This window comes from Chamaea fasciata, unplaced genomic scaffold (genome assembly GCF_029207755.1).
Source record: "Chamaea fasciata isolate MVZ Bird 193981 ecotype frontalis unplaced genomic scaffold, bChaFas1.0.hap1 SCAF_3, whole genome shotgun sequence".
NCBI classification, from domain to species: Eukaryota; Metazoa; Chordata; class Aves; order Passeriformes; family Sylviidae; genus Chamaea; species Chamaea fasciata.
The window spans coordinates 111,473,781-112,010,699 of NW_027094088.1; the positions used below are offsets into that span (position 1 = coordinate 111,473,781).

General features: G+C 44.8%; 5 protein-coding genes and 1 long non-coding RNA gene across 7 annotated transcripts; 4 read left to right on the plus strand and 2 right to left on the minus strand.

Moving 5' to 3' along the window:
* The first annotated feature begins 45,863 nt into the window (after positions 1-45,863).
* Positions 45,864-106,677, plus strand: PINX1 (PIN2 (TERF1) interacting telomerase inhibitor 1). Its single transcript, XM_066180117.1, has 7 exons — positions 45,864-45,912; positions 50,893-51,002; positions 52,770-52,862; positions 53,210-53,288; positions 56,958-57,050; positions 59,514-59,590; positions 103,617-106,677. The coding sequence occupies exons 1-7, from the start codon at positions 45,891-45,893 to the stop codon at positions 104,205-104,207; spliced, it is 1,065 nt and encodes a 354-aa protein (XP_066036214.1). The 5' UTR covers positions 45,864-45,890; the 3' UTR covers positions 104,208-106,677.
* A 5,976-nt stretch (positions 106,678-112,653) lies between these two features.
* SOX7 (SRY-box transcription factor 7) lies at positions 112,654-117,138 on the plus strand. The gene is made up of 2 exons (XM_066180119.1): positions 112,654-112,913; positions 114,854-117,138. The coding sequence occupies exons 1-2, from the start codon at positions 112,688-112,690 to the stop codon at positions 115,756-115,758; spliced, it is 1,131 nt and encodes a 376-aa protein (XP_066036216.1). The 5' UTR covers positions 112,654-112,687; the 3' UTR covers positions 115,759-117,138.
* Positions 117,139-139,473: 22,335 nt separating this feature from the next.
* Positions 139,474-147,465, plus strand: LOC136287908 (uncharacterized). Its single transcript, XR_010720415.1, has 3 exons — positions 139,474-139,644; positions 141,439-141,569; positions 145,747-147,465. It is a non-coding gene; the product is annotated as an uncharacterized lncRNA (long non-coding RNA).
* Positions 147,466-160,401: 12,936 nt separating this feature from the next.
* RP1L1 (RP1 like 1) lies at positions 160,402-187,442 on the plus strand. Its single transcript, XM_066180330.1, has 4 exons — positions 160,402-161,040; positions 177,785-177,953; positions 179,842-181,236; positions 182,110-187,442. The coding sequence occupies exons 1-4, from the start codon at positions 160,402-160,404 to the stop codon at positions 187,440-187,442; spliced, it is 7,536 nt and encodes a 2,511-aa protein (XP_066036427.1).
* A 41,491-nt stretch (positions 187,443-228,933) lies between these two features.
* Positions 228,934-247,139, minus strand: LOC136287552 (serine protease 55-like). Its single transcript, XM_066180332.1, is given in 8 exon segments — positions 228,934-228,984; positions 228,986-229,216; positions 239,942-239,966; positions 239,968-240,061; positions 242,941-243,179; positions 243,959-244,148; positions 245,024-245,288; positions 247,026-247,139. Coding segments are annotated over 8 exon segments (1,209 nt in total).
* A 121-nt stretch (positions 247,140-247,260) lies between these two features.
* Positions 247,261-487,034, minus strand: MSRA (methionine sulfoxide reductase A). 2 transcript variants are annotated; one of them, XM_066180120.1, is made up of 6 exons: positions 486,871-487,034; positions 398,274-398,342; positions 374,503-374,622; positions 345,835-345,939; positions 330,722-330,828; positions 247,261-248,097 (listed from the first exon to the last, which is right to left on the minus strand). In XM_066180120.1, exons 1-6 carry the CDS (start codon positions 487,010-487,012, stop codon positions 247,933-247,935), a joined length of 708 nt encoding a protein of 235 aa, XP_066036217.1. In that variant the 5' UTR covers positions 487,013-487,034; the 3' UTR covers positions 247,261-247,932. The 2 variants fall into 2 exon arrangements, with proteins under 2 accessions (XP_066036217.1, XP_066036218.1); XM_066180121.1 differs by lacking the exon at positions 486,871-487,034 and adding an exon at positions 464,078-464,236.
* Positions 487,035-536,919: the final 49,885 nt, after the last annotated feature.

Below are 536,919 nucleotides of genomic sequence, written 5' to 3' on the forward strand. Positions count from 1 at the left end.
ATCTCAGCCTGGTTTGAACGAGGAGATTTGAGGCTATCCCAAATAGACGTGGGCAAACCTTTCACTGTGTGCAGAACGCATTTCCAGACCTTTGGGTACCGCTAGAGATTGTTGCAATCCACTTAATTCTCCATGAGCACGTTCAGAATCGCTTCATTGTTCTGTTGTGTTTGAACTTGGGAATAACTTGGTGTGGTGACTCTTTCCTGTCGAGGTGTGATGTGAAGAAAGGGAGGAGCTTTCCTGCTGTGCTGGGTATTGCCTGTGTTCAACCCTTGTTCCTTACTTGAAGCTCGGACAGTGGGATAATGAGAAAAATGGGAAAATGAGATGACGGATCACTGCATGTGTTCCATTGGCTCTTCGCTGATGAGGAGGGAGGCAATTGGTGACTATTAAAACAAATCTGCATAAACCATCTGGACCTCAGTGTATATTCAGACATGCACAGGACCCAATTGGAAAGTGATGATGTTGATAAGATAATGTGGATACCATTTCCCGTTGTTTATTAAAAACCTAAAAATGAAACCAAACCAAAACAGAGCCCTGCAAATGGAAAAAAAATTATTTGAGAGCATAAACCTTCTTGTGCCCTCCCCATTCCTTTGGGACACATGCAGCAAGGCAACTGTTTGAAAGCCAGGCACTTTGTAATCCGCGGAGTTAATTGGATTTGTGCAATGCTGTGTTTGTCAGATGGTCTCTTACAGAGAGTGTAGGAAGTGGCCACGGTCTAAAAGTCATTGTAGATTTTTGGGTGACAGTACTCCTGGGTTTCGACCCCAGCTCTGCCACGAAGTTGCTGTGTAACCTTGGGCAAGTGATTTAACCTTTCTGTGCCTACAGTTTACCCATCTGTACATGGGTATAATAATATTTACCTACCTCACAGGGGTGTTGTGAGGCTTAAGTTAATGTGTGTGAGAGGTGCTGGAAGTGCGCCGCGAAAATTTCATTCTTGCTGGGTTTGTGCTGTTGTGGGGGATGAGCAGTGAAAGGGTGGGTTACAACATGCAGAAGGAAAACCTGCTGGTGCATGTCTTGAGAAAGTGATTTGAAGTCTTTTCTCTCCCCAAAAGCAAGGAACGGAGAAAATTGTTGTGCGCCAACTGAACAGCCTTGCTTTCCTGGTCAAATGTAACAGCACTATTTGCAATATTATTTTCTTACACAACAGGTGACCTTTCCCTTTTCCTTGCTGTTTCTGAAAACTTGAAACTAAAGATGAAAAAAGTATTTCTGAACCGAACAGATTACTGATGAATACTTGAATTTCTTTAAAAGTTGCTCTCATCAGCCACGGTTAAATGTGCACTAATCTTTCAGTCATCAGCTTCCATCTGAATACAGTGAAAAATTTGCTCACGCTGTTTTGGAATAGCCTGGACCTTATTTGGGAGGCTAGTATTGCTGAGGACTCTTGTAGGCATGGGAAAACTAGTGTCTCAACTGATAAACACATGAAAAAATATCTTTTTTTTCTTTCGGTTTTTGCCTTTTAAGTTCCTTGACTGCCTAAGACAGCACAATAATTGCAGATTACTTGGTTGTACAGTAGCTTTTAATTTTTTTTTTAGTTTTTGAACTATTTCCTTACATGAAGGGCGAAGGTGGGATGTGAAAGGATAAAATAGACCCAACGCTGCTCCTGTGCAACTCTTCCCGAAGTCCCTGCTTTCCTGGAGAAAAAACCTGTGCCACATCTAGAGAGACCAGACCAGGCTGCCTTCACTGTCCTCCTGCAGGCAAAACCTCCCTTTCCACCTGTGGGAGTTTTGGCTGTTGGTTCCGTGTCCATTGAGGTGGATTCGTTCCTGGTTGAGCCCCAAGCCACTCGGGTGAAAGCCAGGATAACTTTCTTTAGAACGAGGGAAGGGATCCAATGCATTGCTCCAAATGTCACCACTGGTCAGATGATTCAGAAGGGAAAAACATGTGATAAGAAAGCCTGGGGTTTAGGGGGTTTTTTTGGTGTTTTGATTGTCTAAATGTCCTGACCATTATATGATGTCTCTTGTGGGAAAATGCAGTGCCGGGCAGGACTCCCTGCTCCCTTTTAGAGAAGATTTGTGAAGTCTGCTCACGCACTCCTTACTCAGGCAAAATTCCTGGGTTTTGTTGTTGGGTCTCCTTTTCTGTCCTGAGTAAGGACTGCGGAGTCTGGTCTGTTTGGGGTCACTGTGGGGTGTTTCAGGTGGCTATTGTCTTCTCTAGCCCAAGACTTGCCTTGCATGAAGCAAGAAGGAAGCTCTGGCTTGGTCTGCCACGTACCTTCCCTGTCCCTTCTCCATATCCACCATGGGGAGGGAGTTCAAAATCTTCTGGCTACAGGGGCCAGGCTCTTCCACCTGAATTTCCAGGCAGCTGCACATCTTCCTGCTGGGGCAGAGCAAATTTAGAAGCCCCCACTCCTGCAGATGGGCCGTCGCTCATCCGCATTGGCCTTGGGTCTGCTCCTTCCCCGTCCTTCTCCCCAGCTGTTTCTTTGCCCTGTTTTAAGCACTCAGCTTGGTGCTTCTGGGTTCTTTTTATTGCTTCTGTTCCAAAAAAAAGAAAAAAAAAAAAAAAAAGAAAAAAAAGAGATTGAAGTTGGGAAAAAAACAGCAATGTAACTCCTTCGGTGCTATGCTAACTACTTTGTTTGACCCAACCAAATGCTGGCCAACAAACGGATATTCCCTCTTTGTCCTAAAAAAGCACCACACATCTGTGTCTTGAACAGGGATGGACTGAGAGGGCTGAGAGAGGGCAAGTGTGGTTTTGAAAGCAATTAAAGTCTCATGTGTAAGGAAAAAAAGATGTAGGTGCAGACTGCTTTCAAAGCTCGTTGCCGCCCACCTCGTGGAATTAAATAGGATATAGCCTATAAGGTAATGAGGGCATTATATATATATATATATATATATATATTAAAAAAAAAAGACAAAAAGTTCACATTATTGATAAATCACCCTTTAATTCTCCTGAAATTGCACTGTTTAACAGGGAAAACACCTGGCTGTGCTTGCACCCGGTTGTTTTGGTATGACCCACTTCGGCAGCGAAAGTAAAACAGCAGGAAGAGAGAGAATTCCTCCTACTATATATTGAGCCTGAAGTGAAGTGTGTGCCTATGAATTTTCAGGATTAAAGGGATTAATCAACATGTATGTCTGAGTCTATATCCCCAGTCCCATGGAAATATAGGTGAGCATACATGCCACGTTACTGCAGCAGTATATATGTTTTAATATATATGGACACATTGTGAATTCCAAAGGGCTTTTTAGAGATGAGGAAGGTCATTCCTGGTGAGAGGTGCTAGCAATTTGGGATTTGCAAGCAGGGTTGAAATAAACATTCCTTATAGGGGCGTTGGGTTTTTTTGTTTGGTTTTTTTTTTTTTTTTAATTAAAAGACCATCAGAAGCTTAAGGTTGTGAAGAAATGCTGTCCCACCTGATTTTCCATTTCTTAAGATGTTTGGAAGTCAAAATCACACCAAACATGAGGGCCAAACGCAGCATCAGTATGAATCAATAGAGCTCCACTGATGGCCAGGTGCCTCCTTACAATATCTATGCTAAAACCAGTAATTTCTACTGGTGCTGGGGAGGCCAAACAGGGCCCTGTTGGTCTTTTTCTTCAACTGTGACAACAGATTTCAGCTTTGAGCTTCTAGAGTTTGTCAAAACCAAGGGAAAACTTGGGCAAAAGCAGGAGTATCCTTCCAAGAGGAGCCATCTGAGTGTAGCCTGCCCCTGATCTCTATGGGGGCTTTGTAGTCCCTGGTCTTAGCTGAGGAAGAGATGGTTTCTCCTTTCACCACTATCAGCACTGTGGTGAGAACAGCCCTGTCAACACACGCAGGAAACGGGGCCCTCCTTTGCAGGGAGTAAACCCTCCAAATCTGATTTCAAGTCCTTAAAATTCAAATGCCAAATGCCACTCGAAGGGAATGATTATTGTTTTGCCTCCAGATGTCATTCCCGTTCATCAGTCACAAGGACAAGCAGCTCATATTTTCCTTTCTAGCTGTATTTACCAATAAAACTCCCTGCCAGTGCCAGAACCTCCTCCCCTCAGCCCCAGCTGAACGCCACCTGCATGCCGCCCCCGCCTTTCCTCCCCTTCTTCCACTCTAAAAGCAAACACTGTTCCTTCTTAACTAGGGAAGATCCAGGACAAATGCCAGCTGATTACACCTGCAATCTGTTCACTTGAGGGGTTGGTTTCGGTTTCTGAGGGCACGCGAGTACACACAGGGACCCGTGCCCGCAGGAATTTCAGTAGCCTGAAATTCCTTCAGGAATTGACTTCAACTGGGTGATTCTTGGGGTCATCCCATTCAGGGACAGGAGCTGAACTTCCATGATCCTTGTGGGTCCTTTCCTACTCAGGACATTTTGTGATTCTATGAGCTGACTCTGTGGGAGAAACTACAAAGTGCTCCCCAAGCAATCCCCTCAAATTTTTTCAGTTTCACACCATTCCCATGTAACCTGTTCTTTTCAACAATCATTGAAATCTCGGTATCAGCCAACAAATTCATGATGGATAAGTAGTAGGAAGAGTGGATTGGTTTTACTTATCCATAGACCTCCCAGAACTATCTGAGCAATTAAACAAGCCTTAAATTGGATGTAATTGTAGTCATTTGGAGGAGAGCTGTGATGAGTGTTTTCTGAAGGAGGGTCTAAATAGGTATCACAGCCAAATCCCTTTGTCTCCCATCTTTTATGTGTAGGAAGAGTGAGAGGGAAGAGATTTTACCTTGAATATCAAAGTTTTCCATTAGCTACAAAATATGTCCCCTTGCAAAATGAATCTAAAATTTGAGGGGGTTTCCGTGGAAAATATTTTCCTAACAGAAAAAGATGGTTCTGGCTACTGCTTCTTTTCTGCAAACTTTTACCATTCCAGCCTCTTGTTCCAAGGAGGAATGGGAATTAGTTTTTAAAGTATTTTATTTACTCAGGGAAGGACTATTTTACATCTTGGTTTGGTGACTCCTGTCACTGTGCCAAGTTTGGACCATTCCACTAAATCTGATGTGGCCACCCATTATGGAAACAGTATGAGATAACAGGTGGGCCGAGGTTCTTGCCTGGTTTTCTGTGTGTTCCTTGTTCCAGACTCATAGGAATGTGCTTGGGAATCTGACAGCATGCTCCATGGTGGAGCTGTTCCCCTAAAACCAGGATTATCACAGGAAGGCTCTATATTTTGAAGGCTTTGAATGACTTTCTGATTGCAAGGGAATGCCCTTCCTGTGGTGTGAATATTTTATGATGTATTTTGAAAATCATGGTGACTGAAGATCCATGTTCTCTCTCCATCTCTGCCATGGGCTGTTGGTCGGGAAAGCCAAGAGGATTTTAGGGGTGTAAGATGTTCCCTGGTGCCACTGGCCTGTTTTCCAGAGCATGCGATATGGGAATGGTCAGTCCGTTGCCACGTCCACCCCTGGATCTCTGCCACGGTTACCCCAGGTGTGCATTTAAAGATCTTTGTCAATCCTACTTCTTGCAAAAATCTTCTGATTGAAAGGAATCCTAAAAGTCCATGGAAATCTCTTGAACGAGCTGTCATCCTAGGAGTGTTTTTGATTAGCGAATTTTGATAGTAGTGGAAAATTGGCACAGCCACAGAGAATAGCACAATTTAAATACTTCTATTGCAGAAGTGCCACTTTTCCCATAAACATTGAAATTCGACTAATCACTACTGGAACTCATTAACACTCAAAACCTGGAAAACACTCTTGCACTTGATTCCTCAAATAAACCTTATTCAAGGAGAAAAAATTCCATAGTCACTACAACGTGGTAAAAATAAGTTGTCAGGGCTGAACCTGGGAGTTTTTGGGGGGGGTTGATCCATGTTTCATCTGTAAACTGGGAGGGATAAAGGTTCCCTCACAAGGGTGATGGGAGGATTATTTAAACAATGTTGGTGATGTGCTTCCAGATGTTAACATCAAAAGTATTGCGAGACCATGGTGATGGTGGGCAGAGCAGGACAAATCCATCACATCACATTCCTTTCGTCCCCATTTGGCTCAGCAGACACACACACAGCCTGATTGTTCTGAAAGGTCACAGTAAGATTTTGGGAAGCGCTTTTCTCCATCCTCTGAAATGCCCCTCTCTCCCTGTGGAAAGCATCCGGGGACGCCAACTGAGAAACCAAGGATTTAGCACAGTCCTGTTGGGCTGTGGAATTATTGGCAGCAGAGGTGGAAAGAGCGCATGGGTCCTCAGGTGCATTCCCAAGAGTTCATGCCACAGGCATCCCTGTGTCTTATTCTCCTGCCCTAAATCCTGTCCGGCTGAAAAAATTCCAAACAAGAATTCTGCTCACCCCAGACCCTCATGATCAGGTGCATCAGACAGGAATAATGGCCTAAGCTTTCCTAGTAAAAAGTGCAGTTTTTGTTAACTAAGCTTGAAACTTGGTCATGCCCATGCCTTGAATTTGCCTTATGAACCAAACTCAGCCCATTCCGAGCCCAGGTCCTTCATCCGAAGTTGTCCTTCCAGTGCCGTTCCAACCCAGCGTGGCTTGCAGGTGAAGATGCCCATCCATCCAAGTTAGGATCAAGGATTTTCAGTTCATCTGGGAGAGGCTGGTTCCTTCCTAGGTCATTTCTGCACCTGAGCCAGCCTTCCTGGGATTCTAGAAAGGCTGGGATCCAAATTAGGCGCCCAAAATGAATGAACAAGGAAAACTATGCCAAGTCCCGCCGCAGGAGACTCCATTTTTCCCCCACAGCGGTTTCCCAACACCATTCCTGGCTTCTGCCAGCAAGCCACACACACGGTGCTTGTGTGACAAGGGGGCTGCCACCAACTCCTGCTCTGAGCTGGCCAGAAGTGGCCAGGAGCAGTCCTGCCCCTCCTCTCTGTCCAGCCAAATTTCCGCCAAACTCATCGGCGTTGTCCTTGACTCAGCGCGATGCCGCTGACAGTGGGGGCAGGCTTCTTGTCAGCAGCTGTCGGGAGAGCTCGGGATTTTCGGATGGGATGGGCTGACAGGTGTCAACATGATGCAAAACCTGTGCTCTTAACTTGGCATAGAGTGCCTGCGAGTCTCTTCTTTCTCCTTTTTGATCACCAAGCAATGACCTTACGCACGGGGAGCCTGTTGGGGATGGGCAGTGTCCCCAGCAACTTCTCGTTTTGCGGGAGGGCTCTGAGGATGTGCTCTGACTTATTCCCAGCTCTTCCTCTGTTTTCTACATCTTGCAGGGCAATGTGCTTAAGCATGAGAAGAAGAAATAGAGCAAGGGCCAAGACAAAAGTTTAGCACAGTGGAAATGTTGATTGAGTAAGGAGGGAATGAGAGGCACGGGATAAGATCTCGGAAAACCAAACCTCAGCCTGGCAAAACTCCTGCTAACGGTTTCATCTCTGCCTCAGCCTGGCAAAACTTCTGCTAACCCATCAAAATCGTTGCCTGTGTCCAGGACAATTTATTCTCTGGGCTCCCAGGGAGTGACAGATTGAGATATTCAGGGCAGGGCCCTGCAGAAGGATGAGATCAGACTCGCTGAGCACCTTCAACTTCCCCTGGTTTAGTGAGAGCTGAAGGGATCCAGCACATCCCGGGAGGCAGCCCACGGCAGGCTGTGCCCTCTTAGTGTTGGATTATTCCCTAAGCCCTCAAAGATCAATCCTGCTTTTCTTCCATTGGTGCAGGTGTGTTGGACACAGCACGAAGAGGCTGTTTGAATTTAGGAAGGCTGTTAAGAAGTGTTTAAAGTGCTACATAAGAGCTCGCAAAAACAACGTGCCCCTTAAAAGACCAAACTCTGGTCTCAATTTCACCATCAGCCACCCTGCCTAAACCCCAGTACTTTTTTTCTGGGAAAACTCTGTTTTTACTGTCATCAGCGAGGCCAGAATTTGGCCCTCATTAACTCCATCAAGCTCTTTATTTTTGTTGATGATGGCTATGTTAGGCCAGCAACATTTCAACTCTCAAAGCCTCGTGATGCCTTTTCCTTGTGGTGCTCACCCTTCACAGGACTTCAGTCAAGGCAATCACTCGCATCCAGCAGCAACGCCAGTACTTTTCCTCTGTATTAGGTGCCAGTGCAGTAACAGACTTTAATGTATACTTTTATAAATATAGATATATAGATATATTGCTGTAGTCATAATTATATATATATAATTGAGGTTCTGATGCCACTGTCCGGGGAATGGACCATTCCTCTGCAGGATTAACACTGCTCGAGTGAAACCAACAGCTCAACGTCCTGTAAAACATTACAACCTTGGCAAGGAGCTTCTCTTTCCCATGTTTTTTTTTTGGTTTTGTTTTTTTGTGGGTTTTGTTTTTGGTTTTTTTCCAGCTTCCTTCTCCCCTCCCAACTCCCAGAAATGCTCTCAGTGAAAGATGCTGTTTCACATCATAAAAATTCCTAAAAATTTCTCCAGATCTCCCCAGCGGATGCTGCCAGGCCACATCTTCCTTCTAACATGGGATGGGGAGGTCTCCCCTTGCTGTGGAAGGAGGACAATGGGGTCAGGGGGGCAGCATCCCAGGAGATCATCCCAGGGCAGCATCCTTGCCTTTCCTCTGCACCTTTTGGCAAGTGGTGTTATTCCCCTCACCCACCCCGAGCAAAACCATCTGCTGTCGAGCCTCTCCACCTCAGCTGCCCCAGCATCTTGGTGGGTTTTTTTGGTGTTTTTTTTTTCCCCTCTTTGGATGCTCTGTTTTCCATGCTGTTCCAAGCAAGCCACTGCCCCAGCCCTTACTGGCAGGCAGGAGGGAAGCTGGCAAAGGCTTTGCTCACACGAGCAGTTCTGCCTGACTTCTGGGGGGAGAGGTTTTTTTGTCAAAGGACTGCTGGGTTGGGTCAATCATCCCCTTTTATTGTTACCTTTGAAGTATTGCTGAAACTAGAGAGAGATGATAGAACAGATGTGAAGTTATCTTTTTCCTAAAGGGAGCAACACCAATAATACTGTAAAAGGTGCTAGAATCAAACCTCATTTTATATACTTTGGTTCTTAGAGATAAAAAAAAAAATAAAGCATACAGTATTCTTCCTGTGCAGCCTTACTGTAGATTGTTATAACCAACTCATTATCCAAAAGACAAAAAAAAAAAAAAGTGAAAAGGTTAAAAAAGGACAAAAATGAAGTGATCCTGTATAAAGTGTAATAAATATGACTTTCCTATAAAAATGTAAATGATCAGACATTTATTAAAATGCACTTGAGACAGGCAGCAAGCATGAAAAGCTTTTGAAGTATCTTTTTTAATGTACAACACCTGTCTTTTTTCGTTTGGCTGGTGCAAGAGGGAATGTGCCAAGTTTCTTTTATTTCCTTTTCATTCCATTTGTGGTTTTTTGGAAAAGGACAGAGGGTTGGAAAGAGGGTGGGAGGTTAGCTGGGACAGAAATCCGGAATATTCATCTCAATTTTATTTGTTTTGTTTTCTTTCATTGTTAGTTTACGATGTTGGTGCCAGTGTTTGGCCTCACACCTCATTTCTCAAATGCTTTTGAAAGCTTTGCTGCCTGTCCCAGGTTCTGAGCATAACTCTTACCTCAAGAACACTTTTTAAAAAAATGAAAAAGTCAATTGTTTTTTCCCATCTCTGGAAAATTAATGTAAACACATGACAACAAAGAGAAAAAAAAATTTAAAAAGCAAACAACCAGCAGTGATGAAGGAATGAAAATTAAAAAGAGAAAGAAGTCAAAGCAGAGGTTTGGTGATCAAACCGAGCCATTCTGGTGCTTTTCCCCGTTTTGTGTTGCTAATGATCAAAATTACATGAGATGGGCTTAGACAAGTCTGTGGTCTTAGGATGTAGCAAAAAATGTATTTAAAAAGAATACAAATTTGCATGGAACAAACTCTGATGGAACCTTTAAAGAATGGCTGTTTCAGTGTCAGACGTTTAATGTTAGCATGTGTGTGTGCTGTAAATACCTTTTCATGTGTGACATGTACAGTTGACTGAGGAAAAAAAAAAGTATGGAACCGAACAAAAAAGAATAATAATCAAATGCTATTTTATCAGATGATGCACTTTTTCACCTTGATGAGAAGCCACTGTTCACAACTATGCAATCTTCCAGTTTCTCTCTCTATCTCCTCTCTCCAACCTCAAATTTCCCAACTATTTTCCATAGCCTAAACCGTTTTTTCTTTTGTACAAAGAAACACAAAAAGTTCCAAACTCTGGTTCAAGGTGAGAGTGCTACTGTGATTTTTCTCAAACAATAAGAGCTAACAAACAGACAAACAAAAGGGGTTTGGTTTTGTTTTTAAGAAAAAGGAGGTTCGGACATGACCCTCTTTATGTTCTCTAAGTGAATCAATGTTTTCTACATGTGCCAGGCTTCTGTTGACTGTTTTTTGGGTTTGGTTTTCTTTCTTGATTCATTTCTCTCTCTTGGGTTTTAGAATTTTACTTTTTTTTTTTATTTGGTTCCTTACATTTTTTTGTTTGTTTGTTTGTTTTCTTTTGATTCTGGTTTTTGTATTGTAGGTATTGGGGATGTGAAGATGAAGGTGAAATTTGGCTTAACTCCAAGTGTTTTAGTACCATGTGTGTGCTATATGTACATAGTTTTCTACATAGAAAATTTTACGCGCTTTTTAAGGCACTTTACGACTTGTATGTACAAAGTTGTCTATATAGAAAATGTAGTGAGTGTCCCCCCCGAGCCTCAAAGAAGAGCCTTTTTGATTCCATAACTTAAGAGGAGTTCAGGTGTTTGAGTATCTCACGTGTGTGTGTGTGTGTGTGTGTGTATTATATACTATATTATATATTATAGAAATATATAATAGCCTATGTCTACATGAGGGTGTGTATAATATAGACACACATCCAAACCCAGGATCACACCCATCCACACCATCCAAACAGAGGTCTTAGTAGTTCTTTAAGCTGTAGTAAATAGCCTGGATCTACTGGGTAAAAGTCCCCCTGTCCTTAGGTGAAAGGGAGAAAATTGACCTGTTATTCATATTCTTGGGTTGGGGGCGGGGGGTGAGATTCAGTCTTTATAACTTTTCTTTCCCCACCCCAGTTCACCAGAGAGACAGTGTTGGTGAGGAAATGGGGTGGCCCGGTGATGAGCTCAGGAAGCCACCAAGCTGCCCTGTGTCCCCTACCCGCCACTGGCTCCCCTGAGGCTCTGAGCTCGTCCCTCCCACCTCTCTGTGCCTGTCACACAGGGGTTGCCAATGCTGACCAAGCCTTTAAGCACTTTGCACTCATGGTCCTCCTCGGCACGTCCCTCTCTGTTCCGACAGGAGGCGATTCCAGGCCAGTTTACGGTGAGTTCTTCACCTGCCTGCGTCTTGTCCTCCAGCTCTCTTCTGTTCAGGAAGCTCACCATTCCTTCCTTTGAGCTTCATCACCTTGTTTTTGTCTTCTGGCTGTGCGTCTCCTTCCTTCCACTCAAGGCCTCCCCGTCCTTGGGAGCCATGGCCCACCATGGTGACACTTCAAATCCCTTCATCGGATTCTCCCCAGCCACAGCTTGGCCGAGGGCAAAATCCTGGATTGTTGTTGTCAGCTCACTCTTATCCCATATACTACACGCAGACCACATGGTCTGGGTCCTTTTGGATGCCTTCCAGGTTGAGATATTCTGTGGTTCTATGATTCTGTGACCTTGAATTTCTTGGGGTGGGACAGATAGAATCCCATTTCTGACTCATTGGACCCCTAACTAAGTGAAGCTCTTCCAAGTGGCCAAGGAGCAGCTGTGGATACAGAAAGGGCCCTTTCTGAAGCTGGTAAAAGTAGGGAGGATGAAGGGAATGGATTTGTGGCATCTCTTCCATGTATCAGTGGGAGCACGAGTTTCCTCATCTTTCTGTGGTATCAAGGGTGCTTCTTCTAACCAATCTTTTTGCATTTGGATCCTCACCAAGGATTTCATGTGAGTCTTCGTGCTCAAGTCACAGCCACATTTACCTGAAAACAACTGTAGTGGAAAATCTGGATTCTGGATCTGCAGCCTGTGTAAATGATTATTAATGATTAATTTCATGATTAATCAGTATTTTTCGAAGACAGTATTTTTCCCCCCGGCTCACTTTAATTTCCATCCCTGAATATGCAGTGCTGAGAGGCCAAGTGGAGTCATCCTCTGCCCCAGTTTCTGCTAAAGTTTTAAGGAAAAAAATTAGGATACTTTCCTAATTGCTAAATTCAGTGAGCAGAGGAACCTAGAAGGCAAATTTGACTCAATCTGTAATCCTGCAGCTAAAACTTTTTAAGTTCATACACTCCAGTTATTAAAGGAAGTAACTTGCAAAAGCTGCTTGTTCCATGACTCACCAAGAAAATCTGTTAGAGAAAAGAAATGTATGGAAGATGCCTGGCAATACATTTTTTCTGTCTGTGTTACCCAGCCCTTTCAAAGCAAAGCAAGGCACCCTTTAGAGTCTCAATAAAAGCACACCCATGTTTCAGTTCCAAATTGCTTTTTTGGTGACATGAAAACTCAAATCTTCAGCAGTGTCTTTGGGAAAGAACAGAAATTCACTTTGTGGACAAGTATAAAGCCACTTCCAGCTTCCAGAGCCTCAGACAGGGGTGCATTTTTTGACAGATTCCCCTGGGTAAGGAGGTTTGTCCAAATATCCTTGGCTTTATGTGAATGGGATCCAATCCTCTAATTTAGAGAGACGATCTGGGTGTCTCATGAGTTATCAAGGTCCATTCCATACTCAAGGGAGACTGCCTGGTAGGGATTCATCCCAGTTGATTTCAGATCTGTTGTGCAGCCTTTATTTGGTTATGTTTAGGTGAGCTGAGTACCATTCAAAGTGCACAGGATTTGCCATGCTTCCAAGACACTCTCCACCATGGCTTCTCATGAGAACTTTGTGCTCTGCTAATGAGCATCCAAAATTATCTCCAACATAGCTCAGGAGTCAGGAATTTGGCTCTGCAGCTCCTGCCAAAGTGGCACATCCACATCAGGCATTCCCCTTACAGGACTAAAGGTATCAGGCGGCAACTCAGTGTGGGACCCACTCAAGAAATGGGGAAATTTGATTTTCTTAAGTGCTACACACTTTCTGTGACCCTCTTCTGGTCGCTGTAGGAGCTCCCAAAAAATCTCTTGGAAATGAATGCACAAGCAATAACCTTCTGTGTGTGTTCCTACAGGAAAAGGTCATTCTCCAACAGTGACTTGTTCAATTCACACAGTGAGCTGGTAACAGTCACACTGGCTTCTTCTCCTGCTCATTCGCAATTTGTTCTGGTCAATTCTCCTCATTTCCTTTAATCCAGCCATGACATTGTAAAGGGTAGGAGAATAAATCTTGCATTGCCACTGTCTGCAGGAGAGCTGGGGAATCGTGCTTCTTCCAGGGTGTAACTTCATACCTTTGCAAGAAGATTAGGAGACATTTGAGCAGCAGCAAAGGGACTTCTAGTCCTGAAAATCCAACTCACTTTTGTCTGTGTTGGAGACAAAGCACTGAGAGCTCCTTCCACCATGGATAATTCATGGCTCCTGAATGACATGAGGGTGCCATATCCATCCTTTGCTGCACGTGCCACCTCATGGATGAAGGTGGTCCAGTGGCCTAGTGAACTTTTACCAAGCATCCCTGTGCTGGAAACACATTGGAAATGTTTTCCTGGATCCAGCCTGGTTCCCCCTGGATAACATTAAACCCACATCTTCTCACATCCATCTTTCCATCCATGGAAGGAAGCACCAGGTACTCGTTGTCCTGGGTTGACAGACTAAATTTAAAAGCCCGAGGCTATCCCAAATCCATCCCGGGATATTGTGCTGAGAATTACACACTGAGCCCCAGTCATGCAGGTGCCTTAACAAGTCTCCCTGTGGGAATGCAGAGCAAGCAGCCAGACCCCACCAGGTGCCAGCACCGGTCCCACCAGCGCCAGTCACTTCAGTGGTGCCAATTTTCTTGCCACGTATCTGCTGCTGCCTGAAAAGAGAAGCAGGATCCATCCAGGGGCTGCCTTTCTGCTGAAGCCTTGTTTGGTTGGCCGTCATCGACAAGTCTGAGCTGATACTCCCCAGCATATCTGTGGGATGCAGCCTCCAGCATTCCCGGGGTGTGCTCACACCTAAAAGGAAGGGAGAACGGTTCATTTTGCTTTTGCTTATGTTCAACCCCAGTAGATTCCCCTGCTGGAGAATCCTCCCTCTTTCCCCTCAGGCACTACCAGTACCCCTAGATCACAGGCTATTTCTCAGAGCTGTTTTATCAACATTAAAAGTCATGAAAAATCAATGGAAAGTTTTCCCTCAGAGACGTCTGGTTTGTAGGAAACACTTCTGATTTATTTTCCTTCCCATTCCCCAGATGGCATCATTCCTAAATGGGCTCTAATATCAATATCAATGTTAGTAGGATCCATTGATCAAGCTGTGAATCAAAGCTCACTGCTGTGGTGGATATACAGATGTTAATGACAGTTGCGTTAAGCCAAATTTAGCAGCTGGATTCTTCAACATCCCTTTGTTTTGTATCTACCTCACTATGATTTCTTTGATTTCTTGTGATTTAGTGTTGTATACAATGTCAGAGGTGATATGTAGATAAAAATATATATATATATATACAAATATATATTTTTTGCTTTGCAATAAAGCTCAAAGCTATAACACGAATATTCATAAAATGTCATAATCTTTATTGTAATGTTTCCTTCTTAGTTGTAAAATCCTGTCTGGATTCTATTTTCCTGTACACTGGAATCGATATTGTGTTCATGAGTGAATGGTTATTATTTCTGTTCCTTCTCCATTGAAGTGATGTTTTTGAGATGTGAGATAGACACCAGAATTGCTAAACATGAATTTACTTTTTTTTTCTTTTCCCCAAACACAGCCTGTTTGTAACTGGAATCAAACAGCAAAATTGAAAGAAAATGATTTGCAGTCCTGATCTTTCAATTTTGTTTTGTCTGATCTCAACACTGAATTAGGCAGGAGGCAGAGAGGGAGCAGACAAAGAGGGGCTTTTAGGACTGATGGAGGAAAAATATGTTCTTCTCTTTCCATTTGGGTGAAGAGGGGGTCCATTCTTTGAAATAATTGGAATGTGGCACTTCGCTGAGCCATGGGACCACATTCATTAAAGACTTGTCCATCTAATGGCAGCCACTGACCCAGAGTCACTAATCCACCTCCTTCTGTGGGAGTGGAGAGAGACAAAGATCTCCCCTGGACAAATCACCAAAAATCACTTGGCTAAGGCACATGGGATGCATCTCCTTCAGTATGGCTGGAATTGAGGATTTGAGGCTCACCTTGGGCACCTCACCCTGATGGGCTAAAGTCAAATTCCCATGGTCAGAGCACAGATATCCTGGCAAGAGAAAAGCCCTCATTTTTTGGTCACGTGCATCATTCTGAGCCACATGGTTCCTTGTGCTCCAGCAATGGAAGGGGTGAGGAATGTGGGAGCTCCTGGCAAAGTGAGAAAGGCTTTGCCCTGTGCTCATCCGGTGGAAAATGTCCTTGGACCCTGTGACGAGCCAGGGACACCACAATGACCAACATCTGGCACCAAAATTCTGGCTGAGTCCTGCAGTGTGGGGAGGAGAATTAGAGAGGGCCGTTGAGGTGGACAGGATCTCTCAGTTGTTTATTCCCAGGAAAGCCTTTCCAGGAGCCTCACAGCTTGATCCTCCTGCCAGAAGTGTGAGGACACAAAGCCCACATCTGCCAGGGAAATCCTTTTCAATGCCCCCACTGTTGCCATAGGCTGAAATTAGGAAAAAAAAATAAAATAAAGCACCAAGCCCCTAATACTGGGATTCTTAGTTCGGTTAGGAATATTTACAGGCATCACACTTTTCTGAGAGTAAAATGAGGAAAATCTTCTCCCTTTCCACCAGACTGTGGGGAATGTAACATTTTCCACCACCACTTTGTCAAAGCAAACAAAAAGTTAGTGACCAGAAAGAACTGGACACAAATGGAGTATGACATATTTTTTTTAAGAGCAAAGAGAAGAATGATTACTGAATATAAATCCAGCTGTTCCATTTTTTTTCCAATTAGGAAATAAAAATATTTTAAAAAGAAAAAGTTTAGAAAGGAAAAAGAAATAAAGAAAGAAGCAGGAAAAGAAACCCAAAGATGAATAAATCTCTGTGGAGAGAATGCTGTTGGGTTTCACTTAAAGCACAAGACAGGACTGCAAAACACAGATTTTGACTGGGTTTCACAAGACCCCTTCTGCGTAGTCTTCTCTCTAAAACTGGCACAATTGTTCAGTACAAACAGCATTTTTTTTCCTCATTCTGATCTGGTGTCTGTACAAATCTGGCTTGTTCTTTGGTTTGGTTTGATTATTTTTGTTGCCTGTTCCCACCTATTTCTATTTTTATGGTGTAGTATTTTGTCTATCTGGAATGAAATACAGATGTGTTCATGAAGTTGTATAGCAGATGGAATTACAGGTTGGAGTTGAATTGGAAAAAGAAATAATTTAACAATGAGAAAAATATCTATATGAAAAGTATGCTTCCAAAGTGTGTGTTTGAATTTGGGCATTTTGTCATTCTACTGAGCTTTTTGAAAGGTTTATTTTGAGATAATGAGACTTTCTGAAGTTTGAGAGGAGCTTGAGATACCAAAAAGCACAATTTATTGTTAAACTGCTATAATTTGATTGAGGGTCCATTATGGTAGTTCAGTCTTTGTCTATTATAATCCCCAAATTTTGACATGAAATACACAATCCTTTCAATCTGTTCATTTATCATCTTGCATTAGGCAGAAGGGAGAGATGCAGCTGTTTCATTTCTGCTCAGAAATCACATGGAATTCCTGGCCTTATTTGTTCTTTATTTGCTTCAGAATTAGGGTTGGATTTTGTACTTTGTGGTTGTTGTCTTCAATCCGTGCTGTGAGGTGAAAAAGGTCTCCTTTTAGCTGAGTGGCAAAGAATCTGTCCAGTAAATGGAAGAGAAAGTCTGGCTTTTCTCTCAACTGCAGTGAAATGTTGTCTGGGAAGGACCAGGTCCTGGAATCCCTGCTGGATCTGATTGGGCCACACTGATTAACATTAACGAGGTTCCTGGTGGATCCTCTTTGCCCTCCAGAGCCACAGGTGCTGGATGAACTTCACGTCTGTAGTAGCACTAACAATGTCCTCAGATGCTCAGAGGGCTGGTGGTGGTTTGATGAACTAGGGAAGTCTTCAGCATTTCTTCTTCTTCATCTCTTGGAAGGGAGCTCAGGTTTTCTTCCCTTACTCCCACAATTATTTCCACTGGTGCTAATGGGATGCCTTTGGTTTTGGTCATGGAAGCATTTCCTTGTCACACCTGGTTGGTTTGTTACTGTGGTCATATTTCAATGATTTCCTAATGCCAACTCTGAGGTTTTAAGTCCTTCTGGAGCATCAGCTTTGCCTTTTTTTGAGAATCTTCCTGTGTCTCTTCCATCTCTGTGAAGGAGCTTCATGCTCACTGCTGGGCTACCTTCTCCTTTCTGTATTTCAGGATTGTTCATTTCTATAAAGATCCCTTTTGTTTTGGAAGCTGGCTCCTGAGCAAAATTTTCCTCTTATTACACCTTGCTAAATGTGGGAAAGCTTTTCCAACTTCCACGGAGCTGGCCCAGCTTTTATCCTGGCCTGGAGCAGAGCATCCATCAGGGAGCAAGGTGTGCTTTTTGAGCAGGAATTGCCTCTGTGGTGCCTGTTGCATGACAGATGGGATATAGCAAGTGGATATAACAGCACTGGGAATGTCTTCTGCTGTCTCACCTACTAAAGAGGAGGTTTGGGTAAAATGTTGAGCAGGTTCTGACCACGGAGCTTTTACTGAAACCAAGACTCATTTGATTTGGATCAAGGGTTTCCTGAGATCCTTCAGGCAGCCAAAAAGTGACACAGGCTGCAGGATATGGTTTTATTTTCTCTCTGTTATTCCTGAGCTTTGGAGACACAGGGCTCTGCACAGAGTCAGATTTGGCTCGCTCACTCCTCAGCTCGAGTCAAGAGACAAAGTTTTGTCCAAGGCATGAGGGTGAAACCATGATTTGAGGATCCCTTCATGGCTGTAGGGTTAGGCATCAGGACATGCCCAGCCTCACATGAGGAAGGACAGACCAATGCACCATCAGAAGATCCTACAAAAGATACCAGAGCTTAAAATGTATGGAAAAAGTGCTGCAATTTTAGCCCACTGAAATTCTCCTCTGAAATACAGACTCAGCAAAGGAGGCTGAGGACAAAATGCCTGATGGGGCAACTGTGAATTATGTCCATTCTCCTGTCAGGAAAAAAATAATTGTTGAAACAAGTGATGGATCATCTTGAGCCTGAGGAGAGTTAGCCTGCACTCACCAAAGCAGTCACACCATCAACACGCAGTCCTGCCTGACCTGGGCTAGGTGTGCCAGGAGGAGGTGTAAGGCTGGTGGAAGCTGAAAGGATGATCTTCCTCCTCCTCAGGGGGCCTGCCCCATCTCCAAGGCTGGCTCGAGTCTGGAACATGCACCCTGAGTGACTTTTGGGAGGTGTTAATGGCATTGGCTGTGAGGACACTCAGCTCTTCCCGGTGCCAGTCCCTCTTTGGATCATTAGCTCAGCACCAATGACATCACTTGGCAGGGAATTTGGTACAGCTCTTCCTGAGCACCAGATGAGCGTTTCACTGCCCAGCCAAGTTCAGTCTTTAAGATGAACAACCAAACTCCTTCCCTGGTGGAATTTCTTGGGGTCTCTTCATCACCATCCCTGAGATGCAGGATGAGGGGTTGAGTAACATTTCGGATGTGCTCTGAAGTGGCAAAAACCCTAAACTTAATAAGTGTAGATTATTCTCCCATTCCTGTTGCCATTCCTTGTCTCCATTCACACTAATAAATTACACAGAGCAGGATCTGGCACTCAGTTTTCAAAACTTTTTCAGTTCTTGGCACAGTTTTGGCTGCAGTCAGTGAATATTGACCCAGAGATTCCCCCACGTGAGGATTTAATAGCAGGTGTGGAGACAAGTCTGTCTTTACTAGCAGATCCCTCTGGTTGTGGGCACCCTTTTGTGGGGGCTCAGGGTCACTGTCACAGGGAAAAAGACCACTGTCACAGTGGTTTTTAATTTATTGTGGATAAAGTCACCACAAACCTTACCAGCTTTTTGTTCAATGTCATGACAAGCAACAGTGCAAAAGTCAAGAGGAGGTGATATCAGACTGAACCCGAAAACCAGTCCCTGCTAAATAAGAAAGAGCCAAGGTTTGGGGGAGAGGTTGTATCTTTTACAAGACATATATATTTTATTATTAAAATACCTCCCCCTTCAAACCCTGCCTCTTGTACTAGTGCAGACTCTGCCAGCTCCCAAAACCTGACTGGAAAGTGCTTGGAAATGTCTAAAAAATGGACTTTATCAATTTAGTGTTGTCATTCTATCATTAAAAAACTTTTGTGGCCCATTTCATCCTTCTGACTTGCACCCTCTTCTTATCCCCCACCAAAGCAAGAGGCTTCAACTTTGCAACGTGCCAAAGGTTTCTTATTAAGTCCTAAAATACCATCTCTGCTTTCCGTGGGAGCTGAGGGGATCAGAATGTTCCAGGAAGAGCCCAGAATTTTTTTGGTCCATGCCTTCCCTTTGTTATGCTGCCAGCAGAGCCTCAAGGATGGCATATGGCCTTGTTACATTTGCTTTAAAAAAAAAAAAAAATAACGACTCCACAGTGCTGCCCGAGTGTTAATTTTGCTGTGTTTATGTGCATTTCCCTTGGATAAGTGAGATATTTCTGCAGAATCCAGCACCTTCAGAGATGGCTGCATTTTCCTGCAATAATTCCTCATTTTTCAGGCTAGGGGGAGTTTTTCTGGCTATTTTTTTTCTGGTTTCCCCCCAGTCCAAGACTGATTTAAAATATAATTTGTTTTCTTTCCCAAATCCTTCCACAGCTCTGATGCTCACTCTAAGAACTCAGCCTTGGGCTCTCTTAAAGCTCACAGCCAAGAGCACTGAAAGAATTTGCATCAAGTGAGGCCTGTGAAGGTGTTTTCAGCTTCAGATTGGGTTAAAAGTGCACAGAGTTGGCAAATCAGATTTGGCTGCACAACTCTCCGGATCGCTTCTATGCTGGCTCCATCAGGTCCTGTGTTTGGTGCATCAGATGCTATTGCAGTATTAGGGGTTTTTTCTACAAAAGTGTCACATTTTATCAGAAAAAACCAAATGTATTTGCATCTTCTTATGACCAGAGCAACCTTCATCAACATCAGCCAGATTTTGGTAATTCAAACAGCAGAGATCACCTGTAACCCTTTATTTGAGCAGCTTAGTTCCTTTCTCAGGAAAAGAAGCTCCTGGTTTGCATGAAGCGAAAAGAGTTGGAATCAATCCGGTACTAAAAACTATACCAGGTATTTAAAGAAACTATTCTGTGCTCATTTCTCATTTGGTATAGTCTGGAAATATTTAAACAATGATTGAAATCTGGTTGTTTTCACATCTCATGGCTACATTTATAATTTATTTAGCTACTTGAGGAGTTCCAGAAGATAAATCCCTTAAACCTGCAGGCTTTAGCAACCAGATGTTCTTCCCCAGGTGTGTCCAGGCCTGCTTATCATGGCAGGATTTTGAGATCATTGCTTTTGTAGAAACCAAGAAGACCGCTGTGAGAATCCCCAGCTGTTTTTGTCCTTTGAAAATTTCTCCTAGCAGCAACAACATAAGTTTTTAGCACGTGGTTTGTTATCTGTTCTTTATTAAGGTACCTTTCATCTACATTCCCGTGACAATTTGTCACCCCTGTACACCCTAGATGGGTGTGTGAGGCAGGAAAATGATTGCCTGTCATTCTTCCAGGGCAATTTTATTTCTCTCTCCCAGAGAGCTGCAGTAAGAATCTCTCAAGTTTTAAGGTTTCTGACTGTCCCCCTAGAAGTAGGATTGGTCCTTGAGATTTGTGTTTGCTCCATGACATCCTGGCTGCTCTGGCAAAAAAAAAAAAAAAAAAAAAAAAAAAAAATTTAAAAAAAATTATATATATATATTTATATATATATATATATATATATATAATATATATATATGTGTGTGTGTGTGTGTGTGTGAAAATGAATAACTTTTCAATGAAGGTGAAATTTGACTCACCCAATTTGAGACATTTTCAGCGTGGTTGTCCCACTTGAGTAGATTAATGAATGGATGCCACATTTAGGAAGGAATGTGCCTTCCTTGGATGCAATTCCTGTCATTGTAAAGCAGCTGCCTGCACTCTGTCAGGTGAATCATGACCTAGAAATGTCTGCGTCTGTCTTGACTTTAGAAGGAGTCCGAGATACCAACTCAAACGCAGGCATCAGTCTCTGTTTGTTCAGATAATGAGGCTCCCAGTGTCCCAAGATCAAATCAATTTTTAAAGTGTGCCCTGCAGACTGCTCACCTGTCAAGGTGATCTCCTGCTTCTTCCAATCTTTATGGGAGGAAAAGAACTTCTCACTCTTAGCACTGTGACTCAAGTTGATAATATTTAAAAGTTTGATTTCTGTAAAAAGATCTCATTGGAACCTTAATGGCTTCATTAGCATCGTATTTATACAGCAGCACTTTCAAACAATCTCTTTTTCATCCCAAACAACCTCATTTTCATCTTCTTCCCCAGATCAAGGTTTCAGTAGAGAAGTGTCACCTGCCGAAAATCTTGAGTTGCTTTCAGTCTTGGTCTTCTGTCCAGATTTGGCCACAGCCAATTTTGCTCATTTTGGGAATTCAGATAAACTTGAACAACCAAGATCAGCTTGCCAAGCCCCTCCAAAGGGACACTGTAAGGTCCTGCAGCTCCTCTTCTGGATTTTTATTGCAACATCTAAAAACAACTCAGAGGCTTGAACCACAGTGTCTGGTACCTTATTTTTGAAGAACAAATCCTTTAGTGTACCCACATCTCTTGCAGAAAGCTGACACCTTTCCTCTGGCGGAAGAACTGGCATCATTTGTTTTCACCTTCCAAAGAGATTTTAGAGGATTAATGTCAATGAGCCAGTGCTGAAACATTCCCCCGTGTTCCAAAATGCACAGATCCTGCTGATTTCTTTGTGAACATCTCTCTGGAATCTGGACTCTGTGGGATGTTCCAGCAATCATTGCATGACTCCAAGAACAAGAGATGTCCAGTTCCCAAAGCCACTGGCCAGGGCTGCACGTGGGAGACCCAAGCAGGAAAACAATTACAGGTGCAGTGCGATGAGAGGAACTGTGCTGACAACACTGGGGGAAAGCAGCTGTGTTGTCTTGGCATGAAATGAAGGAACAAAAATTTAAGATGACTGTTGCTCCAATGTGGTTTAATAAATTCAGGGTGGAATAAGGCGGCATTGAAATGTGTCGGTACTTTAAAAAATCCAAACCTCCACAAATGTTTAAGACTGAATTTTACTGGTAAAATTCACTTTGTCTGACTTAGATCACTAAAAGTTAGCTCCCCAAACTCAAACTAGTGCTGCTCAACTTTGTCTTTGATCCTCGGAGAAGAAAACTCACCCCTCCTAGCTGAGATATCTAAAGCAGAAGAGATCAATCAGGCTCTGGAAATGCCAATTTCCTTCCACTGACTACAGAAGGAGCCAGGGGTGATCCTCGAACACAATGTAGAGATCACAGGCCATTTTCACTACTCATGCAGAAAATTCCTTTGTGTAGGAATGAGGCAACATTCCTGCTGTCCTTCTTCCACCTGCAATTCATCAGAGAAGTTCAGACATTATCACCAAGAGGCAAAATCGCTGTAAAAAGTAGAGATCTCCATTGTTTCCTGGAATAACAAAGCCTTCCCCTCTCAAAAAGCCTCACAGTCTCAGATCCCAAACCTTGATATAGTTCGATAGAAGCAACTTGTCTTATCTCATTTCCACCACTTCTTTTCCAGCTTGAAAGCTTGTGCTTTAATTGTCCAAGTATTTTCTAGAACTGGCCATAAAGTTTTCATGGAATTCCTGGCTTTTCAGCCTTTTGTAGTTAGGCCTGTACTTCACTGCCTTGTTGCTCAGAGTTTCGGAGGAGCGGTGCTTTTTCTTTGACAAGGTTGCAGGGGTTTTTTTGTTGAATTAGTCTGTTAAAGGGATTTCTTCTTTAGAATAATGATCATAAAGAAATCCCTCCTGCAGTGGGGCACCACACAACACCAGAGGCCTCCATGCTTGGATTCTTGGCTTACCACAGCCTCCATGCTTGGATTGCTCTTCTGCTGGCCTATCAAGCTTCCAGAGGAATGTCTTGCTAATTAAAGCCTAGGGTTGAGGAGCACTGTAATGAGAATGTGTCTAATCCTTGATCCTTTCCTCTTTGAAGAGATGAATTCTTCCTGACCAGGGATCTTGTCAAGCTTTTTACTTTTCCATGAGCTAGACTGCCACCAGCTCCCCTAGTGCTGGGTAGACCCCAGTGTCAGAGCCAGGCCTTCTCAAAAAGCAGGTAGTGTTTAAAAACTAGGAAACCCAGGTGCAGGGGCAGGTTTGCCACGGGGAAAAGCTCCTTGGGACAAGGTGCAGGTGTGCTGTGGGAAAGGAGGATGCCGACATGGACAGAATTGGTAAGGAGGAGCTGAGAGGCAGTGGTGGAGCAGACTGCAGAAATCTGCTGGGAGGGTGTAGTGTCTTTCAGAACCAAGGGCATCCCACTCTTGTGCTGGACTCCTGCTGCTTCTAAAAGTCCCTCACGTGTCCAGAATAAAATCCAAAGGGAGGCAGAGATGGAAGAACTTTGATAAAACATTTGTCCTTATCTCCTTTGAGCTCACAATGTTCATCAAACCTCCTCCAGCCTCTGGCTGGGACTGCATTTAGCTAAGGATTACGGATGCAATTTTCAAAATATATTTGGTATATTTTGTATAAGATCTTCCTTTTAAGTAATTCTGCAGCCTTTCCCACTTGAGTACTGCATATTTACTTACCCATCCATTTGGAGTGGGGAGAGAAGCTGAAAGAGATTAATCCCACTTAACTTTCTCTTCCTTAAAGAGTCTGGTCTGAGTTCTTTGCATCTGCTTCCTCTACCATCAGTGGAAGGAGATGTATACCTTTGGAGAGGAATTCCACACCACCTTTCTGGGTCTAACTTTCAATTACTTGAACTCAGACGAAAAACATATTATTGTTGAGTAAAGGCAACTTGAGAAAGTAGAAATTTCCAAATCATGCACTAAATAAATTCCTGAAACATGGTTGAGGGACAGGAACCTTTCTGTTGGAAGCCTGTGTTGTTGGTGGTTATGAAGTCTGCTGGATGCCTCTTCTTGGAGCTGGGATTTAAACTGTAACATCAGATTTTCCTGGCTATTTTATGATTACTGTTTTCTTGCTTTCAGAAAAGTCAGGTTGGTTGTGAAATAAAAATCAGTGCGTTTGACTAAATTAGCAAGTTACCTTGATGCTTCAGGTACAGAGTGGGATTCTTGGAACTGTCCTGTGCAGAGCCAGGAGTTGGATTTTGATGATCCTTGTGGATCCATGATCCCTGCCAACATGGGATATTCTGTGATTCTGATTCTAAAGATTCTTTAGCTCAGAAAAGCTGGGTGCAGTGAAACCACAGTGGATGTGGCACTTGAGGACATGGTTTAATGGTGTACATGGTGCTGGGTTGATGGTTGGACTTGATGATCCTAGAGGTCTCTTCCAACCAATTTCCAAGGAATGTTGCAGGGCTGCAGTCATTTACATCTCATTCTGATCATTTAAGAGCCCCCTCCAAATGAACCTGTGGCTTGGAGTCACAAACCCTCTGTGGACGATCCTTCTTTTTGAGAATTCATCCACCCAAAAAATAGATTGTCGATAACGTTAAATGCACAAACTCAAATCCCAGCTGTGGGAAGCTGAACACCACTTTGCCTGGCCAAAAAAAAAACCAAACTGGTGGGTGAGCAAGAAGCAGCAGTTTGGACAGCACAGACTCATCCAGGAGCTCGGTGGGGTGGCAGAAAGCCATGACTCAAACACACACTCATGTCCCTCATCGAACGGTTTTTACATTTCTTTAAATGTCGGGGTTTCGACCAAGTTTTCATGCTTTTTCTTAAGGCAAAAGTCCGTGCTTGTGAAATTGTGAACTTGATGTGTTATTTTGTATCTGTTTAAAAAAAAGAAAAATGTATTTAAAGCTAAAGAGCCGTTATTGTGCGGGGTTTTCTCTCAAACTGGTGCATACACTTTACATCAGGGACCTACTATACATAACAAAAATCAGTGCTACAGTTACTGTAAAACCAGATACACACCTTTTACTGTAATAATGACTTTTAAAACCTTGCACTGTAATGGTTGCTATTAAAAAAAAAGAAAAAAAAAACTACAAAAAAAAAACCTCTTGTCAGAACTGATTTTGTATCTTTGATTATATCTGAAATTTTAGCATTTTTGTATACTTGCCATGCCAACCACAGCATCCTCCATGGTTGATTTCCAGGTTCCGTTTCCTTTCCGTCTAACCCAACACATGCATTGCTCCGTGTGGATGGGCAGGGTATGGCCGTGGGGGGAGCCACGTGGGTCCCCACCCCGCTCTTGTTCAGGGCCGAGTAGAAGGAAAAGCAAAGACCCCCCCAAACCATTTGGGATGGTTTCAGATCCCGTTCTGAGTTCCAGCTTCCCCAACAGAACCCGGCGAGCGATTCCCGAGTCATTCCTTTTATCCTGGCATTGCTCTGGCCGCGGTGGCCGTCCAGCTCCATCCCACAGCAATGCATTGCAAGTAGGTAGGAAATCCAAACCAACGAGATAACTTTGCAATCACTGAGTTTATCGATTAATTTTTTTCTCTTCTTTTTTTATACCTTCCCCTTTTGAACATTTTTTTTTGAACTAAGATGCACTTGGAGTCACAGCATGGTGTTGCAATTCTTTCTATTTTTAAATACTGATACATTCTGTGTGTAAAGTCTTGTTTCTTAGCTAAGAGAATCTTAAATGTGGAGCTGAGTTCGAACCATTTTCTTTCTTGTTGTACTGTGATTTGGGAATTATTTTGATATAATCCTTTAATTTGGTAGAAGATTTCCCACGCCTTCTCCCTCCTTCCTATCACCATTTCATATTTTTTACAAAACTGAAAAAAACAAACAAACAAAGGAACAAATAATCTTTTTTTCTCTATTTAGGCTGTGTAATGTTGTGTTGTCCGGATTCTGTATAAAAATATGTATATGATGTATCTGATATTTGGCAGTGAACGGCTGCAACTTTAACCAATATAATTAACAAAGAAATGCATAATGTTGGTGTTTTAAAAAGTAAAAAAAAAAAAAAAACCTAGTTAAGATGTTTGTGTAAACTTGCATGGTTTAAAATGTACTTAGTGCATTGAGAAATGTTGTTAGGGTCCTAAGTGAAAGGCTGGTTTACTTTTTGATTCTAATGGTGATTGGTTTGTTGATCAGAATATCCCCTATACTGTATGTCTTAGTTTATTTAGCATATTGGTTTCTTTTCTTTCCTCCAGACCTAGCATAGTGTATCTATCTCTGTGTGATACTGTTCCTTAAAACCAGGTTGTGGAAACTGCGTTTCGTCCAGCCAAAACGATGTTTCACATCACGCCCGCGGTTCAGTTGCGTTCCATTTGATTTGCTGTGAAGTCCAGGTTTGACTTTCCCTTGGGATCTTACGGCGGGGAGATGCTCCAGGCCGGGCTGCGGGTGCCACTGGGACCAGGAGGATCCAAGGGTGTGGCTCCAGTGGGACACCAGCGCCAGGCCCGGCGGTCTCTGACCACCACGGAGGGGTTTGAGGGCAGGATTTGGTCCATCCTTAACCAACAAAGGCTGGGTTTTTCCTCTCGGCAGCATGTGTTTTATCAGGATCACAGCTGGCAGCCCCTGGGATTTCTCCCAGCTCTCTAATGGATGAATCTGGCTTTTGTGGCAGCCGTTCCACACTGCTGAAGTCACAGGGTGTACTGGCGGAGTGTGGACAACCAGCCCTTGCCACCCTGAGAAAAACAACGAGCCTTCAGCACTCGCAATAAGTTCCATGTTCCCTTCCAGAAGCACAAATTCCATGTTCCAGAGGAGCTGGGTCTGCATCCTGCAGAGCTGATAGATATCGTGACAGTTAGGACCAAACGTCCCAAGAGGCGACCACGTGGGCAAAGGTCATGGTTCACATTTTCACATCTCCTGCCCCCACCACACCTCTTCCCAGTTCTCTCCAAGCTTTGCTACAGCTGAACCACCAGAATGGGGACATTTCCAAGCCTCCCGCAGGAACCAACAAAATTTGCTGGGTTTATTGACCATTAATGGCTCGTGCAACTGCCCTCCCTGCGCTGGGCAATGCCGACGCACATGTTCTTGTCTCTCAATGCTTGAAAAATCTCCGGTGGCCTTTCCCAAAAATAAGACAGAGCTAGACTTGAATATATGGAGCTATCCAACTTCTTCAAGTCCTTCATCCCAGAGGGCCTCCAAGGGCTTTTCCAGCATAACACGATCTTACTCGTGCAGCCTGTAAAGTGGCAGAGCACCGTTAGCGACCTGCAGCCACCTCTGGGGTGACCCTGCCAGCTCACGGCCACTCTATGCAACAGACTGGTGCAAGAGGTGTGGATCACACCCTTGGGGGTCTTGGCAAAGGCATAACCTGCACAAACCCCAGATAACCCATGCTGAAAACCCAAGAGTACAGATTGATTCATTTAATTTTCCTTTTCTGGGCAGTCCCTTTCTTCTTTTCTGTCCTCACACCACAAATGGTCCAAGTAACCTAAACTTTTCCAGTTTGCTTTCATCAGCTTTTTCCTTCATGAAAGCTTTTTAAATATTCTTTTCACACAGGAGGATAGGGAACAAATCTTTCCTTCTCACCTCCAGAAATAGAACAACTCCATACCTCTCTCTTTGCTTACCTTCCTTCTAGTCATTGACCAATTAACTTCCAGTCTTCCCCAATCTCCACCACATCTTTTAAATGACAGCTGCACTCTGATTTTGCTGCTTGATGTTCTAATTGGTTTTAATCCAGACAGAAATAAACAGCCTGACACTAGGCACTGGCAGGAATCCTCGCTTGGCATGCAGATACAGGCACTGTCCTGTGGCCAAATCCTACAGTTCGACGGATGCCGGCTTTTGGCCTTGCTGCTGACTGCAAATCCTGTGATTTGTTGCAGGATTGGCTGCATCTCCGAAAAGCTGCTCGTGGTGCTCATCTCCCCAGCTTGGTAAGCTTTGTTCTTCCTTTGTTCCAGGTCCAGAGTGACTCCAGTCAAACAGTGGAAATGCCTCAGCACTGGTTCTCTGGAGAGAGGAGGAGATCTCCTGCTTGATGTTTCGTGCTGCCCGGTGGATCTTTCTCCCCAAAAGCAATTCAGCTGATCCCAAGTCTGAGGTCTTTAAATAGAAAAGCTGGTGCTGGAATCAAGCTTTGCTTTCAAAGGCTGCAAGCTTAGCTGCTCCAGACCCCCCAGGGCTGTGAAGCATTCTCAGATGGAGAACATCAGCACTCCATCCCTTACAAGAGCTTTTCCCATCAGTTTTCTTTCTGCAGAAAGCCTTGGCCTTCTATATCTCCAACACATCTGGAAGAAGGAGCTGTGCCCTGCTAGGAAAAAGTTTATTCCTTGAGAGACGCCATCTGGATTTATGGACCTGTAGTGTCCCCTTGCCCTTGGCCCATCTGCCTCTTTGTGGCCCCACAGATATCAGGAGGAGTTGGCTTTTAGAGCAGCCTCCTCTAGAGTCAGTCTCCAATAGTCCATCCTCCTTCCTTGTCCCAAGGCCAGCATGAAAATGTTTCCCTTTGATTAATTAACCACAGACCCGATATAAATTACCAGAATACCACAGAAATAACTCATGGCACAGATCTCCCACAGCTGTTCATCTTCTAGTTGTCCACCAAGCTTTGGTTTGCTCAACAGGAACAGGTCCTGGGATAAGATAAAATCCTCTTATAAAATATTACCTTGGATTACAACATAGGCACCGTGCTTTGCTCACCCTCACTAGAAACACTTCATAAGAATCTCTCTGTATAGAGAGATCTTTCCCTTCCTGCCCTCAGAAGAACAAATGCCATGACTAGCTTTATTTCCATCCTTGAAACCAAATTTGAAAGCAAAACAAAACAAAACAAAAACTCTCAGGCCCTAAACCCTGAAAACATTCAGCAAAGTCAAATTGAGGCAGGGATTTTGCAGGCCATGGCTGTGGATTTATGCAGGACTTTCCATGACTGTTTATTTCCAACGCAATAAAGAATAACCAACTTATTGTAGCAAACCTTGTGCCAGGTGCTATCTCCCAAAACCTTCTGCATGGGACAGTCTCCCTGTTTTTTCTCTGCCTCACATCACTTTGCAGAATTTTGGAAGGGAAAACACCCCCTTTTCAGATTGCAAATAGGGAAAACCACGTGTTTTTTCTTTCTTTGTCTTTTTTCTTCATTTTCTCTATCTAAATCCTCTTTCTTTCTTTCTCTTTCTTTCTTTCTTTCTTTCTTTCTTTCTTTCTTTCTTTCTTTCTTTCTTTCTTTCTTTCTTTCTTTCTTTTTCTTCCTTTCTTCCTTTCTTCCTTTCTTCCTTTCTTCCTTTCTTCCTTTCTTTTTCCTTTCTTTTTCCTTTTTCCTTTCTTTTTTCTTTTTTCTTTTTTCTTTTTTCTTTTTTCTTTTTTCTTTTTTTCTTTTTTCTTTTTTCTTTTTTCTTTTTTCTTTTTTCTTTTTTCTTTTTTCTTTTTTCTTTTTTCTTTCTCTTTCTTTTTCTCCCCTTTTCTCCTTTTTTCTCTTTCTCCTTCTTTCTTTTTTGTCTTTCTCATTCTCTCCTCCTCTCTTTCTCTCTCTCCCTCTCTCCTTTATCTCTAATTTTTGTCTGTTTCTCTTTTCTTCTTTCTTTTACTTTTCTTCCTCTCTCTTTTTATTTTTTTTTAATATCTTCCTCAGTCTTGCTCTCTCAACCTCTTTCTTTGCTTTTCTTTCCTTCCCCCTCTTTCTGTTTTGTGAGATGAGGAGCTTCCACTGGCAGCCACTGGAATCCGTGAAAGCAAATCCCTTTGGTCTTTCCATCATAGTCCCAAAGCTCACTTGGGGGTGTGCTTGTGAAGACCCCACAGATGTCCCTTTGGAGCGACCTTTTGGAAGTCTTGGACTTCAGACAGGACTTCAAACAGGAAGATGAATGTTATCGCAAGAGTTCCTTTGGTGTCCCTCCCACCTTCCAGCAGACAGACATGTCCCTTCTTCTCCCTGGAGCAGCAGTCTGGCATCCAGGATCCCTGGATCCTTGCCATAGCTTTTCCTCACACTTTCTCTCTCCCTCTTCTCTGTGTGACTCCATTTGCCCACCCAGGTTCAATATCTACCTCACAGGGCAGCTGTGAGACCCTTGTCTGGGTAAGAACACGCACCATTCATGGATCAGCTCATCAGCATTCCCAAACTCTGTCTTGACACATCTGTGTTGGCAAAAATCGTGAGCTTTATTCATTCCTTTCATCTGATGCCAAATTTTGCGGCATTTGTATCGACATCCCACAGGCAAGGCTGGGTGTGAGATGTGGAGATCAGATACAGGAATTTCTGCTCTTATTCCTGAAATACATGAAATTTCCAACACAACAAATTTCCAACACATGTTTCCATGGACAAAGGGGTTTTGTCCCACACTCCCAAGCCACCACCAGCCACCTAATCATCTTTTCCACCACAAACTCAGCCTTTGGATTGCAAAACTCACTGAAGAATGGTGCAAGTGCCCATTTTGTCCATTTAAATGATGCCAGTTTTTTCTGTGCCACAGTCCAGGCTGTCCTATTGCACTGCAGGAGCAGCCCAGGAAATGTTTGCTGGTTGCTGTTTGAAAGGATGTGCAGGGAAAATGAATTTTGAAATAATTTTTCAGCTTTGACAGGAGTTTAGCACCCTCAGCCAGCCTCTCCTTGACTGTACACACTTCAGTCGATGGATTTGAGCTCGAGCAGACAAGATTTAGGACATGAATCCCAGCAACTGGTACTGGAGAGGAAAACTTTGTCACCACCTTAGCCTACCCCACAGTCAGCAAAAAATGCTATTTTATCCCAAGTTTTATCTTAATCAGAATGAATGGTTAGCAGGGTGAAAACCATTCTGTTCAAGTGCAGGAATTTCTGCTGGGAATTTCTGCCACTTCCTTCAAGAGCTCCACTGAGGTGGACTCTTGAAAGCTGTGAGGAAATCGGATTAGGGAACACAATGGTAAAAAAATGAAAGAGAAAAGAGCAAAATGCCTTCTCAGGGGTGGAAAAGGTGCCCACAAAAGACCCTTCTTGTGCACCATTGACTCTGATTAAGGGAAAACAGGACAAATTACCTCCTTTCATCCACACTGGCCCATGGAAATTCTTGGAGCAGCTTCAAGTGGGTCCCTCCCACCGGAAAGCAGCACTTGGAGAACTTCTGCTTTGTTTGCCTTTGAAAACAGAGTCACAATTTCAAAAATAGAGAAGGGGAGAGCTTTAGATAAGGCGAATCAAGTCTTCTGCACAGGGGGGTTGGATAGGAAAGAACTGTTCCATCCCTTCAGAATTTCTGTGAATTTATTTTTCCAACCCACATGGAAACCTCAAGGCTGACAGCAAACATGAGACAAAAATGTGCAAAACAATGCAGGTGCCAACAAAAACAGTTTGGCTATCATGGAGGGAGATGGTTTTGATCTTTCTCTGTTCGCATCCTCTTTTTTTATTTAATATATAAATTACCCTGCATTTTGAAACAAAAGCTTTTCTGAAATGAAAAGAAAACAAACTGAAGGAAAATGTCAAAGAAGACCTCCAAGAGCTTCAAATCACGTCATTCGTTTCCCGACAGATGTGATATTTTCCAACAGGAAAAGGCCTGAAGTTGGCATTTCCCAAGAAGTTTTAACTGTGACGCACTGGACTTTTTGTGGAGGGAAAGAAAACAATTTTCCTTCCCAAACCTTGACTGTCTATCACATCTTTACAGGGTTCTTTTTGCAATGGGATTCCCTTTGATATGGGAGCTTGCAGCAACATTCAGAGCACTGCAAACACCTGGTGCCACAAGAAGGATCTTCCCATCCTCACAGGATGGGAACAGCCAGGTTTCCAAGAGGATTTAATCCCTGTCAGACTCTGGAGAACCAAGAACAGCACAGGCAGCGCCTTCTCAAGTCCTGCCTGCCTTTCAACCCAGCCAGGATGGGGCTGTCCCTCCTTTCTGAGGTGGTGAAATCTTCTGCTGCTTTCAAACCAAGCAAACAAAGAAAATCCACCCTTTGCTTTGTGTGGTTTCGCTGTCTGGCAGCATAACAACCCAAGCCTTGGGAACGTTGAACCAGAGGCTGGCAGGAAGATTCTCTTTAATTCTTTTTAAACAAAAGCCACGTTTCTTTTCCCCTTTCGAGTGAAACTTGAAGAGTTCCTGGAATGCCAAAAGTTGGAAGAAGTCACCATTATCCATCAGGGAAGCCCATTCTCCCACACCCAACCCCTAGCAGGACCCTGCCCATTGCCCAGAACGATAAGCACATGGTAGAGGTTAGAGGGACCACGACAGCCCCTGGCTATAGTGACAAAGACAAAAAAAGCACACTTGAGATTAAAGCACACCACCGAGCCTGCTCCACGATCCTGATAAAACCTGCTGCCCAGGAGGGAATTCCCCACTGCCTCTCCTCCAAGGTCCCAAGCCCACACTCACACTTCCCCCTCTGCCCCTCTCACTCTGTGATTTCTCATCTCGACGTTACCCCCCCCCTCTCCCAGGCCAGGCTTACTCCAGGATATTCCACTGAGCTCGGCTCTTGCTTCACCGCCAGCGAGGAAGGAGTCTGCAGAAGGCTCCCATGTGCCAAGGGGGGATTTCCCCGGGATCATGAACACCCCTGGGAGCTGCAGGGGAGCCCAAAATGGTGTCATCAAGGGCTGATCTACAAGCCTGTGTTCCCCTTTGGAGAAGAAGCTTATCCTGGCCAAAGCTGTTTTGTTACACCTGGCTTGGAGCTTTGCATCAGATCTGGGCTTGTGCACTTGCCTCTTCTTCCTTGTGCCATTTGTACGCTTTGGTTTCTGAGCCATTTTCTTTTTTTTTTTTTTTTTCTTTTTTTTTTTTTTTTTTGCACTGTCAGAAGTTTCTTTACCCGTGTTTAATTGTTGTCAGCTGCAAAATGTTTGTTAAGCCTCTCCACCAAGCTCTTTAAATGAACGTCAGTGGCTGTCTTCCCTTGGACAATAATGAATGTATATATCGTAAGTGCAGACTATACAGAAAAGTGGCTAAGTCAAGGATCAGAGGGTTTTGTAAAGCCTGTTTATTTTTTTAAATAAGTTTGAGCATTTATATTTTACCACCATTTACGTGGTTTTGGGGAACCCAGATTGTGTCAAGATCTCATGCCAAAACAAGCCAAAAGTTGTTTGATTTCAACCTTTTCTTCCATGAACCATATTTTAAACGATACTTTGTCATTTTAAATGTTTTATTGAAACATGTACTGATGAAAAAAAAAGAAAAAAAAAGAAACAAAATGTCATCTTGACAAAAGATTTATACATGAATCAGAAAGTATTTATTTCAATTTTGTACCTTTCCATTTTAATACATTATAATGTATTGACTCAAACGAGATAATATAAACAGTTCATTTTAATAACATGTTTGCAGTGTGCTGTGTCTTCTTATTCTTTCCTTTCCACTCCACACTGAACGGAGAGATTATGAAACCAAAAGAAATACTTTAGATCCTGGCAATCCTGAGGTTTTTTAGACCAGAGCACGAGCGTGTCTTGAGCAGGTTGCTCCAGGGAAACCCAGTGGGGACTGGGTCAGACCATGGGTTAAGGTCTCCTGAAAGAGCAGAGGACCTGGCCATAAGAACGGTCCAGGGTCAGAGTAACCCACATGCAGCTGGAAATCCAACTGCCTGCTGCTGGCTCTGGGTGATGTGACATCCCGTGGAGTCCCCAGACAGGGAATGGCACCACCACCACTCCACGTGTCCCACTTCCATCCCCTGGCAGTGGTGTGGTCCCTGCACTGAGACCCCAGCTAAGGCACTCCCACAGGGACTGAATGTCTGACACCTGTCCTGGCCCTCCTCATCCCCACTCGCTCAATCCCTAAGTAAGGTTTGGCTCTCTCCTCCACCAAGTTCACGCCTATTCCTCATTTTTGTCATTCACCTCCTTTTTCCCCTGCTGCTCCTCCAGCCCCTGCCCAGGGAGGTGCATAAACCCCTCACACACACAGGGGGACACATCTCTACTGCTGCCCACGGGCTGTCCTTTGTCAGGGCAATCCCAGACATCACACAGACTGGGAGAGGAACTCACTGAGGGCAGCCCTGGCAGAAGGGTTTGGGGGTGCTGGTGGATGAGAGCTGGACATGACCCATCCCTGAAACCCTCCAGGCCCTGGGGCAACAGGGGAGGGGGGGATTCTGCTCCTCTTCCCAGCTCAGGTGAGATCCCACCTGCAGAGCTGCCTCTAACCCTGGGCTCCAGCATCAGAAGGACGTGGAGCTGCTGGAGAGAGTCCAGAGGAGGCCACAGAGATATTCCATGGGCTGGAGCCCCTCTGCTGAAGATTGGGCAAGCAGGAATGGTTATAAACTAAAAGAGGAGAGATTTAGATTAAATGGGATATTCGGAAGGAATTGTTCCCTGTGAGGGTGGGGAGGCCCTGGCACAGGTTTCCCAGAGAAGCTGTGGCTGCCCCTGGATCCCTGGAAGTGTCCAAGGCCAGGTTGGACAGGGCTTGGAGCAACCTGGGATAGTGGAAGGTGTCCCTGCCCATGGAGGAGGGTGGAACAAGATAATCTTAAGAGTTCCTTCCATTCCAAACCATTCCATGATTTCCTGCTCCAGCTTTCTGGCCTCAGTTTGTGTCTCCTGTTGAGTCCCTGTCCCAGCTCACTCCTGAACTCAAACACACATTTGATGATAACTGACCCCTCAATCCATCACTGCATAGGGAAAACCCAAGTATTAAGCAGTCTGTGCAAGCTGTCCTCCCTCTCACCTGTGTATGCCACGCCCTGGTAACTCCTGTCCATGGGCACCCGGGACATACTGCTTGTGAGCACAGAAACCTGCTGGTGAGGGCTATCTGCTGGTGCTGGAGGTTGGTATCATGTGAAGAGAAAATTCTTTTGTGACCACAAGGGAAATGCTGATTCCATCCTGGGACCTGAGGCACCTCTGGCCAGGTCCCCAAACTCCAGAGGGAAGGGGTGGGTCACATCCAAACCACTTATTGGGAATGGTCTGTTCTAACTCCAGAGGCAAGTCCAAGGATTATTTGGGACATTTCCAAGTGACCTGGTGCAAAACGGTGCTCAGGAGTGTGCTTGGAAACCAGAATTTGTTTAATTTATTGCTGTAGATACAAGCAGCGAGGACCACAGCACACAACAACAATGGAGGGGGGACATTCATTGCACAGCCCCACTGGGTGCTGATTTCTGGTGGCAGTTTTTGGGTATTACCAAGAAAATCAGATTATATTCTCCATGACTAAAGTACAAAGCTGTTCTCCTCCAGAAACCGCTGTTCTCCTCCCTCTGGTGGGGGTTTTTGTGGCAGTGGAAATATGGACCTAAAATTGCTCCACCTCTATATTTCAAAGCAGAATGAATGCCCAGTGCAGACTCCAGGAAAGTTCCTCACCAAATTTTCCAGTTTGGTACCAGTTCCATTGTAAAATACCTGATCCTGGGAGGTGATTGGGAAAGAGGACTTCTGGTACAGTGATGTCCCAAAATCCTGGAGATTTTCTCCAAAAGTTATCATCAAAATCGTCATCTTCAAAAACTCCCTAAAAGAACTTTTTGTACCACAACTCTCCCAGTTTGCTGCAGGTAGGACCCCACAGCTGTGAAGGTCCAATATTTCATCGCATATCAAAGAATACAGAGTAGGAAAGGAGGTGTCTTGTACACAACAGGAGCTCAAACCAAACACCCTTGTGCTTCCCAAATGCTCTGGGCAGGATCTGGATTTCAGGACACTGCCAAAGTCTGGTTGGAAGGCAGGTCTGGGAGATATTGAATGGGAAAGGAGGGAGAAAGAGGTGGGAGGCTGTGCAGCCTCAATCCCTCCTGAGAGACCGCAGAGAAGAGAGTTCATGGGTTGTGGAGAGGCATCTGGAGGACAACCAGGTGAGTGTGGGCACACGGTGTCCTTTATTCTGACTCAACTTTCACTCTCTGGGGATGTCACAACAAACCCCTCCAGACCCACAGACTGAGGCAGAGTGGTTGGAAAGCTGGGAAAGGCCCTGGGGGTGCTGCTGACATGAGCCAGGTATGTCCAGGTGGGCAAGAGGCCAACGGCACCCAGCAGAACCAGGGCAGTGCCTGTCCCCTGTGCTGCCACTTCTGGGGCACCTCCAGTGCTGGGGACAGCTCTGGGACCCTTCCAAAAAAGAAAACATTGAGGGGCTGGAGCATGTCCAGGGGAGGGAATGGAGCTGAGGAAGGATCTAGAGCACCAGGAGTGGCTGAGGGATCAGCCCTGAGATGAAAAATTCTTAAATTCTTACCCCTCCATACCCTGGACTCCCCAGTTGTGTCAGGAGAGGTGAGATTCCTGCACTTTTCCATATCAAATAGCAACTCTGGGACACAAATCTCAGGCAAATGCTTTTGCAATTGGGTCTTTGAAGCTGGGACTGGAGGAAAAGGGAAAGAAGAGGAGTAGGATATAGGGATGAGGCTGAAGAGGTCCTGGGATGCTGGGAGAAGCTGAGAAGGAACCTGAGGGAAGACAGAAAGAGCCAGGAACTCCTTAAGGATGGGAAGGGAGGCAGAAATAAATGCCAAGGGAAGAATTCCAAGGGATTTCAACCTGCACCAGGACCAGAGCAGAGCAGCAATCCTGGAAAAAACATCTTTCGTCCATGAGGATGGGGAAAAAACAAGTGAAGAAAGTACTCCACACAGCAATTACTTCTCTCCTGCTAACACCCATCCCAGGACAACCTTCTGACAAAACAGCTTCCCTGTTCCCTTTCACCAATCTGCCAGCTTCCATTTTAGCACTTTCCCTAGTAATTTTTCCTGATTTGCTGCTAACAAACGACTTCTGGGGAGGACAGAGGACAACTGCAGCTCAGTCCACAACCTGGCTGGTTTTTGTGCTGTCCCTCACCTGCCTGAGGAGTGAACTCCTGCCATGTTACAGCACAAGGTAGGTAGCAGCTGCCTCCAGCTAGACCAGATATTCAGTGGGAATTTCCTGGAGACTTTCCCAGTCCTTGGTTCCATAGGAAAGCTCATGGAGAGGGTCAGCATGGCCACAACCAAACTGCATGCTGGGACTGGAAAACAAAGGAGTCAGGGCAAAGGAATGGGAAAAAGAAAAGGAGAAAGAAATGGGTTGAAAATAAGTGTGGGGTGAGACAGCAGGAGCAGCTTTCTCCTGGTAGGACAAGAAGACAGTGGGGAGTTTCTGTGGGTGGGAGCTGAGCATTCCCAAGTGGAGGTGAAGAAGGGGTTGAATACAATCCAGCAGGACTGGTGTGGGTAGCACTGTCCTGTCCTGAGTGCCACCAGGAAAGGGGACGCTGCTCCAGGGTCTGTTAGGGGTCCCCCTCAATAGATTAAACTGATTTTTCCAATTCTCTGCCTACAACTTACAAAACCTCTGGCCACGTGTGCATGTGCCTCTTACCTGTTTGTGAATCATTCTCTCCCTAGAACAAGCCAGGACCTGGGTGCTGAAGTGGAGATTTTCTTCCCAAGCTGAGTGTTTTCCCAAGTGCTCCAGAGAACCTTAAACAAACAATGGTATTTACAAGCACTGATAGTGCTGCTGCTCCCTTTAGCTGTGGGTTTGGAAGTGTCTGTGGGATAAGCGTGCCACGATAAATTCCCTGGCTCATTGACTCCATGATGGGTGAGCAAAGGAAAGCTCCAGCTCAGCTCCTGCTCTACAGGGGAGAATTCCTTCCCAATATCCCATCTATCCCGGCCCTATGGCAGTGGGAAGCCATTCCCTGTGTCCTGTCCCAGCATCTCTTCTCCCAAGTCCCTCTCCAGCTTCTTGGAGCCCCTTTAGGCACTGGGAGGAGCTCTGAGGTCGCCCTGAAGGCGTCTCTTCTCCATTATGAATAGTTCCAACTCTCTCAGCATCATTCCTTGATGCTTGTGCTCCCATGGGCTTCATGAGGGAATCCTGTTCTTCAAATGTGTGAAAAAGGTAAGGACAGGGACATGGCCTGGCAGGGAATGACAACCATGTCCCCAGACCTGGCATTCCCCAGTCACTGTCAATGGGGAGCTCACAGGACAAAGTGCAGATGAGAGAAAAGAAAACCAACGTGTAATTAAAGAGCTAATGAGCCCATCTTGGCTATTTTTAGTGCTCTTTTATTTTCCAGTGGTTGCTCAAACAGCCCTGAAATGACAGTACTGGGTCAGCCTTGAAAGTGTAGCTCCACTTTGAAAAGTGTGCAGTGTCCTTGTGGGTTTCCCTCTTTATTTCTGTTCAAAAGCCCTAAATCTAAGTTGCTGTGTTTACAAAGCTGAGCCCTGCTGGGACTGCGAGCAGTGCTGGTTCTGAAATCTTCAGAAGGAACCTCCATCCTGCCATGAGAACATCCCAGACAACCAGGGCTAATGAATAAAACGGGCTGGAAATTGGCTGCATTTAAACAGTTTAAAACCCGTTGCAGGTCTATTTGCTTTCTTCACTGCTGACCTCTGCTTGCTGCTGCTGGATCCTGACAAGTCTTCAGCACATAATTCCTTATGAATAATATATCAAACACGCTCTGCGGGCCTGGCATTTCCTCCTCCTTGTGGAAAGCAATGAACTTTCCTTGCAACCATTTGCAAATCAAAAAAAAAAAAAAAAAAAGAAAAAGATATCTGGGGCAGGGATGTTTTGTTTAATTTTACCAGCTTTTTCCTGATATTTTTTGTGGGTCTTGTTCAAGTGAGCCATTGGTGTTGCTTTTGTGTTGCTCAATATTTCCTTTTGTGCTTTGTGACCAGAGGAGTGATTCCTGTATCTACAAAAGTGCCATTTTCTTCTTATCTCACGTGTGTGATAAATAACACTCGGACCCCTGGCAGCAAGTGTCTTGTGCAAATGAAATTTGCTGCCCAGTTGCTTCTCAGAAAAAGAATGTAACAATGGTGGAAGGGGATTAATTTTGAAATCTGAATCAGCATCTGCAGGGAATCCTTTTTCTTTTCTTTCCTTTCCCATCTGAGTTTGACCAAAGCAAGTGCGTGTTTCAGGGGATTAAATGGGACACTTTATTTTGCAGAGTGAGCTGCACTTTACAGAGGAGCAATTAGCACAGGTTGGTTTTGTGGTTAAGACATTGCATCAGGCCTGAGGGAAGATGCCTTCTTAGAGGGCTTCCTGAATTAACTCATGAAGTGATAAGATTTGGAGAGCTGGAGGAGCCTTTGGGCAGCCACCTCTCTCCCTTCCCCATTCCGTGGTCAGGTCAAACACTCCATCCATGACAAATGTGACCATCAAAAAGGACAATCTCAGCAGCCCTTAGCCATTCCCAGGTATTCTGTACCCTGCCTGTTCTCCAACATGCTCAATTATGTTGATTCCTGCTTTTCCAGGTGGCAGTGCACAAGGAAACCAATCCATCCCTAGCAGCCTGCACTGCTGGAGCTCCTGTGTGCTTTTCACTTCTGGACCAAAGAAGCCAAGTTTATCCAAGCCCTTCCTCAGATCATCTCTTTCAATCATCTGTTTGTGTCCCTTCCTCACCTGTCTGCTCCATACCTGGTCCATCCCTGATCTCCTGAAGTGCAGTGGCCAGATACGGGCACGTTGTTATAGCTGTGGGGCTTTTCCATCTCTGAGACTGGGAGCAATCATCCTCTTCCATCACAGGTAATGGGTCCAGAAAGGAATTGGTTCTTTTGAACCAGTTTTTAACTAAAGGTTCTCATTTCAATTATTATTTTCTAGCTTTACTCCTTCCTCCTTTTTTATTTCCCCCCAGTGTTGGTGCCTCTTGGTCATTCCCACTATCCCATCTCAGCTGGTGCCCAGATGAAAAGTTTTGCTCCCTTTTGACCCTCAGTCACCAAAACCAGAGTTATGGTCAGAGACAAAAATCGGGTTGCTTTGTGGAGGATTGTCCCCAGTGAATTAAAAAGTGTTCTTTCATCACTCTGTTGTCCTCCAGTGCACAAATATTGAGCCATTTACGGAAGAACTTCTGCAGGGTTTTCCCAGGGACTGGAGGCAAAGTGGCTCCTCCATGATTCCCTGAACTCCACCACCCGTCCTCCCACTATGATCATTACTGATTCAAAGGCTGTTACATGACAGTTCTCAAAATTTCCAGGCTGAGCCTTCCCTGAGTTACAAACCTCCAAGTGGATACATCAATTTTCTTCCTACTCCCAAACCCTCAGCATTAAATTCACTCCAGATTTCATGAAAAATTGAGAACAAGAAACCTGCAAAGCCTTCAGTCTCCTGACAGTGCTGTTTACAGGCTTTTCAGCTCCTCACCTGATTCAAGGTGAGACCAAGGCCAGGTTGGACAGCGCTTGGAGCAGCCTGGGATAATGGAAGGTGTCCCTGCCCATGGCAGGAGATGGAATGAGATGAGCTTTAAGATCCCTTCCACTCCAAACTATTCCATGTTTCCATGATCCCATAAAGCCCAGGCTGATGAAATAACCAGAGCAATAATAAGAATATAAACACGCTGCACTCATGGAATAGAAGGAAAATCATCAGAATTCCTCTCTGCTGCCTCCTTTGCCACATTCCTGCAGGCATTCCCAGCCAGCCACTGCCCAGCTCTGCCCAGCTCTGTGCTGGCAGCACTTCCAGCAACAGAACCCCTCTCTCTGAGCCTGTTCGTGCTCCTCAGTGCCCCAGTGGCTGTTCTTTGAACCCCTCATCTCCTGGTTGCGGGCACTCGTTGTGACATCCTTTGCTCCATGGGGTCACACGTCGTTAATCTCTTGCTCCCTGCCTGGTGCTGGATGGGCGGCTTCTCTCACCAGAGCTCACCTCTAATCCGTGTGCTCCCTCGAATCAGTGTCCGAAATCAAAGCTGTCTTGTCATTTTAAGGTCTCCAGGCAGTCCTTGTCCCTAGTTCTCCCATCACACCTCTCCCGGGACTCCCTCAATAAGCATTTCTAGCCTGGCCTCAGGCCATTTATCGCATGACAGAGGCTGATTTGTCTCACAAAGGACTTACTGCACAGCTGGGACTCACATCCTATTTCTTTCCTCGATTTCCTCCACCTTTCCCCCCCCAGCCTTTCTTTTCCTGGCCACCTCTTCCACCTCACATCTCCTTGGGTTTATGTAGCATTGGAATAGGGCCCTTCTGCAGGGCACGGAGCTGCTCCTTAGCTGGGAAATGTAATTCTCTCCTTCCAAGGGCTTCCTCCAGGTGGAAAGGGGTCGGCCAGGTGAGTATCAGGCTCAGATCTGCTTCCAACCCTCCTCCACTTTCCTGCTGTCTCAGTTCCCGCGTTGCTGGCTCTGTTCATCCAAGCTGGATCTTTCCCTGCAACCCAAACTCAGCCTGGGAGTGGCACCAAAGGAATTCCCCAAAGCCTGAAGGGACTCTGGGGCTGACAGCGATGGATAAGGACGTGCTGGGAGGAAAATTCCCTGCTCAGCCTCCGAGCCCTGGGTGATCCTTGAGGGGCTGGCTCTCGGGAAACACCTCTTTCCAAGGAAGACCCCTGGGAGGAATCGCTGGAGAACTCTGAATGGAATGCCCACCAGGCATCTTTATCCCTTTATCTTCCAGAGCAGAGCTACATCTCAACCTCCCCAGGCACACTGGAAACAGGATTTTAGGTTATTTTCTTAGAGGGCTGGAATCACCCATAGTAGAAAATATATATTCAAACATTCATATATTTTTCTTTCCTGTGACACCAGCTTTTAGTCAGGAATGTAATTGGAGACACACATTGGCCCTGGATGGAACATTTTCTCTGCCAAATTTCACTGCCCCTACGCATATTGGACTTAATTGCTTTATAAAATCCTAATTTGCAAGAACTGTGTCGGATAATTTGGACCTTGACCTCAAGCTTCCCGTTAAGCGAAAATTAAATAATAATTAAATCAAGCACGACCTCCTTTGTGTTTTGAGTTGTGATTCTTTGCCAGCCCGGAGTGAGAACTCTGGAGGCAGAAGCTCTCTGATGCAGCCGAATATTAAGTTTCAAAACCAAACAAGAGAAAAATCTCAACCTCAAGGCATCCTTTAACAGAAATTACTTCACATTTTCCACCTCCAGTGATGTCTTCATACATCGAAGCTGCTCCAAACGTGGGGAATGCTGCTCCCTATTGGAGCGATCAAGTACAACACTCAGCACTCAGCTAGGAGACTTAAACCTCTCCAAAATTAAAACCAGAGCATGAATTCGGCTGGTGTGAAATGGATCACACGAGTGACCATCCAAACACTCGACACATGGGTGACAGTACAATTTCATTAATGTAAAAATTATCTTAGACCTGTAATTCATGGAAATGGCTGCTACTGCCAGGAAGAGTGCTTGGATCAGGGAATACAGGTAGAAGGATAAGGGAGGGATAAATCCTTTTATTTCAGATCCGGATGACAGCAAAGACTGGCCACTACAGAGAATGCCTGGGTGGTGGTGGAAAGGGAGGAGGAGACTTCCTACAACTCCCAGAAAGGAGGAGGAAATGGCCTCAAGTTGTGCCTGGGGAGGTTTAGATTGGATATGAGGAAAAATTTCTTCACTGATAGGGTGATCAGACCATGCAACAGGGTGCCCAGGGCAGTGGTGGAGTCCCCATCCCTGGAAAGATTTAAAAGCTATGTGGATGTGGCACTTGGGGACATGGGGGAGTGGTGGCTTTGGCAGTGCTGAGGGAATGGTTGAATTTGGAAGTTTTTTCCAACCTGAGTGGTTCCATGACGATGCTGGTGAGTGACCATGAGTGACCATGGAAAGTAGATGAGGTGACACAGAGCAGTGGAGGGGGCTGGAGCACCAGGAGCAGCTGAGGGAGCTGGGAAAGGGGCTCAGCCTGGAGAAAAGGAGGCTCAGGGGGGACCTTGTGGCTCTGCACAACTCCCTGATGGGAGGGGACAGCCAGGGAGGGTTGGGCTCTGCTCCCAGGGAACAGGGACAGGAGGAGAGGGAACGGCCTCTAGCTGTGCCAGGGGAGGTTCAGGTTGGACACCAGGAGGGATTTTTTCCATGGGAAGGGTGGTCAGGCATTGGAATGGGCTTCCCAGGGAGGTTTGGAGTCCTCAAGCCTGGAGGTGTCCAAGGAAAGACTGGATGTGGCACTCAGTGCTCTGGGCTGGGGACAAGGTGGGGATCAGTCACAGGTTGGACTTGGTGATCTTGGAGGTCTTTTCCAACCTTAATAATTGTGATTCTGTGATCCTGTGTGACTCTATTAAAACAGAAAGAAGGCTCTTCTATGTTTGATTCTGATCTCCAAGGATTTCCTCCTGGAGAAATGCATTAAGTGAAACTTTTGAATGGGAAAATATCTCTGGGCCACATAGTGAAAGTCTGGGCAGTATTTATTTGTTTTCACATCAGTCCAGCCTGATGAATGTGACCTGAAAGTGCAGAGAACTGGCAATAAAGTCTGGGGAGAACAAACCCTGGGAGGATTCCTGGCAGCAGGTTATGGCCTCAGAAAAGTATAAAAGGACCAGTTCAATATCCTTGTTTAAAGGAGGAAGTGGGGCAGCCAGAGCAGCCAGTTTAATAGGACCTGAATATGAACTATTAAAAATAAATCACCAAGCTAATTATAAATTTGGAGATTTGCCAGGGTCAAGCTCCAGCATATCAATGTAACTTTGCTGACAGACAGAAGGGGTCTGAGAGAGGAACAGACACAGAAATAATGTTTGTTTGAGTTGTCTATGAAAAAAAAGACCAAAAAAACACCTTATAAAAGCTGTCTTGCACAGTGTTCCCAAAACAAAAAGGGAACTGTAACATAAATCCAAAGGCACAGAGGCAAAGCAGTGGGAAAAGCTGAACCAGGGGAGCTGTAACCCAGCTGCCATCCAGATGGGAGGATGGATGGAGAAAGAGCAGTGGGAAATCTGTCCTGATCCTCTCCTGTGAGGAAAGGCTGAGGGAATTTGGCTTGTTCAGCCTGGAGAAGAGAAGCTTCGGGGTGACCTAATTGTGGCCTCCCAGTACCTGAAGGGAGTCTACAGGAGAGCAGGAGAGGGACTTGGGTCAAGGGATGGAGGGACAGAACACAGGGAATGGCTTCCCACTGCCAGAGGGCAGGGATAGATGGGATATTGGGAAGGAATTCTTGACTGTGAGGGTGGGGAGGCCCTGGCACAGGTTTCCCAGAGAAGCTGTGGCTGCCTCTGGATCCCTGGAAGTGTCCAAGGCCAGGTTGGATGGGGCTTGGAGCAACGTGGGATAGTGGAAGTTGTCCTTGACCAGCAGTGGCTGGAGGGCAAAGAGCATTTCCAGCATGTCAGGGAGTGATCCTGCCCCTCTGCTCAGCCCTGTGAGGCACATCTGGGGTGCTGTGTCCTGCTCTGGGCTCCTCAGGACAGGAGGGACACGGAGCTCTAGCAGTGGGTCCAGAGAGGGTGACAAAATTAATGAAGGGCATGTTCCTGCCGAAGAGAGGCTGAGCGAGCTGGGGCTGTCCAGGCTTGGGAGGAGATTCTGAAAGGGAACCTCAGCCCTGGGTGTCCCTGTGTGCAGGGAGGGCTCAGAGCAGGGGCCAGGCTCTGACCCAGGGGGCTCAGCAATGACACCAGAGGAACAGGCAGGGACTGATCCCAGCCAAGTTCTGCCTGGATATGAGGAAGAACTTTCCTGTGCAGTGACCAAGCACTGAACAGATTGTCCAGAGAGGGTCTGGAGTCTCCTCACTGGGGATATTCCAAAACTGTCTGGACACAATCCTGCACCCTGTGCTCTGGTATGACCCTTCTTGAGCAGGGAGGTGGCACCAGAGGAGCCCCTGTGGTCGCTTCCAACCTGACCCATCCTGGGATTCTGGGCTCCATCCTCCCATTATCAACCTCACTCAAGGTATTGAGGACACCTGGGACATTTCCAGGGGATTCCAGCTGGGAAAGAGAAGGAGAAACACCAAATATCCTCAATTCAGAACAGCACAACAAGAAGAAAAGACACAAATACTGATTCAGTAAAGGGTAAAAGAATTAACACACGCCATAAACACAGAATATGAAACCTCTACACAGCACTTCTATAAAAGGGATACTAAAGAACAAAAATAATGCACTTAGATGCAAAATGTAGGCAGAGAGGAGCCAGAGGAAGGTGTCTGAAGAACTCAGTCATATTTTGGGTGCTGTTCTTCAAATAAAACAACTGAAGAGATGCAGAAAAACCCCAGAAAATTTGAAAGATCAAGGGGTCAATAACATTAAAATACTACTACTAATAATAATAATAATCCTGTGTAGAAGTGCTTTGATTCAGCAACTCATCAGAGGGGTTGCTTCACTCCTCAAATACAATTTTTGGCAGAAAGGAATTTTTTTTTCCCCTCCCACACATTTCACAGAAAGTCAGGAAGGGGATGTTTCTCAAGAGGTCTCTGTGTATCCCTCCCCAGTTCCCTCCTAGGACAAAGAGATTTGGGGAAAACCAGGGACATCCACACCTGAAATTCCCACAATATTCACCCTGCCCATGCCCCTTCTTTCCAACCACACCCATCGAGCGCTGCTCATCCCCTTCTCCCTGCTCGGAAACAGCTCATACACAACCGTGACGCGGTTTGAGATATTTATGAGAATTTTAGCAAATTTGCAAACTTTTTTTTTTTTTTTTTTTTTTTTTTTTTTTTTTTTAATCCTCACTTTGGTGGCCGCCGCGTTCGCCTGTTTTAAAACTGTCTAAATCAGGCGCTACTCACGCCTCCCTCTTTATGCGCCGGCGGTCACGAAAGTCCCGGTGCACGGAGGGAGGCCCCCATGATGGCGATGCTGGCGGAGCGTGAGTGCCGATCCCGGCGGGAATGCCGCGGGAATGCCGCGGGCATGGGGACAAGCCGATGCCCCGGGAGCGGGCTCAGACCCTCCCCACAGCCCTGTCTGAGGGGTCCGGGCCGCGCTGCCCCTTCCGATGGGTGCGGCGGCGTCTCAGGGCCGGATAAAGGGGGATTCCGGGGCTGGGGAAGGGAGTTCAGACTTAAGGAAAGAGGAGTTCAGAGGCTGGGAGAGATGCGATGAGGGCTCCCTCTGTCCGGGAAATGGGGTTCTCTGTGTCAGGGGAAGGGGGGAGACCCCGGGTTACCCGGGGAAGGGGTTCCGGGGCTTCCGGTGTGGAAGAACTGGGGGCTGGGAAAGGCAGGAATGGGGGTCCCCCAGTGTCCGGGAAAACGGGGGCTCTGGGAGACTCAGGCCGGGGCGGCAAAAGGAGATCAGGAGGTCCCCGATGTTGAAGAACGGGGGGGGGTCGGGTCTGGGAGAGGCAGGAATTGGGGCGTGGGGGATCCCAGGGTCAAGGAAAAGGGGGGCTGGGAGCTGGGACATCTGGGCTGAAGCAGAGAACGAGCTTCAAGGGTCTCTGGGGGTGGAAAACGTGGGATTTGGGGTCCAGAGGGTCCCAGGGTTAAGGAAAAGGTGAGGTCTGGAGGTTGGGATGGCCGGGAAAGGGATTCCAGGGGGATATAAGGGGGTGCAGGGGGTTCTCTGTGGGTCTGTCACATCCCAGGCGGGGCAGGAGCAGCGGGAACGTCCCTGGGACCCCTTTAGGGGACAGTTCGTCCCGTCAGAGGCTCGGGGCCGTGTGTTTGAGGGGGGACACCTCCAGCCCGGGGGGGACACCCAGGGGAGGTGACAGGGCCGGGCGTTGGGGCTGGGGCAGTGCTGGAGCTGAGCTCAGCCTGTGCCAATCTCCAACTTTTGGGGACCCTCCAGAGGAGGGTTTGGGGGTGGGGAAGGGTCTGGAGGGGACTGAGGTCAGACATCGCTGGGGCTGCTGCTGCTTCTCCTGAGGGACAGCCCCAATTTCTGCTCCCTGGGACAGGGACAGGACCCAGGGAGCAGCTGGAGCTGTGCCAGGGGAATTTGGGATGGAGATCAGGGTTTTTCTCCCAGAGGGTGTTTGAGCACTGGAGCAGACTCCCCAAGGAATGGTGACATTCCCGAGGCTGCCAGAGCTCCAGGAGTGTTTGGACAATGTTCTCAGGGTGGGATTTTTGGGGTGTCTTGCAGGGCCAGGAGTTGGACTGGTTAATCCTGTTGGGTCCCTTCTAGCTCAGGATATTCCATGACTCTGTGAATTTTGTTCAGTTTTCCCTGATATTAGAAACAAAGAGCTTCACTTTTGCCCCTGAAGTGACTGAGGACGTGGGCTCCTCATTTGTGACAGGGCAGCCCTGACCAAGGGCTCAGGGTCTGCTGAATTTCTCTGCTGGGCTGCAGGGAATTTGGGCAATACAAATAACAAGTGTGGTTTGCAGTGGGGAAATAAAAGATGTGATCTGAGGAAAACAAGTCTACATTTGCACGTGGGAATTTTTTAGGCATTTTCGGGGTAAACTTTGGTTTAATTATTTTAATTGGACATGTCAATAATAGTCTCATTTAGAGTTGAAGGGACCTTAAACCTCATCCAGTTCCACTCCTGTTGTGGGCAGGGATACTTTCCAGTATTCCTAGGTTGATCCAAGCCCCATGCAGCCTGGCCTTGGACACTCCCAGGGATCCAGGGGCAGCTACAGCTTCTCTGGGAAACCTGTGCCAGGGCCTCCCCATCCTCCCAGCCAGGAACTCCTTCCCAACATCCCATCTATCCCAGTCCTCTGGCAGTGGGAAGCCATTCCCTCTGTTCTGTCCCTCCATCCTTTGTCCCAAGTCCCTCTCCAGCTCTCCTGGAGCCCCTTTAGGCACTGGAAGAAGCTCTGAGGTCTCTCTGGAGCCTTCTCTTCTCCAGGTGAACACCCCCAGCTCTCCCAGCCTGGCTCCAGAGCCTTGTCCTTCCTGTGCTCCCAGACCCTCTCTGGGCACCCAGCAGGGCTTTGGATGGGAACTTTCTGAAATTATAATTAAAAACATGGTCCAGGCACAGAATTCATCTTGGAAAAAAGGGATTAGTGATGTGTCTTTTCCAGGCTGTAGAATATCTGAGTGAAGAATTTGAGTTGTCCAGCCCTGGCACCGCTGCCCAGGGCAGTGGTGGAGTCCCCATCCCTGGAGGGGTTTAAAATCCATGTGGATGTGGCACTTGGGGACATGGGGCAGTGGTGGCCTTGGCAGTGCTGGGGCATGGTTGGACTTGGTGATCCTGGAGGGATTTTCCTATCTCAGTGATTCTGTGATTCTCTGAAGAAATGAGGATTTTCTCCACTGGATGGTGCTGCTCTCCCAGAGTTCCGTCACTGTGTGTGGCATCAGTTTTGAAGCAGCCCAGAAAATCAGTGTTAAATCTTGTGCCTGGTTTCCTCTCCTGCTCTAAATAAGACATCAGTGAACGAGTTTACATTTCTGAAAAAATTATTGAATTTATCAGAAATAATGAAATAATTTTAAAATTTTAAAATTATTAAATAATGAAAATACTGAATAATTAAGATATTTAATTAAATAATGAAAATATTTAATTAAATAATGGAAAATATTTAATTAAGTAATTAAAATATTTAAATAATCAGTGGATCTTGTTGTTTGTTTGGAAAGGGAAGATGATTTTATGTTTTCTGTTAATGGTATGGAGCTGTTCCTGGCTTTCTTAAATACTACTCTAAAGATGAAAGAAAGTTTTTTGGGCTTTTTTTTCCTGCATCTAACTCACCCTGTTTAAAAATTAGAGTATGTTAACCTGGCAGAAATGTGAGGATTAATCCCACGGGGTAGCTGAGAAGTTTGCAATACTTAGATTGAAAGTGCTGGAAATGTGAAAGTCTCTTAATTTCAAGAAATATTTGTGCCAGGTGCCCTTGTGCTTTGTTACCAGCAACCTCCAGGGAGCAAAACATCTCAGGGGGTTTCTCCACAGGGAGAGAGGTTCAGGAAAAATCATAGAAATTCACTTTTGAAGTTGTGATCTGAAGGAAGAGCAGCTGCTCAGCTGGGGAGCATGAAATCTGCTGGAATCCTTGAAACTTTGAGGCTGGAAAACATCTCCAAGACCATCAAGTCCAACCATCCCCCAGCACTGCCAAGGCCACCACTGCCCCGTGTCCCTAAGTGCCACATCATCCATATGGCTTTGAAATCCCACCAGGAATGGGGACTCCAGCACTGCCCTGGGCAGCCTGTTCCAATGTCTGACCACCTTTTTTTCATGAAGAATTTTTTTTTCCCTCATGTCCAATCCAAACCTCCCCAGCCACAACTTGAGGCCATTTCCTCTCACCCTGTTCCCTGGGGAAAGAACCTGACCCACCCCTGGCTGTCCCCTCCTGTCAGGGAGTTGTCTCCTGAGCCTCCTTTTCTCCAGGCTGAGCCCTGTGGCTCTCCGTGGGGCAGCAGGGAATCCCAGTTTCTTTGAAAGTTTAAAATCACAGTGCTGGGTCCCCAGCTTTTCTTGGCAGCACTTGCAGGGCTTGGAGGAGTTGCTGCTCTCAAGGTTTCCTGGTGGGAATAATCACAGAATCCCAGGATGGTTTGGGGTGGAAGGGACCTTAAAGCTCATCCCATTCCACCCCCTGCCACAAACAGGGACAGCGTCCACTATCCCAGGTTGCTCCAAGCCCCATCCAGCCTGGCCTTGGACACTTCCAGGGGCAGCCACTGAGGTTAACAAATTGTTTCCTGTGGAGAAGTGAACCAGGCAAAGGTTGGATTCCCCTCACAGCCCTCAGGTCTTTCACCCACTGTAAAAACTCTTTAGGGACTGTTTGGAGCTTCAAAGTTTCGGGGGGGAAAAAAAAAAAAAGTGTTTAAAAAAAGCCCCCAGCTTGAATTCTGACAGGCTTAGTTCCTCAAAAATGAAACAAAACTGGGCAAAAAACGAGTCCAACATCCCTGTAATAGTCAGTCCCTCTGGCCCAAATCCCAAATCTTGTCTTTTAGGGAACGATGACTTCCTGATTACACTGAAAACACCTCGTTGGATTTGGCTTCTCCCTTGCCTTTGTGTGGCCTTGGGTTAACGGGTCATTTTTGATCCAGCGTTTCCCATGGTGTTTGATGGAGTTTGTGATCTTCCTGCCTCCCATCCTTTGTTTGTCTTGTTTATTTAGGTTCTCTTCCTGCCTGGGCTTAGGTGCACGCTTCAAGTGACTGGTTAACTGGGCTGGCTGCTCTTCCTTGATTTCAAGGAAGCTGTTCCTGGTGGGAAAGGCAACACGTGGGTCTGGGAATCTGTAATTTCTTCAGGAATCCACACAGGACAAAGGAGCCTTGATTCTCCTTTGGATTTCTTAACTCCTGCAGTAATTTCTGGAAGCTTTTCAGTTTCCCCATAAACCATTTCTGAGAAATCCAAAAGCTGGAATCCCATGGGTTTGTGTCCTGTTGTTCCCTTTCTCTGTTCACTTACACTGGAGTTTTGATTTGGCTTTTGTTAGGAAGGCAAATATTAAAATTTCTGGGTTCTGGTTGAAGGGAAGCCTGGAGAATTGATTTTGTCCAGACCTGGGAAAGCGGCAGTATCATCTCCTCCTCTGTAGATTCCATGTTGAAGCCAGATGTAAAACAAAATTGGAATAAATACGGAATTTACACCTAAAAATGGTAATCCTTAAAGCCTTCCCTGAGCTGCAGCTCGTCCTGAGGGACAGCAACTTCCGTAGCAATCCTACTTTGGCATCTTCCCATTAATAATTAGTATTTTCACTGGGCTTTTATTGCTGTTGTTGAGTTTTTTTGTTTAGTAAAATATATTCAGTCTGGCATAAGTTCTGCAGTGGGTTTTGGGTTTGATTTTTTTTTTTTGTAATGAAGAGCTTTGTTTGAACTAATTCAATACCAAGAGCTCTGTGGGAATGCCAATGGAGCCTGTTTGAATTTTCCCTTCCTGCTGCAGCCCGGAGGAAGCAGAAGTGGTCCGTGGATCCGCGGAACAGCGCTTGGAGCAACGATGACTCCAAATTTGGCCAGAAGATGCTGGAAAAGATGGGTTGGTCCAAAGGAAAGGTAGGATCTAAAGGGGGAATTGTGTAGCTGAAGGGTCAAAAACTGCCAGGGGATTCTCCTTTGATTTATCCTCTGAAGTGCATGGAGAATTTGAGCAGTGATAGATTTCTATGCTTCGTTACAAAGTCTTGTTTGTGCCTCTCCTGCTTTCCAGTTTGTCTCCAATTCCCAATTGAGCAGGAGTTGGAACATTAAATCAGGTTAAAGGTTTTAAGCTGCCCTTAAACCCTCAATTCTCTCCCTGCTTTTGATACTCTTTAAAGCAACTCCCAGGACCTGCTTTAGTCTTTCACCTGGTTTTAAGATTTTTTTCTGATCTGTTCCTTGACCCCCCCCAAAATGCTGTGAGCTGTGTCCCTTCCCAGCTCCAGCCAGGACCTGTGGGTGAGGGGACTGGTGTCTGGCACTAATAAAAACCTCCAGGTCAGCACAGACACCTGCAAACTGCAGGTTTAATTCCACAGAGGTGCCTCAGCAAAGCTGAGATTTGGGGCTGCACACTGGGGTGTTTAGTGATAAGAATCCCCACAAAACCTCCACTACCTTTAATTATTCTTCTAGATTTCTTCTTCCAGACTTCCCTTAAAAGGCATAAAATTAGAATCATTCTCAATTCCGTAAATGCCTTAAAGCCTAATTTTGGATTTAAACTCGGGTTTTTTTGCCTCAGTTGTCTCACGTTTCCCACTTGAGATACTGGATCTTCCTTGCCAGCAGTTGTAGAAGAAGGATTTGTGTCTCCATTCCATTAGAAAGTTGGACAAATGGAACTTTCCCTTGATCAAATTCAGGGACAAAAGCCCATCTGGGCAGTGAAATTAGGCTGCTTAACACCAGTCCTGTAATTGGTTGTACTGGATTTGGGTCAGGGAAGGATGTGTGGCCAAGTGTCCTGCTTGCTTCCGTACTTTTTGGTCAGCAGAAGTTTCAAGGCAAGTTTTCCACCCCCTTGACCAAATAAACTCTTCCTTGTTTGTGATAGTAACAGCCTTTTCCAGATAGACCTCATCCCTTCAAATATTTGATATCCCAGCATGTGTCTGCTGAGCTTCTTTCCACTGCAGCACCACATAAATGTTTATTAACTCTAACACATTTGGCTGATGATTTGTGACAGATGAGGCATAAAGCAGGAAAGTACCAGGCAAAAAGTTTTAAACCCAAAGGTTTGTCTTCTAATTTTTCAGCCTTGACTGCAGAGTTGAGGAAGATAACCCTGGACCTGAGTATTGCTTCATATTAAACAACCCCAAAGTTGTTTGCTCCAATATTTTTATCCACTTATGAGGTGGAAGGAGCTGTGAATGTCCTGCTGGCTCCATTCTGCTTCGCCCATGCCCCTCCCTGCTCTCCTCCCATAGAAATTTGGTCTGTATTGTGTGTTCCATGTGGATCTGCCTTACTCCCATTACCCTTCCCAGTGACAGAGACATTTTTGGGGAGAGGCACGTTCTTTTTATGCAGTGTCTTGTTTAAAAACTGTAAACACTTTGGCTTTGCTTAGGAACGTCTGGTGGTTTGCTGATTAATCACCCAACTACTTAATGTTGTTGCTATTTTAGTGTTTATAATGCTTTGCTGGAGGCTTTAAGTAGTGAATTTAAAAAACTTTGTGTGGTAATGCCTGTGAATGAATCCAGCTACACACAGGCAAATTAATAGGAAGTTGTGATTTCTTGTTGTATTTCCATATGAACTGTCTTACAGTCCAAAAGCTCTAACTGCTGCTGTAAAATCCTTACATTTTTACCCTCAAATCCTCCTTAGGGTCTCGGGGCTCAGGAACAAGGAAATCCAGAACACATCAGGGTTAAGGTGAAAAACGATGTGCTGGGATTAGGAGCTGCCGTCAACCACGAGGTGAGCACAGGGCCCAGGGCAGGGAGTGGATCCCATTTCAGCAAAAGCACAATTATTTGAATGGAATATTAGTGAAATGTGTTGAAATTTGGTATGTGGTGGTAGCATGTACCAAACAGGATTGTTCACACTTTCCAAGACAACCCTTTTTAATTTCATTTCACTTTGGGGGGACTGCAGGAGCTGGGCTTGGTGTTACCACCTGTGGAGCTTCCCAGGGTTCCTCCCACCAACAAGGATTGGATATAATCAATTTTTTTACTTCCAAGAGTCTTAATATCTGTTTTGTAAAACTTGTGTTAGTTCTGAAGACTTCTGCCTTGTGTTCATGTGGGTGATATTTACAGGACAACTGGATTGCTCATCAGGATGACTTCAACCAGCTCCTGGCTGAGCTGAATAACTGCCATGGACAGGGTGAAACAGGTAGGTTCATGCTTGGCTCAATCAGATGCTGGAAGCTCAGCAGAGTTTCCATTCTGTGTCTTTGAAAAGTTCCTGAGGCCCATTTTGTGATGCAAATAATATCTTTGATAAGGTTGAGAACTCCCTGTTCTTGCCCAAAATCACTGGGAGCCAAAGGATGTGTTGCCATCCATGACCATTTGTGGATCTCAGTGGATCACTTTTGCTCTCAGGTCTCAAAGAAAGACTTTTTCTTGAGGAAAGAAAACAGAAAATGCTAAACCCGTTTATTTCATCCAGGATCACAATATTTGGGACACTTCCCACTTCTAGGCTGTACCTAGAGGAACGTTTATTTCTTTATTAAGCACCCAGAATCTGTCTGAAGGTTCACAACAATCACTCAGCACTGCAATGCTCTGCCTTCCTTTTGCTGATGAACTGTCACACTTGGCTTCCATGCTCCAGTGGCTTCTTAAATGCCTCTTTTTCCTGTCCTTGGAGAGCTGCTCTGTAGCTTTTGCCTCAGAGTTCTGCATCTCTGCTTTGAGTGTGGCATAAAGTGATTTTTGTAGCCCTGGTGTTGAGCACACAAGTGGGGAAACTTTCTCAGAAAGGGCTATTTTTAAAGTCTTCTATTTTTGAAAAGCTTCTTACAAACTGACCTTGCTCTGTGAAAATGAAGTTAGGAAGTCGTGGTGAGTGTGAGCTTAGAGAAAGTTTATCAAGTTATTTATCAAGTGATTTATCATCTCTCCTTTAGTTAAATGCAGTTAAGACTCTGATTTTGTATCTGAACACCTCTCTGGAGTGTTGTTAAACCAAGGGTTCCTGCTTGGACACAGCCTGTCCTTGTGCTGCTGGGGCAGAATTGCCAGATTAGTGAATTTAGCAACTCTTCATTCATTCATTCTTAACCTTGGAGCAGTGAAGGGTTTCTAGGAGAGAAAATGTAGAAAGAATAGGAGGAAAATCAGTTAGCAAGGAAGTTTTCTAATCCTGGGGAACTAGGATTAATGTTCTGAGCCTCATGCCTCAAAACACCTTTTTTAACTTGCTGTGCAATTTATCCTTGTGAAATCGTGAGGCCACCCAGGACTCGGTGCTGTCACTCAGCTCCTGGAGGGGCAGGAGAGCATTTCATGGGGAAATTCCAAAAGTTCATGTCTCCCTTCAGAACTAAATCCTGCCCAAGTTGCAACTTGAGCCCTGGGAAGATCAGGGAGGTGTAACTGGTGGGAAACCTGCAGACTGATGAGCAGAGAGCTGAAATGACTTGCCCAGGGCCACAGTGAGTCAGCAGAGGCAGGTTCAGGGAGCAAGGCTTGGTCCTAAGCTCTGCACTCTTCCCTGGGTCATCTCATGCAAAGTTACCCTTGAAAACTCATAATTCTCCCTGTTGCACTCAGTTCTTTTGGTCCTTTTAGGAGCTGGGACAAGTTTTCAATCACTGAGAACAAATTTAGGTGCACCTTGAAAATTCCAGGTCAGAGTCACATTTGGTGATTTACATAAAGGCATCGCTCTGAAACTTGGTTTTTTGGCAATTGTTGAAGCTGGCAAAACTCATCCAGAAAAAACTGCCTGCAGCTGTGCTGCAGGAGCAAATGTTACATTATTGGCCATCCTCCAGTTTCAAACTGCATTAAAAGTCAGCTGAAAAACTTCATTGTTCTTAAAGAACTGGTGCAGTTGCCAGAGCTGGATTGCAATTAGAGGTCGGAAAGGAAGGGCCCTGTGGGGGTTGATGCCACCATTCAAATACCCTCAGTGTCTGGAGCTTTAGCTGTCTTTTCCTCTTTTTTTCCTAGCTGAGCACCCAGTGAGAGTAGGTTTAGATTAGATTAAATGTTAGGAAGAAATTCATCCACTGGTGGACAGGCCCTGGCACAGGTTTCCCAGAGAAGCTGTGGCTGTCCCTGAATCCCTGGAAGTGTCCAAGGCCAGGCTGGACAGGGCTTGGAGCAGCCTGAGCTAGTGGAAGGGAGTTGAGACTCCATGGTCTTTTCCCACCCAAACCATTCTATAATTCCTGGCTCTTTTGCTGGGATCCTCAGTGATGATGACTGTCCCTTTCCCAAGGATAAAAGAGTGGGAACAACACTGTGGCTGTGCTTTGGCATCTGCACCTCGATCACATTTGCTGCAGAAATGGCACGTTGGTGGCTTTATTGCCCCGACTAAATTGCTTTCAGAAGCACATTAAATATTCCTGCAGCCCTTGCTCAGTTTGTCAGATGATTTTCCAGTCCCTGGAAGACACAGGGATGTATTTCCCTGCCCACTGCAAGTGCCAGCACGTTCAGTAGTGAAATTCCTCCCTGCAGGCACGAGGCGGTGCTGCTGCCCCTCTCCCTGTAGGCATAATGTGGAGGAGGAAGGCTCTGTGGAAACCCTTGGCTGTGTAAAGCTCCTTTCGCTACCAGGAGGTTGGAAACCAGGCTCAAAGTGCTGCTGTCAGGATATTTTAGTTGTGATCTTTCCTTTCCCCACAGACCCTTTCCATTGAGGGTTTTTTTGTTAAAAACTGGATTTGCTGGTCCTTTCTTTTCCCATTAGTGTGGATATCTCAGCCTGCTGGCCCTCAGCTCTCCCACTGCAGGCTGAGGATTTTGGTTTTAGCTCAGGGATTCATCAGGTGGCACTGCCTATCAAGCAGGGAAGTGCTGGAATTCCAGTGTCAGGAAAAGCTTGGGCAGCAGAGCTTTCCAGGGTGGGATCATATAAAAAAAAGGTGACTCAACTTGGCCCTCGGGGCACGGGTTGATTTCCTTACCCATCCCACAGGGAGAGAAAGAAACACCTCACCAGAGTAACCTCCTGTGGGGTTACAGAGCAGAGACTCCTGCGGTGCCTCTTTTCAGGGCTATAAAGGCAGTAATTAACTGTTCAACAGGTGAATTCTCTCTCTCTGGCAATGTTTTGTAAATTAACAGGCTCTGTGTCTGCAAAGAGAACATTTGTACCCCCAGAATAACCTGGCACAGCACAGGAATGTGATCTCTGTGCTGTTAAATAGTGAGGTTAATCCTTCACATGACTTTAACCTGCTCATAAGTATCCCAAAGTACTCCTGAGTGACTCTGGGGCTGAGCCAGCCCCAGAGACCATTCCCAGAGGACAGTTTAGATGCAGGCCCTCTTCTGGAAGCCTGGAAAGTGAGATAATAGGGATGTGGCAATTTGTTCTAGCTGGCCTTGGGGACAGAAAAGCTTTGTCACCATTCAGTCTCCTAATAGAGATGTATCAGCTTATGTCCAAATAGAGGTATTTTGTGTAGGGTTAGAAATGAAAATCCTGTGGGGGGGTTTCCCCCCTTTTTCTTTCTGCTCAATCAGTTTTTTATTTCCTGCTATTTCTTACTCAGACTCTGGTGCTGGAGATACTCTATGAAAAACACTACTATTATTTTTTTACCACAGAGATAGATTTGCCTTTGACCTCGAGTACCTGTATCTGCCTTTTCAGATTACCGTGGATTGGAAATGGGAAAGAAAGGGGATGGGGGAAAAAAAATCAAGCATTGACATATTTCAGACAAAACTTAGAATGCTTCCTTCAGTAATACTTTATGTTATGTTGTTGACTGGGTTTTGAGAGAGAAAGTTAATTACACTGATGTTTGAATTTGGTGCTTAAGTGCCTCTAACAGAGCTGGACCCTGTTTGCTTGGTGTTTGTTTTTTTTTAGAGTCCTCAGTGAAAAAGCAGAAAAAGACATTCAGCCTTGAAGAAAAATCCAAATCTTCCAAGAAACGTGTCCATTATATGAAATTTGCCAAAGGTAAGTGAAGTTTTGTTGTTTTATAAGCCCTGGCCAAGATTAGAACAAACCCTGCTGAAGGTGATCTGTTGCCTCATGGAGTCTAAATTTGACAAGTCAAATCTGGGTTTAGAACCCCCTGCAGCTGCTTGCTTAAAGCTCTAATGTGCTGCTCCTCTTCGTTTTGGACAATTTTGGATGACTTTAGGCTGCTGATGTTGGGAATAAAACAATTCTTTAGTGAAGGAGCTGAATAAAGGAGTAGTGAATATTTCAAGCAGTGGAGGCATGGGATGGGAGCAGGAGGCAAAGGTGAGGTGGGAGTGACTTGGGCATGTGCGTGGCCCTAACCCTGCAATCCCCAGTAACCCCTGCTCGGAGATCATGTGGATGAGATCAGGGATCAGATTAAACCTGCATGAAGGAAGAGGAAAGCCCTCTTACATCCACCAGGTGCTTTATGTGGTAAATTAGGGCAGCCAGAAAAACTCTTTACAGGAACTTGTGGAGTTTAGTAATTTCTTTCTTTCTCAGAGTGATGACATTATTTGAGTCAGCTCAGGTTCTGGCCCTTGATAGTTGTTCAGTCCTTTTCCTTTTGCTCTGTTCCCCTTTCACACGGTGTGTGCCCATTTCAGGGCACGGATAGGATCAGTTTCCACTAATGGCTGATTTATTAAACTGAGAGCTCTGTGTATTGTTTTCTGACAGCAAATGCCTCTGCTAAAACAGAGCTAATTGATATCTGAATAGAGGCCAGATTTTCATATCAGGGTTTGGGATTTTTGGTGAAATAATTTGACCTTGAAGTCCGAGCTGTTAACATGAGCCTGCCACTTTATGACATTAAACAATTAAATTGGTTCAGGGCTTGCAAGTACAGAGGCCATGGCCTGTTTGAGCAAAGAGGATTTATTTTGATTTGGATTTAACCTTTTACTAAATATAGAGTTTAAAAAAAAGTGTCTTTTGAGCATGTAAAATACAGCTCAAGCCTTTCACATTCACAATATTATCCCTGATTTGTTTGGTCACGTTTCCACAAGGCAGCCCCTCATTTGCTTGTACCCTCTGTGGCCTGACACAGGGAAATTGTCCTTTTTCAGGGAAAGAGGAAAAGTTATATGAGAAAAGGCTCATGTTGTCATGGCCCTTGTTGTTGAAGTCCAGTCCTGCTTCCTTTCAGACTAAACAAGACAAGCTGACACAAAAGCGGGAGAAGGGAACAGCGACGGCACCAAACGCGGCTTCCGCTCCCGGGGCTGGTTTGGAGCCTCGCTGCTGGAGGAACAGCCACCCCTGGATCTGGGAAATGCACCCAAAGCTCAGATTAAAACACTGATTTCAGCTGCTTGTCGAGTAGCTGCTCCCCTGGGATGCTGCAGGAGGTTGAGGCTGTCAGCTCAGTTGGTTTTCTGTTAGAGGAGAAATGGGGGAGACATCCAGGGGGAGGCACGGAAAGGAAGTGCAGCCTGGAAACGGGAGCAGGAGGATTTTGGGTGTTACATTCCAAGCCTTGGCCAAGAGAAAGCTGAGAACAACCCCAGCAGGAAGCTGGGGAACACTTGCTCCTCTGGGCTGATGTGTCTCTTTACCCTCCAGGGCAGTTGAGGATCCCAGGAAAAAGAGGAAGTCAGATTTAGGGATTTTTTTTTGGTTTGGATTTTTTTGGCCATTACAAAACTCATTTTGAGGTCACTGATTTTGGAATCAGAAAATCAAGTGATTGAGACCCCAGAAGAGTCTTAACAGGTTGACCTGTCTGGGTTAGTTTTGTTTCTTTAACTCCTGCTGGCCTTTTCCAAAAGAATTTTCTGACAGAGGCAGTGAACAACTCAACAACTCCTATGCTGTGGAATTGGTTAAATCTTTGCCTGTATCTCTGAATATCACATCACATCACACCCTCCTGCTTCCCCCTCCTTGACCCATGCCTGATATCCAGCTCACCACACAACAGTCAGATGGGAATAATGGCCCTCCTGGAAATCTTTGCTTCACTCTTGAAATGATTTTCAGTTGGAATAACCCAGTGAGTGGCAGAGGTGGAATTTTTGCTTTTCAGAAGCAACATCAGAAATCAGAGAAAAGTCCCCACTGAGTAAAAATGGATTTTTTTTTTTCATTGTGTGGAGGAGCTGTAACTCCCTAATTCTGTCAGAAATGGGGAATCCTCGTGAGAATCCAAAGATCCCAATGCATACACGCATTTCCTCTCGTGTATCTTCATTTAGTGGCTTTAGCATAGTACCACAGCATGATTTGGGTTTGAAGGGACCTTAAAGTTCATCCAATTCCATGCCCTTGCCATGGCAGGGGCACCGTCCACTATCCCAGGTTGCTCCAAGCCCCATCCAACCCGGACTTCCTGATTCTTGTTTATCTCCAAGAGCAATTCTTCTCTCTCTGTGGGTCACACTGTTACCAAAATGTATCCTCAGATGTGAAGGTTTTGGGGTTTTTCCCTCTCTTTACCCCTTCCAGGTAAGGATCTCTCGTCACGCACTGAACAGGACCTGTCCTGCATTTTTGGGAGAAGACAAAAAAATGCCAAGACCCAGGTAAACAAGAATCTTCTCCTTTCTCTTGTTTCCTTGTCTATTATCCCTTACAACAAAATATCCAAATGTCTTTTTGCCAATACGTGTCGTCTACTTGAAGCGCTGTGCTTGAACTGTGAAGAAATAAGAGTAAAATTTAATTTAAAAAATTATTTAATTAAAAAAATTTAATCCCTGTTTTTGTGGATTATCATGATGTAACTTCTTTGGAGATAGGGCACCTCCAGTATTTTAATTTTTTGGTAGAAATTGTATATCGCAAAGAGGAATTTTGCTTGATCTGAAAGGTCAAGGGTTGGACTCAATGCTCTCAGAGGTCTTTTCCTACCTAAATGATTCTGTGAAAGATCTGTGAATATCCGAAATAAAACTGGACATTCAGTAGCAACTGCGCAATCTCCACAAACTGCCCTTGTTTTCACAAAAAATGGGAAAGGCTGAGCAGCTGCAAAAGCTTCAGAGGTGGCCTGAACAGTGATAAATATTTGATGAGGAGATCTTTCCTTTGACTTTGTGTAATGAGATCCAGGTTTGGACCAGCTTTCATTTTATTTATGTGTTCATTAGCATTTTGTGCTTGCAGACACAGACCAACTCTATCAGTCAATAAAATAACTGTGACATGACCAACGTATCCAGAAAAATTCTTTGGAAAAAATAACATCTGAAAAAGCACAAATGAATATATTGCAGGAATTGCCCTGTTGGTTCCAAGTTCTTGGAAATCTCTGGTTTTAAGGGGAAGATGGGGCTTGAAATGGAGTGGAAATTCCTGGCATACCCTGTAATGTTTGACACCTTGCTCCTTGTGCTCTTGGAAGTCGTCGTGGAACTTCACTGCAGGTCACTGGGAGCTGAAATAAGGATTTGGGAGCTTCCAGTCTGTGAGAGCTGTTGGAGCTCTCATATCCAGTGGGTAAACTTGTACCAGGGAGCCCTGTTGGTTCTGATCACCAAAATATGTCCTGGATCTTCTATTTGGTTCCCTTGGTGTATGATCAGTGGGAAGCAGGACAGACTGGGATTTAAAGCAGTTCAGCATTGCTGGAGGTTGAGGGAGCAGATTTTGCCCACTTATGAGTTGTCTCAAATAGCTGGTATTGTTTTCTCTCTATGTTCTACAATCTTCTGAAATTCGGAGTTGAAAAGTTGCGTCTTCTGGGACTTTTTCCTGCAGAACATCTGCTGTTTAGTGGATAAACACTGCAGGTCACCTGGATTTTATGAAGGGTGTTTAAGTTTGTGCATTTTTTTGCCAATCCCTTGACAGTCGCAGTGCTTGACTGATGGCTGCTGTGCAGATTTCCTGAAATGGTTCAAGCTTCTGGCAGAAAAGTCACAGACTGTGCACCCAGATTTTCCCATGCAAATCCAGGCAGGAGGGAACAGAATTTGGAGCTGCATTTGTTGTCTTCTGGCTGCTGCTGAGCAGCCACAGGGGGAGGAAGCCAGAGGCAACACAATGGCTTCCTCCAGCTCCCCCTTCTCCTTCTCTTCATGGATCAGAGGTCTGTGGAGTTTGCACAGAACAGAAGTGCATTGCTCAGGCCCTCCAGCTCTGAGCACCCATGAACTCTTGTGATCCCTTCCCATGATGTTCCAGAGCCTGGTCCTTAAGGTGTCACAAAGGGAAGTTTCCTATGAGGCTGTGCAGGAATTCTCTGTGTTTGCGTTCTGGTTTGAAATCCCTGAGCTCTGGGCATTTCCCTGCTGGGGCACAGCTCACTGCAGGAGCAGGAAGGTGCTGCCATTCTCTTGGAACTGAGTTTTTCCTGCGTGGAGATGAGGTAGGAAGGGCCCTGGTGCCCAGCAGAGCCCTGGGTTTGCCTGCAGGTTGTGGTAGGCTCCACTTCCCTTCAAATTTCTGCTCCTGCAACCCTGGGCTGGTTTCCCTGGTCGCAGCACAAGGATTTCCGTACTTCCGTAGGAGCCAGAACTCCTATCCATGAATCTGATTGCAGGTTCCCAGCTGTGGGTGCAATGGAGATGATCCATGGAACTACCCCCGTTGATCCTGGGAAAGCTGGAGTCGTGGCCCACAGAAATCTCATGGATTTAAAAAGACCAAGTGCTGGTGCTGCTTCTGGATCAGGGCAACCCCAGGGATCAATCCAGTGGGGATGAAGGGATGGAGCAGCCCCAGGAGAAGGACTTGGGAGTCCTGGTGGGTGAGAGCTGGACATGGCTTAGCCCAGAAACCCCTGGAGCTGTTGGAGCCAGTCCAGAGGAGGCACCAGGATGATCAGAGGGATGGTGCAGCTCTGCTGTGAGGAAAGGCTGAGGGAATTGGGATTGTTCAGCCTGGAGATGCTTTGCGGTAACCTAACTGTGGCCTCCCAGTACCTGAAAGGAGCTGCAAGAAAGATGGAGAGATACCATTTATAAGGACCTGGAGGGACAGGACACAGCGAATGGCTTCAGGCTCACAGAAGACAGTTAGATGGAATACTGGGGAGAAATTCTTCCCCGTCAGGCTGAGGAGGCCCTGGCACAGGTTGCCCAGAGAAGCTGTGACTGTCCCTGGATCCCTGGAAGTGTCCATGGCCAGGTTAAATAGGGCTTGGAGCACCCTGGGACAGTGGAAAGTGTCCTTGCCCATGGCAGGGGGTGGATTTGGATGATCTCTAAGGTGCCTTCCAACCCAACCCATTTCATGATTTTATAGCTTGAAGTCCTATCTCTGAGGGCTCTTTCTGAGGTGTCATCTCCCTCCTCTGTTCTCAGAGATGCAGTTTGAAAAGCATTCAGCACACATTTGATGTGCACTGAATGACTCCAACAGAGCTACCATTCCACTCTTGATCTTTTGACAAAGATTTTCAGTTTAATTCTTTTTCCCCCATTTCTTTCAGTCTGGAATCAGAAAAATTTGGGTGCTACTTCATGGAAAGATGCAGGAACTGCATCAGGAACTTCTTTTCATAGAATCACAGAATTGCTGAGACTGGAGGAGACAGCAAGCTCTTTAGGAGTTTGTCCAGAGTTTTGATTATCAGCCTTCCCTAAAGCCTCCAGTTTAAGCCCGTGACAAAATTTCTGAAATTTTGTAGAAAAAGAGATCATTCAAGGGGCAGAAGAGATCACAGAATCATGGAATTGTGAAGGCTGATAAGACCTTCACAGTCCTCAACTCCAAGCCTGTTCACCACTCAACCATGTTCTCAGGTGTTACAGCCACATGGGTTTTTTTTAACACTTCCAGGGATGGTAACTCCTCCACTTCCTGAGCAGCCTGTTCCAGTGCCAGACAGCCCTTTCCATGAGGAATTTTTTCCTAAATCCAATCTAAACCTCCCCACTGTTGCACTAGGTCTGGCTGGTTGGCTGATGTCACACCAAACTGCCTTTAGAGGTTAGGGAAAGAGAAGAAAAAAGCAAAACACAGGGAATTCCATCTGTGTTTGTGCTCCAAGTAGGGGTTAGTGGGAGAACTCAAGGCTCAGTGATGGTCTCTGCACCAGCAAGATAATCTTGGCTTTTCTGAAGTGCTTGTCAAAAATCTGTCACCCCTGAGCTGCTGCAGTGATAAACAGGGTCTCAACAAATCACTGTAACAATCAGTCCTGTCCACTCTTTTCCAGTGTGTATATTAACAATCATTCTGTGGTCTGTGCAAGTAGCCTTTGGCAGGAGATGCTCTGTGTGAGCTTAATCTGAGCTCTCTTAACCGTGGGGCTGATCTCAGGCTCCCTTTTTAACTGTCTCATTGGCCAAGGACTGGTAATGGAGCCTTGCTCTTGTTCCACACCAGCTCTGCAGCAGTAAGTGCGGAATGTTGAAACTTGGATTATCTACCTTATCAAAGGAAGAGGGAGTTGGCCAGAGGACTGTAAAGATTGCAAAAGAGGGGAATTGCAAAGGATGTGGAAGGAAATGCTGTTTGCCCCTGAGGGTCGAAAGAAGTTTCTCTGAAAGTAATAAAACTACAATGCTGTTGTTTTGATAGTTTTAGGATATGTGTTACTAAGCAGAGGCATTTGCAACCTTTAATTCTTCTGAATGTTCAACATAACTGTCCTTTTTTTAAAATTATTTTTGAAAAATCGTGTGTCCAACTCAAACCTTCTTAATAAACTACACAGGGACCTTTGTTTAAAACAAAACAAAAAAAAATACAAGTCAAAGAAACGAGGTGGGGAAGAAAACAATGGCTGGGCTTCAGAGTGGACCTAAATTGAAAACGTCTGCAGTTTTTCCCAGGGAGAGCAAGTGATCGAAAATATTGAATTGTAATTATGATGCTCTCTGGAGACCTGCAGTGAGGACCTGTTTTGCAGGGTAAGATCTGACAGACTTGTTTTTTACCCCCACCACTTTTCCCTGTGATTTTCTCACTTGCTTAGGAACACACTGGGAGCTGGGGAGACAGAAAAACAAATTCCATTAGTTCCTATCTGGTTGAACTTCCTGGAACCCCCACTATTTTTTTTGCTTCTCAGAATTTCCTTCCTCCATCCAGCTGTGTTTCCTGATGGAGCCTTATCACTGGAGAAAATGCTCCTGAGTGAGGGTGAGGATTTGGGAATGAGTTGCAGACGGTCCCAACTTGGTTGCTGAACAACATGATTCTGGCACTGATTTCGCTCTGGGGGCTGGGGGAGCAGCTCAGATTTGCTCAAACCCTGGTGGAGATGCATAAAAACCTGAGTGTTTTGCATCCACCTCACATGCGTGGCTCAGGCAGTTCCATGAGTAATCTGCTTCCTCCAAGTTTGTGTAACTTGGATTGTAAACCTGCGTAAGTTCCCTTAAGCCACCCAATCCAAGTAGCCCGAAAGTCTCAGGCTTGCTGTGATTTCTTCCTTGTTAGGCATTAGAAATGGAACTGTCCACCCCTGGTGCTTTTTCACTTTTGTTTTGTTTTGTTTTTTAATCAGGAAATTGTCTTCTGACACATTTTGCAGAACTTCCTCGACTGATTTGTATTTCCCAGCACTTATCAGAAAAGCATGTTGGCTAATCTTAAGGGACATAGCTGAAAATCCATTAAAGTCTGGCTCTACCATGGGCTCCCTGAAGTTATGGGTGAACTGATACCATTCCCTGCAAAATACCAATCAAGATATTGGTGTTTGTGGGATTTCACCATTGTGGCTTTAGGCAAGTAACAAGTTTAATCTTGGGGGGTTTTTTTCACCTGTGACCAAATTTCTTGCAGGGTTAGCACATAAATTAATTTGCTGCTCCCTTTTTTTGCAATGCCGGGGAAGGGGAAAAAAAACAAAACTGCAGAAGAGAAAAATGAGTTACAAATTAACACAGATTTTTCACCGTTCTGCTTTGGAGACCACAGTTAGCATGAGGTATTTGGGACTGAGAAGCAGAACAGAATAGAAAAAAAAAAAAAAAAAAGACATCAAAAACCTGGAGAGAGTCCAAAAGGGTTTAGTAAAATGGCAGACAGGGTTAGAGGGCATGTCCTAGAAGGAGAGAGTGGAGGAACTGGATACGTTCATCTCAGAAAAGAGGCAGAAAAAAGATGACCTCTCTGCCTATAAATATCTGGGGGTCATGGGGAGGGAGGAGCAGAGGAAGGGAAGGGACAGTAATCAGAGTAGGCAAAAGCCAGGAATTGGACTGGGGGGTGAGAACTTCAATTAGAAAAAGGAAGACACAGACTTACTCTTCAGCAGGCTTCCTCACAGTGATGTCAGCGAGGCACTGGAGGAGTCTCCTGAGGGAAATCCCAGCTCCTTCGTGAGTGACACCAAGAAAAAAGATGAGTTTAACACTTTTCAGACCCATTGGGATGGGCGGAGATGGATCAGTTTAAGGGAAACATCTCCCAGAAGCCATTCTGTGAGCAGCTCCAATACTGAAGTTGGATTCCTGTGGTTGTGTTGTGCTTGGATTCTGTGTGGCTAAAGGAGGTGAGCTGGTGCTGGAATCCCTGTCCTTGTGCACGTGGATCTGTTGGCCTTCCCCTTTCAGTCATGAAATATTTTAGAGTCTTAATATCTTTAAAATCTCTGCTGCTTCGACCGGCATGTTTTACTTGCCTCAGATTTTTAGTCTCAAGTGATAGGACAAGGGGGAATGGTCTTGAGATGAGGCAGGGGAGATTCAGATGAGATACGAGGAAAAAATTGTTCACTGTGAGGGTGGTGAGGCCCTGGCACAGGTTTCCTGGAGAAGCTATGGCTGCTCCATCCCTGGAAGTGTCCAAGGCCAGGTTGGATGGGGCTTGGAGCAGCCTGGGACCATGGAAGGTGTCTGCCCATGGAAAAGGCGGAATGGGATGAGCTTTAAGGTCCCTCACCCAAACCATTCTGGGATTATTATCAAGGGATTTTTACAGCCTCTGTAGTACTGCAGGAACATTTTCGGCCTCTCCAGTTCTGCTGGGCACCCCACCATGGGCTCTTAACAGCCAAAAGGGTCAAAAAATAGAGAAAAAGCCAACCCAAACCCAGACTCTGCCAGCAGTGGCGGTGCAAGGCCATTGCCTGCACCTGAGGAGCAACCAGGACAGGCTGGTGACACAAAGTCACAGGGAGGACAACAGAACAGTGCAGCTGAAGGGCTGAATCACAGAACCACAGAATGGTTTGGGTTGGATGGAACCTTAAAGCTCCTCCAGTTCCAACCCCCTGCACAGGTGGTTCAGGTAGAGCAAATCTGGCAGCACAGACCCGTGGAAAGCAGATCTAAGGCCTTGTTGCTTTGAGCTGGTAACTTGCAACACAACCTACGTAGCAAGTCAGAAAATTAATTGGCCTCAAGGTGTTAATTTGGGCCGTATATTTAATATTTCTTCGTGCAGATGAGATTGTTTCAGGAACACCAGGAAGAATTTCTTTTACCCAGCGTTCTGTCCTAGTTGTGCTTTTGATTAAAAAAAAAAAAAGAAAAAAAAAAAAGAGGAAGAGCAAAGTATTGATGTTTTGTTGCCTATTCTATAAGCACCTTGTTAATCAACTGGAGGATAAATTATTGCTGTTCAGACATCAGGAGAGAGGGAGAGGAAGAGATAGCTCCCAATCTTCCTCTCTTCATTGGAGAAGTCTTGCCTCCACATTTGTTCCTTGGGGGGTTTGTTAAGGAACAGAAAACAAAACTGGGGGGGAGCTCTTTTTGATTTATCTTCTCTCTTTCCCTTTTGGTCACTTCCAGAGGCTTAAAGAGCCGAGTTGGCTTTAATGTGTTACCATTAGAGACCAGGCATTAGCTGGAATAACCCATCCTGCCTCACAGTGAAAAATATCCCTTGATTGGCTAATTAATCAGTCAAAGGGGAATGACATGGCCCTCGGCTTGAGGGACTCTGCTGCACAGGTAAACAGGTCATTGATAAATGGTTTACCCACAAATTCATATATCAAGAAAACTTAGTCATTTTTTAACTACACTTGGTGTGAAAGCTGTGCTGTGTTTTTTGGAGGTGAATTTTTGCTGCCTTTGCTTTTTTTTTTTCATCGTGGAAGCTTTTAGGCTGTGGAAGTTTGTAAGAGGAAAAGGCCAATGAGAACTTTGTCACGATTGGAGTTCTTCTGTCTTAGGAATTGGAAGAAAAGAACCCTCAAGAATTTTTTTTCCCCTCTCAAAAAGAGGAAATCATTGTGGTTTTTTTATGTTGAGATTGAGTGGGTCTGAAACCAGGATGGCTCAGTTGCTTTTGTCATTTAAAGATCCCGAGGCTGCTCATATCCAGTGCTTAGGCCCTACATGGACAAAAAAATAGATCCATAAATGGATCTGATGAAATAGTTGGGGGAAATCTATGGTGTAAGAAACAGATCTGTGTTGATAAAAGGCTTTAACTGACCTGATTTCCTTTTGGCTTTTGACATTTCTGTGCTGGACCTTGTCATTTGTATATTTTATAACACCTTGTCCTGCAAAGGTGATTCTCCAGTGGGATTCTTCATTGAGATTTAGAGAAAGAGGGAAAAAAAAAAAAGAAAATGAAAAGGGGAGGAAGGAAATCCAGCTCTAAATTAAACTCCACAAAAATGTGATCTAGAAACACTTTTATCCATGGGCTAAATAGGGTTAAGGCAGTGGAATCATGTAAGGGACCACAAAACAATGTTTGGCATAGCTGCTTAACTGGGTGCTCAGAACAAATCCTAATTGTGCTTTTTTTCTTGCAATTGTCTTTTTTTTTTTCTTTTTTAACTGTGTATTATGTGAGAAAGTAACATACCAGTACCTAAGAATATGGGTTTGGCTTCTAGGGAATAAACCTCACCTTATTTTGTGTAATCCCTTCCTTCCAAGCAGCCCTTGCCATGGGCCTGAGCTTTACAGACCAGCCTTGTTTTGTTTTTCCTTTTAAAAATATTTGTGTGATCAAAGAACTTTCGTTAAAAAAAAAATGCAGTGCAGCAGTTCAAAACAAGGAAAAGTAACTTTTTTTGATCCTATCATAACAGGATTTGTCTATGGAAGTGTGAACTAAGCAGGTGGCTTCCTGTTGATTTCTAAGCCAGGTGGACAAGTTCTTGATGATGAGTTGGTCTCTCTCCCTGTCCTGCTTTCCTTAAGGGAAGGAATTTGCTTATTCCTGTGTCTGGAGGAGTGGGATTTGGGCTGACAACTTGTAGGGATAATGCTGCTGTGGGAATGAGAGGGAAACACCGGCTTGGTCTCTCTCAGAAATCGGGGATTACGATGCATTTTATTACCTCCAAGATGGCAGCTGGATCTACTCAAGCAGCCTGCAAGGACTGGGTGTTCACAGCAATCTGATTTTTGCTGACTTAGTGTCGTTAAAGGGCGTCTAACCTTCCTCCAAGGGTGTCTTCTGATTTTTGGCTCATCAAACTGGTTATGAAACCGCTGGTTGGTTCAGATGGGTTAAACAAACCAGAAGCTGGAGCAAAAGAAATGATTCAGCCTGAGAAAGTGCTTAAAATCTAAAGAAACAAGCTTTTCCACTTCCAGTCCAGTATTTCGGCTTCACTGCTGGATTGTTCTTTCTTCAGCTGTGAATATTTGTTTTTTAAACTCTACAGTCAGGAGAAATATCTGGTGCTGGAGAGTGACTTGGTGTTGGTAAAGTTCCCCCACCAGTGTCCAAACTGGTTCCTCCTCCCTCTGAGCTCCCTCTAGCTCCCTGGCATCTTTGCAAATGTGGCCATTTGAATTCAATTTGGTCTTATTTGAGGTTCCCCGAGGTTAAGACAAGGTTAAGAAATCCAGTGTCTGTTTTTCACTACGTCTGCAGCCTCCCTCTGCAAACCACCATCATTCCCAGGATGTTTCCTTTGAACAGTTATGGTGTTGCCATAGAGAGAGGGACAAATGTGACAAAAGTGCTGATTAATGTTATTAATTTGACCATCTGTTAATAACTGTGTGTCTCCCTTAGCTAAGGAAAGAGGAAGTGGATGATGGAGAAAACAAATCATGCAGGGGAATAGCTGGTGCCTTCTGTGGTCAAGTGGCTTCAGCATCAGCTTTGAAAGATGTGTCCCTTGTCAGGATCCTGGTGATGAGGACTTGCTGTTCTCCCTCATGGAATACTCTGTGGGAAAGGTCTCAGATTTGGAGTTGAGGATGAATATTGTCCTGTTTTGATTTCTTGAGAGGAGAGAGCAGGGACTTGTGGACCTTGTTAGAATGTTGGAATCACAAGGATGCTCCAAGGGTTGGAGCCCCTCTGCTCTGGAGCCAGGCTGGGAGGGCTGGGGGTGCTCACCTGAAGAAGAGAAGGATCCATGGAGAGCTCAGAGCCCCTTCCAGGGCCTAAAGAGGCTCCAGGAGAGCTGAAGAGGGACCTGCGACAAAGGATGGAGGGACAAAACACAGGGAATGGCTTCCCACTGCCAGAGGGTAGGGACAGATGGGAAAGGGGGCAGGAATTCTTGGCTGTGAGGGCAGTGAGGCCCTGGCACAGGTTTCCCAGAGAAGCTGTGGCTGCCCCTGGATCCCTGGAAGTGTCCAAGGCCAGGTTGGTTGCTCCTGGGGCTTGGAGCAACCTGGGATAGTGGAAGGTGTCCCTGCCCATGGCAGGGGATGGAACTGGATGATTTAAGGTCCTTTCCCCCCCAGCCCATTCCATGGTAACAACTGAAATCAGCCACAGGAAAGGCAAACAAGAGGAACTCAAGAGCCTTGCTGAGTTGGACAGAGTTTGGATACTCTGCTGAACACTCCAAAATTTCCATGCACGCAGCAGGGTCTGAAGTCTTCCCTGCACTGGACTAAGGGATGTGAATCCATCTGTGGTGTGTAGTTTGTCCCTTCTCTCCTTGGGGACAGTTGGTTGTGCCCTCGGATGTTTGGATTTGCAGACTCACAGCGCTACAAACCTGGTGGGTGTGGGGAGGGGAGGGTGGAGGTTGGTCTGGCTTTGGAGCAGGAGGTGCTGCTGTCTGTGATCATTAATTCCTCAAATTTTTGGTTGTAGCCTGGGATGAACCCTCAGCAGGTTCTCCCTCGAAGATCCTGGTTGGAAATTTCTGGAGTCCCTCAGGATCCAGAATTCCCAGGCTGGTTTGGTGGCCACCTTGCAACTACCTCAGCTGGAGTTAAAAACCAATATATGTTGGATAAACTTTCAGCTCCCACAAAAAGTCAGGATCGAGGATGATTTCGCCATGGATAGTAGAGTGGACAGAGGGTGAGAAGTGTGGCTGTCCACAGCATTCAGTTTTTAATGTTTTATTTACTGGGATTTATTTTAAACCTGCTCTGTTTCGCCAGGAGCTGACTTTTTCCAAGTGCTGGGAAAAGTGTTTTTGATATCAGAATCCAACCCAGCTCAGGGTAACACTGATCCTGTGTCACCTGTGTGGTACAGGTTGTTTTTTAACAAATGAAGGGAAGATCAAAAATATTGCATGCCCTAAAATCCTGTTTTCCAGAATTTTGAAGAATTTAGATGTCACTCCATGCTTCAATACTTGAAAGAAAATTATTTATTCTCAATACTTTTTTACAAAGAAATATCTAAGCTTGGGAGCAGAAGAAAGTTTCTTTAGTACAAGGTAGTCAAAGGCTAATGCTAATTAGGAAATGTTTTCTAGTTCACAGAAAATACAATTTATTTATCTTAAAATCTCTAAAAAATATATTTTAATTTCACATTGTCAGCTTGTGTATTTTGCAATAAGTGTTTGCCGTAAAAAAATAGTAATTGAGACAAACATCTTGCTGTGGTCAAGTACAAGCTTGAAAGTGCTTTTTTATTATTCATTAAACCACTATATCTCATAATGGAGTAAAAAAATCTTAGATGAGGAAAAAATCAAGCAATTTTATTATTTCAGGAAACCATTTATTTATATATTTATTCTTTGATGTCTCATAGTATGGATGTGAGGTTTATATTTAGTGGAGAAAAAGAGGATCAGTTCAAGTAAATAAGCAGAAGGTTTTTGTTGGTTCCCTCCGAATCTCATCTACTGCTTAAACTCTTAAAAAATATTGAAAAAGGACCAAACGCTCAAGTGCCTGGAAAAGTTCTCAGGTTTAATGAAATAATTGTAAAATCCTCTGGGTATCCGTGGATGTGGAATTTCTCTCCCAACTACTAATGGATTAAGCCCCTAAGAAATTTGATATGAAATATGTCAAAGACAACATCCCAAATTCTGTCTTGATGCATTTTGGGGGTGACTGACTCTCCATGTCCCTGCTGTCACATCCAAACAAAAGCTCTTTCCTCCAAGAATTTCCAAATTATTTTAGAGCTTCAGATCTTTATTGACTTGCCTGGCTCAGCTCATCCCAGTATCAGCTCCTTAATCAGTTTGTAAACACCACATTTAGCCCAGTGGATTATTAAGTTTTCTAAATATCTCCCTTTCCTAAGGACTCAGTCTGTGCAGTGATAGCACCAGTTCAAAACTCCCGTTGTTCCATGAAGACCACCATAATATATAAACTACATAACTTATATAAACCTCCTGGTGCTGCTCAGCTCCAATCTGGGGCAGTGACATAACAAAACACGTGACTGTTGAGTTATCCAGCTCTCAAATTGCTTCCCCCTAAAAATATTTCTCCTCCTGACTTAAAGAGGGAATGTTCTGTGGGGAGCAATTCAGCCTTGGCCAAAGTGACCTAAATTCAGCCTTTTAATATCTGTGTCTGTGCTGATGCTGGAAGCTTAAGCATTCATTTACATTTCATCTTAAGAGCAGAGAGAATGCTGGGCCAAGCTTTGAGGTGATGAGAGAAAATTGGGTAATCCTACACGTCAGCAAGTGGCTGGAAGAGGAAGTTTTTTGTTGGAACTTGCACACTGAGAAGGCACAATGTCCCTATTTTAACTCTGCCTCGCTAAGCCTCCAATTAATCACTGCATTTGAATTCCTCTCTCCCAGCCCCTCTGGGTTTGGAGGATGGGATTTGTCTGTGGTGGATTCCAGGAATGTGGCTCAGGTGAGGCACAGCCAGACTTTAGTCGGGGCTCTCTGGTTCCCTTTCACTACCTGCTGTGCAGCCTTGGGTCAAGTTTGCATCCCAATTTCCCAACCACTAAATCCTGGGACGATTCACATGTCCCAAGCAAGTGGGTATCAGCCTGATTTGTGCTGTGTGTGGTTCTTCATGAAGTGCATTGAAATACTGGGATGATAACTGAGAATTTTGAAGTGCAGCGTGCATCACCCAGGTTTCTCCCAATGCTTATTTCTGGCAGAGCTGTTGGAAATGTTCTCTATGTGCTTCCCTGTTTACCTTTTGAACCTTACAGCCACGGCGCCCAGATTGCGGTTTTAAGACATTGCAACTTAATTAAACTTTCAGAGAGTCCTGGAGCGTGACTGTCTCCAGCTTTCCTGAAATCCCTGCAAAAGCAGGGCTGTTTACATAAAATCGGGATGCCAGAGGGGTGCTGTGCTCCAGAGCATCCCCTGAGGGCACGGCTGGGGGTGGGCGTGTGTAACCCTGGGTATTTGTGGATCTTGGGAAGCTGAGGTCAGGCAAGAAGTGCAGGAGTATCTCACCTTGCAGGAGTGTTTGTGTAAGTGGTCAAGTGGAGCAGCAGCCCTTGTTTTGACAGCCGGGACTTCATGTATCCCTTGTGCTGCTGGTTCCTTGCCCTCCTCTCATTCCAGCAGTCCCCCTCTACCTAGCCCTTCCCACCTGGAGCACTGCAGGCTCGGGATGGGGTTTTTTGGGTTTTTTTTCCCCCCCTGGTGTTTGTCAGTTACCAAATGGCAAAGGAATGCCGTGTGTAGCAACTGCGGTGGATCTGGTCCAAAGGCAGGGAGCGTGGCCCGTTCCTTTTTCCGGCGTTGTCGTAGGGAAATGGGCGTCGTCTCCCAGAGACGCCCAGCGGCACGGCCCTCGTCCCGCAGCACCGCCGGGCCGGGGCTTCTCATCCGAGCACTCGCTCCTGGAAACACGGAGCTTTGTCACTCCTGGCAACCGGCTGTGCAAAAACACCGATAACAATAAAGGGCTGCCTGCCCAGTCCAGGCTTGCTCTTGCTTTCTGGGAGTCTTCCAGGGGAGAGGAGATGCTGCCCCTCTGCTTTAACCCACAGTGGGCTTTTGTAGGGCCCTTCTGCTCCCAGATTCTGCACCTCCGCAGTCCTAAAACCATGCAGGGCTGTGGCAGATCCTCTTCCAATCACAGAATTTGGAGTCTAGAAGATCCTTTCTTTCCTGTATCAGCTGAACAAAATGCCCTCCACCTTCACAGAGTGGCTGAAGGGATGGGAACTGCCCACACTCTCAGAGGAAGCTTGGGAAGTAGGAAAAGTTATCTCAAGTTCATGTCAGGCAACAAGAGATTAGAATTTTGCCATGACATCTCTAAAGCACTTTTCGTACTTAATTTTCCAGCAAGATTTTATGGTTAAAAGTTTTGGACTGAAAGCTGCAAAACTCTTTTGTCCTAATTAGTAACCAATTTTTCTGCATCCAGGATTGTCAGGCTGATGAGAGAATTCTCGGTTTTCCTGGGTCTGAAGTCCTTGAAAGAAAAGATGAGATTGCACCCAAGGGGGAGTTGTGGGGTTTGACACCACTTAAGGGCCCTGCCACAAAATCACCTTCAGGGTGTCGTGCAGGAGGCACCCACTTGGCTTCGTGTTTTGTCCTTCAGGATTTCTTGTTGCTGCGGAGATTTGCTGATCATGATGGATTCGAGGCAATATTCTCCAATTGTTTCAGAGTTAAGCTAAATGCCTAAAGGGGAGGGAGATTAATCCCAGCTGAGAGGTTAAATATAGTGATGTAACATCTGAGAAGCAGGGGAAGAGGAAAGCTGCCGTGAAGGGCCATTTAACCTGCTTAAGGTGTGAGCTGTGCATTTGAGGGTCACCTCTCTCCGTTGGATATCAAGATTTGAGACTCCAGATGTAAAGCTTCCACTAAGTATTAAATATTTGTTTTGAGCTTTCGGTACAAAGCTCTTGGTTTATAATCATATATTCCAAATATATAAAAGCTTTGTATTCTTTTCTTTTCCATGTAGATACTTAGCAAGGCAATATGCTTTTGACAGTCGCGGTCTTATGTTTTTCATAGAACAGAATTACAGAATTACAGAATGGTGGGAAGGGACCTTAAAAATCGTGTTGTTCCAACCCCCTGCCATGGCCAGGGACTCACATTTTTGGTGCTGCTGAAAGGATTCAGTACCAGAACATGGCTAGGACCATAAGGAACATTGGAAGGGACCACATGTACAGAGATTATTCTGTAGATTAATACCACTTTCTGACTTTTGCTTAAATAAATGATCTTTCTGTCACTTCAGATTGCTTTTCTTTCCCAAGTTCTACAAATAAAAATACCTTTCTGTTGGAGATACAAGCAGAAATCCTTCTTAAGGCAGGAGCTTTATGTGTCCAGGAATTTATAGGCATCTTTTCCCCAGTGTGCAGCTCTGTATCGGTGCCTGGCTCTTATTTAGGAGGGCATATTATTCACTTTTCTCCAATATTTGGGAAAGCAGGACATGCTGCTCATTTGAAAATCATACCAGCTCCTTTATCACTGCCAGTCACAGTCAGCAATGCTGCATTCCCAGCTTGACACAAAGGAGGAGGTTTGCCCTGAATAAATAGAGGAGATAAATGATCTTTCTGTTCCTCAGAGGAATTTGGGCCACTTCTCAAAGTTGGTGCCAGGGGTACAGTAGCAGAGTGGCATGGTTAAAGTTAATTGCCCTCAGATTTTAGTTAAAAGTCTAACTAGCTTGTCAGCTTTGAATTTATATTTTCACAGTTCACTAGGGAGTGATAATAGGGAGGCTTTGATGTAGCTGCCTGTTTTTTGCTTTTTACGAAATACTCCCAAGTTTAGTAAATAAACTTTTGTTGAGAGGGGGGGCAGGATTGACAGCTTAGAACCAGCCGAGAGAATCATGGATATCCCCTCACCGAGGGGCAGAGGGGCAGCAGGACATTGGAGCTGCGTGGCTGGAATGATAAAGGAGATTTTCGTTGAGTACCGTGCTGAGCTCTCTAAGAAACAGCTCATCAGAGATTTGTTAATTAGGTGTCACCAGAGACTTGCTGAAACAGTGAAGCTGCGATGCACAAAGCACTACCTAATTAACTCTTTAACAGCCCTGGAAAACACTCGCTAGTTCCCTCCACCAGGGAAACTGAGGAATGCTGGATTAATCCCCTGGGGCTGCCCAAGGCTGTCCTGAACAGTCTTTGAGAGAATAGAGATGTGAGGCTGATTCAGAGCTTGTAACAGGAGACTGTGACTTTTAAACCAAGAAAAACCTCGCTACATTAATTGGTTACAAAGATGGTTGTTCTGGCTTTAACTGGAACCAAAGTATCTTTTCCAAATTTTTTTGGTTTTGTTTTTGTTTGGGTTTTTTGGGGTTGTTTTTTTGTTGTTGTTTTTTTTTTTTTTAATTTATGATGGCCCTTGCTCTATACTGTACCTCTCTGCCCTATAGCCAGCTAGGAGAGACCCAGGCTGTTCAGTCATCTTTCAAGTACACAAGAAAAAAGGCACATTCAAAAGCATTTAAAGGATTTGCTACATCTTATTCTAATATTATTATCTTATTCAAGATTACCTAATCATGTCACTCAGAGGGTAGTGAGGCCCTGTCACAGGTTGCCCAGAGCTGCTCAGCTGTGGCTGCCCCATCCCTGGAAGTGTCCAAGGTTGGATAGGGTTTGGAACAAACTGGGATAGTGGTAGATGTCCCTGCCCATGGTATGGTGCTGGAACTGGATAATTTTTAAAGTCCCTTCCAACCGAAACCATTCTGGGATTCTGTTCTTGGTTAACTTTCTAGTCACAACATTATAAGGGTTGATACCTTCCAGGCAGCTGCTCTCTGGTTGAAGGGCAGATCAACTCCAGGAAATTGGAGTGGCCCCTAATTCTTGCTGAAATTATTCTTGAACACTTTTTAATACATTTTTAATCCTTTCTCATTAAATGAGAAGGACTAACTTACTCTCCTGTCTCACCTGGTGATGTGTGAACAAACCATTCAGCTCTTTGAAGGTGCCAGTGGTTTTCTTGGCTCTGCAGCCAGGGTGGATGAATTCAATTGCCAGGATCTTACTGCCATACAGACCTTGCCTCAGTGAGCTGCTGTTTTTTGGAGTCTGTTCTCAAGCTCCTCTTTTCACTGCGGGTGGTTCTGCAGAGTGAGCTGGCTGCATTCGGACGGGGAGATAAACTTGTGCCTTTGTGCCTGAGCTTACACAAGCTTACACAAGCACAAGATCACCTGCTGGCCACCAGGAATGTGGTCTGATCCTGTTCTGGCTGACCCCAGTGAAAATGGGAACTTGCATTGCCAAAACCATTGGAGCATCCAGTGGCTCCGAGGAGTCCAACAGGCTGCAGACAGGTTTGAATGGTCTGAGTGGGAAGGGACTTTGTGTTTTGCAAGCCCTGCAATATTGATTTCAGCGCTGCCTGGCTGGGGCAGAGGTGATGTCAGCTCCTGGAGGAATAGCTGTTTCTCTGTCTGAAGGAAAAACTTGGGGTTTATCCGCTCTGAAACCATAAAAGTCGTACTTCCTTCAGAAAGTCCTTAAAGTGTTTGATGGAAAGAATCCATTTGTAAGGCAAACAATGAACTAGTTACATGTAAAAAGCCATTATTGCTTTAACATAAAGTCATGGAATCACAGGAAGGTTTGAGTTGGAAGGGACCTTAAGTTCATCCAGTTCCAGGATGCTCCCCTTATCCCAGGTTGCTCCAAGCCTCGTCCAACCTGGCCTTGGATGTAAATTTCCTCCAATTAATTTTTAGTGAAGTGTATGTTTGAGTTTTGATTGAACTCAAAATTCTGAATTGTTTCACAGTTTCTGCCTGGTGCCATAAGCACTGTATTTGAAAATTATTTGTTTGAAGGAGAGGATAGTGCTCTTGGGTTTTTATGGCAAGTTTTTGAAAGACATGTCTCTTTGAAAAGTTTATGCCTTTGGGCTGTCTTGAAAATACTTGAATAAGTACAGTCCTGGAGTCCTGGAATGGTTTGGATTGCAGGGACCTTAAAGCTCCTCTAGTTCCACCCCTCTGCCATGGGCAGAGACACCTTCTGCTATCCCAGGTTGCTATGGTCCTCATCAAACTGGGCCTTGGACACCAATTAATAAAATCCTTCAAAATTTGGGGGGATTTTCCTTTCATAAGACACATGAGGATATCATACAATGAATGTTTAAGCCTCTTTGAGGATTTCAGTGCTTGTACTTTCATCAGGCTGGAATTGCATGTTCTCCCAGAGAGATTTTGGGCTGCCTGTACTGGAGTTGGTTGAGTGGGTCAGGCCATGTCTCCTAGAGGCCTTTATAAAATGCCTTTCTTGTACAGTCAGGAGTTTAAGGTTTATTTCATCTATTTCTGCTCTCTATAATATCACTTCTCCACATATTATACTGAACCTCATTCAAATACCAATTTGTGAAAAAAAAAAAAAGAAAAAACACCAAACAAACCACCCCCCCTAGAAATGCTGAATCTGAGCTTGATCGTGTAACTCGACTCACTCCAACCCTACAATGAGATTATTTAGACAATCAAAATTGTTAATTACATAATAATGTACTGTTCATTTCTCTGGAAATGGCACTCACATCATAAATAGCTACTGGGTATTCTGGTTTGGTTTGGTTTGGTTTGTTTTTTTCATTTAGGGTGTGTCCTTGGTCTTTGTTTACTACATGCAGTTCAAGTGCTGTTTAGAAGACAGGATTGGGAATATTCTTGCTGGGAATTTGGGAATATTCTCTTTGTGTTGTTTACTGCAGTTGTATTTTCATCCTTTCTGGTCTGGGGATGGTATCAGGTACTTGAAGAGAACAGTTTGTTACATGCTGAAGAACAAATCAAAATCTGGAATTTGGGTGCAGCTGCCCCACAAGGCAGTATAGATATTTACTAATTTTAGGTTTGCAGGTTGAGATGGCTGAGACCTCAGCTCTTTCTGTTTTCATATTGCTTCAAATGGCTGAGTTTGAGCCCAGATTTACTCATCTGGAGCTGAAAGATTTTTTGTTTTCACTACCAATTTCTGGTGAGATAGCTGAAGTAGTGAAGAATAGACAGTTTCTGGTGTCAGCCCTGCTGCTTTGCTGTTCCTTTGTCATACATGGGAATGCTTTTCTCATCCTTCCACATATTCCTGGATTAAAGGAATAAGCATTATTTCAGGTGATATTATTCATGACAGTGGGAAGTTACTGTTTTATTAGAGAGGCAGATTATACCTCAGGGAAATACACTGGTCATATCACCTTCTATTTAGAAGACTCTTCCATCTCAAATGTGTCTGCAAACAAAACAGACAAATTTGGAAATTTTTTCCCCTGTTGGGTTCCATTTTTTTATGTATTGACACTCCTGCCTTTTTTGGGAGGGGTTACAGTTTCTTAGATAAGTACAGTCAGCTTGCTCACAAGGGAAGGGATATAAATACCTGCCTGGGAACTCAGCCTCTGGAGTTGCTCTATTAATTCATTCCATCCATCTGGGATGCTGCTGATGGATGTCACCTTGTGAACAATGCAGGTGGGAAAATGGAGCATGAGAAGCTTTCCAGACAGTGTTTCCTGTAAAAATACCAGGTGATATTTTCAGAGGCCTTTGGCTACCTGAGTGTAAGTGTAAGCCTGGGGCTTGTCTGTGTGCCTGGAAGTGCTTGTGAGCACAAATTCACAGCTTGTGCCTTGCTGGCATGGTTTATTAATCAGATCCAATGGATGGCACTCATTGGGAATTCCCTGTGAACACTTCAGAGTGTGCTTCATGCCCAGATTTTGATTGCTTACACTTCTGTCAGGGTAGAATTGCACGTGTGTGATTCCTGGTGCATTCCATGTGGTGGTGTGGCCTGAAGGCTTCTGGAGTCTGCAAAGTGCCTCGTTTGGGATAGATAAATGTGCACAGGTATGAGAGGGATTCTGCCCCTCTCAGGTGAGATCCCACCTGCAGAGCTGCCTCTAAGCCCAGCACAGGAAGGACCTGGACTGCTGGAACAAGTCCAAAGGAGACACCAAGATGTTTAGAGGGATGGAGCAGCTCTGTTGTGGGAAAGGCTGAGGGAACTGGGCTTGTTCAGGAGAAGAGAAGGCTTCAGGGACACCTCATTGCCCCTTCTGGTACCTGAAGGGAGGCTACAGGGAAGATGGAGAGAGACTTTGGACAATGATGTGGAGGGACAGGACACAGGGAATGGCTTCCCACTGCCAGAGGGCAGAGTTAGATGGGATATTGGGAAGAAATTGTTCCCTGTGAGGGTGATGAGGTCCTGACACAGGTTGCCCAGAGAAGCTGTGGCTGCCCCATCCCTGAAAATGTTCCAGGCTAGGTTGGACGGGGCTTGGAGCAACCTGGGAATACTGGAAGCTGTCCCCGCCCATGGCAGAGGGGAACTGAATGGTTTAAGGTCCCTTCCTACCCAGTCCCTTCTGGGATTCTGTGGTTTGGAAGGCAGCACTTTGCTTGATGCACTTGTGTTACAGAGAAAAATGCATCAGTGGTCTTTTCACACTCAAATTTTCCATGGTTGCAACCCAAACCTTTTTCCAATTTCCCACCCCCCCACAATTTGAGTGACCTAATAATTTCTGATATTTTCATTCAAAATGAAACATGTCACAATCATACAGAGTTTGTAATGTAGCTATCATACGGAGTTTAGACCTCACTGAAATACTTCAAAGTATCCATTTTTGTGGATGCAGAAATTGTGCACTTGTTATTAGTGTGGAGTATTTTAAGAGTAGCAGCAGGAGAAGTATTTGTAGGTCAGGTGAAAGTTTCTTGTGCCAGGGGGTAAAAGCATCAATGATTTGTCAGTATTATGGGATTCTCCTCTACTGTGCCACATTCCTGTGACATACCTTGTCCTTTTTTATGACTCTCCAGCCTGAGCTCTGCTTTTGGGGTGGGTCAGGTCAGAAAAGGACAGCTTTGTGTTTCTTGGAGAGCCATTAAGTTTACTCCTGGAGAGGCAGGAGCTGTCCAGGTTTTCTCCCCTTCAAGATACATGTTATCACAAATGAACTTATCTTGATTAATTCTGCACCAGATGTGGGAGCAGTTCCCTGGAGTTCTTGTGAAAATGAGAGGGACCTGCTATCTCCGCATCATCCTCCCTCGGCGTCAGAGTGTCTGTCTCTGCCATGACTGGGAGCCAAGGGAAATTGCTTGACATCACTTCAATTTCTGAAGCTCTCGGCGGCGGGAGTTTGGCACCAGGAAGGTGAATTCCAAAGCCAGTTTTATCCATTGGATGGTACAGATCATGTTGACACACTTCCTTTTGCCCCTTGTGCTAAATCTTCCAGGAAGACTTCCCCAGGTGGAGTCTCAGCAGCTTGAAAAATTGAGGAATTTTTTTTTTTTTTAATTCTTTTTCCTTCTCTGTTTCTTTGCCAGAGGTGGGCAGATGCCACCCTCCTCCCATCTAACCCCAGACTATTTCTGAGCATTAAATTGTGATTCTGGTCATTGTAAGATCCAGATGTTTTTCCCAGTCTGAGGTCAATCCTTTTCTGCATAATACAAGCAAATTAATGAACTTTGGATAGAAAGTCACATTTCTAAGCCATGATTTCAGTATCATATCCAGGTAATAGGTCTGCATGTCTTCAAGACAGGAATTTATTAAAATATGTCACTTTTGGCTCATTTCAGTTGATGGAAACCTCATTTTAAAAAAAAATTTCAAATAGCCTAGTTTCTGCTGGGGAAACTTTCTTCTGAATTGAGCATGAAATGCCTTTTTTTTTTTTTATTCAGAAAATCTGTTTCAGATGTGTTTCAGACTTTTGCTTTGATCAACAAACAAGTTGCCAATCAGCCTATTGAAATTCACTTTTCCAAAGGAGACCAAAAGAAAAAAAAATGTTTTTAGGAAGTTCATTCCGAGTTTTGTTTCTTCAGACACCACCTCAAAGCCACTTTACCAAACAGATTCCCCCTGAAATGGCTGGTGTGTGTCTGTCTTCTTTTTTTTTTTCTTTCTTTTTTTTTTGCTTTTCATTTTTGTTGTTCTTTGACAAGATTATCTCAGCAGTGTCAGAAAGGACCTGCTTTACCCAAAACAGCAGCAGTTAACGAAATCCAGCCTCTGATCCGGGTTTTCCTCCCGAGACTCGGCTGAGTTTATTTTGCCATTCTTGAGAGGTAGTTGCTTTTCCAGTCAGCTCTTTGATATCCCAGCTAAGTAAAGCTGCTAAATTTGTCCTGGCTGTGTTTTCTTTTTGAGCATTTTCTGGACAAGTGTTTCAACTCTTCCTTTCCTGTCCTGTCTGATATCCAGGGATAAACACACCCGGACACACACACACACACACACACACACACACACATGCTGGTTTATCCAGAATCCTGGGCTCAATGCTGCTTTCATGTGATTAGAGTCTTAAAATTCTTCTTTCATTCCAGTTTGAAGGAATATTTGACATTTTTGATGCCATCACTGTAATTCCTGTCTTGCCCAAGGAGCATTTCATCATCATTTCCTTATTTTTGTATTCCTGCAGGAGGTTTGAGTGAGAAAAGTTTTCTTTATTGTGGTAGAACTTAAAGAGAAGTGGGAGAATGAAGTTGGAGAAATGCTGAGCCCTTATGATTTGCCTTTTGAATTCTTTACTCAATAGCAGTAGGAGTCACATCGTAAGTTTTGGTATTCCATGTAGGCAGAGAAGTGGTTTTTTTCATTTAATGAGGACACTGTGTCAGGTTTAAGGGTAAAAATGTGTCAGCAACACAACTATTTTGAAAGCAGAATTTTAGAAGCTTCTTTTAAGGAGGAGGAGGAACAGGAACTTCTAAGAGGGAAGTTCTGTTTTGCCTAGTGAATCAAAACATGGATTATGGTTTCATTGATCTGTGTCCATTTTGGGTCTCTAGATGTTCTTCTGTATAGACACATAATAAGGTCTTCCAATTACTTGGAAAGTTAATTTATTTTAGGATCTGTGTGCTTTTAAAAATGAAACCGGATTGATTTTAAAGTTCACCCCAAACACAATGTCCTAGAAGATATTGGTAGCAGAAGTCCAGAATTTGGGAATCTTGAAGTGCTCAAGGACTTCCTCTGCCCTGTCACATCCATAAAGTTCTCCCCCCATTTTTTGGTGCCCTGTGACATCTGTGATGTTGATTTGGCAGCTGCTGCAATTACATGAGGGGTATTTTCTAAAATTGTTTCAATTTATAAACTGACAGTGCAGCCATGATTTTACTGAGGGCTGGGGAGGAGCATAGGAGCAATTCTTGAGGTTTCTAAAACAGTTTTTTGGGAATTATATGTGGGTATTTTCTAGATGTTTTTATTTTTTTTTTTCTACATTGGTAGATCCAGGTGAGGCTGTGTGGAGAACTGGACACTTGGTTTTCATCTGGAACATTTATTTATCATCTCTATGTTCAAGTCTTACTTGAAGGTGCCTCCTAAAATGACGTTGAGTCCATCTCACATATGGCTGACAATGTTTTAACAAGAAGTAGCTCCAGTTTTATAGAGGGTGATGACTGAAGCACCCATAAATTAAATCCTGTGTGGGCAGGAGATGGGAAGATGGGAGATAACCCAAAATCCTTGGAGGCTCTGTCTAGCCTGTCCTCTGCGCAATAAGAAAATGAGGTCCCAGGACTGAAGGAACATAAAGAGAAGGAGGAAGCAGCAGGGAGAGAAGGAAAAGCAGGAGAAACCATGAAGTAAAAATATTAATTTGTAGAATGGGCTTTGGCGCAAAAGAAACCATGAAATAAAAATATTAATTTGTAGAATGGGGCTTGGAGCAACCTAGTGTAGTGGAAGGTGTCCTTGCACATGGTAAGGGGTGGAACAGGTTGATCTTTAAGGTCTCTTCCAACCCAAACCATTCTGTAATTCCATGATCATTTCCAAATGCAGGGAATGCCTTTTTGCCAGCTAATTGGTTTCATTTGCAAGGGGAAGAATTCTCATGTAGTAAAGATTATTTAAGTAGTGAGATATCTTTTAAACCCTAAGTCATCCTGGGTGTGTCAGAGGAGATCAGTTTACACTCAGAATATGGAAGATTTTAGGTAGTTTTCAGTACTGCTAAAAATCCTAGCACAGTTTTTTGTCCAAAACTTCAACCTTTTGAATTAGTTATGAGAAATACTTTTCTTTCTCATTTTTTTTTCCTCCTTTTGCTTAAGTTTAATTTTTACTGCCAGCCTTGGTGGTGTCTGCTCTGGAGAGTAGCAGGAAAAGCTGATAAGGGCATAGGACAGAAATCTTTGTGCTTATCTCCCTGCAACACATGGAGCTGAGAGTGCATCCTTTTCCTGTCCTAGGACAGGAGACGTAAACTGACCATCTCCTGACAGCAGGGACTTCAAACAGAGCCTCCAGCGTCCAGAGGGTAGGAATCTTCTCTCAACTTCAGAGGCCAGCTAGGTGAAAGTGGGTCACTGGCTGTTTAGAAAGCTGGCTTTGGGCCAGAAAGAATAAAAATTAAAAAAAAAATAAAAACCTCCCCACCACATTTCTGATAACTGCTGGGTCAATAGACATCGCTGTAGATACTGTGGTGTGTTGTGGTGGTTATTTTTCCCCAAAGGGCATAAATTCAGCCTGACTCCTAATTGTTTGCTTAGATTTTTCACCAGAAGGTGAATTAAGTTTAAAACGAGGGAAAGAAAAAAAGTGTATTCCAGGAGTTTTATAAAATCAGAATTTTGCTGTCAGATTTGGAACAAAGGTCAGACAAAAATTGTCCTCACAGAAGGGGTTATTTGGACAATGTTGTTACAGATGAACATCAGAGGTTTTCTTTTATGTATTGTCTTTACATGACCTAAAAGTGAAGCGTCTAAGGCATAGGGAGTGGGAATTGGAGCAAAGAGAACCTTCCACCAGGAGTGCCTGAGCTTTGGTGTGCCTGGAGCTGTGCCGAGGCCTGGGTGTGATTCCAGTTTGGGAACCAGTTCTTGGAAAACCGTAAACACAGTTAGGAATTGGTCAGAGCAGCTCATTTTAAGTGTAGTAAGTATTTACACTTAATAACAGTTAGGGTTCATTCCTAATTTTCACCATTTAGGGAGGCACAGAAAGTCCCAGCTCTTCTGGCTCCATGTGAAAATCTTCCTCAGTGGCCAAGGAGGAGAAATGCAGGAAGCAAACCAGGAGTCCCCACATCGAATATTGATGCTGAACAGTTTGGGACAAACTGCTTCAGTGCTTCCCAGGCCTTGGTGTCCCTGGTGTGGGACAGCAAAAGAACTCCATGGTAATGCCAAGTTCAACACAGAAGATCACAATGGGAAAGAAGCTTTGGAAGTGGTTTTTTTCTTCTAATTAAGTTGCCTGCCTGACAGCCTGACCCTTTCCAGAGTGGCTTTGCTCTGGAGTCTCCCTTCAGGGAAGTGCAGCCCCAGATCTTTATTTTCCCAGAAATCCTGGGACTCTACAGGTTTCCCAGCTCTGACAGCAGCTCACATCAGCTGAAGGTGCAGCCTCATTCTCTGAACATTTATTTATTGCTCTGACATTGGCAGGCCTTGCTGAGGCAAGTCTCATCTGCTTCGTATGTTCACTTGGAGACCTCACCAAGGCTGAAGAAACAGCGATGATCTCATCCTTTCCCTTTGTTTCAGGATGCACAGCATTTCCTCCAGAATGATTGATTTGTTTTATGTTTTTTTTAACAGTCACTTCAAGTAAATGTGAGGGCTAGAGGAATTAGGAGCGTTAAATCTCGGAAGGTTTTCAGCTCTAGGCTGGGAATTGAGGTTTACTACAGTCCTTAATCTCAGCTCGTGGTCACATAACTTTGATAAAGGCTGGCTTTGGAGGAAAACCAGCAAACTTTTATCTCTTTCCTCCTTCCAATCTGATATTCCTGTCCCAGCAAACCTCAAATAACTTCCCAAATGCAGCTCAGGCAGTGCAGAGCAGCTCTAGGACCCCTCAGCAGGATGATGAATGGGATCCCTGGAGTCCTGTGATTAATCCCATTACAATCCCAATTTCCTAGTTCTCTTCCAGTCCCTGTGAATCAGATGCAAATTATACCTGGTGGGGTTGGCTAATCTGTCATCGATAACAGGCTCTCAGCTGCCTCTGCAGGTCTTGTGTTTCCAAAATCATCCTCAAACCTTTACATTGTTGTTCTTCCACGACTTTCAGCTCTCCAGGATTCACATTATTGTCAGCTCTGCTTTGAAGACAAAACACAGCTTCTGTGGAGTGTTGTAAAAGCTTTTCCTAAAGTGGCATGAATCTGAGACTGGCCTAAATTTGCTGAGATTAAGAGTTTTCTGCAACCTTCAAACTAGTGATGGACTAAAGGTCTAAATTTGGGATTCAAAATCCAAATATAGGGATGCTGAGTTTTCTGAGAAGCTGAGGAGCTGGAGCTGGGAGTTCAGCTCCCAGTTTACACCCACATCCCCTTTTCTCCAAGGCAGGAAAACTGGGAACTGCTCTGAGCACAGGGTGTGAAGATCCCAGTCTGGGAGGGAACATTCCTGTACACAGCTCACCCTTCCCCTGGACTTGGCAAAATGAGCTCAGCTTCCTCCCTCTGAATCACTTTTACCTTCTGCACTAGCACAGAGTTGCCTGGTTGGGTGCTGAACTGGGGTAGAAGATGCAGAAGCAGAAATTTAGTTAGTAATTAGAGTTATGGATGGTTTAGGTTGGAAGGGACGTTAAAGATGATCTAATTCCAACCCCTTGCTGGGACAGGGACAGGGCAGGGACACCTTCCACTATCCCAGGTTGCTCCAAGCCCCATCCAGTAACTCTTGTGTAAGAAATCTGCCGTTTGCTGTCGAGCCTGAAGAAAAATTCAAGTAGCTGTTGGTTCTGCAAAAATTTCTGTCCTCTCAGAAGGACCCTGACCTGCAACTGGAATTTATCCCCAACTTTCCACATCACTTGGCCACTCCCTGATAGGCCACATTACCCAGTAATTCCTGCTGGATATTGCAGAGGCTGTCACTCATCTCTGGAGCTGCCCAGCAGCTTGGTAGGAGCCGTTGTTAACGTGAGTCCCATCAGCTTTTCCGTGCCCCAGGACATTTGGGAAGCGAATCCCACCACCTGCCAGGGATTTCAGGGCTGTCAGTAAATTCCTTAGTTCCTTGAGAAGTGTTGCCATGGAAGGTGGCCTTTTATTCCTGTTTGTGCTGGCTTGTCTGCGTGAGTGTCAATAGCAGCATCAGACTGGGCAAAATGAAACCTGTCAGTAGCTGCCTCCCGATGTTAACATTGGCAGCAGCTTCTCGGAGCTGTTGCAGGGAAGTAGCTCCGGTGGCCAAATTCTTTCAGAATTCAGATATTACCCGTTTGAATGGTTAACTCCTTCAGGAGAGCTCTCAATCCATTTCCAAGCTGCTGTCCAGGTTTCTTTACATAGGAGATAATTGAGGAGAGGACCTAAGGGCTCATCAAATCCATCACCTTTTCTCCGAGAGGGATCAGCTCTGCTCATGTGAGCCTTGGCTGATGTATTCAAAAATCCCACTGTAGCTGGTGCTCTTTTACATCAACCCCACAGGCTCTGCACAGGCTGTTATGTGTCTGACTAAACATGGAAAGGCTTCTCCAGCTCTTAAAAAAATGCATCTCTGTTGCTTCTGTTTACAATCATCATTTCTTTACCACAGGGAGTAGAACATGGAGGTGAGACCATCGTTCTTTCCCAATCTTTGACATTCACGTTGCTCCAGGAATCATAATCCCCAAATCATGCATTCCTGCCTGTGTCCCTGGTTATGGCTTCAATAGCTACTGGCACTCCAGGCTGAGATGAAGCTGGCAGATTTTCAGGTTTTCTCAATCATCAAGGCTAAATTACAGTTTTTCTCCTTACAGCGAGTATAACCTGACCAGCCCTCAGTGTGAATCATGGCATGCTCAGACTCTGTAGTCTGGCATCTTAGCCATTACTGCGACCCTAAACCAACAGCATTGTTGCTGTGCCTGACCTTTCCTCTGAGCATGTTTTAAGGAGTTAAACCGGAAAAGACATTTAATATTGTTTAGAAAGTGTGGGAAGGGGGGAGAAGATGGGTAGGGCAGGTTGAAAGATGAAGGTGCTGGAGCACCAGGAGCGGCTGAGGGAGCTGGGAATGGGGGCTCAGCCTGGAGAAAAGGAGGCTCAGGAGGGACCTTCTGGCTCTGCACAACTCCCTCAAAAGCCAGGTGGGGATCAGGCTCCTCTCCCAGGGAGCAAGAACCAGGATCAGAGAAAATGGATCCTCCGCAGAAGTAAATTCTGTCCCAAACTCTGCTTGGAAGTGAATGAGCAAACCCCCTTTGAATTTCTAGAGGCAGTCTCAGGAACTCTTCCCATTCCAGCCATATGGACTAGACTGAAGCAGGTCTGGCTCCTTCCACCCTTCCAGCCGTTTTTTAATTCCCAAATGTGGCTTTTCAGAGGATGTTAAACAGGTGCCTTCACTTCCACGCTGAGAAAGCAGCAATGCCCGGCTGTGCTGGGTGGGTTTTGCAGCAATTACACTGCTATTAATTGAAACCCAGCTTGAATACACACACACACACACACACACAAAAAAAAAACTTGTAACAAGAATTCCCAGACCAAGGTCCCATAGTGAACTCCCTCTGAGCCCAAGCAGAGAGATAAATCCAAATTTGTGCTTTTTAACTCGTACAGATGTGCAGCAAACGAGGGGAACACTAATAGGGAATGAAGAATGTGGTCTCTCTCCAGAGAATTGAATCTGTCCTGGTGACCCCAGGCTTAGCAGGAGATAAAAATGGTTCTGTTTCGCTGCTTTGTTTTAATGTTGATTTGTTTGTAGTCTGCCTGAGGTACTAATTGGTGTTTTACAAGTAAAAATACAAAGGTGTCTGCCCTGAAGAACTCACTAACAAAAAGCACTGCAGCACCGTGTTAATGACAGTCAAATTTTCTGCCTAATGAACCAATCGCTTTGATAAAATCTCTACCTCCTGGTGAATTCCCTGCTTTGATTTCCCCCTCGACTCCCATCTCCTTTTACACCTCACTTTGTATTCCTTCTTCCCCTCTGCTTTAAATTTTGGGGGCGGTTCAAGCTCTAATCAACATTTTAAGGTGCAGCTCCTAAAAAGAAAGTGAATCACCTCTTTCATTGGGAGCAAACAACGCGGCCAGATGTTGCAACTGTGGATATTTCAGCTGAGAAAGTGGAAGCCCCTGGCCTGGCGCTGGATTTTAAGAGGGATGGTGGCCTGTCATTAGCTTTTAATCCCTTCAACATGCTGTGGTCGCTAACAGGTTGTAACACGGATGTCAGTGCCTGCATTTGCAATGCTCATACCCGGGATAATAATTGAACAATTCCTCCTCTCCAGCGCTCTGTTGGCTTCTTACCACCTATGATTTAGCACGGATTCTTGCTTTTTTTTTTTTCTTCAGGAGGTGTTGATTGCTGCAAAAATAGTCGTATTAGTGGTTGCCATCGGCACCTTACTCTCACTGCTTCCATTTGGATGTTGTTGCCACTTTTCCAGAGGTGATTTCCTCTCTGGAAAAGGGCCTGTGGCTGCTTCTTGTCTGCTTCAGCACAAAATATTATTCTAAATGGTCTTCAGTGGTCATTTATGCTGTTTTTACTGTTTTCCTGTTTCTCACTGAGCCTCGTTTCCACCTTAAATCAACACCTCCTTTTAGCACAAGTCTTGTTTGCATGAAGGAAGTAAGAAATGTCTGATAAATCAAATTTGGGGTGGTTGGAATTAATGGTTAATAGTTCTGGCACACTTGATTTTGGGGAGCTTTGGACCAGTCAGCATTACAGGGCTTTCTTTTTAACCTCTATCTGTGTGATATACTGCTTCCTAAATTGTCCAACTGTTTTTGGATATGATATTTTAGACATGCAGAAGCAGCAATAACAGGCTGGATGAAATGCATCCTGACTTTCTAATTTTATACTATTTCATATTAGGTTGTGTTTTACCCAAATGCATTTCTTTATGTTTATCAACACTGAATTATTTTGGTTTTATTTCAACTACTTAAAGGACTGCTTCATTTTTAGCCTGGCTTCCAGGTTACTTAAAGAATAGGTGATTTTTTTTTTTTTTCCAACACTCACCATCCTTGGAAGTGTTTGGAAGACGTGGATGTCGCACTTGAGGATGTGATTTCTGGGTTAACATAGTGGTGGGGCTGGATTGACTTTTCCAGCCTTAATGATTGCGTGATCCTGTGATTTTTTTTTTTTTTTTTTGGTCTATTCCATCGTCTCTCACTGATTTGAGGCACAATCCACAGGCAGACAGCAGCCTCACAAATACAAAGTTCCTATTCTTTGTGAAAATGAATGGTTGCATGAAAAGGAAAGACAAATTGTTTTCCCAGGCAGGTTCAAATGTATCATTCGGCATCAGAGAATCCACATGGAGGAAATGTATTAAAAACTCCATAACCACAGTTACAGCTTCTATCAGAACCTGTTAGAGGCTTTATAAGGTCCAGGGTCATCCAGTCACAATATCCAAAGCCACAGGAAGTGGAGTTTTGCTTTGCTTAGAGTTACCACAACCAACTTTTTCTAAATGAAAAATGGAGCTCCCACCTCGGAGCAGCCGTGACCTTCACCTATGCTTGGAATGACTTCTTGGAGAACTCCGTGGCTCCACCCTCCTGGTTTTCTCAGGGCATTAAGTGTAGGGTAATGAAGGGAATGAACCTGAGCTGGCATTGCTCAGTCACTGCAGGGATTTGAGATGGGATGACTTGGTTGGTGGTAGAGGGACCACCCAACTCTGGAGGCAGCAGAAGGGATCAGCAGAGGGCAGCCCCAAGACAAAAATGGGGCAGTGGGGGATTAACTGGAAGGAGGCAAAGCAAAATTAGCAAGCAGATTTATGGTGGATTTTAGAGTGTAACTGAGGGTAAGCAAACTCTCTTGAAGCTTCTGTGTTCCTGCTAAATGTGGGGCCACTCAGGTCTGCTGGATTAGGGGACACTCCTCATCCCTGGAAGTGTCCTAGGTCAGGTTAGATAGGGCTTGGAGCAACCTGGGACACTAAAACATGTCCCTGCCCATGGTCTTTAAGGTCCCTTCCAACCCAAACCATTCTGTGAGTCTTTATTTCCCTTTTCTCTACACCGTTTTAATGATCAGCATCAAGCAAAAATTTCATTGCTGTTTGGCATCTCTCTGTTTTTTTCTCTGCTTCAGGACACTTAGGACTTCTTGGGGAGCTCTTCTGAGCCTTCCATTATGGATTTGAGACCCCAACCAACAGCACTTTCCTCTCAACAGAGCAGCTTCCCACAGCTGAGGAACAGGAGGGGCCTGGGAACAGCCAGCTCTGTGCTGGGCTAATGCATCTCTGACAGGAGGTGCAGCCAGATGGGGGTCAGACTCTTCTCCCAGGTGACAAGTGACAGGACCAGAGGAAATGGCCTTAAGCTGCACCAGGGAAGGCTTAGATCAAATATTAGGAAAAATTTCTTCATGGGAAGGGTTGTCCAGCCCTGGCACAGCTGCCCAGGGCAGTGTTGGAGTTCCCATCCCTGCCGGGATTTAAAAGGTGTGTGCATGTGGCACTTGGGGACATGGCTCAGCGGTGGCCTTGGCAGTGCTGGGGGAGGGTTGGACTCGGTGATCACAAAGGGCTTTTCCAACCTCAAGAATTCCAGGGTTCTCTTTTCCTTTGCGTACCTGCAGACAGCAGAGCATTAGGAGCAAATGAAACGTTGCGAGCAAATTGGTCTTCCCTTTAATCTGCCATTTCCTCTTGAGTCTTCATTTTGCTGCTTATTCCTGGAGCTGTGATAAGCATCCCATTCCCACTCCTTTTCCAGAGCTCCTGTGCCAGGAGACGTTCCGGCTTGGAATGAGTGCGCTGCCTGCAGGATCACCTACCTGGCAATTATTTGTATTGTTTTGTACCCACTCAGGGCTTTAACCTGCAAGTCCCTTGGGGCACAGGTTCTGTGTTTTGTGTGGTTCACTGGGCAACCACAGAGCTCTTCATTCCCCTCAGGGCAATACACAAAGTGTTAATAATGAAATTTCCTGGGGAATCTATCTGGAATTGCAGGCATGGGGATTTTCTCATTGTCGTTTTTTTTGCATTGCTGCGGAATCTTTATGCAGTTCCATAAAGCTCATTACTTGGTGTACTGAAAGACAAGTGTGCCTTTAAAACTCAACCAGGTCAAAACCAGGGATGCAGTCATCACCAAAACAATGAAAAAAGAAAGGGAAAGCATCTCTGCTCTGGAGCCAGGCTGGGAGAGCTTGGGTTGTTCACCTGGAGAACAGAAGGATCCAGGGAGACCTCAGAGCCTCTTCCAGTGCTTAAACGGGCTCCAGGAGAGCTGGAGAGGGACTTGGGACAAAGGATGGAGGGACAGAACACAGGGAATGGCTTCCCACTGCCAGAAGGCAGGGTTAGGTGGGATATTGGGATGGAATTCTTGGCTGTGAGGGTGATGAGGCCCTGCCACAGGTTTCCCAGAGAAGCTGTGGCTGCCTTTGGATCCCTGGGAGTGTCCAAGGCCAAGTTGGACATGACTTGGAGCAACCTGGGAATAGTGGAAGGTGTCCCTACCCATGGCAGGGTGTGGAACTGGATGAGGTTTAGGTTCCCCTCCAACCCAAACCATTCTGTGATTCCATAAAAAGCAGAGCAGAAACTCAAAGGTCGGCCGTGGAAAGCAGCCCAAAGGCAAAGAAGTCCAAGGATGGGTTTGGAGGTGGAAAATGAGGCTCTTTACTCCCAGGGGAGGAATTCAGTGTAAACCCAAGAGCAGGCTGGACAGATATGGATGTGAAACAAAAATAAATCAAATGTTCTAACCTTTATTGCTTGGGAGATCAGGACTGGATTGCCCATGAGCAGAAAAACTGAGATGAGATCCTGACTGTGAGGCTACAAAGTGTCTCAACATTATAGGATCAAACAATCACAGAAGGGTTAGGCTTGGAGGAGTCCTTAAAAATCATTGAGTTCCAGCCATGCTGTGGCTTTTTTATCAGTTTTGAAGGACAAGACCTCTCCTCTTGGACATTTAAAATTTTCTTTGCCACTGAAGCAGGCCTGGGAAATGTGTATCCTGTATGTGCTGATCTGAGCTGTTCTCTCCTCAAATGACCTAAGGTTAAACCAGGTGAGTTGTTCTGCAGGTTGGCAGAGCCAAAGCTGTGCCAGGGATGGCAGATTTCACAAAGTGACCACGAGGATCCTTTGTCCCAGGTCACAGCAGACGTGCTCTGTCTTGCTCAGGTTGCAGGGCTGGGTGAGACATTCTGGCACTCTCATGCTCCAGGGATTATCCATAAATTAGTGCCAACTGCACCATTCCAGGGTTTCCAGCTGCTTTGTGGCTGAAATGTGCTGTTCACTGTCCTGTTCTCAGTGGGGTTCACCTCAGTTTGGTGTTTCAGGACAGGATCAGTGGTGGATGGATCTAAAATCAAAATTTCAGAATCATCACTGTTGACCTACTCGAGGCTGTAAAATGTGGAGGTTTAACCACATACTTTCACCTCCCTGTTTCCTCAGCATTACTCCTTCTCTGTACATTCCAAATGCCGTCTTTCTCCATCCCAATAACCATTCCAAACTCATAATTTATCCTTTTCTTCCCTTTCTTCATCCTCCTGTATGCTTCTTTGGCTCCCCAGCAGAATTCTGCTTCAGCCTTACTAGAAACCTTTGTATAATTGCTTTGGCACCTTATTTTTCAGTATTGAAGGGATACCCAGGACTCATAGCACTTCCTAGGAAGTGTGCAGGAGCCTGGAAGAGCTGTTTTATAGTAGGAAGCCTCAGGAATTGGAAATATTTTATTTGCTGCTGAAATAAGAGCGAGTTTTTAGGCTTTCCTTGATAACTGTTACCATTCCCTACTGACTGTTGTGGGATGTGTGGGATGGAAACTCAAGAATAGGTTCTGCCCTTGTCTCCTCCAGCACTTTTTTCATCCTAAATGATGTCATTAGGTTAGTGTTGCATCTTGCTCATGGTTACAGTCATCCTGTCTTTCCTTTCTTCGGAGCTCCCCTTGCCAGAGTTAATTTAGAACCAAATTATGCCCCTTTCACCTCCAATTCTGAGATTGATTGTAGTGTTCTCTGTGTAAATATTCACATCTGATCATGTTAATGAGCGGGGAGAAGCAGCAAAGCCTGGAAATCCAAATAAAGTCAGAACATCTTATGTCTTCTTTAAAACACAGCGTTCACCTTTGCTTTTGTGCTGCCTTGGAGGAGAATCTGTGCCTCCAGGAACTTGGAAGCTGCAAGCGAGCACGGAACAATGCAAGCCTCTGCAGAAATGGGGCTGTGATAACTTGGCTTTTTTGGCCTACATTTCTCAGTGGTTATTATTTGTTAATTATGTTGTAGAGTGCTCACAAGTGGGCTAATTGCTTCCCCAGAGAGCTTGCAAGGAAATGATGGACAGAACAAGGGCAGGATGTTACACATCTCAGACAGCGAGAGGGTAAGGTAGGACACGGGCAAGATGGGTAGGGAAACACTTGGAGCAGCATTTTGAAGCTGAGAGGAGAAGAGTTGGGTTGGTTTTTGGAGGGGAGGATGAGTCCCAGTTGGAATTGATCTGAGGAGCTGATTGTCAGAAGGGTTGTTTAAGGAAGCACCGAAACTAAAGGCAGAAATGAAGAAGAAATGCAAGAATTTATGAAAAAGGCTGCAAAGAGGTTATACCTGGCTGGGTTGTAGTCACTGGGCTGTGCTGTGTGAATCCTTGAAAACAGGGATATGATCCTTATGAACTGTGGGCACGCTGCATGAATGGTATTCCTTAAAAGATAAATCCCGTTCCTCAGACAAACTCTTCTTCAGACCCTTACAGATGGTAGAGAAGGAAAAAAATGTGCATACACAGCCCTGCTGTTGTATTTCAACTTAATTCTCATTCTTGCTGTTTGTGTTTCTGCATCTGTCTTTTAGCCTACACAGGAGGGCCCTGCTGGTATTTATGGTATTTCTGGTCTGTCCTGCACCAAATTGGGAAGTTCTGATTCATTTCCCTGTGCTCTGAGTCCCCCTTTGCACCTGCTTAGAGGAAAGGAACCAAGCCTGAGGAAGGCACGCTAAAAAGTGACAACAAAGTGACACAAGGTATTTCTCAGGGGCTCCTGGGCCGCTGCTGGTGCTGAAAAACAGGAAATGTCTGTCCCCTTGCCCAGAGGTCTGAGCTGGTTTGGATCCATGGATCAGCTCTCCCTCAAATCACCCTCTCGGATCAGAGGAACGGAAGAGGCTCAAGTGTCGATTTTCCTTCTGAGAAGCATTTTCTGAGGGGAAGGGGAAAGGAAAGAAGCTTTGCTTATATTACCTGCTTCAAATGCTCCTGGAAGCATTTTATTTGTATACAGATCTGCTTTTCTACATTTGTTATTAGAAAAGAGCCAGAAGAAGAGTTTGGCATAGGCAGGTGTTGTTTTCAGATTTCGAAGCACATGTGGTTTCTTCTGCCACAAGCCAAAGCTGTGATGCTGTGACTGTGCTTGCTCTTGGAATTGCTACCAGAACTCCCTTCTCCCCTCTGGGTGCTTCCAATCGTTTTTATCCCAGTCTTTCTCTCAGCATCCCAAATCTTCAGAGCCCTCACTGATACCTGGTTGGCCAAACCCACTTGTTACTCCTTTTGGGGTTCTTCTCTATTTGCGGAGCACAGGAAGAAATCCTGAACTCGAGAATCAGCGAGGGTTTGGTCTCCTGAATCCTTAATAGCAGCTGCCCATTCCACACATGTTACAAAGGGATTCTAAAAAGTGCCCAGGGAGTGACAGGACATGTGGAGAAGGCTTGGATTTCTTCTGAGCATGGCACAGTACCCACAGTATTGGGGACAGGAATGACTATCCTGGACTTCTGAAGACTTTTTAGGCTTTTAGAGTCTGGATTCAGGATTAACAAAACAATCTGCACTGATTTGCATCCTGGGCTGATCCCCATTGTAGGCAGCAGGGGAGGGGGGGATTCTGCCCCTCTGCCCCACTCAGGTGAGACCCCACCTGCAGAGCTGCCTCCAGCCCTGGGGCCAACAGCAGAAGGATGTGGAGCTCCTGGAGCAAGTCCAGAGGAGGCCACAGAGATGTTCCAAGGGCTGGAGCCCCTCTGCTATGGGGCCAGACTGAGAGAGCTGGGGGTGTTCACCTGGAGAAGAGAAAGATCCAGGGAGACCTCAGAGCCCCTTCCAGAGCCTAAAGAGGCTCCAGAAGAGCAGGAGAAGGGCTTGGGACAGGGGATGGAGGGACAGGACACAGGGAATGGCTTCCCACTGCCACAGGGCAGGGAGAGATGGGATGTTGGGAAGGAATTATTCCTGTGAGAGTGGTGAGGCCCTGGCACAGGTTTCCCAGAGAAGCTGTGGCTGCCCTTGGATCCCTAGAAGTGTCCAAGGCCAGGTTGGATGGGGCTTGGAGTAACCTGAGATAGTGGGAGGTGTCCCTGTCCATGGAAGGGAGTGGGACTGGACGAGCTTTAAGGTCCCTTCCAACCCAAACCATTCCCTGTTTTTTTTCCTGCCCACTCCTTTAAAATCCAGTATCTGAGACTCCTGGTGATTTGATTCCTCACAGATCTGTCACAGAAGTGCTGCTGGGTCAGGTCTGTGTTCAGTGTCCCAGCCCCAGGTGCAGGTGAGTGGAATTCCAGGGTTATTTCCATCCTTGTTTATCTGGGATACCCTGTGAAGGATCTCAAGGCACCTTACAAACACTTTATGAAACTCTTAGCTCTGCTGTGAGTTTCATGCAGTTGATCAGGCACGTTCTGTGCTTTGATAACCTGTGCCAGAGCTGCAGGGAATAACTTCTCCAGGGTTTCCCACCAGCTGGGAAGAGAACTTGGGAAACGTGACCTTCCCAGTCCTGTGCTCATTTTGCTGGACTGTACTTCCTCTGTTATTCAAGGTGAGAACAGAACAGTTAGAATTGATTTAGGTGCTTTTTGGGAAGATGAAGTCACTGTGTTTGGATCTCTGCATCGTGCCAATAGAGAGATCCTAGGGGAAATCTCTTCCTTTAGTTTTGTTTATATCCAGTCTAAGGCACAGATGTAATTTGCAGGGAAATGCGAAGGAAGAGGGGTTGTGCTGGCCTCAGCAGAGGAGCTGGAGTGGAATGAGGTGTCACAGGGAAATCTAAGTGTCTCTCAAGATATGAAAAGGATTTTCTCTGCCATGTGCTGAGTTTTTAGCTATTTCTTTATGTGCCTTCAACCTTCTGCACCTCTTGGGAGTTATCCCACGGTGTATATTCCCCCTTAGTCTCAGCTCCTGGATTTTACTCACTGCCTTTGTTGTGCAAAAACTTAAATAAGTTCGGGGGCTTTTTCCTGAAAAGTGTAAGAACAGTAGGAGGAAGTGTGTGTGTGCCCTGTGGGACACAGTGCCGGGATTCCCAAGCTGCCCTTGGAAATACAGGTGCTGTGGCCTGACCAGGATCTGCTCAGGACAGCTGGAATGAATCCCCAGGACTATCGTTGCAATCAAGTCCCTGGCCAAAATTTAATCCGTTGCACTTTTGCAACCCTGTTGTTTCCTGTTCCTCTGGTGTTTGCAGGCTGGAGGCAAAACCTGGCTGAGTGTCACGGCTCTATTGTGCAGCTCCTGTTTCACTGATGGGATCAGGCTGGGCTCCAGCTCATCCTGCGCCCCTGGAAATGGATTGTTTGTATCACAGAAAAATGGCATTTTGCATACCCGGAGTATTCAGCAAGAGAGATGGGAGCTTTCTGTTGTGTGAATTATAAGAGTGAATGAAAATTGCTAAACTTGGCCACCTGCTGAGGTACAGGATGAGCTTTTGACAAAAATATAAAATAGAAGGACGAGACAGGCGGGGAATTTGGATGTGGTTTTAATAGAAATGCATCACCACAGAATTTAAAACTGAAATAAAAACAGAATCAGCAAATACAATGTAAATGAAAACCAAGCACCCGTAGATTGTTGCAGTAGGGTGAAATGGGTGCTGTTATGTGGTGATAAAACCTCCTCATTAGGATGTGGTGCCCTATCCAAGGCCAGGCTGGATGGAACTTGGAGCAGCCTGGGATAGTGGAAGGTGTCCCTGCCCATAGCAGGGGGTGGAATGGGATGGGCTTTCAGGTCCCTTCCCACCCAAACCATTCCATGATTCTGTAATCACAGCAGGGATATCCTGAAGGATGGTAAAACCTCTGTCTTTGGAGGTTCCCATGACTCCACTAAAAAAAGTGGAGCTGGTCTAGCACTCACAGTAGTTCTGCTCCAGAGGTCAATGATTCTATTAATAACCTCCAGATTATTTTAGGCATAGATTTACTATAATAAAATTCCTTGGCCTTTTGATTGCTGGAGAAACAATCTGCTCTTTTGTAGTTGCAAGTGTAGCAAAAATGGATCTTCATAATTCCATGGAAAAACATTCCTTTTTTTAAAACATTTTTCCTTGTCCCCTTTCCATTAATTACTTCCTCACCTCTCTTGTCCTTGCTGGGTTAGAGACAGCTGATGGCTCATGTGGAGTGTAGAACTTAATATCAACTGCAAGACAGCAGCTGATGTTTCAATATATTCTGGCACAATTTATTTTAACAGAGTCAAACAGGAAAGTGCTTCTCTGTAGTAATTGAAACTTGTCCTTTTAACAAGTGTCATGTCATCCAGGTATTGGACATTCAGGATTTTCATTCCATTTCTCATGCGTGGATTCGTCATTCTGTTAGTACTCAGGATAAAGAGTAGTAAAATTAAACCTTCCTGTGGATATGTGGCGTGTCCTGGTGATTGCACCACCACAGCCAACAAAAAATAGAAGTTGCAGGGTGACCTGATTTTTTACCATTTTTGTCCAGGTTGAGCATCCCTGTTTTTCATCTCTTTCATTAAACCCTCATTCATTTTAACAGGCTGCCCATGAAAGTGGTGGAATCATCATCGCAGGAGGGATTTAAAAGCTGTGTGGAACTGGCACTTGGGGACATGGGTTGGTGATGGCCTTGGCAGTGCTGGGGAATTTTTGGACTCCGTGATCTGAAAGGGCTTTTCCAACCTTAACAAATCTGTGATCACTAGGAGGTCAAATTGTATCCCTGTTCAGGTTTTTGAAGCATTACAGGACTAAAAAAATGCTTCTGGAGTCCAGATCCCATATTTTCCATTTCAAGCAACGATTAACTCCCCCTAACACTTCTCTGGTAGTTGTCTGAGTTGCTTTCAGTGGTTGAGACTCCCAGTGGTTGTGGAGGCTTCACAAAGATACTGATTTCTTCTGCTGGCAAAGCTTTCCTGTGGATAATTTCCATCTGCTGCTGGTCCTTTTCCTCATGAGCACCAGGGAAATTGTCCCGTTTTCCCTTTGCATCAGCCCTTTCTGTACTGGGAGTCTGTTCTCATCAGCTCTTTGCAAGATACTGTCTGCAATAAACCCAATTTTAATCGGGTAAATTAAAAGCATTAGAGCCTCCTGGGTACCTGTTCTGATGCCAGAATTGACTGCAGAACCGATGGTATGTGGCCTTATTTATGCATGTATTTATTTTAATCCCGCTTAAACTCATCAGGCTACAGGTCTTTGTTCACCCTCTCGCCTGTTTGATCCCAATCCAAATGTTAATGCTCGTACTTAACTTGAAGTTGTCAACTCCTTAAAGCAAGACTCTGTCATCGTTGATGTCTGCAAAGCTCCAGAGTGACTCTTCAGGAATTAACTGCAGCCATTCCTGTAATGGAAAGATACAGGGATGCCCTCAGCTCTTGCCTGTCAAGTTTTGTGCACTGCATGGGGGGTCCTACCAACCTCTCGGTGAGGATCTGAAGGAGCAGGAACAGAACAGGATTATTTTAATCTTATTGTTACAGTTTCTCAGCAGGAAAGTTGGTGAGAAAGACAGAACAGGGGTGGCTGCATTTTAAAGCTAAGGGTGATCCTGTGTTTTCCATGGAACTCAGGCTCCATATGCTTCTCCATCCAGCCCACTTTCTGTCATTAAAGTGAGAGCCTCCTGAAATAGTTCAGCTTTATTCTGCCTTTTTGCTTATCCCTTCTGGACTTTGCCTTTTGTGTCGTTTTTGTGAATCAGATGTCACAAAAGTGTTGTGAATTAGTACCAACAAAGCAAAGTCATGGTGAAATTACTGGTCTTAAGTAATAGTAGTTCATATGTAGCCAACAGAGATGGTATAAGAGATTCTTTCATTCCCCTGTTTTAAGATTTTAAGTGCTAAAAAGGAAATACTTGCATTCTGAAGAGGAGGGAAACTTCTCTGAATTAATCCAGGCTGCTTCTGTTGCTCCTGTATGTTGGCAGCACCCTTTGCTTTGTGCATGGATTCTATCTCACTTTTCCTCAGAGAGTAACATGCAGGTGCAGCTCTTATTTTTGAATAATTATTATAATAATGCCAGAATGGTTTGAGCTGGAAGGGACCTTAAAGCTCATCTCATTCCCACCTCTGCCATGGGCAGGGTCACCTTTCACTGCACCAGGTTGGTTTTCAAACCCATTTTATGTCATGAGGTGTCTAAATCCTTCCCACTTTGGGCTTCTCTTGCCAAACTGTTTTCACTGATGTGAATTCCTTTGATAATTGACCATAACCCCGTTTTTTCCTTTCACTAAATAACTGCAAGGTGCCCCGAGAGTGGGATGCCCTAGAGATGCAATCCTGATCCTGCAGGATTCAAGGGAACCAGGATTTCCCTCTGTAAGTTCAGTGAACTCCCTTAATGGTTTAATCAGCAAGCGAAGAAAGGCAGAGAAAAACACGGTGGTACATGGAGTGCTTTATGTCCTTTAGGTTATTTTCCATACATTTCACTAATTACATCAACAGATGATATTTACATGGGACTTCTCCCTGTAATTGACCTTCATCTCTTCCTGTGCACTTCCCAACCTCTCCTTGAATTTTCCTATTGTTTCCTCTTACTCATTCCACATTTAACACCAAGTTTCAAGCAGTCCTTTTCTTTTGCTTGGGACCATCCTATCAGTTCCCTATTCCCAGCTCCTTCTAACTTCATCTCCTCAGATCGATTTTGTGGGCAATTTTGGAACTCATGGTATGGACAAACATCTTCTCCAAAGCCCAATCTGCAGGTTTCCCTCCAGTTACAGTACAATTGCTATTTCCCTTTTACCTGATCATCAGTTCTCTGGAGCAAGAATACTTCTTTCTGTCTTTTATCTGGTCTTTCCGAAACTGCAGCAGCACAATTCACTTTTAGGGATATCTGCTTTATTTTTTTTTTTTAATGTTTCTCTGTGTTGGGCCGTGCAGGGGAGGAATTGAATAAACTGTGAGGGGTTAGAGAAAACCCCTGGTTAGAGTTCAGCAGTGTTCCCATGGCTACTGGGACAGGTACACCACAGAAGCAGGAATACCTTGGCATTTCAACAGCCCTTCCAGGTGATTTATGGTTTTACATAAGCTTTTCCTAAACCCAGAGGTTTTCTAGGGTTGGCACCTCTTCGCTTGTCTCCATGCCCTGTTAATTCTGTGCTCAGTGGCCCGTGGTTATTAAAATTCTTATCAATAAAGGAGTTTCTGAACAGGGTTCTTGTTTTCTAAACTTTTACATACCTTTGGAACTCCTCTGCTTAACCAAAGGAACATTTGTTTTTATGCCTAATGTACTTCATGAAAAGAAAGAAATGTGTAGAGTTCAAGCAATATTTGCCTTCAATTACAGTAATTAAGTTGTCAGGACTTGAAGTCAGCAAGGCAATGAGAAAATCCTTTCCTGGTTGGCCAGGGAGTAACGGGGGTTCTGGGCCCAAGTGTGTTTTACACATCAGGGTGGGGAGGGAAACGGTTCTGGCCGAAAACCTGGGAGTCTGTTTGTCCTTTTGCAATCCAGGGTGTCAAAGTCCTGCTGTGGGGGAAGGAAAATGACCCTGCTTTCCTGGGCGTCAGCAGGGCCAGGGAAGTGATTGTCCCTCTGTGCTGGGCCACCTCCTCTCCTGGGGACACTTCTGGGACCCTCCCAACAAGAGAGACCTGGAGGGGCTGGAGCATGTCCATGGAAGGGAACAGAGCTGGGGAAGGGAATGGAGCACCAGGAGGAGCTGAGGGAGCTGGGAAAGGGGCTTAGCCTGGAGAAAAGGAGGCTCAGAGGGGACCTTGTGGCTCTGCACAGCTCCCTGACAGGAGGGGACAGCCAGGGAGGGTCGGGCTCTGCTCCCAGGAAACACAGATAGGGTGAGAGGAAAGAGCCTCAAGTTGTGCCAGGAGACATTCAGGTTGGACATCAGGAGGAATTTCTTCATGGAAAGAGTTGTTAAACATTGGAAGGGGCTGCCCAGGGTGCTTTGGGGTCCTCATCCCTGGAAGTGTCCAAGGAAGGCCTGTACATGGCACTCAGTGCTTTGGGCTAGGTGACAAGGATGGTCACACGGTGGGCTTGATGGTGTTGGAGCTCTTTTCCAACCTATATGACCCTGTCATGACATGGGATTCTCTGCTTGTTGGGTTAGGTCTCATTAAAGATAGTTTTAATATAAATACAGCTCAACCCATTTATCCTGGGAATTCTGTCTTGTTAAACTTCTGCTGCAGCTCCCCTGTCAAATGTAACCTGTGTGGATACATCCTGTTTTTCCCGGTGTTCCACATCCCTTTTCAGGCTTCTTTGCCAGAAGTCAAATAGTTTCAGTTGCTTCATAACCCTTCAGGAACACTACAACATATCCCTACAAGAAAAGTCCCTAATTTTGATAAGTACCCACACAAACATCACTGGAATCTCAAGTGCAGGCTTACTTTCGTTCCACTGGAATAGCTCTCTTGAAAGCAGATGGATGAGGAAATCACCACTCGTAATGCATCACTAATGACACCAATTTTTGCATTCCTGCTCATGGGAGTAAAGGTTATGGATGCAAAAGGAGCCAGACCTGGAAAACCTTACTCACAAACCCTAATAAACTTCAGCCAGTAAGTTTAACGATGCCCTCAAGAGAGCCAGGTCCCTTATCTGCAGCATCATGCAATAACTATAAAGTGTTGAGATAAGTGGGGTTTTATCTCCCAGCTCTCTGCTGGCCTTCCCCTGAGTATCAGCTTATGGCAGTGAGAGTTGCTGTGAGATCTGACTGCTCTGATTTGGGCAGGCAGAATTCAGGGTGTGTGGGCAGACCAGATGCTCTTACCCATCCCTGTATTTATGAATGGAAAAACAAGGAATTATCTCTGACTGTAATCCCTGTGGATCCCCTTTCCTTCAGGAAGGTGTTGTAGGGCAGATGTTGGTCAGGATTCTACACCGTCCTTCCCAGCTTTTCCAATCCAGAGGGGGTACCTGGTTCCCTGTGGTGTGCACAGGGCTTAAAAAAAAACAAAAAAACAAAAAAACCGAAAAACTAACAATTAATGAGCTGAGGGAGCTGGGAAAGGGGCTCAGCCTGGAGAAAAGGAGGCTCAGGGGGGACCTTGTGGCTCTGCACAACTCCCTGACAGGAGGGGAAAGCCAGGGAGGGTCAGGCTCTCCTCCCAGGGAACAGGGATAGGAGGAGAGGAAATGTCCTCAAATCGTGCCAGGGGAGGTTCAGGTTGGACACCAGGAGGAATTTCTCCATGGAAAGGGTGGTCAGGCATTGGAAGGAGCTGCCCAGGGAGGTTTGGAGTCCCCATCCCTGGAGGTGTCCAAGGAGTGATGGATGTGGCACTCAGTGCTCTGGGCTGGTGTCAAGGTGGGGTCAATCACAGGTTGAACTCGATGGTCTTGGAGCTCTTTTCCAATCTGAATGATTCTGTGATTCTGTGAAAATCTGGGACATTTCCAAGAGTCATTTATGACTTCTGCCAAGCAAAAGGCTTTACCACAAAGGCTTTGTTTTGAGTGCTTTGGTATGTATGTGAACAAGCCTTAATTTCAGCTTTCTGGTTTGTTTCTTTTGTAAATCTCAGATAATTTAACAAATTATACATTACCATCTTGTGGCGTTTGTTGCTTTCTCAGTCAGTTCTCTTCATGCCATCCATAACTTCCAGCTCCAGAGCTATACTTGCTTTTAGTTTGATATTTCCTTTCTAGAAAGGAGATTCTTCACCTGCAGCTGGAGATGAGCAGCTCTTTATTTCATGTCTGCAGAAACCTTGTAAGATGTAACCTGTGATGTTGTTTGTGCCATCTGATAACGTGTGATCAAATGGAGCCTGTTTAAATAACAACATCTGAGACACCCTGACAGCAGAGCAGCTCTGAAACAAACATTCCCAAAGATCAGATAAGATGGAAGAGATGCCTCAGTGCTGGATTGCTCCCCTGGATCACAAGTTCTTTGCTGAAGAGCTATTCCAGGCATGGGATTTCCTTTGTGCCACAGGCTAATGGATTGTAGTGGATCATTTTTCATGCTGGTTTATGCCTTGCAGAGACATGTGCTTTGTAAAGTCAGTGTAATGCACTGAGTATGGCAGTGAGTTATGTAGGAGGAGGTAAACTTAAGGAAATCAAAACAACTGAAAATTGTCTTGGTTTGTGTTCTCTTGCTGCCTTCTCTCCTTCCACCTCTTTTCCCTAAACCTGCAGCATCTTTCACATTAAGGGCTGCCTCACTTCCACCCAAATCTGTACTTGCACAGTTAATTTTCAAAGCACCACGTTGCTTTTCAGTATTTTCCTTATTAGTGTGCAAAAAACCCAGGATTATGTTTCAAGCCATGACTCCTGACTCACTCTTGCACCTTTCTGTTCCCTTGCAGGAGGATATTGCTGATCCTGACTCCCAGGAAGAGAAGGAACCCAGCCCTGGAGATGGTTCCAATACAGTGAAGAGCGTTCTCACTGTCCAGGAATATTTTGCCAAGCGCATGGCAAAGCTGAAGGGATCCCAGAAGGAGACAGAAACAAAGGTGGATCATTCCAGCCCAACAGCTGATGAAGCTGTGGAGCCTTCAGAAGGGCTGGTAACCAAAGTCAAAAAGAAAAAGAAGAAGCAGAAGAGAGATGATGAGGCAGAGAGGACAGAGGACTGTGAGAAACCAGGGAAAAAGCCAAAGGCAGGGAGCTTGAATGGAAAAGAACTGGATGATCCACTAAATGAATGTCACAAAAGGAAAAAAAAGAGGAAACATAAAGAGGAGGACGAAAGAGAAGACATCAGTTGTGATGAAAATACAGGCAATGGAGAAATTTCTGCGGGAATGTCTGAGGGAGAGGAACTCAGGACAGAGGAGCAGGAGGAAAAGCAGAAGAAACGCCACAAGAAGAAGCACAAAAAGCAAAAAGAGGAGACAGGGGAGTGTGGGGAAGGAGCACCCAGAAAGAAAAAGAAGCACTGCAAGAACATTTAACCCCTTTCAGGCTTGAAGTCTTGTCTTAGAGGAGGCTGTGTGTAAACACAGCACCAATCCAGGCTTGGACACTGCTCCAGCTGAACACTGCTCCAGCTTCAGCTGGGACAGACTGGTTCTAAATACAGGCTGGCTCTAAACACACGCTGGATCTAAACACACGCTGGATCTAAACTCAGACTGGATCTCAACACAGGCTGGATCAAAACCCAGCTCTCCCAAGGGAAAACGTGGCGATGGGCCAACAGGAGCTTTAGTGCCACGTTCAAAAGAGATTCACATGGAGGATTAACATATCAAGACTGAAAGGCAGAGAAAGACTTTCTGCTGCTTCACACTGACTGTGTTTTTCTCAACCCAGGAAGAAAAAATTAAAAATCACCCTAGTACTGCCTTTTTATTAAAATTGTTTTCACTTCTGAGAGCCCAGCTCTGCTTCTGGAAGCAGGGAGGGGTTTGCAAAGCTGTCTGTCTTTTTTACATTGATTTTTGCAAAGTGGTGTCTAATTTTTACATTCATCTCTTTTTACGTATAAAATAAATCTTGTTTCTTCCCAAAATGCTTACTTAGATTAAAAGTTTGCTCCTGAGTGTCAGCACTAAAGGATGAAATAAAAAGACCTCCCTGTGCCTCCAAACCATTGTCAAACAGTTGTAACTTTGCAGCAAAGCTAAAGGAAATGTGTATTAACCTTCTCATTTATTAACCATACCTAAATCTTTGATTTCCAGGCAGTACTCGGGATCTCTTCACTGGTACCTCTGGAATCCAGAAAGCTGCCTTGGATAGAGCCAGTTTTTTTCCTGAAATTGGGAGACCAATAGATTTTAAAAGCACAGTCAGATTGCTATTGCCATTCACACATTGAAAACTTGCAATTTGGATTTATTACCAAACTAAAGCTTGTTTCTCATTGTAAGCCTGGAAATAAGGAATGCTGGAACTGGGCACTGCCGTGAGCAGTTTTGTGGGAGATCTGAAACATTCAGCATGAATTTTGGCATTTTAATGTCACTCAGAGCTGTCAGAAGAGATGGGTGAGCTTGGAAGTGGTGGAATGGGGAGAAGGATTCACCTTCCAGGTGTTCTGATATTTCTTTGGCCACAGCAAACCGACAGCACAACCCTGAACACCAGCCAGTTATCCTGGCAGAATCCAGAATCCAAATCCATGAGCTGCTTGTTTCATCCAAGCCTGGCTGGGTCTCATCAGTGTAAATCTAAAACATCCCATTGGCTGCTCTGCTGAAGAAAATGGGTACATTTTTATATTGTCTCAGCTCAGCAGAGTTGCTTAACGTGGTCTGAGGGACATTGTCAAGATGCAGATGTTAATAGGGGAAAAAATCTCCTTAATCTGCCTTTATTGTGCAGTGGAGGAAGCTCCATCTGCAGCACCCAGACCACATGGATGGTTTGGTTGCAGCTCAACTCCTCCTTTTTTAAGATCTCTTGGTTTCCAAAGCACCTTTTTTTTTTTTTTTTCCCTGCCCTCAGGACATGCTGCTCATTCACTGCAGCAAAATGAAGTTTCACTTCTTGTGTGGGAGAACAAGATGCCTTTCCCTGGATTTCACATGCCAGGGGTTTTAACCCTTGTTGCATCTCCTTTGCAGGCTGTACAATTATTATTCACCATAACCTGCTTGTCCCTGGCTTCCTTAAATAAAATACCACTAAATACCATCAGTTGCTGTCAAACTGGGAGGAAACTCCTTGCTTGGGGTGGGAAAAAAAAAAAAAAAGTCATCTTTTCAATGGAAGAAGACAGCAAAATAATGTTTTATGTTAAACTGAAGCATCCCTCCAGATTTCTTGCTCACCACAAGTTGGAATTTTTGTTATTAATTTTGTTACTAGAATCCAAAAGCCTGATTGTTTCCAATTATTTTTTTTTAACTCTTAAGCCAAGTAAACCTTACAGCCTCTCTGGGATTTCAGTTTAAAAAGGTGCTAGTCAAGGAGTAAGGTTTCCTTCTCCAAATACTGCTGGGCTTGTTTGTTTGTTCCCTCTGTGAATTTTCATGTGTTTCTGTGTGCTGATTCTTGTGGGTGCTTGGCCACATTCCAGTGTCAGTTACAGGAAGAATAAAACTAGGAATAAACCTTTAAATATGTGCTGTTGCTCCTGTTAAATTCAGGATACCCAAGACTTTAATCTGGCTCAGATGGAAGTATCAGCTACCAATGGAAGAGTCTCTATTTCTGCAATAAATACACGGCACTTTATCCTGGGAAATGTGGAATTTTAATGTGCCCCAGCTCTGCATGTGGTTGTAGGAGGGGAAAATCATAATAAATAATCATAAATCATAAATTGCTTGTATTTGACAGAAGCAATTGATTTAACTGCTCTGCTCTGTGTTTGTGGTCAGTGTTAATGAAAAGCTCTTCTTACCAGATACTGTCCAGTGAAATGGAAGATGGGAACAAGAGGAACATGTTTCAGGGTAATAAATTACATATATATATATATTTGTTTGTTTGTTTCTAGTGGGTTTTGAGTTTGGTTTTAACCCAGCTCTGGGTTTGGCAAGAAGGCCTTTTTTAGAAAGCACAAGAAAAAGAATTACGTCAGTGCCCAGATGGTGGAATTAGCAGAATGTGAGCACAAAGGAACGACTTGGTTTCATTTCCGCCAAAATCAGACTCTCAAACTCCGAGGCCTTTTGTTGTAAATTCATCCATTGTGCTCTCAGAATGAGGTGGCTCCCAGTGAAATTACCTGGACACCAAGGAAAATGAGACTTCCCTGCTATGCCGTCTCTCCCAAACGGGGAACGGGGGCACGCACAGCAAAGATATTGAAATGCTGTCAGTTTTGGTAACTCCGGGTCAGCAGTGACTGAAGGAAATTTCCCTTTTTGCTTTGGGAACTTTCCAGCACTGGTTTCTCCTGAGCCGTTCCGTTCTTTGCAGGGATAGGGCTGTTCTTGGCTTTGAGGCTCGGAATTCGCTGCAGGATCCACAGCCAAGGATGTGAATGGCATGTGCAATGTTAGAGCAGCAATAGTAGAGGTTGAATTGTGCTTGGAAACACCTGCAGGCACCAAATTGCCCTGGGAAGGAGAGACCATGGGAAAAATAGTCCTGGTACCATTGTTGGACCCAAATCTGCATGAACTTCATGGGCTTTTGGAGTTTTGTCCGACTGTGGGGCTTTCCTTGGAGCCAGGGGTGGGAGATGGCACTGGAGCACCCCGAATGACAGCCCAGACATGTGGTAAAGGCAGAATTCCTTGAATTTCCTCCCAAGGCGTTCCAGCTCTGATGCTTCACACACAGCCAGCGTAAAGCAGAGGTAGAATTGTAGAATTATGGGATCACTGAGGTTGGAAATGCCCCCCAAGACCATGGAGCCCAACCATTCCCTCAGCACAGCCAAGTCCACCACTGACCCATGTCCCCAAGTGCCCCTTAGTAACAACCAGGGGTTTTTAAAGCATAAATGCAAGACATCATTAAAGATTTCAGAATCACCTGTGCTTGTGTTTAAGTGAATTTGTGTCCATTGAGGTACAGCTACTTTGTGACTTTTGTGAATTGAAGGGGCTGGAGCAGAAGGGAATTGAATGGAAGGGAACGGAGCTGGGGAAGGGGCTGGAGCACCAGGAGGAGCTGAGGGAGCTGGCAAAGGGGCTCAGCCCGGAGAAAAGGAGGCTCAGGGGGGACCCTGTGGCTCGGCACAGCTCCCTGACAGGAGGGGACAGCCAGGGGGGGTCGGGCTCTGCTTCCGGGGAACAGGGACAGGATGAGAGGGAACAGCCACAAGTTGTGCCAGGAGAGGTTCAGGTTGGACACCAGGAGGAATTTCTCCATGGAAAGAGTGGTTAGGCATTGGAAGGGGCTTCCCAGGGCAGTGGAGGAGTCCCCATCCCTGCAAGGATTTCAAAGTCATGTGGATGTGGCCCTTGGGGACAGGGGTCAGAGGTGGCCTTGGCAGTGCTGGGGCACGTTGGACTCGGTGATCTCTGAGGGATTTTCCACCCTAAGCCATCCTGTCTCTGTGAAGTATTTGGGGACAGCTCAGCATCGTCTCCATGGCTGCAGTTCTCCTTTCAGCTGCCCTGGCGCTCTCTGCCTCCAGCTCCTCGGCTCTCAGCAAGGACAATTAGCTGCATTCATCAGCGTAATTAACCAATTTTCTCCTGTTTAAACACACAAGACCGAAGTTGTTGCAGCACCCACCTTCAAAAGGCACAATTTACGTCAGGAAACCTCCGGACCTGCCAACACTGAGGCAAGGAAGGAAACTCCAAGGAGAGGGAAACCACACAAAGTCTATTGGAGACACTGCCCAGCATCACATCTGGCTGGAAAAACGACCTGGGGATAGTGTATCCTTTTGAATATGAGGTGAGGACTGTAAGCATCCAAAGCCATCCTTTGCCTAATTCCCCCTCATTCCTGGGCAGGAACCCCCAGGAAGGATCAGAGCTCAGAGAATTTGGCACAATAACCAAGGCTTTTGTTTCTGTACCTGCTCCATGCAGGGATAAACCATTTTTTTCTTGATCAGCAAACTTCTGGTGATCTGGGACTGGGAAATGCAGTACAAATACAGAGTTTTGTGGTGGCAGAGTGGGAATATTGTAAAACAAATTAAAACTCCATTTCTCAGCAAGTCAAAATCTGCTTCTGAATCACTCAAATCTTTTTCTTATCTTAATCCATCTTTGTAAATTTGAAGGTGTAAGAGGGAAACGCTTCCTAGTTCCTTTTAACCTAAAGGCAGTAAAATACATATTTTTGTAACCTTAAAACTGCATTTTAAAAGTAGTAATAGCAGAAATATTCAGCAACATGCTGAAAAATTTAGCATTTGGGGGACGGGGAGAGGTTTTCTGCATTTTTTTTGTATAATGGGAAAGCTCTGGGATTTTTTTACCTAGAAGAGAAATAGCGCAGGTAGCAATCCCTGGGGAAAACCTGGTGGAATCAGGGAGGATGGGCAGTGGGCAGAGTTGGGAACTGCAGCACTGGGGGAATCTTCTGCTGGGAACCCCCAGCTCTCGCTGCAAAAACTTCCCTTGGGAGCCAGGAGTTTCATCAATAATTAAGGAACATGTGAATATTGAGCTAATTTAGGATTTGCACTTTCTCACATATTTTAATGTCCCTGAAGGTTGGTGGGGTGCGAGATGGCGGGGAGGGAGGGTCGAAAATAATCCCTCCCTTTGCAAGAGTAATATTCCAGATGTCAGATCCATCCACCCCCACACCCCCCCCCCAAAAAAAAAAAAAAAAAAAAAAAAAAAAAGAGGGATATTTTTAAAGATATGGCCATTCCATGCAGGGTTCAGCCACTCATTTTCTGCCTGGCCCATCGGGAGTTGTTGCCACTGTTCCCCATCCATGAAAATGGGGGAGAACAAAGCTTTCTTCCCCCCTTTGTCTGCTCCGTCTATTTTCGCTCGCGGCTTTTCGCCGTAATTTCCCTGTTCCCAAAGCCCTGGGAGAGCTCTGCTGCTTCCTGTGCCCCAGATACAGGTGAAGCCTCGCTGCAGAGCGGGGAAGGTGAGCGCACACACACATAAGGAAAAAAAAAAAAATTTAAAAAAAATTTAAAAAAAAATAATAATAAAAAAAAAGGTAATCCCGAGGTTTTTCCAGACTAATTACCCCAATCCGGTGGCAATTAAGAGGTGGCATTTTCGCATGGCCCCAGCCTTCCTTTATGTAACACGGGAGCTTCCGACAGGACAGGTTTGACCAGCATTTTAGGCAGGGTGCAGAATGAAACCCTCCTTACTAATGCCATCAGAATGCCAGGTGCTGCAGGAGAAGGGGGAGAGAGGGAAGAAAAAAAAAAAAAAGTGGTTATTAATAATAGTAGCAGTGTTTGCACTTAAAATTCTGCGTGGGGGCCCTGGGAAGGGAGGAAATCCAAACGAGGGATGTTCTGCTGGATTTCTTTGTGCTGTAACCACACAGGAGCCCCCAGATTGTGTCTCAGGAGGTTCTGAAAAGCCACGAGTTGACCCCTGTGATACCTCTGGGAGGTCAAATGTTACTCCCAGGATGTGGAGGGAATAATGAGGATGAGGAACACCCAGAGAGGTGCTCCGAGAGCTTCCAGGCTTCGGCAGCAGAGGCAGGAGGTGGGTGCAGGTCTTGTCCTCGCTCAGGGTTTTATCCTCTCCCAAACCTTTCCACCCACCCTGCGAAACGTGGAAACACAGGGCAAGGTGGAAGCAGCCCTGTAAAAGGGATCAAGTGGAATTCATCCATCTCTTTTCCTTTTCCCAGGAAGGGAAATTCTGCTGCTACTGCTAAAAATTCCTGGCCTCTGGGGCCTCGACAGAGGTGTTTTTCTACTCATGATATCCAGGTCTTGAGCATCCTGAGGGTTAAAATGTAACAGTGAGCCAAGGTATTCACCATACCCAAATTGCCACCCGATTCAAAATAAAACTTTGTGACCCTGGGCAGCCTCTTTTTCAGGGCACTTCCACCCTTCCTAAAGGGAACTAAACAAAACTTAGGATGTTCCAAATTCTCGCTGCCAACCTCTGCAGCAGCTCCAGCCCGCAGAATGCACTCGGGGAGACGTGTGCAGGGCAGGGTGGAGAGTTTGGCATCCTCCCTCCCTGCCCCATGCCGACACTTGAAGGCGTGAGACGATACTTTGGGAGAGATCTGGAGCTGCTGGGACAGAACAAGCTGTCCCCAGGAGCGTGCCCGGCTCCAAACCCCAGATAAAAGGCAGCTCCTCCTTGTGTGTGTGTCTGTGTGTGTGGAAAGGGTTTATAAATCTGTCCCGAGACCAGGAAATCTCCTGCGCCTTTTAGATTTAAGAGAAGTTGCCTTCCTGTTGTATTCCCAGATAACGCAGCTCTGATGGAGCCCACTTGTAAATAGCTTAATAGATTTAATCAGTCCCTTCGGAAAATGTTGTTGCTTCCGCAGGGTTTTAGTTCAGTCCTGAGGAAAAGCTCGGGGAGAGCAGTTGCTGCTTCTGCTGCGAGCGAAGTCGGCAGATTCCAGCTCTCCTGACCCCAAAATCCCTGCAATCCACAAGGAACCAGAGCCATCCCGCTCCTGTGCAGAGGGAAGGGAGAGACCAGGAAGCCCAGGCGGATCCTGCCCGGCTCACGTTTACATGAACTCTCTCCATCACTCCTAATCTGACAAGAGTCAATAGGAACACCCAGGCACGTGGGAAACCCGCCCCAACTCCCCGGCCTGGGATCCGCGCCGGGGTTTTCCCCCCTGGCTTGGGGTCAGATGGGGCAGCCTTGGCCAGCCCCAGGGAACGCCCGCCCATCCCGCGCCCCGTCCCGCTCCTTTTCGGGCAGCGCCGAGAGGAAAACCCGCGGTCAGTCAAAGCCGCTGCAGCCTTATGTCCGAGGGTCAAAATCCTAAAGGAATCCAGCCATCAAACACATTCCCCAGGGCAGGCTGCAGGGATGAGCCTGGAAAGGGCAGCCAGCTGGGGATTTTTGGTGCCATCGCCTTCCTGGAGATCCTTTGTCCTAGTGAGAGGAATGCTGCTGGGATAACTTTCCCACCTTTGTGAACACCCAGCTGGGATTAGTGGGGAACACCATTGTGTGGCTTTGGGACTTCCATCCCATCCAGTTTTTTTGGGATGGGGCCGCAGTCCATAAAAAGCAGCAGCAAGGAAAAGATCCTTTGTCTCCCAGTGTCCAGGGGTGGGCAGTGGGGACAGACTGGGGGTGTTTCAACCTCTTTGAGCTGTGCCCAGCCCCATCCCTGCCTTATTTTCCCCTAAAAGCTCCCTTAAGGGTCCGACCAGGCTGGACAAGCACGCGACAGCAGGTTGGTCGTGTCCCAGTTTCCATCCCATACGAGGGGACCTGGAAACGTGGGTTGAAAACCCACATGAGGTGGGCAAAGCACAGCCTGGGCTGGTAGTTAAAGCAGGAGAAGTGGGGAAAAGGTGTCCCTGCCTGTGGGATCCGTGCCTTGATTTCCCTTGGCAAAGAGGGTTTCTGCAGCTTGTCAAAGCCTGGGGAGAGGCTCTTTTCACCCCAGTGGGATCTTCCCCTTGGTGCCATTTTCCTTTTCTTTCCAAGTTTTCAGTGCCTTTATCTCCTCTCTCTGTGTTACCCCATAACCTTTAAAGTTTGAAGGTCTGTGAGGTGCAGGGGGGCAGCGGCGCTGTTTGGGGGCGGGACATCTCCAGCTCTCTCCTCACTCCCTTTCAGCGGGCAAAGTCAGGAAAAATAATATTAAAAGAGGGGGAGCGGGGGGAGTGGGAAGGAGAAAGGGAGGTGTCGGGGGTGCTGCTTCCCCGGGGGGGTGCCGCGCAGAGGGTGGGGAGAAGTTTTCTCCCAGCACCATCCCGGCCGAGGCTGAGGAGTTTGCAAACAAGGAGGAGCAGCGAGTCCCTTCGGTGTCATTGGAGGAGGCTTTTTCCAAGGAGCTCATAAATACGGGAGAGGCCGGGCAGGAGGCTGGGACTGCGCGGGGACCCCGAGGGCAGCGCGGCGGGGCGGGGGGGCCGGGGGGGGCCATGGCTGCGCTGCTCAGCACATTCCCCTGGCCGGAGCGGCTGGAGGGGGACGCGGGCGAGGGGCTGTCCCCAGGGCCACCCCCCCGAGCGTCGCAGGGCGAGAAGGGCTCCGAGAGCCGCATCCGCCGGCCCATGAACGCGTTCATGGTGTGGGCGAAGGACGAGAGGAAGCGGCTGGCGGTGCAGAACCCCGACCTGCACAACGCGGAGCTCAGCAAGATGCTCGGTGAGGAGCGCGGTGGGCGCGGGTTTTGGGGTGGGCGAGGAGCGGGGCGAGGTCGGGGACCCACCCGCGCATCCCCTGGGGTACAAACCCTGCCGGGATTCGGCGCCCCGGGGTGAGCAGCCGGGCACTCACCCACCCATGCAGGTGCAAATCCTGTGGGGATTCAGTGCCCAGGGGCACCCACCGGAGATCCCCGCCGGTGCAAACCTTGTCCGGATTCGGTACCCGTGCGTCCACGAGGGCATTGCCGGGAGTGCAAATCCTGCCCGGATCCAGCGGCCCGGGGGAGGCACCCACGCACCCACCCGGGCATGGGATGCACCCCCTGCTCGGATCCGGCGCTCCGGGCTTGGTCCCCGGGCACCCACCTGCGGTCCCTGGAGTGAAAACCCCGTCCGGATTCAGTGCATTGGGGCGGGGATCCAGGCACTCTCCGGCCATTCGTGGGGTGCAAATCCCGTTCGGATCCAATGCCTCGGCGTGGGCACCCTGCACCCACCTGGTTATCCCGGGGTGCAAATCCCATCTGGATCCAGCGCCCCGGATTGGCCATCCCTGGGGGTGCCAACCCTGCCCAGGTGAGGACCCTGTCTGGCACGCAGCAGGAGGGCACCCCTACACCTACCTGGCCGGTTTTGGGGTGCAAAGCCAGCCCGGGTGAAGCACCCTGGGGCGGCAAAACCTGATGGAGTTCTGCACCCCGGGAGTAGCACCGTGCACCCACCCCGTCACCCACGGGGTGCTCACCCCAAAGTTGTCCCACATTCCGGGTGTGCAGCCATTGCTCAGGGTGCAAAGCCTGATGGCGTCCTGCATCCTAGGGGACAGGCACTCTGTCACCCCTCTGCTGCAAACCCTCAGGCTGCTGCCCTGCTGTGCAAGGAGGCACCCCGAAATTTTCCTGGCCTGTCCTTGCTGTCCCACTTTGTCCCAGAATTACAAGGCTGGGGTGTGTGTGTGTATTTCTGCTGTTACTTATGGGGGATCACAACCCATTTGGAGCACACATTTGTTTCCCACTCCCCATCCACTATTTCTCCCTTTCTCCCAATCCCCATTTCGATGTGAAACCAGGAGGACAAACCAAAATTATCAGCCGAGACAGCCTGAGAAAGAGTTGCCCGAATTGCAACACAGCTTTGCTGCCCAACCTCTCATCCAAAGTTTGTGTTTCCCTGGACAGTTCTGTGGTGTTTTCTTTGGTGGTTTGGGTTTTCTCCTCACTGCTTTGCCATTCAGTATCTCAGCTTATTAGTGTTATTTCTGCTGTCTCAGGCCATGGGAAGGCATCAAAGTCTTTGATGTGTATCCTCATTTCTTCACCTTACCCTGAGGAGCAGCCTGGGACAGCCTCACTGCAAGATAAAACCCCCCTGCCCAATGCTGCTTTTCTGTCCTGTGTCTTGGGGACATTTCATTTCAAACAGGGAAGAGCGAGGTCATAGAATTAATTATGGAATCACGGAATGGTTTGGGTTGGAAGAGACCTTAAAGACCATCTAATCCATCCCCCTGCCATGGGCAGGGACACCTTCCACCATCCAGGCCAGCTGTCACAGTGCCCAGGTCTCCTTGTGCCCTGGTGCAAGTCCTGGCAGGGCACAGGCTGGGGCACCTTAAAGGACACCACGTCCTGACCCTCTGCTCAGCCAGCCTTGGCTGTCCCTGCTCCACAGCCAGGCTCTCTGTCCCAGCCCATGGAGCTGGGAGGGTTCAACTGCCTGGATTTATTTACTAACCGTTAACCCACCTTGTGTGGGGACTTGGGATGAAGGGAGTCAGAGATCCTATAACAGCCTCAATTCCCCCCTTCTTCTCCCGCCCGCTGCCACCACATCTCCCTGCGGGGTTTTTGGGATGTGTCCTCTGCGTGTGCCAGGTGGGATTTTGGGCTCCCTCGGGAGGCTGCGGGTGCTAAGGGAGCGTCTCCTCCATTTCAGGGAAGTCCTGGAAGGCGCTGAGCCTGTCGCAGAAGCGTCCCTACGTGGAGGAGGCCGAGCGGCTGCGGGTGAAGCACATGCAAGATTATCCCAACTACAAGTACCGGCCCCGTCGGAAGAAGCAGGTCAAGCGCATCGGGAAGCGGGTGGATCCCGGCTTTCTGCTGGGCAGCCTGACACGGGACCAGAACTCTGTGCCGGAAAAGAGGACCTGCAGCCGGGCCGGGGGGGACAAAGAGGGCCCGGGTGAGTACCCGCCCCGCCCGGGGCTGCCGGCTGTGCGGGGATACCGGGAGGCTCCGGGCAGCGGCAGCAGCGCCAGCGTGGACACCTACCCCTACGGTCTGCCCACCCCGCCGGAGATGTCCCCCCTGGATGCCATAGACCCTGAGCAGAGCTTCTTCTCCTCGCCCTGCCCCGAGGAGCACCACCGCTCCCACCTCGCCGGCGCCACCTTCTCCCCGGAGTACGCGGGCGGCTCGCTGGCGTGCGGCCACCACCCGCTCAGCCCCATGCCACAGCCGGCCACCTGCATGATCCCCCCGGCCTCCAGCTGCCCTGCCCTTCCTCCTCCTCCTCCTCCTCCTCCCAGCTACTACACACCTGCCTTCCCCTCCCTGCCCCCTCCCAACCTCCATGCCCACCTGGGCCAGCTCTCCCCGCCGCCTGACCACCATGGCTTCGACCCCTTGGACCAGCTGAGCCAAGCGGAGCTGCTGGGGGAGATGGACCGCAATGAGTTCGACCAGTATCTCAACAACCCCGGCCACAGTGACCACCACGGCGGGGCCTTGGCCAACGGGCACGGCTCGGCATCTGGCAGCTCCCACGGCTCCGAGAACAGCCTCATCTCCGTCCTGGCCGATGCCACGGCCACCTATTACAATAATTACAGCGTCTCTTAGGAGCCCAGCCGGGGCCGCCTGGACCGGCCGAGGAAGGACCCGACTCTGTTCCGAGGCGTTGCTCCCTGGGGACAACCGCCCGCGGCCCCCTCAGCGTGACCCAGTCCGAACCGCAGGGCCCTGGAGTCTCCTTGGTGTTGTAGGTAAAGGATTTGGGTTGTTGGCTCACCACCGTGCAAAGCCCGGAGCGGTCTGCTCCCACCATGGCCAGGGGGCACTTCCCGACGCCAAAGCCCTTTGGCCAGGTCCCTCTTCCAAAGCAGGGATGTTCCCGGGAGTACAGGAAGGCTGCACCTCATTTTGGGGCATCCCCAGCTCTGCTTTGGAGTCAGGAGTGCAGCAGCACCCCGCAAATGTCAGGTCTGAATTCCCCCCTGGAAGGGGGAAAGGCAGGGATGGGAGAACGGAAGATTTTGGTAAAGGTCCATGAGCTGGTTTTGGGTTCTGGTGGCAGCATTGCTGCAGCCACCCTGACCTGCCTGATCACTCCAATGGGGATTAAAGCCCCCATCCCCTGCCCCAGAGCATGGATTGGGGGCTTCATCCCTTGGGAAACCCCAGAGGGGATGGGGCACCAGCCAGGAGAAGGGTAGCCAGCCCCAGGGGCGCTGAGCCTGTTCTGGAGTGGGGTAAGATCAGGGCTTGGAAAGGCAGGATCTGGCCGGCATCCACCCCTGGGAGCAGGTCCTGGGAAGAACATTTTGGTTAAGAGGTGATGATGTAGCAGACACTTTTTTTTATCAAACATCCTTTGAAGGGGAAGGCTCCGTGTTTGGAGCCACAGTGCCCAATGCCTCTCCTAACTCTGGCGTTTTATTGCTTGTAATAAAGCTGTACATTGATTTATTCCTTCCATTATTCCTCCCACCCACCCCACCTCGGATTTTGTATTGCTCGAGTTCTCTTCCTTTCCATAAAGATGAAGCTTTATTTTAAATCAGTTATATGACATGATTAATCTTAGTGTTTACTGTATGGCACTTGATAATGATTAGTTAGTAACGTGGTTATGATTTCCTGGTTTCAGTCTCCAAAAATGTATTAATAATAATTGCAAAGAAAACTTAAAAAAAAAAACAAACCAAAAGTTCACCGGTTTTTAAGCTAACACATTCCATCTCTTTTGTGTGACTCTATGCATTTTGAATGAGTGTAGATACGAGTTTGCATAAAATATTTAATTTAAATAAATGTTTTTATATGATGATTGTTCAATGGTTTAAATTGCTGTCGCTATTGACAACAGTTTTCAAAACAGAAACATTTCCCATGCAAGTGCTATTTTTTTATATTTTTGTTGTCGTCGTTGTTGTTGGTATTTTCAGCCAAATTTTTTCTACTTCCATTTTTTTATAAATAAAACAAAGATCTCTGGTTATCTTTAAAAACTGTGGATTGCTTTCTAACAGACTCAGGGCACGATGAACGCTTACCCTCACTTTTCATGGAGTGTCTCGGGTCACTGCTGGCCTCGATCCTGCTTTTGCCATCTCTCGGATATGATCTTTGTAATCCTGTTTCCATATTACACTGAAGTCAAGAGCTTTGCCTTTAGTGTCTTGGTGAGAAGAGATGATGTTGGCAATTTATGGAGCCAGTGCCAGTGCCTGGAGCGTGAGTTTTAGTCACATTTAAGGCTCTCTTTTCTTTCACAGTTTGGGCTGATTCACCTTTTAAGATGCTCCATACCCTGAATCAGGTCCTTGTTCCAGGTGCAGATTGAGGCAATGAGGCCTCAGAAATGTGTGGGGGTCAAATTTGGGGAGCCACGTGAAGGTGATGTTGAGTGATGGTTTTCAGGCCTGGCCAGCAAAGAGAAACTCTTAATCCATGTTGTTGGATAGCATCACAGCCTGCTCTTGCCAGACATTAAATCAGGCTGTGACCCTGCTGTCCTTGAGGTCAAACCATGCACAGACAATCCTAGAGTTGTTAGGGCTGGAAGGGACCTCTGGAGATCCAAGGCAGGGTCAACACATCCTAAAGCAGTGTTCTCCCAGGCTGGGTCCTCCTGCTTGGCCCCAAAAAGTGGAGGAGCATGTTTCCTAATGCACTTTGTGATGCCACCTCTGTGTGGTGGCTGGGAGGGGTCTTCAGAGGTCACCCAACCCAGTCCTGTCCCTCAGGGTGGCTTGTCTCCCATAAATGACATCTCTGATCCATGGAGCCCATGGTCCCAGAAAGGGGAGACTGTATGAGTATTTGGGGAAGCACCAACATGCTGCTGTCCTGTGCTCTTCCATCCCCTCACTTGTATCCCCTGGATTCAGCTCTCCCATCCTGCCTCTTCCTTTTTCCAGCTCTCAGGCATCCCAACTCACCTTTGGCCTCTCATTTTTAGGGGGACAGGAACCTTTGGGTGTCCTCCTATCCCCAGGTGCTGTGGTGGCTCCCTGACTGGGATGCCTCAGCCCAAACGTGACTCTTCCAAGAGGATTTTGGGGCTGGAGGGAGGGAGGTGCCAGGATCTTGTTTGGCCTCTCTGCCCAGCAGCGGTGACTCACATGGGACTGTGCCAGGAGCAGGAGTGGGGCTGGAGAAGTCCTGCTTTTCCCTTCTCCATCTCTCCCTGCAATCCCTGTGGTGCCCCAGCCCCAAGAGGCAGCTGAGAGCAGCAGAACTGCCTTGGGGAGAAGGCTCAGCTGTCCCGGCCCACTCCCAGAAATTCAGCTCTGGGTATTGCCACCAGCCTGATCTGGGATGTCACATTCCTACCTTATAGGATCCTTTCTCCATGTCATTGGCTGCTCCTACTGCTCCTTATTTCCATGCCCTGAGCAATGATGGGATCAACTGCACCACCCTATAATAGGCTTTTCCCTACTTGGTTTCATCCCATGCAGGGCTGGTGCAAACAAACCCCTCTCCAAGAGCTCCCAGAGTCTGATTTCCCCAGGAAAAGGGGTTTCTCCACTCACCCCATCCCCAAGGAGCCCGTAGTGCCGGGATGAACGGAGATCCCCGCCAGCCAAGCCTGTCCCCACTTGCTCAACCCGGGAGCCACGTGAGGAGAGGTGGGAGCTTGTCCCTGTGCTCTCTGCACGCCAGGAACAGCTACAGGCCCCAACCGGGAGTCGGGGCCCCCCGAGGGCGTTGGGAGCTGCAGCCAAGGCGAGGTGCGGCTCCCTGGGAGCCACGGCCGGATCCGGGCACACGCCCAGCGCTGGGAGCAGCCGGCTCCCACCTCCAGGACACTGCAGCCCAGATGAAATTCAGGAGCAGAACCATCCACCCCTTCTCTGGGGGGACGGAGAATGAGATGCTGTGGGTCAATCCCCTCCACCCACAGCAATTTTTTGGGGATGCAGGGCATTGCTGCAGGGAGCAGATAGAAAGTAAGTGGCTGGCAGAGGTGGGAAGGAGTGGTTTTGCTTGGAAAGTGGATATCCATGTGAAAGACTGCTGGCCATCGCTGTTTATGGATGTTGGGGGGTCTCCACCCCAAGCAGGACTCATTCTGCATCAGTCCTGAGTATGTTTCTCCTCCCTCCCCATCCCAAATCCGGGAGCCCATGGCTGTCTCTGTGCATGCTGAGGAGTCTTGTGGTTTGTGGCCTGCTGTCCCCAGCCTGGGAACCAGCAGGAAAATCAAATCAGGGCTGCAGGAAGGATTAAAACAGTCTCACACCACATTTGGGGTGTCAGCTTGGGCCAGCACAGGGGTATCTCCTTGCCACAAGGTGACTGGGTGTGAGCCCTCTGTCCTCGGTGTCCTTGGCCACTCCTTGGCCCCGTGGCTGTGCAGGTCATGGTGCCAGGCATTGGGAACAGGGATGAGGTCACCTTCCCCCTTCCCGGACAGCTGGAATTTGGGCTGGCCAGGAGCTGCCATGTGTGTCATGCCCTGGGCGGTTTCCTTTGAATCCCTTGAGCAGGTGGTGGCTCCTCTCCGTCCCCTCTCTGCTTGTCCCAGTGCCACTGGGCAGGGGCGGGCCCTGGTGACAAACAGCCACGTGGATGTTCCATGCCTCAGTTTCCCTGTCTGTAGAACAGAGATAATTCTTCCTTCCCTCCCACTCTTTTTCCAACCAGTGCTGGAACATGACCTGTCCCTTCCCCAGAATCTGAACAGGACTAAATGCTTGTGCTGCCTTTAGCACAAGGGGTCCCTGCCCCATATGGAAGATCTGGATTCTGCTACAAAATCAGCTGAAAGACAACAATTTTCCCTGATTTTTCAAAGCAGAACCAGGTGAGGGGAGTAGAGGCAGAGAAAGGGGTGAGGTGACTGGACTGAGCTCACCCTGCAAATCAATGACAGAGCCTAGAGAAACCCTCAACACAGCCAAGTCCCCCAAATCTCTAAATCCTAAATCCCATTTTGCCCCGTTTTAGCTCTCCTTCCCTCTCCATCCCTTTTTTTCCCCCCTACCCCACCCTGGCTCCAAACCCCGCTGCACCCCACGGCGGGGAGGGCAGGATCAGGCTCTCCCTCCCGTCTCTCCAGAGGAGGGAATGAGACAAGCTGCTGAGTGGTTTCCTGCTCTGCACTGGCAATGGGAGCTGCTTGGGGTGCCGGGAGCAGGGGAGGATGTATCCGGAGCTGAGTGTTTCCTGGCAGATAAGGCCAACCCCTCCTGCCGGATGTTATGAGTCCAGGTCCTACCTCCACGTTTCAAGAGAAGGGGCTGAGGAAAGGCTTGGATGTTTATGTCAAGGAAAAATAACTTCTCCCTCTGTGTGTACAATCCTCTGGCTCCCCCAGGGCTACGTGCGGCAGGATAAATGCTGGGAATGGGATGAGGAGGGCTGTGGGCAGGCTGGGGTCTCTTCCCTGCTTGCTGGGGCTGTGTGGGAATATGCCCAGGCAAAGGCGGGATGGATTTGGGGAGAAGAGCCTGAGGGTGGAGAGGGCAGGCTCAGCACTGTGGGATCAGGCTCAGCATCAGTCTGGGGTCACCTCAGCCAAACCCAGCCTGTCACCTCTGGTGGCCGCCTGGAGCAGATCCAGCCCCCCGTTAGGATTTCTCCTCATCCTTCAGGAGAGCCCCTGCAAGGCCAGCGCCAAGGCCAGCCCCCAGGGCTGGAGGTCAGGGTCATCCTGCCCACCTCGGTCATCCAGGGAATCAGAGGTGCTGGCAGAGGGAGGACAGTGGCAGAGTTGGGTCTGGCGGCCTGGCTGGCTGGGGAGGGGGGGGGAAGTTGTGCAAGTGGATATGGAGGGAATGAGAGAAATATGGATTTCCCCCATATTTTTTGTAATGGATACGTAGAATCCAGTTCTGGTCAGAGCCTACTCTTCGGATTGTAGCTGTGGTCTCCTGTGGACACACTTCTGGAGCATCCCCACGGCTCAAGCCAGAACCTGTGCACTGCGTGAAGGCTGGAACATGTCCAGGGCCACCTCTGGATGATGGAAGGAACACGGAGAGACCTGCACTAGACTTAGACTGCTCAAGAAATTAGGACAGGGAAGAGCCCCAGCCCTCAAACGTTACCATTCCCACCGGAATTACCCTAGATCCCAGCACAGCCATGCCCAGGCCTCAAATCCTGCCCCAGGCCCAGGACAGAGGCAGTGAGGACATTCCTGGTGAGGGTCTGGATGTGGTTACCTGGTTTGGATGGGTCCAGTCATTGAACAGCTTTTCATGGACAGTTTTGTCTTTGGCATCAATAGGGAGAAATTTGAAATTAGACAAAATCTGGCAATCTCCTGTCCAGGGTGATTAACGAGAGCTGAGCTGCCTCCCACTCCCATCTCAATCCAAAAGGGGCTGCTGGAGGTCCCATTCCCCACCCAGTGGGTCTGAGAGAGGACTGGAGGACAACCTGAGAATAAAGGAGAGAGGGAAAAGCCCTGTTCTTCCTCCTTTCAGATTGAGGAGCCCATGAGGGCTCTCACCGACAGCCGAAGGGCATCCAGAGAGCACTGCTGCATTCAGGGAGAATTTTGGGATAAGAAGCCTGGTGCTGGAGCCCTGACCCGTGCCCTCCTCCAGTGTCTCCCACCCCTCTTCCATCAGCACCCGGAATTCCCCGGTGTCCCATCCAGCCAGGACACCGCACCCCGCCTCAGCCAGCCCGAGATGTTGTTCTTTCCCTTTGATTTCCAGGAGCTCCCACTTGGCCCCCAGAGCTCCACGGCAAACAAAACATCAGAAGCCCAGGCTTGGCGGTGCAGGAAGGAAACCGGCTCATGTGGGGCTGAGTCACGATCCCGCTGCTCCTCCCGGCATCCCAGGGAGCGGGATCGGGTATCAAGGGATGCCAGGTCCCACCGACCCCCGGCTGACTGGGGCACCAAAAATCCTCCACCACCACCACCACCATCACCCCGTTTTATTTGTTTTGGTAAACGAAACAAGGCTTGTGGGTTGTTTGTTTTTTTTTTTTATAAAGTTAGAGTGGGAAAGGCTGGATTTGCTTCCCTGCTGAGAGAAGAGCCTCCACACTGCCCGTTTGGGCCGCGGCCAAAATTCAGGGAGGATGCCAAAAACCTGAGTTTAAAAGAGGCTCCTCAGCACCCTTGACCTGGGTCCAGCTACTTGATTTTCTCCTCTCAGGACCAGACTTCTTGCCTAGAGCTTCACATGGGTGTGATTGACACCACTCGGATGTTTCCAACTCTCCCCCTCTTATTTACTGTAGATAAAAAATTAAAAAAATATATACACACACATATATACATATATATAAATGTATGTATTTATATATATATAAAAGATGGGTACTCCCAACTCTATCCCTCTCATTCACTGGAGAATATTTTATATTTTTATATACATATATAAATATAAAAATAAAAATATATAAAATATAAATACATATAAATAATTAATTGATAGATATCTAAAAATGTAAAAATATACACATACAGGTGATATGACACGTGCGTGTATATATATATGTATAAGGGATACTTATATACATATACATATACATATACATATACATATACATATACATATACATATACATATATATATATATATATATACATATACAAATATATAAATAGGAAAAATGAGTTCAAACTTTTTAGCGAGGCCAGTCATGATAGGATAAAGTGCAATTGCTTTAAACTAAAAGAGGGTAGGTTTAGATTAAATATAAGGAAGAAACCTGATCTAGTGGAAGGCATCCCTGCCCATGGCAGGGGTTGGAATGAGATGAGTTTTAAGGTCTCTTCCAACCCAAGCCATTCTTGTATTCTGTGATTTTATGATTTTATACATATTTGGGGGGAGGGGGGGGTGTGCGTGTGTGTGTGTGTGTACACACAGGGGACATGTGGCTTAGAGAAAGCAGCATCCCTTGGTCTCCTTTTCCACAGCTCTCAGCACAGTCTGCTGAAACTCTCAGCAGAGTCCATGTCTCACGTGTTATTTTAGGGTGGATATCAGGAAAAGGTTCTTCCCCAGAGGGTGTTTGAGCACTGGAACAGCTCCCCAGGGAATGGGCACGGCCCCGATGTTGCCAGAGCTCCAGGAGTGTTTGGACAACGCTCTCAGGGATGCACAGGGTGGGATTGTTGTTGTGTCTGTGCAGAGCCAGGAGTTGGACTTGATCCTTGTTGTGTCCCTTCCGAATCAGGATCTTATTTATGATTCCAGGATTCCATGGTTCTCATCCTCTTTGGTGCTGGTCTGAGAGACGTGACAGCCTCTGCCTGTGCCTTGGTGGCCTGGTGGTTCCAGAGGCTCCAATGAGCCTCATGGATGCACCTATGCAGGAAAATGAAGGGATCAGCTCTGAACACAACTGGTCCATCCTCTCAGCCTCCCAGAAGAGTACAATAGCACCCAAACAGTGTCCTGGGAATGATCCCTGGCCTTTGCTCACCTTGAACCTTATCTGGGGGAGTTGTTGCCTCCCTGCCACTGGATCTGGACCAAAATCACCCCAAACAATTGCAAGGTCATTGGGAAGCCTCTGACCCTGCTCCTATTCCTTGATGGGTTCTTCCAGAGCATGGATCTGGCTGCTGGGCTTTTATCACCTTAGAAAACATTCCCGCCTCCATCCCCCATGCCCAGGAAGATCGAAGATGTGTTGCAGTTGCAGAACCATGTGCTCCAGGATTAGGAAAGGCCAGGCTGGAGCGTGTTGGTGCAACCTCCCTGCTCCTTCCAGGTGCCAGGTGCAGCAGGAGAGCTGGAGTTGCAGGAGTTCCCAGGATGTGACAGTGCACTGGAAGTCACTGATCTCTTGGTTACAGGATCACAGTGAACTTTTCTCCCACCTTGGACCACTCTCAGCTCAGGCAGATTTGGTGCATCCACTCAATATTTCAGTTTTAACAAGGCCTGCCAAGTCCCTTCCCAGTGACTGCATTGGGCAAGCCTGATCAGTGATTAAAGGTGGGATTTAACTCCCAGGCGTGCCCAGCTGTCTCCACTCTGGTTTGGAGGTTAAATCCATCCTGATACAGTTTTCATCTTAATTGGTTGGAACATGGTGCCAATAATGCACCATGGTTGTGGGTGTGATCCCTTTGTGGGAAATTCACTCAAAAGTTGGGCTTGGTGATCCTTGTTGGTCCCTTTGAACTCAGAATATTCTATGATTCTGCGATTGTCACAGAAATGCTGAGGTTCTAAGGGACCTCTGGAGATCCCATGTGACAAATCTTTTCCTAGATGGAGGCCTGGCTTGGAGGCAGAATGAGGTGGAATTCTTCTGGGGTTGACTGTCCCCCTCCAAACCAGCATGGCATTCCAAAATGCCTTTTCCTGGTGGCCTGAAGGCCCTTCACTTGAAACAAAATCCACATCTTCTCTAGCAACAAACAGGTTGGGTATCTCAGCACCCCAGCCCCATAGAGGATCCACTGAGGTCCCAACTTTCCCAGGATCTCCCAGGCCAGAGCTCCCTCCAGTCCTCTAATTGGAGGAATCCAATTCCTCCAGGCTTCTCTTCCCTTCTTTTACTCAAGGGAAAGAAGAGAAGGAAACCCACAACCCAGACTCCTCTGGACCACCCTGCCTGCATCCCACCTCCAACCTCCTGAAAAGTCCCAAAAGCCACTCCAAGGGAATTACTCCAAGGTATGGGACTCCCCTGTAAAGGACCTGCTGCACTAAATGACCCATCAGACCTTCCTGGTTGCCCTTCCCTGCTGCCTTCCTGGGTTCAAAAGGTGATTTAGGATGACACGCTCTGCTCTACTTGAACTTGCCAGCTATTGCCAGCTCTTGCCAGCTGCGTGACGAGACACCCCTTCATTGTACATTAATTCCAGCAGGCATACGGCCCAGCAATCAAAGTGCCTCATTAAACTTTAATTAAATTTCCCAAGTGATTTGCTCCCGGGCGGAGAACCTGCAGTGCAAGCCCAAGCAAGTCTCTATGTGTGTGTGTGTTAGTGTGTGTGTGTGTGTGTCTGGGATTTTGGGGTGTCTTTTTTTTCCCCAAAATGTTACCAACACTTCATGGCTGGGGTATGAAACAAAGCCAGAAGTGGAAATGCAGGCCAGGGGTGGAAATCCAGAAGAGGAAATCCAGTTCAGACTAGAAAGAAAAGACAAACTGAACAGACTCTGCTCCTGTCACTCCTGCTGAGTGCTGCTCTCGTAGAAGAAGGTTCTCCAGGGCCTTCTTCTCTCCAGGCTGAACAATTTAAACTTTCCCTGCTGTTCTCCTGGAAAACCAGGAAGATTTTGCACTACAGTCCCTTTGTAAGATATGGACAGGGGATAGAGTGGTCAGGAATTAGAATTCACTCTCAGATCAGTTCCCACAATCAAAGCTTAGTGAAAAAACAGAGGGGCAATGCAATTCCAAATTTGTAATGGATGGCAAACAAATCTAGATCTCTTTTTATCAATGGCAAGTCTTAGAATCAGAGGGATGAGGGTTAGAAGGGACCTTAAAGACCATCTAGTTTCACCCCCTGCCATGGGCAGGGACACCTTCCAGCTGGAGCAGGTGGCTCCAAGCCCTTTCCAACCTGGCCTTGGATACTTCCAGGGATCCAGGAGCAGCCACAACCTCTCACATGAACCTGTGCCCGTCCTCTTGCCTTGACGACCAGTTGGCCTGCTCTGGTCAAAACTCTCTTCAGAGCAAGGTGGTTGCATCTGAACAACTCCCAGGAATGGTCCTTGGGCCGTGCAGAGTCCTGACCCACGGCTGGGATCATCTTCGGGCTCCCTCTAGCAGACTCCAACCCAAGCCAGGAGCGCAAATGAGCCACGTCCAGTCCACATCGAGGCACATCCAGGTTTGTCTCTGTCATTTCCTGCAAGCTGCAAGTTGATCTCCAGATTCAAATTCCCCGAAGACTCCGTAAGGAGCCAAAACCGAGGCCTTGCTGGGGGGACTGCACAAAACTGACCCTGCACACACTCCATGGGTCCCGGCGCCGGGATCCTGCACAAGGTGAATTTTCCCTGTGTTTTCCCTTGGGCTGGAGTGGATGGATGGCAAACAAAAGGGAATACTGGAGCGCTTATTCACATCGAAAGAGGCACGAGCACAAAAAACCAGTCATCCCCTTGAAACTTTGAGTGAGGTGGGGATTTCCATGTATTGCCTGTGCTTCCAGATCTGCAGATAAGGGCACAGCTGGTCAAACATTTTCCATTGATGATTTCCTTGCAGAAAACATCCTTCTAAGGAAAAAAAAGAAATAGCCCAGTTAACTTAAAGAAAACTTAGAGTTTAGCTTTGTTTTCCTTAAGCGCACTTAAAAATAAAGTGCATTTTATGCAAATTTTCAGGTTTTTCTCATAGAGGAGAAAAGTAGAAGTGATGAGGGACCAGAGTGAGATTGTTTGATTTTCTAAAATTACAAGATGTACATTTTTTTAATGTTTTTCGTAGCAATATCCAAACTCCCCCAAAACATCGATAAAAAACAGACTTTTTTTTCATATTCTCTACTTTTTCCTTTCCATTAGCTGCACTTACCAGTTTCTTGGTCAAGTTAAGCTTCATCCTCATCACCAGATTCTACCAGTTGAAGACCTAATTAGTTTTAGGGGTCAGAGTGGATGATCTTCAGAGATCCCATGTAGCCCAGGGATTCTGTAATTTAAACCCTTTCTATTCTAATATTAACTATTCAGATGTATAGCTGTGAGTAAAAATAAGACATTTTTCAATAAAATTGATAATTACTATTCTCAATTAAACAAAGATAAAACTGAAATAGAGAAGGCTTTTTTCCCTCTAAGAAAAGAGAAGATTTTAATAAGATTTTTTTCTTTTTCTGAAAGGCATTTTTTTTTTTTAGTTGAAGGAAGAAAGATGAGAACCTCAGCTGAGAGAACAGTTGGGATTTTTCAGTTTTTTGTTTCTGATTTCTCCTATCCCTTTAGTCAAACTGGATAAAGACATTTATAGAATTAGGGAATTTTCATAAAAAACACGTTTGGAAGCTGAAGGGAAAACAGGAATCTGCTTCCTAACTCTGCAGTCTGCATTATGTTAATGGAAGAGAATAATTAGGAATGGAACCAGATCTCTGCATTTACATGATTTTGCTCCCGCCACCGAATCATTCCACATCCTCTGCCAGGTCCCTTAACCCCCGTGAGCTTTGTCTAACCTGTCAGCAGTACTGGGATGATAATTCTTCTCTTAAGGGACCTGGGAACATGAATTATTCCCTGCAAGATCCTAAAGTGAGTGCACGCTGTTGTTGCTTCCCTCCAAGGTGACACGAACGAGTTGGAGAGAGCTCGGTGTCTTGGGGGAGAGGTGTCTGTAGGAATAGGCTGAGCCTTGGGAGATGAGGCCGTTAGCATGGAAATATTTGTCTAGGAAGGAAAATCCATGGCAAAAACCTGGCAAAAGCCCAGCCCAGCCCGCTGGGGAAGTGTTGGATAAACTGATGTGGTGATTAAGCCCAGCATTCCCTCGATGCCTTTTTGGTGGGGAATATCTTAGACAGCTTAATTACAGGAGGCTGGAGGAGCCTGATGCCCACTGATTTCACTTGGAGGCTCATTCCTGGACTTTCTTTGGGCTGGATGTCCAAAAATGAGTCATGTCCCGGGAATGGGGTTAGGGGGTGAGACCAGGAATTGACTGGGTACGCCTCATCCTGCCTAGGCATGAAAAATCTTTCAGAGATCCTGTGGGATGAAGAGGAACAGGTTATTGTTGTGCAAAGTGCCTGGCTACCACTCTACAACCTTTTGCAATTACAGGATTCATGAGTAAAAGTGGAGTCTGCATCCTTTGTGCATTTATACAGGGAAAAAACTTGCTGGGCTGGAGTCCCCAAATCCTGCAGCTTTGAACACATCTCCCAGCAGACAAGGAGCAATATTATTTCTGGGGAACTGCAGACTGGAGAGCCACCCCCTGCTTCTGATTAATTCCCTTGTAGTGAAAATGGCAGGATAAGCCTCAGCACCTGTCTTCTGATCACAATCTTCAAGGTATTTTCCAACCTTAAGGATTCTGTGGATTCTATGATGACAGAATAAAATGTGGGGTGCTGTTTATCCCACCCAAATTATTAAATTATTAAATTAAGTGTAGGATGGTACACTTATATTACCTGTTGGGAATCACCCTAGGAATTACAAACTCCCAAAATCTGCACAGGAATACACTGGGTCTCTGGTGGTTTTCCGAGAGAAAAAAACTTTTCAATCCCTTTGCTCTCTATCAGAAGGGACGGCAGGGCTCCAGCACTGGTGCCTTGGGACTTCCTGGTTTGCTGGAAGATGAATAACCAAAAATTCCAGGTCTCAGCTAATTTAATTTGCCTCTAGTCCAAGAGGAGGACTGACAACCTCCAGACATGGTCAGGGTATTTTATACAGCTATTTTTAAAGAAGACAACTTGTCTTTTTGAAAAAACAACCATTGTTCTTACTCCATCCTTTAATTTTATTCTCCAGAAGATGTAAAGAGAAGCAAGGGCTTGGATTTCTCCAGCTCCAGGGTGTTTCCTGCACTTCAATGAATCCCAACAACACATAAAGAGCCTCGCAGCCTTTGCCAGGGCTTGACAACCATTTCAGGGAGCACATTTCTCCTAATATCCAATCGAAACCTCCTTTCTTCCCAATATCCCATCTATCCCTGCCTTCTGGCAGTTTGAAGCCATTCCCTGTGTCCTGTCCCTCCAACCCTTGTCCCAAGTCCCTTTCCAGCTCTCCTGGAGCCCATTTAGACTCTGGAAGAGGCTCTGAGCTCTCCCTGGATCCTTTTCTTCTCCAGGTGAACACACACAGTTTTCCCAGCCTGGCTCCAGAGCAGAGGGGCTCCAGCTCTTGGAGCAGCTCCATGGTTTCCCCTGGACTCACTCCAACCGGTTCATGTCTCTCCTGTGCGGATGAACCCAGGACTGGACACGGTTAAATGAGCCTCACCCCAGAGACTGATCATCCTGCCTTTTCTTTGCAGGAAGACATCATAGGTCAGGAATGAACCAGAAATGTTGTGTTTCTACTTCTCACTCATTTCCTTTTTCATCCAAGTTCATCTAAATGTTGGCTGCTGGAAGCTTTGAGCTTCTTGTGCTCCAGCTGACTTTGCTCTTCCAGCCTCTCACTGGAGATTTCCTTCACTGGAGCAAAGCAGGAAGAGCCTTTTGTGCTCTCTAAATATGAAGTAATTTAGGGTGGCTTAAAATTCCCATGTAATCAAAGCCATGAACTGTGGTTACAGCCATTTACCTCAGGATTTCTCTTAAAAAACCCTTCTGAACAGGGACAGTTTTCAGGCTGGTGGAGAGAATGTCCAAGCAAGTCCTGTCAGAGCCCTCCAACTCCCAATTTTCATTGCTCCTGACCCCCCAGAGCTTCTCTCCCAGGACCCCACATCCCCCATTGCCCCCTCCACTGGTCCCTGTGTTTGTGGGGATGTGTGAGAGCGAGAGCTGCCTCAGGATTTATTTTCAAGTATTAATACTTCTGTTACGGGAGAGGAAGGGCAATACCAGAGTGAGCACACAGAAGGCAGTTTCTGAAATTACCTCCCCTAAAAAATGCACCTCTTGAGTCACAAGCTCAAAAAGTCCTCAAGGTTTTGCTTTCCATCCTTGTTTCTTACACTGAAATTATTTTTTTTTTAATTGCCATCTCCCCACCTCCTCCCAAAAAGAAAGGAGTTGTGGAAGTACATCTTGGCTCCTCTGCAGGACTTTGGACTGTCATTAGCATCTCATGCATTATTCAGTGGGCTGATTATGAATGAATCAGCATAGATCCCTCCCCTTGGAAAGCTGAGAAAAGCTGCAGCTCTGTCAGAATGCCCCATGGCCCTTCCTGACCCAGCTGGCCACAAAGGGAGATGTAATTTCTTAGTGACGTTTAATTAAAATTTAATTAATTTGTGGAAGAAGCAGTGGATGTCCTGAATAGATTTTTATTTCAAAGGGAATCCTTGAGAATTGGTGCCCTGATCCTGTGTAGTGCTGGGAAAGTACTGAATGGGCACTTTTTTACTTTTTTATAAGGATTGGGAAATCAGTGGGGCAAGAAGCACAGGGAGGAGGGTTGGGGGTGGGATGTTTGGTTCATGACTGAATTTGTGTTATTTGCAAAATAAATAAAGGATGAATGATTATGAAGCATCTTCTGATTAGGAACATCAACAAGAAGCAAAGATCCCCTTCAAGTTATCAAGCCTGGGATAAATTCCACCCAAACCCAGCAATCCAGGAGCAATTACCACAGTGAAATCCAGCTGCTTTTCCCTTTTCCGCTTTCCTCCCTCTCAGAATTCACCCTGTGACAATTTCCTCAGCCTGAGAGCTGATCTCGTATCGAATGTGCTGAATGGATAAAATCTGCAGCAGCAACAAGTTGTCTGTGGGATTAATTTGTCTCTGGAATCAACATTATGCAAACGGGACCCACACTAATTTGTGTGAACAGGCTGCGTGTGTTATCTTATGATTAAACAGCTTTGTAAGCATCAAAATATCTCATCTGGCTTTCCTGAGCAGGGTCTGATCCAGGACAGGCTGCGATCTTCCCTTCAGCTCTGCTCTGCACCTCCGGCGTGATCCTCAAGACTTAGAAGGTCCCAGCATTTTTTTCAGAGAGAGAAACCAACTCTGTGTCAAGTAATAAATAGGTGGCATCTTAATTTTATTTCAGAGGGACCCTAAAAGCCCAGAGGTTTAACCCAGCATCAGCACAACCCCCTGTTCTCTCTCTTTAGCCATGCCATGGACATGGACCGCCTCCCAAACATGGGTAAGGTGGGAAAAAAACCAGAAAATTGTGCTAATTTCCATGGTGCTGTAGCACGATTCCCTCTTTTCTCTCCATCCAGTGCAGGAGACATTTTCTCACCCAACTGTTTTGCAGAAATCTTTTTAATTGATTGATGTTCCTCTCATCACTTGCTCTATTCTCATTTTCCATGGAGGCACAAAGGGAAAAGGGATTATACTCACCTTTCTCCTAGCTTGGATCTGATTCCTACCTTAGATGCATCAATTCAAATAAGAAAAAAATGCAAAATACCAAGAAGATGGATATGAAAGAGTCCAAGAGGAGGACAATCCCTATTACACCTTCTGGAGTGCAATGGGGTGTAGCAGAACAACATCAGCATGTCGTAGAGGACTTTTCTCTTTTTTTATGGGAGGATTTGGTACATGTGGGACACATCCAGAATACTGTGCCTGGTCGGAGACTTCCCAGTTTTGAACTTTTCAACAAGGAGGGGATTGACAAGCTAAAGAGAGTCAGACAGAAGGTCAGATTATTTATATTTATTTGTTTACTAATTTGTTGAAATAAATAAATAAATAAAATCTTTATTTATACATGTCAGTATAAATAAACATTTATTTCTTTATTTAAATAAATTATTATTTATCTATTTATACTGACATGTTTAGGGAGATAAAGTGCAGGATTTAGAAGCAGAGGCTGAGGGATCTGTGTTCGTTCAGCCATGGGAGGGTATAGAGAATGTAGAATTAGATTTTCCTTGAATGTCCAAAGTGAAAGGAAAAGAGACAGTTGACTTTAACAGCAAGAACAGAAATCCCAGTTAGACGTTAGGGGATTGAGGGAGGGGGAAATCCACCGTGAAGAGAATAAAAAATGGGGTGGTGACCTCCATCCTTGGAGATAAAATATTGCCGAGTACGACCTTGAGCAATGCAACTTTGAATTTGCATCTCACTCTGAATGGGGTTTTGCACCAGACACCTCCTGAGGTTCCCTCTGATCCCCATTCCTCCGTGATTCTGTGAGGAGCCTGGACATGGCTCCAGCTGTAGCTGTCCTGTTGATGGTTTTAAATGGTCCTAACAATGCAGATACTTCAAAGAACTGAGTGGGTACAATCTGAAGCCATTGACACAAGAAAACTGAGGTTTTTGCAGGGGGAAGCCCTCAGGATACTCCTAGTTCTCTGTGCCTAAGATATTCTTATCAACAACACACAAACCAACAGAGCCAACATAAAAAACCTTTATTGCAATATCTATAAATCAAAGAGCGTCTTTTCCATTCTCTGGGACTTCATCCACCTGCCATGGTTTGGACATGTCCATCCTGTCAAGTTCAGCCTTCAAAACAGGGTGGACCTGTGCTGACTCCTGATCCACACCTGGGATTTGTTCCTGAGAGTGGTGCAAGGTCATGCTGAACCCCTGCCAGGGATTTGACACTGCGCTTAGAGGCAGCTAAAGTTCCCAGTGACTCAAGTCAGCAGTCACAGGTTATCCATGCACAGGCACACTTCAAGGCTAATTCTTTCCTTAAAATTACCAGTGCATTCCCGATGATTCTCAGCTGGAAGGGAATAGAAAGTGCTCTGTGAAGGATCATCTCACCTCTCATTAAAGAGCTGGGACCTCTTCAGCGGAGGGTCAGAGCTGGGCAAGGTGGTGACATTCATACAGCAACAGGGGTGGAGGCTCAGCAGATAAAGACACGGGGTTTGGAAGAGAAAAAGTGCAAAGGCAAGCCTTGTTCTCTGGGAAGAATCCATCTGCCCTTGGATTTGCAGCCATGGCACAGCCAGGCTTCTGCAGACTCCACCCAGTAGAGCCAATTTCTCTCTGCTAGACAGACTGTAATGCCCAACATGAATATAATAATCAGCATCAAGTGAGGGGTTGAATTCTGGATTTATTTTAATGGTGTAAAGCCACAGCAGCTCCTTCATCTTTAATCTGATCAGATCAATGCTACCATGATGGAGAAGCTGCATCCAGACCTGATGCCCAAGAACATCTGCAAGTCCAAAGCAATATAAGATACAAGTAAAATCAGTAGCAATATTTTTTTACTGCAATACAGGGGACTGAAGTCTCAGGAGTTTTATTTGATTTTTCTTTTTTGACATGGTGCAAAGGCTGGGACAAGGAAAGGAGCTGGATAAAACTCAAGACCTGAGTGCAAAGCTGGAGTTGAAGAGCCAGTTTTACCCAGGAGCAAATCCTCACAGAGCTCTGTATGGGAAGTGTGTATATGTGTTGAGTAGAGTCTCCTACTGTACAAACCACAGGCACTCAGAGGTGTGCAGGGGCCGTGGGCAGGACCCCTCCAGCCCAGCACCACGGGGAGGTTTTTCCCTGCCACTCAGATCCCTGCTTGGCAGGGCACAGATGGATGTTGTCATCCCTGTTACAACACAGGGAAGGTCTTCACAGCTCACTGGAAGGTAGGTAGGGTGAGGGCAGGATTTCATCCCAGTCACAGCGGTGTGAGCACACCAGCAACCCTCACCAGACTCGTTCTGCAGGGCCGTGCTCCCAGACACTTCACCCAGAGCATGACTGCTCCTGGTGTCCCCAGCAACCACAGCTCCAACAAACCCTTCCCTCCTGGGCTCATCCCAGCCTGGGGCCACTCTCAGTCTGCCATGGAACTTTTCCGCCAGTGTGAAACAACAAGGGGCTGTTGTTTGGGGTTGGGACAGCAGGACACAATCTTAAGCTGCACCAGGGGAGGTTTAGGTTGGATGTTAGGAATTGCTTCGTGGAAATGGTGATTGGGCATTGGAATGGGCTGCCCTGGGAGGTGGTGGAGTCACTGTCCCTGGAAAGACTGGATGTGGCACTCAGTGCCTTGATCTCATTGACAAGGTGGTGTTTGGTCACAGGTGGAACTTTATGGTCTCAAAGGTGTTTTTCCAGCCTTGTTAATTCTGTGATTCTGGGTTGGAAGGAGCCTTCAAGACCATCCTCTTCCAAACCCCCTCCCATGGGCATCCACCTGCTGTGGCCTGGATTTTGAGCTAAACACCCCACACTCTCTGTGTAAAACCTCTCTGAAGACATATTTCCTGTCTGCTCTCCCCACTTCCCCTCACCTCGTGAGACACAATGGGCAAACAGCTCATGTTGGACCACACAAAATCAGTCCTCCATATCCTTGAGGATCCTTACATCTTCCTCACTGCTGTTGTAGAGGACAGCACTGAAGATCCCAAATCTGGTTGCAGTGGCACCTTTTGTGCTTGGGAGGGGTCCTCAAGCTCTGCAAGAGGCTTTTGGGAAGTCAGAGCAAAGATCTGGAGCCCTGTTAGAAACTTATTAACTCCCACTGTTGGCTACTTCCAGGGAAAAAGAATAAGTTCATTCCTGAAGGTGAAAAAAAAAGTGAAAGGGAGGGAAAAAAAGAAGAAGAGAGTGCTTGGGAAGAGCAGACTGAAGTAGGTGGAAGAGTGGATTTTGAATCCCAAAAGAACACATGGTGCATCCTGTAACATTGTCATTTTAGGGAGTTTTAAGGCATTCCCCTTTTCAGCAAAGCCAGGAGACATCCAAGCCACTTTCCCTGGAGGTGTCAAATCCCACAGTTGTGATTAAATCTCTAAACCTCATCCCCTGAAAGTTTTTCGCAGAGGACCAGAGTTGGGTGGTGGGTAGGGAAGGAGCCTCCACTTTGCACACAGTGTCATTTCCCTGGGGAAGCTTTTCTGCCCTGATTCACATCCCCTCTGGCACTTGAGGGCCTGACCAGCGCCAGATTTCCTTTTCCTCAAGGTTCTCCACCCTCTCCATCATGTTCTTGGCTTTCCTTCAGTCTCCAGCTTGCTCTCTGAATCCAGGAAAGTGATGATGCTGAGAAGAACAGTCAGGGACAAGCCCTGGGTTAACTGCTCTGTAAAAACTGTTTGACCACAATGCCAGGTCTGGCCCAAGCTGGTACCAAAGCCCATCCTTGATCCCAGGCAGGAAACATTCACTTCATTTTGGAGGAAGTTGAATACTGTGGACATTGCCAGCCCTTACAATTGTTGTCAGGACCAGAAAATTACTCCAAGCACTAATTGGTTTCCTGGTAGAGATGTCACCTTCCTGTCCTGTTATCAGTATTGCATCCTAAAAACTGAGGTATGAAAATGCTGGAGCGAGCAAATGCTGATTGTCATCGCCCATCCTCTCAAAACCTCTGTTTCATCTGAATTCCGAGATTATTACCCACCTCTCCCTTCCCAGTCTCCTGTGGTCATTTGTGTGACAACCCCAGAGAACACAGGACATGCTCCAGCATTCCCCAAAGGTGTCTTCAACTCCTGCATCCTCTGGTTTAACCATGGCTGCTGATCAGCTGAGATGAAACGAGAGTTTGTGTCCCAGGTTTGGATTTGCTAAAGCATTCCCAGTCTGTGGCACAGCCAGGAGAGCACCAGAGCTTCAAACTTCCTACTCATTGTTTCCATCACTGTATTTTGGATGTTAAAGTGTTCAAACAAGCAGCTCCTGCATGAGTGGGAGAGGTTTCCCCATGTGCTGACATGACAGGCCAGATCTTCAGTTTAAGATTTAAGGAAGTTGCATCATTTCTCAGAATACAGAGATTTCCACATTTCTCCCACCTCCACCTCCCCTGCATGGCCTGAGTTTTTCCCAGGAAATATCTTCCCTAAGGAAGATCTCCATCTACTCTGTAAATACCTACAGCTTGGTTGGGTGAATTCAGGCTGACGCAGCTGAAATTGTGGAAAAAAACGAGCCATTAGAAATTCTGCTTTGGAGAAATTCCCTTTGGACTGAAGGCAAGGCCTCAAAGTGGAAATTGTTGGGTTATGGCTGCAGCAATCAGCCAAGGCAGCTGATTCCTGCTGGGAAATTGTATCACCTGAGGAGAATGGGAGATCCCAAGCTGGCACATGGCTGTATTTGAGTGTAGCTGCAGATTAGGGGTGATCTAATTGAGGCCTTGCAGTACCTGAAGGGAGCCTACAGGAAAGATGGACGGGGAATTTTTACAAGAGCACAGAGTGACAGGACAAGGAAGAATGGTTTCAAACTGCCAGAGGGCAGGATTAGATGCAATACTGGGAAGAAATTCTTCCCTGTGAGGGTGGTGAGGCCTTGGCACAGGTTTCCCAGAGAAGCTGCAGATGCCTCATCCCTGGAAGTGTCCAAGGCCAGGCTGGACAGGGGTTGGATCAACCTGGGATAGTGGAAGGTGTCCCTGCCCATGGCAGGGGTTTGGAAAGAGATGAACTTTAAGATCTCATCCAACCCAAACCACTCCATGATTCTGTGACTCTACAAGATGAGAAATGAGTGCTGGAAAGCACAAGGACCAGGTGGGGATGGAGCCCTTTAAAGGCCGGTGACGTGGTGGGCGGGGGCGTGGAGGTTGCATCATTAATCAAGTCCCTAATGCTCTTATAGTGCTAATCCATTAATGCCTCAGCATACAAAGCAGTTACTTCTCTCTCAGACCAATTTTGGGTCCAAGGGGATTAGGACAGAAGGGCTCTCATCTCCTGTGCTTGTGTTGTGCAGCACACCCTGGGCTCCTCGCATCTGCTGCACCTTGGAAGGTGAAAAAAGGCAGTCTTGAAACTGCAGTGCCCATTGCAGGTGCAGTTGTGGCAAGGCCAGAGATTTATCCTCAGCCCAGCAAGCCTCAGCTGGCCCCCAACAGCAACCTGAGATCCTGATCTTAGAGCCTATGGGAAATGGATTTGTGAACGACAAACTAGGCCATCAACGAAGTCTTTTCCGTTCAAGAGAGAGGGGGAAATGTGGGAAATGGATTTGTTGAGAATTTCTCGAAGCCTGACAGAAGGCTCTCATTGTATGTATCTGTATGCGAACTTCAAGATAGAAAATGCTGACTTAGAAATGCCATGGAATGGGACAGACATTGTTGAGAGAGAAATGGAACAAGTTTCAAAGGATGGCATTGCAAATAAGACTAGATACTTTGGAGAAATAAAACTATGAAAGGTGCATTGTAGTAGCACCCACGCGGTGTAATTTCAGATGATTGGCTTTAAGGCATTAACAGCATTGTGTGGCAAAAGCAGATAGGGCAAGAAATCCTTACAATGTATTGTAATTAAGAAATAGTTTGGCTTCTGATTGTGGTGGCATGAATTATAACATCTATATTGTCTCACCCTTCACATGAGACTGAAAATGGAATAAAAGTTTTTAAAGCACCTCTCAGTTGCCCCGTCTCTAAGTCACAAAAATTTACGATCCAACAGAGCCCACCGCACAGAGCGTGGTCAGGGCAGGAATATCACCCTGTGTGTCTGCTGCTTGTTTCCCAGCACCAGGAGATGGAGCCCTGAGGAGATGGCAGACACTGAGCTCCAGGTGAGATGAGCACAGCCAAGCCTGGCAAAGCTCCAGCTCTCCTTCAGGCTCACCCAGGAGAGCTGTTGCTGATGGAGAGTTCTGCTCAGGCCACTGTGGGGGGCCTGCGGTTGCTTTTAAAGAGGGGCCCCGGCAGGAGGTGAAAGGTGCTGGAGCATCCCACAGCTGCCTCTTACACTGGTGATGGGCCAAAGCAAGGTAATGTTCTGCCAGTCAAACCTCCACACAATTGATGTTTTGAGACCTGTGCTTTTGGCCTCTTACTCCTGACCCTACACAGGACATCCCAACAATCGCACCCCGTGCCTCAGAGCATTGTCCAAATGCTCCTGGAGCTCTGGCAGCCTTGACCATTCCCTGGGGAGCCTGTTCAGTGCCCAGCCACCCACTGGCTTAATGCATTTATACAGCTGCATTTCAGGACAAAACATGGTTTTCAGGCTTGTTTGGTTTTCAGGTGTTTCTATTTTCATAAAATTCCAGAGCAAATGAAGAGCTTTCTCAAGTGACCCTGCAAGGCTGAAGCAAGATGTGTGTTTGGTGAGGAAAGAGGAGAGATTTGGCAAAGAAATAGGTTCAGTCTCAATGGCAAAGAGGAGTCTGCCTGCAGCTGCACTTCTCAAGTTTCTTGACTCCCCTCCTACAGAATAGAACCATGGAATGGTTTGGGTTGGAAGGGACCTTTAGAGTTCATCAAGTCCAACCCCTTGCAATAAACAGGCTCATCTTCAACTGGATCAGGGCAGTCTTGGTAACACCCAGGCTTTTAGATCTCCTAGAAGTTGCTCACCCACCATTAGGATCATCTAAGCAAAGCAGCCCTTACGTGCACTCCGCCTGAAATTGTACAATTCTGATGTGCCACCATATACACAGTGAGAATTTAATTTTCTCTGGAGATTATTTTGGTAGAGAGCAGAAACTGATAACTGACACAGGGAGGTCTAGGCTTGTTCTCTTTTCCGGGGTAGCACAGTCACCTCTTGATGAACACCTCTGGGAGAGTTATTTTCACTCCATGAAAAATAACTCCATAGGAAGAAAGTGAGGCCCTGCTCAGAAGAGGAAAACACAGGAGGGGGTTAAACATGTCCTGGAAATGAGGTGCTGACTCATATTCCTGTGGGAACAGGGTCTAAGTGATTTCCCCAGAATAATCCCAGTTGTACCACACTCAGTTTTTCTGAGTGAGACCCAGCACTGTTAAGTGTAAAACCTTTCAATAATGGATTAGAAACAGGTGCTAATGGTATCCAAACAGAAGGAGGGGTTTTTGAGAGTCAAAGGGATTAGGCCCTGTCTGTCAGTCAGCAAATTTCTCCTGTCTTCAGCTAAATTTCTCCTCGAGGAGCAGGAGGTGTTTAGTAGGGGAGGAGGGGATTAGGAAAGGGAACCCCTGGGTTTCCTGCTGCTGTGTCATGTCCACTGGATGTTTGAGCTCAAGACCTTACAGAATTCTTTATCTGGGGAGGAAATAGGGTCAGAACAGCCACCGTGGTGAGGAGCTGGGACCTACAGCTTCAATTTATTAAAAAGACTGGAATTTGGGTTAATAGTTATCCACCCTGGTGCTTTCTCTACCCTGTATACTTTACTGGGGTTCAGCCTTGAATTTGAGCAGTAGTCCCAGCAGGAGATTTTTCAAGCCTAACACATTTTCCAAAATGCCTTTCCCCCCCTGCATTCTCCCTTAACACTTCATAAAAACTTCTCAGCCACCTTCATGGGTGAGTCTATTCTCATTATAGGGAATAAGTGAGTCTATTCTCATTAATGCCTTGAAGTTACACAGACTGTTTTACAGGTAAAACAGTCCAGGGAGGCTGCCAAAACGCAAATAATTATAATAAACAATTAATTATTGAGACAGTCTCAGAGGAGAAAAGTGCTGGAAATCCCACTCGGAGCAACTCTGCATAATCTCCTTTTGGAAAAAACCCCAGTCAGTCACGGCAGCGTGAGGTCAAGCTGATCATGTGCAGCTTTAGGTGATGAAGCCATGGCACGGGGTAAAGCTGGAGAGATTCCCCCTGTTCTGATGATAAACAGCTACCAATCTCTGGGGAGATTTAACATGACACCTGCCTGGAGTTACAGCCTGCAACGTGTGGAATCCTCACACATGGCTGAAATCAGTTCCTTCATTGGAGTCTCGGAGGGGAGGGGTGAGGAAGGAGGTGGGAGTGCAAAACACCAAGGGAGAATCTTTTTACCACAGAAAAATCTTTTTTACCACAGTTCTCATTGCCTTTTTTTGGGGAGGTGTTATTTTGGGCCAGTCATGCAGAATTTTTAGATTTTTCTGTGGTTACAACCATTGAATAGTTGCAAGCACCCTCTGGTCTGTCATCAGTGAGGCAAGAGTCACTTGCAGGGGTAATTCAGAGCTGGCTGAGCTTTCCCTGTTTCCCCCTAGAAGAAACAGAAGCACCTGAACGCAGGTAAGAATTTTTGGGACTTTTCATTTACAGCCACACCTCATTATAGGTTATAGGATTCATTGAATAAACTCAAATATTGAACTGTTTTTACTTCTACTGCACGTGTTTTGAATAAGGTGATGTTCCTCCTGGATGAGACATGGTCAACAAGGCCTGGAAAATGGTTCAGCTCCTTCTAAAGCAAGGATTTCAGGGGTATCTGTCTTGCCCTGGAAGGAATAGTACCACTAATTACATGGCTTGGAGCAACCTAGGGCAGTGAAAGGTGCCTCTGACTATAGCAGGGGGTGGAATGAGATGAGGTTCCTCCCAATCCAAACTGTTCTAGGATTCTGTGATAGTTGTTCTGTCAGTTTTCACTCTAGGATGCAGAAAGATTTTGGAAAGTGCTTGTCCTCCTGTATGACTGGGCACAATGAGAGTGTGCACCCATCCCATGTAATTCCAGCTGTCCATTCCAGAGGTCAGTATCTGAGCTAAGATCTCACATTTCCCTTATTCCCTGGAGAGATTAAGTCATTCTTGAGGGTGAATCATGGAATCACAGAATATCCTGAGTTGGACAGGACCCACAAGGATCATTGATCCAACTCCTGTGCCTGCCCAGACACCCCAACAATCCCGCCCTGAGAGCATTGTCCAAACACCCCTGGAGCTCTGGCAGCCTCAGGAATGTGCCCATTCCCTGGGGTGCCTCTTCAGTGCCCAAGTGGGAATGAAGCCTAAGAAAACACAAGAGTTTTGGCATGGAGGGATCATCTGGAGTCAGGGCTTGGCATTAGGACTTTGGGGTCTGCACTTGGCCTTACTATGGGGAAAAATACCAGAATCTGAAGATGCCTCTTCTCCACTGAAAGGATGAAACCAATTAAGGAAGAAAAAACACTTGCCCTCACCTCTCTGGGGTTGTGATTTTTGTAATTCCTTAGAACTTATAATACAATTTAAGAGTCCTTGATTAAATATTTGAAGCTTTGTCCTGGATACTGAATTTTTCTTTTTGTCATCCATGAGAGTTTTTCATCTTGGGAGAGGCTTTTGCATTCACTTAATCTGAATAAATTTAATTGCGTATCAGAGGCTGGAGACTTAAAACATGGGCTTGGTGATCAGAGAAGGCAAGAAAGCCTTCACCACCAGGAACCAGCTTTTCCCTGTGCTGCAGCTCCTGGCTGGAGTACATGTGGACAGAGGAGGAATGTTACAGTTCTGGCTTCTGTTCTTCTCTGCCAAGGTCAGGATGAATAATACTCAGGAATTCTACTTGGGAATTTCACCCAATTACAAAAAACCACCTAAACCCGTGAAGAAGAAGGACTTAGACAACATCCAAAATCCTCCATCTTGACCCACACACATTACTATATACTAAATTCCCAAAATCCAAGTTTCCAGAATTCCAGCAGAGGAGAAGGAGGGAGGCACTGGGTCAAGCTGGGCGAGCAGAGACCACGCTGCTCACAGTGATGCAAAACTCTCCGTCACCAAACCCGCACGGAGAACAAGAGAAAAAAACCCCAACAACATTAAAACCTCATTAGCTAATCGTCATCACCGCAGATGGTGCCCAGCCCTAAGCTCCTTTCTGCTCATCCTAATCCCACTCCAAGCAGCTCCCCTTGGCAGAGGAGCCTGTTGGCTTTGTTCTCTGGAGAAGTGGTGGAGAATGGGAGTACCTGGCACTGGAGAGAGCTGCGGGAAGGGGAGAGATGTAAAGCTTTAGGAAGGGAGGTGGGGGCCCATCTCCCTGTGCAGGCAGGGGCTGAGCAGAAGCATCCCACCCTTCCCTGGCAGGGCTGAGGAGCAGGAGCTGGAGGAATTCTCTGCTTGGCTTTTGATCCCCACCGTCAGTCCTCGAGGAAGGCCTGACCTGGGATGGATTATTGACCTGAGCAAAGCTATGTACCTGGATTACCTTCGCTGTGGTGAGTGGAACATCTCTCTGTCCCTCTGTGAGCTTTTAAACCATCACTGGGAAAAGGGATGGGACAAGGGAAGTACTGGAGGACTGATGTTAGTAGTGATTGTCTTTCTTGCAGCAACTCTGTCATCTTTTTTGATTTGTTTCTGACTAGGAAATTGAGATGTTGTTGGTTACGTGGGAGAAATAGGTGCCTGTGATAAACAGGAATCCTGCTTGCAGGGAAAGGTTCTGATGGGAACAAGCCATAGCTGGTGGCTGTTCTTTGCTCTGTTGAGCAATGCAGATGTTATCCCTGGAAGGCCTCCAAGGGCTGTGTTTGTGTTTTCCTGGGAGGCTTTGCAGTGGCCTCTGGGTCCATCCTTTTGGAGGCATTTCCCAGGCAAACAGGTCTCCTTGCTGACCAGAGCCAGATTCCTGTTTTCCTGATGTAACTTGCTGCAGCCACTTAAAGTCTCTGCTGCTATTTAGGGACAGCAGGAGATTGAGTGGATCAATCCCATAAGAAGATCCATGCTCCTGTGCACGAAGAGGGGACTCCTGTCCATTTTAAGCAGTGCTGCCCAGGCAGGGAGCCAGGTTTGCTCCAGGCCCTGATGGGAGAGATGTCGGTGTCACCACAACCCCAGCTGGAGTCTAAACCAAAATTTTTGCTCTGATTTTCTCTGTAAGAACTGAATAACCACAAGGCCTTTTTTTTTTTTTTTTTTCCCCTTTTCTTTTTCTTTTCTTGGCAGCCCCTCCATCTCTCTAAGCACAAACGAAAAGGGGGGCCTTGTGTTTTTTGGCTAACATGAGTCTCAGGTCATTAACCCTTGACTGTTCTTTAATGAATTACTATTAAAAAACTAATTGATTTCTTGGGCTGAAGAGAGATTCATACTGTTGGTGACAGAAGGGTCATTTAGATCATCAAATGTGACCATTTGAATCGAAAATGGATGAATTAATTTCATCCTGTAGCTCCTTTTCTTTCTGATCTTTTCACGTTGTGTTGAGAAACTCCTGGCAGGACCACATAAACTGAATTAATACAGGAGGGAAGGTGAGAACTGATAGAAATTCACCAGGAAGCCACAGGTCAGCATCCCACTGAGCCTTTGAAGAGAAGAACCTGGGAATCCACAGGAAAACCCAGCTGGTTCCACCTGCCTGTTATGGAAGAATGTTTTCTGGTGGCCGTACCCCTCATCTGGGAATTTCTGCACCTCTGTGACTCTTATAGGGTTTGGATCAGATTTGTATTTTCTTTTGAACATCTGAAACTCCAGCAGGTTCTTGGCCTGGCTGCAATCACTATGAACTATTGGTTGTGCTGGTGATTGATTTCTCTTTATCTTCCACATCTTCTACCCCCCAAAAATTGCTCCTTACAGCAACTGAGGGCACACGATAATGTTTCCAACTTTTTTTATTTGGGGTTTCCCCCCCCCCCCCCGCTTCGCTGGATATTCCTTGGCTCTCCTCTGAAACTTCAATAAGTCTTTTTCTCCTCTTTTTTAATTTATTTCCCTGTAATTATGGCTATCTTCTTATTTTGCTTTGAAGAAACACAAACCATTGGCCAAAAGATGAGTTTTATTGCTATCAGTTGTCCCAAGTAATTCATGCCATGAATGTAGAAGAGGGACAAACTGGACTTTTAAGTATTAAATGACATTTATAAGGCTTAGGTGGTTTAAATGTGTTTAAAATAATTTTTGAGAGATAAACAATGCATCTTTTAATCTCTTCCCTTCACAGTGTGATTCTTTCCCTCCTGCCAAAAAACAAAACAATCTCTTTTTCCCCACTCAGTCTAGTTTTAAATAACCTGTGGGAAGGGGCTTCCGCTCCTTCATTTGAAGATTATTCCAATCTAAATGACCTCACTTGCCCTTTTCTCAGTTTTATCCCATCACATCTATTTTTACCCTCTTGCTCTACATTAAGCTGTTCCTCTGCACGCCTGGGAAGAGGAAGAATTAGAGCCTTAACATTTCGACCACTTAGAGAATGAAAAATGCAGGAGAAAATCAAGACCCAGGTGCCTGGCTGCTGCCAGAAATGTTGTTCCAGAAAGGACTTGACTTTATCTCTCTGCAGTGCCTCCACTCCTCAGCTTCCCCTCAGCCTAACTTATCTCCTGGCTCCCAGTCATTCCTCATTGTACACTTCCAAGGGCTGTGAGCTCCCAACAATGGAGATCCTACTTCTTCCTTGGCTCTTGGCTCCCTCCTGCCTGCCAGCTCTTGAATTTTCCCTTGGGCATTACTTGGCCAAGCAGTGTGTATTTAGTTCTTTCAACATTTTGTTTTCTCCCTCCTTCATCTCACCAACCCCTCAATCACTCTGCTGCTTTTCTCCAAAACCTCCCAAAACTGGCGGCATCCTGCAGGCTTGTGGTTGTCCAGTGCTACCCTCAGTCTTCCTTCTCCTGCAGGGCATGGAAATTGAGTTTGTTGCCTGACTTTTTCAGTGTTTCTGCTGACGTTGGTGCCCTGGATGGAGTGGGAAGGATCCTGTGTGTGCTTAAGGGCTTAGAGGGAGAGCTGGGCCATGGAGAAGGGACAGCAAATCCTCCCATGGCTGTTTCCGAGCAGCTTACCTAGAAACAGTGGAATTTTGTCAGATATTGGGTTTGTGCCTCTCCCTTTGCTTTAACACAGAAATGTAAATCAAAATATTGGGGCCAAGGGGACAAAGTTCGTGCTCCTTTTGCTGAGCCAGTGGCCAAGCAAGTGGTACTGGGCAGGTTACTTGATCCACCAGAACCTCAATTTTCCCCTCAGCCTTTTTCTGTGTCTTCTGTCTCATGCTCCGAGAAACTGTGAATACCCAATCCTCAAAGTGTCCAAGGCGTGGTTTAACAGGGCTTGGACCAACGTGGGATAGTGGAAGGTGTCTCTGCCCATGGCAGAGGGTGGAATGGGATGAGCTTTAAGGTCCCTTCTCCCTTCCAACCCAAACCATTCCAGGATTTTATGACTATCACTTAGGTTTCTATCTCCACAGCTCTGATATGGGGAGACCCCAAGCCCTTCAGGCTCCCCAAGCTTTCTGTGGTATGTGCTGGTTTTCAGCTGGCTCTCAGCATTCGTGATGTGCTTGGAAGAATCCATGCATGGATGTTGGGAGAATGGTGATCTTGGAGAAGAGAAAGCTCCAGGGAGATCTTAGAGCCCCTTCCAGTACCCAAAAGGTACTCCAGGAGAGCTGGAGAAGGACTTGGGATGAGGGCCTGGAGGGACAGCTGAAGGAAGATAGATTTAGGCTAGATGTTAGGAAGAAACTCTTGGCTTTGATGATCAAGAACTGGTGCAGGTTTCTCAGAGGAGTTGTGGCTGCCCCTGGATCCCTGGAAGTGTCCAAGGCCAGGTTGGACAGGGCTTTGAGCAACCTGGGATAGTGAAAGGTGTCCCTGCCCATGGCAGGGGGTGGGACTGGCTGATCTTTAAGGTCCCTTCTAACCCAAACCATTCTGATTCTACAATCTGAAGAGGAGCCTCAGGGGGCACCTCATCACACTCTCCGGCTCCCTGACAGGAGGCTGCAGTGAGGTGGGGTCAGTTTCTCCTACCATGACTGCACTGAGAGGACCAGAGGAAATGGCCTTAAGCTGAGACCGGCGAGACTCAGGTTAGATATCAGAAGAAATATTTTCACTCTTTGGTTGGTCAGGCACTGAAAGGGGCTCTCCAGGGAGGTGTTTAGGGAGTCACCATCACTGGAGGTGTTCAAGAGGCATCTGAATCTGGCATTGGCTGATGTGGCGTAGTGGTTTAGGGGTTACAGTGCTGGGCTGACAGTTGGACTGGATGATCTTGAAGCTCTTCCAGCCCTGGTGTTTCTATGATTCCATGATCCAGTGATGGCAGTGCAGCATGATCTGGATGTCAGCCAGCAAAGGGAGGCTGGCTCATGTCGTGGCACCCAGGGAGCAGAGGTGACTCTCTGTGTGCTCACGCCTGATCACAGCAAATCTGTTCCTGCCAGCAGGCCTGGGCCTGCGCTGCCTGGCTGTGTCCATGTCCCAGCATGTGCATTCCCCATCCAGCCTTGGAACACTGCTGGAATCCAACAGACCAATAAATCTGTAGAAATTATACCTGCTTGCTCAACAGACATGGTGCTCACCCCAGAGCCACGTTGTGCCAGTTCTGCCCTTTAAAAAAAAGTTTTGTTTTTTATTTTTCACCCAGGTGCAGCCAGTAAAGCTGTCAGAATTAGAAAAGGACTCTTTGCTGCCTGATGGAATCATGTGTACCGGTGCCAGCTAACCTCCAGTTCCTGTGCTGGGTTGAACTGGGTAGTTCTGGGAGTGACAGCAGAGGAGACCCTGCCTCAGAGCCCAGGGAGCAGTGGGGCTCTGGCAGGTGACAAAAAATAACCTGCAAACTTGTAAAGTGGGAGAGGGGCTGGAGCCCCAGGAGCAGCTGAGGAAGCTCGGAAAGGGGCTCAGCCTGGAGAAAAGTAGGCTCAGGAGGGACCTTGTGGTTCTGTACAACTCCCTGACAGGAGGGGACAGCCAGGGGGGGTCGGGCCCTTCTTCCAGGGAACAGGGAGAGAAGAGGGAATGGCCTCAAGCTGCACCAGGGGAGGTTTAGATCAGAGAATAGGAACAATTTCTTCCTCCCACAGGGTTGTCCATCCCTGCCACAGCTGCCCAGGGCAGTGCTGGAGTCCCCATCCCTGCAGGGACTTAAAAGCCTTGTGGTTGTGGCACTTGGGGACATGTGTGCCCAGTGGTGGCCTTGGCAGTGCTGTGGGAATGGTTGGACTCGATGGTATTTGAGGGCTTTTCCATCCTGAATGATTCTGTGACCTAAATGTAGAATATTTGGTCAAGAGTTAATAGGAAGAAACATATTTGCAGCAACTTTTGGTACTAAAACTGCACCTAAGAATAATGAGGCCACCACAGCTGCTACAGTAAGTTACAACGGCCTGGTGGAACTTTTTGTCCTACTTTTGGGAACATTCCCAGGTGCATCAAAGTTTGTTTGAAGTTATCCCATACCAACTGCTCCCAGGTTTCCCTTGCATTTCGCATTCTTTCTGCATTAGCTGACCAGACTTATTCACCAGGTGTCATCCTCGATTCTTGACTGCACAAGCCATACTCATGTCACTGAGATGTGGCCACGAGGCCTGGCAGGGAGGGAGTTCTGACTTGCCCTCCACGAACACCTCAGTGAGCCCACGAGCACATTTGGCAGGTGCCCTTGCCATTAAAGTTCAGGCAAAGTGAAAACTGAAGTCAGAAAAACATGGCCCTTGGCCAACCCATGGAAAAAAAAGAAATCGGCACAGATAATCCCAGATATTTTTTGCAGTACTTTTCCAGACCTATTCCCATCCTGCTGGCAATTCACTCACCCATTTCAACACACTATCACTACAAGCTTCCTCAAAGGCATGCAAAACCTCTTAGTAAATAATCTTGCTATTCCTTATCACATCTGCTTTTGAGTGAGAGATAGGACAAATGGAACAACACTCCCATCTGAATCCAGGTCAGGATCAGATACAAGCTGGGAAATGGTGGAGTTGAGGAGCTGAATGATCACTGCAGTGTTATATAAGCTTTGCTTTAACTCCAGCATGTTTTAGATCTGTGGTTTTGGGATGAGTATGAGGCCAGGCAAAGGAGGTGAATGGCAGCAAGGACTGTATCTCTCCCTAAACTTTCACTTGCTGCCCATTCCCATAGAAGGAAAACAATTCCTGCTCCAGGGATTGAGGTGTGAGCTCGATTGGCCAACCCTTGCAGTCCTCAGGACAGGCAGGAGCAGGAAAGATCTTCAGATCAGTTGGGCATGGTAAGGGCAAAGGTGAAAACATGGAAAAAAGCAGGAAGTTAAGCACTGGAAGGGGCTGCCCAGGGAGGTGGTGGAGTGCCCAACCCTGGAAATGTTCAATAAACGACTGGATGTTGTGACACTCAGTGCTGTGGTCTCCTTGATGAGATAGTATTTGGTGACAGGCTGGACTCAATGATCTTGGAGAAGTCTTTTCCAACCTAAATTATTCTGGGATTCTGTGACTGCAGAAGTGAAGAACTTTATAGGCAGGATTTTGAATGGATCTTGTATAATATTGTGAAAACAGATAGAACTTTATGTAGGCCAAGGTAAGGACACTCAGAAACAGGTGTTTTACAGGAAGGGATGGCAGGAGGTTTGGGAGCAATTTCAGCCAAGAATCTGTGAAATTTGGCAACAGTCCAGAGGGGAGTGTGTGATGTGGAGGAGACGAAGGTGTTGAACAGGACACCGAGGTCGTGAGCTTGGGTGTTGGGGTGTTGCGTGAGTGTGGGCTATTCCAGCAGGGAGGAGGAGCTGTAGGGGGAGATAAGGAGGTGTTGTTTTAACTGTGATAAAAAGCTGCCCTAAAAGGGATTTCATGGAGTCGCCTTCTCTGGAGGCAATCCAAACCCACCTGGATGCGTTCCTGTGTCACCTGCTCCAGGTGACCCTGCCCTAGTGGTGTGGTTGGACTGGAGCATCTCCAGACGTCCCTTCCAGCCCGGATTATTCCGTGATTCTGTGAAAAGCATTGACAGAACCAGCTCTGGGAAAGCTCAGGAAGGAAAGGACAGACCCAACAGTGGAGGGGTGCACCTGACACCGTGAATACCAAAGCTGATGCCACCAGGTGACATCACAGGGATCACGATGTCAGCAGGGAGGGAATGAGGATGAGGAAGAACCACCAGGACATTCAGATCCTACCCTGGGGTGAAGGCAGCCGAGCAGACCAAGTCTCAAAAATGTGGTGTCCATTGCTGTGGAGGAGAACTGGATTTCAACTGCAGCCAACACGGAGGAGAAGGAGGAGATGACATTTTTAGCTGTTTTGGTTTTAAAACATAAGTTCAAATGTGGAATCTTTTAAAGACCCCAAACCATGTCTCAATTTGACATTTCTATACTTTTTCAAGCATTCTTTCAAATGCTTTGAAAGACTAATTGAGATGAAGCAAAACTTTTAATGTGATTTAATTTACTTTTTTTTACTTCCTCATCTCTCAAGAATATCAAAGGGTCAAATATCAGTTATTTGAAGGGTCAGCTCAGGAGAAAATGCAGTTCTTTTGGGGGGCTTTTCCCCCCTTCTTTTTCATTCTTCAGGTGCTCATTCTCAGTGGTTCTTTTCTATTCAATTAAATATATATATATATATTTTTTAAACATGTTTTCTGAAAGGTCAGCAAGGAGCCATTCAAGCAGTCATTTCTCATCATTTAGAGCCAGGACACAGGGAATGAGACACAATGGATAAAAACAACCTTATTGCAGCTTTCTGTGTTCATCACCTTGAGCTTCTTTTCCAGATAGTGGAAAGAAACTATAGTTCTAAGATAGAGTTCATTTAGACTTCCAGTTAGAGATTAAAGATATGGAGCTGCTGGAATGAGTCCAGAGGAAGACATGGAGATGCTCCAAGGGCTGGAGCCCCTCTGCTCTGGAGCCAGGCTGGGACAGCTGGGGGTGTTCACCTGGAGAAGGCTCCAGGGAGACCTCAGAGCCCCTTCCAGTGCCTAAAGCAGCTCCAGGAGAGCTGGAGGGGGACTTGGGACAAGGGATGGAGGGACAGGACACAGGGAATGGCTTCCCACTGCCTAGGGACAGGGATAAATGGGATACTGGGAAGGAATTGTTGGCTGTGAGGGTGGTGAGGCCCTGGCACAGGTTTCTCAGAGAGCTGTGGCTGCCTCTGGATCCCTGGAAGTGTCCAAGGCCAGGTTGGACAGGGTTTGGATCGACCTGGGTTAGTGGAAGGTGTCCCTGCCCATGGCAGGGGGTGAGACTGGATGAGCTTCAAGGTCCCTTTTAACCCAAACCATTCCATGAGTTGAACACAGCCTGAAAGACATCTTGTCTGTGGGATGGCTCTGAAGGAGAGCTGGATTGACATTCCCAGCTGGAGTCATTACGGACATCCACATCCCGCCTCAAGTATCCTGCCCAGTAGGATTTATTTGCCTCACATTATCCAGGCACTGGCTTATCCTTCTCCCAGCTCCCTGGCTGCACACAATCTTCCTGACCCTATTTAGGGTTGAGCAGTTGTGGGGCCACCTGACTGTACGGCCCCACCAGAACATTCCGTTCTCCCAGAATGGGCCCCAAAACATCTGGAAAGGAGCGTTTGTGTCAGAAATACCCCCCATTGTCCCACAGCTGGCAGTGGAGGGGAAGCATTGTCCCTTCTGCTCCTGCACAGTGCCCGAACAGAGCAGGTGTTCAATCCCAGGAGATCCTGTGAGCTCCTGCTGGCTCATCCGATCAGAGAGTCTGGCGCTGGGATTCAAGAGATGAGGGAAATTAGGATCAGTATAATTGTGCTAAAAGTGTAGGCAAGCAAAAATCGCAGAAAAAACCAAATTTAGACTTTGGCCAGGGCGCCAGCATTAGCAATGCTACTCTTGCATGAGAGGTCGGAGTTTTGCTGACATGAGCTAAAATCGAGGGTAAGTAAAAACTGGAAGGATATAAATCTTGGGGGTAGAGCAAAAGTAGCACAAAAAGCAGGACTAAAAGTTAGAACTGGAAGGATATAAATCTTGGGGGTAGAGAAAAAGTAGCACAAAAAGCAGGACTAATAATAAATTAATAAGGAAGACAAAAATTCAAAACTGGCTGAGTTATTGGACACCTTAAAAAAGAGTCCTGAAGAAGAAAACTACAAGAGAGTGATTTGGACAGGATTTGAAGTGAGGAAGGAAGTCACTATAAAAAAAAAAAAGCAATTGGTAAAGAACAAATGGAAGAATCCTAGAAAAAAGAATGGAAAGAACACAGATCAGCTTTGCTGATCTTGACAAGTTTGATGTTAGAGAATGAACTGAGAAACCAACTCTGTCACTTCTCAAAGGCAGCTGATGTGAACTGGGATGAATAAAGGAGGAAAAAAACTGGGAGAATATCCCTGATAATTCTTTTTCCTCCTATTACTCAAAGCCAAAAGGAGTCACTCCAGGTGAGACATTGTGTCTTCTAATACAATGGACCAAATGTTGAGGCCCAAACAAGAGTGCAGCTGTGTGGCAGAAGAATTCCAGACAAAAGGCCAAATAAACACGATTCCAGAGAAATTTTACTGTTTCTGCTGTTTATCAGATTTTACACAGTGCTGGATTTGGCTTGGAAAATTATTTAAAAGCATTTTAGAAAGAGTCATTGTTGGATGAATAAATGCTGTCCATGGATTCAATAATACGCATTTAAAAACTGAGAGTGAAAGTATATACATGTTAGAATGTGGAGGGAGCTGATTTGATTTAATATATTTTTAAATAACTTTTTTAAAAGAGTGTAAAAGGTACATTAACAAAAATCAAAATTGATAATCATTTGGAAGGAGCTGAGGGTATAAGAAAGGAAAGAGAAATCATATAAGGAGCCTGGAAATGTTAACAATGGTCAGAAAAATGAGATCTGTAATGAGGAAAAAAAAAAGCCAATGTTTCATTCAAAGGTTTAATAATCTCAAGTAAATGTCCTATTGGAAATGGAAAATAGGGAAATGATAGTGATGTAGAGGAAATTGACTTGTGCCTCACAGAGATGGAAACACTGGGATGCAAATGGTGGTTGGACACATGGAGAACCACATGCTATAAACTCTGGAGGTCCGGGGAATAAAGTGTCTGTGCATTTCAAAGGTTGCCTGTTGTCCTGAGGAAGGGCTGGAGTGTTTTTTTGTGGAAACTGGGGGGAAAAAGCAATTCCAACTCCTGCAGTTTCTGGAACCTGGGGTGAATTCCCCCTCCTGATGTACAGCCTTGAGCTGCCAGGCCAGATACAGCTGCAGAGTGGAACCTCCCCAAAGCTCCTGGGGACTCTCTTCATTCATCTCTCAGCAATCAGCTTCTGGGTGGCAACTTTTAGGCACAGTTTGCCTCAGGTCCTGGGTTTTGTGCATATTCCTGGTTCTTCAGCTTCACACTACAATCAGCTGGTTTGCTTCCCTGGATGCTGAACTTTCTCAGCCTCTTCCATCATTCCCTGTTACACAGAGGAATATCCTGTTACAGAGGAGCTTACCAGCTTAGGAGATCTCAGCTGCTTCTCCATAAACTCCTTGTGTGCCTGGGCTTCCTCCTCTGAGCTGGGAACAGCCCTGGGATGAGAGGTGAAAGGTACAGGAGCCACCTTGTGTGGCTGTGATTATGTAATCAAGGGACATCCCTACCAGACAGTCTCCATGGAGAGGCAAAAGAACTGCTAACACCTGCTCAGCCCATTCCTGATCCCTGTCATTCATGTGTGTTTTTGGGATCATGTTCCTTTCGAGTAATTAATTGTACAGTTTCACGTTTGAGTTGGGCAAGCTGCTCTAGTTTTGCCATGCTCCCTCCTCTGTCTGATGTGATGAATAGAATCGTGGAATCACAGAATCTCCTGAGATAGAAGGGACCCACAAAAATCATTGATCCCACTCCTGGCCCTGCCCAGGGCACCTCAACAATGCCATCCTGTGCCTGAGAGTGTTGTCCAGATGCTCCTGGAGATCTGGCAGCCTTGGGGCTGTTCCAGTGCCCAGTCACTCTCTTGGGGAAGAACCTTTTCCTGATATCCAACCTAAACCTCCCCCAACACAGTTCCAGCCATTCCCTCAGGTCCTATCCTTCATTATTAGAGAAAAGAGAAATAGCAACTCTGATTATCAATTTCCTAGTACAAACATGCAGAGCAAGTGGGACATCAGACTTCACCTCAGGAGGAAATACATGGTTATTTCCCCCAATATTGCCAGAAATGTGAGTAAAGGGCAGTGCTGATTGTCTATAACAACATTACTGGGAAATGCCTGGCTTCAGCACTAAAAAAACCCTCTGAAACAAAAGCCTTGTCCCTGATCCTAGAGGTGTTTCTGCCCTGTTGCTGGAGCTAAACAGCGCAGACTCTGAAACACCCAGACGTGGCTGTTGCTGTCAGATCCTGTCACAGCATCACTGGGGCTGTGTCCCAGACAAATGGGCTGCCCAGGGAAGTGTTGGAGTCCCAGTTCCTGGAGATGTCCAAGGAATGACTGGACGTGGCACTCAGTGCTCTGGGCTGGATGACAAGGTGGGGATCAGTCACAGGTTGGACTTCATGGTCTTGGAGCTCTTTTCCAATTCAACCATTCTATGATTGAGGGTTGTTGTTTCAATTAACCACAGCTGGGTGTTGAACAGCAAGTGGCAGAGATGGCCTCTCTGCATCTAGTTTATTAAACCCTTATTTTTATTTTAGGAAAGACAAATCCTACATTCCTTTAGGAAAACAGTCCTCTCCGTTAGGTGTCCTCTGGTGAGAGAGTGTTTTAATCTCACATTGGACTCTGCTTATCAGCATCCTGGGGGAGATGTCACAGTGTGACTGAGTAGCGGGACTCTGATATGGGGACAACAGGATGTGTAGGGAAGGGGTAACAACAGAAATCACGGTGTCCCTGTTCCTGCTCACCAAAAATCACAGACACATTGAGTCTGGAAAAGCCCTCTAAGATCATCTAGTCCAACCCTTAACCCAGCACTAACCCATGTCCCCACTCATCTATGTGTCTCCTGAACATTTTGAGGGATGGTTACTGTATTACTCCATTATTTCCACAGGCAGCCTAAGCAGAAAGCAGAACTCACCACTGAGGAGTTTGAACCAAGTCTTAGTTTAGAGCCAGTCTTGGTCAGGTCTGTTCTGTCTGAAGTCCTGATCCTGGAACTCTCTGAACTGATACCAGGAGTTTGGTCTTCAGCTTCTTGAATACACCTTTTATTCACACGGTGAGGGCTCCTCTTGCCAAAGGAATGACCACAGAATGGTTTGGGTTGGAAGGGACCTGAAATACCAGCTAGTTCCAAAACCTATCCTCCAAAGTTTTTCAACTCCTGTATTTTATTGCATGTTGAAGGCACTGAGTTTCATGATTTAAACTCATGGAAGATGTTATATCAACTGTAGAGACCTTGTAACAGAATAACTGCTTTCAAAATAAGGAACATTGGGAAAAGACCCTGAGTTTTCAGCAATTTCATTAGATTTTATTTCTTTGCACCTGTGGCTGATGGCTGGAAAACTAATTAGATAATACATCTAGAATAGCGGGGAGATTTTCTGTAGATGAATCTGATCCCTGAGACTAATTCTTATCCTCCAGAAGGCTGGGCTTCTTTATTACCTAGGTTAAGTGCACTGTAATCCTTTGCATTGGAGGTTGTACTTGGAAATGCAACTTGGATTGCTGTGTTTAGAGGTTTGACTTGTTTCAAAATGATAAGGACCCAAGGAATTAAAAAGAAGTACATTCTTTAAAAAAAAACCCCAAACTAATAAAAACCCCTACCTACCCTGCTAAAAAAATTCCACCAATGCCCCGCCCCACCCCCTCAAAACCCAGAACAACAAAAAAGTCACATGTATAAATTAATATTTAAATTTTTAGAAGGAAACCCAGTGATCACAAAAGGGAAGAGTGAATAGAAAGGAAAGAATAGGAAGAAAGAAATTTGAGGTGGAATATTCCACCAGATCCCAGAAAACATCTCTGATGACAGGACAGTTCAGGTGGCTGCAAAGGATGGATCACATTAAACTGGCATTTAGGTGTCTCCCAGTTGCCACAGGACCCCGACACAGTGCAGGCAACCTTTGTTGAAGCTGTCTTGCCTTTGTTAAATCAGAATAAACTAGGCCATAAGAGATTTTGGAGGTTGTACACTCACAGCCTCAGTAGATTAGATCAGTTTTGAGTATCCTCAGACTTGGCTGTTCCTCCACCTCTGAGGCCCCAGCCTCTGGTCATCACCACAAATTATTTTTTTCTCCCACCAAAATAACCTTTTTCCTGCTGCCACTTGCATCTGCCATGTCTTAATGCTTTGGTCTTCCAGGAAGAGTCTCTATCCCATACCTGTACCGTGCCCTAGGCCTAGACAAGGATGTGGATGTTCCCAAGTTCTTCCCCAGGTTCAACAATTCCAGTGCTCTTATCATCTCTGTCCACATCATGCACTCCTGGAATCATAGATGGGACCTTAAAGACCTCATAATTCCACCCCTCTGCCACAGGCAGGGAACTTTCCACTAGACCAGGCTGCTCAGAGCTCCATCCAACCTGTCCATGAACGTTTCCAGAGATGGAGCCTTTACCCATCCATCTACCCTGCAAACTCCTAATGAAATCCCAGAAGAGAAGGAAAATAAATGAGTGATTTTAGATGCAGTGAGTCCAAACTCTCCTAGAAAATAGTTGATGGAAATGTTCTAAGCTGTAGGTGCTGTCAAATTGTGAAGGTTTTTTGGCACAGAAGACAGAGTTTGGACCTCCAGCTTCCTGTCTGATCCCATGCTGAGGTTCAAGGAATAGTGTCTATCCCCGAAATCACCAGCACTGTTCCTATCTGGAGGTGATTTTCCATGGATTTTAGACCAGCTCTAACAAGGACTGGGTGAGGAAAATTGAGGAATGGTTTAGGTTCATTCATTCATAGAATCAAATGACACCTTGGCTATCAGAAATCTCCTTCCCAAACAGGGAAAAACTTAAAGTCCTTTTGATAACCCGTTCCAAGTAATTTAAGTAACAAATTAATTGAGGAGAAAATATACATTCTATCCATTTTGGTTTCCTTTTTTCCAGATAATCATTATATGTTCATGGGGAATTGGATAATCTGCTTTCCAATTCAGTGCTTTTATCTTTTTATGAATCAAATTTCTCCAAGTTTGTAATTTTCCATACTTTACCTTGTCTTGGTTAGACCATAAATACCCCTTGTTAATTAAGATCATTTTGATATTTAAAAAATATTTTTCTTCATCAAAAAGAGAACAGGACAAATTGAAATGAGCTTTTTTTAGAAAAAACATGGTTAAATCTTCAAACTGATTCATCTTCCTAGCTAGAAACTCTCACCTAGTCTGGGAAAAATTCCACATGAAATCATTTTGTTTATGATTTCCCTGGAAGACAGTCCTGGAGTTTTCAACCAGCTACATTCCAAATGCTAGTGGTGGTCTGTAAATTTTTTTTTTTCTGTCTGAAAGAAATTACTTTGCAGAAGTACAAGCTGCAATTACTTGTATGGGAAAAGAAATTTCCAGCAAAATTCTGCACCCTGATTAATCAACAAAAGTCATTAAAAATTGTCACTAAGACTGTTCAGGTGAGAGGAAAGACACAGATTTTAGTATTAAGTGGGATTAATGAGCTGTCACTGCTGGGTGGGATGGATTCTTGATAATTTAAAGTTTTTAAACCAAGTGTGGAAGCTCCTCATAAAGGCCTTGAACAGTGGTTATGGACTTGGTGATCAATTCACAGATTCACATTCCCTGACAACCCCCCTGCTTTGGCTAAGGCACCTTCTGGGTGACACCTGGATTCCTCTACTTCTTCTACACCTCCAACAGAGAGGAGGAAAAAAAAACTTTGCAAGATAAGAGCAGTGCAAGGGACAGAAGGTGAAGGCTGATGTTAATGCTGCAAGTGAAGGGGTTCCAGGAGAACTGGAGAGAGACTTTGGACAAGGAACAGGAGAGACACAGGGAATGGCTTCCCAGTGGCAGAGGGCAGGGATAGAGGGGATATTGGGAAGGAATTTTTGACTGTGACGGTGGGGAGGCCCTGGCACAGGTTGGCCAGAGAAGCTGTGGCTGCCCCTGGATCCCTGGAAGTGTCCAAGGCCAGGCTGGAGCAACCTGGGATAGTGGAAGGTGTCTCTGCCATGGCAGGGGGTGGAATGAGAGGATCTTTAATGTCCCTTCGAATCCAAACCATTCCATGAGGTTTTGGCTGAGGGGTCACGCAGCTTCCTCGGTGTGAATTCCAACAACAGAGGTTTGATAGGGTTGAGAAGTCCAGGACTCCCCTGCCTGTTATATTTTAGCCTTTTTGAGATTTCATTTTGGACTGTGATGGGAAATTGAAAAACAGGGACCAGAGCCTTGGCACAGCCCTGAGTGTATAGAAAGGCCTCCATGAGGAGTTCAGTCTTGCCCATGGATGGACTCCTACAAAATTTCCCGTCGAGCTGCAACCTCTTATATTCAATGCAAGCCTACAAAGAGATGACCTTGGTCCTCTGGGTCAAGGATCCCACAGAAACGGCCTCTGGACCCTCAAAGATGTGTCCACAGCTGGGAAAGAAGTGCTGTACAAAGAGGACTGTAATGGCTCCTACACTGACATTACATTTAGAAGATTCCTGCTAAGGATCTGAGATGTAAACCTTGCTGAATTTATTCTTGCAGGTTCCTGCCCTTGTGATAAAAGCCCTTTAGGACCTTGACCTTTCTGCAAGTAATTTGTTTCTGCAAAAGAATATGTTTAGTGCTGGGAGTGAGAAAGGTGCACAGGCTGTGTAAGTAATGGAATCACAGAATCACAGTCACTAAGGTTGGAAAAACCCTCCAGGATAATCAGGTCTGATCTTCAAGAACTCCAGTCCGTGCAGGAGTGAGATTTCCCACTGATTTTGTACTTAAATCCAACTGATTTTTTGTTGTTGTTGTTTTTGTATGTGTCTACTTTTGCAAGAAGGAACTGAGAGACAAAACAGGAAGGCTCTTACAGGTGAATTATGACAGAACAAGAAATTTCCCATTATTTGTCATTCACATGCTTTTCTGTCCATGTTTCCTGCTTAAATCTCAATGATCCAGCTGTGGAGCATCATTCTGGTACTGTGGCTTTGACATCTGCCATGAACTCAAAAATTTTGGCGTTAGGGCTCTCCAGACTTTCCTGTTAATATTTCCCTGAAAAAGCTGTTATGGATCTCACCCATCTCTGTCCTGAGTAAGGGACTATCAACCAGGTGAGAAGTGACAGATCCACACAAATCTTTCAGAGCCACCATCATCCTTACTCCAGTCCCATTGATTTCCCTGGAGTGCCAAAATAAGATTCCAAAGCATTTTAGTGAGTAGGTTGGATCAGGAAAGTTTTCCAGGTCTCTGCAGGCCTTTATTTAAGAGAGGAGTGCACCTGGATTGCATTTCCAGTTGTACTGGCATGATTTCAGACCAGAGTCAGATTTATACCAGAGTTACATGGCCACAAGGAAGAGAGGGATTGGACAAATTGTGGCTAAAGCCCCAGTGGATTTGAGAGCCTCCTCCAGCAGCTTAGGTAGCTTTTCTTTCTATCCTTAGCAACACAGCCCTGCTTAACCCTCCAAGCTGTGGTCAGTCATTTTGAGGCCAGTTTGATTGACAGCAGGTAACCTGTTAACATTTGTTCCCTGCCTTTTCTAGTGTGTTTGATCCTGTAGGTGGCTGGTTGGATGTGTTGCTTTTCTAAAATATTGTTATTATTTAGTTGATTTTGGTTTTAATCCCTTGGATATTTCTGTAAGAAAAAAAGTCATCTTGAGCCAGAGAGATGAAGTATTTCAATGTAAGTACAAAAATATGCATTGAGACTTCTCTTGCTTCCCTAAAAAGGTGTATTTGGGCAAGATGAGCATTTTCCTTTGCAGATCAACAGTAGAATTCCCTTCCAACTCTGACCCTTCAAATGGATAATATTAAACTTTTCTGTATGAGAACTGTTTAAATTTCCTTTTTTTGTGGATTTATGGCTTTGTAAGAGCAGATCTGACAGACCCTCTAGGCTGGGGTGGGTAATCAGGTCTATCACCCAAAAGTCAAGGAATAATTTTCCTTTAAATTAGTCATCCCAAAACAATCCTATGAAATTATCCCCCAAGAAAACTCGTATTGGGAAAGTGTGTTATGGTTTGTCTTGTATTTAACTTTTTTTTATCTGTACTTTTTACAATATTATTTAAAAACTTGAAAAATGTACAATAAATCCTTGGGAGGCAGTTTAGATTTCTGGGAATGCAGTCAGCATATTGTGGATCACCATTTGTCCAGTGACTACAATTTGGATAATGGGTTTGTTTGGAAAGGATGCTGATGCCGTTTGAAGCTCCAATGTGGGGCTTGTGGAGGAAAAGTTGAAGCCACCTTTCTGGAAGCTGTTGGAAAATAAAGAAATGAGATATTTTTTCCCCTGGAAATGATGAGTTGGAGTAATGGATTGACCTTTAACTGGGAAATAAATAAGTGTCTAATTGCTTGGTGAAATGTGTATGTGGAAAGAATAAATCATACTGAAATCTTTGGGGTGTGCCTGGATGTACAAAACGCAGGCACTTGTCACAATATTTTTTTAAATGATGCCTAATGTCTTTTCTCACCTAGCTGAGCTCAAACTTCCATTTATTGCAGCATTTGCTGTAGTACAATATGCACATATATTTCACTTGAGGTACCATGGTAAGAATATAATGGTTTTGTTCTAAAATGTAGAGAAATTCAGCATTTACAGCTTTTTGAATGCTCCAATCATGACAAAATTCCCATTAATAGCAGTGGGCACAAAACTGATTCTCCAAAGAATAAATTGAGATTATCACAATTATTCAAACTAGAACTTCATTCAGGTGCTGCCAGAGAGGTAACCAGGAGCAAACGGAAGGAACCACTTCATTATAAATACACTGATTGTTTTCTAATTCATTTATGAGCACTAAAAGAATTTCCTTTCTTGTAAGATATTTTTTGAAAGTTACGATAGAAAACTGATACCAACTAAGAACGGAATTTGGGAAAATTGGATGTAGGTGTTTGTGGCCAGAATCCCCTTCTGCAAGTTACAATTCTACTGATTCCTTACTAACAATTCAAATTATTTCCTATCTGTGAGCAGATAAATGACCTGAAGATGATGTATCTAAGTGCCATTTTTAGTGTCTCCATTGAAGGCTGAGTAATTAACTCAGAGTAAACTGGGGAATCACTGCTCATATTCATGAAATAAATGCATTGTGCTCATTACAGCCAGTATGTTAGCAGTTGTAAAAATCCTGTTAATTCTTTTATTTGTTTCATGTCAAAATCAAAGTGTCGTCTTTTTTTGGGCATAATAGTTCCATTCCATGTGAGTCTGATTTTTTTAGCAACTGGCTTCCATGACAATGGATTTGACAAGGGTATGTAAGAAAGAGTCTTGTTTTCATCAGGACAATGACACTAACACCACTTGTGTTCAAAACGTGGCATGCAACCAGATGAAACAACCAGACTGAAACACCAAAATCAGTTTATATTTTAAAGTGAAGGACACCAACAAAAACTGGGCAGATGACCCCAACCAATCCCAAATTTTTCCACTCTTTAGCCGAACCAAATTTTGCAGTTCTATTTGATGTCTTGTGCTATTTGTTATTTGTTTGCATAACTGCCAGAAATTTTTCATCCAGAACTTGGCACATCATGGCATGGCCTGTTCTAAAACCAGACTGCTCTGCCCCTCAGTGAGCTCAGGACTGCCTGTGTGCTACAAAGTGCAATCACAACATGAAGAAATTCAGCTTTGTTTTGGTTTTTGTTATGCTCCAGTCCATGGGGTTAAAGGGTTACGTGAGAATCTCAGCGCTGTGCTTGTAAAAATAAAGCTGAAGTAATCACTGACTCCGATAATTTCAGAGAAAACCTCAAAAACATAAGCAAGGAAGACACAAAACTCCAAAGGACAACAATGCACTTCTTGTGGGTTTCGCTTGGGGTCTGGCTCATACCTTTTGTGTCTTGAGGGTGACTGACACTGACTGGATTCCCACTGGAATCCTCAGGACCAGGAGGGTTTGACTGTGAGGAGCAGGGTTATGGATATTCTTCCCTGTATCTGCCTTATCCATGAATTCCTGGGAGTTGTTGGTACAATCTGCTCATGGAGCTGCTGTGAGGAGCACAAGCCTTGCTCCCACACCAGTCAGGCTCTGACCCTTCCTGACTCAAACAAACCCCACTCTGTTCTTTCCTTCTCTTTGTAGTCAACTTCAAGCAAGAGGGATGACTCAGGTGCCGGCTGACTACCTGTCAACCACCAGCTCCTACAACTATGAGTCGCCGCTCCCCGCCGTGGCTCGGGCCAGCACCCTCTCCAAGGTCCCTCCAGCCAAAAAAATAACCTTCTTCAAGAGCGGAGACCCTCAGTTTGCAGGAGTCAAGATGGCCATCAACCAGCGGAGCTTCAAGAGCTTCCATGCGCTCATGGATGACCTCTCCCACCGGGTCCCGCTGCCATTTGGGGTCAGGACCATCACCACGCCACGAGGAATACACTGCATCAGCGAGCTGGACCAGCTGGAGGATGGAGGGTGCTACCTGTGCTCTGACAAGAAGTACGTGAAGCCCATCAGCATCGCCTCGGGGGGACACAGGCCGGCCCCACCACGGAACGGCCGGCCCTCCAGCACCATGAGGAGACAGGCTCAGGAGGGCAAGCTGGAAGATTATTCCACGCCTTTTACCCACCACGGCCCCAGGATACCAAAGAAAATCACTCTGGTTAAGAATGGGGAGAGTGGATTTCGGCGCTCCATCATCCTGAACCGCAGAAACGCCCGGAGTTTCAAAACGCTCCTGGATGAGATCACGGAAATCCTGCAGTTCCCGGTGAAGAAGCTCTACACTGTTGATGGGAAGAAGGTAAATGTCTTTGGTGGTGGTCAATTGTTCAAACAGGAGTCATCATGTTCCTTGCGATGCAAATCCTTTAGCTCATGGGCCCAAAAGTTTATCTATGTTACCTTAATCCTTCGGGCTTTGTCACATTAATAGCTTCCTCATTAATTACACCATAGTTTGATGTAGAAAAGCTTGTTCAGCCACTCAAGAACCTCATGCCAAAAATTGTTTGGGGTCAATAGGTGGTTTAATGTTTTGCAGTCAGATATAAAACCCCTTCTAGTTATAGTGCTTCTCACCTTTTTTTGGGAAGCATATCCCAAGAGAGGTTCAACTTTTCCATACCTGACCACTGGGAATTCTGCAGAATAAGGAGGCCCTTAGGTAGCACCTTGTGGTTGCACAGTTCCCCACAGAGCAGAGTCCTGCTCACGACGCGGGATCATCAACAGAGAAAAGATAAAATAACCAATGATGATAAGATAAGGTGATAAGATAACCAACTAATGCATAAAAAATTAAGGTTTGAGTGGGATCAAGAGACGCTTTTGTACTGATGGATTAGTGAATTTGCTGTGGGGGGAATACTTGTAATAAATTCAGGGCATGGAAATCCCTTCATTCTTCTGTTCCCAAAGGAATTTCCTGACAAACCTGAGATTCTCTTGGTTTTTTTCTCCATCTCTTTTTAGCTAACTAAACTTTAACTTTACCTCCATTTTTTTGAAGGGATCTCACGAGTTATCCTGACTTGTCCCTGTCCCTTCAGTGAATGGAGATTTCCAGCTCCTTTCCCACTTCCCCCACCTTTACAGGGCTGAGTGCCTGTAAAAACAGTGACAAAAACACAACCACCTGTGGTGTCACTTTCTGAGCCAGGTGACTGAAATTACCTGGGTTCAAATTGACCCATTATCCAGGAGGGGAAAAAATGCAGGAGTATTTTGCAATAGACTCATTTTTACCTGGCACGGGGAGGGGAATGTGCAGCAGGAAGGAGAGAGGGAGGGGATAATTCAAGCCATCCTTCCTGGTGGAAGCACCGTGTCTTACCATAGAGCTTTCTACTATTCCCACCAGTCTGGAAAGAGCTTCCCATCAAACTAAATCCTGTTGCCAAGATATTTTATAATCTATGGATAACTAACTTCTTTTGCCACTGATTTCTCCAGTTTTCAAAACTTGGACTCCTGCTCAGTCCAGCTGGACATAATAATCTTGTGTACTGATAGCAACTTCCTCTTCTTCAAGTTTTGAGAATTTTCACTGATTTCTCTAAAGAAAAGTTTTGCCTGCTACTTCTTAGCGCAGTTTTAATGCTCCCCTTGTAATTCCTAAATGAATTCCCCACAACTTACCTTCTAGTCATTATAAAAAACAATCGTTTAGATGGGATATGTGCTAAATATGCACTCTGTAAACACAATACCTTCAGCTCAGTGATCTTGGAGGTCTTCTCCAACCTTTCCTTGTTTTTCATGAGCAGAAATGCAGGTGTGGGTCAAACACCATCAGTTAATCTCTCACGGTCCTTTCAGATTCTATATTTTTAATATGAAAATTTTCATTACTCTTTTGTCAATAAGGAGTTGATTTTCTATACCTTAATAATTTTATTTTCACTTCTTTAATTCACGTGCAGAGTATTACAGTGATAGGTGTCAAGGGGTCCAATCTCAGCAACATCTTCATCTTCCACATAATTAGGAGATATGTGATTATTAATATCTTTCCTGGGAATCTTTGAGGTTTTTGGCCACTATTAAGTATAGTAATTTACCTCCAGCTTTCGAACAGTTCACTCCTGCTCATTTAACAACCATTCCTATTAGGACTTCCTATTACTTTAGGCTTGGGTGCAAAGCATTTAAACCACAAAAAGTTCACTCTGTCTTGGATTTTCCAGTCTTTTCCTTCCACATGGATTCTCTAAACTATCTCTGTTTTTCTAAGTTTTTTTTTTCTCATAGCTCAGCTTCAAGACCTCTGTTTCTGATACATCCTTGGTTGTGTCTGAGTTTTCACTAGATATAACTATTTCATTGAGGAATAAAAATTGTGAATTCAATGCAGAAATTTGAGTTTTCCTGAAATAACCTCCTCCACTGGTGCTGGAGTTTAATTTTAGCTGCACATCTTGTCTTTATACTTAAATTTGCATTTTCTGTTATAGACAATGGAAAGAAGTTTCCATTCTTCCATGATCATTCAAAGGTATCAGGATATTACATATTTCTTAGGTATTTCCTTTTTTCTTGCATTATTCTCTTTGAAGAATAATTCAAATTCTCTGTAAATAATTTTGTAAACTTCTTTTATCCTAAGTATCTATGTAATTTTTTCCCCCATGACTTAGCACAGAGATCTTTCTAGGAAAGAGGGCTGGGACTGAGTGGAACAGTAAATTTTGATATTTATTCCCATATTTTGACAGACTAGCAGAATAATTCCTAAGCAATTAGGACTACTGATGGATTGACTTCATAGTTTTCTGGCTCAGAATTACAAAATTTACAGCATTTAATAGCAGGTTCACAATGTCTTTTTTTGAATCAGTTTTTCCTTGAATTCTTGAAAACCAAACACCAAAAAAGGGAAAACTCTCCTGTCCCGCATGTTAATCAGTCTTCCATCAATAGAAGAGATGTTCATGGACCTCAGACTGTTTGCTCTTCAGTCTCCTTTTGTTTCTTCTACTATTGTAATTCCAGATCTAAACTTAAATCTTAAAATGAATTAAATCATCTCTGTTCCAGTGGCTCTGTTTTGATCTTAATATTTTAATATTCTTATCATTTTGTTGAGTAAATTCAGGACACTTCGAAATTACAAATCTTTATGTGGGAATAACCTTAGACACACATGGAACAGTCTTGTTTTTTATTCCTTTCATTGAATATTGATTTGAGAGAGCAGAGAAAAGTGATTTCGTCCTTTTGTAGTCCACAAATTTTTCCAGTAAAACTCTAAGCTTAATTCTATCAGAACTCAAAGATAAATTGTAGAATCTGAGATTTTTAAGGCCCTGATTCCCATGGAAGTACACCTAGTTTGGTTCTATTGGTATTTACATATTTGCGTTTTCATTCTAACTCCTGAAGCCTTGAGTGAGGTGAAACCAGTATTTTTAATCCTAAACATCAAACAGATTTCCTACTAGGAGATCCTAGTCCTACTGAAGAAAGTAGGTGTGAAGTGTTTGAACACTTGTTTCATCACGGAAAATCATCCATTTTCCAAATTAACCAGGAGTTTTCTTGCCTAGAAATTTGATGACTGTGGAACTGGAGAAAGATTTAACTCAGTTTTAGGTAAGCAAAATCAGTTAAATTTTCAGCAAGAAAAGAAATGTAAATCATAAAGGTTTTTCAGGTCAAGTCACTTGTTGGTGTTTTCCAGGTGATTAACTGCAAATAATTGGATTAACTGCCCAAATTGAGAAATGTGTTATTTAGGTTAACATTGACATGCAATTACTGGCCAGTGAAACTCTGTGCACATTTTTCCACTAAAATACAGACAATCCTGGACATAATTCATTAATTCATCTAAATATGATTGTCTTATGAGGCATTTGGGATGGGAGAGACATTTTGCCTGTTGAACCCTCTTTATTAATTATAGAACATGGGAAGACTGACTGAGACTAGTAAATTAAGCTAAGCCTACGTTTTCATATAGTAATTAAAAAGTATTACAGATATTTGGTGTTGGCAAACACAAATGTGGGACTTTACATCCATTAGCTGATGAGACTGTTGGAAAACACATATTTCCTGGTTTTTACTGAGAACATCAGTTCACTAATAGAAGAATCAGGTGTGCAGCTGTCTCAAAAAAAAAAAAAGAATAATTGTGGGTTATCTTCTCTATCAAATGACCTTTTGACTCCATTCTGGGAAGTTTTTATACCACATGGTGGTTTTTCTTCCTCTTGGTCTAAACCACAGGAATGCACCTCTGTTCAGATCCTCACCACCCACCCCTGGAGAGGGAAGGATGTCTCTGGGGGCAAAGAGACAGAGATCACAGAGAGGGCAGAAATCCTCCCAGGCTGTAAGAAATGACGTGTAGGATGATGAGGCAGCAACTGAGGATTTCCCTTACAAATGGCAATTATCCAGGGCCCACCAGCTGAACAGTCACTAAGACTTCGTTAAGTCACAGGAACCCAGCACCATGACTGTGTCCAGGCACAGATGTCCTGATTTCTGAATCACTAGGCCTTCCTTTTACTGGCTGTCCTAAATAAAAACAAAAAACAAAACCAAAGTCTTCCTTAAAACCCAGCGCTCCTCCTCACATGGCGTTTGAAACCACAATGTGAGATGGCAAATAGTCTACATAGTTTATGGCTACTGGTGGCAATTACCAAGAGCAGCTCAAATGGGATTTATCAACCCTCGAAAGAGTTTTCCAGGGGATGTGGCCAGTTTTATGTTTGTTGGAGTGATGCCAAGGCTGAGATGTTTTTCTGTTTGGGCGCACTCATGGCTGACCATAAGTTGTTACATTTAATGAGTGAATCTGATCCGGTTTTGCTGTGTGGAAAGGTCGAGTGGAAGACCAGAAAGACTCGATTTTGCCTCAGCTCCTGCAAGTGAGAATGTTGCAGATGGAGCACTGTGTGCCACCAAATTTCTTTGACACATCAGAGAACTATTGTGTGGGTTAATCAGTGGAGCAATCATGAGTTAAGGAATGTTTCCTCAGGCACCACCAACTGGAGACTGTAAAAGATTAGTTATTAGAAACTCCTTGGGGTAGGAACCCTCAGATTTCTCCTGTGTTTGTGTGGGATTTGGCAAAGGTTGCATTTAGGCAAGACCAACCATTCTGGGGCAAATCAAGCCATCTTTGACCATGTCCCAGTCTTGGAAAAAGACAGAATGGCCCAAATGAAGTGACTCCTTCCCTGGTGTATCTTCCCAGCCTCCAGCCACCTGTAGGATTAGATCTTCAGTCCAAGCAGCACAATGAGCCCCACAGTTATTCCAGTAGCCAAGAGAGTATCAGAGCACAGACTCTGGCACCAAATGGCACCGTCTGTGGATAATCACACTTTGTAGCACCCAAAATAGGGCCTAATTCCCACAGGGGTGGCCACGTTCAAGCCGCTTCTTAGAAAAGCTCCCTGGCATGTGTTAACTCCCAGATCTGCCCAGGAATTGCTTGGGAGAGTGCCAGTTGATCCAGGCTTTAAATACCCTAAAGACCACTCTAAGAAGTGTGGTAGAGGAGACGCTGTTCCAGTGCCCTGGATCCTGAATTGATTTAATTTAGCTGTAAACACAGAACTTTTATTTTTAGATGTTATTAGCCAACCTGGTGGCCTAACTATTATTACTGAGTAGTTCTTGATAATGACTGTATTTACAGTGACCTAGGGGTGCAAGGCCAGGAAACAGGCTTGTCTGACATATTTCCTGACTCAGATTTACGCATCCATAGAGCCATTCCTAGGACATCTGTAGGCTGCCCGCAGGCATCCTCTCGGCCACTCATGTTTGGGCTCTCCACCAAGATCATCTGTCTTAGTGACAGGTGTCATCAAGACCCTGATGGAAATGCAGGAGGAAAATGGGACACATGGAGACAGATAAGCTGGTTTAAAATGTGGTGTGTATATAAACAGTGAGAGAGGAGAGGTGATAATTTGCCTCCGTGGGATCATTAATTTTCTGATTGCACGTTGACGTATGCACCGTGACACTCGGTTTCTGTGCTCAGGTATGAAGGATTGCAACCAATTCCAGCCCCTGATCTGGAGCACACCGTTGCTATCAAGCAAGCTGTGCCACTTTTCCACCCACCATGTGTGTGACTCATGGTCTAAAAACAAACCACAGGTTTCAGGTTTGATATTCTCTGATTCCGTGCCAAAACCACAATGACTCCAACGAGATTTACACAAGCGATCTGTAAACCTCAGCAAAACTTTCCATGAACCTCATCCACAAGAAGATTCATATCCAGGTGTGTTTTGTGAACCTTTGAGATGCCCTGAGATCATCTGGCCCGGTGCCTTACACGGTAGAGTTAAAGGGACCCCGTGCTTAGCGACTTTCTTATCTAACATGCTGCAAACCTGATACTTTCTTATCTAACATACACCAAATGCAGATGATTCCTTTAGCCTGGGGAGGTTTTGTTCTTTCAGTAATAATGGAGCAAAGTGTAATTGCTTTCTAATCCTTTTGAATTTAATCCAGGGCAAAGACATTATTTCCAATCATGTTATTGAGTATATGCAATTATCATGGAATCATGGAATATCCTGAGCTGGAAGGGACTCCCTAGGGATCATGCAGTGCAACTCCTGGTTCTGCACAGGAGATCCCAAAAATCCCACAATGTGCTTGAGAGTGTTGTCCAAACCCTCCTAGAGCTCTGTCAGCCTCAGTAGTATGAACATTAATATTTCCTAATTTTTTTTAATAGCAATTTAGAAAATTCTACCACTCATTTAACTTGTCCTTGTGGACCTCAATTATACAACCAAAAGTTTCTGCCACACTATGGGTACCTCCTACAACTATTTTTGGCATTTCTGGATTTTCCTCGGAACAAACTGTTTTGTTTTTAAATGCAAGTAGTTTTGAGAAAAAAAAGGAATTTAATTTTTTATAGGTACAATTTTTCACATTTAGTTTTTTTTTTCCCATCTTAAACAAATTTTAGAAAGTACTTGGAGGAGAATTACTTCTATAGTTACTGACAAATAGAAGCTTAGAACTCTGGAAAGATTTTAGACAGTTAAAGAAGAAACAAAACACCCAAGACTTATAAAATGCAGATTTAACAATGCAACGAAGGATACACAAGTGCATAACACTAATTTAAACTTGATATAAAAATCCTGTATGGGGGTTTTATTTATGAAAAAAATACATTGAGCCAATAAAAACAGCTCTATGTCAATAACAGGTAAATTGCCAGAAAAAAATCAAGGTTCATCAGAAAATGTTGTGTTACAAAATATTTTATGAGAAGTGTGAAGCTTTTCCTGTTGATGGCTCTCTTTATGGTGCACAAAAGGGGCACTAAATAAGAGTGGACTTCAGGAGAGTAAGATTTGTCACCATAATCTCTCTATTTATTCTTTTGCTGAGAGTACAAAAAATAGCAGAATTCCACCCTCTCCTGGAAAAAGTGTGAATTTTCTGTAAGTACTTTAACTAGAAATCAGTGTTTCATCAAATAATTTTCAGAGGAAAGGCTGTGAGGTTTTTTTCATAGGGAAATTGGGTTTTACAAATGCAGACTTGGGAGTCTTTAGCCAGTAAAAGGAGAAGAAAAGAGAGGATTTTTACATTTGCATCAATTTTCTTCTTCCATTTGGGCTTTGAACACAGAATTCAAAGGATTCTGCTGCAACTCTTAGCAAGGTCTGGAAGTAGAAGCAAAAACCTTCCCGCTTTTCCCATTTTTACCATGGACTTTGCAATATGAGAGTGAAACCTGGACTTGGCAACAACAACAAAAAACCACTCAATTAAACCAAAATCTCTCTTTGTGTCCAGAGCTTCTGGAGTCCACAGATTTTACCCACAGTGTTTGTGCTAAGAGACATCCAAGATGGCACGACCATGGATCAATTCCCCATGGATCTGTGAGCTTGATCCAGGAGGGTTTATATCCTTAATCCCAGCTCCTAGAGATAACTGGAGGATAACAATATTGTCCTTCCCCCACAATTTTCAACTGGAATACCATCTCATCCACTATGTAAACATTCTCCATATGAAAGGAGGGAGTTCTGACAACTTCTGGTCATGGGGAAAAGCTTGAACTCCCAAACTGGATCCTTCCCACTGATTCAGCCACCACAAGGCTGAGCACAAGAACCAAATGTTTCACATTTTTCAAGGCACGTCAATTTTTAAGCTAATCCTGCCCCAGGAGAGGATCAGGGCAGGCTCTCAGGGTGGAGTGGATGTTACTCTGACTCATCATTTTCAAATGCTGATGTTGGATGGACCAGATTTAATGAACCCAATGCCAAAGGGGCAGGTGGGGGACTCTGACTTCAGTCAGAAGGTGAAAAACATCAGCAGCAAAATTTCTCTAGAAAGGCCATCATCCCCTCTTCTCAGTTGAAACGTGCACCTTTAGCAGCAGTTTGTTCTTTCTCTGGCTGCTTCACAGGTTGAAGAGTGTCAGACATAATTTTTGAGCTGACAGGGTGGATGGGGAGAGAGGCGGCCATCAAAACTTGCATACAAGGCCAGTGCAATGTGGAGATCTCCCCAGATCAATCCAGCACTTTGTGGAGTCCTTGGGAAACCTCCCATAGCATTCATCAGGAACCAACTCATCCTGCACAGGGGCAGGACTGGTGGGACCCCTCACACAGTCAAAACTTCCAAACTGAACCAGGCTAGAAATCACTTTTCTTCCCATTTTTATCCTCTTCACCTGTTTCTTAAAAACATTCTTTCTCCATGCCTTTATTTTCCCTATCAGTCATCTTCCCTTCCCCTTTTCCATTTTCCCATGAGGTGTTTTTTCTTCTGCTGCTACCCAAGAGATTTCCAACAGCCACTGATTTTCTGATTGCAGTATTTCTCTAGGAATGATCGAAGACTTGTTCATCCAGAATATTGTCAGGGCAAAACCCAGAATGGTTTTTGTATATGTGTGCAAAGTGTCACACACAGGGAAAAACCATCCATGAGTACTCCAGGAAAAGCTGCCAGCAGAGAAATAGCTACACATGATCTTTGCCTGTGCTTGACTGAGAAAGCAGAGCAGGGCATTATTGCATTTTTCCTCTCTCTTTCGCCTTTTACTTGGCTCTTTGAGTGCTTCATGGCCTTCCAAAACTCTCAGGTTTTTTTCATGCATCTTTGCACTGTGGGCACACCTGAAAGCTGAACAGGTCATGTCTGTAAAAATGTAGAGGATGTTGATGTTTGGAGAAATGTTGGAAAGGCAAATTACCTTATGTTGCTGTATTTCAGCACATGGAGCACTGGATTTGCCCATATTCTCATTAAATAAGCATCAAAGAAAGGCGGCAGCTTGTAATTTGTGCTCAACAAACCACCTGCTCTTACAAGAGCCTTGGACACTGGAATCTGTCCTGATTTATCCATCTTTCTTTGGTAAAAAAAATGTTTTGGGATGAGCTTTCTAGTACCTGAAGGGAGCCTGCAAGAAAGATGGAGAGAGACTTTGGAAAAAGACATGGAGGGACAGGACAAGAGGGAATGGCTTCATACTGTCAGAGGGCAGGGATAGATGGGAGATTGGGAAAGAATTCTCGGCTGTGAGAGTGTGGGGAGGCCCTGGCACAGGTTGGCCAGAGAAGCTGTGGCTGCCCCTGGATCCCTGGAAGTGTCCAAGGCCAGGCTGGACAGGGCTTGAAGCAACCTGGGATAGTGGAAGGTGTCCCTGCCCATGGCAGAGGGTGGGACTGGATGATCCTTGAAGCCTCTTCCCACCCATTCCATGATTCCATGTGGATCTGGGGACCTGATATTTAATTTAGTTTAAGAATCCATGTGAGTTTTGATCTGGGAGATGGAAGGGATGCTGTGTACTCTCTTCCGGATTAATAATTTGGGTGCTACTATTTCCAGAGGATTATATCCATTTCCATGCAGTATTTCCTCGCTCTAAACTCAGCAATTACCCCTTGTTCTGTGCTCCTCTTGATGGCAGGGAAGAGCCTTGTGACCCCTGCTAAGGTCAGAGAAAGGGAGAACAAGTCATGCACTTCCTGATCTCTTCCTCCTCCTTTTCTTCCACTACTTTGCTAATTTGTATGTGGGCCGGGAGTGGCAACACCCCATGATTCACCTTCTGACCATGGATTACCCAGCCACTCCCCAAAAGAACCACTCTCTAATTCCTCCGGTGCAAAGTTTGGGGAAGGGAAGGGCAAATGGGTTCTTTGCATGAATAAAATACAAAATTCATTATCATTAAACCACAAAACATCAGTTCAGAGCCTGGATGCCTCCAGATTGGATGTGGCACAACCACAAAAGGACTTGGCTGTCCACACTCCGAGGAGGTGTAAATGGGCAGGGAAGACAGAATGGAGCAGGTGGAAGAGCTGTGGGAAAGGAGGTAGTGAGACAGCTCAGGCCATGGACTCAGCCCATTAGCCTGCTCCTCAGTGGGTCTGTTTCCAACTTTTCTTATTTCTCCCATGCATCTCTGCATGACTTTGGAAGGTGGATTAGTTTTATAGCCTTGTCCTCTGAACCAGTCCTTGCATTATTTCCACATTCTGTCTAAGTCTCAGATGTCTTTGGTTGGCTGGCAGCCAGCAGAGGCAGAGCAAGGGTGTCTCCTTCACTCTGCCTTCGTCAGAAACTGGTATCTGTGCTCAGCTTCTGAGGTGAGCAAGGCTGAGTGGTTCTTCTTTCTCCTGGAAGAGCCAGAGGGTGGCATGTTCTCCACAACAACCAGCTGCTTCCGTATTTCAGTTTGCTCTGTATGTTTGTTTGCCTTACTTCTGTGTAGGTATTGATGACATTTTATTATTAACTGTGTTGGAGTAGCACCTAGAGGTCCTTGATGAGATCACAGCAGTTGGTGGGTCCTGTACAGCAAAATTCGTGGAGACAATCCATTCTCAATGGATAGCAGTCAGACTGGGGGAAAAAAAAAGGTATTTTCAGAAGAGAGGATATGTTTTCATTTACACCTCACCTGTAATGACCTTCCCAGTGGAGCTTAATGTCCATAAATCATTTTTATTGGAAAGATCATCGAGATTTTTTTGAACCAATCCATAAATGCTACATCCCACTGGGAAAGGGAGTTCCTCTGGTGAGGGAAAATGAATCATAAATCACTGAATGGTTTGGGTTGGAAGGAATCTTAGACATCGTCTTGTTCCAATTCCCTGCCATGACCAGGAACACCTTCCACTAGACCAGACTGCTCTAAGGCTCATCTAACATGGGGTCTTGTCCAGAACTTCACTCACAGCATCCATAATCCTCTTGGATCCTGACCCAGAGTCTGTGGAGGTCACCAAGTTTCTCTCCATCTATTACAGTGGGACTTGGATCAGGTTTTACAGTAAGATTGAGAAACTCGATTTCATTTTATGTGTTAACGCAATAAAACTTTAATAGGAGTCTATTCCAGCCCACCAAATGCCAACTGCTAGAGAGAGATCCCATTAATTTTGGTGGATTTTTGTCTCTGATAATCCATAGCCTTAACTGTGACTGAGCTACATTGAGGGAACTCCAAAAAGGCTTGAATGGATCCTGAGTGATCCAAAGGAACTCTTTGCTAACCCATCAAACGCCTTTATCATAACCCATTATTTCTCTTCCATTTTATTCCTAACTGTTCACTTGTGGATTAAAATATTCTTGAAGTTCCCATGCTTTGGGACTCGGATTGCAAATGAAGATACCTCATTTTCTAACTTTATGAATGCGGTTGATGCTTCCTGCTGAGCTTTCTGGTCTCATATTTATCTTTTTATCCTGTCAGTCATTCTCAGGCACATATTGGATACTCTAGAACATCTCAAATTGTTCTATGAATCTACATTTAGACAACTGCATTGAGATGATTGACTCTGTCATCAGTGAGAGTCAGTCATGTCCAAGGGGAGATGTTAACCTGAATTAGGTGAAATTACCTGTCTCCCAAAAATATTGGCTGCTCTCCACCAAGAAACCTTGATTGTAGATGATGAGTTACAATCCTGTGTGATGAATTAATGGAGAAATATTAGAGCAGGGCATCCTCTCCTCCGTCACATCTCCTTCAGGTGATCACCAGATTTTAAGGATTTACGGTCCATTGCCTTTGGGTTTATTTTAGCTAAATTGTGGTGGGATTTAATACTGTTTTCTCTGAATATCCTAGCATGGCTGCTCAGGAATCTTGCTGTGGCAGCCTGAGGGAAGCGGGGAATCTGTTTACCAGAAGAATCTAAGGTTTTACTATTGCTTTAAAATCATAGAATCATCATAGAAATTATTAAGGCTGGACAAGACCTCCACAATCCTGAAGATCAACCTTCAGATGAAACAAATCCCCCTTCAGTGGCACTCAATTTTCTCCACTGTCTCTGAGAGCTAAAGCAGACAAGAACATTCACCTTCTTGTATTTCAGTTCCACTCCACTTTTTCCAACCTAGTGATTCTGTGATTCTTAACTGATGTCTCCATGAAAATAACATCCATTTCTACAATAAAACACAGAATCACATTATCACTGAGTTTGGAAAAGACTTTTGGAAATGATCTCATCAAACCTTCCTTTTCCTCCATGTGTTGAAATTCACAGTGCTCTCTACAAGATCATTTCCACCTCTTACCTAATCTGAACAGCAATTCAGCATCAGATTATTTTCTCAGAATTTAATCCCATCTAATATTTAATCTCTTTCTCTGGGGCTCAGATGGTTCTGAAACAGGAATAGCTCCTGCGTCTGCTTTTCACCATGGTCTTACTGCCACGTCTTGTAATCTTATCTCTCTCCAAGTTTCTGTCTGATGTCCAGTTTCTTCTCCTAGCATGAAAATCCATGGCAGAAATTGCATGGAAAATACAGTTGCTCAAGTCATAAAAACTCTTCGGTAGTTGTTGTGTCCGAGAAGAACAGGATCACTTCTCTTGCACAATAGCAAGGAGACACTGGAGCCCCTCTGCTCTGTAGCCAGGCTAGGAGAGATGGGGATGTACACTTGGACAAGAGAAGGATCCAGGGAGATCTCAGAGCCCCTTCCAGGGCCTAAAGGGGCTCCAGGAGGGCTGGAGAGGGACTGGGGCAAGGGATGGAGGAACAGGACAAGGGGTCAATGGCTTCCCACTGCCAGAGGGCAGGGATAGATGGGATGTTGGGAAGGAATTCCTGGCTGTGAGTGTGGGGAGGCCCTGGCACAGGTTTCCCAGAGAAGCTGTGGCTGTCTCTGGATCCCTGGAAATTTCCAAGGCCAGGTTGGACAGGGCTTGGAGCAGCCTGGGATAGTGGAATATGTCCCTGCCCATGGCAGGGAGTGGAACAGTATGAGCTTTAAATTCCCTTACAGCCCAAACCATTCCATAATCATGCTGATGGAAAGACAGTTTCCAGTTTCGCTCTTTTCCCAGCTGCAAATGATGTCATGAAGGCTCCAGAGAAGCCAGAGGAGACTCTGCCACTGCTTGAAATGGGACCAGTATTTCACTCAGCACTTCCAGGAGCAACAGTAGACACTGGAATGCCTGCAGGGTCAGGATCTGATCCCTTTAGATTATAAATAGTTTTTACATATTTCTTAAAATTAAGGAAAGCTGAGAAGAACCATGTGGGCCTCACCCAGGACACACCAAGTGAGCTGCAAGTTGCTAAACACACGAGAGGGGATATGCTGTTCAGTGATAATTCAGCACTAATAAAAGATGTCATATTGATGGCTCTGAAAACAGATGTTCTCTGGAAAGCCCAGGCAGTGTGTTGAGAGGATGGGATTCCTGCAGCAATGTGGTAAGAGTCCATATGGAGCAGATGTTATCCCAACCCTGCACTGCCCTGGAACAGTGGATGCTGCATTATATCAATGTGAGAAAACGGGGTTTATTTAACCCCCAGAAAGCATTCAGTTGTGTTTAAAACTACCAAAATACTTTTGACAATGAAGCATCACAAAAGATGAATCTCTGGAATTATTAATTCAAAGAGATGAATCTTGCAAGACATTGGGAAGAAAATTTACATTATGGACACAAACACAGCTAAAGTGCTGCTGATGTCAGAAATACCCCATACTACAAATACAGACTATTTTAAGTGACATAACACAAGTGTATTCCGTATAAAAGAATGTATAAATTCCCTAACTCAGCTGGCTCAGCTCCATGGATCCCTGACTCTCTGTCATTGGCACCATCTATTTTCTGCACACACAGTGCAGCAGTGATGAGTGTGATTGAAATCTCTACACCCAGAAATGGAAACACGTGAGAAAATGTGGGCAAAAAATAGCTTTCACTGAAAAAAAAGTCCCTTACAAATAGGAATAGTTCCTAAACTTAGTGGGGCTTGAAAGACAGATTCTTTTACTTTAGGGACAGAACCCATTTTGTGTTTATTTTTCTCTTTTTCTCTCCCCTTTTTTTCCTTTTCTCTTCTTCTTTTTTATCCTCACATTTTTTTCTACTTGTATCAGATCAGGGGGAAAGATCTCACCAATGTAATAAAAAGGAGGAAAAAAAAAAAAGAACAGGAATAAAAAGAACAGAAAAGTAAGGAAATCAAAAGAGAAGGGAATTAAATATACATGGTAAAACCATACTCAAAATATTTGATTTATTAAATACTAAGCTTTTTATAAAATTTAAAGTGAGCTAGAAAGGTGTTTTAATTAGGACTATATAAAGATATTTTCTTTAGGAATAGATGGACCAGAAGTGGAGGGAACAGAGACAAACTGAGATTTGTGAGTATTTTTCTGTTTCATGGTACCCATCATGTGAATTTGGCAGTTTTGTTGCTTTGCAGAATTTAATGAACGTTTTAGTGAGAAAAGTTTTCTTATTTTGGGTTTCATAGCAAACTGGACGGGCCTAAAACACAAGCATTGTTATAACACAAACAGAAAATAAAATATAATGGGAGGACTTTATAAAAGAAAAAGGGATTTTTACTGTATTCCCACAAAAAAAAGTCAATGCCATATGTTTTATTGTAAGAAATGTTTTCAATAGTGATTAACTGGATCTAGAATGTGCTTCCATTTATCTCTTGCTCTTTCACCCTCCACACATTTATCCTCTTATTTGCACCAATCCCTCAGTGCCTCCCCTAGTCCTGGTGGGACACTTTGGAAAACCCCAGGAGCATTTCACAAACTGAGGGCTTGGGCTCTGAAGGGGCCCTGGTTCTTTATTCCTTGCCTGTAACAATATTTAGAGGCCAAGGTCTTTCCTCTATCTGCTGTTATCTCAGGCACGTGTGACAACTGCAGAACTGTCATCCCTGCTCCTCTGAGATTTCTTATCTTGCATCTCCTCGAGGGGATGATGATTAACTGACAGGGTGAGGTCAGGGTGCACCTTGCTGAGCCCCAACACCAGTGCTGGCTTGGTAACCCATGGTGTGGTCACCTCTTGTTGAGGTCATCCCTGTGCTCCATAGATGTTCTCCTGATGTTGCAGGCTGAGGAGGAAGGGACATCGCACACTGTGGACGTGCACAAAGCTGCCAGAAACTAACCCCTCTAAAATCCTCTCAGACAGCAAGAGAGACTTCTTATTCTTTTGAAAGACATCAAGTCTTTTACCTGAGAGCTCAACTTCAGTCTTTCAAATGAGAGGTTGCAGAAACAAGATGGAAAGATGGGTCCAGGATCTGTCTGCCCAGTGCTTCCCATAGGACTGATTCCTGCTCTTTGAGAGAGACAAATGTATTTGGGTAATAGCTGGGTGGAGATCTGAGAAACCTGATTCAGCTGAAGATGTTCCTGCTCATTGTAGGGTGTTGGACTGGATGGGGCTTAAAAAGACCCTTCCAACTCAAACTGTTCTAGGATTATACAGTTCCATGAGAAGTAACTTGTGAAGGACTTGGTGTTTGATCCAGGAACAGGTCATGTGGTAAGGGTGAAGGTTCCAACCCTAGTTCCTGTGGAGGAGCAAAGATTCCTTCACGGGCACTTCCCACACTGGGGAAAGTGTCCCTCATTGTCCAGCACTGAGGCAATACTTGGGGTTATAACTGAAGCAGTGTTTGAAGGAATATTAGGGGAAGTCACAATTGCTGTCCCTCTTCCAACGCAAAAAAAGGATCAACGAAGGGGCAAAAATGGAATGTAGCATTTTTCAGGTAATAGAAGCTGTCCCATGAAGTAATTAGAAGAATTTAAAGGTTATAATCCTCTGTAAGGCAAACTTAAACACCTCCAGTTCCACCCTCTTCCTCACTACCACATGGAATATGCCCAAATTTTTTCAAGAATATGTGAAACCTTGTATACTACATAATAAATGAGATATATTCTCCCTTAGGCAATCTCTCCCAGCCCTTCCCTATCTTAGGAAATCTGATCAAAACATAGCAGATCTTCTCTTTCAATGGAAGAATTCTCCAACAGGCTCTGGTAGACCCCAAAGTTCTCTAGAACCACATGTATTTTCACTGAATCACAGAATATCCTGAGCTGGAAAGGACGTGCAAGGGCCATCAAGTCCAGCTCCTGTCCCTGCACAGGAAAACCCCAAAACCAGCATTGCATGCCTGAGACCATTATCCAAATACTCTTTTATTTAGGTGATAACTCCTTGTCCCTTGATTCCAGGCCTGGAAGAACCAAATTCTTCTGTCTGGGCTCATGGTATTTCACTTCACAGAACTCACAGGATTCACAGAATTCACAGGATTCACAGAATTCACAGAATGACTAGGTTGGAAGAGGCCTTCAAGATCATCGAGTCCAACCCATCCCCTAACACCTCAACTAAACCATGGCACTGAGTGCCATATCCAGTCTTTTTATAAACACATCCAGGGATGGTGACTCCATCACCTCCCTGTGCAGGCCATTCCAGTACTTTATCACTCCTTCTGTAAAAAACTTTTTCCTGATATCCAACCTGTATTTCCCTTGGCACAGCTTGAGACTGTGACCTCTCATTCTGTCAGTTGCTGCCTGGAGAAAGAGACCAACCCCCACCTGACTACAACCACCATTAGGAAGTTGTAGAGGGTGATTAGGTCACCTCTGAGTCTCCTTTTCTCCAGGCTAAACAACCCCAGCTCCCTCAGTTTTTTCCTCACAGGACTCGTTGTTCCCTTTGCAGATCGACAGCATGCAGGCCCTGCTCCACTGCCCCAACGTGCTGGTGTGTGTAGGCCGGGAGCCCTTCAAACCTGTGTCCATGGAGAATTTGAGGAAACACTCGGTGGAGAAGCTGCCCAACCTGCCTCTCCGCTCCAACAATGGCAACAATGTCAACGAGAACAATGAAAGTAAGAAAAACCTCGGGGCCTTGTCGTGCAGTCGTAGACAGGCCCGTATCCCACAGCGTGGGGATTGTGGGCCCCTATTGTGCCTCCCCAACATACAGATTTCATGTGGAGAATGCACTTCCCTCTCCCTGCCTCCCAGACCTTTCCATCCTCCCCTCCTTTTTCTCTGGTTTCCTTCTAGGATTTCCTCCCTACGCCCCCTAGTCTTTCTTTTACATGCTCCCCATGTCTGGCTGACTTCCCTTCCTCTTTCATATCTCTGGGTCTCCTTTTCCTTCCAGAACTCCCTCCTTTCCTGTGTCTGTCTCCCCAGACCCTAGAGATTTCCCACAAATCCTCTATCCCCTCGTTGTCTGTCCTATCATGCCTTCCCTCCTGCATATTCCTGCATCAGGACCAGAGGATGCCCTGGATCTGCCAACAGGAGACTCAGTTTCTCCCGCAGGTTACAGCTGGCCTTTTGGGAACAAAGTGTATTATGGAAAGATTATGTTCAGGAAGGAGTATGTTATGGATTATTCACAATTATATTTCTTTGGCACCCCATCATGAGTTTTCTAAGGTCACAGGTAATTAAACCACCTGCCCTCAGTAGCCTGGGAAAAGAAACTTCCTAATTCCAAAGGGCAATTAATCTCACCTGTATTAAGGATTTAATGTAGGATGAAATTTAGTGTGCCCTGGAGGTGTGTCTGTTTCTCTCCATTGTCAATACCAGGAGCTTGGAAAGATTAATTTGTGCGTTGCCAAAAAGTTGCAGAAATTTAAGGACACAGGCATCCTTCGCTCACTATCCAAGACAAAAAAATTGGAGGGAAACATGGAAATAAATTGGAGCTTTGCCCATCAAGAGGCTGAGCAAATCCATCAGTTCAATCATTAGGGTGGTTAGGGAAGAACTATTTAATGTGATTTTGATGTGCTCCTGTTCAGCACTTCCTTCCTAAAATGCCCTCCACTCACCTGCATATCCATATGCCCATGGAGGCACAGGATTGTCTGGATATATGTACAAGGAAATTTTGGACAAACATATATTCGAAACAAGACAGATTAATGTCTTGCAAGACAGCCTGATAGCAACGTATTCTGCTTGAAATGAAGGGACCTAAACAAACCTACGCAGATCACAGAACAGGCTGTAAAGATGTTCTTCCATTTGCAATTCTTAAATTCCCTTGTTCTCACTGATTTCTTCTACAACTCCCACTATTTCTCTTCATAATTATCACCAGGTTACAATTCTTTTCTATTTCTTCTTTCTGTTTTAATAAGAATTATAATTATTCTTAGTGGCACATCCCTGCAGGAAGTGAGTGTTGCTCTGGTCTACATGGCCACACATCTCCTGGAATATGAGTGAAGAGGTGGATGATGCATAATGTGACCAGCTAAGGAAGAGGGTCATTTCTCCATGTATTTTTCCCTTGTTAAATAAGAAGAATGAAAACTTACACAGTTAGATAAAGGAATATTTGCAATGTGACAAACTGCTCAAACTTAGAGACTAAATTGCTCTATATGTGTATATATATTTTTTTCTTAATTTTGCTTCCTGACATAAAACAAAATGTGTTTCAATTTATTTTTTAAAATAAAGATAAAGTTAAGGGGCAGAAGATTTTATTTTAGATTATTAATTCAAAACCTAACATTTAACAAGGAAGTTGGACTTGATTATCTCCAGAGATCCCTTCCAACCTTAATTATTCTATGATTAATGGACATCACTTAGTCAAAGACAAATTTTCAAATTATGTAAATTGGCATAGGCCTGGCTTTAATGGAATAACATCAGGATTCACTAGTTTGAGGGTTTGACTTATGTACTTTCTGTCATCTTTATGTGAGTTAACACCTTTCTCCATCTTTCTTTTCTTCCCTCCAGTGAACTTCGGACTGAAAGCCAAAAAAAGCGTTATCCATCCTCGGTCATCATCCAGCAACAGGTCAATGAGGTTTTCCTTGTCATCAGAGAAGTCATACCCCAATGGCCTCGCTGCCTCCCCAGACAATGGGGCACCCTTCTCCAATGGCTGCTCTCAGCCCAAAGCTGGGGACCTGGTCCAGTCCTTGGTCAATGACGACATCGAGAAGCGGGTCCACGTGAACAAGGACGGGAGCTTGTCCGTGGAGATGAAGGTTCGCTTCCGTTTGCTCAACGATGAGACTTTGCAGTGGTCCACCCAGATCAAAAAGTCCAACCTGATGAACCAGCTGCCTTGTGAAGAGTCAGGGATGGAGGAGGACAGCGGAGTAGATCCTCTACAGAAAATGAACCCAGAAGCCAGCTCGGAGGCAGATGATTCCTTATATCCCTGTGATATCGATTCCTACATGTCCAAACTCGAGGAATCCGAATGTGACGAGGCCCATTGCCACAGCTGTGGGAAGAAACACCAGGACTATGACATTTGGAAGAATCCCATGCACATGTCCCAGAGGGAAGAACCCAGTGTGCGGAGCACCTGGCACACACGGTCGTCGTGCTCCAGCACATCTTCACGGAGGAGAGTAGTACACAAAAAAATGACCTCCGTGGATAGCATCCACACCACCTCCAGTGAGGAATTCTCTGAGCACATTGTGCGAGAGTCCTCATCCTACTCAGAGACTATAAAGAACAGAGTGGCGTATCGATCCGTTAAAAAGTGTATGTGCCGAAGTGATTTATCTACCGGTGCTTCTAATGGAGAAGAGCAGCAGGAACACACTCAGACAAGCACAGGAAACAGCCAGAGGCCTTCGTCCTTGGGCTTGATGTCACATTCAAGCTGTGAAAACAACCTGAATACCCAAGACAGCCCTGAAGACCAGGAGATCACCAAAACCATTTCACAAAACGAGGATGCAAATTGCTTCGAAGCTTCCTCTGTGAAGTGCTTGAAGGATGACGTGGAAGAGGTTGAAAGCAGCAGAGTTGGGAGTGTCATGTCCAGGTCATCCCTGCAGTCCAGGCAGAGCAAGAAGAACGTGTGTGAGGAAACGAGCAGCGTGGGCAGGAGCGTGTCCTCCACAAGCCTCCAGAAGGAAAATCAGGGAGTCAATAGCCAGTGCTCCACCCCTGCCAACAGTGTGCACAGCAAGTCCAGTAACTGCACCACACCAAAAGAAAAGATTGAGCAGAGTGACCCCTCTGAAGACAACCCAGTGGTGTCCTCTTTCTCCAGTGAGTCCTGCCCCAAGAAAGAGGCTGAAGAGGTGGAGGCAGAGCAGGAAGAAAGTGAAGTCAATGAAGTCAGCTCAGTGTCAGCAAAAACAAAGCCGAGCCAATCAATCAGAGGTGAGAGCAGTGAAGGGGAACAATGCTCTACGCAAGGAACCCACCGTTCCAAGGCTAGTGACAGGCACAGCAAGAGAAGTGGCAGTGATGAGAACATTCCATGCAGTGTCTCTTGCTCTTCCAGAGGGTCCAAAAAGAGCAAACGCAGCCACGTTCATTTGGACACACGGTCTGAAATATCTGTGTGTTCACTTGAATCCACTCCGAATAAAAAGAAGAGTTCCCTACACGCAGATGACGTGAGATCAGGCAGTAGGGCATCAGTTTACTCCAAAAGCTCATGTGAAACCAAGAAAAAATCTGTTGGAGATGCCATGTCTCATAAGACAGGATCTCTTCACTCAAACATTTCATCTACCAGTGAAGCAGAGGCAACTGCAGGTCCTGCTGAGGAGAAAAGCTCAAAAAGTACTGCCAATGGCTACAGTGAATCCTCAAAAAGCTCAAAGAAGAGAAGCCATAAAGAAGAAAGCAGCAAGCCATCATCCCTCTGCTCAAGTGTTTCAAGTCCTAATGGAAAATCTGGAGAGGGTCATGTCAAGATTAGTTCAGAACCCTCTTCTTCAAAGCAGGGAAGCATGAGTGGGAGTGTATGCTCAAAAGCTGACCACCCAGCTGAGGATGGGATTAGGAATGGAAAACCTACAAGTAGCTCCTCAAGAGTCTCCTCAAAGTCAGAAATAAAAGATAGATGTGTGACAGAGGTATCCCAGGAAACAGATGATAGGTGCTCACAATCAAACATGTCTCTATCTTCAAAATCAAGGCGGACCAACTCGAAAAATCTTCGTGTGAAGGTGTCAAACTCCAGCCGGGCATCGGTGTCGGAGACTATGTCAGTGTGCAGTCTGCACTGCCCTGCCCCACCAAAAGGGAAACCAAAGAGAAAAAACATGCGATCAACCATGTTGAAGAATTCCTCCATCAGCAGCATCGGCACCGAGTCTGTGCTGACCACAGGAAAAGAGCAGAAAGAAATTGTGGATTCCTCGAAAGCAACTTCTTACGGGTCTAAATCCGTTGCAACCAAAGAAAATGGTCAGAATAATAAAGAGACTGATGATCCTTGCAACAGAAAGCCAGAAGAAGAGGTAGAAGATGCAGGAGTTCAGGAGGAAGGAGATGATTTAATGCCATCAGCTCTACCAAATACATCTCCAGAAGAAGTTGTGCAAGAATGGCTCAGGAAAATCCCTTCGGAAACATTGCTCATGAAATATGAAATGGAGGATGATGGAGAAGAGGAACGTGCAGAGTCGACCACTGAGGTATCACACTGTACAAATGCTGAGGAAGCCCCAGAGGAGGAAAAAGCTGAGGAAAAGAATGAGGAGGAGGAGGAGGCTGAAAAGGAAGAAGCAAAGGAAGAAGCAAAGGATGAAGTGGAAGAAGAGAAAGCAGAAGACACAGCCATTATTGAAGAAGCCGAAGAATGTGTGAACCAGGAAGAAATATCTGAGGTCGCACCTGAAGCTGCCGAAGCTGAGCAGGCAGAATGCAACCAGTCAGTTACATCCAACCAAAATAACAACAAGAGAGACCTGCCAACCTCTGTCCAGACGTCTGTCCAGATCATGAAGGCCTTGCTGAGCTCAAAGCATGAGACCAAATTTGACCGATCCAACAGTTTGCCCGAAGTGTCCCCCACAATGGGGAGAAAACTGAGTAACTCCGCCAACATTTTGATTTCTTGTCTTGCCAGCCTCCAGCTCCTTGATGAAGAGTCAGAGGATCCATCAGAAAACTCAAAACATTTGAATAAGTCAAGGTACACAGAGCTGCTAAATATTTTTCAAGCCCTGTGGTTTGGGTGCACCACTGAAAGGAGCGGCCCAAGTTCAGGCCAAGAGGAAAGCAAGCTGGCAAAGCCATTGTCTGGGTCTAAAGCCCCAAAATCCATGGATCATGCCTTCACTCCCAGGTCCTCCTCTGGGGTTGATGTTTGCAGTGGCTCTGGTGACTCAGGAGAAGAGTGCACAGCTGGTGCCACGTTGGTGGCACAGAAAACCGTGGAATGCAAATCAGCTGAGCAAATGGAAAATACAGAAACTGGCATAGAACTGACTGAGGCTGAGGAGCAAAGTAAAGAGGAAGAGAAGCCATCCCGCCCTTCCACAGCCTGCTCAGAGGCAAAAGGTGAGGAAAAAGCAGAGTCTGCTAAAGAGGAGTCTGTAATCCAGGAGGAAGAGGAGAACAAGGAGGATCAGGGCTGTAACTGTGAGCATGGTGAGAAGGCAGGGGGAGAAAATGAAAATGAAGAAGAAAACAAATTAGCTGAAACTGAAGAACAGGAAGAAGCTGAAGCTGTGAATGATGAAGTCCCACAAGAAAACCCTGAAGAAGAAGCTGATCAGCCAGAGACCACTGGTGATACCAATGTCGGTGATGCTGATGTCAGGACGGAGCTGGAAGAGGAGTTGCAAGAGCAGCCCCAAGAAGAGTCACCAAATGACCCCGAGCCCAAAGTCGATACATCCACCAGTGTGAACACATCCCTTGTCCAGCAAAGGTCCGTGGATCCAGACCCAACCTGGGTCCTGAGACTACTCAAGAAAATTGAGAAGGAGTTCATGGCTCACTATGTCAATGCCATGAACGAGTTTAAAGTCAGGTGGAACCTGCAGGACAACCAGCAAATGGATGCAATGATACTGGAGCTGAAGGAGGAAGTGAGCAAAAGGATACAAAAGAGCATAGAGAAGGAGTTGAGAAAGATCAAAAGCAGGGCTGGAAGGAGGATTCCAAGGCCTCCAGAGGAGCCACCCACACGCGAGTCCAAACTCCAAACTGAGCAGAGGAGATGGCGACTGCAAACTATGCATAAAAAGTCCCTCTTTGGGGACAAGAATGGTGCCCAGATGAGGCTGGAGGAGACATCAGACTTATCTTTAGATGTAGATAACGACTTTAACCTTAGTGCAGCTTTGGAGGACAGCATTAGCAAACAATCCAGTGAGGAGGAATATTGTCCATGTGACTCCTGTGTGAGGAAAAAACTGGCTTCCAGACCTGCCAGAGCCCCTGTGGTGGCCGCCAATGCCCCAGTCATGAAAGCCTTTGATTTGCAGAAAATCCTGAGGATGAAGAAAGATGACAATGAGGAACCCATCGTCGCGGAAGCAGCCCAGGACACCCAAACACTTCCGAATGATTCTGTGGAGGAAGGAGCAGAAAAGGAGGAGATGGATGAGGGGCAACCTCAGACAGGTGGAACAGAAGCAGAGGATGATGATCAAAAAGAGCCAGAATTAAATGAAGATGATGGGGCAACGCTGAATGGAGATGCAGAAGAACCTGAAGTAGAAGAGGGTCAAAATGCTGAGGTGGAGAATGAGGCCAAAACTGAAGAAACCAAAGAAGAAGAAGCAGAAGAAGGAGGGGAAGAATCAAAAGAAGAAGAAGAAGAGGAAGCAAAAGAGGAGGAGGAGGAAGAGAAAGAGGAAGAAGAAATGGCTAAGGCTGAAGAGGAGGAGGAGGGTGAAACTAAAGAAGAGGAGGAAGTAAAAGAGGAAGAAGCAGAGGAAACTAAAGAGGAAGAGGAACTAAATGAGGAGGAAGAGAAGGAAGAGGAAGAAGAGGGAGTGAAGGAGGAGGAAGAAACAAAGGAGGAGGAAGGGAAGGAGGAAGAGGAAGAAGCAAAGGAAGAAGAAGAAGGGAAAGAGGAAGAGAAGGAAGGAGAGGAAGAAGCAAAAGTGGAGGAGGAAGCCAAAGAGGAGAAGGAAGAAAACAAAGAGGAAGAGGAAGAAGCAAACGAGGAGGAGGAAGAAGAGACCAAGGAGGAGGAGGAAGAAACCAAAGAGGAGGCGGAGGAAGAAGCCAAAGAGGAGGCGGAGGAAGAAGTCAAAGAGGAGGAGGAGGAAGAGGCCAAGGAGGAGGAGGAAGAAACCAAACAGGAGGAGGAAGAAGCCAAAGAGGAGGCAGAGGAAGAAGCCAAAGAGGAGGAGGAGGAAGAGGCCAAAGAGGAGGAGGAGGAAGCAGCAAAGGAGGAAGAGGAAGCAAAAGAGGAGGAGGAGGAAGAGGCCAAAGAGGAGGAGGAGGAAGCAGCAAAGGAGGAAGAGGAAGAGGAAGCAAAAGAGGAGGAGGAGGAAGCAAAAGAGGAAGAGGAAGGAGCAAAAGAGGAGGAAGAAGAAGCCAAAGAGGAAGAGGAAGAAGCAAAAGAGGAGGAGGAAGAAGCAAAAGAGGAAGAGGAAGAGGAAGAAGCAAAAGAGGAGGAGGAGGAAGAGGCCAAAGAGGAGGAAGAAGAGGCCAAAGAAGAGGAGGAGGAAGGGAAGGAAGAAGATGAAGAAACCAAAGAGGAGGAGGAAGAAGCAAAGGAGGAAGAGGAGGAGGAACCAAAAGAGGAGGAGGAGGAAGCAAAAGAGGAAGAGGAAGAAGCAAAAGAGGAGGAGGAGGAAGAGGCCAAAGAGGAGGAAGAAGAGGCCAAAGAAGAGGAGGAGGAAGGGAAGGAAGAAGATGAAGAAACCAAAGAGGAGGAGGAAGAAGCAAAGGAGGAAGAGGAGGAGGAACCAAAAGAGGAGGAGGAGGAAGCAAATGAGGAAGAGGAAGGAGCAAAAGAGGAAGAAGAAGGAGCAAAAGAGGAGGAGGAAGAAGAAGCCAAAGAGGAAGAAGCCAAAGAGGAGGAAGAAAAAGAGGAGGAGGAAGAAGCAAAAGAGGAAGAGGAAGAAGCCAAAGAGGAAGAAGAAAAAGAGGAGGAGGAAGAAGCAAAAGAGGAAGAGGAAGAAGCAAAAGAGGAGGAAGAAAAAGAGGAAGAGGAAGAAGCAAAAGAGGAAGAGGAGGAAGAAAAAGAGGATGAGGAGGAAGAGGAAGGGAAGGAGGAAGAAACAAAAGAGGAAGAGGAAGAAGCTAAAGAGGAAGAGGAGGAAGGGAAGGAGGAAGAGGAAGAAGCCAAAGAGGAGGAGGAGGAAGGGAAGGAGGAAGAGGAAGAAGCAAAAGAGGAGGAGGAAGAAAAAGAGGAGGAAGGAGAAGCTAAAGAGGAGGAAGAAGAAGCTAAAGAGGAGGAAGAAGAAGCAGAAGAGGAAGAAGTCAAAGAGGAGGAGGAGGAAGGGAAGGAGGAAGAGGAAGCAGAAGGGAAGAAGGAAGATGAAGAAGCAAAAGAGGAGGATGAAGAAGCTAAAGAGGAGGAGGAAGCAGAAAAAGAGGAGGAGGAAGAAGCACAAGAGAAGGAAGAAGAGGAAGAAACCAAAGAGGAGGAGGAAAAAGAAGAGAAGGAGGAAGATGAAGAAGCAAAAGAGGAGGAGGAAGAAGTACAAGAGGGAGAGGAAAAAGCAAAAGCAGAGGAAGATGTGAAAGAGGAGGAAGCAGAAGAGGAGGAAGAGCAAGGAGAAGAGGAGGAGGAAAAAAAAGGGGAAGAGGAAGAACAAGAAGAAGCTCAAAATGAAGAGGAAGAAGCTCAAGAAAAGTCTGAAGGTGAAAATGAAGCTGAAGAAACAGAGGAGCCAGAGGATGAGGAAGTTGTGGCTGATGATGAGGCAGAGACATCAGAATGCAGAGGAGATGCTGAGGGCTCTGGGACTGACAAAAATCCTGAAGGAGATGCTGCGGAAGAAAATGAAGAAGCTGAGCAAGATGAAGCTGAGGCAGAAGAAGATGCAAAACCAGAGTCAGGAGATGAGGCTGAGGAGAAAAACAGTGAAGTAGGTGAGAAACCTGATGAGAATGTTGAGGAACCCACCGCTGATGACCCTGACAAGGCACACGAAACACATGAAGACCAAGGCAACAACAAAGTTTCTGAGAAAGCCTCGAAGACCAAAGGCAAGAAAACCAGCAAAAGGTTAGAGACTCTGAAAAAATCCACTGCCCTTTCTTGTTATTCTTCTGTCGGAAACTTCTCACAGCAATCCCAGAAGGGGTCTGATGATGAAGAGGAAAAAGTAGATGAAGAGGAAGGAATAGTTGAAGAGGAAGGAGCAGTTGAAGAGGAAGGAGCAGTTGAAGAGGAATGCAAAGGTGATGATAACCCCACAAGCGACCCCCCCAATGGGGAGGTTCGAAGTGATGAGAGCTCCAAACCCTCCCAGATGTACCCTGAGAGTGAGGAGGAAGAAGAGGACAAAGAATCTTCAGGTTCTGATCCTGTGGGAGATGAGGAGCAGCCAGATGAGGAAGGTGCAGATCCAAAGGAGGCTGAAAACACTGAGGAAGTTCAGGCTTCTAAAAAGAAAGAAAACTCAGATGAGATTGACCAGGATGACCTGGACTTCTAGAATTGCTGACAGAAAACAGACTTTTTCTCTCTTTCTTCCTTCCTTTCTTTCTTTTTTAAAAGTATATTTTCATTACATATTTCAGTATCTCCGGTGAGTTGAGCCCTCGTAATCGGCTTTTCTTCTGAGTTAAATGTGGTAAACTCGATCTTGAATCCTGTGAGTAATGTTACAATTACCTGCCCTCATTTCTAGAGGGCTAGTAGCTCATTAATATCTTGTGGTCTCAATAGATGAGTGGTTTAGGGAAAGGGAAGGCTGTTTTGTTTGGGATACCTTCTAGTTCCCACCCTTTAAGCCACGCTGTTTGCTGCTGGAGTGATCTGTGGCTCTGCTGGGCATCGTCTCTGTGTGACTTTGGGATGCCTTTCACCTGTTGCACACCATTTTCCTGGAGAGATTGCCAATCCACAGAAACACGACAAAATTGGGATTCATTGCCAAAGTCTGGTCAGAGTCCACAGAGACGTCTGTTTGTCTTCCTCCCTACCCTACCTTCCCCATACCCTGTATATTCACCTTTCCCTCATCTACTCCACCTCCTCTGTTCCCAGTAAAAAGGGTCTGAGATATCAAAGATTTTCCACATGTTTCCGTTTTGGTTTTTTTTTTTTCCCCTTAAGTAGATGTTGAGCTCATTCCTTGTTTCACTGGAAGCCTCAACATGGAGAAAGGTCTTTCCAGTAGATCCTCTTCCAAACCCCGTCTCTTTGTACTGTGTTCATCCCTGTAGTGGGTAGATAAGTAAGATGAGTTAATTCATCCTATCAGGTCTCTGAGAAGTGGTTGAATGCAATATCGACCAAATTAGGGATAGATCCAGTCCCTTGTGATGTCCTTTACTATGCCAATGATGGTATTGAAGCACTTTACAACCATCTGGGATCCCTCAGACAATTTTGCACGAGGCCCTGTTCTGGAGCTAACGGGATTTGCAATGGCTCAGTGCCCCATCCTTGCAGACAAAATTTAAACTGATTTTCCCTTTAACATGGAAAAGTTTTTGGCATTTGTGCTGCAGCAAACAGCTGGAAGAGGCTGAAGCATTTATTGGAGAGCTTGGACTTTGCAAACCACAATAGAACTGCAAACTTCATTTAGCAACTGTTTTTTACCAGATTGTAACTTTTTTTGTTTGTTTCCTCTGGGGAAACATAAACATTTCTGAATAAATGCCCAACTAATGCCAGGAGAAGTTTGACCATACCTCAGCTGCATACTCATGTAAAGCTCTTAGGGACACAGTTAATTTTATCAAAAATTTGCAGGGAGAATAAAACAGAGAGGTTGAAAACAAAATGCCTTAAATTGTATGGAGAAAAAGTATGTGTGAAGCATTGTGTTGGGTTTCTGAAGATGTATGCAGACATGTTTAAATAATCAGTATTCCAAATTAAATAGTTCCTGTGGTTTTCATTTCTAGAATCCATTTCTTATACTTACAGCCAGAGACAAGATTCATTTCACTCAAATGAAGATCTGGGTTCAGCTCCAGAGGTGAACACCTAATTTTGGGTGTCTGAGGTGCAGGGGAGCTTGGCAGACATCAGTGGAGAGCTGGATCTCAGCTGAGCTGTTCCCACAAAGGCTGACAGTACCTCCATGGAGATCATCCAGGGACAACAGCACCATCCTCAAGATGGAGAAGTTAAAATAACCTTCCTCAAAAGAAGGACAACCTTATCTGTGAGCCTTGTGGAATCACAGAATGGTTTGGGTTGGAAGGACCTCAAACATCATCTGGTTCCAAGCCCCTGCCATGGACAGGGACACATTCCACCATCCCAGGTTGCTCCAAGCCCTGTCCAACCTTGGACACTTCCAGGGATTCAGGAGCAGCCAAAGCTTCTCTGGGCACCCTGTGCCAGGGCCTCACCACCCGCACAGGGAAGGATTTCTTCCCAATATCCAACCTAAATCTCCTCTCTTTCCATTTTTACGCATAAAGACCAGCACTGCCAAACCAACCCCTAAACCATGTCCCCAGGTTCTACATCATGTATAGAACCCTTTTGCTTTCACAACCAGCTTTGTGACACATCAGTTCATGTGGGATTCCAAAAAGAACCGAGCCTGGTAGTCACAGCTCTGATCTTGGCATGAGGCATAGACTGGAAGTGGTGCATGTTGAGTGAACTCTCAACACTCCTGGTGAAATGTTTGCCCCTGAGCCACCCTCCAGATTCCCATCATAACCAGCAGGGAGAGAGAGGCAAAGACCGTGATTCATCTGCTGCAGGCAGCTCCCTCAGGAGGAGGGGGACCACACTGCCAGCAGGCACGTTTCTACGTGCAGAGTATACAGGGAGCCTAGACAATTTCCTCAGATGACAATCACAGAATTATTAGGTTGTAAAAGACCTCCAAGACAATCAAGTCCAACCTGTGACTGATCCTCACCTTGTCACCCAGACCAGAGCACTGAGTGCCACATTCAGTCATTTTTTGGACACCTCCAGGAGTGGGGACACCACCCTGGGCAGCTCTTTCCATAATGTCTCATATGGGAAGAGCCGATCTTGCTGTAGCTACTCTAAAGCATCTTATGTTGATGACTTTCAGGTTGTCAGGCAACAGCTCAATCCAATCATCTCATGGACGTTTTAAAAGTGGGGTTTTTTGGCTCCAAGATCACAAGGGGAATGGTTTCAAACTGAAAGAGTTTAGGTTGGATATTAGAAAAAGATCTTCCTGTGAGGGTGGTGAGGCCCTGGCACAGGTTTCCCAGAGAAGCTGTGGCTGCCCCTGGATCCCTTGGAAGTGTCCAAGGTGAGGTTGGATACGGCTTGGAGTAACCTGGGATAGTGGAAGGTGTCCCTGCCCATGACAGGGGTTTGAACTGCATGACCTTTAAGGTCCCTTCCAACCCAAACCATTCTGGGATTCTATGATTGCCTTTCTGTGCTATTGCTAAAAGCCACTGCTGAAACTTAACAGGTAAGGGAAAGGGCAAACATTTCCCAGGATTTCTCCTGTAGCTGCTGACTTTGATCACTTTAAAGCTGCTTACACAGTCAACGCCACACCCTGCTTGTGTTGAATAAGTCAGTTCCTTACCTGCAGCACAGGCAAAGAGAAAGAAACTAAAAGGAACACAAAAATGTGGTCGTCAAACCATGAAAATTGAACTCACCAAAATTCCTGCCCAGGAGACCTGTCCCACTCATATCTGCTGTGTTTGTCACCGTGTCTGGGCAGTGACTCACACATTTGCCAGTCACAGTCAGGGCAGAGTGAGTTCAGCTCACCAAAATCCCCACTCAGAGGGGCTGGGGAGAAGCCAGTGGGGATCCAGAGACAGATGTTCCTGAAGGAGGTGCCTCCTTCCACCACTAGTCTCACCCAGGATTGCCCAGAGCATCCATGAAGGAAGCAACCAGCTGAAAAGAATCCCTCACAGTCACGTCCCTCGTGCCTGCACATCTTCCAGCGTTTGCATTTCCCCTTGGCTGCTGTGACTCAGGCGCCTGTTGGGTCTTGCAGCCTCCCCTCTGCCTCTGACAGCACAGGAACACGTGTTCCCAGCCAGCTCCAGGGTTGTCACGTTCATAGGGGCTGGGAAGATCACTCCTGTCACCACCTGGAAGGGATTACAGCTGCTGTCTTTCAGCAGGGCTGAGGAGGAGGAGGGAGCAGAGGCAACGTGAGGCTTGCACAGCTGTACTTCATGTTTTCCTGTGCTCCTCTGCCTGCCTTTGGGGTGGTTGTTTTTTGTTTCTTTACCAGACAGACAAATTGCTTCTTGATGTGCCTCGGTTTTGTTTGCCTGCTTCGTTTTGAAATGGGAAATATCCAGTGAAAGATGAGGAGGAGCGTGGTGAAAATTCAAGTGCAAACCACAGAAATGAAGGAAATACACTTTCCAAAGCTGAGGTCTTTGCAGACGTGTGTGAGCCGACTCCTCTCACTAATGGAGAGCAATAATCCCCCTTTCCTGGTGGCTCCTTGTTGACATAGTGCCATTTTTAGCTCCAACCACTTGAAATCCCAGCTGCCTGACAGGAAAGGGTGGTTTGTGGTTATTTCTGGACCTCAGGCTCCTCCAGTAGGTTTTGTTCTGGAGGGCAGGGAGAGTTTCCAAGCTGGCTGTGGATGTGCCCTGCAAGCTCCCTCTATTTTTAACTGGAAGGTGGAGAACTTGCACTGCAGGGCTTGGTGGCTCCTTGGCAAAGTGCAGGAATCAGAGCTCCTCCTGGATGGGAACGCTCAAATCCGTGCACACATCAAGCTCCAGGCATTTGGGACGTGCAGTGTTTTTTGCTCCAAAAGTGTGACACTCCTTTCCTGGGGGTACATCCATCAGTCCCACTGCTGCTCCACGGAGGCATTTCCTCAAGGACACAGGAGGAGTGATTAGGACATGGGATAAAGAATACACAAAACTGGTTTAAATTCTGACCAGGTATTACTTCCTTGGCCACACTCAGTCCCTGCAGTTTTCCCTGCTCCAGGTGGGATACCTTGGGCCAAACTTTTGGGAAAGGGTATCTAAAGAAGTCTTGAAACAAACACAGGCTGCTTGGGATCTCTCGTCATCTCTTCTGTTGGAGCTGCCCCGCTTTTTGGTGAAAAATTTTCCCAGAGCTGCAGGATGAACTCAGCAGAGAGAGAGGCTCATCCTGCACTTCTGAATGACCCAGTTTTTTATACTCCAGAAAAATGCCAAACACCAAGACATTTCCTGAGCTGTGTCCATCCATCAGAGACTTTCTAGGAGGTGACTCAGCTGGGGATTCCCTAATTATTCCAGTCTTTTTTTGGTGTGGTCACCTAGGTATGTACACATCCTCTGCCTTCCAGGGAAAGAGAGGGATTATTTAGGGAGGAATTCCTGATGTTCCAAACCTCAGGCCAAAGGGAGAAGAAGATGTATTTTCTGGATTCCTCTGGAAAATATGAAGCTTGGAGATGTTTATTTTCTCATGCTCCTACACCACAGACCCCATGACCTTGTCAGGCTCAAGGAGCGACCTCCATAACCCCACGGCTGCTTCTAATTTTAACTCCCTGCCCTCTGATCCGAGCACCAGGGTTTGTGCAGATCCAACAGGAAGCATCCCTGCTGACCTTTCTAATTCCAGGAGCTTGATGCTTGCTTATCCCTGCAGCCCACAGGAAAACCCCTACCTAAGAGCCACCTGCACCCCTTGCAAGGAATCACATTTTGCTGCAGCTGAGAGGATCCAGCCCTGCTTGGAAAAGGATGTGTTTATTCTCAGCCCTGTGGTGTGAAAATGGGGCTGGAGTGTGAGGGTGGAAAGGTCAGGCTGTGACAGGCTGGTGGGGTTTATTTTCCTCAGTAAAAAGGGCTTTGCCTATTGCAGAGTCCTGGCCGACAGACGTGACACGTATTAACCTTTCAGCTCTTGCATAAAGGATGGTGCTGGGGCTCATTTTCCAGTTTAGAAAGAGCTGAGCCAGGCTCTTTCAGGCCTGTGACAGAGAGGGAGTGGGCGTAGGAGCAAGGTCAGACAATGCTTCCTAAGCGGATGGAAATGCTTCCCTGTGGTGCCTAATTAGTCTATTCTAGCACAGAAATCTTCCCCCTGCACTGGGCCCGACCTGGGAGTTCTCCCTGCTCCCAGGGGCAGTCCAGCCTTAGGGCAGTGGACACTTTGGCTCCTGTTCTGTTACTCTTGATCCCCCTGCAGAGAAAGCTGTAGGACTCAGGCTCATCCAACAAACACCATCCTTCCTACTGCTGTCCCAAAGCATCTTCTCCATCACAGCAACCTCAGATCCTCAAGGCTAATTCCATAATAAGTTTCATGGGTGGCATGGGTAAGTCTCTGCAAAAAAAGTCTCTCTTTGTTGAGCACTAAAACATTTGAAGAATGATTTGTGGGCTGCTAAATATTCAAATTTCTGTATTTCTTTTTCAAGTATCAGTTTCTTTCCAAGTTATCCAAAGCAGGAACTTTACTGAAGTACAAGGAACCAACTCTTGCTCTTGAGAATCTCCCTGAGCAGCAGGACTCGCCCTCCTTAAGGAGTCAGGAGAAGGCAAGGAATGCAGCCAGGTTTGGCTCTCCCTCTGTCAGTCCTGGGCTGCAGTCCCTCCCTGGCCATCCCTCCTTGCATCAGACACCTGATTCATCAAACCTCAGGGAGGGCAGGCACAGCCCAGTGCTGCAATCCCTGCAGGAATTCACAGAGTCACGGAATGCTTTGGGTTGGGAGGAACCTTAAAGCTCACCCAGTGCCACCCCCTGATGTGGGCAAGGGCACCTTCCCCTATCTCAGGTTGCTCCAAGTCCCATCAAACCTGGCCTTGGACACTTCCAGGGATCCAGGGGCAGAATAATGCTCTGTTCTGGGCAGGATAATGTGTCAAGTTGTCCTTGAGGAAGGACACAACCCTTCTGCTCTCTCACCTTGTGGGCTGCACAGCCCTTGCTGGCCCTATGCACCAGCTAAAGTGTATTTGGGGAGTTTTAAGCCTTTCCTTGATCTTTATGGTGGCATCAGACCTGTTAGTCAGTTTGGGCTGTCAAACCCAGTCACATGATGGAGCAGAAAGAGAACAGAGATTCACATTAAAATCTGCAAGGGTTTGAAGAATGGAGGGTTTCCTGTTAATAAAAATATCTCCGTGTTTCTGATAACCCAAATTGTATCTTATGGCAGAAGCTTTGATCTCTTCCCATTCTCCTACCTTGTCCCAAACCTAACCTTAAAGGCAAACACCCATGAGCCCTTACATGCTGTATTTCACTTGGCTTCCCAAGAAACCTGGAGAGAAAAAATAGAGCCTTAGGATCATAGAATGGTTGGAAAGGACCTTAAAGATCATCAAGTTCTGACGCCCTGCCACGGGCAGGGAATAGAGGGACGCTAAGGAGTAACCTGAGGGGAGAGCCATAATGCTTGTCCCAGAGGTGAGAAATGTTTCATTCAGACCTGGCATGACATTGCACAGCTGAAAATTCCATCCCAAATTCACATCAAGAGTAAAATTTTGGAAGTTACTAGTATAGTAGTTTAGCTTTCTGAGCAGTAATGAAGTGACTTAGTCTTCAGCCCCAGGGATGCACTTCATAACTAAGAAAACTTAAGGAATGGGACCAAGCTAGTGAGGACTCTGGCAATATCAGCTCACCACAGCAATGTGTGCTGGGAGGGAAGGAGAACTGAGGAGAAAAATGCACCTCTCACACGTGAGAGATGTTTCTTATCTCTCCACTGCCCACGCTGAACTGCAAGGATTTGGTTACATCAGATGTCTTTTGGAGCTGTCAGCCAGTCCCAGCAAGGGACCACATCTAATCTCATCAGGTTTCACCTTCCTGTGACACCCCGGAGCAAAGAAAGAGGATTGTGCACTCTGGCCACGCCTTGGATTCACATCATGTGTGGGAGGGCTCTGCTGGAGAGGAAGGACAGATGATGGGAAAAAAATGAGCCTTCTGTCCCCCTCCCTTCTCTCACTTTCCTGTCTCTCCTCCCTATCTCTTCCTGTCTGGTGATCCTAGCAGACACTGGCCTTTTCCCAGCAATATGGCAGGAATCCAATGTCCCTCTTGGGTCAGGGGGCAAGGAAGGCACTAAGGGGAGCTGAGAGAACCCACAGCTCACAGCCATGGAAGAAAAGGAGAGGAACAGAGCATCCATCCCCAAACAGGATTCTGGAAATGTGAGCAAGTACGGGAGTCTGAGTCCCTTTTCCAAATCACGAGTGGTTCTAACAATCCTGCTCTTGGTTTTTGGCATATTGGAGTGAACCATCTTGGGGAGGATGAAAGGGAGGATTTGTATGAGTTTCATTAATACTCATGAACTGGAATTCAGGTCTATGCTAATTACATCTGCAGTTGGTGCTAAGATGGCAAGACATTTACAGTTTCCTGACCCTCAGGATCTCAAGAGACAACTCCACGAGCTGGGTGTCAGAAAAGAGTCTTATTGATTTGTGGGGATGACCCACAGAGAGAGGAAGATCCAATTTGCTCTGGCATGGATATACAAACCTAGAGAAGGGTTTGAAACAACACCACTGCCTACATGTTACTGACAGGCTGGTATTTCTCCAGTCAACATATTCATAGGCCTGGAACATCGAAGGACCATGGAATGGTTTAGGTGTGAAGGAGCCTTAAAGTTCTTCTTGTTCCATGAGGAGGGACACCCTCCACTATTCCAAGCTGCTCCAAGCTCCATCCAGCCTGGCCTTGGACACTTCCAGGAATCCAGGGGAAGCCACAGCTTCTCTGGGGACCCCAAGCTTCTCAATGCCCTCAGAGGGAAGAATTTCTTCCCAGTATCCCATCTTGGGATCTGGTCAGTGTTTTCAGAGCAGGCTACGCCACACACAGTCAGCAAAAACAGGCACAGAAATGGTTTCTCAAGTCCCACCAGTGTCTTTCAGTCAGGTGCATAAGCAGGGAACTGAACTCGAGTGGTCTCAAGATGTCTCAGCTGGAAGGTGTTTTTCTTGGCATAACTCATCCATGGGGAGAACATGATCTTCCGTGGCAATGCCCTAACTGCTGGAATATCCAGTCCTTTCCATACACTACTGGATAGCTGGATGACAGAGAACCAGTGCAGAGTACCCATGGATTAGGGCCCTTTCCTATAACACAGAAAATACAGGTTCAAGCTCCATATGGAGCTATTTTAACTCAGTGAGGGGAGAGGGTGTAACTGCTCAAAAGGCAAGAGGTTCCTTCCTCCTGCCTCACAAATTTGTGCAAGGAACAAGCTGACACCTTCTGCGTGCACCCTCTGGATCAATCCCCAAACCTGCTAGGAAGGCGCAGCTGGGGTTAGGGGTGACTAAGCTCCTCACTGATCATCACTGCTGAGAATCAGACAGCTCCAAACATGCCCTGAAATGGAGAAATTTGTATTTGGTGAAGACTGGATTGATGGGAATAAAGAGTCACCAGTGTATCTAGGGGTAGGTCACAGCAAATTCCTTTTGGGAATTAACTGCTCTAAAGGTTTGCAGCACTGAAATCCCAGGAGAGATGCATAGCACAGGGCCTTTGTTAAGCTCAGGGAATCCAGAACACCAATTTTTTGAAGAGTCAGACTCACTGATTTTCTTCATCCCTGATGAAGCAGAAGCAATGTGGGCATTGTTCTATGCTCTTTGGTGACCAGGGACAGGACCCAGAGAAGGGTTAGGTTGAATATTAGGAAAAGGTTCTTCCCCAGATGATATCAGGCACTGGAACAGCTCCCCATGGAATGGTGACATTCCTAAGGCTGCCAGAGCTCCAGAAGCGTTTGGACAACAGAGATGTACAGGGTGGGATTGTTGGGGTGTCCTGGGAAGGGTCAAGAGTTGGATGGAATGATCCTTTTGGGTCCCTTCCAGCTCAGGATATTCTGTGATTCTACAATTTTCCTGTGGCAATGAAGAGGAGGAGAGAAAGGCCACTACAAAGACAGTGGCAGTCTCACCTAAAGTCTAAGGAATTGCCTCCCAGTTTGGGGTACTCTGGGTGAATGTTGATAGGCGATGAAATGAAACCTTACCATGCCTTCCTGGAGACCTTGTCACCCTGCTGGAGTCACCCACTCACAGGTGGACACAGCAGGGAAAAAGCCAAGCAATCCTCATCCTTACCAGCTGTAAGGGCATGTGTAACCTCAGGTCTACACAAATCCCTGCAATCCAGCTCCTTGGGCACCCGTGCCAGCGGTCCACCACTTCCTTGCATCCATAAATATGTGCAGCCCTCCCACAGCCCTCCCACTCTGGACTCTCCTCAGCACCAAAAGCTGCAATTCAAATTACCAGGGATGAACGAATTTGGATTCAATTTGTGCCATGTGTACAAGTGGCAACTGTTTTGTCATGGACGTGATGCACAGCAGACTCTGTGAATATTTGTCCAAACTCCACTGACAGGATTGGGTTTGCCCTCTGAGTGTGGCAGCTCAGGAACCAGAGAGCATCTCAAGAGCCTCCTTGTGTAAGGACAGGAGAGTCACCCCTGCTCCCTGGGACTGGTGTTTAACAGGACTTTCACCTGAGGACACCTGTAGGTTCCCTGACTTCCCGTGTCCATGAACTGGAGCTGTCTGTAAAGTGAGGTGAACCCTGCCCTGAGCAGCAAGGACAGAAAGGATAAAGTCATAGAATCCTTTAATGGTTTGGGTGGGAAGGGACATTAAAGATCATCCAGTTCCATCCCCTGCCATGAGCAGGGACACCTTTCTCTGTCCCAGGTTTTGCTCCAAGCCCCATCCAACCTTGGCCTTGGACACTTCCAGGGATGGGGCAGCCACAGCTTCTCTGGGCAGGTACTCACAAAGTGAGTCAGATACTCACGGAGGAAGAAATTTCACCTTTACTGAGTAGTACATCCCAGCAGTGTATCCCAGTAGCTCATCCCAGAACACTGGCAAAGAGTTGTATTTCTTCAGGAATGGTATTACAGCTGCAGTAACTCCCAGATCTGGATGAAAAAAAAAAAAATCCCAGTATAAGATATGAAGTTTGGCCACTGGAGTGAGTTCTTGGCTGCTTTTACCTATTCCAGGAAAAAGGTGTTTCATTTGGATCCGCATCTTCCAAGTGGGGCAACTTAGCAAAAGACCACCCTGTCTCCATGCCTGCAGTCCCTTCCTCCTCTGTGAGATCTCTGTGGAGTCTTCCTTCAATCCCTAAAGAGAGGAAAGATAAAACCCCACATCACGGGGCAGAGGAGAAATCAGGCAACTGGACTGAGGCACCGCTGGAATAATCCCTGTGATTATACATAATAGTCATATGGAGATCTATTAATGATGGCAATCCCAAGAAGCCCAGCAATTTAAGGAGGTTGGAGTGGGACTTCTGACAAGATCATACAGTGACAGGACAAGGGAGAATGACTTTACGCTGACAGAGGGCAGGGTTAGATGGGATATAATCTTCCCTATGAGGGTGGTGAGGCCCTGGCACAGGGTGCCCAGAGAAGTTGTGGCTGCTCTTGGATCCCTAGAGGTGTCCAAGGCCAGGTTGGACGGAGCTTGGAGCAACCTGGGATAGTGGAAGGTGCCTCTGCCCATGGCAGGGGGTGGAACTGGATGGTCTTGAAGGCTCTTTCAAACCAAACCATTCCATGATTCTTGGAAGTACACTGAGTACACCTGGTGTGAACAAGTAATGACAGATTTTATCCCAACCTTTCAGAAATGGAATTACAGAGAGACAGACTGAGACACTGAAATGGGTTAAGTGGGTTACAGAAAAATTTTGAAATTTCAAAAGAGAGAGGGTGACAAGACAGTAGAATTGACATGGAGGGAAGTGCTACACCACTAAATAAATATAACAGTAAATAAATAGATAAGTGTATAGATCAGGTGTGCCAAAAATAAATGAAACTACTACATCATCATCCAGTTCCTCTCTCTACCCTGAAAAACAGTTTCTGCCTGTCTCTTCCTGTCCAGGCAAATTTTAAACCTCCTGAGGTTGGGTTTAAAGAGTGTGGTGTGTGTTTTCTTGCCTTGTTCATACCTGCAGTTCTTCAGTGAACTGCAGAAATAAACACAAGTGGACAAAGCACAGGAATAGTGCAGCAGAAAAGATGGGAAGAACGAGCAGGGGAAAGGGAGGAAGCAGCAATGCAAAAAGGCATGTGGGAATAGCTGGGGATCAGCTGTAAGAGGAAGGCTTCCGTTTGATATATGGTGCCAGAGACATTATTAATGATTTGCTGGGTTTTACCTTTAAAAACTTGAGGTGGATTATTTATTATGTCACCACAGAGCTCGTATGATCTATGAAAGGGATGATAATATGTACCTGTTCCCGGCCTCTCAGATTCACTGCCTTTTTACAGCCTTTAATTAGGATTTAATTCTGCACTCTTGACACAGAGGAAGAGTTTGTGGTGTACTTAAAGAAAAGAAAAACACTTTCCCTCCCTTGCTTAAAATATCCCATTTGACAGTGAATGCACAGCTTTGCTGAGAGTCATCACATCATTTGCACAGGTCAAAGGCTTTATTTTCCTCTGAAAAAAATGGATAACCCAGGGAAACCCAACTGGACTAGAAGCATTCCTAAAGCCCTGACTTTGGTGTCCTTCCATGAAGTCAGCCAGGAAAGCAGTGGGCATTAGCTGCATTCTGAGTGGGAGTCTCTGCAGTAGGGTTGGTGTTCTGCTTTTGGGAGAAAATGTCTGTGATTTGGGTCCAGAATCATTGTTGGGGGCTGGGGAAAGGCAAGAGCTGCATATCCAACTCAGTCAACATCCTCACTTGCCATGTACAGACAGAATTGCAGATAATTCAGTTACTGGTGTCCTCAGCACCATCTTAGTGTTTTCCCCTGGAAATTCTCCTCTCCTCTCCTCTCCTCTCCTCTCCTCTCCTCTCCTCTCCTCTCCTCTCCTCTCCTCTCCTCTCCTCTCCTCTCCTCTCCTCTCCTCTCCTCTCCTCTCCTCTCCTCTCCTCTCCTCTCCTCTCCTCTCCTCTCCTCTCCTCTCCTCTCCTCTCCTCTCCTCTCCTCTCCTCTCCTCTCCTCTCCTCTCCTCTCCTCTCCTCTCCTCTCCTCTCCTCTCCTCTCCTCTCCTCTCCTCTCCTCTCCTCTCCTCTCCTCTCCTCTCCTCTCCTCTCCGCAGGCATGAGCTGGTCCCCACATGGGTGACAATGGCCTTTCAGAAGCCCAAATCCCAAATCTCGGCCCCTGTCTCCTGTCCTCAAACATCAGGGCTGTGCTCACACTGCACTTTGGATCTGGGGATCCAAAGGGATTGTACTGGGCATGGCACAACCCTGCCATGAGTCAGCCCAGAATGACAAGGGAAGAGAGCAAAGGTGATGGGTGGCAAGAAATGGGGTGAGGGAACTGTCAGAGAGAGCAGCTCAGTGCAGGCACACCCCAGGGAGAGCTGCCGTTGGTGAAGCTCAGTGCAGAGGAGGTGGGTGTGAAGTGCGCCTCCCAAAGCTCCAGGATGGAGAGTGCCTGGATTACTCCAGCTCTGACTGGCACTGAGATTTGGGGTGAATTTTGGAGCTGTATGGTTGAGAAAAACAGATTTTCTGGCTCCCTTGGTTCTCTGCACACACTGAGAAATCCCATAAGCACTGCACCAGGCTGGACCTGCCCTTTGGGCAGGAGAAAGCTCCAAATTTGCAGGTTGAGTGTAGCCGTGGCACTGAGGAAATGGAGACTTCAGAGGCTGGTTTTTTTTATGTTCTTGTTCTCCTCCATAAGCAGAGCACCTATTCCTGATGGTTTGGAGAAGGACAATAATAAAACAATCAGAATAACTATTCTGAATAGTGGGAAAATGCACTTTTATCCTTCTGGCTGAGTGCTTCTGTTGGTTGATAGCTTCAATGTGGGACTGAGGATGTGAGTGTTCATTCAATAAATACCAATTGAAATACCCATTGCACTTGCAATGGGCGTTCTCCTGCCCAGGGGCATCCTCAATGCCACCTGCCTGGGATTTGGGTGGGTGGGAGTTGGGTGCTGGGGAGGTCAGGAGGTGACTTATCTGTGGTTGTCTCATGGCAATGATGGCAAGTTTCTAACAGAGGCAGAAACAAAAAATCCTGGAATGGTTTGGATTGGAAGGAACCTTAAAGCTCATCCCATTCCATCCCCCTGCCACGGGCAGGGACAACTTCCACTATCCCAGGTTGCTCCAAGCCTTGTTCAACCTGGCCTCGGACACTTCCAAGTATGGAAGACCAGTTTCTTGTGTGATTTTATAGATTTAGCCCTCATCATATGGTTTGTTCTCATCATTCCTGCACCAGTGAGATGTGACCTGCAAATCCTCACCCTGGACTGTCCCAGGATGAGGCTATGAAGAAAGAGGAAAAGGGATGGTTCAGGTGTCCCAGACTCACCCACGGTGATGCTTTAGCAGGAAAGTGGAGCTGCAGACAGCAAAAATGTGAGGAATAAAGCTCAGGACAGAGCTGACATGAGCTGAGCCACCAATAATTCAAGACGTTCATTATTATTTTCATTAAACTGCAAGGAGGCATTAAGGGATCATGGATGTGATGTGACTTTCCCGAAACCAGTCCAGGCACAATCCAATTCCTGTCTTCCAATGGCTTTACCACCATTTCCCATCCTACCTGCAAGCAGAGCCTCATATCAGCCCAAAAACCCAGCTGCTGCCAGTCAGGAAAAAATAATTAAGAAAGGACTATCTGGAAAATCCAGTGGTTCTTGAGCAAAGCAAGAAGTCTCCACATACCCTGGTGGTAAGACTTTAACCGAAGCTGATGTTAAAACAGAAATAAGACATGGTCCCTGCTTAATTTAAAGCAAGAATTTGCCATTAAAACATGTTTCAGTTATTAAAATTGATTACAGAAACGAGTAGCAGCCTGAATTACCTTTCGGTCGAACCATTTACCCAAGCTGAGAGGCTCTGAGGCTCATTTTTCAGTTTCAGTCTTCCTGGGGATGATATAAAGCTCCCCATAACCTCTGTGGCCTGGAAGAAGCCACTCTCAGTCAATACCCCCTCAGAATGACAGGTCCCAAATCCCACTGCGAGCCGTGATGGATTGTCCTGGGGGTGAGATTTCATACATCTCCTGCTTCCAGAGGGGAGCTGACACGAATAATTGGTGTCACTTTTGCTGGGACCGTGCCAAATGCTGACAAAAGAGTTCCTAATCAGAAGTCCTGGGGTTTTTGAGCTGGACAACAGGGAGGTGTCGTTGTGGCAGTGAGCTTGAGGGATCTCAGCTGGCTGGGACAGAGGGTGCAAGAGCTCAGTGTACTGACAAAGGTTGGTGGCACTGGCTTGGCAAGGGCTCTGCAAACATGGAAACCCAACTAAAGTCCCACCCTGAGTCCTGGAGAGCTAAGGAGTTCAGGAGAAAGGGCATCAGCCCCTTTTTCTGCAAGTCAACCCTTAACCCTCTCTTGGAAGTCCCACAGGATGCTGCCGTGCAGGATGGGGAAACATTCTTTGGTGCCATATGGTGCTGCATCACTGTATATGGTTTCAACCCTAAAAATCTGATTGTTTCTACATTTGTTCAGGAGTGACAAGGATTAATGACTTTCTCAACATCCCAAAGGGAGTCTGGATCCAGGTCCTGACCCTGTTTTTCCACAAAACTCCGGCACCACAATTCCCACCTCTTCGTTACAGCCACTGTCCCTCACCTGCTTTTCACCGCGAGCAGGCTGTGTCCCCAGCCCTGACTCAGCCCCCAGCACCAGCAAAACACAGCAGGGATAGGGAACTATTCCCTGGGAAATTGATCCATCCCGACTGGCACCTGGGATAAATCAAAATTATCTCCACTAAGCCGAGAGGGTGACTGATACCTCAGGACTGAAGAGCTCCAGGCTGTAAGAGGGATTCAGCCAGTAACAACACCAGCGTTTCCATCTTCAAGAACTTGGATTTGAAGACACATGAATAGGGGGAGGGTTTTTTTCCATGTCCCCGGGGCTTTCAAAGGCTGCTTAATTGTCCCGCTCCTCTCCCACTTTTCCTTTGCCCCATTGTTAGCGTTATCAACAATTCCCATGCTACAGCACCACGCAGGAAAATAATTCCACACCTGGCACTGGGCTCGTATCCTGTCTGCAGGGGCCACGGGGCGAACAATCGGGTCCGCACCTCCCGTATGGCACCGAGCACGGAGCGGGGAAGGAAACCTGGGGCAGCGGCACAATTGGCGGGGAAGCATCGGCCGCGCTCCGAGAAAAAGAGTTTTTGGCCGCCGTCGGATTCGCTCCCGGAGCTCGGGGCTGGGATTTAGGGACACGCGTGCGATGGACGCCCTCTGCTGCTGGTAAATGCGAGTTCATCGAGCTTCTCTTTCAGGGTGTAATTCCAGGCCAGACCCAAGGAATCACGGAATCACGGAATGACAGAGTCAGAGAAACATGGGATCATAGAATCACAGAAACAAGGGATCATGGAGTCATAAAACAGTAGGATGATAGAAAGAACCATGGAATCATGGAATCATAAAGCCAGGACATCACAGAACCGTGGAATCATGATATCACAGAGACATGACATCATAGAATCATGGAACATTGATATCACAGAATCGTGGAATCATGGAACCGTAGAACAATAGAGCCATGACATCATAGAATCACAGAGCCAATACATCATAGAATCATGGAACCATTATATCAGGGAATCATGGAATCATAAAATCATAGAGTCATGAGGTCATAGAATCATAGAACCATGACATCGCAGAATCACAGAGCCATGACATCACAGAGTCATGGAACCATGATATCATGGAATCATAGAGCCATGACATCACAGAATCATGGAACCATGACATCACAGAACCAGAGAACCATGACATCACAGAGTCATGGAATCTCGAATCATAGAATCACAGAGCCAACACATCACAGAATCATGGAACAATGATATCATGGAATCATAGAATCATAGAACCATGACATCACAGAACCATGGAATCATAGAAACATGGAATTACAGAATTATGGAGTCATAGAATCATGAAAACATGGAATCATGGAATCACAAAATCATAGAGCCGTGACATCACAGAATCATGGAATCATAGACCCATGGAATCACAGAACAATGGAATCACTGAACCAAGGAATCAGATTCAGAGCCATGACATCACATTGAATCATAGAACCACGATATCATGGAATCATAGAATTAAAGAACCATGATACTGTGGAATTATAGAATCATAGGATCATGGAATTAAGAAATCACAGAATCATAGGACCATAGAACCATGGAATCATAGAGTCACAGAGTCATGGAATAACAGAATGACAGAATGGGTTGGGTTGAAAGGGACCTTAAAAATCATCCCATCCCAAGCCCCTGCCATGAATGGCTCAGTTTTTACATGAGTATAAAATAGTAACAGCAATATGGAATGGAAGGGCCCTGTAGGCCATGCCCTCCCCCCGAAACAAAATTATTTTTGCTTGAATTCTGATTGTTGTGACATTTGCCATCTTCTTAAACCTTCTTTGGAATGGTATTTTTTCCCTGCTCCATTCTGCTTCTCAACCAATTTAACAGCAACCGGCCAGTTGACCTCCAGTGCTGCATCCCAGCAGTATGAATGCAGCCATTGGCTCTGAATTCCTCAGTAGTTTGTCCAAAATTTCTCTTTGCCCAGGAAAGCTGTGGCTGCCCCACCCCTGGAAGTGTCCAAGGCCAGGTTGGATGGGGCTTGGAGCAAGCTGGGATAGTGGGAGGTGTCCCTGTTCATGGCAGGGGAGGAGAATGAGATGAGTCTTAAGGTCCCTTCTAATGCCAACCATTCTAGGATTCTATGACTGAGGTCCCTACGACTACCACCCCAATATCTTACAGAGTTTCTGAAATTCTGAAAAGCCTGGCTCAGCTTTGTCTCCCAGGATCAGGATTTTCTCCATCCCTGGATGACATAGCTAAAGTTGAGGACACAGACCTGATCTTCCAGGTTGAATCTTCTTCCAAAACCTCACCATTTTCACTAATTTGCCAACCTTTTCTGACAAGATCTCCACACTGGACTGGCAGCCTCTTGAGGTTACCTGATCACTGGAGAGGGAGAAGATGCTCTTTAAAAGGCATATTTTGCTTTGGGCAAAGGCTTAGATTCATCTGATTTAATAATTGCGGCTGTGCCACAGGGATTTTATCCAGGCTGAAATAAGTTTGGTGACCTATGCAGACAGAAAACACCCTTTATTTTCTACTGGTATCAAGATTTTTTAATTGGAATTTTTAAGAAATCCCTCTGTCAATTCAATCCCTCTTTGTCTCCAACTGTGCTGTGATCCTACAGCCCAGGGAGCAACCTGAGGGATCACATGTCTGAGAGAAACTGCCTTGTGGGGTTTCATGGGAACACACACACCTTGTGGACTGATTTCTGGAGTCCTGGAGTCAGAAACAGCATCCAGGCTGTGCTCTGACTGATTTTTGAAGGCACACTGACCGTGTTTCAACACCTTGGCATCCAAGAAAAACCCTTAGGGAATCAAAGACCCAATGTCCAAAGTTTAGGTCCTCACTCTGAAATAGCTGAGTGTGGTAGAAAAGCTTCATCCTCACCTGTCTGTTGATAAAAGCAGTCAGGAGGATTAGGGAAGGCTTAGGTTCAAATTCCTCATCCTGGGGGTGCTTCAGACCAACACCTGTTAATTGCACTAAGGTGTAATGGACTTTAGGATGAGCCAGGCTGTGATCAGGGGTCCTTTACACCGCACGTAACATTTGCCCACCACCCTTTGGGCCTTTCAGAGCCACTGTCACCTGGGGAGCACCTGTGTAGGAGCTTTGACAGTGGCTGGCTCCAACAAACAGTCAAGGTTCCTACAGAGAGTAGGATTCTATTCAGGATTCTCAGCTGCTTAGGACCTCTTTGCACCCAAATTCTGTTCATGTTAGGACTCTAACATGCTTAAGCCCTCTTCTCACTCAAATTTCAATATCCTGTGCCCACCCTGCCCAGCTGTGTCCCCCCTGCAGAGGGTGTCCTCTGTTTCACACCCCCAGCCAGCTCACACAGGTGACTTGCAGCTCCCAGACCCCATCCTTGTGGGTTTGATTTTCAGGGAAGCCAGGGTACTTTGGATCACCTTTTTTTCTTTCCCGGTGAGAGGAGGCAGACAGAGTTTTCCAGTAGGGAATCTGAGCGAGCCCCCCACTCCCAGGGGGAGCTGGATGCCTCCTTCATCTCCCAGGCATGAAGGCACTTGGATGCTCCATGGTGGTGACAAACCTGCTCCTGAACCTCTCTCTCCCACGTCCCACCTGCACCCAGACGTGGCAGAGCTCCAGGCTCCCAAGCACTGAGGAAAGTGTGGAGATTTACTTCTGGCGCTGGGAAATATTTCATCTTGACAAAACAACAGCCATATTTCCTGTATCTGTACACAAAAGAAGTAACAGGCAAATGTGTATCGAGTGGATTTATCTACACAGGATTTTGCCTTACAAGGAACAATGGAAACTCGAATCCATGCTGTTGCCCAACCACAGCAGAGTGTTTGGATTTTTATTTTTTTTTGAAAATATTGTTCGTAGGGGAGTTCCTTAACACAGCAAGACAGCAGGCAGCTTCCTGTTATGAAAACAGTCAACAACCTGACATTCAGCAATCTGACATTCCCCGCACCCAGCGTGATAAACAGGGCTGATAACGATCTGCCACAATAGGTACAATAGCACCCTCCCATAAAGGACGTGGACAGAGCCTCAATACACAAATATCCCAAGCCATCTCTTCCAGCTCCTTTTATACAGCAGATAATCTCATCCTGCTTTCCGTGTTTTCCCAACATTGATTCACTTCCCCTCAGGCAGGGGTCAGAGTGGGAGCTGAGTGTTTGACACCACTTTCTCGAAGGTCTTTGTAGTTCAGAGGCAACGCTCTGAGATCTGAAAACTGTTTACTGGGTTTCCCTTCCTCTTGCCATTCACGATCCCTGCATTTCAATGCCACAGCTGCTGGACCCCTCTAGCTTGTCCCCAGAGTCATCTCCTCGATCTGAATTAAATCGCAGAAGAAAAAGAAAAAATAGTGGGAACCTCTTCCCCCTTCAGTGACCTTGGTAATGGATGCTGGAGTTGCTTTTTTTCTTCCCTGATTCCCTACAGCCTCCACCACAGTGATGCTCTGAGTTTCTCTACTAAGGCTGCAGAAGAAATATCAGAAAATATTAATTTCCCACCAAGTAAGTGTTGGATGAACTTTTCCTTCATCTGAAAGTGACTGCAGAATAAAAGAAGAGGATCTCCTTCACTGTTGTTGAGCTCCTAGGCTGCCAAGAGAAGCTGTGGCTGCCCCTGGATCCCTGGAAGTGTTCAAGGCCAGGCTGGACAGGGCTTGGAGCAGCCTGAGATAGTGGAAGGTGTCCCTGCCCATGGCAGGGGGTGGAACTGAATGAGCTTTCAGGTCCTTTCCAACTGGAAACCTTCTGGAATTCTATGATTTCTGTATTTCTTTTAAAAGGACTTTGGCCTTTTTCCAGTCTCTCCACAAACTCCAGTGAAGTTTAGTGCAGCAGCTCCCAAATCTCCCTCACAGACTGGAATTCCTTTTCTACATTCTATAGGAAAATAATACTCAGTTGCTGTGTCCTAAGAGCCTTTGGGTACCCCCCAGGCAGCAGAAACAGGAGGGACACAGCCTAATTCTCATCTTTTGCTCTCAAAGAAAGGACAACCTCTCCCTGGCTGGCAGCAGTCTTTGTGGAGGGGAGGATATGATCTGTAACGTGGAAAATTTTGAAGCACTCCTTGGAGGCACAAGTCAGTCCCACCGGCCCTTGATTCTGCTGCTTGCTCAAAAAGAACCTTCCTTTGAAGCTTCCTTTGAAGCCAGCATTCCCATCCAGGCAGGAGATGGGAAAGAGGAAAGGCATCACCTCGTTCAACTGGGCACAGGAAGATCATATCCCACATCCAATACCTGGCCAGAGGTAGCATTTATGGTTTAGTACAGAATTTATTGCTTTTAAAAGTGTTTGAGTTCTTTCTGCTATACTTTGTTACAACAACCTACCTCAGGCTGTGCTGGTGACCTGGGGACAAGGCCATCAGCAACACAGAGCCAGGATTTTGTCCTGGTGCTCCCAGACATCTGAGGAACTCCTCTGAGATAGGGGTGCACAAACTTCACCTCCCTTGAGCTCTGGTGCCTGTGCCTGACTCCCAAGGGAAACAAGGACCGTGGTTCCCTTTGACAGCACAGCTGGAGGAGGGACTTGTTCAGCAGGTTGTTGTTTCCATGAGGATGCTGAAGCACCTTTGTCACTTCACCACAAAGCCTGGGGAGCTGGGCTCTGGTGTCAGGGCATCTTTGTAGCCAGGAGTCTCCTGTGTTATTGTTCTGCCACTCTCACATGTCTGACTGCTGGCTCACGTCTCACTCAGTGGACAGGCACCAGTTTTTCCTTAGATCACGTGGCCCTAATTCCTTTCTGCAGCGCCCCATCCATGAAAAAAAGGACAGGTGGTGGTCAAACCACCAGTCCTGGGGAGGTTTATGATGGATATTAAGAAAAGATTTTTTCCCCAGAGGGTGGTCAGGCACTGAACAGGCTCCCCAGGGAATGGTCACATTCCCAAGGCTGCCAGAGCTCCAAAAGGGTTTGGAAAATGCCCTCAGGGACAGGGAGAGATTTTTGGAGTGTCCTGTTCAGGGCCAGTAGCTGGATTGGATGATTCTGGTGGATCTCTTGCAACTCAGGGTATTGTGGTCTAGTCCAGTCTAGAAAATACTGTGTCTTCAATCCATATTACAAAGCATTAGGCAACATCCAGAAGTATTTGTGTCACCTACTAAGATCAGTCAAGAACACTTAGAAAAAAACATCCTAAAAGCCAAAGAGAGAAAGAGAAAAATCAATCCCATCTGGCCAGAGAAGCCCCTGCTGTGCAGCAAAGTCTTTGTGTGTGTCTGAGACTGTGAGGGAAGGAGCTGTGCTACCTCAGGTCACGGTGACACTGTGTCTGGCACCACTTGGAAATCACAAGGACCAACATCTTGACCCTGGGGCAGCACTTGAAAGCACCCTTGGCGAAAACCTTGCAGGGGAAGAAATGTGAAGAGCAGTGAGAGCTGCACTGGGGATCTGGGAACCAGAGCACGCTTTCCTCATGGGGAAATGTCACAGACATGAAAACACACTTATTAAAATGGGCTCACAGTCATTAAGAAAGGGCTGTATCCCTAACAACCAGTGCCAGGACTTGCTCCAAGCCGTGTCCCTGTGGAAGTTGCCCTGTAACCCATGGGACAGGGGTCCCACACAAGATTCCCAGCTGGCCACTGGTCCTAACTGATCCCTGAGCCATTCCTGGGCTTGCTTTTGCGTGGCCAAACCCGTATCAAGGAATGCTCAAACAATCCAGTGGTGTGGATGAAGGAATTCCTGTCTGGGGTAATTTACTGGTGTGATGCAGCCCTCAAGCAATCTGTGACCTCATTTGGTCACAGTCTGTGATTTATGCCACTGTTAATTGCCATAATTCACGATTTCCGCTACAGCAACAGCGAGGAGCCTCAGGCTGGAGGAGAAATGCTCGTGCTGGGTGCTGCTCAAAAGCAGAGCAGGCCATTTCTGCTCTTGAAAGGGTCTGCAAATCAAAATGTAACCTGTCGGAAGCAGAACCAGCATCCACAGGGGCAGGGGAAGGTGGCTACAGTGAAAACTCACACCCCTGTGATATCCTGAGAGGGTGGGAAAGGGCTTTTAAAGCCCAAAAATAAGACTTTTAAGGACAGACCAGAAGGACAATTCTGTGTGCACGCACAGGAAGGTCCTTGCCCTCACAGGGCACAGAATATTTGTTAGAGAGCACCCAGTGCTACCTCCCACCCTGGAGCAGGAGGGTGCAAAACCTTCCCAGACCACTCAGGATTGGGTCATATCCTCATTTCACAGGTGCAAAATGACCCTAAAGCAAACACTCCGGGGCATGAGTGGCTCATGTGTTGCACTCGGGTTGTTTGCAAACCCTCCAGCTTTTATGTGCTCTGTACCTGGGGGATGTTGAGCTGAGCAGCTGTGTTTGATCAGCAAACTCCCCAGTGCCTCCAGCTCCCTCATCACTGCCTCAAATGGTCTCAGGATCAACCAGAAAAGTTGCTCTTCCAGCAGCCAAAGGGACTTTCCCTCTCCCTTTCCATTAGAAATGGAAAAACTTCCCTCAGCTTCTGTATGCACCAAAGTGGCCACTGCGTCATTTATAGGTGGGTAACCCTGGTTTAGGAGGGATTACAATAATTTTTTACATTTTTTTTTCTTCATAGTTGAGCTCCATGTAGAGCCTCACTCACCTCTTTTGCTCCTTGTTCCTTGAGAGGCATTTTTTGTTAACACGGAGCAGGCAGGATTTGCCCTTGTGCCCCGTCCAAGAAAAAGAGAGAAAAATAACCCCAAACAATTGCAAAGGTTTCATTTGAGAAATTAATCCACAAGGGAGCAAGGTTAAAAATAAAGTTCTTTGGCCAGGGCCTTTATAAGCTACAGCCATATTCTCTGGAATATAATTCATAAGCACAATATGTTTTTTTGTTGTGAATGAGTGTGAAGTACCAGAAAAGGAAAGAGGAAACCCCTAATGTAGTCCTGAATAGACCTGTGAAAAAGGATAATAAAACTTGTCCTGGATTTCCTTTAGCAGCAGGTGCTTCCTTTGGAGTTTCTATTCATTCAGACTTTGGGCAGACACCGCCTGCCAATTTTTTTTCTTTTTTTTTTTTTTTCTTTTTTTTTTTTTAACTTTTTGTAAACACAGCACTCAGTTGATCTGAATGAAGGTGAATTTGTCTTCTTGGCCACTGTCAAGCTCATGGGCTCACAAGGTCAGTGGCAAAGCTTCTCCAAGCTTTTGAGGTGGGTCCCCTTCCAGACCTGACAGGTAGAAAGGTGCTACCTCAGGTCAGGAGGTTTCCTCAGGAATCCAAGGCTGGAAGGCCCCAAATTTCCATTTTAAATTGACCATCCCATCATTCCTGATGAGACATCCACGGTTCCTCACCCACAGCAAGACACCAGCAGGGGAATGCAGCTCCTCAGCCTCCCAAGGCTCATTTCTGGGGAAAAAAACCAGAGGATATTGAGCACTGGTCGATATCAATAAACCTTTAACCAGAGGATTCAATTGCACAGCATGTGAAGGCCTAAATTCTTCAGATCCTTCAGCTTTCCACATCTCCCTGGACAACACCAGAAAAACCCAACTTCTCCCTGTCAAACACAGCCTGGCTTCCTTCCCAAGCCCTATTCCCAACCAGAGACAGCACCACAAACTCCTCCATTCGTGGAATCCTGGAGTGGTTTGGGTTGGCAAGGGACCTTACAGGTCATCTTGTTGTGTACAGAGAGAGAAAAAGGCAGTTTTCTCCAAGGAGCTGAAAATCTGAATTCACCTTTTCTGAAACTGCTGAAACAGTTGACACTTGCATGAGGAAAATACTGAATATATTACAATATATCACAATATATTACAAATCTTCTTGTCTGCCCGAAGAAAAGAGGGGCTGGAACAAGAGGATCTTTAGGGTCCCTTCCAACCCAAACAATTCTGCACAAACTGTCAGAACTGCTGGTTTTTAGGTGTCTTTTAAAGAATATCTATTATTTTCTGTAGCTGCTTTGCCTTGCCAAACATCCTCACTGCCTGCTCCAACTCACTCCTGCTGAGGAAAACATGGACAGCTCATCCCATTCCCTATATTTAACATTTCCAAACCTGGCACAGATTTGTACCAGCCCTGGTAACAATGGAATGCAACACCTGTCAATGACTGCATTTGCCTGGGGATTCACTCTGTTCCACGCTGTGTGTGTTTAACGATTCCTTCGAACAATGCGACAAATAAACTTCTTTTTGTTTGTTTTCTTTTTTCTTTCTTTTTTTTTTTTTTTCTTTTTTTTTCTTTTTTTTTTTTTTTTAGCTCAGCTCTCACTCAAGCCAACACCACTGTCCAAATTGCACATGAGGGGCCTGCAGAGGCTGGTGGTTGTTTCCTAGACTTGAGGCCTCTTTCCCTCAGAAAAGACGTTGTCAGCAGCCCTGAGCTCAGGGAGGGCATTTTCCACTTGTATGGAAGGAAGGAAGAGGAAGAATGAGCAGGAAAGGGGCAGCGTCGTGCAGGGGTCCGAAGGCAGAGGATGATGAATTTGAACTTCAGGCAGGGGATGACAGACAGATCTTCTGAGAAAGGTCTGAGCAAAAGGATGAGGGGTGTGTGCAGTGCATGGCCAAGGTTAGAAAAACAAGGGATTACAGGAGCCAGTGAGGTGGGAGCTGTTGACCAGAGGGACTCTTAACACACTGCAGCTCTGTCCTGGAACAGTGTGTGGGGATGGGGATTGGGATATGGAGCATGTGGAGCTGGTGGTAAGAGTTCACAGGAGGCCACGGAGACGCTCCAAGGGCTGGAGCTCCTCTGCTCTGGAGTCAGGCTGGGAGAGCTGGGGGTGTTCACCTGGAGAAGAGAAGGATCCAGGAACACCTCAGAGCCCCTTCCAGGGCCTAAAGGGGCTCCTGGAGAGGTGGAGAGAGACTTGGGACAAGGCATGGAGGGACAGGACACAGCGAATGACTTCCCACTGCCAGAGGTCAGGGTTAGATGGGATACTGGGAAGGCATTCATGACTCTGAGGATGGTGAGACCGTGGCACAGGTTTCCCAGAGAAGCTGTGGCTGTCCCTGGATCCCTGGAAGTGTCCAAGGCCAGGCTGGATGGGGCTTGAAGCAACCTTGGATAGTGGAAGGTCTCCCTGTCCATGGCAAGGGGTGGAACTGGATGATGATTCTCTTTCCATGGCTTGATCCAACCTCTTCATCCCAGCACAAAATTCATCTCCCCGAATCTTTAGTCTCTTTCCAAACATCATTTCCCATCTCTGCACCAGCCACTATGCCCAGAGCAGGACCCCAAACTCACCAGCAAACCTCACCCTCCCATGTCCCCTTGTCCCAATGTCCCCATCATTGCCCCAATGGCGCCAGTCCGGCCACAAACTGCTCTGAGTCACCACCAGAACACATCTCAGGCAGAACTGATCACACAGGAATTTACCATCTGAGGTATCTCAGCCCTCCTTAAACAGCAGAAAATCCATCCCAGAGCACCTTGTGCAGCATAGCTGGGGACAGGTGATGCTGGGGGACATCCCAGCCTTGGTGGACCTCCAAAACCAGCACCCTTCCCTTAACATGGGCTGCTAGAGGCTGTTCCTGCATGGCAAACAAAGTCTTTTTAGGTCATTTAACCTATTCCCAGGGTTCAGCAAAACTTCTTGCAACCCAGCCTTGTTAAAGATATGATTCACACAATGATATTTCAATCACTTCCTCTGGGAGACTCTTTCCAACAATGCAGATTTCTTGGCAGGAGAAGAATTCCCAGGGACTGAGCTGAAGTTTTCCTTCACCCTTGCAATGGATCCTCTCAAACAGCTTCAAAATGAGAATTTCCCTCCCTTTTCATTGCCCTGCTGAGGAGCCACATCATTCCCCAAAGGTAGGTGCCAAAGCCCAGGGGAAAACTGGGCTGAAAATCCAAAAATCAGACTTACAGCAATCCTAATCCGGTTCAGAGAAACCCACTGGAGCAAAAAATATGGCAGGTTCTCGACAACTCCCTGCAGGAGGGTGGAGCCAGGTGAGGGTCAGTGTCTTGTCCCAAGGAACAAGTGATAGGACAAGAGAAAACTGCCTCGAGTTGCACCAGGGGAGGTTTAGACTGATTATTAGGAATAATCCAGGGAAGTGTTGGAATCACCACACATGGAGGGATTTAAATCACGTGAATGTGGCACTTGAGGACATGGGTTAGAGGTGCCCTTGGCTCTGCTGGGGAATGATTGGACTCAATGCACTTAAAGGACTTTTCTGACCTAGAGGATTCCAATTTTTGTCCTTTCCATCATTTACCAGCTAAGATTTTTTTTTTTTTTTTTTTTTTTTTTTTTTTTTTTTTTTGACCAGGAAAATCCTGTGACACACCCCAGGTCTGTCCCATGGCTTTTCTGCAGGTGCACCAGAGGGGTATATAATAGTCCAAGGGTCTGCTAATCTGCTAATCCATGAGTGTCCTGATGTCTGACAGGATGAAACTTTGCCATGCTGGACTTCAAAAATTGGTGATTTCTGAAGCTTAAATATGCTCAAATGTTGTGTAGAACAAACTCAGAATCCTGGAATGACTGAGGTTGGAAAATCCCTCCAAGGTCATCGAGTCCAACCATTCCTCCAGAAGTGCCAAGGCCACCACTGACCCATGTCCCCAAGTGCCACATCCGTAAGTTTTTTTAACATCTTCAGGGATGGGGGATCCACCAATTCCCTGCCAGACAAGCCACCCCCCATTTTACCAGAAATGAACACCCAGGCATGGATCTGCTCCTGGAAAGAGGGGACAGAGCAGTGCAGGATGCCTGGTAATCCCAGCTGGATGCTCCTCTGGATGGCACCTGCAGGGAACACTGCAGTGCACCTGCCAACATTTTAGCAGATGAAACGAGAAATTTTTGCAGTATCTTTGAGCAGGGGTGTGGGAGAGGGAGGAACTGAGGCATTTTCCTTGCCTGGAAGACACATTTATGTTCTTCAGGTGAAAATTGAAGTAGAAAAGTTCATTACCATTGGTTGGGTTTTCTTGCTGTACCTAATGATGGTTTGGCCATGATCTTCCTCCCTCTTGCAGCTCAGTCTCTCACAGATTTTTATTTTGAAGAATTCTCTTCCCAGAAGTGCAGGAAAATAAACTTCTTATCCCAGCAAGTAATCGTGGAAGGCATCCAGTAGACAAAGCAAAAAGTACAGATACAGCCAGATTTGTGGTGTTGCAAATATTAAATTGCAAAGAAACAGGCTTTGTATTAGAATTATTTGTTATTACTCATCTCTTGAGCATCTCTGAAAACAAGCTTCTCCCCTGAGAAGGAATAACTCATCCCTTTTTATTATTTTTATTATTATTGCTGTGCTCAAGGCACTGTTGTGGAAGTGCTGTGGTATCAGATCAGTTATCAAAGATGAGCAGTCTTCCCTTGTATTAGGTAATGTGGAAACATAGTGAGACAACCCCTGATGCTGCAAATTTGCAATTTAAATAACTGAACACTAAGGAAAAACAAGGAGGAAACTGAGGCACAGGAAGGTGTTTTGCCCCCAGTATTATTTCAGTGCTTTTGAGCAGGAAACTGAAGCGACTCTGAGGATTTGGGCTGTTTGAGGTCACACAGAGAAAGTTTATGGTGAACTCAAGAGGCAAAAACTGAGCCAGATTTCCCAGTGCTGAAATCCATCAGTGAATCCATGTTTGCTGGAACACAGGGAGCAAAACTGTTAGGAGAGTATTTGCTTATGTCCATCTGTCTTGACCAAAGCATGAAAACGTGGAATCAGGGAATGGTTTGGGTTGGAAGGGAGCTTAAAGCTCATCCCAACTCCTGCTGTGGGCAGGACGCCTTGCACTATCCCAGGTTGCTCCAAGCCCCCTCCAGCCTGGATAGGGTCCCCTGTGTGATGTGAGCATACCAAGATCTTCCTTCCTGCATCCCACCAGACCCCAAAGACCTTGCAAGGGCATGGAAGGAATCCCAAAAGTTAGGTAAGGTTCTGGTGAACCCTGTGACACAAAATATCCCCATATTTGGGCAACAACCTTCAGGCAGGACCCACAAGTGTCATCCCAGCCTGTGCAGGTGGCAGGGTGGACATTCCAGGTGGGAAATAAATCCCCAAGTGTGTGGGCCATTGGCACCCACTGAATGCTCCATAGGAATTCCTTTAAGCAAGGTATGAGGCGGAGAAAGTCCCGGGACTTCCCAAGCCTGGAGTGGTGATGATTGTCCCATCCCTGGAAACATTCAAGGACAGCTTGGACAGGGCTTTGAGAAACCAAATCTGGTGGGTGAGATCCTGCTCATCTGACCTTTAAATGTCCCTTCCCACCCAAACCATTCCGTGTTTCTCTGCTCACCTTCCCTGCTGCCGCTAGAGCCTCATATCACCCCCGCTGTATCCCATCCCAGGCTTTATCCCGCCACAGGAAATCTTGCACAACCCATCCTCTTCCCATTGCTTGTGCACACACACAGACCTATTTTTCCATCTGCCACAGGGATCCCAGCAAAGCCTGTGAAAAAAGGAAGCTGATCATCAGCTTTTGGGATCTGCTCCCTACAGGCCTGGGAAGGGGATGCGAATCCCTTTAATGTCGGGTCGGGTTTGGATTGTTATGAATTTTTTCCTCCCCTCTTTTCTCTCTCTCTCTCTCTCTGTCCCTGGATCAGGATCCCGGGATGAGGCCAGCATGAGAAAGTGGGGCCCTCCATGCAGATGTTGCCTGGGGAAGCCAAGGTTCCCACACCGGGTAGGAAGCGGGGCCCCACGGAGCCGGGATGGGGACTGCGGAAGTGGCAGCAGGGCTGGTCCAGGGATGATGGGAGAGGAGAAGCCAAGCGGGGGGGCCCCGGCGTGGAGGGGGGGACATCTATTCTTGGAGAAAAAGGGGGGCCCTGGTTGGGGGGGGTTTTATTGTAAGGCTTTGTTTACACCCCGAGCTGAATGAATCAAATGACCTTGTTTATTGTCGGTCTCCTGAATGGACTGCACAGGGAGAGGGGGGAGGGATGGGGACGGGGGGTTGTATTATTGTTAATTCTGCCATTTACAACTTCTTCTTCTTCTTTTTTTTTAATTTTTTCCCCCCCCAGCACGCATTGTTGCCGTGATAAAAGAATAAAAGGTGAAACTCTATTCCTTCCTTTCCCCATCTCCGCAGTATTCTCCAAATCCCCAGGCAGGAGCCTGTTGGGATGAAAGTGCCAAACCATAGAGCTATGGATGAGATGCAGGGCCTGATCCTGCTGCTCCTGACATCATTCCTTCCCAAAATCCTTTCCCTCAGGGTGAGCCCTGTCCCCAAAGGGCTCAGAGTGTCCCTTAACAAGGAAGGGGACAAGAGGACAAAAAACCTCTTCCCACCACCATTGGATGGATCCCGTTTTGCCCCTGGATACATGCAGCACTGTGGCCACTGCTCTCACATACAGGGACATTATTCCCAGGAAATAACAACATCCAGGAATGATTGCTTACATCCCTGCAGGCTTTGGGAGCTGAAGTCCTCCTTGGAGGACCCAACTTTGCAGCAAACCACCTGCTCTTGGTGCCAGCTGCATGGAAATATTTTGGTGCAAGTCCCGATTATTGTTTATTTTACCTTTTAATTGGCCCCTGATGATCCCCACTGCTGCTTGATAACTCCCCAGCCAAGAACTCAGCAGTTTTGGGGGTATTTGACTTTGCAGAGCTCTGAAGATCCAGGTTTGAGGATTGCTGAGGGCATGAAATTGTCCTTTTGGTTTGAGCATCACAAAAACCCTCAGAGAGAGAGGCAGAGGATTATGTTGGGTTTGAAACAACAGTTTCCCCTCCTTGTCACAATTTATAAAGATTTTTACATCTCTAGGATGAAGGGAAAGAGTGAAGTGCTTCCCAAATTCTGGCCCCTCCAGGACCGTCTCTTTCTGTCCCTCAGCATATCCTTGGCTCCACATGGAAGTGCAGTTCCTGCACTGGGATTTGCTATATTGATGGGTGATTCCTTCTATTGATGGGTGATTCCTTCAACCCCTTCACCTCACTCCTCTTTCCCTTCATCTTAAGGCACTTTGATTCCTTCAGGATCATATTTTAATTTCTTAATGACTTCTGGATTTTATTACCACAATGTTGGAGATTTTCCACTGGGGACAAGTTGAAACCTCATCCCAGCAACCTCATCCTGGCTTCTTCCCAGCAACTTGCAGATGGTGGTGGAGCTTTCCTGGCTGGGAGACATCAGTGCAACAAGGAAAGCATCCTAAGTAGTTTGTACAACCAATCCTCTGGGAATTCAGCACTGGCAACCTGATTTCTCAGGGGGTACAGGTGTCTCAGGTACTTCAGGGCAGCTTCAAATGTCACCGAGTGCCCACATCCTGTGTGGGCAGCTGAATCACACACCCGTGGCACAGACATCCACATCCCAGGTGGGTGTTCATCCCACAGAAACCCAACCAGACAGTCAATGAAGTGACTCATCAGGCCACAGGGAGATCTCTGATTTATGGGGAGGTGAATCACTGGCTGGGAATATTTGCCAGAGATCCATAGGCAATGGAAGAGGCTATGTAAGACTTGAGCTGTTATAAAAAAGCCGTAAGTTTTATCACATAAAGGCAGGTGAGAGGAGTTGTGGCATCCAGGGCATCCACCTTGGGAAATGCACCTTCCTAGGACAGATCCCAGGAATTCCTGCCCCTGTGCTGGAGCTGGGGTTGTGCTGAAGTGAGCCTGATCCTGTTTCCCTAGGCTGGGTTATGGAGAAGGAGAGAGACGGGCATGAAACCCCAGACCTGGACCTACAGAGGAACTCAGATACACAATTTTAGGTCCTTTCTGGCCATCAAAGCTGTGGGTTTATTTTTATTTCAAGGAATAACAAATGACCCAGCCTTTACAAATGCGCCCTGACCACACTCACCACTGGTAGAGACTGGAGGGACTCATCACTGAAGTCATTCAATAATTATGTTCTTGCTTTATATTCTGCCTTATGAGCTTTTCCCATAATTTATTCCCCTCTCAAATCCTTTCTTGATCACAGACTTCTCACTAATTAATATCCAGGATTATCCTAGGCTCTTTGGTCAGTGCTGAGCTATAATCAAGGTTTTGGTCCTTGGCTTCCTGCATTCATGTGCTCCATTTTACTGGCAGACTCCCTTTTTTGCCTCATATCCTACAAATTTCCCCATGACTGGAGGCAGGTGGGTTTAATGCACATGCTGCCTGAGGGTATGGGATGGCCATAAATCTTGAACATTTACATCAGCATTAGAAGAGCACACTTTGGGCCAAGGTCAAGAAACCCTTGGCTGAGAACAGAGGTGGGAAAAGAGAATTAAAAACAAAAAGGAGGTAGGAATGAGCAAAGAAAAGCCCTGTCTGTTACCAAGAGCCTGAAAAGAGGATGGACAAGGTGTATTTTGGTTGTGACACCCAGGGGCAGGTGGAAAAATAAAAGCCTTCCTTCCCTCCCAGTGGCCCAACCCTTTTTTCAGTAACATGGGAACACCCTGTTTGCCATCCATGCCATCACTTCCCAGCCTGTGCAGCCCCAAGCGGGGATGGGAATCTATAAATTTCAGCAAAGGAAGGCATGAGGCTACAAGAGTGCAGCAGCAGTGGTCCTTGAACAAAGTGGATGTCCCAAGTAGGAGGAATCAATCACTTGTCTCACTCCATGGATAGAAAAAAACAACCATGAGACCTCCTCACCCTGGATTCTGACCTTTTAGGAAGGAATTTTTACCCCCTAATCTCATAATTGCATCAACTGGACTGTGCAAACAATTCTGTAATGCCCCTATCTCCTCTCCATCTCTGCACCAATGCATCCAAATAATCTAGTATTTAGGCCCTGAGCTCATTAAGATTTACACTGAAGGACTGGACACCAAGAAGCCCTGGGATGTGTGTGATAAGAGGACAGGGAGATGCATTTTGGCAGAAGATTTGGGGTTTGATCAGCACAAAGCAATTTTGGTGAGGTTTAAAACTCACTGATGTCGCATCACAGTATGACATCTTGGATAAGGCTGAGTGTCATAAATACTGAAACTTGAGATCGTGGCAGGCTATGCAGGGATTCAAACAAATCAAAACATCCCAAAAGAGGGACTTTCTGCCATCTAGGGGTTGTGGTTTTCAATTGCAATCAGGACTGAAAAAGGAAAACTAACTCCACTTCTCTTGAAGCTATGCTTGTAAATACGTCAGTATATAAACAAGAATATACATTCCTTCCAAATATAAGTTTTTAAAGGGAAGAAGTCGAGAAACTCCTTTTTTATTTCTGTGAATTTTCAGAAAGAAACCCCATTTAATTTCTGTTTTGTTGCAACATCTCAGCACTGTTTGTGTTAGAAATGTGCTGGATAAAGCACACAAGAAAACACAGTTTATTTTCCATTTCCTGACTACGAGGAAAGTTTTTAGGAAAATCCACCAAAGAGGAGGGAGAAAAGCAAGAGATTTTTTTTTTTCTGCTTTTAAGCCATCAATTTTTGTAATTCCAGTAGCATCGTTAGCATCACATATTTTTAAGCTTAACACCCACAGCTAAGCTCAGCCTATAAAAGAATTTAACTTGTGCTTAAAAAAGCAAAGAAGTGATTTATATTTAAAGTGTGCCCCACTCTTCACTGGTTGTGCATTTTGCCGAAGGATTTAAAATCTTAATAAGCTAATAACAGAATAATGTTTTAATATTTAATATTTCATTTTTGTGCTACACAAATGGCAAAATTATGTGATGAATTTCTTTTTTTGACGGTGGCCTGGAGTGCCAGGACACAGGGAATGGTTTCCCACTGCCAGAGGACAGGGATAGGTGGGATATTTGGAAGGAATTCTTCCCTATGAGGGTGGGGAGGCCCTGGCACAGGGTGCGCAGAGAAGTTGTGGATTCCTGGAAGTGTCCAAGTCCAGGTTGGACAGGGCTTGGAGCAACCTGGGATAGTGGGAGGTGTCCCTACCCATGGCAGGGGATGGAATGGGATGGGCTTTTATGTCCCTTCCAACCCAGGCCATTCTGGTATTCCATGGTTCCATGAAAACCCAACATGTTCAGTTTATGGCTGGTCACGTTTTCCCCATTTCCATCTCATGTTGCCCAAACTTTTCCATCTTCCCTGGCTGATAAAGATCCAAAATATGGAAAGCGCATGAAAGAATTTGTCTTATTTTCATAACATTTCATTTCTCCACCAAAGCGGCCGCTGAAGGAAGGAGTGCCCTGAGTCAGATCCATACTGAGGCTGTTTGGCCCAGTTTTATGTCTCCAGATTTTTCCCCCTCTTTCCAGGGGAAAATTTTAAGAGATGATAAGGATAAAATACTCTTTTTCTGGTAGCTGAGCCATGGGAGCATCCCTAGCCAGGAGTCAGACTCAGGTGATGAAACCCTCAGGTTTAGCTGTGTAGGACACCACACTATCCACCAATCCAGGATTTTCCAAGAGGCAGTTGGATTGAGGGCACCCACATGGGGAAGGGAGAGCTTTTAAAAGCCTGGAGATGGCCAGGCCACTTGGCGTCGTGAAGTGGCCACCATTGTTGGCACCATTGTTCATTGTCATAATGCATCTGCAGGTGGCACATCTGGGGTTCCTACAACCCTGTCTGGGCTCTGCATCAGGTTGGAACAGGAGGTGCCTTTGCTCCCCCTTCACTCCTGGATTTGCTTTGGAATTTTTCAGAATTCTTCAAAAATTGCATTACAAATATCTACACCTCTTCACTGCCAGAAGGATATTGAGGGGCTGGAGCAGGTCCAGGGAAGGGAACGGAGCTGGGGAAGGGGCTGGAGCACCAGGAGCGGCTGAGAGAGCTGGGAAAGGGGCTCAGGCTGGGGAAAAGGAGGCTCAGGGGGGACCTTGTGGCTCTGCACAACTCCCTGACAGGAGGGGACAGCCAGGGGGGTCAGGCTCTGCTTCCAGGGAACAGGGACAGGATGAGGGGAAATGACCTCAAGCTGCATCAGGGGAGGTTTAGGTTGGACACCAGGAGGGGTTTCTTCATGGAAAGGGTGGTCAGGCCTTGGAAGGGGATTCCCAGGGAGGTTTGGAGACCCCACCCCTGGAGGTGTCCAAGGAATGCCTGGACATGCCACTCAGTGCTCTGGGCTGGGTGAGAAGGTGGGGATCGGTCACAGGATGGACTCGATGGACTTGGAGGACTTTTCCAATCTAAATTATTCTGTGATTCTTTGTCTCTATCCTTGCAAATACTCATTTATAAAATGCAGAGCAGCTCCCACAGTGACTCCCACCAATCGCCCATGGACTTGAGCTCTGGATCATACCTGGGGTGGAAGGGGATGTTCAGTTCCTCTCACCAGACTGCAGCAGGTGACAGGGAGGGGTGAGAAGGTTGGGATTCTGCTTCACAGCATCATGCCTGGATATTTCAGGATGCTTTTTTCAAAATGCGAAAGCTTCAGTTTAACCACAAAGCGCAACAGGAAAAATCCTCAGCCTCTCCAACATGCTCCCAGGATGGGATGCCCCTTTTCCACCTGTGCCTAATTGGGATTTCTCCTGCTGAAACCATCAGAGGCTCATTTTGCAGCAGAGCAGAAACCGATTTACCTTTATTACAGAACAGTTCTGCATTTCTCCATGAGATCACAGTGGGATGGCACCATTCCCTTCCCTCTCTTGTATTGTTAGCCTGTAATTGTGCAGTGGGTTGCTTTGAAACCCTGGCAGCCGAGTAGGGGCGTGGGTGGCATTCAGAAGTTTGGGATGCAGCCCCTTTCCCAAATCAGCTGGCAGCAGGTTGGCCCAAACCCTTTTTAGCAGTGACTCAGGGTGCCCCCAAACACAGTGGGGGGAAACAGAACACCAAAATGCATCTTTTGAAGCCATTGGAGGATTTCAATAATGGCTTCATGACTCCAGCGAGCCTGCCAGGCTGTAGGAGGATGTTTGGGATGGCTGCAGAGCAGGAATCGTTGGCAGAAGAGCTGGGAACAAAGCGGGGTTTGTAGGAGGGAGCTCTGTGCTGGGAAATCAAATAGGGATGAGTGGGTACAGAATGTTTCCTGTACCAACACAGAGAAGAGATGGCTGAAACCAACCCAAACACCAACCCAAACACAGGCCAGGGTCCTTGGCCAGGAGGCAGTTTGGATCAGCCACCCTAATACAGAGAATGTGACCATATGGGTCACGCAGGACAGGGCCAGTTGGTTCTTGGGGTGGAAAAGAGGTTTTGGTACCATTTAGGTCATGGGAGATGTGAAATATCAACATCTCTGTGCTGATAGCAAGGAAAATAAAATAGTCACCTCAAGCTTATGTAAGGACCAACCTGCAGAGGTGTTTTTTAAGTGTGTCTTTGGAGGCATGTGAATTTGGGACATAAAATACCAGGAAAATGGAAGTGCAGGGTCCAGTGTAAAGGCAAAAAAATCCTACAGGGCAAGGTAAAGGCAGTTTAATAAGTGAGGCAAAGCTGTGTGCAAGCAAAGAGGCAGAAGAATCATGGAATTACAGAATGGATTGGGTTGGAAGGGACCTTAAAATTTAGCCAATCTCAATCCCTGCCATGGGCAGGAACACCTTCCACTATCCCAGCTTACTCCAAGCCCAATCCAATCTGGCCTTGGACACTTCCAGGGATCCAGGGGCAGCCACAGCTTCTCTGGGAAACCTCTGCCAGGGCCTCCCCATCCTCACAACCAAGATTTCCTTCCCAGTATCCCATCTAAATGTCTCCCCTTTTATTTTAAAACCTTATTGAAAGGCTGAAACACATCCCCTTTCTCCTTCTTTCTCCAAGATTTTACTGCTGAGCTTGACATTATGTGGTATGGAATATCCCTGTGGTCATTTGGGGTCACTTGTGTCCCCTCCCAGTTCCTTTCACCCTCCCAGCCTCCTCACTGGTGGGGTGGGATGGGAAGCAGGGAAAGTTTTGATGCTGTGCAAGCATCAGCAAAATCACTGACACAGATTTGGGGACAAGTCTAAGACACAGCACCATGTGTGCTGGTATAAAGAATGTGAATTCCATCCCAGCATGGGGCAGGAAGGTCCTGGCCAAGATCTGACTCCTCCTGACAGAGGAGGAACAGCCAAAAAGGAACAGGACAAGGTCCCACACAGAAATCTCTCAGCACATGGAGCATTTTGGAGAGAATTAAATCCCCCTGAGGGATGGGGAGTGCCAGAATCCTCTGGGAAACAGCTTCAAATGCGGGGCACTGGAGAGATCTGTGAGTGGCAACACACCCTGAGCCCACAACCCAGGTCCCTTGGATGTGATAACCAGGAAATGCCAGGAGGCTCCTTCTGCATCTTCATCTGGATATTCCAGCTGTGCAAACACAGCCACAGCAGCTCAGCCACCCATGAAACAACTCTCTTGTCACAAGGCACCATCAGCTTGTGACCCACCCTGAATAAACACTTCGGGAATCTTCGGGCTCCTCTACACATCCAGCTCCAGTTTCCCGCTCCTGCTCCTCCTCTGTGAGCAGAGCTGAGCTGGGACAGTGGCACTCAGACAACTGGAGTTTCCCAAAATGTCCCTTAAGCTCCTGCACCATTCCTAGAAACAGAATATCCTAAACTGGAAGGGACCCACAAGGACCATCAAGTCCAAATCCTGACCCCGCAAAAGACAATCCCCAGGATCCCATCCTGTGCCCAAACACTCCTGGAGCTCTGGCAGCCTTGGGAATGTCACCATTCCCAGGGAAGATGTTCCCATTCTTGGGTCCTCTCCCATCCTAACAAAACCCTCTGCTCAGTAGAGCATCCCTTTCACCTCCAGTATCTGGTCAAAAGTTGCAAAACAAGTTTTTATCAGTGTAGCTTGGAATGGAGCAATACATGGAGCACTAGCCCAGCGTTTCTGGGTTTCGTTTCTGTTTGTTTTTTGTTTGTAAACTCGTGCTCACAGTTAACTGATCATTTCCTATTTTTCCCTTGGCCTTTCCCATGGTTCTGTCCAGCCCAAGGCTAATCCCAGAATCTTTTTTCTAGGCTCTCAAAGGGTTGCTGCAGAGCTGCAGTCTGTGCCTGCACTCAGTGTCTAAATCATCCTTTCCCCCACTTCATTTTCCAAGGCACGTGGGGAAGCTCTGGAGTTGTTCCCATTGCTGTCAATGCCTGCAGAGGTGGTATTAAGACACGTGAGTTCAAAAGCCTTAAGGAAGAGGAACTTTTATATTCCAGCATTGTGTCGAAGCCCAAACTTTGCAGCAGAGGAGCCAAAGGTGCTTGGTAAATCACTTTAGTGGTTTGGTCTGTGGGAACAAAGGGAATTCCATATTGAAAAGCCCTTGGAGCAATGAGTCACCATGGGACAGCTGTGATACAAGAATTGTTAGAGAGCACAGGACACCCCCCAGAAAAGGATATAGGAGGCAGATAGATGGAAATACCCAAAAAGAGGAGGTTTCCTGGTGTTGCAGGGTGTTGTGAGCTCAGCTGCTGCCAGACTGTCCATTTTACAAACCCTATTAACCACCAGGAGCAGTGGCCAGTGACAGAGCAGTGAAGGAGGGGCGTCTGCCCAGAGGTGGCCAAGCCGCTCCTCTTGTTGCCCAGAGGAGCTGTGGCTGCTCCTGGATCCCTGGAAGTGTTCCAGGCCAGTTTGGACAGGGCTTGGAGCCACCTGGGATGGTGGAAGGTGTCCCTGAGTGTCTCCAGCCTGACACCAGAAGTGTTCACCAGGTTTTTTTTTCAATAAATCAAGTTCAATACTGTCAGTGGTGCTTTCTGTCCCAGAGCCACCTTCAATTAGCAACGGTGATTAATCACTCTCACCATTGGTGCATCCTAAGGGACATCCCTGCTCTTTAATTATTCCCATGCTTACAGAAGGGTAAACAGAGCCCTCACTCTGAAAAATGCCATGAAAGCCGCATGGGAAAGTGATGGGAACTGTGGGAATAGGTTCTGATTCCGTGCAGCCTCCGGTCTCCACCTCAAATCCTACATTATTATCAATAAAAAATCACATTTCACTCCATGTAGTGCATAAGGAGTGACAAGTGGATGGCAGTGGTCACAGTCAGAGCCATGTGTGCCCTCTTGCCTTCTCCTCAGAGGGACAAAGGGGTGCTTGGGGTGATGAGGGGAGCAGGAGAAGACAAACCGAGGCTTTTTATTGTGTTTTTCCCCATGAAGAAAGAAATACAGGCTGGGAAAGGAGAAAATGGGAAATCTCAGTCCCCTACAAGGACAACTGCTTTGTCTCCAGATGCCCCAGGTGACATGTACTGAGAAGGAGCTGGGTGATGGGTCTGGGGCCATCCCCTTGAATCACAGAATCATGGAATATTTGGGATTGGAAGGAACCTTAAGGCTCATCCCATGGGCAGGGACACCTTCCACCAGGAGGACGAGCAAAGGTTGGATTTCTCCAGCAGCAGTTACCTGTGACCAGGGATTGCTGCTCTTCCCACCTTCCTTCTCTGGGGTGGAGCCACACCACTTGGAGCTCTCCCCACCTCTCACCTCCAGCAGCTCACGCTGCCAAATTTCCACAAACATCATCATCTTCAACTCTTCCAGCTCCCTGCTCCAGCTGGAGTGGGAATGCCAGCTGGGATTGGGCAGGCAGGGAAACACGTGGGTACACAAAGCCCTTAATCTCTGCAGAACTAAGCCAAAATTACTTTGATGTATTGGCTTTTAAATTGCTGCCTTCAGTGCTCACGGGAGCTTTTCTTCTTATCTCCTCAGCAAAACGTGCAAGCAGCTCCTGACCACCTCTTTTCTCTGCTTGAGCACTCACATCCTCCTATTTTTTTTTTTCCCTGAATCCTCTTACAGATGTTTTCCCAGGTCTCTAAGCATTTCCATATCCTGTTTATTTGCTGCTGAAGGTGTAGTGCTGCAAACAAAATCTGTCTCTGGAAAGAAGGGACGGGCAATAAGAAATGAGCAGTAAGTTAAGACAAAAAGTAAGATTTGCCAACTACAGAATGAAGCATAAATGTTGAGGTCCTTCAGTCTGGAAATTCTTCACTTTGATGTTCTAAACCCAAAAGAGAGAAGCTGTGGCTGCCCCTGGATCCCTGGAAGTGTCCCAGGCCAGGTTGGACAGGTTTTGGAGCAACCTGGGATAGTGGAAGGTGTCCCTGCCCATGGCAGGGGGTGGAATTAGGTGATCTTTAAGGTCCTTCCCAATGCAAACCATTTTGGGATTCTACAAATACAGAATACAATAACATAATGCACATTTACACAAATGTTGTAAAGCTAAGAAAAGTAATGTGTCCCATTGAACAGCTGCATTTTGATTTTGAGTGGCTCCTACATATTCCCGTCAAATCCACAATCAGAATGCTCCCTGAAAACCCAAATACCCTCAGGAAAAAAAAATAAATAAAAATAAATAAAAATAAAAAAACAAACAAACAAATAAAACAAAAGAAAACCAAAAAACAAAACAAAACAAAAACCACAGCATCAAGATGTTTTCATCAGACCTAATTGCAGCCTGGAAATGTTAAACAGACGTGTCCTTTCTCACCCTAATTATTGAACAGTGGAAGTAGTAACAAAGATGGATTCACATTACTGAGTTTTATGATGTTTTAAGTAAAGAGGAAAAGGTTTTTCCTGTTTATTCCTTTGCTGGTCTGAACTTGCAGAAGTGATGCTTGACATAGGAAAGTGAGGCCCTTGCATGCTCTCAATTTACAAGCAGGGAAATTGAGGCACCAAGCACAAACTTATCCCCAAATCCATTGAATAAATAAAGAGCAGGATGAACCAAAGCCCAGAGCAGCAGGGCCCTGCCTTCATTTAGCACAGACCATGATCAATTTGCAAATGCTTCTGATTGAAAAGACCTACTGGGTCATTTTGCAGGCCCCTGCAAGCCCAGGCTTTTTCCCTGCCATGTGCTGGAGACAAAAGTGCTTTATACAACCCCTACATTAAAATAATTTAAGCAGGAGGACTTCTCTCATTTCCTCTTGGGGGAAACAATTCTGCAGCTGAAGAGATTGCAACATTAGGAAATATTTCCTGACGTCCAGGGCTTCCAGAATCTGTTGATATATTATTAATAGAAAGGAAAATAAATATAGGTATTAATGCCAGCAGACACTGTCTGCTACTAATAGCTGTTAAAGTAATATATTCCCCTTGTTTTTAGCTCTTATTAGTCTTTTTGCAAAGGGTTACAAGACCCTTATGCATCCATTAGCCAGTCAGCCATGTGAAATTAATGTGGAGCAATTTTCATAAGCATTACTCAGAACTAATAATAATTAAGCATTATTTTCTGCTCAGATAACACAGAAAATAAAGCCTGACTTTTATGCCAAGATGGGTTTGCATTAGCTTAAGGTAGATGAATTAATTCTCATTTACAAGGCTTCTCTGCCAGCTAGCCAGAAAATATCAAGGTAATTAAAACCAATTTGTGAGGTTCTGTCCCACTGCACATTCACTGGGTTTTATCAGTGCTGCAAATTGCAGGTGCTTTTATGCAAAGGTGGGACATGAAGGGGACTTTGCTGCCTCTCTCCTTCCCCATCACTTCCAAGAAAAGCTGAAACCTCCTAGTGAAACAGCAGGACATGTTTGGAATGCTGGAGATTAATAAAGGACCATGTGTAGGATGGATGGACTCAGCTCAGGCTGGGATGTGGAGCTCTCAGCAATGCAGGAAAAGAACATCTCTTAACAGAGCAGAAAAAAATCTCTTTCCTTTTACTTTACCATTGACTTGCAAGGGATTAATTTTGATTATCTACAAAACTGAGGGGGTTTTGTAGGCAGCGTTTCCTGGATAGCCCCCAAAAACTTCTCTCATCACAAAATGCTAAAATGGTTTGGGTTGGAATGAACCTTAAAGGTCATCCAATCCCAACCACTTCCATGAGCAGGGACACCTTCCACTATCCCAGGTTGCTCCAAGCCCTGCCCAGCCTGGCCTTGGACACTTCCAAGGATCCAGGGGCAGCCACAGCTTCTTTGGAAACCTCTGCCAGAGCCTCAGTGGTTCTATCCCAGAGGTTTGACAGCACCTGAGCAGGGGCTGAGCTCTCCGTGTGTGCTGTTAGTAAAAATCAAATTAGTTGAAATTAGACTAAAATAAATTAGTCCAGCTAATAATTAGCTGTAAGATATACAAAAGCCCGGAGCTATCCTACAACAACTAATGATAATAAGTAAATCTCTTCCTCTGGGTTTCAACTTTCCAAGGGGATCAGCACCTTCAGGTGCCACATCTTCATTTGGCAGCTGAGCTTAGCAAACAACTGAGTCCAGTGTGACCCAGCAGTGTAGAAAATTAGTGTTTTCCAGAGGATTATGGCCCTTCTTGCCCAAATCCTGCCTCCTTCATTTCATTTCTCCACCCTCTGCCTCACTCCCTGTCTCATTGTGACATCTCCTGTGTCCACATCGGTGACGTGGAGCAGGTTTGCCTCAGAAAAAAAAGAATTAAGTGGCAGTTCTGACTTTTATTTTCAAAACCCTTCTCTCAGAGTCATTTAATTGCTACTAAAAATATGAATAAAAGGAGACAATGCTCCAGGAAAGACCACCTGTGTTCCAGCCCTGGAACGAGCCACCCTGAGATGTGCTCCACTGTCCACACCCTCAGTGAAGAAAGGTTTTCCCCTTATGGCTGTTTCCATCTCAATCCAGTCCTGGTAGCTGTAGACAGGTGTTAAAATCCTGTGGCTTGGCCTTCCTCCACTGATGATGCCGACCTGGAACCACTTCATGGTGTTCCAGTAGCTGCAAACCAGAGGTCCCCCGCTGTCCACCTGTGGCAGAAGAGGAAACGTTACAGCTGGACACAACATCAGGTCCCTCAGAGCAGCTGCTTCACACAGCCTGAGGGGGAACATCAATCTCTGTCTCAGGTTCGTGAGGATTTGGGGAAAAGGGGAAAAAAAAAAAAAAAAAAAAGGAGTTTGGGTTCAAAATTTCGCAGCTCAGCCCTGAGATCCTGCAGAATTTATAGATACAGAAGGGAAGAGGAGGAGATCAGTCCCAAGCTCTGGCTCAGTGCACTGCCCTGTCATTCCCAGCCTCTTCCGCATGCTTCTGTGGCCCCAGGAGGATACCTGAAACCTGTCAGCAAGAAACAACATCGCAGGGAGAAAAGGGACATTTGCTGTGACTGCTCACTCAGTCCTTGTCTCCTCTGCAAAGCTGCTGCGTGGAGGTGCTGGGTACCTGCCACTGTGAATTTTGGGGGCTGGCAGCCAGAAGCTGGGCAGCAGATGAACAATAATCCTGACAAATCCTTCCTGAAGCCACAGCCACTTCCCTGAAAACTTTCCCGCTGCTGCAAGGACAACCACCAGTCACCCAGTGTGGGCAAGGCTTCAAACATAGGTTGCAGCCACCTCAAAAAGAGGAATATTCTCTCCTGTTGGCTGCTGTAGCTGGAACACCAAGGGCAACATCCAGCTCTGGAATCTCTGGACATGAGCCCAGGGAGAAGAGAAAGCAGCACAAAATCCACCCGAGGCAGGTGCAGCACTTTTCTGAGGAAAGGCTGTGTGAGAGCTGGGGGTGCTCACCTGGAGAGAGATCCAGGGAGACCTCAGAGCCCCTTCCAGGGCCTAAAGGGGCTCCAGGAGAGCTGGAGAGGGACTTGGGACAAGGGATGGAGGGACAGGACACAGGGAATGGCTTCCCACTGCAAGAGGGCAGGGATAGATGGGATATTGGGAAGGAATTCCTGTCTGTGAGGGTGGTGAGGCCCTGGCAGAGATTTCCCAGAGAAGCTGTGGCTGTCCCTGGATCCCTGGAAATTTCCAAGGCCGGGTTGGACAGGGCTTGGATCAACCTGGAACAGAGGAAGGTACTAGAGGATTTTTAAGATCCTTCCAAGCCAAACCAGTCTGGCATCCCAGGACATCTCCAGTGCTGTGCACACCCTGCCATAAATAAATTTCCTTCCACAGTGGGTTTGAATCTTTTTCCCCACCTTTTCACTTGTGGTAAACAAACTCAATAGAAATCCATTTCCCAAGACAGCAAACTTTACTGGGAAATGTTGTCCTTCCCTGTTTGCACACTACTTTGGGAAACATCTTTTGTCATTAATGGATGAAACCCCTTCTGCCAGCAGCTACCCTGAGCTAACACACATTAATTAACGAGCAAGGAAAGGGCTGAAGTTCCCTGTGCAGCTCATCAGCACTCGCTGAAGTTTATGGCTGAATTCCCACTCCAGTAGCTGGAGGGTTCTGGTCATTAATATTCTTATCTTTCTTTTTTTCTTTTCTTTTTTCTGTTCAGTATTTATTCAGAAGGTAAAAATTAAGATAAGTACAGAGGAAATGTTCGTAGAATCACAGAATATCTTGAGCTGGAAGGGACCAGCAAAGACCAGATATTTACAAACTCATTTAGGCTGGAAAAGACCTTTCAGATTGTTGAGTCCAAACATAAAATCAACACTGTTTGTTGTCGTTATAGCCACGTCCTTGCATCTCAAGCAGTGCTGCTGAACCCTCTTCAGACTCAGCATCTAAAGAGGTTTCCCGATCCCATTTCAGCCAGGAATTCCCGTGAAAACCATAGAGGTGACCTTGGAGGCCGCGTTGAGGCCATCCTGTTGGGATGAATGAGCATCCAGCACGATCCGATAACCCGGGATTTCACTGCGGATGTCCCCGGGGCAGGGACGGGCCGAACGCGTTTTCCTGGCGGGAGAGGAAAACTAGTGGAGTCTGGAGAATGGAAGCCCGGGATGCTCCACTTCAGCTTTTCACAGCAGGAAAAAAGAAAAAAAAAAATAGAAAAAAAAAAAGAAAAAAAAAAAGGAAAAAAGAAAGAAAAAAGAAAAAAAAGAAAAAAAGAAAAAAAAAAGAAAAAAAAAAGAAAAAAAAAGAAAGAAAAAAAAAAGGAGGTTTTGGGTTTTTTGTTGTTGTTGGGGTTTTTTTGGTGGGTTTTTTGTTTTTTTTTTGAGCCCCTGCACAGATAAGTTTCAGCCTCCAATTTGGAGGCTGTTCACACTTGTAAAGGATCTTCCTTTCCCGGAGCCTGGGAGCAGCGCTGAATTCCTGATGCCTTGTGACTCTCCCCGCGGGAATTGTCGCATCGCGTTCCGGAGCAGGGTAGGGATGCGATCCGAGCCAGGCGGCGGCAGAGCCGGAGATCCCTGTTTAAACTCTGCCTCTCGCAGCTTCCCTCTCAAATCAGATCTGCTTTTCCCCTCTTTTTCCTCTTTAACCATGTCCATTTAGTTCCCTGCCCGGTCGATGGGGAAATGGGGATGTTTGGGGGATCCGTGATTTGAAACTTGTGCAGGGAGGGAGTTCAGGAATGCTCTGAGCATCCCAGGCAGCAGCTGCAAATCCATTTCCCTAATCCACAGGGCCTGGGACACACAAATCCGGATCTCTTTCCACACGGGCTGGGCTGCTCTGCTTCCCGGGTTCTACTTCTCACATGCCATTTCCCTTAAATTCAGCTATTTAACGTGAGGATTTTATCACAAAATGGTCCAAACCACCCTCCCCGTGTGATAATCTCATGTAATTACAGCAACAGCCCGGATGAATTGGGAGCCTGGTTTTTATAGGACTAGAGATGGAGAAAATGAACTCACTCCTCAGACACTTCCGAATATCCCGGCATCCACCTAAAGCCTTCAGGAATGCTGGCCCAAGGTTTTCCATCCTTGCGTAGGAGAGGGTGTGGGAGGAGCGAGTTTTTGAGTGCTGGGACAATTATCTCAGCTCTGTGACGATTCCAGTAATGCTAATTTAATGAACGCTCAGGTTAATGACTCTGAGGCTCGAACAATTATTAAATGCTGCTTTTTCAGGCTCCTGTATCCTGGTGCTGAAACACTCCTGGTCAGCAGCACACAGCAGATATCTGCTCCTGCTTTTCCCTCTAAGTGCCAAGTTTCTGGATTGGGAAAACCAAACTAAAAATAGCAGCTTTGCTTCTGTTTCATGTTTCTTGTCATCTTGAAGATGAGTGAAAAGCAAGTGCAACAAATCAGATCTGGTGCTGGATTCCTGCCTTAAACATGTTAATCCTCCCATTAGGAGAGGTGAAAGCAATGATACATTCACTGATAAATAGCTGTGGGTTGTATAAAATCTGTCACTGCCTAACAAGGTGCTTTGTTCACTGAAGCTGACCAAAATTTCATCTTTTTCACTGCGGCCAAAACCTTTTTTTTTTTTTTTTTTTTTTTTTTTTTTTTTTTTTTTTTGTGAGCATCAGGAGCCTTTCTGCTGCCTTTAGTGGGCTTTGGATCAAAAGTGTAATCTCTCTTTTACATTTGTATTCGTGTCTGCAGCACAGTCATTGATCAGAACAAACACGTTAAGCCACATAAATCTTCTGAGGTGGGAGAAGCTCTGGGGGTGGGAGAACAACTCATCTGATCCTCATTAGGTGGATGCACAATCCCTGCAAAGTCATTGCTGCTTTCATTTTCATGTTGGTGAGCTCTGTGCAAATTGGGGAAAGTCAGCACGGGGAATAACAACACTGGGAATAACAACAGCGTCCATCAGAGCCGCCCTGGCTGCTGGAGGAAGAGGCTTTGGCAAACATCATTTGCCCAGTTGTCTCCAGCAAATGATAGAGACTTTTTTTTTAAAGACATTTAAAGACATTTAAAGCAAAAGGAAGGAGGTTGTGGCCACGTTAACGTGCAGGTACCAGAAATGCACCAGGTAACACAGGGCAGCTCCTCTCACACAAACCCTTTGAGAACCTTCAGCTCCTCTGTCCCTCCATCCCCTGGCTGGAAAAGGCGAGAAGATGACCCAAATTCACCCACTGTGATGTCAGCAGGGCCATTAGTGACTGCAGTGGCACAGACAGTGCAGATGCTTCTGGCCAAAGCCCCATGGCCCAGACTCCTGTCTCTGGCTGCCATCTGCAGCAAGTGCTCAGGGGAGGAGAAGGAAGAACAAGTATTTACAGAGTTGTATTTACATCCCAGTGGTTAATGGCCTCGGAGAGATCTTCATCCAGGAAATTGCCTAATTGCTTTTTGTATCCATTTATCCCTTAGGATAAATACCCACAACATCCTGGTCAGCGACTCCCATAGTTTAATTATCTGATGGAAGAAAAAAACACACTTCCGTCTCTTTGTTTGAGATCTGTTGCCTTTTGAGGCCATCTGACACCTCTCCCTCATGTGCTTGGAGCAGCAATGGCACGAGGACAGCTCTTGATTCCTCTCCATGCTGTCCATGAGGTTGGGAATGTGTCACATCCCCATCAGACATCTCTCCTACAAGCCCCAGAGTCCTGCTCTGCTATTCTCAGGGGCTCTTCCATGCCCCTGCTCATCCTTCCTGTTCCACTGCCCTCCTTTTCTAAAATTACCACTCCTTTCTCAGATGGAATGGACGGGAATCATACACAGGGAGGCTCCCAGGGGTGGTGCCCTGGCACGACACATTTGCTTTGCCACTTATTCCTGTCCTGATAATTCCTAATGCTCTCATTGCCCTTTTGACCTCCCCAGAGCCTCAAGCTGATGTTTTTGAAGGACTACCCACAGTTCTTCTGACATGGTAATAGCTAAATTAGAGCCTATTAAGGCCAGTGTACAGCTGGAATTGCTTCTCCATATATCCATTACTTTTTCTTTATCAATAATGAGCTGCAGCTGCTGTTTTAACCCTCAGTCACTCAGAATTGTGGGACCTGCTGCACCTCTGCACAGCCACCTTTCACTTTGACCACTTTGAATAACACTGTGGCATTGGCCAACTTGGTCATCTTGGCATTTTCCCTCCTGGGACATCAAAATTCCTTGCATGGATGCCAACAAAACTCTCCCTGTAAGTTCTTTCTCTGTTCAAATCCCTCCCACTTCATGACACAGCCCAGTTTCCCCACAAACCCTTGGTGAGGAATCTACTTCCAAAGAGTTTTGGGAATCTCAGAACATGTTAGATGGTTGAATCACCTTCTTCCACAGGGTTGGCAACTCCTCTAAAAAATTGGGATGTGCCTGTGAGTCACAGCTTCCCCTCAAAGCTGTCGCTGAATGAGAAGCGGTTCCTCTGAGTCATCACAGCCATTCCTCACTGCCAGGGCAATCTGGGATTTTGTGTTCAACTGGATCCAGGGGTGTTCTGCTCCCCACCAGGCACACAAAGCCATGCTGGACTCCCAAGCAGCTTCAGTTTGAGGGAGTAAAATCTTTCTCACAGAGGAAGAAAGCAGAAGAGACGCCCAACATCATCCTCATCATCATCCCAGGGTCTTGCATCGGGAATTAGTTTTTCCCAGATTAAAGAACGAAGCCATCAGAGCCTGAATGTGCTCACTCCTCTGCCCACACCGTAAAATGATAAAGTGATGAAAGCCCTAAAAACTCATGGGCCATGAGAAAAGTGTTCTGCTTCTTGTGAGCTGCACATCAAAGGACCCTTCAGAAGAAAATTGAAGGGCCTACAAATGCAGAAACACTTCTCCACTGTCTTGTTCTGGGGCTTCCCAGGGCACCTTCCTGCTTAAAGCAATCTGTCCCTTGGGGAAAAGAACCACCTCATGGTGGTAGCAATGGTTCAGTGATGGGAAAGCCATGATAAGGATGGGGAGTGGATCACTGTTCAATAGGAAAAGAGGAAACAGCCTCAAATTGCACCACAGGAGGTTTACATTGAATATTAGGAAAAATGTCTTCACTAAAAGGGGTTGTCCAGCCCTGGCACAGCTGCCCAGGGCAGTAGTGGTGTCACCAACCCTGAAAATGTTCAGAAAACAGGTGGATGTGGCACCTGGGGACATGGTTTTTTGGTGGCCTTGGCAGTGCTGGGGGAATGGTTGGACTCGATGATCTCAGAGGGCTTTTCCAACCTCAGTGATTCTTTGATTCTATTACTACGGTAAGGCACAATAATAAAGTACTTTCACGCAGTTTGTAATAACTTCAGACTGAAATGTGAAGAGTTTTGACTCCTGGCCCCAGGGAACATTCGGCTGATAGGCAGAAGCACCTCAGAACTCGTGTGGATGTTCCCCATCCCTACAGACTGCAGCCAGACCATCATTTAACCACCTCTGTTCAGGTATTTTGAGCAGCTTCAGGGGCTGAGCACACTATCCTGGTATGTGCTCTTCTCCTTGAATCCATGACAATTACTGATAAAAACACAGTTTTCATTTGCAGACCTCTTTCCTTTAAAAAAATTCCATTTCACGAGTCCTTCTTTGCAGTTTTGGGGCCATGTTTGGACCAGCAAAAGGATGCAAGTCCTTGTGAAAGGATGCCAGAGCTTTTCCAGTGCAATGTCAGGCTCCTGTTGCAGTCACTGGGGCACAGTTTGAGGGAGGAGCAGTGGGATACCAGGGGATATCCTGGGATATCTAATAAACAATTAAATGTAGGCAATTGTCCTGCTTGGAATTAGGTGCCCCCCTGTGAACTAAACCCCTTCAGCTGGATTTCAGTTCGTGGGGAACAGGGCTTGATTTCACTTTAACACAAATGCTTAAAACAATCTCAGTGACTCTCATCACCAGGTTGTTTTTTTCATCCCTGTTGATGGAAAGATGGTTCTGTAGATGCTGATGGTTATAAAAAAGACATTTGTGAAATGGCTGGAAAACCCCATCTAATTCTGCTCAAAAAACTGCTGCTTTTGCTCCAGCTCCATGGGGTGAGAGCCCTGAGCACCCCAGAGGCTGTAAAGGGCATTTTCAGAGATGGGACAAGAGGGAATGGCTTTAACCTGAAAGAAAACAGGGTTAGATGGGATATTGGGAAGGAATTGTTCCCTGTGAAGGTGGGGAGGCCCTGGCACAGGTTTCCCAGAGAAGCTGTGGCTGCCCCTGGATCCCTGTGAGTGTCCAAGGCCAGGCTGGACAAGGCTTGGAGCAACCTGGGATAGTGAAAGGTGGAACCAGATGAGCTTTAAGGTCCCTTCAAACCCCAACCACTGTGTGATTTATGGCCAAAATCCCCCCCGCTGCAGGCTATAGGAGGGGGTGGATACCTGCATCCCAGGACTCACCTGAGCTGGGACCACCCCACTGCTCTTGGGGGTCACACAACGATTCTTCCCCTGGAATCAGGGCAGGGCCTGGCCCCCCTTCATGGACTGCTGAACTGTAGGTGACCTGTGACTCCAGCTGAACACACTTTGTCCTAATCACCACATCAGAGCTCCCCCCACAGCCCCTCTAAACGATAATTGGGCCATTTACTGAATTTTGCCTGGGCAGGGAAGGCACTGAAGGAGACATTTGCTTTGTGAGCCCCTTATACTCTAATTATTGCTCAAGTTACCATTGCATCAGAGCCTAACAAAAGATGCTTAAGAAAGCAAGGAATGAGACATCAATTTTGGTTCATGGGGTCATGGAAGAAATGTAGCACACAAAAAAATAATACACAGGCCATCTCCAGTGTCTGTTCTTTAGCACTTGTACCCCCTGAACATCCATTATTGTTAATGTTTATGACTAAATAGAACTATAAGTCAATTAGAGCTCCTGGTAGTGTTAATTCCCAGCCAATCCATACATTTGTCTGCAGAACTGCCAGAGAATTGGGATGGAATAGATTTTTCTTTTTAAGGGAATGGATTATATATTTTTTTAAGTACAAATACTTGGGAGCTCTGCTATTCAATCTCCTTGAGTTATTAGAGGAACATGGTCAGTTATCCACAAATTAGGCTTGCCTGGTATGACGGCAGCTGGTGAAATGTCTGAGCCTTTTTATTCATGGCTTTTCTATTCATGGGGTGGCCTCAAGCTGCACCAGGGGAGGTTCAAGTTGGACATCAGGAGGAATTTCTTCCAAAGTCCCAGGTTGCTCCAAGCCCTGTCCAGCCCAGCCTTGGACACTTCCAGGGAAAGGGGCAGCCACAGCTTCACCTGTGCCAGGGCCTCCCCACCCTCACAGGGAAGAATTCTTTCCCAATATCCCATTTAAATCTCTCTTCTTCTGGTTTAAAACCATTCTCCTTTGTCCTGTCATGTCTCCCTGTGTGAAAAGTTGTTCCCTCCATTACAGTTCACAGATTTGCATCCAGATGTGGATCATGTGGACTTACAACCTCGAGTCCAGCAACTTTCCTGCCTCAGCCTGGCTCTGGACATGCAAGCATGTATCCTGATTCTCAGCAAATCCCAGGAAAAGTTAATATCAGGCTTTTAACTCCTCTGTGTCCAGAGTTCCTTGGGCTACAGCTACTGGAGCAAACTCAGCATCTCCAGGGCTTGTTCCTTGACCAGGAATCTCTGCCTTGCCCGAGCTTCCAATTCTTCCTGGCCTCTCCACAGTGACTCGTGGGTGGCTCCTGATCCATGCAAGAGCTGGAGCCTAGAAGTCCTCCAGGAGAGCTGGAGCTGGACGGAACAGACCAATGCCATGCCCAGGGCTGCTCTGTGTCCACGATGGAGATGAGGACATGGAGGATTTGGGCATTTTGAAATCCGGCTTCACTCTCATCTGACACAAATCCTGTAATTCTCACAGGCAGTTGGAGCTTGAGAGGCTGCACTGTCCGCAGTGCAGATGGATTGTCCAGTTCTGGGCCCCTCACTCCAGAAGGACATTGAGAGGTTGGAGCGTGTCCAGGGAAGGGAACAGAGCTGGGGAAGGGGCTGGAGTATGAGGAGCAGCTGAGGGAGCTGGGAAAGGGGCTCAGCCTGGAGAAAAGGAGGCTCAGGAGGGACCTTCTAGTTCTGCACAACTCCCTGGCAGGAGGGGACAGCCGGGGGTTAGGCTCTGCTCCCAGGAAACAAGGGACAAGATAAGTGAAAACAGCCTCAAGCTGTGCCAGGAGAGGTTTAGATTGGATATTGGAAAAAATTTCTTCATGGAAAAGGTGGTCAGGCCTTGGAAGGGGCTGCCCAGGGAGCTTTGGAGTCCCTATCCCTGGAGGTGTCCAAGGAAGGCACTCAGTGCTCTGGGTTGGGTGACAAGGTGGGGATTGGTCACAGGTTGGACTCAGTGATCTTGGAGGACTTTTCCAGCCTAAATAATTCTGGGATTCTGCCCACTGGTCCCTGCTGCAGAAGAAGCATCAGGTTCAGCCATGTCCTGCCCCAGGCCATGACCAGGCAGCCTCTCATGGGCAAGCCACCAGGTTTCTGACCCAGCCTAGTGAGACTAAAATGTGTCCCCTCAGTTTTAATCAGCACTTCTCAGAAATCCAGGAAACCATCCAGCAGCAAAACGCTTTCCCTCCAGCAAACCAGCAAAGTCTGGTGGCAAGTCCTGTCACCTGCTTCACCCCTGAAAAGTACAACTTCTATCCTCACCTGTGGTTTTGTTCTGTTCACTTTTATTCCAGTTTACAAAGCAATCCTGCCTGGTCAAGATCCCACTAAAATCAGAGAGATGCTGAATTCTGAGTTTTATCACCCCTGCAAAGGATGTGTGCTTCTACTGCTTGGAAATCTCACATTCCTACTCCACTCCTCAGACAACCCTGACGTTATTGCGGATCAAAATAGCTTCTCCATCATCTTTCTGAGTCCAGGAGATCCATTTTGCTGGGAACAAGTGCTCCTGCTATTTCACAAGCATCATTCACCTGCAGAACTTCAGGCTAGCCTGGGTTGGGCAGTGCATCCTTTAATCATGTTAATGTTATCCTGTGGCAGGTTTCTTTTTTTTTATTATTTAATTAATGGAGGTGAGAGTCACTCCTTGGATGACTTCAGAGGCAGATTCTCTCTGGCTAATCAAAAAATCATTTTGCAAAGCAAACTTTCCTTTGGCATCCCATGGTCCTGGTGCCCCCTGCATTTGCCTAAAGGTCAGAGGACCTCTCTCTGTCCTGGGTGCTGGTTTAGTTGCTCCAGTGAGTAATTCCTACAGGACGGAGCTGTCCACCCATGTGTCTCCCCATCCTGACCCCTCCAAACCCATGGAGATGTATAAAATAGAGCTGGATAGGTCTTGGAGCAACCTGGGAGAGCAGAAGATGTCCCTGGCCATGGCAGGGGGTTGGAACTGGGTGAGATTTGAGGCCCTGTCCAACCCAAACCATGGTTCCTAGAAAACCATGGCCCAGTGGAGGAGGGAAATCTCAGTGTGGAAGCAGAGGCTGCAGGAGAGCCCAGTCCTTGTCATTTTCCCAGGAGAGGGGTTGGGATTGGATGCCATGAAAAACGAGGCGATTTTTGGTGATTTTTGGCTTCCAGACTTCGTTTGACACCATGACAGAGATCCTGGGGGTGGAATGTGTTGTGAGGGCACAAGTTCTGAGTGAGTTTTGCCTCATTTGGGTGTTTGTGTCAGCTCCCTGATACCAAATACTGCTCAAACTGTAATTTAGCTTGAAAAGCCCCTCATTCTCTGTCACCAACACATGTCACAAGATGTGACTCATTCTGGCACCCACAGACCAACCAACAACGCTTGGGTCAGAGCCAAGACCTCACCTGAGAAATGTTTCTAATATTTAAATTAAACACCCCCAGATTAAACTTCCCTCCCAATTCCTTTGTCTTGAAACTGTTGGACAACCCTTCCTGTCTCTTTTCAGGCTGTAACCTGGCCCTGAAGGAGACCAGGATTTTACCTGGCAACCACCTCCTCCTCCTCCTTGCACACATCACGCTCCCCACGAGGTGTGGGATCTGCTCCAGGCATTTCTCCCTGCTGATCAGCTTCATCTGTGTCTTCCGCAGCACATGGGAAGCTGCAGCAAACGAAAAGAGAAGGATCAACAAAGCTGCAGAGCAGCTGGGGGCTTCCCTTGGGAAGAATCTCAGCTGGATTTCTAAAGCATCTCAGGGCAATGGGGTCTCTGGAGAGAGCTGTAGGGTTTTCGGTCATAGGGGCATACAGGGGATCTCCAAGTGCTGGCAATGGTGAGTTTGTGCTCCTGAGTTTACCCAAGAATCCCAGAATGGTTTGGGTTGGAACGGACCTTAAAGATCATCCAGTGCCACCTCCTGCCATGGACAGGGACACCTTCCGCTGTCCCAGGTTGTTCCTAGCCCTATCCAGCCTGGCCTGGGACACTTCCAGGGATGCCAGGCTACTAGGAAACCTCCGAACGGATGGATTTTCCTTCTGATGGTCTCGGAGATGACCCGAGATGAACACGCCTGCACATCTGGCGTTTCTCACTCAAGGTTTTTTTGGGAACTCAGTCTGAGGGGCTTTCCATGGGATCCCGTGCAAGCCCCAGCAGATCAAAGTCCATTGAGTTTTCCCCAGAATTCTAAACTTAGAATTACAGAATCATGGAATAATTTACATTGGAAACAAACTTTGAGATCATCCAGTCCTACCAACCCCCAGCACAGCTAGGGCCACCTCTGCCCCGTGTCCCCAAGTGCCACATCCACAGAGCTTTTAAATTTCTCTGGGGATGAGGACTCCACCACTGCCCTGGGCAGCTGTTCCAATGCCCAACAACTCTTCCAGGGAAGAATCTTTTCCCTAATATTCAATCTAAACATTTTTCTCCCCGGGGAGGGCTGCAAGGCCACACCTCACCCAGGGGACCAGCTGGATCTTCACAAAGTGGCTCTGAGGATGGCAGCACACAGAGGAAATATCTGCTTTATCCTTCCCTTGGGATGGGAATACAGAAATCACAGCTGGCACCTGCAAGTGACAAAAAGACTGAAAATGTGCTGGGCTACTTGGAAACCCCGCTTATTTCACCCACGTTTCTCTCTAAAGCGAACCCGAGTCTAAAGGATAAAACTGAGATCTTCAGATCATTTGAAACTCACTCCTTGTTTCATACTTCACTGTGCTAAATCCTCCCATAACCTTCAGGAAACTGTGACTCAGTGACAAGATCTAAAAGATGGAAAGTTGTCACTTCCCTTTCCCAGCTGGGATGGAAGTGCCCACAGATGGAAGTGCCCACAGATGAAAATGCTTTGTTGTAGGAATCTCCAGGGAGTTGAAGCCCTTCTGTTACGGAGAGAAGCTGGGGGAGCTGGGAGTGTTCACCTGGACAAGAGAAAACTCTGGGAGGACTTTAGAGCCTCTTCCAGAGCCTAAAGGGGCTCCAGGAGAGCTGGAGAGGGATTTGGGACAAGGGATGGAGGGGCAGGACAGATGGAATGGCTTCCCACTGCCAGAGGGCAGGATTAGATGGGATATTGGGAAGGAATTCTTGGCTGTGAGGGTGGGGAGGCCCTGGCACAGGTTTCCCAGAGAAGCTGTGGCTGCCCCTGGATCCCTGGCAGTGTCCAAGGCCAGGTTGGATGGGGCTTGGAGCAACCTGGGATAGTGGAAGATGTCCCTGCCCATGGCAGGGGGTGGCACTGGATGAGTTTTAAGGTCATTCCAACCCAAACCATTCCCTGATCCTTTACCTTTTGGCTTTGCCCATATCACCCCATCACACCCCCCTCTCACCACACTCAGCTTCTGCTGGATTTTCTCTGAAGCCTCTACCAGCCAGAGCATGTGGGGTGCCAGGGCTGAACCCATCAACACCAACTTCTGGAAGCAGAATCCATGTCAGCTGAGCCCATACAGCGGCACGAGGCCGATCCCCAGAGCTGCTCCGTGGATTTCCCATGAGGATCTCAGGATAAATCCTGCAGAGGGACTCTGCAGCAGCCTCTCTGTTCTAGGAACACGTTACCTTGGTGAAATGGGAGAGTTTCACAACTGTAAGTGTTGTGTGTTGCTGTGGAGGGAGGAAAATGAAGCCTGAGGTGGCAAATGCAGAGTTTCATGGAGAAAACAGCAACACTTTGGAGCAGAATATCAAGGATTCAATGGGATATTCACTTAGTCCATCCTGGGAAGGAACCCTGCCCTCCCAGCCCTGATTAATTCTTTCCAATAATGAAACAGCTCATTGGCTATTTAGTGACATTTGTTCAGGACAGACATTTTGGGTCACAATCAGTGCTGGAACTGCTTTCATTAGGGCTTAAATGAGACCAATTAGCAACAGCAATCTGCAGTCCTAAATGAGCGAAGGAAGAAGTGGCCAGAACCAATAAGTCAATCCAGCTCATGGAAGCATTAAGCCAAAGACAGTCCCAGACCTTTATTTCCTTTAGTCCAGACCATTTTAGACCCAGCCTAACTGGGTAATTCATGGAATATCCCAAGTTGAAGTTACCTACAATGATCCCACAAGATGACAAGAGTTCAAGACCCGGCTGGACGGGGCTCTGAGCAACCTGGGATAGTGGAAGTGTCCCTGCCCCTGGCAGGGGGTTGGAATAAGATGAGCTTTAAGGTCCCTTCCATCCCTAATAATTCCATGATTCTGTGCTAATTTACCCACCAGGGTGGAGCTTGTCTTATTCTGGGTGTCAAAAAGAGGTCCAAAGTTTGGATGAGGTGCCAAAAAGAGGTGCAAAGGTTGGATGTGGTGCCAAAAAAGGTCCCAGGCTTTACTCTGGGAGTCTGCTGGTGACTGGTTCTTGCCCTGAGGAGGCAACTGGTGGATGTGCAGAGGCTGGGGTGAGGTCTGAATGCATTAACCAGGGAGGTGGGGAGTGGAACTTTGTCCTCATGGAGACAGGACAGCCACTTTAAATGGATAAAACCCATCTTCCATCAGAAAATGCATCTCCCCCAGCACCTCACCTGCACTTGTGTTCTCCAAGGCAGCAACCCAGCAGTGCTGCCACATGTCCTTGTCACACACGAAGGGCAGGCAGATGGGACTTTTCTCGTCACTGAACTCAATGGGATTGCTGAGCAGGATCAGGGCAATGTCGTTCTGCAGGCTGGTCCTGTTGAATTCCTCGTGCAGGATCAGGCTGTGCTCTTCCAGAGGGAGGCTGGGGTCAACTCCCCCCACTGCCACCCTCAGGTCTGGTGGCCTTAAAAACAAAACAGGGCGTGGTAAACATGAAGGATTTGGGTTATAAAGGTTGGTGCCTCCTCCCCAGAGCAGGGCATGATGGTGGCTTAGGCAGTTCAGCTATAAATATCCAAGGAATTTACCCTCATTCCTAGGAAATTATGATTTCCAGGGCAGAGAGGTGCAGAGGTGGAACGTGAATGCAGCCAGGTTATAAATAACCCAGTCACTACCAAACAGATGGAAAGGTCTGGAACTTTTGGATCTCTGTCCCCAGCCAGCTGCTCCAGGCAGTGCTGCCACAGGTCATTTGTCACGGAGCAGTCTGGAGGGGACTCACAGAGGGCTGGACTCTACCCCTGGACATTGCATGGAGTTGATTTATCCAGAGCTTGGTGTTTTAAATTCAGAGTCTCCATGAGGTAAAGGTGTTTGCTGTGTGACAGCAAAGGTAATTCTGGGGATACAATGAGCTAAAATGGAATACATCACTTTTTACAAGGCACTGGAACAGGTGTGGATGCACAAGAGATGCTTGGGGCCATCAGAACAGCATTAAGGGCATTTATCCATCCCTCAAAGTATTCTCCTTCTGCTCCTCCTGGTCATGCAGATTTCTGCACATTTCTGTGCTCAAAAACGGGTCTGTTTCCCCCGAAAGGAGACAACCCTGTTTCCAGGGCTCAGTCACACAAACGTGGCACGTGACCCCGAGAAGATGCTCATCCTGCACCCAGCAGGAGGAATGTCACCCCCCTCACCCTGCCTGTGCTGCCCTCCCACCCCTGGGGCACTCGCAGCTGGTCAGCAAAGCAGTGGGCTGCAGTTAAAATCCACAGTGCACTGATGATGGTGCCTCCACAGATGTGCTTCCCGTGGCTCTGGATGCTCACGAGCCACAGGAATTCCCCAGGCTGGACGTCTGTCCCTGTCCCAATCCTCTTGCCAGTCGTCTGGACGGACTCGTAGGACGGCCGGAGGCCACACCCTGGGTACAAAATAGGATATTTTGGACACATTCAGGAGTGTCACAGCCTGTGCTGCTGAAAGGCAGGGGCAGGACATCCCTGGGCACTGAAATAGAAACATGCATGGAATCAGGGAAACACGGAATCACAGAGCAGCTGGGGTTGGAAGGGATTTAAAAATAATTTTTCCAACTCCAACTTCCACCAGACCAGATTGCTCCAAGTCCTGAACAACCTGGCCTTGGAAATTTCCAGGGATCCAGAGGCAGCCACAGCTTCTCTGGGAAACCTCTGCTATGGTATCACCACCCTCACAGGGAACGATTTCTTCCCAATATCTGATCTATCCCTGCCCTCTGGCAGGGAAGCCATTCCCTGTGTCCTGCCCCTCCATCCCTTGTCCCAAGTCCCCCTCCAACTCTCCTGGAGCCTCTTTAGGCTCTGAAAGGGGCTCTGAGATCTCCCTGGATCCTTCTCTTCTCCAGGTGAGCAAGCACCCCCAGCTCTCCCAGCCTGGCTCCAGGGCAGAGGGGCTCCAGCCCTTGGAACATCTCTGTGGCCTCCTCTCCAGCAGCTCCACATCCTTTTGATGCTGGACTCCAGGGCTGGAGGCAGCTCTGCAGGTGGGGTCTCAGCAGAGTTAAAGGGTAAGAATGCTCTCCCTGGATCTGTTATTTAATCTCTCCCAAAGTCTGTGACATCCTTGTCACCTCCCCAGTCCTAAACTCTGCCAAGCACTGCCCAGGAATTTGGGGTGGGAGGGACCATTGACCATGTCCCATGGGCAGGTGTGATAAAATCCTTGTTTAGGGAGTGGAAGGTGCATCAGGCTGCAGCACAAGCCACACCTTTATTCCCTGAGCAGAAGGAATAAGCCCAGACCCATTTCACTTACCCACATGTGAATATCCTGCAGCTCTTCTGTGCTGAGAATGCTGAGAAACAAAACTTGCCTGGACACTGCCGGTCAGGGAGGCTAAACAGGAGAGGATAAGGAGCAGCATCTCAATCCATCCTGATCCAACACTCTCCCACCACTCTCGGAGCAGCAATGCCTCTGCAGATGCCTCAGGACACGGCCTGCATTCCATGTCAACACAACCCCGGGTGACATCACAGCACCCGCTCCTTCCTGTTGGGGCAGCACTTGGATGCTCCTTCTTCCCAAGGCAAAAAGGTCACTGAGGGAAAGCTCAGGGGCTTCCAAAAGGTTTGTGGTTTCCTCTAGCTCTAACAGGGACAGGGCAGCAGCGAAACTCCTGTCTCCTAACCTCACAGGATACAGGAATGGTGGATTTTGTGAGCTGGGTGCTGTAGCCCTTGCTGGATCTGGAATCATCTTTGAAGACCTCAGGAGCTGGTCCTGTATCAGCTTTCAATCTCTGAAGCCTAACACCATGTTAATCTTCTCATTTCTTGGTAATTTTCTCTCCATTTTAGACCATGCCTGGAGTATTGACTTCAATGTACTTAAACAGGAGAGTTGCCCCATCCCTGGAAATGTTCCAGGCCAGGTTGGACAGAGCTTGGAGTAACCTGGGATAGTGGAAGGTGTCCCTGCCCATGGCAGGGGGTGGGACTGGATGAACTTTGAGGTCCCTTCCCACCCAAACCATCCTGGGATTCCGTGTTTGTAGGAGAAAGCAGTAGCTCTGTCAAAGGACAATTTTAAAAGAGTGCCCAAAACTATAAAATCAAAACCAAAATCAAATCAAAGGTGTCAGTAAATAATTCTGTGGTGGCAAAATATTTTGGCGTGGGCCAATTTTAATACCAATGAAGCCATTATGCTGATTTTTAGACCAACACATCATTTCCATCAGGACAGGACTTAGGGAAAAAAACTCAGCCACACTCAGACTTGAGGATATCTATAATAAGAGCTTTTCCCAAAGACTTTCCAGCTTGTTTCAAAACACTAACTGCAGCACAGAGTAGGAGGGGAGGGAGAGGAAAGGAAGGGAACCAGGAGACATTTTATGAGCCCCCAGATGATTCAGCACCTGAAATGCTTTGCCTTGGAGCACATCAGGAATTATCCCACCGGAGTCTGGATTTCACAGAGGTTGACAACGCAGAGGATGAGGGGAAAGACTTTATTTCCCTCTCTTCTTTGCTTCTCAGTCACTTCATGCCAAGGAAATGAGACACAAGTGCTGGTTTACTTGGCTGTGAGCACTGAAAAAACTCCATGGCAGGATAGGTTAGGGACAGGATCTGTTACCACAGAAACGAAAATTCCGAGCGCACCGTGGGCACATTTTTGGGGCGTCTCCAGAAAGAGCCTAATGGGGCAATCCTGCCCGAGGCAGCTCCTGTAAGCTTGACCCAGGTGTAATCTGCCAAGAGGACATATATCCTCTGGATTTTGACACTGGGATGAGCTCAGCATCAGCTGAAGAGCGAGGGAAGATGGGGAGATGATTTTTCTGGCACGGACTTGCTGCCTGTCTTTGGAAGCAGTGGGCAGGGCTGCAGCACTGTATTTACAATCCCAAACACTGCCTTTGTGGGGCACATTTTCAGTCTGTCCAAGCCTGGAGCATGATCTAATCTGCTGTGTAGGTACAGGAGATGTTCAGGGAACTGGTTTGGGCCTTTTTAAGCTTTAAAACTAAGCTGGTGAGCAGGAAACATCAAACCAAGCTATGGAGGGCAGTGCCATGGAGAAGGAGATGCTGTGATTTGTGTCTTGGGGTCCCACCAACTGTCCCTCAAAACTCACTCCTTGAGCTCTGGACCCATAGGACCCCATTTCCATATGGGATAAACTGTGCATCCCTGCATCCTTTGTTTGCAGCTGTGAGTCTGACCTCTCAGAACTCCGTGAATAAACCCAAAATTGACTTTTTTTTTTCTCCTTTCTGGCTGTCCTGCTATTCTGACTGCACACTCACCGGAGACTGCCCCAAGTAATGTTTGCCATGAGTCTTCTCTTGGTGGGGACTCCCCAAGTTATCAAAGTACAAATAATTAATCATAGGGATAATTCTAGTCCTCTGTACTGTCATGCCTGATGATGCAGATTTCAAAGCCCTGGTGTTTAATTAGCAAACTGCAGCATTTTATAATATTTGATATATTATTTTTAGACCTACCCAGATATCTACTTGGAACACATCACAGAGAACATTGTTCTTTTCTTGTTCTGTCATTTATTGGAGAGCAGGAAACAAAACTGATTTCTTTTTTGTGTTTATTCACTTCTTGGGAACTGTCAAAAAGAAGCATCACATCACATTTTGACTTTTTCTGGCTAAAATCATTTCAGAAAATAGGCACTACAGGTGGTACTAAATGCTGTGAAAATGGAGCTGTGGGAGGAGAATCACTGATCTGAACAATTCATCATTCCCAAAGATATCAAATTCCAGGGCTGTGACAGGTAGAGAACCCAACCACATCTCCAGAAGTCAAAGCTCTGGGAACACCAGGAAATTAATTAACCCAAGAAAATCAACAAGTCCAAGAGCATTGGAAATGCAAAGCAGCTACAGGTGCAACCACCTCCTAATTCACCCTTTTAACAGCATTTCGTGCCAAACTTTTGGAAGTTTGGATCTCTTTCCACGTCTCCAGATGACAAGGAAACCCCAGGAGCTGCACAGAAGCTGTGATGGGAGCCATTCCTGCCTCTACTTCAGCTTTTTATGTCAGCAAACAGAAAACTCATAATTATGGAAAGCCTCCCCAGCAGATTCCCAAATCTTTATCCACGGATGCTGTGGGAACATCCACTGGGGTTCCTGATGTGTTTTTCCCAAGCTCCCTACATTGAAGAGGAGGTGGTGGAGCGAGCACAGGCTATTTCCTGATGCCAACAGGGCAGGAAACCCCTGTCCCTCCCAGGCCACAGTACCCGCCAGGGTTCTTGCTCAGGTACTGCTGGTGATATTCCTCGGCGTAATAAAACTCAGGAGCCTCCCGGATCTCCGTCGTGATGGGGCCAAAGCCTCCCTCTGTCAACATCTGTCAGGAGAAACCATGGAAAGCCATTAGTGGTCTGCTAAGTTTAGTAAGTCCAAGTGCAGAGTCCTGCATTTTGGTCACAATAACGCCCTGCAACATTACAGCTGGGGATAGTGTGGCTGGACAGTGCCCAGGCAGAAAGGGACCTGGGGGTACTGGTGACAGCAGCTGACCATGTGCCAGCAGTGTGTCCTGGTGGCCAAGAAGACCAATGGCACCTGGCCTGGAACAGCAAAAGCATGGCGAGCAGGGAGCAGGGAGGTCATTCTTCCGCTGTACTCAGCACAGGTGAGGCCACACCTCGAGTGCTGTGCCCAGTTCTAGGCCCTCAGCTTAGGATGGACATTGAGTGCCGTGTCCAGCTCTGGCCCCTCAGTTTAAAAAGGATGTTGAGACGCTTGAGCATGTCCAGAGGAGGCAATGAGGCTGAGGAGGGGCTTGGGACACAAACCCTGTGAGGAACGACTGAGGGAGCTGAGGCTGTTTAGCCTGGAGAAAAGGAGTCTCAGAGGTGACATTATCACTCTCTACAACTTCCTGAAAGGTGGTTGCAGTCAGGTGGGGGTTGGTCTCTTTTCTTCAGGCAGCAGGTGACAGAACAAGAGGACACAGTCTTCAGCTGCACCAAGGGAAATATAGGCTAGACATCAGGAAAAAGGTTTTTACAGAAAGGGTAATAAAGTATTGGAATGGTCTGCCTGGGGAGGTGGTGAATTCACCTCCTCTGGATGTGTTTCAGAAAAGACTAGATGTGGCACTTGGTGCCATGGTTTAGTTGAGGTTAGGGTTGGGTTGGACTTGATGATCCTGGAGGTCTCTTCCAACCTAATGATTCTGATTCTGATTCTGCTGTGAATGTGTCTTGGGTTGCATGATGTAACAAAAAGCGTGTATTCTGTTTGCCATTGTGTTGGGGTTTCGGGCACGAAGGGGACAGGAGTACTGCTAGACGTTCCTCGAACTTTTATTGCAGCATCAGTCCCATAACAGGGTTTTTGACAACTGAAGGATGGGAAAAGGTCATTTCTCTCAGCAGCAGCCAAACATTTCTTTGTTACAGGGCATTTTAAAAGTTTTCCAGCCAATGGCATACTGCTAAAGCTTACAGACAATTGTTCTAGCCAATCACTGAAAGCACACCTACACCTGCTTCAAACAATGCTTGCTTGTATGCTTTCTATTAACAATAAAAAATATTCCATTATTAAGCTTAAAACTTCTTACTGTCATGCTAAGCATATTTTTCTGCGGCCTCAAGATCTATCCTAGCCAAACCTAAGACTCAGACTATTGTTTCATGTCCTTGCTTGCTGTACTATTGTAACTTTTCCTGCTTTCAAACTTTGCAATTACAGCTAATTCTAAATTCTTCAGCTCTTTCTGTTTCTGGGGCCTGCTTTCACAGCTTTCTGAAAGCCTTATTACCTTTAATATTTCCCACATGCCATCTGATGAAACCGGCTGGGGAGGTGTTTTCTTTATTTCGTCCATGACCCATTCCTCATAACTCCAGGGGGGAAGGGGCAGGTGCTTTCTGTTAATGGGCAGCTGTTAAAACCAGGTGGGGCAGGGTTCCTTAACTCTTCCACAACCCATCCTCCCTCCAGGGGATATCTGCTGTTAGTGGGAGATCGAGGCTCACTGCATGGCTGATACAATTACATCATCCCATTGGGAGATGCTCCACCCAGTGGGAGGAGCCCAGCATTCCTACCTGGATAAAACCTGAGATTCAGAACACCAGGACATCCTATTAGAACTGGATTCCCAGAGGAACACTGGACCCATCTCACCACCACTGGACCCTTCTACAGGATCACCTCTACTCCAACAAAACCACATCTGTTACTCCAGGAGGACTTAAACGGGCTGCTACCAACACCCAGACCAACAGGGTGTCAGGTTGTATTCTGATTCTGTCAGTATTTTTTTTCTTTTTTTCTTTTTTGTTTGTTTGCTTTTTTGTTCTACTACATTTTTATTTGAATTTTCCTAGTAAAGAACTGTTACTCCTATTCCCATATCTTTGCCTGAAAGCCCCTTAATTTCAAAATTACAATAATTCGGAGGGAGGAGGTTTACATTCTCCATTCCAAGGCAGGCTCCTGCCTTCCTTAGCAGACACCTGTCTTTCTAAACCAAGACAGAATTGCATCAGGATTCCTCCTTGAAGGAGTCACAGGTGTCTCTAAGTGCTCAGACCACATTCCCAGCTTACCCCTGAAAACTGCTCATCCCTGAAAGCTTTCCATCCTTGCTCTTGTGGTGTTTTGCTCAGAGACATTGTGGGCACAGGGAGGGAGTGAACCATCCCCTTTTAATGGCTCATTTGTTTAATCTGCCACGGCCACACTTTTATTCTCTTTATTAACCCAGGCAGTGATGTGGAGCCATCAATGAACGTGGAAAACGAAGGGAGAGCACACTTGGATCCACCCTGGGGAGCTGCAGTGTCCAGAAACCTCCCCTGGAAGGTGCCTCGGCTTCAAAATCCACTCCCAATGTCCTTGTCCAAGAAGAATTTTTAGGTGAAATTTCAGCTCCAAGGATGTCCCTGGGAAATCACAGCATTTGGGCTTTTTTTTTTTTTTTTTTTTTTCCCTGCAGAGTCACTGCAAACTCATTCTTCAAAGAGAAAAGTTCCATCTTGACCAGAAAGTTTTTGGTTTTAAGGCAAATTATGGCTTATTTTGGAAAGATTTGCCAATACCTGGACCAGGAGCAATAATTACTTGGCAGGAAGAGAAGACGGAATGTGGGTGGGGATTTTAAATTAGACTTTAATTGCTTTCTGATATCCCCTAACTGAATTTGGAACTCCTGAGAGGTTTCTGACAGAGGGAATTTCTTTTTAAGATGAATTGCTGTGACATTTTCCCCACTGCATTGTCCTTTCCTAAGGAAACTGGTAAACACAAACATTTTGGAGCCAATTCTCTTCTCAGTGGGGACATAACTTGTGCTCTGAAGTTCATGCTAAAACCTAATAAGCACTTTAATTAATGTCAGAGTCCTGTTGCAAAGTGTAGTTATAAATACTGGATGTAGATTGAACTGATTGAAGGGTCAGCATTTAGGATTCCCCAAAAAATGTTTGTTACCTCATTGTACTATTAAATATATAAAATATAAATAAAGGGAAATCATTACATGGAATCACAAAATTGTGAATCTGCCATCAGTCATCAAGTCTGTCCTCTTTCATCATGACAGACTGAGTGATAGCAGCCTTGATCCCAAAAAAACATTGGTTGTGGAAAATCTTTGGAGATGGAGATCCTCATTCCAATATTTTCCATCCTGTTAAAGAGTCCCTCCTAAGCCTAGCCCAGTTAAACCCAGTACTCTCATTCAAACCCAGTAGTGTGGGTTTACTCATCCTGGAAGTGGAAAGGAAATAATTCCCTTCCTTTTTCTTCTCACTCAGGGCTGGGGAGAGGCAAGGATGCCACACAATGGAAATACCGGACTTCATCAACAGGTGATTATTTGGGACAAAAAAGTCTTCAAATTTCCCACACCAGGGTTTCCCAGGTCCTGCCCCAGCACAACCAAGCCCTGCCCACAGCCTGACAGCAGCTGCTGGGCTTTGGAGAGCATTACTCTGATTTATTCCCACAATTTCTCTGTCTAAAGGACACATTCTGCTGTGTTCAGTCTTCAGTCAGGAATGAAGTGATAAGATGGACACAAATTCCATGACTGACCAGTCTGGAGAACCCTGAGTTCCCAACCTTGCACCAGAATTCTCAGCACAGCTTAGGAAGGTGCTGACTCATTAATTCCTCGTGTTCCCACACGAGGAATTGGAATCACAAGCCCCATTTCACAGGAACCTGGCCTTATTTCCCCATGTAAAATCACCAAAGAGCTTTTTTTCATCTTTGGGACAGGCTTTGTCCCAAGGGAATCAGGTTATACACCTGTTAGACATGCGAGTAAAGATAAAACATGTGAAGGTTTGTACCACGACACATCAACAGCACCAAACACACAGAGGTGTCAACACATCTCCTTTTCCAAAACACTATTTCGCTTTCTAACCTTCCCAGCACAGAGAAAACACTTTGGAATGATGTTCACAGCTGGAGGATGGCACAAACCCTGCCATCGTGGGCATTGCTCATTTACCTGCTGCTGCAAATGCAGTCAAAATTGGCCTCTCCCCCTTCCCTGAGTCATGAGGATGCTGATGGAGGGGGAAAGATTTTTCCACTGTGCAAAACAGTGTTTGTTATAGATTTTTAACCTGGGACTTTTCCATCATTGGCCTCATTTTGTCAGATAGGAAATCAGTTCTGTTCAATGAGGTACCACAAGAGGGCATAAATATCATTTATCCCTTCCCAGTCCATTAAAACCTGAATAAAGCAGAACCCAAGATGAGTTCTTATACTGCACTTTGGTCCCGTTGTCAGGAGCAGTGGGACCCTCAGAGTTCTGACACTCTGCCAAATCCCACCTTGGATGTTTGGGTTTTAAAGGGAAAAAAAATTTCCTCACATTGACAGTGTTGATGTGAAGATAAAAACATCACTGGGAGAAGTTCAGGGGAACTTCAGGATGTGCCGGGGGAAGTTCAGGATGTGCTGGCTCTGGCAAGTGTAAATCAGCCCACTCTGGATTGATTTCCTGCCACTGAGGCTGATATAATTTGATGGTAATCCTGTTCTAGAAGAATTTTTAGTCCTCCCAGTCTCAAAATTCCTGAGTCATCCAATGGGGCCTCTCATTACCATGCTGCACCTTGGGATTTTTAACTCAGCGCAGGAATTTTTAAGGAACCATTGGATCATTTTTCCCCTCCAATCTTCCATTGCAATTAAAAGAGAATGTATTCCTTCAGAGGATTTCTGTGGCTTTTGTCACAGGACAGATCAAAGCCCTGAAAGATCATCGACTCTAGTAGTTAACCCAGCACTGCCAAGCCACTGCAACATCACAAGAGACCCTTTAACTGATTATAATCCAGCCCAAAAATCCTGTCAGATTCCACCAGGGAGGGGCCAAACCAAACCAGAACCCAAATCTCACCCAGCTGCAGAGGAGACACAGCCATCTTGGGACACTGGGAGAGGCACTGGAGCAGGAACAGGAATCACAGAATCATTAAGGTTGGAAAAGACCCCCAGGATGATGGAGGTGTCAAAGTCAGTGCTGGGAACCTCAGCACCACAAGTTTTTCAGCCAACCTGTCCTTTCAGCATGTAAAAGATGTGTTTGATGATTTTTCCTAATTCTTTACAGACTGTGAAAGTTTATTTCCTGTTGTTTGCTTTAAACTTCTGCCTGACCATTGATGACCAGACTTGTTACCACATCCCCTGTCACAAAACACAGAATCCCAAAAAGTTTGGGGTTGGAAGGGACCTTAATGCTCATCCAGCTCCAACCCCTGCCATGGGCAGGGACACCTTCCACTATCCCAGGTTGCTCCAAGCCCTGTCCAACCTGGCCTTGGACACTTCCAGAGATCCAGGGGCAGCCACAGCTTCTCTGGGAAACCTGTGTCAGGGCCTCCCCACCCCCACAGGGAAGAATTTCTCCCCAACATCCAATCCAAACCTACTTTCTTTCAGTTTGAAGCCATTATCCCTTGTCCTGCCACTCCAGGCCCTTGTAAATAGTCCCTCTCCACATCTCCTGCAGGCTCCTTCAGGCACTGGAAGGCCCAAAAGTCACCCCAAATTCTTCACTTCCCGGGCTGAACAATCCCAATTCTCTCAGCCTTTCCTCACAGCAGATGTGCTCCATCCCTCTGATAATCTCGGTGGCCTCCTGATACAATACCTTCTCCCCTCTCCCCACAGAAATTTGGATTTTACACCTTAATCCTGCCCATTCATGTCTTCGGCCAGACCCACAGCTTTTCACTCCCAATCCATAACCCAGGGCAGCCTCCTTACCCTCTCCTGCACCTTTCCCAGCTCTCCCTCCCCGCTGCAGTCACTGGGGTGACTGGAATTCCACTGTGCTCAAGAACCCCACGGATTTATTCAGCCCTGTACTTACATTTCCTCCCTCATCCCTCGTCTCTCTCCCAGCAATTCTTTGCATTCCACTTGCCTTCCTGACCTCTGCTGAGCACGGAGCAGATGTTTCCAAAGCACCATCTGCAATGACGCCAGAACCTCTTTCCCGGGCTAATTTAAACCCTCTCATTGTGCCTGCACTTGACTTTTATTGACACGGAATTTCAGCAGCTATTTTCTGTGGTATTGTCAGATTCTTCTGCAACTTTTATTTGTAGCTCTGTCTACTTTGGCTCACCTGGAATAACTCCGAGCCCTCAGCGGGTTTTGGTGCGTCACCGTCGCCTGTCTCCCTTTTTTCAGCCGTTTTGTCAGGATATTGAACTGCACAGCTTCCCAAGACAGGTTAATCTCTCTTCACTGTGCAGAAACTGCACAGTTATTTGTACCTTTTATTTCCTATTTTCAACCAGTCCTGCACTCAGAAGAGCAACTTTCCTCTTATTCCACACGTGGCACCTCGTTACGCACCCGCTGTCTTCAAAAAAGCCTGTATTGTGTGTGCAAAACATGAGTCTCCTCATGCTAAAGTCATTATAAATTTGACAAAAAGGCTTTAAAATTGGTTTTGCTAAATGAAACGATTTAATTTTCCGAGCAGAGGCATTAGTAAAGCAGGGGAGTATTAATTGGCTTCAAGCATTTTGTGGCTTTTAATAAAAATGGCATCATCCTGTGTTTGATTCAATAGACACTTTATAAACCAGCTTACACCAACATCCATCCACTTTGTCTCGTGTCCCAGTGAGTTGCACGAAGCTGCTGCATTTCTAAAACCTCCTTGAAAAATCACTGATGTTGGAAACACCACAGCGCGTCCTGACACGTGTGACAGCTTCTGCACCATCAACCCTGATGTCAAATTCTAACAACAATCTCACCAAATAAAATCTACCGGGCTCCCCCTTCTTTGCAGTGTCTGCTCAAAATTTCACACCAGCAGCAGCAATCCTGAATTTCAGCTCTTTCTCCAGAAGTTCTAAGAATTCAAAGAAGTTCTAAGAAAGGAGCTGCACTATGGAGGAGAAGACCTGCAAGGATCAGTTCTGTGAACTCCCTGGGATGGGAGGTTGTGGGCATCCTAGACACTTGATTCCTGTGATATTTTTAACTGGAAAACAACTTAACTGACTTTGCCAGGCTTGTGGATTAGCTGCTGGCAGGTTTGGGGGCAGAAATTCAGCCCTACAGGCTCGCTTGATCCAGAGGAACAAACTTAGGTCCAGAGGAATGAGCAATTACCAATGTTTTATTTTTCTCCTTCATTTATTTTCTCCATCCCTTCCCTCTCCTTTCCGGCAGTTCAGCCCACTCTGCTGTGTCATCAATGATATATGATCTGAAATTGTTTCCTTTGTGCTGCCTTCAGTTGGCTGGAACAGCTCAGTTTGTCACACTGGGTCCAGTCTCCTCTGTGTCACTTTCTGATGTTGGCTTTTCCAAATTAATTGATGCCAGCAACCTCTACAAGCACTGGAATGGGCTGAAATCCTGATTATCTGGTAAAATCTGCATTCCCAGCCTGTAGGCGACCTGCTTTTGGAAATCATGTGTTTATGACAGGAAGAAGGACCCTGCCAAGGGAAATGTGGGAGCAATTGCTGGCACGTACCAACGCCCAACCCCAGCTAGAGCATGGACTGGGATCAGATATCCACATTCCCGTTTCCAGCTGCCTCTGCCCAGTGGGTTCCATGGTATTGATGCATTTGATAGGTGGTGCTGGGACTGATCAGCAAATGCTTTTCACAGGCCTGTGAGTGCTGTCTAATTAGCTAATGCTCACACAGGGTTTGGAGCGCTGTGTATTTTCTGAGGATTATTAATACCCTCGCAGGGAAGCTGTCTGGTCTCAGAACTCTCTTTGCAGAGTGCCCCTGGCAAATCAGGCAGGATCAAGACTGGGAATGATGGAATCATGGGGATATAAATTCTTCATCTTTCACAGAATGGGCATGTGGATCTAAGGGCAGAAATGGTGAAAGAAACAGACTCTACACCGGGAGAGGAAAGCAGCTGCTGTGGGACTAAATCTGAAGAAAAATGTCATAGAATCATGGAATGACTGGGGTTGGGAAAGACGTTAAGGACCATCCAGACCATGGGCAGGGACACCTTCCACTATCCCAGGCTGCTCCAAGCTCTGTCCAACCTGGCCTTGAACACTTCCAGGGATCCAGGGGCAGCCACAGCTTCTCTGGGAAACCTGTGCCACGGTCTCACCACCCTCACAGGCAGGAATTCCTTCCCAATATCCCATCTAACCCTGACCTCTGGCAGTGGGAAGCCATTCCCTGTGTCCTATCCCTCCACCCCTTGCCCCAAGTCCCTCTCCGGCCCTCCTGGAGCCCCTTTAGGCTCTGGAAGGGGCGCTGAGCTCTCCCTGGATCCTTCTCTTCTCCAGGTGAACACCCCCAGCTCTCCCAGCCTGGCTCCAGAGCAGAGGAGCTCCAGCCTTTGGAGCATCTCCATGGCCTCCTCTGGACACTCTCCAGGAGCTCCACGTCCCTCTCATGTTGGGATCCCCAGAGTTGGACACAGAGCTCCAAGTGTGGTACTCCAGAGTGGAATCAGCTCCCTTGACCTGCTGGTCACACAGCTTTAGATGCAGCCCGGGATACATCCCATAAGCATTACCCATTCCCTGGCCAAAGAGGAGAAGTGCTGCTGCAGGAACCTGCAGGATTTTTTTCCTAGGAATGTATCCTTCCAGTGCAGCACAGAGAAAACGCAGGTAAGAAGGAAATAGAAAGAGAAGATGGTACAAAATCTAAGCTGAAGCATCCTGATTTCGATCCATAAAACTGCAACATTGACTTTGCCTGAACTTTTTCCCTGTTGACAAACCTCCCACACAATGGAACACGTCACCGGAATGGAGTAAAATGATCCTGACTGGAGACACATCTCCAGGAGCCTTAGGGAAAGCTGGGGGTGTGTATAAAGTGTGTTCCCTCCCTTTGAAGATCTGTTCCCTCTGGAATGTTTCCCTCTTAACCACTTAGCTTGGAGCATGTTGGTTGGTCACTCCTCCCTGCCAGAGGGGAACGAATTGCTGGGCTTGGGTATCCATCAGTCTTGCCAAGGTAAATCACCGTTGGATGATAGCCTGGTATTAACACAGCCCCAAGTGGTTGTGCTCAGGGGGTCTAGGGAGGACCAGGAGTGCAGTTAGACTGATATTTCCTCCTATTTTACCTCTGAGTATAAAACCTGAGCGTTGCCCACAACAGTGAGCTCTGCCAGCTGAAATACTACATTTATCCAGCCAGATTTCGTGGTACCTTCTCCCACAATGGGAAAAGAGGTGCTTTGAATTTGTCCTAAATCATCTTAAACGCAACTGACAGTGAAATAAAATCTGCAATTCTGTTTTTTCCTGTTGGATGCTGATCCTGTGAGCGTGCATAGGAAGGAAGCTGTATCCTGCTCTCCATCATATCCATCTAATTCTGGATTCAAAGCTTTTTTGCTCCAGATACTGCCTGGTTTAACAGAATCAGCTTGACCCAGGGTCTTTACAAGCTTGACCTTCAGCATGGAGCTTCCTGAACACCCATCCTGTTTTCTCCTGAGGGAAGGAGATGAAAGCGGGGAATGGCACAGGCGGGCATTTAGGAGGTAGAGGGAGATAACATTAGCAAAGATAAAAGACATCTTGCTCCAGTAGCATCTGGGAGCTAATTAGGTGTTGAAGGAGCCATTGAGAGAGATGGAAATTCTGTTTGTCTGGCCAATTTTAATGCAGCCAAACAGGCTCTTACTGCACATCCTGCATGGATAATTGATGATGCCTAGGAAAACTCGTGCCCCATCCTGACTTCCAGTGATCTACAGCTCAAATCTCCTCCATGGCTGGAGACAACAGAGTCTCCTCCCCTAATCACTCATCATCATTGCTTTCATATTCCTGAAATAAAAATGGCCAGGGCCAAGCTGGAATGGGGGAAACGACCCCCACACACAGAGACACGAGGCTCAGAGCAGAACCTTCCACACTGGAGACCACAAGTGGTTTGGCCCTGGATGGCTCTGAGAGGCTGATTCAGGTCCAAAAATACTCTAAGATCAGGCAGCTCCAGCTGCCTGTGGACAGAATAAAACCCTCCACACGTAAATACTGTGTTGACAAGACTTTCCCACCTCCATTAGCACAGTTATCTCTGGATCACGTTTTGTTCCAAGTGCAGAGCAGCTTGTGGTGCTCCCTTGGGTGTGAGCCCTTGGCAATGAATGTAAGGCTCTGCAATTATTTTTTATTCAGGGGAGCCACAATAAAGAAGTAAAAATGTTCATTTGCCATATTAAACCCAGAGGGCTCAGGTCAGCTCTGCTGTTACACTGCCATCATTTTATTTTTCTCACTGGATTTACATCAAGTATTTCTTCCATGAAATATAAGCATGACAGTTTCTCAGGAAATATGTCCAGAGAAACAATTTATCTTTACCTAAACTCATCTTGAAAAAATCCAGAAATTATTTCTGTTGTGATTGGAGGGAAAACCTTCCAGACAAGAAACCATGCACAAATATTTACCACTAAAATTGTAGAATTTGCTATATTGGAGTACCTTAAATATCCTTGCACTGGAAATCGTTGGGAAACCTGTCATTCCTGCTACTTATTTTGCCTCTAATAATACACTGGGATTTTCTCTTCAGCCTCCCATGGCCATTGGTTTGTAACCCTAAACCATTTTATCCCCCCCACAAATCTAGGAGGTGGTTTGTATTTTGCTGACCACTCTCTGAAGAGATGAAGAACTCACCCTGAACACCCCCCATGAGCCTTGCCTGCTGAACTCGATGCTGTCACCTTTATTTTCAGTCTGTATTGGTGATTTCTTATATAAGGAAATATCTCACAAGGATCCAACATGGGTCTAATATTCCCAACAATTTACAGTGAAACTATTTATGTTACACATTGAATATTCCAGCAAAACAGAATCACAAAATCACAGAATCTTTTTGGCTGGAAAAGCCCTCTAAGACCATAAAGTCCAACCATCCTCAGCACTGCCAAGGCCACCACTTATATATGGCCCAGCAGATATTGCTTGTTCTCTAATGCAGCCTAAGGGGAAGGGATGATAAAGGATGGTCCTGGAAAAGGGAAGAATCAGCATCACATTTTTCTGGGTTTTTTTGGATATTGTTCTTCCTCCCCCCCCCGCCATGGAGATGCCTTCTGCAAATACCTTAAATTCCCCCACGGCTGCCCTCTCCAAACATCATCAGAGAGGAGATGGATCCAGCATGAGACTGATCCAGACAACACAACACTGCACATCAAATGAAACAGAAAATCGAGGTCCTTCCCCTGGGGGTATAAATCAGGGGGCACAAATCAGGGGGCACATCCCAGTGCTGGATCTCAAGGATCAGCACAGCTGCAGCTCAGTGAAATTTCCAACTAAAAATCCCACTCTGGTTTAAAACGGGACCCAAATTCTTCTGCCCCGCCCCCCCCAATGTATGTTGTCAGGTAGCTGCTGCATTTCCAGTCTAGGTCTTTCTGACCTTTCTGTCCAGCTGATTTCAGTGGGATATTTGCTGGATTTTTAATCCACGTAGCGGATCGGAGAGAGGCTGAATACTTTAAAGCAATTTGGATCCTTCAGGATGACAAATTGTTTCTGTTATCGAATATATGCATAATTACTACTAAAATTATATTTGAAATGGCTACCAGGCAATACAATTTTAGCCCGTTCCAAGGACTGAAAAGTCAAAAGAAAATGAACAGAGCATGTTTTAATCAGAAGATAAGTAGTTTTCCAGCCACTATAAATAGAAAAGGCTGAAAGAACCCATCCAACAAGCAGGAAGAAAGTGTGAGGAGGGTAAAATTCCGCAGTGTTTTAGCTTTGGACTTCAGAAGGTAGTGAGTATGAGATAGTGTGAAATACAAAGAAGTCTTTGTTGTTTACATCTGAAGTTTAAAAGTGGCACAGTGTGAATAAACAAAGGATGTTCCATGAAACGCTGCAGCAGGGATGCGCTCGCTCCGTCGGAGCTCCGCGTAAACAGAGGCATCGCCTCCGTGCTTTAAGAAGAGAGGGAGGTAAACTTGAAAGCTTTGCCTTCCAGAAAATCTCATTTACCCAGATCCTCAGGCTTTTAAGTGGTAGGAAAAAAAAAATCCACACATACAAGCTTAATAAGACCAAGATCTGGATCATTTAGCATTTTCTTTCAGGTTGGTTAAGCTCCTTCCGAACGATAACGGCGCACGTGCTCTGCAAAACCTGAATTAGCTGTTCCTTATCTTCCCAGGGAAAATAAGTTTTGCTCTCAAGAACTGGGATAATATCAGGCAATTTCTTTTCTGGCAGACAATAAAGAATACTGCCTTGATAATTTCATGAGTTAACTGATTGTTTTCCAGGAGGGCGCATAGGATAATTGGTTAAAGATACCCAGATTCAGTTTGATATTCATGATGGTGTTTCCTATTGAGCAATTACATAGCATTGAACTTGATCCACAGGATCATGGAATAGTTTGGAGTTGAAAGGGACCTTTAAATCCATACAGTTCCAACCCCTGCCATGAGCAGGGACATCTTCCACTGTCCCAGGCTGCTCCGAGCTCCATCCAACCTGGCCTTGGACACTCACAGAGATCCAGGGGCAGCTACAGCTTCTCTGAGAAACCTGTGCCAGGGCCTCACCACCCTCACAGCCAGGAATTCCTTCCCAATATCCCATCTATCCCTGCCCTCTGGTAGTGGGAAGCCGTTCCCTGTGTCCTGTCCCTCCAGGCCTTTGTACAAAGTCCTTCTCCATCTTCCTTCCAGCCTTCTTTCCGGTATTGGGAAGTCACAATTAGGTCACTCCAAAATTTGTCTTTTCCAGGGTGAACAATCCAAATTTTCCCAGTCTTTTTTCACTGGAGAGATGCTCCATCCCTTTGATCAACTTGGTGGCTTCAGGTTAGTTATGGTATCTCTATATATCTTTCAATGCAAAAGTCCTCCTTTATTTCATAAATCTGATAAAACTTGTTTTTGATTCAAAACACTTTCAGCTTCTTCTATGGTTTAGATAGAGGGTAACTTTTGATGAAGTTAAAAATAAAATTGTAATGAATTACTTCTTGTCTTGTCCCTCCATCCCTTGTCCCAAGGCCCTCTCCAGCTCTCCTGGAGCCCCTTTAGGCTCTGGAAGGGGCTCTAAGATCTTCCTGTATCCTTATCTTCTCCAGGCTGGACACTCCCAGCTCTCTCAGCCTGTCAGTGATTTAATACAATCCCCTTTCTTACACAATTGTGAAATTGGTGCTGCAAAACCATGTTACCAGAGGAGGAGGAGAAGATGCACTTGGGTGGAACATCAGCTGCAAACCCAGCACTGTTTCACATCTGCCAAAAGTGCTGAGAGCTCAGCAACAAGGGTGAAAATAAAAATGCTTCATAAGGAAACAGGGTAAACCCTACAGCTTCAGCTGCTTCCCACACCATCCCTGCTCCTTCTGGACAGAACAGGGAGTAACTGCGTGTACAGGGCACCTACAGCCACAGAATCACAGAATGGTTTGGGTTAGAAAGGATCTTTAAGCACATCTAGTTCCAACCCCAAAAATTTCTTTTAACTGTCCCTACCTTTTATGAGCAGCAGAATTCTTTCTCAAGCTTCTTGATCAGCTCTAGTGATTTTTTTTTTTTTAATTAAAGAGGTGCACCTTAGGCTTCCAGAAAAGTATCAGTGAAAGAAACCTTCAGAGCTTCTTTAGCTTTTCCAACTGCCCCAAGCTCTGCCTGCTCCCTCCTGGAAGAGTTTAGGTACAAACAATTCTGATATCTATGACTAGTGACCCTCAGCACAAACACACCCAACAGGGGCTGAGATTTGAATGAGGCTTACAGTCAACAAGTTAATTTGTCAAGAAGCTTAATAAATACAAGACCCTTTTGGACCTCAGGGTCAAATTCCACTTGTTGTGTAAACCACCCACCACCACTGGAATGGATTTATGCCTGTGGAAAGGAGATTTGAATTTGGCCATTAGTAAAACAAAATACCAAGCTGATTGAGGCTGGAGAGGAAGCAAAGAAAATGCAGGGAATGCACTTTACATTTCAGAGAGAACCTGGCATTTGCAGCACATCATCTTCCTGCCAGCTACAGAACAGCAGTGGCTTGGCAGAGGCTCCATGGCCAGATGTCACCCTCATCTGGTTCTCTTGGCTCAGGCTGCTCCTTTGAAATGAGCAGCAAAGCAGGGCGAGGATGGCTCTGCCTGGTGCTCCCTGCACAAGGAATAGAAGGAGGAAAACTTCCCCAGTTCTCCAAACCTGGCATTGCTTTGCACCATTTTGACAAATTCACAGCCCTGCCAGGCAGGATCTGGGAGGTGGAAGCAGAGTCAAGAACCAAAGGGATTTGTTTGACAGCTGCCTCTCTTTGGGTGATGGATACAGCACAAATCCTCTCCGGATGCTTTCCCTGCAGCTTCAAACACTTCAGCACTCAGAGCCCTGGTGCATTTCCCAGGATAAAACCCTGCACTTGGATTTCTTTGTTTAAAGGCACTGCTGTGTCTCTATTCCACTGCACCTTTTTAACTGGTTGTTTTATTTGAAGAGGGAGATCCTTGAAATGAGAGGATCTTTAAGATCCATACCAACACATCCTACAGTTCTCTGATTTCTGCATGTCTAATATATTACTACAATCAAGAGCAAGGAGAAAAACATCAGGGTATTCCCCACCTAAAACCTGCCTGTTTTGGAGTTAATTGCTATTTAGGCAATTAAGGATTTATGATAAATATGAAGGGACACAGCCTAAAACCACGTGTTCCTCCTAAAACACCTTCAGATACAGCAGGAGATCTGAACTAATGGCCAAATATTCGTGGGGTTTTGACGTGGCAGCAAAGTCCCCAAATGCCTTTAGACCCAGGGAACAAAAGAGACAGGCACAGACCATGTTGGCTAAAACCCCCACGTGAGTGACCTTCTCTCAGAAGCAGAATTCCTCTTGAAACCCAGCACCTGATAACACGTGTGTGTTTGTATACACATCAATATGTGTGATAAGAAGGCTGCTCAGTGGCAGAACCTGCCAACAAACCCATTTTTTGTCACCATCTGCTAGGAAGAGAGCAAGCACCTGTTAGGAGCAGCTGCCTGAATGCAGAATGTAGGTAAGAGAGAAAAATCAGTTTCATTTTGGACTTGGCCTGCTGCAGGTAGCACATGGCTCCCACAACCGAGGATGCCAAGCGGTCCTTTTTAAGTTTGTCCTAATTAAGAGCGTTATGAGACCTCCAAATTGTTCATTTATAGGCTGTTACAGCAAGTAAAAGAATGGATGGGGTCCCCCAAAACACCTCCCCACTTCCACTGGGGTCTCTGCCCTGTCCCCTGCCTTTTTCTTCCTCTGAAGCCAATGGAGCATTTGGAGGAGCTGCGCGTGGCTCGGTGCCTCTCCTGGCACAGCAGCTGCCCCAGGACGTGTTGCTCTGAGCATCCCAGCATTAGCAACACCCCTTGACTCTTTCCTTTGGAGAACAACTGCTTCCCTTTGGCTGTCTCCTCCTCGGGTCCATCCCTGTGGGGGTCCTGGGAGGGATTTTGGAAGGAACGAGGACACTCGGTCCAGGCGCTTGCTGTGATCAAGGCACCAGCAGCTGCCAGCCCTGCCATGCCATCCTTTCTCCAGGGGGAACGACGGGGGTGCCACCACCCAGAGAACTTGGAGTGGGCAGAAAAAAACACATGAAAGGATTTCCCACCCTCGTCCAAGTGACAGATCCAAGTTCACAAGTCAGCGTGGCCTCTCCCACCGTGCCTGACACCACGGATGGTCTCAAATCTGCTGCCCTTAATCCCCACTTGTGGCATCTGTGCATCCATGGAAGGAATGAGGTCATTCAGTTTGCTCTTTCCCAACCTCCCAAGCATGGACTGTTCCTCATTTTCTCCAGCAAGCAATGCTTTGTGTCCCACGGCTGACTTGTCCTACACAGCCCGTGTGACACATCCACTCCCCCAGTGACAGCACCTGCCCATCCCTGGGGGTGAAAGGGCTTTTGGTCCTAAAAAATCAGCCATCCTGCAGGGATTCTTCCTCTTCCCCTTTACCACACTGCCCTACATCTAAGAATCATTTGGGGAGGAACAATAGGACTATGAGGAGCTCCTGTCTCCATTAACAGCAACAGGATGGGCTTGCCATGCAGAGGGAATATTTGAAATGGGCACCAGTATTTGGGAGCCCTTTCAGGTCCAAACATCTTCCCATTTTTCTTGTTTCCTTGCTTCTTCATTTTATCCTCCATTTCTTGTCTTCCCAACTATTTCTGTCCATCTTCTGATCTACCCTGTGTCACAATCCCCTGTTATGAGGAGGATAAATACATTTTATAAATCATCTGTCCGACCCATTTGACGCCAGAAATTTGCATTTTCTTAAACGGCAGCAGAGAATTGGTGGGACTGTCACAGCCTGTGAAAATCCAGAGGCTCATGCACACAGGCAGCATCTTGAGGAGCAAGGGATGTTCCCAAAGTGCTTTTGAGGCTCCAAGTTCTGTGATGTGCTTTACAGTTCAGCTGGATCAAATGCTGATCCCCAGAAAACCCAACCCTGATTTCCAGGTGTGAAAACAACAGCTCAGCTTGATCAAATGCTGATTTAAAAAAAAAAAAAAAAAAAAAAAAAAGCGCCAACCATGATTTCTGGATGGGAAAACACCCATCCAGCTTGAGAGTGAGTGCACGAGGCTGAGGGAGAAATCCCATTTCTCCCGCCTGAAAAGGAGTAAATCTGCTCTTGCTGCAGTGAAACCCAGATAAAATCACACAAAGCCATCCCACGGAGTCCCTTCTCCCTGCAAAGCTGCACTTCCAGTTGTGTGGTTTAGCACAGATCCGCCAGTCAAGCAGGAATTCCTTTTCCTAATGCAGATTTCTCTCTGTGAGCACATCTGTAAGCAGATAGATCCTTGCCTCCTGGGACAGGCCTAATGGGCTCTGCATCCACTCTGCCTCATTTCTTTGGGAAGCGTTGGCTCTGCAGTGGGGGGGCTGGAGAGGGGCTTGCACTGAGGGATGTCTTTTCATCCTGAATTTAAATGTACAAACCGGGACCGTGGGTTGTTACTGGTGAGAGTAACAACAACAGAGGGCTCAAGAGCCACAGACTGGGCAGTCAGTGACACAGAAGCATCCAAGGACAGGATGAGCTAGCTAAATAATGTCACCCTCTGCCCTCAAAATCGGTCATATATTTCCTTAAGAGCTTCTGCTCCCCACCAGCCAAAGGGCAGTAACACAGGGAGGGCAAACTCTGGATGTCCCAGCTCCTTTCATCCTGTCTGGTGGTGAGGAATCTCCTCCTGGTTCATATCCTGTGATTCCCTGATGGATTGGGGATGTCTGAGGAAGGCAGGGATATTGAACAGCTCAGTCCTGACTTTGCATGCAGAAGAGAAGGGGAAGAAGCTGGAGCTGAGATCAGTTATAGATCATGAGAGCAGAAATCAGAGGTGTCCGTGCCCAGGCAGAACACAAGGAAAGCTTCTCCCCAGAAGAAACATGGGATAAATCCATCCTTGAGAGCAGTCCAGGTGCCAGTGAAGCACTGCTACAAAGCAACCCCCCTTGGGGCACTCTGAAATATTAAAATATTAAAATTCTCCATATTTTTACCACCAGCACATGCTCAGATGAAGAACCTCAGATCAGGAAGAGCTCAGTCTTACAAACAATCTGGTGAAAGATCCAAACTCTCCTGCCTTTTCAAAAAAAAAAAAAATCCAGCAACTGAAAGGAAAAAAAGAGGAGGAAAAAAAAAGAAAGGAAAGGAAAAGGCTTGTTCATGCTGTTACAGTTTAGGAACTGCTGGCATCCCTGTCTCTGAGAGGAAGGGATGGGGAGCTGACTGCTCAGCAGCTGAGAACGTGTGTTCTGGAAGCAGCTCCCAGAGCAGATGGTGCAATGATTACTGCCAGTAAATGTTAGAGCCCTCTTTTTCCTCCTTTTTTTTTTCTCTATTTTTTTTTAACTAGAATTCTGAATAACAGGGGGAAAATAATTACAAAGAATACATGAAAGCAGCTTGATTTCCTTTCTTTTTCCCCTCTCTGAGTGTGCCTTGCTCCTTCTCTAACACCTGACGCTGCAGAAGGGGATGTTCCCTGGGACTGCTGGGATGATGGACTTTGTTCTGGGGAGTTTGACATGGCCCTTGCGCTCCAAGTTCCAAGCTGTGTTCCCTGGGAAATGAAGAGCTGCAGGATCATGTGCTGTGTATGGGATGCTGAAAACAGGGAAAAAGGGAGGAAGGGATGCAGCTGTGTATAATGGAAGGAGTCCCTGCCCATGGCAGGGGTTGGAATTGGTGGTCTTTGAGGCCCCTTCCAACCCAAACCATGCTGGGATGCAATGATTCCATGATTTAAATAGCCACCCTGCTGGCTTGTGGTGTGATAAACAATCCTTGGGCCAAGAAATGGGAATTATTTTCCCCTTTCATCCCCAGGGTCTGGTTCCCCTGGCCCCATTTCCCCCTCCAATGTCTCTGAGTAGCCCTGAAACATTTCTTCCCCATTTCGTCTGCTGTTTCCCCTCTCTTTGTCCCAACATTCTCTTTCTTTCCCTCTTAAAATTTGACTTTTTTTCATTTTTTTGCCTTCTAGCAGGGAAGCTTGTCCCTCATCACTTTAAAATCGCTTTAAACCCCCAGGAGAACCTGGCTCCCAAGTTTTTAAAGAGCAAACATCAGCCAGGATGGGAAGGAGCATCCCTGTCTTCTTGGAAAACACACCGTGGTGCTGGAGCAGGCACAGCCAGAGCAGCACAACACATCCCCTGCAGCATCTCTTGAGGGCTTCAGCTTTTAAATGCTGTGACATCTCTCCCAAATGTGTCTTGTTTGTTTGGTTTTGTGGTTTGTGGGTTTGGTTTTTGTTTTTGGTTGTTTTTTTTTGTTTGTTTTTTTTGGGTTTTTTTTTGTTTTTGAATTTTTTTTTAATGTCTGTAAATTAAGAAAAGCCAGGGAAATTTCCACAGAGAGATTTAAAAAAAAAAAAAGAAAAAAGAAAAAAAGAAAAAGAAAAAAAAAGCAGGATATGCGCAAAAAAACCGCCTCCTTCCTGAAATTCAGATCCCTGCTCTGCAGCAGGGAGGTACCAAAGCTCCTCGTAGACAGGCTGGGAGAAATATTTTAGTATTGAAAACAACATGTTTTTCTTCAGCTTCCTGCTCCCAAAAATTTTGGCTGGAACTTTAAAAATATCAGTCTGAGGAGGCAGAAAACTGGCACGGAAAATGTCACCTCCCCCCCCCTCCAAATTAATGTTTGCTGAAGTATCAATCAACTGAGGGAAAAGGCTTCTGAGAGGAACTGTCAGACATCCCTAAAAGGGGGAGCATCCAGCTCCAGTGGCAAGACTGAGGTGCCAGAATTCCTCACTGTGATTCCAGGTCAAAGCAAATTACATTTTCAATTAGAAGGCTGAGGTTTCTTTGTGACCATATAGGAAAAGGAATGGTCAACATCTGCTAAATTATCAAACTCTTCTTATTATTAGCCATGAAATTCCTCTTTGAAGGTCAGGCATGGCTTTTCAAGGTGAAGTCTTACTGTAGTTAAAGAATAAGATTTTTTAATTTCAGTTATAATAATTTTGAGGCTTTGTTGGGATGTTTTCAATTACAATCACAGCTCTCATCCTTTGACAGCTTCCAGGGAAGAAAAGAGGGGAGTAAATGAAATGCTGCATCTTCATTCAAAGCCTGCAGCACTCACCAAACAAAACTGAAATGAAGGGTTCCAAGAAAGTCAGCACTGGACCCATCCATGAATACTCCTCTCCTTGAGATGCAGCACTTGTATCAAGGACACAAACCATCAATAATGACAGCAGCAGTGTTTGTTCTGCAATTTGTGGGTATTCAGAGCCCACTCCTCAAATCCTTGCTTAAATTGTGGCAGCACAAATGGAGTTGGACAGAGCCCGGTCCTCGAGTCCTACACCATTTTCTGGGTTCAAAGGTTGAGCATTGTAGCTGTGTAATAATGGGTGGTATTAGCAGGTATTGTGATGGAAAGAAATCTTCCTTGAAATGAAAACATCCTCTTTCCACAGAGCATGAACCCAGCTTTCTCTGTCTTCCGGGCTGGATCAGTGGCATTTGCAGAAAAATTCTTGTGGCACCTGTGGGATAGCACTTCATGCTGAGCTACCAAGGAACAGGTCAGGCTTGGGGGTGTTTTCTTTTAATTTGTTGCTCCAGCTAGCTGAGGACACCAGGTTTAAGATGGGGACTGCAAACACTGATGGTGCATATCTGACACACCTGAGCATTTCTTGGCTGATTGGTAAATAAAAATCAGTAGCAGTCAGGAAATGTGCAAGGGATTTGATTTATTTTGAATATTTTTGTTGTCCTCTCCAGGCTGGATGGGGCGTTGAGCAACTTGGTCTAGTGGAGCCATGGCAAGGGTTGGAACTGATGATCCTTAAAGTCCTTTCCAACCCAAAATACTCTGTGATTCTCTTTCGAAGTACATTTGCTGAAACCCCATTTTTCCTGCCCATTAAAAGCATTTGTCCCCAGCTACTAAAGAGTTTTATTCCCTTCTCTGAGGCTGGCTTGGTGAAAGGCAAATCCTGCCCCCAGCTCTTTCTTTATAGGGTTCATAGAGTAATCTTGTGGTCAAGAACAAGGCCAAACTGCACTCCAAGACCCCTTTACAAACCCAGAGGTGTGATACTGTTTTCATGATTTTCCTGACTGTCTTCACATCCTGCTTGATGCTGATTTCATGGAATTACAAAGCAAGGCTTAGAGATCTCACTAAAAATATCACAAAAAAAAAAAAATTGCCTTTGGGGAAAAATTGATTTGTGATCCTGTAAAGTCAACTCAAGATTTATGAGGCTGCAGAATGAGAGGCGGGGGCCTTCCCTGCCTGTCCCTCTATGTGCCTGCTCGTAAAGCAGATGTTGCAACATCTGTACTTGCAGCAGGACTGAACTGTGTGATATGATGGCGCCGCTTGACCAAGTGGGAGCCTCGGCATTGCCTGACCTGGTGAGGAGTCCCATGAGATGTAGCCATGAAGACCGTGCACCTTTTTGCTGGGAAAAGTGATAAGGAACTGGCACAGGTTGCCCAGAAAAGCTGTGGCTGCCCCTGGATCCCTGGAAGTGTCCAGAGCCAAGCTGGAGCCACGTGGAATAGTGGAAGGTGTCCTTGCCCATGGTGAGAGGGTGGGAACAAGATGGTCTTTCAGGTCGCTTCCAACCCAAACCATTCCATGATTCTCATGCCAGCCTTCCACTTCCCTTCTCTCTGGTTTTTAAACTTCCAGCAAAGCTTTGCTCCTCACCTTTACCCAGCGAGTGCCCCTGAAGTGCTTTGGGAACCTGAGGCAAAAAGTGCAAGGCGAACCTTCGGTGAATCCCACGCTGGCCCGTTGTTACCAGGCCTCTTAATGAGGGTAATTTATAGAATTCCACTAACATAAATGCATTCCAACCATCCCTGCCCCCCGCCCCAAACAAGGAATCAATTGAGGATAAATGGCCCATGACAGGAAAGAAGGAGAGGTGGATTAAATATTTAAAGCGTTACTGTAAATGAAGACGCCGAAGCCGGGTCAGTAATGAGCTTCCCCCAAAGCCACTGGGAACTCACATTAATGCTGCACTTGACTCCTGCAGGTCTCTCCCACATGCCAGCAAAACTCTCCCAAGCTGCCAAGCAGACACATGGAACAAAGTGTTGTGTTGGGCTCCGCGTGTGCGCAGGATGGGGACAGAGGTTTAACCCCTTCTGCACATCCAGAGCCGTAAAATAGGACAAGAATCAGAAATTGCTCTCATTTGGATCTGGGGTCGACTTCTAGCAACTAGATAATCAAGTTCCCATGAAAGACTGTGACTGTCCTGGAGAAGTTGAACCAAACACAGAATAAATGGATTCTGCAGGTTGAGACTCTGAAGCATTCGCAGAGGAGAGATGCTGGAAATAGAATCATGGAGTGGTTCTGCTGGGAAGGGACTTAAGGATCATTTAGTTCCAACTCCCCCACCATGGTAATTAACACTCATTTCATCAGATTTTTCCAAAATAATTCATTCTATTACATGTGTAAACTGTGTCCTGCACTTAGTATTGTCCAGTCACCCTCTTGGAGCCCCTTTAGGCACTGGAAGAGGCTCAAAGATCTCCCTGAAGACTTTTCTTTTCCAGGCTGGACACCCCCAGCTCTCTCAGTCATCCTGCTGTCCCACAGCAGAAGCAGCTCCATTTCCAGCTTTCCCAAAGGATATTTTCCCAGTCTTTTCCCATGTCTCCCAGCCTTGCTGTTTTCCACTCCAAATACAAGAGTTGCACTCTCTTGCCTAAACCAGAGCCCTGTGAGCTCCATTCAGTGCAACTTTCTCTTTTGACACAGAACAAATATCAAAAACTCTTGTGAAATTCTCAAACTTCAGACTTCCAGCAAATTTCCTGCTGACTTCCTAGAAGTTCCATGTAGACCTGGTTGCCTTTTCTTGCTTACAAAGATTTTCTGGGTGCTTGTGAAGGCTTTGGTTATTTGTGCCAGCATATTTCGAGGAATTAGAGTGGTTGATGTCTACACTGCCAGGTCCTCCTTTCCCATTAAGACAGGTGCCAAATGTTTCTTATTCCAGTCCCCCACAACCTCACCTATCTTCTGCAAGTTCCAGACACTTGGAAGTGCCAACAGCTCCAAGATCAACATGAAGAGAATTGGAAAACCATGGAAAAACAACCAACCGATTGTCAAGAGTTGAGCACTCAGAAATGGATGAAAAAGGACGATATAAATCCCGGCATGAAAAGTAAAATCTTCAACTTTTAAAAATATATAAGGCTAAAATGGGCCCTGAAAGGGTTGTGCTGCCCAGGGCAGTGGTGGAGTCCCCATCCTTGGAGGGATTTAAAAGCCATGTAGATGTGGCACTTGGGGACATGGATGAGTGGTGGCCTTGGCAGCACTGGGGAATAGTTGGACTCAAGGATCTTGGAAGGCTTTTCCAACCTCAGTGATGGGCACAGGCAGAAGAACTTCATCCTCAGAATTGAAAGGGTTTAGAGCAGCCCCCGGCATGTTTTTATCCCACTAACTCCCTTTCCCATCCTTTCCCAGCACAGTTTCAAAGATGGAGGGCCAAGGATCATTCCCAAGAGATGTTTGCACATGGCCAACCTGCTTCCAAAAGTAAATTAAGAGTATGTGTAGTAATTAATACCATAGATTAAACCAGGCTCTGCCCTTCAAGCTTCACCCACCATGCACCTCTTAATGAGACAAGTGGAATCCAGGGACTGAATCATCCAAGAAATCTCTTGAATAGAGACATGGACATTAATAATTTCCTCCCATGACAACAGCAGGCTGCTGGTGGGACTGTCCAGAGCATTTCCTACATGGTTTATTCACATTACAGAACTTTTACACCGCACAATTTCCAAGGCTGTTTGGGGCATCTCTTAATCTGTTCCACATTAATTAGCACTGCTGTCATTTGGTTTTTTTTACTTCCACCTGTACATTATCAAGCAGCTGAAAACATAATTCCACTAATTTATCTGCTGATGACACGAGCTGGGGTGTGCAGCCTTCAGTCATTTGTCATTTGAATGGCACTTTGGCTCTGGCATTTCCATCCATCTTCCCCCTTGGATGATATTTGCAGATAAATCTTTCAGAATTAGGTGATTTCTCCCTCCATGATACCTCTAAGCCTTAGTTGCTGATCTCCATTGTGCTGCTGAACCAGAACCTGCATCAGTCAACCTCAGAGTGGCAGGATGCTGCCTTCCCAAGATTTTGGGATCAAACTGGCTGTCAAAATAAGCTTTTTTTGGCAAGCCAGTGGGACCTATCCAAGGATCTCCCAGGATTCTCCCACGGATCCTCTCCCCGTGCTTTTTGGCAGCAGAGCATTATGACTGGATGATCTTAGAGGTCTTTTCCAATGATTCCATGATTAAACTTCAGTACAATTCACCCTATCCTGGTGCCTGTTCATCTTTCCATCCCCATATTTGTGCTTTGTAGGAAACTCACAGCCTCAACTCCTGCACTGATGAAAAGCTCACTCAAGCTCCAGTGCAAGAAAATCCCTAAATCCTCCATGGTTTCAGCCTCTCAAATCATCCATTATCAGCTTTGTTGTAGTGGTTGGCACAAGGAACTAGTCCAACAGGCAATGACTGACAGTTTTCTCCTAAAAAATGGCACCATCTGGCAAAGCAGAATTGCCATTCCACATTATCCCGGTCCTCCAAAGCATTTCTGTCCCCTGTCCAAGGCCCATGAGCAATCAGCAGATGTGGACAGGGTTTGAGAGAGAATCTGAACCACAGCTGTGGCTCAATTGGCCATGAAGACATGTGGAAATTAAATAAAAAAATATTACAACCAAAATCTTTTACTCTCGGATAAATGAGGTTATTCCCCTCACAACGGGAGTAGCTGGGAGAAAAACCTCACTAGGTGTTAAACGGTACTTGATCAATTTTCATGGGAAGGATTCCATGAGATTGTTGCCCAGAATAACAAGGATCCACATTAGCTGACCCAGGGAATCCTTTCCAGACCCAAGTTTCTGTTCTCTTTAAACTAAACGAAAGGAAAATGCAGTTCTCATCTCCAAAAGGAAAAACAGTTTTCCTGGAGCCCTGACATGCAAACAGGACTTAATTTTTTTCCCCATCTGCAGCAGTTCAGACAGATTTAATGTGATTAATGCTGCTAAACTATGTCACCTATGGCATTTTTCTGCTTTCCAGTAGATGAAAAGGCTTCTGTTCAAAAAGAAAACTGCAATATGTGCTGCATGAAATGCCAGCTGGGAGTGGAGGAAGAGAGTGTAGTGATGGCAGATACTTCATTTAGCTCTGCATCAATAAAACATCCACATTTGTAAGAGAGAATGAGATGGGAAACGTCGTAACTGAGCGAAATTTCTACCAGGACATTGGGCCACTCATCTGGAATCACTTCCAGGATGCCTTGCTCTGTCCCTTGAATTCAGACTTAGATCTCCTCCATTCAAAGCTGTCACCGAAAGCAGTGTCACAAAGAATGAACTTAATGGGTTTGAGGCAAATTTCCATCGGATTTGGGTACAAAGTAAGACCCTGAGGACTGGCCCAGCAACCAAGTTCAACAAGCTGGGGATGCTCAGCTGGAGAAGAGAAGGATCCAGGGAGACCTCAAAGCCCTTTTCAGGCCAAAAGGGCTCCAGGAGAGCTGAAGAGGGACTTGGGACAAGGGATGGAGGGACAGGACATAAGGAATGACTTCCCACTGCCAGAGGGCAGGGTTAGATGGGATTTGGGGAAGGAATTGTTCCCTGTGAGGGTGGAGAGGCCCTGGCACAGGTTTCCCAGAGAAGCTGTGGCTGCCCCTGGATCCCTGGAAGTGTCCAAGGCCAGGTTGGATGGGCTTGGAGCAACCTAGGATAGTGGGAACTTTCCCATGGCAGTGAGTGGAGTGAGATGAGCTTTAAGGTCCCTTCCAAACCAAACCATTCTGTGACTCTGTGACCTCCAAGGTTGCTGAGTCCAACAATTCACTGAGTTACATAAAAAATCAATATACCTGTACAACAAGCTGAGGTGCTGATGCCCCCTGGCCAAGGGCACAAGTGCTGCTGCAAGGGACTTGCTCAGAGCTCTCCCAGTATCCTCAGGTGAGTGCTGGAGCTCTTGCTGCCCAGGGAATTCAGTGGAAAACTAACCCACAATATTTTGTGCCAGTTTAGATCTCTGAAGTGGCTCAGCGCACGAATCTGTGTGGAAAAGGATTGTGGAAGGGAGCAGCAGGAGAGAGGAGAAGCCAGGATCTCCTCTTTTCCTAGCCGTGCAACTGCACCTGGATCTGATCCTCCTCCTCCTCTTCCTCCTCCTCCTCCTGCTTTGATGCCAGAGGAGCTATTTTGGTGCAAAATAGGTGTGAAGGGAACACAAGCCAGGGTGTCCTACATAGCAGCCTGCTGGCAGTGATGGCACAGAGAGTCCTGACTCACGTCCCCTTCACGGAAATTCCTTCTCCAAAGTTTACATCACCTGGCAGCTTTTTATTATTTTTATTATTTGGGTACCTGGCTGTCGCTGTTTGCAGCTCCTCTCTCTGTCAGGAGCACGAATACAGCAGAAGACAACATCCAGGATGCTACCAGTGATTAGAAACTAATTATGGCTTTATAAAAGGAAGGATTATTTTGTTCCTATTGTATCCCAATGAAAGGATGTTGCCTGCTACTTTGTTCCCACTGTTGGGGTTTTTTCACCTTATCAGAGTTTAGCCTCTCAACCAACTTTTAAAGGCTTGTAGCAGCAAAATAAACCTAAAACTTTCCTTTTTTCACAACCACATCCAAGCAGGGTTCAGGATATTTTTCCCCCAGTCTGGCCAAGCTTCCCTGTGGCATCCAACTCTCTCCTTGTTCAGTGCCATAATGTTTTGCAAATCCTGCTGAGGAGTGGCTCCAGATCCTCAGATTATGGAAGTTTCTGCTCTTCAGCACAAGCTCTGAGCTGTACATGTCCCAAAACATAGAGTAAGACCCCCAGAGGCTGGGATCTGCCTGTGGGCACTGGAGCAGATGGCTTTGGGAATCTGGCCAGAGCAAGAGCTCTCCATCCCCACCTGGTCAACCAGGTGTGTCATCAAATCTGTTCCACTGTCTGAAAAGCGCTGGATCAAAGGGACCCAGAAGAAGGATCTCAAATTCCATCCCAAGTCTGTTCTAAATCTCCAAGACAACATCTCCTTTCCGCATCTTTATTATTTGAAGATAATAAGGAATGACATCAGAATCTTCCAGTACCCAGAGTTTGTCCTTTTTCCTCCTAATACCTTCAGAAAAAGAAGGAATTGTTCAAATCTGGAGGTCTCACCTCCTACTCCAGTCACCTTATCTCCAAACCTGCTTGGTTTTGTCTGAAAAAGGAAGGCTTGAGCTATGCTTGTCCCACACCTCATCGTGTTTAGGCTGAGATTAAGGCCCAGCCCAGGTGGCTGCCATGGGAGCAAGGGGCTGGGACCTTTGGTCAGCCCCAGCACACCTGGTCCTGTGTTTTCATGCAGTTTGCACAGTTTACAGCCTTCCAGAATAACAGATTGGGTGAAAGAAAAATTGGCCTCGTGATGGCAGAAAGCTGCTTGCAGTTCCCTGCCCACAGAACAGACCTGAGTCTAATCTGATTCCTGCTAGGTTTGGGTCCACATCCATAGACAAAATTATTCCAGGTTTGCATCAGTAGTGCCAGGGACTGTGAAAATGCCTGAAATGTCCATTAAACCTCATTTATGCACATTCTAGTCCCCCCTCCACACCTATCCAGACATTTTATTGATCAGATAAGAATATTTATTGTGGGGAGTGCCCCTGGGAGACAGATATGTTTTACAAGGGTTTGTCCAAGTTTCAAAACAATAAATGCAGTAGCCTTATAACTCCTGAAATGCCTGAAAAAAATGACCTAATTTACATTTTGTCTAGGCCAAGGCACCTCTGCCTTCAGGCCAGTCCTGCCGGGTAACACAGGGCTGGTACCTGGACAGAGCTTTCCTGGGTTCCTGGAACACAGAGAACAGCTCAGATGTGAGGAAAAAGCCCTGGTGCTCTGAGAGCACGAGGATGGGAGCAGGATTTCATGGAATCACAGAATGCCCTGAGTTGGAATGGACCCACAAGGATCACCCAGTCCCACTCCTGTCCCAAACAATCCCAAACTGTCCCTGAGCGCATTGTCCAAATGCTTCTGGAGCTCTGGCAGCCTTGGGACTGTGCCCATTCCCTGGGGAGCCTGTTCCATGCCCAACCACCCTCTGAGGGAAGAATCTTTTCCTGATTTCCAACCTAAACTTCCCCTGACACCACTCCAGCCATCCAAGTCTGATGGCAAGCCCAGGGTAAGAACACCCAGAGCCGCCATTCCACCAGCACCATCTCAGTGCTCCACCTCCAAGTGCTGTGCATTAATTTGGGAATTTATTGTTTTAGGTGATCTTCCAACTGCAGGGCTGTGCAGATTTGTGACTTTGACACCCGAGCTGGGAGGTGGCAGCACAGCCAGGCAGGCACATTAAAGAGCAGAGCAGTGACACTGCCTGCTGAGAATTCAGATTTTTCTCCTAAGTTACAAGAGGAAACATTTGTAGCATGTCTCGGTGACATCTCTGGGAATAATCCCCACTGAGCCCCTTCCCCTGTGCTTCTCAAGAAGTCACTACCTACCCTTATGTTTGGAAATCTGTTTCTAAGCAGCTTTACTTCATTTCAGCTCAGTCTTACAATAAGGGAGCTTCCACCAGCCGCTGCAGCAAAACTATGAATACATTCTAGGTCACTTCCTCAGGCCAGGTTTTCCTCCCCGGTTCAAACCAGTTGCTCTGTGGAGCAGCACACGTGCAGAGAAGCAAAATAGCCTCAGCCTCCTCTTGTTTCCAAAACTCTTTCAGGAATTTCAGCTCCAGCCCACCAGCTCCCGTGGAATTGCCTCTGTCTAAAGGCTGCCCAGAGAAGCTGTGGCTGTCCCATCCCTGGAAGTGCCCAAGGCCACGTTGGAGCAATCTGGGATAGTGGAAGGTATCCCTGCCCATGGAATGAGATGAGCTTTAAGGTTTCCTTCCCACCCAAAACCATTCTGGGATTCTGTGATTTCATATTCAGCTGCTGTCTGTCAGAAAGCAGCACATCCTCTGATACTGGAGAGAATCATGCACAGCCCAATTTACGAATATATTATAAATTAGAATTATAGATGTGGCTCGCAGCTGATGTCACTTCAATTCACATCATGCAGATCCCATCAAAACAATGCATCTTCCGTGAAATAATTCAGCATCCTCAAGTAGCAGGAAAGGGGCTCTTTGCCTATAACGTGTGCCTCTCCTTTATTTTAATATAACATTAAATATGCACAGTTAAGCACTCAAAAGTCAGGAAATGAGAAATGCAAGGCTCATAGAGCTTTAACTCTGCCTCCTTGAGGATATTAATTATGTTGTCATCTTTTATCAGATCATTGCATACTGTTTCTTAAATAATCTTTTTCCGCAACCTTTCCCACATCCATGCATTCTAGAGCAGCCCTGCATGGCTCTGCTGGAAACCACAGGGATTCATAATGAGGAGAGGGCACACTGAAGGATTCACATTTCCATCCTGCCTTGGACTTCCTTGGCTTACCAGAGTTGGGAAGTCCAACCTGGAAGGTTAAAATCCCACTTGGTTTTCACTGATGTTCATCCCAGGGCTGCAAAGTGTTGCCATGGAATCAGAATCGTGGGATGTCTTGAGCTGGGAGGGACCCACAAGGATCATCCAGTCCAGCTCCTAGCCCTGCACAGGACACTCCAACAATCCCACCCTGTGCATCCCTGTTGTACAAACACTCCTGGAGCTCTGGCAGTCTTGGGATTGTCACCATTCCCTGTAGAGCTCTTCCAGCTCTTCCAGAGCCCAACACCCTCTGGGGAAGAACCTTTTCCTGATGTCCATCCCAAACCTCCCCTGGCACAGCTCCAGCCACTCCCTGGGTCCTGCCCCTGGTCAGAGGAGAAGTCCCCTCTGCTTCACTCATTGCTCCCCACACTGTACTGAACAGTAATGTGTTGAAACTGGTCCTTCCCAGTGCTGAAAAACACTTTAGGAAGTAATAATTCCATTTTATAGGGTGAAATCTCCTTTGTATTTGCAATATCATACATAATGTATGGATATATAACATAGAGATAAATATCTTACATATAAGAGCATCTTGTCTTTATCTACCGACTAATTTTCCACACAGAAGGGGAAAAAAATTGCAAATTTTGTGCTTAATGATGGAATCAGAGTACCCTGAGCTGGAAGAGAATAATGATGGGTACAGAGAGGCCTCTCTTCAGGAAAGGCACAAAAAACTTCCAGCCCTTGAAAATTAAATATTAATATTCCACCTCCTTTTTGTTTCACGGTGTCTTCCCAAGACCTGATCCCATCCCACTGACTTCCACTGGAGCTGAACTGCTCCCTGCAGAGCATCTCTACAGGGCTGCCAAAATTAATCCCTCTTTTCTTTTTTTCCCCTCTCCTCTGGTTGTCTCCTCATTGAATATTTAAGGAATAGAGCACACGGACAGAACAGCAGCTTCCCACGTCCACGCTGGACTTTTGAGGTGTCACTAAGAATTACTGACAGGCTCTTCTTGCAGGAGAGCCCCAAACCCCAACAAAACAGCCCAGGTTTGTGTTGGGTAAATTATAAATAAGCAGGAATATTCTCAGTGCTGCAGGAAGAGCTGACAGCATCTGGCAGTCAGGTGAGGTCCAAAGCAGGGGGATGCTCCCACTCCCCCCAAAAAAGCAGCTGCACAACCTTATGGACAGTTTTTGCTGCCCCAGGGGTGGGTTGGATGCTGTTACAATTAAGGTTGAGTTGTCCTATGGTTGATTTGAAATAAGAGTGGGTCTGTGCATGAGATTAACTGCATTACAACAGCTTTCAAATCACCATGACAACCCTGGGTTTAATAGGCAAGATGATTTTATAGATATATTTATTTATACATATATATATATACATATACATATATATATATATATATATATATATATATATATACACACCTATATATGTATCAGCAAGATGTGTATGGCCTTTGTTGGGATAATGAGGAATGATGGGACTCTGTCCCAAGGAACTTCCAAACTGAATTTGGCATCCCGAGGCATGGAGCATGTCCACTCTGGGCAGTTGGGAAGGTGGAAAACAGACCACAGGTATTTTCAGCAATGATTTCAGAGCTCAGGCAAATGAATCCACACTACACACATGTGATTTCTTACCTTTTACCAGAAAAAAAAGTGGGGGGAAAAAAATATCTCTTCTCCTAAATAATGCTTCTCCATGACATTTTTCTCCCACAAAAACAGCTGAGTTGAAGGACTGTTTAATCCCCTGAGAGAAAGGTTTGGTTGGAGATTCCAAAAGCACTGGGAGTGCATTGCATCCCTGGCCTGTGCTCCAGGCATGTGGCACAGATAACCAGGTTATCTCCCAGGCAGGGAAATCCCAGGCCATTTCCATAATTTATAGATGAGCTCAGCTGAATGAACCCGACACGAAATTGTCACCGTCTGTTGAACAAACTGTGTGGAACTGTTGAACAAAGGGACATTTTCGCATCTGGCATCACACAACAGAGGCCTCACACGAGCAGCTGTGCAAAGCTGGGGCTGGTAATTGTGTTTCAGCACGAGCATTTCTGCTCAAAGATGTCTATTCCCAGCCTAACGCCAACCAAACACTATTCTTGCTAATGTGTGTGTAAAGGTAATCTAATAATACCTTTTCTTGCAGAGGATGTTTACAAGAAAACCTCCTTTTTCTCGGGGAAATCACTCACTGATTCCTGTCTCTCACAAAACGCACCTGAGAGCTCGCCGTGGCCCAGAGGCTTAAATGTTACAGCCCAGCTCACAGCCATCCATTAACCTCTCTCAGGCCCTCAAGATGGGTTTCCACATGCAGATTCCACACTGGGAATGCTCCTTGGCCTGTGTTGGCTTGTCCACCATGGCCAGGAATTGCCTGGGATTGTGCCAGAGCCAGCCCCACTGTGCCAAGGACGTGCCCAAAAGGGACCAGTGTGGATGGGCCAAGGGGCATCTCCACGGCACAATTTAATGCACAAGGACAAGTCAGGCTGTGCTTTATGCATCAATTTCCAGAGGGCAGGTTAGGTGGGATATTGGGAGGGAATCCTTCCCTGCGGAATTGGGGAGGCCCTGGCACAGAGAAGCTGTGGCTGCGCCATCCCTGGACGTGTCCAAGGCCAGCTTGGGGTAACCTGGGGTAGGGGAAGTTTTTCCTGTCCATGGCAGGGGGTTGGAACTGGAAGAGCTTTAAACTCCCTTCCAGCCCAAATCATTCTGTCATTCCATGATTTACACTGGGCTTATTTCCCACTCCTGATGCACAGAGCATTTCTAGATAAGTGATGGTATCTCAGTTCCTCCGGATGATGCCTTTCCTGGGTGCTATTTTTTCCACTAATGTGTTAAACTATTGAAGCATTGCTACACTGGGGGAGAGAGGGAACGGGGAGTAGAACTATTTTAAAACTTTGCTCTTCCTTCTCTCTGTAATCATGGATCTCTTCTGCTTTTCATTGCTATGTACAGCTCAGTATCCAGGCAGTTTCCCTCCCCATCTGCCACGAGGAGCTGCAATTCAGGGAATTATTTCAGTTTAAGATGGCTGCTCTCAGAGAAAAGAAACACATCCTGTGTCCTACCCTTGGATTTGGACTTCCTATGTCCTTTTCCATTCATCTAAAAGCAAAGTCCTTCACTCTCCAGGGATGCTGTTGCTCTTTATTCGTGAGAAGATGCAGCAGCTATGAAAGGAGGATGTTCCTGCTTTGCCAGAACTCACTTTTTGGCTGAAGGGACCACAAAGGGAAATTCTAAAACTCCTGGTTTTTACAGACTAACTGGTCTGAATGTCTTGTGAGGACCTGTGCCACCGAGCCTCTTTAGGAGAAAAGGAAAAAGCTTTTTCGCCTCAAATACCCCTGACAATAAACACGGAGACAACGCCTGTGAAACCATCAGGGTTTGCCTTGACTTCCCACTGCAAAACCTCGGACCCTTTGCAAAACGGCTCCAGAAAGTTCTCAGCCAGCTCCACCCAATCGTTGGACCTGCTAACCCCCGCAAAGCTAAACTCATTTTAAATACATTTTACTGCACTGCAGGTGCAGGTTGGAAAGGCAGAGCTGCTCAAAAACGCACAAAAAAATTCCACGTTGCAAACATGGAAACAGCTCCTGAGAGACAGAGAAACTCTTCAAAATAGCTCCTTGATTCATTAGGAACAACAGCAAGGTTGACACATCCCCCACGTTTCATCCCACCCGTGGGTTCATTACAGGCACCAGAGAGATGCAGGCGCTGAGGAACCGAATTCCTTCCCCCACCTTTCTTCCCCACAAAGCCTCTCGCTGGGTTTTTATCTGTAACTTCAGCAACAGCTTGAATTGCTGGGGAACTTGACAGGGTGATTTATCATAGCTTGTTGCATGTTTCTCAAAACATCCCAAGCAGATGATATTATGATATAAAAGAGGGGGGGGGGGGGGAAACAAGATGTAGTCATTGTACATGACAAAAGCTCATTATTAGGGCATCACAAAACAAAATAGAAGAAGATTAGGGGCAGATAATGACAATCAGTGCTGAAGACAGACCAAAAAGAGAGAAAAACAGGCAACTGAATCAACAAAATAAAAAGGTGTAAAAATTGGATGGGAAGGACCTCTAACCCAGCCTTCCCTGAAGGCAGGTTGGGCTCTACCTGTGTCAGTCCCAACAGATACTTGTGAGAGTCCACAGCAATGCCAGCGTCCTGAGCTAAGTAATCACCTGCAAAAACAACAGTGGAATTCTGAAAAGCCCCACACTGGGCCACAAATGCTGATGAAACAGAATTTAAGAGGGAAGAAATAGCTTGCCATATTGCAAAGGAATAGGAACCCCTTGGTGATACAGAAAGAGCTGACTCCATGAATTCCGGGGGCTTGGGGAGGGGGCCTAGGAAAGAAAATGTTTCCTTTCTCCCCAGAAGTGCCTCTGCTTTGGATTATTATTCTCCTCTGAGCTTGCTTTGGGATGGCACATGCTCATGACATCATTTTGCAGCAATATTAGAGACAACAATACCGAACAAATAGACCTGAAATGTAAAATTAAAACGTTTTTCTTCTTTTCACACATCTGTTTGGGAAGGGCTGCAAAACATCCAAGAGCAACACAAGGATCCTGGAAATGTCCTTCGAATTCCAGAAGTCTGGAGAGCAGGGTGGGTTTGAGCTCACATCTCCATGGGTTGGTTTATTTATCTGGGGTGTGAAAGTCAGCTCCAGCTCCGCTGTTTGATCAGACCAGCTCACAGCGCTCATTTCTGATGACCCTCATGGAGACCTGGAGCCCATCTTTTATGAAAGGCTGGAAAATCACAGAGCTGGGAGAGAAGAAGCACTTTAAAAGCTGTAAGGCAGAATAACGGGTGAGTGACCTACAAAGCAGAGGCTTCTGTTGGTGCTTATTGCACTAAACATCAGGGAGAGAAAAATAAATCTTTTCTTGAGCCAGTGGTGAATCAGAAGGAAACAAAACCCACACCATCCACCTGAAAGATGCCTCACCATCCACCTGAAAGCCACGATACTTGAAGGTGAAGTTGTCCCTGTGTCAGGGCCAAGGTGACACCTGAATTCAGCTACAGCCCTTGATGGGGTTACATGAAGCTCTGAGCCACTGCTGTGAGAGTTCTTCATCATTCATTTCATAATGCCAATTTCACACCAGCACTGGACTCAATACAGCTCCTCAAAAAGGAGAAACAGGCACAGAAATGCCCAATCCGTGACCAGCAGCATCTCCTCTAGGTGCAGGTTGGCCTGCCCTGACTTCCCACAGTGCAGGTGACAAACGGTAGAAAGGACAAACTTAACAGCCCTTCCTTAAAACTCTGTGGAATAAATTCTTCTGCATACGACACGATCAGATGTCAATTAAAGCAGAAACAGCACAGAAGCACAGAGTCACAGAATCACAGAGCCACAGAATGGTTTTGGGTGGGAAGAGACTCCCAAAGATCACCTTGTTCCAGCCCCCTTGCCACAAGATATCTTCCACTATCCCGATTTCTCCAAGCCCTATCCAGCCTGGCCTTGGACACTTCCAGGAATCCAGGGGCAGCCACAGCTTCTCTGGGAAACCTGTGCCAGAGCCTCACCACCCTCACAGGGAACAATTCCTTCCCAGTATCCCATCTACCCCTGCCCTCTGGTAGTGGGAAGCCATTCCCTGTGTCCTGTCCCTCCATCCCTTGTCCCAAGTTCCTCTCCAGCTCTCCTGGAGCCCCTTTAGGCTCTGGAAGGGGCTCTGAGCTCTCCTTGGATCCTTCTCTTCTCCAGGTGAACACTCCCAGCTCTCCCAGCCTGGCTCCAGAGCAGAGGGGCTCCAGCCCTTGGAACATGTCCATGGCCTTTTCTGTACTGGCTACATCAGGCCCACCTTTGATATTTATCCCAAACCCTCAGTTTTTAGTTCCTCTCCCACCCATTTTAAGCTGCTGTATCATTTAGCCCGACCCACATTCCCGTATTAACTTTGAGCTGCCAATTCTTGTTTGGAGCTTATCTATTTCTGCCCCCGTGGGCAGGTATTTGACAACATCAGTGTTTCCTTTCTGCAGCTGCTGGGCCACAAATCCCCTATAAAAGGACATGTTAAGCTCTGTAATAGATGCTCAGGAACACAGAAGTGTAGGCACGAAACATTTTGTCTGTATGTTTAGACATTTCCTTTATTGGAGTGTTCGGTTAATACGGAACATAATGTTTTTGTTATTATTATGATTGATTTTATATATCTACCTCTAAGCTTCTTTGCAGGGTTTGTATAATAGATAAAGGACTGGTCTCTGGCTTAAAGATCACAGAATCAATCCCAAAATGTTTTGAGTTGGAAAGTACTTTAAAGCCCATCCCGTTCTACCCCCTACCATGGGCAGGGGCACCTTCCACTATCCCAGATTGCTCCAAGCCCTGTCCAACCTGGCCTTGGACACTTCCAGGGATGAGACAACTGTCATGATTCTGTTTAAGGACATGCAAAACAAACACTCCAAAACAAGAGGCCACATCCAAGTGTCAGTTTGGTACCTGGCACGTGCTGCCTCAGCCCCCATCTGGGAAAGGCCCCATTAATCTGGCCAAAACTGTGTCAGAGGCTTTACTAAAAACCCTAGGCCAAATCCGAGCCCATGCCCTGGCTGCATTTAGGTTCCTAATAGAGATGTATTTATTAGGCTCCAGTTGGAGCACATTAAAGTGGTGGGGGTTTGTGGGATCCAGCTCTGCTGGGCTTGGCTCACAACTGGGCTCAGCTCAGTGCAGCTGGAAGTCAGCGATCCTGCATGGTGTCAGCTCAGCTCCTGTGGGCTTTGTTTTTATCCAAAGGGCATTACCAACACCCCCTGCATATGCTGAACATAATTAAAGCTTCTTTCTTCAATTAAACCTTTTGTCTTTGTCTAATAAGGCACAATCCGGTCAAATCTGTGCACAACGCAGAGAAATGTGTAAACAAATGGCTCAGAGAATTCCTCTGCACGTGCGGGTCTTGCAAATTTGATTTATTTCCTTTGGACCTTTACACTGTGGTCAGGCCCTGGCACAGCTGCCCAGGGCTGTGCTGGAGCTCCCATTCCTGGAGGGATTTAAATGCCATGTGGATGTGGCACTTGGGGACATGGGCCAGTGGTGGCCTTGGCACCAGGTCACTGGCTGGACCTGATGATCTTGGAGGTGTTTCCTAACCTGAATTCTATTCTATATAGAAAATAGCACTCGACTGCAGGACACTGGGCTCTCTCTGAGGCTTCTGTCCTCAGGCCTTTCTCCACTTTTATTTCAATTTTTTATTATGATTTTGGTTCCTTATCACTGTTAATAGATATGGAATCAAAATGTCTTAATTACAAAATGTGCCTGGATTAAAATACCATGAACAAAACCAGTTTAGGAAAAGCCAGAGGGAACCATGTCCTTTAATCAGCCAGTTTATTAATAATGTAATAAGTTCTCTCAAAGTTCTCTCAGGGCTCACGACTTCCTGATGGAAGATTTTGCTGGAGGGATGTGGAAGGATTTTGTGCTCAGTGAGCCAAACCATGCTTGGGGCACAAGCTGGACTGCTAAAGAAAAACATTTAAAACTGGGCTTTGTGTCACCTTCAGGGGGGAGATGTTTAAGCCAAATATAAATAAATAATTGCAGAGCTTTGTGTCTGGGCTTTGTGTCACCTTCAGGGGGGAGATGTTTAAGCCAAATATAAATAAATAATTGCAGAGCCCATGGGAAATAAAACCATAAAATAAATACACAGCAGAGAGATATGCCCACTTCCAGATCAGCAAACTATCAAGGATGCTCTGGAAGTGCATCTGAGTTGCCCTAATTAAAAGGAGATTTAGGACGTGGCCATCTGTAAATCTATTTTGTCAAGATCAGGTGTTAATGCAAAAGGAAAATCATTTGGAGAAAGCTCTTGGCTAAAAGCTTCCTATATATACACCCACCTGTTCTTCTAAAGGTTTTCTATAGCAACCATCAACAAAGGGCTTTTAGAGCAACAGCATCACTGAACAGAAATGTGTAAGCCATTAAATTTTCTTCTGAAAAAAACGAATTTTGCCTGGAAATGAAAACTTCAGTGGTAAAGCTGCATTTTTATGGAATATTCTCATTTTCCTAAGAAATCACCATTTTTGAACTCTGAATTAGGGGTCTTCTGGTCTTGTCCGTGCATCACAATTTTGTTCACTTTTGTCATGCTTTTTATTGCTGTCTTTTTTCCTCCCTTGCCATCAAAAATAATAAAAAGGAAATAAAGGATGGCCATGAAATAATAAAAATGTGGTGAAGATCTACATCTTTTATTATATTACAGGTCGAAATGGGGATAACAACAAGGTAAAGACACTGCAAAATGTGATTTCCTCAAAAACAGTTTCACAATGGAAAGATCAGAAATTCCATTTCATTTCGGGAAAAGTCTAACTTCAAAATGCCAACATCTCAGTAACTTCCCCCCTCCTTTCCACCTCCCTCCCTAAAATAGCTCAACTAAGAACTCACAGAGTGGAAGGAGTTGTATTAGAGAATACTCTGGATATACAGAATACACACACACACACGCACATGCACTGAACATCTCTGACCAGCCCCAGGTTCCTGGCTGTGAATTTCCCCTTTCTCTCACTAAATTGATGAGTTTATTTCACTTCAAGAATGTTATTGCCTCTAGGAATGTGTGACAGGCAGCAGGTGTTTCAGTTTTTCAAGGAAAACCTGAAAACACCTCCAGGAAGAATGGCTTAAACCACTCTTTTCTGAACCACACCAAGGAACTGATTCAAACTAAAATGAAAATCAGAAAAAAACCCAAGAAAAGCCTTTTTTTTTTTTTTTTTTTTTTTTTTTTTTTTTTTTTTTTTTTTTTTTTACAGCATGAAGAGTCTTTTGATCTGGTTTCTTGCACGTCCCCATCAACAACTTCTATGTACTGTAAGACTCAGCCTTCCTGGACAGTCCATAGCATTGCTAAATTATCACAGAAACAGTAATTCAGACACAGGTTCTTGAGAAAGGTACCCGGTGTCCTGCTAAAAATATCAAACAAATTTTGTCCTCCTGCCTTGAAGGTCACTGAGATTGCTGGGGGTTTGAGACACATCAAACAAAGGAGGGGCTGAGAATTTGGTTCCTCCAACAAAGGGAATGCTGATAGAGATCCTACTGCTTCCTTAGACTATTAAAGAGGGGGTACAGAAGACAAACCCAGACTCTTTTTGAGGTGCAGAGTGGAGGGGTGAGAAGCACAAGCTGTAACAGGGAAAAGCATTTCACTCTTTAAAAATTCACCTGGACACAGCCATGAACAACCCGAGGAATGCTGGACCTGCTTTAAGCACAGGCTTGAACCAGAGACCTCCAGAGGTTCTTCCAGTCTAAATTATCCAAGTTTCTACAATCCTAATATTCAGATATCTTCAATTTTACTATCCCAGGTTGCTCCAAGCCCCATCCAACCTGGCCTTGGACACTTCCAAGGATCCAGGGCCAGCCACATCTTCTCTGGGAAACCTGTGCCAGGGCCTCACCACCCTCAAAGGGAAGAACTCCCTCCTTGGATTTAATCTAAACCCACCCTCTAATATTCTATTCTATCTAATTTCCATGACTTTCATTTCCAAATGGATCCACAACTGAACAAAGGGTATCAATGACTGCTTCAAAACCACAAGAAATTCCAAGATCCTTTACCCGTTTCTCCTCAATACCCCCACTTAAGCCATGTCTGTTACCTTTGGATCACATATTAGGCAGCAGCTCACTGACAAAATAATTTTTTATTGGATTCTGGATTATTTTTCCATGATATTGACTCCACAATTTGTCTTCTCCATGACTGAACACCTGCCCCTGTTTGTCTCAGCAAACTCTACATGACATCAATGCTATTTCTGTGGAGAAGGTCAAGCCCTGCCAGGTACAAAGAGCACAGAACTTCCGAGGTGGAATTCAGTCCACAGCTCCTGTTCTCAGCACAAGAGTTGAACATTCTCTGAATTCCACCCTCCCACAGACAGCATCTTATGCAGGATGAGTCTCTCAGAGGGAAACAAATGAATGGCTTTTCTCAGACTGAAAACATTCCTTTCTCCACACAGCAGAGATGCTGCCCAGGCTGAGAGAGGTTGCACTGAGGCATGAAAATGCACATGGGAAAAGTTTTCTCCAGCTTTTGTCCTTCAGTGATCCTCTCTGCATCATTTTTTATGAACATTTCTACCAACTGCTTCTCAGTGACATCACTGCCATGGCTAAATCTGACCTCAGCAGCTTCCTTTGCCCAAGTTTTATCTATTTTGGTCTTATAAATGGCCTATATACAGACCTAGAATTAATTCTGACGGGCTTTTCTTTTTTTCTGTACCACAAAATGGACGAGTCCATTTATATCAGGATGGAAATGAACTTCCTACCAATTACATCCTTTGCAGTACTTCCTTTCAAAATGACTTAATTCAGATGACAACACTCTGAGAGCCCTCCATGCATTAACTTGGGCACCACACCAAGCACAGGGTTGCTCATTGTGCCTTTTTCTTTTAAAAAGTTTGTTTATCAATTAATCTACCTACCATTCCTGTGCTTCCTCAATTTCTTATAAATAGCAGTACAGGGGTTATGGACACTAATATTTATATCTCCAATATTTTCATTGATACATTTCTTTGAGCTTTAAAAGCTTGAAGTTATTTACAGAGCTGAAAGAAAAATATGATGTTTGATCTTTTGTGGGTAATTCCATCACGGACTGTGAAAATACATTGACTTTCACATTTTTTTCCCTATAAAAATTTCTTTAACAGAGAGACATCAAAGAGATTAACAGTCAAACCCAGATTTATCTTCCAGAAACCTGAAGGAGTTGGATCCTCATAGCCTGAGCCCACCTAAAAAGTCCAGAACTTCTCCCAAAATAAGAGCAATTTTTGCCAGGTGCTAATTCTTGTAGTCCCTTTTTTCTTTTCTCCCTGACAGCTGCTGAGCATTTTTGGTGGCTGACCTTCAGCTTAGGCACGAAGAAGAAACCACAAGATTTGCCCGTAAATGCATTTACTGATAAATGCAAATCACAGAACATGATCTAATCCTTCATCCTCGGTTTTCTAAAAGGAGAACTTGTTTTCAAGTGTTTCTGTGAGGCTTAAGAGCATTGGATAGCTGGAATTCAATTCTGATGAAGCGTCTCTGAGACCTTGGACAAGGGGAAACAGATTTTTTGCTAATCTTCAAACACAGCTGGCAGGTGAAAGGATTAGCAGGGGCTGAGCTTCTCAGTATGAATGAGGAGAGACATGACACATCAGCAACCAGAAAAACTCAGGGTTTGTGTTGATGGCTTTAAAACACCTACTTTGCCTGTGAGTAGGTTGAATGTGCCAGCCTTAAGCTCAACACGGGTAATTTTCCCAGTTCAGAACCATTTTGGAAGCAATTTGGGTATCAATGTCCCCCACTAGTTTTTCTGGAGCTGCAGTAAAGTCACATCTCCCAGCTTGAGCCTCACAACCCTCAAGTCCTAACTGAAGTTATTTACTTGAGTTTTAGGAGTAATTTTAGCCTAAACCACCTTTTGTGAGACCTCTGGGAGAGGAGGCACTGGAGGAAATTCACTGAATACCTTCACTAATGGATCTCTTTGTTATCCTGCATTCCCACCATCTGTTCCTTGAAAATACTTCCTACCTCTCATCTTACAAAGGGATCAGAAGTGGGTTTGGAGACAGGATAATCTTGTGCTGTGTGACAGCAGACACTTGGCCTAAGTGGGTTTGGGGCTTGTAGTGGCTACTGAAATACGAGAATACAAAAATTCAGGAAGCTCCAAAAGCAGAGTCTGGGTTCTTGCCCAGTTCTGAGCAAACCAAGCAAACCCTGAGCTGTTCCAGGTCCCTGTTCAGATTTTATAACATCTAAAATGCAGGTGCCTGGCATGAATTCAGAGCACTTCAATTAAGCAGACTTCAATCAAGAGACTCCAGCTACCACCTAGACTGGCAAAAAATTGGCCAGCTCTCATTTGCTGACCCTGAGGCCCAAAAAATGTGGCACAGCTAAATTTTTTTCCTTCCCAAACCTACTGGTTGCATCCAAAGAGCCAACTGGGAATAGCTCCTTGGCTGTCCAAGTTTTCTAACCATGCCTGGTCACTGTCCAGGTCCAAATTTGTCCGACTGCACCAGGAATCCTGGTATCATTTTAACAGTGGGGAGAATGACTTTCATGTGCCCAGAACTCTGCCTGGCTCTTCAACAGAACAATACTAATTTGGCCCCAGGCACTACTGAAGAGTAATTCAGAGTTCTAGGCATGAAGATGTGTCAATCCGCTTGATTCGAAGCTTAAACTTCTAAATGAAGCACTGCCACCACGGACATCCAGCCCTGACTTGGAAAATAAAGTGGTCTCCTGAGGCCAAATGTTCAACTGAAAAGAGCTCAGCCTTTTGAAAATCAGTGAAAAAAAAAAAAAATTCAAAAGCATCTGTTGGATCCTGGCAGGAGAAAGACCCAGTGTTTCATTTCTGGAACAAAAAATGGGAGGTAGCATCTATTTCAGTAGGATTCATTTAAAATACAGTCATAGGATCATGGAATTCCAAAATGGATTGGTTGGAAGGGACCTTAAAACTCATCTAGTTCCAACTCCTGTCATGGCCAGAGACACCTTCCACTACCTCAGGTTGCTCCAAGCCTTGACCAACCTGGCCTTGGACGCTTCCATGGACATGGGAATTGCAGGCAGGTAGTTCTAGTTAATTTTTTAGGTTCAGCTGAAAGGAGGAGGCAAATTTCCATTGAGTTAGAATGACTCCAGACTGATCCTGGAACATGCTGGATTGTTCCCAGGAGGAGCTGCTATTTTTCCATGGATAATGGGATGCTTAGGTTAAGGCCATTACTCTTAAACAGCTAAAGCCAGGTAAGATCAGTCCCCCTCTGAGTGCTTAACTAATCAAATTGATGTGCTCCTGTTCTTCGGCCCAAAACATAAGTTCCATCCAGGTTTATGGATCCCAGAGGAGATGCTGCTGGAAAGGAGTGTTCCTGAGTTTTTACCATGTATTAGGCACCACAGCAAAGCCATCTGACTCTCACAGGGTGCCCCAGGCCACGATAGAGACATGTCAGTTCTGTGATGATTCCATTTGAAAGGATTAATTTACTATTAACAAATGGATATTGCTCCAAATGCACCTTTCCCACAGTTCTGGGAGATGAGAAGAGTGAGCCTGCTATTATCCCGTGTGCTGGGATATGCACTTGTTTTCCCCTTTACAAGAACTAAATACGTTGGAAATGCATCTTGTGGGCTGACATTTCCACACATTCCTATGTCTGTGTTCCTGCACCTTCCATTACTGAAAGCAACTGATTTAATTGGACTTGTCACTATCCATGATTCCTTCGCCAACAAAGATATTTCCAGCACACTGCCTGAAGAAGCCACCACATTAAAGCAATTTTTTAGAGCTCAAGAAATTTTTGAACCATGTGGAAGGTTTGAAAGAGAGAAACAAGTGAAAGACTGTTGGTGATAACTTCACCCTTTTTTCACTGCCTTTCATAACAGGCCACAGGTTGGATGTGTTGATGGACTTCTCCAAGCAGAAATATTGGCTGAAATCGTGGTTTAGATCCAAGGAACCACAAATGCTCAGAGGAACCATGGTCAGTTATCAGATCCCTCTTTTATTTAGGAAGTTTTACAAGCAAACATCACCTGTGGAAACCTTTACTGCAGGTACAGAGTGGTGGGTGTTGTTTGAGTTCAAAAGACCTCTCAGAGCACTGTCACTAAGATAGAGAATGGTACCATTTGCTTGGAAGGAACCTTAAAGATCACCTGGTCCCAATCCAGGGATAGAGCTTTAGGGATATGTCCTAAAGCATCATGATTTCTCAAAAAACCAGCAGAATGTTCTTCTCATTTTTAGTAAATTCATTGGTTTTCCTCAGAATGACTGGGATTAAGGATTCAGGTAATTTAGATCTCCACATAGTTAATTCTCTGCTACAATGGCAGGCACCCATCTCTTCTGGTGACCAGGGACAGGATCAAGGGAATGGCTGGAAATGTACCAAGGAGGTTTAGGTGGGATATCAGGGAAAGGTTCTTCCCCCAGAGGGTGGTGGGCCACTGAACAGGCTCCCCAGGGAATGGTGACATTCCCAAGGCTGCCAGAGCTCCAGGAGCATTTGGACAATGTTCTCAGGAATGCGCAGGGTGGGATTGTTGGGGTGTCCTGGGCAGAGCCAGGAGCTGGACTCAAGGATCCTTGTGGGTTCCTCCCAGCTCAGGATATTCTGTGATTCCATGAACTGCCTCATTAATTCACAGCTACTTGTGAAGTCACGAAAATCATACACACATTTCACACTGAAGGCCAGGAACTTGTGAATACTTAATTTCAAGTATTTGAAGACAGAGAAACTGAGGGCCAAGGAGTGTTTGACTCAAAAAACTGTCAGAGAGTACCAGGCTATGCACAGAAACCAGCCCTGGATCCTGCTACTCCAACCCATCAGCTCTTATTAAATTGCTGCTATCTGAAAAAAGGAACAGGTTGCCCAGAGAAGCTGTGGCTGCCCTATGCTTGGAAACGTTCCAGGCCAGGTTGGATGGGGCTTGGAGCAACCTGGGATAGTGGAAGGTGTCCCTACCCATGGCAGGGGGTGACTTCCAACCCAAACCATTCCCTAATTCTAAAGGAGTTTGCCTTTTCAAGGTTAAAATTCTCAGCCTTGTCATCTCACTCCCAATCAGGTAACCAGCAAATTTAAAACTTTACCTCTCCAACTTTCCCCCCTGACTCCCCTCCTCGCTCCTTTCCAAGGCACATTTGGTATTTGTTTTGAATCCTGGCCGGTTTTCAGTGTGCAAAACCTGATGCCGAGAGTTACTTGATATTCCGAAGGCGTTATTTTAAGATGAAACAATGTAAATTCTGCCTCGGATGGCAGATGGCTGGCAGTTCACTGTTTGGCAAACCAACTGGTGGGGTATGTTGGAAAGTCGGAGCAGCAGGTAGTACAGCTCAATTTGAAACGACCACAGATGCTCGGAGAGGCGCGGGGGAAGGGCGCAAGCTGGTCAGGAAATTAAGAACAGTAGTCAGAGCTCACAGGGGAAAAAAAAAAAATTAAAGGGAAAAAAAAAATGACAGTAATTAGCTGAAAGTTTTCTTCTCCCAATCAGCACTTTTCGGATGGGAGTTAGCAGAGATGAGAGCGAGCGTTGTCGCAATTCACGCAAACGCGGCGCTCCCTCGCTGAGGGCTCCTTTCTGTGCCGTGCCCTGATGGCTTTAAAGCTCTGCACCACTCACATCCCACAGGAGGGATGTGGGTTATCCAAGCCTTGTACAAAGCTGCTCTTTCCAGAGGGATGAATGTCATCCCTGCTGTCCAAGCTGGCCAGGTGCTTGCCCCTTGATGCAGGCCTCTGGTGCTTCCATCTGGATGAGCCAAGCGTGAGGTTGGACTTGATGATCCCGGAGGTTTTTTCCAACCTTAATCACTGAATCATACAATCACAGAATGGTTTGGGCTGGAAGGGACTTTAAAGCTCGTGCCATGGGCAGGGACACCTTCCACTAGCCCAGCTTGTTCCAAGTGCCATCCAACCTGGCCCTGAACACTGCCAGGGATCCAGGGGCAGCCACAGCTTCTCTGGGAAACCTGTGCCAGGGCCTCACCACCCTCACAGGGAACAATTTCTTCCCAATACCCAGTCTAAAACATGTCAGACCCCTGTAAATAACCTTGCTCCATCTTTCCTGTGGGCTCCATTCAGGCACAGGGAGGTGACCCCAAAGCTTTCTCTTCTCCAGGATGAACAATCCCAATTCCCTCAGCCTTTCCTCACAGCAGAGCTGCTCCATCTCTCTGCCCATCCTGGTGCATGCTTCGGACTTTCTCCAGCAGCTCCACATCTGTCCTGTACTGAGCCCCCAGAGCTGGAGACAACTCTGCAAGGGTTTCACCTGAGTGAGGAAGAGGGGCAGGATCCCCTACCTAGGATTCCGTGATCTCTACTGCCATCGGTCCCCTCAGAGGGAGTCTGCCCTCTCCTCACCATCAGCACCTGCTCTGCCACGAGACGGGAGGCTCAGCACCCGCTGCCGGTCTTTCCCAAATTGGTAACTAAGTGGGATGAGCCGCCCTTTGGAGGAGCCCAGCTTTCCACAGCTTCGGGAGCTCAGAGGAGCCATCTCACTTCGTGGTAGCTAAAAGTAGCTCTGCTGGATCCCAGCACAAAGGGTGGGAGCTCTAAACCAGAACTTTGCTCCAACTGTGGAGTGAAATTTTACACCTCCACAGCTCAGCTGACCCAGTGCCAAGGGCCAACTTTCATGGACATGCCCATGATCTTCTGTGCTCCAGAACTGAGTAGCAGCATCCAAACTGCCTTTTGGGAATGGTCTCTGCCAGGTGCCACCTCCCAAAGAGTGCTTGAGAAGGGTCTAAAAAATTCATCAGGGCCAAAACTGTGCCAGCATCAGGAAGAAAAAACATCCCTGGAAGTGCTTTAGGCCAGGTGGGCGAGGGCTTGGAGCAACCTGAGAGAGTGGAAGGTGTCGCTGGACATGGTCCCTTCTAACCCAGAGCATTCTATGACTCAACAATTAATGTTGGCAAAGACCTCTAAGATCATTGGGTGATTCCACCCCTGCCCTGAGCAGCCTGTTCCAGTGCCTGACCACGCTTCCAGTGAAGAAATTGCTCCTAATGTCCAATTTAAACCTCCCACGGTGCAACTGGAGGCATCCCATTTCTTCCCAGAGGGCAGATAATCCAGCTGTAACACAGGCTGAAGCTCTCCTGTGAAAACAGCTGCAGGATTAGACTGCTGTCAACCTTTAGTCTTGACCTCACCTCACCTTTCCCTCAGCCCAGTAACACAAAGGGGTTTTGGATACACTCCTCAACTCGGAACACCGTGCAGTAAAGAAGCAGCATTAAGGAAGAACAGCTCATTAAAAGGGAGCACATTAATTAACTGATCACATGCTCCAAAACTCTGGATCCACATTGAAGCTTTCCTACATGATCATTTCCAGCCTGGATGCTTCCTTCAGGTATTTTTGAACCGTGCCCATGTTGCCTGCTGTGTATTGCTGGGTGCTAACAAGCTCTGAGTGGTGTTCAGTTAAAGAAATTCCACTCTGAGCCAAGTGTATACACTTTTTTTGCAATTAAGCAATCAACAAAATCAGGAAATGCCACCTGCACGCTTTCCTCTGGCCCCCAGACAGCACACATGGTTCCTTTTACCTTGCAAAGGGCTCGGAGCAACCTGATCTAGTGGAAGGTGCTCCTGCCCATGGCAGGGAACTGGACCTTGATGGTTCTTTAAAGCCCCTTCCAACCCAAACCATTCTGGGATTCTACAGTCTTGCCCAGATTTGTTCTGATCCAACTCTCCTGAAATAAATGAAGTTATTTGTAGGAGGAAATTTTGGGTTTTTAAGGTGATTCTGCTGTTTTCTGTTGTCTATAATTTCATGGACCTCCCTCCAGTGCTGGTTTGTTTATAAGGGCAGGCAGCACTCCTTCATGGATACTTACTCTGTTTAACATCACCTTAATCAACTTTAAATGATCTTTCCTCCCTCTAAGGTGTGGATTTCAATATTTCAGCGAGCAGCAATCGTGCGACACAAAGCTCTACAACCCCTTTCTGCCAACAATTCATGGAAATTAAGTAGTTAAGCACAAAAGCAATATACCTGTGAGCACACACAAATTGCAGACTGGCAGATGAGGTAATTAGATACAGAGTTAATTTATATGAAAAAACTCAGCAAAGCTGGATATTTCCTCAGCTGTACATTGGTATTCTACAACATTCACACTTAAAAGATTATATAGGAGTCCTGTACTACTTCGCTCATATAATGCTGGATTTTTTTTTCTGAAAATTGTAGAAAATGTGTGTACAGAGCACTGGATTACTTAGAAACCTGTGTGCAATCAGGAAATTAAAGATCCCTGTAAACCAAAAGCAGGCAGGGGAAGCATAAAGGCTGCTTGGGAAACGTGAGCCTGAAATGACTCCTCAATGTTGAGAGATTGACGCAAGTTCTTGATGCTATTTATTGAGGCGAATATCATAGGGGCTTGGCACCCCAAATTAGAGAGCCAGAAGAAGAGAAGATCATTGTTTAAATGTTGGGGTGGGGGTGGGGGGAAGGAATAATTCACAGGGCCCAGGTTCAGGAGAGAATGCTGACATCCTTCAACAGGCTGCAGAGAGAGGAGGCAATTCCAGGTGCCCAAATCCCAGATCTACTCTCTCCATTAACCCCAGCAGGAATAGGGACAGCCCAGCTGGCTGAGTTACCTGCCCATGTTTGCCTCATTTTTACTACTGTTTTAAAGGGATTTATTGTACAATATTGACCCGTAATAAACATCACGAGCATCACTAGTACCCATTCATCTGCACCACTGAGAACCTGAGAATTATTCCTCCACACCCCCAGCTTCCCACTGGCTATAAAATAAACCACTCCAGCCATTTCCCAAGCGTTGTATCACCTTTTAAAGGCCTTGTCTTAGGTCTAAGACTATTAAATTTTCTTTATGGGAGCTGGAAATAAACACAAAACCATTGCTGATAGCATTTGTGAATGACACAAAGTTTGACATCACAATAAGTATTGAGGAGTGTGAGGTGGCCATAAAATCAGCTCAGATTCCTTAGTACATTAGGCTCAATCAGCAAACCCATATTTTAATATATGAGTGTGTGTTCAGCTAGGAGAGCAGGAAAGCAGGAATGGAGAGAACAAAGGATTACATAATGGAAAATAGCATCTAAAAGTAATTTAGGGGTCACAGTAGCCAAAAAGCTTAGCACTAGGATGCCATTAGGATGCTGTGATGAAAAGCACTAATGCAATTCACGGACATGTGCACAGCAGAGGAGGAGTGGGAGGAAAGAGTGACTTGATTTTCATTTATGGCAGCATCGAGGCTAATGCTGGAATATTAAATCCACTCCTTCCAACCACGTTCTTAAAGGATCTTGAAAAACTGGGGATGCCGTGAGAAGGGCCTACGGTAGGAATGGCAGGACTGGAGAGCCTGTCTTTGGTTTCCAGGTGACTTCAAATTCTGCATGTCCAGGAAATCCAAATTATTATAGAATCACAGAATGGTTTAGGCTGAAGGGGACCTTAAAGTTCATCTCATTCCCTCTCTGCCGTGGGCAGGGACACTTTCCACTATCCCAGGTCACTCCAAACCCCATCCAGCTTGATCTTGGACACTTCAGCTGTGATAAATTTTCCTCTGGCAAAAGGAAAAGTGACTGAACTGTGCACACAGGGGAATTGATGAAAATTTCTAAGATGAAAAAAATCCCAAACCCCGTTGGATTAGGTAAATGAAGAGACGATCAGTCCCCGAGCTTGGTACTTCATCAATATTTGACCATCAAAATTTGAGAGCAACAGTTAATGAGGCAAATGAAAAACTTAATGTTACGTGTACAAAGATGATTAGGATCCAATTACGGTCATCAAAAGAAACTGCCTCGGAAATGAATTCCTTAAATGTCCCGAGGAAACCAGGGAATGCTGCCATCCACTACACTGACATATGCTTGGGACTCATGGACTGAATTCCCTGATGCCCTTGAATGACAGATCACAGAATTCATTCCTAAGTAACTTGAGTGACACCCAGGATCAGGCTCAGACACCTGAGTTGAGGCATCCACACAGGCTGGGATCAGTTACCACACATCAGCATCCAGGGTCAACCAGATGCCATCCAGAGGGACCTGGAGAAGCTTGAGCAGTGGCCCATGGGAATCTCACAGATTTAACCAGATCAAGTGCTGGTGCTGCCCCTGAGTCAGGGCAACCCCCAGGGTCAATCCAGGCTGGGGATGAGCAGATGGAGAAACCCCTGGAGAAGGATTTGGGGATGCTGGTGGGTGAGAGCTGGACATGACCCAGCCCAGAAACTTCCACGGGGCAGCAGGGGAAGGGAGCGGGGGGGAATTCTGGATTGCTTCCCACTGCCAGAGGGCAGGGTTAGATGGGATATTGTGAAGGAATTTTTCCCTGTGAGGGTGGGGAGGCCCTGGCACACATTGGTCAGAGAAGCTGTGGCTTCCCCACCCTTGGAAGTGAACTTGCAGACATGAGATATCCCTTGCAATTTTATAGTAACTGTATTTTTAATTAGCCCATTGCTACAACAATTCATAATAAACTCAGAAATATGGGGAACCTCAATATTATGCTAAGAAAACACTGGAGTTTGTCATGAACATCTGCGTGTTTTGGGCTGCATTAGGTGAGAAAGAAAATTATTTACAAGAACAAGAGCATTTGCTTATCTTTCTGGCACCTGCCCAAATCTGTCTTAAAAAACCTAAATTAAATCTGGTTTGTCGGAAATCAGGTTCCCCGTTTTCATGCTGTCACCTTTAGCACAGAAAACACATCCATTAGGTTCCCTTCTTACTTTTTTTTTAAGATGTTTGCATTCAAAAGTGAAGAGAAGAAAACAAAGAGGATTGGATTTCCCCCTGCTCCCAATTATGAAAGCCAACAAAGCACGGGCTTTGAGAAGCGCAACTGCAATGGCAGGATGACACCCTGTGACATTGGGAGTTGGCAAAATTGTTTCCCAACGGGCAAAGAAGTGAGGGAGAGGATGAAAAAATAAGGCTGGAGTGGGAATTACCTAAACAAGATTAAGAGAATATTTTTTTTTTTAACTGGGAAAGGAATAATAGAATCTCAGGATGGTCTGAGTTGGTCAGGACCTTAAACCTCATCCCCCATGTGTAGGGACACCTTCCACTATCCCAGGTTGCTCCGAATCCTGGGAATTTTCTGGTGGGAGAGGATGCACACCTTGTTTTCCTATAACATTTCTATTCCCTATTGCTTTGAGACATACACAGAAGAAAGGGCTGATCATCACTGAAATCTCATCATTTCTGTTGTCATTACTCAGGGTTCAGGGGTCTGTCCAGCTTCACTTTTATTTTAGGAGCAGGCAAAGAGGCTTCACTCCTATTTTATTGCAATCTTGAGGCTCAGTCTCTGCCTTTAAAACCTTCACCCCTAAAAAATATCACCCCCAAACTCATAACCCTTTTGCACTGACATCCAAACCAGCACTAAGGGAAGTAAAAAGAAATCGCACTTGAGAAGGTTTCCAGAAGATAAAAGGATTTTTCTCCTGAGTCAAGAACAACAGAAAGCTCTCCTTTGGAGAGATCCAGCACAACTCCCTGTGTGTCCAAAGTCCCCTGTGAGTGCCCAAAATGCAGAGTTCCCTCTGCGGCAGCCCCCAGTGAAGGCTCAAACCCCACGGGTGCCACAGGTGAGAACTGGTTCAGTACCACATGGGCAAGTGACACAGAAGTGATGTCCCCAGGACACAGGGCTAAGCTTCAATTTCAATTTCCAGACTCCCTGCAAACCCCAGGGAATGGATAAATTGCCTCTCCTGCTGCTACCCATGCCATGCACTTGCAAGAGATTTTTTTCCTTGATTTAGTCTATTAGAGATATACAGAGTTTAAAAGTCCAGAGTCAGCACCTGGCTCTTGCAATTGGGCATTTATAACACACAGGCAATGGCCAGAAGCTACGAATTACTGATAAAAGTAGAGCTGGTGGGAAAATTCTTTCCTTTCCCCTGAAGAGCTCAAATAAAATAAAACAGAAAAACCACATTTTAATCTATTCTTACCCCCCTGATTTTTCTAACTGTCATGAAAGAAACAGAAATTCAGATAATGGCTGTTTATACAGCACATACACACACCCATATGTCAACGCACATATACACAATCAACAGTCCAAAATGGATTTTTGAGAGTCTTCAGTATCCAAAGAAAAAAAAAATCATCCTAATGAGATAATTTCCCTTAATTAAAAACTCATATTTTTGGCCAAAAAATATTTCTGAGCAAAATTTTCAGGGAAGTCTAATTTAGGGCTCTAATTTGCTGATGGTTGAAATCCTTTCTAGTCTCTTTTTTTCCTTGAAATCCAAGCTTCAGATGTAAAATGGATAATAAGGCTTTTCTTTTAAGGAATATGCCTGGAGCTGAAAGCTTTAAATTTAAATCTCAGGAGCTGTAACACTGCTCCATCCAAGAGGGACTTGTGGTGAATGTAGCAATGCTCACTTTGCATTTTATCCAAGTAGGATTCAGTGCAGACACCAATCCAGCATTTTTGCTGTGGAAGAGGTAGGGAAAGGATGGGATGCAGAGAGGAAACGCGGCAATTCCAGCATGAATCCACCCCAGCATCCTCTGATTGAGAGGAAGGGAGAAGAGAAGGCTCCAGGGAGATCTCAGAGCATCTTCCAGTGCCTAAAGGGGCTCCAGGAGAGCTGGAGAGGGACTGGGGACAAGGAATGGAGGGACAGGACACAAGGAATGGCTTCCCACTGCCAGAGGGCGGGGAGAGATGGGATATTGGGAAGGAATTGTTCCCTGTGAGGGTGGGGAGGCCCTGGCACAGGCTGCCCAGAGAAGCTGTGGCTGCCTCTGGATCCCTGGAAGTGTCCAAAGCCAGGCTGGACAGGGCTTGGATCAACCTGGGACAGTGGAAGTGGCAGAGGGTGAAATGAGATGATTTAAAGGTGCCTTCCCACCCAAACCATTCCGTGATCCTCCGATTGTGCCACATGATCCCAACAAAACAAAACAGCTGGAAAGAGCTGCCCAGATGTGAAGTGCAACTCCTCCAAGAGCTGTGGGGTGCCAACCTGGCTGCAGCATAAATGGAAAGGAATCTCTGTCTGTGTTCTAGAAAATGCTTGAATTATGTTTGCATCAGAATTTGACAAACAGAATTAATATACTAAAGGTGAATGAAGTCACATGTGTGCCACTGAGTTGCAAAAGCAATCTGTTAAGAGCACAAAAGGAGAGTTTTTTTCTTCTTTTTCTTTTTTTTTTTTTTTTCATTTGCAGCTTTTATTTTTAACCCTAGGAATGAAAACAGTTTACAGCTACTCCTGTGAGGACTGCCCAGACTCAGGAGTACTCACTCCTTCTCAGACAAGAAGTCAGTCTGCATTCTTTTAGTTCTTTGTCTCTCGAAACTTCTGGGTTATTGATAATGTGAGGACAGCAGAGGCAAATAAAATATATTAATGCATCTCTTTGTATCTGGAAAGACATAAAGCCAACCATGTTCCCTCTCTCCACAAAGAAAACCCCTGGAAAGTTCTGGGTTTTTTATATTTCTATGTATATACTCTTGAAAAATGAAGTAGACACAAATGCATTTTCAGAGACTTTTGGACTCGGTGTCACGAAATCAAAGTGAAAATTATTTCAATAACATCACCCAAAGCCTTCTCATTGTGGTGGCAGGGAACCATCCCTTGTTAAAGGACTTAGAGGGAGCTGAGCACCTATTTAGACACCATTGTAAATGAAGACAATGCATTTATTTCATTGCTATGGTTACTGAATCAAGTCTGAAGTATAGAAATATGGTGCACAAGGAAAAAAAAAAGAGATGAAGGAAAATAAATGATACACTGCTATAGAAATGCAGAGGGAAGATCAAACAAACAGACTGCACAGTTTAAGAAACAATTAATTATTAGAACTTTCACAACACATTTGATATGATCTCATTGTAAGCTGATTGCAGCCATTCTTACCCCACTGTTATCTCATCTCCTCACTTGTACCCATCTCATTTTTGTACTGCTGCTGGTGTGGGAAAACCTGCTGGTTTTTATCTGTGTGCTGGAGAAAATGAGGAATCACTGCAAACCTAAAGCTCGGTGGGGAGATTTCCCCTGGGATGGGCTGGGACGGACCAGCTCCTCCTCTCTGGCATCTCCACGGGACCTGTTTGGCACAAACGGGCTCCTGGCTGGGCTGGAGGGCAGCAGAGGCTCCTTTCAAATGTCTGGGCACTCCTCAAAGTGTTTCTTGGGGGATTGCTCAAATCACAGAATCATGGAATGCTTTGGATGGGAAGGGGCATTAAAGCTCATCTCATTCCAACCCCTGCCATGGGCAGGGACACCTCCCACTATGCCAGGTTGATCCAAGCCCTGTCCAACCTGGCCTTGGACACTTCCAGGCATCCAGGGGCAGCCACAGCTTCTCTGGGAAACCTGTGCCAGGGCCTCCCCACCCTCACAGGGAACAATTCCTTCCCAATATCCCATCTCTCCCTGCCCTCTGGCAGTGGGAAGCCATTCCCTGTGTCCTGTCCCTCCCTTCCTTGTCCCAAGTCCCTCTCCAGCTCTCTTGGAGACCCTGCAGGTATGGAAAATGCAGAAGCTCAGAGAGCCAGGGGGTCAGAGCTTTCTCTCAGTGACACATTCACAGCACCCAGAGTTCTCCATCCAGCATGGACACAGCTGAGAAGGGATTCCTGCCCAGCTGGTCTGGTTTGGACCTTTCCCCACCAAGGGAGCAGATCTAGGCCAGAAAGGTGATCCAAAATTACCAAGATCAGACAAGTAACCAACAGAAATTGTCAGCATCACATTTTAATGCTTGGAAATGCTGTAAAGCTGCACTTTTTGCATTGTCAAATCAAGGTGTTTAAAAGGTTTTCTGCACAAAAAATTTAAAAACTACTGGCCAAGACTATAAATCCCTCTCTCCTTTCTTTAATGACACACAGTCAACAATTTAATTCCCCTCACTCACCCACTGGAACATCGCTGGCTCCAGAGCTGCCAGTCAAATTCTATTTATTTCACAGGACCCTCATCAGAACAATTCCAAATTCAAGACTAAAAATGCTGCAGTCAAACTCCTGGGCAAAGTGGGTGGGAGGCACAGGGATGACACTCTGAGACAGGATGTACAGAAGCTAGGATTAATCCACCTGACACTCTGCTGCCGACTCCTCAAAGCAAATCCAAACAAATTCAGGGCAGCAGTTGCAGGAACAGCCTCTCTCTTATTTGGGCAAAGTCAACCACTCAGGCCCCTGTGTGCACTTGGCACGCTGAGAAATCTCTTTGCCACAGCCAATTAGGAAGAGATCTGATTAATTAGGACTTCTTCATCCTTCTTTTCTGACCAACACATAGCAATGGATTATTTAGTGCATTAAATGGGGTTGTTCAGCAACGCTGCCTCAAACAAGAGCTCTTGTGGGGCCACTGCATAGTGCCAAGAAGATCCAGATGGAATTAAAGCATTCAAATGAATGCTGTTCCCACACAGCCCCACGCAGGAGCACAGCTGTACCCCAGCCATGGCTATAAAGGAGGACAGGCTGGCTCTACCCTGTCACTTAATATCGTGCCACGGCTCCGTGACATGGCACTGGCATCCCTCCATGGTGCTGGCACAGCATGTGACAGTCATTGTCCCTGCTAGATTCCAAAGGAACTTGTCTGAAATTCCTCCAAGTGACTGAGGAGCCTGAACTTTGCTGAGTTTATTGGGGCTGAGCCTGTTCAGTCTCTGAGGGTCTGTAGGAAAGGCCACTTTCTACTCTGAAAGGTGAGAAAAGAGGGAAGGATGGAATCAGACTAATAACAGGGACAAGAGACTGAATAAAATTCCTTCTTTTTAATCTCTGACACAAGATGCAGTTACCAAAAAGAGACCAGAAACAAGGCAAGTGCAGATCTATGAAAATAACCTTGTTGTATCCCCTACAGCCCCAGAGATCAGCAGTTACAAAGTGTCCCTAAGAATGCACAAGTGAGCATCTCAGTGAAAAACAAATTGAAAACCACTTTGCTGAGGTATTTCTGTCTGACTGAGTGTTTCACCAAACCATGTAATTTCCATGAAATGGAAAAAAACTGCCTGGTGACTTGCAGTGAGGAAAAGTGTGGAGAGTAAATTGCAGAAACCAGCAGTCCCGGTGGATGAGGCACAATGCGCTCAGGAGCTGGGAGCTCTGCTGGGTCAGATTTTGGTGGTCTTGGGAACTTTTATATGTCTCTGTGACACTTGGGGACAAGGTTTAGTGGTGAACACAGTGGTGCTGGGTTAATGCTTGGACTTGGTGGTCTTGGAGATCTTTTACAGCTTTAAAGACTCTGATTGTATCTGCTCAAGGAAACGCAAGGTCAAGAGCCATGATGAACACTCAGTAATCTTTTGATGAAATCTGTGAACCTCATCTTCGTCTTTGCTAAGCCTTGTTGTGAACTTGCTGCAGTTGCTCTGAAAAGAAGCCATAAAGTAAGGACAAAAAGCTCATGGAATCACAGAATGTCCTGAAGGGACCCACAAGGATCATTGAGTCCGACTCCTGGCCCTGCACAGACACCTCAACAATCCCATCCTGTCCCTGAGAGCTTTGTCCAGACACTCCAGGAGCTCTGGCAGCCTTGGGAATGTGCCCAATTCCCTGGGAAACCTCTTCAGTGCCTGACACCCTCTGGGGGAAGAGCCTTTCCCTGAAATCCAGCCTAACCCTTCCCTGACTCATCTTCATGCCACTCCCCTGGTCCCAAAGAGCTTAAGGAAAGGCAGGCAATATGAAAAGAATCAGAATCCAGAATTCTATTAGCATCCAAAATCCAGAGTCAAACTGAAACATCACGAGACAGAAGGGGGGGAAACAATGCTACAGAGAAAGAAATTGGTGCAGCTTTGAAACAACTTTCAGTAGAAACTGACAGAGAATCACCTTGTCCTACGTGAAAAATGAGCCATTAGAGCCTGAAAGTCACCCATTATTTTGCTTAAATGAGCATGAACGTGTGTTTCCCTTCCTGGAGGTGGCCCAAAGGAGCAGCCAGCAAGCGCATGGAGAAAATTCCAAAGACTCTGGCATAAAGTACTGAAAAAGGAGGTTTCTTTGGAAGGTAAACTCACTCTCCCAAAGGGGATGAGTAAGCAGTCATTTTCCTCGCAGGCAAATGAAAGCTTTCAAAGATGTCATTCACAAAACTGCCCTTAATGGCAGAGCAGAGTGGCTGAATCCAGGCAGGAAATTAAGAAATGGAGCAGGGACGGTCATTTTGATGAGGAGACTCAAAGAGAACAGAAAAACGAAACAGGGGCTGTGCAGTTCTGCTATTTCCTTTGACTGGGCCCCATTAATATAAGTTACTTAAGAGAGTGATGAAAAGAATGGGAATCTTTAAATAAAACAGAACTCTTTCAAAGGTATAACTCTGAGTTTCCAAATTTCTCTTTCCAAATATGCCCAAATACATCCCAGCAGGACAGACAGGCTTATGCTGTACGGATTATCAGTGACAGGGGTATTGTCATGGAAACATGAGCTTTGTTCAGAAGTGATCACAAACTCCTGCTCGCCCTTCATATCTTAATAATAGATTTTTTTAAAAAAACTTTTCATTATTAAATCAGTGACAGTCTATGGGCCCAAATCTTCTCCTATTTCCTGTATAGATTTCATCCTGGATTTCAGATGGTTTGTTTCTCATTTACAGCCTGACTGCAGTGCTGGTCCACGGGCACAGCCACAGCCCACAGGAAAAACTTGTCTGGTTCAGGAAGGAAACACAGCATCCCATCCTTTTCATGGGTGCACACAACTTATTTAGTCTAAGAGCCAGTGAACACATGACAGATGTGAAGAATACAACTTTCACCTCAGGACATCTAATAACACAAATGAAATGGGATTCTCCTCCAGAAACTTTGCACTTGGGCATTTATAGGAAGACATGCAGATGTGGCCCTTGGGGACATGGCTCAGTGGTGGCCTTGGAGGTGCTGGGGGAATGATCGGTCTTGATGATCCTGGAGGGCTTTTCCGACCTGAGTTATTCTGTGGTGAACTCACAAAGTTATACAGGGTTGTGAGGGAAGTCTGGTGACTTTGGATCATCTGTTAACATGTGTAGGCTTAGCACAGGCTCTTCTCCCCATCTTGGGCCCAGCCAGCCATTTCTGCAACCCTTGAAAGGCATGAGATTGGGAGAGATGAAGGCGGAGCCCACAAAAAAAAAAAAAAAAAAAAAAAAAAAAAAAAATCAACAGGAAAGGCACGAAGAGGAAAGCCTGGAGACATTTGGGTAAGAAATGTATAATGTCTGCCAGGTTGGTAACTGAAGTGGATTTCATAGAATCATGGAATGGTTTGGGTTGGAAAGGATCTCGAAAACCATCCTGTTCCACCCCCTGTCATGGGCAGGGACACCTTCCACTATTCCAGGTTGCTCCAAACCATGTCCAACCTGGCCTTGGACACTTCCAGGGATACAAGGGCAGTCACAGCTTCTCTGGCCAACCAGGGCCCCTGCCACCTCACAGAGAAGAAGAAGAATCATTCAGGCTGGAAAACATCTTTAAGGTGGAATCAGAGCCTTTAACTACAACTTACTTTTCCAAAGTTTTCTTTGAAACTCCACAAAATCTGATCCTGTTACTGAGTGGAAACATCCCTGACTTCCACCAGTGCAGGCCCAGAAAAAAAGAGCTCAGGTTTATTTTTCAGTTGCATCTGTGTAGCTGCACCCTCCAGATGCATTATTTAAAAATGCAGGGAAATGGTTCTGTTTAATTATTTTGCACACAAAATAGTTGGTATGGTGGGTGTTGTTACTTTAATGTCACGCGAGCACCCTGAAGGCTGCTGGAATGGCCACTGATGAGCTTGGAACAGAATTTTACAGCAGTGCAGAATTAAGAGCAGAGTTAATTTTTAAAAAGAGTGAAATCTAAAGTCCACCACCCTCTTTCTCCTCCCTCCACCCCAAGCCCCCCAAACCCCGGGTCTGGCGGTTGTTCTGATCCCTGGAGCTTGATGCATGTTTGATTCACAGACTGCAGCATGTCTGCACCAGATGGCCCCGAGTTAATGAACACAAACTCATCACTTTTACTCACGAGGGAAATGTGCAGCTCAATCTGACTTGTACTCGACAACTAAAAATATTTGAGTATTTTTAGTGAGCATTTTACTGTTACAAAATGGCATTTGAGGAAAGCAGTAAAAGAACACAGCCTACCCAACAAATGGACTTGCACAGACGAAGAGCAGCACTGCTGCCTTTCGGCCTTCTCATCCCAGCTAACATATTCCCAAACCTTCAAACTGGGAGCAGCACAGAAGGAAAGCTGTATGACCTGGGCCTCCTCGGGCACCATTTGCAGAAAATCTCCTGAGTTTGTTGAAAGCAGGATTGGGATCTAAGTTTGTTACCACAGCAGGTTGGAAAGGATATGGGTCATAATCTCAGTTTAAAAGAAAGGGAATGCCTGGAAAATCCCAAAACTGTGATTATTTACGCTGGTTAATGATCTGTCTGCTCAAGGTCACTGTGATCATGGAATCCTGGAATGGTGTGGGTTGGAAAGGACCTTAAAGCTCATCCTGTTCCAGCCCCCCTATGTCAGATTTCCACAGCAGTTCACAAGATGCAACTCCATGAGAACATAAAACACATGCAAACCCCAGCATTACACTGCCATGATATCCAAAAGATTTTTCTCCAAGGAACCAAGAGACGTTTGTTAAAGGATGGAACCCAGATTCCTCAGTCTACAATCCAAAAATGGATTAATTGCTTCCTTTGGAGTCAGCAGGCACAGAGTCAGGACGGCAAACATGTGGCAGGAGTGACAGTCTCAGAATTTAAAGGAATTTTGGTTTCACTTTTACTCAAAAAGCTGTTGGGTATGCCAACAATTTAATGGAATTGTAGCTGGAATGTGACTTCCTGACTACTCTCAAGCATTTGAATTGTTTTGTTTGTAAAAGCCCTCAGAGATGACTGCGTCCAACCATTCCCCAGCACTACCAAGGTCACCACAAACCCATGTACCCAAGTGCCACATCCACATGACTTTCAAATGTCCCCAAGGATGGAGACTCCACCATTGCCCTGGGCAGCTGTGCCAAAGATGGACAACTTTTGGTGAATAAACTGTTCCCAATATCCAACCTAAATCTCCCCCAGCACAACCTGAGGCCATTTCTTCTTGTCCTGTCCCTTTTTCCCTAGGAGAAGAGAGTGAGGAAGTCCCCCTGAGCCTCCTTTTCTGCAGGCTGAGCCCCCCCAGCTCCCTCACTGCTCCTCACCAGACTTGTGTTCCCACAACATCATAAGATGCAATTCTTAAAAAAAAAACATATGGAAAACTCTGGAAACTTGTCAGAGGCACTGCATGTTGATGTAAATATTTCAGAAGCAGTACACAAACCCTTCAGGTGTGCAATTCCAGCTCCACAGCAGGATTCCCACATAGCAGGTGGATTGTCTTGACAGCCTTTTTACCTCTCTAACTACAGATTTTCCCAACTAACCCCATCTTCATTGTACACTGGTGATAAATTATGAAATATTAAAGAGCAAAGTACCAATCCAACACCAGTGTCAAGAAGGATATTCGCAATGGTTGCACTGATAAAAAAGAGAAGAAAACCAGAGGATGTTGAGAAGCCACTGTTGTCTCCTAAGACATGGAATTATCCAAGGGAAACACCCATCAGGGTCCCATTCATCACTAGGTGCTGGAGGAAATCCCAAACCAAGCTTTGCTTCCTGCTCTTTGTGCTGCCTCAGTCAACCTTCTTCTCTTCTACAGTTCTCCACTAAAATCCAAGGGATATTTGCTGCTTGCCATGAAGGGATCACTTCCCATCACAGGATTGCACCCTGGCAGGGTGATCCCATCTCACCAGGATCACCCAGGAATCAGTGCTAGGGAGCAATCTCACAGCCATCACAAACTGGGCAGGATGAAAAAAATCCTCCTTCTCTCAGGATCTCTGTTCTCTCTCTCTCTCACACACAAATCAAATAATTCCAAAACTTGTTTTAATGTGAAGGGAAAGCTAGCATGGAAACCTTGATAACCTTGAGATTTTCTAAGAAACAGAATTTGTTTTTTGCCTTGCCGCACACAAAGTCTACGAAGTATAATAGAAATATTGGAAATAAATCTGCTTTAATCAACCAAGGGAGTCAAAATTTAATTTAGAATGGAATATTGTGACCTCACCACTCTAAACATTCCTGTTGATATGCACTGTGATGCAGTGAAGCTACAACCTGGACACATTCTCTGTTTAGAATTCTTTCATTCAGACTCCTCTAAAGACTTAAATGGCTCTATGAAGTACTTTATCTCATTTATCTCTCCTCCAATAAAAACTTTCTGATGTACAAGTTGTTCACTCTCCCCATCCTTTAGAACTGGATATAAATATGGAATCTGAGAGGTCTTCAAGGGGACAGGGACCATCTATCACTTGGGACAGCACAGAGCAATAGGACAAGGGGGAATGGCTTTAAAATAAAGGAGGAGAGATTTAGATGGGATATTGGGAAGGAATCCTTCCCCATGAGGGTGGTGAGGCCCTGCCACGGGGTGCCCAGAGAAGCTGTGGCTGCCCCTGGATCCCTGGAAGTGTCCAAGGCCAGATTGGACAGGGCTTGGAATAGCCTGGGATAGTGGAAGGTGTCCCTGCCCATGGCAGGGGGTAGAATGAGGTTGTCTTTAAGGTCCTTTTCAACCGAAACAATTCCATGATTGTATAAAGTTATCAACATTTCCTACACTCTAATTTCAGCTCCTCGCAGAGCAGGATTGCTCTGTAGTGCTGGGCTGGGGTCTCTGCCACCAGGAAAACTCAGCACATGTTCCTAGGACAGATTTCCTCCTTCACCTTCTCATTCTTTCCCTACTCACCCCACTTTTAAACATGAGCCGAGGCAAAAAATGATATTTTAGCCAATGCCCATGCACCATTAAATATAGGCATGCAGCACTTCCCATGCATAATTCATTCTTCCTGTATTTCCAGTCAAGACGTCTTCACTTTGCAAGTGCAAAGTGACAATTCTTGCAGATTTGGGAAATAATCCTTTACATCTGTTACAAGCTAGCAGACACCATTTGGCAAGTGTTAAAAAATACCATATAGGACCAGGGCTGCGGTGTCTGTTTGGTTGTGAGCACTCATGGTCTAAAGTCTGTAGGAAAAAAAAAAAAAGAGACCGCTTGAATGTTCTTTCCTTCTAGCAGAAATATTCCAATTTTCCAGCCATTTATCTCTCTTTGTGTTTTATATGCTCCTTATTCCTCACTGTCTTGTGAGTCAGAGAATCTCCTGAGTTGGAAGGGACCCACAAGGGTCATCAAGTCCAAATCCTGGCTCTGCACAGAACACCCCACAAGGATCCCTCCATGTGCCTGACAGCGTCATTTCACCGGGTTTTCCTGCTTTGCAAATTTTGGGGTTGGATTTTTATTTCATTTTTTTTGATCTTTAATGCTGACCCTTTGGCCACCTTTATTATGCCAGGCTCAGGACAAGCTTCAGCTCCTGCTCAGGCTCCCGTGCCCTGCTCACGCAGCCCGACTCCCGTGGGCCTCTCCCCGTCTCCATTCCCCCGTTCCTCTGCCTTTCCCACCAGCCCACGCTTTTCCATCATCCCAGACTCTACCCCTGCCTTCACTTTCCCCGTCTCCCTAATTTAGCTCTGCTTTTAAGTCTCATTAGCCCTGCCTCAAAGCGTGAGGAGCAGCGCTGTCACAACAAAAGGAGGGAGCGCAGGCAGCCCCGCTCCGGCAGGGCGAGGAGCATCTCCCTGCATACTAATGCCGCTTTAATAACGCTGCCCAAACACCCCGAGCCTGTGCTCGCAGTCTGCAGGCTCGGGAGGAGCTGGGAATGGGATCTGCGTGCACAGGAGGAGCTGAGATGATGGGTGAATGCACATTTCAGCCAAGTTTGCCATTACAGTAACATCGCCCAGCCTCGACTCTTCTCCCCGCGCCTCATTTGGATGTTTTCTCTTAACACCACCCTTTGCTCCCTGCACTTAAAATTGTCTCCATTTGCATTCCGGTCCTCTGCTGGAAGCAGTAATAGAAGCGGTGCCATCCGCACAGCTAAATAAAGCAATATATATTTAATTAAAATGATGCTGACGCGGCAGCCCGGCTCACGCTCCGCCTCTGCTGCCGGCAAAGACGGGTCAGCAAAAAAAAAAAAAAAAAATGTCCCCGATGCTCCGGGGACCCGATCCCGCCACCTCATCTGAAAACTGCAAAGCTCCTCCAGCATCCTCTGAGGCTCCCCCTCGGAAAGGGCTCGGGACATGCAAGCGCTGCCTCGGGCATAGCTGGAGGGGCCCGGAGCTCGCAGGGACCGACAGAGCCTCGGCTGCGCCGCCCAAGGAGGAATTCGCTTTTATCGGTGTCGTGCTGGCAGAAGAGCTGGGAAAAAACACACACACCAGGAGTCACAGCCAGGCGGGTTCTAAGGAGTCACATTTAATCACGGAATCACAGGATGGTTTGGGGTTGAAAGGGCTCGTAAAGATCGCCTGGTTCTAACCCCCTCGGCCACGGGCAGGGACACATCCCACTAGAGAAGGTGTGAAGGGGAGGAAAAGAGTTCTAAGTTTATTTCAAGTTTCAGAGGTGAGACTCTAAAATATCTGGGGTTTTTTGTTGTTTGGGTTTTTTTTTAAACAAGGGAGGGGGAAAAGCCACTCTCAACCTGTCCATTTTCAGGTTGAGTTTGAGGAACTTTAAACCCGCTGGATGAAGCATATTGATTTTTCCATTTGTGGTTTTGATGGAAATTTAATTGCAAAGTGCTGTAAATTTGTCTGCAGTGTGTTGCACAGGAAAACTGTGAAAAAGGGGTTAAAAAAAACCCCAAACACCCAAGTATTTTTTTTTTCTTATCTCCCATCTCCTGGAGTTTGAAATCCCAAGCACTTTATTCACTGCCTGTAGACAGACACCACATTTTGTCGATAGAGCTCATCATGAAAGCTGCTGACAATTAATTTTTCATCTTTTATTTTCTTCCTTTTTATGTAAGTGGAAATGGTCAGAAGGATTTACAACAGCAACACTTCAATAAACTGAAAAAGGAGGTAACATCCCAGTCATTTCCTTTAGGGTTGATTTGCTTAATGTGAAACATTGGGGGGGAAAAAATCCAACACTTCTGAAGTTGTTCCACAAACCTATCTTGAGTTTAAATATCCTTTATTGTTTCTAGATCAAAAAATGCCAAGGAAAAGCCTGAAGAAGGAAGGAGTGACAGGGTGGGATGCCACATGGATGGATCTTTTTAACAGCAAACAGGAAAGAGTGACATATCCCACAGATTTCCTCAGCTTGTTTTTTAGGGAAAAATACCTGCATGGGGCTTTGGTGGTGTCACTGTATGAACTTGCCATTGTGTGAAATGAGCTTTTAACTTAGTTCTGGCCCAGAATGTGAGTTCTTTCCCCAACTTCTCCCACTAGCTGCAGTCCTTGTCACAGCAAGGCTCACAATGGGAATATGTTCTCCCAGAATTGGAGCCCAAGCTCAATTCAGACCCGACCTAAGGGATAACACAGCTGCCTGTTCATTTAGTGACAATTCCACATATTTTTCTTTCTCACCTGGAAGCATTTCAAGCATTTCCAGTTTGGCATGGCAGGTAAGTGTTCCCTTTATCTGCAAAGCCTCAGACAAAACTGGATGTGTTTCTGTGTTTGCTGTGCAATAGAATTATGGAATCATGAAATGGTTTGGGATGGAAAGCGCCCTGAGGATCATCCCATTCCACCCCTTTCCATGGGCAGGGACACTTTCCACTATCCCAGGTTGCTCCAAGCCCTGTCCAACCTAGCCTTGGATACTTCCAGGGATGGGACAGACACAGCTTTTCTGGGAAAACATTCCAGTTCTTCCCCACCTTTGTCAGCACTGGGAGATTTGATCTTTCAGCTTCCCAATGCCCAGGCGGAAAGGGTTGTTTTGTGATAGATTTGGGGAGGATCTCAAGAAAATGAGCATATTTTCATCTGACAGTGATGCTCTCTTTTCTCAACTTTCTAGAAAGCTCCTGACAAACTTCTGCATGGAAATAATATTAATTAAACAGATCTATCAGTGGGATGCAGCATTTTTTTCTTCTCTCTAAGCTGTGCATAAAAGAATATCATCTCCCTCACAGCCTAATGGTGGCACATGGAAATGGAACTGCACACTCACACAGTGCAGTGTGAGGATGAGAAAGCCATCACATGGCAGGCAGTCCCAGGATGATAGTATCTGTCCCACATTGTATTATTTTGGGAATAATAAACATTATATATAGGAAAACACAACGCCAAAAGAAGCTTGGTCATCCCACAGAGCTTGTGACAGATGGCAATTCCAGCTCTATAATCAAAGCAATAATTAACCTTGTAGGTTAAAAAAAAAATCAAAGTGCATTTGCAGTCCAGTTCTCCATGTCAGGGATATTCTGGAATATTCAGCAGTGTTTTCAGATACTTAGATCACCTGAATTAAATACGGTTCCTGATAGGAAAGCTCTACTCCTGCAGCAGACACCATGAACCACCAACATCTAGGATTTAGCTGATATCTTTTGGCAAAATGGAGCCTGAAATTTGAAAACAGGATCTGTTTAAAAGGCCTAAAACCACTTTTTTATCCATACACAGACTATCATTTTACTCCATGAATTACAGCTATTTTTATTCTATTTATTCAATACCTGAAAAGGCTAATTTCAGTCTTTTAGCCGCTTGTGATCAGTATTCCCTCTGAATTCATGGGTGGAAATAAATTCTACGTCATTTGTGGGTGAACTGGTTGGACTTTCTGTTTATGTTGATGTTTATAATTTCCAATAATATTTTTAAGCTGGAAATGGTAAAATAAATTTAAAAAATAAATAGGATGTGTGTGAGTTTGTATAAAATATGACCTGCTGGAGTGGGTCCAGAGGAGGCCTCGGAGATGCTCCAAGGGCTGAAGTCCCTCTGATCTGGAGACAGGTTGGAAGAGCTGGGAATATGCAGCCTGGAGAAGGGAAAGCCTCCATGGAGACATTGGAGCTCTCCCTGGCCACAGAATTTGCCGATTTTCTGTACATCAACTCTTTTCAGTCCATCTGACTTTGCAACCTGTGACGTTGCACAAACAGCTGGGAATAGTGGGACACACAAAACACAGGGCCCAGGAAATCGAATATTGATCAATTGGCTCCCCTAATTCATCTATAAATTCATAATGGCCAGGCACGGGATACAGTACAATGGTTCAATGTAGTCACAGCTTTTTTTAAATGGGGAAAAATTGAGGAGAAATTAGTTCCTAAAATAGTAGCACTTTGTAGTGATGGGGCCACAGGTCTGGAAAACCTCCTCCCATGTTATCCAGTCGAGTTTCCTGCCACTGGAAGCTCACATTGATCCTTTCATGAACTCTGCACGTCCTGTTGCATAAATTGTCAGATTTCTCACCTCTTCTTTTCTGTTTGGGCAGCTATTCCTGAACCCAGCTGTTCCAATGATTATAAAACATCTGATTTCCAATCCTAAACATAAAGATGGGCAATTTACTCCCACCTGTATTTGTGCTACCATCATTCTTCACCCTAAACAATTTTTTTTCCCTCTTCCAGATATTTATTTTTTACTATGTCTAAAAAAAAAAAAATAAAAAAAAAAAATTAAAAAAAAAAGTGAAAAGTTTCTTTCCTTGCTCAGCTTGTTTGCTAGGTAACAAATCACAGTCTTCTTGTACTCAATACTTCCACGTTCCCTCGTCACCCCATTCCTCAGTTCTACAGAAAATAATTTGGCCAACAGATCCCAGACTGACCCAGTGTCACCCAGGGGCTCACAGTGTCACCCACAAATGTCCCCAGGTCACAGAAGAACAGAATGGTTTGAGTTGGAGTGGACCTTAAAAGCTCATCTGGTCCAACTCCTCTGCCATGGGCAGAGGAACCTTCCACTGGAACAGGTTGCTCAAAATCCCATCCAATGGTCCTTGTCTGCTTGGATAATTGAGAATCTCCAACCACCAGAGAAATTTATGGGGGATTTTGCCAAATATTCCATCAATTTTCTCAGCAGGCATGACGACATCCACCTGCATGAGGTGGGTTATGTAGGAGTATTCCTTGATTTCATGGCAATTCGGGGAACCAGTGTAAGTCCTTCTCATTCCCAGAAGTAATTCCGTGGAATGACTTCATTCATCCTGAAAAATCGAACGTGCTGAGTCAGTCATCAGTCACTCTGGCCCAGAAGAGCAGCTGGGCTCATGTGCAAGCAACCAGACCCTGCTGCTCCCAGGGGTCTGGTCCTGCTGGAACTGCGCCTTGGGAACTATCCCCTTGTCACCCTCAGACCTCTCCTGGGATTTGGAGCTCCTAAGTGAGACATCCTAAAGCCATGTCCATGACCACTCCAAGAGCTGAGGACTGTGCCCAGGGCAAGGCAGCAGCTGGGCCCAGGCCAGGCCAGACTTAGCACACCACAGTCAGCCTGGCTTCCACCGGGACCCATAACAGAGAATAAAACAGCCCAAACTGGGGCCCAATAACTGTCGCTCGCTCCATGACCCAGTTCTGGATGACCCTACAGCAGAGGGATCTGCTGGAAAACTGGAGGTTGGATTCAGGTGCCCAAATTCAGATTCTCTTTGATGTCCATCCACTGGTGCAGAAGCTCACAGGATTTCTCCAGATCCTTTTACCCTACACAGCCCCACACGAATGGCACAGATGCCCTGAAGAGTCACACATTGCACCAGGTGCTACATCAGGCAATCAAATTTTTGCTTGACCATCCCCTACAGAATTCCCAAGCCATCAGACATTTGTGTTCAAGTTTTAGAAACTGGAGTAGCTCATCCAGGGTGGATCACCCAGGTCGGAGCACAGGCACATACTGGGTTTTTATAGAGGAAAAAGGTTTGGGAGTTCTACTTCAAAGTCCCACTAACCCAACCCAAAGAGGGAAGATAGCAGGAGAAAAAAGAATGTGAATAGCCATGGAGAAAGAAAAAAAAAAAAAAAGCCAGCAGGAAGGTGAGGGCCATGATGGAGCTGCTAGAGAGAGTCCAGAGGAGGCCACGGAAATGTTCCAAGGGCTGGAGCCCCTCTGCTCTGGTGCCAGGCTGGGAGAGCTGGGGGTGTTCACCTGGAGAAGAGAAGGATCCAGGGAGAGCTCAGAGCCCCTTCCGGGGCCTAAAGGGGCTCCAGGAGAGATAGAGAGGGACTTGGGACAAGGGATGGAGGGACACAAGACAGGGAATGGCTTCCCACTGCCAGAGGGCAGGGATAGATGGATATTGGGAAGGAATTGTTCCCTGTGAGGGTGGTGAGGCCCTGGCACAGGTTTCCCAGAGAAGCTGTGGCTGCCCCTGGATCCCTGGAAGTGTCCAAGGCCAGGTTGGACAGGGCTTGGATCAACCTGGGGTAGTGGAAGGTGTCCCTGCTCATGGCAGGGGGTGGGATGGGATGAGCTTTAATGTCCCTTCCAATCTAAACCATTCCATGATTCTAAGATAATTATTAACAATTAAGACTTCACTAAAAGTGTAACACTGGACTTTTTACACTCCGTGCACAGTTACAAAATCATACTAGAAACAAAATCTGCTGACCACGATATACTTTACGATTTTATGCTCAGAGATGGAATTATTTCATTTTTTGTCTTTTCTAGCATGGACAAATTCCAAAAGGACAAGTTGAAATGGAAAAACACTCCGTGGCAATTTTTTTTTTTTTTGCATGCTGCATTTTTCCATTGACCCAGCAGCATTAATAAACATTGCAGAGCTTTCTGAGGGGAAGATTTCCCATCCCCTCTGTGCTCTACCTCATTACCTTTTCATTTTGTTTTGTTTGCTTCTTCCTGTCAGGATAAACACGAGGCACTGTCAGGCAAACAGCAGGTCGGGGGATGACATTTTTTAATGTTCACAGAACAACCTGACCTCCTGCTCACAGCCACTAAAAGAAAAATAAGGAAACCCCCTGTCTTATGTCCTAAATGCTAACGAGGTTCTCTATTTGATTTGTTTCTCCTTCCCAGCAACACTAATTTCAAATTGAACCACTGACTCAATTAGCAAAATGTTGAATTTGGTGAGACTTCGTATAATAAAATGTCCCAGTAACAAAAAGGAAGCCAGCAGTGCTTTGGTGCCAATAACTAAATCCATTTTAATGGGCTATTTTAATTAAACAAATTAAATTAATGATGGCCTCTGCACAACGAGGAATTACACTATTTAATAAATTATTGCTACGTGCTAATCCCTGTTTTAATATTATCTTCTAACATTGATCCACACGTAGACACGTAAGTCATAAACTAAGCTTTGATCCACACGTAGACACGTAAGTCATAAACTAAGCTCAAGAAAGAAAAAGAACAGGTGCAAAAGGGCCAAATAATGGAAAATGTGGGATGATCTCAGTTCCAAAAGAAAAACTATTTTCAGTTGAGATTATGGCAATTATGCACCATTATGGGATAATGGAAACCAGGTGGAATCTACAGTACTCTCCAAGAGGGGTTCAGGTTGGATATCAGGAGGAATTTTGTCATGGAAAGGGTTGTTAAACATTGGAAGGGGCTGCCCAAGGATCCATGGAGGTGTCCAAAGGAGGCCTGCACGTGACACTCAGTGCTCTGGACTGGGTGACAAACTGGGGATCAGCCACAGCTTGGACTCGATGGCCCTTTTCCACCCTCCATGATTCTGTGAGGGGGACGACCCAGATAATTTCATCATCTTTTAAAGACATCTAACTTTATTTTTTGGCTACATTTAGAAGGCGAGAGTAAGATTTAAAGATTGGAATTGATGATGTTGCAGGTTTTTTCTGACCTAAATGATTCCGTGGCTTTGCATGTGATTTACCTGATGTGACACCTCGAGGGATTCAAGTCAGAGCTGAGACAGTTTAGAGGCTGTGAAGCCTTTCTGCTCACAGGCAAAAAGGAGGGGAAAAAGGGGGAGAAAAAAGTGTTTATAAGGACTGCTAATGACAAATAGAAATGGAGTGTCCTTAAGGATGGCTGGGATTTCCATGCAAGTGGAAGAGGGTCCATAAAACACACGGGGACACAAGCAAGACTGAGGGTAAAACAGAGAGACAAGCAGCACCCTAAAAAGTTGGGAAACAACCATAAATACTAGAGATCATGGTAAAGGCTCTTCTTGTGCCACAGTCTTCCATAAAAAAATCCAGTTTGTCACAGCTTTCCATTAAAAAGTCCAATTTGGGCTGGTTTAGAACTGCACCAGAGCTCCACAGACACCAGACTCCAATTGATTTTAGAGGATTTATCATGTCATTGGCAACTACTTAGGCTGAGGGGATCTGAGGTCTGGCTTGCTGTTAAAGACTCCAGGAAAGATTATATGGGATTAAATGGGAATAAGTGACAAAATGGAATTTAAAAAAAAGATGCAAGGTGCAAACACAGCTGGATAACAGAATCATACAACGTACAGCAGGAATGCTGAAGATGTAAAATATTCTTCACATAAGACGAAACATTTGGCCTATGCCTCCTGAAATTCCAAGGATTACAGGAAATGGAATAAAAACCATATTTCAATGAAAAGAAACAAAAGAAGCATGGACCTGAAAAAGGCCTGTTCCTCTGCCTCAAAGAGAGCTCTTCAGACTTACATCCAGCACTAAATTCCCCTCACCTGGGCAGGACCAGTTTCTCTGGAGATATGTCAGAGCTCAGGATCATCCCTGTGCCCACACACCACACATGGGCACAGGAGGCACAACCTTCACCCCTGACAACCTGTCCTCTCCCAGGTGTTGGAACAAGATGGTCTTTAGGGTCCCTTCAAACCCAAACCATCCCATGATTTCGTGATTTACCAAGTTCATATGAATTTGTGGATCCCAGCTCCCGCTGGCTTTGTCTCCCATGGAAAAAAACTGCTGTAAAATAGATTTATCTCCGCAATGGTGTGGCATAACGACATTATGGAATCACAGAATCATTAAGGTTGGAAAAGCCCTTGGAGATCACTGAGTCCAACCATTCCCACCTCTGCCAAGGCCACCACTGACCCATGTCCCCAAGTGCCACATCCACACGGCATTTAAATCCCTCCAAGGAAGAAGACTCCCAACACTGCTTTGAGAAGCTGTGCCAGGGCTGGACAACACTTTCCATGAAGGAATTGTTGCTAAAATCTTTTTTCTGATTCCATTCTACAAAGTATGTTTAAAAATGAAGAAGTGGGCTCCGTGTTTTAGTCAACTCCCTTTTAGCTAAGCTTAGAATCCGGGCTCAGAATCCTGGTGTTTGTACCTGAGGGGACGGAGGAGTGAAGAAGCCCCAGACAATGTGGCAGGATGCTAATTCAGGCTTCTTAATGAATTCAGAGCCAGAACAAATCAAAGAAGAACTACATTTAAAATAATTAAAAAAAAAAAACAACAACAACAAAAAACCCACAGCTACAGGTGTAGATTGTGAACTGGCATTATCCTCCCTTGTTTAAAAAATGACACGGTAATTCTAATGACAAACTCTGTTATAAATAGACACTTAATTACAATATCTTAGGTCTGGCATCTGCATTTTCACCATCTTAAAGGCAGAAGCTGAGGAGAGTTCGCTGCAAACTAGAGACCTAAACAAGACAAAAGGAAACGAGAAGTTCAACCAAACCCAAAATCTGCTGCCCTTCACACCCTCCACTTCACTGCTGGCCTGCAGGCACTTTTCCCAGGAGAAGGAAGGTGATGACCCTGGAATGTCCTGGGTTGACCTACCCTTGGGACATCCTCTCCCAAAACATCCCAGCCCTCTAACCAAGGAAGAACAGACATCCTGCACCTGAATTTGGCCACTTGGAGCATTTTTTCCCTCCACTCCCTCCCAGTCCATGGGTCCAGTGGCTACAGCAGCTACCATAGAAACCGAAGTGTTGCTCTGCAGCACACGGAGCAGATGTCACACACGGAGCAGCAGGAATGGGAATGTGGGGAGGGTGGTGGATGCAGGAGGAGGAGGAGGAGGGAGGAAAGCAGCATCACACGTTCAGAATGAAATGTTCCCACCAGAGGGAGTGAGTCATTCCTGAAGTAAAGTGCAAAGCTGCAGGATTTTTTCCCTGCTGCTCTCAATGCACATCCGCAAACGCGGACGTGCAAATCTCCATCCTTTGCTGGATGCAGGGGGAATGGAACAGCACAGGATGCGGAGCAGGTGGGGGTAATTAATGCCTTCTTTGCCTCAGTCTTTAACAGTCAGACCAGTTGTTCTCCAGAGAGGAACAGGGAGCAGAATGAATCCTGTAATCCAAGGCTGTCATCAACCTGCTACACCACTAATACAAGCCCCTGGGGTGGGATGGGATGAGATCTACCCAAAGACGCTGAGGGAGCTGCCAGAAGCACCCCCTGAGCCACATTCCAGCATTTCTCAACATCCTGGCAAACCAGGGAGATCCCAACCCACTGGAAGGCAGCAAATGTGCCACCCATCACATCAATGGACACAGAGCTATCGTTTGTGGATGGTAAATCCATCACGCATGAAAACAGGAAATGGCCTCAAGTTGCACCAGGGGGGGTTTGATTGGATATTAGGAATAATTTCTTTCCCAAAAAGGTTGTCCCAGCCCTGGCACAGCTGCCCAGGACAGTGGTGGAGTCCCCATTCCTGGAGGGATTTAGAATCCATGTGGATGTGGCAGTTGGGGACATGGGCCAGTGGTGGCCTTGGCAGTGCTGGGAATGGTTGGACTCAGTGATCTCCAAGGACTTTTCCAACCTAAACAGTCCCATGATTGCATGATTCTAAACAACCCTGCTTTTGCCTCTTGCACAGGTGCTTGACTCCCTCATGTTCTGCCCTCTAATGAACACTGTGATTCTCTCATGATCTAAATTAATGCCTGACCTAACCCAAGTTTCTGAGACAGAATTATGCTGCCATTTCCAAAATGCCCTTTAGAGCTTTTCCCTTCCTCTCTTTCCGGGGCAGTGCAGAAATACAACTTTGTATGAAGCCAACATATCTTAAACAGGGATTTTATATCAAAAAGTCACTCACTTTGTAAGACCAGCAAGCCGTAATACATTATGATGTACTATACATTTGTAAATTTTTTGCTATTAAAAAAAAATTTAAAAACATTAAATTTAAAAAAAAAATAACAACCAGTCTGGAGAAATGTTTGATTTCCTTTGATCTTAACTGTTCAAAATTAATCTCTTTGCCCCAAGGGCCTGGAGGGACAGGACACAGGGAATGGTTTCCCACTGCCAGAGGGCAGGGATAGATGGGATATTGGGAAAGAAATCCTTCCCTGTGAGGGTGGTGAGGCCCTGGCACAGGCTGCCCAGAGAAGCTGTGGCTGCCCCTGGATCCCTGGAAGTGTCCAAGGCCAGGTTGGATGGAGCTTGGAGCAACCTGGGACAGAGGGAGGTGTCCTTGCTCACGATCCTTAAGGTCCCTTCCAGCCCAAACCATTCTAGGATTCTGTGATAAATCACAAATAAATGGGATGGAACATTTGCCAATCCCTCCTTCAGCCAGACTGTGGGATGAATTCACAATTCAACATAGCTACAACAGCAGAAAATTATAAAAACCTGGCATCTACTTCTCCAGACTGTAAATATTTCAATGACAGCCCAATATCTACGAGTGTCCTTCCCAAAATTCACCTGGGGAACGTTCATTCGGGTAATGCCCATCTCCTGCTTTCCACAGCAAAAATACGCAAAGCACAGAGTTCTCTTTTTGTCATAATTTATAAACCCCGGCAGGATAATTCTGCTGCATCTGATCCATGAAATGATGCTCTAGGAAGCACACAAATATGGACAAATAACTGAAATTATAGAAAACCTGATGGTTTGTGTGGCACAAAGAGAAGGGGAAAGCTCCTCATTCCCTGCCCTTGCAGAAGAGCTCGAGCCCACTAGAGGGCAATGAAAGAAATCAGGATTTCTCCAGCCCTGGAAAACCCCCTAATTTCTCACTGAAGGTTTTTCCTATGATAATATATCACGGGATAATGGGGAAATATATTTCCTAAGATTTTTTGGCACATAAAATAGCAGCCACATACATACAATGGCAAGAAGAGCTGGATGAAAAATCACCACAAGGATATAATTAGCTGATTGAGATAAAAATAAAAAATATTACAGAAAATAAAATGATGATGATGTTAAAAAGTGCACGTTACTGTATGTGTGTGCGGAGAAGGAGGAGGGATGCTGCAATCGCTGACTGCAATTTTTCAACTCCTCTTTTTTTTTTTTTTTTTTTACAGAATTTTGCTTTGGGTGTTTAAATCTCCACAAAACTTCACGGTTTGGGCTGAAAGTTGTCATTGCTGGAAAAAACAGATTTTTCTAAATTTCCAGTGCAGCCACTCAGGCATTTGTGATAAATACAACTGTATTTATTAAATATTTAATAAATAAATATATACATTTAATTGTTGTGTTTTACATATTTTTAAAAATCCAAATTATCTAGAAATATCTAGAAAATATGTTTAAGGAGTGCAAAGACCCTTAAGTTTAGGTGTCCTTCAGCATGAAGCACTGGCCAATAAAGCCAAACTTGTCTGATTTTTTAGATTTTTTAGGGAAAACGTGGTATTCACATAATCAGTAGATGATTAATATTGAAAATTTTAGAAGAGGGAATGAGCGAGCACCAGTTCCCTGAGGACTTCAAAAGGGAAAATAAGACAACACAAACAACACTGGGCTAATTTGTACATGGGTTAAAAAAACCCAAAACAAACAAACAAAAAAGAAGAAGAAAAACCAAACAAAACCACCCCCCCAAAAAAGAAATGACATTCAAATGATAGGGACTATAATTAATGTCAATCAATGTTTTTGTAGAAAACAGGTCAAATAAAAACCCAACATCTGTCTTTGATGCTTTTACAAGTTCAGCTGACACAGGAAAATTTGCAGATCCAATGCAGTGAACATTTTGTGTTTGATTAAATATCATAAAATTGTTTTAATTAAAAAAAGCAGTGTAAAAATGGTACTGATATAGGGAATGATAATGGGATTAAGATGGACTTTCACCAGGATTGTTGCAAATTGCAGTGATCAAGGTTTAGAAATAATTTAAAAATTAGTGCTGGGACAACTGGGAGATCACATGAAGGTCAGAGTCACTGCCCTGGACCACTGAGATCATTAGAATGGAGCTAAATCTCAAATTGTCTCCATGGCTTCCCTGAAAAAAGCCAAAATTTCATCTTCACCCATTGTCTGGTTACAGCTCTTCCTCCTGCCCTTCCCCACCACCTCACAAAGGGTCTTGATGTGTAAAAGATTTTTTTTCTTCTGTGGATACCTTAAATACAACTCCTTTAAAACTTGAAAAAGACGTGGTTTAACTGAGCCAACTAAAAATAACCAAAGCACAGGAGAAAGGAGCAGCCACAATGGAAATACATTAACCCCAAAAATCCATAGGAGGCTGCTTGCTCGGGGAAAGGTCAGGGTTAAATACTGGATTTAATTCTGGGTCTTGAAGCAAGGATTCACTGAAAGTGATTTCTCAGTCTTTGATGACTCCTGCTGCACATACTCCACGGCCCTGCCCTAGAAGGTGTCTCGGGATGCTCTAGGCAGGAGGAAGAAGAAAAATATTTTGTCCACTTTATGTTGGTAGTCAGATTCACTTGCAGACCCAGTGAGCAAATGACACCGAATAAATAGAAAAAACACAAGTTTGTCTTGGTCTGCAAGGATTTTAAAAAAAAAAAAAAAAAGGAATGGTTTTTCAGAAACAGAGGCCTGAGGGGAAAAAAAAAAAAAAAAGTGGAAAACCTGAGGACTGGGGAAAATGTGGAACTAGGAAGAAAAGGATGAGGGACAACATCAAATGATGGAAAATTCTGCTTGTGAGGGTGGTGGGCCCTGGCATAGGGTAGCCAGAGAAGCTGTGGCTGCCCCTGGAAGTGTCCAAGGCCAGGCTGGACAGGGCATGGAGCAACCTGGGATAGTGGAAGGTGTCCCTGCCCATGGCAGGGGGTGGAGTGGGATGGGCTTTAAGGTCCCTTCCAACTCAAACCATTCTGGAATTCTGTGATTCCATGATAAAGCCAAAGGAAAGACCAGTCTACAAGAGATCTGTGCAAGTCAATAAAGGAGAAAAAAGACTTGATGAAAAAAAGATCACAAGATTGAACCAGACATGACAAATGTTGCAGGCTAAAGCATCCTTAGATTTTTTCCTTCCAGGAAGTGTTGACTTGTTTTCCCCAAAGCTGAGAGCTCTCTTTGATGTAGTGGCACACTTCATACAGAAAATAATACACACAATCTTATGACAGTTCTTTGGGCAACAAAAATACTGAGAAGAACTGAACTCCTGGACCAGATTTTTATCTCAATTGCATTACTGGAAAGCCAAAGTAATTCCATGGATTTGAATGGTGTTGCTCTGGATTTGTGGTTTATGGAAGATCTGCACTGGGTCCTGTGATGGAATCTTGAGAGTTATTTAAGCAAATGGTAACATCAGCTGGAAAACAACTTCAGCGGGGATGAATTGTCAAAACAACTGCTTATCAACCACCTGGTTATCAAACCATGGGGACCTGAGTGTTTAAGTGGACCCTCCTATGTCCATATTCAGAGGCCTGAGCAGGATATTTTATAAATGTTGAGTATCTGTCATTTCCACATGAGAGCTTTGTGGAACTCAGAACTTCCTGAAGTGTCATCATGCTCAGATACATTTTTTTGCTTTGTATTTCAGAGTTGGGTAAACAGTGGGAAAGTGTTCCATGAGTACTCATTTGAATCCTGGCTCAGGCACACTTCTGTTCCTGAGAAAACGAGGTTTGAGGAGTGTTCTTGGATCTCACAGCTCGGCACTAGGGATAAACAAACTGTTTGGAGAGCAAAAGTAATGCTCCCAGGCTCATTAGAAATGTACATGTCACTTTTAAAAAAGGCTTTTTCCTGAATTTTTCAATTTGTAGGGAAACCTCAAACCAGGCCAATCTCTCTCCCCCTTTCAGTCCAGGCAGAGATTCCCACTTCAAATCTTGGATGGATCCAAAGGGCAGAGCAGAATTAAGACAACATTCTCACACATGATGAGACTGGACACATCTGGAGATGATTCCTCAGGTTTATTTTCTGGAAATTTTTCCTTAGGTCACTTTTAAGGGTGGTGTTAAACCCAAAGAGGGTAAGAACAGCACCAGCTGATGACCATCATGTTCCTTTTACCTTGACCTTTTTCCATTTTATCCTGTCCTCCCCATACCTAACCTCTCAGCTAAACTGAACTCCGTGAGAGCTTCCTGAAGAGAAGGAATTCCATCCTGTTCCCTGTAAATCCTGTGTTCACTTAAACCACCATTATTAAAGTCATTATCACATTTCTGCACCTGACATTCAATGCGCTTGTGACACTTTCAGAACGCTGTAACAGATGCATAATCAAGATCAGGAAATTCAAAATCCTGGAGTAGAAGCTCTTCAGAAGGATCCCAGATACCACTGAACTATGTGAGAGAACACTTCCAGGCTGATGGAAAGGGATTTAACCTCTGTGTTGGCATCATCCACTACTTCTCCTTGGCACTGAGATGACCCAGGACCCACAGGAGACCTGTGCCCAACTGGAGGCCAGGTCACACTGGGTAGGACCCCCTAGAACAACAGCTCAGCCCTTTAAATCTTCATTTTCTGAAGCAACATGGGGATCTGTCCTGGAGATTGAGAATTCATCTGCCTAAGGACATGAAAATGGGATGTCTACACAAATCCAGCGTGTTTTTACATTAATGGCAGGCTGAACAGGGCAAGCCACACAAGGCAGGAAATGTTTTATTTACAACCCACTCTTAGAGTCAAATCCATTTGATATTTACATTAGTTTATTACAGGGCAATTTCTAGCATTAGTTTAAATGTCCAATATAAACTTCACATTCCCAGTGCAATAAAGCAAACGGCTCCTTTGGTGACCCCCATGACCTCCCAGATGAAAAAATGATTGCAAAATACAAAGTCTGGTTTCATCCTGCTGTTCTTGGCTCTAAATTCAAATATAGGATCAGCTGTATTTGCAACAGTCAAAGGGCCAAGCGAAATGCCTGGCCTTCATCAAGTGAAGACAATAAATGCAGAATTGAAAGCTATATATAAAAAAAAAATCTTGTCTTTCTCAGCATTAATAAAAATAAGCACCACGTGCTGCATTCCTGGGGAACAGGAATAGTAGCAGGATGCACTCAGCACGGGATGGTGGCACCTCTCTGCCTCAGGGAATGCCCACCCCCAGAAGTGTCCAAGGCCAGGTTGGACAGGGCTTGGAACAACCTGGGATAGTGAGAGGTGTCCCTGCCCATGGCCGGGGGTGGAATGAAATGGGATTTAAGAAATTCACCACCTCCCTGGGAAGCCCATTTCAACAACTAATCACTTTTTTCATGAAGAAATTCTTCTGATGTCCAGACTAAACCTTCCCTGGTGCAGCTTGAGGCCGTTCCCTCTCCTCCTGTCCCTGTTCCCTGGGAGCAGAGCCCAACCCTCCCTGGCTGTCCCCTCCTGTCAGGGAGTTGTGCAGAGCCACAAGGTCCCCCCTGAGCCTCCTTTTCTCCAGGCTGAGCCCCTTTCCCAGCTCCCTCAGCTGCTCCTGGTGCTCCAGCCCCTTCCCCAGCACCGTTCCCTTCACTGGACATGCTCCAGCTGCTCCATGTCCTTGTTGTCCCAGAAGTGTCCCCAGGACTGGAGTGTCCCAGCAGTGCCAGCACAGGGAACAGGCACTGCCCTGGCCCTGCTGCCACCCCAGAGCTGTGACAGCCCAGGTGCCATTGGCCTCTTGCCCACCTGTGCACACCTGGCTCATGTCCAGCTGCTGTCACCAGCACCCCCAGGGCCTTTTCCAGCCCCTCCGCCCCAGCCTGGAGCTGCAGGAGGCTGTTGTCACCAACTGCAGCTTCATTCCCCAGCACTCCCTGTGCCCAGACATCACCAGTTCTCAAGCCAGCCCAGAGAGAACCTGCCCAGGCCATGGGCTGCTGGATTTTCCAGGAATAAGCCATGGGAGATGCTGTCAAATGCTTTGCTGAAGTCCAGGTAGACCCATCCACAAGTTCACCCTAAGTTCATGCCATTAATGCTTTTATCTTGCTGCCACTGTCATCAAGAAATGGATTAGGATTAGTTTTGAGAGATTTTCCCGCTGTGAGATGCCCAAATTTTATTGGAGTGGCAATGTCAAATTTTCTGCAGTTACAGTAACATGAAAAGAGTTCACAACTGCTCACACAAAACCTCCTCATCCGTGGCCAAATGCAGCCTTCTCCAAGAGGGATGAACATACAAAGGGTATCTCTGCAGCACAGAAAAGTGATTACAAACCAAAGAATGGCTCAGCTTATCAGATCAGCTTTGCTTGTCTCCACAAGAGCCACCACCATCAATCAGGAATCAAGTCGTTGCCATTCACAGCAGAGTGAAGCAGAGATAATTTGACACATAAAGCTCTGAATTAGACATAATTTGAAGAGGAGTAAGCAGGTGTTATTTTTTTATTGACTATTGTATTGCTTTAATGAAAACAATCTCATTTTAAAAGAGCTATTTAACTTCTCCCAGCCAAAAATCACATGAAAAACCATCTCCCAGGCAAAGCCTGCTCTGAATTCACACAGCACATCAGATAAAAACACAGATGAAGGTTGTGAATTCCCGCCGCCAGGCATTCCTTCATGGAATTAACCACTCAGAACTGCAGATCCCAGAGGTCTGTAAACGGCCCTTCCTCCAGCTTTGACAAACACAATCCTGACAACTTCACCTCCTTGCAGGTTGCTGCTCCAAAGCTCATTGCTTTTGGAAATTCCAGCTTTTCAATCTCTTTTCCCAAACACCAAACGTAAAGGTCTTGTTTTTGCAACTGAGGATTTTGCTGGTTTGTATCACAGAAAGCTGATGGAAGCTTCCCAGTGTCTGCTAAAGTGCTGTGCTGCAGGGATTGCTGCATCTTCTGCTGGCCAGTGCTAATTGATTGTGTTCCTAATTCCATGGAATGCATTAATCCAAAACCTCTGATCTGGAGCCAGGTTGGGAGAGCTGGGGGTGTTCACCTGGAGAAGAGAAAGCTCTGGGAAGAGCTCAGAGCCCCTTCCAGGGCCTAAAGGGGCTCCAGGACAGCTGGAGAGGGACTTGGGACAAGGGATAGAGGGACAGGACACAGGGAATGGTTTCCCACTGCCAGAGGGCAGGGATAGATGCAGTTGTGGGAAGGAATTCCTGTCTGTGAGGGTGGTGAGGCCCTGGCACAGGTTTCCCAGACAAGCTGTGGCTGCCCCATCCCTGGAAGTGTCCAAGGCCAGGTTGGGCAGGTCTTGGATCAACCTGGGGTAGTGGAAGGTGTTCCTGCTCATGGCAGGGGGTGGAACAGGATGGTCTTTAAGGTCCCTTCTAATCCAAACTATTCTGTGATTCCATGAATTGGAGGCACTCAGTGGTTTTTGGAGCCTTAAAACCCAGTGCTAGTGCTTGACAAAACAACTGCAAGGTCTGATTCTGAAAAAAAAAATGAATACAAACTTCTTCCCACCTTGATTTCACTCTCTGGATTACAATTGCCTTGATAATTCATTTTAAAACCAAACCAAGACGGGCAACTGTCTCGAAAATTGAGTAACCTCAGGTTCACCTGTATTAAAAATCCTCAGCTTCAGGCAAAACTGCTCATTCACAGTGATTTTACCAAGGCCTGGCCCTCATTTGATGTTTTTCTGATTACACTTCCATTGTGTCACTGTCTGGCAGCAGCACTATTGTATTACAGTCTCTGTCACCAGCAGCTGACTCTGACTCCTGCACTCAGCTCCCTCAGCAGCTCCAGCCCCACAGCTCACTGTGAATTCAGTGCTCTGCTGCCACTTCTCAGCCCTCAGAGCAGCTGAAGGAATCAGCAACAAGTCCACAAGACTTAAAATAGATGTGACTTTGCAGGATACCTGGGCTTGGGGCACACTAAGAGTCCCACTCACAGCTTGGCAATAAATCTGATTATTGTCACTTAAAATTGACTCCCAGCATCACTGAGGTTGGAAAAGCACTCCGAGATCATCGAATCCAAGTATCCCCCAGCACTGCCAAGGCTTCCACTGATCCATGTCCCCAACTGCCACATCCACATAACTTTTAAATCCCTCCAGGAATGAGGAATCTACCACTGACCTGGGAAACCCATTCCAATGCTTGCTCACCCTTCCTGTGAAGATTTTTTTTTTCCCTAATATCCAGTCTAGATCACAACTTGGTGCAGCTTGAGGCCATCGCTTCTTCTCCTGTCTCTGTTCCCTGGGAGCAGAGCCAGACCCGCCTCTCCCTCCTGTCAGGGAGTTGTGCAGAGCCACAAGGTCCCCTCTGAGCCTCCTTTTCTCCAGGCTGAGCCCCTTTCCCAGCTCCTCCTGGTGCTCCAGCCCCTTCCCCATCTCTGCTCCCTTCCCTGGACACCAGGAGCCAGTTGGGAAAAAACCCAAACCTCATCTAGCAAACCCATCATCTTCTGGTTGAAGGACATTTTAAGGGCTGTTTCAGGCCCTCAGCTCAAACCACATCTAAGAGAACATGCACAATTATTCAGTGAACAAATAAATAAATGACATTTTGATTTTATTTTCCTTCTTTTGCAGTGCCAAAAAACGCTGAAGTCACCCATGCACACTGCAGTTATTGTAATATTTGTTAGTCCTTTCTCCCTTGCTGCAGGCACCACTGCTTATCACGGAAAAAACTGTGCCATTCCCCCATTTTTATCCATGATTATCTGGCATGTGTCACTGCCAGAAAAACTTGGTATTTGTTTCAAATTGCTGCAATAATAAGGAAAGTGGCTGTATTACATTTACATTAAAATAATGGAATGCACAGCACTTAATATAAAAAGGGATTCCTGAACAAATTGTTTGCTCAGTGTGTTTCCCACACAACCATTCCACTGCTCCTGCAATACCCCAGTAGATAATATTGGAGATATTGTTGTTAATAATACATGGGAAACACACATCCCTAAGGAATTTCAGTGCATATTTGCTGGGTTTCCTTAGCTGGCAACACCGTCCCTTCCTTCCCCACTTCAGTGCAAAAACAAACTCTACATGTGCTCACTTACAGTTGTGCCTAATTATATAAATGTACTAATTACACACACTTTTCAAAGTAGGTAAATTTTAAATGGTGCTATTAAGGAAATCTATTCGATGATGGAAATTTCTGTAATATCATATTGCAATCTCACACATGGCAATTTTGCTCTCATGTCAGTATTTATTTAATGACAAATAACAGCAGCGGATAATAGAGCTGGGAAAGCAAATTAAAGCTGCAAGATTCACAGGGTGATGTTGGTCAGCAGATGCTAAAAGAAAGGAATAATAGGAATTTGGAAAAGCAGTGGATTTAAGGTAAATGATGAGTAAAAAGAAGTTCTGAATGATAAATATCTTCCAAAACCACCAGATAAACACCTGCAAGGCTGACTTATCCCCATCAGAAAAAAATATGTCATTGAGCACTTCATTTACATACACAGTTATCAGATCTGGAAATCACTTACCTGCAGTTCTGAGTGTCTCTTTGCATTTAAAATAATTCCAGCTGCAAGTAGGAGCCGGCCCTAGGAGCTCACCCAGTCATACCCACACTGTTAAAAAACAAACTGCTGCCTTTTGGGACCTTCTGGCTGACGTAAAAAGAGGTTTTTTGCTTTTAACATCGAATATCCACCAAAACTCCTGGTCCTTTAACATAACACCAGTGAGGTGATTGTATAACTAAATATAATTAAGATAATATATGGAATGTATTTATTAAATATAATGAACACTGATTTTCTTTTAGTACTACTTAAGTTTACTGCCCTGATGTCCCAGCTGAGTGTTTTTTTTCAAAAAATTATAATAATGTAATGTTTTTCTGCTGCAGAATGTGGATTTTGCATTGACAAGAGCACTGGGCAGCACCACAGTGCAACAACACTGCAGGATACTAATCCCCCTGCTTTTACTTAAATAATAATGTGGTAGGGTAGAGACAGAATACATATTCCCCACAAAACAAGGGAAAATTCTGTGTAAGAAAGGGAAATGGTCAATGTTCTCTCACACAAATCCTTGTGTCACAACAAATACTCTCAGTTAGTCACAGGATGTCACATTTCATCCAAGATATTTAGGGAAAGGCTTGATAGAAGCATCTCATAAGCATCAAGTGGGTGATCCTGAGTTATCCAGCTCAATTATCTATCAGCAGCATTCAGGAACTCTTGGATCTGGGATTTTGGGTACACCGTGCAGGCTTTGGGGTCCAGAGAAGCTTGATGAGCTTTAAGAACACAGATTTCTGTTCTGGTGAACCCACATCAAATAAATCTCTAGAAGAGACTCAAGATATCTCTGAATAAAGAGCTGGGTTTTTTTCTGCATGGTTATAAAATGACTCTCACAAAAAAAAAAAAAATCCTAAAAGTTGGAATTTAAAGCAACTATGATGCAAGTTGGGCATCAGACTGAGGAGCTGCAACAGCAGCACAGAGAGTGCACAGCACAAGGGCTGATTTTGTGTCAGTTGGTGCCACCTTTGACCTCGAGCTCATAGGTGAAGCAATTCCACCCCCTGCCCAGTGTTACCTTCTGATATTCCTCCTTGGATCTCAGGGCAGCTTCCATCTGTTCCTGGGAAAAGGTGTAGATGGCCGAGCGGTACTGAGTGCCGATGTCGTTCCCCTGCCGCATCCCTGGGGAGACAGGACACAGGGGGATCAGCTCCCTTCTCTCCCTGGGTGCTGGGACAAGCTCAAAACACTCACATTTCACAGAATCCCAGGATGGGTTGGCTTGGGAGAGACCCTAAAGCTCATCTCATTCCAACCCCCTGCCATGGGACACCTCCCACTAAATTCAGGATGTTGCACACCGCTGGATTAGCACAGTTTTTTTCTTTTCTACTAGCAGGTGGTCTTAGGAAGTCCAGTTCTTTGGTTAAAGAGTCCTGAAGGGATTCAATGCTGGCATCTCCTTTAAAATGCCATGAAAATGAAATATGAGCATATTACGGTTTTGTCCCACCACACAATAGTCAAATACAGATGTCAAACCTTAAATAATTAACCTGCAGTCACTGCAAACAAGGCACTCTTAAAAAACTGATTTTGAACCACGGTAATGGTTACCAAAAAATGTTGATTTTATCAAGTGATTATAATTTTTCTTGTGCGGTGAGAATATAACTTAATGGGAGAAAGGTATAAAATACTTTTGGAGAAAAATAGTTATTTTTGGGACAGGCTGCCCAGAGAGTTTGTGGACTCCCCATCCCTGGAGGTGTTCAAGGCCAGGCTGGATGGGCGATTTTGGCACCAGGATTTTGTGATATTTCTGCCGACATGTGTAACCCCTTCAAAAGACTTGATGCATGAAGTTGTTCCTCTACAGATTTGAAAAATTTGGGATGGATTCTCCCTACAAAGCTACAAAACACTGGGCCAAAGCAGAGAGCTGACAACTGTCCCCTCAGGTGACCAGCCCAGATCTGGTTTGGCACTGCTGCTTCCCATTTCCATTCCCATTCCCATTCCATTCCCATTCTCTCCAGCCAGCTTTGCTGTGGATCATTTTTCCCTAAAGTCAAACAGCCTCAGAGCAGCTTTAGCACTTTTGCAGCTGCATTGGCAGCTTTGTTATCACTTCCTTTCCCGCCTTGTTCCCAGATTTGTGTTCAAGAACACAACTTTACGGTTTGCTGGAATAAAATGTGTTAAATTTGACTTTGTCTGGTGATGTGGATGAACTTGGGGGAGTGAAAAAGTTGGAGTTTCTTAAGCAGGGTCCTCCCAAAATGCTGCAATCCAAGACAAACTGGAAATCATCAGGATTGGTGTTATGATTGCCACCAGGCTGCAGAAGCCCCTCTGAGGATTCCCATCAACTCTCAGGATTGTGGAGATGAAATGGAAAAGGAAATGGATGTCCTGATACCCCCCTGGCAAAGGGCAGAGAGTGGAGAAAGAGCCTGTGGTACTGGAGGGAAAAGATGCCATCAACTCACTACTCCTCATTAAACCATGGATTTATCACTCTTGGACTCCCCAAGGCAACAACAACAACAAAGAAAAGATTTAAAGAGAAATACAATAAACAATCAAAAACTGCCTGAAATATTTATGAACAAGACACAAAAATATTTTAAAATATGTATTAGGATGACAGCTCCATTCGATGACCAACAGTTACATGAAAGAATCTGATTCCAAAACATCTCATGGAGTTTTCTGATGGTTTGGGTTATTTTTTAGCTGTTAAAATGTATTATTACAATAAAAACAACAACAATGTTCTTCATCAATACTTAATAGTGTCAAGTGCCACCAGAGGATATTTTGCTCATTCCTTTGGAAGTTCTTCCAGGGTGGCAGGGAGCTCTGGTAAAGCCAGTTTGGGATAAAATAAGGACAGGCCAGGAAAGCTTTAGTTTTGCCAGGATTTGTTAATGCTGATTGATGTTTGAGCTTAAGCATTAACATTCTACAAATCTATTTTTTGCTTAACAAACTGTTTAACAACCAACTAGGGAGGAGATTACAAAAATCTCTCCAAATGGAGGATCACTACAGAGGGTGCTGGTTTCCAGCATGAATTTATGAGTGTAAGTTTGGTATGAGCTCACATGCACAGTGCTCTGAGTGAAAAATCAGATTATTTAATATCTGCATGTGCCACCACGACATAGTATCAGGGAGCCAGTCAGCTTAATTAATTTATTGAAGGGAAGGTTAAGAGGAGAATTAACTGTAAATTAAAAATACATTTCTAGAGAAAAAAAAAAAAAAAAAACGAAACAGAGAAATGAGGCTCTTCAGTCTTGCCAGAGTTGTTTAACTTGGAAGGGCAATTGAAAGCCAAAGTATCCAAATTCCAGGTGGGAAATAAGACAATATCCAAGCAACAAAGAGCATTTATCACTTGAACAATGCACCTAAAGCCATGTTCCACTCCTGAGGGCTTCACTTTAAGGAAATACATTTTCATAGAATCACAGAATCATAAAACAGTTGGAAGGGACCCTAAAGATCACCCAGTCCCACCCCCTGCCATGTGCAAAACCTGCCAGTTTAGGGATAGTTTCTAGGGTAGCTCCAGGAGATCAACCTTTTCCTCAAGGATAATAGGGAAATCTGTCAGTAGGATGTAAACTTCGCATTCAGGACTGAGATGATAAACAGATTCCTTCTTAAAGTTGATAAGAAACATTTATTAACCCTGAGGAATCAGAGAATTACTGAGGATGGAAAAACCTCTGAGATCAAGTCCAACCATCCTCCAGCACTGCCAAGGCCACCACTGACCCATGTCCCCAAGTCCCACATCCACATGGATTTTAAATTCCTCCAGGGACGGAGAATCCACCTGGGCAGCTGTGCCAGGGCTGGAAAATCCCCTCCATGAAGGAATTGTTCTCAACCAGACCTACTTTAGCAATATCAGTGGGGCAAGACAGAGACTGGAAAAGGCAAATCCTGTGTCCTTGACCAGGTGATCAGGAACACATCCAGCAGGAACAGGAACAAAAAGACCTCCGAGGTAACAACCTGGCACTCAATGGTGAGACCTGAAACAAAGAAAATCGTCTGATCTACTGGGAACAGCCAGAAAATCTCTTTTTAAAGAGATGCTTTGGTAGAGAGGCTGATTTTAGAACAGAGAGAAAAGCAGAGAACTCGCAGCTCTCTGGCAAAAGTCAAAAAATATGTGAGTTTCGGATATGGTTGTGTGGTGCCAAAGTATAAAAAAGTCCAAAATCCAGAAGTCCAGATCCTGTATGAGCACTGGGCTGTCATTGTAAGCTCTTGTCTCTGGAGAACCAGGGTAGATGAGGGCATCTGGAGCTCCAAACGTGTTCAGATGTTGGGCACGGATTAGATTCAGGAATTTCCCTCTGGCTGACCAAAGCACCTCAGCAGAGCTCAGCCCTGACCACTCTGAAGAATGTAAGATGTCTTTACTGTGCCAGCAGAGCCCAGAGCACCAATTAACCACAAAAAGCCCTCAAGAGCTGAGCTCTGCTTTACATGAAACGGAAATTTGTGGTGAGAGGATGGTGGCTGGGGAGAGCAGGGAGCTGTGAAGGGCTCCCAGATCCTGCCAAAGGAACCATTCCTAGGTTGAGAATGCCAAGGAACATAAACACAGTGCCATCAGGACTCTTTGCCAAAGTGTAGATAACAGGCAAAGAAATAGCTCTAAAAATCCCTTTCTTGCCAACACTTTGGTATCTTCTGATGTACCCAGGTAGGAATGATTTAGTTCTGGTCTTCCTCACATTCTCTGGCATCAAAGCAATAAATTCTGACTCTCCTTTGGTTTGAATGACTGGAATATGGACTGGAATATGGAATTCCCATCCCTGGAAGTGTCCAAGGCCAGGTTGGACAAGACTTGGAGCAACCTGGGACAGTGAAAGTTGCCTCTGCCCAAGGGCAGGGGGTGGAATGAGATGATCTTTAAGTTCCCTTCCAACCCAAACCATCCTGTGATTCTCTGATCAATAAAAAAGCAGATTTCTCAGTACTATTTTTTTTTTCTTCAGAAACTGCAAACAAGCAGATTTGTTTCCAAAAAAGCCGATGTTTAATACATTACCTACAGAAAGCTAAAGCAAAAGACACTTTATTTTATTGGCTAAATCACGGAATTCTTTCAAAGACTCAACCCTCTAATGACTTGAAAGTAACACTTACACACCACTCCTTATCTTCTCTCCATTTAAAAATAATAAAAAAAATGTAATGGCATCATCCGTCAACTTTGCTATTCTCGGAGGATCCCAGGCATAATGGAGATAAATGGCTGAGGTCTCTTCAACTTTTCTCTGCCATCCAGTGAAATTTTAAAGGGCAGTTCATAGCTCTTATTTTTATCATAATTTTTCCCGTGATTTATAGACTTTTCTGCAGCTGTCACTTATTTTCTTATACCTGCAGCAACCTGAGATACGGATTGGTCATTTCCTTCTCCCCAATCAATCCTTGCTGAGTTAAGACTAATAAAACTCCTTCTTCCAGCTCATCATATCATTATTTAGTAAAAATCAATTGCACCATGTCACCCTGGCTTGATGTCATCACTCACTCTAATGATTACATCCATACAGCTTAAAAGTTGCCAGGGGAAAGTAAAACTCTTTATGGCACATGATTAAAGGAGAAAAATGTTAATAGAAAAGAATTTCGTTACCGTGCTGTGCATTGAGAGTTCTGGATGATTTTCAAGGTGCTGTGGTGCAGGGAGTATAAATTAAATAGAAAATAGTTTCTTCAGGAGGTTTAAAAGAATTATTGAGCTTGTACATAATAAAGAAAAGTTTTACACTGTCAACAAGGTTTACAAAGTTCTCAATATACACGGGTTTTAGTGTCAAGGAGGAAACTCTGGTTTTGGTCTTCTTTAGGCACTAAAAGATCTTGGTGGTCTTTTCCATGATTCACGTGCCAGAAGCAATACTGCTCCTCTAACACTTCAAATATTTTATACTTTTATATTTTACAATTTTATATTTTTAAAAAATAGAAATTCTCAAGGAAACCAAAGACTCTTCTTTTGTTTAGAAGAGAAGTTCCCTGTATATTCATTCTTTATTAATTCCTTCAGATATAACAATGTATAAATGCACTTTTGAATGCTCTTTGACCTTTGAAGGAAGTGCATCATCAACCTGAGCCCAGAAAAAAACTCCTCACAGGTTTGTTTTGGATGAGTGTAACAAAGCTCAAGTATTAAGTCAAGTATCACCGGCAGGGAAAAGTGTTAATCCATTTCTAATTATTAATTGAAAATTCATATTTACCAGTAGTGCACAGAACAGATGAATAGAACAGTGAATTATGCACATAAATCATCCTTAATGGCACCAATCTTATTGTAGGAGACTTTTAGTTTAATCAGACTTGACTTCACTTTAATCAAAAGTTAAATAATTTGGTTTAGACAGGATTTTTAGACATTTTCTGCCATAAATAGGCATTAGGCTTTTTCAGAGGTACTTTCTCTTAAAAATCTGTCTGGGAGCTGGATGAACCTCAGTCTGCTGGAGAAACTCCAGAGGAAGCCACAAAGATGCCCTAAAGCGTGGAGCCCCTCTGGATCCAGGCTGAGAGAGCTGGGAATGTCCAGCCTGGAGAAGAGAAGGATCCAGGGAGAGCTCAGAGCCCCTTCCAGGGCCTAAAGGGGCTCCAGGAGAGCTGGAGAGGGACTGGGGACAAGGGCCTGGAGGGACAGGACACAGGGAATGGCTTCCCACTGCCAGAGGGCAGGGATAGATGGGATATTGGGAAGGAATTCCTGACTGTGAGGGTGGTGAGGCCCTAAAAAGGGGTGCCCAGAGAATCTGTGGCTGCCCCTGAATCCCTGGAAGTTTCCAAGGCCAGGCTGGACGGGGCTTGGAGCAGCCTGGGATAGTGGATGGTATCCCTGCTCATGGCAGGGGGTGGAATGGGATGAGCTTTAAGGTCCCTTCCAATCTAAACCATTCCATGATTCTATGAACATGGGAAGGGAATGAAATCTTTATCAATATTTATTGGTTAAGCTGGAGCTGAGCTTTGGTTCAGGCAACCAAAACTGACCAAACATTGATGCCTCATTTGAGTCAACTGTGTTGACCAAATCTTTCCTAACACCTGTGGGAGCTGAGCCCCTCCATGCCCATGCAAACATCTAAATTTAAGTGGATTTAGCTCAGCCTTTATCCGTCCTGGCTGTGCTTGTGAGACAAACCTGCCTGGAGATCCTGATAGCCTTCAATCCCAAATAAAATGCATGCAGCAGGGATGTGTGGAAGAGATTGGAGGACATGACAGAGGGCACAAATGAGCTCCACATTTTCTAACTGCTGGAAAACAGGAATAATGCCCAAAAGCATCTGACATGGCAAAGGCAATTCTGTTTGGGCATCAGAATCAGGGCCTCATCGCTGATTTTCTTCAGAGATTAACTTTGCTGTGATGTTACCAAAAGCTGGACAACAAGAGATGACGGGGAAAAATACAATTAAGAAATGCAGGGATTCAGACCAGTTACCACATGGGCTCAGCTATGGAACCACACAGATTTGCTGTTGTTTTCTTCATGTGCCTTCTCCTTTCTCTTCATTTATCTGCTGTTCATTAGTACCTCGCCTCAATTTAGGCATTTGCCAGCACTATGAATCCAAACCCACTCTGATCCACCAGGTGCTGTTGCAATAGTAATAAAAATAATTAGTGATAATAAAAATAATAGTGTTGTCATTTGCTTTTATCAGCAGATAAGCTCATGGGACACTGCTCTCTCAAAACACAGACAAGTGTGCTCTTATAAATATGCACAAGGAAATTGCAGGCAGAGAAAAACAGTCATTCACTGAAAACATTGTTGTTCAGAAGAGAGTCAGCTTTGACCTCTTGTACCTAATTATACACAAAAACAAAGATTAAAAGCCTACTAATAATCACCATAAACTATGATTAATGATGCCACGCTTCAGTGCCTCAGATTTCCAGACCCAAGTACAGTAAATTCACTATTATTTGAAGAAGAAAACAATGTTTGGTATCTCTTTGTTTTGACTTCATCTATTGTTTTCCTTGCCTAAGAATTAGGAAAGATCCATCAAAAAAAATCTGCAGAAAAAGACTTTCTAAGGTTGCCCTCTCCTAATTCTACAAACACATGAAAATTTAGATGCGGTTATTCCCACCACATTCCCGTTGGCTTCACAGATAGAACCACAGCATCATGGAATGGTTTGGGTTGGAAAGGACCTCTAAAGATCATCTCATTCATATACCACAGAATCACAGAATCTTCTGAGTTGGAAGGGATCCACATGATACTATATTTTATATATAATATAATTTAATACAATATAATCTCATTCTTCCTGATATCCAGTATAAATCTCACCTCCCTCAGGTGGATTCATGTTTCCCACAGTGTCAGAGCTTTAATTTTCAGTAGTTCTGGGGAAAAGATCCACACATCCTTGTCAGATGTAAAATAAAGAACCTAAGAGCAGTTGAAAGAGGAATTCAGAGCCCAGAAGGACTTTTGCCCTTGAGCCAGAATTGATTCAGCACCACTCACTTCAAAATGCAAAGTGCTCAGCCCACCTCAGCAACCACTGCTCTGGTTAATAATCCCCTTCATTAAGAATGATGCAGAGAAAACATCATCTCCTAAACTGCAAATATAGGTCAGGAAAAGTCTATTCTAATTTATATGGATAAGAAGAGTCTAACATGCAAATTAGGGCACGGCAGCTGAAATTCCTGGGGATGCAAAGCAGCCTAATAACACCTATTTATTTTTAATGCCTGTTTACTCCTGGAGAAACACAGAGAGTAAGAACAACAAAATACAAGATTTCGGTTCAGGAAGGAGATGAAGCTGCATTCTCAAAGCGCAACTCTGGCAAAGAGTTTACTACTTAAAAAAAAACCACAAATCACAGGTATTTTGGAGGTGATTTTGGCCAGGGGACTAAATTCATTGCTGGTGGGATGAGTCAGCATCAATCAACTGCCCCACCACTGGAATTTCATTGGAAAGAGCAGAAATTAGAAGAAGGCAACAGAAAGACTCCTATCAGACAACCCAGTTCTACTCTTGAGTGTCCAGCCCTGCAGGAATCACCACACATTTATCTTTATTGTGTCCTGGCACATCGATTTCCATGGCTTTTGTTAATTTATCAACACAGAGCTCTGCTTTATTCGCTTCCTTCAAGAGCCTCCCAGCAATGTCTTTACTACTGATTTAATTAGCATCCTCTTCACTGTATCCTCCGAGTCATTAATGAAAATATTGAGGAGTATTGGACCAAGAATGGCTCCCCGAGGGGCTGGTAATTCTATTTTGAATATATTTAATATGCCTGGCGACAATAGATTTTGTATTTCTACTGGTTTTTGTTACACCTTGTAATAATGCTGAGACCATCAAGTCTCTTAATAACGTTTGAAATACACAACAAAGGTGCTTTAATCTGAGAGTCACAAATCTCACTCAAATTATAAAAGGAAGCGAGTTACAAAAATATAAAGGCAAAACATAAAAATGGTTATATTTTACAAGGAGAGATTATTTTTTTTCCCCTTTAATCTCCAAATGAAGTTCCAGGCCTGTAGCAGAATACCAAATGTTGGTTTAGGGTGGCTGCAGCATTTTTTATGTGTACAGCTGTTCTTCCACTGGTATAAGTAGACACATCTGCTCATTAGCAACACAATGTCATTTCTAGTGTCTAATTTTAATTATTTGCAGATGATAGATTCCTTATGCAATGTCTAAAAAAAGTACAGGCCTTCAAATCTGGGGAGAAATAAATATCCCCTCTGCAAGCAAACTGGGTCAGCACAACGAAAAGCAGATATTAATCTGGAGAACTCCTTTATCAGCACCAAGGCTAAATGCCAGCGTGTTTGGAAGGTCACAGGAAGGAGAAATGGCTCCTACATTTCTTCTTTATCATGGATACACAAGACATATGGACTGAGAGATGTTCTGAACAAGTCTGGCAGGTGATGAGTTTGTTGTAGGACAGATGGTCCTCAACTGCTGGAAAAACATCAGCCCTGCTTACATTTCCTGCACAAACACAGGCAAGATAAGGATTTGTCCCTGACGGGAAAGGGGGAATGAGATGCCTTACAATGACTTTGCTTCTCTGGGTATTTACAAAGGATCAACAAGGCTGGAGAGGAAATTCCAGAAGGCCCTGAGCAGCGGTGGCCAAGGGTTTGCCCTTCACCCTGTGGTCAGAGAGTGACCAAAGCTGCGGAGTCCTGGCCTCCTCTCTGCCACTAACTCAAAAATCCAAACAGAAAGACAGAAGGAATGAAAAATGATGGGATTTGTGGACAACAGGCACTCACCACAGGGAACTGTAGCTGCACCCGAGTTTTTTCTGATGGGCTGGGAATGATTGGGTACTTTTGAGGAATGCGAGGAGCAGAACTACCCAAACAAGAATCTGGTTTGGACTGTGCTCAGGAGAGAACAGAGATGAAGGAGGCAAGTGGATTTTTCATTTCTCCCAAACACGATTCCACAGAATCACAGAATGGTTTGGGTTCAACAGGACCTTAAAGATTATCTTGCTCCATCTCCTGCCATGGATAGAGACACCTTCCACTAGACCAGGCTGCTCTAAAAAGAAATTAGTTCTATTGCCTGCTCGACTTTTGTACAGACCATGTAAGCAAGAAGGAGCCCTTCTTTAAAGTCATCTTGAACTGGTTGAAATCGCTGAGCGCACAGGTCAGGACAATTACAAGATTAAAGTCCTTTACAGGACTCACATCTGCACCATGCCAAACACTCTCCTGTGGTATCAGATTGATTTTTCCAAAGGTCTGGAGAAATAGTTTCTGATACCCCATAAAGAGCAGCCAAACTTCCTGATCTGATCCAACATGACACGTTCCTCCCTGACCAGGAGCACAGCAGGGCTTGGAACTTGCTCAGGCACTGCAGGTCAGTGCTGATGCCAGAAGGGTGATCCCACCAGCATTCCTGCTCCTGGCAATTTAAATCCTGGCTGGAAACCCCGTTTCACTTCCATTCATGCAGGGCTAATTTTCAGCCTGAGCAGAGAACTTTGTGATTGCCAGAGTCAACACAAAGAAAGAGCTTGTATCTGGCAGAAAGGTTGGGGAGAGAGGGGAAACTCACCCTTTTCCCTAACAGGGAAGTCAAATATTCCTTTACAGAAATTGTGACGCTACAGAAGAGGCAAAAAACTGATGGGCTGAAAGTCCAAGTCACTTAGCATAGGCAGCAAGGAGTGCCAGCAGGCAACTTTAAGGGGACAGTCAGGCTTACAGTACAAAAAAATCTGAAAAGCTCTGAGGATGGCCCCAGTAAAAAAAACAGGCAATAGAGACTTTGCCCCTATACCTCTGCAAACGTAAAAAATAAAATTATCTACAAAGATTTTTTTGCGGTATTTTTGGCGTATCCCATTCATCCCTCTTTTCTGTATCAATGACAAAGAAACAAGATCTCGAGCACTTACAGAGCCATCCAGAGCAATCCTCTTATAGATCTGCTCATTCCTGGGAGAGCAGGAATGCTGAGCAGGGCACTGGAGGCTGAGCAGAGATGACAGCCATATGCCACTTGGCAGAAGTCAGGGGGTTGTTTGTTGCTTTTTTCAGTCTCCCAATTCTAATGAATTATAAAATAGAGCCTAAATTAACAGTCAGGAGGACTTTGTCAGGGCCCCACACTTCGGAGATGCTCATCGGGGAGGATCTCTTTCAACTGTTTGATTTGATCAAAGGTTCCTGCTTTTCAATTGACTTCTGTGCACTCCAGAGCTTCCCTAAACAAGAGTCGGGCTCCTTCCCAGGGACAATTTGAATCCCAGTGAGGTGTCAGTCTCTTCTAAAGGACAACTGCTCGGAAAGCAGGAGTTTTTGAATATTAATACACTCACATGATGATGAATGATGGGACTTGCAGTGTGTATTCTTCAGCAACTTGGTACCAACTAAACCAATACTGAAAGGTCTTAATCTGCCACAGGATGTACACATTTGATGTTTAATGACCCCAGAACAATGAGACAAGTCCATTATCTCTGCTGGGGGTAGAAGGGGTGAAATGGTGTTCCCCCAAATTCTGGAAAAAGATAAAAGACACTGAGCTTTTGTATTTTTAAATGAGAGCTGTAATCAAGAAGTTCAGCACTTGCTGTACGAGACACTGGATTCACCCAAAGATTGTGCTGCATTTCATGAATAAGAAATCTTCTCATTTATCTTCTTAGTCAAAATCTTCTCATTGGCAGACTGAGTCCTGCATTCCCACAAGGCTGCCTGAATAAAACTCACTGTGTGCACACAGCTCAACTTCAAAGGAGAAAAACACTGTAGGTCGGAGAGGTAACTCTCACTTGCAGTGTCTTTACATAAAGCCACATTTCCCACAGCAAGCCAAAAATAGGGAATAGGTACAAAGCAAGGCAAAGAAACAATCCCAACTCAGAGACCTTCTACCATCCCTACCTTACAAAACAGGAATTTGACATTGGGACCTTGTGGTTCAGGTTTTTCTCAAATCAAGAAATATGAATGAGGTGTGAAGAGCTTTGCAAAATTCTTGGACTGAGATTAGAACAACAGTATCACAGAATCACAGAATCATTTAAATTGAAAAAGACCTCCAAAACTTCCAAGATTAAATCCAATCTCCACCTTGTCACCAGCCCAGAGCACTGAGTGCCACGTCCAGTTCCAGTGTTCCTTGGACGCTTCCAGGGATGGGGACTCCAAAAGGAAGCAGACAGCTCCTTCCGAAGTTTGACAGTCCCTTCCATGAAGAAATTCCTCCTGGTGTCCAACCTCCCCTGGTGTAGCATTAAGGAACCATAAAAATACCCTGGTAAAGCAACCTGTGTGAGGCTGGGACGTGCAAAGTCATCGGAGAACAATTTCATCTTTTCCAGGGGTAAAGTGATTCTCTCACTTTTGGCAAATTATTATGGAAGAACCACATGGAAATTCTATTGATCCAAGCTTAGATGAAGGTTTGGGAGTGTTTCCACTGAGCACTGCCGTGCCACACAGGTGCCTGAGACAGTTGTGAAGGACTCATGTGTTTCCATGGCTCAGTGTCACATGGAGACAGGAGCTCATTCCCAGAAGGAATTCAGTCACATTAGCATGGCCTCCTGCCTGGGCTAATTAGGTGATGCTTCCCAGCTGCCAGAAATCCAAGAGTGAATCACACATCTGCCACATCCAGCCTTCTTCTGAAAGCACAGACTGGAACAGTGCGGAACCTCAGTTGTATGAGGATATAAAGACATAATATCATGATTTTTCTTTGGTTTAGAGCCAGAAAGAATCATAAATCCAGCTGATGAGTTTATCTGACCTGTTATCACAACTACTACACTTCATCCACGTATCAGTGCGCCCAGATAATGAACTTCAGTCATCCTAAAGCCCTGAAGTCCTTCAGGCACTTCCCAGTTCTCTGTAGGCAACAGCCTGATCCCAACCACCGCCAAAGCCAAGACTACAGACATGGCAGAAGATTGATTAGGTGGGTGTTGTCCAAATTATTTCAGCAGATATCCATTTCTCATACCTGAAAGATGAAGAATCATAAATTCCTGCCCATCAGTTCCCAGCCCTGGCAATCAGGAAGAATCCAAACATATGAGTAAGACATGTGGGCCAATTGTCCTGATGTATCAAAACAACCAGTCCATGAGAGTCATGGAAACCTAGAACAGTTTAGGTTGGAAGGGATCTTAAAAACCATCTCATTCCAACTCCTTGTCATGGGCAGGGACACCTTCCACTATCCCAGGTGCTCCAGGCTATCTCCAACGTGGCCTTGGACATTTCCAAGGATCCAGGGGCAGACACAGCTCCTCTGGACACCCCGTGCCAGGGCCTCAGCACCCTCACAGCCAAGAATTCCTTGCTAATATCCCATCTAAACCTACTCCCTTTAAGTTTGAAGCTATTCTCTTCCTGTCACTCCAGGCTCTTGTAAATATTCCTCTCTGTTTTTCCTGTAGGTACTGGAAGGCCTCAATGATGTTGCCCTGAAAATTCTTTTCTCCAGGCTGAAAGAAAGAAGCCACTCTCTGGTGATGGCCAATTTCTGTTAATCCAAATGGAAAAAAGAGCAAGAAAAAGATCCAAACCAAAAACTGGTAGGACAGAAAGAAAAACTCTTTCATAAACTCTACAAGAAAACCAGGAAGGCCCAGCAGCATGATTTGAGGGTGGAGATTGCCGTAGAATCACACAATCCTGGAATGGTTTGGAAGAGACCTTAAAGACCACCCCGTTCCAACCTCCTGCCACAGGGAAGGGTCTGTCTCAATGCAGAGCTCCAAGTTTTTCAGGGATGGTGCCGATGAATCATCCTGAACACAGTTCTAAGGCAGGGGGCTGGAAAGGGAGGCTCATAAATCAACAGCATGGGCCACCACACTCAACAGAATCACGGGATTCCTTCTCCTGACTGGAATCTAGCCCCTCTTTTAAAATGATGGATTATCCCCTCTGAAAGACTCAAAAGGATGGTGAAGGAAAAATACTCCAATGTTTAATTACACTCAGGGATGTGAAGCTGTTTCACTCCACAGTGGAACTTTCCAAACCGCAGCTCCCAGCTACCGGAGCTTGTCCCAGTTTATTGGGATCAGGTGCTCAACCTGTCACAAGCTACCTGCAAGGATGACTTGGTCATTCAATCATGGAATATCCTGAGTTGGAAGAGACCCACCAGGATCATTGATCCAATTCCTTGGGCTCTCCCAGGACACCCCAGCAATCCCAAACTGTCCCTGAGAGTGTTGTCCAAATGCTCCTGGAGCTCTGGCTGCCTCAGGACTGTGACCATTCCCTGGGGAGCAGTTCCAGTGCCCAACCACTCTCTGAAAGAAGAATATTCAACCCTAACCCTAACCCAACCCTCCCTGACATGGTGCTCTCTCTCTTTATTTGGTTATCCCCAGCACTGGGCAGTTTTCTGACCTCTATATCCTCTTTTTGTCCCTCTTCAAATCCCCAGCAATATTTCCGTAGATCCCTGGGATGGCAACAGAGGAAATGCACAAAATGTTCTGATTTCCTGGCCCTGCAGACAGAAAATTCCTGACTCAAGCCCTTTCCATACAGGCAGAAGTTGCAATAACCACTTTGGGCTCAGTGGAAGACACTTATCCACAATAGTCCCTGGATTCCTCTTTGAGTTTCTCTTTCCCAGGATGGCATCACATTTTGGAGGTATCATCTGCAATTTTTTTGTTCCCAGATGCGGTAACAAGTGGCATAATTACGATGGCTGTTCAAATATTGAAATGAGTTACTTGTGTGCAGTGTTTCTGGGAAATGGGAGAAGGGATGAGGTTTATTGGAACTCTATAAACATGCAAAATGTTTTCCGCACACAGTTTCCCATTTCTGTTTGCACAGATGCGGGCCGTGTCAGCATAAAACCTATGCCAAGAAGGATAAATTAAATCCAAAGGTTTGGAAAAGGCAGATAGGTAGAACGATCCACTCTGCACAACATCTCTAACCCCCTTTTTGCTTCCTTTTTCAAATCACAAAATATACTCAGTATCGCTGAAAAATGTAAAATCCAGTCTGTGATGAAGCATAAAGGGTAGAAATGAAATAAAATAAAATCAAATAAAATAAAGCAAAATAAAATAAAATTAAAAAACAAAATAAGGCGAAATAAAATAAAATATAAAACAAAATAAAAGTTAAAAAAAACAAAATAACAAATATTTTTGAAAAACAAAACAATAATTTTTGCTTTAAAAAACACAAAATAAAGTAAAATAAAATAAAGTAAAAAATAAGGTAAAATAAAATAAAATAAAATAAAATAATAGAAAATTTGAAGATTCAAAGAAATACGCTCTAATTGAAGAGACAAAAGAAATTACAGAATAAATTGTCATAATCAAAGTTGAAGAGAATTTTCCATTGTCTCCTGTGCCACTCTGTGGGAATTTTCCCAGCCCAGGCAGCTGTAAGGGAGGAGGGGCACTCAGAGCTTCTGTGCTCCCATTCTCCCTCTCCCTCTCTTTCTCTGTCAATAAATGTCTGCAATCATATTCCTGAGCTCCAGTGTGATTTCAAGGTTCATCTCTTCCATGCAGCTCAAACACTAATTATCCCAGCTGTAATTAGTAAGATAATTAAATACTGGCTCGCTCATCACTCTACCTTGTGTCGGGTCATGATTCTCCCAGAAGACCTTGAGCAGTTGCTCAAAGCTGATGTTTTGTGGCTCAAACACCACCCGGACGGCCTCAGCATGCCCAGTTCTGCCTGCAAATTCAAAATAAAATCAGATTTTAGCAGTGACAATTAGCCAGGGCACACTCAGGGTTTTGTCTCTGCAGTTCCAAGCACAGTCCTTTGGTTTTGTTTCATGTTTTCCTAAAAATACTTTGATTTAGCACCATTTATACCTGAGCTTTTCTGCACAATATTGTATATTTATGTCAACTCTACTAAATCTGTTTGTTCAGACAGGGCCATCATGAAATAAACTATGCAGAGAGACAAGAAGACAGTTATTACAGCAGTTTATTAGCTCAAAGGAGAGCAAAATAATTATGCTAACAAATATATAATTGAAAACTAGAAAAATATTTTAAATATTCTAATTAGAGCATTAAAATACAAAAACTTTTATATCTAATTGTCCTGACTGGGTTTTGTTTCTGTGGAGGTATGGATAATATAATTGATTATAATATAATTATCACTATTATAAAATATCAACAATATTGATGATAATAAAAACAAATGTCAAGGGTGTGTTTAAACAGGATCACACAAATAATTCCAGACTTTCACAATATTCAACAGGCTCAAAAGTGTCAAAGAAAGCCTGGCTCAACTTCAAATTTTATGACAGCAGAAATACAAGGAAGATTAGCAGATGTTATAGCACTTAAAAAAATTATTTCTATTTTTCAGTTACACTTTGGAGAGAACTTTTTCATTTCTGATGTGTTTATGACTCACAATATTATTAAAAGATCCAACTTCTGAAGGGTTTGGCCACGTAATTCACTTAAATTTTAATTAATAGCGATATTGATGAGTGCTCAGAGTTCGCAGGTGAGAATCCACTGCACAAAGTGCATTTTATGTTTTATATATGTTTTGTATTTTATAATTTAAAAATTAGACATTTTTGTTGTCAATACCTATTTATGAATGGGGAAAAAAATCCCGCCCTTCAATTAAATCATTTGAAGTAAATATCTAAAAATAAACTCGATCTGCCTTTTGGTGGGGACATATTAAGTTCTTCGATCACATTAGGGAGGTTTTTATTTATTTTACACCAGCACAAAGTCCAGATTTATTCCACTGATTTCAACAGGATCAAGGAATTCCACAGAGGGTGAATCTGGCCCAGTGATGGCTCCTGAATGAGCTGTCACCAAACAAGAAAAATCTGATTCTGCGAGTAACTGAGGAGGATTCAGTAGGGACATGAGGAGAAATTTGAATTTTAAAAAAATAGAGAGAAATAAAAAGGATGCTGGGAAATATTAAAGATCCACGATGGGGCAAAGTGTGACAGCATTTTATCAGTTAATGGGGTGCCTGAAACAAAACCAAAAAGAGGCACAGAGGACTGGGCCAGCTGATGAAAGGGATTTGAAAGACTGGGATTAAAATTAGTCTAGGACGTAGAGGAGTAAAGGAGGACACATCTGGGATACCTGTAGTCTAGATTTGATAAAATCAAATTGCTCCCATTATTACTGTAACACAGATCTGTTCAGTGAGATGAAAAGAGAATATCCAGGTTCTCTGGGAGCTGGAGTGAAGCCAGGTCCCCCTGTCCTGCAGGATGTCCACAACTGTGACCCAATTCCTCTCTGCCTTTTACAGTCCAGGGAAGGACCTCATTACCTGAAGCCAAATTTGGATGGTGGGAAGCAGAAAGGATCATCCATTCAGCAGAATAAAAATACAAGTTAGAGATAATTGGCTTAATAATGAAGTGAAATAGTCTGCAGCAAGAACTGATGGCCAACTTAGGCCAGGGATGAAATTTATTCCAGATCTTGTGGTTTAATGTGGCCCATCAGCAAAAATAATGAACTTGGTGGAGCCCAAATTGGGACTTTTGTAGTAGCTTGAGAAAAAAAAAAGAGACCATGACCAGTAGTGTGTCCAGCTCTCCAAAACCAACACTGTTCTCGTTAGCCATGCAAATGCAGGGCAGGGCTTTCCTCCGGCCAGAGGAGGGGTGATTAAAAGAGGGTTCTAGGGAGTGAGGAGAACAGGAGTCGGCAAACAGGGGCGTGGCACATCTCTGTGGGCGTGGCACATCTCTGAGGGCGCGGCACATCTCTGAGGGCGCGGCACATCACTGTGGGCGTGGCACATTTCTGCGGGTGTGGCACTGCAGTTTGTGCAGCAGTTCACAGGCAAAGTGGTGTGGCACTTCTCTGAGGGTGTGGCATGTCAGTTTGCCCTGCAGTTTGTGGACAAACAGGTGTTGCACGTCTCTGAGGGCGTGTTTTTACAAATCTATTAACGGCATTAAATCTATTAAATCTATTAGATCTATTAAATCTATTAACAGCAAAAGGAAGGGTAAGATGAACCTTTGTTCTCTATTGGACACAGGAGGGAACTTAGTAACTGCAGATGAGGAGAAGGCACAAGTGCTTAATGCCTTCTTTGCCTCAGTCTTTATAGGAAGACAGCTTGTCCTCAGGACAACTGCCCTCCTGGGCTGGTAGATGGTGTCAGGGAGCAGAATGGTCCCCCTATTATCTAGGAGGAGGCAGTCAGAGAACTGCTGAGCCACTTGGATGTTCATAAATCTCTGGACCCACATGGGATCCATCCCAGGGTGATGAAGGAGCTGACAGATGAGCTTGTGAAGCCGCTCTCCATCATTTCCCAACAGTCCTGGCTCACTGGTGAGGTTCCAGGTGACTGGAAGCTGGGCAATGTGACACCCATTCACAAAAAGGGTGAGAAGGAGGATCCTGGTAATTATAGCCCAGTTAGCTTGACCTCAGTTCCCAGTACGGTAATGGAGCAGTTTATACTGCTGTGTCATCATACAGCATTTACTTGATGGCCAGGGTACCAGGCCCAGCCAGCATGGGTTTTGGAGAGGTAGGTCATGTTTGACCAACCTGGTCTCCTGACCTGCCTGGTGGATGCAGGAAAGGCTGTAGATGTTGTCAATTTGGACTTTAGCAAGGCCTTTGACACTGTCTCCCACAGCACACTCCTGGATAAGCTGGCAGCCCGGGGCTTGGACAGGAGCACTCTTTGCTGGATTCAGAACTGGCTGGATGGCCAAGCCCAGAGAGTAGTGGTGAATGGTGCTGTATCCAGCTAGCAGCCAGTCATGCGGGGTGTTCCTCAGGGGTCTATGCTGGGGCCAGTTCTGTTCAATATTTTATTGACGACATGGATGAGGGTACTGAGTCTTTCATTAGTAAATTTGCAAACACTAAGCTGGGAACATGTGTTGATCTATTGGAAGGGAGGAGGGCTCTGCAGAGAGATCTGGAATGGTTGGATGGATGGGCAGAGTCCAGTAGGATGAAGTTTAACAAGGTCCAAGTGCAGAGTCCTGCACTTTGGCCACAATAACCCCCTGCAACACTACAGGCTGGGGATAGTGTGGCTGGACAGTGCCCAGGCAGAAAGGGACCTGGGGGGTACTGTTCAGCAGCTGGCTGAACATGGGCCAGCGGTGTGTCCTGGTGGCCAAGAGGGCCAATGGCTCCTAGGCTGGATCAGCAATAGTGTGGCCAGCAGGAGCAGAGAGGTCATTCTGCCCCTGTACTCAGCACTGGTGAGGCCACACCTTGAGTGCTGTGTCCAGTTCTGGGCTCTCAGTTTAGGAAGGACACTGAGACACTTGAGCACGTTCAGAGGAGGCAACAAGGCTGGTGAGGGGCTTGGGACACAAACCCTGTGAGGAACGACTGAGGGAGCTGGGGCTGTTTAGCCTGGAGAAAAGGAGACTCAGAGGTGACATTATCACTCTCTACAACTCCCTAAAAGGTGGCTGTAGACAGCTGGGGGTTGGTCTCTTTCTCCAGGCAGCAACTGACAGAACGAGAGGACAGAGTCTTAAGCTGCACCAAGGGAAATATAGGTTGGATATTAGGAAAATATTTTTCATGGAAAGAGTGATAAAGTACTGGAATGGCTTTGCCGGGGAGCTGGTGGAATCACCATCCCTGGATGTGTTTAAAAAAAAGATTGGATATGGCACTCAGTGCCACGTTTTTGTTGAGATGTTAGGCATGGGTTGGACTTGATGATCTTGAAGGTCTCTTCCAATCTAGTGATTCTGTGTGATTTTGTGTGTGATTGTACAACTAAAATGAGATTAAAGAGTGGCTTCTGGCTTCAGTATTTTTATTTTTTGTAAGCCAACATGAATCTTATGAAAGGATTTTATCAGTCAGGAGCAAATTACTTGTCTAAGATGAACAGGTTTAGATCACACGGAAGTTTCCTAAAGAACTTGAAAACAATGGAGGCTTTACCTTTCCTCCCAACTGAAGCAGCAATTACACCTTGTCAACACTGCCTGCTCCTACTAATCCAGTAGTTCAAAGGATCAGCCTCCTTTTTTTCCCAGAATAAGGAAATAATGGTGGTCCTCTGAGAACTATAGCCTGACCTCATGAAAAATATTCTCAGATGTGTGGCTAAGAGACTGTTAGAATAGATTTAAAATCAATATTCACCCTCAGGGGAAAGGAAAGGAAATAATGCTGCTGGTCCTACCAGATTCACCTCTCATTTTCCTCAAAGCCTTTCCATAATACAGAGGATTTTCTTTCTGCTGTGGCTATTCCTAATAACAATCTTGGTATTAGTGACTTTCTGCGTTAGGCTTGAGTCTGACTATGAAAACAGAATAATCCTATTTTGTTAGTGTCTCACACACTTGGTAAATCCAATGCCAAAAGAACACAGCATCAACCCAGCTCACTACTCCTCTGTATGGTGAAAAAACAATTGAAATATTTCTAATCAAACCTTTTTTTGTAAGAGTTTTTAAAATGGAGAGGCATTAATGAAAGAGAAACAATTACCCCACTTGTTCTCCAAAAACCTGTGTGTCTTTAATGAGGAATTCAACAGCCTGACACTGAGGAGCTGCAAGGATTTGAAATGATCAGTGGGAGATGTGATTCTCTCAGTGACATCCAGCTCTTCACCTTAGTGCCTCCTTCAGAATTCCTCCTGAAATGTCCATTTATATTGTCAGTGAGTCACAGTGTCCTCAGTTCACCCACTGCTTTTAATTAGCGGATCTTTAATATCCCACAGCAAAAGTTTGAACGAGTATGAACATTTCTAGAACCCTCAACGTCTGGATCACATTTTTTTTTAATAATTTATGGAATTATAAATATAATTCCATGTGCTGTTCACTGTGCAAACAGAAACCCTTTCTTTATCAGAGCCATTATCAGATTTCCAGTGCTGGCGCCCAGTTCCTTCAGCTCTGGACGGGCTTTAACCATCGAAGAACCTCCTTGCAGATGGGAAGACTTTATTACACCAAGGCAGAGAGGGCTGAGTGCCAAGAGCAGATTGTCTGTTTATCCTGGATCCATTTCCCACTTAGAAAACACGGCCGCTCCCGGAGGATTAACTCCTAGCAAGCTCATTCAGTAGGGATTCCAACCCTGGCAAAAAAACATCCCCGCAAAGAGCAGGAGAAAAAGACGTCTGAGTGACACCTTTTCACTTCCTTTTCTTCCTAAGAGCATTTAGACTCTCACCTTCTTAATCATGTCCCAGGTGAGTGCCCAAGCCAAGGGATTAAGGAAGAGAACTCATTCTCTTTAACTGGCTGGATCCAGGGAGCGTTTAATTATCTCCGGCAAAGCGGAGCAGCTTCCTCTGGCTGGCTGGAGAACTCCTTACCTGGGAGTGTCCCAGCAGCCACGTGGGTTTCACCTCCACCTGGCCCTGCCTCAGGCGAATTAAACTGCACAATGGAAAAACTCCAAAACTACTCCCTCCTGCCTCGATTCTGCAGCAAAAAAGGACCTGGCTCTTTTGAGAAATAAGGTCCTGACTCCATTAAATCGCAGAATTGCACAATACTTTGGGTTGGAAGGGAGCACAAAGATCTTTTTGTTCCATTTATTTGTACTCAGGCCTATTTAACAGCTCTTCATTACAAGAATGGCCCAGAGTTCGAGGAACAACCTACCCATTACAGCTCCTGATCCCAGAGTATTCCATAAAGAGCAGATAACGACTTCTCAAACATTTTCAAAGAGTTCTCAGAAAATAACTCCCTCTTTTCTCCTCTCTTCCAGGAATCCCTGAACTGCCCCTGTGCTGGTCACACCAACAACACAACCTCTTTGGGATCCCAGAATGGTTTGGGTGGGAAGGGACCTTAAGGATCATCCAGTGCCAACTCCTGTCATGTGCAGGGACACCTCCCACTATCCCAGGTTGCTCCAAGGCCCATCCAACCTGGCTTTGGACACTTCCAAGGATCCAAGAGCAGTCACAGCTTCTCTATGCAACCTGTGCCAGGGCCATGATGCCAATGTGGAATGTAAAAAAATACAACCAAACTTCAGCACCCACTGATTTGGGAATAAAACCAAACTCTGCTATCCAAAGCCGTGGCCGAAGTGAAAATGCAAAATGCTACCCAAAAAAACCCCATCATGGGAAGGTCTTTTGAGCATGTCTTTCTCCAAACCAGCCTGGGAATTTTTATTAAGTCATGGTTGTTGCTACCAAAATTTCCAGCGCCTTCCTATTCATTAAATAAACAAACCAAAGGTTTAGCACTAAAATACTGAGGGCTCACATTTTGGGCATCCCTTTTCACTTTATGTTTTTACCTTCAAATCAATGAGGATGAAAAGAATGGAAACAATCCCAGACCCATAGATTTTAAAAGAAGGGTCCATTAAAATATTTTTAACTCCTGCCCAACACTGAAAGAATTTATGGAACAGACCCTTATTTTGTACTTGTACACTGACACTAAAATGTGGCCAACTTATTTTACCTCCTTCTTTATATTTTAAACCACTTTAATGACTTTACCAGCACTGAACTAGGAGATAATGCTTGGTTTATTAACCACTGTGAATTTCTGCTTTAGAAAATATAATTCTCTAACTTCTCAGTGTGATCCACATTCTTTTTTTATCCAGTTTTATCAAAACATATCAATCCTCTCCAGCAAGAAGCCAATTTATCACTATGGGCCGGCCAACCCTGCAGTTCTAAATCAAAATAAATTGTCCATAAATTCTAGAAACTTCCAGAAACTTCTGCCTGGACCACAGAAAATCAATTATTTTCTAATACCTACAGAAAGTAGCTCATACAGCAGCTACAGTGTGGTGCCTCCAAAAAGAAAATGTTATTAAATTTTATTTATTTGGTTTATTAGAGGACAGGTGAATCACCCAGTAAATGAAAATTCATAAAGATAAGGAAATTTGCTGATAAAACAACGAACTGCTATTTCTGGTGCCTTATAGAATCACTTCATTTTTTACCCCTTAAAAACTAAACTAAAAGAATAAAATTGCCAGTAAAAAAAAATGGGGTTGAACATGCTGTTATTGTTTTATTGGGCTCTTTTTCACAGAAATGCTCATATTTTTCAGTAAACTACTTGAACAAAATTAAAAAAGATTGGCAGTTTTCGCAAAAAAATATTGTTTTTTTTTTAAATCTGCCAAACAAAAGTACTAAATTAATCTGTTTCTTATTTGCAAGTATTTAAAATTTCTGTGGCAGAGCTGAAAAAATTTTCACTGTTGTTTGCTAAAATCCTGTCTATTCTTCAGCAGCAAAATGGGTTTGATAAACAGAGTATTGATTGGTTTTGCTGAACGGAATAACTGGAGGCAAGACCACTGCTATAAACCCTTTTTATTTGTAAAATGGCTGTGCATCAAACAGCCAATAAAAGGGGGAAAATAAATTATATAAACCTGTAGGAAAAAAAAGGAGATGGAAGAACTTTCCTTGTTCACTGTACTTATTACAGGTTATGTTTTTATAGGCTGAATGTCCACACTACAAGCCCTTAAAAGGGGAATATTTTAGACTTCCTCTGGCCTGGTTCTGTGGACCAGATGCTCTTCTCAGTCGGAATGTGCTCCTAGAAAAGATATTCTGGTTTAATTTCAGCCAATTGAGGGAAAAAAGTCGAAGATGGGCTTTTAATTAACACCATGGTCCTATGGAATACAGGTCTTGCCAGCCAAACTCCATTTCATCCTCCCATGAAATTACAAGTCTGGCTATAATAAATGTGGGATGTAATAGCATGGATGGAACTTAGGCTTTATTAATGCATTTGACTTATTACTTCATGACTGATTAAAAAATTAACACTCCCTCATATCGATAGTGCACATGTTAAGTGGATTAAGAATTGTCTAAATGACTTCTCTAAAAAAAAATTGTCCAAAGGGAACAAGGTTTGAATGGCAGCATTTTTATCTGTCCTCTGCAGGGACTGCTACAGAGCCTGTTGCTCTTAGAGCCCTTCATCAGGAATTTGAAAGAAATACCAAGTCTCAATTTATAAATTCTGTGGATAACTCAGATGAGGAGCTGATGGGATGGCCTTACAAAGCCATTTCTTGCTGCGCTGGGGCCACTCAATCAAAAATGTATTAAAGAAGTCAGAGGTAAAGTCTCTGCTGAAGGGAAAAAGAGACACACATGGTACCTGAAAATGGAGAACAACCTTTGAGGTAAGGGCAAGGGTGGAAATAAACATGGAATTTCACTGCCATACTGCAATAAAAAGACATAGGGCCTGAATTGGGATGTCAAAGAGAAAAGGAGTTGTGGGAACAGCTCTGGTGAGACCAACCCTGGCACTAAGAAATCCTGAAAAGTTGTTTCAGTGACAGCGACCAAGTGCCGGATGAATCGACCCTTCCCCAGAGAAACCCCTGGAGGTTTTTAACTCAAGGAGATGAGCATGGCCTCAGGAAGAGGATGCAAAAAGGGGCCTTTAAGAAAGCAATGGAAAGGCAGATCAAGAGTCAGTAGTGGGATGGAAACCAGGGAATTCCAAATGGAAAATGGATATGGATATGGAAAATGGTCCCTGCTCAGTTGCACCACTGGATCTTGGGCTGCTCCTCTAAACCCATGTCCTGTAAGGCACCTCTCCATTTCCTGACATTTTCAAATCAAATCAGACTTCCTTCTGGGAGAGACACTTCAGTCAAATATCAGCTAAACTTAAAGGAAAAAGTGATAGGTCTTGATAAAACAGTAACACAATGAAACATAATGATCTATAAAATAAAAATGTCAAATTAAATAATGCAAGGAGCCCTTACCAGCCTTAAAGGCTGGGAATATATGAGTGAATTTCCCCTTTTTCCTTTGTTCATTTGGCTTTAATGAAGCTTTTCTATGCCAAACTCATCTGTGCAAAGAGTTGGGACTTTTGAGTTATCTTCTTTTCATCATGGTTGATGAGGAAGACTCTGACCCAACTACAAGTTCTATATCATTTTTATATAGTGGAGTTAAAAGCTTGTAGCTATGGAGTTGGGAATTAAAAAACCTCCATATTCTCACATAGAAAAAATCTCATTTAAAGTCCAAATTTAACCCTTAACTGACACATCTGATGGATGGAGCCTTAATATTCCAATAAATTATATTTCCTCTAAAAAGTCCTCTAGTACCTTCCACTATCCCAGATTGATCCAAGCCCCGTCCAACCTAACTTTGGACACAACCAGGGATCCAGGGGCAGCCACAGCTTCTCTGCGAAACCTGTGCCAGGGCTCCCCCCCCACCATCACAGGGAATAATTCCATCCCAATATCCCATCTAACTCTTCCTCAATAGCCCAGATATTGAGTTTTACCCGTTTGCTTCAACTGTGACTCATTCTGAAGAAGGCAAATGGAAAACAAGAATTTCCGTTTGGCTGGAAAGGGAGTGATATCCCAGGACAGAGCAGAAGCAGAAGACCCAGATCTTCAGGAAAGTATTTTAAGAGATCATTTATTACCAAAAAATGGGTGTAGTGTCCCAAACCAAAGCAATACTGAGGGTCTGCTCTGGTACAGAGAAAGTTTTGATTTAAAAGCTAATAATAAATACATAAACAACATACCTGGATTTAGTAACCCAACTTCAGTCTATAAAGGGAATTGTTTTAATGTCAATATAACAGAAAACGTGATTGTTTTTTTCCTTAAAATTTTACAGCTTTTAGCTGCAAAGCCTCTGTGCCACTGTTATGCAACACAAAGAATTTCCTTAAAAAATGGGTATAACAGAAAACAAAGAATAGTGGAATGTGAGGAATATGTGATGCACTGAGAAGAGCTTTGAAAAGGGATAAATGGAGGTAAATTTGGAGGTAAATGGAGGTTCCTTTGCTACTGGGAACATAGTAGCAAGCTGAAGAGTTGGAAAATATTAACTAATCTGGAAATTAAAAACCAAGAAATTCAAGTAAGATATTCTAGTATTTAATATTTCCTATTACAATTTCAAAAGCTGTGGTTTTCTCCTTGTCTCTCTAGAGTGACTACAGTAAGAGATTACTACTCAGAGGAGATCTCTGAATAAAAGGTTTGGTTTCTGAAATGTGAAAATTCCAGCTCTTTCTGAAGCTGGAAACCACCAAAGAGCTTAGAAAAAATGTGCAGATCTTAATACCTGAGAACTGTAGACCAGAATGCCAAAAAAACCCCAAAAGGATACATTTCTGTATTTGTACTCTGAAAGCTTCTCCTTCCTAGCTGATTTTTGTTAAACTACTCTTATAGTTCTATTATAAACATAAATAAGATTGGCATCATGGTTTCCCTCCTGATTTCCCCAAAACAAATGTGCAAAAAGCAGTAGAGGCAACCTGGTTTCACCAGAAAGCATCAAAGTGCAAAGAGAAGGCCACAGAGTAAAGTTTGTGATGACAAACAGACACTCAGAAGGCAAAAAGGGAGCTGGGATGAAAATTCAGAATTAATTTGTGCTAGACAAATACTTCGAAGCCTACCAAAACTAATAAAAGAATTTTAGAAAGTTCTAAAAATGCCCAAGCAACTATTTGCTGAAAAAGTCTTTAGCAGAAACTATTGAAGAGATTCAAAAAAAAAAAATTATGACAATTTATATATCTAGAACAGCTATAAGACATATAATTAATTAAATTATATTTAATCATTTCATTTACAGTACTTTCCCTCAAAGAGCTTTAGAAATCCTGCTATTTCTTTTAATTATAAATTACAGCCATTGCCCCTCTTCAAATGATATTCCTGCAAGGTTATTGAAGGAGGGGGCTACAAATTTGCCCAGTAGAGAAATAAAAATTGTAGGAGAGATATTAAAAATTGAAGTAAGGTCAGAAACTGGGAAATCAGGAATTTGCAGTCTTGGGTGTGTGGTACAAATGTCGGCAAAGAGCAACAAAGGAAAGTTTAAATCACAAGAGGTGACAAAATTGTTTGTCTGGTTGATAAAAAGATATTTAAACCCCTGAAAACTCTGTTAATCAAAAAAATCTGGAGGCAGAAAATCATCCTGAGGATTCATTTTCACTTCAGCTCCTTGATTCTAACTATATTTATTCCCAACCACCCTCACAAGGGTCCCCGCGGGGAGAAGAATTTCACTCCATGCCCAGCATCATCAGAGGCTCTATTCCAGAATATCCCATTTCTGACTGTGGAGAGAGGAATTCTTCATTCCTGGAATCTGAGCACAAACCCCCACTTAGTGATGAGAAGAATTTTCTTAAGGACTTGTGAAAAATACACTCCGCAAAGCCCATTAACCACAGAACCAGATCAAACACCAGCTGAGACACTTCTACAGCTGCACAACCCAGGTCTGAGACCAGGTTTAAAAAACAAAGAGGAGTAGATCAATCATTGGCCTTTAATAAATCTTTACAGATATTTTTCCCTTTTTTGTGCCCAACCTTTTAGACATAATTAATTCTCAATTTTAATGAATGGCTCCACCAAAGCTTAACCTCGAGAAGTCACGTAAAATGAATTATTACCGTGATTAATTATGCTGGGATAAGCCAATAAGAGCAGCCTTTATTTCAGACACTAATACAATTAATTAAAATTAATTCCAGTAAACAGTGCAGTGCTACTCACACAAAACAAAAAGTATTTTTGCTTTTTTTCTTTTGCTAAAATGTAAATATCATCATTCACATTAGACCAGTAAAACCATTTACCTCCAGTTTAAGCCTAATGAACATTCATTGTATTTGATTATCCATTATTTCTGTCCAACCAGCCCCAAATGGAGAGTTTTCAACTATAGGTTACCTGTATCTTTTTTATATTCCTATTTAAAGGGGATCATTTCAGCAAAGCAAAGATTTTAATTCAAGTGAAACCAGTATTCCTTGACATTTATTCATCCAAAAAGGAATGATCAGTTTGGATGCCCAAGAGTATTTAAAAGACAATGAGAAAAAGAATAAAGAAAACAAAACAAAAAAAAAAAAGCAACTATTGTTAATTTATTTTAGAAAAACAAAACTCAGGGAATTAATATATGGAAATAATGTGGATCACTGTGCTCTCATTTATGGATTTGTACATCCTTAATACTTGGAGAACTGTTGGAATTTAGAAATAACAACTGTGGCAAAAGGAGGGGCACAAATTTCCTTTCTCACAGCTACCACTCCTTGGAGATTTTTTTTCTCATATTGAAATTAGCTCTGGTTTTGCTGCACTGGAAAATCTTGTGCCCAAAAGCAGAGGTTACATAAATCCAACCTGGAATAAAATGCAGTTTTATAACACTGAGGGAGAAATGCTTGACATTATTTATCTTCTCAGGATATCATGGAATCACAGACGGGTTTGGGTTGGAAGAGAAAAAAAAGATTATCTTGTTCCAACCACTGCCATGGGCAGGGATACATCCCACTATCCCAGGCTGCTCCAAGGCCTGTCCAACCTGGCCTTGGACACTTCCAGGGATCCAGGGACAGCCACAGCTTCTCTGGGAAATCTCTGCCAGGGCCTCACCACCCTCACAGCCAACCATTCCTTCCCAATATCCCGTCCATCCCAGCCCTCTGGCAGTGGGAAGCCATTCCCTGTGTCCTGTCCCTCCATCCCTTGTCCCCAGTCCCTCTCCAGCTCTCCTGGAGCCCCTTTAGGCTCTGGAAGGGACTCTGAGGTCTCTCTGGATCCTTCTCTTCTCCAGGTGAATCCTTCTCCAGGTGAACACCCCCAGCTCTCCCAGCCTGGCTCCAGAGCAGAGGGGCTCCAGCCCTTGGAGCATCTCCATGACCTCCTCTGGACTCTCTCCAGCAGCTCCACATTTTCTTTCCTCAGCAGGCATAGACAGCCCAGCAAGAGACAATGGCCATATCCCACAACGTGGAAGGCTCAAACAGGACATTTGGAGAACCTCTGTCACCAGGAGGACAGTCCTGCAGTGCAGCCCTTCTGTAACCTCCACCCTGGAGCTGTTCCTGGATTGGCCTGATGGCCTGATGAGTGTTTGAGATGGTCCTGCTTCCCACGAGAGCTTGGAGTAAAGACTTCCAACCCCAATTTCCAGGATCCTACTCCTTGGCTCTAATTACGGTCACAAATCACAGCTCATTGTCATCGTTCTCCATTTTAAATCAGGATTTATTTTAGGTGAATCAGACCAGTCTGAATATACCAAGAAACCCTGGCATCTTAATTACTTTTAATAAAATTTAGGAGTGACTTAACTTGTAAATGCGCAGTACTGGGAGCTGTCCCAGGTACTGGCATTTGATCTCTTCAGTGTTCCCAGGCACTGGGATTAGGTCTCTTCAAGTGTCAGTTATTGGAATGGTCACTCCAGGGTATTGCATCATCCTGTAAATGCCTCTCCCTACACACACAGTATCCAAGGACAGGCTGGACAGGGCTTGGAGGAGTCTGGGATAAGTGGGAAGTGCCCCTGCCCATAGCAGGAGGTGGAATGACATGAGCTCTAAGGTCCATTCCTTCCCAAACCATTGTGGGATTCTGGGATTCTGTCATTCAATTCAATGATTTTTTTTTTTTTTTGATTCTTTTATTCCATGTATAAATTTGCATGGATGTAACTCCTGAGTTGGGAAGTAAGCCAGGACAAACATGAACCCTCCACACAAACGGGGTTTTAGGTGTGTGAGGGATGGCCCCCCTGTATTATGGGTCATACAAAAGCTCTCACACACTCCCCCAGCACCTGGAATGGGTCTAGGATCAGAAATGGGTGTGTGCAAATAATAACAAATTATCCTCTCCTATATTTTATCTCTTCCTAAGCCTTTCAGATGTCCCAACTGCTCTATGGCTGGTTCCCAGCTATTATCAGTCACAAGAGAGACTCCCCTTTATAAATCTTGTATATCAAATGCAGACTTAAAGATGGGATTAGAAAAAAAAAATTAATACAAAAGAAACCCCACCAACTTGCATTTAGCAAGCTCATAATAAAAATTAAAAGATACTAATAAACACTGTGCTTATAAGCTGGTCTAAATCTATCCAAAATGCCCCGCAGTGAAGTCTTACATCAGTTATTATTGAAACATTAAATGCTTTTCTTCCAGGCTTCCAGCAATCAATTTAACTTTCAGTCATCTTGTCCCCATATGTGCTGCTCCTGTTGATGAAATGGCTATTAATAAAGGAATAGATGGCTATGAATTAAAGCAAGCTCTACTTAATCACATTAATCCAGAGTATGTTAAAGGCTTCAATTTTCTAAATAATTTTGGGCTTAATGCCTCTGAGATGGGCAGACTGCTCTATTGATGCAGCATCTGGTCCAATTTAAGCTGCATTGTGAAGGAGGAATTGTTAGGCCCTTGCAAAAATAAGGAAGACTGACAGTTTTAGGGATGCAACCAAAACTGCTACGGCTGAGACAAAAGATCCTGCAAGATATTGAAAAAGGGCCCGCGACAATTAAAAGGCAGCCCCTGCTCTGCAAATGCAGCTCCAGTGCTCAGTGAATTGTGTATGATTAACTTACTCCTCCTGATGGGATGAGCACTCCACACACTTCACCAGCGCCGTATTTTCCAGTCATTGAACATCCAACAGCTGCTGCTGTGAAATATGTTCACTTACCCATTACATTGGGATACCAATTAGGGAGGAATTATTTCAAAGGGAATGGCACCACCAACACTATCCTTGCAAAAGCAGAAATTTCTGGCTTTGGGATTTTTTTTCCCCCCACCCCCGCCGAGTGTATTTTTTGTTTAATTTTTATTATTATTTTGCTTCTGTAAATGGAGGAATTTTACAATGAAATTAGATTTGCCTTGGCTTGTAGCATTGAAATGCTGCTGCATTCAACTGAGATTTTTTTTTTTAAAAAAAGTATTTTAAATACTTCTAGGAGGAATAAAAACCTTCACTGGGGAACTGGTTTAAAATGTTTTTAGGAGAATGATTTTTAAAACCCAGTCTTCATAGAAGGTTGTCAGTGAAGGAGACAACACGGTACAGTCCATCTACATTTTAATATAAAAACTAATATTACCTTTGCTATTACATTTTTGTTATATTTAATATTAAAATTACAAAAGCTTCAGGGGCAGATACTTTGTCAGTAACTTGATTAAAAATTAAAAGTAAATCCAATAAATTTAGTGAATTTTCATTCCATATGTAAGGAATGAACGAAGTGTGAAAGTCACATCCTGCAGAGCTGTAAAGATCTGTCTGAAATCTTATTTCAATTATAATAATGTCTAAGTTAAATATACAGAGCAGTTTGGGGGGCAGACATTGTATGTAATTTGTAATATTAAATATTGCGAAATGTGGGCAACTATAAGGCGGCCAAAGAAGATTTTATATGTCACACCGGAGCATACACTTCATCTGACCTGAGATGGAATAAGAACTTTAAAATAGAGAACTTTAAAATCAGAACTTTAAGATCGAGATTAAAATTAGGAAAGTATTCAGATCTATAGTTCCTCTTCAGCTGAATAAAATAATTTAGATATATAAATACCAAAATACATCAGCCAAAATTCTCTATGACTCCGGGAGATAAAACACAACTTCGAAGATCCCCTTTCTGCCTGCGTTTTCCTCCAACACTCAGTTCCAGAAAAATCCATATATCCATGGATTTCAAAGCCCCTTAGAAGATAAGATAAACTATTTCCCTTTTTCCTGAGTGAGGACAATGGGCAGGAAGAGCTGAAGGTCACCCAAGTCAGCCGTGGAGCCAGGTATATAAAGGAAGGAGCTGAATCTCCAGGGGACAGCCCAGCTGCCCCTGCTCCTCCTCCCATCCTGCTCCAAAAGGCTGCCAGGCAAATTCCAGCACAGAACCACTGCTGAGGAGCAGGAGAGGCAGGAAAAGGGGGAGGAAAACAGATCCCAGTGCATCCCCCGAGACACCTGTGCCGCCCCTCAGAATGGAATGGGAATGTCCTCAAAGCCAAGGAGAAGTTCCATTCCTAGGAAGGGTTTCAAAAGGGGTTTTATGACCAGCAGGAAAGGGGGATTCTGCCCCTCTGCCCCGTTCAAGTGAGATCCCACCTGCAGAGCTTTCTCCAGATCTGGGGCCAACAGCAGGAGGACATGGAGCTGCTGGAGAGAGACCAGAGGCCACAGAGGTGTTCCAAGGCCTGGAGCCCCTGAAGCCAGGCTGGGAGAGCTGGGAATGTTCACCTCAACAAGAGAAGGATCCAGGGAGACCTCAAAGCCCCTTCCAGGGCCTAAAGGGGCTCCAGGAGAGCTGGAGAGGGACTTGGGGCAAAGGATGGAGGGACAGGACACAGGGAATGGCTTCCCACTGCCAGAGGGCAGGGATAGATGGGGTATTGCAAAGAAATCCTTCCCTGTGACAGTTCCTGGCACCGGTTTCCCAGAGAAGCTGTGGCTGCCCCTGGATCCTTGGAAGTGTCCAAGGCCAGGTTGGATCGATCTTGGATCAGCCTGAGACAGTGGAAGGTGTCCCTGCACATGGCAGGAGTTGGCACCGGATGAGCTTTAACGTCCCTTCCCACCCAAACCATTCTGGGATCCCAAAGAGGTTGTGCTGCTGGTGTCACCAGCACAGGGGCAGTTCAGGGATTCCTGGAAGAGGGGAGAAAAGAGGGAGTTATTTTCTGAGAACTCTTTGAAAATGTGTGAGAAGTTATCTGCTCTTTGTGCAATACACTGAGAGTAGGAGCTGTAATGGATAAGTTGTTCCTCAAACTCTGGGCCATTCTTGTAATGAGGAGCTGTTAAATAGGCCTGAGTACAAATAAATAACCACTTGTTGTGCTGCTGATTTAAAAAGAACTCATTTCTAGGTGTAATTCTATGGCAACAGCTTTTGTAAGGCACTCTTTGACACTGCAGCAGAGCTCCTGTTTAACAATTCAAATGCAGAAAAGATGGGAATAAAGGAGGCAAAAAGCAACTCAGTGAGATCCCTGCTCGCAGCTCAATTGTTTTGATGAATTCTGCCCTCACATGTTATATGAACATCTCGCGTGCAGACAAATCCTATTTCATGGGAACAATGGGTGTGCGTGGAGAAAAGTCTATTATCCCATGGAAAATAAAGGAATTAGAGGAGAATCAGAGGTGATAAATAGATGAATATGCAGGGAGACACTTGGCTTTCCACTCAGTTGGTCTGCAGGATTTGCCTTCCATATCTGCTGTGACACTGATTATTCCTGCACTTCGGTGGATCAAAAGTGCCTGGCAGAAAAGCAGGAGCAACAAATGCAGTTCTGCTGCAAAGCTGTGCCCTTTTTAATTCATTATTTTATTTTCCAGAGCTGCCTGAAATAGTCATCCCTCAAGCAGGCCATAGAAATTATTCCCTTTATTATGCAAAGTTCCATAAATCTCAACTGCTGTGTAGGAAAGATACTGCTAATCTTTGGAGACTTTGGGTTGAAGTCTGAATTTTTTGGGAAAGACCAGGAAAAGTATTTTGCTCTTCATAGTTAATTAGATCTGGAACTGTGGGAGGTGGTAGCAAAATGTTGCTGAATTTTGGTGTGACAGCCCTTGGTTCAAACACCTGCCCAGGGCGTTTGGAGTCTGGATCCCAAAGGACTCTCAAAGTAAGAGACAATTCGGTTGAAACCTCCAGGTTTAGAGGAAATGCTCCGGAAGCACATTCCTTACAGGTCCTGGTGAAGCCAGGCCACTGCTGAAACACGAGTGTGAGATTATAAAATGATAAAGTCATCAGGGTTGGAAGCCCCTCTGAGATCATCAAGTCCAGCTGTTCCCCAGCACTGCCAAGGCCACCACTGACCCATGTCCCCAAATGCCACATCCACATAGTTTTTAAATCCCTGCAGGGATGGGGACTCCACCACTGCCATGGGCAGCCATTTCCAATGTTCGACCACCCTTTCCATTAAGAAATTTTCCTAATATTCACCCTCAACATACACTGGCACAGCTTGAGGCTGTTCTGTTCCCTCTCCTCCTGTCCCTGTTCCCTGGGAGCAGAGTCTGACCCCCTGGCTGTCCCCTCCTGTCAGGGAGTTGTGCAGAGCCAGAAGGTCCCCCCTGAGCCTCCTTTCCTCCAGGCTGAGTCCCTTCCCCAGCCCCCTCAGCTCCTCCTGGGGCTCCATCCCCTTTCCCAGCTCTGTTCCCTTCCCTGGACACCAGGAGCCAGGTGGGAAGCTTGTTTTTTTCTTCTGCTTGGGGCAATCTGGGCAGGGAGAAAAAGAAGAGACAGAAAGGAAAGGTCCTGGAATTCATTCCCAGGGTTAACATCTGGGCTGATGCACCTTGCAGCAGCTTCATGCCAGGTACACTGCGGGAAGCCAAATCTCTGCTTTTCCCTGTGCAAGAATCTCATCTGGTTTGCTTCTATGTCCACATATTGGATTATTTGGATTATTTGGATATCGGTTCCATTTTCCCCTTGGGATTACACATTGCTGCACGTTCAGGAGAAGAAGGAAGAGGGTCCTCCCTCCACCCAACCCTGACCTATTTCATGCAAACTGGATCCTACTCTCCTTGTGCTTTCCAGCCTAAATTCAGCTCAGACTAAAGACACCAGATCCCAGCCTATACTTTTCCATTTAATTTTAGCTTCACCTAAAGACTTCTGACTGGCTCACAAAGGCAGCTGAGACATGAGGGAAGAGCTCATTACACATTGCTCCTGTCTTTGAACACCTTTGAACACCTGCAGAAGGGTTGAACTGGCCCTGAACACAGAGCAACGAGGCAGGAGAGAAAATGAAACCATTTGTTAAAACAAAATAAATGAAGCGGTGAAAAATAATGGTCCCATCTGCACCTACCACTGGTTCAGGGTCAGCTCTGCTGGAGCCAAAAATTCAAAGGATGGAATAGAATCCTGAACACCTCCCCCACCATCACCAGCCCATTCAGAAAATAATAATAGTAAAAATGTCAATATTTAGCACTCTTGCAATGCTTTGTAGCTTCAAAACTTTGCAGAAACAGGGCAGGATCAGTGCGAGTGAAACTTCTTTTTCCAAGGCCTGTTTGCTCCTTGGTAGCCACATTTTTATCTTATCATCATATTAACAGGCCAAGAGAAATTTCTTCCTGATGTAACACCATTAACATCAGCAGAATTACATCTAGGATCAGTTTGACCCAATTTATTACTTTTTTAGCAGATGATAAGTGTTCTATAATGGTGTTCCATTTGACTTTGGAACAAAGTATTTTCACAGCGTTCAGCAGAGGGAATGACATGATTAAACCTTGTGTCCTTTGCAAATAAAAATCTAAGCCATTATAACACACAAAAAAAATTAAGTAAGTGAGGAAAGAAGAGTGGGGGGAGGAAAGAAGAAGTAAACAACGTGTAATTATGACAGTCAAGGATAATTTAAACTTTCAGTTCAGCCCATGGTACCTGTCACCTCTCAGGATGAATAAAGCAAATTTATGGCCAGGAGAAATCAGGATCTCCTTAATCCCAGGTCATGGATCACCTTTTTTTGCTTTCTACAACACGCTGACAGGAGGGTGCAGGGAGGTGGTGTCAGACTCTTCTCCCATTATCACAGATCACTAGATGAGACAAAACAGCCTCAAGCTGCCTCAGGGAAGTTTAAGTTGGATATTAGGAACAACTTCTTTATGGAAAGCATTCTCACACACCGGCTCAGGCTGCCCATGGCAGGGGTGGAGTGACCATCCCTGGAAGTGTCCAAAGGACCTGTGGGTGTGGCACTTGGGGACATGGTTTGCTGGTGACCATGGTGGTGGTGCTGGTTGATGGCTGGATTCGACAATCTCAGATTTTTTTCCAAATTTTCCAGCTTTTCCAACTTTACTGATTCCATGAATGGAGGCCACGAAGTGCCAGCAACAGGAATGCAGCTCTGTTTTTCATGGCTTGCAAGATCCCTGAGAGGAAGGACCAACCCCACCCATATCATGCTCCAGTTAATCCCCAGTAACGGCCTGGGAACCCAAGGACAGCAGAATTAAAGCTGTTCTCCATTCCCTTCCTCTCCACTCCAACCCAGGCAGTGACATCTCTCTACACACTGAGATCATGGCTTTTCGTATTAATTAAAATTCTCCTAAGCCTTGATTTCTCCAACTGTCTGCACAATCTGCTGTTTTTTCTCTCAGTCTAACACAACACTTTGGGAGTAAAGGACCTTCTTTTTTTCCTCTGCTTTCCCCATCAAGGTCCCAGTCCACACAAAGTCCAGCATTCAGAACATTAAACCCACTTTTCCAGCTTTATTTTTCCTGCTGCTGCACTCTCTTTGCAGAAAGCAAAGCTCTCCTAGATTTTATGGAAATGTGACATTAGGAGAGAATCACTCGAAGGCATTTCAGCTACAATTAACATTCTTTACTCCTCAGAAAGAAAATAAAAACAGCTTCTAATTGAATCACTTGACTGAGTAAACAGTGGATTAAACCGAGAGGGGAAGGAGCAGACAAAAAACTCCACTTGGACAAATGTTGGGATTCGGGTTTGTTTTCCCAGGAACATTTGATGTGTGCGGATGTACTGTGGGCATGTGAGGGAACACAGACACTGCCACTTCCACAATGCTTTTCTGGGCTCAGTAACAGGCACAAAAATGTCTCCAGGCAGAGAAACCTCAGGATTCCTTCTTGATTCTTCCCAGGCAGAGCATTCCTAGGATCCATGGATTTAAAAGGGATGGTTGGAAATGTCAGTACAGACAACACAACTCAGAAGGATGGAAAACAAGAGCAGGGCAGTGCAAAGAGTGCACTGAGCTTCTCAGACCAAAATATTTCCTGCTAAGAACAACTCTAGGAGGAGTCCTGTCTATGTAGAATCATGGAATTAGAATGGTTTGGGTTGGAAGGGACCTTAAAAGTCCCACCCCCTGCCATGTCTAGTGACACCTTTCACCATCCCAGGTTACTCCAACCCCTGTCCAGCCTGGTCTTGGACACTGCCAGGGATCCAGGGGCAGCCACAGCTTCTCTGGGAATTCCATCCCAGCCATTCACCATTCTCACAGGGAAGAATTTCTTCCCAGTATCCCCTCTAAACCTATTCTGTCAGTGTAAACCCCTTCCCCCTTGTCCTGTCCCTCCTGGCTCTTGTAAAAATTCCCTCTCCATCTTTCTTGTAGGCTCCCTTCAGGTACTTTGTGTATTCCTTTTGCTTTTAATGAAGAAGCACTTTAGAAGCCAAACAGGACAATCCTTTCACTGATTTTTAAGAGCTCCAAGAGGGCTCTGTCCAAGGCAGGCAGCTTCTCCTCCTTTGGAAGGACAGGTTTCAGGTCAGGCACCTTGGACTGGTCACTTTGTCCACATCTCCAGGCTGAAGTGACCTCATCAATGTAGAAATCAGGTTTGCTCTGAGTGCTGCAGGAACCAGATCAACCTAAAGTCCCTCCCTAATTGCAGTATCACAGTTTGGCAGACTCAATAAGTGGCTTTGTAGCTTATTTTTACTTTACAAGTGTCTCCAGAGCAAAAACAAGAAGTACTTCAAGTACAAGAAGTACAAGAGTTACAAGAAGTACAAAAAGAAAGAAACCCCCACTGGCCACCATAACAACAGTGAGCTTTTTGATAACATGGTTTTCACAAACACACCAAACTGTTCTAGTGCTGGTGGCCACAGTTCACATCACAATTTTCATCCTGAGCAGATGAATAACAGTAACTATTTGAACTATTGGGCAAGGAAAAACACGTCCTGACAGCATCCTTGTGCCTAAGTGATATTTTCAGACCTCCTATGGCAGATCTGTCTTTTTTGTCCCCATTACCTTGTTTTTCCATCACTTCCCAGCTCACCTATTGCTCTGAGCCCTACTGATGGTACAAAGGTACAGCACATCACTATGGGATACTCATAAACAAGGGAAGAACATCCGTAAAGCAAATTTTTCCTTACTCCTCAGAATAAATACTTAATATCCAGACATGTTGATTTGTAGCTGCCAAGAATTAACCTTTAGCAAAATATCCTTTAACAAGTTCTCTTTGAAACTTCCTGCTCGGGTTCAGCACTGGAGTTAATGAACCCCCAATTTCCCCTCCTATTTGTGAATGCCAGGAATAAAATCATATTAAAGAGGTGGATAAACAAATTAATACGGAAAAGGTCATCAGTGATGATTAAAGACTAAATCATTAATCCCTGGAAGCTGGGAGGTAAATGAAGACAGAACTTGGTCTGGTTTGGGTGGGAAGGGACCCGAAAAAAATTGATCCAGTTCCAAGCCCTGCCATAGGATGGATGCTGCTCCCTAGACCAGGCTCTTCCAAGCCCCATCCAGCCCAAGTCATGCTGACTTTTGCTGGAGTAGATTCCTAAATCAGCTGCATCCTTGGTGTGAACCAGCACAGCAGACACATTCCAAACAGTCCAATATCCTCCCTTTTCTTTTATTCCTTTTCTGAGATTACATATCCAAGAAATTTCAGGAAAAATAGCTTAAATAAAAAGGGGATTTTGTTCCTGAGTAAAGGGCAGATTAAACCTTTGAGTGACCCAGTTACCCCAGCAATGACCAAGGTATTCCATTAAACATCCTGGGCTCAGGGAATAAGTGATCCACCCTCTCTGCTGCCCCTGTTGTAGGAGCAGCCAGGTCCCAGACAGGAAGACACAATTTTTGGAAAGGGTTTTGAAGTCAATGGGCAAAAACCAGCAGGAGCCTCAGCTGTACCTCAATTATCTTTTGTCAGAAGTATTTTGGGTTCCTCGTGGGTTATCCTTGGGGTTCTGCAGGCAAAGATCTCTGCTGCAGTGTTAAAAAGAATTAACTTTGTCCTACAAATCATTTAAGAGGGGGTTTGCACCCTATTATTGTGAGGAAATTGCCCACAGTTGGAAATGGTGGAATTTCCATCACTCTGGGTGTTCAAATAAAAATTGGATGAGTCTTTTCCATCGGTCACACCCTGGGCTTCCAACTTGAGAGATACAAAGGGGTGGATTCTACCTTGCAATAGGTTTTGATGTTTCATCCAGAAGTTTGCACGTGCCATCCTAACCTTCTTTAATTCCAGCTTCACCACCTGCCCTTTTTTAGTGCCCCAAAGCTTCTGAAAGGATTTTGTCTCTTTTGTCTCTCTGAAAAGAATTCACCCGCAATGGATGCGCTCAAGTCTTAGCCCGCAACAAACCCATGAGGAAATCCATGAACTCCCCTGAGCTCTAGCTTTCCCCAAAATCCTTCTCCAAATATCCTTTAGATTGTTGATGCTGCAGTACACGACAAGCCATGAAGATCCAAAAGTTTTGCCTTTCCTTTCACTGGATTGAGTTTTTGTCTTCCTCACCTGGAGGAAGCTCAGGCAGGCAAGACAGAGCACAACTTCACTATCATAATTTACTTATTAAAAAAACTGAACTACGAAAGTCTCGGGCACAACTGAGCAAATAGAAGCATGTCAAACTCCTGTGGTTTGATAATTTCATTATTGCTCCAACACCTAGAAACTGTGCAGGTCACTTCCAGAATTATTCAAAATCTTAATCACCTCGGTGAGACAAGAGTCGATTTCCAAACTCTTCTATGCCAGCACAGGAAGATGTTCCATAAAACAAGCAAGTCTGAGGGGGTGATGTTTGCACAGAGTAATTGCAGTGCTCTCCCAATTTCAGGAAAAATACATTATCAGACATAACCACATTGACACCACAACATTTCAGTCCTGTGCCTGAAAGGAAGGAAGATTTCACCGGGGAGAATGAGCAGCAGTAGCAGCAAAAGAACAGGAACACAACCACAACAAACAAGAAATGCAGGGAAAATACCAACATGTTCCATCACCTGCTTTAATTCCAGGGTCATGGTCTCCCAAGAGTTGTAGCTTCTCCCTGGCTTCATAGACTGTGGTTTGGGTTGGAAAAGACCTTTAAATTCATCCCTTTCCACCTCCTCTGGCATGGGAACTATCCCAGGTTGATCCAAACTCCATCCAGCCTGGCCCTGGACACTTCCAGGGATCCAGGGGCAGCCACAGCTTCTCTGGGAAACCTGTGCCAGTGCCTCCCCACCTTCACAGAGAAGGATTTATTCCCAATATCTACCACCTCTATTGAACACAAGTTCTGGCAGGCAACACAATTTGAGCACAGACTAACTACCTTTGTAGCTTATTTTTTCTTTACAATGCCTCCGCAGCAAAAAACAAAAAAAATCAAAAATTAAGAAAGCCCCCCACTGGCCACAACAACAGCACTGAGCTTTTTTTAAACACCATTTTCACAAATACAACGCGTTCTTGCTTAAAAAGAAGCAGCTCTGTGCTGCATCTTCTGTCTTCAGGCCCAGTGGCATGGGGAATATCACAGCCCAATCCTGCATGGAGTCTCCTGTGAAAACCAAGCTCCTTTGGGAGCCTCCTGTAGGCTCCAGGTCAGAAGATTTCGTCTTTGACTTGCTCTGTAATGGCTCTTTCAACCTCTGGGACTCCCACATTTTCATCTTATATATATATCTTTAATAAAGCAGAAGACGGGAAGGATGGAAACAACATATCTCAGCGGAACACAATTCAAATAAAGTTGTTAATAATAAATAATATATTTTGTATTTATATTGCCGCTACAACCCAAGCCTGTGATTGTGGGCAATGCTGGGACAAATAGATGAAAGGAGCAGAGGACAGCAGTGAGGCTATTAGGATTTTAAATTTGCCACGAGGCACAATCAGGTATCTAAATAATAAATATCACTTTGGTTTCTTCAAGCCTGAACCAGACAAGACATTAACCCTGAGAAGTCAAATTTTGAGATGGAAAAGTGAACTCAGCCTTGAATACAGATGGGAGCAGAGCTCCCTCAGCAGAGCTGCTGCCATCCCTTGTCAACAAGGAGCCTGTTTTTCAAGCGATAGCAAATTTATTTACCATTCATTTACCATATAAAATAATTATTTATTCTGCCTTTCATTTTTAAATGACAAATCTACAGACTCCGTTTCTGCATCCTGGATTTTAAGGTGTAATAAAGTTTTCTTGGTCAACTTCAAAAAAAACCACATGTCAGTAGTGTCCGCCTTGAAAATTGGGAGGTAGAGCTGCAGAGGAGCAGGTAAGTGAAATTCAGTGCATCTGTTGGGTTCTTGTTGCCAAGGTTTTATCGTTGCAGCAGCATCTGCCATCACCTTTCCAAATGATTTTTGAAGTGAAATTGCTACACTCATTTTATTTCATGACTTAGCAATTGCATGGAGGACAAATTATGGTTTCTAGGGTCATATCAAGGTTTAGATGCACATCCAGGAAGATCCTAGCATGATAATCTCACGATCTCAGAGACACAACTTATTCCAACTGTTCTAGTTAACAAAAATTACAGTTTTTTTACAAAATCCTGTTCTTCAATTGCTACAAAAAATACACAAAACAGTAATTTTCCACAGTTCATGACATCAACTTTGATTAATGCAGTATTTTGCGCTTTGGCTGACCTTTCCCTCCTTTCTCACAGGTGAACTGGGAGGAAACAAAAAGGGGAGAGGTGGAGCAATCGGCCAATCCTATCAAGGCAGAGATCAAGGGCATGGTGAACACTGAGATTCTTCACAGTCATTAAAATTCCTATATCCTGTTCTTATAAGGATAAAAAAAAATAAAAAAGACCAGACAAAGGCACAACAGGAATCTATTCTCTTGACAGCAATTTAATAACAAAAGAAAATGTTCTGAGCCACTCTCATTACTGCTCAGAAACTTTAATCTTGTGGACTTAGTTCCTGTCCATGGAAACCTTCAGATCCCTTTTACAAGCTGCAGAAAGGGAAGGGAATATTTGTAGTTTAATTATACTTTTAAACACTGGAGAACCAGAGACACTTTGGAAGAGTGTTGTGGTGTCCAGCTGAAGGGTTCTCCAAGGAATACAAGGTCATGTCTGAACACCAGGAGAGTCACAAATTCATCATGGGGCTGGAGCCCCTCTGCTCTGGAGCCAGGCTGGGAGAGCTGGGAATCCTCACCTGGAGAAGAGAAGGATCCAGGGAGACCTCAGAGCCCCTTCCAGAGCCTAAAGGGGCTCCAGGAGGGCTGGAGAGGGACTGGGGACAAGGGATGGAGGGACAGGACACAGGGAATGGCTTCCCACTTCTAGAGGGCAGGAAGAGATAGGATATTGGGAAGGAATTCCTGGCTGTGGGGGTGGTGAGGCCCTGGCACAGGTTTCCCAGGGAAGCTGTGGCAGCCCTTGGATCCCTGGAAGTCTCCAAGGCCAGGGCTTGGATCAACCTGGGACAGTGAGAGGTGACCCTAACCATGGCAGAGGGTGGAACTGGATGAGTTTTAGGGTCCCTTCCCACCCAAAATCATTCCAAGATTCCAGGATTCCATCAACATGCTGGTAGTTTGTCACAGAATATTCTTCTGTATTTTTAGGGTAGGGCAAATCTGAGAAGCCAAATAATTTCCTGTATTACATTTTTTTCCCTATTGCCATCAACAACTCCTGAAAAATTCCCATCAGATTTCCCATTGCTGCCTTTAATATCAACAGTTTATGCACAAATATGCAAAATTAACCCCACATTACCCAGCCAAATCCTCCTCAGACCTTTCCACCCTTAAATAACAACATCCCAACCACCACCCTGATCTGGGCTTGTGGAATTAACTTGGGAAATCACCAGCTGACCACAGGAACAGGAGTTAACAGAGCAAGAAATTAATTTTCCCTTTCTCCACGCTCTTCCATCAGCTATTTAGAAGCCTTCCAGGTGACCTTTGGAAGCCAAGACATTTTAAGGAGAACTGGAAATACAATATGGAAGACTAATTCTTATGCAAGAGGCACTAGTATTCCTCAGAAAAACACGGATTTGCTGCTTAGGAGCTGTGAAAGAACTTTGCAGCCAAATATTTTATGTAACTCAGAGCAGAAACAAAGTCTGCGTGGCACATTTTTATATTGAATTGTTAATTTTTAGAAATTATGATTTGTGCACGAGAGAAAACGCCTAAGAAAGATGAGAACTGACAAGACTATAAATTGGTTTAATTCACTAAATCTCAGCCTTCTAACTAATATCATATAATAATCAGACATGTTTTATCTTTCCTTACATTCCAGTCACTGAAGATACACAAAAGAAAACAACCGAAAGCAAACCCAAATGACCTGCTCACATGTGAACAGCTCGAACCACAAGCCTATAAACGACCCTGTTTTTAAGGAAATCATCGTTAGCTGCGTATTTTATATGGTAATTGTACATCCCCAGTTAATGAATAACAACAGCAGAGTTCTTCCCTTCTGATTTCAGTGCCACTTGAGCTATGCAGATTTCTAAAAGCTTATGAATATACAGAGCAACAGAATTGTTCTGAACATCTGTAAGCAAAATATGAAAAGATGTTCGGTGCTGAATGAACATCCTGCGTTGTCTAATGCTGGCCAAAAATGGGGCATTTGTGTATTAGGGGAACGCACTGAAAATAGCTCCAAATCCTGCACGCCCTCCAGAAGGCTTTTTCAGATTGTCCTCTGCATGGCTGTCACCAGAAAATGGAAGAAGAATTTTCCATTCCATTCTGTTCAGTTTTCATTTCCCTTCCCCCATAAAATGGAAAAATAATTTTCCATTCCATTCCACTCCACTCCACTCCACTCAACTCCATTCCATTCCATTCCATTCCATTCCATTCCATTCCATTCCATTCCATTCCAATTTAACTCCTTTTCCTTTTTCTCTTCCCTTTCCCCTTCCCCTTCCCTTCCATTCTCTTTTCATTCCCATTTCCATTTCCATTTCCATTCCATTCCATTCCATTCCATTCCTTTCCTTCCATTCCACCTTAAATCATCCCTTTTCCCACTTTTCACAATTTCCAGCGAGTTTCTGCCCTTTTGGCTGCCTTGCAGCACCTCTGCAAAGGGCTTCAAGTGTCCATTACTTGTTCCATGAAGCCCATGCGAGAGTTTGTCACTAAGAACAGGCCCCCTTGTCACCATTTGGCATAAAAAACATTAGCAAGAAAATAAACCAAAGGAAAACTTCCAAGTGAGTCCAGGAAAGCCAGGATTTTCTCCACCAGCAGCATTAGTTGGCTGCCAGGGGTTCTGTGGTTCAGATTGCAGAAAGGAACTGCGTTGGGGTTTTGTAGTGTAGAGTGAAAAATAAATGCAAGGGTTTGGCCTGGAAATGGCAGGATGCTGTGCACTGAACTGTGTGAAAAATTAACAGATTATTAAACAGAACAGAATATTTGTTCATACATTGACTCATTAATTTATCTATTAGGAGAAAGCTATGGGATGGGCATCCATAGATTTCAGTGCAGTTTGGGATGTAAAGCCAATCCTAAATCTCTTTAGCCACTGCAGTCACCCATTTCACTATTCATTGTCATTCATAATTCAGGATTCCACTCCAGACCCTTAAAAAACAAAGAGGAAAGACTCACCTGAGCACACCTCTTTGTAGGTAGGGTTTGGGGTATGTCCTCCTGCATAACCCACTTGAGTGGAGTAGACTCCTTTCTGCCTCCAGAACTTCCTCTCGGCTCCCCAGAAACAGCCCATACCTGAAGAGGGCACAAAATACACATTGCGAGGTCAAAATCTGCCAATACTCAATCACTTATTTGCATATTAATTGATACAGGGCATAGTGGAAGGAACATCTATAGGCAGCACCTGTTGGTGAAGTGTTTTCCAAGTTTATTTATAGGGTAACTATAAAGAGAAATCCATTCTGCACCAGAGCACGACTCAAACACAGCTTGATTTATGCTTCTGAATATCAATTTATCACAGAGGACAAACCTTGGAAGGGTTTGAAGGCCCAAACAAGGAGAATTCTCAGGCACACACCAAAAAAAAGTTCCTTACACGGCAGTTGTGCTGTTTGTGCCGCATCATTTTTACCTGAGCTGATTAGGAAGCTGTCAAAACACAATAATTTGTATTAATGGCAAACAGTTATTTAATTTTCTGCTTTCAGGCAGAGGTGGCAGCAATAATGGATTATATTATATGTTATATAAAAGGAAAAAATGTTTCAGTTTAACAATTTATGCACAGAGATATTTGATGTTCAGACAACATTTTTGTAGTCATTCACCCCCATGGCCAATTATCAAAGGACATCGGACTGTTTAAGGGTGCAAATTAAAACCTCTCCTGGTTAAAGGAATTAAGGAACAAACACCACCAACACTAACTGATGGCTTAGATAAATAAATGTTAAAGGGACTATTTATTAAATTATTTATTTATAGTGTCATGGAGATTCCAGTATTGTCAAGCTGGAGCAATGGATTGTCCTTTTCAATGATAACATGCTGTTATTATTCCCTTTCTAAAACAGTTGAAATAAAGGCAGAAAAGATAAACTAAATATTAAATACACTGTTTCTATACACACAGAAATCAGTGACCCACAAGAGTTTTCTCCTGGTGACACTGCAGATGTGACAGGTTAAAAAGTCACAGAAATGATCCTTCAAAGCACAACCAGAAGAAGGGAGCAGCCCCTCCTCCAGCATTGATGGCTCACAATGTTCTTTCTTTGAACCTTCAGAGATTAGCTTCAATTTTAAGTTCTAATGCACCAAAAAGTACAGAACTGGGATTTCTACTTCTGATTCAGGTGCTTAAGCAAGCTGCAGGAATTAAGGCCCAAGGCTGCTCCTGGAGATCCTGGAAAGAGGCAGGAACTTCCTGAGGACAGTTCCTGTAGAAGATGTAAATCGAGGATGAAATTGCAGTTATTGTCCCTCGATTACAGAGATAACCAGAGCTCTTGGATTTGGTTCCTCACCTAAATCAGGCTGGTGGCTCCAAGCCTCATCCAACCTGGCCTTGAACACTTTCAGGGATCCAGGGACAGCCACAGCTGCTCTGGAAAACCTGTGCCAGGGCCTCACCAACCTCCCAGCCAGGAATTCCTTCCCAATATCCCATCTAACCCTGCCCTCTGGCAGTGGGAAGCCATTCCCTGTGTCCTGTCCCTCCATCCCTTGTCCCAAGTCCCTCTCCAGCTCTCCTGGAGCCCCTTTAGGCTCTGGAAGGGGCTCTGAGGTCTCTCTGGATCTTTCCCTTCCCGAGGTGAACACCCCGAGCTCTCCCAGCCTGGCTCCAGAGCAGAGGGGCTATTGGAACTCCCATGGAATTGGGCACACCAAGGCTGTATGAAACTGCTTCCAAGGGTGATTTAACTTGTTTTGGGGGTTGTTCCCTAGATCCCAAGTCTGTATCTGCATGAGACACATGGAAAACAAACTTCTGTCCAACTCTAATACTCCAGTGCTTTGCATCCTTAATATTCCAAGGGAAGTTTGAGCTCCAGCTGCCCAAAATTCCAGATGTGCTCACAGCAGGTGAGGCTGAGGCTCTCCCAGGAATGACTCTGGAGCCAATTTATCAGTCTACCACTGGCTGGATGAACACGCTGAGGGGCGGCCAAGGAGCAACATCATCCATGCCAAGGAATAGGACAGACCCATATTTTCATCCACATCACATTCCTAGGCTGGCACCTGAGTGTGAACGAGCAACCCAAGATTAGGGAGTGTGCTGGTTTTGCATTTATTGATTGGTAGTGAAAAGGGAAGAAGGAAGCAATTCTCTCTGAGAAGTTGCCAACAGCTTCCTCCGTCCCTGACAAAACCAATCAGTAACTAGTTTTGATATAGTGAAACAAACTCCTCTCCCTAAAAGAACTGATGAAAGACTATTTTTAGAGGTGGTAAACTAACCTAAGTTCTAAGTTTTGTCTCTGCACATAGTCAGTGAGAAAAAAAAAAAAAGAAGAAGCTTGTGGGGGAGAGGAGAAGTGTTTTGAAGGTTTTATTCTGATTCTTATTCAATTTTTTCCCTCTTATAGTTTTGTTAATAAAGGTTTCTTTATACCCTTTAAAGTTTGAGCCTGCTTTGCTGTTCTCCTAACCCTATCTCACAGCAGAAAAAGAGTAAATAATTCTAGTGGGCACTCAACCCACCACAGTAATTAGTGTGTTGGCCGGGAAACGAAAAATTGGTGAACCAAAACAAGGAGACAACCCAAACTCAGGTTTGAGTTCAGATACAGGCCCAGCTTCAAATACAAAGCAGAAATGCTCATTCTTAGTGTTTTATTTCAGGGGTTTTAATGCTCAGCAAATCCCAAATGTTGCTGTTGAAAGCCCTGATCATCAGGGCAGTGGCCAATGACCTGATTAGTAACTATTATTTGGGATTCTCTCATTGCTAATCGTCTCTGACCCCTCTTTCCAGGGCAGTGGTGGAGTCGTCATCCCTGGTGAGATTTAAAAGCCCTGTGGATGTGGCACCTGGGGACATGGGTTGGTGGTGGCCTTGACAGTGCTGGGGGATGGTTGGACTTGACCTTGGAGGGCTTTTCCAATCTAAACTATTTTGTGACTCTGTGGATTTGAGCAGTGACCTGTGTCCCCATCATGGACTCCTCTATTTCTTCCTCTTCCAGCTGATGCCTGAGTCCATTGTGCCGCTCTTTCCCGGAGAGAGAGGGATTTTATTCTCCTGAAGAACTGCTCTCATCATTTTCTCAAGTGCGCTGCCACCTCACACAAACAATAAATCCTCCCATCCCCGAGAACAGATAAAATTGAAATCTTTGTCATAATAAAACAACCTGCTGGTAAAGAGACATCATTTACAACAATCCAGCACTAAATTGCTTTCCCCAGCATTAATCCATTCAGCTGATGTTTGTTATTCTGCTAAAGTGGTGCCACGTTCGACAGAGAAATTGTCATAAGGAGAGAAATATTAACAATAAAATCCCACATAATATTCCAGAATTAGACACGTGAGCTCATGGAGTGCCTGTTTTCCAGAGCATTGGCTGCCTCTAGCCATGGTTAATATGGACAATTATTACCAAAACAGGGAAATAATTTCAGTTCAAGATTTCACATGGTCCTGTAGTACCAAAAAAAAAAAAAAAGTTTACTTCCCTTAATTATTACTACTTTAGTAAGGAAACTGAAGAAATAAATAATTTAAAAAATAAATTTAAATAATTAAATAAAAACTCAGAGGGAGAAACAAAATAGTAAAAAAAAAAAAAAGGAGGAAAAGAACCATAAAAGCAAAATAAACCATCCATATTATAATTTAAAACTTGAAAACATGAATGTGATTTTAAACTATTCATGAAGTGATTTGCATAATCCCCAGTACTGGGGAAGTGAGTGCAGCTTTGGAGTTACAGAGGGAGCTTCCGGAGGCATTCCTAAGAGGAAGGAAAAAAAAGGAAATACAGGGAAACACACTCACGTTCCCAGGGAAAAAAAAAAGCCTTATTTGAACATAATGGGTATTGTAGAGTAGTGTTTAAGCACTGAAAACATTTGTCACTTTTTAATTGCTAATTTGCAAAACAAAAACAAGAATAGTGATGGGTTTTGACTGACTCTTAATTGGAATTTCAAAAGGTATTTTAGGGGGTTTTTTTTCTGGTTTTGAACTTCAAACCCAAACAGATTCAGACAGGAATCTTCAAATGTTCAAGCATCCCTATGAAAAATATTAATCAAACAATTGGGGATTAAATTATACAATCTATATTCCTTTCCAGCATCCACATCCATTTTCTCCAGCTATTCTCTTTATGGATCAATACTCTTATAGATCCTCTGCACAAGGTTTTTTGTCACCAAGGACCCTTTGTTTCCATAGGCAACCCTGTGATTTGCATTTGCATATTCCTAATAAATAGTCAGCATAAACTGAAATATTCTTCTAAAATAATGAAAGCAAAGTGCTGCTCTGATAAGAGAGATAAGCACCACATTCTTAGAGATAAAAAAATTTGGAAATACTCCAAGACAAACAGAGCAGAATGGAACCCCGGGAGTTTGCAGGGATGAGCAGCTTTATAGATTAACCACACTGACCAGGTCTCCATTGGTTGCACAGGAGCCTCAACATCCAGGGATTCATTTATTTGCCTAAATGGAAACATTTGGGATCATTTGAGATGCCCGGGGATATCCAGGACATCTGTGTGCATGAGGCTAACATAAATGACACAGAATTTGGGGGAGACACGATGGAAAACGCTCCTGGATGAGGCAAACGGAACTCATGGAATCATGGAATGGTTTGGGTGGGAAGGCACCTTAAAGATCATCCAGACCCACCCCCTGCCATGGGCAGGGACACCTTCCACTAGACCACAAAGCTCCAAGTCCAGTCCAGCTGGGGCTTGGACACTTCCAGGGATCCAGGGACAGCCACAGCTGCTCTGGAAAACCTGTGCCAGGGCCTCACCAACCTCCCAGCCACGAATTCCTTCCCAATATCTCACCTAACCCTGCCCTCTGGCAGTGGAAAGCTATTCCCTGTGTCCTGTCCCTCCATCCCTTGTCCCCAGTCCCTCTCCAGCTCTCCTGGAGTCCCTTTAGGCACTGGAAGGAGCTCCAAGGTCTCCCTGGATCCTTCACCTCTCCAGGTGAACACCCCCAGCTCTCCCAGCCTGGCTCCAGAGCAGAGGGGCTCCAGCCCTTGTAGCATCTCTTTGGATTCCTCTGGACTCCCTCCAGCAGCTCCACATGCTCCTGATACTGAGGATCCCAGGGCTTCAGGTGGGTCTCACCAGAGCATCCCATTTCCATATTTTAAGGCAGGAGAAACCAGACCCTACTCCAGATACAGACATTACAAAACCTTGAGAGCCTCTGTAACTGAAGTTGAATCAAATCAGCCAAAATACAGTGATTTGTGTCTAAAAGTTGCCTATTTCTCTTCCACATCCATAAAAAATTACCAACCTGACACACTCAGTAAAACTCTGTGCTGCAGAGATGAATCCCAGACAAAATTACTAATTCCAAAGTTATCTATCCTCATAATAATGTTCACAGCCTGTAATATTGTTAGTTCCTTTTTTTTTGTGTACTGTGTACAGAAGCCATCACAGAGCACCAAAAAACCAGCTGGAAAACTTTGAAAATTTGAAAATTATTCAGGCATTTTCCCCCAGTCCCACAAGGAACTCCATGATCTCCAAAGGAAACTTTTCCTCACCTTTGCTCTGATCTCTTCTCCAATGCCTGTTCCTATCAGACCTGAATGATCCTCGGTCTCCGTGAAGACTCCCTGATGTAAATTCCTATTTATGATTCCATTATGCAGATGAGCACAGGCAGTAAATTTGCATCAGAAGGGTATTCCTGATCCAAACTCCAGCCTCACAAGCTGCACCCATTCTGTGCTAATTAACATCCATTAACTCTGGAGCTCGATGGAAGCTTCAGGGACTCTCAGCCTCCCATTCATTCCATTTATTCCATTTATTTAAAGAAACTCACAGCGGGTGCATTGTGTTCTATACTGGCCAATTTTCATTTTTTATAATGTACACATATACAACGTTTTCATTTTGGGGGTATTTTTCAATGCCTTTTGTCCTTTATCTTTCTGGAATATGCTTCTCTGGTGGCATCAGGTGCAGACACACCTGACTCCCCACCGACCTTTCCCTCCTGCCAGCTTTATTTCCAAGCCTTCCCTCTCCCTGCCTTCCCAGCAGTCCAACAGGACATCCAGAAGACTCCTTTTTTTTTTTTTTTTTGGTCATATTTTGAAGAATGAATGCTTTATTTCCTTGGCATGCCAAGCCTCTCCTGGCCCGCCGCCTGCCATCCCTACACCCACACTCCGAGGCACTTTTCCATGCAGCAGATTAAGGAGCTGTTCCCATGCCAGCAATGCTTCGCTGAGAGAAGATGAACTGCAAAGGACACGGATCCTGCTCCTCCTTCTGTTAGCAGGATTTTGGGATGTATTCCACCAGCTGGGAGGGGTGTGCGTGGGGTGGAGGGCGGGGGGAAATGTCAGCTTTAAATATAATAAAACGTGCTGGGGAGAACAAAGAGCAAAAACCTGGAAACCTCTTCCCAACACCCAGTGGAGAGGAAGGAGCAGGATGGGATCTTTCCAGACAGAGGAGCCTCTCCTGCCAGGCTCTGCTCTGAGTCCCTGGGAGCAGTGGCTGTGCCAGCTGCTCCAATGCCACAGGATCCAGCCACAGGCTGCTCCCATACATTGAGGCAGCAAAGGACAGCCAAGAGCACATCCCACCGGCTACCTCGGAGTTTCCTGCCCGAGCCAGCATCTCCGGGAGCTGGAGGCACAGCTGCCAGGATCCTGCTTTCCTTGGCCAGCACAGGACTTGGCCCAGGCTTTGAATACGATTGATTTTGTTCCCTCTGTAAAATCTGGAGAAGGAAATGCTCAGCTGCTTTGAACTGAAATGAATTTTTTTTCTTGTTTCCCCCTCCATCCCATCCGTCCCCAGTTGGAAGGAATAAAATTGAGCCTCGGCGAGTTCCATCCCTGTAGAATAATGCTCATTCCATACATTTCAGCCAAATGCCAGAGTGTGATTGGCATTTTCCTCCTTAAAAAACTGTGGAGAGCAGTTGGTACAGCTGATTGATTGAAGACAGTCCAAGTACTGATATTTCTGAGCACAGAGCCAAAGGGATATTGATGCTCTGTGCTCTGAAATTTTGGAGATCATTAATTCCTAGAACTTCTCAGGCTGAAGAGGAGACCTTGGCTTCACCGTGGAAGGTCAGGATGAGACCTTGGTGGGCACCATTGTGTTCCCTCCCCAGAAAACATGGGCAAGTAGGTGGCAAGAAAGCTGTGATGGGAACCTGCAGATCTCTGAGGATCTGTCTCCCTGAGGGGAGAGTCCACAGGAATCCACAGAGTTGCTCCCAAGGCTGGAGTCCCTCTGCTCTGGAGCCAGGCTGGGAGAGCTGGGGGTGCTCATCTGGAGAAGAATCCAGAGAGACCTCAGAGCCCCTTCCAGAGCCTAAAGGGGCTCCAAGAGAGCTGGAGGGGGGCTTGGGACAAGGGATGGAGGGGCAGGACACAGGGAACGGCTTCCCACTGCCAGAGAGCAAGGATAGGTGAGATATTGGGAAGGGATTTTTCCTTGTGAGGGTGGAGAGGCCCTGGCAGAGGTTTCCCGGAGAAGCTGTGGCTGCTCCTGGATCCCTGAAAGTGGTCAAGGCCAGGATGGATGAGGCTTGGAGCACCCTGGGACAGTGGAAGGTGTCCCTGCCCATGGCAGGGGTGGAACTGGATGATCTTTAAGGTCCCTTTCCACCCAAACCCTTCTGTGAGTCCATGTGTCTCCCTGTTTGGATAATGAGATAAAAACATCCTGGGAACCCAGGAGAACATCCAGCATTTCCAGTATACATGCAGCGAATCTCCACCTGGCTACAATAATTTTTCTTGACTTTATATAACTCCATAGCACCAGATTCCCAAAAGATTAACTCTTGTTGTCTAGAGGGAAATACTCCCATCAGTCCCTTTGGCTCTACTCTGATTGTGGACACAAGTCCAGGAGTAAACTGGATCTCAAATTCCTTGGGAAGTAAGTGGATACAGCTTTGTTGAACACTTTGATATTGTCTCTGCACTTACACGACTCTTATTAAGGGCTTGAAAATCTAAAATGATCAAAGCCATGTCCTCAAGACAAAAATACAGCATGAAACTACCCAAGAGCCTTTGTTCTGCATTTTTTCAAGTTCTTGTCGAGGATCTGGAAAGAATTCCAGACTCAGATTGAAATGCACTCTCATCTTTTGCACAGCACTGAGATACGTAGGGTGCTTTGGCAGCCATCTGGATCCATACAGGATTAATGTTATCAATCAGGATTTAAAACAAAATTGTACCATTGATACCCTCAGGGGTTTAACATCCAGCAGCCCCTGAATATCTGAGCAATCAGAGAATATTTGAGATCACTGGGAAACAATCAGCTAAGAAATGGTTGGGAGGAACAGGGGAAAAAAAAAAACAAACCACAGTGAAATGGAGAGAACAAGTTGAGCTGGAAGAAATAAAACTGCTGATGACAGATGGCATTAAGAGGATGATCTTCCTCGATGAGCATTGGCTCTAATGCTCCAACAGGGTTGATAAATATGTTGAACAGCTTGCCTGGGGCAAGTCAAACAAAGCCCTGGGCAAGAAATTTAAAATGCAGTTTGCCTAACAGAGCAACTAAAGAGGAATTTCTTGGCTCACCGTTTTGCCAAGACATGTTCTGTTCACACTGCATGAATTCCCAGGGAAACTGTTGGGTTTGCTTCTCTTTTTTTCTATTTTTTTCTTTCCATAGGAGAAGCAGAAGCCTCATGTTCATTCAAATTAACAAATGCCCAGGAAATTGGTTCCTGCCTGTGGCTGCTGACGTTGGACGCGGGCGTGGGCACGTGTTTGTGTACGGATCGATGTTTGGATAAAAGCTGCACAACAGATCATTGCAAAAGGAAAAGCAGATTATCATCAGAGGGAAGGAATATTTTACTGTCAAGAGAAAAACTGCCATGTTTTCAGCACGGGAAATGTGTCAGAAGGATGACTTTGGAAAAAAACCCTTGAAGACAACAGCACTCAAACTGGGAAAAGCAATGGGGAGGTACAGAAAATGAGTGCAAAATGTGTTTATCAAACCCATCCTAAAGCATGTTACAAGTTATAAATAATACAAACTCAACAGGATTCAAACAAAGCTGAAGCCAATATCCAGAATGTTAATAAGGCTTAAAGCACAGTTGCTCTGAACTTCCCAGGCAGAACACAAGAGGTTTCACGTATTCCTATTTCAATGCAATTTTGAGCTTAGCCAGCAGAGAGCAGGGACAGACCCAGCACTTCCCAGGGTGGCCTTATTCAATGCCTCCATATCCTTTCTCACTCAAAAAGCAGGAATATTTAAATCATTTTTATCCCAAACATCAACAGAGCTGCTTTCGGGTGGCTCCACTCAGTAACATTCCATCCTCAGAATTCTCTGTTGGAAAACTTGCCTCTAACTCCCAGAAACTGGGAGATACAGCCCAGCCAAAAAATCATTTCTGGTGACCTGAAAGGTTCCACATCACTCACTGTAAGGAGAATATGGAAAAGCAGCAGAGGCCAAACTTCGTGACCTTTGAGAGCTGGCCCAGAATGTCCCTGTCCCCATGACGCTTCCCCAAACGCGGCAGAGCCAGAACAATGGTACACCTCAACTTCCACCCATGAGAAGCACCTGGACCCTCCATAAATTCCCTATGGATCTGAATAATCAGAATCTCAATAATCCACTTTTCAGGAAGAGAAGAACTTGTGAGAGTGAAGAAAGCCAAGAACCTTGTCAGTTCTTCCCTCTCTTTTTCCTTAATCTTGGGATGCAGACTTTGTTTCTAATCACTGCAAATAATCAGGTCTCATATAGATTGTAATGTATTAAATATTATTTAAATATTCCACATATGAGGTATGAGTGGTACCAAAGCAAAACAAAGAATCCTTTTTGGAAAAATACCAAAGGATCCCAATTACAGGTCTTTGTTTAAAATCTCTTTTTCATGCCTAGCCCGTGACTTTCAAAGGTTGGAATCGATGATCTGAGAGGTCTTTTCCAACCTCAATGATTCTCTGTGTCTATTGAGTAAGACGAACACCACTTGATAAAACTCTGTATTTTCAAACCTTTTCCTTCCCATATTTTGCTTGATTTGTATTCTTCAGCAGGGAAAACTTGGGATGAGTCAAGGGAATTGTCATGGCTCCAATGCTGCCAGAGCTGCAGGAGTGTTTGGGCAATGCTCTCAGGCACAGGGTGGGATTGTTGGGTGTCCTGTGCCAGGCCATGAGTTCAGTCAGTGATCTTGGTGGGTCTCTTCCAACTCAGGATATTTCATGATTCTCTGATGATCAGGTATGAGAGAACAGGAATCAGAAATGTCTAACAATAAATAGAGAATTCATCCAAAAAACAGCTCAATGTCTTACTCCTGAAGGTTTCCATCCTAAAAAATGTATTTGGTCTTTGATCATGGAAACATCACAGATCCCAGAATGGTCTGGGTTGGAAGGAACTTTAAAGGTGATCACATTCCACCCCCCTTCCACTAGACCAGGTTGAGATCCAGTCTAGTCCATAGATCAGATTGAGTTTCATTCATGAAAATGAACTAAAATCTGTCTCCTTGGCTTTGTATAAATCATCAATCCCATTATATTTAGTCAGGTGAAGCTCTGGGAAAAACAAGATGAGCGGGAGGCTTTGGGAATTCAAGGCTGAACTCAGACTCTAAAAGATTTTCTCTCTGAAGCTGATTTCTATCATTAGTGCTGTTGCTATTTTCAAACCCACAGCACAAAAAGCCTTTGCCACAGATTTGAATCCCACTGTGCTGGGTTCTGGGTACAAACGCAGAACAAAAGAGCAACATCCCCAAAAGTTGACTTTTTCTATTTACAGGGTCATTCATATTCCTACGTTCCATAAACATCAAAGAGGACTGTCACAAACTGTAAAATTCAGGAAGGGGAAAGCAATAAACACCTGTTTCTTTTCATGTTTGGGGATTTGGGAATGCAGCTGATTGAATGTTCGTGGCTGTGATCAACAGGCAGCATTTTCCATGAACAACTGACTGACATCCAAAGCAATATTACACCACAAATGGATCTGACCTGCAGGAAAGAAGAGCTATTCACAAACCAGGAACAATCAGTCCTTAAGTGCAAAGTGTTGGGATTGAAATTGCTTCTGTTTCATGTCTAATCCATTAAAGAGTCATCTTGAGGAGTCCTGTAGGCACCTGATGTTTCTTGGCCACAAATATGACGCTTGAAGTGTCCCAAGGACACGGAAAAAAATGTCAAAGTTTGTTGTCAAAAAATCTGATTCCTTGAACTATTTGTTTACTCCTTTGAATTTCTCTTACCAAATAAATTATTTGAGCAATGAAAACGTGATGAATAAAAGCATCAGAAATCCTTAGCACAGCCCTGAATTGTCCAAAAATGTAATCAAAACTTATCATAGAATGGTTTGGGTTGGAAGGGACCTTAAAGACCATCCTGTTCCACCCCCTGTCATGGGCAGGGACACCTTCCACTATTCCAGGTTGCTCCAAGCCCCATCCAGCCTGGCCTTGGACACTTCCAGGGATCCAGGGGCAGCCACAGTTTCTCTGGCCAACACTCTGCCAGGGCCTCCCCACCCTCACAGGGAAGGATTCCTTGCTGATATCCAATTTAAATCTGTTCTCTCTCAGTTTGGAGCCATTCCCTCTCGTCCTGTTACTCCAGGTTTTATTCCAAGGTCCCTCTCCAGCTCTCCTGCAGGTTCCCTTCAGGTACTGGGAGGGGAAAGTAGGTCACCCAAAAGTGTCTCTTCTCCAGGCTGAACAATCCCAGTCCTCTCAGCCTTTCCCACAGCAGAGTTGCTCCATCCCTCTGATCATCCTGGTGCCTCGGCTGGACTCTCTCCAGCAGCTCCACGTCCCTCTAATATTGGACTTCAGGGCTGGAGGCAGCTCTGCAGGTGGGGTCTCACCTGAGGGGGGCAGAGGGGCAGAATCCCCCCCTCCCCTCCTGCCCACTGAGGTTTCCTGGCTGGGTCATGTTCAGCTCTCACCCACCAGCACCCCCAAGTCCTTCTCCCAGGCCTGTTCCACCCCTTCATTCCCCAGCCTGGATTGATCCCGGGGGCTGCCCCAACCCAGGTGCAGCACCTTAATCTGAATGAGCACAGCAAAAAGCCCACGGGGTCAGTCACTAAAGAACAAACCTGGACACTCTCCTCTGTTCTTTAAAGAAGAGAGCAGTTTCTTAATATATTATGTTTCCAAGGTCTGTTAAGGATAAAAAGAAACGCCGCTACAATAATATGGTGAAGAGATTGAGATAGAACTACACGGTCCTATCATCAAGCTGATTATTTGCTTCATTGCAAAGCATCACATCTTTAGTTCAGCCATTGATTTGAGGCTTTCAAATCATTTTGTGATCTTCCTTCACTCTGAGCATTCCAGCACTTGGCAGAGATTCATTTTAGATCATCCCCGGTCATTTGCCACACTTTAGTGCTCCACTACTCAAGTAGAACTTGATGTACACAGAAAATAAGAGATGTCATCAGGGCTGTGTAATCCATTTCATATAAATCCATCTCTGCAATAACACCCAAGCCTTACCCTTGTCTTGTGAAAATCTCTCTAATCTCCCAAGCCACCTTGGGGAGCTTGAGATAGAGAGAAGCAAAACAAAGTATATTCCACTCTTATAAAAGGAAAGAGCCACGTTTTGTTACCAGCAAAATAGGAATCGCGTCTAGGGCCTTGCTGCAGAAAATAATAACTTGTTTACAAGGTTTGTTTACTGCAAGGAATAGAAAAATTGCCTTTTCTTTCCTTTTTTTCTGATCACTGTTGCTGAGTTAAATGAACTGCCATAGCCACATTGAGCAAAAGTAATCTCATATTCCTTATTATATTCATAGCCTTAGATTTCAAACAACAATAGAAAGCTGTAGGCACCCTGACAATTATTTAAACCTACAATCTGTAATTGTTCAGGAGCAAAAAAATAATTACATTCAAATAACAAGCAATTCAAGAAGCAGCCCTTTCGTCCTCCTTTCCCCTTAACCCTTTTCCAAACCAATAAATGCCTTCCAAGTGCACCTAGATCGTTCAAATGGATCTATTTTGAACCATAGCTGTCCTTAATGGAAATATGGAAGCTCCAAGAGTTATTTTCTCATCTGTTGCGAGCCAATGAAATGATGGTGAGTTCTCACTTGCAAAAGAGAATAACTCTTCCCACCCATCTCCAAAAAAAACCCAAAAGATAATTACTCAAGAAAATACCAGAGTAGATTGTTAGAGAAAAACTAATTTATATCCAGGGGGGCAGACAGAGGCCAAATATTAATGCGGTTAGTCACTTAGCCATCGTGCAGCACAATCATTCCCAAAAAAACCTGGACTGGCAGTGTAGGAAATAAAGTAACTATAAAAAAACCCTGAGGCAGAGTGGCACCAATGGCTGGTCAAGAGGAATTGACATCACTCACGGCAAAGTCCATGACCTGCAGTTCTCCAGATCTATTTCCTTTGACATCGCCAATAAAAGCACCCTGTGCCCTCCAGACTGAGCTGAAGGGCTGTGGTAGCACGGTCCTGCTGCAATAAACAGCCCCTCTAACCCTGAGCTGGATTTTGGGGAGCCACAGATCCCTGTGGGAACATGTTTGGATAACTGCAGCTATCCAAGCAGGCTGGGGTAACTCCACAGTCACAGGGACAGAGCTGTGGCGGCCCAGGGTGGGAGCAGGGAGAGGTCATTCCATGCTCTGCATCCAGCCCACCTGAGCCCAAGTACGTCTCCCATACCCACGCCAAGCCACAGACACATCCAAAATGAGCTGTTGTCTCGTTTACAGCATCATGGTACAATCAGTCACTTTGTCTCCTCTTTGAAGTTTGGGGGGTTTTATGGACATTCAACTCAAAGGCAGGTCAGGGGCGATTACTGGAATGTTTACTTAGGTTGCAAAATTTGTCCAGTGGAGAAAGATTCTCAAATATCTTTAAATCATTATTTCTCGTGACTAATCACAGAATGAAAGGATGGGTTTGGGTTTGAAGGGACCTTAAAGATCATCCAGTCCCACCCCCTGCCACCCCTGGAAGGGGCAGGGACAGCTTCCACGATCTCACGTTGCTCCAAACCCTGTCCAGCCTGGCCTTGGACACTTCCAGGGATCCAGGAGCAGCCACCGATTCTCTGGGAAACCTGTGCCAGGGCCTTACTACCCTCACAGCCAACAATTCCTTCCCAATATCGCATCTAACCCTGCCCTCTGGCAGTGGAAAGCCATTCCCTGTGTCCTGTCCCTCCATCCCTTGTCCCAAGTCCCTCTCCAGCTGTCCTGGAGCCCCTTTAGGCCCTGAAAAGGGCTCTGAGATCTCCCTGAATCCTTCTCTTCTCCAGGCTGTTCAAATTATCCTGGAAAATGAATTACTCCCAGATTCACACTGAGGTCTCCAGCAAACTACACAATGGAGTGAAGAGGGACCATGTGAGTGACCAAAAATCCTTCTAAATCTCAAAAGCATGGCCATATCATTAATGCAGTAAAATGATCTTGAGTTTATTGGTCTCCAGAAAACAGAGCAAGTCAAAATCTCTTTATCTACCCCAGGGATAAACCCCATCCTGTTGGGTGAGTCTGAGTGCCACCATTCTAACATCTAAACCCCCACACTTGCCCTCTCTTGGCTCGTCAGGAAAATTCCACAGAGTTACCCGAGTGAAGCCCATCCTGCTGTGCAGCCGGACTTTGGAGTCAGGGATTGTCTGGAGCCTTGGGATGTCCTGAGCTGGTGTAAATTCAGGGACTGACGGCGCATGAGGGACAGACGCAGTGACAACAGCATGGCTCACCACACTTTCCATCCCACAGGAGTGAAAAAAAGCTGGATGACCATCAGACAAACAAGGCTCCATGTCACCCCTTTGGATACCAGGACGACACCCTGCCCTCTCTCCATCCCTAATTCCAAACACATTCCACATTCCACTCCAGCTCCATTCCCTCGACTCAAGCCCGTGTCTGCTCCTGCATAATTCATTACATGACTCTCAATAATTTTCAGTCAAGGTTCAAGCAGGAATATGTCACACCAGGATTAGATTATTTATGAGCATAATGTTGGATTTAAGCCAATGACACACCAGTAAATTTTATCTCCAAGCCTGACATATCTCATGCTGTTTTTCCTGGCTCACAAACAAATAACTACGGCTGTCTCAGAATTACTCGTGTTCAACTTAAATCAGAATTTTTCTTTTTCGGGATTAGTTCTTATTGTGCTTAAAAAACTGATTCTGTTGTTTCTTTCTTCCAGAGGCTGATGTGTGGTTCTGCCCTCATTTCCCAAGTGTGTCCAGCACAGAGAATAAAGTCAGGTATTCCAGAAAAAATCTGGAATAAGGTGCTGTTTGAACCTCTTAAAGGATGGATTTCTACTCTTTTCTAAAGACAAAAGACTTGTGTCACCCAGGAAAAGCAGAGCCTGTACCAGCCAGCATCAATTGCCACTGAAAATAATCTAATATGAGCATTACCTGAAATAAAATAATAAAAATGTACCATTAATACATGAAAACGCATTATACATAGATGTTTATTAACATAAATATTTTCATATAAATTTGTACTGGGGCCTAAAGGATTCTCCAAGCAGTTCTAGGAGCAATTTCTTCCCATCCAACCTCATGCAAACATGGAACAACTGCACTTAAATCTCCACAATTTGCGTTCACACGTGACGAAAGGTGCCTGAGCTCCCATGACAGTCACTGGAGATGCAGTTCCAATGGAATGAGATGACCTTCTGGGGCCCTTCCAACCCAAACTATTCTGGAATTCTGGGATTCTATTCAAATTGAGCCCTCCACGTTTCAGGAGTATTTCTGAGCCAGTATTTTAAAAGTTGGTGAAGATTTTTCTATCTCTGATCTGGAGCAAGGTTATCTAATGATATATTTTTTCAACAACCTCATCAAGTGAGAAAAACTCCTGAAAATCACAAAAATCACTCTAAATTCTCCCAAACTAAATAACTCAATACTAAGTAATTCGTATTTTTTTTTTAATATAGGACCCTCTTTGCTCAGTCTCACATGCCCAGATCTAAAATTTCCAGGCTGTGCCAGCAGCCTTGTGAAGATAAATCCATTAGGATACGCTGACAACACTTTGTGGATGTCACAGTATATCTAAAATGATCAAAACAGCACCATTTTTCCCCCTCCAAAAACCCTCTTACATATTTTTTTTCGCGGCTGAACAGAATAAATCATCAGCACTCTGCGTGTTTTATTCCATGTCACCAGTCTCTGTGCTTTATTAGCAGGAATCCAAGGATAAATCTGATGGTAAATGTGCCCATCCCAGCACATAAACAAACACACACAAATATATCTCCTGCAAAGCAGCATCAATCTGATCAGGGCGGCCTCCAGTCATTAACAGGATAATTTACTTCTATTTCCAACTTAAACCAACTCAGAATGATGCCAAGCATATGTTCCTCCTGCTCATTGATAAACTCCTATTTATTGCAGGCAAGGAATTACTTCTCTGCAAGGCTTTTGCAACTGCTCAAGGTGCTCGTGCTGCCTTTTTTGCACGGAAAATAAAACAACACACTGATAAAATAAAACAATAAAAATCCATAAATAAATAAAATATTACTAAATTTTAAAAATTAATATATAGATAAATAGAAAAATAATGATCTTCAAGCCAATTCCTGCTATTGGAGATCCCCTAGCCCTATCCCAGAAGCCATGGAAATTAACTGTGTCTCTTCTACTCCTTTCTGTGGCAACACTCCCAAAACATAATGAAAAGGTTGTTTTAAGGTGAATGATGCTGATTTAAAAGCTGCAGTCTGACTTTTAAAAACCCCCAGATCTTCCCTAATGTGCAATAGCCACTCTAGGCAGAAATCCACACAAAGCTGAATTCTTCATTACCTCAAGAAATCTAAATTAACATTAAAAACTCCCTGATGGAGAAGCACGGAGATTGTGTTTGAAGGCCACATTACTTTTGTTTTCTGAAGGAAAAAGAGATGTGGCTCCTTTGAAAGCAAAGGATGTTCTGAAGGGTTGTGCTCATCAAGGACAGCTTTCACTTTGTGTTAGGGATATTTTATTGTCCCTTATTAGTGTTTATAAATGTCAGGAAATGTCCTTGCTGAGGACCAAGCAGAACTGTAGCATTTTGTTTTTATCAGGGTCTCCTTGCCCAGTGCCCTGCCCATTTATATTCCCACAAAGCTGATCCACAATTCCATCAAATCAGAGCAGCAGCATATAAAGCACAATGCCCAGGATACTCCACAGGACAAGAGAAACTGAGGGGTTTCTTTCAAAAAAGATTTTTATTTCAAAAGGTCCCAGAGTTACTGAGTTTTTTCAGTGTTTATCGCCTCATTTTACAACAGGCTTAGGGGTAAATTTTCAGTTCAGGGCTTTTCTGCATAGGCTTTAAAATCTGAACAGAGAATATTCCCTGGCAGTGACTTAAAAAAAAAAAAAAAAAACCCTGGAGGTTTGACCAGCAAACCAGAGCATCTCACTTCAGGCAGGGCTGGGAGGAAGAAGATGATCTGAGGAGAAGGATTTGGGGATGGTGGTGAAGGAAAAGCTGGACACACCCCGACCATGAGTACTTTGGAGCCCAGAACTCCCCCATGTCCTGAGCTGATCCCCCAGCAGGGGCAGGAGGTGAGGGGGGGATTCTGCCTTGTCCAGGTAAGACCTCACCTGCAGAGCAGCCTCCAGATCTGGGCTCCAACATCAGGAGGAAAAGGAGATGCTGGAATGAATCCAGAGGAGACCACAGAGATGTTCCAAGGGCTGGAGCCCCTCTGCTCTGGAGCCAGGCTGGGAGAGCTGGGGGTGCTCACCTGGATGAGAAAAGGCTCCAGGGAGATCTCAGAGCTCCTTCCAGAGCCTAAAGGGACTCCAGGAGAGCTGGAGAGGGACTTGTGACAAGGGATGGAGGGACAGGACACAGGGAATGGTTTCCCACTTCCAGAGAGCGGGGATAGATGGGATATTGGAAAGAAATTCCTGGCTATGAAGGTGATGATGGGATATTGGAAAGAAATTCCTGGCTATGAAGGTGATGAGGCCCTGAGGTTTCCCAGAGCAGCTGTGGCTGCCTCTGAAAGTGTCCAAGACCAGGCTGGACAGAACACCCTGTGGTAGTGAAAGGTGTCTCATCCCATGGCAGGGGTTGGGACTGGATGATCTTTAAGGTCCCTTCCCACCCAAACCATTTCATTATTCCATGTTTAGGCAGTAGCTGCAATAATGATGACCCAGGACCACCCAGCAGGGGTTGGGAACTGGGCTGTCTCAGTCCACTGGAAGAGGCAACCAAAAGATAAAATCAGTGTCTGGAAGAGACGAAAAAGGCAAATGGGAACTAAGGGTAGATTTCTTTAATAAACATACTGCAAAGGTAAGAATGGGAACACAATTTGGTTTAGGGACAGAGCAGCCTCCCTTTAGGCCATTCCCTTTTGTTATGCCCTGACTTCCCAGGCTTTTTCTCTCATTCCAGAACTGCAGAAATGCTGTGACCATTTTTCCATCACTGTGTGAAAACAGGACAGCATTAATGCCTCAGAACTCTGCAAAGCCAGCCAATTAATACACTTCCTTCTCTTTTCCACATGCTGAAAGAGAATTAACACGACAGACATGAACCTCTTCTGCAGTACATTCCCTCTGGCTCTCAATTCTTCCACAACGTGATCCTTGCACCATGTGAGGATATTGCTGTGGATGTTTCTCCTCCATTTGGGTCAGAGCAAACACACCTGTTTCAACATCATCAAGTCTTACATTTTCTTCAGATAGAGATAAAACATCTTCTGATGTGTAGCGTTGTTTTAAGTTTTATACTTTTTCTTTGAGAAAAATTGTTTGTTCTATTTTTACTGTCAAAAAAAAAAGAAAAAAAAGGAAGGAAGAAAAAAAAAAAAAAAAAAAAAAAAAAAAAAAAGAAGATATTTCTCTTGGGGGCCAAACTTTGTTCCCTGTGATTTTCTTTTCCGGGTGAAAAATAGTCACTGGAAACTCAGCTGCACCAAAAGACTTCCTAACACTGGTTCTTCTTTGACACAGTCACCAGCAGCTGTTCCAGAGGGGACGAAAAGAAACTCTGCATGGATTTATCCATTCTTGAACCCATCACCCCACTACCAAGGGAAATAATTTTCCGTTAGTTGAGAAGTTGCCCTAGTGAGACCTTTATCCTCAGAAACAGACTGGTTTGGGTTGGAGGGACACTAAAGCTCATCCTGTTCTATTCTCTGTCATGGGCAGGGACACTTCCACTATTCCAGGTTGCTCCAAGCCCCGTCCAACCTTTATGGGAAGAAGTTGAAGCCCCCAAGAGCAGGGTGTGTTGGAGGAGCTCAGTTTTCCAAAGGCCCCATACTCACGTGCTGCAGAAGCAGCTGAAGAGGCCTCAGGAACAGGCTGAGAGACCCCGCTGGACAATCCTGTTGGATCCTGGTTTAATTTGTAAATAACCTTTGGAGGCAGTGGGAATGCAATTGTGACCGGACACAATAACTCAGGCAAAACACAACAATAACAACACAGCTCCATGGAATTACTGGAATGTGCTGCTGTCTAAGAAGAGCAGAGCAGAAGGTGACCAGGCCTGGATCCGTCTGCCAGCTCTGAAATATCCATAATTAGACTTTATCAGTTCCTTAACATCCTATTTCTGTCTGCACTTTGTTTACATCAAGAAACCAATTATCCCATTACAAGCCAGTCTATGTCAAGCAAATACAGCTCAATGTGCTCCTACATTTTAAAAGTGCTGCAATTACAAATCTGAACTATTGCCAGATTTCACTGGAGGTAAATAAGAGCCCCTCTATGCACACACCATATGCATGATGCTCCCTCTTGGAGAAATCAGGTGACACAGAAATCTCAAGGAATGTGGAGGTGCTCAGGGATAAACTGGAGTCTTGCACCAGCAGCAGTTGATAAGGAAAAGGAGTGCTTAAAATTCAACAGAAACCTGATCAGAAACATTGCTGAGCATAATTTGCCTGCCCATGGCAGGGGGTTGCAACAAGGTGATCTTTAAGGTCCCTTCTAGCCCAAACTTTTCCATGATGTTATGATAATGCAGAAGTGCATTTAAATGTGTTTAAAATATGCAAGAGTTACAATGGTGCTGAGGGAAAAATACTAATTTCTTGAAGTCGTTAATGTTCCGCAGCTTTCAGGCATTTGGGGTTTTTTTATCCCTGGTATATAAGTTGAATTTAGACCCTTAACTGTTTCTTTTCACAATATTATCAACCTCCCTTATATATATCCAGGTTTTAAATTTTGATTAGGTTTGGGGTCAAAATCAGTTTCTTAAGACAAAGTACTTTGAAGTGAATATACCCATGGCCATAAAACTTCCAAGAAAACCTTCTGGACAGGCATTTATTGAAGGGCTTCTACTTTATTATTCGTAACACAAACACGTAACATCAAGTTTCACTTGTTCCATGGAAACACAGAACCCCAGAATGGTTTGGGTTGGAAGGGACCTTGAAAACCACCCAGTTCCAACCCCTGACACTATCCCAGGCAGCTCCAAGCCCCATCCAGCCTGGACTTGAACACCTCCAGGGATGGGGAGCCCACAACTTCTCTGGGCAGCAGTCACAGAATTCGGGAAGAGACTTCAGGGACTTTTTGACACAGCATTCCAGTGTCTCCAGTGAGGTTGTGCCTGTGCACATCATGTTCCCTTGGTGCTTTAATCTTAGCTGGGAGCTGCATTACGAGGTCACAGGGTGGGGAGCGTTAAAAGATTTCCACTGAAGAATCACCCTCCCTCTCGAAATGTGGCTTTTTTTCCCCACTGTAGAAACAAGGACACATTTCTTTATCCCAGTGAACAATAGGTGCACCTCCAGCAGCTGAGTGATGCTGAACAGACAACAGGAGAGTCTCAAGATCATTTAAATCACCCTTTGAAATCTGTGAGGTTCTGCTATCGATGGGAAAGCTGCAGGAACAATGCCCCGAATACATTCACCAAACAAGCAGTCACACCATCAAATAAATAATGCACCATTAGGAAGAGCATCTTGAGGAGGTTTTGTAGGGGAGGGAGCTGTGGAATGAAATCCAGCTGCGTTTTGCAGCAGGTGGAAAGCTCGGTGTTTACAACCCTGCATTATATTTTATTCTGCTGGTTTATTGGTGCATCTAAAACTATCCAAGCAGGAGGAAAATTCACTGCAAATTGGCTGTCTCTACACAACCAACTTTAGGATTTTGCAGATCTCCTTAAGCAGTCACAGGATGGGTCAGGTTGGAAGGGAGGACAGTGGGGTCATCTGGTCCAACTCCCTGCTCCAGCAGGATCATCCCAGAGGACAAGGGAACAGGATTGTGTCCAGATGGGTCTGGAATAACCCCAGTGAGGGAGAATCCACACCCTCTCTAGGCAGGAAGAAGGATCTCTTCTAACTACTGCTCTTCCAGACTCGTCCCTGTGAATCCCAAGCAAAGGATTAAAGGGTCTTTCTGGAAGGGAGGTGTGAAAATCCTCTGTTGGTGAGGTGGAGTCAGAAATTCAACTGGCTCAGGCTCTCTCCTGTGCGTATAGAGTCCCAAAATACAAAGAACTCACTGTTAACAGGATCACACACGGACAGGATGAGTAATAATCCCAGGAGAGGAATTCCTAACTGATAGTTTTCTTCTTCTAGTGCTTGTTTTAGAATCAATAGAATCGTGGAATGGTTTAGTTTGGAAGGGACCTTAAAGCTCATCCAGGGACACCTTCCCACCACTTCAGGTTGCTCCAATCCCCATCCAACACGTCTGTTTATTCCCATTCACATGGGTTGGAGGGAGGAAAATGAACTGCAGCTCCCTTTTCCCATCCCCACCCATCAGGTTGGGATGCCAACACCAACAAATGCCAGGGATTATCATCAGAGTCATGTTTGTGCACTATTCCAGCGCAGATCTAATAGCAAAAATCAGGATGTGGAGGTTTTCTGCTCCTTCACAGCACAGATGGCACCAGCCTGAGCCTTCACCACTTAAACCCAACACTTGCAATCACAGCCTTGTGGAAAATCTAGGGCAATTGAAAAAGAATGGAAGTTTCCAGGCTTGATAGGAATGTTTCAGAGTTCCTCAGCAATGCTTCGAAGTGCACTGCTTAATAAGATTTTTGCACTTTTCCAATTAAATTGTGTTGCTTTCTGTGAATTTTTAAGAATTTTATACAACGATAGAATCAGCACCCACCACAAACACTGGAAATCTGATCTGATCATGACACAGAAAATAAAAAAAAAAAACAAAACCAAAACGGGCTTCTTTATTTTTTAAACTATCTAAACAGCACAGACTGCATCAACATCAGACTGTACCAGAACCCTCTGACCCTTCTTGCTGTAAGAAATTCAAAGAAGAATCTCTAAATCCATCTCAGCCCTGGAGCTTAAAAGGTTAAAATCATTTTCCACTTGCTCCAACAGAAAATTATAAAACAATCACTCATTCCAGAATTTGTTTATATTCCCAAAATCCACAGAGAAGGAGACACTGACAGAAAGGCAACACTGGATTGGAGGAACTCTGAAGAGAAGCTGAATAAATGATGTTGGAAACTGAAGGGTGACACCCACAAACCATTTCTCCTCTTCAACCATGAAACTACACCAACATTAATTCCACAGGAAAGATGACACTCGGCAAGATTTTTTTTGCCATCCTCAATTGAAAAGATCATTTTTGGAGTATTAAATTAATGTGCATCAAGGATTTAATATTTGCTTCAGCATCACAGATAGAGAAACATTTAATAGAATATAATACATTTCCTAAGGCATTTTGGACCATCCTGCACATGCTAATTGAGAAATACATCCTTTGTAAACAACTCAGTTGTATCAAAACAGCATTAGGAAATTTTTCATTCTCTGTAGCAATAAATTTTAATAATAATTGCCATAGAAATCTACTTTTTGCTTCCCAGTAAATCCCAAAGGTTTGCCTTAAGGACTAACATCAGCACATCCCCAAATGAGAGCTCTGACAATTCCCAGATTTGGGTAAAGTCCAGATCTTGGTTGGAGAAGGGTGATTTTGATCCATTTTAGGATGTTTTTTTACTTTCAGAAGCAATTAATTTCTCTGGACAAACACCCTTTCAAGTCTTCAAAATGGGCTCAAAGGATGACATTTTCATAGAAAAAGAGACAGATACAGAGAAATTAAACTTCTTCTCCTTTCCAGCCAGCCACTTTTCCAGCTCTGATGGCTCCCAACAGGAATTCCACAGGACTATTCGGAAGGTCAGGTAGAAACCAGCAGGTTTGGTTTGGGGCATGTAAATGGTAACAACCCTCCAAGTCCAGGGGACCCCAAACACCTGGAGCTCCTTGCATGGTTTAAAGTGTGGTGAATCTGAGAATGAATCATCTTCAGAATTTTGTTGAAACTAATAAATTATCTTAGACAAGTCATCATACATTAAAAAGCTATTCTTTTGGAATTTTTAGGGAACAAAATACAGGATTTACGTTTTCTGTTTGTATAACTAAGAAAAAAACATTTTTAGTGTATTTCTTTATATGGAATGATATATAAAAAACATGTCCCAAAATGCCCAGTGGCTTTAGCTGGTGTCAATGATTGGAAAATGGCAGGAGCAGCCCAGATTTTGAAACTCAAAGAAGTCAGGCTGAAATTAAGAAATTTGGAATGCAGAAACACCACAGAGCTTTGAGCTTTTATTTTCAAACTGATGCCTTACCAAACAGAGCCATCTGTGTTCCCTCTGGGAAAGGTTCAACCATTCTGTTCCCATTGACATGATGTTTATCTAGAAGGGAGGGGAAAAAAAAAAAAAAAGTTAAAATGTGATAGAGTATTTGCTTTGAATAAAATCAAATTGTTTATTTCTCACAGATCCAGTGAAACCTGAACAACTCCCATGGACAGGGACATCTTCTACTATCCCAGGTTGATCCAAGCCCCATCCAACCTGGCCTTGGACACTTCCAGGGATCCAGGGACAGGCACAGCTTCTCTGGGAAACCTGTGCCAGGGCATCCCCACCCTCACAGGGAACAATTCCTCCCCAATATCCCATCCAACCCTGCCCTCTTGTAGTTGAAAACATTTTCACTGCCATCCCTACATTCATTTTTTGCTACTAAGGCACATTTTAAACAGCGGTAGCAAGAAATGAAACTGCCTGAATTCAAAATACAACTTTCTGTTCACAAAGTATTTCCCAGGGAGAAAATCAAGATGTTTTCTCAGTGCATGCATTATTTTAATTCCTTTAGTCCTGATGCTAGTGAGGAATGAACCAGGTCAGACAAGGAATGTGGGCTCGCTTGTGAATTCTCTCCGAAGAATATTTCCCATTAGCAGGGAGGCACAATCCTAACCCCAGCTGGCATCCAGCATTTACCAACAGTCAGTGAGAAGGGAAAACCAGGGTTATCTGCAAGTGGAGCAAGAGGTGCCACGAGTCAATTGGTGGCATTTAGGAAAATTGAATGTCCTGTGCCTCAAGAGAGGGGCTTTGGGAAGAAAATTGTTGGGAACCTCCAGAGTGGGAGTAACATGACCAAGATTTCAACCTCGTTAGCTGTAGCTGGTATTCCCAACATGATCTACAGCCACGGGAGAGGAGTGAACAGTCAGAAAAATTATGGAACATCTTGTAAGATCAAATAAACTAACCCTGCCCTCACCCTGATAGCTGCCTTCATTTACAGAGTGAGTGACATCCATGATGTATGAAGCAGTTATCATTTCAAATGGCCAGGCTTTCAATATATTAAAATTAAAATTAAACTTTCAGAGGTGAGACGGGCTTGAATGAAAGTAATATTTTCAGAGTTCTCAAGTTGTCTCCCAATGTCTTCACACTTTAATTTCGAAGATCTCAGCCAGATAAAATGATACATTTTCTTGTCATTCATACTTTTCTTACTATTTTTTCCAGTATTTCCTGTACAGATGCATTAAATAGTAAAAAAAATAAACCAAAAAAACCCCAGATTTAAAAGGACCTTAACAAAATACACATTCAGCCTTAGGGAGGAAGTAGCAACACCTAAATAACAATGTAAAAGTAACAACTCTCCCCAAAGAGAACTAAAGAATGTCCCAGTTTGGGGCTCTTTACTGAACAGTTTTCTATGTGAAAATATTTTAATTCTTACCAACAAAGTGGATTGACTAACTCCAGAAAACCAGGAATACTTTGACCTCATGGAATTAGAAAAAAAATGGGACTATCCCTGTAGCTTGCCAACAGAAAGAATAAATGACTTTTCCAACTTCATTGTCATTCCAGAGACAAGAGACTGCAGTAAGTAGGATAAAACCTCCTGTTACAGAGCCATGGAGAGATTTCCAGTGAGCACTGGACTTGCTGTGAGTTCATTTCAGCTTCCTGAGGCTGAAAACAGCTCATTCCACCCAAATACTGCCAGTTCATGGAGTAAATCCATTAACGAAAAGCTAAATTAGAAGGACATGCATCATCAAACCCCAGAATGGTTTGGTTGGAAGGGTCCTTAAAGTTCATCCAGTCTCAGCCCCTGCCACGGGCAGGGACACCTTCCCCTATCCCAGGCTGTTCCAAGCTCTATCCAAGCTGGCCTGGAACACTTCCAGGGATGACCCTGTATCACTTTTTTTTAAATCTCCTTGATCTTCAGGGCTCCCAAGAAAAGTTAAGGAATAAATTCTTACTTCTATTATGTTGATATTCACGCAGTCAAAATTTTCACGAACGTAAATTCATGAACAACCTCCCAAAACTTCCAAACGCTGCTCCATCATCAACTGCCAAAACTCTCAGTTTTCCAAACTAAGCCTGAGAGATTCCTGTGACACACTTTGCTCCCTGCTGAAAATAGGACCAGTAGGAGCTGGAAAGCATCACAAATCCTGCAGGACCTGACATTCAACTACAGCTTCAGGCAAAGTCTGCTTCAGACAGGTGCAGTGCCTGCCTTGTGCTCCTTAGAGTCTCTGGATTTTAACAGAAATAATCCTCCACAGATCCAAAATACATGGAAAGATAATCAAAAGTTGCTAAACAGATCCTCAATATTTCTTAGACATTACTCAGTTTTTGCACCTGGAGAGTTTCTAATGTGGGCCTACAACAGACCTTGGCTGAAGAGTCACTGACTGCAGGTGAAGTTCTGTCCCCACATGGATTATCACAGAATCATGGAATGATTTGGGAAGGAACCTTAAAGACCATCCAACCATCTAAAAAACCCAATCCCCTGCCATGGGCAGGGATACCTTCCCTGTCCCGAGTTTCTCCAAGCCTCATCCAACCTGGCCTTGGACACTTCCAGGAATCCAGGGACAGCCACAACTTCTCTGGGAAACCTGTGCCAGGGCCTTACTACCCTCACAGCCAAGAATTCCTTCCCAAAATTGCATCTATCCCTGCCCTCTGGCAGTGGGAAGCCATTCCCTGTGTCCTGTCCCTCCATCCCTTGTCCCCAGTCCCTCTCCAGCTCTCCTGGAGCCCCTTTAGGCCCTGGAAGGGGCTCTGAGGTCTCCCTGGATCCTTCTCTTCTCCAGGTGAACACCCCCAGCTCTCCCAGCCTGGCTCCAGAGCAGAGGGGCTCCAGGCCTTGGAACATCTCTGTAGCTACCTCTGGACTTGTTCCAGCACCTCCACATCCTTCTGCTGTTGGATCCCAGGGCTGGAGGCCGCTCTGCAGGTGGGGTCTCATGAGGCCAAGCAGAACCATCTCCCTGCCCTCACCCTGAGTCTGTACCAGTGAACCACTCAAACAGGCAACTCTTATCTACAAACTATCCAAGAGTTAATTAGCCCAGCCGAAATCATGCTTGATCCTATCCCAGCAATTTATCAGTGGACAATCGAGTTCCAATGCCCGGACCTGTTCTCTGGCACATTTTAATTTGTTAGGGTACATTTCATTTATCCTCCCAGTTCCATGGGTTGATGGTATCATGCTTGTAATAGATAAATTTAGCAATGAAATATGTTCCAATGTGAAAGTCCTGTAAAAAAATATTTCCCTTCAAACCAGCCTGACTTGGGTTCCAATGAGATTTACAAACAGAGAACTCAGGGTTAAGACACTCCCAGTCATTTAATGAACATCAGTTCTCTTTTTGTGTACCCAAATGAAGATTCTTAAAAAAAGGTTTGACTTTCAGAGAATGCTGATCCAGCATCGAATGAAAATCAGGAATTTTCTGATCTCAAAATATTCAATCTCTAGCAATCACAGCAAAGATCTGAGAACATTTAAATTCTATTAACAAGAGATTCATATGTTCTTCATATTTGTCTTTTGATTTTTTTTAAGCCATTAGGGAATATTTAGATTACATATCCAAACTTGTTTTATTAGAGCAGCCAGAAAGTTATTATTTTTAAATGAAAACTGAGATTCTTGCATAATCAAATTAATCCAGGAGTAGGGGGTCATATTTATACGCAAGGACTGTTAATTTTCCATGGTAAGTACAGCCAGGAATTGAATTGAAAATAGCTGATTAACCAATTACCATGAGCCTCCTCCATCTCCTAAAGCACAGCCACGATGGGGACAGGGGAGAGGAGGAGGAAAAGGGAAAACCAGGGATTGGAACATCCCAAAGCATCAGCTGCTACTTGAAGGACTCCTTTCCCCTTTCTTTTTTGCCTTTTCTTACGTTTTTCCTACATTTCCCATCACACCGCCACGTGTGGTGGAAGATTTTGGCTGCTGAGAGGGTGGGAATCTGGGAGAAAAAACAGATCAAAGAACATAAGAATTTTTTAAGCCATTATAAAAGGATCTCACAGGTCTTCATTCCCAAAAGTGGAATATAAGGCATAATATAACTTAATTATATTTCATTCACGTGCTTTAGAAAACAGGGATCTGACCTTGGTTTGTGCTTGTGCCTGAGTAAATGCATCAATTCTAGGAACTTCTGGGCTCCAGAATTTCTGTTCACTTTTTGTGAAAGCCACAACTGGCCAGTACTTCTGTAAAACAGGCCATTCATTTACAGGCCTAAATGCCTTCAAGCCTGATTTTTTAACCCAAGGATGTTTATTTGTTTTTTCACTGTTTCATAACCCAATAGATATTTCCCTAAAGAAAGGGTTTAGTTCTCTTAAAAGGAACCTGCCAAGAGAAGTCGCACACGTCTCATGTGCCAAATTATGCCAAAAATGATTATTTGGTAAACTGTAAAAGGATGGGATTGTTCCAAATCCTCACCTACTCAGAGAGTGAAATCATTCACTTTATTTATATCCATCCCCTCTCCCAAGTTGTCCTGGACACCCGAAAATGCTTTTGAGGTGGTTTCACAATGGTCTGCAAAGGACAGAGGGGAAGTTTGGCTGTTGAAGAGAAAGATTGTAGAAAGTGAATCTGAAGGAATAAGAATCACCTGCTAAATGCCCCCTTTTCTGACCTAAACTAAGACCCCCCCCCCCCCCCTCCTTTTTCCTAGTTCTTGAAGGTGGAATTCAGATTTCAAACTCTGGGATTTCAAAAACTACTCAGTGGTAAAAAAAGCAGGAAATCAGAGATTCACTGGGGCTCTTGAAGGACTAAGGCACAAAAGGGAGAGGGCTGCTCTCCTTGAGTGGGATGAGATTTTTAATTTATGGCAGAATTTCATCCATAAATCCTTCCTAGCTGGGGATGAAACAGAAGCTCTTCTTTCTTTTCAGGTCTAGTTCAACGAGCAGAGCTGTCAATTCTAAAAGCTCCTGTGCAATAAGATAACCTCCTGTCATCTCAGATGAACTCTCAAGTGTTACAGTTCACACCCCTTTGTCTCCCAAAGGTTATTTTCAGCACAGAGACATCGATCCCCAATCCTGGTCATTTATGTCTCCACCTCTGAGGAGCCATTTGGATCCTCAGCATCGGCAAAGAGATCTTGGGCAGCATCTGCTGCGTTTCTTTCACCTCTCACTTCTCCAGTTCCATCCTCCATCAGGAAAGATCAGCTCTCAGCTCATGACCAATTAAAAGGAGAGGTGGCTATGTCACAGTAATCCAACAACTTGAATTTTGAATTGTTCGAATTATTTGACCCACAACTCCTTGTAGTATTGTGGTGCTATCCTCACACGAGGGATCCCAACTATTATTAACAAAATGCTGATACCACTCAATGGGAATGTAATAATCACAAATGTTGTTGAAAAATACTTAAGTTTATTTATCGAAACACTCAGGAAAGGAAGAGTGGCTGCTGAAACCAGTTTGGAAGTGTATTCTGGAGATGATGTCCCACAAAGTGACACGTTGTGCTCTCTGCGTGCAGGCCATCAAACAGATTGGGACACAGGAACTGACTGATGGCACGGAATGTGATGTGTCCTAGCACAGAGTGTCAGCTCAGCCTCCAAAACACACGGGCTCCTCAAAAAACAGAGGTGCTTCTTAATGAAAAAAGGCCAGAGATCACACACTGGGTTTGTTTCAAGGTTCCTTCCAGGAAATGGACCAGGAGTGACAGGAAAATGAGGTTTTGGAATGAAAATGGATAAATTTCTTAAAAGAGGGCGGTGGAGGCGCAGAGGAGGAGAAATAAGTGATTGTGAAATTCCCAATGCCCTGCAGTAAGGTACATACTGGGAGTGGGGGAGTGGACTTGAGGCAGCTAGGACAGAGAAGCCAGGGTGTGGGAGGAAGATATGAGGATCAGGGATATATTTTGGGTATGAATAAAGGAAAGTGTCCTGGAAAGTACAGTAACATTTACTGCTGTCAAGGAGGCAAGGTCACAAACCATGGAGAGGCTGAGGGAGCTCGGAAAGGGGCTCAGCCTGGAGAAGAGGAGGCTCAGGAGGGACCTTCTGGCTCTGCACAACTCCCTGACAGGAGGGGACAGCTCGGAGGGTGGGCTCTGCTCCCTGGGAGAAGTGACAGGACGAGGAGAAATTTCCTCAAATTGCTCCAGGGGAGGTTTAGGTTGGACACTGGGGACAATTCCTTCCTCTAAAGGGCCGTCCAGCCCTGGCACAACTGCCCAGAGCTGGGGTGGAGTCCCCATCCCTGGAGGGATTTAAAAGCCCCATGGATGTGGCACTTGGGGACATGGATCAGTGGTGGCCTTGGCAGTCAGGAATGGTTGGACTCAGTGATCTCTGAGGGTTTTTCCAACCCAAACAATTCTGGGATAGTGAGATTATGTGACTTTTCCACACACAAAGTCTGTGAGGCCCAGATAAAGGTGACCCATCACAGCCTGACTGTGACCACACATTCTGCTTGATCCTTCTCTCACTCTATGGGTGTTGAATTTTGGAGGTTTGGGGTACAAAAGTTAAAGCTAAATTAAATATTCTTAAACTTGGACCCTTGCACTTGGCTTTCATCTTCCACACTGCATATCTACATCTGAGTATTCAGCCTTGGATCCTCCTGGACTCTGGAAAGAACAAGACACTTGTGTGGTGATTCATTTGACACACTGTTTTCTTCAGAATAAAACCAATCATACTTAAAAATGTCACTTTATCAGCACTGATTATAAGGAAAGCAGTGACAAACTTGGATGAATTCCACCTATAACCCTGGAGTAATATCACAGAGATTGAGGATCTGTTCAGGGGAAGGATTAGATGTACCTGTGTGTACACAAATATTTATTAAAATATTGCCTCGGCACCAATGGAGATTATGGGTTATGAACCAGAACAAACGTTGACAGTAAAATACATGACCAAAATAGCAAAGGAAACAATGACAGAGGACAGTAATGACACCAACCAAAAAGAATCTACGATTGTGTAAGAATCCTGTCTAGAAGGGCTGCCAGATCAGAAAGATAACATAGACAGATATATGAGATACACAAAGTACTCAACACTCGTGATATTTCTGAGACAGTCACTTCATTTCATTTCCAAAAAAACAAATTCATGGAGTTCTGTCATAACATAATGAGCAGTTCTCATTTTTAAAACTTATTCTTTTTAACCTTGCAGAGAAGCTGTGGCTGCCCCATCCCTGGAAGTGTCCAAGGCCAGGTTGGATGGGGTAACACAAAAGAAAATAACAAAAATACAGACACTTTCTACTATCTCAGGCTGCTCCAAGCCCTGTCCAGCCTGGCCTTGGACATTTCCACAGATAGAAAGTCTACAATTTCCTGAAATATAAAATTGAAAAGAAAATAGAAGTACCTCAAAGCTGAAGCAGAGCCTGGCATTGAGTTATCCACCTACCACACAAACTACCCAGGCCATCTCTGCCATTCCTGCTTTTCATGGAGCCTCTTGTTAGCATAGGAGCTGAATTAAGACGATAAAATACAACTGCATTTACTTCATAATTACAGACAACACCTCTCAAAACCCCACTTGAAACCAGCTTGGGTAAGAATGGCATCAGGCAGGCTGGAAAACCAAGAGATCCAAACAAAGGACGGTGATAAACAGAGCGTAAGGGAGCAGGAGGAGATGTCCAGTGGGGTGTGGCGAGCAGGGTTATTAAGCCTGGGTTTATTTAGTAGCTTTATTAATGATCCCAACTAAGGGGTGAAAAGCACATGAATAAAACATGCCCTGGATGCTCATCTGGAACATGGTGTGTACACCGTGAAAAATGGGAAGCAGCACAAAGCTCCGGGCAGGAATTCCACAATGGAGCACAGGGAGAGGCAAAGCAGCTCCAGGAACGCTCTGTTCTCCTGTTACAGAATATGGGTTTGCATCCCAAAATTCTTGAGGAAAAAACTGCCTAAAAAGGGCAGGAACCACCTGAGGGAAGGCCTGAAGATTCATGGGAGAAATAAACTTTTATAAACTCTAGAAAGCCACAGGCTGGAATCAAATCTCTGCTGGTCAGTGAATTTCTGGCACTGACCAGTTCAGCATCTCCTCACTTGGAAATCAGCACCAGAAATGCCAAATTCTGGGGAAGCCTCTGCAATGTAAAACAATGCAGACCTAAAAAAATCCCCTCCCAACTGCTTTTAATTACGTTGTTTATTTACAATTTCCTTTTACAGGTTAATATTTAGATAAATAACCCCCTAAGTGTGACTTTGGATTTAGAATGCTCCCTTTTTGAGGGCTCACCCTGAGAGCAGTTAAGCCTCATGCCATGTAACACCAATGAGTTGTTATTGATTTTTATGTCCATGGCTTCTCAAAGTGAGACTCAAGATAATTTTTGCTGGATATTCACACACATGTTCAGAGTGGGAAGAGCCCTCTGAAATTCGTGGCTGGATGTGAGTTTGTAGACAAAGAGCAGAGCTGTGTTGTTTCAAATCTTTAATTACATTTATGGAGATTGGAATTGGATGATCTTCAAAGTCCTTTCCAACCCAAACCATTCTAGGATTCTACAATTCTATGATATTAAAACTTTACAACATCCCAGCAAGGTACTTTTGGGTAGATTATATCAATAAGACAATGACAGGTTAAAGAACTTCACAACATCATTGGTAAAACATGTCTTGATTCCTAAGACCCTTATACCAAAGGGTTTGTCCAACTCCCTCTCCAGCTACTTGGAAAAATGTGTTTACTGGGCTAATAAAACCCAGTGGAGGGAATTCAAGAGTCACTCCCCATTAATGAGTTAACATCACTCAGTCACCTACAATTTAATTTTTCTGAGGCCCTGAGATTTTAATTTGGGTAATACTTCTATTAATTACAATGTCTAATAACAATGTCAACTTCAGACATCTGTTAAAAACATGTAATGTTAATTTATTGGAAAATCTCCAGCAGTGCTCAATTAAAATGTTCCCCAGTTAAGTCATTGCATATGATTTGTCATGAAAAGCAAAATGGGATACAGTTAATAAAAATAACAGCAAATTCAAAACAATAAGTTTTGGGTTGCAGATGGACCAAATCCAAAACGCAAAACTTTTTATTAGGCGGCAGAACAAGAACTTTTGCAATTGGGATATTCTCACACTGGATTGGGAGCCTTGCTCTAAATTAGCACCTGCAGGAAATATTTCATGGAATCACAGAATGATTCAGGTTGGAAAGGACCTTAAAGATCATCCTCTTCTACCCCCCGCCATGGGCAGGGACACCTTCCACTATTCCAGGTTGCTCCAAACCCTGTTCAACCCGGCCTTGGACACTTCCAGGGATCCAGGGGCAGCCACAGCTCCTCTGGGCACCTGTGCCAGGGTCTCACCATCCTCACAGAGAACAATTCCTTCCCAATATCCCATCCAAACCTGCCCTCTGGCAGTGGGAAACCCTCCTCCATGCTCTTGTAAACATTCCATCTCCACTTTTCTTTTAGGCTCCCTCCAGCTACTGGAAGGGGCCACAATTAGGTCACTCCGAACCTTTTTTTTTTCCCAGGCTGAACAACCCCAATTCCCTCAACCTTTTTTACACTGAACATTGCAGGAAATATGTATTAACCTTCCCTTATCAGATTTTTCCTGCTGTAATCGCAGTTTTACATCACAAGATATTTTTCTCCTTCCTCTAAATATCTAGATTCACTGAGGCCCGTATTTCCCAGGGTGGGTTTTGCTATCTTTTAAACAATTTCTGAACTTCTTAGCAGAACTAAACTGAGATGTGAAACACCCAGTGCTTTCCCTCAGAATGCTGCCATCCCATTATCACTCCCGTGCCTCCCCATACAGATTTAAGAATCCACGAATCCACGGCAGCGAGGCCCAGCCCCGTTTTAGCGACACATCCCAATCCCCACCGCCCCTTAAAGCCCTGCTGCTGCTCCCTTTTGCCTCGTGGAGCCGTCAGGAGCAGCGTGTGGCTGCTGATAGAGTATCTCCCTGGCACACGTTCCCACTCCACGGCAGATTATCTGCCTGGAGGTTGCACCAGGCTCCCATCAGCTGTCACTCCACGGATGAGCGTGAACGCTCCGGCGCCTCGTCCCCCCCTGGCCCCGCTGACAGTGATAAATGACCAGCCCCAACGCTCAGCTGAGCCTCCCAATCTGCTCCAGCCTTTTTCCTGGTGATTTCCCCCCCTCGGCACCACAAAGGGAAACCGGGAGAGCCAAGCTGGGCTTTGTTGAGATAAAGGGAATTGTGGTTTTACTGCATGAAGCACCTCAGAAGGTGATAGCAAAGTGAAGGTGAGAAGGGCGTTACCAAGCGCTGGTTTGGGTTTGTGTGGTCAGGTTTGGTTGCACAGATGATCTTTAAGGTCCCATCCAACCCAAACTGTTCTATAATTCCATGATTTCATGAAGATTCCAGAGCCTTTCCCCATGTCCAGCAGAGCCAATGTATGCATGGGGCCAGTGGTGCCTGGCCTGGGGGAGGATTGGCCAAATGAACACATTTGTTAAAAAAGTGATTCATTATCTCCAATGTAGCACCTAATTTCACTTTAATTTTTCAGGAATCCAGTATCCAATGAATTGCACTCCTCTGAGGAAGAAAAGAACCTCATCAAGTCCAGTAAGGGCTGACTATGTTATGATGTGGAGTAGATGGGGAAGGGATTCTAATCAAAACAGTTCTGAAGTGAAACGGGAAGTAGTTACCCCAATTCTAAAAAATTGCTATGACTTCATCATGAACAGCTGACACATTAAGTCTGATATTCTAGTTCTCAGTGATGAAAACTGCAAAATAAATTGTATCATAAGTAACAAATGCCTTTTCTTTTTTTCACTTTTACCTCAAGCCAAAAAATCACTCCAAAATTTAAGGCTCAAACTCTGTTTCTTTACTGAAGTTGCGACCACCAAAAACCAAACCAGCCACCACCCGCTACAAAACTGCATCTACAGGATCCATCCTGAAGGGATGGCTCACAGTAAACTCCCAGTCCCCAATTTGTACCTTCCCAAAGGTATAAGTGATTTAGCATGGGACACAAAAGAGGATTTGAAATGAAAGAGGATGAGTTTGGCTGCTTAGCAAACCTCAGTAAGTGACACAAGTTCGCAGAGGGAGCCAGGGTTTGGCAATGAACCACAGAATCGGGGAGTTGAATCCATAGGATATTTTGACTGGGAAAAGACCCACTAGGATCATGAATTCCAGCTCCTGGCCCTGCACAGACACCCCAACAATCCCACCGTGTGCCTGAGAGTGCTGTCCCAACGCTCCTTGAGCTCTGTCAGCCTTGGAGCTGCAAGCAGAGAGCAATTCAGACAATCCAAAACCAGGCTCCAGCTTTGAACTTCCCTCTGAACAAGGTTTTCTCTCACTCTCTGTGTCTCCATTGAGTATGGAACAAGAAACATGGGAGATTTTAGCTCACTCATGCTAAAATTAGCTTCTTTATGCTCATTTCTATGAATAGCCCCACAAATCGCAGCGGATTTCAGCTGGAAATGAGAATTTATTCCGAAAAACATCAAAATTAACATTTCAACCTGTTATGGCAATAGAGATAAACAAATAAAGCATGGAGTGTTGTAGGCTGGCAATTCTAAGCATGACTCATCTCATCCTAAAGCCATCAGCTAAAATCATTCCAATCATTCCTTGAGGACATTTATCCTGTTGTGATGTGATGGAGCCAGGGGTGACCAGCCTGGGGTGAGATTGGCCAAATGAGTCCAACATTTTTTATTATTTGTAAAGAAGTGATTTGCCATCTCCAATGCAGCACCTAATTTCATTTTAATTTTCCGGGGAATCCTGTATCTCCAATGAATTTCACTCCACTGAGGAAGGAAACAACCCCATCAGGCCCAGTAAGGACTGACTGTGTTATTATGCATTAGTTGAACCTCAAAATGTATTGTTTTAGTAGATAAAATTCCATAAGTAACAATGAATCCACTTTCCTTACATAACAGAAATCCAACCTTTCCCTCAATCAAGAAATATAAAGTACTTGTACCAAAATCCACAGCACATCCCTTTTTTCCTAAAAGTTTCCTCCTTTCATTAACAAATAAAGGTCTAATTAATAAAGTGCCTTGTTTCGAAGTTTAGCATTCTTCCCCAACTTTTTTTGCTTGGAACAATCTTAATAACAGAATTTAAATCTTCAGATGTGTCACACACTGAAATCACTGACAAACTGAGCTAATGCTTGTGGTTTCATGCCCGCCAAAGCAGATTTTTTGGACAAAAAAGAGATGTAGGGTTTTTAACAATTTTTTTCCTTCCTAAAATGACAAAACTAATGATAGTTTTAGTCTTTTAATGTGTCTTGATTTACCAGAAATAAAAAAAACAAAGTGCGCTGAGTTTTTAAAGCCTATTTAGCAGAAAAGCACAACAGTTCTACAATATTTTAACCTTTCTGTTGCTGAAAAAGTGTCACGAATGTGACTCCGATTTTGCACTGATTTTTCTTGCCTCAGCTGCAGCCTCTGGTGCTACAGAATCAAAGACGCTTTTCTACAATGATTCAACAATTCCCATTGAACTGATGGCAGATTTTCCTGAGGGCACAGCACTTAATATTTTAGATTTTTTCCAGAAACTGGCTCCTGGGTATTATTTCAACTGGTGTGCAAGTAAAATAGTTGTATTTTAACAGGGTTGGTGCACATTTAATCACATAACCAAGAGAACCTTCCTCGTGATGAGGTTCAAGTTTCTTTCTAAGCTACAACTTCTCACAAATGATCCATGTGCCAAATTTCATGGCAAGCAATTCACAGAAAGATCTGAGCCTGGAAGTTATGGTTCTGAATTTGTGCTATTTTTGAATTTAAAATTATTTTGGAAAGAGGAGGAATCTTTATCTTTGTACAAATGGAGACGGAATAGGGTTGAGCTGCTGCCAAAATTCAGACAGCAAATTTTGCCTGCTCCTGACTATCAAAGATTATGGGGTGATGCCCACAGATGAAAGGCTCTAAATGACATTACCAGAGCTCAAAAATATCAAGTTAATTGGTGAAAAAACCCTATAATTAAGTTTATCTAACCTTCTTGCATTAAAACATTTCCAATAACAATAATTATGTTTTTCTTAACACTTTATAATACCTCTCACAGTAAGATAATGTTTATTGCTCTAGATCCATAAAACACTCCAAACCCAATTTAACAAGCAGTGAGGGAATAATGAAAATATAATTGCTGTCTTTAATAAAGTTACTGCTGAACTTTCCCTGGTATTTGAAAATTGGCAACCAAAATTGTGTATTCAATATAAATATAGAGAGAGGGATGATGATTTATCAGGTAGGGTAATGTAAGTTTAAAAAACAGTTTTGAGTCAGAAATTACAAGGGATCCTAAAGCTCATCCCATTCCACCCCTGCCATGGGAAGGGACACTTTCCACTACCCCAGGTTGATCCAAGCCCCTCCAATTCTTTGCCCACTTGAAGGCAAAGTTTCTCTTCCAAGTGAAAAAAGTATTCCAGGCTCTTTCAGGAAAACCACTTCAAATTTTATTTACTGCAGCCATGGGATTCTAGAAGCCGTTACTGTGAAAACTTAGAATCGCACCATAAAAATGGGAACTTGAGGAGAACGACAGGCTCTTTGTTTCTGAAAGAATCAGGTTGAGCTTTTTGTGACACTGATGTTCAAAAACTTATTTCATATTTCAGGAAAAGACCACAGAAACAGACTCCAAACCAAGCTCTACAGCAAAACACAAAGCATCCTTCTAATCTTCCATATTTTTCTGAATCTTTGCAATCTCAGGATTCTGTCTGAGCTAAGGGTCATGTCTCCACTGATGTTCCACATTATCCTGTAGAGTGGAGCACCATGTTCCCAACTTGGTTGTGTCAGTTAAATCAAATAATTATTGTTATTATTGTTATTTTATTTAACAATCCAGTGGCAGAACTTTTAATAAAGGACTTTCCATGATGATGAACGAGAAAATTACTTTGGAGCATAATAAAGGATGCCAGGTCCATGCCTGAAATGATACATGAAAGTTTAAAGAGTGGAAGAAAAAGCAGAACATCATATTCATCTGAAGAAAAAAAAAAAAAGAAAATTTAAAATACAAGTGGTCACTTTATACATGTTTTGTTCCCTTAAACCTCCCCAACAACGGCAGGTAAAAAGGTCTAAAAATATCTCAGCCCAGAACACCTGGAATTCTGAAACCACTTGGAACAACATCATTCATGTAATTAATTTTAAACCTTCCTATACCGATATTTTAATTCCTTTTCATACTAAAAAAAACACGTACATAAATTGAGACACTTGTCTTTCAGACTCTAAATTTCCTGCATTAAACACAGCTTTTCATTATTCCTGATCTAATAAGTGCTATTCTCATCTGGGCTATCAGCAACTCAATAAGTAATTACCATCCACCTTGGGCTGTTCCAGTCCATTAGACCAGTGCTGATGACTCAGTGGAGGCACAAAATGAGGAGCACGGGGCTGAGAGAAAGTGAGGAGAGGAAATGCTGCAGCTGGAACTCCTCCCCATGGCTGGGTTTACTGAGAAACACTCAAATAAAATAAAATTGATTTGATTGAAGGTGGCTCGAATTCGTAAGGCTTTTACGGATAAATATAAAAGTTGTTCTCTCTGATGTTACAGAGGAATGTGAGGGCAGGAAATTATTCCTGATCTAAGCATAAGGAATTTATTCCTGTCCAAGAGACACTATTGGAAGCAAATGGCACCAATTCATCCCCAGACAGCACAGGCTCTGCTCCTCCCCAAAACCCAAGAGTTATTCCATGGAGTCCAAGAGGTTTGGAAGTTAAATAAACTCTGGTTCTTTTCTCACCCAGACCAATCATTGAGGCCTTCCAGCACCTGAAGAGAGCCAACAAAAAAGACGGAGAGGGAATTTTTACAAGAGTCTGGAGTGACAGGACAAGAGGGAATGGCTTCAGACTAAAGAGAATAGGGTTAGGTGGGATATTGGGAAGCAATTCCTCTCTGTAAGGGTGGTGAGGCCCTGGCACTGTGGCTGCCCCATCCCTGGAAGTGTCCAAGGCCAGGCTGGATAGGACTTGGAGCAACAACAGAATCATAGAATTGTTGAGGTTAGAAAAGCCCTCTAAGATCATTATCCCAGCACTGCCAAGGCCATCACTAAGCCCACAGAACCACAGAAATAGAGAACCATTTTGCTGAAAAAGGCCTCTGAGATTATCAAGTCCAAACCATTAGAGATCAAAGGCATTACCCAAAAAATTACTGTTTCTTCACTGCTTGTTGATTAAGAGAATCTCTATGAAAGCAGAGATGATCACTTAAAATCCTGTTAGGCAAAGGAAGAAGCAGGAAGCTAGATTTCTCCACTGAGAGCATCCATGTCTGTCACCGGTAGGGACACGAAAGAACTACACTTACTCAGGTTCAGAGGTGAGCAGAGAAAGAGGAAGTTTATTATCATTTGCGATTTAAATAGGATTCGGAGTTTGGTCAAGGATTGGTAGATGAGAGGAACACCTTTCTGACCCTAGTGATCAGTTCACCAGTCCATCACAGACTGGAATGAAAACAATCTACTTGTTTATGTTACACTGGTGAGAGACTCCACTAGAAATATGTAAACAGTCATCAGAAGGCTAAAGAATCAAGGCGACACATGTCCCAAAACTCTTGGGTAAAATTCAGCTTTTTCTTGCTTTATGTCCCAAAAGGATACACTTAGGTTTAAATCCATGCCCCCAAGAGCCACAACCACACAACCTTAAATCCCCACGGGGATGGGGACTCTACCACTGCCCCGAGCAGCTGAACCCTTTCCACAAAGAAATTGTTCCCAATATCCAACCTAAACCTCCCCTGATGCAGCTTGAGGCTGCTTCCTCTTGTCACAGATTGAGAGGGAAGGTTCCAAGTGGACGTAGGGAGGACTGTGAGGCTGAAGCTCTGAAACATTTTGTACAAAGAGATTGTCTGACCCTGCTTTGACCTGAGACCTCCTGAGGTCCCTCCAGCCTGAGTCAGTCGTGTTCCTAGCAGATGATTTGTCCTTCTGAAAAGAGAAATTTTAGGAGATGATTGAGGGGCCACCTCTGTCAGGACAAGCAGATTTATAGGCAATATCAAGTGCCCAAATAAAACCACTCGGTAATGAACTTCACACTGAGTTTTCAATCCCAGCTCTTAAATTAAAGATTGCCTGACACAGCCTGCCCAGGGCTTGTGACTCACGGATTTGTTCCTCGCTGGTGTTTATACAAATGAATTAAAATTACGTAACTGTCAACAAAACCTTTACAGAGGATTGAGATGGTTCTGCTGACCAGGGTAACAGCAGAAAAGACACTTCTAGATAAGTGCCCACAATTAAAGGGACATCCAAATATTGAAATAGATATGTAGAGTTCCCAAATGCAGGAAAAAATACGGCCTGGTTTGTGTGAAGGCTGTTTGTCACTATACAGATAATTTTACATTTGATTTCTCTACTCAGGATGGCTCGTTAGTTTAAGTAAAACGAATGCTCAACATTCATTTTATTGAACTCTGTCCCATCAAATCAAAATCAGAGTTAGAGCAAAAATGCTTTCACTGTAATTGTATTTTTCTAGAACACTCCAATTCAATCTGAAGTTCACAATAGCAATTAAAGACAGGGTATCTTTAATATCAATATTTCTAACAGATTGCTTTCATCAAAACAATCTATTGACCATTTGGCCACCTCTGTTACACCCTCATTTTACAGACAGAAACCCACGGAATTTTACAGGATCAGTCACAGCCACTTTACAGCCTTGTGGATGACATGCACTAGAAAATTTTTAATGAGCTGATCTGTAAGGAAAAATGTCTTTATTAAGATGTGTTGTTCCTCTCTCAGTGGCTAAATGATTGTTTCCAGAAGCAATAATCAGCTACTGATATGAAAGCACCCAGTTAATTAGCAAAGGGTTGTACTATTCAAGGAAGCTGCATTATTCAGTCAGCCATAGGAAACAGTTTTATTTTACAATATTATTAAATGCAGCTTTTGAAATTGTTTAGCTGGTAATACAATTCTTGAAACATGATTTTCACTAGAAAAATATCTCTGTTGGTTAATAACTGCAAAAGAAAACACACAGAGTCAGGCAGCCCCGTTGTTGTGTAACAGGATTGTTTCCTTTTATTGCTTTTCATCTTTTAATTATTGTAGTAGAGATTACAATAACCTCTAATAAACAATTATATAAAATTCTTGGACAGTGAACTGAGAATCAAAATGCAATTAAATTGCTTTCCTTGTTGTACTTCATGCAGAAAGTGGTGGATAGTGTCTTTCATATCTGACTTTTTGAAACTCCAGCAAATCACAAAAATATTGTCTTAGGTGTCAAAGACTAGGAATGAAACTTGGTTTAACTACATAGAGGGAATGTTTGCACAAAGACAAGGGACTGCTTTGGTTGTTTCCACAAAAAATAAACCCAGGTCAACTGAACAGCAGGAAAAGATGATCTGGAAATTTAAACTATGACATTTATCTAGTGATAGAATCAGAGAATGGTTTGGGTTGGAAGGGACCTTAAAGCTCATCCAGTGCCATAGGCAAGGACGCTTTCCACTGTCCCAGGTTACTCCAAGCCCCATCCAACCTGGCCTTGGACACTTCCAGGGATCATTCCAGAGTCTCTAATGGAAGGTTCTGGACTGGAGCTCACCTGTAGTAAATGAAGCCTGTAAGGGGAGATGTGAAGGCACAAAAATAAATCACCAGGACACAAATAGATCATTGATTTCACCACCACAGGGAATGACAGCAAAGAGAGAAGGGAGCATTAAAAAAGCAGAAGTGAAAAGTTATCCCAATTTCCTAAAAAAAGGGGCGTTGGCAGTGGGACTGACAGATTCTGAGATGTCACAGCTCAACAACAACTTACTGGGGAGTGAAAAAGGAACAAAATAAGAAAGATGAGGCTGGAGAGAGGTTACAGGAGTCCCATCTTCCTCCCTCCTTCCTCTTCATGCAGTCCAGATGTTTTATATGAATTTCACTAAAAGAAAATAATGAAAAGATAAAGGAAGTGTAAGAAAAGATTCTCATGAAGAAGTGAGGATGAGGAAAAATTTATTTATTGACTGTAAATTTGGGCTAAGGAAGCAGCACTTTCAACCACAGCACTTCCAGGCACTAATAAGGATCAATAATGACAAAATGACACTTTGATTACAGCCAACCGAGAGGAAAAAAGACTTGACACAGTTCATGGTACCAGGAAAAAGTAAGGACTGGAAAAATGCCAAGCCATTTAATTTAGAGCTTGATTAGGCCACCTTCCCCTTACACCCTTCCACAAACAGCAGAGCAAGATAAGGGGCAAAGCATTTCTTGAACTGGAAGAAGGGGACTTGATTTATTTTCAAATTCTGGGAGATTTCCAAATCTGAAATAGGCTGTCAGCTTGTTGATAAGTTATAGAACATGACAAGCAATATTTAGTTTGGGGACTGTTCTCCAAAATTCCTCCTCCTTTAATCTCTCTCCCTCCTTTTCACTAATCCTGCCTCACCACCACCCCAGGCATGCAAGGGTTTTAAAGACTTTTTCAGGGCCATCACTTCAGCTTTCAGCCAAAAGAGAGGCTCAACAGCAATTCAAGGCATTCTCAGAAGCCTCCAAGTGTTTTGAATTTGCTTCTGTTTAGGGTTTTCTTTAAAAAAAAACTCAGTTGATTGTTTGCTTATCACCTCGCACACATTCAGTGAGTGCTGAATAAGCTCTCCTCATGGAGGAGAAAAAGGGAGAACAACTGGAAAACTCTTACTCATCCTGCTCCTCTCCAAGAGACCAGGAACAGGCACAAAAACCTTTGGAAAGACACGCTGCCAGATGGAAGTGGCCAGAAACACGGAGTTCCATTATTTGCTGCATTGCTCTCCGGTGGTCATTCAGAATTTGGGGGAGCTGCTCAGTGGCTCTGGGCCAAAATAAGGATCAGCAAAAACTGCACCCTGCTATGGGAGCAATTCAAAGGAGGGAAGAGGCTCACACTGCTGGTAGCTATATTTAAAAATGTATATTCAATGTAGTAGGAAAAAAAAAAAAAAAAAAAAAAAACCAAGGAAGTTACTGAGTTACCCTGAACATTGGAAATATTCAGGCAGTTAAATACAGCTAATGTTATTTTAGAAGCCTGAGGTCTCTGAAATACCTGCACAAAAATGAACAAGAGTGAGAGATTTACAGTGATGTTGTGGTTATTACAGTTCACGGAACACATGTGAAATTCTACATTCCCAGGAAAAGAAAAAAAAGCCACCAGGAAGAGGGAAGGCTTATGGCAGAAAAGTGACACAAAGAGACTATTAAAAACACCAATTTAATCATTTTCAAGCTCAAGAATCACAGAAACATGGAATGGTTTGGGTTGGAAGGGACCTTAAAGATCATCCAGTTCCACCCTCTGCCAGGGACAGGGACATCTTCCACTATCCCAGGTTGCTCCATGCCCCAACATCCAACCTGGCCTTGGACACTTCCAGGGACCCAGGGGCAGCCACAGCTTCTCTGGGAATTCTATTCCAGGGCCTCATCACCCTCAAAGGGAACAATTCCTTCCCAATATCCAACTAATATTTCCCCTCTTTTAGTTTAAAGATGACCATGTCCTGTTTAGAAAGGAAAGGTTCATAAATCTGATGGATAAAAAGGAACATGGGGTCATGCAGACTGATTAATTAGCAGACCATTGCATTACATTCATTTATTAGCAGAGCTTTTCCTCTACTAAACCCAGTAGAATATTTTTCACAGCCATCAAACAGAATCCATCATCCCTCCCAAGGAAAAGTTCAGAGGTAGAGAGTTAGGACTGATGAGCAAGGAGGGAACAGTATGGACAGATCATGGAGTAAATGAATGTACTGGGAATGGACAGGGCTCCATGTATCACAAATAAATCCCATTATCACCAGCCAGGGGAACAAAAGGAGGTAGGTGAAGAAATCCCTCCAGCCTCTCCTCACACTCTCCAGGAAAAACGCTGTACCAGGAATTTTGTGCCCTGAACCCTCGTGATCTGTAACATATCCACCACAGCCCAGGTCAGGGCAAAAGCTCCAAACCAGAGCCATTAATATTTGTGCTTGATTAGTGGTTTTGATGTTCAAATCAGTACTAAATGTTAACGACTTAATCAGCAACGGAAAGAGATATAATTTGAATTAGTGCTAGATCTTGACAAGGAAACAAATTTAATACAGGGAAATGAAGTGACTTAAGTAAAAAAGTCACAGTTGCTACAACAGAGGACATAAAGTGTGGGAACTCTAAAGATGCTGAAGTCAGACTTGTAAGATCTGGATTCTGCACTCAAGTGTCTCACAAGCTTCCTGAACTGGGACAGGCAAATCACTCCATTTAAACATTTGTGGTTGGTGAAAAGCAGAGGGCAAGGCTTGCAAGAGAAGCCCAACTCAGAAATGGAAATCAATGAGCTGCAAACCCAAGGCCTGACCCTGTGAAACTGAACCAAATCACGTCTCCAGTCCAACCGAACTCTGTTATAGGACACATAAAACCATATCACGGAATGGATCGGGTGGGAAGGGACAACCCAACCCAAGCCAACCCCTGCCATGGGAAGGGACACTTTCCACCAGCCCAGGTTGCTCCAAGCCCAATCCACTTCCAGGGATCCAGGGGCTTCTCTGGGAAACCTCTGCAAGGGCCTCACCACCCTCACAGGGAAAAATTCCTTCCCAATATCCCACTCAAAGCTCTCCTTTTCCAGTTTGAAGCCATTCCCTCTTGTCCTGTCCCTCATCCCTTGTCCCCAGTCCCTCTCCAGCTCTCCTGGAGCCCCTTTAGGCTCTGGAAGGGGCTCTGAGGTCTCCCTGGATCTCCCTGGATCCTTCTCTTCCCCAGGCTGAACATGCCCAGTTCTCCCAGCCTGGCTCCATATAATTGATGTACAAAACAAACTCCATCCAAACCCATCTGTATCATTACAAATCTCCAGACAGTAATTAGGGATGGGGAAACACGCTCACCATAGGTACCACTCTGCATTATTTTATAGTGTGTGACACATTAATGCCTGTGCTCTCCCCGGGTGAAGGACAAGAAGAACAAAGGGGCTCCTGGGGGTCACAGTCACCCTCGTTAGTGCTGCTCTGGATTTGGGCATCCCGCACTAGAGCTGATCCCAAAACATCCCGGTGGAAAACTGGGCTGGGGTTCCAGCAGGATGAAAACCCTGGAACCTGCTCTATTTCTGCTTAAACAGCCCTTGCTGAGCAGGAATGTGCTCAGGAACTGGGATTTAACAGTCCTACAAAATTAATCACACAGGAAGATCTTAGGAATAGCATCCAACAAGGAAAAGGGGCAACACAGGAGGAATATTTTGCAAAAGGTCGATATTTGCTGACCAAACTTCAATCTCAAGCAGCAAAATTTTAGAAGCCACTCCTAGAAACCACAATCATTCATTGTGAGGAAAACATGGAAACAAAACCCAGGGAATTTCCATCAGGAGCTCAGCGGTAGCTGCAGTGTCCATACACTGATAATTGAGCTTGACCATTGCTCACAGTGGATTCACTTCACATTCCCTATAAAACTTCCATTGCTCAAAGAAAATTCTTGTGTTGCAATGTCTCTATCCAATTTTTACACAAAATTTTCCCATTTCAACGTCTCTGTCTATTCAATTTTCATAAATTCTACGTAACTTTATTTCAGCTTTTTCTCAGGACATATTTTAAGAAAATAAAGGTATTTTTACCCATATTCAAAACAAAAATCTTTACAAAAATTTTATTTGAGAGTTCAAATCGCCCCCCCCCCCCCTCACCGATTTTAAAGCAGGAACTTGGCTGTAAGCCTTGGCTTGCTCAGTGTTAAGTATTCATTTGGATTTCTCAGTCTGGAATTCAAAGCAGAAGCCTCAAAGCTCATTGCTCTCTTCAATCAATCTAAAAACTGTCAAAATCCTCTGCTCTGGAGACAGGCTTGGAGAGCTGGGGGTGTCCAGCCTGGAGAAGATGCACTGGACTTTGTTATTAATTACCACTGACACACATAATTTGCATTTATTCCCTCACATGTGTCAGTATCCCACATTAAATCCTGGAAATTCCCATCTCAACAACCTGACTTGGAAGACTTTAAACAAATATAAATTACAACAGAAAATAAAAAGCAAGCTTCAGGTTTAAGTTGATGAAAAATCCTGCCTTAATAAGGACTATTAATTAAGTGCAAATACCTATCTTTAGAATTAAGCCATTCTATGATTCTAATTAATTTTATGGTAATAATTTGCTATGACATCACTGGAGTTTCTGTCCATAATTCTTTCAAAAAAAAAAAACAAAAAACACAGTAGCAGCTCCCAGAGCTTTGGTGAAGGTTGCTGTCTTATGGTTTGTTTCATTTTGGTTTTAATTTGTAAAAAGGTTCAATTCTTTGTACACTGTAAATCAAATTAAGGCCTGCCTGGGGACTCATCAGCCCAAGCATCTAATGAAGAAAATACATCAGGGCTGATGCAAATTTATTGGCTGATTTCTGCACAAAGGAAACAACAAAACAGCCAAGAAGAGCCACATATTAACGAGGAAGCAGATGATATTTAATTAAATAAATATCCTCAGCACTGCTCCAAGGAATGGCACTACAGGGGTGTTGGACAGCCAAATTTTGAAGCAGGTTACTGAGATTTAAACTACATTGGGTTTCTTTCTTCTTACAGAGCAAACGATCAGTTCCTAGAAATCAGACAAATAAAGGCAAAATAATAGCACAGGTTCTCTGCTGACGTTTAATTGCTTCCTTGAATAGAAAAAACCTATTTTTGTTAACGCCACATTGATAATTATTGAAAGTACTTTCATTCCTTCCATGAAAATAATTCATCAGGTTAATTACCCTATTACTAATGGAATCTCAAATAAAACACAGAGAATAGGTTAGAGAATTTTAAGAATTCCTTATTTGGATGACAAACGAAGAAGGGTTTTGAGGAATAGGCGTCCTTTGAAGTGTTTTAGGAATAGCACAGCAATTTAACCCTGAAAAAGAACCTGGGCCGGGATGGAGACAAGAGAGATGATTTATTTCACCTGAGTGGGGCTGAGACAAAGACCCAAAAAAGGTTCCTTGAACTGAACCTATGCAATAGAAAGGCTTGGAACTGGATGATCTCTGAGGTCTCCCCCAACCCAAACCATTCCAGTATTCCATGAAATTGGAATCTTGTTGGTCTCAGTATCTATTTTGCTCTTGGACCCTCAACAGGAAAAAGCTGTAACAGAATCAGGGTCTCCACAACAAAACAAAATACTTGGTATCCTTTGTTCATACTGAGTGTGTTTATAATTACTAGGAGGGTTTTGCTATGGTTTTCCTTTAATTAGTGAGATGGAAAGTGAATGAAGTTTTAGCGGATGACTAAAATGGTTGGTTCTCCTAGAGGATAGTGGGATTTAATTATGGACTTCAACTTAACCCTACTTTAGTCTAAAAGTAAGAACATGATCCAATATCTACTGATTTTTGACTTTTCCCATTTGGGATCTCAAAGATCCCAGACCTCAAACACCATCAACCATCAGTAAAGGCTGACCAGTTCTAGAGTCTCTTGTGCCCCTTTCGGCAAACAAAAAAGTGACGACTTTAGTGCAATTGCAGGGAATTCTCTAAAATACATCAGGTTTACTCACACTTTTTAGTACACACATCATGTGATGTCTCCCAGTTTGCCGTCTCTCCATTTTCTCTCCCCTTTCATCCCACATCCATTTAGCAAAAGACAGAAATCCACTTTTTATGCTGATGAACCAACTTTGATTATTACTTTCATCCTTTACACGTTCATTAGCAAATACAAACCCAGATAAACATAAAGGATTCCATAATCTGCAAACAGCCTGCGGTTCAATTCCACACAGGATTTCATTACCCTCAGCAAATGGGAGTTGTTAAAAACTCTGAACAGAAAAAATCATACAGAACTAGTATCTATATATCTGTAATATCTATCCGGGTGTTTCTATCACTTCCATTAAATTATGTAATGGTGTCTTCTTCACCATAATTCCACCAACATTTTTTTTTCTGGACTGTTACTGAGCTTTGAAGATTTAGCTGACAGGTTTGTCAGCAAAGCAGTGATAGTTTGAATCTTCCCCAAATCACTCTAATAAACCACAGCTGTACTTTGAACGAAAACATCCCATTATCCCTCTCTTTGCAAGATTCATGTTGATTAGTCCTCAACTAAAGGAGAGTGAACGCCTCTTGAACATGTTTTACAGTGAAGAAACAGGCTGTGTGTGCGCATGGGAGATAAAAGGAATGTTCATCTCAGGAAAGTTATCAATAAACTATCTAAAAAAATGCAAATTCTCGCTTTCATTATTATTAATCACTGATTTGGGCCCTCTCTCTCTCTTTCTGGGAGCTGAGCAATCTGGCTCCAAGCCAGCAAAGCACTTAAGCATTTTCTTATCTTGCTGCATTGAAGTCGATATCACCATTCACACGCTCAAAGTTAAGCGTGTGTAAAACAGAATGTTCAGCCTCGCTCCAGCCTGAGTGCCCCAGAACAGCACAGTTAATGGAATATGGAAATGGGAGAATCAAATCCTAGGCCAGGATGTTCTACAGATTGAAATAATGCTCGTTTTTAAATAGCTCTATTCCTCCAAGATCTGCTCCGTTTCCTCGGGTTGACGGTGTCCGACAGAGGAGAACGATGGGAGGATTACAATTCAAATATTATCTTATCCTATTTATCCTTGTATCCTATAAAACTGTAATTGCTGGGGACTCAAGCCATGCCTGGTGGAGCTCTGTCTGAAATCAGAGTTGCAGCACGGCTGAAACTCTCCCCGTGTGCTTTTTCTGTGAATGTTGGGAGACTTCAGGACATTCAAGCTTTTGAAAACCTCCATTAAAGAGCTTTTATGAACTGTTGCAGTTTCCATAGAAACAGCTGATCATAATTTCGGGGAGAATATAAAACCTTTTTCAACACATTTGATAGTAATTTTCTCCAAATGACCTCCAGGTAATTAATGTGATGGTTTGACCCCTGCTTTAACATTATTTTCTAAGAAACAAGCTGCAATGCTCCATTAAGAACCTGAATGCATTGTTCATACCAGGCAAAAAAGACCTTGGAAGTTTGGGATCTACTCAGGCAGGGATTGTGTATGTGGCCCATCCATGTTTCTGGTTCTTTTAAGACATTTCTCTGATCTTGGGAAAGATCACATTGATGTGATAACCTCTGTGCCTTTGCAGAATTTGCAGTCAGAAACCTTGACTTGAAACCGAATAAAACCAAAGTCGTCCATCTGTCTAAATCCCACTGGGAATCTGTGATGTCCAAACTTCAGGATTTACTGCATGACTTGCACGCAACATAAAAGACTTTGTAGTGGTCACCCTCTATCAGAGCAGTGCTGCATTTCTGGAAATGCTCCTGCAGCACCAAGAGAAGAACTCATTGTTCAGAATTTTACTTTATTTTCTCAAGATGAAAAGAAAATCAAGTAAAAAAAACTTTCTTGTAATGTCAGATTTTTAAATGAGCTGACTGACCTCTATTTACTTCAAGAATTATTTAGGTTTTGATCCTGAGGGTGGTATTAGACATTCACAATTTTGGAAAAGTCATCAAGTCATGGAATGGTTTGGATTGGAAGGGACCTTAAAGCTCATCTAATTCCAACCCCCAGCCATGGGCAGGGACACCTTCCACTGTCCCAGGTTGCTCCAAACCCTGTCCAACCTAGCCTTGAACCCTTGAACCTTTTTTTTTGTTCCAAATAATTTCAGTTCCCTTTTCTTTTCCCAGATGAACTCTGTTTATCCAATGATACTTCCAGTTCCGCCTACAGTCTTATATTTACTTTTTGAAAAATTTTGTTTGTAGTTCCATAAGAAAATGTTACGGATCACCTGTCACTTTTCAGGGATCTCATTCCTAGTTATGCACTCCTGTCTTGTGTTATCATTTTACACAGAATGGTACCTTTGCTCAAAAATGAGTAAATCTAAAAAACTCAAAGGAAAAAGTAAAAGACTCAAATGAAAGGATGCTGCTTTCTGTATAAAAATTTTGCAGTCTTCTCCAAATGGGATTATTTGTATATGGAATCCTAAAACCACAGAACCCCTGGAAAAGGCCTCTCATACCACAGAGTTCAATCAATATGATCATCAATGCATGAAAACTACCAGCTGATCAAAAGTATCCCGACAAATAAATCCACCAGAGTGTGTCTTCAAACAATCTGGGCTATTTTGTGCATTCATTTAGATATCTGTGCTGAGGTACAAAATAGACACCACTGTTTATGGGAGTGTTAAATCGTGCAGAGCAGAAATCTGTGTCTGACTCAGATCCTTAAATTGGATGTTTTATTTTCCATTGGGTTCTGTTACCATTGGAAACACTGCTGCTCTTGTGGACAGAAATTTAAGATACAGTTATGATTATTTGCCATGGATCTCAGACACCTTCCAGCTAACACAGAAGGAATTCTGACATTCTCAACATGGATGATTTGTTTGCTGCTCACTCCAAGAAACGGGAATTTCCTGCATAACCTCCCTGGATCATCTCTTTCCACAACCTGAGACAACGTAACTCTATTTATAAGGAATAAAAAAGCATTTGTATAACAAGAGCTATTCCAATTCCCTCTTGGGTGGAAAAGGAAGAACATTTATTTCAATATTTCAGTGGTTTTCCCACAGTTCCCAGGATTTGACCAAAGTTTCCAATAGGTTTTTCAGGCTCCAGGGTGGAAACCAAAGGTTTTACCTGACAGTGGCTGTGAGACCAGTGAACGATGCTAAAGGAAAGAGAGGTGAATTACTCCAGAGCTTCTCCCTCACACAGGAGAGTTTAGAGTTCCATTTCCATAAACAAGGAAGAAACCACCGCCTTTGCTCCTTGGATTCTGCATAACCTTGTAAATATGCATTTTACTTCATCACCTAGGTGGAAAGGACAACCTAATCTTTGGGGTTTTTTGACAGCAGATACCCTCACTACTGTCTTCAATCTCTTTTTCTGCCATTTCAATATCCACTGGTTTATTTACTTCTCTCCTTCGCTATTCTTTTTTGTTTTAATATACTACTCTTTCCTGGAACTTTACACATCAGAAAAATCATTACCTCAAGTTTCATGCTCCAGTATTTATTGCTACAGGACAGTGATTGCTGGCTTAGCTGTCCACAGTCACCAATGTCCTCCTCAAAGAGCTCAAGAGCTGCTCTTTTTCCGTTGAAAAATTGCAACAGGTGCAAAAGTCCTGTAATGTGATCCTGTGACAGAAACTGTTCTGATTCAAAATTTTTCTGTTAATAAACTTTCTCTAAAAATGTCTTTCTCGAGGGGAAGAAAATCATGGATTAATGGAATGGTTTGGGTGGGAAGGGACCTTAAAGATCATTCTGTTCTACCCCTTGCCATGGGCAGGGACACCTGCCACTATCCCACGTTGCTCCAAGCCCCGTCCAGCCTGGCCTTGGACACTTCCAGGGATCCAGGGGCAGCCACAGCTTCTCTGGGTTCACCCTGTGCCAGGGTCTCCCCACCCTGACAGCCAAAAATTCCTTCCCAATATCCCATCTCTTCCTGCCCTCTGGCAGTGGGAAGCCATTCCCCCTTGTCCTGTCCCTCCATCCCTTGTCCCAAGCCCCTCTCCAGCTCTCCTGGAGCCCCTTTTTAGGCACTGGAAGCTCATTCTTTTTAATCTTGATTTATCATCTTCAGTTCTGTAAAGAACATTTCCTCGCCTTGTTAATCTTTAAAATGCAAGAGGAAAACTGCATTTCCACTCGACGAGAATTTGTTCCATTTCTGGCATGCTTTGCTCCGTTCCAGCTTCTTATGAAAGAAACACATAATATTGACCTGTATATCCCCCAAATGATCCTTAACACTGATCAGGATTTCCAGTAGAAATGCGAAGTGCTGGATCTACTTCTTTGTTGTTAAATGAGTGGGAAAATTCCCTTCTCTGCTGATTGTGGTCCCCCAGCTTATTTATTGAGGGGAAACACTCTGAGTCCTATTGAAATCTCTACTGAAATTTTATTCTGCAAAATTCAGTGTATTGGTTGATTACATACACAGCCAACCCAGATTGTTTGTGCTATTTTTAAAGGAGTGTCCAAAATAGAACACAGCACTCAAACCAGGCAAGCAGGGCAGAATAATGACCTTATTCGAGGTGTTTGACATTTTTAATAGGATCACACTGCTTACTCTCTGAAATTCCTCAGCTCCTGCAACCGTGAATTCCAAACCTGTAAAATCCCACTATCATTTTGTAAGACAATTTAGAGCGCTTTATGCATTTTCTGTACACCTCACACAGTTTATTTGCACTTCAGCTGTCATTTCATCACTCTGTATAGTTTTAACACCTCAATCCCTTTTTTTCCTGCTTGCTTCAAGGTTCCTAAAATTTATCTGCAAATTCTCATGAGCGCACTCACTGAAAATTGTACTTTAGATCATCTAGTGATAATCTCTTCTACCATCAAACAGTAGTTGCAGTGGATTAAGAACAACTGAAAGCCCCAGTTTAGGACACCTGGAGTGTCCACTGGAAATGGGATGTTTGGGTTCCCTTCCCTGCTACAAGGAATGTTTATTTATTATTTATTAAGTGGAAAAAGGTCATGGAATAATTTAAATTGGGAAAGACCTCCAAGATCATCGAGTTGAACAACTAAAGGTCAAAGGCAACACCTAAAAAAATGTGTTTTCTTCACTGCTTGGTGATCAAGGGAATCCCTTAGAAAGCAGAGGAAGATAATTTAAAAACCTGTTAGGCAGCAGCAAACTGGATTTCTCACATCTTCTGAGAGCATCCCTGTCCCAAAAATCTGGGGCGAAGTTCAGCTTCTTCCTGCTTTATGCTTTCCTAGAGGTGTCACAAATAGATATGGTTGGGTTTAAAACAAATGACTTGTTTAACCCAGTCTCCTTCATTTAACAGGAAAATTCTGGATTATGTCACAGAGTCCTAGAAAGTTTTGGGCTGGAAGGGACCTTGAAGCTCATCCAGTTCCACCCCCTGCCATGGGCAGGGACACCTTCCACTGGACCAGATTGCTCCAAGTCCCATTCATAAATTCTTCAAATCAGATTTGTTAAGGAGACAGAAGAGCTGGTTGGCTGCACAGATCCATTTCCACCTCCTTGGCTGTACCCCCAGCAATCCCAGCAGGGAAAGCATTTCTTGCCCAGGAGCAGGACAGGGACACCCCCCCACATGTCACTGCAGGGCCAAGAGCCACCAACAGCAACTACACTGGGAGCTTGGAAAAAAAGCTGCATTTAAACACCCCTAAATTCAGGTGTGTTAACCCTGAGCTGAGTCCAACCCCTACGGTGCAGTTTTATCTCAGCAGCTGTTCAGATTTTTGGCAATTCTTCCCCCACCTATTTCCCACCTACTCCTGTAGGGATCAAGTTGATATTATGCTGCTACTGCTCATTTTTACGCTAATCACTTGAGAAAGAGGTTTGTAAAGTGTCCAATTTCCATTAATTCTTGAGAGCTCCATACTTAACTCCCTTTTGTCTTCTTAAAGACATTCACAATAGTTTACAGGTAAAAATAAGAGGGACACTGATACAAATTCTTATGATTATCCAATCATTTTCCAAAGAGGAAATTACGATTTGTTGGCACTCCTCAAATAATAATTCAGCACACAAATCTTACTTTGCTCAGAGAACAGGTCCTACACAAACACATTTATCCTGTTGTCAGCTGTTTGCCAGTCACCGCCTAATCCTCTCCAGCACTTCTGTTTCTCTAAAGAATATTAAAATATTCAATCATATCTTAAAAATGAGATTATAGAAACAGCATTATTAAAAAAAAAAAAAAAAAAAAAAAGAGGCCGAATTGGCGGTATCACCTTGAGGCCACCCTAGGACTCGGACACACTAAGCCAGGTGTTACATGCACACACATACACATATATATATATATATACACATAAATTTATATATTTATATTGATTTATAATACATATTTATATATGTATATATGTATACATACATACATATATACACACATAGATATATATAGATAAAGATATAGATAAAGATATAGAGATATAGATATAGATATAGATATAGATATAGATATAGATATAGATATAGATAGATATATATAATGAATCACAGAATGGTTTGGGTTGAAAAAGACCTAAAAGATGACCTAACTCCAATCCCCTTCCATGGGCAGGTACATTTTCCACTATCCCAGGTTGCTCCAAGCCCGGTCCAACCTGATCTTGAGCACTTCTAGGGATCCAGGGTCAGCCACAGTTTCTCTGGGCATATTTAAATACATATACACACACAGATATATATCCACACACATAAGGAGATAAAGTCCATCTCTCTAACAAGAACAAGCTGACAAATGACAGAAAATTACAATTATTTCTTGATAGTAGGTTCCAGAGTTCATATGATAAAATCATGAGGAACATGATTACTTCACATTTCTTACATTCTTGGATATGATGTAATGTATCCACACATTAATTGGAATTTTGGTCACAATTAGCATGTAATAAATTCCTGATTAGTTGTACTCATTTAGAGCACTTTAATTGGTTTGTTTCCATTGATAAAATGTAATGTGGTTTAAACTCTGTAATTTAGAGATTGTAGTTAGTTACCATTGATTGGCTCATCAATAGCATTGTCACAAGTGTGGGAGGGCTGCCTTAATTGTGGCTGAAACTCCCATTTCTCAGGAAACAAAGTGATGTAACAATTTTCCCTCTGGCTCTGTTAGCACTTCATTTGCTGCTTTCATTAAGTGCTGTGGATTCTAAGATGAGTTTGCATTCTGTCCCTTTTTTTTTTTTTTTGTGAAAACCTTGAAATGTCTCACAGCTCAACTCCTGTCATTAATTTCTTGTAAACTTGTAACTCCAGTGCTCAGAGGAAATATTTAGCACACGTTCACTGCAGTGAAATGAAAAGTTCACTCAGCACAGACTGGAAAACTGGCAGCCCTCTAATCACAAATTCTGCTTTGCTTTGAAAGGTTATGTAGGGTTTTCAGGATTCTTCATTGGATTATGACTCTAAAAATGACACTTAGGCATATTTTTAAAATACATTTCTTTAATACCTTTCTCTCTACTGCTACTCTGAGTTCTTTTTGCAATTCCCAAATGAAAATTGTTTTCCTCTGTGAATTTACCCTCTTCCATTTATTAAGTTTGTTTTTCTCTGATTTCAGAAATCTTGCTTAGCATTAACTTCAATTATTTGAGATCTATGTCATTTCAAGACATCCTTATACAACTATTTCAAAGTGTTACCTAATTGTGAGAGAGTTCGTAAAATCATAAAATCATGGAATGGTTTTGGGTTGGAAGGGACCTCAAAGCTCATCATATTCCAACCTGACACCTTCCACTGTCTCAGGTTGCTCCAAACCCTGTCCAACCTGGCCTTGGACACTTTCAGGGATCCAGGGGCAGCCACAGCTTCTCTGGGAAACCTGTGCCAGGGTCTCACCACCCTCACAGCCAACAATTCCTTCCCAATATCCCATCTATCCCTGCCCTCTGGCAGTGGGATGCCATTCCCTGTGTCCTGTTCCTCCATCCCTTGTCCCAAGTCTCTCTCCAGCTCTCCTGGAGCCCCTTTGGCCACTGGAAGGCCACAATAAGGTCATCCCTGAGCCTTCTCTCCTCACATCTTAATAAACAAATACAGTGACAATACAGTTGAGCTTTTGAGGTTGTACCAAAATCCCAGCAAGAGATCCCTACAACTACTGTAAAATATCTGATCCAGAACTACCAAACTCACTTTGCAGGCCCGAGGCATAACAGAGGACCAAACCCTGCTGAGTTATTTCCATTTTTCTCTTGTCTCCCACATCAGACAGTCTGGAAGCGATCCCCAAGTCTGACTTACAACCAAAGAACATTTTAAATGTTCCTTAAACCACCACAGTAAATTTTCACGCACTGAGTTTAATGCTTTGGCCTCACAGCCATAACATAGGCCAAGACAGCTTAGAAATTGCAAAATAAATATTCCTCAATGTTGGAAATGTTTCCAGTGGGAGACCACGAGGTTGTATCATTTCATCTGGCTACCAAGGAGGTTTTGGGAGTCACAGAGCAAAGTTCAAGGGCTCAAGTGGGCTTGGTTCATTCCAGGTCACAAGGAGATTCCCACCAAGGTTCTCATGTCAGTATTCCATACAAATCTGAGAACATTCATGCTGGATCTGGCCAAAACCACACCTGGGTCCCTTTTCTTTGATGGTGCTTTAGATGGTTCCCAGTGCAACAGCACAAGGACCGTTGTGGAAATTCCTCACAGATCTCCCATTCACAGCTGGCATCTCCTAAAGGCATCCCATGCACTAAAGGCATCTCCTGGAAGCTGTAGTTACTGTTTAGCACCTTTTCACTGATTTTTCTTCTCTGATTTCCTCTAACTCCTGGCATTCCCAGCAGCCTTCGCCAATGAGCTCCACAGGCTGCATGAGCCACTGAACCAAGAGATTCCCAACGCTCCAACAACACCCTAAACAGCATTTTCCTGAAGAAAGAAGAGATCTCCAAAACAGCAGCTGTCCTAACTGCCTTTTAAAGAATAACCAAGGAATTGGGTTTCAATGTAGGGGTGTTTCAGATGGAATTAGCTGTAATTACCCGGTTCCTCCGTGCCTGATGCAGTCCTATTAAAGTCATGTCCAAGTGCTCAGCCTTTCAAATTAGCAAGATAAAAACACTCCAATAAGAACTTTCTGCACAGAATGTGTCATCCAGCAAACTCATGATTTGTTGTGGTACAAATACTTGCTAAATGCTTGATGTGGATGTCTTGTGCTTCTCACCAAGCACTTGGCCACTCAGAAAGAACAGGGCCAACTCACATTCCTGTAAATAGAATTTTTATGTCGCACCATGCACAGCTTGTGCTCTCTTCTTACTGCTCTCAGTTGTCCTAGTGAACCCAAATGGATCTTGACCCCCTGCAAACTCCAGGTCAATTGTTTTAAAGAATCAGTGAAAACAATTTTTGTTTCTTTCCACCCACAAAACAGAGACAGTTTCAGCAATGTGCCTGTGACTAATAAACCTCCCATCTTAGGAAAACATTTAAAGGTTAGGAGGCTCAGAGAATGCAAAATGAAAGATTTTCAAGCTAAGGGAACAATGTGTAAAACTGTAAACAACAAAAACACAAAGGGACTTGCCCTACAAAACAGATGATAATACAGATGGATCATCAGAGGAGCCCAAACAGGTACTGTGCTTTGAATTATGCGAAGAACTTATAAGAAATTGGTCTATTTTCAACTCCAAAATACAAACATGTTGAGTGAAGTAGAAGCTGTGTGAGAACGGATTAAATAGACACCAATTTCCTTTTGAGATGTCTTTCAGAAGTCCACAAAGAATGACACCTAACCTGAACCAGGTGACACTTTAGTGGGCAAGAGGCCAAAGGCACCTAGGCTGTCCCAGCTCTGGGGTGGCAGCAGGACCTGTGCTGGCACTGCTGGGGCACCTCCAGTGCAGGGGACAGCTCTGGGCCCCTCATGACAAGAGGGACATTGAGTGGCTCGACCATGTCCAGGGAAGGGAACAGAGCTAGGGAAGGGGCTGGAGCACCAGGAGCAGCTGAGGGAGCTGGGAAAGGGGCTCAGCCTGGAGAAAAGGAGGCTCAGGCAGGACCTTGTGGCTCTGCACAACTCCCTGACAGGAGGGGACAGCCAGGGGGTCAGGCTCTGCTCCCAGGGAACCGGGACAGGAGGAGAGGGAACGGCCTCAAGCTGCACCGGCGGGGGGGGGGGGGGAGGGGTTTAGGTTGGACATCAGGAGGAATTTCTTCATGGAAGGGGTGGTCAGGCATTGGAAGGGGCTGCCCAGGGAGGTGTTGGAGTCCCCATCCCTGGAGGTTTTCATGTCTGGCCATGGCACTCAGTACTCTGGGCTGGTAATAAGGTGGGGATCAGTCACAGGCTGCCCTCCATGGTCTCAGAGCTCTTTTCCAACCTAAATAAATCTATGAACAGTTTGTCCAGCAACTCCAGCTCTGCCTTAGCTACCAACTTACCAAACATTTCAGCAGAATCTATTTATTTATTTATTTATTTCTGTGTTTCTCGTAACTGAAACGATGGCACTCCAGAACTGCACAGAATTACATCACTCAGCTCCCGTGGGTGACATCCCTTCCCCCTCCTGTGCCACTTGATTCTTGACTGAGCTAAAGAACTGAAAAATTAGACTTCATTTCAGTATGCTAATAGCAATCTATCCAAAACAATGTAATCAAGGCCTCATGTGCTCCTATAATTTCATTCTTGACATAAGTCTGACAGCTATTTATTGTTGGAGTGAACTGTGGGGAGGGGAAGAGAAAAATTCCTGTAATTTCCCCTCCCCCCCAACCAACACAACAGCTTTGCAGTTTGAAGCAGGATCTTTGTGAACCACACAAAATGGGAATAATCAGGGGGTTTACATATGTCTTGTCTTAAGCAATCAAGGCCCAGAGTTAACGGAGAGGCACATTCAGATGCGCCAATTCCCAAAATGGCCACCTCTGATGAGCCAGCTGTGAGCTTCAATTGTCACATTATAATTTAGGCAGGAGGAGGAGGAGGAGGGGGGGAAGAGAAAGGCATCCAGCTCCACACTGGATGAACATAATTATTCACAGCAGGATGCTGCAGAATTAATTTAGCCAATCAGAATTATAGTGGGGGCTGGGCATTGGCAGCAGAGAACGGTGAAAAAGGAGAAGGAAAGGAGAAAGGAAATCAGGAGAGGGATCAAAACAATGTGACTAACACCTTGCTAATGTTTTGATTGAGCATCCCTCAGTGTACTTGGGATACAGTGAAGTGGAAACAAAACTGTGACATAGATGGGTCTGGCTCAACGGGGCTGGTTGGAAATGAGAGATGCTGAGAATTCGGTTCATTGTGGGGAAAAAAGCATCAATCTGAGGGGGTTTTGTCAAATATCACATGAAATGCTACCTGGCTGGATCATACTGATAATACATTGTCAGAAAAAGGTTAGACTGGACTTGGAGCAACCTGGGATAGCAGAAGGTATCCCTGCCCATGGCAGGGAGTGGAACAAGATGAGCTTTAAGGTCCTTTCCAACTCAAATCATTCTGTAATTCTATGATGAACATAAATCTGGGAACAACATTTGCAATTTCACATCCTTCTGGGGCAGAACTTGAGAAACTCTGCCAAAACGCCACTCAAGTAACAGAGCAGGCAGGAAAACAACCCCCAGCCCAGGCTGTGCTCAAATGACGTGATCCTCCCAATTTCAGCTCAAAATCCACCACGAATTTTGTGATGACAGTTTTGGGTTGTGTGAGTGAAAGGAGCTGCCTGCAGGAGTGAAGAACAGGAGCTCTTCCATCAGAGGTCTGGGCTCAGAGAGAAGCGTTTTGTTTAATGATTCCATTAAACTCATCTCGGACCAATGCTGAGCAATATTGGTCATCACTTCAGCATAAAACCCCCGCTGAGAGGAACAGGGACTTTAACTCTTCTCACAGGTTTTTCTGTGAGTTTTGAGTGCAATGTTTCATCAATTTACAATTTACCAACAGCTTATGTTTTTCCTTTTTTCTGAAGTTAGATTATATTTTTGGCAGCAAAGGAAATAGTAGGATTTATTAAAGGAATCGAGCAGAAATGTGTATCTTGGTTGCTTTAAGCTCTCAGTGTCCAGAGAAATATTTCAACCCAGGTCACCAAGTGAGTAAATTTAGATGGAAAGAATTCTTCCCATTTCTATTCCCCCTACAGAGAACAGACCAGGACCAGAGAAGTCACACTCTGACACTTTGATCCTCCTTTACCTGACGAAGGATCATACAACCTACACCTGTTTGCCCCTATTCCTGCCAACACCTCTTTGCAATTGCAAAACCAGAGGGAAGATTGAAAGGATAGGGAATATTTTAGATACCTCAACACAGAGTGTTGGATCCTCCTTAAAAATAAATTTCTCTGTTTTCAGATTTCTTAGGCTTAGATGACCTTAAGCTTTAATTCTACCTTGAGAGATGTTCAAAGAAGGCATATGTAGACAATGGATCTCCAGAATACTCAGTTTAGTTCCACTTAAATGAAAAATAAAATGATTATACTGCTAGGCAGACTGCTTGATTTGGGGATTTTTTTTCCTTTCTTTTCCTGGAATTGTACAAGCATGACAGATGGAACGGAAGCAGAATCCTGGAGTTCCTGTAAAAGTTAACTCAAGCTTCTGCTCTCTGATTCTGGTAATGGAGAGGAAAATGCCAGGAAGGTTGGTCAGGTTTTATTTCTGGCGATAATGTTTGATGAACACCACTGTCAACGAGAGCAGTGATTTAATCTGGAAGGATATAAGGCCTTGTGGTAAAAATGGTATAACTACAAATCCTGATTAACAATCACTGCAACAGTAAAATTGGTTCCCATAGCAACAAGAGTGGAATGATACAACAAATGGCAAAGCCACCGTTGGATAAATTACCCCATGAAATGGCCCTTTTTGGAAGTCATTTGCCTTTCTGCTGCCTTCATCTTAAAGGACTTGCAAATACTACTTTCAATCTCCTGATCCTCGCTGCTCATCCTCTAAATTCCATCATCATTTGTTCTTCTAATAGCCAAGGTAAAAGAATAAAATAAAAGTAATAAGAAGACAATATGGTATTTAACATCTGAAAGCTCATGGCAGATCCTGACAGTTTTAAAAAAATACACATTCCTATATATCTTATAAATTTTCCTCTTTTCATCCGCTCTGTGTTTATTTTATGGTATTTCCATAACTTCAGCTTCCAAAAGCAAATAGCAATTTCAGATATTTTGCATTTGTAAAACAAAGCATTGCAGCCACCTGCTTTGCAGTCATTGCTTAGGGAGCAAACATGGAGCCGAGGAAGAAAATAGAATTTAGAGATTAGATATTGATCACTTAAAACACGTAGAAAATGTCTTTTAATAATAATGACCCTTTGATTTAAAAAATGTGTAGTTCCAGCTGTGTAGTTCATGTAGCCACATCCAACCTGGCCTTGGATGCTTCCAGGGACCGGGCAGCCACAGCTTCCCTGGAAAACCTGTGCCAGGGCCTCACCACCCTCACAGGGAAGGATTCATTCCCAATATCCCATCTAACCCTACTCTGTAATTCTGAAGCCATTTCCCGTGTCCTGTCCCACCAGACCCTTTCCCAAAGTCCCTTGTTGCTTTGTCCAGCTGGAGGCTGTAGAAAAATAAAACCAAACTCTTCTTTCGGGTGTAAACTAAATAGACAAGAGGCAACAAAGAGAAGCCAAAGCAGTGGAGATTCCAACTCAGAATAAGAAAGAATAATAAATTTACCACAAACCTGGTCAAGGAAGGGTTTGGAAAGGCAGACACCCCCCCTGGCTCTCTGACAGTCAAAGCTCTGAGTGATCAGCTCTGCGCAGGATGAGGAACTAAAAACCTCAGGAAATCCCTTCCATCCAACCTGGTGCTGTTTCCTTTGGGCCAGAGACAGCATTCAACTTTCAGATTTTAGTGATCCCTCACTCCAACAAAACCACACAGTAATTCTATGAAAAGAGCTGGAGAAATGAGTCACCCCATAAAACACCAGAAAGCCTTGTGACCTTCACACAGTCAGAAACCAAAACACCAGAACACTGAACAAAGAGCTGCTTGGTGTTACTGTCATGACCAGGGACAGGACCCAGGGAACAGCTGGAGCTGTGTCACATGAGGATTAGGTTGGATACGAGGAAAAGGTTCTTCCCCAGGGGGTGTTTGAGCACTGGAACAGCTCCTCAGGGATGGGCACAGCCCCAAGCCTGCCAGAGCTCCAGGAGCATCTGGACAATGCTCTCAGGGATGTACAGGGTGGGACTGTTGGAGTGTCTGTGCAGGGCCAGGAGTTGGACTGAATGATCCTGCTGGGTCCCTTCCAGCTCAGGATATTCCATGATTCACTTTGTACTTGTTTAAAAGAAAGCTTCTAAATGTCATTTTATACCAGTGGCTTATAAAATCCTTTTATTCCTGATTTCTAGAGGAGGAGAGCCCTACACACCTCATCTGCCCTCAGTGACATGGAAGGGTTGCCAGAAAACCCTGGTTCCGTTTGGATTTCTGTACCTTTCAAACCACACAAACACTTCCTGTGCCCTCAATCCATCCCAAGTTCCTGCAGCACCACCCTCCAGTCCCAGCCTGACAGGAGCTCTCCACGATGGGGAGTTTACAGGAGAAAATTCAAATAACAGAAGAGTGAAATCACCACGGTCTCAGCTCTTCAAAGAGGGAGGTGAAGAGCAGAGCTGCTCCCCCATACTGGGCAGTGCCCTCCAGAAGGGATTCCTGCCTTAGTTTAAATCACAGAATCACAAATTATGCAAATGATTTCCTTGAAAATTAGAAGAGAAAGCAGAAAAAAAATTCTATAACACACTAAAATGTAATGTTTTAGCATTTACAAACTAATCAAAAAAACAGGTGATAAAGTTGTAGTTCTGAAGTTACCCAACCCAGTATAACCCTGTATTCCTCCCTTCAAAGCAGCAGCTACTTGGAGGCAGAATGGAAATACAAAATGAGTCTATTATCAACTTCCAAAATATCCTGAATGCTGAAAATCCAAGATGCTTTAAGACCTATAAAAGGATCTCACGCAGAACCATGCAGGTATGACAAGAATCAAAGAATTCAGCAGAAAAGAATGCCAGGAAGGAGCAAAAATAGCAGTCTTAAAGAGCTTTAACGATGAGCTGGCACCAAACAAATAAGCCTGAATGGCAATCAAACAATTTTCAGCTTCTTAAGTCTTCAAAATTTACTTTGTCCAGCTATTATTAGAGCTGAATAGGTGTGAAGAAAAGAAAGACAAAAGCCTGGGAAGGAGATGTTTGTTGTATCCTGCTCTGAAAAGCAGCATCATGAACCAAGCTGGAAATGCTCTTTATGTCTCTGGGGCAGGAGAACTATTAATACAGAATAAAAATAAACCCAACAAATATATATATATATATATATACACACACACACACACACACACACACACACACACATATATTCAGGTCACTTTATTCAGTGGGGCTATTTTAAGTAGAATACTTTACCAAGAATTTGATCAACAGAGTTTATATAGACTGAATGCAGCAGCAAAATACCTTCTCTTCATTCCTCCCAATGCCATAACTGGAGTGAGCAGCATGAACTTGCAAAGTAATTCAGATAAATATGAGCATGGAAGTGGCCAAAATAATTCCATCATTACCCTGAATCTATTTCAAGGTTGAGAAGTTGAGTTGCTGGTTCAGTTTTGCAAGAATAACATCAGCACATTTTCATCTGCTCTTCTTGCCAGTGAGAGAACTTCAAGTCTGCTGAAAGATCCCCTCAGCATGACTTTACAGGTGCTCGTTGTGTAAAATTAATAAAATTAATAAATCATGCATTCAGCTACTTACCTATTGCAATTAACTCAATTTCAGTCCTCAAAATTGTATATTTTTAAGCCCCCAACTGGTTTAAAATGTCAATCACCATATTAAAAGGTCTCTAAGATATACTGGTCCAATTCTAATTAGAATTAAGATGAAATTTGTGGAATGACTTTGTTGAAGTGAGATTCAATGTTAAAACATTTTCCAGGAAAATAAACATTTATATGCACAACGCAGCACTCTGGAAAAAAAAAACTTCAAATACTATGAAAGGAGACGACCCCTTTTTCTAAAAGAAGTTTTACATAAATTACATAAAAATAATTTTGTAAATGGAGCAGAGTGAATATTTACCACCCATATGAAACAACAAGGTTTTTCACATATTTAAAATGTAATCATTTCGCTCTCAGTAGTTACTTAGGCAAAGTAAACAGAATATTCCAGTGAAACAGAAAATTAATATACATCATATTTCTCCATGAAATACAGCATTTCTCCATAATTTCACTGGCTCAAATTTAGAGGCTGATGTACTCGGTAACCCAGAGATTTACCATAAAAACTTCTTCCATGGAAATATGTATTTTTAAGAAGCTGAACTGCAAATATCAGGGGTTTTTTAGCAGAAGAGACGATTTAATCTTCATTCTATTAACTCTTGGAATCTGACACCGCATCTTGCTGGGATATTTAACCTCAGTGCTGAGGCTGACAGAAATTCACAACTAGTAAAACCAAGAGTCAAATCAGATCCTTGGTCCTGGCATTTACACTCAGAATTTGTTTGTGAGTCATAACTTGAAGACAGGATTATTTATGATGTCATGTCAAAGAGACACAGACTTTTTCATGAGCTAAAGCTACATTATTTGATGTCACACTGGGTTTGCCACCTTCTAAACATTCCCATTATCTGGAAATTCCCTTTTTATGGCAGCAGTTACTGAAGTTCAGACGTTTCACCCCTCAGTATCTCAGTGTCACTCCTGATGGGGCACATTTACAGTTTTTATTACAGGAGAAAACGACTACTTTGTCATTTCAAAATATTGTGGCTTTTTCCTCTTCCCCTCTTAATAGGAGGGAAGGATTTCATTTTTATTGATTCTTTTTAACTGTGTTGCAAACCCTTTGTTCCTTTCCTCTTTTTTGATATCAGCTCCTTATTGATCCAACGTTTCCTTTTCCTCTCCTGTAGGAATTCTAACCACAAAGGAGCCCCTCCTGACAAGAGAGACCCTGAGGGGCTGGAGCGTGTCCAGGGAAGGGAATGGAGCTGGGGAAGGGGCTGGAGCACCAGGAGCGGCTGAGGGAGCTGGGAAAGGAGCTCAGCCTGGAGAAAAGGAGGCTCAGGGGGCACCTTCTGGCTCTGCACAACTCCCTGACACGACAAAGGAAAATGACCTCAAAGGAGGTTTAGGTTGGATATTAGGAAAAATTTCTTGGTTGAAAATGTTGTCAGGCACTGGCACAGCTGCCCAGGGCAGCGCTGGAGTCCCCATGCCTGGAAGGATTTAAGGCACAGGTGTATGTGGCACTTGGGGACATGGGGCAGCCGTGGGTCAACAGTTGGATTTGAGGATCTTAGAGGTCCTTTCCAACCTAAACGATCCTGTGATCCTGTGCTAAATCATGTTTACTGCCACGTGCCTCCAGCTTTAGGGAACACATCATGCACAGAAACACCAACATCAGAAAAGGTTCAGGGGACGCCTGATCAAACCTCTACTACCATGTGGCAGAAGTCTTACCTACAAAAAATAAAAATATTTTTCCACTGCTGTGTCATTCCCTGGGCCAGCACAGCCACACCAGGACACGGCAGTATGCTCTGCACAGACAACACGGCTTTTATTTTCTATTTATAATGATGATATTGTCGTGATGAGACTTGAGACTCCAGGAGCTGAGAGAAGAAACCTCAGGCAGGACTTCTGCTTATCCAGAATAAATTCTCATCTTGTTATAGAGGATCTTTGGATGGCTCTTTTGTTATTGCAGAAAGAATCTGACAGTGTTGATAACGACACAACCCTGGATCTTGCAGTGCCTTTGAAAGCTCAGACAGAACCTGTCGGTTCAAAAAGTAACAGAGAAAATCTTCTCCCGACTTTAAATCCCGGAAAGAAATCAACGCCTCCACAAAAATAGAGGAAAATGCCTTGAAAAGCCTTTGAAGGAACAAAGAACCAGCAATAACGACAAAAAAAAAAAAAATCCAAGAAACAAAATCCTCACTGCTTTTTAGGTGACATACACAAAATCCAGCAGTGCAGAAGCCAAAATGTTAAAATTAGTGCTGGTGCCTGAGAGAACCCTGAGGGAGTTTGCATTAGCACAACAAAAGTTTGCATAGAGCAGCTTTGATGAAGTGAGCAGGCCCTGCTCTGAGCAGGAGATGGAGTTACAAAGGGTGTCAAACCCGCTGTGCAGACTCTTCTGATGGTGCCTTTCACAGAACTGAGGAAAAAAAAAATTATTTGCTAACATTTTATAGCTTCCTCGTGGTGGAGGAAATGCCACAGTACAAAGAACAAGAGTAGGTCTTCCTAGGTGACAGAAGAAAATATTTTCAGGTGTTTAAGCCAGGTAACAGTCACTGTTGAATGATCCTAAATCCATCATGGAAATAAAAAAAGCAAACAAAATTACTAAGGGACAACTGAGATATCCCAGCGCTGTTTGCAGCATCCCCACAGCAATAATCTACAACACCTCTGCCTTACACCTTCTCAAGCCAAGCGCTCAGGAAGACTCCAAGATATTAACAGAGTAATTAAGACCCAGCTGAATTATTTCAAGCACTCCCAGTGGAAAAGGATCTTAAATTCAGGGAAAAAATTCTAAGGGTGCAGAGCTATGCTGAATTCATCACTTAACTGAGCCACACAGTTGTATTTTAATACAGAAGCACAAGAACTAAGGTCCCATCGCTGCTTATATTAAAAACACCCAGTGCAACATTCACCATTCACAATCAGACACTCCTGGTTTTCAAATTATTCAAATCAGGGAATGGTTTGGGTGGGAAGGGAGCTCAAAGCTCATCCTGTTCGACCCCCTGCCACGGGCAGGAACATTTTCCACTATCCCAGGTTGCTCCAAGCTCCATCCAACCTGGCCTTGGACACTTCCACAGATTCAAGGGCTGCCACAGCTTCTCTGGGAAACCTGTGCCAGGGCCTCACCACCCCCACAGCCAGGAATTCCTTCCCAATATCCCATCTCTTCCTGCCCTCTAGAAGTGGGAAGCCATTCCCTGTGTCCTGTCCCTCCAGGCCCTTGTCCCAAGTCCCTCTCCAGCTTTCCTGGAGCCCCTTTAGGCTCTGGAAGGGGCTCTGAGGTCTCCCTGGATCCTTCTCTTCTCCAGGTGAACACCCCCAGCTCTCCCAGAGCAGAGGCCAGAATACAAAAGGGATTTCCAGCCCTGGCACAGCTGCCCAGGGCAGTGGTGGAGTCCCCATTCCTGGAGGGAATTAAAAGCCATGTGGATGTGGCACTTGGGGACATGGGTCAGTTGTGGTGCCTTGGCACTGCTGAGGGAACACTTACATTCAATGACTGAAAGGGCTTTTCCAAACTAAATGATTCCACGATTTTCTGATATGAACAAAAATTCTATTGGCCGCTCTGAGTCACCGGCAGCATTTCAAGAATCCCTTTCTCACAGCATTGCTCTATTCAAATAATTCATTCAAGTCACATTAAAATCCCAAAATCAGGTGCTTGGAAGTTTGGAAATGCCAGAATTATTCCTCTCCACCTCCATCCCAGCAATCCTGCTGGGTGTCTCCATCCTGACACCGACTCAATCATGTCATTCCAATTTTCTAGCAGGATCTCAGCCATATCTTGTGACCAGGAATTTATTCTGTGCTTCATTTTAACCCAGCACCTGCCTGTATCTCATAGTCTGTGTAAACTCTTTGCAGCTACAACTGATGGCAGCCATGGAATTGCTCAGCCAATGCTGGAAGTCCCAGTTCACCTCCCAACCTTCCAGGTTTTACAGCTCACAAGAGCCACCTTTATCCACCCAGCCCAATTAAACTTTCATAATTTAATGTACAAAAGCAGAAGGTTATTCCAGTTGCTTCATTAAAACCTCTGTATTTGTGATAAATCAATAAATAACTGTATTCTATTTATTATTCAAGCTGTTTTATGAACATGTTCCCACAGACTGCCAAGATCAAAGGAAGTTGCCAAAACTTTTCAGAGCACAGGATGCAAAGCTGGGCTGCACGATTTAATTGGATCACGTGGAAAAAGCACAGAAGCTGAAATTCAAGTGATGATCACATTTTATCTTACTAGGACCTGGAAGAACACCCAGCAGCATAAGGACTGAGGACAACACGGAAAATATCCGTGCCCTCCTTCCTGCACAAGCCTGGAAGCCTTGCCAGTCACAGCTTCAAGAAATCAAATTGATTGTTTCTTATTTGTTTTGAATGTGGTGATTAGTTAACTTTAAAAAAAAAAAAAAAGCCACTCATTTTGATTTGACAGAAATTCAAGATTCTGTGAAATGTGGGGTTCAGGACATTCATTCAGTGCACAGAGACTCACTCTGAGAAAGGGAGAAGGTTTTTTAAATGTTAGTAAGAGAAAAAAAGAGATTTGGACTCAAAACTGCCAGACAGACTCCTTAGGGAAGACCTAGGACAGTAATGAACAACAGAAATTAGACAGCTTCCAATCCCAGATCCAGGAAAATCATGTATTGAAAGGTGTGCCACGACTCCAGCCAACCACCCCACAACTTCCTTAATGCTGTCTCCAAGGATGGAGGGAATTAATGACAACTGTCATTGTGTCCTCAGAAAATTACAGATATTACTACTGCATATCTCACAAATAAATGCAAAAACAAAAATCCTAAAAGGCAACATCATGGGCTCCAGTCTCATTTACAGTGTGCGATCACATTTGAAAACCACCCATTTAACAGCAAATGCATAAATACACGAAGTAATCAGTTTTATCAGGTAGCTTGCAAGGTATGAGTCTGCATCTTAGACCTGGCTTTCAAATTAACTTGTCATTTTTTTAAATTACAAACAGTAGTTTCTGCCATAATTTAGTACACTATGAATGATGTATCTAAATAAATATTCACTTCCTGTCTAAATATGAAAATAATGCTTTTCCTATCACATAAAACTAATTATTGGAGTTTTGCATGGCCATTTTTTTCCAAATTGCATTATGAATTATTCATGATGCTGAGTTTAATACTGTTATTTTAATGATAATATCTCATTGAAAAAAAAAGTTTTTGAAGAAGAATTAAACACATCTTTAAACAAAAGAAACAAAGGATACTGAGCTAAAATCATCCTTTTGGTAGTTTTAGGGAGATTAAAGTCACAAGCAAATAGAAACTTGGTCTCTTCAAAACCAGGCAGTTCTTTGGCTCCAGGGTGACACTTCAAATTAAAATGTAACAGCTGAGCTAGCAGAGACCAAATGGAGACAGTATTTGAGCAGAAAATATTTCCTTGGAAGTACAGTATTGGATTGGGCAGGTGAAGAGGATTTGAACTTCCACCTTCAGATTTTTGACAATTTTTTTTACAGTGAGAATGAGGGTAAAATGTGAATTTTTGAGATTCAAGCTGAAGGAGGGGGCAAAGAAAGGACAATGCCCTGAATGACAGCTCATTGTCACTGCTGTATGTAGGAAAACCTTTACATGGAAAGCCTGGCTTGGCTTCACACCTTAGAGAGCCACAGAATTCTGGAACAGTTTGGATTACAAGGGATCTTAAAGATCACCTTGTTCCACCCCCTGCCATGGGCACAGACACCTTCCACTATCCCAGGTTGCTCCAAACCCCATCCAACCTGGCCTGGAACACTTCCAGGGATGGGTTTCCTATTTATTTGCAAACTTTGTTCCCTCTACTTTCTCACTGATCAGAGCTCCTCTCCAAACGTCACTCGACACTTTTTTGGCTGCTGGAGAAGCAGATGGAGTTCGAGACCGAACTTAGACACAAGGAGGACACCCTGATCCGCGTGACGAGCCTCTGGAGCAGAGGAACTGAACTTTCCTGCCTCTCCACCAGTGTGAGCCCTCACTGCTCTGTTTCCCTCAGTTCAGGCCATCGTTCCCTCAGATTTCCCTGAGGCTGCTCAGCTGGATCACAAGTTCATGGGAACAGGGTCAGATGTGCAGCACAATCCAGGACACTTTGTGAGATTTCAACACAGAGCTACAAGCTGGAAGCTTGTAAAATTTTTTTACTCCTTAAGGCAGAAGGAGATGAAGAATAAATAAGAGAGAAATATGCCCAAAATGGTCCAGATATTTAATGTCATAGAATCATGGAAAAGTTTGGGTTGGAAGGGACCTTAAAGATCATCCAGTACCAGTCCTTGCCATGGGCAGGGACACCTCCCATAGACCAGGTTGCTCCAAGCCCCATCCCAACCTGGCCTTGGACACTTCCAAAGAGAAATCTTCTCTCCTTTGTCTTCTCCAAAGTCTTCCCAGTTTTCAGCAGGATAAATGAACAGTCTTGAAGACGTCTTAGCAAAATGATTCCCCCATTAGGCTCCAGAGGCGAGTGAGAGAAGGTTCCCATTCCCCCACAAAGAGGAAAAGAGGGTCAGGTGGTCACACACATTCTCTCCTCCTCCACAGCAGTAATTCAAGCCAGTTTTCTGCAATCAAACTGTCTTAGTCCTTTTTTCTTTTAATAAAAAGCTTTTTTCCCTCAATTTTTCCTGCAGCCGAACACATATAAAAGATCAAGATATGAGGACCATGGATTGTGCGTTATCTTCTGTGTCATTAAATCAGATCTGTCTATCAAAGCTCTCCTTCACCTCTCCCCTGCCACAGTTCATTACAAGGACCTGTTCTTTTATGACTAAACGATGGAGTAATATTAATCCTTGCCAAATGTAAAAAGGGAGATATGATAGCAGGAATTTAATAAAAAATACTTTTATTTGCCAAGGTATTTTTCTGCAGCTATCAAATGAAATAATAGCACATCTCAAGACTCCCAAAGAAAGGCAGCATATTTTCCTCAATGAGTTAAAATTTTATCTTCAGCCCCTAGTTGTACAATTCATAAAGGCTGAAGAGTCAAATCATTTTTTTAAAAAAAGTCAGATAGTCCGATAAACACAATTCACATTGGAATTTTTTTATATATTCTCAGTTACTGTTTAATTGTTATTCTATTAGGAAGAGACCATCTGGGTCACTGAATCAATCCCACACTCCCAGCAATAACCCGGTCCTTTAAGTTATACAACATTTACATGATTTGCCTCATTATTGCCTGTGGAAAGCCAGTCCAGAACTTGATGTTTGCAATTTTTGGAAATCCTCTTCAAATTTTCAGGTTATCTTATTTTTGGCCAGTATTTATTTACTGCTTTAAACTGAAAGAGGAGATTGAAATGAGATCTGAGGAGGAAATCCTTCCCTGTGAGGGTGGTGAGGGCCTGGCACAGGTTGCCCAGAGAAGCTCTGGCTACCCTTGGATCCCTGGAAGTGTCCAAGGCCAGGCTGGACAGGGCTTGGAGCAGCCTGGGATAGTGGAAGGTGTCCCTGCCCATGGCAGGGGTGGAACTGGATGAGCTTTGAGGTCCCTCCCAACCCAAACCACGCCATGATTCTCTGATACCCCAAGCTGATGCATTAAAAAGGAGAATTCTTAGAAGCCATCAAAGTTGGCAAAAGAGGAGAGCTTACAGGAAAGCCTGCTTTTTCAATGAAAAGTACAGCTATACAACACCCCTTCCAATATCTTCTCTCAAAAAAATTATTTATTTCTCTCCTTGGATAATTACTGAGTAATTAACAAGGGCATCATCCCAGGGCTTTGCCTACACCCAGCAGAGCAAGGTTACAGCTGAGCCTGTCCCTCTTCAACCCTACAACATTTATTTCAGTCAATCACCTCTTCATGTCCCGCGTGTCAGGGAGCAGCAAGAACGGAGCTGGCCCCTGTCTTGGGGGTTAAATTTCCTTGTGTGTGGTTTTCGCAGCGTTAAATCTCATGTAGAGCAACTTTGTACAAAGAACCTCCCGGAGCTGAGGCTTCATTAGCATTCCAAAGGAAGTTGTTCCAGCAAAGATGATTAAGCAAATACCCCTGTGAGATGGGAAGAGTTCTTTGAAATGTCTCTCGTGGTTCAAGACAGCGTCTTGGAAAGTGCAGAACGATTTCTGAACTCCCCAGATCTGCGGCAGGAACAGATTCTCGGAGAGCTCGTCCCCATTCTGACAGTGTTCTTGGTCCCCTCATCCAAACCATGATTAGAAACTGGCATTTTTACAGGGAAAGAGAAAATCAATGTGTAAAATGTAAATAAGGACAAAATGCTTTCTATTAATTAAAAAAATTCTCTTCTGGATCCACAAGTAGGTTTATGTGACTTTTTTTTAAAAAATGCAAAATAGGCAAAAGAAGTTCCTTAAGTCAAGCATGGCATGAAATGGTACAAAGCTGAGAGATCAAGATTTTTCCAGCATTCAAGTTTGTAAACAATAACTTTTTAACATCCCTCAAAGCTTGCAGTTACTACAGGTATCAAATGCAAAGGTTATGTCTTCCTAAGTGCTGCTTCTGCTTTGTTTAAAATACGGTTTGCTTTAAAATACAGGTTTAAATAATATTTCATATTAATCCTCACAAGCATCCATTATGCAGGGATTGTGCTGTAAGACAAATCCTAATAAAAGGCATGAAATTAATCAAATTAATCTGAAGACCCACTTGGGCAGTGAGCAGAAGTCAGGAATTCAGGGACTTTATAACCCACCGATATTAAAGGACATTTAGAAGCTTTCTTGTAATCTAGTACAAAGTGAATCACAGAATCACAGAAATCCCTGAGTTGGAAGGCACCTACCAGGATGACCAAGTCCAATCCCTGGACTTGCACAGGACACCCCAACAATGCCACTCAGAGTATTAAAATACTGAAAAATATTGAGCAAATAAAGAGGCGCGAAAACCTTTTTTAAAAAAAATATGGCTGCAGTTTTCCCAATTAGTAAGAGCAAGAAATGAATACATAAGTAGGGAAAAGCAGATTTCTCCACACACAACCTTTTTTTTTTTTTTTTAATTGATTTCAGCTGCTCGGACACTACAATTCCAAATCATCAATAATTATGGACAATATATTAAATTTATCTTTATTAAAGAATGATCAAAGCAACCTGTACCTTTAAAATTATGTGAAATAAATATCTTTTAACTCAAAATTCTAACATAGTAACTCAATATCTTAAAGGCTTGGTAATTAGTAAAGAATGTGTGATGCACAATCACAGAATGGTTTGGGTGAGAGGGACATTAAAGATCATCCAGTTCCACCCCCTGCCATGGGCAGGGACACCTTCCACTATCCCAGGTTGCTCCAACCTGGCCTTGGACACTTCCAGGGATCCAGGGGCAGCCACAGCTTCTCTGGGCAACCTGTGCCAGGCCCTCACCACCCTCACAGCCAGGAATTCCTTCCAAAATCCCATCTCACCCTGCTCTCTGTCAATTTGAAGCCACCACCCCTTGTTCTGTCACTCCAGGCCCTTGTCCAAAGTCTCTCTCCATCTTTCTTGCAGGCTGCAATAACAGGAATATCACTGACAGACACAAGCCAGTGAAAATGTTTAGGCAGCACAGCTCATCCTTTGTTGTCCTGGCAGGTACCCCCTGACACAGACCTTGAGCCATTTTAAGCAGAAACTACAGAAAAGGGATGAAATAACCTTTTGGTACTTGTGGTGAAGCTACTTAAAGACATTTTAACCTTCACTTCTATATCATAATCAAAATCGAGGTTTTGCGCGCATTTACAACACAAGGAACAAGGTGGGCTGGCTTGGCAACCAGGATAAATCCAGGTGTTTATGGAGTCAATGAAGAAATAGATCTGTAGTTAGCAGAGCCTTCACTAAACCAAAAGCCAGAGGGAGGCCATTTGTGCTTGAATTTGTGAGCATGAGGAGCATGAATGTTCCTGGGCTGAATAACAAACCTCCTTGGTGCTTTGGGGCTGTTTCATAGCTCCTGGAAGCAGCTGCTTTGTATTCAAATGCAGGATTTTATGCAAGCTTTAAAAAAAGATACTTTTCACATTTAGTGAAACCTCTTGATATTAAAAATGTGGGGACATCACATGGCCTAATTTGGGGAAGGTACTCATGAAAGAGAGAAACTAAAAGCTTGCTGCTCATGGGTACACGCATTGTTGAGGGATCAGCTCTGTTTCCGGCACAGGAGGAATCTGAGGGTCCTGCTGGGAATACTGGGAACCTCAGCAAGGGGAACTCTCTGCTCATGGTGTGCTCAGGGATGAGGAGGGGACATTTCAGCTTCTTTTGGTGGCTTTCCTCTGTGCCTCACAAGGTTGAAACATGTCCCTTTGTCTCCATCCCGCTTTTCCCAGCTGTGTCCCAGCTCCCCTGAAAGCCCCACCATCTCATTCCTCACCTGAGTTCTGCGAGTCATCCTCCTTCCTTCCCTTCTCCCACGCTTCCATTCAGATTGCCTGGGGGTTCCTTCTTAGCCCCTTTTCCAGCTTTTTTACTCTTTTATCACTTTACCTCAGGACATCAGGAGGGATTTCCTCATGGAAAGGCTTGTCAGACCTTTCCACTGGTGTGGGGCTGCCCAGGGAGGTTTGGAGTTCCCATCCCTGGAGGTGTCCAAAGAATGATCCTGTTTCTATAATTCTGCCTCCAATTGTTTATTCTGGTCCTGTCAAATTGGCCTTGACTGTCAGCCAGACCTTTGGTAATATTGTTGCCTCTATTCTTGAAAGAGAAATAATGATTAGCACATCTTTTAACTTTACATTCTTATCCTTACTCCATAGAGCCAGGTTAATATTGAAAAATATTTTTTCATTTTTCCATTGACATTCTGGCCACTAAAAACTCTCTTAATAGAGACAGAAGAGAAAAAAAGAATCTGCTTTTACTTTCCACAGATAAAACATTTTTGATAGACACCCATCTGTTTTTAGATGGGTGGGCAATTTCACCTCCACAGACCTCCAGACAACTCTTCCAACCTACACTACCCTATGATTACCCAACACAGTGCAAACTTCCACTTTTAAGTTTTCTGTTTAAATAAATTATTACCAAAAAAAATCCCACCAAAACTCTGCAAATGCTTCACAAGCATTAGTTGTATATTTTTGAAACAAAAATAGCAGCAGCAAGAAAAACTCCACAAAAAGAAAATATTCTTCACAATGGAAGTAGTTAAGTACAAGAACAAGGTGCCGAAAAATGGGATTAAAACCTTAGAGATTTTCAGAAGTCAATGAGCAACGTCCAAATTTTGAAGGGTGACTTGTTCAGAGCAAGGAGCTGAAGTATAAAAACTACCAGAATCCCTAACCTGTCTGTAACAGTATGAAATAGTGATATGTTAGTTCATCACTGTCTGTTTTCAAATTTAATCATGATAACAACAATTTTAAATGGATAAAAATATTTCTAGATTTTAAATATCTCAACATTTTTACTTCTTTTACTTTCCTCATTTGATTGCAGGTATTTCTGAGTCCTAAAATAGACGCCAGACAAAGCTGAACTAAAAGTCAGTTCAGACTCTGGCTCTTCCTCCAAGAGGAGAGCAACTTCCTAGAATATTTTCCACCTCTATTCCATATCCCCCAGTGGTTCTTCCATGACTTTGCCCAGTCCCTTTTAGGTATGTGGACACTTACAGCTCATAACCACAGTTGAGATTTATGTCCTGTTGTCCTTTACAGCTTTAAAGCAATTCTGTATGAGGCTGATTTTTACAAACACTAAGCAGTAATTAACTGAAAAATAAAAGCTTTTAGAGAATGTTTTTCCTTAGTCCTAATTCAGTAGGTGGTTTAATATGAAGAGGTGCCTGATCACTTCCCCTGCAGCAGCTGTGTCATTTCCAGTCTTCAAAAACACATTCTCCAAAGCTGCCGCTGGAATTTCTCTCATTAATCGAGCTCAATAAGTCCCCAAAAGCCTTTGGTAAAACAGACACTAGATTACATTAATTAATCATTTAAATTTTCTTCTGATTTTGCTTCGACTGCCACAGGCAGCTCTGCCTCTTCAAAGGTACCTCCAGTGCCAGCACAATAACTACAGTTCAGAAGGGCAGCAGGAGGATTGAAGCCGAGGTACATTAAGGGAAAATTTGAGCCAATTTATTTGCATCATATATCCTACCAATTATTGCTCTAAGTGAAGTTAAAACCCCCTCCTGCTCTGACTTCATTTGCACAAAACAATAAGAAATTAGGGGGTGGGGGTGCAGGAATGTGTTTCATTTTTAAGGGATGCCTCTCTTGAGGACACATAAAGGGAAAATATTTATTAACCTGCATGTCCCAAACCAAGTGATGGCACATGAGGATTCCTCTCTTCTAAATTTAAATTGGTTCTTCATTAGAAACCTTTTCAGAGATTTGCTGCAACCAAAACCAGCAATTCAGCCCTTTAAGCACACAGTAACCTTCTCCTGCTGCTTCCCAAAACTTCTTCTCCTACCTGTGCAGTCCTCCTAATTCTACTTGTTAGTAAATAATCTCTTTGATAATTAAATATGTTTATCCATTCTACACAAAATTAGACACAGTAAAAAAAAATGCACAGTACAAATTATCAAATAACTGTAAATAATTGTAAATAATACAACACCATTCATCAGTAAGCACTGTTCATAAAGACCCCTTTGATATTATTAGTGTTAAACTGTTTTACATGTAAATTGAGAAACATTTACCTTTATTCTATGGTTCAACATGGTTCAGTGGTGGCTTGGCAGTGCTGAGCTAACAGCTGATGATCTTAAAGGTCTTTTCCAACCTGAACCACTCTGTGATTCTCTAATATTCAAGAATCAAAGAGCTTTCTAAAAGTGAGGAGTCATCAGCACCGATCACTTAAATCAAAGAACTGAAAAATTCTCATTTCTTGGGCGATCACACCCGTTACCATTTCACACAGAGAATGGCAGACTCTGCGAAGCATCCAAGCATCAAGTATTTCTAGGGGTATCATGAATTCCCTCAAAAACAACACTGAGGATCAGGCACCCAAAATTCACTGTCACCATCAAGTGGTGAATCATCAATGTCTGGTCTCAAACAAAAATCAATAGCAGGACACAGTAATCTCTCATTTATGTGTCTACAACACCCATTTGCTACTGCCTGTATTTACAAAAACCACAAAAAGCGGGGCACAGAATGTCACTGTGAAACCTGTGCTCTGCCTTATTGGGTGAGAAAGAAGAGTGACCCCACCAGGAGTTAATAACCTCCTTGTAATTCAGGCAAGTACAAGAGGTTCTTGCATATGGAGTGTCAAAAAATAGTGTGATCTCAGTGTGTGAGGTCACTGAGCTGTCAGGAACAGAAGCAGAGACGAACCAACAAGAAATCATGAAGATGAGGAGGAAAGAAAAGGGAGAAAAACTCAACATTTAAGGAAATTTAAACATTAGATCCAAGCTGATCTAGTGGAAGGCGTCCCTGCCCATGGAAGGGGTTTGGAAGGAGGTGACCTTTAAGGTCTTTTCCAGCTCAGGCCATTCCATGATTCTGTGATCCAAGAGAGTCCTGCAGACTGGCTGGGTATTTTTCTACTCAGAAAGTGTCGGTACGGACCAGGAACCTCCCCAGAAGCTGTTTTGAGTATTGCTGCAGTGCTCTGTCAGCTGGAGGAGCTTAACAGTGGTCAGACTGACTCAAAACCAGAAAACTCATTTACTGTGACGACGTAGCCTATCATAGACAGAAATGTATTTCAGGTGTGATCCTGAGATGGGTCAACCAAGCATGAGCTGAGCTCCTTTCAGTCAAGTATTTGAAAAGTTTGTAAATATTCCCCACTCTATTCTCACCTTACCGCTGATGTGTATGGATTGAGAGCAGCTGACTCCACAAAAAAAGTCTAGTGGTGCCCCTAAAACTGAGAGAGCAGAACACTTGTGCTTGTCCCACACACAGACCCCTAGGATGAATTCTCCAACTTATCCAGAAGTTTCTCCACATGGCTGCACAGTTCATGAACTACCAAAGCAGGAGAAATGTGAAGATGGCTCCCACAAGCAGTGAGAACAACAGAAAAGCTGTCTGAAATGGAAGAAATTCTGGAATCCATGGCAGCACCTCCTACTTTCAGTCACTGGAGGATGCGGTGTGGAAGGATCACTGAGGCGTGGAGCCCAAACACCTGCTCACAGTGGAACAAATCCAACCTTCAATCCAACTGCTCAGGGTCACCTCCAGTCAAGTTTTCAAATTCTCTAAGGCTCATGATTCACACTCTGACTATGAAGAATATTTCCCTTAATGCAATCACGCCTTTCCCTGTCATGGTTTTGCTGTTCATCAAGAAAACAATTGATAATCATCGCTGATGTAGAGCTGGAGGTGTGAAAAATCCTCTGTATCAAACACAGCTCAGGAAGCTGCTGGTCACACACAACAGCTTCAGCTTCCAAATTATTTTCAAGCATAGTGGCCATCGTATGGAGGCTGATACATAAATAAATCAGGAATGGTGATGGCCACTTTGCCAGGCACAAATCATAAATGTGACATCCAAAAATACCCACTCCCTCATTGTATGCTGCGCAAACACCCCTTGAAAAAGACATCAGAACATTATTCACACTCCTCTTCAGCACACAAAACACAGGTGATGTTACAAATCCCATAATCTTCCAATTTGGACTGGGTCTATCAATTTGGAACTCTGCTTGACAACACTTCCAACCTGATTGTCTTGCCATCTTACCTGGAGTTTGGAAAATTCCTGCCAGCAACCACCTGAGCATGGCTATGTCTGGAGTCTCTTTATTTCAGCTATTTCTGGACTCCTCCTTCCCATTCCCAGAAAGCCTCAGGAAGTGGAAAAAGACTTAAAAACTTTATGGAAGAGCCCAAAATGATCAATCAACAACATTTAGGGGTTCAACACCCATCTTAGTGCTAACAATGACAATAGCTTGATGGTGGCACTATGAGGTATCAGCCCACATTCCCAGCTCTAACCTGGATAGGAGATTCAGGAAATTCACATGGGTGGTACTACTGGAGTTCCTTGCTAACATTTATTTATTGCAGATTTATACATCCCAGTGGCTGCAAAAAAAGAAGTGGGTATGTGGCAGAAAGTTGAGTAAACTGTTCTTCCCCTTTACTTGGAGAAAATAAATGTGTAACATGCTCACAGAAGAACCCCCAGGTTGGAGATTAACGTTTGAGTGCCACGAATATAGAAAAACTCCATTTTTATTTCTGAGTTCTCAGACAGCAGGACAAAGCCATGAAGGAAAGGAACAGGAATGCTGTAAAACAGAAAGTACTCCATGAGCAGAGATTTATAATTAATCAACAAGAGGGATGCAGCACTGTTTTACAAGGCAATAATCCAGCCCCATTCCCTAAGGAAAAGCCTTGGAGAATGAAGGCCAAGTAGCTTTTTCAAACAAGGCAACTGGATTATTGCCCCATAAAGCAGCACAGCTCTGTGATGATTACCTTGGTGCTACATGCCCTTTTTAAAATGGTTTTCCCCCATAAATGTTTAAAACCTCCCAAGTAAAAAAGATCAGGGGAAGGGAAAGGAGATGTGGGGTAGAAAGCAACACATTTAATGTTTTCTTCTAATTTCTTGGGAAATACCAAGCGAACGACATAAAAGAAATGCTTTCAATCAGGGTTATTACAAATAGCAGCAATAAATCCTATTAATAAGCAGTGTACTAAGATTTTATGTCTCTCTTCTTCTTCACACATTGTTTCCCCTCTCTGTTCCCCCCCTTTTCACACACTCCCAAAGGCAGAAGCATTTTTCTTTATTTACAATTTTTGTGGCATTTCAGTTTCACTTCACATTTGGTACAGCTATCCCAAAACAAGGCAGAGACTCAAATATCTCCCAGAATCTTATTAGTGACGGCTGATAAAACTTTAAGCCACAATTAGCCTTTGTCCTATTCAAAAAAATAAGATATTTGGAGAACACAGTCTTGCACTCTTGACTGAACCCTGCCTTGACCTGTGTGACAACTCCAGGCTGTGCCACATGTGCTCAGGGTCAAAAATCACTTTTATTTAGAACAGACATATCCAGAACAGCCTGTGTATGTCCCATCGGAACAGTAATGGAACAAATATTCAATATACCAGCTCAAAAAAATATTCCTGGTAAGATGCTCTGAATACTCCAAGGATAGACTAAATTCTTCACGTGTGAATTAAAAGCAAAGCAGCAGCTCCATTCACAGCACTAAATATGCACAATTCACTGAATGAGAACAGGATCAAAATAAGAAAATTCAGCAGACTCCCAAACCCTTTGTTTCTGAGAATATTTAGACATGTCCCAGCTGCCTCACAAGACTGACACCTATTCAAGCTACTGAATTTGAAAGAAAATAACAAGTGGAAGTTTTACAAATATTTCCTCTCTAAAAACTCTTATTTCTTCCATTTTAAAAACTTTGCAATTCCTCTCATAAAAATTTCTTTGTAAAGGTAAACAGCTAAAACAAATATGATTTTGACTGATGTTGTTTTGAAAACATTAAATGGAATCCCACTGGGAAATTAAATGGAAATGTCACCTCTAATAATGGAAGAGAAATGATTCATAGGCAGACTCTAACATTTTAAAATATGTTGCCTACGTAATTAGAGGAGCCTGATTTTTCAAAGGAGCAGTCTCACACACCTTCCAATAAAATCAAAGCCCAAATGCAGGCTGAGAGCCACTTTCAACATATGTACTTCAAATATTTTGTCACAGTGCGGAAATTAAATCTGGGAAGCCCTCGAAGCCTGTTCCTACTACCTAAGGCGTGGAACTCACAGGGTTCCAACTGCTTTGGGAATGTCCTTCTGGAATAGCTGCTGACACCAATGGCAAAATTACAGCTTGGTTTCACAATGTTTGAACTACATAAAATATCTGTAATCATCTTTATAACCACTTAAACTTAAGATGCCCCGTTAAAGGCACCGGGACTTTGGAATCTGCAACCGCTTGAGCAAGAAAATCCTCAGATAAAGAAGGTGATACTTTCCAGGTTGGAAGGGGAGAAGAAAGGTTTAATTTCACTTACTGTCAAACAAAACAAATTTTAAAAAGCTCAAATTTGATTTAATTGAGACAGAAGCTGTCTGGGGATAGCAAACACTCAAGTCCCACCATTCCACTCCAGTCCCAGTACAACCTGTGAGGTGCAAGTTTTGACTCAGCCAAAACAGAGTTAACAATGCAGAACATATTCTCCAGGCTCTTCAATTTTATATAAAGCCAATTTTATCTGAAACTGCTAAGCAGTATTCATAGGTTATGAATAAAACTATTTAAAGGATAATCTAAGGGAGCCTTTTCATCAATATTAAAGTCATTGCACATTATACTGAGTTACTGAAGAAGGATATTCCTCTAACTGCTCCCAAACTGTGATTCCCAAACTAGGAATCACAGCCTGGAATACAGACTCTGCAGGTGATCCATACAAAGTGTTATTTTCAGGTGTATCTTTAGCTCTGCAACTCTGACAAGAAGTTTGAAGTCCTTTTCTGAGCACTCAGAGAAGTGAGGGAAAAACTGGTTTTGCATCATTTGTTTTCTCATTGAGGAGCCAGGATCTGGGATTTTTTTTTTATTTTTTTTTTTAATACAGCAAGTGGGGTTTATTTGCTGGACCCTAAGCTGCAGGAGAATGTGGGAACATCTTCATCAACTGCATTGAATGTCTCAGTTTCCTCTTCTGTAACTGCCGCATCTTTGGGGGCTCTCTTTGGGGTGGTGCATCACAGAATCATGGAATGGTTTGGGGTGGAAGGGACCCCAAAGATCATCCAATTCCACCCTCTGCGATGGGCAGGGACACCTTCCACAATCCCAGGTTGCTCCAAAACCTATCCAACCTGGCCTTGGACACTTCCAGGGATCCAAGGACAGCCACAGCTTCTCTGGGCAACCTCCCCATCCTCACAAGGAAGAATTTCTCCATAATATCTAAGTTGGCTTCAGAGCAAAGCCTCACAGCTTCCCAGTAACAGGAAGGAATTTTCCATGCTGCTGCCACCTCTAGAGGATTGTTAAGGAGAAGAATTTTGAGATTGTGAGTGTCCGATCCAAGAATATAAAAAATCCCGTCTGGGCAGAAAGTGGAAGGAGAAAACTCAGGTGCTTCAGCAGAAATCCCAAATGAAGGAAATTGTGCAGATGCCCTTCAAGGCAGCAGAAAACCAGTGGAGGTCCTGCCTTTCAGTCCATTCATGGTTTTAGGATCACGGGAAGTGCACTCCAAGTTTTCCATCAGGTATTTTGACTTTCGGGCCACAGAAGCCTCCCAGTCTCATCCTGAGACATGCAAATGACAGATTCTATTTTCACACATCCCTCAGAAGGGCATGTCCCTCAAAAGCCAGCCTGAAGCTCAAAGGCACTTTTTAAATCTAGTAACTGCATTCACTACCTAAATCTATAAACTTTTTATACAGAAGAATGACTTGCAAAAGAAAAACGGTGAAATTTGAGGCAACACGAGAAACTCCAGCTCCCACCACAGGCTTTTAAGGAAATGCTTCACTACAGGGCGGGCAGACAAGGACTTTGCACAATTCCTTGGTTTATTTTTTAACTATTACAAATTAAATTGGAAGTACTTGCTAGAAAAATAATTACAGAGTTTTTGGTCTAAATGTCACTCAGAAACTCAAATTCAAGCAGGTGTACAAACTGAGTTGAACACCAGAATATTTGGAAAATTTATCAGAAAAACAAAAAAATCTTTAAACAAACTTTACAAGGCCTGATTACAATGCAAAAATGTAAATGGTTTCATTTCCTCAAAGAAGCACATGAGCAGAAAGTCTTTCACCACATATACATATACATATACATATACATATACATATACATATACATATACATATACACATAGATACATCCCTCTCATCTTTAAATAAAATCTTCTGTGTGAAAGATCAAGTTTAATAAAACACACTAGTAAGCTAAGAATAATTTCTAAAAATGCATATATGGACCTTAGAGTCACCCAAAAGCAAAGGAAAAAAAATTCCTTGACCATAATGAAAAATCCAAATATGCTAAAAAAATCCAAGCAAGTAGAGGGTGCAAGTAGCTTTAACTGACATGCAGCCATAATACAATAGGATTACTGACTCTTAATACGCTGCCCAAAATTAAATTAATTTAATTGGCTCTGTTCCCTCATACCGCAGGAACACAGGACAAAGATAAAACTCTCTTTCCCTGTCAGCACAGGAGGTTGATCACTTACTGCAAAGCATGGAGGGCAAGAAAAATCGATGCTGCAGAGTAAAAAAACTCAGTGTAACCAACAGATTTCTCTTCCTGATAGCAAAAGAAAAGTGACCATGAAAACTTGTCAGGAGTCACTACTTGGCAAGAGTTCACCTAAAAACATTTCTCTCATCCCCCTCCCCTTTCTTTACTTGGTTTCCTTCCTCCTATTTCTGGCATTTTTTTGCATTTTCATCACTATCTGATTATGTTAATTTTTTCTTTTTTTTCATTTTCAAACTACCTTTGGCTGCTGAATACCCAAAAGATTTGTTTCAATGAGCTCCTTACAAAGGAAGCCACAAAGCAAATCCAAGCCTGGCCACTTCGGGGCACAGGGCTGTGCCCTTTCACAATGAGACACAGTCAGGAATATTTTCCAGTAATATCAGGCATGATTCCTGCCAGTGGGATTGTGTCTGATCCCAGAGGATGAAACAGCTGAGAGGAAAGACCACAGGCAAAATTCTCCACATTCCACAGACAGCTCAAAGGTGACTTCTGCAGTCAGGAGCACTGAGACTGTCTGTGATAATGACAATTGTGAGGACATTTGTCATGCAAGGGACATGCAAGTTTCATGAAAAAAAAATGGACAGGAGAGTGTAGGAAACACTTCCCTTTCCAAAAATAATAAGAAGAGTAAGAAAACATGCTAGAAGTTCACGAAGAGTGATCAGAGTATTGTCAACTTCATGGCACTACAAGGTCATAAAATCCAGAGATGCTGTTGGTTGGCACAGGTGGGTGCAGGATTTGAAAAAATCCCTGAATAATTTGGGTCAGGAGAGACCTCAAACCCCAGGGACATCTTCCACTATCCCAGGTTGCTCCAAACCCATCCAGCCTGGCCTTGGACACTTCCAGGGATCCAGGGGCAGCCACAGCTTCTCTGGGAAACCTGTGCCAGAGCCTCAACACCCTCACAGGGAACAATTCCTTCCCAGTATCCCATCTATCCCTGCCCTCTGGCAGTGGGAAGCCATTCCCTGCGTCCTGTCCCTGCACATCCTTTGTCCCAAGCCCCTCTCCAGCTCTCTTGGAGCCCCTTTAGGCTCTGGAAGGGGCTCTGAGGTCTCCCTGGAGCCTTCTCTTCTCCAGGTAAGCACCCCCAGCAGCTCTCCCAGCCTGGCTCCAGAGCAGAGGGGCTCCAGCCCTTGGAGCATATTTGTCCTCTCATCTCAACCTTTTCAAACATGTCTGTGTCCTTCTTATGCTGCTTTTAGGAGAAAATTATTTAGAAGATTCTGTGTTTTACTGGGAACTATTCCACCTGGAGCTCCAACAGCTTGGAATTAGATAATGACCAAATCTGCCTAAAAGTGCCCAGTTCTGGCTGCTGATTCTGAGGAAAAACAGGAGTAATGAGTCCCACACACCTACACGGCAGATCCTGGACCAATTCTCCCGTAAGAGTCTAAAAAGACCATTTCAAGTTAAAATCTTACAGAATAACAGCTAAGACCACAAGAAAATGAATTTAAAAGTTGTTAATTGAGCACCCATAAAAATACTCTCCCTTTTCATCAAGACACATTGGGCAAAGTGCATCACTCTTAAAACTGTTGTCTAAAAAGTTAGAAAGGTTGGAGAGAACTGGCAATAGCTGGGCCTTTACATTAGCATAAACACATCAAATATTCATTACAGCTGAGCACTCATTATGTCAGCAGCTGAATTAAACAACAAGAATAATGTTTCCCAACTATAAAAATAAGTGCCACAACAGTCTCCTGCACCAGAGCAATTTTCAAGAGGAGACGGTGAGACAGTGTTGCAGGAACCACATTGTACTCTCTGCTAAAACTGCTCCATTCACTGCAAATATATCGGCTTTTAACAGTTCCTTTTCAGATGAATTTCTACCAAAGAGAAAGAATTATGTTTCATATGATAGGAAAAGCATCATATTGGGACAATGGGGTTTATTGCAACAGCAGAATGTATCTTAAATGCAAGATTACACCAACACTATGAGTTTACCAGTTTAATCATAGCTTTAAAAAAAAAATAAATACAGCAGACATCACAAAAACCCATTTATATGAAGTTTTTACACTGGCTGCACAAAAACAGAAAATAGAACCAGAAATGTAATGGCAGCGGAACAAAACATCTCAAGTCTTTGAAATGTATCACAACTGTGAACAACTAATGGAAAGACTTACATAAATATAACGTCATAGATATAAACGAAAGCCATACAAAAGGTAGGTAATAAAGGCATTAGGACAAGGAGGAATGGCTTTAAATCAAAAGAGGGTGGATTTAGATTATACACAGGGAAGGAATTATTCCCTGTGAGGGTGGAGAGGAAACAGGTTGCCCAGAGAAGCTGTGGCTGCCCCTGGATCCCTGGAAGTGTCCAAGGCCAAGCTGGACAGGGCTTGGAGCAACCTGGGTTAGCAGAAGGTCTCCCTGTCCATGGCAGGTGGAACTGGATGAGTTTAAGGTCCCTTTTAACCCAAAGGATTCCTCACTCCACGATTCCATCACGTCAATGAAAGCAATATGTCACTAGATGGACACGAAAAGAACCACACTCACCCACCAGGATGTGAGATGAGAAAGAAGGAACTTTATTTTGGGGTTCAGGGTTTAAATAGGGTTTGGACTTTGACCAGTGATTGTGGGACAAGGTCAACACCTCTCCAACCCCACTGGTCAAACCAGAAGTCCATCAATTTGTCCTTCCCCCTGGAAAGAATGCTATTATTTACAAAATTTCAGTCTTTATGTTACAAGATTGAACTGCTGTCCAAGAATGTAAACATCAGAAGGCTGAAAAATCAGGGCAACAGCAATAAGCCTTAACTAAGTAAAGAAGAGATCCTCTCTTTCCTTGAAATCCTTCCTGCCTTCCCACCTACGGAGATCAGAAAGAAGATGGACAATGAACAAAGAATTCGCAACCAAGGACAGAGAAACACAACTCTCTCCAACTGGGAACAGATTATAATGGAAACCCATGGGCAAACACCAGGCTGGTCTTAGAAGCGGGATAACTGCCTAAAACAAGAGGAGGTTACAAATTTCCTGGAGAAGATTGTATCAGTGGATACCACCTACAATTCAGTGCAAAACTTCCCAACCTACCATGTTCAACCATTTCAATCAATACAGGTCAAAACAAACAGATTTTTCTGAGTATGCTCCTCCTGAACCTACACATTTTCCCGCAGTCTGTCCTCTCCACAGTCTCTGCAAGTGCTTTAATCTGGGATGGAATTTTTATTACCAAAATCACTGTCTGTGGAAAACGAGAATTTGAATAGCCTTAACACTGTGCTGTCTGTAGAGTTCTTAGTTTTTAATTGCTGTGCATTAGTTGAACAAGAAAAAGACTTTATTCCTATTCCTACCTGTAGGACTGGAAAAAACACTTCTGTGGGGCTTCCAAAACAAAAACCACACAGGAATCTTTCATGGAGCAAAGCACTTTTACTCTGTATCTACTCTTATACTGGTGCTGTGCTGAGGTGTAGAAGGGACGAAGGTTTGTGTGGAAAAATCAATACAATGGAAACCTCTCAGTGCTGAAATCCAAAGTCTGCATTTGGAGAACGAGGACTAAACCCTTGTTACGTGTCAGGAAAAAAAGCAGGAACTCTTATGTGCATAATCCAAGAAGATGGTCAAAGAAATTTTCCAATTTGATGTAATTTAGCAGAGAAAAAAATATGGTTTTTTCATGCTTTTGCTCTTATTCTTTTAATATTAATTTATATGGAAGATCTTTTCATTGTAGTTTAGTGAACTCAACCAAACATTCCTTCAGACATTCCAGTTTCATTTGGCATTCAGTAAAACCGTTGTGTATGAGGGAGACGCTTTCCTTGGGATCTGATTAATTCCTAAACTGTGGATCTGGAAGTGTCTGAACCATCAGTCACGGACCAGCTGCTCAGGGAGGTGCTGGATGTCCCATCCTTGAAAGTGTCCAGGGCCAGGCTGGATGGGGCTTGAAGCAACCTGGGATAGTGGAAGGTGTCCCTGCTCAAGATCAGGGGTTGGATATTCCCTGATTTCTCTCCTATTAATCTGTTGATTAATAAGATAAGATCACACAGAGCAAACAGTGCTGCAAACACTGTGCATTTCCTGTTTTAAAACCCCAAAATTATATGGTACAGAGGTTGTAATTTCAGACAAACCGGAATTTGACACAGGCTGAAGAGGACAACAACAAACAGGAGAAAAGATAATACCAAGACTCTGCTTGATCCTGGCAAACTTGGCAAAAATAGGTGATTTAACAAATGTAAGGGAAAGACAATAATGGGAATTTTTAGCATGACCTATAATTTATCCCTAAAAACATTTTCAGAAAGACTGCTGTAGTGACTCAGAGGAACAGATGTATACTGAGCATAACTTAATTACAGAAAAAAATTGGAAAAGCATGGTTGTCCATAATTATTAACAGAACAAGCTTCTATTGTTTCTACAATTTCAATCCTTAAAAACTGTGAGCTATTCCTCAGCTATAAATAAATGAGAATACAGGCAGACAATATAACTTAAAAATACTACAAATTAATATTTTTATATTCTCACCATCTTTTTTTCTATTTTCGAATTTTTTATGGTCAATAAAGAGTGTGACAAACAGGACTGATGGGACAATCTCCTTAATCACCTCCTAAAGGTGATTCCTGCACAATGACTACGAAAGTTACTCAACTCACTTAAATGATATTTTAAGAGTTACAGTGCACAAAATAATACTGATTTTGCTCAAAATTTTTTGGCATGGATAAAGACAGTGGCCTGTATGGAGTAAAGGAGTGGAATTCCACACAAGTCAATCCCACTGTGACAAGAGAAAACACTTTAGAATGGTGGACTCAAAATAGGCAATTATTCCAGATTAATGGTAAAGAATAACCGGTAAATGGAAAGAGCCTTAAAATATATTTATATAATATAACTCTTTTCTTAACTTTTTTAAATTAGATGCTGAAGACACCTCAACACATGGAGTTCTACCATATGCAGAATATCTAGATAATCTCCCATAGCTATAGGAACGCAAAATAACACCCCAAATTTTAAAAATTATATTATTGTCCTATAACCATATTTAGGGAGAATCCACAGTCATGCTGAGAACTGCTCATCTCTTCCTTGTCCAATAACCACAGGGGTTCAGAGTAAGCATTCATTTTAAAAATGCTTTAATATATCCATATATAAGGCACAAACTGAGCCCATTCCAGGCCCATTTTGATCTCAAACTACTTTGACACTAATTAAAACTGCAGAGTAAACCTTGGTTTATGTCCATTTATCGCCACAAGTGAAATCAGACATTGGCCCATCACAGTATCCAACATGATGCTCTAATGTGAAATACTATCTGTGGTTTAATAACAAAAATGAAGTTAAACCCCAACCCCCAAGCTTCATCTCCACACTGAAATATGCCACGTTAAGGCACTGCACAATCTGATCTAAAACAGATATTAATGATTCATTACGAATTAATCACTAATTGTTCATTTATGAAGTTATTAAACCTATCCAATAATTAAAGATCATAGATGAATGGTGGCAATGAATAATCAGATTAGAGTATCCAGAAAACTCCAGCTGATAAAGAAAATACATAAATACAATAAACCATGTCAAATTACACCAGAAATTCCATTTGCATGCAATCCAACCAATGTTCAGGTTCCAGCCATTTAAACTTTGCAATTCCAATTTCATTTTTAAATTGCCAAGTTGGGATATTTCCCAAAAAATCAGCACTTAGATGAACTTTTAAAATCAAAGAGTTTAGCAGGAAGAAAAATATTTTATAACGTAGGCCAAAAGGAATGTGCAGTGGTGTGTATGTCATCTAGGAATCCAAAATGTGCTGATGAGATAGTTCAGATAAACAGTGTTTCCAACATTGTAGAAACTGCTTCAAAATAACTTCAGCGCCCACAGATGTTGAAATATTTGTAAAAATACTTCTCTTTATAAATGCACTGCAAGCACCCACATGTTGATCATGTTTAAAACCTGAATTTATGAAATTATGTAGGTACTTGGGAGAGTAATATAGTTATTTTAATGTATCACTTAGAAATGTAACGGTCATTTTAATATTTCCCTTAGTGACAACTCCACAAATGTTTTCTGTTGTTTTCTGAATTTTAATAGGGGCACCGAGGAAAGATTTGGTTGGGAACGTCACGATTAAAGAAAACAGCAAATGCTTTGAGACTGAGCACGATTTCTGAGAAATAAAGGGAATTCCTTCCAGAATTCCCCACGGACAGACAAACTTAGGGCAGTGTTGTGATGCAAACTCAGCCCAGCACATCCCTGTGTCCCCGAGCACATCCCATGGCAATGCCTGCGCAGGAACAACAGACAAGAACCACACAGAGAGCAGAACTCAACTTCTCCAAACACTCCCCTTCCACCCAGGATCCATTTGAAATCCCCCACGGCATACCTATTCCCACATAGAGCTGTTGAGGATATTTCAAGGATTTAGAAAGACAGGGTTGCTGTGTGAATAATGGAAATTTTTCTTCAGAACTCCCTGAGAAACCCTATTAAAAGGTTTCAGTGCACCAAATATTAATCACAAAAGCATCTTACCCACCGTTTAACTACTGCATCTTTCAAAAGGCTCACTGATGTAGTAAAAAATCAGAAAGATCTTGCTAAGAAACCAATTTAATGTAATATTAAGTAACCCAAGTTTTTGACATCATCAAAAAGACCAGTTAATTTTAGCAGCCTCATAATCCAAATGCCACAGTTACAACACAAACACATTCCTATTAAAAACCTTTCCAATAATGCTGTTTCTTCCCTTCAGCAGGGAAGAATGAGGGAAATGTACTTGTGCAGCATGCCAGGAATTGCACATCTCACAGGCTGAACAATCCAGCTTTTAAGGATAGGGTAATACTTACTCCAAGCGAAGCCGATCCGTAAAAATCTATGGTTTACAGTTACTCCCTGAAATAATAATGCTGATTGTCACAGCAGCAGGAGGATAATCCCAGCACATCCAGGCCTAATAGGCAGCGTGATCATATTTGCTCTCAGGAAATCAGCAGGCAGGTACCTCTCTCCCTGAAAATCCAGGCACCTTTGGAGAAAACAATGGACTTTTAGGTCCTTCATTTTATTGAAAGCGTAAAGCATCCACGCTTCAGCTGTCACTGGTTTTTTTAGTCCATTTTCTTTTAATTTCTGAGAAAAGAGCAATTTTTTTCATTGTTTGCAGCAAACAGGTCCTGTAACTACAAACTGAAGTTTCCGTATCCAGTGCCATCAACTGTGTCATCTCCAAACATTCCTCACTTGGCAGCAGCCGATATTTTTCCATCTCTTGTTGCTTCTAAAAGTAGAAAATTCAGCGATTTCAGAGGCTCTCTAGGAAGATGCACTGAAGGGAATGTTTGAGAGCAGAAGCAGAATAACCACGCTCTGATTTTACCCTTCAGGCACAGCCTGGGTGTCTTCGCCGTGTCCTGCTGGGTCTTCAGGTTTGTCCCCTAAAGGCTGGGACATGGAGCCAGGACAGCACCAAGCAGCAAAAACAAACGTCGTGGCTTTAAGAACATACTCACTTTGCTATTGAGGTGTCACAACTTTCTCTCTACTCTTACTTCACTGCTGGGTCAGATGAAATCTTTAAGGAGGTTCCATTAAAAGTTCATTTCTGTCGAGAGAAACGCTGGAATTCCCATTCCGAACGTATTCCAAAGGAGATCAGGTTCAGTTTTAAAGCATGTTTGTGTCGATGAAAAGTTTTTGTTTTGCTGCAAAAAATGAAAATTCTCCCTTTTATTTACACAATCCCTCTGTAATCTTCCAAGTTACTCGGCTCCCTTACAGTTTATCAGACATAGGGGGAAAAAAAAAATCCCCAAATATCGTATTTCCCATATGTACAAACTGACATTGTGGAGGCTTCATTAAAAGCTTTTATTTCTCTGCTCACTGCTAACTGGACGTCATTTAATGTCACCACCACTTCCCAAGAGCCCAAGAGACTTAAAAAGCGACGGAAGTTTGAAAACCAAAAAAAAAAGTTGTGAGTTTTTTCTGTACCCCAGGACGGTTTTCTTTCGCGAAGCTCAAGCCGAGACAGCAGACAAAAGAAGCTGATTTGACTGAGCCGTGCCAAGTCTTGCCTTTTTTTCTTCCCTCGCCTCGCTCGCTCTCTCGCTCTCTCGCTCGCTCGCTCCCAGCATGGCAACCTTCCCGAGCAGTCTTGGCGGAGCTCCAGCCTGTGCCAGCCTGTCTGAATCCTTGTTTTCCAAAAAGATGCTCTTTGCGAATCAATTAATAGATTTCCAAACAGGAAACTGTGGGTCAGTAACCAAATCTTGGCACCAACAGCCGCCGCTCCTGCCAAATCGGCTTTATAGATTTCATGGTTCCCTACCTTTTACAATGGATGCAACGTTTGTGCTCCCGGATCGTGGAGCACTGGAAGCCATTCCCTGTTCTCGCAGGGATAAGAAATCTGCTCGCTAAAAATGTCCGCATGCGACACATGAACAACCTGCAGTAAATCAAGACTCTTTGGAAGGCGGGCGTATGTGTAATTTTAATAAGCACCAAATACTCCTTAAAATAATGTGTTTTCATTCTCCCCTCCCCAGAATCATGGGAAGATGCCAGGAGCAGGAGACGTATAGATGTGAATTAAGATCACACTCAGAAGTCACGCACGTTTTTAACTTTATCTGAACTCCAGCTTGAAAACAACCAGTCTTCTCAATTCCACCATTATTAAAAATCAGCTGAAAATTAATAAGAAATCGGATCCCGGGTCATACACAACAAATCTCCCCACATCCGTGGATCCAATGATGTCATCTGTTAATTCAACAGCTCAAGTTCTTGTGGCACTCAGAGCAGAAATGGCTCAGCATTAACAGTCAACTCTGGTGGCAAATTTTCTGATGTGTTGCAAGACTTTCAGGATAGAAAATTATATTTGGAACTTGATTCAATATATTCTAAATGACAAGAATTCATGTGAGGAAAATTACAGGAATAAACTTTCTTTTATCTTCAAGCTATTTGCCAAGGCAAAATGCCAACTTTTTAAAATACATGCATTACATTAATGAGCTAAATAGAATATTCTGAGGGAAAAAAAACCTTCCTGAAGTGTTTAATTTTCAAAGTCTGTTCAACAGAGAGTCTCAGAAGTTCACAGGATCATAGAATGGTTTGGGTTGGAAGGGACCGTAAAGACCATTCTGTCCCATACCCTGCCATGGGCAGGGACACCTTCTGCTATCCCAGGTTGCTCCAGCCCCCATGTCCAACCTGGCCTTGGACACTTCCAGGGATCCAGGGACAGCCAACAGCTTCTCTGGGCAACCTGTGCCAGGGCCTCACCATCCTCACAGGGAGGAATTCCTTCCCAATATCCAAGAAAACCCTCTCTTTTTCTAAAGGTTCCGTTCTGTGATTGGGTGACCTTACCTAATGGGGTTTTTTTTAAAAAAAAGCAGGTTAATTCTCTACCCCTTCAGACCTCAGATATCCACCCAAGGTTCCTCCTGTCCTGTTTCCAATGACTGTAATGGACCCATACATGTTTCTCCCAGCAGCTTCCCAACTCCAGAAGAAACACCATTAACTTTAAAATTACATTTATGTCTCCAAATATTGCACGCTCTCTCATTGCCATTTGCACCTTGCATCCACATGACAGGGCGAACTTGGGAAAAAAGCAATGTATCATCTATTTCTTTTCTTTGTGCACTTGACAGCAAAATCTAATGTATCACTTTGCCTTTACTGAAAGACCATCAGGCATCAACACGGGAACAAAAAAGATCTCATGGAAATTATTGACAGGGAAATAACTCTGAAAGCCTAAACTACTGCAGGATGTAAACTAATGTTTAGCTTTTAATTAGTTTTCCTTAAAAAATGTTTGTATTAACAACAGGGGACTTCAGCAATACTAAATTTATTTATTTATTTATTTATTTATAAAACCAATAGAGATGAACTATTTTAACTATTCCTTCTTTACTCTTAGTGAAAGTGAAGGCAGTAAAAACAAATATAATCCTGAGCAGACAAATGTTTTCTTGCAAAGAATTTGCTAACAGGACGAAGAACCTTGTTTTATCCCTCAAAATACTGCTCCAAAGGCAGTGGATCCAATAAGAGTGGATCTCGTGCAGGAATGATTTCACTCTTCCTTCCTTAAAGCCTTTTGTCCGAACTATAGTTTACTGGGGCTCTCCTAATTCCCTCTCTCCTCTTAAGGACTCCAACTGCACCACTCCACTGGAATTGCTCCCAGCTCCCTCTGTGACACCTTCCAAAATGCATCATCTAGTCCACCATGTTGATATCTCTCAACGGAATTCATTTCTGCTCCTTCACTTCTCCTCCTTCACATAAAGAAGTTTCCAGCCCAATGAATCGAGCGTTCAGTATCATCCAGACAGGAAGAAAACATAAAACTTCCTCCGCAATTTGTTTTGGGCCCTTTTCTCATGTTTTCTGTCTGGTTTTCACTGTGCTCCCCCCTCAGCTTCTCCAGTTTGCTCTCGTTGTTGTCTCCCACAGTTCTGAAGTTAGCCCTTTCCTTTCCTTCCTGCACAAAGTCTATAAATTTTTCCTTGGAAGGCTGCAGTAACCCAGTACTCAACTCCCAGATAACATGACCTGACACCAGGTTCTGTATGAGTCCATAAAGTGGTTTTTCACGCTCGCATGTTACTTCTGAGTGTTCTCCTCTCTCCAGCTGTCTTACTGATGTTTCTTTGATGTTACTCTCTTCCAACGCACAAAATACGGAAACAGTCAAATTCCTCATCACTCCAAGTATTTGCCTATCCATCTCCAGTCCAAATTTGACCACGTTTGTTGTTTAACATTACAGAACCACGTGGAGCTCTGTCTTTCAACACCATCTATATCCCCATTCTCGGAACAAAGTCCCTGAATTTATTCTTTTGCAGTATCTTAGCTATTACTGATCTTGCTTTGGAAAATTAGGAAAAAAAATAATTATTGATCTGTGCCTTGGTCATGATTAATTTCAATTTTTTTTTTCCATCTGGGACTTGATAATCTTAGAGCTCTTTTCCAACCTTAAGGATTCTGTGATCTTTTATGCATTTTGCCTTCATGCCCCTGGAATTTTTTCATTTAAAATTCGCCCAGTGGAAGCCTCCTGACGATGTCATATTCCTTTTTATCCATGTATTTTTCCATCGCTCTCAAATGCCACTGTGTCTCCCCAGTGTGGTCCACCTGGACACCTGTCCCAGTGCACCTGTGAAGTGAGAATGATTTCCCACCTCCACACTTCAGAATAGAAGAAGTAACTCATTCATTTAGGTTGTTCTATTTGAAATACAACCCCAAAAAAATTACCCTCAAATGTCAGGTATAGCTTTTATTTCCCTTTTTCTCTTCCTTGCTGGGCAGCTCAGCATCATGGACCAATGAAAGCTGTCTATTGCTTCATACTGACCACCTGACATGAGGTCAGTCTGGGTGTGACAGTTCCCAAAATATTTTATTTTTAAAAATAAACACATTGGAATAGCTGGTATATCACAGCTAACTCTATCAGTCTTTCTGCTATCACACTCCTGCTGTTATTTGTGGGCATTTCCATTAGAGATAAGTGAAGCCAATGTCTCTCAAGACAAGCCAGAGGTTTTCAGGAGACTAATTTTGGAGCCAGATGCTTTGCTGATTTATTATTGAAGGGTGAAAGTGCATCATATGACAGGAAAAAGGCTCCTTTTACCTGGGCTGTTCAAACAGAGATGATGACAAAGAATTTCCTTTTGACTCTCCACTTTTCTGGGTTTTCTTATTAAACAGCCAAACAATGGGGAAGTTTTAAGAACACCTAAGTGAGTGACTGTAGCTATTACACAGAGACCAGTAAAATGAGAAGGAATACTGAGAGAAGGATAAAAAGAAGGAATATTGCAGCCACCCAGAAGAGGCAAGGGAAGACAGAGAGAACTGAAGTCAACATTTCAAGAATTAACCAAATAAAGTGAAAAAAACATTCAAGAACACAAGAATAAAGGCCTAAAAATGCATGAAAAAATGGAACATGAAGGACTAGACCTGCAAGGGTCCTGCAGATTCCCAAGGTCAGTCATGGCCTATGAGTGACAACCTTTGGCAGCTTGTTTTGCACAGTTTTGCACATCCCCAATTAATTCTGGTCCGAGATGAGCTGTCTCCTCTTGGCAGTTGCCCCCTACCACCTGCATTTACCATTTATCATTTTGACAACATCATGTATGCCTGACTGTGGTCTTTCCGTGCCATGGAAAACATTAGCCCCAGGAATAGAGAGTTCCAGCTGAATCCAGGTGAAAATCAAGGCAGCGGATCCACAAGCCCGGTGAGTTTAGTGCTGGCACTGTCACACGGTGGGGTGGAGTCCTCCAGCTTTGCAAGGCAAATAAATGACAAGACCAAACTCTATGGGAAGCTGTCAACAACTTCCTAAAATCACTGTGGGATTATCCTTCAACTGCTCATCATGTGCTGGCATTCCACCCCAATTTGAAATTTCAAATCCATGGGTCAATCTCCGCTAAATGTGTTCTTCAGTTTATTTAGGACCAGATGGTTTCCAGAGCATAGCCAACAGAATTTGCACTCCTAGGTTAAAATATTTTCCCATTCTCTCCATCCAGTATCACCCAGAATACACCCAATATAAAGCGTAACATGTATTTTTAAATCCTGTTGGTACCATTAATTATTATCTTTAGTTCTCAGGAGAAAAACAGTTACAGGCAGGGCTGAGTGGCATTTAAAAAGTGATTGCAGTGTGCAACACGAAAAATAAATGCACAGAACTTGAGGCAGAAATAGTCGTAATTGTCCTGGGTTGAAGTATATTCTATCACCATCTTCAAGAACTGTTGAGACCAGGTGAGGCAGTGCTCCCTGCCTCCTCCACTCTGGCTTATCTTCTGTTAATGGGCCATCAGCACCTTTGCTACACAGCTCACAGATAACCCCCTCCTGGACTACCTCCTGTTAATGGGCCCATCAGGCCTTATCACATGACTCACCATCCCATTGTGGGATGCTCCGCCCAGAGGGAGAAACCAAGCATTCCAGCCTGGATATAAGCTGAGACTCTGAACACCAGAGGGGCACTTACCCACTGGATTCCCAGAGGACCCGAGCTACCAGACCTTTCTACAGGATCACTGCTTCAGGAAGACCACCTCATCTGGACTGCTTCCATCACTCTGCTCAGGTTGTATTCTGACTCTGTCAGTGGTCTTTTGTATTATTGCATTGATTTTATTTTACTTTCTTTCCTTTTTTTCTTTTTTCCTATTAAATTGTATCTCTGACTTGGAGCCTCTCATTTGTTTTGCCTTCAAACTACTACATTTTTGGCGCCCAACGTGGGGCACAAGGCACTGAGAAAAGTCAGAATTACAATTTTGTATTGAAGAAGACACCTGTTCGCTATGATGCTCAACATGCTTACATGTGTCTTATATCTATCTCTCTATATTTTTCCACAACTGGGGTACTATCTGCCAGTCTTAATGCTCCTGCGTAGACCAAGGTATGGTACTAAAATTGCTTTAGTAGTCTATTATGTCCATTGCTTGATAAACTCTGAGGCAATGAACATTATTCAGAATATACACCCAGTTTTGTTTTCTTGTTCTGGTCTAAGATGCTACATCTGGAGCCTCAACAATCTCACCCAGCCCCTGTGGGGAGGGGTGAAGAATGATTTTTTCCAGCTTTTCAGGCATGACACAGCAGTTTTTGAAAATATGGAATACCCTCTGGATGCCAAGGACAGCATGATGTTGTTGTTAGTCCTGCTTTGTCTTCTCTGCACGGCCCGCACCATGCTTAGAATCAAAACACTACATGGTGTGATACAGTGTGTTCTGAAGGAAGAGGAAGAGGGAAAAAGAAGCAGAGCAACGATATCAGTGTCTACACAGAGTGTCACAGAGGTGAAAGGAACCAAAGGCAAGGCAACAGTGTCCTCATCTACACAGACCGTCACAGAGGAGAAAGAAGCCAAAAGTGAGGCAACAGTGTCCACATCTACGCAGACTGTCACAGAGGAGAAAGGGACTAAGGGTGCCATCAGCATCTCCACACAAACCATCACCGAACCGGAACAGCCTAAACCAGTAGCAATTGCCCCCGTTCAGAAGAAGAAATCAAGGACCAAATCAGTCCGCATAGTGACTGATGAGGGTGCAGCAGGACCTTCACAATCAGCAGAAGAGACAGAGCCAGAAATCATCACTCGCTCTCTATCTCTGGGTGAGCTGCGTGACCTGCGAAGGGAATTCACCCGCCAGACCAACGAGTCCATCCTGACCTGGCTGCTCCGCATCTGGGACGCTGCAGCCAATAACACCATTCTGGATGGAAGTGAAGCCAGGCAACTGGGATCGTTGTCCCGGGATGTGGTCATTGACCAGGGGATTGGGAAAAGCCAAGAACCTCTCAGCCTCTGGCAGCGACTGCTAACAAGTGTGAAGGATAGATACCTTTGTAAAGAAGACCTCCAAGTGCATCAAGGAAAATGGAACACAATAGAACAAGGTATCCGATGCCTGAAGGAATTGGCTGTGTTGGAAATCATTTTTTCAGAAGATGAGAGATTTCCTAAAAACCCAGATGGTGTCCAGTGCACATCACGGATGTGGTTGAGATTTGCACGGCTTGGACCCGAGATGTACTCACGTTACCTGGCAACACTGCAATGGAGGGAAGGTGAGGACAGGGTAGGTGTCTTGGCTAATAAACTAAGAATTTACGAGGACACTGTCACTGCTCCAGTTCGTACCCATGTCTCATCTGTGGAAACAAGACTGGCTGAGCAAGTCCGGAACTTGATTGAAGAAGGCCATCAGAAACTGAAAAAAGAACTTAAGGAAGAAATTTACCATATCCAGCCAGAGCCAATGAGAGTCTCTGCCATTAGGAGCAGGCGCTCCCCAGCCAGGGAGAGAGGATACACACCCCGAGGTAACCTCTGGTCTTTTCTTCGGGAGCATGGAGAAGACATGAGGAAGTGGGATGGAAAACCCACCTCCTCCTTAGCAGCCCGGGTACGTGAACTGAAAAGAGAAACACCTACCACAAAGAGCCCATCTAGAATCAATGTTGCTCCGGTCTCTCGTGCACAGAACTCCAGACGGTACAGGAATGACGATATGACTGATCCTCTTGAAGGAACCTCAGAAACATATTTACAAGAAGAGAGCAATGTATGCCATGACCAAGAATAGGGGGGCCCTGCCTCTAGCCAGGTAGAGGAAAGGGACAATCGGATCTACTAGACTGTGTGGATCCGATGGCCTGGAACATCTGACCCACAAAGATATACGGCTCTGGTTGATACCGGTGCTCAGTGTACTCTGATGCCATCAAGGTACGTGGGAGCAGAACCCATTTCCATTTCTGGAGTGACAGGAGGATCCCAGGAGCTGACTGTACTGGAAGCTGAAGTAAGTCTAACTGGGAAAGAATGGCAGAAACACCCCATTGTGACTGGTCCAGAGGCCCCATGCATTTTGGGCATAGACTATCTCAGAAATGGGTATTTCAAAGACCCAAGAGGATACCGCTGGGTTTTTGGCATAGCTGCTCTAAAGACAGAAGGCATCAGACAACTGAGTACCTTGCCTGGACTCTCAGACGACCCCTCTGCTGTGGGACTACTGAAAGTTGAAGAACAACAGGTGCCGATTGCCCGAGCAACAGTGCACCGTCGGCAATATCGCACCGACAGAGACTCTGTGGTCCCCATCCATAAGATGATTCGTGAGCTGGAGAGCCAAGGGGTGGTAAGCAAGGCTCGTTCACCCTTTAATAGCCCTATATGGCCCGTGCGTAAGTCCAGCGGAGAATGGAGACTGACAGTGGATTACCGTGGCCTGAATGAAGTCACACCACCACTGAGCGCTGCCGTACCAGACATGTTGGAGCTTCAGTATGAGCTGGAATCCAAGGCAGCAAAATGGTATGCGACCATTGATATTGCAAATGCCTTTTTCTCCATTCCTCTGGCAGCAGAATGCAGGCCTCAGTTTGCCTTCACCTGGAGGGGCGTGCAGTACACCTGGAACCGACTGCCCCAGGGGTGAAAGCACAGTCCCACCATTTGCCATGGACTGATCCAGGCTGCACTGGAAAAGGGTGAGGCTCCAGAACACCTGCAATACATTGACGACATTATCGTGTGGGGAAACACCGCAACAGAAGTCTTTGAAAAAGGAGAGAAGATCATTCAGATTCTCCTGAAGGCCGGCTTCGCCATCAAGAGGAGCAAAGTCAAGGGACCTGCTCGAGAGATCCAGTTCCTGGGAGTGAAGTGGCAAGATGGACGGCGTCAGATTCCCACTGAAGTCATCAATAAGATCACTGCAATGTCTCCACCGACCAACAAGAAGGAAACACAAGCTTTCCTAGGTGCCATAGGCTTCTGGAGGATGCACATTCCCGAGTATAGCCAAATTGTGAGCCCTCTCTACCTGGTCACCCGCAAGAAGAACGATTTCCACTGGGGCCCAGAACAGCAGCAAGCTTTCGCCCAGATCAAGCAGGAAATCGCTCATGCGGTAGCCCTTGGCCCAGTCAGGACGGGATCAGAGGTGAAGAATGTGCTTTACTCTGCAGCCGGGAGCCACGGTCTGTCATAGAGCCTTTGGCAGAAGGTGCCGGGTGAGACTCGGGGACGACCACTGGGATTCTGGAGCCGAAGCTACAGAGGATCCGAAGCCAACTACACTCCCACAGAGAAGGAAATCTTAGCCGCCTATGAAGGAGTCCAAGCTGCCTCAGAGGTGATTGGTACTGAAGCACAGCTGCTTCTGGCACCTCGACTACCGGTGCTGGGGTGGATGTTCAAAGGAAAGGTTCCTACCACACATCACGCCACCGACACCACGTGGAGCAAATAGATCGCCCTAATCACGCAGCGCGCCCGTATTGGAAACCTGAATCGCCCTGGGATTCTGGAAATTATAACAAACTGGCCTAAAGGTGAGACCTTTGGATTATCCTCTGAAGAAGAGGAGGAGCAAGTGACACGGGCCGAGGAAGCCCCACCATATAACGAGCTACCAGAGAGTGAGAGACGATATGCCCTTTTCACCGACGGTTCCTGCCGAATTGTAGGTGCTAACCGGAAATAGAAAGCTGCTGTATGGAGCCCCACACGACGAGTTGCACAGGCTACCGAGGGAGAAGGTGGATCGAGTCAGGTCGCAGAGCTTAAAGCTGTCCAGCTGGCTTTGGATATTGCTGAACGAGAGAAGTGGCCAAGGCTCTATCTCTACACTGACTCATGGATGGTAGCTAATGCTCTGTGGGGATGGCTGGACCGCTGGAGAAAGGCCAACTGGCAGCGCAGAGGGAAACCCATCTGGGCTGCTGAGATTTGGCAAGACATCGCCACCCGAGTAGAAAGGCTGACCGTGAAGGTTCGACACGTGGATGCGCATGTACCCAAGAGTCAGGCTAATGAAGAACATCATAACAACGAGCAGGTGGATCGAGCTGCCAAGGTGAAAGTATCTCAGGTTGATCTAGACTGGCAGCACAAAGGAGAATTGTTCCTAGCTCGTTGGGCTCATGATGCCTCTGGTCATCAAGGGAGAGATGCAACATATCGATGGGCTCGTGACCGAGGGGTGGACATTACTATGGACAGCATCTCCCAGGCTATCCATGACTGCGAGACCTGTGCTGCGATCAAACAGGCCAAGCGAGTGAAGCCTCTGTGGTATGGCGGACGATGGTCAAAGTATAGGTATGGGGAAGCCTGGCAAATTGACTACATCACCCTTCCCCAAACCCGCCAAGGCAAGCACTACGTGCTCACCATGGTGGAAGCAACCACTGGATGGCTGGAGACCTACCCTGTGCCTCATGCTACTGCCCGGAACACCATCTTAGGCCTGGAAAAGCAGGTCCTGTGGAGACATGGCACCCCTGAGAGAATTGAGTCTGACAACGAGACTCATTTCAAGAATGGCCTCATAAGCACTTGGGCCAGAGAACACAGAATCGAATGGATATACCATATCCCATACCATGCACCAGCTGCCGGGAAGGTGAAACGCTGCAATGGACTGCTTAAAACTACCCTTAAGGCACTTGGTGGAGGGACCTTCAAAAATTGGGAACAGAACTTAGCGAAGGCCACCTGGATGGTCAATACTCGAGGGTCCATCAATCGAGCTGGTCCTGCCCAGTCTGAATCCTTGCATACAGTGGATGGAGATAGGGTCCCTGTGGTACACATGAGAGGTATGTTAGGAAAGACTGTTTGGATTAATCCCACCTCGGGCAAGGGCAAACCCATCCGTGGGGTTGTCTTTGCACAAGGACCTGGTTACACTTGGTGGGTGATGCAAAAGGATGGGGACACCCACTGTGTACCACAAGGAGACCTTATTTTAAGTGAGAACTGTGTGTAAGATTTCATTATATATATATATGTGTGTGTGTGTAGTTTAAGGAAGGTATTGATTTGGGATGATGTAGATGGTAATAGAATAAGGGGTGGATAATGTCCTGGGTTGAAGTATATTCTATCACCATCTTCAAGAACTGTTGAGACCAGGTGAGGCAGTGCTCCCTGCCTCCTCCACTCTGGCTTATCTTCTGTTAATGGGCCATCAGCACCTTTGCTACACAGCTCACAGATAACCCCCTCCTGGACTACCTCCTGTTAATGGGCCCATCAGGCCTTATCACATGACTCACCATCCCATTGTGGGATGCTCCGCCCAGAGGGAGAAACCAAGCATTCCAGCCTGGATATAAGCTGAGACTCTGAACACCAGAGGGGCACTTACCCACTGGATTCCCAGAGGACCCGAGCTACCAGACCTTTCTACAGGATCACTGCTTCAGGAAGACCACCTCATCTGGACTGCTTCCATCACTCTGCTCAGGTTGTATTCTGACTCTGTCAGTGGTCTTTTGTATTATTGCATTGATTTTATTTTACTTTCTTTCCTTTTTTTCTTTTTTCCTATTAAATTGTATCTCTGACTTGGAGCCTCTCATTTGTTTTGCCTTCAAACTACTACAGTAATAAAATCCACTTACAGTTAACTTGGGCGGAGTGAAAATAGACTTGTGGCTAGAAATTCTCAAATATCTTCAATTATTATGAAAATTGAGATTCTAAAAAAATCAAGTAACTAAGAGAATTCATCCAAAATTTGGTCCGGTTAGGCTCTCATAACTCCAGGTATGAGGAATAAGAACATATTCTTTGTTTTGCACTAATAAAGGGATTTATTGTAAAATTCAGGTACAAAGTGCCTTGTGTTCAATAACTGAATTTTCAGTAATTAAATATTTTAAATGGTTCTACAGAGATCAGTATCTCAGAATTCCTCATCTTCATCCAGTCATCAGCCCAGAAAGTGCTGGGTTTTCCTCATTTTCCACTTCCATTATACTTAATACTTTCACAACAGCAGTACCTGAGAACGTCTGTGCACAGGTATCCAAAAGGATAAAATACACATTTGGTGATTTTTTTTTTGCCTCTCATTCAAAAAATTTGCTTTTAATTATTGTAAACTAAATCAAACACTGAGTAGGTTTTAATTGGTGTGTGAATGTTTAACACTAAGATGACTCCTTAAACAAGGACTTAATGGGAAATGAGTTAATGCAAAAGAGTGAGTGTGGGAGTCTGCAATTCCACCCCACCAAGGACTGGATGGAGGGACACTCATATCCTGTGATGGCTCCTTCATATCCCATCCTCTAGACTAGCGTCACCAGCCCAGGCACAGCCAACAACATCCAAAACACGTCACATACAACTGTCAATGGGAACAGTTCCAAACCTGGGAATTTCAGAGGAACATAGTGGTTGACCAGGGAAGGGCAGACTCAGGATCTCTCCAAGGATTTTAGGATGATCTGAATCATCTCCACATCCCCAGCCAGGGGCACATTCACAGTCACAGAATCAATCTGCAATTCTCACCTGGGAATGCAGCGTTAGGCTGCATCCAGCTTTTCCTGAGTGGGATGGGATCCTCCTCCAGTAAAAGACAGTGTCTTTCAGGTCATTTGAAAAGAAACTTGATGACTAAGAATGGCACAAGGGACCAGATTACATCAAATGGCAAGAAGTATAGACAACTGGTAAGAAAACAAATGTATTAAAGCCACTCAATGGGAAGACTGAGTGGCCCCCCAAATCCCTTCAGTGATCAAAACTCAGGTTTTAACCATGAATTGTGTTCAGCTGCCAGCAATATGAGAAGTCACCTTTCAGAAGCAGAACTTCAGAACTGAATGTGGCAAACAGATGGGCTGTTGGTCCTGCTGGACTCCAGGGAAGTTATACCCATTTATGACTGGACTTATGAGAAACACAAAAGAAGTGGAAGAGGGTCAGAACATCCTAAAATCGTTTTGTTTTGTTTTTTTTTAAACGATCTTTTCTATGTTCTGACTTACTGAAATTTATATCTTAAGAACCAACTGTAAACTGATCTCTCGATCATCTTATGAGTATTTTTCTTCTTCATATAAAGATGTATTAGAACATGTTAGGACATTCTCCTTAAGAATCCGCCCTCTACATTTGGTTTGCCTGCTCACTTCTTCCCCCTCCTGTTCCTTTCCTGAGTGGTAACTTGGAAAATTGTCACTCAAGATCCTCCTGAAATGAAGCATTATTATTCTGTGAGAAGCTTGTTTCACTACAAGTTGTCTGAGTGCAACCTCTTCAAGATGAGATTTTATCTCTGCTCCCCAGGTCAAGCTCAGTAAGTGCAGAAGGAGGTTTGCTTATCCCTGTTTAGGTAAGAAGGAGAATCCTTAAGGAAGAACATAAACAAAAGAAAGAAGCACTATAAATAGTCGACATAGACCCTATATATTGTAATGTTCTCTCTGGTACAGTTATTTTGGTTCTGATGATCTTAGACAAAATCTTATTATGGTTTGCTAAATCAGTCACTGATTCCCTGACTTGGAATTTTGCCATTTTTTAGAATGTAAACTCAACATTTGGGAGGAGCAGACGATTACACACATTTTCTCTCCAAGAGGAGCAGATCAGCTGCCGACCTACTGATCCCAATCTCAATGATCTCCCAAAGTCCCTTCCAACCTCGATTATCCTGTGATCCCATTCTGCCATACACAGGTGCCAGTCCCCACCAGTCCCATTAAGGGCTGTCTGGAGTCATCCTTCTCCTCCCTGAGCCTGTCAAGTCATTAATGTCAGACTCCCCTGATTCCTGCTCCCACTTTGGAGTTTTGGGATGAAATTTTCAGAAGCTGAATGTTTGATGAACCAAGAAGAATATTTCCAAGCCTGTAAACAGTGAATGGAGAATGTCAGAAACATGAAGACACTTCCACTGCTTGTCCCTTGCACAACACTTCTCATTCTTCACTGGGTCCGTAAAAGTTTTGAGCCAGAGATTCAGGCACCAAATCTCTACCTCCAAAGTCCTCAAGTCTAAACAACTGTCCTCAAGATGAGGGATTTCTAGCTCACATTGAGGGACACTAAAAAAAATAGTTTCTGCTGGAGTTTTGCTTCTCAGCCGTTCCTGAAATGTGGGCATTCCTTAAAGGATCTCCGGAGGCTCCTAGAAAGTCAAATTCCTGAGAAATCAAGCCCAAACTAGAGTAAAAATACAGGTATCATCTACCTGGCCACATTTCTCAACAAAAAATAAGATCTTATCTTCAAAATAACGACCCAAACGATCTCCACTAATTCCAATTTTGCATTATATGCAACAGGAACTAACTACAAGCAGTACATAAGGAACTGCAATAATCATCCCTGGATTGTGATGGGGTTTATTACACATGTTCTTATCTGATTTATACTAAGGGCTTATTTATGTGCATTATTTTAATTGTACTGGAAATTTAAATGCAAGTTTCGTACATATCATCAAAATTTGCAACAAAGTAAGTGCAATAATCAAATGTATCCATATCACTGAAATCCCATACATAATAATTAAAAGATAAGCATGGAAGGATGAAGAAATGCCTATCACACAATAATTTACAAGCCAAATAATTCAATGGTTGCAAAGTAAAAAAAAAAAAATTCAATAAAAATCACAGAAACCTGAAGTTAAGGCAATGTACACCACTGTAATTTAAAGATGTAAATTTGACAGGAAGACATTAATTAAACCAGAGAAGCTTTTAAAGCTGAAAAAAATCAAAAGGAAATACTGTACATCAAAGAAACACAAAAGGACTAAGACACAGGAATTAGTACCTGAAATATTCAAGCTATCTTAAATCTGCCTTAAGGGCTATTCTGCACTTATCTTCTCTCAAATCAATTAAGGTGAGTAGTTTTATTATTTACCCCTTGTGTGTTCTGAAGGAACTAAAGATGCTGCACCTCTGCAGTTCCATGTGTAACCAACTTCACTCTCATTTGGATAACCTGACTTTGGAAATTCTTTCCTTCATTATTGGCAATATTGTATGTGAGCATGAAGGAGGAAAATTAAAGAAAGTAAAGCAGCGATTCTATGAACTGGTATTTGGTGTAGAGAGTTAAACAGAAATACAGCTTTTGACCCTGGGCAATAAATTTAAAATAAAAATAAAAATAAATAAAAATAAATAAAAATAAATAAAAATAAAAAAGGCTTTACATGGAATATCAAGTACATGGACAGGTCATCAGTACAGCAATGCCAGGCTCTTGTCTGTGGCTGGTTATCACACAGACACCTCCATGTGAGCAGGTCACCAGACCCTGCACTGATCGCCAGACCCTCCTGCAGCCAGTGCAAGAAAACAGCATTTTGGGCACTATTTCCCTGATTTAAATGTCTTTTGATGAACCAAACACACCAGTGCCTGTTCTACCTGTGACAGACTAATTCTGGGTATTGCTGCAGCACCACTCAGGCCCTTCCAGTGCTCTGTCCCATCCTGTTCCTGCTGCAATGCAAAGTTTGCCCCACACTCTCCCACCTGCTGCGGAAAGAGAAGCAGCGGGAAGTCTAATTCCATGTCTGTGCCTGGGATATACATTCACTTAATTATGGAGGAATATGTGGGATCCAGGGCACAACGTTACCTAAATGTCCAGTCAGTGTCATTCCTGCAGTAAAGATAAATGGACACAATCAGCCAAAACAGTCAAATGTATCCCAGGACTCAGACAAAATCAGGTAAAATATTCTCTAGTCAGGAGAAATAACCTAAGTAAATATAACCTTGTGTTTAACTCTCATAACGGATAGGTTTAACACCCCAAATCTGGCAAATTCAGATATTTACAACCCTTTTCAAAACAGAAGCAACGAGAAGCTCCTGAACCCTTTGTACCACAACCACCTTCACCCAGGAATAATCATCCCCTTTTATCACACAACTTTGAACGATCCCTCAGAGCAGCATCCACACACAACCCTCTGAGTAAAGATCCTCTAGATTCCTATTTCATTTCAGCAAGGGAAATCACGGCATCAGCACGAGAAGCCTCCACCACCAAGCCTCATTTGGATGCAGGAGGCTGCCAGTTGGGTGAAGTTTCTCCCCATTTAGGCGATGCTGTCTCCCAGCAACCCCGGGCTGTTGCCAGGAGAAGCCCCGGGAGCGCTTCCTCCGCACCCCCCGGGCTGTGAGCCGCATGCTAAGCAGAGCTCCAGGAACTCCAGGGACTCAAAACAACAAGACTTTTTTTTTTTTCCACTTTTTTTGTTATGTTTTTTGAGGGGTTTAGTGACGAATGATGTCACCCTTTCCCTCGGGATGTAGTGAGAGGTGGTAAAGTAACAGAGGAGTTTATTCCATCAGGGTTATTCCACATCAAAAGCAGCGTTTGGCAGCTGGATGTGCAGCTCTGTAAATATATTTCCTGTACGCTTTCCATCTCTCCAGCATCCTCTGTGCCTGTTAAACTTCCTCTGGGTTGTTGTTTTCCAGCTGCCAAGAGCAAAAAAAGCACATGCAAACAACAAAAATAATCTCTTTTATACTGACTTAATCTTTGCTTCTCCTTGCAGCACCTTCCAAAATGTAAAATGCAATGGGGGGAGGGGGATGGTTAAAAGTAATTCCTGTTTTTCCAACAAAAGCACAATATTAACAGCTGTACAGTTGGCTTGAAAATTAGGTGTTTAGTGTGTGAATATAATTACCTGACAAAGCGCACCAAAAAAAAAAAAATGGAGAACTAAAAAAAGCCATGACAGGCAGGATTTCCAAAGAAATTCATCCTGGATGTACCTGTAAAAAAGTTGTAACCACAAATTTGAGAAGTTTTTTCAGATAATAAAGAATCACTGGGGTGAGGTGTTTCTCTGCTGAGCATTCTGCTTCCAATCCCGGCATACACAACAAAACTGTAATGAAATTTAATAATTTATGGAAATTGATGGTTTGAGTGTGTTTGAGGCAAAGATTGTCTCCTAGAATGAAGAAATAAGTAATTAACTCTTCTGAGTTAGAAAGGTAAATTGCAATTTGGAAAGTGCAAAACCACATATGACACTGTTACTCAACACACTCCACTGAACTGCAGTGGAAGTCTCGCTTTTTTTGCCCCGTGGTTCATACAAACTCATTAAAAATAGATAACTATTTAATTGATTATGTAGAATCCTGTACCACATAAATAAAGTGGTGAAAAATTTGAAGAAACAAATCCTCCTAAACCTTAAGACGAACCTTATTTTGAGGTTTTGTCCTGAGGTACGGTCTCACACAAGAGTATTTATTTTAGACCTAAAATACAGTGATACTAAATTCATGTCTGAAAAAATTTTATATTTGCTCATGATTACAAATTCTTTTAACCAGTAAAGGAAATAAACATGAGTATTTTTCATTTTATTCCTTATTTTGAGGACATTGTTTAATGGTGAGCATGGCAGTGAGACAAATGGAAGTACCAAACCACAGGCCACTGGTCTGACCACAATAATTTCTGTTCAGTGTCTTAAGAATGGTAGAAAAAGACTAACAGGGAGAGCATGTGGATCCTCTGTCAAATGATATTTTTAATCAATGTTTTCCTTAAAGAGCATGATCTGATTCAAGCAAGAATTAATTCATGGCAATGCTGTGCCTTTTTTTTTTTTTTACACAGAAGGTCAGACTGAAATTCACCATGACCTCCTTCACATTTGTAATTACTGCTCTATTAATCTTTAGATATAAAGCTAAGAGGTCTAATGGGTTTCAACAATCTTAAGGCTCTCTACCCATGAGCTGGACTTTCTCTGCCTCAAAAAAGTCAAGCCACTTGTAAGAAGATATTCTCTGACACTGCTCATTTGGGAAGAGTAGGAGAAACATTCTTGCAATTTATTACACCTTGCTACCTCAGGATATCTAGCAGAAAAAACCTCTGTGTGTGTATATATATATATATATATATTACTCAATGTCTACATTCATAGGGCTCCTTGACTACTGCTCCAACCACTGTCATAAAATAAAATAGTTCATTAAATAGTGTAAGCAATATATCCTCACAAACTCAGAAAACACAACCACATTTCAGCAGCAATCAAACTAAAATTAACTCTGAAAAGTAGAGTCACACAAGAAAGGCAGAAGCAATAAATAAATAATGTGTGTTTTCACTATAAAGTCAACATCATATTGCACCATTACACAAAGACATGAAAGAAGTAATTTTAAAAAATGAATGCAGATGCTCTATTGCAAGGAAAGAAAGCAGCACAACAAACTCTAATTCCCAGATTATGAAATTTGTACAAGACCTGATAAACTCAACTTGCTTACAAAAAAACTAAGTGAAGTTTGCTAATGTCTGTACTCCCTTCAGCTAATGCAGAGTGGTTTATCCAAGTCTAAATGCATGATTTTCTTGGATCCTCAGTGTGCACTAACATCTCTGGAATTTCAACCTTGCTCCACATGAACTCCAGGAACAGCCTGGTGCTCCTCCACAGAGATCTCAGCAGCAGCAGTCTCACTTTTGGGAGCTCTGCTGCAGCAGATGTGGTTGCTGCAGCACAAGGAAGGAGTTCCAGTGATGTTTTATCCCATCAGGATGAGGAGCAGGAAATCAATGGGATCTCCAAGAGACAAGGAGCTAAATGCTCTGCAGCTCTTCACCTGCTAACACCACTGAAGGTGAACAGGATGGACACAGCAGGTCCAGAAAGCTCTCTAGGAAGTTTTCCTCAAGTGTCTGCACCCTAAGGCAGAGCTTTGGCTCACCTGGATGTCCAGGCTTGGTCACAGACCTCTGATGTGACAAGAATCAGAGACCTGGCACAGCACACACAGCTGGAGCAGGGATCAGAACAGACTATGCAGGATGTAGGAATAATCCTTCCTAGCACAGAAAAACAGGATGGGGAGATGCACTCTACTGAAACACAACTCCTTGAGAGAACAGGGCTCCAGAGGGAAACCATCCAGTCAGTAACCACAAGACAGCAGAGATGGGGATCCAAAGTAAGGCTGGAAAGGTACAGACAGTTAGCATTTTCAACTTGCAGAACTCTGGCTTATATAGGGAATGATCAAGGAATCATGGAATACCTTGAATTGGAAGGGACCCACCAGGATCGTCGAGTCCAGCTCCTGACCCTGCACACACACCCCAACGATACCACCCTGTGCTACCCTGAGAGCCTTGTCTAAACACTCCTGGAGCTCTGGCAGCCTTGGGAATTCCCTGGGGAGCTGTTCCAGTGCTCAAACACCCTCTGGGAGAAGAACTATTTCCTGATATCCATCCTAAACCTCTCCTAACACAGCTTCAGCCATTCCCTGGGCCTTATCCCTGGTCACAGAGAGCAGAGATTGGAGCTGCCCCTCCACTGTCCCTCAGGAGCTGCAGCCCCTGAGAAGCTGCCAGAGGGAGAAAAGGGCTCTTCAGAGTGGTCTGAAATTGGAACAAAAAAAAACTTTCTAAGAGCGTTAAGGAACAAAACATCATGAAGAAAAACTGGGAACTTTATCAGAAACACAGAGCTGCTCAATGCACTAAAATACAGAAACCAAAAACAAGGAAGCACAGAGAAGTACCACCTCAGCATTTAGGCACCAAATCAGCGAGGCCAAAGCTGGAGTTCAGCCTAGCTGGGAACATAAATGGCAGTAAGAAATCAATCTACAAAATTTAGAGGAGTAAAAAGAAGGTCAGAAAGAATCAAGGTGCATTGATGAATACAGGAGACAGCCCAGAAGTGTGTACAGGAAAGACTGAAGTACTCAAAACCTCTTTTGTACAAGTCTCCGCAAACAACAACTGCTCCAAAACCTCTCCAGGCTGGTACAGTCAGAAAGAAAAACAGCAAACAATGTGAGGGAAAATGGGTTATGACTACTTAAAGAAGCTAAATGTATTTAAATCCAAGGAGCCATATGGAGTTTTTCCAGAGCTGGGAGGCCAAGTTTGCTGGTGTGGCCATCCGAACACAGTGATGGATCTGTAAATAATAATGAAAAACTACAGTGATTGGGGACCTCCGATGATGAGATCTGGGCTACAGTAACAATCACTTTTGAGAAAGCAAAAAAAAAACAGTTGGGGGGTATAGGATGCTCAGCTTCAGCTCAGTCCTAGAAGAGATCATGGAGAATGCCCTCTTAGAAATCATTTCCAAACAGGGAACAAGAAAGTAATCGGGAATAACCAATACACATTTACCAAGGCAAATCATGCTTGTCCAGCTGAGTTGCCCTTTTAGGCTGAAATGATGGCTCTGCAGGGCGAGGCAGAGCAGTGCCTGTAGCACATGTTGACTTCAGCAGGGCTCTGACACCTCTCCCAGCATTTGCTGTGGAAGCTGACAAAATCCTGCCCGTCAAAAACGGGCAGGAGCACCAGCCTCCAAAGGCAGGGATCAATACTTTTGTGTCTGGTGGGCAGGAGGTGACCCCAGGGGCTGGTGCTGGGGCCAGAATCATTCCATAGCTGAAGCAGCAACATGAGGGATGTGACAGGAAACACGCTCAGTGGATCTGTTAAACACACAGCAAGAGTAGGCACAGCAAACAGCAGAGGTTTATCCGAGGAGACCTGGAAAAATTCCAGGTCTACACCAACAGAAACCTCAGGGAGGTCAACAACAAGAGCAAGATGATCTCAGAGCTGCTGGGAAGGAGCTGTGGTCCTGCTGGATGCCAGGTTAAATGTGCTCACAGTGCAGAGAAAGCAGACTTTGACTCTGGACAGCGGGGATTAAAAAAAATCCTCTCTTCTATGCTGTGCTGGTAAGAATTGACCTGGAACACCAGGTCCAGTTCTGGTTCCTGGCTCACAGAAGATTATTAACCTGGCAAGTGTCTGCAAGGTCAATCAGCCTCGAGTTGATCATCAGCCTAAAATTTTAATTGCCATTCTTTTCTGAGCAATTTACATCTTATTTTAATATTGACAGTTCACTGGAGGGCCATGCTGTTATTAAATACATAATACCACATTTAGCCTCAGAAAAACATTTTAAAAAATTGTACTGGCTGTACTTGTACAGCAGCCCAAAATTATTCTACCTGTGCAGTTACTTAGCGTAAAATGAGCTTGGTGTGTCTTCTCTTCACTCTTTTCTCAACAAACAACATGAAGCTGTCACTTTAATCCAGGCAATGTGCTACTGTTAGTGCCATCCTCTAGGTACTCTTGGTGTCATCTCTAGAGTTCACTGCTGTAATGGCACACAGCCCACCTCTGCATCCCTCCTCCGAGGCCATTTTCTCCACATCAGAAATAACATTCTCCCTCCTACCTTTAATTTCACTATTATTTTCAGCTATTTACCAAGCACCAATTGAGTGAAAAATTGTATTACTCTCTTGAGCACTGGGCTTATGCCACCACCCATTTATAATTCCTCCACCAGCACTTACGTACGTGATGTGTATAAGTATTTATTTTATGCCCCAAATTCACACATTTTGTTAGGGTCCACAGGAGCTTGAAGCAAAGATACCTTATAAGTAACACCTTGATCAATAAATACCTTGTATGTGAATTATCATATACATGTGTTAGAGCACCTCAGTGCCACTAAAACTCCTCCTGAACAGCACTGACAGTCATCTTGGAACACCTTCACTTCCTAGGAGGAGTGTCAGAAAGTAAATTCCTTAATTCCAGGTTGCTAGTTTGCTTACCTGACAGTGCACATCTACTCAAAGGACAAAAGTAATAGGAAGAATTATTAAGAACTTAAAAGCACTTTGCAAACAGAATTATAAAATTATCTGGGTTGGAAGCGACCTTAAACCTCATCCAGTTCCATCTCCCTGCCATGGGCAGGGACACCTTCTACTACCCCAGGCTGCTCCAAGTCCCAATGTACAACCTGGCCTTGGACACTTCCAGGGTCCAGGGGCAGCCACAGCTTCTCTGGGCCAACACAGAGCCGCGCTGGCTGGCTGCTCCAACAACCCGCCCATCCCTATTCTTACGGCACACAAGAAACATCACTGGGCAAGTAAACCTCCACACAAACACCTTCCCAAGCCACATTTACCCCCCCTGACCCCGTCCCCCCCTCACGGGACGCACCCCCCGCCGCCGCCATGTTCCTCCCCACACCCCCGTCCCGCGCCCTAAGCGCGCACGCGCCGCATCGGCCCCGCCCCGCCGCGGGGGCGCCGCGCATGCGCACGCGGGGTGCGGGGAAGGGGCGCGCGGCTGAGGCGGCGGCGGCGGGCGGGAGCGGCGGATTGAAATGGAGAGGAAGGGAACGGAGTTAGCACTTACCTGGCACCGCCATGCGCTGGGTCCTGCCGGGCAGCGCTTCGGCCGCCTGCGGCAGGCGGGAGGCCCAGTCGCCCATGCCGAAGGTGGAGCCGTGGAGGGTGCGGAGGAAGAGCAGGAGGTGGAGGCGGTGGCGCGGAGACATCGCCCGCTGGGGGGGGTGTGGAAGCCCCGGGGAGGGAGGGGCGGGGAGCGCGCCCCCTGCCGAGCGGCAAGGCAAGGCAACTCACCCCCCCCCTACTCCCTCAGGAGCACATCCCAAGTGTCCTCAGTGACTTCATCCCAAAATACCCCGTTCCATGGGCACTGCCCGCTGGGCCATGTTCCTGGGAAGCACCTCTGTGGATTGCTGCTTGCTGTGAAGGCTGCCCGCGGCGTTGTTCCCAATGTTTTGGCACCCTCGTGGAGTCCACGTCGCCTCCACCTCATGTCCTCGTCCGTGTCACATCCACCCTCTGGCCTGCCCACGCTCCCGGCTTTAGAGGGGATTTTGCAGACACATTTAGGAAAACGCACCGCACATTCCTTTCATGAAGTCTTGTGCTTTATTTGTACAAAACCACAGAGTGGTTTGGGTTGGAAGAGGCATTTAAGCTTGTTTTATTTCAACCCCCAATAATACATATATTTGTTTTTCTATGGCTTTTCTGGTTGTTAATTTTGACAGCAGTCTCCTGTGTTGTGTTTAGCCAATGTACTATCATCCTAATACTGCAGAGTATTTTTTCAGTGAATATGATCCAAGTGACATAAATCTCCAAGGAGAATTTTCTGCACCTATGTTTGCAATAAAAATACATTAAAAGTCATCTGAGTGTGAGTGCTTGTGGAAAATACTCACTGTGGTTTTGGGGGTAATACAGCACATATTTGTACAATTACAGAATGATTTGGGTTGAAAGGGACCTTAAAGTCTATCTCATTCCACTCCCCTGCCATGGGCAGGACCACCTCCACTGGAATATACAAGGGACAGGATATTAATTTATTACAAAATTTATCTGGAAGGTTTTGAAAAAATTGAGTTGTTAGCTGAATAGAGGGAAGATAATTTAAAAAAAAAAAAAAAAGAAAACAGACTAATACCTAGTCTGAGAGGAAGGTCAGATTATTCTCTCAAAAAATTGTCTATGACAGATGCAGTTCCATTCAGTTTATGATCAAACTGGGTTTTACATAGATACAATAATCATGAGGTGTAGAATTTAATTTATAAAGGTGTTGGATATTTACAGCAATATTGAGAATTCCCAGGGGCTCTTGAAACAATCTAGAAGAGCGGGAAAATCATATTCTAGGAGTCAGCCTTTTTTCAAAATTAAAAATTCAGGTAGAAACAGGAGAAACAAAATTGTTCCATGTCAGCTTTCAGGTTCCATATTTTGTGTTAGAAAGGTGAACAGCATCCTTTTTGGGCACAAGATTGCAGTCAATTTTTCAAGTTATTTTACATGAACAAAATTTTGAACTAATGGTAACTAGAATTACTGAGGTCAGGACTGGAGAGGATCTCGGGTGACCTCAAAAAAAGTCTTGTAATAACCTGGAGTAAATCCATTGAATAATGAGTGAGTGTAGAGATGCTTGTGATAAATAACTGTGATGTTTTGAGAGTATGAGTTAGTAAGAACTAGAAATGCTCACTAACAAGGTGTGAATTTTATTTAAAATGTGTTTACCTAATTAGTTATTCTCTCATTATGGTCACAGTGTCAATTCCCAGCCCTTTCTTTGTAAGAAACTACCAAAGATGGTGACATCCACTGGTTTTACACTGCCCATCTCTTCACCGTCGCCTCACCTATCTGCCAACAGATTGGCATTTTTTTGCAAATTTTTGCAATTTTTTTGTTCCTAAATGCACTGCTCAGTGTCACGACGGATGGCAGATTTTCCCCTCAGAATTAATGTCTCCACCTTCGAGCTTGAATTTTTTGTGCCTCTTCATGACCAGTTTTGTTTTCATTGCCATCTTCCCTGCGTGAACTGAGGGCAGTCAGAGGTGAGGGGCAGAAAAACAGGCTCGTGTTTGGCTGCTCAGCCTCGCAGATGCAGTGGCTGAGGTGTTCCAGAGCCCTGGTGTGCTCCAAAATTCCAGCTGCTGAAAAGCCCACTCCAGTGATCCTGGCCATCCTCCAGGCTGAACGCGCTGTCCTCGGGTGTTGATACCCTGTGCGTCCTTTAAATCACGGGTGCCTTTTCCAGTGCATTAATTCCTCCAGGAAAAATTGCTTCATCACCCTTCACCCAGTCGAGCTGGGTGAAGTTCATTCGTCAGGCTGAAAACAGCAGAGGACTGGGATCCAGAGCAGTGACAGCGGGGCTGCTGATGCTGGAAAATTACAGCTCTTGGGGGCAGGAATCAGCCCGGCCGCTCCCTTTTTGCGTGGCACTTCACGCACCCTGTCCCTGACTCGTCACTGAATCCCAAGTATTAAATGGTAATAAGCCACTGTGCCACTTAACAAATAAAAACTGATTTTCACAAGGGTTTAGTGCTTGTTGGCACCATGGAAACAGAAGACAGTTTAAATTAGATAAATCCCACTTATATTTCAGGAAAGTGTGGGCTATCCCCTCCCCTTGTTGCAGAGGGTGAGGTCTGGGTGAGAGACTCTGAAAATTACACTTTAACTTTATTTAAAGTTTTCTTATTTTTTTACCTCTCCAAGCAAGCAGTAGAACGTGATTACTTTTTTATTTATGGTGTATTATGCTTCACACTTAAACATAGACTTTCTATGTACTAACACACTGAATTAAGAAATACATCAGGAAAAAAAGCCTGGATTATGGCACCTACACAGTGCTTGCATTCCCATGTAATTATCACAGTATTCCCAGCACAGCAACTTTATGGCAGATGCTAAAAATTTTCCATGAAGATGGAAAAAGAGAGGAGAGAGAGAGAGCAGGAAGAAAAGGGGCGTGGGCTTACCTCTCTCCTTTCAGCCAGGGCTTTGCTCAAATTCCTACTCATCCAGTCCTATGAACTTGCTCAAAATACACACAATTTTTTTCCAGGACCTGACATTTCCTATATATAATCCATCAGAGTTAAATTTCCTAGTCTTTGTGGTTTGGGATAGATGAGTTTTTCCCGTGTAACAAAATCTGCTGTATCTTGAAACTGATAAAGCCCTGTGTGGTCATCTCCGTGGAAATACAGGGATTGGGAAGGCAGGTTTGTGCTGCAGTGTGCATCTCCTGGAAGAGCAATCTCTTTTTATCTGAAAACATGCAGTGAAAGAAGATCCTCCACAGGCTTTAGTGGATTATTCAGTGCTTGATTACTGTTAAAAATATGCAGTTTATTTTTAGGTTGGCTTTGGCTCCCACCCGTCACAGCTTAGCTTATCTTCCCTGGAATGAGGAGATTGCTTTTATCCAGGTTTTGTTATCCAGACTTAGCGCTGCAGGCTGCGGTCATCCCTCAAGAAAAGATAAACAGGGCTCTGGGAGTTCATCACTGTCAAGGATGTTTTCTAATTCTCTTAAGTCATTGCACATCTCTGGACACGCTTCAGGTTTTCAAGTGACGTATTTCCTGATTTTTTTCCCTGTTTTGATGAAGATGTGAGTAAGGAATTCACCATTCTGATGCTGCTAAGACCAAGCAAGTGCCGGTGTAATCTGGTTTCTTGATTCTTGGTTGGATATGCCTTAATCTGTCCAAGAACAGTATTAGACCTTCCAGCCTCACAGATACATTGCTGTGACTTCTCAAGAGCTCCCAAAGGAATTGATTACCTAAGTATAGAAACATAAAGGTGATTATGGCAGATACGTAGAAAATTGAGTTCTGTGCCTAGACCTTGTCACCATTTAAATGACTAATCTAGGCTTGTTCCAATCCCTTGTCTTTGTTGCTATTGCTCCTGCAGCTTCTCCTCAGCTGCTGACAGAAATAATTTTCCCAGTTCTTCCCTGTAGCTGATAAAACTGTCAAAGAGTGAATCACAGAATATCCTGAGTTGGAAGGGATTCAACGACGATCCCTGAGTGCAGCTCCTGGCCCTGCAGAGACGCCCCAACATCCCACCCTGTACATCCCTGAGAACATTGTCCAAATGCTCCTGAAGCTCTGGCAGCCTTGGGACCATGCTCATTCCCTGGGGAGCCTCTTCAATGCCCAAACACTCTCTGGGGGAAGAACCTAAAGACCCAAGGAGGAAGGATTGTGCCCAGGGTGTGCTCAGGACTGCTTTGGGCACAGGGCTGTGTGAGTCTGGAACGGCCTCACCTGTCCTGGCTCCCTGGCTGCTTCCCATAGAAGGGCCCAGGGCAGTCTCCTCCAGGACTGCCTGCACTGCTGGCAGTCACTCAGGTCTGGGGACTTCTTGGTGCCTTTTGGCAATTGGTGGCTCTGCTTTGGGGCTGAGTGATGCTTTTGCACCTCTTGGGTGCCATTTCCTGGGGCCCTCTGCACTCACTCCCCACTCCATGCAGACACAGACAGATTATGGATGAAATCGTTTTAATGGAAAAGCGGAACAGTGAACAACATCTTAATCTACAGCTACGTCTTCATCTACATCTGCATCTTCATCTACATCTACATCTACATCTATGTCTACATCTATATCTACATTTACAGCTACAGCTACATCTTCATCTACAACATCAAAACCAGCCTTGCTCCATCCCCAAATGATGTGAGCCCTCAAAAGGCCTAATCCTACATTTCTGCTCCAGCTCTGCCTCTGGGAGCCCTGAGCTTGCTGTCAGCTCTGGGCAGACAGTCCTTCTTCCTCTTCTTCCCTCCCATTTCCAGCCTGATGCCATGTGTGGACACGCTGCCCTGGGTTGGTGGCAGGTCTGTCCCTGCATCCTGCTCTGGCTCCTGATATTTCCTGCCAGTGGCCCTGCCATGCTCTGTGCTCAGGATGACTTTGGGACTCTGTTCAGTGAGGGGCACCTTCCCAGGCAGCCAGAGCTGGGTGACTTTGCAATGGGGACTGGGGCCACTGGTGCCTGCAGAGTCCATGGGCATGGGGACATTTCTGGGATCACCCAGGGCACAGGGGACACATGGCCCCAGGGCCTGGCAGGGGAGCTGACAAAGGTCTGCCCTGGGCAGATGTGGCCCAGGCACGGCCAGGGGTGGTGGCCGTGCCCTGCTGAGCCCACGGGCCACAGCTGGCAGGGGCACAGGGGTGCTGAGGGGCTTGGCTGATCCTGTGGGAGGTGGCAGCCCAGGCTGAGGGTGAGACACTGAGGGCACTGAGGAGGAGGAAGGAGGTCAGAGCAGGAAGGGCTGGAAATGTCCCCACAGTGCATCCCTGGGCTGCTGCATGCAGGATCAGGCCCTACCTGTGCTGCAGGAGGGCTTGGGGGAGAGGAAGGACTGCAGGAGCTGGGCCATGGCAGAGCTTTGGCTGCCACAGCAGTGCCACAGAGCTGACAGGGCCGTGGTCACTCAGGCTCACTGGCTGATCAGCTCTGTTAACTGGACACAGGTCTGGATGCTGCTCTTGGAGCGCCTCCAGGGCTGGAATGTTGGGGTTCTCATTGTTCTGTCACACAGCCAGGAATGCTGGGCGTCCCTTTGTCCTGCTCCACCCCCAACACCTCTGCCAGCTCTTGGTGGAGAGAGAAAGGGTGAACCAGAGTTGGAATTACAGAAAATCCTGAGATTTAAGGGGCCCACCAAGATTATTGATCCAACCCCTGGCCCCGCACAGACACCCCAACAATCCCACTCTGTGCATCCCTGAGAGCTTTGTCCAAACACTCCTGGAGCTCTGGCAGCCTTGGGAATGTGACCGTTCCCTGGGGAGTCTGTTCAGTGCCCGACACCTTCTGGCGGAAGAACGTTTTCCTGATATCCAACCTAAAGCACCTCTAGCACACCTTCAGCTGTTGCCTCAGTTTGAAATGAACATGAGGATTGATGCTGATATTATACTATTCTAAACACAGCAACCTCATGATGAGTGCCTCATTGCAATCACATTTTGTGACTGGTCAGATAACAAGATCTTTGAAAAAGCACAAATGTTCACCAGGACGCACAAGTCAGTTTCCCAGTTTTAGCAAAAAAATAGCCACAAACTGGTTCTAAGAGTTTTCAGTCAAGGGACCCAGAGACTTTGAGTGCCACAGTTCTTTTTGGAAACATGAATTCCTGTATCAACAGCTGTATCTGTTACCCCAGAAGGACAGCAAAGATGATAACACAGTAAAGGATCAGCATGAGATGGTTTCTAGAGAGAGAAGGGAAGATTAATCAGTCATTCATCCACCTTCCATTTGGGATCTAGATGAGCACTGAGATAGAGATTAAGCTACATAAATTATCCCAAAAATGGAACTGACGTAGAAGAGCCATCAGCACTGTACCTCAGGATAATGCAGTGATTTGGGATTTACAGAGGGATGTCAAAAACAATGGGCAATTTCATGGAACACGGTCAACCATATGTGCCAGGCAGAAGATAAAAACACAGGATGCAAACAGTCCCTTCACACAGGTTCTTTATTTTTCCATGGCACTGTAGCAATGAGGGGAAAAATGGCTAAAACAGCACAAGCTCTCTGCAGGGAGAACCTTTGGTTCTCTCCTCCCTTCACTGGAGTTCAAGGTACACTTTTATCACTACACAATCCCAGATTGTGGCTTCCCCACCCCTGAAAGTGTCCAAGATCAGGTTGGATGTCCTTTGGTTCAGCCTGTTCTGGTGGAAGGTGTCCCTGCCCATGGCAGGGTTGGAATCAGATGAGCTTTAGGGCCCTTTCCAACCCAAGCCATTCTATGATTCTGTGACAGGCACCTGCATTTTGGTAGCCCATCTGCCCAAGGTCAGAATTCACACTTTGCAGCCGGGTATCCCCAGCTTTAGCAGAGATCTCCTTTAACAGCATGGCTTCTCACAGCTCCATGAATTTCCTAGGATTAAATTCCCAGCAGCTCAGGCTTGGCCCTGCAGTTTTTAAATCAAGATTCCCCACTGTGGTACAGAATACTCCACAGGTCAGGTTCAGGAGAGGACAAATTCATTCCAGGGCACATCAAGTGGCCAGTGCTGTGCACATTGGGTTAGATGGTCACTGGCAGTGTCACTGCATAAAATCTGATATTTTAATACAGATTTCACTAGTTTGTGTCATCATGACACAGCACTTTTTTTGTAAAGCTGTAATTTTGGTAAGAAATTTCTCAACAAATATTTACAATTCAGGTCACTTTCGGGTTTCTGTGTTTTTATCACCATGAGGTCTGTTTTTGCGGGACTGAGTTTATTAATATTTTTTCCTTTATCTAACTAGGAAAAATTGAAGACTTTTAAACCAAATTTAAACCCCATAAAAATATTGCTTATATTACACTTTGACTTTAACAATTCCAAAAGAATTGACTCTCTAGCACAATATCCTTCACATACCCCATCCTAGGTAGCATTTTACATTCCCCACTCCGTATTTTCCATATTGATCTCATAGTCCTCAAGATTTCATCCCTCCCTTACTAAAACCTTTTTTCTTTCTGAATCCTAAATTCCTATTTGATCAAATATTTGCTTTTAATCACTGAAAGTCCAAAGTCCATTCGCAAGCAAGTGGCTGAAGTATGTTAATGACTTTTATTTATTTAAATTACCATTAGTGAAGAAATAAGCATGATATTAAATTATCATTAGTGAAGAGATAAGCGTGAAAACAGATAAACTGTTAACTTTGGGATAACATTTCACCAAGGCAACTGCTCTGCTGGAGGTACTGGTGGGATTGAGCTGGAAAATACAAGGGGATGATCTATAACTGAGTTTCCTTTGTATCTCCCATAGTAAAGAATGATATAAAAAAAATATATATATATAGTGGAATCAGTTCTATTTTTTGGTGGAAAATTAAGGATCACACCCATGCTCTGCTGTTGGTTCTGAATGCATTGCCTCGGCCTCATCAGTGGGTGCTGGTTTATGTTCAGTGGCACTGATGACTTTATAAAAACAAATGACAGCGTTGTTTACGCTGCCCTGCTAAAGAAAATAATCTGATTTAATGGTGCTGGTTTCCCAGTTAAAAAAAAAAAAAAAAAAGGAAAAACAACAACAACAAAAAAAACCCCCAACAACTCTTGTGCTATGTGCTGTAATAAGCTTTTTATAAATGTGCTCATGTGGTGCTGAGCGGAGCCCGCTGTGCCAACACCGTAAAACCGAGAGGGAGCTTCATCAGCTCTAAGTGCCATCGTATATTCCCTGCAGCAGCATTCCCTGGGATTAATAAAGTTTGTAAGAAATACACAGGCAAAAGATTAAAAATACATGCGTGATACTACCCGTGGTAATAAAAGCTGATGTTGTTTGGACTGCTTGTTTATTGGCTTGCCCTAGATGAGATGTTTTAAGGTGAATATGATTGAAGAGATGAGCTTTCCCTCAAGGCCCTGCTTTTCCCTGCCCAGCAGCTTCCCAGGGATGCTGGTCCAGGGCTGCTTCCCTGAGCCCTCTCGTGGGCTCCTTCCTCCACTGCAACAGCACATCCTGAAAAAGAGGCATTTACTGGTCTCCAAGAAGATGATCTTTATGGAATATGAGATGTCTCCTCATCTCCCTGCATAAGGAAACATGTAAAAATAAAGCAAAATCAGTGTTTAATTAAAGGCATGAGAAATTTTTAGGGGTTTGACCACAAACCTCTTGTTTTTGTTGTGACATCCAGCAATAACGGTGATTATGGAATCACAACACAGAAAGCTCCTCTGGGAACAGATCTGCAGTGCAGCCTGTCACTGCTTGGCAAAATGCACTCAGGTGCTGATGGAAATGGAAAGGTTGTGTATTTGAGGTGATTTCATTGAAAAAATCATAATAAAGTGGATTAAGAGACACCTGAAATGCTTCCTGGCTTTAAACAAAAATATCAGGACATTTCCTGACAGCATCTGGATCCTTTAGGGAAATTAAATGCCAGGTAATATTCTGTTTGGAAGAAAATAAATTAACAGCATATGTAAAATATATCTGACTGCCCATTAGATTATCTTTAATCATCCATGGGATGCTGTGACTTTTGATTTCATTCTTTATTGGAATTGCTACGCTGTGCAGTGCTTACAGGAAGGCACAGGTCCAAATCATTGAGTCACAGAATGGTTTTGTTGGGAAAGGACCTTAAAGATCATCCAGTTCCACCCCCTGCCATGTGCAGGGACACCTTCCACTATCCCAGGTAGCTCCAAGCCCTGTCCAACATGGTCTTGGACATTTCCAAGCATAAAAGATCCTTAGGTATTGAAGTTCTGTTGGTATGTAGATATTTTAGCCCCAGGGAAATCAGTGGGACTTTGTCACCTCTTCTGACCCCCAGGAAGTTACTTTCCAAATAAGACAGAACATCCTAAAATGGGGCTCTGAGCAACCTGGGATAGTGGAAGGTGTCCCTGCCCATTGTAGGGGATTGGACTGGATGACCTTTAAAAAGCTCCTACCAACCCAAACTATTCTGATTCTGTGAAGGCCATAACGAGCCCAGTGCACATGTTGTTTATTGAATTTAATATTGAACTACAGACCACCCACAGCAGAGTGTCATGGCAGTGGTGGGGTGTAAGGCACCAAAATGAGCCTCAGAGGGTTGGAAAGCAACACAGAAGATTGAACTGTTATCAAACCAGATTAGAGAGAGGTGTAGAACACAGGAGGGTGGGACATGGAGAGCTGCAAAACTGGGCATAACTTTCAGGGGCTGTCAACAGCAACACTTCTCATGGACAAAGTAGGCAGAGCACAACTTAAAACCCGTGTCCACAGATTAAGCAAAGGTTGTGACTTTCAGCAGCAATGTACTGGGACAACCAAGTGTCCTGCAGCTGCTGTGAATAAAAATTCAACATTTGTCATATCTCAGTAATTGCAGTCCCTTGGTACCTTCTATTCTGAGTGTTGGAGGTTATAAATATTGTTGATGATTCAGCATTTGCTTTAGACTTTTTGGGCTTTACCAGCCGTGTTTGCGCTCCTTATTCCTCTTGTCACTGTTTGTCAGTGTGAACCTTCACCCAAGTGGAGGAGATTTACAATGAATTCTGAGGGACATTTGTCTTTCGTTCAGTTTACACCAATTTATACCTTTCTTTCGTAAAGATTTTTAAAATTGATTTACTTTTCATTGGAAGATGCGAAAGAAGAACAAGATGATGCTGTTTTTACCTCTCTTTGGGAAGGGCATGTTCCTTCAAATATTTTCCAGGATGGCTGGGAAGATAGAAAAATCCTGATTTGGGGATGAGCAGTTCTGGCATAAATACCAAGAGACGACACTTCCATCCTTAAAATAAGCCCCCCGACATAAGTGATAATTTAATATACATCATGCCATCTGCTTGCAGAACTGTGCAAGCTGCTCCCAAAGAAGTCAATGGGAAATGCATTTTTCCTATTATTTTAAACATTCTGGGATCAATCTTCATGTCACAAAGGCAGGCAATAGTCACCTTTCCCCAAAGACAAATACCGCTTGTCACTAGAGAGAATAACCACTGCTGCAAACCCACTATTTCTTCTCCTCCTCCTCCTCTCTCTGCCCTTCCCAAGCCTTGGGGTGAAAACACAGAGTGCTCTGCCAGTTAAAAAAAGCAGATGGGGAAAGGAGAAGGTTTCAGAGCTACAAAGCACAGGAGCCCTGGCAGCAGCTTTTCACTTTATCCACTGTGAGCTTCCATCTTGTAAATTTTTATTGATCTTGACCTGACCTACAGAAACATGTTACCAACATTTGCAGTTGGAGGAAGGACTCATTTCACTGTTTTCCCTTTATTCCAGTTTATACAAAGGCTAGGTCAAGCCTTGCCGAGGTATTTTTGTGCGTGGGTCTTCTGCTGCTTCACTGCAGGCTCACTGGAACTTGGGAAGACAGCACAGACTCCTCTGAGGAGTTTCCTTTCTGAGGAAATCACTCACAAACATGTAGAAAAACGGGAGATTGAGGCTGACTCTTCCCCAGAACTTGCTGCTGGCTGCTGGTGAACCTGCAGCTCAGGCAGTTGCTCAGACGATCTCTGGATCACTATGAAATTATAAATGTGTCCTATTCATCTCCTTATAGCACATCCATGTGCAGAACTCCCTCCCTCTTTCTTCAGGTCAAGCATACAGTTTAGTCAAATTCCCCTCTTCTGATGTTAGTGCTGTTCCACTGCTTCCATCATCCGTATTCCTGTCATTCGTGCTTTTCCAGCTTCCCAGCATCCTTTTTGAGGGGGGAGAAAGGAGACTCAAGCAGCACAGATTTTTCAAGGTGCAGAGGCACCGAGATCTAGAGACATGCAAAGCAACCCTGATTGGAAGGGATATTTTCATGTCTCCACTCAAATTATAGAATCGTGAGATCGTGGTATGGTTTGGGTTGGAAGGAACCTTAAACCTCATCCAGTTCCTCCCCCTGCCATGGGCAGGGACACCTTCCACTAGCCCAGATTGCTCCAAGCCCCATCCAGCCTGGCCTTGGACATTTCCAGGGATCATGGGCAGCCACAGCTTCTCTGTTATAATTCCAAGCAACTTCCTCCGCCCAGACACTTCAAATTCAACTTCCTTTTGTGTTCTTTGATCCATCCGCTATGGCCTGCAGATCAGAAGTTACTCATTTTACACCCTGTTCCTTTCTTGGCCCTCCGCACTGTCTGTCAGGCTTCCTAATCCACTCGTGTTTGTAAAAGGATTGATAATTCATTCCTTCTCTTAGAAAGTAGTTCTTCAAATCTCTTAGTCTACCTTTTAATAGAATGCCTGCTCTCTATTTTTTCTGTGTTTGAACACGAAGTCTTCTTACTTGTAACAGCCTCCTTCGCTCTGATCTTTAATTACAGTAGCTTTCTTCTGGTCTTTTAAAAAGTCTTTTTTGATACATTCCGAGTATTTTCTCTGAGCCTCTAATATGGTGTCTTTAAACAATATCTCTGCTGCTTGCAAACATTTCACCCCATCATGGCTCGTACTAATTTCCTTTGAACGAGTCGCCTCATTTTTCGTAGGGCTCCTTTTTAAATCCAGCGCTGTGCTTGGTGATATTTTTGGCTGCCTTGTTCCTATGACTATACTGGAGCTCAGCACATTATGGCTTCTCCTACCGAGTCTCCCTTTGATAAGACCATAATGATCCTGGGCCACACAAAGAGTTCTTTCTCCAATGACTAGATCTCCAAGGAGTGTTTGGTATCTGAACATTTACCCTCAGCATCCGTTATATTTAACCATTGTACATGAACGAAAAGGTTTCTCTCTTTTTATTGCATCTTGTGTGCCCTCAGTGTCTTTGGGCTCCTCTAGGACACCTCAGGCAGTGGCACTGCCCTGGCCAAGCCATTGAGGAGTAGCTCTGTTGTTGTCCTATTCTTGGCTCTTGCTCAGAGAGATCTTCACCACTTCCCACTGTGTCTTTCTCACTTTTCATTGTACCCTTCACTCCAGAACAAACAATCCTTGGCCAGGATTCAATTTCCAGACAAACACCATCCTTTACACTCACACCAGGGCACTTGTACAGCCAGGAGGGATGAGCTGAAGGTCAGGAGAGCAACTTCACAGCTGGGAGCTGGAGTCTGGACTCTCAGCAAGGAAAGGACATTGCCTGGAGGGTGGGAGATGCTGTTTCTAATACACTTCATGTAATGACTCTGACAATTAGGGTCTGAGCAACCTGGTCTAGTGGAAGGTGTCCCTGCCCATGGCAGGGGGTTGGAAGGAGATGAGCTTCAATGTCCTTTCCAACCCAAACCGTTCAGTGATTCTCTGATATTATATCATATATCTTATATAGCTTTGTATTCCTGTATATATATATATATATATATATATATATATATATTTGATCCTGTTTTATGTGCGTTTGCTCATGTTTTAGGGGACTGAATCTTTCCTCAGCCCTACTTTTTGGAGGGGACTGCCACCAAACCCCAGTGGCATTGTCAATCTGCACGTTCTGGAGCAGCACGAGGCCCTGCTGGGATCCAGGCATTGTCTTCTGCATCCCGTGAGAGTGGAACTGCTGATCTGGGAATGGAGTTGGAAAACATTCCGATGCCGGGAGCTGTGTGTACTTGCTGCAGAGCTCGTGCAGGTGTGCTAATGAGAGACTCTGCTCATCACAAGCCTGAGACCTTGGAGAATATTAGTAAAAATGCCAATTTGCATGTCTTGGGGTTAATTGAGGAAATCTCCGATGGAAAAATCTTGCTGTCACTTCAGAAGCCAGTTCTGAATACAAATTGTGTGTCTCCATCGGATATCGCGAAATCTTTTCAACTTCTTTGCAAACCTGTAGGAACAAGGAAGGTTGTTGGCTCCCAGAAGTTTTCCTCAAAATTTCAGACATTTTTTATCTGTGTTGACGTTAGAATGGGACTCCTACACCAAGCATAGAGAATATGTGGGATCCTCCACCAAAAAAACATTAAAGGGGCATGAATATTTTCTCAGATATTCCCCAGGCCACGTGTTTTTCATAGGAAAAGACACATTGCTGCATGCAAAATACCAATTCTTTTCAAGTGGGGCAACACTCTTATTTTATGCCTGTTCTCTAATCCAAGTTTCTTGCATATAAAAATAATTACTGGATGTTTTTATCTTTGCTTGAGTTGTGCAGTTGTTTGACAAGATGCAGTTGTCTCATTGAGAAACAAGGAAGCAAAGAACTGGTTCATTCTCCTGATTAAGAATCAGTGCAGGCTTTTATTATCCTGAAATCACAATATATTTTCTCATCACCTGGTCTTCCAGGGGGGTTTCTTTCCTTTTACAACTGTTTTATTATATGCCACTATAAGATTACCACCAACAGTGCAAAGCACAACCAGAAATCCTGAATATTTCTCCGTTTAATTGCAAATGTTTTGTGATGCTCTGATCATTCCATCAGCCATTGGGGGATTTCATAAATGTCTTGCTCCACATTATGTCTGTATAATTAACTGCTCTTGTTGAAACACCTAATTTTTGGAGGAGTTTATGGAAGAACACAAGGGAGAGGCACGGGTTTGATGCTGATTTTAAATGAATTATTCCTTGGTTTTCAAAGTTTGCTTTTAGTAGTTTTGACATTCAGTCTTTCTTTTTTTAATCCAGCATGTCCTGTGGAACAAAAAGATAAAAAATTAATTAGAAAAGACAAGAAAAGAGAGCAAAAAGGCCAAATTTTCCCCTCAGCAAAAGTTTCTTAAAACCAAATTCAGTTTCTGAACCCCCAGCAGAACAGGAAAGTTTTACCAAATTCCTTTCATTTCCTTTTCTCCAGTTTCCTCGTTGGAGCATTCCGATGTGGCTGCACGACACTGCTGATTTCAACGTGTCACAAGGGGTGTAATTAAAGCAGAATTCTGCCTTGATTATGGCTCTGATATGTGCCCTTCCCAGCAGCTAGAAGATGATGAGCTCTAAAACCACAAAACCGTGCAAAGCACTGCGGATAATGCTGCCTGCCGTGGTACGGATGAGTGACAGGACATGAGGACATGGCCTCTAGCTGTGCCAGGGGAGGGTCAGGTTGGAGATCAGGGACAATTTCTTCATGGAGAGGGTGGTCAGGCATGGAAGGGGCTGCCCAGGGAGGTTTGGAGTCCCCATCCCTGGAGGTGTCCAAGGAATGACTGGATGTGGCACTCAGTGCTCTAGTCTGGGTGACAAGGCAGGGATCGGTCACAGGTTGGACTCAATGGTCTTGAAGGTCTTTTCCAGCCTACATGTGCCCTCATCTGGCGTGGGTTTCTATTTAATGCCATGGAGGCACCTGTGGGGGCAGAAAATCTTGGGATGAAAGCCCAAGGGGCTGCTGGAGCTACATCTGGGGTTGGTTTCATTGCTCCAGTGTTCTCTTGGGTGAGTCCCAGTTCTCCAAGCCCTAGAGAATTCCCAGAGAAGCTGTGGCTGCCCCATCTCTGTATGTCTCCCAGGCCAGGCTGGATGGAGCTTGGAGCAACCCAAGACAGTGGAAGGTGTTCCTGCCCATAGCAGAGGTGGGATGAGATGATCTTTAAGCTCCAAGGCACTCTGTGATTCTACAGAGCACCACATCCATGAAGTGGGGACAACCACACAGTGTTTTTCCCCTTGCAACGGCAAGGGGTGTTGAGAGGATAAATAAAATTAATTAGTTCCTGAAATAGTAAAGATACACACTGCAATGGGGAACTGTACAATGAGGACAGGTTTCAAGATCTGTCACAAGCTGCTGAAGGAGAAATAAAAATCTATTTTTTTCACTAGGTTTAACATGGGAAAAGCAACCCAGGCAGTCGCTTTTGAAGAGAAATTAGGAACAAAAGAGAACACATGTGGTAAAACGTTATAATAGTCAGAGCCAGAAGATCCTACTCATTTCCTGTAGGAGGAAAGTCACCAAGAATTGGAAAGGGGAAAGCCCACATGATTAAAGGAAGAACAAGATTGACTTCTCCCTGACTGACAGTCTCTGCATCAATGCTGTTCTGTTCCAAGACTCCTGTTCCCAAGGTAGTACAATCCAGCCAAAGATAAAGCTGTGGGAAGGCAGAGAGAACATCAAAGATTCGCTTACTGATGTGAGAAAGAGGCAGAAAATTAAATCTCAGGTGGCAAACGAGGTTTCCACCCTTTCCAAGATTGACCAGTGAGACCAGTTAGATACAAGATATAAAATAGCAAGTGCAAGACTGGAAGAAATGGGGTGTTGTGGGTGTGCTTAACATGTGACACACGCAGTTCTGGCAGGGTGTTGAGCTCCATTTCCACCTCTAGTCACAAAGTGGGTATGAGTTGGATGAAGCCACAGCAAAGCTGCTGCATCCTCAAGTTTTATGGTAAAATGAATCCTTTTAAAAAGACATGTTTCCCTATTTACTCTGTATTGTGAAATGACTTTAAAGTTTCAATGTTTGTGTGTCAAAATCAGCCCATGTAGATGTGTTTACATACAGTCAAATAAAAAGATATGTAAATATTTGTATAAAGAGATACTTGTACTCTCACCAATCTATACTTCTATATACAGCTTTATGTGATGGGATCCACACATGGAACTCATTTCTTTGCCAGACCATAATTTTCTCTGACCAGAGACCTGAGAGTAAATTTTCTAGGACCAGAACTAAATTTTCTAGGACCGGGACTAAATTTTCAAAGAGGGCTTGCCATGTCCCAGAGCCATAAAGCCATGAGCAGGAGCTGTCTCAGCACCTCGGTGTGCTGTGTCTCCTGAGATCTACAGTGCCCCCCTGCACTGGGGCAGGGCTGCGATGGGCAGCACCAGCCTCTGCAGCTTTTCTATGACATCAAAAGGGCACTTGTTTTTTCCTTATCTTATAAAGGGGCCTTCTCACCTATAGATTTCACAGCCCAGGTACTTGGGACTTTGCTGTCATGAAAAAAAAAAAAGGGGACTTTTCTTTTCCAACTTGGCAAATCGGTGCTGTTACAACACATCCACTAATCAGTAAATTGGTGGGATGGACAAGCAGGTTTGCCCTGCATTTCTTCCTCTCAGGGAGGGAACCCTTTTAACTCCTTGTGCTGAAGCTGTTGAGATGGGTCTCTAATGGGCCATATGTTCCTGGAGCTGCTGTGAGAGCCCTGTGACCCGGCCCTTGCTCCACCAATTAATCCTTTGCCTCCCTTCTCACTGACAAACTAAATGGGAGTGAACAAAGGCCAGGGAATGGCTCTTTGCCCTGAGGCCAAGTGGTACAACTGAGCTCCCCAAAACAAGGCTGGCCATGTCCACACCATTCACTGGGAATGAGCCCTGGCCCTTGGCTGTGCCTGGGGAATTTTTGGGTCACTGTTAGTTGGCACAGACCAAAACTAGGCCAGGGAATGTGCTGTCCATTTCTCTGCCCTTGCAGCCTTATTGCCCAGCAAAACAGGCCTCACCTGGGCCTCCCCTTCCAGGCTAAAGGGATGTGTTCTCTCGAATTTAATATTCAAAGCCCAAGTAAAGCTGAAAAGCTTCCGATGAAGAAAGACAATTCACCTACCCCTCGTCCTGGCATCAAAGGTCTGCAGAGATGGGGGCTGAAACTCTTCAGAAAAAGGAGAGTATAAATCCCTGGTATCCAGCATCCTGCTAGATAAATCCATTCCCAGAATTAATGAAATAAAACCATCCTCCAATTCTCTTAATTGTGCTGGTCCTGACTCGCTAGAACCTTCCTACAAGTTTGAACCTCTGAAGTGGGACTGATGGGGGAAACCTAAAAGCCATGAGCCATGACAGGTTCAGTGCCCAACCACAGAAACTGGATTTAGGAATGGCACACCTAATTGAACCATTAGATCCATGAGATTTACCCAGATCCCTTTGAGAGTCTTGTTCACACCTCTCCACTCCCCGGCCCGATGAGAGAATCACACCGATAAAGACATGGCATTGCTGGGGGCTGAGGCCTTGTAGAAGTGGCCTTCTCCAGGCCTGTCCTGTTTCCAAAATCCACTGTCTCCCTGCAGCAAGGATTCATCTTCACCTCTTCTTCAATCACCCCTTTCATCAACCCATTCAGCTGTGCCTGGGGATGTCAGGTTAATTATCAGGAAAAGATTCCTCCCCCAGAGGCTGTCAGGCACTGAAGCAGCTCCCCAGGGAATGGGCACAGCCCCAAGGCTGACAACGCACTCAGGGATGCCCAGCGTGGGATTGTTGGGGTGTCTGTGCAGGGCCAGGATCAATAATCCTGGTGGGCCCCTTAAATCTCAGGATTTTCTGTAATTCTAACTCTGTGGTTCACCCTTTCTTTCCCCACCAAGAGCTGGCAGAGGGATTGTGGGGGCATGCAGGACTCCTGGTTGTTCTATGCAAATTGTTACCAGAAAGCGCTCAGTTCTCCCTATTACTATTGGCTACTTCTTGCCACAGTAATTTTAATATTTAAAAAGTATTTTAATCATACTTCCCTATTGGACCCTTCCCCTCACCTTCCCTCAGATCCTTGCCTTAACTCCTCCCTATACTTAAATATATAAATAATCCTGCTCTACCCTGGAGCCGGTTCTTTTCCGGTCCATCCCTCATACTGTTCACATCATCCTGCTTGTTATTTTTTCCTTATCAGTGTTCTGTTACCAAAATACTGGATCAAACTCATCTCTCTTGTCAAAGTTGCCAGTAGCTGATTGTCCTGATGACAAAGCAGCCAGTCCAAATATCCCAGTTGAGACTGAGCAGCTTCAGTACATGTAGATGTAGATGTAGATGTAGATGTAGATGTAGATGATGTAGATGTAGATGTAGATGTAGATGTAGATGTAGATGTAGATGTAGATGTAGATGTAGATGTAGATGTAGATGAAGATGTTGTTCACTGTTCTGTTTTTCCATTAAAACAATTTCGTCCATAATCTGTCTGTGTCTGCATGGAGTGGGGAGTGAGTGCAGAGGGCCCCAGGAAATGGCACCCAAGAGGTGCAAAAGCATCACTCAGCCCCAAAGCAGAGCCACCAATTGCCAAAAGGCACCAAGAAGTCCCCAGACCTGAGTGACTGCCAGCAGTGCAGGCAGTCCTGAAGGGGGACCTGCCTGAGACCCCTCCCCAGGGGAAGCAGCCAGGGAGCCAGGACACATGGGAGTTTTAGTTTGAATGTAAAATATGTTTATTCACCTCCTGGTTTTTGCAAAAGCTCTGTGTTTTTCAAGACTCCTAGAATCCTAGACCAGTTTTTGTTGGAAGAGACCTCTAAGATCTTCTAGTTCCAACCTAGCCCTCCATGGGGACAGACTCCTGCAATATCTCTGCAAGTGCAGGAGGTAAAAAGTTCCTTCAAGAATGAGAGTGTGTTTTCTCATACAAGGAGATAACTGATAGTTCTTGGGAAAAGGTCCCGGGACTATCCTTAAAATTGAGAGATGTGCAATGAAATCATGGGCGGTAGTGACCTCACCTTTCTGCCTGGGTAGGACACTGTGTATTTCATATCCTAAAGGTACAACAGTAAAATATTTCAAAAAGAAAATAAATGTAATGTATTCATAATTGCTAATGTGATTGAGAATGTACATTTAAGAAATGTAATGGCATAAACCTGAAGAAATCTAATTCTGAAAGGAAGCTGTCTAAATTTAGAGTGATGTAGTAATAATTAATCCATTTAGCATTCCATGCTGGTTTCAGCCCCAGGAATGACTAAACAGAGGACTGTCCCCAGATTAGGAGGGGCAAGGAAAATGGAAGAGATTATATATATAAATATATATGGGTGCTCTTTCTGCCAAGTCAAAACAGATCATCTCTGATCATCTCCAACAGAGATATTTTTTCCAGGTCAATTTGCACTCTGGGTTAGATGAAAAAGCTTTCCAGCAAAGTGAGGGCTAAACTAGACCACTATCCCAGGTTGCTCTAAGCCCTGTCCAGCCTAGACTTGGATGCTTCCAGGGATCCAGGGGCAGCCACAGCTTCTCTGGGAAACCTGTGCCAGGGCCTCCCCACCCTCACAGGGAAGAATTTCTTCCCAAAATCCCATCTATGGTTTTGTGGGAGGTGTCCCTGCTGTGCCAGGGAGTTGGAATGAGATGAGCTTTAAGGTCTCTTCCCACCCAAACCATTCTGGGATCCTGGGGTTCGATGGAGCATCTCATAAAAGGAAAGTGTGAGGGAGCAGAACCTGTTCAGCCTCAAGGAGAGAAGATTGAGAGATTCTTGTTTAATTCAGTGGATATCAATGAGTTCTTCTCAACTGAACAGCTTCAAATCCCAGTCATTTTGCTTTCAGTCAAATATTCAGTCTGTTGTTTAACTATTTTTGTTCTTATTTATTTTTCCCCCTGCTCCTTATGAAAAACCTGGTGACTGTTTTCAAAACCTACTTTAAGTCTGAACCAAAAAGTTAGTGAAATGTTCCAATGTCATACAGATCTCACTGAAACACACACAGCTTCATTCTCCATGAAGCTTGCAGTGAAAAGGAAGCAATTACAGTGTAAGATTGAAGACTAAAGCATCATCTGAGTGTCTTGTCATGGAGAGCAGGGAACGTGGAGACCCCAGAGGCAGAACTGTCACCTGAATTGAAAGCATTCGGTGTCAAGGGACATTACCCTGAGGGATGGGGGACAAGGGAATTTTACTTTCTGTGTTGGTCAGACATGTAAAGCTGTGGGGCCCTGGTCCAGGTGTGCAGGAACTGGTGAATAACAATCACGCTACACTTGAGCAGTCACTGGGTGTGGGCAGACTCTGCCCATGAAAATATCCACTGGGAAGCCCCAGGACTGGGACCATATCAGACACTGTGACAGGGAGGTCTCCTGGGGGACTACCATGCTGGGATGAGCATGGTCCTGTTGGCCTCTGAAAATAAAAAGGCTTCAAAATCTAGAATATAATACATAAATACATATATTTATATACACATCCATCTCTCTCTGTTTGTATAAATAAGGGGTTTTTTTCCCATTAAACCCTTCCTTCATGGCCAGCCTGGCCTTCAGGTGCTATAAAGTGATGTGCCAGGGTTGTGTGAGCTCTGCTGGCTGTGGACATGAAGCCACAGGGAGAATGGAGCAGCAATGAATGCGGCTTTGCTGGAATTACGTAATTACTTTCTTCAAGCTAAAAGTATTTCAAGTGTTTGATTGCCAGTGCTACATAACAATCTGGAGTAATTATATAATTAGCAAGAAATTGCAGCTCCCATTAGGTACTTAGAAGAAGTCAGATTTAGGTTTGATTTTTTAAAAAGGTGGGAAGTTGTGCACATGTGGGTTTTTTGCATAACGATATGACCTCGAAGAAGTGAGGGAGTAGATTTTTTTTCCTTTCCATAAAGGAACATTTCAGTGTTCATTTAGAAAATAGATCAAGTAAGACTTGCTTGAGATTGAGAAATCTAGTGAAATTGGTGATTAAAAAGTTCATTAGGATTAATTGCTTCCAATTGTTACCAGAAAGCTTGCCAGGATAGGTAATATTGGATTTCAATATCCCTCTGAATAGAAAAAGTCTTGGATTAGCTCCAGGGACAGTCTTCCTGGGGAGAAGACCAGAGAGTGGTTAGTGTTGGAAAGGACCTTGAAGATCACCTAATTCCAGCTGCCATTGGAGCTGGGAGAAGAAACCAGGTCTGACACCCAGCTCGTGATTGTTCCCCTCTGTTGGGAGCTGCCCTCTGTGTTATCTGGTACTTCATATCCAGAGTTGGAGAGAAGGGCTATCACATCCCTGCCATATTGCTGATCCTGTTGTTCAAGTGATCAACATTTCCTTCATTAAAGCCACTGGAGCCTTGCCATAAATATCAGCCAAATTTCCTCCCGGAGTGAGCTCCCTGACTCTTCCAATGATAAACAATTTTATGCAAAAAAAAAAAAAAAAAAAAAAAAAAAAAAAAACCCAACATGAGAGGGGGGGAAAAAATGCCTATGCATTTTCCACCCAGATGTGCAAAATGCAGAACCTGCCTAAGTAACCTCTTTTAAAATGTTGAGCAAGGCCCAGGAGATATAATTGATTTGGATTTTTTAAAAGCCGGTGCCAATTTCATCAGAAAGATGCCTTGTGCAGCTCAAACCCGCCGGGAGCCGGCATGAAATAATGGAATGGTTAAGTAACTTATTATGGACAGCAAGGAGAATTTGTAGCAGAAACTGTCGGCATGTCATTCCAGTGCCAGGGCAGAGAAATCAGTTCTAAAATTGATTTCATTTGGTGGTGATGCAAAAAAAACAACGATGCCAGACAAAGGGAGAGGGGGCAGGTGGAATATTCCTGTTGCAACACCGAGCTGCTTGAATGGGGAGAAAGCAGTGAAACAATGGGAGAGGAGGGAAAATAGCTCGAAGAGCTGCATATGAGACTGAAATTATGCTGCAAACTTTGGAAGCTCTGCTATCACGTGGAAAAGTAATTTAATAGCCAGGCAGACAGAGGATTGAGCCTCGGCTAAATGCAGGGCTGAGCAAACCTCATTGATTTCCATGGAAGGCGGCAGTGGATGTGGACAGATCCTGCACCGGGCCCACAAAAATAGGGAGTATCTTGGCACAGGGATGGGGTGGGGAGCAGCATCCCATGCCACGTGTGTAGCTCCAACCTTTCCCCACCACCAAGCCCCAGCAGTGGGATTGTGTCCGACAATGTGGGATGGGAGCTGCTGCTGCTCCCTGCATAGATTTTACAGCTGCCTCCCAACAGTCAAAAAAACGGGAGGGAAAAGCAATAAATTCTACCGAGGACAAGGAATTTGATGGCGGAGATGGCAAAGCAGGGAATGGCTTTGGGAGATAACCGGTGTCACGCCGTAGCGGATGTAAATCCCCGCAGCCGGCTCTGGCCGTTTACACCGTGAGGATCCAGCCCTTTGTTCCCCGCAGACTCCGGGATTAGGGAAAATGAAAAGGATAAAGAACAGCCCTCCTGAAGCTGCGATTCACCCGCACGTTAATGTATGCGCATAAAGGAGCGGCCACCCGGGCCAGGCTGCGCCGAGAAAAGATGCGAAGGTCATTCAGGAGCAGATGTCACCTTAGCAGAAAACAAAGCAGTAAAATGAACAAGCCTCAATGGACCAAATGCCTTTTCAGGCAGGCTCCAGAATCCGTGTTCCAGTAACAGAAATAAATGTACAGGAGAAAAAAATGTGTGTGTTTGTTTCTTTCTCTCGCAGCAATAGAATCACATCCCCGCGTCTGAGCAGGAGCTACTTGAAATAAAGCTAGAACAACGCTTATCTCTTATCAGCACTCGGGATTTGCAATAATGAAAAGATTTGCATAACAAATGCTTCTTCTCCTTCTTCGGGTTGGGATGGAAGTATTAATTTCCCCTACTTTTCTACCATTTTTTAAAAAATATATCCACCTTTGAGCCAAAACACAAGCCTTTCTACTTTGTAACCACTGCCTCAAGCCTTATCTGTGCTGACTCTCTCCTGCTGCAGTTTGGGGGATTGAAAGAAACACATTTTTGCACTCATTTATATCCTTACAGGCTCCTTATGGCTTCTATGTACTTGCAGAAAAAATAAAGACAAAAGGCCTCATTCATCCCTCGCGTGGCCCCGTTTTACACCCGTGCCACTCTGCCTCTTCAGAGCCAGGGAGGTGAGAGAAGGATCCTCCCCGCGTAGTCAATTAATTATGAAGTCAATCAGGAGGTAAATATATGCATTAGCATCGGCGAGGGCTGGAGGGGGATCTCTGCTGCTGTATCACAGCGTCTCCCCGCACATCAGCTTGCTCTGCCCTTTGATCATTTATGCTGCAGCCGGGCCCCCTCCTGCGAGCGCGTGTTGGAGCTCCCGAGCTTTGTGCCTCGGCAACGGGAACTGCTCGGCGCTGCTCCCAGGGCTGGGAGCCAGAGGGAGGGAGGGAGGGAGGGAGGAAGGGATGGATGGATGGATGGATGGATGGATGGATGGATGGATGGATGGATGGATGAATGGATGCATGGATGGACATCCAGAGGCTTTCCCAGATGGCGATCAGACTCCTCTTGCCCCAGAGTGGGAAGAAATAGGCTCAATGGATATTTGACTCAGCCCTTCAGCCCAATGACAGCTTTCTGGGACCTTCCCAGGCCATGCACCAACACAGAAACATTGGAGAGTGATTCCCTACAGCCAGGACCCGTCTGAAACTTGATGGGGGTCATGTCAGACCCATGAAGTTCCCCACTCAAGCCACAGCTCCTTCTTGAAGATGTCATAGTCATGCTGATGCAATTTTTTTTTTTTTTACCAGGTTCTTGGAAAAAGTCTTCTTCCACTCCTAGAGTGGAACAGCTTTCCTAATATCTAACCCTAAAGCTTCATTCTCCAAATAAAGCCTTTTTCTTTCAGTCCCTTTCCTGGGGAACTACATTTGCTCCAGAAGAACTTTGTACAAGTACATGCTCTTCTCATGCCACGTCATTGTATTTTCTGTTTGGTAGGGGAAAAAAGCCCCGAAACCTTTTTTCTCCCCTTCCCTTTGTCTTTATTCCTGCATCAGCAAAAAGTACAAATCAAGTGTCAGCCTAAACTGACAAAGCTGAATTACACCTGTAACCTGCTGCAAAATCATCATTTTTCTGACTTTATGACCAAGGCTGGCCAAGCTGACTGCGAGAATTTTGAGCTGTTTTCAACCTCAGGTCACTCAGAAAGAACCTCCATAAACCTCCTCTGGAAGACTCATCATAATTTGTAGCATTGATATTGTTTTCCCAAAGAATGAGACTGTATTCTGAGATCCCCACAAAATCCAAGATAAAGGCCAGAAGTCAGTGTATCACCCATGTGAACGTTACTGTGGAAAAGCATCTATTTCTCCCCAAGAGAGGAAATTAAAAATATTACCATTCTTTCCAGTTCATTGTGCTGGAACAGTCCATATTAATGATATCCATAGGTCAAAAAGGAAAAGGAGGATGCTTCTTCATTCATGGACATTATGGAGAAAAATTTAACAGGCCTTTTATTTATTCCTTTTTCTTTATTTAGGACATTCATGCGTGCCATCTCTTATTTCAGGGCACAGGGCTTTTTAATTAGGACATGAGCTTTGAAACAAATGCATTTTGGAATTGCTGAAGAAATAAAACCAGAGGACATTAAACTAAAATGACAAGGAATTTAAAAGGTATATGATTTTCCTGACCCCACCCCAATTTTTAAATTGCTGGGCCACCACCATCACTTTTTTAACTTAAAATAGAAGTAACTTCATTCTTTCCCTAATACGGTGGCGAATCTCTGCAACACAACAAATAATTCTCGGGTTTTGAAATTCCACACTTAGTTAAAGTCTAATTCTGTATCCAGACACTGCTCTGCCATGACAGTGTCCATGACTGACTTCCACATTCCTAACTACTAAGGGGAAAAAAAAAGTCAGGTATTTCTATCTCGCATGTGACTGTTTGGTCATACAAGAAATGATGCCTGTCTCCCTCAATTTCTCCTTTTGACAGTGAAGTGCTGAACAAAAAGCAGGAACAAAAAGGATCAGCATTAAAAGTTAATGCTGTAGGATTCGGCTTTTGTGTCTCACTTACAGGGGAGGAATTACAATGACAGGTGAATTGATCTGGTTTTCCTGCCCAGGGATGGGTGACAAGTTCAGAGAAGTTATGGATGGTCTAATGATCTTCTTGCAGAGATCTCCAGAGTAGAATCACTGAATCATTTGTGTTGGAAAAGCCCTCCAAGATCATCCCAACTGTTAACCCAGTACTGCCACGCCCACCTAAACCATGTCCTCAAATGGCGCATCCAAACAACTTTTGAATACTTCCAGGGATGGTTGCAGTTGTGAAGTCTCAATCTTTGGGTGTTTTTAAGACCCAACTGGATGAGCAACCTGGTCTAAACCTGGGAGTGACCCTTACTGGAAAAAGAGGTTGAACCAAAGACCTCGTAAATGCCCTTCCAGCCCAAATTCTCCTACAATCAAGCAAGACAACACCTTGTTAATTTTCCTTTTTTAGCTTGAGATCCTCACAATCAAAACTGTCCCCACCTTTAAACAAGGGACTCTGGTACTGATTGATGATCTGGGATGTCCCATTTCAATCCCTACTTCACAGGGTAGGGATTTCCTACAGGTCTCTCCATGTCTCCCATCTCCATCTGCAGAACGGAGACATTCCTCTGTCTGCAAAAGGCAGCTGCGAGATGAATTTGTTAGAGATCAACGGGTCCTAAATTCAGTGGTAATAAGGGCCATAAGACAGACAAAATACAGGGTGGGAAAAATCTGACAAGATTTTGATATCTGGTCTAGTTGCCTGGATACTCTCTCCTGGCACAGAAAACTCATGCGCCACAGCCACCGTCACATGGTGTGAGCTCAGAAGTTGATTCACTTCAAGGCAGGAGGAATAAACAGAAAATAAAATGTCTTCCACGATTATTTCAGGGCCAGAACATTAGCAGTTATAAATTGCTCGAGACCTTTAGCTTTCACACCTAAGAGTACCTTGGCTGATGCAGAGGAGCAAAATTGTCTTTTTGCCACGAGGCTTGGGCTTGGAGCAGCCTATGGGTGCGTTGTGTCGGGAGCATGATTTTGGAAACTGGAGTGTGTTAGACAGTCAAGATCTGCAGCCTACTTCCATATGGCCACATTAATTTCACAGCAACTCTGTGGAGAGGAAGATGATGCACCTCCCACCATCCTTGTGGGGGAGAAGCAGTGCTCCTGCCAAGCAGTTTGCACAGGACAGCAATTCTAAGCACTGTCCCCTCTGTGAACAGCCTCAGATGGGGCTGCTGAATCCTCCCATCACTTCTCCAAACCACTGCCAGGGCAACCCCTTGTAAACCTTCTAAGAGCCCAGTGAATTCTGTCTTCCTGGGCCACAGCGGAGTGAAATGAGAGAAATAAAGTGAAATAACTTCCCTTTGCTGAGGAAGGAGACAAAGTGTGACTGTGGTTCTTAAAAAGCTTGAGGAGCTTCCAAAACACAAGGGTTGGAAGTATAGAGAATGCAGGGAGATCCTTTTAAGGGCATTAAGATCCTGAGACACCAAGGAAAGTAAATGCAGATCCAACTTGAAGACCTGTGGTCCTCTCATGGCAAGGAACAGGCCAGAACATGTTCTGGAGCACCAGCACCATGGAGGCTCCTTGCCAGCTCTAAGTCAGTGTGAGCCTGCATCATCCAAGGAGGGACACCAGCCTGCTGTATCCCATGAAAATGCCAGGCTGGGATTCACTTAAAGTTAGGAAAGTCTTTCAGGAAGTGGGTTATTGGCACAGCATTTTTTCCCCAGCAGTCTGGTGCTGTGGGCACTTACCATGAAGAAATGGCTTCTTCAACATATTGTTGTGGGGTTTTTGGGGTTTTTTCCTCACATTTTGTTCCATTGGGATTTCTCAGTGAAAAGTTTGATTCCCATCAACTTGGGTCAGAATTTGAAGCTTAAGCTTTGAAGTTTCAAGTTCTGGATCCACAATGGAAAGGTCCTGACCCAGTCTCTCCCTCTTTGTGGCTGAACAAGAGAGGTGAACAGGAATTTGTAACAAAATTGGTTTATTTATTGGAGCAACCTGATCTAGTGAGTGACATCCCTGCCCGTGGCAGGAGGGGGAACAAGATGAGCTTTAAGGCTGCTGCCAACACAAACCTTTTGTGATTCTGTGATTACAAAGATTCTTTCAGAAGGCTTTATGAACATGGCACTTCCTCTTAGCTCAAAATTTAGGATCCCACAAAGATGAGACAGTTAATCCCAGCAGTGCACCCATAAATACCACACTGTAGGAAAGGTTTTAAAACTCCAAAGACTGATCATTTTAATAATTTAAGGAGCACACCTGAAGTGTCAGCTGCCAATCCACAGACCTGGAACACACCTGTTCTTGGCTGCTCAGCATGACAAATGGCCTGTTCTGCTGCTTCCCAACATTAGCCCAGTGACAAATGCACAGAAAAAAAAAAATTACTCTGCAGAACATCTGAAAAGGCATTTTAGGTTCATTTAACAAACTGCCCAGTGCAAAACCTACAGGCAGGAGGTGCCTGCTGAGTGGGAGCTCCTCTGAAATTGCATGGGATTGGCTTTGGCCAAAAAATGGCAGGAGCTGGAGTGAATCCTTGAATGGGAATCCCCCCATCACTGGGAGACTTGTCAGTTGTAGATGAACGGAAAACTCATATCAAAACCCAAGTTTTAGCCTCTGCAGTTAAATTCACATCAGTCTTCCTCAGAGCAAAATAAATCTTGTTCAAACAAAATTTAAAAAAAAAAAAAAACAACAACAACAACAAAACTAAAAGGCAGCCACTCCTCCAATAAGTTTACTATTTAAACCAGGAGGAGCTTCTCATGTTAAAGACTCTGGGTTATCACTACCAGAGATGGCAATTAATTTTCTGGAAGACTGCATGACAATAAAGCCCAAATCAGTCCTGGCACTTGGTCGTGCTGGACAATGTGCTGGTGTTATTAAAAAGCCAATTACCATCGGCTTGTGTTCCAGATGACAGCAGGAACAACTTGGACAAAGTGGAGTGTTCCAGGGAATCCTGACATCCTTGTACCACTCGTGATAGTTGCAGCTCCCACCTAAGTAATCATTCAGCTGCAAAAGCAATCCTGATTAAAATGTTTACAGAAGCATTTCTGACAAGAAAGGGATTTCATCCTCACCCACTGATAGATGCCTTGCTCCTCTGTCTGCAACATTCAGCAGCAGCGTCGCAGGGGTCAGCTTCAATCAGCTAAGATAACTCAGATATTCTTAAATTAAAATCCAAAGGAAAATAGAATGTTTCCTCTTGACCTCCACCTGGCAGATCAAATGAGGACAATAAAATAAATTAAATTTTATGATCGACTTGATTTGGTCTTCCTTGCGTGGGGGAAGGAAGACTCATATCATGGGTTTTGACAGGAACTGTTACAGAGGTAGGACTATGAATATCAAAGATATTTTCCATTTCAAAGATGCCTGTTGGAGAGAAAACACTTCCTAAATTCCTTAACATCTGTGAGTATGGGTGAAGAATACTGTGATGACTGCATCCACATCCTTTCAGGACAACTTCTGAGAAGGAAAAGAGTATTCAGTCATTTTGTTGGTCTGTATTGGATGGACATCCCTGTCCTGTGACAATCCCACAAGTCCTGGCTGCACAAAGTTGGGATCTGCAGCCTCTGGCTGACACGGAATGTTGCAGGTGGCTTTTCCTCCTGTGCTTGAGTAGCCCTGGGTGGGTCAGTGCTGCTGACAGCCTTGGTTTGTGGCCACTGGTGACATTCACGGTGCCAGCACACCTGTCCTTCAGAAGAGAACTAACTGCAGTGTTCTGCCGAGCTCTAACTTGAACAATTGTGGTCTGTCCTGCAAATCCTCTTTGAGAAACTGAGTTTGGTGCTCTAAAGGAGGGGCTCTTCATCGTGAGCATGTGAGATCCCATCTCGTGGCTGTCCATGAATACCTTCCTACCATAATGGGCCACAGGCTTTCCTCCAAAGGAAAAAGCTGTGTGGAGAAGGTGGGGAGAGAGCTGGATTTTAGCCCTGAGGTAGTGAATCTTTGTGTCCATGATCATAGAATCATGGAATCACAGAATTGGAATATTCCATATTGGAAGGAACCCACAAAGATCATCAAAGTCCATCTCCTGGTCCTGCAGAGGACAGCCCCGGGAATCCCACCATGTGCATTACACGATGTATCACAAATCACCTTCTGAGGCACTTGCTCAGTCCATAAATGCAGGACCAGCTCGAGGTCTGGGAATTGTGAGAGTGTAGGTGCAAGAACAACCTGAAAACCATGGATGACACCTCCCAGGGACACCAGTTGCTCCAGTGACTGCTTTAGGGATGGAACGTCCTGTGGTTTGGGAGACAGCATTACAGATCCTAATGTCCCCAACTTATTCACGGGGGATTTCAATGCATTTTCTCTGATTAATGCTTGTGAAGGGCTTTCAATAAAGGCTCAGCAAGGGTACGAGGTTTGTGGCACTAATCATGGAATCATGGAATGGTTTGGGTGGGAAGGGAGCCTAAAGCTCATCCCATTCCACTCCCTGTCATGGGCAGGGGGACCTTCCACTATCCCAGGTTGCTCCAAGCCCCCGTCTAACCTGGCCTTGATGGCACCAAGAATGGTTATTCTGCCACTTACCTGTTAATTTTGTCTTGAACTTTGATTTTTTGCCAGGTTTGAGGACACCAGGTGGGAGATGGGCCAGGTCAGACATGTGCAGAGATGCTTCTCATTTATTGTCTGATATTTCCACTCTTCCCATAAACAGGGAGCTCTTGTTTCCTTTCCAAAGAAGATACATCCTACAAGAGGCTGTTACACAGTGCAATGAGTAACTTCTGATCGTCGGGTTTTCTCCCCTAATTGACTGGCAGATAAAAATAAAACAGCAGCAGTAACAAAAGCTCTGTGCTGTCTTTCACTTGAACTTTCCCCAGCACTTTGAAATCCTGAGTGAAATTAGCTTCCCAGCCTCTCCTGAGGCAGGTGGGGAGAATGGGAGGGAAGGTGGAAGGGAAATCCTTTCCTGAGCTCACTCAACAAATCAAGGCATGGTTTCATCTCTCTGGACTCATTGTCCCGTCCTGTAGCCATCAGGATGGGACCCAGCATGGAAATCTGGGTTGTGTTTCCTCGGAGGCTGGGGTAGACTGAGGAAGGTCCCCCTGATGTGGAAAAGAATCATGATGGTGAAAGTTTATTCCCTGCTCTTTGCCCAATGGTCAAACTGACCTAACTGGGATTCGGTGCTTTGCTTCCTACTCAAGCCTGTGGAAAGGAATAATTAACATTCATCCCTCCTTCTTGTGTCCTCTGCAACTTTCTTAAGGCAAAGTCCTTCTCCAGTAGCAACACTTGTTTGCAGGATGCCCTTAAAAAGTCGCATTTTTTTTCCCCAAAAGCAGCATGCAGAGAGTGAAGACTGCAGCTCCAGAATGCCACATGGCTTTGAAAATTCCCAGCTGGGCACAGCCCCACTTGGGTACCTCGCTTTGAGGGTGCTGGGAGCACTGGGGGAGCTGCCATCCCTGACATGGAGCTGGGGCATCAGCTGCTCGCCGCATGCCAGGGCTCGACGTGCCGAAAGTGGAGGAGCACGAGCTGCTGCCGCCCTCTGGGAGAGCCGTCAAAACATCTGTGATATTTGGGACCGTTCCAGGGCCAGGGAATCAGAAGTGGATCCTGGAAATCTGCCTATTATCCTAATGAGGATGTTTCCGTGTCATGGCAGACCGAGGCGGGGAGGCTGACGCCGGGGGAAGGGTTGGTCCAAGTGACCTCCCGCTGTCCCAAAGGGTGGCCCGGCACCAGGGCGTGCCTGTCCTCCCCATCAGGATCAGTTACTGGTTTGTGTCGTGTGTTATTGCCTGTGTAACTTCAGTTCCCAGGAGTGTTTTCCCATTAGGAAAAGGGGGGGGGGGAAAAAAAAAAAGAAAAAAAAAGAAAAACAAACTAGAAGCTTTGCACGGGCTTTTAAGCAAACAAAATGTGGAACATGTGTGCACACAAGATTTCACACCCACGCACAATTTCCCTTCTAACATTGCAAATGGCTCGTGCACGAGGACCTGGCATAATGCAAGGCAGGGAAAAGTGGGAAAAAACAAGGGGAAAACAGGGAAAAAGACAGAAAAAATTTTCAGTAATTGTTTCATTTTAGGGAAACCATGTAAATTTTCAGCAATGAAAACCAACCCCCGTCCTGTTTTATCTGATGTTTGATCAAGTTGAAAACACTTTGACACTCCCTTCCCATGCTCTGCCATGGAGGTACTGTAAAGAAAATAGAAATTTGGAACAATAATAATAACAACACATCTGGGATGTCAAAGTGATTTTATTTAGCACTTATTGCCATCAGTCACTTGAGGTTTGCTGAAGCCTTTTGGACTTCCAGGTGGAAGCCATATAGCCTGGCTCATAGGGCAACAGCCTGAGGAAGATTCTGGATCATGATTTAAAGCTTCCAAAGATTTCATGAATGACAACAGGGAAGAGAAGCCTTGCTATTCCCAACTTTTTTTTTTTTTTTGAGGAAAATGAAAACTACAGTTTCTCTGTGCATATGTAACAGTGGCACTTTGCAAATTTTTCTGAATCCTAGAAGTGTTCCGCTAGATTGGTGGTTTATTCCCATGGTCTTTTTTGTCAGTGAAGGTTTTCCATTGAATGGTACATAGAATTTCGGGAAGATATTAGAAATTAGGAAGCAATTTGTCACTATGTGGGTGGTGGAACAGGTTGCCCAGAGAAGCTGTGGCTGCCTCTGGATCCCTGGAAGTGTCCGAGGCTGGGTTGGACAGGGCTTGGAGCAACCTGGGATAGTGGAAGATGTCCCTGCCCATGGCAGGGGATGGCACTGGATGAGATTTAAGGTCCATTCCAAACTATTCTGGGATTTTATGAAAGTTACTTTAAGGCGAAACCACTTGCAGAAAAACATCCCAAATAAAGTCCTGGCCAGGAATCCCACGTGCCTCATCCCTCGGATCTTCACGGAGCCAATTTCTCCCAATGCTCATTGAGTGTCCGAGTGCTTCCTCCCCACCACGTCAGAAACACAAATGTGAAACACGTGCTCTGCTTCATTAAAAATTATGCTAATGGAAGACATCATTTAAATTGCTAATAGGGTCGGCTGTTTCTAGTAAGACATGACAAACTGTCTGGAAGGAATTTTTGCATTTTTAAAGATCCCCTTTATTCCCAAAGGGAAGCGAGTTGTTTCAGAGGGGAAAATATATATATGTATTTATATACACACATGAGCACGTACACAAACACACACACGCGCACAAAGACAAACATTTTCTTTTCCCCTCAATAAAATGCAAGTGCTACAAATCAGCTTTTCTTGTGTGGGTGCACGAGGTTGGATTCTTTTTAGCCACGGTGGCTTTGGGAAAGGGGTGTTTTGGAGCTGCTGCAGCAGGAGCTGCTGGAGGGGTGTCCCTTCACCACCCGACCACCTCCCCACACCCTGCACGCACCAACTCCCGCTGCAGATTAGCAGCTGCTCTTTGCAAGGAATGCTGATTAGCAGCAGGCAGGGGAGGGAAAAGCCACAGGGATGGATAAAAGATGAAGCCAGAAGAGCAACCAGGACTTCTGCTCCCTCCCGGGACCGGCTCGCCTTGGAATAAGTTATTTTTGTGACAGATTGGAGCAAACCCTACAGCAAAGGGGCAGCCTCGTTTTGTCTTCACTGGGCAGGGCACTGTCTATCCCATTCTTGGGCAGAGTTTTGAGGTGCCTGCATCCCACCAAGAGATATTTGCTCCCCTCAGCAGTGACAGGAGGGAAAATCTGACCCCTGGAAGTGCTCAGGGAGCCCATCCCCGCCTCTGGATTGTGCTGGCGGGAGGGGGACAGATGGCAGCACGGCCACTGGGGACACCCCCTGGAACACCATCAATCTGCCAGAGGGAAAGGGCTTCACATAGGGAGCAAAAGAGGACAGGGAAGCATTGGGAGGTGAAGCCAGGAGATAGTGTCAACTGAGGACCTCTGGCAGGCGCAGGCAGCTGCTGACGGACCACAGCTGAGCTTCTCCAAGGGATCTGGGCACCTTCCACAAACTTCCCAGCAGCCCTCCAGCTGGGAGCATCTCCACGTGGTGTTGCAGTGCTGACATCAGTAGCCTGGCAGAATAACGCTCTTTGCATCCTCATCTTAATAATTATTTTTTCGGTAAAGACCTGAATCAGCTCGTCCCCCTCACCTGGGATGGGCTCTCCAGCAGCAGCTCATGAATCGCCACGGCTTAAATGCTGCTGTTGGTTGTCACTTCCTCATTTCAGTGTTTTTTAATAAATTTAAGCTTTGATACGGATGTCCATGAATTATTTGTTAGTTTAGGTGACCTTCTGTCCCAATTTGACACTGGCCCAACGCCACCTTCTTTCAAAGGCATTTGTGTTGAATGTATCTGGTTCTTTGGAAGTTCCTTTTAATCCTTCAGTTTTATCCATTTGTCCTTACAGCTCTATATTTAAGAGCAGAAACAGCCTCAGTATGTGGGTTTTCCTTGTGCTTCAAGCTCACCATGCAGGTTTGGAAAATTACCTTAGTCCAGATAACTTCACTTTGTGCTGCTTGGGGTTTCTCTGGGTTTTTCAGCAGAAATGGGTGCAGAGAGATGTGAATTCAGCACTGCCCCATTCAGCACTGCCCCAAGCTGATGGGAACTAGGCAAGGAGCCCAGCTATGGAAGAGCCAGCACAGCCAGAGGAGGTGACTGTCCCCCTTCTACCAAGGCTGCCACATCCCCTGAAGGTGATCTTATCTCAGGAGTACAGCCAAAGTGACCATTGTGCACATGGACAGACACAAAATAGCGTAGTTTCTGCTCCAGACTCAATTCCAACCTCAGCTCCTCTCCCTCTCCCAGTCCTGGCACAGTATTTGCTATTAACAACATGACAACCACAAGGCTGAGCTTGTCTGTTATTTTATCTCACTGTTATTTTATTTTATCTCATGTTCTATTTCATCTAAACCACTGCTTGGCCTTTCCATCTTGGCATTTTCACCATTTCTTTTGCTGTCCTCTTTTACCATCATAACTCAGCCCTCCAAGGTCCACAGACGAGAGTCCCAATAAGCAATATTTACATGTGTCATGGAAAAAATAAACAAAAAAAAACCCAGCAAAATAAGCCCCAGGAAGGCCAGTGGGCCTGTGCTGCACTTAGCAATGCAGCACACACTGGCTAATTCTGCCTCTGGTGGAATATGATTATGTCTGGCACACGATAGGCAGAAGAACTGCCCAACAACCAGGCAGCCACGAAATTAAATTACAGGACTCCAACTGCAACTTTCTCACTGCACAGCTTTAGGAAATGCAGATGAAATCCGTGATGCAATAAATACCCAACAGCACTGGAAGATGGCTCCTCCAGTAAGAGGCTGGCATTCCAGGACATTTGTCCTGGTAAAATGAACAGTGCCGGGATCTGTCCCTAATCTGGGTTTGAGGACTATTCCACAGAATCATCCAATCACAGAATGGTTTGGGGTGGAAGGGACGTTTAAGGTGACCTAGTCCAACCCCCCTGACATGGGCAGGGACATCTTCAGATCCCCTTAGCTCAGCAAAACTTTTCCCAGGCCAAAACCATTCCAGAGTCGTACTCCTGATGATTTCTGGCCTCCAAAACACTTTAAATTCCCTGTTTCTGGCAGACTTCACTCTAAGATGAACACTGGTCCTCCTCAAGGACATGAAGTTTGACTCTGGTATCCAATTTGTAAATAATGGCCTGAGGCAGAAAACAATGGAAATAGATTGGATGAGATGATCCTGGAATATCAGCCTGCTTTCTTGGGCTCCTCTTCCCTCCTGGACATTATCCCATGGGACTGTACCAAAAAGATCCCTGAAGAGGCTGGAGGCCAGGGTGATGCACTTGCTCTGCATCCTCCTCTCTGCCCCAGGGGTCTCCAGCTCCACTATTCCATGGTCCCAGCAGCCCAGGCTGCCCTTGAGCTTCACATTCCCCACCAGCCCCTCCTTTTCTATGGGAACAGGTCCAGCATGGCGCCTCTGCCTCTTGGCTCGTCTACTCCGTGGTGGAGGAAGTTGTAGTGGCACATTCCAGGAGTGGGATGGATCCAGGTTCCCCGCTCGTGTAAGTGATATGATAATGTTGGTGCAGATAATATGATACACACTTGAGTAAACAGGTGAAAGTACTTTACCTGCCATATTTCAAGGGAATTTTGTGAAGAAATGTAATTTTTTTCTAACATGAAGAGGCTGTTCGGGAAGATCTTGTAGCCTGTTTTTTTCATGAGGGAAGAGTGAAGTGTCAGAGCCACCTTCAGGGCTCACAACAGGAGCATTGGGAAGGTGGGAAATAATGTTCATCCCCATAAAAAATGTCTGTAAGATCCTCTGCTGCAGCCAGAGGTGGAATAAAACAACACAGTTGGTCCAGGTGGAGATGGTACTCCAAATTTTATAAGATTGGGATTGAAAGGATTACCTCAACTGCAGATTTATTTCAGGTGTTAGATTGTATCAGCACAAGTTTATACCGAGAGAAGGTCCCAAAGGACTGGGTCTATAACAGGAAAAAAAAAATCCATTGCAGAAGGATCTTTATCCTTTAAGAAGGTTTTTAAGGTCGTTAAGAGAAGTGAACGTCATCCCCTTCTGTTCTCTTTTGGTTTGATGTACTGATATTTGGGATGTGTCTGAAGTTTAGGCAGGATAAGGGGGAATGGCTTCCCACTGCCAGAGGGCTGAGATAGATGGGATATTGGGAAGCAATTCTTCCCTGTGAGGGTGGGGAGGCCCTGGCACAGGGTGCCCAGAGAAGCTGTGTCTGCTCTATCCCTGGAATTGTCCAAGGCCAGGTTGGATGGAGCTTGGATCAACCTGGGATATTGTAAGGTGTCCCTGCCCATGGCAGGGGATGGGATGAGATGGGCTTTCAGGTCCCTTCGAACCCAGATCTTTCCATGATTCTGTTTTTATAACCATACAGAGCCTGCAAAGTGCATCGGAAAATCATGGAAGAGTTTGTGTTGAAAGGTCACCCACCCCCCTGCCATGGGCAGGGACACCTTCCACCATCCCAGGTTGCTCCAAGCTCCATCCAGCCTGGCCTTGGACACTGCCGGGGATGGAGCATCTACCACCTCTCTGGGAAAGCCTCACCATCCTCACAGCCAAAAATTCCTTCCCACTATCCCATCTAACCCTGCCCTCTGGCAATGGAAGTGAGTCCAGGCTGCCCAGGAGAGGGTGGCTAACCCTGAGTGTGTGGCACGTGGCACCACATCCTCAGAGCTGAGAACACCCTCCTGGCCTCTGTTTTTGTTGTATCTCCTGCTAATCCTTCCTCCCCTAATCTCTCCAAAGCCTTTCCCCCAAGTTGGCTGGCACCCCTTAATCCCATTACATCGATTTCTACTCTAAAAGTTTGGCTGAACCACCCTCCAAGCCCTGCCCAGAGCTTCCCCTGGGTTGGTGAGGAAGTCACCGGCCCTTTGGCAGCTCTGGTTCTTTTGGGAATGATGCATTGGAATACTACCCCTGAAATGAAGCCTAAATCCCATCTTTAGCTCTTCTTTAGCCCTTGCTCAGCACAGTCACTCGCAGGATTTGTCCTGAGAAACTTCTGCAATCTGTGGGGAGATCAGGGAAGAGTTGGATTCTGCACAGTCATTTTGAGGCTGGTTTAGTGATACTGAGATGGGAAAGAATTGAGGACTGGTCTCAAAACCCATCTTGGCCTGTTAAATCCAAAATTTTTGGATTGTCCTAATTCCCATTGCACCAGCTTTCCCCCAAAATTGGAGGGGGGCTGACTTCAGCACAGTCACGTCATGGAGGGGAAAATGGGACAAGTTCTCATTTGAAAAGCAGCCTCCAAATCTCACCCTTTCGCGCCTGCTGTGGGATGAGTGATGAGACAGAAAGCCAGGAGACCTGGGCCCACATCTGGTTTAACTGCAAATTTGGGCATGTCACACACTGGGCTCACCCTCACATTCACTGTGTGAACGGGCAGTTGGGGATATTTTATTTACGTTTGAAATAACTCACAGGCACCTGTGTGGGCACAAATCTCACCTAGGTGAGGCTGGTTTGGAGGCATGAAGTTTGGCTCCTCATCAACAGCCACTTCTCTTTCATACACTTGATGATGTATAATTCTCAGATCCACAAAATTGCATTTAAAAAAAGTAAATAAATCTCTGTTTGGAGACAATAGCATTTAAGTGTCACGGCCCTTGCAAATTCCCTCCCCAAAAGCCAAATTCCTCCCCATCTCTGTGTGCAACAGAAATGAAACATCAACTGCTTGAATTTCCCCGTTTCAGCCAACAATTAATTTCCAGAAATAAACCCCAAAATACTCACCAAATTTTCCTCCCACATTGCCTAATTTTCTGCTGACATTGCTTCCTTTTTTGGATTAATGATACTGAAAATAGTCAAACTTGTAATCACATAATCCAAACAAGACTGGTTTCAGCTCCTCTTACTATAGATTTAACTTCTGGTCTCTCACTAGCACCTGAATTATAACGAGTTTGTGTGCTTTAAAAGTTTGATTTGATGCTTATTTGGCCTCACAGTGGTGTTTTCTCGTTACCTGAATCCTTCTTTGTGTATATAAACTGACCAGTGGTTGGGAACTGCTTCCAGAATTTCTTCCTAAAGCACCAGCAGGACCATTTTCCAGGACAGCATAAACCAGAGCAAATTTGAGTGAACATTCCTGATGCAATTACAGCCAACCCCACCCTGGCCAAGGCCATGCTATTCTCAGGCATCCTAATCCATAACCCACCACCAGCCCTCTCCCACTGCTGGAAAACCAAAACAAGGGTGGAAATCTTCTCCTTCAAGTGTGACCATCACCTGCAAAGCTCCTCCAGGTGTCTCCAGGGGCCAGGAGCCTTCCATGTGATGTGAGCTGTCCCTCCGTGCAGAGCCAGGCAGCTTAAAAATAGGCTGAATATATTAAGTGGTCAAATCAGGTTATAAATATTAAACTGGCTCTGCTGCCTGCTGGCACATTGAGCTCAGCTGAGGCAGCCCGGCGTGGCAGGGGGGGCTTCATTTGCAGGTCTGTGCTCTACGGGGCCACAGCTCAGCTGTGGGATGGCAGGATCCCAGCAGAATTCCGAGGTAATCACAGCCCTCCCAGAGCTGACTCCTGAATTTCTGCTCCTGTTTGTGGCATTCATCAGGCTTCAGAAGAAAGGAGAGAGCAGGAGCCCTCCATCCACTAATGAGCTTCCTCCCTCTCTAATTTCCTCGCTGCTTTATTCTCCTGTCCCACCAAAATCCAGCAAAGCCAACTCTAAAAGCATTTGAACTGTAAAAAAGTGCCTTTTGCCATGAAATGTGTCTCCATTACCAGGACTGAAGATGAGAACCTGGAGAGAAAAGGTCCAAATGCATCCCCCCCCATCCAGAGCAACCTGGGATAGTGGAAATTGTCCCTGCCTATGGCAGAGGGTTGGAATGAGATGTTATTCAAGGTCCTTTCCAACCCAAACCGTTCTGATTCTAGACTGTGACCCAGCACTGACAGTAGGACAAACTCCTTCATGTCGACAGCACAGCACATATTTTACAGAATTCAAATGCACATTGCAAATGCCTTCCAGGCGTGCTACAAGTGACCATGCATGGATCCTGATCATGGATCACAGAGCAGGGCCAGAGCATCCAGCATTCTGAAAGATCAAACCTAAGGAACATTGTGCTTCTGCTCAGGAAAAAAATCAACATGTGATTGAGTTAATTCTAACTCAGCTTGTGTCACAGGCAGCTCTTTGCCTGGATACAGGAAGAAGAATAAGTTAAGAGTCTCTTCTGCTTCAGGAACCAGCACTGGTGATTGAATTCTGACAGCCAAATTGGCATATGGTCACAGAGCATGGGAGAGGAAGAAAGAGAAGGTATTTTGATTTCAGAGACTCATAGAATCACAGAATGGTTTGGGTGTGAAGGAACCTTAAAGCTCATCCAGTTCCATTCCCCTGCCACGGGCAGGGACATCTTCCACTATCCCAGGCTGCTCCAAGCCCTGTCCAGCCTAGCCTTGGACACTTCCAGGGATCCAGGGGCAGGCACAGCTTCTCTGGGCAACCTGTGCCAGGGTCTCCCCACCCTCATCATAAAAAAATGTCTTCCTTCACTCTAGTTTGAATCTCCCCTCTTTTAGTTTAGGTTTACATCATTACCCCCATTTTAGCCAACACTTGTTGTTTTGGTTTTTTTTTCCCCAGCCCATCTTCTTCCCACTGGCAGAAGTACCACACGGCGCAGGACATGGCTGTGGGAAGAAGCAGCCATGGCTGCCCCATCCCTGGAAGTGTCCAAGTCCAGGTTAGACAGGGCTCTGAGCAATCTGGGGTAGTGGAAGTTGTCCCTGCCCATGGCACAAGGTAGAACGAGATCATCTTGACATCCCTTCCAACCCAAACCATTCCATTGTTCCGTGTCTGTAAGAGCAGCCCCAGAAAATTCATCTTCCATATGTGCCCAAATCCTTCAGAGAAAGCAAAGCACAAGGATAAAGTTGATCATATGCTGTCCTGAAGGATGAGTCATTTTGTGTTTCCAAAAGGATTACTCTGGAATATTGGGGTGACGCTAGAAAATGAGTCCAAAAAATCTATGTTTGAAGACTGTGAGGGATTTACAGAGTATTGAGCCTTGGTGCCAAGAGAAGGGTGATCCCCCTGTACAGCAAGCCAGCCCAGCTGACACCAGTGCTGGGAGAAAATGTGGGATGCTGTGGAATAAAACCTGTCTGGGGACTTGCAAGATGTTTCTGCATTAAGAGGAGGGCTGCATAATGGTAGAATTAAGTGCTGGTATTCAAAGTTTGGCTGTAAATTGGTTAAACAAACAGATCTGCTCTGTTGGGCTGTCTGTGATCGTGAAATCACGAACAACAAACAACTGGTGGAGGAATAAACCTGTCGGGAAAATTGATGCACTTCACACCAAGGCTGAGCATTCCCAAGCTCCTTCTTGCACTACAAGAATTGATTAGCAGGGAAGAGGTCATTGCCAGCCCTGTAAATCTCAGATTAGACTGTTCAATCCAGCTAAATTATGTCTGTATAACCCTCTTTAGGCACTCTGGAAAAAGTCATGGCTCTGGAACAGATCCTGATGTTCCTTTTCAGGTGCTTTAAGGAATCCACGTGTCACAACTCCTCCTCAGTAGCCCTGGCTACGGAAAATCTGCCTGATGCATTGGAGATTGTTGTGTAGAGATTTTCAGATGTATTCCTACATGGGCAGCAAGCCCCACATGAAGCAAATCCCTCTGCCAAAAAGATGAGTCTTGAGTAGTGTCCTGAGCTCTGTCTTGAGGCTTCATGCTCCATCCCCCTGGTTTGGCAGCTGTTTTTGTGTGCTGGATTCAGCACTCTGGCCCCAGCACAGTTTTGGAAGCAGGGGAAGGACCATTTCTGCCACCATTTCACATGGTGTCATCCTGCCCCTAAAATTGTCCCCAGGGTAATCAGGCTATGGGGGTGAGGAGGGCAGCAGAGCACACAGTTTGGGGGCCTCCAAGCCATATCAAAATATGATTTTGTCAAAAATGGGGAAATGCTCCCCTGAAATTGATTTTTCTCCTCTGGTTAACCGAGCCAAGATGACACTGAAGTAGGAAGTGGAATAAATATACACAAGAAGTCTTTTCACAAAGTTATTTAATTCACCAGAAGGGACACTTAACCATACAGCAACTCCTTATTTACATCAAACTGCTCTTTATGCATCCTGTAAACATCAGAAGCAATTTCTAATAAATTACAATCCAGGGAGCAGCAAATCAACAATATCACTGAGTTGTTTAAACGAATTCATTACAAAATATATTGCTTTTTTCCCTGTGACTTCATTCAGACTGCACTTGAAAGCATTATTCTCCTGAATTTTCTGTTCAGGATATACATGTGCAAAAATATCTCCAAGCAAGAAGAGATTGTATTTTAAACTTCATTGCCCTTGACCTCAGGTCTTTTTGAGTCTATTATGTTCCAGCCTCTCTGGCAACACCATCACTGGTGACATCTAACAACAAACAGCCCCAACAGCAGGTCCCAGCTAATACAAATTGAGATCACAGATTCAGCCATGTAGGAGTCTGAAAAAGAAATCCCTAAAATTTCTATAACCTCTGGGCTTCTCTTTACCAGAAAGGATGTTCTACACAAAGTAATAGGAAAATGTAATATTGTTTGCCAGTTTAATTGGATGTGCTCCTGTTATGAAAGAGATTGGCTCTTGCTGACCGTGTATAAAACACAGGATGAGAGCAGATCCTGGTTGTTCAAAGTGACAAAAAAACCAGCAGTGATTTGAGGTGATGTGACAGCAGTGGGGACATTTTCTTGGCCTCCATTCCAAGTGCAGGGAGGGGTGGGCTTTGAACAGGTTATTTGGGGTGGACATCACTTGGTGGAGGACAACCCCATAGTGCCCAAACCTCTGCCTGTTTAAAATGAGGTCCAAGGCAGCCCCAACAGCACACTTCCTGATTTTTGAGGTTAGCAGTGGTGGTGCCCTGCATCCCACTGCCCCTGACAATGCAAAAATCAACATGGATTTCAGGGATAGGATGGAGAGCAGGACAAGAGGCCATGGGGGACTGTTCTCGCTCACCCCTCGCATGCCTGACCACTATTTTATTGTGAAACCAAGAGCTGGAAGAGCGGAAAAGGGAACCTGGGCAGAGATGACAAAGTAGCAGCAGCAGGTTCATCTGCGGTAGAAAAGCCTTGTCCCAGCATTCCCACAAAGCCCTTGTAGGCTGCGACTCTCTGGGTGGAGTGGTTCAAGTAGCTGCTGTCTGCCTCGCTTTCTCTGCCTTCACTTACAGAAAGCCACAAGAAATATTTCATCCTCTTTGTTGAGACAGTTTCCTTGCACTTAGAGAGGCGGAACAAGTGCATTTATGCTCTCACTCCAGGACTTGCTGATGGCCGTGAGAGGCAGCTGGGGACCAGGACTGGGCTTGTTACAGCTTCAGAAATTCAGTGCCTGAGTGCCTTTGCTCTGGGTGAGAACGAGGAGAGCTCTGTGCTGCGTGACCTCAGCTCCCCTCCCGAACCACCACGAGAACAGGAGAAGGTTTTCTGCCATGGAGAGGTGGTCTGCAGTGAATTCCCAGGGTGACAGAATCACAAACTGCCCTGAGTTGGGAGGAACACACCAGCATCATCCAGTCCAGCTCCTGGCTCTGTCCAGGACACCCCAACAGTCCCACCCTGAGCATCCCTGGGAACACTGTCCAAACACTCCCGGAACTCTCGCAGCCTTGGGGCTGTGCCCCTTCTTTGGGGATCTGCTCCAGTGCTCAGCCACCCTCTGGGGAAAGAACCCTCTCCTCATATCCAACCTAAAGCTTCCCTGAAACAGCTCCAGCCATTGCCTGGGCCCTGTCCCTGCTCACAGGGAGCAGAAACTGGAGCTGTCCCTCAGGAGCAGCTGCAGCCCCCAGTGAGGCCTGACCTCAGTCCTCTCTTCTCCAGGCTGAACAAACCAAATGACCTCAGCTGCTCCTCACAAGGCTTTCCCTCAAGGTCCTTCACCATCTCTGTAGCCTATTTTGGACACTCTCCGAGAGCTTTAGGTCATTCTTATTTTGCACTGCCCAGAACTGCTCACAGTGTTCAGAATTCTGCCCCAGTGCAGAGCGGGACAATTCCCCTCCCTCTCCCTGCTGGTGATGCTGGACCTGATGCTCCCTGGACAGGGATGTCCTTCCTGGCTGCCAGGGCACTGCTGACCCAGATCCAACTTGCCATGAATCCTGGAATCGTTTGGGTGGGAAGGAGCCTTAAGCCTCATCCTGTTCCAACCCCTGCCATGGGCAGGGACAGCTTCCACTATCCCAGGTTGCTCCAAACCCCATCCAACCTGGCCTTGGACACTTCCAGGGACTGATAAATTGCAGGAATAAATAAACCAGTCCCAGATTCTCTTTCCTTGGCCACGAGGCCTTGTCTTTGGGGTGGGGGAGCTGTCACCATGAGGTGCATGCACAATGTCAGCCTTCCCTTGCTGCCCCCAAATTGCTGCTGGTTCCGAACCACCTTGGAGCAGATTTTGGCACTGGGCAACAACATTCCTGAAGTTTGAAGGGGTGAATCCCACCTCACCATGAACAGGGAGACCTGGCTGTTGTGTAAGCCTTGTTCTTTCACTCTATCTAAGAGCTGAAGCACAATTTGATGTTTTTTAATAAATTTGGCCATGAGGAATTGTCTAAGGAGGGTTTTCTGTGCTGTCTGGTGGGATGCTGTCAGAAGCAAGCCTTGCCCATCCTCCATGGAGCCAGTGTCAAACCCAGTCCAGTAGAATCCTTCTTGGTTTCTTCATCCATAAAATGCCTTCCCTAACTTCCAAAAGGAGAAAATCCCTGCACTTTGGTGCATCTCTGCCGCCAGCCATCCCAAGATGGAAGATGTTTCATTAGCTACAATATATTTATTTCCTTGGCCGTGGTAGACTGGTGCTCTGCTTACCTCTCTGTAAGTATTGGCGTGTCTCCTGAATTTTGGAAAAGGTGCCTTTTTTCTGCCAATCCCAACAAATGGGGGTCACAGCTGAAGGGCTCAGCCAGGGATACCCCATAAATGGACAATGGTTTCTCCCTTTTGGGAAAGGACATTTTCTCCACAGAGCTGGAATTTGCAGTTTGGGAGATGACAGGAAAAATGCACCTCTGGGATTTGGGCTGTAATGGGGAAAGTCTTCACAAATAAAAGCGGATTCTAATTGTGCCCGAAACATCACCTATAAACACCTAATTCAGCTGAAGAAAATGCTGAGAGCAGGAATGGGAATAGGACTGACTGGCATCTACTGCACATGGAAATGGGAGGACTTCTGGAAATGGATAAGATTGGGCAATCTGAATGAGTCCATTTTTGGAAACCGAACCCATTAACCTTTGTCTTGGCACACGGTGGGATTGTTGGGGTGTCAGTGCAGGGCCAGGAGTTGGACTCAATGATTCCCATGGGTCCCTTCCCACTCAGGATATTCCACGATTCTGTGATTCTCTAATAATTACTATGAATCCCCGTGTTTTGTTAATGAACTGGGCAAGATGAGCTCAGGAGACCAGATGAGGCTCAAACTGCAGCGGAGGGCTCAGACCGTGAAGAAGGAGCTCAATTCTTGGTGGACTCCCCGGGCCACCCTCATCCAGGTGCTTCTCCTCACACCTTAATTCTGCATATGCAAAATAGAGCTAATTCCCTGTAATTTACTCAGCGTGGGAGCCTTAATTAACATTTTTAGGAGAAACCCCGGGCAGACCTGGGCTGGGGAAGTGGTTGTTGCCGTATCAGAGCAGGCATCATTCCAGGCCTGGGCCGGCAGCGGGAGCTGGCTGGGATCCAACCTCCCTCTGCTCCGCGCTCCCCGGGTTTGTTAACATCCCAATCAATACCACCACGACACAAAATCCAGCTTCAACTTTCCAGCTGCAGCGCGGGCCGTGGGGTGAGGAGGGGTTTTTTTTGTTTTGTTTTCCTTCCCAGCTCACACCCTAAATCCTATTTTTCCAGCTCCTTTGAGCCCCGCTGGGAGATATTAAGGTGTTATTATCGTTCCCCGTTGCTGCGGGGGAACGGGGGGAATGCTAACGAGGGAGACGCGTCCTCTCCTCTCCATCAGTTCATCTCACACCACCTCTCCCACCGCTGTGAGCTTTTAAAAATAACAAATTACAGGTTATCCTTCCTTTCTTTGGGGGGGTGACCTTTAGGGTTTGCAATGCACTTCTCCGAGGGGTAAAGAGAAATTTGTTTTCCAGGAGAAAAAGGAGAGGAAAGCCGTGATTCTCACAGGCGTTAGGGATTGGACCTTAAAGGGAGGGGGAAAAAAGAGTATTTTGAGGAGCTTGATAAATTTAAGAACTGCTGGAATGTGGATTCGTCAGGAGCGGGTCGGTTCTGGGCGGCGTGGGAACCAGAGGGATGAAGGATGGGGTCTAAGCAAATATGAGCCTATTAATAATCAATAACTGCTCGCAGGGCAGAGATGATTCAGGCCAGGTTGGTGTCTAATTGCCATTATTGTTATTCTGGTTTAAACCCCGTTCCTCTCCGCTGCTGCCACCAGTGATCTGAGGCGCTGTATTTTTAATTTGTTCCCAGGCACGGCACAATCCATCACATGCCTGGATCCAAATGCCAGCACCGGAGCAGCAGCAGAGAAACATTTTTGTTATTTAAGTTACTGTATGCTAAGTTTATGTTGATTGCTCTGAGTATCATCTCCCAAAGTTAACTAGCGTTAAAGTGTTGATAATGTCCCACTTTCGCAATCAGATTTGCATAGTGCACAACGGAGTTTAGCAGGAGAAAAAAATTAGCTTAAGTGCTGTTTTTCATCAACCCTGTCAGTCTCACACTGTTTGCTTCATCTGGGTGCACGGGGCGTTTGGTGACAAATGGTTATGACATTTTCCATCTCAGCATTACGTCATTACAGAATCACTGCCGTCCTCTGGCTCGCGGCTGCGTCCTGGCCTGGCAGGGAGGGAGAGGGGAGGGGGTGAAAACGGGGGCAGAAAGGCAAGAATTGGGATTTTTAAAGTATTTTTGTTATTTGCGATTTTTATTCCCTCTGAAAAAAAAAAAAAAATTTTCAACCTCTGTCCCTTCCCCCCTGCTCGAGGCAGCGTCCAGGAATATTCCCGTGTGCAAAAGGAAAAGCATCCTGTTCCCGTTGATGCCAGTGGCAAATCCCTGGATGTGCAGGGCCCGGATACAAACAGGGGTGACCTCTCTTTGTTCGGGGTGCAGATCCAGGACCACTCTTCCCAGAGGCCTTCCCTCCCTCCCGGCACCAGTGCAAGCTGGCTGACATCCCCCCACCTCCCCATCCAGCCCTGGATAAACGATGGAGGATCAGGCTGGAGATCTTCTCTGCGACACTGTTTTATAAAATATAATTCAAACATTTCCTCAGTGTTAACAGCTCTGAAATAAAATCCCCAGAACGCGGGAATATGTGATATCCATAGCAATCCGGGTTTGGTTTTGTGTTAAACTTCCCCCCCACCCCCATCCCTTACTTTTCTTCTTGGTTTCGTACCTGAATTTTGGAGCAATTTATTCAATCTATTCCTACCCTGGATCAGGCAGAAGTTTTCACCTGCATTTTGAGGGGTGTTACGGCGGCAATTCCTCGTTTTGGGGCTCTGGTTTCTGTTTCACCCCCTTGCTTTAGGGGTAAACATAGTGCTGTTTAAGCCCAGCATTATCCTGGGATGTGTTTTTAGCCAGAGCCCCCCCTCCATACATTAAGTAATTCATCCTTATTGCCATTAGGAATTCAGATGTTATTTTACGGAAGGGGAAGGGAGGATGGATGTGCAGAGCAGAGCGCAGCTTATATTTTACAGGTATTCCTTTTTTGCTGTGCGAGTTGCTGATTTACCCTTGGAAACCTGCTGGAGGAAGGTTCGAAGGAAGCTTTATGGGGGAAAAAGAGGGATTTTTAATGTAATTCAGGCTTCTCCCTGCTCCCGTGCAGCTCTCGCTGGCTGGGTGTGCAGAGCCGAATGGGGAACGGCCGCCTTTGCATTAATAATAGTCCAATAAAACCAGACAGTATTCCTGCTTAAACGCACTGAGTTATGTAGATCCTAATTCTAGCACATCAGCAAGGAAAGAAAAGCAGATATTTCGTCCTCGCCACAACAAATTCCGTGATACAAATGCGAGCCGACATATGGTAAAAATTGCCTGCAGCCCTGCTGATTTACAGAACTGTTTTCACTCACAGATAATTCATTAAAAATCATTTCATACTGGCTGTATATACATAAAAAATATTTACTTGTGTAAATATCAGTCAGGAAGGTATTGCTTTTTTTTTTTCCTTTTTTTTTTTTTTTTTTTTTTTGACAACTGATAGGGAGGGGAAAAAAAAAATCTGGAGATGTATGATGGACATAGGGGAAAGCAAAGGTATTCCTGGCTTCCATCCGTTCTTCCTGGATATAGGTCAGGCCTGGGGGTGGGCTGGGAAAGCTTTAAATCTGCTACCTGAGCCATCTGCTCCTCCATGCCAGTGGAATCTGCGTTGGGGAAACACACACTAGGCAGACGTGGATGTTGTGGGATATGGCACAAAAGGGGACTCGGAATGGGCTTTTACCTGATTCGGGGCTCTCTGCTGACCTGTGGAACAATAGGGGAATGCACACCCTGGGAGATGTTGCAGGGAAAACGGGATTTCAAGGCCGCTGCTGCTGTGGCAGAGCAGCTTGGGAAATAAAGAGTAAATCCCAGCAAGGCAAGGGGAGTTTTGGGGGTTTAACCGGTTTCGCAAATTGTCCTAAAATGATGGAGGCACCAAACTCAAAGGGGACAAATGGCATGATGGGGTTTGTGGCTCCCAAAGATGAACATTCCAGGTATAACTGAGACAAGCCCTGAAATCTCCCTCCCAGCCCCATATTTTACCCTCTAAATTACATGTTACACTACTCAAAATGCTGGACAAGGCTCCAGCCCGACACTGCATTCTCCCTCTTTTCCCTGTGCTTACTCCAGTTGAATTTGCCTAAATACGACGCATTTTAGACCTGAAGCTTGAAGACCTTAAGATGATTTTTTTCCCCCCCTCAAGGAAAATTCAGAAATAAATCATGGACTGCAAGAGATTTGGGATATTTTGTTTGCTGGGTTTTTTTGTCCCTACAGCCAGTAGGTGAAACAATATTATTTAAAGTGTGGAAGGGAATAAGTACTTGGAAGAGGGATCTGGTCCATCAGCTTCAATCCTCCATAAAACCCAGTAGTAAACAAAGCAGTAATATTTGGGGGCTTGGAGAGGGCAGCTCTGGGGGCAGCTGGGATGTTGATTAAGATGGAATGGCTGCGTGGGGAAAGGGGGGGATGCTGGAATCTCATCCCACGGCTGCACCCGGCACGGCGGCGAGGCGAGAAAGTTCGGGCCCGTTTCCTCTAGAATTTGGTGCCACGTCTCACTCGGTGGAGCTGCTGCATCAATGGGAAATTTTCCTATCAAGCTGAACCCGAAAGGGAGGGTAAAATCAACTCTCACTTCCCCATCGGAGCGTCTACAGCGCGAAAGCCTCTCCCGCTCTATTTATACACTGGATAAATCAGTCTCCAGACTGTTACCATAGATAACAGAGTTTTTCTCCTGCTGTTGTCTCTAACAGCTTCTTTTTCCCCCCACTATATTTTGCACGGTTCCTACCTATCACCTCGGTGAGTAATTCCTCTGCTTTAAATCAAATTACTTGGGGGAGAGCCGGGTTTTTCAGGCAGAGGGAGATTTTTCATCCCCCTCTCACCGAATTTTGCTCCCAGTTGTCTGAGTAACCCTGAGAAATCCTGCAGAAAGGAGAGCTATAGGTGACTGCATCTGATCCTGATACATATTTAACCTTCTCACAGTCTCCAGGAATTAACTATTTAGGAGGTGAGCAGCCGGCGCAGGCATTGCACCAGGATAACACGGCCAGGCTGGTTCACAGCGATGCCGAAGCTTCCCACAAAAATCCCTAATTCTCACCACGGAGCTTCTGCGGGAGACATTGCCACGGGCTGGGATCTTTATTTGAAATAAATAACTCACTCAATGCGGCAGGTCCCTATTTCGGGGACCACTGGATGTGGAGTTTCCCCTCCCAGGGATGGGGTGTTAATGGGATTTGTTGCTCCTGGCTGGGGAGCGAGGGGGGTTAATCCCTTTCTCCATGTATATCCTTGCTAAGCTGGTTTAGGTCATGTTTAGAGCTAAGTTTTGTGGTACAGGCTCTGTCCACTCATCCATCCCGCAGTGCCAGGCACAGGGATGAATCCAGCTGCCATCTTTGCTCCCCTCACACCTCCCAGCACTTAACAAATCAAGTGAGCCCCAGAAAGAAATTAAAGGAAAGGTTTAAATTCCACCAAAGCGGTGAAAAAGCCTCTGAAGGCTTTTAGAAACCCTGCGTCGTCGCTCGGGGAAAGCTCCCAGTGAGGCCCAGAGCCCTTTGTTTGCTGCAAGGGGATTTATCCTGGAGTGGGTAGGGAAGGAAAGGGACTTTTTCCCTCCACCTGCAGGGACTCATTCCCCCGGCATCACCTCTGCCATCATCCCCAGCAGGCGTGAAGCTGCTTTGTGGGGAGGTGGCTTTGGGGGTTTGGCATCATTTTCTAAAGCCTTCGAGGAGGCTGCAAAGCGTTAAATAGCCTCACCTGACCTCCTCCAGCAAAGCCAGGCTCTGCATCCTTATTTAGGGACATACATCACCTCCACAGCTTTCCCTCTGGCGCTGGGGGTGGAGCAGAGAAGTGAAATGTCGTGAGAGAAGAAGAGGAAAAAAAAAAAAAGAAAAAAGAAAAAAAGAAAAAAAGAAAAAAAAAATAAAAGAAGTAGCTCTAAATCCATCTGAATTTGCCTTGAAACCCCTTTCCCACCCCAGCCTGGCCGAGTGCATCCCGGCCGAGGGCCGGACACATATGCCGTGCCATATGGAGCGGCGCGATCCCAGTCAATCGGATCTTTGGGAGTTTTATCGTTTAATTTCTTAATGTGCTAACAGTGCACAGGGAGGGGATGGATCACCGGTTAAGTCCGAGGATTTATGTTTTTAAGGGAGCGTAAATGTATTTCCGAGCGGGCTTTAAATATCCTCGGCCAACGTGATGGGCGGCGGGCAGGAGGGTGAGGCTGGAAAAGGCCCTGGAAGAGCCCTTTGAGCTTTAATCCAGCACAGGTTTATAACATGACATCCAGCTCCGTGTGAGCTGAAATTCAGGCGGAAAATCCCCGCGTCCATTTGACAAAGCCATTTTTGCCCAGCCCTGAGGGCTGTGAGCCCTTTTTCTGGGTCTGCGTCCCCCTGCTGCTCCCATAATTTCCATCCATGGGTCCATTCCATTTGGAGCCGTGAAGGATGGGTGGCAAATCTCCCCAAGGCCCTGATCCTCAGTTTCCCCTCTTAGAGAGGGAATTGCATTCCCTTCCTTCAAATTGCCATTGGGATCAGGGCTTATGCAGACTCCCAAGGTGCTTTCAGCTACTCAAAAGGAAAGGTCTTACAGAGTGATAAAAAATAAACGTTCATAAAAAAAAATGCAGAAGTCATTTCGGGGGGAGTATTGAAATTACAGCCGTTCACC

What these genes read in the sequence shown, in the direction of transcription:
- PINX1 (XM_066180117.1), top strand. Translation starts at nt 45,891, where the DNA reads ATGATGGCGATGCTGGCGGAGC. An exon ending in GATGGCGATGCTGGCGGAGC is followed by an intron (nt 45,913 to 50,892) that starts GTGAGTGCCGAT and finishes TTCCTGCTGCAG; the next exon opens with CCCGGAGGAAGCAGAAGTGG. An exon ending in GAGCTGCCGTCAACCACGAG is followed by an intron (nt 52,863 to 53,209) that starts GTGAGCACAGGG and finishes TGATATTTACAG; the next exon opens with GACAACTGGATTGCTCATCA.
- SOX7 (XM_066180119.1), top strand. Translation starts at nt 112,688, where the DNA reads ATGGCTGCGCTGCTCAGCACATTCCCCTGGCCGGAGCGGCTGGAGGGG. An exon ending in GGAGCTCAGCAAGATGCTCG is followed by an intron (nt 112,914 to 114,853) that starts GTGAGGAGCGCG and finishes CCTCCATTTCAG; the next exon opens with GGAAGTCCTGGAAGGCGCTG.
- RP1L1 (XM_066180330.1), top strand. Translation starts at nt 160,402, where the DNA reads ATGACTCAGGTGCCGGCTGACTACCTGTCAACCACCAGCTCCTACAAC. An exon ending in TGTCAACGAGAACAATGAAA is followed by an intron (nt 177,954 to 179,841) that starts GTAAGAAAAACC and finishes TCTTCCCTCCAG; the next exon opens with TGAACTTCGGACTGAAAGCC. An exon ending in GCCGAGCCAATCAATCAGAG is followed by an intron (nt 181,237 to 182,109) that starts GTGAGAGCAGTG and finishes CCCCACCAAAAG; the next exon opens with GGAAACCAAAGAGAAAAAAC.
- MSRA (XM_066180120.1), bottom strand. Translation starts at nt 487,012, where the DNA reads ATGTCTCCGCGCCACCGCCTCCACCTCCTGCTCTTCCTCCGCACCCTC. An exon ending in AACACAGATGGCTCTGTTTG is followed by an intron (nt 374,623 to 398,273) that starts GTAAGGCATCAG and finishes TGCCCTCTTCAG; the next exon opens with GTATGGGCTGTTTCTGGGGA. An exon ending in CTACAAAGAGGTGTGCTCAG is followed by an intron (nt 345,940 to 374,502) that starts GTGAGTCTTTCC and finishes TTGAATTTGCAG; the next exon opens with GCAGAACTGGGCATGCTGAG.